Raw genomic sequence first — 427,686 nt, forward strand, 5'->3', positions numbered from 1 at the left:
AGCCAGCTAAACACAACACATTTATTATTTACATTTAAATGTAGTCATTTAAGCTTTATTTACTTATTTCAAATTACATCGCTGAAAATCATTGTCATTCAACAAAACCTGTTGGGAGATGATCACACAAATACGTTTAACAGCTTAGTCATTACATATTGATAATGAATTACAGCAAATGATGATTTCTGCTGTACTCCATGATTGATTAAAACTATGTAAATACAGTAATTACATACTTTCAGCCTTGTGAGAACATTTTCAGTTAGATTAAGAAAAGATAACTTCCCTAGGCACATAATTATCCCACAGGTCATCCTAACAGTTAACAGTAAAGGTTCAGATCAAACCACTTTCTTTTCATCATTCATTACAGTCACAAACTCTCTGTAAGTCTTATTTAATTGTTATTAGTTGCTACATTTATTAACTAGCCTTAGTACCATTTGAATCTAAATTTTATCCATCATGGAGAAAAATAAACTACTGCAGACTCAGAAGAACCGAAAGCAATTCAATGCAACAATTCTAAGCAATATTATTAACTTACTTGCTAGATCAATTAATGGCATACTTTTTGTGATACTGCAATAACTAAAGCAGAAAAGGATTCACTGAGAAAACATATTTCATTGTTATTTGAATATCACAGCAAATTATTAACACATTTAACAAAATAAAATGTGCTCGATTAAAAGCAAACAACAAACAAAAACAACAGAAACAAATGAATCCAGGTTGGCTTCGATGTGACCCTTCTGTATAATATCAACCCCACATAGCAGGGAGGGAGAATACTAACGCACATATACATTGTGCATACACGGCCTCATTAAACACTCATCAACTCTCATCTGTGCTCACACATCATTTTTACATACTGAACATACTTCACCTTTACATAACTGATCATAAAACAGCCATTTATGATGAGAAATTACATTTTCTCTGGAATTGTTTGCAACCCATCAACCCAATATGCTGAATGTTAAATCCTTGTAAGCATTTAAGCACCTCTAAATCAATCAAGTATGACACTTTTTTATTGTACAGCAACATACTAGACACCTGGAAAAAAGATTGTTTTTTGTGTAAAAAACAATTATAACTTTTTAACCATACTATAAAAACTTGACTAAAGCAAATGACATTTATAAAACTTTATCACTGTTGCACTCTAGAAATCAGGAAAAGAACTAACAAACAGCCGCCTTTTTAGCCTGATGGGAGCAAGCAATATACTGTATAACTATTTAAAGCAATTTGAACTCAAAGTGCATTTTATATGGTGGGATGGTTCCTAACAGAAACATCACATCATTTTACAGAGGTGTGGTAACTTGATGTTCTGTTTGAAATAACTAATTTGCTATTTATATGAATTAATGGTTATGGTATGGTTAGTTGCATCAACCTTGTCATCACAAACTTTTTGATGACTACAGTGAATAAAATAGCATGAATGCCTATTCATTATGATAATTACAACAGCACAGTGGATTTTTAAATAAGCTGGTCCTTGTAGTCATGGGAAACAACTGAATTTGCTGTCGTTTTGTTCACTAAAATTATGTAACATTCATAACATTCTGTTCTTGTTAGAAAAAAAAGGAGATGGCAAATCCATCTTGACTGGCTCAGAGGAAGGAGCCATCAGGCACTCTGCTGACATGTAAAAAAGATGAGGAAACAGGAAATACTAAGACACTTTACATTGAAATTTCTCTATGGAAAACATGGCAATGCCGTGATCCTTAATTATTTAACCATTTTCTTAGAGTTACTGTTCGGATCAAATTATTGCCTTCACAAAGAGATTTTAGATACATTTTATATTCCTGGTTTTGTTGCATTTTCTATCAGTAATCTTCAGGTTGGGCTGCCCCCGTTTTAAACCCATGTTATCCTTTGTGTTTTCCCTTCATCTCCCATCATTCAAGACTAGCTCACTCTCAAGCCCTTGCCCTTTAGAGAGGCTGATCATTGTTTTCAACTTCACCACAAATACCCCAGTTTCACTGAACCAGTTCAAGGGCTGGTTTGGAGCCAGTGCTTACTTTAGAACCAGTTCTTTGTTGTTTGATAGGAAAAATGACTCTGGCCCAGGGAAAATAGTTCCAAAGTAGTGCCTATTCTTTGCTGCTTTGGAACCAAGAACTGACTTTGTCAGAGAATAGAAGTAGGGTCATTGTGACAGACAGGACCAAGTAAATCTCTGTTGTGATAGTGAAATCAGATGTATCCTTTATTAGGTATGTAAAATGGCAGTGTGATTGATATCAGTGCAGCTGATGCTCGCTAATACATAAATAAAATCTAATAAAAGCTAATATTACCATTGTAAGTTCAGTTTGTAAAGAGACATAATAATGTGCTTGTTGTTGTGCTTAGCGTAGGGCGTTAGTGTTGCTATGGAAGCAGTGAAATATACAGTGCTGTAAGGACGTGGTTCTACAGTGGCTCTCTAGCCTGTGGGTAAGCAAAGTGGTCCTTCACAGGTTCACAAATTGAACCGGTTCTGAACTGGCTCTAGCATCAGTTCAAAACTAACACTAAGTTTGTGTTGGATGAAAAGGAGTGAAAGAGAAAGACCGATTAGTGGAGACATTCCTTCAGTATGATAAACACCAGCTCCTGACAAGTAAAGATCATCATGGGTTTGGAATTATGGGTTATTTCTGTTGCCTATAAATGCAGAGTTGAAGGGTCACAGCCAGGAGTCAGCTTACAGTTTGGAACGAAGGGGCTTCAAGTACTTGTGAAAGGATTCATGGACCTGAAGAGAAAAAAAAAAAAGAATTTGTCACTATATACATAAATTTTAAATTAACTCTCTTTAACGTGACAACAAATCATTTTTTTCTACTTGTGCTGTGAAAATATTTGTGACCCTAACTGACCTCAGTGGCGTTAAGGGGTGAGCGGCGAGCCCATTCAAACATGTTCTCATAAACATTTCCGTCATATCGCCCGAGAACTGAATTCAGCTTCTTGTCATGGAAGTCGAAGGCATCCACCAGTGGCACAGCATTGGGCCTCAACTGAGAGAGCAGTTCCTTGATACGAACAGAAATCTGTAGCACCTGGGGAACAGTCAGGAGCCCAGCCTGGGAGGGGGGGGTGGGGGAAGAAAAAAAAAAGAAAAGATTAATACATGGTTTTTCCTGTGTCTGGGGTAAAACACATAAACACACTCAATCAATGTGGAAACAGGTAATGGAGAGTATGTTGTCCTTAGTAAACTAAGTTTTCACAGCAAGCATGGGACTGTCGGACCTTATTTTTAAATTGACCCACAAGTGAAATACAAGCCCATTATTTTGCTTTGAGAACATTTTTCATGTGGACAGACCGTGAAACAAACAAAAATAAAGGTGTGCAGAATGTGCAAATAAGTTTGTACAACTCTGCAACTAGATTAAACAGTGACAGTAAAATAGTAAACGAGTTGTATTCTACATGTTGTATCTTTTCTGACCTGCAGAAAGTCCCCGGAGTTCTCTGTGATGCCATGCAGGGCATAAAGCAGAGCCAGAGTAGACAGCACTGAGTGTACTGCTGTGTCACCGATCTCTCCCAGCTTGTCAGTAAAGAGCTTCACAACAACGTAGTGACAGTGGGCCTGGAGACAACAGGACGACATTTAAATGTGTAAAATAATCTACTTAATATTACAAAAAACATTTTAAATTAAAAAAAGAATTTAAATAGGTAAATAATGCATAATATACAACCTTTCTGTTTACACACAGAATGTTGTAAGGTTGAAGGTTTGGAATATTTAGCAGTAACAATCAAGTAAATGTCAATAACACCTTTACAGAGTAAAGTAATAAAATGTGAGCTGTAAGATATTCACGTAGTGATAATATGATATAAAGATAATTTCAGACATTTTGTCAACATATTTCTGGCCTTTGAAAAATATTCAAAAGCTCCCTGAGAAGCGGTCGCCATGCTTTTAACAGAACCAGTACACCAACTCACTATTCATTTAAAATTCAATTCATATTCACACACGCACACACATACATAACTGAACTTACATCAGAGGCTCTGACCAAATCGATCGCACTGTTGTTCCAGGCATCCTCCTGGCTTTTCCTGCGCTGCAGCTCCTGCTGGATGCTCTTAGCTGCCAGCTCTACTAGACTACAAAAACACATTAATCAAATATATCATTATTATAAACAACAGCTCCTATGGAATAAGACTGTCTTTTAGCAAACTGGTAATTAATCAGACACCATATCATGTCATACAGATAAAAGGACATTGGGAGTCAGGGTGATTAAGTTTGACCTGAGACACCAGGCTATGTCTCAAACTTTTCTCTGTATACATGGACATTTTAAGCACTTAACAGATGCCCGTATTGTATGCAATATAGACTGAACGCAACATTTGAATAGTCTAAATATAACAAAACCATCCTATCACATGTAGCTACTACATTATAAGATGTTAAAAGAATACATAATTAAACCAGAGATTAAAATACAGTCCACATTACAAATAGGTACATAATTTCCCCCCCAATGCTCTTATCTCTTACATGGCAGCTCTTAGTTTGTAGACATCCACCAGACTAGCTAGGTCATTAATGTCAACCACAGTTGGTCTGGCAGCAACAGGCTGCGGTTGGACCCTACGATGGTCTCCTTCATTCAGGTATGACACAATGCCACTCAGCCGCTGACCTTCCCTGGCCTGTCGGTAGCTCTTCACCAGATATCTGCATAGAAAAGGTGAAAAAGATATTGATGCATGGCATATTTGTGTTTACAGTCATAAAGGTCAGCTGAACCCTTTCTGGGGGCTGCTGTTAAGAAACAAGTGGTATCTTTGTAATTTTCAGTTCTATTCTGGTTTGTAATCCTTTTCATTAAAACCATATCAAACTCTGGGTTTATAGATCCATCTATTCCTTCATTCTCATTTACATAGCCTATGGACATTTTGAGTGTGTTTCCCATTTATGTACAAGCTCTTTGACCCTCTTTACCCTTGGTTTCTTGGGGAAATTGATCACAAATGGACAGTCTTTAAAACTACTGTAAACAACCATCAAGATGGATTGTAATTCGATCACTCAAACCACTTGCTGAGGTGACATGATGCATCTGGCCACATAGCATTTGTAGTATAAATGCTTTTGCATTTTTGATGCGTCTTTGACAGGTCTGTAACTTCATGAGTGCAGAAAGTAGAGGTTTGTTTCGAGAGGGTGTGACAGACTGTAAGAGTACTGGTGCTAAACTTGGTACTAAAATCATAACAGCTGTCATTTGTAGTCATAAAAAGTGAGCCATGTTTGTTTGCTGTGGGAGGGGTGTGGGCGTGTTGCCTGCATTTGTAGAATGATATGGCTGCTGTGTGGGCGCATGTTATTTCTGCATGTGCCTATGTCCTGGTCTCATTCTATTTAAGTGTGGAACAAAAACAATGGTTGTAGAAAAGCAAATTCTTTTGTGTGTGCACTAGTATGAGCACTGCAGTTTTAGTACCTGTATTAACTGAAGGAATTAAGAAATACATTTTTGGTAAAGTTTCACAATTCAAAGCAAAAGCAACATGTTAACCCACCCTGGTGTATGAGCACTTTGCTAACACAAGAAAAAGAACAACTGTATATGTACTGGGTGTCTGGTTCACAGGTGGGTGGAGAGCTTGGCAGGTCCGTGTTAGGTGTCACATATTTCTGAGTAAAGAGTTACCTTGCAGTCTGCAGCATCATGACTGTATTTTCTCCCTCATAGGTGCAGGTAGGGGTGAACTCGACATAAAGGTCAGGCAAGGCACTGCTGCGAGAATAGCCGTGGCCACCACAGGACATACGGCACACCTCTATGCCACCATTGACTGCCCATGTAGTGAAGGCCTTTAGACCCGCGGACAGGGCATGGAGCTAGAGATGGGAGGGCAAAGAATATGAACATACCTTCTAAAGATTGTGATGGAAAATTTTTAATCTATAATACTAGATGCACTTAAATGAGCTACACATAGTTAATTTTCATTTCCACTGTATGTACCAGTATTTCATTAAGTTAGCATAAAAACTATTTAACATCACTCAGCAACTAAAACATCTGGTACAGATGAGAGGGAGTTGGGGCAGAATATTAATGCAGCACTTTGTAATACAGTTTAATTCAGCAAAACCACTAACTGAATTCAACAACATAAAATTTGACAAACATAAGTGAATTAACACCTCTGACAGTGGTAAAAACAGTTGTACAAAACCTAATTAGACTTTACAGGTGTACTAAAAAAGCACATATAATAGATTACACATTTAATCTGATTGCAAATTATTTAGAGGTTGCAGCTGGTAACTGACAAAATGCTGGAAGCAACCAGAGACAAGTGTAATCTGTCAAAAATAGCTGGTCAACCAGATTGTGTCAGGTTTCATACAGAGTAAATGAATGAGGCAATGAATATGCCTCATTCTCAGTCACTCTGCCATCATTAAGCTTATATCACTTACTACACTTGTACTTGAGGGTCAATACCTCAGGCAGTTCATTGAAGTCCCCATGGTTGATGTCTTCACTGATGCGGTGGTAAGTCTCACTGATATACTGGCCAACAAACTGGAAAGCATAGGCCATAGCCAGCAGAGGAAAAAGCTTGTACTGCTGTGTCTGGTAGTCGAGGATCTGGGGCTCTGGCTCGCTAAAGGACAGGAACATAGTTTGGGGTTTTCTCAAAGAAGCTTGTGTTCCATGAAGATGTGTTAAGAGAGCAAGTCATCACAAATCAGTTCAGCAAGAGTTCTGCCACTTGCTGTTGCCATTTCCAACATTGACCAGAAAGGCTGTCATGAGTATCACATGATAAAAGTTTTTAATAATTTACCAATAATAGTGTTGTAAATCTAATTCAACATACATCTTTTGAAGTCTACTTTATATCATATAGCCTATCACCTCCACATATTTACAAGTCAACCATTCGATTGAATAAAGTAATTGTTTTTCTTGTTACTGTCATTTCTAAACATTTCCTCCTAGAAGCATGTGCACCCTGGAAAAAAGAAGGTAAATTCCCAGTGCTAAACAAACACTTCACTTGCAATGTGTCAGAGTAATGCACAATTTGTGTAGCTATTTTATTTTATTTTTTTTACAGACTGACCCAGGACGAATTTCAGACTGGCGACGAACAGCACTGTAGCGGATCGCAATGGTGCAAGACTTGGCGAGGGTCTGAGCGGACACACCAACGATCATGGAGCGGATGAACACCATGGTACCATAGGTCAGTTTGGAACTTGGTGGCTTCACATAGGTTCCATCTGGCTCCACCTAGTGGACAGAGTCGTGAGTGCGGATGCTTCAGGGATATATTAAATATGTATTTAAATGTGTATTTAAAACACTGTATACACGCCTTTACTTACTCCTCAAGAAAATTCTCTTATAAATTCCTACAATATTGTCTCAGTGACATCAGTATAGGACAAATAAAGCACTAATGTATGTGTAATAACAAATAGTACCGCTGTTTCTTCAGATAACTAGCAATATCTAAAAAACATAAGCAGTGTCTTATACTCAAGAGACCTCAGTAAAAGTATTGCTGCATCTATTCGAATAATGACAGATCACCTTAGCGTATTTCATCAGCATGTTCTCCCGTGGGATTCGTACGTTATCAAGTTTCAGGAAGCCATTGTCAACTTCATTAAAGCCAAACTTGGGGCCAATATCTCCAACCACAATACCTAATTATGACAGAGGCACATACAGCAGAAGTGAAAAGGAGGCAAGGAAGACAAACGAGGCCTGAGAGCAATCAAAAATAGTGGTTACCTGGCAGCGGGATGTGTGTGTTCGTGTCACGGATGGGCACGATGAAAGCATGCAGGCCATGGAAGTTCCCCTGAGTATATAGCTGGGCTAGAACTATGGCATGGTTTGAGGTCTTACCAACTACAAAAAGAGAGATTGAAGGCGGTTGACATGTTTGTTTAAAATGTCAATCAGGGTTTTAAGAAGAAAAACAAGATAATTAAATTCTATACTCTTTCCAGGCTGCAAATTAACTGTTTGTCCAGTCACATAAAAGTGTTAATGCACTTACGTCCTCCCGGCCACCATTTAATGGAACTGACTGTTGGAGAATTCAAGACAAACTCCTGTGTGGCTGGGTCATATGTGGCAGTGGTCTCTAACCCTCTGAGGTGCGTGCCTAGAGAAAAATTATGTAAGTATTTTTGTCAGCCACCAATTGTGCAAGTTCTCCCGCTTAAAATGATGACAGAGGTCTGTAATTTTCATCATAGGTACACTTCAACTGTGAGAGACAGCGGAAAAAATAAAAAAATCCAGGAAATCACATTGTATTGTGTTTTTAAAGAATTTATTTATAAATTCCTGCAGAAAAAAAGTATTTGGTCACCTACAAACAAGCAAGATTTCTGGCTCTCACGAACCTGTAACTTCTTCTTTAAGAAGCTCTTCTGTCCTCCACTCCTTACCTGTATTAATGGCACCTGTTTGAACTCGTTATCTGTATAAAAGATAACTGACCACAGCCTCAAAGAGTCAGACTCCAAAATCCACCATGGCCAAGAACAAAAAGCTGTTGAAGGACACCAGGAGCTTGGTGTGAATAAATCAACTGTGGGAGCAATTATTAGAAAATGGAAAACATACAAGGTCATTAATAATCTCCCTCGATCTGGGGCTCCACGCAAGATCTCATCCTGTGGGGTAAAACTGATCATGAGAACTGTGAGCAAAAATCCCAGAACTACCCGAGAGAGAGAGCTGGCACTAAAGTAACAAAGGTTACCATCAGTAACACACTACGCCGCCAGGGAATCAAATCCTGCAGTGCCAGACGTGTCCCCCTGCTTAAGCCAGCACATGTCCAGGCCCATCTAAAGTTCGCCTGTGACCATGTGGATGATCCAGAGGAGGATTGGGAGAATGTCATGTGGTCAGATGAGACCGAAACAGAAATTTTTGGTAACAACTAAACTTGTCTTGTTTGGAGGAAGAAGAATGCTGAGTTGCATCCCAAGAACATACCCACTGTGAAGCATGGGGGTGGAAACCTCATGCATTGGGGCTGTTTTTCTGCAAAGGGGACAGGACGACTGATCCGTGTTCAGGAAAGAAAGAATGGGGCCATGTATCGCGAGGATTTGAGCAAAAACCTCCTTCCATCAGCGAGAGCATTGAAGAGATGTGGCTGGGTCTTCCAGCATGACAATGATCCCAAACACACCACCCAGGAAACGAAGGAGTGGCTCCGTAAAAAGCATTTCAATGTCCTGGAGTGGCCTAGCCAGTCTCCAGACCTCAAGCCTATAGAAAAATCTGTGGAGGGAGTTAAAATCCCCTGTTGCCCTGCAACAGCCCCAAAACATCACTGCTTTAGAGGAGATCTGCATGGAAGAATGGGCCAAAATACATACTACAGTGTGTGAAAACCTAGAGGAAAAGTTTGACCTGATGTCCTTCGACAGCTTTTTGGTCTTGGCCATGGTGGATTTTGGAGTCTGACTGTTTGAGGCTGTGGTCAGTTGTCTTTTATACAGATAACGAGTTCAAACAGGTGCCATTAATACAGGTAACGAGTGGAGAACAGAAGAGCTTCTCAATAAGTTACAGGTTTGTGAGAGACAGAAATCTTGCTTGTTTGTAGGTGATCAAATACTTATTTTACGCAGGAATTTATAAATAAATTCTTTAAAAATCCTACAATGTGATTTCTTGGATTTTTTTTTTCCGCATTCTGTCTCTCACAGTTGAAGTGTACCTATGATGAAAATTACAGACCTCTGTCATCACTTTAAGTCGGAGAACTTGCACAATCGGTGGCTGACTAAATACTTTGCAGGTACAGTATAAAGGTGAAAGAAAAAATTAATGAAATGGGAGTGAAATATTAAGAAATGTATCAGTCAAGTATCACTGTTTGTATTATTAACCACCACAAGAGTAACTACCAACATTAAAGTGACAAACATGCTTAATAAATCAAGCATACAAAATTTAACAATAGCTTAGCATTAATGATACAAACAAAAAACAAAAATAAAAAATTAAACAGACAGTATAATGGATATGAAACACATTAGGGCCTTCAGAGTCTCAAATTTTATAATGTAAATAGAGTTTTGTACTAATTTTAGTAAAATGGATGAAGGCACTTCAAACAAAAAGGGATAAAATGTCACATCATGTAGGTGTCTGACAGATCTAATAAAATATTCAACAATCACATGTCAATGATTTAATTCCTGCTACTTGTGTTGCATGCCATTTTTCTGGCTTTGCGTCAAAGACAAACAAAACAGGTCCGATGTTAGGTTTTCAGATTTGTAATTTTTCAAGTTTTAAGTCTTATCTATTGAAAGTAGAATGTGTTATCTTATTGGTCTGCAACCCAAAGACAGATCCCAACCCAACAAATATAAATCTCAACCCCCTGGGGGCAAACTAGGTCTTACCTTATAGTTTTAGCCACCTTTTATCTTGTTTTTTTTTTAAAGTGACACAAAATAAACAAATTAAACCATAAAGTATTTGACAATTACAGTAAAGGTTGCCGTTTTTTGACATGTGTTGCTGCCATCAAATTCAAAACTAGCTAATATTTTCCATGAAATGGTAAAATTTCTTAGTTTCAACATCTGTTGTTTATGTTCTATTGTAAATAAAGTATGGATTGATGAGATTTGCATTGTCCCAACATTTTTTGAATTGGGGTTGTAAACCAATAAAGGAGGCCGTCACTGATTTTGAACTTGCTACTTATGGTTTTAGTTTGGGTAGTACATGTACATAAATGCCACTAAACATCTAAATGACATCCCTATATTAAAGATTTCCCTCTACTTTTACCTAAAAAATGCCTCCAGATGACATTACTTGAAGGAACCTTCAGTTCAGATTATGTCATCTTGTTGCTCAAACTATGGAGTTTGAAATCAAGGTCAACCTGCTGTTCCACAGCTCACCCAGATGACATTATCTGAACTCCAAATGATGAAAAACTCCTCCGGGTGATGTCATCTGGAGAAGTTTTTCAGCTAGAATTGGACAAATATTTTAATATTATAGGGAATATTATAGGGAAGTCAGAGGGAAGTTTAAAAGAATTAATGAACATTTACACCCTAAAGTAAAGCCCTAGAAAGCACGTGGAAATGTGGTGAAGGCGGCCTTTAATATTTATATAAACCACTATGACTATGGTAAAAAATTTAGCACCGGCCTACTTTTGCAGATAAAGGTTATCTAAAAATATCTATAAAGTGCACAGGTTTGAGGTCTTTTGGTAGTGCCAATGAATGAAAGCTAGCGTCCCGGTTTTATTTTCATCTTAAACACAACACCTGATATTTGGGACTACTATATTTTGTTTTACCGTGGCCCATTTCAGTCTGAGCATAGGTGCCGATGATCTCTAGGTTCCAGGCAGGCATGAAGAAACGGTCCATTTGCTCTGGGGTGGCCTGGTTAAGCAGTGTGGGCAGGAACATTCCCAGATGTAGATCCAAGGGCTCTGGCCTGTTTGGGTGCACACAGCTAGGCCATGCAGGACAGGGACACACGGAAAAGAAGAGGTGGCAATGTGGAAAGGGCAAAAAGGGACCAGTGTAGAGAGTAATGAAAGTTTGATGGAAAGTGCAAGTGCCCGTGTAAGTGCAGATGAATGAAAATGTTGCAAATTATTTATAAAAACCAACAAGAGGGATTATAAGTAACAATTGATGGAAATGATGAAGAAAAAGACGGAAGTGACAAAGACAAATTATAACAGCTTGTGAGCATATCATGCACAATGAAACGACCAATTTGATCACAAAATTTGGCTTGATACTGCATTTGTTTTAATTTGCTAATCATAGCTTCATCATTAAAGCTGACCAATTCCAATATGAACAATGCTTCTGTAATAGTTAGACACTGCTGGTGGTGTTAACCATCAGCTGATCAAATCAAAGCATAAAGACTCAGTACAAAACAAACTCCTAAATTAGCTGCTTCTTGTATGTCTTTACACCAAGTTGTCACATTTTAATTTCTTGTTTTTCATTATTTGGATGTGTAACTACTCTGAACAAAGTTTTACAAATCTTTGAAAGCCAACAAAATGTTTTGTGAACTAAGAGAATAATGAGTAGGTAATTTTGTGTGATGCTTTCTGAGATTATTGAAAGTAACTTAGTTGGAGGTCTAAAAAAGGGGCTGAGGGGACCTTAGGAAGTGACACCAATGATACTTAAAGGTCTATTTCCCAGAGTAGGCCTAAACCTGTCACAACACAGGTGAATAAAATGTTAAATAAATGCAGAACATTTTGTTCCAAACTCATTGTAACGTTGCACAGATGAAGTTCATAAAAACATTCTCTTGGCTTTGTTACAGAGAGGCAACAAACAATTGGTGGCCTAAATTCTCTCACCACAGATTTGTTAGCCTCTCAGATTACAAAGAGACATTCAGAAGCTTGAGCTCAGTCTCATTATTGGGTCCAACACCACATACTTCTGCAGTGCATGATGCGGCTTGTTCAGGGCAGTTTGGGTTTCCAGACTGCAATGTAACACCTTCACCATTTCTGGTCAATAAAGTATATTACTGATTACAATTAATTATGCTTTTTTTTCAAAAGATGAAAATTAATCAAGCAATCAAAATGCACAAAAACTCTTTCATCATTACACCAAGAGGGAATCATTGGAGTGAGCAGGAAAGCAGTTGAACTAACAATGGTTGATTGGAATGTGTTTTGGAACTAATGGGCCAAAACTAATTTGATTTTAATATTCTGTACACTAAGTGTAAAAATGCAGGTCACAATCCCTAATGTAGTATTGTTAAGGTACAACATGTACTACACCTACAATAAGGCATAATGGACATGGATATGTATCAACGGGACACACATGCAACTACTTTGATCATGATCTGTCAAACACATACAAGAAATAACCAGAACTAATCCGGGTACTAGTATTTTCCAAACCAACTAAAATTAGCATTTTTTCCTGCTTAATATATAACTGAAACACAAATGTCAATTTGTGTTCACAAAGGGGAAAATACACCCTCATACATTGATAGGATGGTGTAAAAAAATAATAAATTCCTGGAGCTCCAGGGCAATCTGTGTCAATTCTGCATCTGAGGGCCTTAAACAACAATCAGATAAAAAACAGCCATGTTCAGAACTGACCGTGACCTAGCTCAGTTTGGGCATATGTGCCCACAACCTGGTAGGAGTTTGCCAGAGGTAACCATTTCCTGGACTGCTGAGGATCACACAGGTTGTAGAGAGTTGGGGTGAACATGCTAAAGTGTAGCCCCATGGCCTCATGGTGGTTGCCTTGAACCATACTAGGTCATGGGAAAGCAAATGATAGACAAATTACATTCAGAAATGCTGTTATGTAAACCTTGTGTAACTGATGTATTTGCTGACTCGTTAAGAGTTTAGACGACCACAAGGACAATTTGATTCTGACGGCTAAAGATCATCTTTATCTCCTGCATACAACTTAGTTTGACATGCCACTAAAGATAAAAAGTTAACATACAACAGAAGCAGAGTACTTTGTCATTTGGACTGGACTGACCGCATATGGTATTTTGTGCCTTTTAAGGCTTCTTTCTAGGAACTCATGACTAATGAAGTAGGTTTTACACTAACAATACATTCTACAAACATTCACTCTTTCACAGCACAGGTAGTATTAAACTTTGAAAACCACACTGCATAAACAAACAGTCTGAGCAAACTTTGAGCAAATAAACAAAACTGCTTATACTATAAAGCTAAGAAAGCACTTTAGAAACAACACATGTAGCCCAAGTAACACTCTACTGTATCATACAGCTTAACTGATATTGTTAAATAAATGTCCACAGTTCATAGAGGTAGGATTTCCTAAAGGTTTATCTATCATATGAAACAACTGATGAAAGCTTCATACCCTCTGACACACCAGTAATCTTATGTTGAACTTTGCTCCAACTGACTTTGTTCGCTTCGAATCCAGTAACTTATTTTCCTCAAAGACCCATTTAACATTATTTTTCATTCATCTGTTCTTCTAATTTATATATATCTAAACCTTGATACGGAAAACAGTGGAACTTCCCCTCCTCTGGTTGTGGAATAGACCTGATCGCAATTAAAAATACAACCACACAAATCACAAAATCAGCGCATCTTATCTGACAGCTGCTATAAAGTAGGATCAGGGTGTAGATAACATTACATTCGAACCCCTGTATCACATTTGTTCATTTAGGAGCCAAAGCTTTTTCATGACTGTACCTTGTCTGACAGAGGATACTGGAGTTGTATATTAAAATGGAATACTTGTTGTGGAATAATGTAGTTAATTATTATTACAAAAGTGTATTCATCAGTACACATTTGTATAAGAAGTTTAGTTTTTTGCTAAATATACTGTATGTGTAAAAATCAATGTTTCATTGTCAATTTATTACTAATAAATCTAAAACAAATGTGAGCCTGAATAATGGCAAATGACCCACAATACACAAACAACTTCTTCATACTTGTGTGGATAAGTCACTAAGATTCATCCTTACCTAAATATGACAGAGCTACTATTGAAATATCTTTTTTGCACTTCAAAACATCAAATGCACATCTGACAGTGTGTCACATGTCAAATACTTGTCACATACTTCTTATAACAGTAGATCTCCTCTGGGTCTGCAATGCCATACTCTCTGAGCTTCAGGATCATGTGGGCACTTTTTCTAACTGCCTGGTCGTAGCGTTCACTGCGGGAGAGGAAGTTTGGGTCCTCCTCTTGGAATTCTTGGTCACTGAGAACCAGAGACTCTGCAGGGGATAAAGGAAATTAAATTAAATCAGAATCAGAATAAATATATTTTAGTCACCTGCAGTAAGTATTGTCAAACATTATTTCTTATGTTAGGTTAATCTGGACATTTGCAAAAGACCTAAAACTTTGTTAGCAAACATAAAAACATGTACTAACATCTGTTTAGATCAACAGTTGAAAATACACATTAAGAAAGTGAGTACATAGGTCATGGGAAAAGTGAAAGATAACTTTATTGCCTTTGGGATTAATAAATTTATCTTTCACGTTTCCAGCAACTTATGTACTCACTGTGTAAATTAATATTAGGCCATTAGTTTAGATTACCAGCTGCTTGTGGTTCAATGTCTGCCAACATTCAAGAAAAACATATACTATAAAAGTATATATTATATAATTTTAACACATTACCAAATGTTTAATTTAAAACTGTTTGTCTAAACACACAGAATCAGCCAATATCTGAGTCAATTGCAGATAAATTCCCATGATTTGACATCGATCTTCCACAGGCTAGCAGCAGAGGAGAGTTGTTTTTAGACAGTTCCCATTGAAATCGACATGCAGTATGATTTGCGGCCCTTTCCTGCGAAGCTGCGTTTTGCCTGAAGACCATAAAACAATCGCGAAGGCTGCAGTTCAGGAGAAACACATCGTTAGCTACGTAGCGACCGCAGACAGCTGCTAAGTAAACGTTAGCATCTCAATAGCTAGCAGCCGACAGATAAAAGCATTGTTGTTGCCAGACACCTTTCTCATTTTTTTTAATGAAAATGTATTCTGTCATCACATTAAGTGCAGATGTCGGCAGCAACTCATATCGAAATTGGGAAATTACAAACTCACCTATTTCTCGTCTTCTCTTGGTCTTTTGTGGGCCCCCATCCAATATGTTGGTCAGTTTCTCCACGTCAAAAGTGGCGTTTTGCCGCTCTTTCACAATATCAGGATTCATTATTCTGTATCTGCTGAAAACGACTTATACTGACAAAAAGTATCACTACGAACATACGACATAAGCTCCTTCCAACTGGAGGGGGTCTTTCTGAAACGGCCTCCTAATCCTACTGGAGCAGCCGCAGAGAGGTGAGCAGAGGCGGAGACCAACAGGTCATGTGACCTCCACCCCGGTAGTAGCCGGTCTTCCTCATCGCTTCATGCTTCAGTCACATTATTCTCATGTTTTTATTGCTTTACTTGTAAACCACGATGCTTGCAGCAGCTGCGATTTTTCATTTTCCCTGGGAAGTAAACTCAGGAGCAGTGCAAGAAGGAGAATCAGTGAGAACATTTGGCAGGTGGGTTCAATGTTACTCTCTTTATAAATGAGCAGTCTTATTTATGAGATTGAAAACATACAGTAGTGGACATGTAATCAAATTTTTCTTACATTTTGATTTGGTCTACTCTGCATGGAGAAAAGGCAGCGGGATGACCTTTTTTCTGTGTGCTCAACTAGAATAAAGATGTTAGAGATCTGAGGCTGCACAATAATCAGATTTCAGTGTTCTTGTTTGATACATTTAAAAGGCACTTTGAACTAGAACTGGTCTGAATGCAGAATAATTATGTTGCCTTTCCTACAAAATGTCAGCATAAGTGTTTTACTGTACTCCAGTTAATGTGCTGATATTTTATATTGGAGTGCAGTATTAAAATGTTTTAATTTTTAAATAGACTAGAAAACAATTGTTTTGTTTTTCAGTGTGGTAAATGGGTCAGTACATTTAAACACTAAAACTCTGCAGGGATCACATAACACTGCTAGTATGACTACTCTAAGTAATGAAATACTAAACACAACATTTCACAATACTATTAATGAAAAAAAAGATTAAACTGTGTGCTGACCTTATAAACATTTTTAAAATTTATTGAATTTTCCAGGCTTGTCTGCTATCAACCTGCAGAGTCCAGGGCTACTCTGTCTGCTCAGCATGCATCAAAAGAGCACAGTGTGATCGTACACACATTGTTCGTGGAGCCCTTTAATCCAATAATTGGGGCCCAGTACATTGTTTTGGGTGAGATAGAAACTTCTGAGGGTAAGGAAAGACTTTCTGGTTTGTTATGACTGTGGTGTATTAAAGCATCTGTTAGGATTTCCTTGGTTATAGCAAACCAAGAAAATATGACAATATTATTCATATAAAATAATATTATATTACTGCCAAAGTTGCAGCAATTTGCCTAAACAACACTGTATATCGCTTATGCACAAAAATGTTATGGGACACCAATATGTAGAGACTTAATTCACCCCTATCGAAATCAGTGGAAGCATATTACTATAGCTATCTGATGTTTTATTTTTTGGGGAACTAGTTATAGTCATAAAACGTTTTGTTTTTAATACACCATACATCAGACTGAAAGACCAATTTGAAACAGAATATGGAAATTATTTACATCCAAAACTTTGCCTCACTTTGTATCTTCTTGTCTTACAGAGGTTGGTGTCACGGTCCGTGCTCGTGTGCTAAACTGTGTCGATGGTGTAAACATTGCTCTTCTACAGAAAGCCATCAATGAGCAGAGGAGCTTCTTCAGGCAAAGGGAGTGCAAACAGGTTGATGCTGCACACCCTGCAGGTGCAACATGATCATGGCCTTCATTCATCAAGTGACCCAATGTTTTCACTGACTTTCAGATGTACAGCACTGGCTCCTAATTTGTTACCACTGGAGTACTGTTGTCTGAGCTCAAGTGAATAGTAAAAGTTAAAGACAAGACAGGGTTTACTTCAATCAGTTTCAAACTCTTCTTCTGACTCCCACTTAAAGAGGAGTTGCTATTTGACAGTTAAACCCCCAAATGAATGGATCACCTGGATAGCCAAATGGTTAGACTGTCCCGAGCTTGAGCCTGGCTGGGAACCTATGCTACTAGTCAATCCACCCATTAAGCGGAAGACAGAAAATGTGCCACCCATCTTTAATATCTATCATAGACAACTAAGTACATGTGTTTTTTGGACTGCCAAAACAATTAGCATGTTGTGAATTTGACATTTTTCATTATTTTCAGATATTTGAGATACCAATTGCCAAATGATGTTAATAAAAAAAAATTCAGCCCCCAGCACGCTTGAAAATTAGAATACTTTCTAAACAATATTTTTTCCATATAGATTTCTTGAAATGTAAAGAAGTGAAGCTATCAAGTATCTTGAAAGAAAAAAGCTACATTTGATACCAGTTAAGAAGCACACCATCTTTAAACTGACATATTTGTGGTGGTAGAAGTCATCCAATTTTTATTCTTCAACATTCTTGAAAGTATTAGAGTATAAAAACATCTGTACCTGCTTGTGTTTTATGTAAAAAATAAATAAATAATCCGGAAAAAAGAGACAGAGTCTGTTCTATTTAACCAGTATAATTTTAATCTATTGGCATGTTTTTTTCACAAAGTATCAAAGAAGATTGAGTTTTAAGTGAAGAGAGTCAAGGATAACCCACGAGTAATACAGAATCAAATCTTGGTAAATAACATTGCACCATGTCCCAAAATCCCTAATAACACAATATCTAATATTTTATTTTCTGTTTTTGTTAATTAAATTAAAAAAACCATCTGCCCACATCAGCTATGTTGGGTAAACAAATGCAAATAAGCAGACATGATTTTGGCTGGAGAAAAAGCTTTTCCTGAGTCAAAATGCGCATTGATTTTATATGGATTTGTCATATAATAGTAGCTTTTCACTAAATAGACCGATAACTTCAAGTATGTTGTAAACTTAAATCTAGAATCTTGCATATTTACTTGAGTTATATGTTGGAGTGTAATCTTTAGAGGAGGCAGGCAGCATTGGTAAGCCTGTCTGTGGATCTTTTTTACAGCGGTCCAAAGCTTGTTTGTAGTTGATCCTCTCCTTTGTGATCGGGTCTACAATATCCTTGATGTAAGCTGACTCGGATTGCAACTCCCTCATTATGGTGCTATCTATCATTTTAGACCCAAGGGCATCCGTGATGTTTACTCTGCGACCACTTCTGGGATCGACCAGCCCTCCTGTCAGGTGCTGTGCCTCCATGTAGTATATGGCACTGTCCTTCGGCATCCAGCCTTTCTGAACAGCGTCTCCTATAGACAAACGTTCTTTGGTCATAGGGTCTTCGACACCAGTGAAAGCCTTTTGGGCATTGAGCAGCCTCTGAAGTTGACTGTCCTCAATGAGGTTTCTGGCTGCTGCCTTGTGAGGTGTGAATCTCTCTTTGGTGCTGATGTCAATGATGCCACCTGTTGCTGCCTGAGCTTCCAGGAGCCTTTGGGCAGTGGTGGAGTCGATTAGTTTACGCATGGTGGCATTACGTATTGTAAAGCAGGTGTCAGTGCTTGTATCCATTATTCCAGCAACTGGGTAGAATTCTTTGGCACCGGAGACATTTGGGGGGGCTGACTGCAGTGTTGAGGCAGACTTTGAGTTGACTGAGTTGAACTTGGGCTGCTTCTTATTTTCACCTGCGACCAGCAAGGCAAATTCTGAGATGGGGATCTGGCCTCGCTTGTACTGTTGTAGATCATACTCCGTCAGCCGCCCTTCCTTCAGGGCATCTTTGATGGCATACTGCTTACCACTTTTGCGATCCTGCAGTACAGATGTCTCCCCCTCAGGCCCCAGGGAGGTTATCTCCTCCCAATCACACTCCAGCTCCTGTAGATGAATGTACTGTTGACGGTCAATCAGCCCCTGCATGTAGGCATCATAAGGAGACATGTCTTTTCCTGTTTCGGGATCCAAAATGGTGATTTTGGTTGAGACGTTGGTCTCTTTGGTCCGTGTCTCTGTTTGCTCCTCTTTCTGCACATTTTGCACAAGGTCTCGGATGATGCTGTCCCGCTGATGGATCTTGTCTTTTTCATCCAGGATCTCCCTCTCCAAACGCTGGACATCAGACTCCATCCTAATACTCCTCTGCCTGGTTGTCTGCGTCCTTTCACTCATTAATCGGCTCTGCTGCTGGAAAGATAGGCTGATGTCATGTCTTGTGGCTTCGAGTGTCTTGAGCTCTCGAGTGAGGTTTTCCTTCTCCCTTTGTAGGGCATCTTTGTTCAAAGTAATGGTAGTCTCTTCTCTTGAAGTGCTGGACTTAGCACTCATCAAAAAGTTTATTTTATCATTAACACGTCTGAGTTCATCCTCCAGATCTTGTCTGGCAAATCTTTGCTGAGATACCTGTTCCCTCAGGTGATCCCTTTCTGCTTCCACAGCCTGGTCTTTCTCAACACGGACAATTTCTTTGTATACTGTCTTCTCACTAGACTTCTCCCTTTGCAGGATCTCAAGCCTTAGAGTAATGTTGCGAATCTCTCTCTGGAGACGCATAATTTCACTGGTTTCTTTGTCCATATCTGACCGAACACCATTTGTCATCCTTTCCAGTTTTGGGTCTCTCTCAACCTTCAGGACCTCCTCAACGATAATACTTTCCTCAACAGGAGGTGGAGCATTTTCCAGCTGTGTAATGCGCAGTCGAATATCTTTGACTTCAGCTTCGGCTTGAATCCTCTTTTGGTGCTCATCACTCGCTCTGAGGATCCTCTCTTTTTCCTCCAACTTTGTTCTTAGCTGCTGCAACTCTAGTTCTAGCTGACGCCGGGTCATTGCTTCTTCATCCAGGGCCCTGCTCAGACGTTCATGCTCAACTAACTGCCTTGGGTCCTTCTGTAAGCGCACCACCTCCTGCACAACGACTTTCTCTTCAGGCTTCTGTCTCTCCAAAAGGATGTATTTGTTTTGCAGGTCAAACACCATTTCTTCAATTGAGCGCCTCAGTTGTGTCTCCTCACGCAGATTTTTTCTCAAGCGTTCAGCTTCTTTCTCCAACAGTGGATCAGGTTCATACTTGATGACTTCTTTGGTGACAAGTTTGGTCTCTATCTTGGATTTTTCAGCCTTCCATTCATCTCTCTGTGCCCTGAGTATTCTCACCTGTTCCAGGAGGGAGTTGTAATTGGTGTGTGAAAGGTTCACCTGGTCAGTTAGTCTCTGAATCTCTCTCTCATTTTCAGGACTTCTCTCCTCCTTAACCACCTCTTGGAGAACCTCCTTTATCTCCACCTTGGGCTTCTGAGAACGAAGGATAGACAGCTCAGATGTGACCTGGGTGATCTCCTTCTCTACATCAGAGCGCTGCTTGTTGTAGTCCTGTATTTCCTTCCTGAGCCGTACTATCCCTACTTCTGTGCTCGGGTCTATCCGGTAGATCTCATTAACAATTTCCTTCACCTCAATTTTTGGTTTCCATTCCTGAACGTCTCGGTAGCGGCTCTGGAGTTCAATCAACTCTTTGGACAAACCACTGTTTTCAATCCTCTCTTCCTCCAGGCCTTTGCGAATCTTTGCAGATTCTGTGATGAGCTCAGGGTCTTGTTCAATCTTCTTGATTTCCTTAGTAATGATCTTTGGTTCTATATTAGGAATCAGTCTCTCAAGTGCATTGATTTGACTCCTTGTCTGGAAGATGTTATCATTGAGCAGCTTGATCTTGTTGTTCTCTTCGGAAATTTCCATATCAAATGTTCGCACTGCTCTTAACATCTCCGGGTCCTTTTCCACTTTCACCACCTCCTTCTTCACCACCCTTTCTTTGATGGTTGGCCTCTTCTGCTGGAGAATTGTAAATTCTGTCTTCATCTGAATATGGTCACCATCTCTCACTCGAATACCATCTCTCAGTCTTGCTATTTCATCTCTCAGCTTAGCGGCCTCAACATCCAGTTGGGGATCTTTTTCAAACTCTGTCACCTCCTTGGTCACCAGTTTGTTTGGAGTGTTCTTGACTGTTTCCTCCCTGGTGGTGATTGTCTTGGTAATCAGCTCAACCTCAGAATATACTGTCCTCCGCCTTAGGGTCTCTTCATGCAGTTTGTTCTGTAGACTAGCCAAATCACTTTCCAGTTTTGGGTCACGGTAGTACTGCAGTACTTCTTTCTCCTCAACCCGCTCCACTCCTCTGCGGCTCTTCAGCGACACCAGCCTTTCTTTAAAGGTTCTCAGGTTTGCCTCAGCATGAGCTGTCCTGTCCTTCTCTTCCTGTAGGTCTTTTGAAAGACTGCCCAGCTCAAAAGTATTCTTTTGCTGGTTTTCAAGGTGAACTTGTTGCTGTGCCACCACTTGAACTTTCTCTTCATTCTGCAGTTGAATAACATAAATGAATGAATTACATTACATTACATTTCATCCTGTGTTTTGTGACATAGTTTTACTTTGTTTAAATGTAATACATTGTAGAATTGAAGCACAGGAGAAATTATTTAACGTTAACCAAATATTCATTTACTGTTCTCTTACCTGTAAAATGAGATTCTTAGCTAATCCTATCTGTTTTTGGCGTTGGTTGTTTTCAGCTGTTGCTTTAGCGTAACGGTTGACCAGATTCTTTTCCTGTGAAAAGTTAAAGCAAACCATCACCCAATTGTATCTGCTGATAAACCTAAAGCATTTAAATTATCATTTGAGCTAATATTTTTAATGTTACCTGTTTCTGAATAGTATCAGAAAGTGTTTGCACTATAGGTGGTTTCTTTGCAACAGTGACTCCAGAATTTTCAAGTGAGCTGTTGTATTTATCAACGTTAGTCTCGTACTCCTGCACAGAGGTTAGGAATTAAGCCAGGAATTTTAAAACATAAAACTAGAAGGTTAGAAAGGTAATTATTTTATGACTGATGGTAAGATAATGGATTTTTTTTACCCTTTCAAGTGAATAAAACACCATTGTATTACTTATGTAATATTTATCACAAATAACATTGTATTTTAATCCACGGGTGTCTTACGTTGAGTAAATTGTGCAGGTCAAGGGACAGATCAGCCACTCTGTCTAAGTCATTTCCCTTCCTTTTTAGGTCATCTATCACCCTCTGCAGTGAAATATTGAGATATTAGATGTTAATTATTATAATAGAAATGACCCAGTTCTTTCACCTGTATTTTTAGAAGACAACCTTACCTCTTGGGAGTTCTGCTTAGCCGTCATCTGTGACACATCGTCATTGTAGTCTATCTGGTTAACTGGCAGGTTGTCCAGAAAGGAGTTCAGGGATTTGCATGTGGTCTGGAACTCTTGGTTCTTGCTTGCGGTTTCTTGTAAGAGGCTTTCTCTGAAAATTTGCATCAACATTACAGCACATTTTAAAATGTGACACTGTGAAAACTCTGCATTGTGTCACTTTTAGAAATCACAGCTCTCAGCCCTGGTTTTATCTTTTATTCTTCATCTTGTGACAGCTAAACTAATCCCCGGCTTGGGAACCAGTTTTCTTGCAGATTAAAGGATCCCAACTGAATCATTTCTAGAAATAAAAACTGAACTGGTTCTCACCTCTCCTTCAGCTGGTAGGCCACGTTTGTGTAGCGTGCCTGCAGCTGCTTTACAGCTATTTTCTGGCGCTGAATGTCAGGACAGTACTCCTGGTAGCCCTGCTGCAGAGAGCTGCACAGCTGCTCTGTGGTCTCCATATCCTTGCTCAGCTTCTTCATGTCATCCTGAGCTGCTGCCACAGACTTAAGCTGGTTCTGATTAGAACAAAGGAGGCAGGCAATTTTAAACCCAACCAGTTGGTTGTAAGTTAAATCTATGAACAAAACAAGATTTTTAAACAAATGTTTAAATTCTGATTTGCTCACCTGAATGTCATTGGTGCGTGTTTGGACTGCATTTGGCATATCAGGGATTGGACCATCTTCACTCAGCTTCTTCTCAAACCCAGAAATGAGGCCATCCACCTTCGCAATCTGACGCTCAAATTGGAGAGACGCGTTTGCTCTAACACAAAGAATAAAGATAGTGACAGTGTATTTAGACTGGTTAGTTAAATAGCAGATTGCACTGTATGTCTGCAACTTCCCAAAACAAAACATCTGCTTACTTTTTGCTGTAGAGGTCAGCGAGTGCAGCGATGCTGTCCTGCTTGTTCTTGGCAGCACTCAGTTTGAGTGGCAGTCCGGAGGAGGTACTGCTGGGATCTTTAGAAAGCAATGGCTGCAGATTTGCCTGAGCTGCCTGTTTCTGCTGCTCCAGATCCTTTAGAGCCTTGGCAGCTTGCTTTAGGAAACAAATGTTGATACATCAGATTTTTGTACTAGGATTTAATCGAATTCCAAACCATTTGAACATCTTTCATTCTGCATTTTCCATAAGATTTTTTGTAACCTCCCATCAGAAAACAAAACACTGCTGGTGGTAGCAACTTTGATTTTTTTCCCATTTGTTCATCAAAACAAACTTCAACCCCCATGGTGAATGGGACTGAATTAATGTTTCTAAGCACATTTACTCCAAATTTAAAGAACTGTCTACTAAAATGCCAGCGTTGATTTGACTGACCTCCTGTTCCTTCAACCTGTTTGCCAGATCTCCGGCAGGGTCTGTGCGGCTCAGTGGGGCTCGCAGACGTCTCAGCATGCTCTCCTCAGCATTAGCCAGGCCACTGTCCAGCTGGTCCAGTTGCTGAGCTACAGCTGCGAGTTTGGGGTCCAGTGGAGCCGAAGATACTGGGGCTGAATGACGACATAGGAAAGTTGATTTATTGATTGTTACAATAAGATAAAAAACTATACTGGTGCAACTGGTCAGGAATAATTATCATGACTTTTCAAATCAATTATGTTATATAGTTATGATATTTAAGGATTTATTTTATAGCCACTGACCTGATTGTTGGGACCTGATGGAGTCTGATTTGTTGTTCTTCAGGGACGCTGCCAGAGCAGCTCTTCGCTTCTTAATTTCTGCCAGCTCACTTCCCAAACTAGAGAAAAAACAGAAAGAGGCAGAAAGGAAGGTTGAAATATCAAAAATAGTACTAACATATTCTTGTATTGCTGACTATAGTTGTATAATAATACAGATGTGCATTACTTACAGGTCCACCTTGTCGATGGCCTCTGGGTCTGGTGGTGGGATCTGGAAGCAGACTCCTGGGAAGGTTTTTGTTACCCCATCAGGACAGATAACGTTCCAGTTCTCTGGGTCTGGGTTTGATTTCAGGGTGAACTTCTCCCCTCTTGATAATGACGCCTTAATAATAACAATAAATATAACACATGCCCTAAAGGTTAAACAAGAAAAGTAACCAGTACGTATGAATGAGAACTGACACACCCCAATTACAGGTATTTAACACGCCCTGCCTTTTCTATGTTCTTTGAATGCTTTACCTTGTTTGTCTCCCAGTCGCACAGGGACTCCACCGTGATGGGCCTGTTGGTGTTGGTGCGTCGTTGCTTCAGGGGAGCGATGGAGGTGCTGCGCCTCCTCAGATCGGCCAACAGCTGTTCACTGTTCTGTATGCTCTTCTCCTCCCCCTGGTGGGAAACAAACACAGAAGGAAAAGCATGTTCTCAAAAAATTCATCTCATAGCAACAAACTCTTATCTTATACTTTATCCTAGCAGTATGACAAATTAGTAGTAAAGTAACCTGCATAAAGCAAGTATTAATATTTCCCCTATCTTTAAACTTTTAGCTCTTCTCTGTAATAATAGCTGCAAAAGTTCCCTGTACCTCAAGCTGCAGCAGTAACTCTGAGTTGCTCTTCTTGCTGGTGGACTTGGGGTCCAAGCTGTTGTTGAGTTTGGTCAGTGTCTCTGCCAATTGCTCAGTGTCCATTTGGTACTGGAAGAAGCACAAAAACACATATTTCTAAATGAAATCTGAATGTGTTACATGTAGCATTCATACAACTGGTAGAGGAACTCAGAGGCAAAATGTGCTTGTCATCTCACCAACAGTTGAATCAAATGCAGATTGTGAAAGTGACATAATGTGATTCATGCTGTTTCATATTCACCTTTTTGAATTCTTCAACATTGTCCAGATGTGTCTCCTGACAGATGCAGAGATTGAGGAATTTCTGCCACTCGTTTCGTACAGCATCTCTCTGAGCCTGGAAATAAAATGCAATATTATGAGTTTAAATGAATCAAAATCTGACTTTAAAATGTTAACAGCCATGAAGAAGATAATGATAAATTAGAGAGTCTTGGCTTCTGGGTAATGACATGTACCTGTATTGTTACGCTGGCAGGGTGCTTTAGTTCAATAAGTCTGTCGCCTTCATCCTGAAGTTTGTTCACCTCGCTCTCATGGGACAGTAGACTGTTGTTCTTGAAGTTCTGATGGAGATAAAATGTGTTTTTTTAACAATATGTTTTCTCATCGTACTGGAGAACAGTAGGATTACATTACATTTTTCACTGTCTGATTCTGACCTCATACTGCCTGCGGACATCATGTGGGTCCACCATACGGTCACTCCAATCCTGCTTCTTGATCTTTTGCTGTTCTTCTCCTAAAAAGGCCAGTTCCTTGTTGGAGCCCTGCATGTATTCATACAGGCTGTTCAGGTAATGCCGACGCCACTTGGAGTTATCCTGGGGAAAAACGGGGAAAAACCATCCTGAGAGGGTCTGAATGTGACCACAGCACGTAGCATAAACATAAACAGAAGATACTACAAATTTACCAATTCCATCCTATTACATAATCATTGTCAAAATTCTGAGTAAATATAATTTTTAGTAGTTTTAAATAGGGGTTTATGCATTTTTTTTTCATTCTAGTCATGACTAAAACTAAAAGAAAATAAGCTATAGAAACTAAACTTGACTCACCAGAAGATTACCATACTGTTTCTTTAGTTCTGTATATTTCTCCTAAAATACAAAAGAAGACATGTTTTACAAGCTGCCAGAAAACAGTTTTGCGAAAAATGACAAACAGAACATTAAGAACATTCAGCTGCTGTGGTCAGTGTTAACCAACAAAACCCAGAATGTGATGTGAATATGTTTGTCCACCTTGCTGCCAGCGGAGCTGATGGAGAGCTGCGTGCTGTAGGCCTCGATTTCCTTGTGCACAAGGTTGTGAGCTGCGATCTGCTTCTCCAGGTCTGCCATGGTGGGGCCGTAGTCCTCCACATTCACCTGTTTCTGTAAGCACAGACACCAGAGAAACACAGTTAATAGTATGGAGACACAAACAACCCCCAAAGAGCAAGTCTTAACAAATGAGGCTCGAGTTGATGTGTTTTTACCAGGGCAGTGAGAGTCAATAAAGCACAGCTAAAAGTAATAAAGCAACTGGAATGTACTGTACAGAGTGTTTGACTTGCCAGCTGGTTGCTACAGTTTTTAGCAAATGTTACTAAAACATAAGTAAATTGTGTTATTACTTGAGGGCTATTTTTAGGGGCAAATTAACATACAATATTATTTAGCTCACTTGTTTCTGGGTGAAAACAGGCCCCCAGTCGATTCTGGGCATCAGAGACACGTCTTCAATCTGTTCGTAGATGTCTCGGTAGAAGCCACAGTCCTTCAGCCAGCGCTCATGGAGGTGAATCACACTGGAGTCACCGGAGAACCAAGATGGTAAATGGTATTTCATTTCACAACTGTTTTTTAGCACTGCAGCAATTATTTATTTCAAAATGTACTTTTTCATTAATGGTTTCTGTTCTTGCTCATATTACCGAAGCAACAACCAATCACATAAATGGCCTGTTGATACATTGATACACAAAGACTTGATGAAAAGAGATTGACAATTTTAGATCTCCATAAACATTAGTGTAGAGTAAAAACTTCCTAGTCATCACTGAGTACAAACACGTGCACATTACAATGAAATTCATTTGTTTTGGCATTTAATCCATCCCCCTGAGGGGAACCCGGGGAGCTATTATTTACTCTTTTCCTCAAGGACACATCTGGTGGGATCCACCACGCGACTAAAAGGCTTGTTCACTACTATACTAACAAAGAGCTTATGGCCCTTAAAGAGGAGATATTTGTTAGCAATCACTGACAAATCATGACCTATTGTGGACACGGAATGTGTGGTTTTTATGTTCAAACTTCTAGTTCAATTTTAATATTGAAACATCCTGTATGCTGCCACAATTTCGGGTTTTATATCCTCATGCTGCTGTTCCTCAGTACTGTATTATTCTGTAATAACTCACTCGCTCTCTATCTCTGAGGCTTGTTGGTGTTTGAGCTTCTTGGCCTTGTCCACATCCAGGAAGAGGTCCTTCAGTAGCGCCTCAGCCTCACCTAACTTTTCAGAGATTTCATTCTGATGCTTGAAGGGCAGCTGCTGTTTGTCGTTTTCATGGTCCTGAAAGATGTAGACAACAGATCAGGTGATTTTTCTAGTGAGCTCTGCTACTACAATTGGTTGGTGTAATGTGTAGTATGTATTTGTGTTTGTGTATCCTCACCACAGCCAGCAGCTCTTCTGCCCGAAGGATGTCTTTCTCCACCAGGTCAGCATTCTTTTGCATCTGGGCGACCAGTAAGGCCAAATTGCCGGTTGGGGTCCTGCAGGGTGAGAAGAAGGACTCACTGATTAGACAGAAAGAATATTCAGTTCAGTCTGCCCCTGTCATGCTTCACAAGCAGTTTCATGGTCTCAAATCCTCTGACATTCACCAGCACAGGCAGCTAGGATTCCCTTAGGATAAGGTTTCCTTTTAGGTTTGCAGCCACAATGAAACCACATTTTGAGAATTTTTTCTGGACAAATATCAACATCATCACAGCTTCTTATGTGAACTAAAGAGCCCTGACTGAGACTGTGATGTTCAGGGATATTTGTCAAATCTGTCACACACTATCCCAGGTTATTCTGGGATAGTGTGTGGGATAGAGCCACACCTGTAGAATTCTTTAAATGCTAAAAATTTCACAATGGCTCAGTGTGACTGTCACTCCCTCTGTCACGGGGTTGAGAGAAAGCAAAGCGATGTCTTAGACAGACACGAGGAGGAGGAGCTCCCGCTGGCCACCAATGTGCAATGAACCAGTTCCATAGAACTAAATAAAAGGTGAATTTGTGGAGCTAAAAATCAACAGACTTGGCCTTTAGGATTTAAACAAAGATTTTTCAATGATGAATTTATGATCTAATAAAACTGACTACATCTTTTGAGATTTCATAAGTGACAAGTCAGAACTCAGTCATTCTGGGTGTAAATGAAAAAGGGTGTGTGTTTAAACAAGGGAGAACAATAAGGGATCCTTGCAGACTTTTGATTGTGACTCTTGTGGTAAATTGGCAGGCAATTGAGGAGAAACCTTAAATGGAGTTAATGTTGCTTAAAAGGAGAAGCAGACATATTTGTAAGCTTTATACAATTTTACACATAAAACTCTGACATCCAACTGAGAGATCTGCTTACAGGGCTGATTGTACAACCCTAAAAGGCTTCATTCATGTAGCTTAACCTCTGACATAACACTGAACACAAAGTCAAAGAATGCTGGCAATCCATTATGTAGGTCGCAGGTTAATTGATACACATGTCACAGCATACTCCAGTCATGGAGAGAGATCAAGCTCTTGTCTCGTAAGGTGACTTAAATGAACATTTTATACAATTATTTCATGTCAGAGCATCAGGGATACAAAGATATATTATACTGTATATGGCCGGCCGTCGCACCTCCTGGAGTGACTCACTGAGCCGCGAGCTGATCAGGTTCTGCGGCCGCTCTGACAGTGACCTCCCTGTTCCTGCTCACTCAGCAGGAGAGACAGGTATGGGCTGTAGCACATGCACAATCATTATGTCTTGACTCTCCCCCGTTTTGGGCAAAGACATAATCACATCACCACAGTCATACATGGAGAAAAAGTACAGATGCAGACATCTCTGATTCACAAATTAATGAACCAATATGATAATATGGTCTACAAGCTTTTACAACCTGTCCTGTCTTGATTTTGTCCTTTCAAATGTTTGTTCACATAAATCAGTTTTCTACTTTTTAATGTATTTCTTTGCACTGTTTAAACATTTAGGAGAAATGTGAAAAGAGAAAAGTGATTCCTGTCGCTAGAGGTGTTGACTGCGATATGAGGTTGACTTTTTTTATGCATTGGTTTGTGTTTCCTTTGAGTTGGGTGCATCACATTGCACCTCAAAGTGGTGTGTGTGTCATTTTCTGTGTTTAGTGAGTTAAATGGAACTTTTTAACACAAAGAAAACACTAAAATATAAACAACTATACTTAATTGAGTCAAATCTTGCAGCATTGGCTGATTTGACTTGAAAGTTGGATAACTGGATAACCCACATAATTTAAAAGGGCTTGTCTGCATTTTTTAGTTAGTTGCAAAATCGCCAAAGTTTCACCACAACAGTCCTGTGCTGTTGTTTAGATAAAGAGGTTAGAAACAGCTCAAAACTTTGTAAAGCTTCAAAGCAATAATGTCAGTTTTATAAATGTTACTTGTTGCATGTTAAAACTCTGATCTGCCTAATAACTATCAACTATAGAAGCGCAGATGTCAACTTTGAATGGTTCTTGCAGCGTACTGCCATCAGACCCATGAGTCATTATTATCATATTGCCAGCGATGATAGCTGAGGTAAACCGGACTGATTTAACAGGAGAACAAGATGGGACCCTTTGTGGGTCTAACCAGCATTCTCATACACAAACACACACACACACACCAAAGTTCTGCATTTTCTAAATATATGCATTGTTTTATAAATGTCCTAATGTTTTCTGTCCTGTCCTCTCACCTAGAAAGTGATGCCAGGTCTGGCTATTTAGAGACATTGCCATAAAACTGAGTACAGCTTCATTAGGGCTGAAACAATTAGTATCTTAACTGATTTGTCATTCATCTATGGAAGAAGGTACAGTTTCTGAAATATGAGACATTTCTGCTTTTTTCTGCTTTACATGATTGTGTGAAGAATATTTTAGGGGTTTGGACTGTTGATGAAATAAAAGAAAACTGTGGATTTCAATCAATTGTTTCTGATAACCACACCTTGATAATAGATTTTTTTGGACATAATTTGTGTGATGTTACTTTTCTAATAGCCAAATCAACTGAGCCAATTGCCCTGTGTCAAATAAAGCAACCAACGCCCACATAAGAGACAGAAACCAGCTGAGCAGTCTGGACTGCCCAGTCCACATCATGCATCAGTGGAGGGACTACATGTCCCGGGCAGGAGCAGGGTCAAAGAATAGGCTGGTCACCATCTGCCTGTGAAACCACATCAGTATTGTGACATCTGGCTTTGGTGCTCACACTGAATCAACTCTATGCTGCACATTGTTTTTTATTTTGGTTTCAAGCTGCTTCTTTTAAATTTACTTTTTGTCAATTTGGTGCTACATATTTCCCCGAATCTGCTTTTATTTTTAGCTTACATCTGTGACTTTCAACGCTCTTTATAAACACATTTCCACTATTGTCTTAAAGCACGCTGTCCCAACTCATGCAAACAAAGTAAAGCCATTATTAGCCTCAACACCCCTAAATATTATTGCAGATAAAACACTAAAAACTTGAAACGACAAATTCTTTGAGCAAACTTAAATATCCCTTTAAACCAGAGAGAGAGAACCACAACACATAGAGAAAAAGATCACATATGACACAATTCTCGGCTTGGAGAGAACAGGAGGAAGATGACCGAGATACAGTGTCACCACACACGCTTACATGCATTCACAAAATCCTCAGGGATAAACTCACTTGCTGACTTTGCTCGAGCCCTTAAGCGTGCTCTCCTTGGGGTCCTTTTTCTTAAACATCCTGAAGGTCAAGCAGAGGTCCCACAGAACTCTGTTTTTCTGTCTCTCTTACTCCTTTGACTGTGTCTTTCTCAACCTGTGGCTCTGACTCTTCTTTCCTTTCAAACACATTCAAACATACACACATGCACGTCAGCACAGTGTTTAGCACAAGCTGCTCCTCCCAAACATGTTAACAGGTGTGTCACCGCCCAGAAATCCACCTTGCAGAGGAATACCGGACCGACCTGTTCCCCAGTGTTCTCCCTTCCTCCCACCTTCGGTCCTGCCCTTCCTTTTCACCTGGGCCCCGATACACTCTTGAATTCCTCACGGGAGCAGAGGCCTTTTAATTACGTAGGATGCATAGTTCATGAGGCCAGACGGACACTGAAACATAACAGTTTTTATTTGTACAAAAGTGCTCAGAACATGTAACAGCGGTGCCCTAGTGGGTCTGTGTGGCTTTCTTGCATCTTCTCACCTCTCTGCTGTCACTAATACAGGAAGAAGTGCCCAAATTTGCATGATTAAACAATTTTAATCTGAAGTACATAAACTGTTGGTACATTACAGTGCTTGTCCTTTCACTCTTTAAAGTTTAGCCAAATAAAAACACTTTTTACTTTCACAGAGGAAATAAGTATTGTATTGACATAAACAGGACTGAGTGCGAGTGTGTGTGTTTAAAAAACACACCTTTCCCTCACAAAGGAAGATGTAGCAGGCAGCTCTCCCTGTTTCCATTAATTTCTCTTTTATCATATGTTGCTTATACAGATATACAGCACATATAGATACAATTACATTATGTCAAAAGCAATGAGCATAGCATCTTTTGCGTTGTAGTCTGATAATTGTATTTTTAAAATAAAATTATAATTATTCACCAACATAACCACATTTACTTCTATCAAGTGTGTGTCTTCCAAACCCTTACAATGTGCCTTTTTTTCAGCCTTGTAATAGACCAGGAACCAGTCCAGGCTGCCTCTTGACCAATGCCAGTGACCCCAGTGACTTGTGATCCTTAATAATAAGTAGGCAGAGTTAATAGATAGATGGAGTTCGGGGGGTTAAAACCTTTGAGAACATCTGCTTATATTGTAGTGCTAACTTTCTAAGCTTTTTCTAACTTGGATTTTTGGAGATTTTTGATGATTGTAATAGGAAGTTAACAGCCAGCCAGAGAATCCCCAATATACATAACCGTGTGTTAAAAAAATTTTTTGGTCTTGATTTCAAAGAATTCTTAGTCCATTTCTTCTCTTTTTCATGACCAAAGAGCTAAAACCCTTAGTCTGAGGGACTGAAAGTTTCTAATGAGGCTGGCACAGATAAACCTGATGCTGTAAACACAGCCAAAGTGTGTACAGTCAACACTGGAAAACCTGTGGGCCGCAAATCAAGTCTATTACCTAATGCCTCCATATAGAGGCTCTTAAGTCTCTTTATTGATTAAAGAGGGTTCCACACATTGCAAAGTCTTGTCTGTAGCATCTACAGAGCTGCTAGTTACTCAGGATCAGGGTGTCTCTGAACAGCATATCAACAATAAAAAAACCATGGCGAGGAATGCAGCTGGGCTGCTTTCTTTGCAGCCGAGTCTGAAACAGCGCAGGGCACACATTTTTGATGCATCCAGTCATACAGTCTCTCTGGGTGCGTCCACCTGTCTGGAAAAACAGATACTTTTTATGTTGCTAAGGGATACAATATGGTTGTACTTTCAGCTCAGTGCAGCACAATTAGTGTGACTTTATGTCTTGAGCATAAACATCGAACTCTATTACAAACTATTTTTTTTATCAGCAAAATTCTGTAATGATCTATAAAACATTTAGAAAATTATGAAACATTTTTTCTTTTCATGATAAAACATTTAGAGGTAGAAGAAGCTGCTGTTTTAATATAAACAATATTGTAATGATTGAGAAAAGATGTCACGGTACTTTCCATTTGGAAATGTAGATGTTCAATTGTTCATTGAGTGCTAGAAGTCCGCCTAATCCACATTGGCTTATAAAAACATAATCTGTTATTAAAAGCTACAGAATGACTACTAAATGAACACCATGATCGTTTTGTCTACTTTTGAATGTACTTCAAATACAATTTTAGGCCAATGTGGACTCATGTCCCACCATCAAATACTCCTGATCAGCAACTGAATGGACTTTGATGTGGGATTGTTTAGCTATGAAACTGCTCTTTATATTGCCAACATTAAACTGTAAATGTATCATTTTGTGACATTAAACTAATGGTAACATGTCAAACAACTGTTGTTAATATTTTTCTCTGTCTTTGAAATGTTGAGGAGCAGGACGTGAGAATGAAAGGGCCTAATACTAATTCAGACTATGCAAAAATTAGCTACACTCAGGCCAATTACATATACTGTTAATTCTTTTAATGAAAACCTTGCGTCAATACTCAACAACCATGTTGTTTTTAAGTAAATGGTTGTGGATCTGAAAATTAAGTTAATGTCTACAAAGGTGGACAGGTTATAAAAATGTCAGAAAAAAAAAGGCTGCTACATGGAACAGTAGAAGTCATAATCTGGAAGAATGAGAAAACTTTCAGTTGAACCTGCACATCTACTTGGCAGAAAAGTAAAGCATAACCCACATCATCCTGTTGCATAGCACTAATGCACAAGCAGAAGCTCCATGGTTGAGTTATCACAATGAAACCTTATCTCAAACCTCATCACAGATGTCGAAATCTGAAGTCATTTCAAAAAGCCACATCTCATCAAGTGTTTTGCAAATCTTTTTCCAGCTAGAATGTGAACAACTATATGCTCATTTAGTGTGGTGCTTTGTTCTTGGCTAGAAATCTACTGTCAGTAATATCTAAATGCTTAGACAACAAAATGCCCTTTATGATTTAAAACAGATCAGACACGTCCTAAAGTTAATTTTCAATTTGTAAGACAACATAAACATGGTGAGCAATGTTCTGTATGCAATGAGTTGTGCTGAGAGAGAACAAAAGGTACAAACACATTCAAGGTGTGTGTAAAACACTTTCACTAAACTACACACAGCTGACAAAACACAGAATGACTGTCTCGTTTATAATTTAAATTTCTTACAAAGTTTTGATTCCTGTATTGGTCGATTTACTTTTTTCACTTGTCATTTGGGATGTACAATCTGCATAACAAGAATATCTGGCTGCCAATGTGCAAAGACATATGCCGCTTTTTTCCCTCTTCTTTAAAATTATTTACTTTCACATTTTGTTTTAAGTCATATCAGCTACGTGTGATGATACGTGTGAACGATACTGCATCTAATCCGTTTTCTTTTGCAGATAAACATTCATCTCTACCTCAAGGCACAAATATCATCAGATTATCCACATAGAACATATTTCTGATCTTGCAGTGACAATGCTGTGTGTGTGTGGGGCAGTGATGACAGGCATCAGATTAAAAAAAACAAAAAGACAGATACCATGTGAAGAGGGGGACGGTGGTTAGATACTACTATTAATGTTCAAATGCAGTAAAAAAGAAAAAAGCAATTTACACATCGGATTGTGTTGAGTAACAAAACACACCTGTGTGAAAGGCATACTTATGAAAATGCATATAAACAGGTTTATACACATAAAACTTAACACATTCACACCCCCCTAAGGCATTCTACACACTCATATCACACCCACACCCAAAACAGATGTCGCTCTCGCTCTTCTTCCCCAGACACACACACGCCTATTGACTTGGTTGAGAAATGCACTCTTTGTACAAAAGATTTGAGATAAAAAGCAAAATGTTTAATCTAATACTACTGTTCAACTGTCTTTTAATCAATAGGACTGTAGTAAATCGTACGTTAATCGTACGTTCCACAGAAGCAAATGAAGACCATCAATAAATTGGTGCAAATATATTTTAATTATATGTCTGGAAACTAAATCAAATCATACATTCTCATCGCTTCATTTTTCTTTATGCTCATCAATTATTAATCATCACAAACAGTTTCCCAGGCTGTTCGAGGTAAAGTGCTGGGATTTCACCAGCACTTCCATCTTTAATTCTTTAACATAAAACAAAGGGGAGAAAAAAAACAAGATAATCATAAAAGTTAGTAAGCACATTAGTGTGAGTGGGTGAGTTAGATGGAAACAGTTCTAGCTCGTGTTTAACCAGCTATCACATGCAAGCCAGGTCCCTTAAGGATGAGAGGAAATGAGTGGCTTTGGCGTAGGAAGACGTGAATCAACACTGTGACTGTAAACAGTGGATAACAACAGATATTTATAAAGATACACTCCATTGACATGTAAAGTAATTTAGTCCTTGTGATTATGTGACAAACAGCAGGTTGGTGTGATGAACAAAAGGTCACTAAAAACTCCCTAAAGTCCTAAAGGTCTACTGCTCTCCTACAACTCACATTGTTCCTGATAAATAAAATGTTGAAATACAAAATTTACAGAACATAGTTTGGTTAGATGCACCACCTCTGTGCATTAAAACATGGTCAGCTGCCAGCAGGCTCTTTTGTACAAAACATGAAACATTGAGGGGTGTTAAAACTGTGAGTTGTTACAGTTGGACCCTTAGCTGAAATGAGTTTCTATTATTATATACAAGAACATATACAGTATGATTTGTGTCACTTGTGGCTACTGATAGTTTAAAACACGGGAATCATCTAGCTCATTTTGTGGAGAGAACCATTTCACACTTTGAAATTGTGGCTTTGTCTTTCATCCTGCTGGACACATTATCCCAACTCTACCTTAACTTTTCCTACTTCTTCCTCAGTGTAAAGAGGCCTTGGTAATACTACTGCACAGACGACTTGTTTACATCACGTTACAAAAGTTAAGCACAAGGATGGTGACATATACTTCTTGTGCTTCTTAGCAGCTTGTCATCATATCCAGTTTATGGTCACATCACCACCCTGTAATAAAGTGGTCCATAAGAAGTTAGAAATTCTGCTGTAAAAACACTCCGTATGGTGGACAATGGGTTGAGCTGACTGGTCAATGTAGGATACAAAGTTTTTAGCAACATATTGTTGTCTAAAGACGAGGGCAAAGGTGAAGGAAAGAAACCGGGCAAAGCTTGAGCATTTAGAAACCAATGCCAATTAACAAAACACATCAGCTTCACTTTGTCAAATTATAGGTTACATGATTACTTCTAGTAGGTCTGCTGTAAGACTGCACTTTAGTTTTAAGAATTAATGTTAAAAAACACAAAAAACAGAGACAATTAAATGAAGGCGCTTACATGACACTGGGAAAAACCAATAATGCCAAAGTGACTTAGCTTTCTCAGGGAGGATTGAGAGATTGAAAACTTGGCTGTATGCATCAAGAACATGACATGGTAACCTGTAAAATTTGAAAGTCAGACACTTTCACAGCTCAAATGAAGGAAAGAGCATGTATGCTAGGATCCTGCGCGGCCAGATGTTATTACCAAAGGTAGCAGGTGAGCTTTGATAATATTGCTACTTGAAATCAATTCAATTACTTTTCCACAAACTTTCTCGGAAGATTATAACCACTCAGCCTTCCTCAGTTCTGTAGACTCCACCCACCTTGCACGTAGGCACTAAAAATCGCATTTATTAAACAATAAAAGTAAGTGAAGTTTTTCTAATTAACAACTGACCCAAGTCTGGTTGCTTGTGAAAAACTCAGGGTCTTGCGCCTCTTCTTGCCAAAGGTTATTCATTTAGCTGCCAAAGCCAAAGATGCCCTTGATGTAGCCGGTCAGACCGCCTTTGCCCTTCTGCTCCACCTTGTCATCCAGCGGTGGGAAGGCCACATGGTTGAGAGCAAGGTCAAAGAACAGGGGCTTGCAGGGGATTGGCTGGAAATCAGGGGGAAACTGGACCAGGTTAGGCTGCTTTCCTACAAGGGCAGGGTCAAGGCGGAAAGTCTCCAGATGGTCACAGAGGGGCTGCAGGTAAGAAAACAACGGTTTAATTGATAGTTTATACAAAGAACAAACAAGCAATAACACAAAACCAGCCTTCTTTAAAAGGTGCAGTGTGTGAGATCTAGCTTTCAGGTTGCAGATTGCATCCATTTGTGGCAAATTGGCTGTTTTGATTGATAGTTGACATCAGTTTTTGTAAGTTAATTTTGTAATGATCCATAAAGATACACGTTTGATTAGGCACAAACAGCACACAAAAAACAAACTACTATTTGCATGAATGATGGATTTAATACTGTTAAATGTAAATGCCACTTCTTTGCTTTTTACTTGATTACTGGCCAAATTGCTTAATTTTACCATTGTTTCATCAACCTAGGTCTAGAATATTGTTATCATATTATTGCTTGTGATTTAAAAAACAATCTTCTTGAATCAAGACCTGTAGGTCTTTTTGGAAACCCGGGACAACATCTGCTACTCGAATGTAAAGATATGAAATTAAGTTTAAGCTCAATAGTTAAGATCTTGGAATGACTTTAGATAATTTGTTCCTAAACAAATAAAATACCATTTGTCCATTTGCCCAGCACTTTGGTCCAGCATCTCTGCAGACTGAGCAGAGCTTCCTGGCAGAAGTTGCATGATTGATGAGCAGAAAGTAGACTGCTATCTGTCTTCTCATCTTACATACACACTTACATACATAAATAAGGGAATTCTGTGTAAAATGAGTCTCTGATTTATGTTCCCTTGATGAAAAAGGTTACTGAAATAGGGGTCCCATGTTTTTTTCCACTCACCGTGTTATCTTTCACCTGCTGCTGGGTAGGAACTTCAGCCATCTCATCAGTGTCTGAAACAAACATATTTCCTCAGGAGGGTGGAAAATATTGGCTTCTCATGTGATAAAAACAATTACATTATATTCTCACCTAAAATTGCAGCAGCTTGAAGAGAATATTTTTCAGCATTGACCTCAGCAATGAGTTCCTGAATATCAGGGAGATCCTGCAGAAGTTCATGATTGATAGTAATGAACACGCTATTGTGACAGTTTATTTTGAAATTGTGCTGCTGACAGTGCTATTGTGCGCTTGTATGACCATTTGCATTACCAACCTTAAGGCTGTTATTAAGGTTCTTGGCCTTAGACTGGACCTCCTTGGCATATTTAAGCACCCTCTCATACAGCACTAGCGCCTCACTCCACTTCTTCACGAGCACATAAGACTGAGCAATGAAGAAGCACCTAGAAGACGAGAATAGTGGCGAAACACAATTTAAACTACATTCATTTATGTGATGAATTATATTGGTTTATTAAAATTAGACAAAACTCTAAAGAGAAAGTCAAACAAAACAGTGTTGTCCACTTAAAAAGGAGCTTAATAAATAAGTAGAGCAGTATAGCAAATGGCTTATATAAACTGACTCATAAAACCTGCATATTTTCTCATTATACACTTAAAGCTTTTGGCACTATTTAAATCTTAGGTGTATTTTTTGATTTAAAAGATACAGCTAAAGCATTTCAAAACAACAATGTCTGACCTGTAGGCCTTGTACACGAGCATTTTGAGGGCCACCTCCTTCTGGAAGGTGTGGTCATCCTCCAGGCCCTGCAGGGTGGAAAGCTCAGCCAGACTCTGGACAGAGAGACAATAGTAAAGAGAGAAGAACAGTGGTGATGTAAGGAAAAACTGATCAAACACACACCAAACATCACCTCATTACAAAGTAAGACACCGTTTTTAACTAACTATACTAAGAATAGTACACATCCATGCTATTACAATTACTTGTAAATAAAATAAAAAACAGCTGTCCTGTGAAACAGTGCTTGTGGACTAAACCATAGTTGTTAACAATACATTTCATGTTCTGACACTTGCCTGCAGAATGATGTCGTACAGACGAATGAGGTCTTGCGGATGTGGACCCCTTTTGTTCTCGTCGGATTCAGGTTGTTTCAGCTTTGCCTGCAGAGTATGAGCCATGCTCTCATTCCTCTTTACCAATGTGCACAGCTTGATGTAAGTCAGATAACTAAGAGAAAAGACCAGAGGCACATTTTTCAAAGAGAAAGAGGAAAAGCTTGGTGTGAAATAATGAACTATGTCACGCTCTATACTGTGTAATATGCTATGGTTTATGTCACTGTATCATGGGTTATATTATTTGCATTTGGATTAAATGAAGCAAATACATCAAATCCAGACACATTCCTGTTTTTTTCTTTTATTGCAACAATCAACAATAAACTTTCCTGCATTCTTTGGCTCCATTTAAGTCAATAAGGAGAAAATATGGATGTTTCAAACAAAAATGGGAAACATTCTCTGATTTCCGATTCATAAATGTAATGATTTGCTCTGTTTTGGACCTTGGGAGGATTAAACAACAAATCCCAACAAGCCAAACTAGGCTCTGAAGAAGTTTATAGAAAAAAAACATTTTTACATTAAAAACAATTGCTGAACGACAATGACTGCCTAATCTACCGCTGCGCTTTTTAAAGGGCAAATATATATCAAATCTGATTGTGGTATTACAAACATAAATAAATACATATGTTGACTGAAGTCTGTCTTCTAAGTAGTATTTTTTTTTAGGTTTACCTATGCAGGAACTGTAGGTTGGACACCTTCCCGCTGTCAACATCAGAGCTCCTCTCTCGTTGCTTCTACAAGCAATAATGATAACTTGTTATTAAGCTGCAAATGTGATCATTTGCTTCACTTTTTACCCTGGTATTTCTTACCGCCTCATTCTTCAGTTCCTCTCTCACAGCCTGGATGGTGTCTCTGCACTCAACCAGCAGGGTCTCATACAGATGCTCTTTTGTCTCCTCATTAGCTGCCTGCACAACAGAAACACTAATCTCAGTGCACAGGGCAACTACAGTGTAAATGCTAAACACATATACAGCACTTTTCTTCCTTAAATGGTACACAAAAAAGTGCTTTCCACTATTTGTTATTCACCCAGTCACACACACATACACTTTGCCTTTGTTAGCTGACATTAGCAGGATGACAGAAAACAATGGGAGAAAGGGATTTGCTTGAATTCAGTCTGAAATCTTGTTTGAACTTTTTGAACAAGCTTGGTTTAAACATAATAAAAACAGTTTTACTGCTAATATCCTTATAATGAGCATTGAGCATTATAAATAATGAACATTGAAGAAATCATGAAACTATGTCAGAGGGTTTTACAATTTGAGAGGAATTTGAGGGGACAAATGGAGTTTAAAGAGTTATTAAACTTGACAAGAGAAAACTGTTCCATTTTCTAAACTGCAAACCTGTGTAACACATTTATAGTGTTCAATATTGACTCCTACACTAAACAGTTAAAATGAAAAACATGGTAAGGTTAAAAAAAAACAACAACACTAAAAAAAGGCCCAACTGCCTTAATAGCTAAACTCAGGCACATGTTCACGATTACCTTCCACCCGAAAGCTACACTTAAACTAAAACAACTGTGCAAACACAAATATTTCATGTATTTAGAAGTTGTAGTAGTTTGATACAAAGAGCCCTAGAGAAAGCAGGAATGTAACTGTGGCAAACCGGGAGACACAGGTATGCGACCCAGCAGGCTGCTGGTGCACCAACTCATCAGCAATCAGACCTGAGTTTCAGGGCTGTGATCTTTGTGAATGACAGGATAGTTCTTCACCTCACTTATCTTTCATTCACACACGTGTACAATAGATTATAAACAATATTGTCAAATGTGCAGGACCCATGTTGCCTTTGTTGAAAAGAAGCTATGTGGAAATGGAGTTAATTGGAAAAGTGTAGATGAATAAATGTTGGTGAATATTTACAGAAAAATATAACTTATGTGTTTGAAGCATTTTTGTGAATGAAATTACTATTTCACCTTCACCTTTAAAGGGGCAGAAAGTCAACACATAGGATATGTCTGATAATCTGAATGTGATAAAAAAAACGGGTCAGAAGGCCATTCTCCTCCACCCAGGAAGCTGATGGTATTTTGTGCCACACACTTATACCTACACCCTAGCAACGCCTAGCATGACCGGCTCAACTTGCTGAGCATCTTGATTTGTTCAGAGGACGGGCTGAATGGATAAACTGATTACAGAAGGGAGGCATTGATGGAGTTCTCCAACAAGGACTGATGGCACAATAGGACATTTCCTTTCCCAGAGGCCAAATGTGACATCAATCCCAGCTACTATGAACTTAATAACGGCCTATAACATTACAATAGAGCCTCAAAGGGGCCCATTTGAAAGAAAAATGTGTATTGAGATGATAATCTTTATATGACCAGAGACTTGAGGGATGTTGCCCTGTATTTATGGGTTGAAATGCTCAGAATGCAGCCATGTGATAAAAGCAGCTGCATGCCACAAAGCTGAGTGACTATGGGTGTGACAGATGTGTATGCAGTCTGTGCCAAACCCTTCAAGCATGATAAAACAGTTGGAATGAGCTGCAGTGACAACAGTGGCACATCTGTGACTATAAAGTGGAGAGTGCCATCTAATGATTATTGGATGAAAATGTGTTTATTTCTGTTTCTCATGTCACTGATTTAGAGTTCAATTAACACACAAAAATAATAGCCAAGATCATGGAAATATGAGAAACAAAGACCTGAACCACAACAAAACAAGTGCATAGAGCACAAACATCCAATTAAAATCTGATTTCTGAGCTCAGGGATAAATGTTTCTCTGTTGCTGTAAAGTTCCATATTTAACATAATGGTGTTAAGTCATGGGGTTGGTTAATAAACTGGATAAACTCTCTTTTTTGCACAGGAATCCTAAAGTATTGGTGAAGCCAGTGCTTCTTAGCGCACTGCTGACTATCATTGAACTAAAAAAAAAAAAACAGAATTTTTTTTAAATACTGACATGTTATGGCATTGACACTAGTTAATAACAATGTTTCCTCACCAAGATAAGGCAGTCTGGTTTTGAATACTACAAAAAGGGGAACTACTTGCCTGAGCAATGGCAGCCTCATTATCAGCCAGACCCAACAAGAAGATGCGAGCCTTGTCAATCTTCACAGGCACCGTCCGTCCTCGCCACTCAACCTCACTCATGGTGGCTGCCTGCTTGGTTCTTGCTTGAGTAATCAAGGACTGGGGAAGGGGGATTGGTTTTTAATCAATAAATAAAATCTAGAGGTCCATTAGTATGTATGTAAATAACTCTCTATTTACTTTTTATTGAGACCCAATTTAATGACAGTGTCTCCTATGATATAAGGCATCACAGACAAAATAACAATGACCAATAAGGCAAATATAACTTATGACCAACTGCTGTTCACCTCTAGTTTCTCAGCCATCATGCCTCCTCCTCCACCAGTCAGTCGCATCTGCATCAAGTCCTTGATGGCATTTGGGTCATCTGAAATCAAATGGCAAAACCCAGTTAAACATTGTGTGTAAAAAGAGAGGGACAAGGACAGCTTGTGAAAAATGTCCCTGGATGCTAAAACAAGTCCAAGATGGCTGTAAATTGCGTTGAGGGAGATTGAATTTCTTCAACCTGCATGTGTGTTAGTGTTATTCACCAATGTTGTAAGCACAGTAGCGGATGTTGGGCGATATCTCGTCCACACGCTGGCGGTACAAAACTGCCAGCTCCTCTGTGAAAGCACTTGCTAGCTTCTCATAGATGGTCCTGGCAAGACAAGGGGGAAAAAAAATTATAGGGGAGGCTAAGAGCAATTCTGTCATCAATTCACAAAGGTCACATATCAATCATCTTCAACTGCCTGCGAGCATGGGGAGAATGTGCATACTCCACAGGTAGATTCAAAATGGGGACCTTCTAGCTCTGAGTCAGCACAAAAAACACACATTAATATTATTATTATGCTAATGTATCAAAGTTATAAAATGTTAAACTCACTTGCACTTGTTAAAGGCCTCCATCGCACGTTTCCACTCCTGCAGCTCAAATTCCACCATCCCACTCAGGTACGCAGTGTAGGCCTTAAATAAAATACATTAGAAACTACCATAGGCTGTTGTAAGAAGAAGCTGAGTTTTGGCCTTCAGTGACAGTGCTTTAACAAATGAAATCTATGTATTAGTAATGTTCGATTTAAACACAATAACAAGCATCAACAAAACAAACAAACAACGAAAGGATGCAGACACTGTGACAAAATTATAACCTTTTGACCTCTGACAGTGCAGTCTTTAAGAAGAGCATACACCTATATTCTATAAACCAGCACAGTATCTCTGAATGCAGACTGAAGATGACTGTCTTGGGTACCTGTGCCTCCAGTTTAGTTTTTGCATCAACACGGGGGCTTTCGCAGAGCTTCTCCAGCTTCTCACTGTGCTTGGCAGCTTTGCGTAGGCGTGCCAGCAGGTGGAAGCGTTTCCGTGGCTCTGTATTGGCCTCCTGCTTCAGCTGCATGGCGTAGCTCCATGCACGCTCTGCTTCCATCAAAACTAACAACAGATACCTGAAGAGGGAATATGGAGTTGCATCAATTGTAGGGTAGCATAAGTTTGTATTTTTTAAGGTTTTAAGGGGAACCAAGGATTAATTCTATTGCTTTTACTTGTTAACATAATCTCATCCTCCCATCATATTAATCACTCCCACTACATCACATTTTACAAAGTAATACTGAGGTCTATGGACCAGGGGATCTTACTAGTGTATATCCATGCTATACTCTAAAAAAACTAATACGGTATCCTGACATTGACTTTGAAGGCATTTAATATGATATAATATAATATTTTAGAAAAGAGTTCTCCAAGTTGCTGACTGGACCTTATTAAATACTTACACATTAAACTATATTTCATCATGAACACAAGAATTATTTTGGTAATTAAGTAAATTAATAAAGTAAATATACAATATTAAGTTTAGTCCTATGATTTAGTGATGTTTACCAAATGACAGCTGCAGACTCTTGTCTTAACAAAATAACATCAATCTGTGACACCAGCATTAATGTGCCGAACACCTTAGTGCTTTTAACACCCAGTATATTCCACTGGTTGTCCACCTCAGATTTCTTACCTGTTGTCTGAAAGCAATTCTACTGTTACTTTCTTTCCAATGAACTTGTGTCGGTTTCCCATCTTGAAGCCAAGAGTCTTGCGCAGGCGGCGCAGTCTGCGGGAGCAGTAGCCTCTAAAAATATTTAAATAAGAAAGTTTATATTACAGTAATAATGCTTTCACACATTTCAATGATCTAGGTGAATTCTAATGTACAAGACAACTTTGATAACCGGTGGTCACTGTTAAAACACAATCATTTAATTTTCACAGAAATAATTCAATATTTTAAACAGCACTCTATTGATATGTCTATAAAAAATTATAATTATATATAATTATAATGAAGAAGTTCATTGTAAAGGATTGTGCAGGAGTGCCTAATAAAGCAGCCACTTATTACTTATGATAGTAGGAAATGCTGTAGGGTTGATGGTCAAATCAATTTAAACCTTAAACAAAAAATAACATACATATCTATGATTTTCGTTTGAGAATGATAACAATTCCGCAATTTTACATAAATAGCAATATAGAGGTCTTTGGCAAACATCTCAGTAGATATTGTGCAACTGGTACAGTTAGTTACAGGGTCATTCAGATCACCTGTATCGCTGGTAGTCTCCGTGCCTGAGACCGTGCTGCTGCTGCGACTCCTTAATGATTTGCAAAACTGTGTTAAAAATTGTTAAGGAAACATCTACTCTAACTCACACACATGGGACTGCAGTAGAATAATAGACAGGAGCATGTCGGTCATGATGGCATTGTATGTATGGACCCAGACATATGATTATTCAATTAATGACAATGTATTTGTTAACGATAACCGAATGGAAAAAAGGCGACAATAACAGACAGTGACTTGCATTCATAGTTTACATGATGACGTTAGATAATACAATATATAACGGTAAATCTTCTTGGATGCCTGTTAATAGGCGGCTTCACTGTGACACGTCGCCTTACAATCTTAGCTAACGTTATCCTCTATCCCAGCTAGCTAGCAAGCTAACGTTAGCTTCTGAGCTTGACAAGACTCACTAACACCAAGAAAATAAACTCTGCTATACATCTTTTGCTGTGAAGGATACTTTCCAGTCCAAGTCCTCCATCCTGTAAATTTTCTTTATTTTCGTCCGCATAGGTAACTTTAGCTTCGTTTAGTTTTTCTGAGGCCATTTCCAAATGCTAACAGCTTAGCAGCACATACACATGCTCAGTCAGAAGTAGAGTCCGGGACCGATGACGGTACTGGGAGGCGCTATCGCTAGAAAGAAAAAAACAATCGCGAGATTTGACAGGAAGTTGTTGACAGCATCCTCACCCGGTTGATGGTTACGTTTTTGAAATAATTCTTAATTTCCCACTGAGAAACACAATAGTGTTGCTTTCAGCAATCACACTATTGTTGTTTCCAGTATTTAATTTTATTATTTTTATTATTATTCCGTATTCTTCCGCCCGTTTTTCGGCGTGCTGTAAGTCCTAAATGGTAAAAGCTGCAAACATGGTTCCAACTGTAATATGTTAAGCATGGTTGGGAGAGGTGTGCTCACTACCCTGTGTGCTGATAGCTAATGTACTGTAATTATTATGAATATTAATATGAATTTTTTTTTGAATGGAAAGTCTATGGAAGTGATGTTTAAACTGCAATATCTCAAAAACTACACATGGTAGCATGATGCTGCTTTGTCTAGTACTGTCCCACGGTGAAGTGCTTCACATGTTACAGCGTGGGCTCTATAGCGCCACCGTGTGGTCAGATATCAGCATGTTTATGTTACTTGTTTTGACATGCTACTACTCCTACACGCTTACAGCTAGAACCATGGTTCCAACTGTAATATGTTAAGTACAGTTAGGAGAGTAGATGTATTACTCTGTGGGCTGACAGCTGATGTACAATAATTATTATGAATATTTGTATGATTTCTTTTTTGCATTGCCGTCTATGAGAGCAATCTTAACACGGCTATATCTCGGAAACTATACGTGATATTGTTATGAAACTTTCAGGAAAGCTGCCCAACAATGAAATGCTTCACATGTTACAGTATGGGCTCTCTAGCGCCACCGTGTGGTCAGTTATTTAACTCGTGTTTTAACTCCTAAAAATTTTTTTTTTTCTGATTCATTTCTATGTTGTACAGGGCCTTTAGTACTACCACGTGCGCCTGGCGGCCGTTCGCGGTACTGCAACTGTTTCGATCTCTGTTTTTTAAGCTAATGCAATGACTGACTTGAATGGAACTTTACAAATATGTGCAGGACACTGCTCTAAACACGCGAGTTAAACGTTTCTCCACTGGGGGGAACTATTGTGGGTGTTTTTTTTTTTTTTTGTATTTTATCCTCAGAACTTTTAGTGGCGAGAGGGCAAGATGGCAACAGTTGATTCCTTTGGACAGGCTGCCATCTGCTGGAGAGTTGGTGAATAGCAATTGAAAACTTCTTCATTGTTTCATGTGCTTTCACAAGTTGTTCAATATTTTAAAAGACTACACATGCTACAGTGTTGCCTGTCGCTTCTACGACGTTCAGAGCTGCAGATTCGGCGATGGCTGCAGCGGCTGCGGCGGCTGGCTTTCAGCAATCACACGCATTTTCTGCAGGAAATGCCCATTCTAGTTACTTTAAGCGCTTTCCTTACGATTATTAAAAGTGAAGTATACCAACTACTGCAATAAAACAGTAGCTCAGCAGCAAATCAGTGAAGACAGCAGCATCCTAAAGTGGCAAAACAACCCCCAGGTATTTATGAGAAATAACTCTGGTGTTTTCTTTGGTTCAGCTCTGACATAAGCAATGTGTATTTTACAATCCTCCCACCCAGCTCAAAGCCCAGGTCTATAGAGTTTAAAAGTATATGTCAAATATGATGAAGATGTAATGTAATGAACAGCTTTAAAACGCAGGTGAGACTGTTTCATATTGTCCTGGGGTTACGAATGATGTTTGAACATCTACACTGTCCTCAAATAACTGTATAGGCAGGAAAAATAAAGGACAGAGACCATCCTAATAAATAAAGAATTTTAAAAGACAGTCTGTATATATTAATTTCAAAAATTTGATTAAAACTCGCACTTCATTGCATTCCTCCTCCCTTGTCATAACAATTAAGCAGACTGTGACAAGAGCAGTCCACTTCATTGCTTTGGATAAACCAAGAGGAAAGCTGGACAAGTTAGATTACATGTTTCATACCCAAAACGAACAAATGTGTGCACATGCAGTAACCTCTGAGCAACAGGGTACACTGTGCATGTTGCCAATCCCCGTATTTTACAGAGTTGTGGTAAAAAGTGCAGCATAAAACACAGGTTGTCCTTCTAATTACACAAACAGGTTCACTCAGATGTTTGCAGCAGCAGCAATGTATCTCGAGAGAAAGTTCTTAATCTCAGATATGTGCATGGTCTCTTTGATGGTGGTGTCTCTGCTACGGACCTGAAGGAGGCCACTCTCCAATGTGTTTTCACTAATCACCACAGTGAAAAGTACTCCCATCTCATCATACCTGCAATGCATGAACACAGACTCAACCATTAGTCCACAGAAAGAGAAACACTTATTTGTTACTAATGTGCAATTTTGCAGTGAATAGTACTTTACTTGGATTGGAGCTGCTCCATTGATGTTGAGACAGTTTCAAGATACCCAGGCCACACAGAGATCTTTTCCTCCATTAATTCCTGCAGCAGCCCTTCACAAACCTACACAATTAGTAAATTTTCTAGTTAGATTAGGCACACAACAAACAAGTAAATATCACACCAAAACATTTTTTCCATCAGCCCCTGAATCACTCTTTACATAAGTATTTAAATATATTTAATCTTGATTAAAACAAATATTTAAATATTTGATGCTTTTTTTACCTGTCTCAATTCCATAGTGGCTCCCCTGCCAATGTCTAAAGCCACTTTGACAGGTGTCAACACTGGATGTAACTTCAGAACCTAAAAACAACATAGAAACTAAACCTCAATGACAGAAAAAAATAAATAAAAGAGAAACTACCAAATAATGAGCTTTAAGAACAAACCAAGCCGGGATCTGCCTGCTAATGTGGTTTGTTTTAAAACATGGTTTAGCTGTCATGCATCATCACCTTTCTCTGCTTTAGCCTCTGCTTGCCATCCTCTCTCTTCAGTTGTTGGAGTGAGTTGGACAGGAATGCCATTAAACCCCGGTCCATGTTCCCGGTTATAGAAACAACATGTGGAACTGACCTGCGCCCATCTCGACACTGACACATATTTAGAAAAAGACCAAACACTGCATTTTATTACACGGAAGAACAACAGCCTGTCTTTCTAATAAACAGTTTTTTTTCATAATGGAAGTTACATACAAAAATGAAATCAGGTTGAGCTTTATTTATACAACTCAGTTTACTAAACCCTACTTAGGAGCAGGATCTGTAACACCCACATTCGCACACTAAATGCGCTCTGATAGGACTTTACTTTAATGTTTTCTCCTTGACTTAAATTTTTGCTGCCTTGTACCTCACTTGTAAGTCGCTTTGGATAAAAGCGTCTGCTAAATGACTAAATGTAAATGACTAAATGTAAATGTAAATGAAACAACAGACTGACTTGTAGCTTCGAACGGGCTCCTTTGTGCATCTGCAGCAGCTCTGTGTCACCTCGGCTCCACAGCATCTCCAATGTCTCCTGTCCCCACGGGAAGTTATAGATGATCTTCACACCACGGGATGCTGTCTCTATCAGCTCCTCCTCTGAGACATCACTGCTGCTGAAGTCGGATGGAGACAGAGCAAACTGGACGAGAAGATTACAAAAACGAGAAAAAATGGAAGATGCGAGTTGACACGATTTTCTAACTAGTTTGTAATTGTGATGTAGTCTAGTCAAAAAATGCACTGTGCAACCAACAACCAGCTGCATCAACCAATGCTTATCAATGACCTTGAGCCTCAGAAAATGGGGCTCATGCCATTGAATTCTCCTCATTTAATGATAAATCACCTCTTCTAGTAATGCATGCCACAACTTCACTACCCACTTTGACCCCAATAAGCACAGAATTATCACCTTTCTGAAAGTTTATATCTAAAAACTGAGAAAATAAAACCTTGTCAAAGTTCAATTTATGGCGGAGCCACTTTATGGATTGCATTAAAATGCACAGTTGGTCATAATGTTATGCCTGATCAGTGTTTTATAATAGTATCAAGAACCACAACAGATCTTTCTACATGCTGTTTGCCACTGTTCCATAATCTGTATGTTTGTGACTGATGCTAGACACGATGACAGCAGTGAAACATTTCCTGTGAAAAGCCATATTGCTTGTGACTGGACCTTCACAGACAACAAAACCTTTCCTTAGTAGAAATCCATCAGATATCAGTAACTTTTATCTGCATGTATAAGTCAATATTTAGATTGGAGTCAATTTTGTGTTCCTAAATAAATTTGTGGAGAGTCTGTGTGCACCAAGTATTTATGGCTTTTATTATTAAAAAGCCTAACCTTTGCACAGGAGGAGTCAGTTTGCTAATATAATCTTTTAGAATACATATAAGAATTTGTTTATTTTCAGCTAAATTTACTTTGCCTTCCTAATTACACACAGCAGACTTTTATTTCAGCATTTCTACTTCTCTAGCATAAGCTAACAATATGCTTTGTATAATGTGGCTGTGGCTAATACCCACTTTTCTCCACCATTTCAGCCTCTGTCTTGTCCAGTGATCCAGCCACTGAGAAGAGGTGCGAGGAGAACAGAACCACACCAGAGATGTCTGGGTCACTTCAGCAGGGCTGGGAGAAAAAGACCCATAATGTTAGAATTACAGTAGATACTACACATTCTTTTATTTGTAAACTATCTAAATAGTACATTTCTTATATAGATGCGTTGAAGGCAACAATTTCGGCTTTTTATTTTTAGTTGAAAGTCAGACATTTAAAAAGGCGCAGGAAACAAGGAAAAATTAATGCATGACATGCCATAAAGGTCCCATTGGCAGGAAACACACTTGGATCATGCGGTTATGTGGTATGCACTAATGCCAACAAATGCTAATGGTTAAATAAAAACAGTACACAACAACAACAACAAATATTTTTCTTCAGGAGAATGTCTGGTAGGTAAGAATTAAGTTTCACTCAGTGACAGAGAAAGAGAAATGACAGACAGAAGATGAAGCCTCACCAACCAGAGCCATCTGAGGGCTGAAAACACAGGCCAGTCTCAGCTAGGCCAAAAGGCAGCTTCCTGTTGATCAGCTCCAGCGACGGGACAAATTGCTCCATGGCACCTGAGGAAAAACCAGAGTTCAGCACTTGGAGGCCATCAAAAAGAGTTTCAGTCACCCATACCTTGGACTAAAGTTTGAATGACAGACTTAGTAGCTGTTTTATTTACCTCATCAAACTTTGTACTATAATGAGGATAGCTGGGGTGGCAGGTGTAACAGGTTAAGCATTTGTATCTTTGTTATTGTTCCCATAAGTGAGACAGTCATGCAGAAATATTCACTAGTACATACTTGGTTCCAAACAGTGTTTTAAATATGAATATCATTTTATATTTGTTTTGTTTTTTTAGATTGTATTACCATGGGTTAAGGTTTCATGTGGGATGTCCTTTGAGGATGCATGAAGATCTCAAATCTGTTGCGAGCTGCTAAAGTCCTAAAACTAAACATAATATTTGATTGATGGATTGGTGAATCTCAATCAAAGCCAAAATGGTCCTCTAAAACTTCCAGTGTCTGTTCCAGCATAGGATATAATGAGTTGTTCAAGGTAGTTACTTTCGCAATGTAGTGGTTTCTAATGTCAGGGATAGTCAAGCTTGCTATACAATGTATAGTATATAAACACAAGTAGAATTAGTACCATGCCAATGCGAAAACAGTAGAATTTTGTGGAGGATGTTGTGCGGAGGTTTACCTTGAAGTAAGTCCGTTCTCAGGAAAGGAGACATCTGAAGGAACAATTTTACTTTCTGAATAAGCTGCTCATTGCTGACCTCCTTCTGTTCAAGTATTTGTTTTATTTGTTCACATTCAACAATCTTCAACTGTCTTTGTGCATCTGTTTCTCTGTCCTTGCAGCTGCTCAGCGTGTTAACCCCGAACACCTGAGCTCTGGACCTGGTCACAGAGTGCCACCACTGCTCCAGCACGTTTCTCCTCAGCTCCATGCCAAGAGGTCCATAGCTGCAGCTCATCCCACGCTGAAAAAGCTCTGCGTTCGCCTGACCGGCTGAAATATAGTATCTCTCCACACAAAGCTGCAACAATGTTCTGACCTGATCTGTATCCTTAATCGGTGATGTGCTGCAGCGTCCTCTGATGTGTTGCAGAGCAAGTGCTTTTCTGCACTGTGATGTTTTTAACATGCACGAGTGCATTGACAAGACGTTTCTGATACAATGAGTTAACATTATGAGAAAATTGAAAGGAGTGACTGTCTGGTCCAAATGTCCAAAGATCGTCTATTGTAGCGTTGAATTCTCATAAAGCTTAGCTTAGCATATAAACTATATATGCCAATTTAAAAATAAGCAATTAAATGTTAAATAAAATATCACCTAAAGTTGTTTTTATAAGTAAAGTAATTTAAAAGAAAATTGGTAGTTTAACTCAAAAATAGCTGTTCAGTGGAAACTCGACACTTTTTGCTTCAGTAACTTATGTTGACTTTAGCATATATTAGCTAGGTAAGCTAACAGCAACATACCGCAGGTTGTAGCTCCTGTCGGTAAAAGACTTGCCTAAAAGTTTTCCTCCCCCACTACGAGGCTGTCTTAAAATTTAATGTCATTAACCAATGGAAGACTTCTAAAACACACATGGATAAAGTCTATGGAAACACGTGATATTTATTCCGGAAGTTGTACTTTTACATCCGGCTTACACTGCATTAATTCAAATTTGTTTTCCTAAAAACAGTTTTAAATGATTTAGCTATACTTCATTTGAGTCCTGTTTTATTAATTCGGTTATTTTTTCCTCAATAGATTTACCACATTTTACATCCACGTTTCTGACCATCATCATCATAACCACTTTAATTGTACACCAGATGTTACTACAAGAACGTCTACACAAACACAAAGTTCGAAAAACTAGACACTTTTGTATTTCTGTTGTTTTGTTAGTTGTATTCAATTAAATAGTTGTTAATGGTTCATAAAACACAAAGAGTGAACAATTCGTTTTTAAGCAAATTTAAGCACAGAATAATAGTCAAATACAATTTGCAAGTTAAAATTAACTTTCATTAAAAATAAATAAATATCCCTTTGCAGCAATAACTGCCTGACAAATCCGTGCCATTTTAATTATAGTGCTTTGCATATATTCAGGTGTGATTTCCTCCCAGGCCTTCTGCAGACGTTCTCAAGGATCCCAAAATTAAGTTATCCCCAAGCAGTCAATCCCCAGAGAGAATGGCATGTCTTAATGTAAGTATAGAGTGATGTCTATTCTGATAATGAATGCAACATATAATGCAGCTTGTCCACTCTTTCATTGCCAAAGCATCCCCACACCATTACATTTTAACCTCCATGCTTCAGTTAGGCAGTTATCCGTTACCTTTTAATGCATATGAAGTATGTTCTTCACCTGGACGCAAACACCTCAAATTTGACTAATCAGTTTATAAGACTTTGTTTCAGTAATCTAAAGTCTACTGTTTGCGGATCATGGCCCACTGCAAACTTTTTGTCAAGCTATGATAGTGTTTTTTTTCCAACAGGAAATGTAAGTAAAATTCAAGGTGGGCGTCTAGGAAGCTATTTCTTTGTAAACTCAATAGTAATGTTGAAAATGTGTTTTGTGCTAAAGCCCCTGACTTTGGCTTATTAATGTGGTGGTTCTGATCCAAGTCAAAACAACGAGTTCTAATAATATGTCCAAACTACACACACACACACACACACAAGTTTTGGATTTTCTTATTTTTATTTAAAAGGGCCAACACACCCTTTTTAAATGATCTTCATTAACATCACTTTGAACATATCACAAACTGAAAACACTGCATTACCTAGTAAAAATAAATTACTGAGGAATGTAACAAAAAAACAGTCAAGGAAAAGTGCAGTAATCATAGTTGCACTATAGGAGACTTGTCAATGACTCCATTTAATGTTGGGGTTTACTGAGTACTTCCAACCCTGCTGTAAGCAAAACAAAGTTAAACAGTACAAAGGATAATAATAATAATAATAATAATAATAATAATAATGTCAGATTTCAAGACTAAACAAAAATCACGTTGGTTCCATATATTGTATCTATATCATAGCTACTGTGGAAAGGGTGGTGGCATAGGGTAGGGCACCATTGGTGGTGGGGGTGGTGGCTGTTGGGCCTGTGGTGGAGGGGGTTGAGAGTTAAAGGGGAATGGTGGGTGATTCATGCCATTCTGGTTAGCCCTCTGCATAGCCCCAAACTGAGGGGGTCCCTGGAAGCTTTGGTTACCAAAGCCACCCACCTGGTTTGCTGGAGCACCAAAATTACCCTGTCCATTGCTATTGCTATAATTATTGTTACCATAGCTACCACTAGAGCTACCACTGTTGCCACCATAGCTTCCACCATTTTGGGCCTTACTGCCACCATAGGCACTCTTTGGCCCATTGCCAAACCCTCTATCATTGTCCCTGTCCCTATAGCTACTACCACCAAAGGTGCTCCTCCCACCCCCGGAATACCTATCCCGGCGGTCATCCTTGTAGCCACCTCTCCCCCCCCTTCCTCGACCTGGATGAGATGAAGAGAGAAAAAAGCACAGGAAGAAAAGTAGGTTCAGACTTGCAATACAGATTCCACAACAACATGGCAACAAGAGAGAGATGATAAAAAAAAAAGCCATTTTCAGCAATGGACTATGCTTGCTTTATCAAAAAGGGTGTATGTTTTTACTAATTTATGCAGAAATTCTAAAAGGATGATTAGTAATTTGTCATTGTTTTATTCAGATGTGATTTTAAAACTTAATTTTAATGCTGAAGCCTTAATGTGGGAATGACCAATGGTTAGTAATTTTTCTGATTAGTTCACTCAGCTGTTTCACAATTTATTAAATATAATGTATTCTGTCAACCAATTTATTTGGCACAAATTAAACAGATATCGAGTAATGAGTTAATTTGGACTTTGGTGTAAGGTCCAACTTAGTTATGTCCTTTGGACACAATGTCCAAAGGACATAACTAAGTCCTTTGGACTCGTTCAAACATGTGACCAACTGTAAAACTGCAATTTCCTTTTGGGGCAAGGTGCATCTCTGAAAGAAGCCTTTGAGACACTGCAAGTAAAAGATTTTATCATTTCATCAAACCATCTAGAGAATAGGATTTATAGAAAACGTACAATACAAATAAGTGACTTCAATAAATACAATCAACCAAACTGCTTGACGTGTTGGTAACGAAGTAGGGCCTAAGAATGAAAACCCATCTACTAGACCATATTTTTGTTAAGGGTCATATGCTAATTACTGTAAACCAATTTTACCTCCTCTGTCCTCTGCCATCTGGATGAGCTTGGGGTTAATGGCCTGGTTGGCCTCACGGAGCACAGAGATGAGGTCACTGGCTTGTTTCATGTTATTGGGGGTGAAGAAGGTGTAGGCTGTGCCCGTTTTTTGACTTCGGGCTGTGCGTCCAATGCGGTGAATATAGTCCTCAGAGGAGTTAGGGTAGTCATAATTGATGACAAATTTCACATCCTCCACATCTGTGAAAGTGTTGCAGTGTGGCAAAACAAAACATGGAGGCCACACAGGATTTTGCACACCACAACAGCCAGATCAAAGGGAAAAGTTAGCAACTCTGAAGGCTGGAGGAAGAAAGTGGTAATTAGGCTGTGGAGGAAATATGTTAAAACAACATAATATTGCGTAAATATCTACTCCATGGGAATACTACTGTGGGAAGAGAGAAACGATGCACACTCCAATTGCTTACCATAATCAAAACGATCCTAACACATTCACTCTCCCTTTGTTACCAAGGGAGAAAACATGGATTTATGTCTTACCATAAAGGAGTATGCATTCACTAGTCCTTTCCCAATGCAGCGAAATCCCCCACAAATTGTCAAGTGACATCCAGGAGCTTCTATGCAGTTGGGCCAAGATATGCACTGGGGCCTCCGCATGTGCCAATATAGGACCATTCACTGGTACATTTTTGCAGGTCCGTTTTTCCCAGTACACTCCCAAAAGAAGCATGATATTAAAGCCCGCACTGCACGTCTTGCCAAGACAAAATAGACCAGGTATTAATTTGAACAGGGGCCCCGTCAAAAAAGTAAAAAAAGGCCCAGGCATTAAACCCTGTGGGACCCCCAGAGCAAGCAAAGAACAATTCCCCCCCAACCCCATCAGTCTCATCAAGGCAAGATCTTCCAAGAAGCCAGTGTTCACTTGAGAAAATGTCTCTCGTTGGCAGGTCTCGACATGACTATAAAACGCAGGCGAGGGAGGAACTTTGGTTTGAGCTGTCTCACTCTTTCTCCTCTCACTAGGTGATCCCACTACCCCCTAAACACATGTGCCAGGTCTCATCAATTTTCAGAGACAAAATATTTCAAACTGCTCTCTCCATTTCAAGAAATCCAGCACTTTGACGGAAAAAGAAAACAACTGAGACAACCTTGGACAGGCTCACAAGCACCCATGCTGTGTGATCCAAGCTCCGAAAGGTAACAATTGTTCCAAATCTCAAACAAGTGACTTGCAATACAGCGCTCTCTAACACAACAGCATGCAAGGCAAAAGTCACAGCATCAAGCAACTTTTTTATGTTTGAGTTGGAAACAGCTGGATGGCATCTGTCAGGTGAAATCCATGGACAGAGAACAGATGTGTGTGTATTTCAACAACATATCAGAGACAAAGGCTTAGCCACACAGCCTTTTGAAGATCACTGGCACACAAGAGCTTTCACCTCTCTAGGCCCACTGGGTGGCAAGCCAGTTGAGCATTTCCAATATGTCATCCTTCTCCCTCTTGAGGCCTGGGACTGTCATGCCTAGTGCCTGCCACAAAGACTCCACCTTAAGGTGAGAAAAACTCAGAAAATGCATAGAAACGTTAAAGAAAGCAAAACCACTTTCTTTAAAATAAGTGTAACACTGATAAGAAAGTGGTGCTACTCAGTAGAATACTCACCTAAGCCACGGGAGGCCACATCTGTGGCAATGAGGATTGGAGCCTTGCCATATCTGAATTCTGCAGGAAGAGGACATTAGACTTTATTACAAGGCAGCATGTGACAGTTATGTTTACACTTGCAGTGTGGTTAGTTTTATTAAATATTACCATTAAGGACCCAATCCCTTTCCTGCTGACTCTTGTCCCCATGAATTCCCATTGCTGGCCACCTGTAACAGACAGACTGAGCATTACAAACTTTGCCAGTCCAGCTAGCGGAAGAAAATTCATCACACTTCTCTAATGCAACAATAACAATTAGCCACAACTGGAAAGGTTTAGTTTTAGCATAGCCAATATAATAGATTTACAGATGAACAGAACAATTCTTGCAAGGAAATTTGCCCTTGGAAGGAAAAGAAGAGAAGATTCCTACCCATCTCGTCTCATCCTCCTAGTGAGCTCATCACAACGTCTTTTGGTCTCCACAAATATAATTGTCTTGTTTTCCTTTTCACTCATGATTTCCTCCAGCAAACGGATCAGTCTGACAGAAACAAGGCGAGAAGAAGGTTGAGACAAAACTTTCATTACATCAGCTAATACAGAAAAGAAATCTGGAAATAATCTTACTTGTCCTCCTTCTCCATGTCATTGCAAACATCAACTATCTGCAGGATGTTGTGATTGGCACTTAGCTGCAGAGCTCCAATGTTGATCTGGACGTAGTCCTTGAGGAAGTCCTCAGCCAGCTGGCGAACTTCTTTAGGCCAGGTGGCACTCCACATCAAGGTCTGACGGTCTGGCTGATAACCACAAGAGAAAATTATATACTATATTCTTATATTCTAAATAAATTCAACACTCACATTAAGTGCTTTATAAATAAGAATGTACATTAAGAGTGGTAATGTGGATAGTGTGACAATTGACTTACTTAAATTATTTCAATGTCAACTGTCTGCCAAAGTAAATAAAATAACAACGTACCCGGATTTGTTCAACAATCTTGCGGATCTGTGGTTCAAAACCCATGTCCAGCATGCGGTCAGCTTCATCCAACACCAGGTAGGTGCAACGACGCAAATTAGTCTTTCCACACTCCAGGAAGTCAATAAGACGACCTGGGGTAGCGATGCAAATCTCAACACCTTTAAAAATTCAAATTAAAAACAAAAAAAATAAAACACACATAAGCAGCATGTATACAACTGTACAACACCGAACAAAATTGTTTTCAAAAACAGTAAAACAACATTTAAGTTTATCAGCAGTTCTTTGAAAGACAATGTAGTGGTAAATAGAAAAATGTCTAATAAACTTATAATAGTAGTAAAAGTAATGAATATCAAAGTAAGCATACCCCTCTCAAGGTCCCTGATTTGAGGTCCTTTTGGTGCACCACCATAGATGCAAGTGGTCTTTAGACGGGAGGCCCTGCCATATTCTGCAGCCACTTGTTGCACCTGCTGAGCCAGCTCACGGGTTGGAGCCAGCACTAAGCACTAAAAAAAGATGCACAGAATTTCTAAAATAAACACACTAATGAAATATGTACAACACATATATACTTGGGATTTATAACAACCTTATAACAGAACAAAATAACTTCACAATGTTTAAGAAAGAACAATTTCTGTAGACCAAGACCACAAATGCTCAATTTATACTAGTAGAGCATTGCTTACTTTATTTGCACTATGACATGGCATGCTGCAATTATAAGCAATGTAACAGCCCTATGTAAAAACACAAAACCCAGCTGACACCAAAATATTACGGTACTACTTGGAAATTTTGTTTCATCTTGTAGCCAACAGATACCCCAATATAAAAAACCAACAGCACTTCTGCTGGTTTCTAATTTTATTTTTGAGTGTGGCACTGATGAGTCTGCCTCACTCAGCATCATTTGGCAGGTGACTGAGAGCTTAAGCATATTTTTTCTTTTGGACATAGAGTATCTAATTGTGTCAATAGAACATTTAATATCTCATCTATTCAATATCTTAAATTAGAGATAATGGAATGATAAATTACCAAATACCAAACTGTGATACAATAGGAAGTTTACTTACAATAGGTCCATCTCCATGCTCTAAGAATGGCTGATGCTGAATGTGCACAATTGCAGGAAGAAGGTACTAAAAATATATATATATAAAAAAAGAGCAAAACAATAAGCAGAAAATACAATAAAGACGACTGAGCTCTACATTTATCTGTAACTCTTAATGCATAAAATTATAAAAGTGTTTTCAAATAGCAAGAGCTGTCTGCCAAGTAATTAACATTTAGATTTATGTTAAAGATAATCCCAAACAGCAAAATTGAAGGATAATAAATAAATTAAAAATACATTTTTTCAAATTTAAAAGTAAAAATGAAACACTTGCATTTCATATCAACACTGGCTTTGACACAGCTAGAACTATTACAGTATGTGTTATGATAATGAAAATCAATGAAGTCTTTTCTTAACAAACTATTGCAATGAACACAAAAGTCCAACAATTGAACTGAGTTTTACAAAACTGTTCGCTCAGATTTCCTCAACTACACTAGCAAAACTAGATCAAAGCACCTGAATGCATATAAAAAGACTAAATTACAGTACACTGACACTGAAGTAACTAGAGAAACCATTTCCAAAATGGAAATGCACTGTGAATGCTTCGACGCCGAAAGAATTTTCCAAAAGCATAAAAGCATAATGATTTGCAGTAGATTACTGCAAAACCTAGTATATGAAGAAGAAAGAGATACTCTGCACACATTAAATGATCTAACTTGCATGTGGTAAAACAGCAACGGTGGTGAGTGACAAAGGTATTTCATGTGGTATTCGGTATAAAGGGTTTGAAAAAAAAAAATCTTAACTGGGAATTATGTCACTTACTGCAAGTGTTTTCCCAGATCCAGTTTGAGCAATGCCAACCATGTCTTTGCCACTGAGGGCAACTGGCCACCCCTGAGACTGAATTGGAGTTGGTTCAGTCCAGTTCTGTTTTACTATAACATCCATAACATAGCCTGAAAAAAATAGATAGATAAAAAGAAGTGATAGTGTAATTCTTAGAATTTTTTTTTTTTTTTTTTTTTTTTTTACAGCAACACAGCATAAAATAAAACAAGATATAGGAGGAGACAAAATAATTGGCTGCGGGGCATGGATCTCTACTCACTTGGAAATGCAGCTTCATTGAATTTTACAATGGGTTTGGGGCAATCTCTGCCTTTAACTGTAACTTCTTTGCCTCTTCGGTACTGTTCAACCTCTTGCTGGAATTAAAAGAAGAAATAAAAATTACCTCTGTAAAACAGTAGCAGGCACACAAACAGAGAAAACCCTGTTAAGTACGAGCTGGAACACATCTAATATATGGATCAATTCAATCAAAGCCTAAAAAAAAAAAGAAAGACTTCTAAAAGCAGGTCTTACAAGTGGTCTGCGGGTGACATCTGGGTGTTCTTGGTAAAAGTTCTTTTGAAACTTTGGAAGCTCGTCAAGGTTCCAGTGCTTCTTTCGCAGCCTCTCACCAGGGTTGCCAAACTTTCCAATTGGAGGTCCACCTCTATTGCCTCCTCCACCACCACCACCAAAACGAGGGGGGCCCCCACCATACCTGATGTAAAAAAAAAAAAAGAAAGGAAGGAAGGGGCATGCCACATTAAAAAAAGCCATTCACAAAAAACATTTGCATTTGCAAAACATTGATTTTTATGTCCACAATTTGTTTAATCTGTGAAAACAGTTTAAAAAAAATAACTCTGATAATGTACAGAGATGTCAACAGCCTGAGCTAAGTTGGGTGGAATTAGAAAAGATAAGAGGTATTTACTACTGTGGTCATTATGACAGGGGTGGGATTTATTGCTTTTGGAATTTGACTAGAGATATAAAAAAAATAATAATTCAGAACCTACCAATCTAGTTTACTTTTGACTTCTATATTTTAAATCTGTCTCTTGTGAGACAAATTACAAAGAAGGTAAAGGGTTGAAAATGCGTAAATAGTTTCTTTGGGATTTGTGACTATAAACAGCGAATTAAGCTTCCTGAGTTTAAAACAATGGCTGTACAAACAGTGACCATGTCTGGCGTTTTTTGTGTAACATCTCTCACTATGTTAGGTTTTAGCAGGTACAAACCAAACCCCAGCACACGGTGCTAAATTCACCCTTCTACGATTTCAACGTTGCCATAACACTGACACGCAGAAATTCACTGTTAAAGTTGCACAACATTAATCTGTCAGATTACTACACGATGAAATTGGACTCAGTTTTGCCTTCAACACCGCTAATAGATACTCGTAGACTAAACCTCTAATTTGGAAATGACTCGGTAATTATGATTTGGTCTGCTGCGACACAAATCTCAGTCTCAGATTTGATTCAGCAAAAGGAAAACACCACTGCGTCAGTGCCAAACAACAAATAACCGGGCTTCCGTGAAAACAGCTCGGCCACCAACGGCCGTCTTTAGCTGCCATTTTACATCTAATCGGCAGGGAATCGAAAAACACGAAAGATACTTAAAAGCAGATTCGGTTGACAAAACAAATGGATGTTGGTATTTTCATTCAGAAGTATAGCTACACAACATATACTGGCGACATAAACTAACATAGTGGACACCTGTCTTTTAAGAATTCAGCCATGACGTCGTTACCGTTAGCAACCGTATGCTAAGCTTTTCGTTTTAGCTAACGTTACTAAACCGAGAGGCGACACTTAACTTACCCTCTATCTCTGCCACGATCTCTGTCTGAGAATCCAGGCATTGCGAAGCAGACTACAGTAGAAAAAAATAGACTTCGTATAAAGCCTATTAACCGGTCAATAAAACAAGACACTAATCTGAGTACTAAAGGCGACACACGGAAAATAACGATAAAATGCCGGCAGAACAAAATTCCGTCTGGACAGACGGATGTGACGTAATCACATGCAGATAACATAGTATCAATGCGCGTCCTGCTGAGGCACCCTGTGCGGTACTAATTTACTTCCTATATCTGTGTTCACTAATGGAAAGTAATGGTAGCAAGCTCCATTGACTAGTTCAATCATTGATCATTTTGGAATATGTAATTTCTGATACTGTGGTTGTGTGTTGCATTGTATAATGATCTGTTTATCTTATTTAGCCAACACTTGTTTAAATAAATGGGGAGAACAAAATAATAGAAACACCTGTGAGTATAGTACAGTTGATCAGCAGCCTCACAAGCTGCAGATTCCTTCAGCTGTACAAACTGATCCTTCGGGTGTTTTAAAGAGGAACATTGCTGCCCCTAAATTATTGATAAATACAATATATTGTAGCAACCCACGGTTTATGGGAGCTAACTGTAGGAGGCGGTGAAGCTAAAGCTTAGGCTTTAATAATAACTTAGCTAACCTAATTGGCTAGCTTGGGTGCTAGCAAGCTGACGTCAACGAACAGTTCAAAATGGCAAGCGGAAGGGAGAACACTTGCGCCCCATACACCGCACGACCCCAAGTGCCTCGAGCTGTTTGACATAAGCAATCACAACACAACTCTTGCCTTTTTACAGCTACCTCTCACAACAGAGATAGCTAAGCTTTATTTTGAACACACCCACAAGTAGCCGATCACCGTGAGGGCCATTCATACACCCATCACCTTCCCTCACGGTGCCGGCTAACACATACACTTTACATAACAAACCTAAACACACCTAATAATACTAACTGTAACGTAATCATTTAACATTTAAGCAATTAAAGCACAGAACTATTCAGAACACATTTACCTATAATTCCCTCGGGGCAGATTGCATCCGCCCCCACACTAACCCACTTGCTGGGCCGTTACACTGCCCCCCCCCCAAGAGGGTTCAGTGTCCCCACAACCCTCAGTCACTCAGTCCCACAACAAAGTCTCTTAACTGTCCCACAACCCTCAGTCACTCAGTCCCACAACAAAGTCTCTTAACTGTCCCGGCAGACGTCAAGCACGCGCCGGTCTTTGTAGCGGCCCACTCCACCATTGTTCATGCTGGCACTGGGAGTGGCCGACAAAAGACTTTCCTCCGGTTCTGTCACTGGATTCGGAAGCCAGAGGATGATATGGCGCCAGCCGATCCCTGTGCAGCACCACCCTCCGCCCCCTTCCCGACATGCGAACCCGATACACCACCTCAGAGATCCGGTCCAGGATCTCTCCGGGCCCCTGCCAGTGGCTGGTGAGTTTTGGCGAGAGCCCCCACTTCCTCACAGGGCAGTACACCCAGACATTGTCCCCAACTGAAAAAGGGTGTCCATGGCACCGTCCATCATATGCCCGCTTTTGTCGGGCCCCAGCATCCCCTTGGGATTCCCGAGCCAGCTGATGGACCACACTAAGGCGCTCCTTGAGCCGCCTGAGGTAATCCAACTCTGGGCCCCCCGTAATTTCAGGCTCCGGGGGTGGCCCAAAAACCAAGTCCACTGGTGTCCGGAGCTCCCTCCCAAACATCAGTGTGGCTGGGGTACATTGGCTGGACTCCTGGACAGCAGTCCGGTAAGCCCACGGGACCAGGGGTAGGTGCTGGTCCCAGTCCTTCTGATGCCGGCTGGTTAGAATGGCAAGCTGAGTTGTGAGGGTGCGATTAAACCGCTCCACCAGTCCATCGCTCTGAGGGTGGAGTGGTGTGGTCCGAGTCTTTCTCACCCTCAGCCGCTGGCACACCCCAGCAAACAGCCAGCTCTCAAAGTTCCGCCCCTGGTCGCTGTGCAGTTCCTCCGGTACCCCAAACCGGGAGACCATGTCCTCCACCGGTCGCTGGGCAGCTGTGGTGGAAGTCTGGTCCGGAACTGCATATGCCTCAGGCCACTTGGTGAAGTAGTCCATTGCGACCAGGATGTAGCGATTGCCAGCCTCGGTAGTGGGAAAAGGGCCCAGGATATCCACGCCGACCCTCTCCATAGGCGCACCGACCAGGTACTGCTACAGAGGCCCTCGGGAGCGTTGGGTGGGTCCTTTTTGAGCTGTACAGTCATCACAGCAGTGGACGTGAAGCTCCGCATCCTGACGGCAGCCTGGCCAGTAGAAACGCTGTCGCAAACGGCGCACCGTCTTGGAGTTTCCAAAGTGGCCAGCCCCGGCAGATCCATGGACCCACCGGAGTACCTCCGCCCGAAGAGCACTGGGGACCAAGAGTTGCAGGCGGTCAGCCCCCCCACATGGTGCCCGCCACCGCTGGTAGAGGATACCGTCACAGAGCTCCAGGCTGCCCCACTGTGAGTGAAGCAGCTTGATCTCTGGCCCTCTGGCTGAAATGGCCGGCCATTCCGGTCGTTGTTGAGTCTCCAGCCAGCTCCGAACCTCAGCCAGCACCGGATCCATCTCCTGATGCTGCTGCAGCTGTTCTCTGCTGAACGGCTCTCCCTCCCCGGCGGTGACTGCAGCTGTTGATGGCCCCAGCTCTCGTTCCTCATGGCGGCGACAGTAGCGGCACTTGTCCAGAAGACAGGGGCATCGTGAGAGGGCATCAGCATTGCCATGCTGTCGCCCTGGCCGGTGCTGGATATCAAAGTCATACTCTGGAGGATCTCCAGCCACCTTGCCAACTGGCCCTCGGGCTGCCTGGCCCGGTCCGTGGTCACCCCATGCTCGTTGACCACGTGACCCAGAAACTGAGTCTCTCTCGCCAGCAAGTGGCATTTCGCTGGGTTAAGCCGCAGTCCAGCCTGACGAATGGCCATGAACACGCCTGCAAGGTTATTGATGGCGTCCTCAAAGCCCTTGGCGTGCACCAGCAGGTCGTCCAGGTAGACAACACAGCGGCTCCGTGGAATGTCCTTAAGAACACGCTCCATCAACCGTTCAAAGGTGGCAGGGGCATTGCAAAGTCCAAAAGGCATTACTTTAAACTGCCACAGTCCTTGCCCGATGGTGAAAGCAGTCTTTGAGCGGGCCTCTGGTGCCAGCTCTACTTGCCAGTATCCACTACGCAAGTCCAAAGTCCTGTCATCGCAGGGCAGCTTTGCAGAGTCCAGGCCCGTCCTAGTGCAGTCCTCGTCCCTGGCAGCAAAAATGTCTACAAAGTCCTGCAGCAGCCTGTTCAGCTGCTGCCGCTGCGCTGCTTCAAGGTGTCCACCGCTCCGCTTCGCTAGCTCCGCAACAGCGGCAGCAGTCTCATCAGAGGGAGGAGCATAGGCACGAGGGGGTGGCTGTTGGGGTACACTGGCCCTGGCTGTGCAGCTCCCACGGTGTCTCTGATGCCCCTCCTGCCCGGCCTGGGCTGGAGAGCGATGGTCTCGATGAGCCGGCTCGGGTGTGCTGGCCCTGGTTGTGCGGCTCCCGCGGCGTCTCCGTTGCCTCTCTTGCCCGGCCTGGGCTGGAGAGCGATGGTCTCCATGAGGCTGCTGGGGTGCGCTGGCCCTGGTGGTGCAGCTCCCGCGGTATCTCCGTTGCCCCTCCTGCCCGGCCTGGGCTGGAGAGCGATGGTCTCGATGAGGCTGCTCGGGTGCGCTGGCCCTGGCTGTGCGGCTCCCGCGACGTCTCTGGGATTCTCCAACAGCACTCCGGCCTGACCGGAGGGGTATGGTGGGAGTCCAGTCTGCGGGGAGAGGACCAGCGGTCCCCGGCAGTACCCCCCATCGCAACAGGCAGATGGTGGATCCTGTATCCACTAGCGCTCTGCAAAGCTGCCCTGCGATGACAGTCTATGTACAACCCCATAGCGGCTCCACAGCGTCCCACTGTGGGGCAGTCTATTTGGAGGAGTGGTTGGAAGCGCGATGAGGGGTCCCTCACTGCCTCATCCCGTATCCGTTTCCCGTCAGTGACTCAGCTCTGGGGCGAGGGCTCGCAGCTAGGCAGTCCCTGGTGAAATGCCCTGGTTCCCCACAGCGGTGGCAGCGATCGTCACTCAGTCGTCGTCGTGTGACAGCTGGCTGGGCCCGGCTGGTTACCTCTCCCTCTAGGCACTCCCCGGCGGCTTCCCGGCTGGCTGCCCTGACTGGCCTGTGCCAGGACGGGGATCGGCCCGGTGCTGAACCAGCCCCCGACACCTCCTCTGCACGCTCGGCTTCTCTCCGGGCCTCTTCCAGTGAGCGGGGTGTGGACAGGCGGACATGTTGGCGAAGTCGCTCTGGTGCTAGCCCCCGCAGAAAGGAGTGGAGGCTCAGTTCCTCTCGGGCTGCAACCGGAAAGGTGGGGTAGCCGCGTTGGGTGTAGAGCTGTACATCAGCAGCGAAAGCCCCCAAGCTCTCTCCGTCATGTCTGTAGCGGCCAGCTAGCTGCTCTCTGCTCTGCTCGACGGAGGTTCTCTGCCCGAAGTGCCGTTGTAGAGTGGCAGTGATGGCTTGGAGCTCCCGACGATCCTCTGGGAGTAGGTCAGCAAGCACCTGCAAGGCAGGACCTTCCAGGGCCAGGGCCAGGTGAGTAGCCGTTTCCTCACCGCTCCATCCCCCATGGAGGGCAGCCAACTCGACCTGGGCGAGGTAAGGTTCCAGTGGAGTCAGCCCACTGTAACGTGGTAGCTTTACTGGCGTTATGGGTAACGGTCCGCGTCTCCCGTGGTCAGGGTTGCAGTGTGTAGACCGGCCCACACTGGTGCCGTCGGGACTCGCTAGCCTTTCGCCGTGCCCCCAGCTTGAGGTGCTCCAGCAGCACGCTGCTCTCTAAGACTGCACGCTCTAACTCGCCTATGCTTCGCTCCATTATGGCGTCTACTAGACGATAAATCCCACTTCTGACACCAATGTAGCAACCCACGGTTTATGGGAGCTAACTGTAGGAGGCGGTCAAGCTAAAGCTAAGGCTAACCCTAACTGACTTAGCTAACCTAATCGGTTAGCTTGGGTGCTAGCAAGCTAACGTCAACGTTAACAGTTCAAAATGGCAGGCGGAAGGGAGAACACTTGCGCCCCATACACCGCACGACCCCAAGTGCCTCAACCTGTTTGACATAAGCAATCACAACACAACTCTTGCCTTTTTACAGCTACCTCTCACAACAGAGATAGCTGAGCTTTATTTTGAACACACCCACAAGTAGCCGATCACCGTGAGGGCCATTCATACACCCATCACCTTCCCTCACGGTGCCGGCTAACACATACACTTTACATAACAAACCTAAACATGTGAACACACCTAATAACACTAACTGTGACATAATCATTTAACATTTAAGCAATTAAAGCACAGAACTATTCAGGACACATTTACCCATAATTCCCTAGGGGCAGATTGCATCCGCCCCCACACTAACCCACTTGCTGGGCCGTTACAATATCATTTAAAAATATAATTTATCATGTGATGTTTTAGCGAAAGACAGCAATGTTTAAGTATTACAAAGTGCAATTCTTAACACTGTGTTTGCAAGAGTGGCCCAACTTAACAACAAATGCAAGAGGGAAAATCCTTTTTTAAAATGTATATATATCCAGCCACTTACACAGATAAGGTAAGGATACCCCATCCTGAACTAGGGAAAACTAAGCAAGTGACCCCATCAAAGGCACCAGTGTTTGACAAAGCAGAAACATTTTGTATGATGCAGACAAGATGGATGGACAAGTCATTTGACCAACTCTCCAGTGCAAGGATATCTTGTAAATCTTTATTTCAAAAATAAATGCAGGTAACACAATTAATTAGAAAAATAATACAACATGGAAACCTTTCTGTAAATTTGTTACATTTTGACATACTGCTTTGATTTCCATCTTCTTCCTGTGACTAATATGAGAACAAAGACTTTGGTGGAGGTAAATGTTGTGACATAGTGGTACCTGCAGAAACAGAAAAAAACTATTAAGGCAGTAATCCAATTTTGTACTGATTAGTACTATTCAGTCAACTTTAAGAAAATACCCCTGGTGTGGTTGCAAAGACCAAAAAATGCTATTTGCAGACCTTTGATGCAGGCTATGATATTATACAAAAGACATACTGTCCTAAATATCCCTAAATAACAGATCCAGCTGGGTTGTGGTCAGTATTGTGCCATAAACCCATTCCCAGTCTCTTTTTTTTTTCTTTACAGTTATCCTTTCTTGTGTACTATAGACAGAAGGAAGATACATTTAAATTAGTTCTTACATTTCACAGCAGACTATCAATATCCTGAAGTTTGAATAATTCATACAAAGAGTGAAAAGTGATTTGCTCAGTTCTTACACTAATCAAAAGCAAAACACTGAATTAAATGTTCACTGCACAGTAAAGTGTACACTAACTGGGTAAAAAAATAGTGAGTATAAAAACTTTGGAAAATATAAGCAATGTTTTACTAACCACAAAACTCCTTGCACTAATATTTTTTGTGGCTGATGTTAGAGTTATTGGTCCCAAATCTGGGTTTGGTGGACGGCTGGTCTTCCTCTTTCGGACTAGTCACCCCCCTACCTCCTGCGCCACCCTTGCCACAGATGTCCTGGTTTCTTTCTTTATTCACTATTGAGGCAAGGGGGAAATAAATCAGCAACTAAACATCCTTATATGATATATTATGTGTTTTGGGAAGTGCTCTTTGTATAACACACCTTGGACTCCGAGGCAAATAATTGCAACAAAGAGGACAAGACAGACTACACCCAGAAACACCAAATACGTTCTGATATGTTTCCTCTTTCTTGGGTTTTCACAGATGAGAGGCACTTAAAAACAAAACATGAGAATAGTATTTAGTAAGAAACTACAATCTATTAAAAGTATTTTAATGGCATGAGATGTCTGTTTATAGAAGCTGCATTTTAGAAAACATTAAAAAATACCTGCTTTGAGGATACAATACTAAGCTGCTGAAACACACAGACAATGAAACAAAGAAATTCAAATTTACACAAAATAAAAGGTGTCCGTGTGTGTCCGGTCCGTACCTGGATGCTGAGCTTCTACTGCTCCTTGTACATTCGGTGGCATGCCCTCCACCCATGGATTGTCATACACTCGCAAGCTTTCTGCACTGACATAGATGTCCACTACACTCTTCCTGTCCTCCTTCTCAATGATGCCACACTCAGACATCATTTCCTTTATGGTTATTACCTGTGAGTTACAAGGTAAGTTTTTTCTTGATATAATATTTGTGTCTGTTTTCTAAAAGAGGTTGAACACTCACACTAATGATGGCATCAAAAGGGGGAAGTGCAGAAAAATGGGAAGTTTGTCAGAGACATTTGACAGATGCAACAATGCTATTGTGAGTGAGTATGAAACAACGGACAATACCATTTAATGACCACAATGGCTTGTTCCATCTGAATGTTCACATAAAATAACATGTTTACAAACTTTTTGCACATTTTACACACAAAAAAGTAAAAGGTTTTCCAAAGGTTTCTTTAGTCAAATTAATTAATTAATTAATTTAGCATATATTACATTTCCTTATACGTTCTTTTCCAGCAATAAAATACCAGCATAGTCCACCCATGTACACAGATCAGCCATTAATAAAAACATTAATACCCCCTGGTGGTTTTAATCTAAAAGTGTCCATCCATCCATAATCTTTAACCACTTTAGGGTCACAGGGGGCTGGATCTCAACTATCTCCCTATCTCAACTGTCACAGAAAGAGAGGCTACACCCTAGACAGGTTGCCAGTCTATCCCAGGGCTAACACAGAGAGTGTAAATATAACAGATTATTTGTAATAATACAATTATTGTCTTGATTTAATTAGTTTATTAACATGATCATTTTCAATTAATTTTGAATTAAAAATGTAAGTTCAACAACAATCATGTGTGTTGTGTGAATAATTAAATTAATTATGCCTTAATCAATAAACCATTCAGGAGCTGCTGTCAAACTGAAACACTTGAATAGAACAAATCCATCATTCTTGCTGATAGTGACGCCTGTGCTCTTCCTGCTGGGATAAGTCAGTGTTTCCTGCATAAAAAGGCTTATTGCATTTAGATTGAAAACTAGAATGAACTTTGTACACGTTTTCTTTTTACACATTTATTATTGTGTGCTCACTTCTGCAACTTTGATAAGTCATTGTTAACTATTTTATTCCCTTTTCATATATTTCAGGAAGAGTGAACCCACAATTTGTCAAGCTGATAATTTCTTCCTAATTTTTAATGACCAAAGACCTTGTTCCTTCAGGGTTCGCCTCAGCAGTATGTATTCTGCACGGTGATTTGGCATGATTTTGTAACACTAAAACAACAAGATTCCTGCCACCACCCTCCCATTTTATCCGCGCTTAGGACCTGAACCACAGTTGCCCTTGGTGGCTGGGCAGAACCACACCTGGTAGGGTGGGATTTGAACCCATAGCCTTCTGCATCCCAACCCAACGCTCTAAGCCACCAGGGCCCCATCTACTTTAAAGACCAAATCCCAAAAGTTTTCTAACAAAAATAAATTAAATATATAACATTAATAAAACATTTAGTTTTCTAAACACCTCATTGAAAACAATTGGTATGTTGTACTAGTGAGACAATAATATCACTGTAAAACAGGAAACAGATTTTCTAAACATTTACCTAATGCTATGCAGAGGATAAAGGGATGTTTGATGCCTTTAAGCAATAAACACATTTTAAATGTCATTTCCATTTTCATTCAGTGAGGGTTTAATTCTTTAGTACAGATAGAAAATACAGTTAGATGTTAAATATTTATCTAATGTAGAATTGTGGCTGATACATATTTTATATGGAATAATTATGAAGAGTATAAATATAACAGGATTATTGAATGATGAATTAACCAACAGAATTAAATACAAAACCCTGGATGTCCTACTATTTCCTACTTCTAAACTCAGATAAAACTGAAGTCATACTATTTGGGCCTAAAATTCTCAGAAATATCCTGTCCAACCATATTGTTACTTTAGATCAAATAACTCCCAGTACCCCCAGGCCCCCAGTACTACTGCAAGGAACCTTGGATTTATCTTAGACAGGGATTTGTTCTTTACCTCACATATAAAACAAATCTCTCTCTCTCTCTCTCGCTGAAATACTAGTCCATACAATTTTGAATAGAATTTAAAACCCTGCTTTTATATATGATGGCGACACTCCATCATATATACTATACTATACTATACTATACTACTGGTATATACTACTATACCATCCTAATAAACCACTTCAATCTAAGAATGCAGGACTACTTGTGGTTCCCAAAATCCCAGAACGGGAGGCAGAGCCTTTAGGTATTAAGCTCCTCTTGCGGAACCAGCTCCCAGTCCAGATTCGTGAAGCAGACACCCTCTCTACTTTTGTCTAGGTTTAAAACCTTCCTCTTTGATAAAGCTTATAGTTATTTATAGTCATGCTTCTATAAGCTTAGCCTGCTTGGGGACCCAGGCCCCGATGCACTGAGCTTTTTTCCTCCTCTCTTCCCTCTCTCCTCTCCTCTCAACAAATCAAGCAGAGATATATATATAACTAAGGAAGCTAAACATGGGTGTACACTTGGGAAACATATGAAAGAAATGCAAACAAACTCAGCATCAACAAAACAAAATGTGCATGTGCCAGAACAGACTGGGTCAGGAACAAGTGTAAAAGAATCAAAAATGTGTATAGAGTTTTTCAGAAAAGGTAAAAGCATCAAACTAAGTGAGGGAACAAACAGAGGGGACTGGTAACAGGTGTAAGCAAATAACCAATATGTGTGCATCTACAGAGCAGATCAGGAACAGGGCAGAACACAACAAACCAAACCTCAGACCAAATGGGAACAGGCAACAGAGTACAAAATCAAGAGTCAGGTAGAACCAGAAGTCTGGGTGTTCCATGGGAAAAACTGAGAGGATCCATCAGGTAACTGTGAGGTGAACTGGGTTTAAGTACGCTGGGAAAAAGACTTGAATTTCTTATCCTCATCAAATAAAACACTGTGGTTGGAATGATTTGGCACAGTAAAAATGCATATCTATTATCTTCTTCTTTGTTGATGAATGACAACTGTAATTGGTTCTGGGATGCAGAACTGGGATGTAAGCGTGCCTATAGATGTACAGACATGATTCCTCTTATGGCTATTATAAATCAAAGACCCAAATATTTTGTCGCTGCTGTATTTGGCTATGCAACGAGTATATAGTAAATAGTTCTGCCTGACTACTATAAGAGGTTGAACATTCATAAAAAACAGGTATTTACACTGGTTTTGTTTCTTTTGGAGCTTATTCTCTTTAAATCTACCTGATCATATTTAGTCAATAACTAGAAGTATGGATGATGTTCAGTTGCAGGTTATTGCTAACTCACAAGCAAACACAAAGTTGATGAACCCAATAAAAAAGTATTAACATAGCAAATAGCATTAACAGTGAAACAAAGGACAAAACCATATAATGCTCTTATGGCTTTTCCATGTTAATAAAGGTTTGTACTAAAAGGAAAGTCAACAATAAATAAAATGAACACTCATTTTCAAACATCTCAATTCAGCAGTATCAATACAGTTAATACATTATTACAGTAGTAGGTTATGCTCCCTTTATAAATTCTTCTTCAGTATTCTAAGGTTCTGTCAATAACTTATGTAATGTGTATTTGAGTTAAAGTGCAAGGATCTAATTTTATCTTATTTTTAGTTATTATATATCATTATAATAATTCCAATTTTGTTTGCCATGTTTGAGTTTGTATTGGTGGACTGAATCTGCTTCTCTGTGCCTTAATTGCATTTGCTTGAGTTTAGGTTGTTCTGGTTCCTGATTGGGTTTTTAGCTTGTCAGGTGTGGATGTTAGGGGAAGTGAAGCGAGAGCGTGAGATTAATAAAGTGGAAGTCCGAACTGTGAAATAAAGTTATCCGTCTCCATCTGCCTCCTCCTTTTATTGAGTGATTTAACCACCACATATAGAACACCACGCTTTACATTTGGTGGCAGCGGTGGGATTATTTTGGTGGTTTTGTTCACTTGGTGAGTTTTTGCCATTATAAATTTTTCACTCTCTGGGAAGCAGTTGATGTCTAGAGAACAAGTCCCTGACTACTAGTTTGGAGATATTAAGGATATCTGCAGTTTCTTCTGTTCGTTGCATTCTTTTTTTCCCCCATGTTTTTGTGATTGGATACTTTTCCTGCACGATGTCTGACGAGGATAGCGAACCTATGCCTGAAGTGCAACATGCTCGTACACGGAGACCAGTGGATGCTACAGTAATCACTAATGCTTCATTAGCTCCACATGCCGTCTCAAGTAACCTAAAAATAGATCTTCCATCAGCGTTTAAAGGAGACGGAACTGAATCTTTTACTAGCTGGTCTCGTCGCTTCGAAGTTGCGGTGCAGGCGATGACGTCACCAGATGCGGACTTATCTACAGTGTTGGCCTCCATTCTACCAACTCGTCTGACTGATGCTGCATTTTTGTATTGGGACAGTCTATCTCCTTCAATGCAGAGAGACTATGATTTGGTGAAGGATAAACTCAGGGAAGTTTTTGGACCAAAATATTCCTTGCCATTTTTTCAGACACATGTGAATGCCCGCCCTCGAAAATCAGGTGAAAGTTTGGATGTGTACAGTCCAGAGATTACACGCCTTGTGCTAGAAGCATTCCCAAATTACGACCACAATGCACTAGAAGGAGAAAAATTTCGACGCTTTGTTGCCGGGTTAGACAATACCTTACAGTCCAAAATTCATGAGATGGGTGCAGAAAACCTTGATGATGCTCTACGCATTGCTAGCTGCTGTGAGAGAGCACGTGCAGCACTACACCTGACCTCTACCAGATCATCACACTCTCCACCTTCGGAACAGGTAGCTATGATCCGTCCTAAACCATCTGAAGAAAAACTCCTTCAGGCAGTTGAGGAATTAACTCTAACGGTGACTAGTTTAAGAAATGAAGTGCAGCAGCTACATGAGAAACACAGCTCCCTGGCTCAGCGTGTACACTCCTGGCCTGATCGATCATCCTCACATACTGCTCAGTACGGTGCACGCAGCTCTTCCCCTTCACCCCATCAGTCCAGGCAACACTACAGAGACTATTATTCCCCTGAGCGGCATTATGGTCATGAGTCAGAGTCCCACTATGAACATTATCCTCGTCCCCAAATACAACAGAGACGTCATGACCGGGATAACTATGGTCACTATCGCCGCCACTCTCCATCAGGTTCATCTCCCCAGTACTCCCGTTATTCTTATCATAATGATGACACCAACAGGTATAGACGGAGTCCTAGTCCAGGCCCTCGGAGAAATAGAGATGTAAGTTCAAATGTAAGGGGCAGTGTTCGTTTCCAGTCACCGGAAAAGCATCGACCCACCAACTCTAACCAACAGGGAAACTCCAATTAGCTGCTGTTGCGGGGCAAACAACAGCTAATACATCACAGCCCCCAAATCACTCCCCACAGTCAATGCATGACAGCAGTGACTCTCAAACTGATGTTCCTGTTTCATCCAACATACTTGCTATAGTGGAAGGTATTGAAGTGTGTGCTTTAATTGACTCTGGTTCCTTTATCTCCATTGTGAGCGAAGATTTCAGAAACTCCCACCCAGCCTTAAGAAAACGTCCTATGACTGCCTCCTCAATGCCAGCTCGTTCAGTCGATGGCCAACGTTTGGATATTTTAGGCAAGTTGAGCATTGGAATCAGACTTGGCAAACAGGTATGGCAACAGGAATTTGAAGTTCTGAGAGGTGCTTATCAGCCAATCATATTAGGTTGGGACTTTCTTAAAAGACACCATGCCCTTCTTGACCTTAAAAACAGAGTGTTACAACTGTGGGAAATGACAATTCCACTCTTACCCAAAGGACATGAAATAGCTGCCTGCTGTAATGTGTCTGTACTAGCACCTACAAAAATTCCAGCCATGAGTGAAACCCTTATCACAGCCTGCGTGTCAGCAGCCACGCCTGCTTCTCCAGTACCAACTGACTACTGTGGTGTTCTTTTGCCCAATCAAACTTGTGACATCATTGTGGCACATTCTCTCAGTGAAGTTCAAAACGGCATGACAGCTGTTCGAGTGCTAAATCCCTCCAGAGACGACATTGAACTACATGCTGGTCAATACCTCGGTGATTTTCATTCAGCTTCTTCTGTGGACTTAATGCCAGTCAATGAGATACATTCCGCAACCATATCTGAACAAAATGCTGCACCACCTATACAAATAGATGACTCAAACCTTTCACATTCTCAAGTTCAATCTCTCCAAACACTACTTCAGAGGTTTTCAGCAGTATTCAGTAAACATTCAGAGGACACAGGTCGCACAGGAATAGTCAAGCATCATATACGCACTGGCGATGCCACACCAATTAAACAAAGAGCCTATAGGGTAACACCTGAACAGAGAGCTGAAATACAGACTCAAGTGGAAAATCTGTTGAAAGCAGATGTTATTGAAGAAAGCTATAGTCCCTGGGCTGCACCAATTATCCTGGTACGCAAGAAAAATGGCACAAGGCGTTTCTGCTTGAACTACAGAAAACTCAATGCAGTGACCATAAAAGACTCTCATCCGCTTCCCAGAGTGGATGATGCGCTGGATGCCCTGTCAGGCTCTGCTTGGTTTTCTACAATGGATCTTCAGCATGGCTACTGGCAAGTGGAGCTGGAAGAGAGGGACCGTGAAAAAACTGCATTCACAACAGGCAGCGGACTTTATCACTTTAAAGTCATGCCAATGGGACTCACAAATGCTCCAGCCACCTGTCAGCGCCTAATGGAAATGGTCCTTCGCGGCCTCCCATGGAAGACCTGCTTGGTTTATCTGGACGATGTCCTCATCTACAGCCGTTCCTTCAGTGAACACCTTCAGCACCTGGAAGAAATTCTCTCCAGATTTCAGGCAAGTGGCTTGAAGTTAAACCCCGCAAAATGCTGTTTTGCCACAGATCGGGTTAAATTTTTGGGCCATGTTGTGTCAGCGAATGGACTTCAGCCTGACCCACAAAAAGTTAAGAGTGTTGAAGAATGGCCTACCCCACGTACAGCAACAGAAGTGCGAGCATTTCTGGGACTCTGCTCGTATTACCGCAAGTTCATCAAAAACTTTGCACATCACAGTGTTTTCCTTCATGCACTCACAGAGAAAAATGCACCTTTTCAATGGACCTTGCAATGCCAGGATGCATTCAACTACCTGAAACATGCACTTTCTAAACCACCACTTGTGGCATTCCCTGATTTCACAGTGCCATTCATTCTGTATACTGATGCTTCATGTCCTGCCATTGGTGCTGTGTTATCTCAGAAGCAAGAACATCAGGAGAAAGTGATTGCATATGCCAGCCATGTCCTCACAAAAGCAGAAAGAAAATGGTCAACTTATGACAGAGAACTCTGGGCAATTGTTTGGGCAGTGAGACATTTCCGCCACTACCTCTACAAGCAGCCTTTTGTGATCATCACAGACCACAAACCACTTCTGGGTCTTCGGAAAATACCCATTGACAATGACAGAACTGGTCGTCGTGCACGATGGGCTCTGGAACTTGATCCTTTTGAATGGACTGTTATTCACAAACAAGGTCATTGTCACCTTAATGCAGATGCCATGTCGCGCCGCCCTGCTGACAGAGACTCTACAGAACAGAGTATTCCCTGTACACTTGTTGCCAGTCCTGACCCTGAACTGAGACACTTGAGTGATGTACAACCATCTTGTATGGTTAGTTCTGCACATCATCACAGGTCCTGCAGTGCTGATCCAACTCAACTTTCCTCTAAACACACCACACCACAGCCTCACAACTCTAATTCTAAGTCTGTTTCTTCCACATTTACATCACAACTGTCTGAGGAAGATTTTAAGCAGAACCAGCAATGTGACCCTATACTGTCAGAAGTCATTGACTGGAAAGTTAAAGGTCAAAAACCACTATACTGGCGGATGAAAAAATGCACACCGGCACTAAGAATACTTTGGCAAGAGTATCACAGGCTCAGCCTCCAAAATGGTTTGCTCTGTCGTACAGTTTTTGACCCATTCTCCAAATCCTTACTGCACCAAGTTGTTGTCCCTCAAAATTTAACAGAAACTGTCCTTGAGCTGTTGCATGGGAATCCCGTAGCTGGTCATCTGTCTACAGATAAGGTCCTGAAATGTGCTCAAAAGCTGTACTACTGGCCATTCATGGCACGTGATATCAAGAGGTGGTGCAAGCAGTGTACTCCATGTGATGCTAGACGGAGTTCTACACCCCACCACAGAGCTCCCATGAGAACAATTGTCGCTACTCATCCTCTCCAGAAGGTGGCAGCTGACATATTGGAACTCCCAATAACAAGTCGTGGCAACAGATATGTGCTTGTTGTTCAAGATTATTTCTCTAAATATGTCAATCTCTATGCTATTCCAGATCAACGGTCTACTACGGTTGCAAAATGCTTATTTGAGAACTTTGTTTGTGAGCATGGCATTCCTGAAACACTCCACATGGATCAAGGACGTCAGTTTGAATCTGACCTCATGAAACACCTCTGTCAACTTTTAGGCATCAAGAAAACCAGAACCAGCCCATACCATCCACAAAGTGACGGCATGGTCGAAAGGTTTAACAGAACACTCATTGATCAGTTGGCCAAATCGCTTCTTCAGCAGCCTGGTGAATGGGATGATTGCCTCAATCAAGTTGCTTTAGCCTATAACACAAGTCCTCACTCTATAACAGGTTCAGGTCAGGTCAGTCCGTTTTTCCTCATACGCGGACGGGAAGCCAGGATGCCGGCCAGCTTGTTGTTACCTAACAACACACCATCTGGTTGTACTTCAGGTTCACCAGCTGACTATGTTGGGCAGTTGACAAAGAAACTTCAGTCAGCGTTTGAGTCTGCAGCATGGAATAGCGACTGTGCTCACGATCATCAGAAACACCAATATGACAAATATGTGAAACACACACCCTATACTTCTGGGGATCTAGTATGGCTCAGTGACCCCACTGCATCAAAACAAAAGCTTGCTCCTCACTGGAAGGGTCCCTATGAAATCTTGGAGTGTCTTGGATCTGATATGGATTCTCCAGGCGTGACATACAGGATTCGTTACCTGCTACATCAGTCTGACAAGTCCATGATTGTTCACTACAATCGCCTCAGGCCCTATAATGCTCCTGCGCCAAGTACTGGACAAAACACTCCCCATGGATACTCCCCGGTGCAGCATCAACTCCCCTCCTTGACTGCCTTGTCAGGTGCTTTGCCCTTTGGAGCATCAAAGCCCAGCGCTTCAAAGACCTGCATCCTACCTGGACCTAGCAGTACTATGGTAATGGCCCCTCAGAGATGCGTTCCCAAACCTCAGCCCCACTCCCCTTCTCATTCACCCCCACCTCCTCCTCCTCAGACTTCTCCTTTGGGTCGGGCAGGGGTTGGTCTGTCCTTCCCTGTCCCCTCCACCACTCCTGTCCCTGGCCGTGGTTGTTCGGCACGGGTCAGCAGGCGTCGGGTTCAGCCACTGAGGTACCTTATGGACTTTGTTACTAAGTGACACTGTTGCCTTGCTCATTTGTTGGGGTAAATTGTTTTTGTTGTTGCTGTTCTGTGAAACGAGGATGTTTCTTTTGTGAGAGGGGGAAGAAATGTAAGGTTCTGTTAAGAACTTATGTAATGTGTATTTGAGTTAAAGTGTAAGGATCTAATTTTATCTTATTTTTAGTTATTATATATCATAATAATAATTCCAATTTTGTTTGCCATGTTTGAGTTTGTATTGGTGGACTGAATCTGCTTCTCTGTGCCTTAATTGCATTTGCTTGAGTTTAGGTTGTTCTGGTTCCTGATTGGGTTTTTGGCTTGTCAGGTGTCGATGTTAGGGGAAGTGAAGCGAGAGCGTGAGATTAATAAAGTGGAAGTCCGAACTGTGAAAGAAAGTTATCCGTCTCCATCTGCCTCCTCCTTTTATTGAGTGATTTAACCACCACATATAGAACACCACGCTTTACAGTATTAAAACTTCTGCATAATCCAACCACTAAAATGTTTTACTTAAGTTGCCTAAGATTTCAAAATTTCCCTCTTTCTTCTGTTGGTTTTGTTACATCTGCTAAGGCAAAAATAATATCTCAGCTGTCATAGGATGAGTGGCTGGGTAAACCTTTGTCAATTTGTCAATCTGTGTCAGGGCCGAGACACAGAGAACCATACATACTCACATTCAAACCTATGGACAATTTAACCACAAATTAACCTAATATGCATGTGTTTGGACTGTGGGAAAAAACTGGAGTACCTGGAGTAAACATTTTACATAATATAGGCATCATAATTGTTAAATAACGTTTATGATGTGGTATATTATTTACCAACAAACTGACTTTAACAACCTTCTGACTAAATTCAAAATTCTGCTTTCTGATGACAAAATGTTAATCATACATTTTCTCTCTATTCCTAGCCAGGGTTAAACCTCTGCATCTGTAATTGCCTAGTTAAAGATGAAAAAGCAGCATGAAAATGGGTTGGCAGATTTTGTCTGGGGGCACCTCATCCATTAAGACAAGGATCCAATTGAACAATAAACTTTGCAGAAGGCATCCTGAATCATGTTGATAAACCTCTTATGGCCACATAAAATAGATCCTTGGCATGTTTCCTTTTTGAGTGAGTTTCCAAAATTGTTCCTGGACTGTTTAGGATGTCTACTGACCTCCCGAAACGGTCCCTGTCAGATGTCTCATTTTGGATACATTTGTACAGGTTCAGTATTCGAATTCCTAGAAGGACCTTTTTATATGCGTGGACACAGACAACTAGGGTATTTGGACATTTTGTTTTGACCATGGAACACTTGTTAGACATCAGCAGACACAGAGATGTCTGTGGATGTCTCTATATTTCTACATTATTCATGTTAGTTTTCTAAAAAAAATTATTTGTAATGTTCTTGATAGTAATAATTTTATAATATTCTAATGAGTCACACAAACACAAAGGCAATTCAACTTTAATTTCAATTCAATTCAACTTTATTTATACAGCAGCAATTTACAACAAAGTCATCTCAAGGCACTTTACAGAATAAAGTCCAGACTACACAAGTATGTAGAAGCAACCCAACAAATCCCCCTTGAGCAAGCCCTAGGCAACAGTGGAGAGGAAAAACTCCCTTTAATGGGAGAAACCTCCAGCAGAACCAGGCTCAGGGTGGGCGGCCATCTGCCTTGACCGGTTGGGGTGAGTGGAAAGTGGAGAAAGAAAAGAAAAGAGCAACGAAAAGCAACAACAAAACAACAAGAAAAGCAACAACAAAACAACAAAAAAGCAAAAACAAAGCATTGTACAGGTTGTAGGACATAGAATTAATGGTATACAGTGGTGACAAGTAAATGTATAGAGAAAAGCTAGTTCAGGTTGAGTGAGCAGTTTTAACTATAAGCTTTATCAAAAAGGAAAGTTTTAAGCCTAGTCTTAAAAGTAGAGAGGGTGTCTGCTCCCCGAATTTGGATTGGAAGCTGGTTCCACAGGAGAGGAGCTTGATATCTAAAGGCTCTGCCTCCCATTCTACTTTTGCAAACTCTGGGAACCACAAGTAGGCCTGTATTCTGGGATCGAATTGGTCTATTGGGTGATACAGAACTATGAGATCTTTAAATATGATGGAGCTTGACCATTAAGAGCTTTGTATGTAAGGAGGAGGGTTTTGAACTCTATTCTAGATTTTATGGGAAGCTAGTGAAGGTGAAATATGATCTCTCTTTCCTAATCCAGTCAGCACTCTTGCTCCAGCATTTTGGATTAATTGAAGGCTTTTTAGGGAGTTATTAGGACACCCCAGAAGTAGGGAATTACAGTAGTCCAACCTAGAAGTAACAAATGCATGGACCAGTTTTTCGGCATCACTTTGAAACAGAATGCTTCTAATTTTAGCAATGTTCCGTAGGTGGAAGAAGGCTGTTCTAGAGATTTGTCTTATATGTGACGTCAATGCCAAATCCTGGTCAAAAATAACTCCAAGGTTCCTCACCGCAGTACTGGAGGCTAAAGTTATGTCATCTAAAGTAACTATATTGTTAGACAGCATATTTCTCATGTTTTTAGGCCCAAAGAGGATGATTTCAGTTTAGTCTGAATTTACAAGTAGGAACTTGTAGGACATCCAGGTCTTTATGTCTTTTAGACATGCTTCAAGTTTGACTAATTGGTTAGTATCTTCTGGTTTCACAGATAAATAGAGCTGGGTATCATCTGCATAGCAGTGGAAGTTTATGGAATGTTTCCTAATAATTTTGCCTAAAGGTGACATATACAGATTAAAAAGTATTGGTCCTAACACAGAGCCCTGTGGAACTCCATAGCTAACTTTGGTGCATAAAGAAGAGTCATCATTAACATGAACAAGTTGGAATCTGTCTGACAGATAAGATTTAAACCAATGTAATGTGGTTCCTTTAATCCCAAATCCATGTTCTAGTCTCTGATCTAAGTCTAAGATCAAAAACATTTGTTTGAAAATTGAAATCTTTAAGTCCTTATTAATAGGTCACACAAATATAAAGACAATCCAATTAATTTATTTATTGTTTTTAATTGATTCTCAGCCCACAACAAATAATTACAACAAATAATTACAAAAATTAATACAATTACTGTAAACAAGTTATTTTACCAATGAGAAACGGCACGTGTCATTTTTCCATCTGTGAGTTATGTGTAGAATCAGTCAAAAACATTAATTAATAATTAGATTTTACCAAATTTTCTCACAAATTAAATGTAATTGAGTACTGCAGAATAAATCATTCAAGTTATTTGGAGCAGTATAATCTTGTAAAATCTGAGCACAGTGTTCATTTTGCTGATAGTTATCCGGCTGGTTACTTGTCCAGAACCTAGAGATGAACAAAAACATACTCAGCCAAATGTTAACCATTAGTAAAATATTAAATATTAATATTTTTAAATAATTACTAAAAGAGTAAAGCACATTTGTTTAATTTAGAAACTAATGTTGAAACTACTTATTAGACAGTTTCATTACAAACCAGTTTCTCATTGTCAGTATCTTCTCAATACACAACAGAGAAAGTATCTTGTTGTTTGTCTCACTGTTCTTTCACGCTGTTCATTTTTTAAAGTAACATAATGACAATCAGATAAAGTGGAAAATGTCTTACGTCCTGTTGACCACTGTTCCATCGACCCATTTCCAGACTGTTGCATTCTGTTGATCAGTCAGACTGATCCAGGAGCTCTGCCCTAATGTTGAACTGAGGAAATCCTAGATTTAAACAGACATTCACATGAATGTTAGTCATCAGAGATAACTGATCTGTTTGTCAAATGATTGCTCCCTTTATCATAAAGATCACAGGTAAAAATATTATAGTCATTGTTAATAAAGTAAAAATGCTTCATTCATAATTCTGTGTAACTTCTTCAGATTCAGCAGTCAAGTGATGTTTGTGTTGGATCATTGTCACACTGATGACTTGCTTAGATGAACTAAGAACACAACAGAACCACTGTAAATGTTATGTGATACCTTTCATGTCCTACTCACTCAGTCATCTACTTCCTACTGTGACAAAGATGAAATATGACTGTTTAAAAAAAACTGTATTGACAGGTCTGAAAGACTCATTTCCCGTTTCCCTGTTTTTATCCCTTTGCTCATTTGTGCAGCTTTGTTACATTTAATAGCAACAATTTATTTCCCTTTATAAACATTTCATGAAGAATGACCCTGTTTTATCATACTGCTTTAATCCTCTTCTGTCTTTCTGAAAGAAATGTTTAAATGCCAAATATTAATGTGTTCTACCACTTAAAAAAATCACATGATCTGTACATTTATTTTTCTAAATCACTTAGGGAAAACATTTTTACTCCTGTGCTATATAAGATTCTAAAAACATTATTATCATCATCATTATCATCGAACAATTTATTTTAGTTTTTACAGGTTTTAATATTGAAATATAAAAGAGAAGGTTTTTTTGTGGTACTTCCCAATATCTTTAAAATAAAATTATATTTTTATAGAAGTACTGAATGACAATAGCTTCAAGATAAAGAAACATTTTAGTCAACTCACCTGTTTCTCTTGTGTGTTTATTATCACCAGTTGTCCACCAAGACCTTTACAGATCTGATTACTTTCATTCCAGGTTTTTGTTGAGTTTGAAATGAACAAACAGCTATTGCCAAACCTTGTACAATTTCCCATACAGCGTGAAGTCTCTGTTCAACAACACAACATGAAGAAATAGTTCAACATTTTGGGAAATACGCATACTTTACTTTGAATCAGTGTGTTAGTAATAATATTAGAGTGCCATAGGAATGATGTTTTCTCTGTAGGACAAATCAGTAGTTAGCCTCTTTATAGTTCCCTTCACAAACATTCATTGGGATTTTTGCATTGACATTTGGACTATTGTAGAAAATAAGCTTCATCATAAACAGAAGTTTATGATAGTTTATGTTTATGAAATTTATGTTTTTTCAGCAACATAAATTACACACCAGGATTTTTGAACCTTAAATACAATTGGCAAAAGTACAAAGCTACTGTGAGGCTATAAATAATCTATAGCACGGTCGCAGGATTTAAACATCCCCACCACCAAAATTCCATTGTGATTTGATTTAGCGTGAGCTGATTAAGCTGATCATGAGTTATAACCCAATGAGACTGTAAAGGCCTTGTTTAAGACATGTAATACACTGAGTACACATTTACTGACATGTGTACTCAGCGTTTTGTTTTTCTTCTGAAAAACTGAAAATCTCTTGACCTTGTGTTAACTACAGACCTTATTTCAAACTTTTAACTAAAAACCTTTGCAAAAATCCCAAAGGCTTTGGGACGAGGGAACCGAATGCTAAGTTATTTCTGGGTTTTAGGGCTGATTCTCACAGCTGTCTAAAGGACTGATACCACTGTGTCTGTACAGTAAATAAACACCACCACTAGCAGCTAGATAGGTTACACAGAAATGAAATATACCTTCCATCAAACTGTTTTTATTATATCTGATATAAATTAAGGAGTAAAAACAAAACAAGCACAACAATCAAAAATGCAATGTGGGGAGTAGAGCAACCAACGAGACGTCCGACCTCTCTGCCCTTACAGGTGCCTTGGTTCTGCCCTCTCATATGAGCCATAGAAGGGTTTGTAGAGATTTTTGTAGGAAGAGTCTGCTACTACAAATGACCTATGGAGTTGTATTTTACAAGATGAGTCTTACACAGTTGTGTTTTTCCACCATTTCCATTCAGCTCAGCTTAACTATACTGAACTTTTAAATCTAAACAAAAATATTTTTGTTGGAGAATCCATGTGTATGATCATGTGTATGCGCTCAAAACTCTATGTAATTGGTAAATGGTATTTTTAGATGGTGTTTTTATCTAAAGTACAATGTTTCTTCTTATTCACCGTGCAAGGTGATCACATGACCAACAGGAAGACACCTGGGGTTCACATTTGATTTTAGGACAAATCAAACAACACAATCACACTCTACAAATGTTTAAATTAGTGAACTTTAGCAGTACGTGAATCCATCATTAAACATTGAACTGTTTCTTTAATCAACCACATTATTCATATCTTCACTCACCAAGCTGCTGTTGTAGTTCAATGTTCTGTTGGGTGAGGTTGCTGTTTGCAATCTTCAAAACGTTAAGGTTGGCATTGATGCATCCATCTTAAATCAACACAGAAAAGGTCCAGCATGCAAAATATCAACAATCATTTAAATTATAACTGTATGAGGTAAATCTATCACAATATTTACAACTTACATAGGATCACCATCTCAATGATTGTTACCAGGAGGAGAACACACAGCAACGCCAGAAAAACAGCAGCAGTTCGGACAAGATTCTTCTTCCCTGAACTTATTTTGACTTAACTGGCTGAGAACACAAAGAAACAGGGTTGATGGGAGGTAACTGTTAAGTTACTGGTATTAAACATACCAAGTAAAAATGTACAGTTTAGATTAAACTTGCATTTACAGGCATCAGTACACTTAAAAAAATAAATGTATTCAAATCTAGTAACATATTCAGTAGTAGTGTACATTAATACAGTATATTTGTGCTATAGTACTTTCTGAAATCCTTTTCAAGAAAAGTAAAGAAAGGAAGTCTTACGTCTTGTTGACCACTTTTCCATCAACCCATTTCCAGACTCTAAAAAGCTCAGTGATCAGTGAGACCAATCCAGGCATTCTGGACCAATGAATTGATGAAATCCTAGATTTCATAGAGGTGTTCAGGTGGCTGTTAATTTTTATCAGAGATGTTTTCTTTTTCTTTATTGTATAGTCAAAGAGATTAGTTATACAATATGTACCAAGAATGTTCTATAATAATCGCAGTTAAAAATTAAAAAAGGAAGGGCTCATTCTGTGTATTTTCTTCAGATTTAGAGGTCAAGTCAAACTCGGAGATACAGAACACAACAGTGCCATTGTAATTCTTATGTGATACTTGTAATTTCCTATTCAGAAATGTCAAACCTGACAAAACAAAACACAATTGACAGGTCTGAAAGACTTGTTTCCTGTTTTTGTTTCATCTTCCTGCTTATTTCTGCATGTTTGTTAAAATTACTGAAGTTACATTTTAGGGACTCTAACCTGCTATGTCACGTAACTTTTTAAAAGACCAAATGTTTAACTGTCTACCACTTATAAAATCATATTAACTGAACTTCGTTTTTTGTAAATTCCTTACTGTAAACAGGTTTGTTTTACTCCAGTCTTTATTTATGTTTTTGAAACCCTTATTAATACTTACCAGTATCTTTTATTATAAGTTCAAAAAATAAATGTTCAGAGGAAAGATTTGTTTTGTGGCTCCTTGTACCCTAATAGCTTTAAAACAAGATTATTGAAAATAATACATAAAGACTGAATAACAATGGCGCCAAGATAAAGAAACGTTTTAGTCAACTCACTTGTTTCTCTTGTTTATTTATTATCGCCAGCTGTCCATCAAGATCTTCACAGCATTGTTTACTTTCACTCCAGCTTTTCATCTAGTTAGAAAAGAACCAACAACTTTTGCCAAACCTTGTCCATTTCCCTGTACAGCATGAAGTCTCTGTTTTACAACACAACATGAAGAAATAGTTCAACATTTTGGGAAATAAGCATACTTTACTTTGAATCAGAGTGTTTGTAATAATATTAGAGTGCCATAGAAATGATGTTTTCTCTCTAGGACAAAACAGAAGTTAGCATCTTTCTAGTTTCCTTTACAAACATTCAATGGGATTTTTGCATTGACATTAGAACTATTGTGGAAAATAAGCTTCATGATAAACAGAAGTTTTATACACTTTTCTTTCCAGCAGCATAATCTGCACATTTTGATTTTCTAAGTTTAAATACAATTGGCAGAAGTAAAAAGCTACCGTGAGGCTATAAAAGACCTTCAGCACAGTCGCATGATTTAAACATCCCAACCACCAAAATTCCACTTTGTGATTTGATTTAGCGAGCTGATTAAGCTGATCATGCGTTACAACACAATGAGACTGTAAAGTATACTAAAATTTTAAATCTAAACCAAAAAACGTTAAACTCATGTGTATGATTGTGTGTATGCGGTCAAAACTCTATGTAATTGGCAAATTATATTTTTAGACAGTTATTTTATCTGAAGTACAATGTTTCCTCTTATTCACCATGCAAGGTGATCACATGACCAACAGGATGAAACTTGGGGTTCAGTGTCTATAAAAATAGCCTCAATTTCACACTTTCATATTAGGATAAATCAAACAACACAATCTAACTCTACAAATGTTTAAATTAGTGTACTTTAGCTTTAATGGTCCTGGTACCAGCTCACGATTCAAGGTTCATATGTATCAGACATACATATATCAAAGTACTTTGGATGTTCTCATCTACTTCTTAGCAGTAAGTGAATCCATCATTAAACACTGAACTGTTTCTTCAATCAACCACATTATTCATATCTTCACTCACCAAGCTGTTGGGTGAGGTTGCTGTTTACAATCTTCAAAAAGTTAAGTTTGGCATTGATTCATTCATCTTGAATCAACACAGAAAAGGTCCAGAATGCAAAATATCAACAATCATTTAAATCATAACTGTATAAGGTAAATCTATCACAATGTTTATCTATAATCTGGTATAACTTACATAGGATCACCAGCTCAATGATTGTTACCAGGAGGAGAACACACAGCAACGCCAGAAAAACAGCCGCAGTTCGGACAAGATTCTTCTTCCCTGAACTTATTTTGACTGAATTGACTGAGAACACAAAGAAACAGGAGTGATGGGAGGTTTAGGTACTGGTATTAAAAATACCAAGTAAAAATATACAGTTTAGATTAAAGTTGCATTTACAGGCATCAGTACACTTAGAAAAAAATAAATGTATTCAAATCTAGTAACATATTCAGTAGTAGTGTACTTTAATAGGTTCAGTAAAAATAGTCAAAGATTCAGTATATTTGTGATTTAGCACTTTCTGTAATTCTTTTCAAGAATAACAGAAATTAAAAATATATTAATGATATTGTGCATTTAATTACTACTTAAGTAGTTAAAATATTTTACTTTTAATACACTTTTATAACAGAAATTATTTTTATAACAACATATTTCATAAATGACATGATAAATGTGCATTTATTATGCTGTTAACATAAATACAAATGTTTTTTATTACGTTGAACATTATTCATAGGCTAAAAGTATAATTTAAATGACTTTTCCTTTTTAATGTCCATAACTGAACAACATGTTGCATTGATATATGTTTGTCTTCAACACAATAAATCAAAATGTTAATGTCTTAATTATAATGCAACCGCAAGGGGGCACAAGCCAGTGTCTTCTTGTGCCAGTCCCAAGTCTGGATAAATGCAGAGGGTTGTGGCAGGAAGGGCATCCGACGTAAAACACATGCCAAATCAAACATGCGAATCGTGACAAAGACTTCCATACTGGATCGGTCGGGGCCCGGGTTAACAACGACCGCCACCGGTGCTGTAGACCTACAGGGTACCGGTGGAAATTGGACTACTGTTGGTCGAAGACGAAGAAGAAGAGGAGGAAGGTGTGTTCGTAGGCAGAGAGAGAAGAGGAAAGCTAAGAATGTAGGACTGACAGTAGGGACTTTGAATGTTGGTACTATGACAGGGAAGGCTAGGGAGTTGATCGACATGATGCAGAGAAGGAAGGTGGACATGCTGTGTGTCCAGGAGACCAGGTGGAAAGGTAGCAAGGCTAGAAGCTTAGGAGCAGGGTTCAAGTTGTTTTACCATGGGTCAGATAGGAAGAGAAATGGAGTAGGAGTTATATTGAAAGAGGATTTTGTGAGGAATGTTCTAGAGGTGAAAAGAGTATCAGACAGGTTGATGAGTCTGAAGCTGGAAGTTGAAGGGGTGATGTTCAATGTTGTGAGTGGTTATGCCCCACAGGTAGGATGTGAGTTAGAAGAGAAGGAGAAATTCTGGAGTGAGTTAGATTAAGTGATGCAGAGCATCCCCAGAGGTGAGAGAGTTGTCATTGGTGCAGATTTCAATGGGCATGTAGGTGAAGGGAACAGAGGTGATGAGACTGTTATGGGCAGGTTTGGTGTTCAGGACAGGAACGCAGAAGGTCAGATGGTGGTTGACTTTGCAAAGAGAATGGAAATGGCTGTAGTAAACACTTTCTTTCAGAAGAGGCAGGAACATAGGGTGACGTACAAGAGCGGAGGGAGAAGCACTCAGGTAGACTACATCTTCGTTGTAATCTGAAAGAGATCAGTGACTGTAAATCATTGGTAGGGGAGAGTGTAGCCAGACAACACAGGATGGTGGTGTGTAAAATGATGCTGGTGGTGAGGAAGATAAGGAGGACTAAGGCAGAGCAGAGGACGAAGTGGTGGAAGTTGAAAAAGGAAGAATGTCGTTTAGTTTTCAGGGAGGAGCTGAGACAGACTCTTGGTGGTTTGGAGGTGCTTCCAGATGACTGGACTACTACAGCTAATTTGATCAGGGAGACAGGTAGGAGGGTACTCGGTGTGTCATCTGGAAAGAGGAAAGCGGACAAGGAGACTTGGTGGTGGAACGAGGAAGTTCAGGAGTGTATACAGAGAAAGAGGTTAGCTAAGAAGAAGTGGGACACTGAGAGGACTGAAGAGAGTAGACAAGAGTACAGGGAGATACATCGTAAGGTGAAGATAGAGGTGGCAAAGGCCAAACAAAGAGCATATGAGGACTTGTATGCTAGGTTGGACACTAAAGAGGGAGAGGTGGATTTGTACAGGTTGGCCAGACAAAGAGATAGAGATGGAAAGGATGTGCAGCAGGTTAGGGTGATTAAAGATAAGGATGGAAATGTATTGACAGGTGCCAGTAGTTGGATGGGAAGATGGAAGGAGTACTTTGAAGAGTTGATGAACGAGGAAAATGAAAGGGAACGAAGAGTAGAAGAGGTGACTGTTGTGAAGCAGGAAGTAGCAAAGATTAGTAAGAGTGAAGTGAGGAGGACATTGAAGAGGATGAAGAGTGGAAAGGCAGTTGGTCCTGATGACATACCTGTGGAGGTATGGAAGTGTCTAGGAGAGGTGGCAGTAGAGTTTTTGACTAGTTTGTTTAACAAGATCTTGGAGAGTGAGAGGATGCCAGAGGACTGGAGGAAAAGTGTACTGGTACCAATTTTTAAGAACAAGGGATATGTGCAGAGCTGTGGCAACTACAGAGGAATAAAGCTGATGAGTCACACAATGAAGTTGTGGGAAAGAGTAGTGGAAGCTCGGCTAAGGGCAGAGGTGAACATTTGTGAGCAGCAATATGGTTTCATGCCTAGAAAGAGTACAACAGATGCAGTATTTGCTTTGAGGATGCTGATGGAGAAGTACAGAGAGGGTCATAGGGAGTTGCATTGTGTCTTCGTAGATTTAGAAAAAGCGTATGACAGGGTGCCGAGAGAGGAGCTGTGGTATTGTATGAGGACGTCTGGAGTGGCAGAGAAGTATGTTAGAGTGGTGCAGGACATGTATGAGAGCTGTAAGACAGTGGTGAGGTGTGCTGTAGGTGTGACAGAGGAGTTCAAGGTGGAGGTGGGTCTGCATCAAGGATCGGCTTTGAGCCCCTTCTTGTTTGCTCTGGTGATGGACAGACTGACAGATGAGGTTAGACAAGAATCTCCATGGACTATGATGTTTGCAGATGACATTGTTATTTGTAGTGAGAGCAGGGAGCAGGTGGAGGAAAATCTAGAGAAGTGGAGGTCTGCTCTGGAAAACAGAGGATTGAAGCTTAGCCGCAGCAAGACAGAATACATGTGTGTGAATGAGAGGGACCCAGGTGGAACGGTGAGGTTACAGGGAGCAGAGGTGAAGAAGGTGCAGGACTTTAAGTATTTAGGGTCAACGGTTCAGAGCAACGGTGAGTGTGGAAAAGAGGTGAAGAGGCGAGTGCAGGCAGGTTGGAACGGGTGGAGAAAAGTGTCAGGTGTGTTGTGTGATAAAAGAGTATCAGCAAGAATGAAAGGAAAGGTGTTCAAGACGGTGGTGAGACCAGCAATGTTGTTCGGCTTAGAGACAGTGGCACTGAAGAAAAGACAGGAGGCAGAGCTGGAGGTAGCAGAGCTTAAGATGTTGAGGTTCTCTTTGGGAGTGACGAGGATGGACAGGATCAGGAATGAGTACATCAGAGGGACAGCTCATGTTAGATGTTTTGGAGATAAAGTCAGAGAGGCCAGATTGAGGTGGTTTGGACATGTTCAGAGGAGAAACTGTGAATATATCGGTAGAAGGATGCTGAGGTTGGAGCTGCCAGGCAGGAGGTCTAGAGGAAGACCAAAGAGGAGATTTATGGATGTAGTGAGGGAGGACATGAAGTTAGTTGGTGTGAGTGAAGAGGATGCAGAGGACAGAGTTAGATGGAGGCACATGATTCGCTGTGGCGACCCCTGAAAGGGAGCAGCCGAAAGGAAAAGAAGTTAATGTCTTAATTATAGTGTGTAAATTAGGACACATGACACAGCTACACAGACAGACAGTTACATACTTTGCTGTTGGCCCTCAGTAATGTGGTCCTGTAATTTCGGTCGTTTTCTTAAATGGTCTCATAGGTGTTGTCACAGACGTCTGTGCTTGTGTCCTCATCTGTCTTAATTCCAACTTTTCTGCCAAAGTCTGGCTTGGTCTCCTCAGACATGACTGTATAGCTTCACCTGTTTTATGACTTCACCTAATTTTGACGTGCTTTGTTCTGTTTAGACAAGTCCAACTGTATTTTTGCATTTATATGACCAGTCCTATGGAACAGGGACGTTTAGAAGTTAAATACCTGCATGTGTTTAATAAAGGGAAGAAAAACAAAGGACATGAAGCAGGAATAACAAGTGACCAACCAACACAAAGTGCTGTATCACTAATTAATCTTTGTTTATTTTCTCCGATTGATTCACAGTCTGTTCATTTAACATTCATAATCTAGTTCGGAATAATATCAAGAACAGTAATGTGAAGGGATAAAGACAAAGAAAGTAATGGGTAAGAAACTGTTTCCTCTTGCTCTGCATGAATAAACAAGATCCTTCGCGACCTCGGCTTGCTACGACCCCAGCGACAAAGCCCAGGCCCCCAGCCCTCGGTGTCACCTGACGCCGGTGGCCAGGTGAGGGGACGTCGGAAGCGCTGCTCGAGGAAGCGGAAACGCGGCAAGTGGGCGGGTGTCCGTGCTAGGCTAAATGCTAACCCTAGCCGGCCGGCTCTACCGTCCATTCTCCTCTCCAACGTCTGCTCCCTGGACAATAAACTAGACTACATCCGACTCCAGCGGACCACGCGGCGAGAATTCAGAGACTGCTGCATCTTTGTTTTCACGGAGACGTGGCTCAGTGACACAGTTCCGGAAGCCGCCATCCAGCTAGATGGGCTAACCGTGTTTCATGCCGACAGAAACGCTGCTCCGTGCAGTAAGACTCGCGGTGGTGGCGTGTGTGTTTATATCAACACGGAATGGTGCAAGAACTCTGTGCTTGTCTCACGTTTCTGCTCATCGCTAGTGGAGTTCGTGACTGTTAGATGCAGACCGTTCTATTTACCACGGGAATTCACCACTGTTTTCATTGTCGGAGTGTACATTCCCCCCAGCGCTAATGCTAAGGAGGCACTGTGTGAACTCTACGTTGCTATTAGCGACCTGCAGAATGCTCACCCCGACGGACTGTTTATTATTGCCGGAGATTTCAACCCTGCGAATCTCAGGACTGTGCTCCCTAAACTCCATCAGCATGTGGACTTTGCAACGAGAGGAGGGAACACGCTGGATCTTGTTTACACAAACATCCGCGGAGCGTATCGTGCGGAGCCCCACCCCCATCTCGGCTACTCAGACCACATCTCGGTTATGCTAATTCCAGCATACAGACCGCTCGTCAGATGCTCTAAACCGGTTCTGAAACAGGTGAAAACCTGGCCAGCAGGAGCTATTTCTGCTCTTCAAGACTGTTTTGAGTGCACTGACTGGGACATGTTTAGGGAGGCCGCAACCAACGGCGATTCCATCAACTTGGAGGAATACACGTCAACAGTAACCAGCTACATCAGCAAGTGCGTTGATGATGTGACCATCTCCAAGACCATCACTACACACTCCAACAGGAAGCCGTGGATAAATGCTAACGTGTGTGCGCTGCTAAAACAAAGAGACGCTGCCTTCAGAACAGGGGACAAGACGGCCTTGAGAACAGCAAGGGCCAAACTGTCCCGTGCCATTAGAGAGGCAAAGCGCGTACACACAAAGAAAATCCACGACCACTTCGAAGACAGCGGAGACACCCGGCGCATGTGGCAGGGCATCCAGGCGATCACGAACTATAAGACAACTTCACCTGCTTGTGACCGCGACGCCTCTTCCCAGATGCGCTTAACCACTTCTACGCCCGGTTTGAGGCACAGAACAATGTGAAGGCGAGGAAGTCCACTCCTCCTCCCAGTGACCAGGTGCTCTGTCTAACCACAGCTGAAGTGAGGAAAACTCTATGCAGAGTTAATCCACGGAAGTCTGCTGGACCAGACAACATTCCTGGCAGAGTGCTCAGGGAGTGCGCAGAACAGCTAGCGGATGTCTTCACAGACATCTTCAACATCTCCCTGAGCAGCAACGTTGTTCCTACGTGCCTCAAGGCAACGACCATCGTGCCCGTGCCTAAGAAGTCTACTGTCTCCTGCCTCAATGACTATCGTCCCGTCGCGCTCACACCCATCGTGATTAAGTTCTTCGAGAGGCTCGTCATGAGGCACATTAAGACCCAACTCCCAACCTCCCTGGACCCCATGCAGTTTGCGTATCGTCCAAATCGTTCCACGGACGATGCCATCTCCACGACCCTCCATCTGGCCCTCACCCACCTGGACAATAAGGACTCATACGTACGAATGCTGTTCATTGACTTCAGCTCAGCATTCAACACAATCATCCCTCAGCACCTGATCGAGAAATTGAGCATACTGGGCCTGAACACCTCCCTCTGCAACTGAATTCTGGACTTCCTAACTGGGTGACCCCAGTCAGTCCGGATCGGGAACAACATCTCCAGCACCACCACACTGAGCACTGGAGCCCCTCAGGGCTGTGTGCTCAGCCCTCTGCTGTTCACTCTGCTGACGCACGACTATGTAGCAATGCACAGCTCAAACCACATAGTCAAGTTTGCCGATGACACGACCGTGGTGGGTCTAATCAGTGTCAGGTTACAGAGAGGAGGTGCAACGATTAACAGCCTGGTGTGGAGCAAACAACCTGTCTCTGAACATTGACAAAACTAAAGAGATAGTTGTGGACTTCAGGAGAACACAGAGCAACCATTCTCCATTGATCATCGATGGATCCTCAGTGGAGATAGTCAAGAGCACCAAATTCCTTGGTGTTCATCTGGCGGACAACCTCACCTGGTCAGTCAACACCAGCTCCGTCACCAAGAAGGCCCAGCAGCGTCTCTACTTCCTGAGAAGGCTGAGGAAAGCCCATCTCCCTCCCCCCATCCTGACCATGTTCTACAGAGGGACCATTGAGAGCATCCTGAGAAGCTGCATCACTGCCTGGTTTGGGAACTGCACCGTCGCGGATCGCAAGACCCTGCAGAGGATAGTGAGGACAGCTGAGAAGATCATCGGAGTCTCTCTGCCCTCTATTATGCACATTTACACAACACGATGCATCCGCAAAGCCAACAGCATTGTGGACGACCCCACACACCCATCACACACACTCTTCACACTCCTGCCATCAGGAAAGAGGTTCCGAAGCATTCGGGCCACCACATCCAGACTATGCAACAGTTTTTTCCCGCAAGCCATCAGGCTCCTCAACACACAGAACTGAAATAGAACTTAAACACACTACAAACCGAACTCAGCACATTCTCATCACTCACTACTCATCTCATTCCATCACCACTTATTTATTATTTATTTACTTTTATCATTCTACATTTACCGCACTACACTGTTTACCTGCTGTTTTTTTGCACATTCCAATGCAATTGCACTGTTTACATGCTGGACATTTAAATGCACTATACCGTTTATATGCTGCTCTTTTTTTACACCCCTAGCACACTTGACTGTACTGTACTGTACTGTAAAATAGTATACAGTAGGTTTACTGGTCGGCACTGTCTTGGGTTTTGTGTCCTGTCCTGTGTTACTTGTGTTGTCTGTCTACACTGTCTGTCTGTACTGTTTTTCGTCTGCACTGTTGCACTTGGTTGCACTCGATGCACTTTACTATAGCTTGTGTTGTTTGTAGCACCTTGGTTCTTGGAGGAACGCTATCTCGTTTCTACTGTTTACTGTATACCACTGTGTATAGTAGAAATGACAATAAAAGCCACTTGACTTGACTTGACTTGAAGATGTTAACTTATTCTTATGCAACTTTTCTGTCTACACTGAGCCAGAGATCAACCCTCTGAATCTACAGCTGTTGGACAACCTGCTCCATCTTCTGAGCTACAATCAGCTTTGCTGGTTTAGCAAGTTTTGAATTTATTTAATTTATTTATGTTTCTATATCTCCAGAAAACACAGGAAATATATAGATAATGTTAAAAAAGACATGTTTCACAACAAAACAGCTTCTACAGCAGTGTGACCTCTAATGGATTCAGCACATCCTGAATCTTTTGAGGAGACTTTCTCAAAGTTTACTTAAGTAATCTTTTACCAGTTTGTTTTACTATTTCCCAGAGTTTTCTTAGGCTTTTATGTCTTTCTCTGTCCAGGTGATCCCATGTTGCTTCCATGAGATTCAAGATCCTGTGAAGGCCAGTCCATGAATGTCAGTGTTTCATTGGTTGTTTTTGTTTTTAAATATAATTTCACTACATTAGCAGTGTGGTTGGGATCATTGTTATATTGAAAAGTAAAACTGTTCCCAATCAGATGCTTTCTAGAAGAAATGGCATGATGGATTCAAACCTTTCTTCATATCACAGCATTCATGACCCCATTCATTCAGATAACATCACCAACACCATAACCCTAAGCCATGACAGACCCCTACCATGCTTCAGCAAAGGATGCAAGCACTCATTCTTTCATATCTCTCCAAATCTTCTTCTCACTTCACATAAATTCTGATGGAAGAAAAATGTTTAGTTTTGTTTAGTTTTGGTAATTTCAAAATAAGAGAATTCAAACTTTTGCACCAAAATGTACTTGACAGTTTAGCAACTGAAGCTACAATCTTGTGTTTTAAATTACTGTGTACATATTTACTATATTTTCTACTTGTATTCTTGCTGAAACAACACGTCTAATATTGGTTTTAGGGTAAGTAACAGTGTACAAACAGGTACACGTCTCAAATGGCAACAGGTAAATATCTATGTTTAGAGTCTGTTTAGGACGTCTTCTGACTTCCAGAAATGGTCTCTGTCAGATGTCTAAAATCGGAGTGAATGTCAGTAGAACTGCAGACCAAGTCTTTTACGGTTTAACAAATAAAAATCCTTAAGATCGAAAACATTTGTTTGAAAATTGAAATCTTTAAGTCCTTATTAATAGGTCACACAAATATAAAGACAATCCAACTAATTTATTTATTGTTTTTATTTGATTCTCAGCCCACAACAAATAATTACAAAAATTAATACAACAATTACTGTAAACAAGTTATTTTACCAATGAGAAACAGCACGTGTTATTTTTCCATCTGTGAGTTATGTGTAGAATCAGTCAAAAACATTAATTAATAATTAGATTTTACCAAATTTTCTCACAAAGGACTGGAAGAGATAGGTTTTAACTGAGATACGTGCAACACGGGATGCACTCTCATATTTCTGGGGAGTTTGAGTTGTACAGCGGATGGTTTAATTATTATTTCAATAGGGAAGGGGCCGATATATCTGGGGGCTAATTTTCGAGATTCGATATGTAGAGGAATATTTTGAGTGGAAAGGTAGATAGTCTGACCTGGTTTATAGGTGGGGGCCGGGGTTCTCCGACGGTCGGCGAGGAGCTTGTTTCTCTGTGTTGTCCGGAGGAGGGCTGCCCGGGCCTCTCTCCATAGCCTACGGCAATGGCGGATGTTTGGGATTTGGGAACATTGGTGGTTGGTACCCTAAGGAGCACATAAAGGGCGAGAGACCTGTGGCAGAGGAAGTGAGAGAGTTATAGGCATATTCAATCCATGGAATGAATGAACTCCAGGTGGCGGGGTGACACATCTGAGGGCGGTTTCCAGACTCCGGTTTGGACGCTCAGTTTGACCATTGGATTGGGGGTGGAACCCGGAGGACAAACTGACGGTTGCCCCCAGAGCGTTACAGAATGCCTTCCAAACCTGAGAGACAAACTGTGGGCCATGGTCTGAAACAATATCGTGAGGGATTCCATGGAGACGGAGAACATGCTGGGTGAGAAGCTGAGCTGTTTCTGTGGCCGCAGGTAATTTTGGCAGGGGACAAAGTGGACCGCTTTGCAGAAGCGGTCGACGATGGTGAGAATAGTGGTATGACAGGAGAACTTGGAGCAGTGGGCCCACTGGAGGACCTGGGAGCGAACCCGAGAAGGAAAGAAAAGGAGACCTGGGGGTCCGGTACCGGGATCGGGCTCCTGCTGCTGGGCCGTGCGCACAGTTTGTTCATTCTCCCAGGTGAAGGCCCCCAGTACACATGATGGGTGGAGAATGGGTTCGAGATCATGGGGAGTTGTCTCGGGGGCATGGATGCGGGACAAAGCGTCGGGTTTGATGTTCTTTGACCCGGGGCGGTAGGTGAGGGAAAAATTGAAGCGGTCAAAGAAAAGGGACCATCGGGCTTAGCGGGAGTTGAGTCGCTTGGCAGTCCTGAGGTGAGCGAGATTTTTATGGTCAGTCCAAATGATAAATGGTTGTGGCGCCCCCTCTAGCCAATGCCGCCACTCCTCCAGTGCCAGCTTAATCGCCAGGAGCTCGCGATCACCCACAGAATAGTTCCTCTCGGCAGGGGAGAATTGGCGCGAGAAGAAGGCGCATGGCCGCAGCTTCTGGTCGCCCTCACTGCGCTGGGAAAGAACGGCATCCACGCCAACCTCTGAGGCATCCACCTCGACTACAAACTGGCGAGAGGTGTCGGGCTGAGACAGGATGGGCGGAGAGGTGAACTGCTCTTTAAGTCGGGTGAAATTGCCCTCGGCTTTCTCCGTCCAGCGGAATGGGGCAATTGGAGATTTTATTTTGGTCAGGGGGGCGGCGATTGTGCTTTAGTTTTTGATAAATCTGCGATAGAAATTGGCGAAGCCCAGAAAGCGTTGCAGCTGTTTCCTGGTCCCAGGTCTTGGCCATTCCCTGACTGCGTGTGTCTTCTCGGGGTCAGGCTTCACCTCTCCCTCACCAATAAGAAATCCTAAGAACGACATAGTTTTGACATGAAATTCGCACTTAACAGAGTCTGTTCTCCAGTAGCCTCTGTAACACCAGCCGAACATGTTGTTGGTGATCGTGAAGATTGCGTGAAAAAATTAGTATGTCGTCTAAGTAAACAAAAACAAACCTGTTGATGAAGTCACGAAGCACACTGTTGATCAGAGACTGAAAAACCGCTGGAGCATTAGTTAAATCGAAAGGCATTACCAGATACTCGAACTGACCCAGTGGTATGTTGAACGCTGTCTTCCACTCATCCCCCTCGCGGATTCAGACCGGATGGTAGGCGTTGCGGAGATCTAGCTTGGTGAAGACGGCTGCACCCAGTAAGGGCTCAAAGGCAGAGTTAAGCAGAGTGAGAGGGTATTTGTTCTTGAGTGTTATGTTGTTTAACCCCCAGTAATCTATACATGGACGGAGAGTCTTACCCTTCTTACTAACAAAGAAAAACAACATAAGTTCTGATGGAAGAAAAATTCTACTATATAAATGTGCATTAAATATTGTGTTGATAGAAAAACATTTTTGTTTGTTATTTTTGGAAATTTCAAAATAAGAGAATTCAAACTTTTGCACCCAAATGTACTTGACACTTTAGCTGCTGAAGCAACATTTTTGTGTTTTAAATTACTGTGTACATATCTCCTATATTTTCTACTTGTATTCTACTAAAGAAATGTGTAATAAATATAACACAAGTAACAGTGTACAAACAGATACAATGTGTCAAATGGCAACAGGTAAATATCTATGTTTAGGGTCTGTTTAGGTCGTCTACTGACTTCCAGAAATGGTTTCTGTCAGATGTCTGAAATCTGATTGAATGTCAGTAGAAGTACAGACCAAGTGTTTTACGGTTTAACAAATAAAAATCGAAAACATTTGTTGTAAGATTGAAATCTTAATAGGTCACACAAATACAAAGTGTCAGGGTCTTGTTGCACTTCCTGTCCCTGGACTTTTATTTTGTGGCCCCTTCTCCTTACTTCCTGTCCTTGGTTCTTTTCCCCAGCTTTGCCCTCGTTGTCCCTCATTGTTTGCACCTGTTCCACCCTCTATTTAAGTTCAGTCTTCCCTTCACTCCCCTGCCAGATCCTTTTCATTGTTAATGTGGTCTCTGCCATCGTTGGCACTGTCTTCGTCGTCGTCACCGCTGTCATTGTCATCGTCATCATTATTACCCTCACCAACCCCTCAGGCTCTGGACTCTAGGTAAAAGCTGTTAGTGTATTTCATGGACTCTTGCATTCGGGACTCTTGTATCTCCTGGACTTTTGTTTTTGGGACCCTGTGCAGCTTTCCCCTTTGGTCTGAGTTTTGGTGATGTGCCTGCTTGCTGTTTTGTTTTTCCTTGTCTTGTTAATTTAGTTTATCTGTTTGTTAGTTTCCTTAGACTTCCTCGTTGTTTTCCTGTGTAGGGATTTTTGTTTGTCTGTGCCTTATTTATCTGGTTTCCCTCTGTTTATCAGTTTTCCTTAGTTCCCCTCTGTGTACTTACCTGTTATAAGATTTGTTTATCTGAGTCTTATTTGTTTCCTGAGCCTGTTGTCCTAAGTTACCTTCTTACTATCTGTTAAGTTAATCCCCCTCATGTTCTGGTCCCTTTGGTTAGTCTGAGTTTTCTTTGTTCTGTAGCCGGTTCCTAGTATCCTCCTGTTAGGAGCGACTTCTGTAAACTATTTATTTACATCTGTCAATAAAGCCCCTCGTTATTTGCAATCGCTCTTACAGTCTCTTCACTTGGGTCCTCCCTTAACCTAAATGTGACACAAAGATAATTCAACTAATTTATTTATTGTTTTTATTTGATTTCCAGCCCACAACAAATAATTACAACAATTAATACAACAATTACTGTAAACAAGTTATTTTACCAATGAGAAACAGCACGTGTGTTATTTTTCCATCTGTGAGTTATGTGTGCAATCAGTCAAAAACATTCATTAATAATTTGATTTTACCAAATTTTCTCACAAACAAAATTTAATTGACTATTGCAGGATAAATCATTCCAGTTATTTGGAGCAGTATATTGTTTTGAAATCTGAGCACAGTTTTCATTTCCCAGCCAGTTATCTGGCTGTGGACTTGGCCAGAACCTAGAGGTGAACAAAAACATACTCAGCAAAATGTTAATCATTAGTAAAATATTAAATAATATTTTTAAGTAAATACTAACAGAGTAAAGCATATTTGTTTAATTTAGAAACTTATTTTGAAACTAATTATCAGATAGATTTCATTAAAAACCAGTTTCTCATTGTCAGTATCTTGTCAATATACAACAGAGAAAGTATCTTGTTGTTTGTCTCACTGTTCTTTCACGCTGTCCAATTTTTAAAAGTAACATAATGACAATCAGATGAAAGTGGAAAATGTCTTACGTCCTGTTGACCACTGTTCCATCTACCCATTTCCAGACTCCTTCATTCTGTTGATCAGTCAGACCAATCCAGGAGCTCTTCCCTAATGTTGAACTGAGGAAATCCTAGATTTAAAGAGACATTAACATGAATGTTAGTTATCATCAGAGATAATTGATCAGTTTGTCAAAGGATTGCTCCCTTTGTCATAAAGATCACAGGTAAAAATATTATAGTCATTGTTAATAAAGTAAAAATGCTTAATTCTTAATTCTGTGTAACTTCTTCAGATTCCAAGGTCAAGTGATGTTTGTGTTGGATCATTGTCACACTGATGACTTGCTTAGATGAACTAAGAACACAACAGAACCACTGTAAATGTTATGTGATACCTTTCATGTTCTACTCACTCAGTCATCTACTTCCTACTGTGACAAAGATGAAATATGACTGTTTAAAAAAAAAAAACTGTATTGAAAGGTCAGACTCATTTCCTGTTTCCCTGTTTTTATCCCTTTGCTCATTTGTGCAGCTTTGTTAAATTTAATAGAAACAATTTATTTCCTTTATAAACATTTCATGAAGAATGACCCTGTTTTATCATACTGCTTTAATCCTCTTCTGTCTTTGTGAAAGACCCAATGTTTAAATGCCCAATATTAATGTTTTCTACCACTTAAAAAAAATCACATGAACTGTACATTTATTTTTCTAAATCACTCGGGGAAAACATTTTTACTCCTGTGTTATATAAGTTTCTAAAAACATTATCATCGAACAATTTATATTAGTTTTTACAGGTTTTAATACTGAAATCTAAAAGGTTTTTTTTTGTGGTACTTCCCAATATCTTTAAAATAAGATTATATTTTTATAGGAGTACTGAATGACAATAGCTTCAAGATAAAGAAACCTTTTAGTCAACTCACCTGTTTCTCTTGTGTGTTTATTATCACCAGCTGTCCACCAAGACCATTACAGACCTGGTTACTTTCATTCCAGGTTTTTGTTGAGTTTGAAATGAACAAACAGCTATTGCCAAACCTTGTACAATTTCCTATACAGCGTGAAGTCTCTGTTCAACAACACAACATGAAGAAATAGTTCAACATTTTGGGAAATACGCATACTTTACTTTGAATCAGAGTGTTAGTAATAATATTAAAGTGCCATAGGAATGATATTTTTTCTGTAGGACAAATCAGTAGTTAGCCTCTTTCTAGTTCCCTTTCCAACATTCATTGGGATTCTTGCATTGACATTTGGACTATTGTAGAAAATAAGCTTTATGATAAACAGAAGTTTATGTTAGTTTGTTTATGAAGTTTATGTTTTTTCAGCAACATAAATTACACACTATGATTTTTTTTTTTTTTAACCTTTTACAATTGGTAGAAGTACAAAGCTACTGTGAGGCTATAAATCTATAGCACTGTTGCAGGATTTAAACATCCACACAACCAAAATTCCATTGTGATTTCATTTAGCGTGACCTGATTAAGCTGATCATGAGTTATAACCCAATGAGACTGTAAAGGCCTTGTTTAAGACATGTAATATACTTAGTACACATAACGTACTCATGGTTTACTCAGTTTCATTTTTCTTCTGAAAAACTGAAAATCTCTTGACTTTGTGTTAACTAAAAACCTTTGCAAGGGAGGTTTTTACAAGGGAACCCAATGCTAACTTATTTCTGGGTTTTAGGGTTGATTCTCACAGCTTTCTAAAGGACTGATACCACTGTCTGTACAGTAAATAAACACCACCACTAACAGTTAGAAACAGTTAGTTACACGGTAATGAAATATACCTTCTATCAAACTGTTTTTATTATATCTGATATAAATTAAGAAGTAAAAACATAACAAGAACAATCAAAAATGCAATGTGGGGAGTAGAGCAACCAACGAGAGGTCCGACCTCTCTGCCCTTACATCTGGCTTGTTCCTGCCCTTTCATATGAGCCACAGAAGGGTTTGTAGAGAGAGCATCTCACACATCTCAATGACCTACAGAATTGTATTTTACAGGAGTCTCACATAGTTGTATTTTTCAAACATTTTCAAATCAGCTCAGCTTAACTATACTAAAATTTCAAATCTAAACCAAATAAGGTGTTAAACCTGAAAAAAAATATTTTTCTTGAAAAACTCGTGTGTGATCATGTGAATGCGATCAAAACTCTATGTAATTGGTAAATGGTATTTTTAGAGTGTTTTTATCTAAAGTACAGTGTTTCTTCTTATTCACCATGCAAGGTGATCACCTGACCAACAGGACGACACTTGGGGTTCAGTGTCTTAAAACATAGCCTCAGTTTCACACTTTGATTTTAGGACAAATCAAATAACACAATCTAACTCTCTACAAATGTTTAAATTAGTGAACTTTAGCTTTACTGGTCCTGGTACCAGCTCTTGACTCTAGCTTCTTATTTACCAGACATACATACGTCAAAGTGCTTTGGATGTTCTCATCTAATTCTCAGCAGTAGGTGAATCCATCATTAAACACTGAACTGTTTCTTTAATCAACAACATTATTCATATCTTTACTTACCAAGCTGCTGTTTTAGTTGATCTCTCTGTTGGGTGAGGTTGCTGTTGAAGACACCCAAATTTTGTTTTTCTTCCTCCAACTGTTCTGTCCTTTGGGTCAGGTTAGTATTGAGATTTTGAATGCGACTGTAATTTTTCTGGAGTTGTTCTTGCTCCCTGCTAAGGGTGGTAAAGTTGTTTTGCATTTTGTTGTAGCTTATTTGTAGTTGGTCTCTCTCTGTGGTCAGGCTGATATTGAGGGTTTTCATTTCACAGAGAAGACTTGTGTTTTGAATCCCTGGAGTAACAAGGGCCGAACATCAAGGTTACGTGAGAAATTACTTATGTTTCCATGTTTTGCTGTTTGATTCAAGAAAGTGATTTTTAGTTATTTGAAATACTTACACATGACAATGACTGCAGCCAGGAGGAAAAGACACAGCAGCACCAGAAAAACTGCAGCAGCTTTGACTAAATTCCTCTCATGTGAATTCACACTGACAGAAACAACTGAGAATACAAACAAACACCTTTGATGTAAGTCAGTCTCAAAGTAATTAGTAACACTCCTCCACCTTAACACGCATCTAATAAAAAATTTGCCTTCTTAAAAGTGTCTTAAAAGGCTTTTTTCAAATCCAGTTATAATTACAATCATTAAAAACAAATAACATCTCAGAAAATATACAGATATACACACTACATAATGGATCTATTATAGACACAGGTAGGTAAATACTTTGCTGTTGGTCTTCAGTGGTGCTGTCATCTAATTTCGGAGGAGTGCTCCCCTCCACACAATAGTTGTCGTAAATTGTTGAAGTATCCTTGCTAGCTGAATTATCAGTGTCATCACAGACTTCTGTGTTTTTGTCTTTATTTTCACTTTTCTGAAATCTAACTTTCTTGGTGAGGTCCAGCTTGGCATAAAGATCTTCAGACATACTGTGCGATGACTTGTAATCCAGCGAAGAAGCACTATGTTCTGTGTGGACAAATCCAACAGCATTTTAGTATTTATAGACCTGTCTGTTATCAGGAAATGGGGAAGTATAGAGGTTACCTGGCTACTTAGGTATCAATAAAGGGAAGGAAAGAAAGGAAATTACTGTTTCAAGTCAGAATTAAATGACCAGCATAATGTCACATTGTCATCATCATTTTTAACTGATTATTTATGTATTTGCTCTGCTGTGGGTGTAAAAATAGCTAAAATTATATTATATAGTTTTAGGTTAGTATCTCTCACTTTTGGAACTATGTGTAGTGTAAAGGTCATTTTTCTTTTCCATGTCAGTAAATCAGAACTGTATCTAAAAGTAATATGTACAAAATACAGTAAAACAGAAACCAGATGATGTCATACATTTTTAGAAGAAAACGCTCAGCTTCTATGAGTTGAGTCTGGTGTGAATGAACAAAATGCACGTATGTGGGGCGGCTGCCGTTCAGGATGTAGAGCACATTTTCCACTATCTAAGTTTACTACTAAGTTTGGGCAAGACACTGAACTCCAAGTTGCTCCTGTGTGTATGTCTCTTACTTTTACATTGCTTTTGGATATGTATGTGCTGACTGACTAAATCTATGTGTCTTTTACATGCTTTTATACAAAATGGGAAGCACCTTTATGCAGCTACATCAAACCCACCAGTCTGACCAGATAGACTAAAATATTTCATGCCAGCTGCCTTTGGTTTCCTGTAATGTAGAAAAACACAAGCTTAGTAATATTCTCACATCTATCTCACTTTCTTACTTATCATTTCAGTTCAGAACAGTAACTAATTTCAGAAGCACACACTTGAGCCTCAGGCACCTCCAGACAAATCACTAGAGCCAAACTTTATGGACCCACCGATAAACATTTATGTCAATGTGGAGGAACCATTAGATAATGGTAACAAGTGGAAAACTGAGACAGAAAGATCAGAAAAACTGCATCAAAATGAGCACAAAGTATGCAATACTTTGGAGCTAAACAAAACTTGAGCTACAGAATCAAATGATGAACATCTGCAAACAGGTAAACAGGCTTTTACACAGGCTTTTTTCATTTACACACAGGCACACACAAATACAGGAAATATTTTATGCAAAAAAGACAAAACCAGGAACAATAATACAGAAGCTTAAAGAGTAAAACTATTAACCAGAACAGTAGTTTCCTGTCATGACTGCTTTTTGCCTGGTACTAACTTGGCACGCCAAACACTAAAGCACTACATTTAATTAAATAAGTCCTAGTATATTAAAGGGATTATGCATAAACAGTCACCACCATGAAGTGGAAAATACAGCAACTGTAGCAAAGCGGATCACACATGAAGAATGAAATCACAAATCCACATTAATCTTCACATGTCTTTATTGGTAGTATACAGCCATGCCAGTGCCCCGCCAACATGGAATAAAGTACAATACCAGCACAAAACAAAATGTCTTGATTAACTTTCAAAATAAAAAAATTACCAATTAACAAATTTTAATGACTATGTTTAAGCTGTAACCATGTTGGGGAGCAATGGACTTTAGAGTTTAATTATTTTTATTCTGTCCTTTTGGCTTATCCCGTAGGTACATGGTCCCCACAAGGTCGAATAGTAGTCTGTGTGTTGTATTGGCACCATTTTTACGCTGGATGGTCTTCCTGAATCAACCCTCCCCGATTTTTAACGGGCTTGGGACTGGCGTTGCACAGCTGGGGATGGGAATGGGCTGTTGTTTGTCATTAGTTTGCACATTAATGACCAAACATAAATATACTGATTTGTACCTTCAGACACTTGGGATGTACAGAGGAGCTCCTGCGGAGCTGCTGCAGTGATTCTGGGTCTGCTGTGTCTTCTCCTCCTTGCTGGACTCATAACTCTGTTTTTCATGTGTGAATAGTTTATCATCCTGATCTTCTGCCAACAATGTGGTGCTGATTAATATTTGTTTATTTGTTGTGTATTAAACACAGTCATCCAAGACAAATCTGAGTGGAAAAAGGATTTTACTAGACAGACAACTGAGTTACAGATGAGCTACAACAATGTGACTAAAGAAAATAATCAATTACAAATCAGTTACAACAATATGATGGAAGAACAAAATCAGATTAGAAAAAGATTTGAAGACATGACCAACAAGTTAAATGATCTTCAGAGAGATCTTTAAGGTAATTATTTATTTCATCTTTCAGAGTTGTTTACATGTAAGCACTTTAAATTGTTCTAATGGTTCAAGTTGGGCATTAAAGTCACTCACAGCTAAATCATCAGCACAAAAAGCGAACACGTTAAAACATTCAGGGGAGAAGAAAAAAGTTCAAGTAATAAAACCTATAAAATAATAGTTCCGAACATCCTTTCCTATAATGACCTTTCATATTAGGCTGTCCAAATGTCAAAACATAAATACAAAATCATTATCAAAAATCATTCAAAAAAGTGACATTTTAAAGAACAGCTGCTTTGTTTAAAAATACAAAGGATTACTTCTGTTAAACTTTCATGAACAATCACTCTACTCAGAGCAGAGAAGGAAGTGTTTGTATGGCTAGGTTGTTAAAAAGATGGGGTTTAAAAGTAGCAATACAAATAAAAATTCTCAATTCAAAATGTTACTAATGTACAAAAGCATTAGCTCCAAACATCATTAAAGTACCAAGACTAAAAATACTCCTGTAGAATTCCAGTGAATTGAACACATTAAGGTGTTTATCCCACTAATATTACAGCTGGTAACAATGGAGTTTGTTTTAAGGAGCTTTCTTACTGTTAAAATCTGTTAATTATAATTGTGCATTTGTGTATTACGTTGTGAACCGTGTTCTCAGAGAGGGATTTCTGAGTCCGTGCAGTGATGTCCAGTAGAGAATCATGTCTGTTTTTAATGCTGAGGGCCCAAAGACATGCATCCAGTTTTGACTTTGGGCCTGCGCACAGAGGTTCCTCCTGATTCTTTGAATCATTTGATGATATTATATACTGTAGATGGTAGGATCTTCAGCGTCTTTGCAATTTTACTTTGAGGAACATTTCTCTGAAATTCAATTTTTAGATGCGGTTTGTTTCTGATTGATGAACCTCTGACCATTTTCTCATTCCAGAGGCTCTGCCTCTCTGAAATTCTCATGTTGCCAGTTAACGCAATTACTCGTCAAATGCTCCTCCATTTGTTTTTTATTCCTGGCAATTACCTTTTCAGCCTCTTGTTGCCTCTCTTCCAACTTTTTTGAGATGTTTTGCTGCCATCAAATTTAAAATGAGCTAATATTTTCCATTAAATGGTAAAATGTTTCAACATCTGATATGTTGTTTTTGTTCTATTGTGAATAAAATATGGGTTGATGAGACCCATTAAAGTAATTTAAAATAATTTCAGTTCTGTGATCTGTGGTCATCTTCAATACACAATTTGTTCTGCTGCACCCTCGAGTAGTGGAGAACTGCTACAACATCCTGATGTTGACAAGCCAAGGACATCTACATACCCACCATTTCTTTTGTTGCAATTTTATCTGCTGCAATCCAGCATTTTGTCTGACGTTCTCAGTGGCGGCACTACAAGTCATGTTTACCTCAAAGCTTGTGACCAACAGTAGCTGCCCATTCGCAATTAGAATCCCAAGCCTATGGAATACCTAAAAATGTCAGGTCAGCCAGCTTCATATCTGCTGTTAAATCTCTTTTCAAAACCAATTTTTATATTAATAAAAACGTTTATTGTGACTGTGTTATTTAATCTTATTTCTTCAGTCTTCATGGTTATTGACGATTTGTTTCTTACTATGAAACTTCCTGTTCTATTGGTTGCTGTCTTTACCTGTGCAGCTTGTAAATCTGTTGAGATTTTACACTGTAACAGAAGTTTTCGAGGGGGGAACTCAAGCAGTTGTCAGACTGTGCTCTGGCACATATGTTTTGTTGCAAATAAATTCTGTCAATTAATCAAAATACCTGCTGGAGTTCTTTGTTTTACCAAATATATAGGGAAATTTAAAGCTGATTTAAACCTACAGAATGATAAGGTCTTTCTCCGTATGTGTGCACTCTCAGCGCCAGAATCCACAGACAGGCAAAGAAAATGTCAGGAAATAGTTGAGGTGCTGCAAATTATTCAAGATTTGACACTTAAAGCAATGACGTAGTATATTAAGTAAAAAAGTCTCATGGGGAGGTGGACATTAAAAAGGAAATCTGTGTTGAATTGTAATGTTACTTTTGTTATCCTGTGTATGTGTTTGTGCTGCTGACACAGCAAAAGTTTGCTGTGATGGATGGGTGAAGTTTGGCACAGCTTGCTATTGCATATCTACTGTGCAGAAGACCAGGCAGGAGAGCAGACAGGAGTACTTGAACAAAGGAGCTGACCTAGTGATCATCAACAGTATAGAGGAACAGGTGAGTAGAAATGAAAAATTACAAATCAAACTCAGATTAGCAGTCAATCTGCAAGTATTATTAATCAGAGGACTCTGCGATTATTAAACTATACAGTGTGTACGAGCTTTAGCAACACAACCTGCAATGGCAAGTTCCACTGTCTGTTTGTTAACACAACTGTCACCAGTCATTGATCTTTTTCTTATTTAAAATAGGAAACTGCCATTTATTTCAAACAAAGGTTATGGATTAGACGTGTTTGGGAATGGGTGGATCTGACCACAACATATATTTTAATAATAAAGTGAAACTATAAATTTTGGTACCATCCACAGCCTGACAACAACCTGAAAGATGGGAATGGAGAAGATTGTGCTGAGCTATAGGTTGAAAACACTGACCCTTTATTAAAATAGAATGATTTATATTGTTTAGAAAATAATTACTGGGTCTGTGAGAGATTGATATAGGTCAGATTAAGTCCTTTACTCTAAGTCACAATGCAAACATGAAACAAGCATCTGAAACTTGGGGTGAGATAACTTCATTCCCATTTATCACCATGTGGCAAAAGCCAGTTACGTTATTTGCTTTAAAGGAGTAGTAGTATTAGTCTGTAGTCACAGAAAAGTGGAAGTTTTACCACAAGATCAGATGTTTTTTGGGAAGTGAATGCCTGGGAACATGTTATTAAAAGGTTCAGTATAAATGTTGGCATATACGTAAATTAACAACACATGCTCTTTATGTTAATAGATGTAACATAATTACATTTACAATTACATTATCTTTAATATACATTTTTACTGTTGCATGTTCATCACATAGAAAGTAGACATGCTTTAGTTATGACCATGCTACAACTTTTTTGTTTGTTTGTTTTTGCAATATACATTTAATGTCTGCAAATAAAACACCACACTTTTGGGCATTTATAACTAATGCATAAACTAGGAGATGTCAGCAGCAATCCTGAGCCTGGAGCCTAGTTTGTTTATCTCTTCACTGTAATCTACTGTAGGTTCTGAATAATTCTCTAAGGTTTTGGCCTTAATTTCTAAAGTGCCTTCTGTTTATTTTTGTTGTGAGATGGCACTAAATAACTTAAATTGTTTGATCATCTTTTGCTGTGTGCCTGCCTGCTTGTGGGTCTTAGTGTTGTCTATTGTAAAACTGCACATATTGCACGGTTCAAGTTTTATCTCCCCTGTCAGTCTCTGAACATGTGACGAAAAAGTACAGAAATGTATTAAAACACAGTTTCTCTTTTGTTTTTGCTTTTTTATGTACTACATTACAATTAGTTCTTTGGCATAAGCATGTGTCAGACAATCGTGTCTTCTCACTACAGTGAAATGACATTAGTCTGTGCTGTTAATTCTAAACAGATTATTTTGTTTTTATGAATAAATTGCTGAATAGCAGTTAATAAAATATGCCCAGCCCCAAAAACATTCCCAAAGAGTATATAACAGTTTTGTGAGTCCCATGAGTTACAGAACACTTAATTTCACATTTGTACTTGATTTAAACTTATATTATTTATATTATCCTGTTATTATGTGCTGTTGACAAAAAGCACCAATCTTTCATTCAGTATGTTTGCTGAATCCGAAAATACATTATGCAATTTGCAGGCACGTATAATATTAAGCTATTGAACTGACATTATCAACTGTTACATGGATCTTTTTCACACATCCAGCGCTGTTGTTTTCCACAGTCGGCATCATTCCAGTTGGCCAGCTGAGGCCTCAAGTGATACATCTCCACACAGTCCTCTTTGTTGTCAGGGCCACCGTCATTTGGCTGACCAGACTCCCAAAATCTAAATGGCACATTAACAGTTTTGCAATTCAATCAGAGACAGTTTGAACATTCATGGTGTGTCACTAACAAGAGTTGGTCTAACATGCACATGTAATCACACTTACTTTATTTCAGTGTAACTATTTCAACAGAGCATTAATTTAACAATATGTCATATGCATGGACTTTGCACACTTTTGTTAGAGCTTCTGCTAATTGTCCAGATGACCAAGAGTGGTAATTCACACATATAATATAAAAACAAGCACTGACACAGGTCACCTGCCTAAATATCAATCTTTGTGTCTATCAGAAAGATTCAGGATTAGGTCTTACGATCTGGTCAGTGGAGATCCATCTACCCATTTGTAGGTCCCATCTGTGTCACTCAGACCAATCCAGAACAAAAGAACGCTGTCCCCATCCAGACGGTATAAGTCTCTCTGTTGAGATTGACACGAGACAGAATGAACTGTAACTCTGACTTCTTCTTCAATATAACTAACACACACAGATGTACTCTGCTGTACCTGTTCCTGCTCACTGTTGATCACCACGAGATCAGCTCCTCTACTCTGACAGTATTTTCTGCTTTCCTCCCATGTCTTACTTTCTCTGGAGAGGAAGTAACATCTGGACTTTATCTCCCTCCAGTCTGCTGGACACGTCTGAGAGGACGTGCAACCATTCAGCCCTGAAAGATCATATAAACACACAACTCAACACATATTTAGACTGAGGAATCTGGATAGGAAGCTTTAAGTACAAACCTGTCAATTCTGATGTAACAGCAAATCAAAATATTTTATAATGTGGGGGCGGTTACATGTATAAACATCCAAATCGAATTAGCACAGTTAATTTTCTAAACAGTACAAATAGTAGTAAACATAAGTTTAAATATTTAACTCAACTGCACCAACAATGTCTGTAGTAATGATCATTGTTGTGCATGAATGTGTGGGAGGAGAACTGTTCATTGTTCTCCATGTGGTGGGATGTCTGAGTAATCTTAATCTGTGTGAAATGATTTTGCCAGCTCTTAACTAGTGTGAACTTAACCTCATAATGCAGTAGTAAAGATAATGTGTTTTGGGTTTTCTCATTATGTGTCATGTACATACGTGTGATGTGACTTGATACAGTATATTTTGGGAACTAAATATAAGCTCACAAAAAGCAGATCACAGCAAAATATCAGAACTGTGACACTAAGAAGCTGCGAAAATACAAATAAAGAATTAAAGGTATTTTTCCTCATAGTGGAAAGATTAGTGAAATGAAAAAGGAAATGAAGAGCACCTAAATGTATCAAAAAAGCCTTTTTCCTCACATCTCAGCTGCATTTTGAGCCTGGCCTTCTCTTCTTCCAGCTCCTTTATCTTGCTGTTGAGTTCAGTGTTTCTTTTTTCAAGCGCGTCTCTGTCGTTAGTCAAAGCCAGTGTTCTTTCCATTAATCCATCGCATTGACCTGGCCTTGGTATTTGGTTTTGGTCACCAAAACCAGTTTTGTTGCAGTCTGTGTGACTTGATTCTCTGCTAAAGTGCACTGATAGTTATAAAATAGAAAATTATCAGAAGATATTATAATTTTTCAGATATATTTGCCAGCAAATTGTTAATGTTTTCCAGCACTGAATTATGAAATGTACAGTGCCTTGCAAATGTATTCATACTCCTTGAAAGTTTCCACATTATTTCACATTACAACCTCAAATGTAAATGTATGTTACCGGGATTTTATGTGATAGAACAACAAAAAGTGGTACATAAAGTGGTTTCTGCATTTATACTGAGATTAATTGACATACAGGTGGACTCTATTTACTGATTAGGTGACTTCTGAAGAAAATTGGTTCCACTGGATCTTAGTTATTGGTATCAGAGTTAAGGGGGCTGAATACAAATACACGCCACACTTTTCAGATATTTATTGATAATCCATTTTGAAAACCATTTATCAATTTCCTTTCACTTCACTATTAGGTGTCATTTTCTGTTGGTATCTTACATAAAATCCCAATAAAATACATTTACATTTGTGTTTGCAAAGTGATAAAATGTAGAAAAGATCAAGACAAAACACAATACTCACATGCAAGACGTAAAGAAAAATTGAGAGTGGCTTGTATGACACACAGGATGCCAAAGCTGAAGACAATCAGCTGTATGGTTCTTCTGTCTGCAAAATGAACACACAAAGACCCACAGAAATAAAAACAGTTTATAAAAAGATCAAAATATTTCTCCGATTTCAAAAATGTTGGAATTGTGTAAAAATGTAAACAAAAGATTGCAATGATCTGCAAATCTCATCAACCTATATTTTATTCACAATAGAACATAAACAATATATAAACTAAGGCATTTTACCATTTCATAAGCTCAATTTTGGATTTGATGCCAGTAATTCATCTCAAAAAAATTGGAAGAGGTGCAACAAAAGGCTGAAAAATTAATTGTAATTAAAGTAATTAAAGTAACTGCAAATCAAAAAATAAATGGAGGAATATTTGATAACAAATTAAGTAACATGACTGGTTATACTGTAAAAGGGGACTGGGTATACTGAATGTAAAGATGTGCAGAGCTTCACCAATCTGTGAAAAACTGTGCCAAAAAAATTATGAAGCAATTTCAGAAAAATGTTCTTCACCATAAAATTGTGAAGACTTTGAAGATCCCATCACGTATAGGATATAAAATCCTCAAATGATTAAGAGAACCAAGAGGAATCTCTGTGCACAAGGGACAAGGCCGAAGCTCAAAACTGAATGCATGTGATCTTTGGCCCTCAAGCAGCACTGCATTGAAAAACAGGCATGATTCTGTAGGGGACATCACTGCAAGGGCTCAGGAAAACCTCTATAAATCACTGTCTGTGAACTGAGTTCACCGTGCAGTCCACAAATTAAAGCTGTATCATGCAAAGAAGAAGCCATATGTGTACATGATCCAGAAATGCTGCTATGTTTTCTGAGCCAAAGCTGATTTGAAATGGTCTGAGGCAAAATTGAAAACTGTTCTGTGGTCGGAAGAATCCAAGTTTTAATTATTTTTGGAAACCATCGACGTTGTGTCCTGTGGACTAAAGAGAAGAGGGACCATCCAGCATGTTATCACTGGAGAGTTCAAAAGCCAGCATCTATGATGGTATGGGGCTGCATTAGTGCCTATGGCTTGGGCAGCTTACACATCTGGAAAGGCACCATCAATGCTAAAAGGTACATTTAAGAGCAAAATATGCTCCCATCCACATAAAGACTCTTTCAGGGAAGGCCTTGCATATGTCAGCAAAATAATGCTGAAACACATTCATCACAATGGCATGGCTTTGCAGGAGGAGAGTCCAGGTGCTGAACTGGCCTGCCTGCAGTGCAGACCTTTCACCAAGAGAAAACATTTGGCGCATTATACAACAAAAAATCTGGCAACAACAACCCAGGACTGTTGAGCAGCTAGAATACTGAATTTGTGGTTAATCCAATGGTTGAGATTTTATGAGCACTGTTCCCAGGAAAATAGCTTCAACCCCACATCCTCTCCAATAGACACACACCCACACAAGTGACCAAACATATCCAAGGTGATGTATAACCTAAAAATGCAGGTGAGCAACCACAGTGAAATTTATACTTTGGCCAGCCAATTAATAAAAACGTATTCACATAACCTTTTATACGGGTGTTGAAAGTTCAATGTTGTGGTGGTTGATGTTTGATTTTTAAGCTGCACACTTTGCTTACCGCCATCAACACCAAATTTTTGACTGCCGTCCTTCGCGAGAGCTGCCACCTGCTCTGGGCTGTGCTGGTCTGCCGTGTGTCCTAGTAGTTTGCCATGTTTGTACACATCGTTTGTTAATCAAGCAATCAAGTCTCAAAAAAACAACTTCCCAATTTCTAGAAGAATGTAATCCCTTAATTAATAATGAATAATAAAAGTCCTTTCAAATCATCGGTCTCAAGACTAAGTCAAATTTATTTATCTCAAATTTATATAATTGAAGTTTCAGAAAAAAAGAGTAAGAAAAACAGAGCAATGCAACACAACACACTGATAGACAGTATTTTGGGGTGGGGGGTTCCTATTTGTTCCCCCAGAGTGTTGACTCCATGGACTGTGCAAATTCACATTTACACTAGTGCTTTGCTATGTCTGCATCACTCTTCAATTTTTTTTTGCCTAACTACTAGTATTTTTTTCTGCTAGGCTTTTTATGCCACTGTGTTAAGTTTTTCACCACTGTGGTGAGTTTTTTGGTGCAGTACAAACAATGATGACTGAAAACTGAGCAGATTGTGTTGGAGTTGGAGCTAATAGATGCTGAACGGCAGTGGGGTTTTTTTGGGTTTTTTTTTTGCTGAAACTAATGCAACACAGAAGAGAGGCAAGATGTGGAAGGAAATGGTCTTTGGGAAATATGTAGCAGGAAATAATAACCAAGTGAACCGAGGTGCATGAACGACTACAGTAGTAGGTATGAGGATTTGGGCAACCTACACTCTACCTAAAGTGAGGATTTGACATGACTACGAGTCACGCTTTGCAAAAAAATTATTTTCTCACAAACATTAAATGTAAATTCTGTGTATTATCTTTAGTGTCCCTGTAATGAGTGCTGATTCTTTTTTATGTAGATATGTTTGGGCATCTCTGTAACTATTGGATCCGGTAAAGAATAGATAGGATACAGCAGAGGCAGATGAGGTATGACATAGCCTAACCATTCAGCCTGATCATCACATCTATAACTTATTAACTGAGAAAATCCTTGTGGACTCTCCGAGAAACCAGCCTCCAAACTAAACCAGGCCCCATCCCTCCTCGAGCAGGTCTTATCACCATTGCATCACAGTGTCTGATCTTATTTTCCTCACTCCTCTTAAACTTCACCCATTGAATGTAATCAGCACTGTTATTTATTTTTTGTACATTGCACAAAAAATTCAAGTGAACTTTCTGCTTTTAGAAATCAGTGTCCACTCTTATGTCAATAAGAGTGTCAACAATTGAAAAATGTCCCTTTACCGTAAATTCTGAGTTTACCAAATAATTATTCTGCTTTGGAGTGGTTACTGCAAAAAGCACCATCTCCCTTCTTCACATAAACATAATTGAAGTAAAGCTACTATACTAACCGGTATTGTTTACTGCCCTACTTAAGATGATGTGTGTTAATACCTGTTTGATTTGTATCACTGCTGCATTTCTGTCCATGCCTTGGTTGCTCATTAACATAGTTTGTCATCTTCATTTGCTGGATCTTGCTGGCAGCCTTAAGGGTTGGTGAGAGATGAAGTCTTTCCTTGAAACATACTCTGAAGAACAAACTGTGTTCTTTCTGGTCCCTGTCTACTTTAGGACTGACGTAATATTACAACATCGTTGACACATGTAGAAGAAGTTGAAATATCAGAAGAAACCATTTCTTCCTTTTATGTGGAAGTGAAACCTGCGACTCACAGTAATGGGTTTGTCAAAAATGACTGAAAGAGCATTGTCATTCTCATGTGGAGTTTTTTAATATGTACTTATCTGTTCTTCATCTTAAATTACCTTTGCACCCTCTAAATATCTGTTTTAGCTCTTCTAGTCTTTCTGCCTGTCTATGAAAAGAAAAAGCAAAATATCACTGTGATTGATCACCAATGATAAAAGTGCCACAACATTACTAATGGTTATAACTCATTACCCTTGGCTGTTGCAATCTCTGTAAATCATAGTCAAAGGCCATACCTTTGTGTCATATAAAAGTTAATAAATGTTCTGTGGCACTAGAAAACATTAAAAGGGATGTGTTCCAAAAGGTGGCATTTCATAATGAAGATATCCTTTAAATGTAAATGTATATTTGTTCAAAGCTCACTATTGACCTATTAATATACAGTTAATTATTTTCATAAAGGATTTAAATTTGAGCCCTAAACTTTTTAAATCATATTTCAAATGTGCTTCTCTATTTTGAGTGTTTGCACCAATCTGGCTACCCCAAAAAGAAATTTCCAAAAAGAAAGGTAGTATTTATGAGTTATTTTTAATATTGTACCCATGCCAATATTAAAATGCGAAAATTTACCAAATATGGGTGGGTACAGAGTGAAATTAATATGACAATAAAAATAGAAGTTAAAATGTATCAATTCAATATAATCAATTTATCCATTTATTATTGGTGAATGTGTGTGAAATAGGTGTGAATGTGAGAGTAAATGGTTTCAGCCCCTCACAATCCTGCACAGGATAAGGAGTTATAATGGATGGATGGATGATTTACAAAAAAAGTAAGAGTGAAATTCAGAACCATGGGTAAATAAACTTAAGATCGTTATCCCAGTGCATGAGTAGCACATAGAAACATTGAAAGTAAAATTTTATATTTATTGATATTTACTCTTTTCACTGTTTATATTACTATTAACACCACTCACATTAATCATTCCCAGTTCACGCCTATTTCAACTCCCTTCAGAAAACAATGTGCAGCTCTACACCTGGTATGACATGGTCTGTGAGGAGTTTACTGTATATTTTGTTTTCATAAATAAGTGGCAAATGGCATGAGCATGGTTATATATTCACTAGACTTAAAGCTACTGTGTCATCATGATTCCGCTCTTAGCTCTGATTATTTTGTTTTTTCTTCTTGTCTTAAGTCATTCTGGATCCAGATTATCCTAAACTCTCCTGACACTGTTTGTTACCTGATTTCTCTCTAAACCCATCTGTAACTTCCCACTGTACTACTCAGCATTACTACATTTATGGATTGAGCACAGGGACAAGGCCACAACACTGAGTGTGGTTTAGCTACTGTAGTGGCAGTTTATTAAGTAAAACCTGAATAAAATCTGGAAGAGGAATGGAGTGACAGTGTGAGAGCATCCTATCTGTGCAAAAGTAATAAAAAAAAAAAATACAAATAAGTCAAATAAAAAACACAATAAAATAATATGCAAACAAGCAGACCACTGTCACAATTAAGTTGTAAGCAAGTTTACACAATCGATTACCATAATTTAACATAACCATCTGAACAACTGGATACCTTGACATTTTAAATGGTTTAATAAACAAGATTAGGTCACAGCTTTGGTTGAAGCCCTAGAGATGTGTATGCAAATCTGCAATGACATTTTATGTTTCAACCTGACATCACATTAAAACAAAAAGCACATTTTGTCCTTGATTAAACATCCCTGATCTTGATTTTCTCTGTTGCACCTTTAAACTGTAGCACAATTATTCTTATGAAGCTTAACATAAAATTCCAGGTCATATGTTTATTCTTAATTTATCATTGAAACTGGATTGATTACAGAGAGAATAAGTAATTATTTTACACAAAGTTAAGTTTAAATTTCTGTATTTTTAGGATTTTCCAGTTTACAGGTAAAAAAATGTTCTAGCTGGAGCATTAGTACTTAGGTCAAGAAAAAATGAGGAAGAATAACCATGTGGAACATTAGCAAAGAAAAAGAAAAGTATAAAAGAAGAAGTGGCTCACCAATGCATGTCACAATTTTTCCAGGGTTGCCGCCACTCTCCAATTAACACACATGGTCTGTGTCCAAAAAGAGTAACAAGAGATCACTATGGAGTACGAAAATCTACCGGATGCTGTAAAAGCTCCAAAAAGCTTGTCTGCCACAATGATTCCTGCCAAACCAGGTAGTCTTTGCATATTTACATATATATTCAGAATTCCAAGTAAAAAGCTGTATTTTGTCAGTATTGTCTGTATGGTCTACAGACTTAGAGCTGTTTGTTTGGACAATCAAACTTATAGGACATGTGGCATTGTCACGTCGGTCGTGACATTTTGCTCAAATTTATGATTGATTGATTAATTAAATTTAGAGCTGCATTTGACATGTGGATCAGGTTTAACTCAGCTAAAATAATTCAGTAAAAAAAATTAATAATAGTTCTCTCTCACTCTCTGAGTGTATGTGTGTGTGTTTGTGTGTTTCTGCTCTCAGGGAGAAAACTCTACAGACTGGTTGGTGTGAGCTTTGGACTCCTGTGTATCCTACAAGCAATACTTAACATTTCCTTGCGTCTGACTTACAGTAAGTGGTTTGTTTCTCCAACTTTGCCCAGTGTTTGCTCAGACTTTTTGTGGCATTGTGATTGACCAACAGTCAGACAGAGTCACAAGTTTGAGTACAAGAATACGGCTTTCATTTGGGATATTATTGCAGCTTATATGTTTATAGACAGTGAGCTATGTAACTGTATTTCAGTTTGTTTGTGTACTCAAACTTGTATGTGTGTGCTCAGATTTATTTGTCTGTTCTCAGAAGAGTGCATGTGTGTACACAAATCTGTAAGTGTAATAATATTTGTATACATGTAAAATTATGTGAATATGTATTCACTCAAAAGCTAAATATAAATGTGTCATGTCAAAAATGACAATATCTGGTCTTAGACACCTGTAATTAGTAAAGAAGCTTCAACATCCAGGATGTCTTTTAAGGTTTTATTATCTTGCAAGAAAGAAGTACATCGACAGAGTTTCAGTTCTCTATCCTATGCAGTTCTAAACTTCATACATCACACATTAGTTTTATAACTTTCTGTTGCTGGGCAGAACATTCTCCACCCTCAAGCTACTGCTCCCAGCCCTTTTATCCTTTATGGAAACCTTATCCTTTTCAGCAATTTGATAAACACCCTTGAGCATGGAGTGACTCTGGGTCAGAGACAGTGTGGGATGGTCTGCTGCTAGGCAATAACTGACCTTGGAGCAGTCCTGCAAACACTTCAAGACAAAACATATATATAAGACAAAGTTTGAACAACATACAATCTTTTAAACATTCTTCAAAAGTACACTGAGTACAAGTTGCTATTATAACTACGTGAAATGCTAAGTGTAATCATTTCTTAAATCTATTAGTATTTATCTATGAAGTACTGGAAAGCTTCTAGTAAGTACTTTACATGACACCTTGGTAAAAGCAGGGTAATATTTAGTGTTGAATGGTAGACCCTATAGAATAAGTTCTATAATCTCTGTCTTCATAAACAAGAACTTTACAAGAAAATTTCAAAAGCCTACGTGGATCGGACTGTCTTACTGGAATAAACGGAAGTTTTGGAAATGGGTGGACGGCACTCCCCTGAAAAAAAGGTTTGTTATATTACTATTATTTACTTTAATTTAAATCATCAACCTTAAAACTTGTGTGAGGTTTTTGTACCAGGGTTAAAAAAGTAATATATATATTTAATCATTACCATTATTTTACCTTTAATTATTTCATAAGTAAATTTATATTTGTTTATTTATCTAAGTTTCAGCTTCTGGCACACTGGGGAGCCCAATAATTATAATGATATAGATGAAGACTGTGCAGAAATAAGGTTTGATGGCATGGACGGCAGCTGGAATGATATAAACTGTGAAGATCAAAACTACTGGATCTGTGAAAAGACAGTGGCTCTGTGAGTCACTGTACAAAACCTCCCCCTTTGAAATTTCTGACTGTTGTAATTTGACCTCTGGAACTGAGTTCATTTGTGTTGGTTTACTCAAATCTTTAGGTTTTGGCTTACTTATCTTCCCAAGGTCCAAGTAGAGGTCTGCTGAGGTTTGGTCTACTCTGTTTTTATTTTTTTAATATTCCTTGATGCTATGCTTTCCAGTATGTCAGGTTAAGATTCTTTATTGATCTTGTTCATAGTTTATTGTCCGTATTTATTCACAGTTCCCTGGCTTAATTGTTTGCCTCATCTTCCTCTTGGACTATTTTTAAAAAAGGTATTATTATTAATATTAATATTATAGTTTTCTTATTACTACCTTCTGTTGTATCCTTTGAGTGATTTTCTGTTCTTTGTTGGTAGTTGTTCAAATAAAGCCTTGCCTAACTTCACCTCTTATGTCTCCCTGCAATTGGGTCCAACATTGTCTAAACTTTTAAGACAGCTTAAAGCAATGCCAAAGAGTTTCAGAAGCACACTGTACAGATAGCTTTGGCACATCACGAACAAACTAAACCATAAATACAGCTGAGAAGTAAAAGTGCTGCACTAAACAATTACTCAAGTCTTAATGAAGATATTGATCTAGATGTTCAATATTCATAACAAAATTGTGATTCTCCTTGGAGCTCTTATATTGTCCCTTTCAGAACAACGGGGACTAAGTGAAATTGAGAGACACTCTGTCCAACTGATGGAAAACCTTATGTTAATATTTTCATTTTCAATACACATTTAATAATGAAATAATTTTCTTTGCTTGAATTACCAAAATGAGTTGCCAAAATGTTAAAGGTAAAGAAGTTAATTCTTTCAAAATGTGTAAGAGGTTATATAAGTTTAGATTTTATCCCTTATGCTGCTAAACCTCAGTTTCCAGTTTAGTGCACATGGATAAAAATAAACTGCCACTTTGATGGAGGTGTTACCTTTAGCACCGCTTAAAATGATGTCATGGAGATTCAGCAGCACACTGTGCAAACTCAGGTTGCTTTTACACCTTAGGAACAAACTGAACCATCAACACAGCTTAACATCATGGATTATCAACTGACAAATATCTATGGCAATGTGGAGATACCGTCCAGGAAAAGCAGCATAAACAGTTCAGAAGCTATTTATCAGAACGTGTTAAGCCACAGTGAGGAGAAAAGAACTGGACCTGAGTTCTCAGGTAATGAACATATATATACATAAACAGGTACATGTGCACACTACACGTGCATCATTACACATAGGATGTGCATAGAGAATAGTGTTTGTTTTTCATTCTGAGTGCTGCTGTACAGTAAGTCACAAGATAAATGCTGTGTTCCAAACCAAACTTTTTTTTAGTATACATGATATTTAGCTATGTGTAATCAACTGAATGTGTGCATTTAATAAATTGAAAACAAAGTATTTTAAAATATAAATTAACTCTAATCAATTTAGTTTAGTATATGCAATTTTTCACTTTCAAGAGTGACTAAGATATAGTGAGGTCACATTTTTAAAATTTCATACAGTTGTCTTTGCTCAGATACCTCTCAGCACAACATTTAATCTTTCATCGAATATTAAGTTATGGAACACAAACATATCTCAGGTTTAACTGATGCACCAGATCACAGCGTTATTTTTCCTCAAAAAATACATTGTCATGTAGAGCACACGGATCTAATGTAGCACCAGCAACACAAAGTTATTAAATGAAGTACTGAAATATCTGAATTTTATATTTATTCATTTGTATTAAAAAAAAAATATTTTTAACAAAACACTAACAGTACAGCAAAGCTGTTAACTGTACATTTACTTTATGTACTGTATGTAGCAGAAGGCATAGAAATACAACCATGCTAAGACAATACACTTGAGCAAAAATGCGGACAATTTGCAGATATGTCCAGGCAAGTAACATTCACGTTGGTCATCTGATCCCTGTTATGGCTCATTAACCCATGAAAAAAAGAACGTCTGTAAACGATACATAGTCCCATACAATTACAAAAAGTTTGGGATTTAGCTTCCCCCTTCCCCACCTGTCCCTACTCTTTCATTAAATTAATAAAAAGAAATTTAAATAGGCACCGTGTTTTATGTCAAAATAAGGAGTTTTTGCAATTTACACAAAACTGAATGTAAATTGAATTGCTCTGCAAAAACAGTATGTAAGCATGTAGAAACTGGGTTAGACAGTTAGACAGAAGACCAAACACTGGACTCACCATCATCACACAGCTACAAACCCAGAAAGAGGACTCAAAATAAATGTCAGTGTTCAGAAGAAGCCTGTGAGTTCATATGTAAAGGTCAAAACGTCTGGTTCTGTGAAAAGACAGTTGCTCTCTGAGCTGCCATATAAAACCTTTCAAAGCTTAAATTAACTTGCACAAATTACACAGTATTGTCTGTTTCACAAGACTTTGGTGCCATCTATGCACATGATTACAGATATGGCAGCAAGATGCAAAACACAATATAATAACTTAATTGCACTCTTATGTTGATCCATAAGGTTTGGATGATGCAATGAGACTGTATTCTACTCAGGAATTACTCTTGCTTATTTGTTTGTACGAAGTAACTGGGAAGGAAAAGTGCTGCACTAAACAATTACTCAAGTCTTAATGAAGATATTGATCTAGATGTTCAATATTCATAACAAAATTGTGATTCTCCTTGGAGCTCTTATATTGTCCCTTTCAGAACAACAGGGACTAAGTGAAATTGAGAGACACTCTGTCCAACTGATGGAAAACCTTATGTTAATATTTTCATTTTCAATACACATTTTATAATGAAATAATTTTCTTTGCTTGAATTACCAAAATGAGTTGCCAAAATGTTAAAGGTAAAGAAGTTAATTCTTTCAAAATGTGTAAGAGGTTATATAGGTTTAGATTTTAACCCTTATGCTGCTAAACCTCAGTTTCCTGTTTAGTGCACATGGATAAAAATAAACTGCCACTTTGATGGAGGTGTTACCTTTAGCACCGCTTAAAATGATGTCATGAAGATTCAGCAGCACACTATGCAAACTCAGGTTGCTTTTACACCTTAGGAACAAACTGAACCATCAACACAGCTTAACATCATGGATTATCAACTGACAAATATCTATGGCAATGTGGAGATACCGTCCAGGAAAAGCAGCATAAACAGTTCAGAAGCTATTTATCAGAACGTGTTAAGCCACAGTGAGGAGAAAAGAACTGGACCTGAGTTCTCAGGTAATGAACATACATATACATAAACAGGTACATGTGCACACTACACGTGCACCATTACACATAGGATGTGCATAGAGAATAGTGTTTGTTTTTCATTCTGAGTGCTGCTGTACAGTAAGTCACAAGATAAATGCTGTGTTCCAAACCAAACTTTTTTTTAGTATACATGATATTTAGCTATGTGTAATCAACTGAATGTGTGCATTTAATAAATTAAAAACAAAGTATTGTATTATATAACATTTTTCGCTTTCAAGAGTGACTAAGATATAGTGAGGTCACATTTTTAAAATTTCATACAGTTGTCTTTGCTCAGATACCTCTCAGCACAACATTTAATCTTTCATCGAATATTAAGTTATGGAACACAAACATATCTCAGGTTTAACTGATGCACCAGATCACAGCGTTATTTTTCCTCAATAAATACATTGTCATGTAGAGCACACGGATCTAATGTAGCACCAGCAACACAAAGTTATTAAATGAAGTACTGAAATATCTGAATTTTATATGTATTCATTTGTATTAAAAAAAATATTTTTAACAAAACACTAACAGTACAACAAAGCTGTTAACTGTACATTTACTTTATGTACTGTATGTAGCAGAAGGCATAGAAATACAACCATGCTAAGACAATACACTTGAGCAAAAATGCGGACAATTTGCAGATATGTCCAGGCAAGTAACATTCACGTTGGTCATCTGATCCCTGTTATGGCTCATTAACCCATGAAAAAAAGAACGTCTGTAAACGATACATAGTCCCATACAATTACAAAAAGTTTGGGATTTAGCTTCCCCCTTCCCCACCTGTCCCTACTCTTTCATTAAATTAATAAAAAGAAATTTAAATAGGCACCGTGTTTTATGTCAAAATAAGGAGTTTTTGCAATTTACACAAAACTGAATGTAAATTGAATTGCTCTGCAAAAACAGTATGTAAGCATGTAGAAACTGGGTTAGACAGTTAGACAGAAGACCAAACACTGGACTCACCATCATCACACAGCTACAAACCCAGAAAGAGGACTCAAAATAAATGTCAGTGTTCAGAAGAAGCCTGTGAGTTCACATGTAAAGGTCAAAACGTCTGGTTCTGTGAAAAGACAGTTGCTCTCTGAGCTGCCATATAAAACCTTTCAAAGCTTAAATTAACTTGCACAAATTACACAGTATTGTCTGTTTCACAAGACTTTGGTGCCATCTATGCACATGATTACAGATATGGCAGCAAGATACAAAACACAATATAATAACTTAATTGCACTCTTATGTTGATCCATAAGGTTTGGATGATGCAATGAGACTGTATTCTACTCAGGAATTACTCTTGCTTATTTGTTTGTACGAAGTAACTGGGAAGGAAAAGTGCTGCACTAAACAATTACTCAAGTCTTAATGAAGATATTGATCTAGATGTTCAATATTCATAACAAAATTGTGATTCTCCTTGGAGCTCTTATATTGTCCCTTTCAGAACAACAGGGACTAAGTGAAATTGAGAGACACTCTGTCCAACTGATGGAAAACCTTATGTTAATATTTTCATTTTCAATACACATTTTATAATGAAATAATTTTCTTTGCTTGAATTACCAAAATGAGTTGCCAAAATGTTAAAGGTAAAGAAGTTAATTCTTTCAAAATGTGTAAGAGGTTATATAGGTTTAGATTTTAACCCTTATGCTGCTAAACCTCAGTTTCCTGTTTAGTGCACATGGATAAAAATAAACTGCCACTTTGATGGAGGTGTTACCTTTAGCACCGCTTAAAATGATGTCATGAAGATTCAGCAGCACACTATGCAAACTCAGGTTGCTTTTACACCTTAGGAACAAACTGAACCATCAACACAGCTTAACATCATGGATTATCAACTGACAAATATCTATGGCAATGTGGAGATACCGTCCAGGAAAAGCAGCATAAACAGTTCAGAAGCTATTTATCAGAACGTGTTAAGCCACAGTGAGGAGAAAAGAACTGGACCTGAGTTCTCAGGTAATGAACATACATATACATAAACAGGTACATGTGCACACTACACGTGCACCATTACACATAGGATGTGCATAGAGAATAGTGTTTGTTTTTCATTCTGAGTGCTGCTGTACAGTAAGTCACAAGATAAATGCTGTGTTCCAAGCCAAACTTTTTTTTAGTATACATGATATTTAGCTATGTGTAATCAACTGAATGTGTGCATTTAATAAATTAAAAACAAAGTATTGTATTATATAACATTTTTCGCTTTCAAGAGTGACTAAGATGTAGTGAGGTCACATTTTTAAAATTTCATACAGTTGTCTTTGCTCAGATACCTCTCAGCACAACATTTAATCTTTCATCGTATATTAAGTTATGGAACACAAACATATCTCAGGTTTAACTGATGCACCAGATCACAGCGTTATTTTTCCTCAATAAATACATTGTCATGTAGAGCACACGGATCTAATGTAGCACCAGCAACACAAAGTTATTAAATGAAGTACTGAAATATCTGAATTTTATATGTATTCATTTGTATTAAAAAAAATATTTTTAACAAAACACTAACAGTACAACAAAGCTGTTAACTGTACATTTACTTTATGTACCTTATGTAGCAGAAGGCATAGAAATACAACCATGCTAAGACAATACACTTGAGCAAAAATGCGGACAATTTGCAGATATGTCCAGGCAAGTAACATTCACGTTGGTCATCTGATCCCTGTTATGGCTCATTAACCCATGAAAAAAAGAACGTCTGTAAACGATACATAGTCCCATACAATTACAAAAAGTTTGGGATTTAGCTTCCCCCTTCCCCACCTGTCCCTACTCTTTCATTAAATTAATAAAAAGAAATTTAAATAGGCACCGTGTTTTATGTCAAAATAAGGAATTTTTGCAATTTACACAAAAATGAATGTAAATTGAATTGCTCTGCAAAAACAGTATGTAAGCATGTAGAAACTGGGTTAGACAGTTAGACTTTTGGTGGTGGTTAAGTCTGGGTGAAAAAAGTATTCATGTCAAATATGAAGATGTTATCACTATATGGATCAAGCAGTTAAAATATAGAGCCCACTTTGACTGTTTTTAGAATGAAGGTGTAAAAACTGAACTGCACTGAAAAATGATGGGCATTTGTTTGGAGAGATCATAAAAATATACAGTAACCCCTGAGGACATTATATCCAAAGGTATACAATGAAATAAACTGTTATTGATATACATATATATATATACATATATATATATATATATACATATACACACACACACACACACACACACACACACACACACACACACACACACACACACACACATATATATGTGTGTGTGTATATATATATATATATATATATATATATATATATATGTGTGTGTATGTGTATATATATATATATATATATATAAAATTGCTAAATTGCTAAAATTGCTGATTTGATTTTATTCAAGATGGAGATGCTGATGTGGAAGCAGTTGAAAACGGAAGGAAGAGCACATGCAGAGCTGCTGCAACGTGTCTTGGTCTGCTGTGTATTCTCCTCTTGGTTGGACTCATAACTGTGGTTTTTCTATGTGAGTAGAAATTGTTTTGTGTCAATATACTGATAAAACACTAAAAAAAACTTTTGGTTATAAGCATTTTATTCGTTTATATGCCAAACAGTTATAAAGCTGGAAATGGACAAACAGCTGTTACAGACCACATTCAACAACCAGACCAAAGATATGGACCAGATACAGACCAGTTACAACACACTGTCTGGAGAAAAAAAACAGTTACAGGCAAGTTATGACAACCTTAATAAACAAAGGGACCAGCTACAGACCACGCTAAACAGACTGTCTAGAGACAAGGACCAGCTACAGACAAGGTACAACAACCTGATTAAACAAAGGGACCAGTTACAGACCAGTAACACCAGATTGTCTGGAGAAAAAGACCAGATGCAACGAGATAATGAACAACTTCAAAAAAGATGTCAATCCACGAGCAAGGACAAGCATGACCGTCAGAGAAATCTTCAAGGTTAAATTATTTTATTTTTAAAGTTATCAAAGGTCATCAATCTGGTTCAGAAAGGACAGTTATATGCAATGACAATGGCAGACAAACCAAGCGTTGTTTGTCATTATCAAATCAAAATAATTAGGCAGAAATTGTTGAATTTTGTGATTGGCTAGAACTGTGACTATCTCTGCAGTGCTTTCAGTGCTTTTCTGCATGTCGGACTTCACAGGAGACATTAAAAACATTGTATAACATGATGTGTTAGGGGTTTGTTGTCTGCAGCTGACCTCTGCTTTAATGAACTTTCAGTTTTAGAAGAGTTTCAGCTCACTGTGCACACTTTCAGCCCTGTTACTTGCTTTAGGCTTTTCAGTAAGCATTTTTTAAATGACAGACTGTGACTAGCTGATGATCACAGTGGAGAATGACACCGCTAAAAGGCTAGATCATTTCCTCAGAATTTGGCAGTGCTCAAAAAGAACTGGTGAACTCACCTCCATCATTTAGAAATGCAGAAAAATGTTGCCACACTATCATGATGATAGTGTGAACTAGATTTTCTTTTCTGTGGCCTATTTTCCCCAATCTAAATGTCAAACAGGGCATAACCAGAGCTGTCAGGAACTAACTTGCGAGTTTTATATCACCATTTCTAAGGGAAAACGTACACCTCCTGATTTCAGGGTCGACAGAAGTTTACAGAAGTTTTTTTATTTTATTTTATCATTATTTTTGCTGTTAATATTTTATCCTTATATTATTGAGCAATGTCAAGTATCATGTATCTCTGCCGTAATATTTTAATAAATGCATAATAAAACTAGTCTAGATTGCCTAAAAGATGACTCCTCTTTGAGTAACCTATTACCACACTGATCTCCTCCTTGTACATCCAGGTAAGAAATGTGAATAGTGCAGAAAGTAGAAAGCTCCTGGAAAAGCTGATGACTGGGCCTCAAACTCTGCTTTTGAGTGGATTTACAGCTGTGGAAAAAACACTAGTAGTTTGTCTTCACCAAACAATAAACTAACCGGTAACATACAGAGTTCAGTTGAAGGATAATTGCAAACTTAGGAAAACACCATTATTCTCTGACTGAACTGACCCCCGAGTTCAAGAAGAAGTTTTTCAATGAATTTTTACGACTGACGCCCTTCCTGTCACAATCCTTTCATTTGTATGTGGGCTCTGGACTGGCACCAGGGTAGCCCTTGGTGGCTGGGCGGGGCTGCACCTGGTGGGGTGGGATTTGAACCTCCGGACTTCTGCATACCAACCCAGTGTTCTACTATTAGGCCCCTAAGTTCAAAAACATAATTATGATGATGAATTGATTCAAACTCATGATCATCATATATTAGTTAATCCTGCCAGTGACCCTTCACTCACAATAACAAAAAAAAACTTGATAAGAAGTCTGTGGCTGTGTCAGCAAATCAGCTGTGATAAAAGGAAGAAGGGAGTTGCTGTTCAACTTCATCAAACTGCAGACGATAAAATGTCGACGAATTGCTCAGAAGACAGAGGTGAAATGGCTGCAGCAACAGTTGGTGAGTATACAATCAACTAATAACTGCATTTTGGAGCATTTTTTTCAATATGAATAAAAGACACAAGAAAGAGGAAGGGAAAATAAGAGGTTACAGCTCTTATTATGACAGGTTAGTAATACATGACGCATTTACAGATAGCTGACTTTTAAAAAAGCTAAAGTACTAAATTCACCAACTGAATTGTGGAAACATGTGGTTTAGTGTGTTATTCCCCATGTTATTTCAATTTGTGTGTGCATGTGATTTTTGCCTTTAGGGAGAAACACATACAGACTGGTTGCTGTAAGCTTTGGAATTCTATGTACTTTACAGATTACTCTCAACATTACCATGCGTCTGCTCCTCTGTGAGTTGAAAATTGTTTCTGTTTAAATATATTTTAACGGTAAGAATTTGGCTTCTTTCTGTCTATATGGAACTCGGGTTTTGAAATCAATTTCATGCACATGATTTATTGATCTTGTCTCTGATTGTAATTTCTCTGCTCTAAACAGTGGATATATTTCACTTTTTTCCACAGTGAGACACTATGTATATTGATAACAACTCTAGTGTAACTTCTCATCACAAAACAGAGGCTTTGTAGGGTCATAAACATGTTCCTTTTTCAGACCAAGACTCTCTGAATATGGAGGCTAGTTTAAAAAACCTCTCTGAAGAATGCAATGAGTTACGGAAGAAGTTGACAGTATCTGGTAATGATGACAGTTAAAGTGTTGACGCCAAGCACTGTTGGTTGATCTACCATCTATCCAATCAGAATATCAGCTTTGTTGCGCAATTCATACATTTCGATTTTCTACTCTTTTAGAGAGGGGAAGTCAGAACATTGAGGCTAATTTTAAAACCCTTACAGAGGAGCGAGATGAGCTGAAGATGAGGCTGATTGACTTTGGTAAGTGTGAAGGGGAAACTCCCTGCAGTGTTTTCATACTACTGGCCTTTACATTCACTTTAGTGCTTTGTATTGTAATCTTAACCTGTATTTGGCCCATTAGTCTACATGCAATAACCCATAATGTGCAAAAGGTCAAAAAAACTAAAACATCACAACATTTGCTGTGTCTCCAAATTGTGATCAGGTGCATTCTGTTTAAAGTTTTTTTTTATATCTATAAGGTCCCACTCAAACTGCAACAAAAATCCAACTATAAAGTTCATGAACTTTCACAATAACCTTTTCTGGTGAGGAACAGATTGACAGACGGGTGTAAAACAATTTATAAAGTTCTGAATGTTCCCAGGAGCACAGTGGCCTCAATAATTTTGAATTCACCAGAAGCTTTCTGTTAAACCAAACCGAGGAACCGGACAAGAAGGATCTGGGTCAGGAAGTTGGCCAGGAAGAGTCCTGTGACGGAGCTTCAGACTTTCTCTGGAGAGATGAGAGAACCTGGCAGAGACATATTGTGTAACGATGTGTTGACTCACATTTCAAAACAAATTGTAACAGTTAACAGTTTTAATGTGGCAACATCTCAAATCTCTAAACCAGCCTCTGGGGTAGCCTCTCTACTCAGAATGACAGCTTTCCTGCAGAGTCACACATTAAGTCTTTCTGCTTTTATTTTCAGATAAGAACACTCTGGCCATTAAAACTCTTACCCAGGAGCGGGATGAGCTGAAGACTAATGTAACTAACTTTAGTAAGTATGTGAGAAAAAGGTACACCAATAGCAGTTACGCTTTCTGTGAATCATGTCTCAAACTTGATCCCATTAGCGGAAGACTGATGCCTTCAAATGTGCAGTTGTTTTAACCGACTCAACATTTTCTGCTGAGTGAAAGATAAAAGAGGCGATAGGTGTATTTTTTAATAAGCTGTTTGAGTGAGATTTCAAACGAACTAATATACAAAGTGGTTTTAATCTGAACCGATTAGAGTGTTAAACTATTTTAATACATTTACTGTAATTTGACTATGAAATGAAATTATTTAGTTTGTAACGTATGTCATTGATGGATGGTCACAATATTTTGTACAGATATTTCCAGGTGACTTTTTAAATTCTTTGCTACCTTGGTTTCATTACTTGTCTTTTATGTTTGTCTATATGTTCTACTGTATATAGTCCTTATGTTCTTGAATGAATTTTGTAATATTCTTTTACACTTCATACAGTCTAATGAATGTTTGCCTGAGTGTGAATTCATTTCTCACTTCATTTTCCTGAGATATTGAGGATTTTTCTTATTTCTTTTCAGTCACAGCATACTGTTTTCAACAAGAATGGGTGTATTTCAGCGGTAGTGTGTATTACATTTCTTCTATTACGAAAACCTGGAAAGAAAGTAAAAGTGACTGTGAGCAAAGAGGTGCACACCTGATGATTATCAACAGCAGAATAGAACAGGTAGTTTGTTCACTGTCTCATATATTCTAATATGTGTAAGACAGAAGCATAATGGTGACAAATATAAGATAACTGAGGAAGATTTAAATGAAATGGTAATGCCCAGTGTTATTGGTGATCTTTTCTCCCTGTAGAGTTTCACAAGACTACAGAAGGATAATATGTGGATTGGACTGACTGACACAGAGAGAGAAGGGACATGGAAATGGGTTGATGGGACTCCACTGACAACAAGGTTCACACATACCCAGTCTTAGCAAAAGCATTTGTTTGAGTACATCAAGTACAATATAGTGTATAAATTGATCCTGGGTCAACTTAAACATGGCCACACTAAGCATTTCTGAGTCCAATAAATGTTTCATGGGTTGTGTTCCTTCTGAAAACATTTGTGTAAAGGTTTTGTTTGTTTTGTTTCAGGTTCTGGGCAAGTAATGAGCCCAACAGTTATGGGAAAAAAGAAGAAGACTGTGCAGAAGTGAGGTATCATGGAAACGAGAACAACTGGAATGATGCACCATGTGATCAACAAAACGTCTGGATCTGTGAAAAGAAAGTGCCTCTGTAACTCAGCCTCCAAACTCACCAGACATCTAAAGTATATAAAACTCCAACTTCTTCTGTTTTGACCTGTTCTAAGTCCATATTTTTTAAATGGATAACACTGCATTTTCGTACATATGGGGAACAACTGCACTTTCAAAAATGAATAATGAACGCCTGCTTAGAGAGAACTTCTCTGTTGCACAATCGCTCACTATGACTTCACTTTCTTTTCCTGTACTGACATGAAATCTATTTTAAAATTCCAGACAAAAACTAGAAATATCAACAGACAAGTTAAACATTAACCTAGCAATGATGTTGGGCACATCTACAATACCCCAGCTCCAACAACCTTAGAGGGTAGTGCTTTAACTTTATTTAGCCAAGGTCAGACCAAAAGCTTAATTCTCTCACAAATGGATGAAGAGAAAAAAATAAAACTTTTGTTATATTATTAGATAAAAATGTAAGGGAATTAACATGATGTTTCAATGTTGAATATTGATAATAGGTTATTGTGAATCTGATCATACAGTAAATGTCAGCATGGAAATTAATACTTGTGGTGCATTGACAATTGTACTCAAATTGTGGAATTTGAAACTGAATATAAATGAGACTATAAATTCTTCACAATACTTAGAGACATTTGCCATTAATGTAATAAAGGAAAAAACACTCAAGACAAGACAAATACAAAGAAGTAGTACAAAATGCCTATAAAAGTAAAAGCTAGAAGCAGTAAAAGCATATATCTGTACAGCTTGAAACATTCTGTTATTAAGGGTGTGGATAAGGGTCTGGTCATTTGGTTGTTCTGATTAACTTGGCTTTTTAATGTAAATGTTCTAATGTTCTAACGTAGAATGTAGTTTAAGTGCTTGGGTCCCTGTTACAAGTGCATCCTTTCCTTTTTATTGTTTTTATTACTTCTAATGTTTCTCTTTACTGCCTACCTTCCACAGAAATGTTGCCACATCTCAGTTTATATTGAGTTTATTTGAGGTTAGATTTGGTTTACTATGGATTATTTGGGTCAATCCTGTGTAGGTTAAGGCTTTAAATCAGGTCTTTAAATATATGCTAATTAGTTCAATAAAGACAAAGATAATATTACCAATAATCCAATGTTCTTTGGCAACTTTTGGGAAACGTAATATTTCTTTTAAGATGCCAAAGCATTTCATGGCCCCATTTTTAAAAACTCAATCAAAGGTATAACTTACTGGTGCAGACATATTTAGACAGAGTATGAAAAAATCAATTTAAGTCAATTGAGAAAATCTTAAATGGCTGCTTGAGCTGAAATTTCTATCCATTTTTGCAACAAATGTAACTGTGGTATTTGAAACTGTATTGAAATTTCTTTCAAAGTCGAAGATTCTTCTGAAATAGTTGAAGTAAATGAATAAATGTTTTTTTTGCATAAGTTGAGGGAGAGTGTTTTGATCAAAGACGGTGATGGTACTAAGTGCAGGTGGTTTAATGGAAATGAGTGTGTATTTCTGCAGGGACACACACGTTCCAAACATGACGTACTGTACATGCTAAAATGATGATGCTCTAACAGAAAATTCTCATCACCAGGCCCCCAGTGTGTAATTGAGAAATTTTTTTTTGTTTTTTTTGAGTTGTAGAGAATTTTGCAAAGACTGAATGTCTTTCTATTATGATACCCTGGGAACAGTAAGCTGACCTCACATGATAGCAGATAAGTGATGTTGTTTGTTAGGAGTACTATTATTGTTCGAGGAACCCAATGCAAACATTTGACAACTTGCCTGGTCCTCTGTCCTGGTCCAGCTGTCTGACCAACTTTTAAGACAAATCTGAGACAATATTACACGATTCAAAGTAATTTAAGACAACTACATGTAAATTCTACATCACACATTTGGGCTTTTTTATCCCTGTAATTCATATTTTAGTATGTGAGAGGGCTGATTTTTTTTAACTCTTTCAATATAAGTTAGCATTGACTTCTGATTTCATGATTACAACAAAGTTACTTTTAAAAACTCTCTTGGAAATCTTTCCATTAAATTTATCTGCAGTTTGAACTCACAAGCCCCATTTAGAGAATGAATAATGTTGTGCTCCAATCATTTGAAACATAGATTGCATCATAACATGTATTGTATTTACCGTTGCTCCTTCTACACTTCAAGCTCAGCAAATGCTGTAAAAAATTTGATTTTAGTATTTTTATTTTTAAAAGTCTGGAAAGATAAACTTTGACCAAAAACAAGTTATTGTAAGTAGAGTAATGGTCAAAATTCATGTTCAGATTATAATAGATATCAAAGTGTATCAAGGCCATTTAGTATAAAACCTTTGCAGTTCTATAGACAGCGACTTTTGCCTTCACTTGCCAAAATCAATTAATTTGATTTTCATCTTTTCTCACTCAAGTGTACAAACACAATCCTGTAATTATTTATGTACCTTTACTGTCAAACTTGCCTGATACTGTCAGCTTCCTCTGTATCCCATTTCTCTCCTCAATGAGGTTTTTCAGGCTTTTTCCAATGTGAGGTGCTGGACCAGTCATGGTATGATAAATTAACTGTGGTGGATCGCTGCGATGTAGTACAAGGCATCAACCAGTAGAGGTCAGAAGAATCTATCACTTTCAAGTGATTTCTGGGCTTCATTTCACAGATACAGCTGTGGAGGAAGGGGAGGAATGGTTTGTCTTCACCAAACAATATAGTAAAACATCCAGTAAATTGTCTTGGCAGTGGACATAATCTCATTGTGTTGAAGGATCATTGGAAACCCAGGAAAACTCCATTATTTTCTGAAGAAACCAACCAGTTCAAGAGGAAGTTGAAATACATAAGTACATTTAAATGATTCATATTAACAAAATGTGGTGAGGAAGTGCTCAGATGATGGTCAAATGAAGATGATGGTAAAATGACTGCAGCAACAGCTCTCTATATGAATAATAGACAGTTGAAAGAGAAAGCGAAAATAAGAGGTTACAGCTTCTATAATGGCAGGTTTGTAATGCATTCACAGATGGATGACTCTCTTCGAAATAGCTGAAGTACTAAATTCACCAACTCAGGAGATTCTAATCAGCAAATGTCAGAAATAAATGGTCGAAACCACTGGTTTAGTGTGTTATTTCCTGTTTCGTTCCAATTTGTGTGTGTGTGTTTGTGTGTGTTTGCTGTAATTGCATACGGTCAGTACATCCATTGGTAATGACTTATTTCGTTAGATGGTTTCATATGCTGATTTGACTGACAGAGTGTTCTAGATGTAGTACAGCTTCCGTTTATTGTACAGTGCAATTTATACAGCATATACACAGCAATATTAACCAGAAACAAACATTTTCCGTTTCTATGAAGATGGGCACATCTACATGGACTCTGCTCCAACAACCTTAGGTTGTAGTACTTAACCTTTATTTAGCCATGGTTTGAAAAATTGTCAGGAGAAAAGGTTAATTTGTCTACTCGGGGGGGAAGGAATTAAGAGATAGTAAAGCATATTTCTGTTTGAGAATAGTTTTTAAGTAGCTCAAAATCTGATCAATTGGGTGGTCTGGTTTGCTTGGCTTTTTGATATAATTTATACTTGAAGTGCTTGTGTCACTATTACTGTTTAGTTAGTCGTTGCATTCATGCAGTGTATGTTACAGATCAGTGTCAAATATGATGATTTGCATTGGAAGGTAAGAAGGGTGTGAAGACCCTCGACTTTGTAGGGCCATGAATATGGCTCTGCGTGGTTATAGCTGCAAAAGCAGTCAAAGCTTGACATTTGACATTTTCTGAGATATGGGACAAAAAACAAGTTTCCTAAGAAACAGGAAGAACATACAAAAGGGGAAGGAGGTCAGATACTAGCAGCATTCTGAGAACAAAGAACGATTAAATCTTTATTCAGACTACATAGGGTACACTAGGGTGGGTAGAGATATAAGAGTTCACTATGGAAATGGCAAACTTCCATGATGCTTCAGCCAGGAGTAGGGGCCTAAAGACTTGCACTGGTAAAGATGGTAAAGGAATGAAAGGTACAGTGTCTTTCTCAAACTTTGTTTTTGTAATGTTTTTGTCAGGTTACTTTCCAAACACATTTACATTTTCTTTTCAGAATAAACAGCACAGAAGTGCTAATAGCTAAGATGTTGGCTATTAAAAATCTATGCCCATTTTTGTTTTGCTTTGAAGTCACATTTGATCAAACGAGTTTCCATGAGTTCCCAAGTCCTTAAAATCACCACTCTAATACAGTTTAATATAAACATAAAGTCTGTGTGGTTTTGGTTTTTGACTGAATCGCCCAGTGTATGCTTAAAACTAAAATATTAATATGTTAAATTTGTTTTTAACTCTAAAATTGTAAATATGTGCATGTATGTTCTGGTTAAGTACTATGATTTTAGGAAATTTTAGCAAAGTGTAGCCCAAACCAGTAGCCTTGTAGATTCCCTCCTCTTCATCCCAAAGATAATACAAAAGACTTTGCTAAAACATTGAATATTTCTGAATTCCCAAAATATCAGTATGCTTAACTACACTATTGGGAGCCATCGCATTTATTAAGGAAATAAGACAGAAGGACTAACAACCCAAAACATTGTCTCCTGCCATGGCTACAGAGGCTTCAAATGTTTTTCTGTACATTGTGGAAATACTCTGATTCTGTGTGTGTGTGTTTTTCTGTGTGTGTGCGTGCGTGTGTGTGTGTGTATGTGTGTGTGCACGCACAATTATTTGTGGTATTTTTGCCTGCAGGACAGATATTTCATAGATGGGTTGCTGTGAGCTTTTGTCTCTTGTGTATCCTACAGGCTGCTCTCAACATAACCCTCCGTCTTGCTCTTAGTGAGTTGTCTTAAATAATTGTTATTTCTACTGGTTACATTGCCAACTCTTTTTTTATAACAATGGCTCTTTGAGTTGTAGCCGTCACATATTTAGAGTGCCCTCTACAAAGCTATTAAAGATTCTTGCATTACAACTCTGTTTTATTCCAATTGTGGATATAACTTGCTAAATTATGGCCATCTGTTCTCCAGGTGTTGGGAGCAATTGTAAAAATCTCAGTGACGTGAAAGAGGAGTGGAAGAGGATCAATACAAGTAAATATGATCTTAAATCTACTCCAAAAATCAGGATCAAAAGGAGAGTAAGTCCAATAGTGTAGAAATATCAGCATACAGTTTTGCTTTGTAGGGCTGGATTGGACTTCAGCATTAAATAGTAGATAATAGGTTGTATAAAAGAGAAACTATAGTACACAACTATCCAGCAGTATTTACAGAATGGGGCTGTGTGTAAATACTAATTGAAACCAGTCTCCCAGTCATATGGACATTCAGTTCTTATTGTTAAAATGCTCTGATTCTGCTGTAATTCCTTCTCAATGCGGCAGCTTTACAGCTAAACTCCTTTACTAAAGAGCTGGACAACCTACAGAAACAGCTGAATTTTAATGGTAAGATTGCAAATATATATGCTTGTGCATTTAGAGATTTCTGTTGCTACATATGCAGCATATGAGCTAAAGTGCTCCAATTTTCACACAAGCCCTAAAACAAAGCAGAACCTACTTAAACACATTTTTATACACTAAACTTTAGTATTGTGGTTTGTTGCATTCACTAATACTACACTGTGTTGCAAGTTCCCTGCTGTCTTCAGGAAAAACCTTTTTATGCTACATGGTTTCTTAATTCTTGTTCTTGCTTTTATCACATTCACTGTTAATTTTAAAGCCTGAAAAGTTTTTTTGTTTAGGCAGTGTTTTGTTCGTAGAGTCTATCTCCCTCTATGGTCAATCTGCAGGTCTGACCCACCTTGCCTGGAATCCCACATTTCTTTGCAAAGATATTCACTTATATTCCTTAGAAAATTAATGCACTCAATCTACATGCTTTGTTGCAGTTGGCTCAGTGGGTTTTCAAGGACAGTCAGTGTGTTCATACTCACAAGTCCCCCACCATTTTCAGTAGTAGTTGCTCTGTGACTGCTCTGGGTGCTGTTGACCCGTGGACATCAGCACACAGGAGGATGCTATAGAAAAGGAAAAAGAAGAAGCAGTTCACTATTATTTGTCAAAACTTTAGCGTTTCAGGCATATGAATAAACACAGGACCTTCAAGCAAGTTCCTGGCTCCTCATATCACGGTGGTTATTAGATTTTGACAAAGTCTAAATGCAAGCAGGAATAGTTGAGTGCATAAAAAAGATTCAGAGTAAAAAAAAAAGCAAAATCTGAAAAAGAAATTGTGACATTATATTTGTACTCTAACATTTAAAAAGATGTTCTTGAAAGAAGAAATACACTGATAACTGGTAACTCACAAACAATGATATTAGCTACTGCAAGAGAAGCCTTAAGTTTCCTAGACATTAACCTGGGGTTAGTAACCAGATTAACCTATTTGATCACAATTATCTCTTATGATTCTTTCTCTCTAAACATCAGCTTCCCAGAAGACGGTCCTGGCTAAAGAGAGAGATGAGTTGAAGAGGAAGCTGGATGACTTTAGTAAGTTTGTGGATCATATTTTAAGATGAATCTCATTGCACAAATCAGGAAATCATTTTGTGCTATGTTGGCTAGATTTCATTCACACACAGTTTATAACATGTCAAATTGACAACAGCAAATATTTGCAGAAACAAGGGAAATAAGCCTGTAATCAGCTTTTTGATTAAATCAACATTAGAGTGCTATTAGAAGAACTGTTTAAAGAGATGCAAGTCCAAGTTGACAGATAGGAAAGATTTTTCGTTAAGTGCATAGTAGAGTCAGTTTTTGCAGTTTCCCTTTATTATGGATATATTTACAATATGTCTTTCCTCTATCGACAGTTTGCTATTATTCGTCAAAACTTTTGCGTTTCAGGCATACGAATACACACAGGACCTTCAAGGAAGTTCCTGGCTTCTGATATCACAGTGGTTATTACATTTGGACAAAGTCTAAATACAAGCAAGAATAGTTGAGTGCACAAAAAAGATTTAGAGTAAAAAAAAAAACAAAATCTGAAAAATAAATTGTGACATTATAGTTGTACTCTAACATTTAAAAAGATGTTCTTAAAAGAAGAAATACACTATTGTCTCATACTGAGAAGCGTTAGTTCACATATAGATAACTGGTAACTCACAAACAATTATATTAGCTACTGCAAGAGAAGCCTTAAGTTTCCTAGACATTAACCTGGGGTTAGTAACCAGATTAACCTATTTGATCACAATTATCTCTTATTATTCTTTCTCTCTAAACATCAGCTTCCCAGAAGACGGTCCTGGCTAAAGAGAGAGATGAGTTGAAGAGGAAGCTGGATGACTTTAGTAAGTTTGTGGATCATATTTTAAGATGAATCTCATTGCACAAATCAGGAAATCATTTTGTGCTATGTTGGCTAGATTTCATTCACACACAGTTTATAACATGTCAAATTGACAACAGCAAATATTTGCAGAAACAAGGGAAATAAGCCTGTAATCAGCTTTTTGATTAAATCAACATTAGAGTGCTATTAGAAGAACTGTTTAAAGAGATGCAAGTCCAAGTTATGACAGATAGGAAAGATTTTTCGTTAAGTGCATAGTAGAGTCAGTTTTTGCAGTTTCCCTTTATTATGGATATATTTACAATTTGTCTTTCCTCTATCGACAGTTCACTATTCCCAAAAAGGATGGGTGTATTTCAGCGGTAGTTTCTATTATGTTTCCTCAACACAGAAAACTTGGACAGAAAGTAGAGATGACTGTCTGGAACAGAATGCAGATCTGATGATCATCAACAGCAAGGAAGAACAGGTGGGTGTATAATTCTGTGGCTGTGTAGACGCATCTTCGGACACCCTGATGTTGTGGGGGCTGGCCACAGTACTCCATCAAAAATGTTTAATGATTACATTTTAGGGTTAAAATGAGACTCTCTTCTGGCTTTTGACTGACTGAAAAACCCTAATGTAAATAATGTGCAGTGTGTACAGTAGGACAGCATGCAGTGCAGGGGACCTTGAAGACCAGAACTAAGAACCACTGTGTTAAACAGTATACACAAATACACAGGCTGTGAGCTGTTGTATTTTGAAACTGGCATTTATTCCTGCAGTTTCAGAGTAAATTTATCTACAGCTGAAATCCAGAGCTGTGATCACATTGCTGGAGCTAACAGCTAATTGGGCACCTTGCATGTACATGTTTCTTCTATTAATCTAATATTACATTTGTGATTTGTGCAGTTTTAGCCACATAAAAAACTTTTTATGTTGATCTCCTTATTGGCTCCCTTTACTTTTGAAATCCTTTTTTACCTGAAAGATGCACACTCATTAATTACTATTTCTCTATTTAAACAAGAATTTCTCCAGACAATTCCAAAAGGTCATGTGGCTTGGACTGTCTGACAGAGAGACAGAAGGCGTGTGGAAATGGGTTGATGGGACTGTGCTGACAGAAAGGTTCAGGTAAACATTTATTAAAATAAATCAAAACTGCTTTCACTTTATCTCTGCTTTCCTTTTAAAAAATGTGTTTGTGTTTGTGTTTCAGCTTCTGGTCCTCTGGGGAACCTAACAATTACAATGGAAGAAACGAAGACTGTGGAATGATATGGTACTATAACACAGAAGACAGCTGGAATGATGGAGTATGTGAAAATGAAAACTTCTGGATCTGTGAAAAGAAAATGGCTTTATAACTCATACACAGTAGAATATCATCTACATAACATGTTTAAGATGTGTACAGGAAATTAATCTATCTGCATCATTTACAGTTCACAGAACAAACTGAAGCACGGTTCAGCAAAGGAGAACATTGGACACATGTCCAAATTTAGCTTACAGAAAATTACCAAATATCTTGTAATTCATATCTAAATAAAGCTGACTGGTGATTACAGTAGGTGTTATTATTGTCTCAGTGCTTCTTGCATGATCTCATCCTCTGTGTAATTCCTAAAATTGCGGGTACAAATAATCAACAAAAAAAGATCAATACAAATTACCATCTGTGAGCTGGAGAAATTATTGAGTTAGACCCAATTACAAATTTAATTATCCCGTTCAACCACAGTATCAACCAACCTTGGCTAGAATCAACATTCCACATGAAATGAGGATGAACTATAATCAAAAAATATAAAATGAACATGTCATAATAGCAATCACTTAGAAACCTTTGAAAATGAACCATGTAAAAAATATATCACGCATAAAAATACCAGAGAAATAATATTTTTTCAAAATTGAAAGTTGAAAGCAAAAATCCAATTTACCAAGATATTGTAGTAAAACAATGTGAAATCTAGACAGGTGAGTAGACAAGATAGAGAAATAAAACCAACTAAACAATAAAGCAATCCCAAACATGTTACTGTAACATAATAAAGAGTTTGGTAAATAACTTTAGCAAGACATGAGGTAGTACTCCTAACATGGGTACTTGACATGAAGCAAAGTAAGTTACTTTAACATGGAACAACAAGGTACTTTAATGTGAGATCAAGTAATTACTTAATACAAGAGAACAGATAAAATGAAGGGAGGACTAAGACATGGAGGTAGGTGCTGAGACTGCGAACTGACCATCAATCATAACTAGAGGCTATGTCTTATATGTCTATAAGCTCAGCTCACCCTGAATGTGACCATAAAAGTGACCACAACGATCGCAAAGACAAAAACAGGTGTGTCAGACTGAGAGAAGGAAAACTAAAGGATGAATGGGGTGGAGCAAAAAAGGTTAAAGATTAAAGGTACTCCATAAACTGGTTTGTATGTGGTAAACACGGTTTTTGTGGCATATGCCACTCATACTGTGCTGATTACACAGCACATTGTGGCAAATCAATAAAACAGCAAATGGAGCCTGGTAGAAGAGCAAACAGATCATTACAAACTGCATGTTATTAACATTTGACAGCAATTAATCCAAATTCATTTTATTACAAGTAGAAAAGTGTTTGTAAGTTTTTTAGTTGATTTAGTGACCTTTGTTTAAATACAGGATTAAATAAAAGGCGTAAATATTAAACCTGACATTGTTGTAGCCTGATGATTTTGGGACTATTTAATAAAAATATTTTGTACTGTATTCCATTTGTACAACTTCAAACCAGTTTTCATCAGCTGATTAAGATCAGTGTCGTGTCAGCCGCCTCATGAGTTACCTGCACTGCATTTAAGGGGCTTTCCCTGCCCAGCAGCGTAACAAGGTGCACTACAAACTATCTCATTATGAAAATTCTGCCCAAAACCTGAAAATACCTCTTAAGTACATCTTCTCAGTGAGCTGCAAATTAATTTCTCTTTTTCAACACTTAGGATGCGCTGATGCCTGGGTCAGGACTAGGAGTTCTTCAAACATACAAAGATGTGCAATTACAACATTTTTAATTACCATGTAATTAAAAATGTTTTCTGTCTCAGTGGCATTTTGTTTCTTACTACAACACCATCTTCCCTTTCTAAAACTCCACCTAAAGCATTTGTAATACTTGACTATCCTACAAATGGACCTGTAAAACAACTGACTCTGGAATGTATTTAGTGCATGATCACTTCTTCCCACAGTCTCTACTCTAGGTACGGTTGATAAAGGGGAGAAGATTTTGCTGGTGCTTGCTCTAGATACCATTTTTAGCTCTTTTTCTGTTTAAAAAAATGACTTCTGCTAAGTCAACTGGTTTCAGAATTCATAAAAATGCCCATGAATTTATTTGATATAACAAATTTAACTGTTGAAGTAACTCAACCTGCTAGTTACTGTATCTAATCCTCCACTGAGAGTCAAAGAGGTGTCACAGATGTCATGGAGATAAAACAACATAAATGATGCAAGCACAGTGATGTGCTTTTTCACTTGCGCACTTCAGGTTAGTTTGTAAAGATGTCAAAGGAAATATATGGTGGTGCCTGCTATGAAGACATTGGAACTTCAAAGAGAAATTTAGGTAAGAATGTACCTAAAGTACACACCTTCAAAAGGTATCGAGGATGCTTTGTTTCTTTTCTTGTATTTATTTATTTTTCTCAGTTAGGAGTTACTTTTTTTTTTAACGTAACGTAATTTGATAGCCAAACAGTTTTCTGATGCCTCTTTATAAACATCTACATCTACAGAAAACATTTAAGCCAATGCTTACTGACTTTGCTTTCACCACCACTAAACTGCAAATTCTGTATCAGCATAAAACGCACAAAAATAGGATTCATAAGTTTTTATCACTCGTAACATATGTCTGTAACTTATAAACAAAATGTTAAAGCGTTAAAGAAGTGACACTGAACAAGTGAAATGAAAATGTATTTTCCTCCATATAACGCAATACTAAGCATGGCTGCTAAACAATAATAATAATAATGTGTATTTTTGTTTTCTATCATAAGAGGGAAAACTGTACAGACTGGTTGCCGTGAGCTTTGGTCTTCTATGTGTCCTTCAAGCAGGTCTCAACATTACACTGCGTATTCGTCTCTGTGAGTTCAGTTTTCTGTCTAATTTCACGTGGTGCCGCACCCCTTTTTGATTCTAATTTACCTGGTTATCATAAGTCCAGAATGTAACAATGAATGAAAGTTTTGGAATTTTCTGTGATTTATAAATGTAGATCATTGGAGTAAAAATACAACAAACTATAAAGCAATAAAAGCTTATGGTGATTTTGTTTTTATCATGTCTTAAAATGGAACAAATCTTTCAGCTCTTTCAGAGAGTTCTGAAGAAAAAACATCAGATATTAAGGACATTTTAAACATGACTAAAGAAAGAGACGAGTTGAAGAGGAAATTGACTCTCTTTGGTGAGTGTATAACTATGTATTTGTTCCTGCATCGGTTTTGGTTTTTGTATGCACTTACTGTGTTGATTGGTTATCAGCTCTGATACTGATCAATCAGATCCATGTTTGTTTCAACTATCAGTTATGTGTGTAAGGATGTATTATCTGCATCCGATGCATTGTCTGACTCAATTATCAGCCACTTAGGGAAAATGTTACCCCTCTTCGTAGTAGAGAATTCCAGTGAGGCCCAATAAGAGTATCTGAGGACTGGAAGCCCCAGTTCTCCCTTTCAACTAAGTGTGCTTTCACCATGGGCTTTTATAACCACAAATGAATGGCTTGATTATAGAGTCTGTGGATCTTAAAAATGAGGATACTGACATGAAACATTTTAATTTTCCTTAAGCCCCTGAAAAACAGGCCATCTAAAAAGATGTACAGGTTGCATCATAGTTTGTTATTAGAGCTGCAAAGATGACTACACATATCAGGCTCCAAAAATACCTTATCTAGCAACCACAAGAAGAAAACAAAATTTTAATAAAGCTTGTGCAATGCAGTACCATATGCTTATGAGCAATTATGAGTGTTTAAGTTTACATTATTTAATATTAGTTTGAGGGGCACTTTGTGCATTTATGTGTCAGTAGACAGTGAATTAAAGATTATTTTTGTTATTTCTTTACAGATGAATATTCCCGCAAAGGATGGGTGTATTTTAACAATAGTTTCTACTACATCTCTTCACGGACAGAATCCTGGAAGGACAGTAGAAAAGACTGTCAACAGAGAGATGCAGACTTGGTGATTATCAACAGCAAAGAAGAACAGGTGTGTGTGTGTGTGTGTGCGTGTGTGTGTGTCTTTCTCTTTGGGTTTTATTTGTGTTGAAAGTCTGTTTCTTTCTCTGTATAAAAGAAATTGCTCATTCAGTTGGGAAAGGATGTTTGGATTGGACTGAGTGACCAAGAGACAGAGGGGGCTTGGAAATGGGTGGATGGGACTGTGCTGACCACAAGGTTCCTACATTAATAATAAACTATTGGCCACAAACATTAATTCATTTATACTGCTGTCGATTCAGTGCTTCACAAATTAAGTTTTTTGTTTCCTGATTTCAGCTATTGGGGCATCAATGAGCCCAACAGTCATGAAGGAAAAGAGGAAGACTGCGGAGAAATAAAGTTCTATGAGAAGGGAAACAGCTGGAATGATAAACCATGTGACAGTAAAAATGTCTGGATTTGTGAAAAGATGGCAGAGCATTGGTCAGATTGAAGTGGCTCATTATTGGAGACACAAAGAAAAACATTTTCCAAAACCATTATTTGCTATTCACTTCTTTGTTTGCTGATGAACATAAAATAACAAATGGATATACGTTAATTTAGTGCTTGCACGTTGTTGTCATGAAATATATAATATCTCTGTAATTATTTGTAAATAATAGTAGTGTCATAATAAGGTCTCAAATAGCTTTGCCATTTGTGTAAAATAAAAGTTATTGAAATGCTGTAAGTAAAACTGCAAATAGATAATGTAAAAATGCTTTTTCACAAAATTAGCGAAGAAGCAATATATTAGTGTTTTTTGTCTGCTGCACTTAATCAGCCCTGCAAATTCCTGCAAAATTAGACAGCCCTGCAAATTCAAAGGTTTATGAGAGAAATGTTCTGATAAAATAACATTTAGAATGGGTTAAGAATATTATGGCATTACAAACATGCAAGGATGTCCGAAGACTAAAAAGTGGCAGGCCTGATATGTTTTTAAAAAACACAGTAATAAAAATTTGGTTATATTTTAGTCATTCTCTAATGAAAATATCTCACCTAATACCAATGAATAATGGGGAAATATTCAGCTAATCCACATGCTCATAAAAACTGCTTGTTAGCCTTAAAATGTCATAAATAACAAAATCTAGACTTTGATTTTAAACTTTCCATTAAAAGTATTACCTGGCTAAACTGGTTGATGAAATACTGAGGTAGACAACAAACTGTAGAAGAGAAGCAAGGTTTGTGGGACTTTTTCTCTTAGTCTTTCAACAATCAAAATGTGTTTCTTTCAGCCATGACAGCAATCATTATGTAAACCTTATTATAACTACAATCTCTCCTAACCTTCTGTGGGAGATTTTGTTTCCATTAACTAACGATATCTTCGTTAAACCTGCCTGGGGTGGTAGGTGGTAAGTGCTGAAAATAGTTTAACCAAGGTAACACTCAATCATAAAGGATACAAAAAGCATGTAGGTTACATGCAGGTAAAAATGGAAAGTATATTATGTTAAAGTTTAATTTTATTTTGACAATTAAAGTACGAGATATTGTAGTCCAAACAGGACAGTGGGCAGGGGGGTGTTTTCCTCCAACACACTTGTTACAACTTCAGGTGTGCATGCTTACTGATGCTTTAAATTTAACTGAAAGTGAAATGAAAAGTTAAATCAAAGTTGCATAATTTATAAACTGAAATTTAAAAAATAAAAGTGAAATAAAAAAATTTTAATAAAAACTGAATGCAATTATTTGCAAATCGCATTAACCCATATTTTATTCACAATAGAACATAAACAGCATATCAGATGTTGAAACTGAGACATTTTACCATTTCAAGGAAGATATTAGCTCATTTTTCAAGTGAGGAGACCAGTTGCTGGAGTGTTAGGAGAAGAATGTTCTTCTATTTTTGTCGGATGCAGGACTCTAGGTGCTCAACAGTCCTGGGCCTTTGTTGCTGGAGTTTTCGTTTGATTATGAGATTTGCAAATCATTGCATTCTATTTTTATTTACGTTATACACATCATCCCAACTATTTTGGAATTGGTGTTGTATTTTGTTTAAGACTTCAAACTATCAGTCAGTGTTCATCACCCTCACTGTATCACTGCTCCATTTCCTTCCTGATTACAGGTCTTGTGGGTTGTATCAACTCTTGGTGTGTTGATGTTGCCAAGAGAAAATTGCTAACACAGAGATTTATATCTGACATCTGTAAACGCCTGTAAAGTTCAGGGGTAAATATCCGGCAAGAAGCATTGCTATCATGACATTTTAAAACTCACCTCTGTTCTCTTGAAATAGATCATTAACTCTTGAAGTTTCATGGGTTTTTACAGGTCCTTAAAAACTTTATTTTTTTTATAAATTTGTGAGTAAGTGAGAGAATAAGGAGACAGTAGTGAGAAATAAGCAGCTCAGCTCGTCAAAACTCAACACGTGCGTTTTTCCAACACACTTGGAACACACTTTACAGGTATTATTATCATGTCGGCGACTATCGCAAACGTTAATTGAAGAAGGAAGGATGAAGGAAGTCATACTAGAAATATTTTCACTATTTTGAGTATTTGTTTAAAAGATGCAAAGCACATTATTAGCAGTGGCTACAAAGAGCAATAACAAGCTGCTGCCACACAAAAATACGTCTGCTTGCTGCTTTTAGAAAGAAATGCAAAGATCAATTTTGTTTCCACACAGCTGACATCTAAACATTTGACACTAAAAGCTTTTTTTGGCTGTTTACTGGGGTACCAGTTGGTACCACAAGAGGGGTGCAAAGGTGAGTTAAAGAACCAGCAGTGCTTTAAAGCAAATCCTGCAGTTGTACTGCTGAGTGACGTTTAAATAAAAACAATAGGTGAGAAGAGATATATCAAGTTTTTTTCTGTTTATTTGTATAAACGTATCTGTGAATGTTCCAATACTATCCTAATCTTTAATATTGTTATAATTTATTTTAATTTTTCTGTGTTCCGTCTTCCATACCTTTTTTTTAGCATCTAACTACTTTATGTTTCATTTAATGTGGGGGTGTTAAACTATGATCTCTTCTAAAATGGCTAGAGCCGCCTTTGGACATGGTAACTCAAAAGAGCGTTTATGAAATTTGCTGAGTTTTCCTTATATTTGACACAAGCAAATGGGTGAGACAAGGCTTAACGGACGTCCATACAAATTCAGATGGATGCCATTATTGAGAGCTACTATCCAATCATTATTTTGACTTAGTAAGACATTATTTTAAGATACTAAATCATGATTTTTTTTTCCCCAGTGGCGGAAACAGGCTTCCATAGGCTTTGCTTGGAACATCCTTTCAATCCATATTCTTCTTGGAAATGCTTTTTCTAGTTCACTGTATGAATGAGTCTTGAATCAGTGCGCACGAAATACGCCTGCGTTAAACGCAGTCAACAGCAGGGGGCGGTACGTACACACCGAACAGCACTTCCGCAAACAAAGGACGGGCGTAACGTCCAATCAAATAATGCTGCAGTTTGAAATGAGAGTCGTAGTTTTTACTCCCTGATAATGAAAACCACATCAACATCAAATCCGACCCCATGTGTTTATGATTGTTGACGTAAAACAAACTCTTCCGTTGCTATTAAGTTATTTTGGGCTTCAGTTGCCTCTTGTCGAGAGCTGTTTCATGGGAACCCAGGAGGGCGAGAGAGGTAAGGTCGCGTCACAAGCGTTAACTCGCCAAGCTAACGACGTCTAACGCTAACGTGCAGCTAACGTTAGCATACTAGTAATTGTTGTTTCCCTATTCTTATCAAGCCTGACATCGCTTGCGTGCGCATTTACTTTATCGACAACTTTGAAATATAATTTAGGGCTTACGGGCAAACGTTTTCTGCCAATCTTCGCGTTAGCAAACAGTCAAAATGAGCAACGTTAACGCTAGCTAGCGACTTCTGAGTTAAACCAACCGGCAAAGTTGCTTTAAATGACGTTGGAGGCGGCAGGTAACCTTAGACTACACTTTTTTTTGGTTAGCATCTTAAATGCAAAGCAGATGTTTATAAAGTGGATTCTTAGCTCTGTCCTCAAAACCGGTGTCGTTCAACGTTAACGTTAGAGTAGGTAGTTGGTGTATGGAGAGAGGGAGAAGAGGAGACCCCGCTCTCTACTCAAGTTTGCCGCTTAGGGACATTCATTAACTCAATCCAACAAAAGTCACTGATCCTGGTTAATGAATAACACAGCCTTCTTCAGATATCGCTCGCTGTCTATTTATTAAGGAAGTATTACAAAATGTGTTCCTGTAGCAGTAATGTTCCTGATTTTAAGTTTAGACTTTCTTTTGAAGATGAACAAGACTAATCCTTTGTTTTTTTTACAGATTGGGTAGATGTGGCAAATGATCTACTCAGCAAGTGTCACATAAACCTGAAGCTGAGGAAACTAACTGACTGTGATGCAAATGTTTTCATTGCCCTGTTTGAGAACATCTTGGGGGAGAAGGTACCTGGTAAGAAGAAGCTTAAGATTTATTGATTAGTCAATCAACAGAAACGTAGTCTGTAACTATTCTGATAAGCTGTCTATTGTTATGTGTAGTATGTCAGGAATGTTTTCTGAGAACACCACACATGCCATCATAAGACTGTTAATATTGCTGAGCTCTTGCCTGCATTGTTAAAAACAGGAAAGCATGAAAGTGAAGGCCAAAAGGAAGTTTGTGTGAATATTTTTTTCTTTCATCTTGGCATGATTAAGCATTTGTGTGCATGTCACTGCTTCTGTGGTCATATGCATACATGCTCTTATATGCAGTGTGTGTGTGTGTGTGTGTGTGTGTGTGTGTGTGTGTGCACGCGCGCTTAGATTACGTTGGAGCACCTTGCAGTCAAGAGGATGATATACATAACGTTCAGTCTGTGATTGATTCTCTCTCCCTGGATTACCTTCAGATCAGCCTCTCGCACATTACAGGTATAGGAAAAGCGTTCATTTCTAAGAACAAATGTCTAAATGTCTGTCTAAAACTATGCTATTTGCTGTGATTGATTTGAGGAAAAAAAATTACTTTGAAGTCACTTTACGTGGACTGCATGGTGATTTGTTTTCTAAAATGTTATGCTGAAACTGTCTACTTTTTTTTTCATCAACAATAAAACTTATGTTGACTTAATATAAAGCTGAAGATGTATCTGTATTTGCAGGAGAAAATGTTGTCAGAGGGCACAAAGAGTCTCTCAAAAACCTGCTGGAAATCTTTGACGGCCTCCTAGAGTATCTGAACGAGGAGATAAGCGAGGAGTCACAGAATGGTGGTGAGCAGATATGCAAATTATGCATTTTATCTTTACCTAAACAAAGCATTTCCAAAAAAGACTTCACTGTTAATGATTCGGTGCTGAAAAGGATTTTCAAAGAAAAGCTGAACTGTTTTTGCGGAAGTAGCTGAAAGTTTTGCTTTTGCTGAAATAGCTGAAATTAAATTTCGCTTCCTTATATACTGGTTAGGCAAATGTTAAAGCCAGTTCCCCTTAAAAACTTCAAAAAATTATGTGATGTTGTTTATGATGTAATTGATGACATAAGCAATTTAAAAAGTATTAAAGTATAAAAATCTTAAATGTAAAAAGGTATTAAAAAGTCATACGAGGAATGTTGTTCTCTTTATAGGCTGAAGGTTTTGAAGTTTGAAAAGTTTTTCTAGCTGTGTTTTTAGAACACTGAAGTCATAATAATAATAATAATAATAATAGAATTATATATTAGGATATCATCACAGTCAACAAGGCATTTATGGAGATACAATTCTGCACACAGAGACTCTCTTGTATCACAAATTAATACATATATTTTTTTATTTTTTTATTGCAGTTATTGGTATCTGGTGTCATTCCTCAAAAAAATTCTGACTGTAAGTCTCTGTTGAGGTCACTTGTCTGTCTTCAAGCATGAAGTGTCATCATCATGCATTTTAAATTTAGTTTTAGACCAGCTGGTTCAGCACTTTATTGGGAACAATCAGACCCTCATCATTTGGCAGAACTGAGCATGGCTTTGTGTGAGCTGGCTGCTCCTTAGACCACTGCCAGACAGCAATTAGTAGTTAACAACTGTGCCTGCAAGACAAAATGTGTGTGTTTCTCAAAGGCATGGTGATATGGTGTGCTAAAACTGTATCATTAATAGAAGCTAACAGTAACAAATGGTAAATGGTCTGCAATTACCTATCGCTTTATTACCTTATCTGTACCAAAAGAACTTTACACTCCTTCTCATTTACCAATTGACACACACCGATGTGGGAGCTGCTATGCAGCTGGTCTGCACCCACTGGAAGCAACTAATCCGGCAATAACTACTATTTCTTGCTTAAGGAGACATTAAACCAGCAAACCAGGGACTGGTGGACAACTCCTTTAGCTCCTGAGCCACAGTTGCCCCAGTTGCAGTAGTCTGTTAATTTGAAGAAATGTTTGAGTTGTTTGGGGCTGAAATTTGTATTCAACTGAATCAGAGCTATGGTGACATTGTTACAGTATTGTGATCTCTCACTTCAGTGTAGCAGTGAAAAATGTGCAATTTCTGCATTTAGTACTCATTTTAGTTAGTATTTGAGAGGCAGCAAATTTTCACTATTGTCTTTTTGTTAACGTGTTGTCAATTTGCTTGCCTTGTACCTCACTTGTAAGTGGCTTTGGATAAAAGCATCTGCTAAATGTAAATGTAATCAGTTTGTTGACTTAAAGGTCTCGACTTTTCTCCTCTTGAATCGTTGCCTATAAGTCAGTTATACTGTTGTGTGTTTTATTTCCAGAGGAACTGAAAGATGGTTTCAATAAGGATGTGGACAGCAAAACCAAGGAGCCAACTCGTTGTGATGCCATAGAGCAAAAAGAGACTAAGCTGGATAATTCATCTTTGTCTTCTACCGGCGGGTAAAAGTTTCCACTACATCTTGATTTACTGCATACCTGACAAAACTAGGGAAAGAAGGATAACTTTAGAAAACATTTTACATCATGTTTACGGGATAATTTTGAAAATTGATTATCAAGGTTTGTGTTTTAATTATGGTGTTATCTTGAGTGCTAATTAAAATGTGCTAGATATCATCAGGTTAAAAACTTTGGCAATACTGTGAGTGTTTTTTGTTTGCATTTCTCTTGATTAAAAAAAAATATTTCTGTAGGTGAAGGGAATTTTGCCTGCTCAGAAAAAGTGCTTCTCACAGTTAGTTTATCATTCTGTTCTGCTTATCATTTACATTCCACAGTTGCTCACCTCAGAAATGTGGAATTCATAACGTCCCATGTGCAAAAGTAACTTTGGAATGACATGCCAGGAATCGGGCTTCAGAGACCAAAAGTTCATTTATTATAATTTATTATTTGAAAATGGCAGAGGTTGTTTTTCATTGAAGTCAAGTCTTAAAACATATGTCAAAACAAGATAATTATAGCATTTATTCACACTCTTAATAGTCAATTAAAAAATCGTGCAGTCTGTTTAAATTTATTTTTTGGGGAGACATAAATCAATATGTGGCCCTGTGATAAACTGGTGACCTATCCAGGATGTACCTTGCATTTTGCACAATGACAATTGGGATAGACTGCACCATCCCTAAAACCCATAACGGGATATGCAGTTTGGCTAATGGATGGAAATTACTTTTGTATTCTGGTGGTAATCTATATTTGTATTGCGGTAGTGATTTAGGTAACACTGATACTGACATCAGCAAGTGATGCAGCTGTTCAGTGATCAATGAGTTGCTCCTGCTGTAGTGATTTTAGCAATTTGCTATGTCTTTGTAAAAATTATAAGACAACGTGTCTTTAAACAGCCAGATCAGTCCACAAAGCTCACAAAATACTTTGGCACTAACATTTTAGTTCATTAAACGTTTATTTTTCATTGTGGATGCTTTTGTATGCAGCAGCTCATCGCCCAGATCAACAAGTTATAATAAACTTAAAAAAAATAAAAATAAATTAGGCCTTGCAAAAGCATAAAAACATAATCATAGTTCCCTTATTTAAACACAGTTGTGATTTGATCATTCAGACCGATATGATGATAGAGCTATGTTTTGTATATATACTTGTCTATCCATCCATACATCTATCCACCTATTCAGTATCTGTACCTGCCTATCCTGTTCAGGGTTGTGGAGAGCTGGAGCTTATCCCAGCTGTCATTGGGTGAGAGGCGGGGTACACCCTGGACTGGCCCAACACCTTTCACACTCACATTGAGAACCTGTCATTAATTAAATTATATTTGTATCATTCAGGTCTGTTGTTCAGTCCAGTAAACATTCCCTCCATTCCTGGAACGCAGAGGAGATCGGATCAGCTAATGAGCTCATTGGGCTAGGAATCTCAGCACGCACATTTACAGACAAACAAGAAGGTGAGACACGTCGTGTCAAGAATTTATGTTCCTGAAGTTGAACATGAATGAGCATGAACCTCAATAGGATACAAGTTGTTTTATGCACTGATTAAAGTTGCTGGTCTAGTTGTCACAGTTTAGAGCAGATGCTGGTCATGTAGTTTTGTTGCAGTCTGAAAAGATACTATATAGCCTCAGACACATTTACTTTATACACCAGAATAATTACAGTTCTATGTGTGCTCTATAACTTCATGCTGATTCCAAAAACTATTCATATATTAAATAATTTCTATTGCTAGGACTGGCTGCCCCTCCACAAACCACAGTCACCACCTCTGGTCCTCTGGATGCCCGGGACACTCCACCGACTAAACCACTACATTCAGCCATTGCTCTGAAGCCGCCCAATCAAAGCAACGCCCGGCAAGAACATGACACAAACGCACACTCACACCGTCAGTCTCCCCAGGCTTCTGGCCTAAGCCATGGGCACACAGAGGAGGAAGCCACTCCTGCAACTACAGAGGTAGCTTTGTATTACAGTATAATGAGAACCTGTTATTTGCATGCAGTTAGAAAAGACTAACTGTGTTATTTTCATTCAACCTCAGATGCAATGAAATATGTTACTGCATTGCCAGCACACACACAGACATTTATACTTCTCAGTTTTGGGATTTCAAAACCATATGTGAAGGACTCGGCCTGAGTAATAAAAAGCCAATAATAATACAATAGCTCAAAAAAATATTCTTATCTTACTTATTTTACAGACACATTTTAAACCAACTGATTGCCTTTAGTACATATTATTTAGAGAGATGTCCACCGCATGTACAAACAAGTTCCAGCTTCTTATATCTTGCAATTACTCTGAGCCATTACCCGTGCCAGTGTGTTCTAAATGTCCTGTAACTACTGTTAGTCTCTGCGCTTTAGAAGCTTCCTATTTATCCTATGGATGTAATTATTGGCTGCATTTGTCACATCTGATTTTTGCACATAGAACTTTCAAACATTTATACACCTCACTTCCTTTTTCATATCACAGTGTGGGCTTTATTTATTGTATGTACATGTCATTTTAACTTTATTCTTTGGTTACTTTTACTGTATTTGCAATACTTTTTTACTGTGGTGTTGAAGATGTTGTCAATGGCCTCTGCTGATTCTTCTTTCTCACTTTTTTCACACAAAGGCCTCTAAACCAGTACCTGAGGCCACTGCTACCAATGGACTACATTCCCCTGGTGAGTTAAAATAAAGGGACCCTCCTTCTCAATCAGACCTAAATATCTGTTTGTTTGTTTGTTTTGCTAGGTGTTTTAACATTACATGACAGAATGTAAAAAGTCATATTGTCTGCAAGTAACTGGGACCAAATGATATAGTTTACAAAGGGTCTCTGGGGCAACTACCAAAATGTGCTGTTTAACTGTATGTCTGCTGATGACTAGCCACTTAGTTCTTGGTATGTTTTGGTCAATTTCCAGTTGTTTGTGAGAAGTCTATTTCCAGCCAGCACAGAGGCAGAACAGAAGTTGATGAAGAAACACTTGAGGTAAAGAAGCAACAAGTCTTCACTTGTACAGCCTCCTTTAACCCCATGCTGAAATGTTTAGATCCATTGTTATATGATGCCCAGCAATCCTTGCGAACAAAGGAATGTATGTTGTATTGATTCCTTGTGTGTGACAATGTTTAGCTGTCAAGTCAAATTAATAAATAAAATGATAAACAGGATGAAATAGATTACTTGTTTTAATGTCCTTTTGTCAGTAGTTTGATTAACAACCTAATAAATTTCTTTCTAAAATTTTTTCATTTAGACAACAAAGAGGGGTCCGAGGAAGGTTTTATTACACACCCAGCCAGATGTGCTTTTCCTAACCCTGCAGGATGAGACGGCACATACCACCCCTTCTCCAACAGACACTGAAGAGGAAGGGGGAGAGCAAGACAATGAGGATATGAGTTATATAAAGGGATTAAAGGAGAGAAGGATAGGTTGCAGAAATGGGACCAGCCTCAGGTAAGAGGGGTGAAGCTATAGAGAACAGTATGAAGCTGTACAATATGGTGTAGAAAGTCATAATTGTTAATTGATGAAGAGACAGTGTTGTAATGGTTAGACTTAAACTTCGACTTTAGTCATTTAGTATACAAAATGTGTACGCAAGTATTGTTACATTCTGGTGGTCTAACTTTGCTGTGTGTTGTCGTTATGACTATTGTCTGTCCGGGCAGCAACAGGTTGGAGGAAGGTTTTGAGGAATCTCTGTCGTCCCGCAGACAGAGGAACAGAATAGCTGAAGAGGAGCTGCATCACATTTCTGAAAAACTGTCCCATCGACTTGAGGAACTCGATCAGGTGTGCATGTACCCAGAGTATTTTTTTAGTTTACACTAGCAGAAAGTGTATGCATTTACTTTTTACATATTTGTATTGGTATATTATCCTTTTAATGAGTGAAACTACATTTTATGTGTCATTATTGTAGATGCTGAAACGAGTTCTGGGTGAAAGTGAGGAGTCTAGTGAGGTCAGACAAGAGGACAAGCAGTCCCACCACAGTGACAGCATCATGGAGTGTCGTAGGACTTCTGGACAACACATAGGTACTAAATAAATTCTTGTTATGAGAAGTAAATAAAATAGCATACTTGAAGAAGTAACGTTAACCACAAAGACAAAATAAAAGCCACTAATCTTATTAATATCATGACTGCATAAAATGTGGAATTGGTAGTAGAATAGCTTTACTTCAAAAATACTGGTATGGTCCTTTTAAAATTTTTTCTACACCGTTTAGCCACACCTTTAATACCACCTTGCGTTTTTAATATAAATGATGTTTATTATTTTAAAAGTTTGAATTAATAAATGGTGATGAATCATTATGGGTTAACTACCTGTCGGCACATAAAGTGGTAGAATCAGGTCCACCTTAAAAAACTGACCTTTTTCCTTATTTTTTTCCTAATTTTTAATAGGTTTTACCATAATTTCCATAATCAGTGTTGTTTAAAGTAAATTGTTCTGTTAGTGGTATATATACCATTTTAGTAAAATATAAATAATCTGCAGTGGAGAACTTTTTTATAAGCCAATTCTTGCGTTTTTATTGACTATTACGTTTGTGTACTTTCACCACATCTGCACACATTGTATCACATTTTGTATCACATGGGGCTGTGTAGCTGCAGACTGATGAAAATGGTCATGCTGACCCTTGTTCTCTATGACATTAGAGAGAGTCCACTAGCTGTGTGTGTGTGTCTGTGTGTCTGGGGTAGCGACAATTGTGCAGTTGAAGGAAAATGAATAAATGTATGGAATTGTTCTATTTATTAATTTCAGGAGCACCTGATGCTGAATCCACCCACCAGACCTTTTCTTTATCCCCCTCCCCTCCACGGGCCAGTTGCTCCCCGCAGGGACAGCCTCAAGATGCCATGGCAGAGTCCCTGACCCTTGATGAATGGAAACAAACCAACCTCACAATTTCTGATCAGTCAAGGCACGAAGAGCTTTGCCGCAGACCAACTCAAAGAAAACATAGCAAGGTATTATTATGGTAATCTTTTTTCCTCAGTTTTCCTTTTTTTTTTTTTTTTGGTCTTTAATATATAAAGACATTTTAGTTTTTTCTAATGCTGCCCATAATATATATCTATCTATATATATATCTAGCCAAATACTAATATTATCTGGAATGGGTTCCACACTGAGCTTGCTATAATTTTACGGTTTCTCTATATATTTAAATGCTACATAGCCTGACCTTGAAGATTTTTACAGTAATGGTAAGACCAAGTTGAATGGTTGAGTCTGCTAAAATTGCTCTAAAACTAAATACAAAAATTAGCAAAAAAACATCAAAACAACTGAGACCTAATACTAATGAATATCATAAAATATTTTAGTGGATATTAAATTAATTTGTTGCTGTATATATCATGTCACGTGCCTAGAAAATTAAATGACCCTCTCTCTTTCAGGGTCTGGACAAAGCGGCCTATGAGCAGGAGTTGAAAAGATATGAAAACAAAAAGCGAGCAGATCTACACAAAGCACGCCTCAAAGCTCAGGAAGCTGTAAGTCAGTCATATGAAATCTACTAAATCATCTCTCCTCCTGTTCAGAACAGTGAAGCAGACCTTTCTTTTTCTTAACACGTCTTTTCAAAAAAGATTTTTCAAAATCTCTTATGGTTGGAATTTGTACTGTTTGTCTTCTCACCATGATTGTCCCTGGCTGCATGTTATTTACTTCCTTTCTGTGGAAAGTACTTTTACACCAAGGATAAAATGGATTAATATCAGATTTTACTGAAATGTTTTCACGATTATGAGTTTACTTCTTAACAAAAAATTATAGGAATGACAATTTGTAGAGAATGATTTCCTAGAAATCATTGTAGAGAACCAAATGTATTCATTCTGAAGTTTTAATGTATTTACAGAAAAGTACAGTTACTAATACTATAGAATACATTTTAAAAAATGCACTCAAACAACAGAGGTTTAGAACGTACTCAACATTCAACTTTAACTGTAAAAATATAATTTGCACTCTAACCAAAGAAACTTAACTCAAGCCTTGTTATATAAAATGGCAAAGGGAATTTAGATTACTGTGACATTTATTTACATTGTTTGTGACTGTTGGCAACTTTGTCCCCGTTTACTGGATGTGTTTTGTGTGTTTGTGTGAAGGAGCGAGAGTACAGAGAGGCCATACTAAGTGATGTTTCCCTAGTCCCTAGAGTGTCCCCAGCTAAAACAAAGGTCCAGCAATGCAACACACAAACCACACCACGACAGAGCCTACGAAAATCCCCCAGGAAAGCACGGTCAAGTAAGTCTTTACCCCGTAGACACTTCAATGCAGGTAGATTTTCCCATACCTAAACATTCATTCATGCTTGGACATACCAATATATTTGCTTGTGTCAACATAAAGTGAATGTTATTTTCTTCAACAATGTACTATTGCACCTTTTAGTGTTATACTGTAATTCTGCTCCATTACAGTTACTTTGGACTGAAAATACAACCCTACAGCACCTTTATCCTAAATTGTCTGTCATCGTCATGCATCTCCAACTACAGTGCATTAAGGCACATCTAAAACGGTGTTCTTGCCAAAATTCAGAGTCGTGTGGGTCAGTCATATCTAAGACACTGTTGGGAGTGTTTCTTCAGTTTCTAATAAGTTGTGGGACTCTGAGACTGAAGATTCAGGAACTATTGTCTCTTTAAACTGTGATGATGGAATCTTGGCCTTGATGGACCGCTTATCTTTTGGCTGTTTCTTCTTGCGTCGTGTGTGTGTCGTATGAATGTTAATATTACTAGCTTCAGGCTGACTGGCCCATTTGCGCTGATAATCACAGAAGTAACAGCCCTGATAGAATACAACGTAAATGCCTTGAATGCGTTTTCTACAGCGGCACTTTCTCTTGCATACTGGGCAGTTCTGCATCAACTGCACAATGGCCTCCTCGTCCACGATGTAAAGCCGGCTTGGTCTGTAATGGATCATAAAAGACAGCTGGCAAATGATAACACACTGAAGCATTGCTACAGGTAGAAAAAGAATGGGTAAAGGGGCTTAACGTGCACCATTGACAAAATTTTGAATCAACATACAGTTTAACAGAACTGTCTGCTTTACTGGCACATAGAGTAACACAATTGAAGGTATTTGCTGACTTACTTCTCTGTGGTTTCAGGTAGATTTACTTGAATGCCTGTGGATCAACATCAGAAAAGTACTAGTTACTAGTAACTTAATATTAAAAGATACTTTCTGTACTGTATAGGAAAACTTTTACTACACCAGGTCTTCAGGAGGCTGTGGAACACAAGAATTCAAAATAAGTACCAACATGTGAGTGACAGATATCTAAAAGGCTTCCTTTGTGGATGGAGCCTCAAGAGGGCAGATTAGAAAATAATGTCAGTTACTGCATTTGCATTGCATTAAGTTACCACGTTTTTCAGGAAAGCAGACTTCTAAACTGTCACGTAAACAGGTAAGCTGGTTACTGAAAACTGGGTAGATTTCTCCAGGAAAACATATTGCAATGTACACTGGCAAGAAATGTTTGAAAAAACCTGCAATTTTTTATTTTATTTCCAGTAACCATATTTCTAAAGTGTGTGTAAATGGTGTTCTCGTTGCTTAAGTTCATGTAAATGTAGTCAATGGAAACGCTGAACTCATACTTATCGCTTGTTGATAGATGCATTTTCCTTTTACAGTTGACCATAAACCTATGCCAGGTTCTTTTCACCCCAACGAAAAAACAATCACATTCATCTGTGAACCACACTGGATAATAAGGCTCATTCACTGACTCACCGATGCTTCTGAGCTGCCCAAATGATTTGCCCATTTCCTTGCTGTGGTCTTGCAACTGTACAATGACAACATAAACGCACATTGGCAACAATGCATTCAGTATTTCACTGCCGTAAACACAAACAGTGCGTTGGACTGTTTCCAAACCCTGTCCATCATTAGCAAGCCCCCCCCTCCTTCAGAAGGATTGTACAGGTAATTGTAGTCACGCTATTTTGATGACCTACAACAGAACGTTGGTCAGATTGTTCGTCTTGTCCGCTTTCATTTTCCACTTCCGATTCCGGCTCGAACATATATGGAAGGATTTCATAGGTGGACATATTTATAAATTAGCAATAACGCGATGTATAATTTAGGCCAATACTACGGGTTTCATATAAGATCGGAGCTGGCGATAGAGCGGTGGTGTGCGGTGCGTTTCACCAGCCGAGTTCCGCAAGATGGCCAATCGGGGAGGAGGGATTTAAAGGAACCGGGGCTTTAATTTTGCATTTCAAGGACAACGGCAAGACGTTCTGTATAAACAGTTTTGTAAAAAAAGTATGCAGCGTTTGCATTTTAGTGGCGCTCCAGAAAAAAAACCCTGCCCTCTGAGCAAAGACTGTGACCTGAGCTGATGTTCTGCACATACTCTAAACGCACAAACTGCTTTATTATGCACAATTTTTGCTATTGGCGCCTGTGAGATTTAGCTTGAGTTTGGGGACTCTTTCCATATTCTGTACTTTCTCTACTGTCCATCATACTGATAGTGTTATCATTGCAGACTTGCACCATCAGTAAACACAAACTTTATCTTTTTTTTTTCCTGCACAGCTTCACAGGCATCCACAACTAATATGAATTTTGCTTTAGCAAAAGCAGATTATCAACACACCGAAAATGTCTTTTTAGCCATACAGACTGTCACTACTAGTACATAAACTATTACTTGCTGATGTAGGAATAGGGATGTTGTCCACATGCTGTCTCAACTTGTCGATGCCCTTGGGAAAATTGAGGGATATGCATTTCCCTAAACGGTGGTCTAAAAACTTGATAACCCTCATTCATTATCAAAGTGGTAACATTAGCACCAAAGTAACCTTTGGATCAAGCCTGGTTTTTTTTTTTTAAATGTTTCAAGCGAGTTACAGTACTGATTCACATCGAAAGGTAACATTTCCATTGTAACATCAATGACTAACTATTCACTATCACAAACGGGTACTAAGCATTTCATTTGCATGTTTTCAACTAAAAGCATAACGACACTAACACACTCCGTTTTCTCTACACACCGTTGATATTTGTGGGCTAGGAGCCTGGATTATCTATTTTTTAGGCACACAGATCTCCATTTTTGCCAAAAAACTACAAAAAAAATGTCTAGGTGACATATTTCTTTGTTCCATTGATGACCCTAGAGGCTTATTTAAATGTTGCACTAGGTGCTTCAAATCCCCAAATCACGAGCATATCATGCAAAAGCTCCTTTGTTTACATTCCACTTCCTTAGCTCCTCACAGATCAACTTTAGATTAGTTTTCGAAATTACCAGTGTCTGAGACCAAATATGATCAAGTTGAAGATTATGAATACATATCTGCCTAACCAGAACAAACTGTTGGATTTGAGGGAGTTATAGAACCGTATCTTAACTGAGCCAGAGTACTGTCAAAGTTGACTGGAGACAAGTTGTATTTGTGCAATGTGCATAAGTAATACAACACATCTTTTCAACACATATATAGACAGACCTGAAATTTCCTTGTTTTAGAAATGCATGCATCTTTACAGTATGTAAGCCTTTATCATCATATTAAGGTTATTTACTAGACTGAAAGCCTTCTCTACAAAGTGATGATACACAGACAATGTTACCTGCTAAGGAGCTAAAGGGGCCGCCAAAATTCTTACTGTGGTCTTTAGAACCTGGTGCAATATCTACAAAAACACCGGGTCACCGATGAGGGAACAAATAAATATGTCAGCAGGAGAACTGGTGTCCGCTAGTGTGTTTTTGATAGCTTCCTCCATTTGAAAAAGATCTGACTACAACATACATAATACCTTGTTGTGGCTATAACATCATTTCTGGCATTACTGCATCCTACTATGATACTTAGTGCTTTAGCTCCTTTTAGGTGGGGTGGTATATCAAAATAAAGTTAACCTAAGATGACTTCATCCTTCCTGTATTAAGAAATCCTCAATTACTCCACCGCGTGTCCCCGCATTTACGGCAAAGTAAAATGCCTCATTTTGCTCAACAACCTCTCTTCAATGCATATCTGCACCTCAGCAAAACAGTGCATTGCCTAAAGTTTAAACAGAAAGGAAGTGGTTACAGTCAGGACATTAGTTACCTTACCTGTCGGTGGCTTGGCTTGGCTGCTGGACGAAGAGCAGAAGGCTCTGGTTCCTCTTCGTGCAGATGTAAGGACGGAATGGCAGTTTCTGTTAGTTTTTTTTACCCTAGTCTCACCCATGGTTTCACAGAAGAAAGATCGCTGGAAATCCTCTCGTTTGAAGTGGAGGCTAGATATTCGTAGATGTATCACTTTCCATGGCAGAGGTCTCCCCGTACTTCAGCCACTGTTTAAACCGCTTGGGATCCTTTACTTGTAAATGATAATAGCTGATTCTACTGTGAAGAGACCAAATTATTACTTTTAACTGGTAATGTCACGGTCTTTGCAGACTAGTGAACACATTATTGAGCTCTTGAAGGAGAAGTATCAGATCTATTTCTCATTCTGCTCATTAAGAATTGTGAAGGCGGTTTTAAAGTGATCCAGTTTTGTAATGCACACTTTATTGAACATAACACTTTCTAGTATAAAAACATTTTGCATTTTGATCATTTATTTGACTCATTCCCATGTAATATGGATTATTTGGCTTGCAGATGTCGCCACTATCAAATGCTTCAAAACATTGAGCCATTTTCAGCACAATTACACTAAAGTTGACACATAGCTTCAGAAAGCTTTGGTTTCTTAACTAATTGCAACTGACCTGTTGTAAAGGACAAGTTGAAACACGTTAACCCAATGGGTCTGCAAAACGCAGTGCATTCTGGTTATTGTAGGATATAACTCACTGAATGAAAGTTATAACCATTTTGTTGTTTTATTTTTGTATGATTTCCATAAAAACTAATTTTCACTGGTGACATTTCTGTTTAATGGTCAACAAATTGTGCTCTATGTTTAATGTAGCCATTAATAAGCAATTAAGAGCATCCTTATCTCGGTAGCATCATTTGTCTACAAACATATTTTAATGTTCAACTCATACAAACTAAAATTAATATGGTCAATTGGGGTTTTTTTTGTAGCGAATTTTTAGAACAAAAGAATTGTTTCTTTCCACCTTTAGTCACCTCTGTTCTACACGGGATTGAATGGTGACTATTAAGTCATTTTTGTCCCACACATAATGAAACTTATACAAGCAACACAATAGCAATGATATGAAACCACTGTGGTCTGTTTATACAAATAATCTGGTTTGGTTCCAACCTTCTCTCTGCAGTGAAAGTAAAAGAGAATGAGCTCCTTCCTGTGCTCCTTGAGGAGTTACCCCACCTTCACATCTCCCCTCACGCTATTGGCAAGATGTGGGATAAGCAAATGCAGCAGGTGGACAGACTCCATGCCCTCTCATCCTCTCACAGCCATCAGCATCGCAACAAACTCTCCAGCCAGGTAGGGCAGCTATAACAATCTCGAAAAATATCCAGTAAAATGTATCCCAATATGGAATGATTTGACAGATGGATGAAAATGTAAACATATGGTTCCCTTCTAGGTGGAGGAAGCCCAAAGGAAACATGACCTGCTTGTGAAGATCATCCACAAAGATCAGGATCACAGCAGGCGTTTGGTGAGCATCAGCACATAATCAATATTCAAAAGAGCCCATTACATCCTGAGTTTACGTTACGAGTCAGACCTTTTTATTCTACAGAGGGACTTTAAAGAGCGCATCCAGCAGCAGAAGTTGACACAGAACAGACAGAGGGAACAGAGGCAGCAGATAGCTCGTGCCAAAAAGTACCATAACGACTATCACGTCCAGCATCATGCTCGTCTCATGAGGGCACGCACCAAAGAAGAGAGGGTGGGTAGTCAGCCTGTCTATAGCCTTGTACCTAGTACTGGGAAAAAACTATTTGTTGTTGCAGTTGTTTTGTGTTTAAAGGTTAGTAAATGATGTATAAATATTACAAACAAATTAATTTGTCAATGTGCAGTTTCTTGTTTTGACTGACCAAAAATGCAAAACGAAGCGATTAGATAATGGGGGTGAAAAAAGCAGGTTGTCATCACATTTTAGAAACTGGATGGACCTGTATGCGGCTGTTGGCAGGGTCTCTCATCCATCTTTTCTGAAATCCAAACTTTAGAAGTCTTTACATTTAAGTATTTGTGTTGGTGTTTGAGAGGAATTGAGAGTTGCTCAAAATCAAAATGAGTTATGTAATATAAAAGTCTAAATTACAGACCATGCTGTTATCTGGCATTAATTGACATTAAATTATTTGACTTATAACTTAAGTGTGGTACTGTGTGCAGATGTTTCGGCAGCTGTTCGAGGAAGGGTTGGAGTTACAGAAAGCCCGGCTGAGAGAACAGAGAGCCTACGCAAAGGAACAGCAATTGGAACATCAGAGACGACACCAAGACCAGATAAAGTCCATGGAAAACTACTACAAAGACCAAGTAGGGCACAGACATATTTACCTATGTATTCGGCAAGAAGCTACTTGTGCAGGGACAGCTAATTCAAACTTTTTTTTTTCTTCCTTTTCTTTTTTAGTTTTCACTACTGGCTGAAAAACTTGCACAAGAGCGACAGGAGATCCAGGTTCGGAAAAAAGCTCAAGAAAAGGTAAACCTTATTAGAGCTGTGAATTCACCAACATAAATGTCCATGGTGTACGTTACAACACAGCTAACTTAATTTTCAGTCTAAAAATAATCTTTAGGTGCTCAAATAGTAAATCTGTTCTAAGTTTTTTTTTGTGTGTGTGTGTGTGTGTGCCTTTACTATATAGCTGCTCATGAGTCTATAGAGAATGTAAAGTTACAACACCTTATATTAACTGGTGGTGCTGGCACCGTTTTGTGATTATGTGTGGTTGGAGCAGGTTATTTGAACACCTTTTGGTTTGGCTATAAAGTTGTTTAAATCTGTTAGAGATTCGAGAAAATAAAGACAAATTGTCTGGAGAAATTCCATTGCCAGAGCAAGCAGCAGTATATGGAAAAATTACTAAGGATAAATACATTAACAGTGGCTAATCCAGTGGCTAATCTGCTAATTCGATTACAGTCATACTTAAAGGTAAAACACCACTCCTCTACTGAGCCTTCTATGGCAGCAGTACTGACATATCGCGGTTAGGCTTATTAGAATCATGACAGAAAGTAAGAACATAGGGCGATCCTCATAAGATGGTGCCTGTATCCCCCAACAGTTTACACACAAAAAATATTGATATGAAGTGGTACCAAAATACATTTATAAATAATGTTTAACTGTAGGCTCTGCTGAAGATGAAACGAGAGCTACGTTCCAGGATGGAACGAGAGATCCGTGAACTGCAGAAGGTCATCGTTCAGAACAATGAGGATGACTATATCCAGAATTTGGAGGTCCAGAGGCTGCGTAATCGGATCCAGATGGCTTCCTTCGAGTACAACACTAGCTATCTGCACTGACCCAGGGAGCTGCACTCAGAGCTGTTTTCCATTAACTGAATCAAGGCTGGATTTACATTGGAGGAACATGCTACCAGACTGTCTTCTACTGCCTTTACAGCTAAACGTTCGAAATTCTGATGGCAAAGAAGTACTGTCTCCTCAAGCAAAGCTCCACTGATTTGCACAGGAAAAGAAACATACTCAAGTCTTGATTATTGATTAATAATGAACTGAAGACACTCCAACAAAGTGTAGCTTTTAGCTAATTGAGCTAACTCTTATCACCTCAGCTGCTGTACATGAACTTAACACTTTGGACCACGCCCCCCTTCTTCCTTGGTTTTAGTACTTGATAACTAAGAATGTTTCAAAGTGGCCCCCTCACTGTGCAGTCTTTGTGCTGATACTGTAGCAGAAAATTTGTAAAATGTTCTTCCTTTTGCCAAACGGGGATCACAGATACAATGTTAACAAGTATAATTGTCATACATTGACAGGATTTTTAACTTCCTTTATTTCTCCTTTAAAAGTGTGACGTCTTCCTTAAATGCTTGAACCATGCAAGTGGATTATTTATTTTTTAACTTTAATGTCCTTTGATTTTTAACCTGTTGCTGTGCTTCCTGATCACTGGGGACAATGATAATCAGTCTTTCACAACTTATTTTCCTCATCTCCTGAGTGTTTTGGAGTCAAAACGTAAGACACGATAGTTTTGGACTGAAACACTGTCTGATTGTGAGACTTGTCTAATAAGCACATAAATGCCCTGTCACCATCCATTAAATGTGTGGACTCACTTTTTTCCTTGTCCTGCAAGTTATTCACATGAGGTGCAGGTTACATTTGAGCTTATTATAATACAACAAACAAAGAAGTATTATAAACAAAGTGACTGAGCAAATTCCGAACATTACAACAAACATACAGGAAACGTGTTAATGCCAGGTTAAATGTAGTCTTACGTTCAGTATTGCTTAAAACGTAACAATCCTTGTCCAAGCAGTTGTACTTACTTGTTAGTTTCCACAATAGCTCATAAGGATGAAACAATGACAGTGGAGGAGGAAATGTTTTCCAAGAGTGAAAAAAAGAAATCTTTCAGGAAAACCATATTTGCCTTTTACACTTATTTACCTGTGATAAACAACAGTGATACAACAGTTTAGCTACTGTAGCTCTGTGTGACTTCCCAATCAGCATCAAGTATTGTTTAATGCGTTGGCATCCATGATGTTAACAGACGGCTACAGCAGGCTGAGGGAAACGCTGTCTAGTTGGCAATAATATATAAGTGATGATGGCTTAGTCCATTCTGCCACCAGTTTAAAAAAAAGGTCAATATATTCCTTTTTCAGCAAATGCCAGAGCATCATGTCAAACATGACACTGTCAGCTAGTATTACTATTTGGGCACCATTGTTGTGTTGGTCTGACCATGTGTTGTATCCATGCCATTGATGTGGAAATCAATATCCTCTTTGTCGTCATCAGGCAGGTTAGTCCATTTACAGCAGTTCTGACAGAAAGAGCACGTCTGATAAATGATGAGCTTTAATCCTTCAACGTGTTTTCTAACTATGCACTGTCCATTGCATTCCCAGCATGACTTAAACAGCTGCAGGATACATACTTCATCGACAATGAACTCAGATGAGCTGAAGGGGTCAGAAAAGTTCAACCATTGTCACAGCAAGCTCTCATTTCATGTATAGTATAATAAGAAACATGATCTGTATGAAACACTAATGTTAGAAAAGTGGCACATCCATCACTTAAAGCTGGAGAAATTTAACGAGAGCTTTAAAATGTAGCTTTAAATGAGACCAGCATACCTCCCCAAGTCCACCAGGTAATGCCCGTCTCCCACACATAATGAGGTGTGGAATTCTTCATCCTTGTCTTTTTGAAAATCTGTGTCATTTTAATGACCGTTGTTACTTCTCATTCCATGTAGAAGTAACATGCAACTGATTAGGCACTGTTATGAAAAGGGACTCATCTGTACTGTCTGTATTTTCTGATTCTTTGGTTGGTGTCAAATCATCTTGACCCTGACATTGGTCATCATTTTGCCCCGAGTCCTTGAAAGGGGACAAGTAACAACAGCAACCTTTTAGCACAGTTTAGTGCACACACTGATAAGCCGCAATATTAGCACCACCTGGTGTTTTCAACACAGACACTGAACAGATGCCACACTCCAATAAAAACAAAGTGCTTCAGTGTCACAAATGGAACAAAGACATTAGAGGATGTTTAAATTTGAAAATAATGATAATAATAAAGTGGCAAAAGCTGGAATGTTGAATTTGATCAGTAACAGAGGTGAAAAACAATTGGGATTATTGAGAAACCTGTTTAAAAAAAAAGAAAAGAAAGAAATTTGCTCAAATTTTTGTCAGAAAAAAACAAACATGTATAATAGATTTACTGATTAAACTGCACAATAAGGCTGTAATATCACTAAGCTAAATTATTTACATTTTTTGATTCTTGTTTCAGCTCAACCTGGCAGATCAATCAGTCATACTTACCGTTTCATCGTTGGATGAAGTTTCACGCTCAGCTTCATTTGGTGAATTCATTATTGGGTATTCATAATGCACACTTTCACTGAGTAGATAGATGGTAACGAGGCACAAGGTTAAAAGTGAATCTTACCTACGTATACTTGTTTTTAGGTATATTCTGGGTTTGCAGTTTTTTGGCAACCATAAAGATTTACATGTTTTACCAATATTTGTCACAATTACATTTAAAGTACATTTACATTAAAGTAAAATAAAACCTACAGACAGTCTATGTCAATTACAGATTACTGTTAACATCACTATGACAGTAGTACTAAAAAAAGCAGTACCATCTTCTGATAAGGAATTATTTATAAAGAATTTATAAGCTGTAATTAATGTTCTAGTACTGGTTAAATATTTATGAATAATTTCCTCCAGCAGCTCTTCATTTCATTAGAAAAACCTCTCTACTGTACATGTGACCCATCAGCTGTAAGAAAGGTGGTGCAGGCCATCTGGATTAAAATGCATTTATAACTTTCATATTATTATCTGTAACAACAGCCCCAGTGTAGATGACTAACTTTTACTGATGGCTTTAAAACTCACTCTTTGTTACTTACTTATATTTATAACTAACTTTATAACATTATAACTGTTGGCTTGGAGGTGCTAGCAAACTGTCAGGGAAGAGGATGATAGTCCACAATCCTGCAACCTACCTACAACAACCAGGCTTGTTTTAAACGCCTTAATTGTAAAGTATTACTGTAATTAAATTAACTAAGCCCTTACAGTCTCTAAAAGCTGTGCCTTATCAGAAGATGATACTGAAAATAAAAAACATTTACCTGCAGACTTTTACTCACCAGGTTCCAGTTGAGGAACTCCTTTTGAGGTTTGGCAGAAGTCGACTCTCTGTCCTGCTACGGAGATAACTACAATCACCTGGCAGTTAGTTTGTTGGTTGATTTAAATAAGCACATACAATAGCCCCAAGTGGAAATACAACAGTACAGAGGGATAACAACTTTCTTTAGCACATTAATGCCACACCTCTGAAGTTGTTCAAATTACAGTGCAGGGCTTTTTCGAATGTTGCTCCATTGAGGTACTGCTAATGCCTCGTGCTCCTACTTGAGGTTGAGGATTGTGTGACCAGCAGTAAAGCCTTCAGATACACTAAACTACACTAAAACATGAAAGTAGCCTTGATATACTAAAAAATGAGCCAACTCAACACCCGTCCTAAACTCCTTATTAAGTCGTCTCCATTTTTCAAAGGCATCTGCAAATATTCACCGGTGTTTTACTTCGTTTTTGGTCATTGAGCTTTTTAGAAAGATACTTGATATTTTTAGGCCGTGTAGTAGCAATCTGTGTTTATCCAACTATTCCGCTCACTTATTTAAATGCGGCACGTTGTGTTTGTTATGTTGAAACAGACTTTCCGGTGTTTCAAATTTATCCGTGACCAAGTTAACTGGTGACCGACTTTCCGAATGCGTCGGCTGCTGCTCGTAGTTACGGCAGCCGTTGAAAACAGGAAGACAACACGTCTTTGAACATAAAAGAAAATAATGACCGCCTGACCTACGGAGAAATCGAACGGAAATCACGCAACGAACCCGCTGGACTATCAGCACCTAGACAGTGGAGGTGCACAGCATGTTGTTTCTCTTGTTCTGCCGCGTAGTAACCGTCACGCGTGGTCCGTTTAAAACTAAAGCAGATGTTCGAACGGTCGCTTCATGTCAGAGTAATGTTGCTGACATGACTAACAAATTAGGCTGTGCAATACAGGCCAATGTAGTTTTTCCATATGTTTTCAGCGGAAAACTTGGGACATATAACAAATAAATGAATAGTACACGTGTAAATATGCATACGGTTCCTTTATTTATGTAGATTATTATTTTTCTGGGCCTTAGAGAAGCACGTTTGCTGCTGTGAGTCTGGTTTAACTGGTCACTTTTCTCAGTCCACTGTGGCAACTGCGACGGATGAAGCGCCACCAACATGTGTGAGACACGCGTGGGTGGGTTTCTTGCCTAATTACTAACGGTATTTTACTCACACGTTGATGAGAAAAAAAGCCATTCTTGTCCCGCAGTCTCTTCCAGGGGATGAACGCCTGGCCGAGATTTACTCTGGTTCTCGCTCTCTCTCTGTCATTCTCCCGCTTCACCCTCCTCGCCTCCTCCGACAGGACTTTCTTCGGTTTCTTTGCACCCGGTTCCGGGGTGACTGGGGCTTTCTGCGTTATGCCTTCACAGTCTTCCATTTCTCCCCATTCCTACGGTGCAGGATGGAAGCTAAAACGCTCTGTTTCGGCTAATAACAAAGGCTAACAACGCAGCTCCTCTTTTTATTGTTTTGACTTTTTGGCTCCTCTCGACTTCCGTAAGACAGAATATTTTTATGTTAGTTTTTAAATCTTTATTGAACCATGTGTCAGATAACACTACACCGTATCATTACAATGGCAAAACAGAAAAAACAGCGTTGGGTATTTTTTATTACGCGTCTAACAATAAACAACAGTAATACTATTTGACGGGGGCAAACCAGGTACCCGCCTGTCCATCGGAAACCTCATAAATCTCTGAAGCATCTACACAGCTGGAGATTAGTAGCCTCTTTTTTCAGTTTTCGTTCTTTCGTACCTAGGTTTGCTATGTAGATTCAATTTACAATTAAGAATGGTAATTATATATTTATTAAAAATAAGAAAGAGACAAAACAGTAGGCTATATGTTATGGCTTTTAAGTTATACTGTAAGGTTTTCTCCAGTGTACCTGTATGAACAATGATAGAAACATTTTTTAAGGTTTCTGCATATCTGGAAAGATTATTGGGATATATGCTATGTAGGTATAAAGTTTATTGATAGAATAGTAGACCTTACATTTTGATTGACTTTGGAAACAGTTACCTTAGGTTTTTCTTGCTACTACCTCCTGAGGACCAAGGAACATTTTAGAATTTTTACAGATCATATATGCAGAGAATCATCATGTAGAAATCTTATTTCCGTGTAACATAATTAGTTCTAAAGGTTTTGATTAACACCTTCACTTAATGTAAACCCCTGATTACCTCAAGTTGCTCGTCCTACCTACTGAATCTTTTTTTTTTCCACTTCGTTTGCTGTAAACATGATTTCTTACAAATCAAAATCATAAATTTTGTAGAAGGAATAAAAAGACAGAAAAGCATATTGTACTATAAAACATAATGCTGTGGTGTCCAAACAGCATAGTTTTATTGCTCAGCTTTCTGCAAGGGTACAAGAAGTTTGTTACTTTGCTTCTTAATTGTCCGTATGTACAGGTGTCAGTTACAAGCTCATAGAGCAGCTCATGTGAAAAACTATGAACATATACAGTATACTGTAATAATAAATACAGAAACAGAATAAAAAGAAATTAAACATGGTGCAGTACTGTTTGTGCTGAATTCAATCAAAAGCAATTTACACACACACACAGTATACACTTAACTGTATATTTGTACTTCAAAGTGGGGTGAGCTTGTTGTGAAATTCTAATCAATTAATCCATCAATATAACTTGAGTTTTCGACTCAATTTATCCAGTTATGAAATCTATAAGAGTGAACAAAAATATCTTTCCATCATAGGTGTTCAGACCTTGATAAAATGAACAACCAGCAAAATTGTAAAATAAGTCTGACCACTTAGGCTTTGATTTCCCTTTTGTCTGGAGACAATCAAACCCTGCAACCTCTGCAGTTAGACTGAACCAGCCAGAAAACTTAACAATAAAACGTAATAAAGAGCAGTGGACAAACATATGTGCATATCAAGAACATGTGTTTATGTTTATACGTTATCTACATGATAAAAATCAGTCCATTAACTATTTGGTAAATAGAAGGAAGTGTCTGATTATAACTTGGAACAGTATGCATCAGTGTTGGGCAGTAACGCATTACTAGTAAGGCGGTAATGATTTTTTTTCTTGGTAAAGACTAGTGTAGGATTACAATTCTCAAATGTAATGTTATTACAGTTACTAATCCAAGTAGCACAACATTACTATGTTACCTATACAGTACTTTATTTTTGTCCTAATGAGCGATTTTATGACACCTCAGCTAGCCAAACAGTTTAACCCAGAAGACCGGATTTTTTTTTTGTATGTGTGTGTGGGTGGTATCTTTGTTAAAGATGCAAAGCTCATTAGAAATATCCAGGAGCAACCATTACAATGTGTCACACATAAATATGTCTGCTAGCTAACTTGAGAAATAATATGCTGTGATGGAAGCAAGCACTTTGGTTAGGGTTAGAAAAACATCATGATAAATACATTGTGTTTGTCATGGTTTACATTTTCTCCTACAGGCCAGACCATAGATGTCTTCTTACCTTAACCATGTGCTGTGAGCATCTGAACATATTCATAAAAAGTATAATGATGGAGTCAGACAAGCTGGATTTTTACTGCAAGATCTGACTTTTTGGGAGATAAGAAATAGACTGTACTTTGTCTGGGAACATTTTATTCACAAAATAACTAACTACATGTCTGGCATTTACGTAAAATGTCAATATATCCTTGTGTTGTTAACAGAAAACTTAATCTGGCTGCTATTATATATTCCTACCAAAACAACAATACTTTAGATATACTAAAACGTATTTTTTAGGATACAGGGATGACAGTTGACACCTGGACAGCTAACAGCAAAAGGTATTTTGAGTTCAATGGATCAACCTTAAGCATGTAAACGAGGTGGACATACAAACAATGCTGTTAGTTTCACACAGACTCATTAACTGTTTAGCAAAGTCGTAGCTGCTGTTAAAGACAATGCTTTAATTTCATATACCTGTTGTAGGTCTAAATACATTACACATTATTTCTTCCAGGGCCAGCAATATAGTAATCTAATGAGCAAAGTATCTTATTACACTTCATACTGTTTTATAATAGTAAAAAATTACTACTCCTCCTGAGTAACTTGCCCAACACTTGTATGCATAGTGTGTGCAAAAAATATGTAATGCATTTCTTTTCTGCCTCTGAGTCATGTTATTAAAAAAAAAGAAAAAAATGCAGTTTTTTTGGAGTATTAACTGTCAGCTTACAAACTAATGCAGGCAGGATACATATACAAAAAAAGGACATTTAACTGATTTTTCCAAGTCAAAACATTTTCAAACAGTAATAATTATGCAAATAAATAGGTGTCATCTCTTCAGCATCCATTCATGCAAAGAGTTTTACTGTGAGGAGGATCATGTGATAGAGATGCTCCTGTTGCATTTCTGGTTTTCAGTGAAATTTCATTTTGGTTGAACACTTTCACTGTGTAGCACCCAGGAGTTCAGCAGCCGCTAAACACCAACGTTATTAGCTCTGAGGATATGTTGCCATCAACAGTAATCAGTCTTTTTCTCCCTTTTAAAGATTCATGTTGCAAACAGACTGCTCCTGTGCATATGAAATAATATTTCCATTTGTCCTCTTAGGTATTCAGTGATGTTACCGATCTACAGAGCTGCAAATTTTTCTTGTTCTCCTATAGAAGTATGTGTGTGGTAAAAGGTGAGTCAACAGCTTTCAGCTTGTTCCTTCAGGGGTCGGCACAGCCGAACATGTTCCACACCGTGATTTGGCATGAGTTTTTACACCGGATGCCCTTCCTGCTGCAACCCTCCCATTTTATCCGGGCTTGGAATGGGCACCAAGGTGGCCCTTGGTGGCTGGGTGGGGCCACACCTGGTGGGGTGGGATTCAAACCGGCTGCCTTCTGCATCCCAATCCAATGCTTTAACACTGAGCCAACAGGCCCCTATTGTGGTAAAAAGTGAAAGTATTTGACCAAAAGAAAATCTCACTTTAAATGTCCAGGTTGTAAATTCTCAAGAAAGGCTTAAAGACATGTATCCAAAATATTGTTTCCTTTACACCCAGTTTTACCCCTACTCACATATAAGCCTGATAAATGTAACAAAACAAGACAAAAAAAAAAGGTCAACTTCACCTGAGAAGAGGTCTGTGACAGACACCAACATGCTTGCCTTACAACTGAACAGAAAGAACAAGCAACGATATACAAAATAGCTATGTATTTGTACATATATACTCAAATTACAAGTGTATAGATACTTTGTACTCTGTATATTTTACTGTAGTTGTATAGCAAATAAAATGATACATTTTTATTTTTTTAAACATGAAGGAATCACTCCTGCCATCACTGCTCAGTTTGTAAAGTGCACTAAAGTGGCAAGAGAGAAGCAAAAACCTCTTTAAACTGATGCAATTGAAAACAGACATATGACTTGAAAGGTCTGGTCCCACAGACACTTGTGCCCATTTCATGTATGATCTGACAGGAAGTGGGTTTGAGAGTTTTTAAAAAAATGCATAATTGTAACACCTGAAGATAAATATGTGAATTAAAGAAAAGGATAGTAAACCAGGCTCAAACTGTCAGGTTCAACCAGTTTGCAGCGACATATACAGGATACTGTGCTAATAGAGCTGCAGGGGAACAAAATTACAGTCGGTCTCCTTTCTAGGATACAAACGTACACTTGTATACACATGCAGGAACATGTTTAAAAGAGCTGTGGACACAGTTTGCAGCGATTGATGGAAAAATTATGATTCATGCGTTCTTTACACCACAGTCACAACGACCACAAGCTCAACTCAAAAATGCACAAAACATCAGACCTGCAGCGAATCCAAGAAATCCATTGCAAAATGGTATGTTTAGCACCCAAATTATATGGTTTTACAGATACAAAATAACTGCTGAATGTGAATGACATCAGCTACCAAAATGTCCAAAAGATGATACATAGCATTTTGTAATGAAACCCCTTAGAAGAATCGATGCATTTCACTGAGGTACAATTTATCTGTGGTGCTCCTATAAGACAAAGCACACCAAGACCGCAGCTCTGAGGACTGGAAGTTGTACTGATTGAGGGTAAGATGGCTACAACGGGCAAGATATGGCTACCTGCAATGGTAAAGATTCAGTAGCATGACAAGTTTGTTTCAATCGAATTGTTCTCAAATGCATCAGAGGAACACTTGGTAGTATACTGAACTGTATGATGATAATCGGCTTCCTGATTTGGTTAGATTTAAATTGAGCTGACCACGCAGTGCAGGTCTTTTCACAGTTTATTTTCCTAACTACAAAGAGAACAGAGCAAAACCCTGTCCATTTACAATGACGATACAAAACAGGTGTTGAAAATGCTCCAGCTCATAATTTGCCCTCTTTCACTTTAACCACACACACACACACACACACACAAAAAAAAGACGGGGTGACTCTAGCAGCTGTTCATAAATGTGTTGATAAGAGAAGAATGTGGTGAGAGAAAAGGAAGACTGCATGGTGGTCTACGACACAGGCCCTCGAGGAGCCTGTCAATGAGTCGCAGTGACAAGATTAGTTTATCAGAGTCCTCACAATATGTTCACGCACAAACACACTTAGCAATGTGTCTCATTCCACTGCAAAGCCACAGGTCTCCTCGATCGCTGTCAGCAGCTTGTCGTACAGCTTGTCATAGCTCTCGTATGGTGGAATGTCAATCCGATTGAAGCTGGAGAGAACACAGAGATATTGAGCCCATACGAATGAAGCTACAAGACTGAAAGGTACTGTGTTTTTTTATTATCAGGGCAAAATAGAAATTGTGTCTGTAGATGTGACATTCACCAGGTATGGGCTTTGGGAAGATTATTGGTGTTGGCATCAATCTGATGAATGGTGAAGAGTCTGGGCCCAGCAGCACCTGCAGTCAAAACACAAACAGGTGCAGTTTAGTATCTAACTGTACAGTTAAGTTACCAAACTCAGAAATCCAAGTAAAAGACCTGGTAATACTAGAAACGGAAAATCACAGGCCAGCTCACAATACAATCACAATTTTCTGACCACTTTTTTGACAACTAGCGATTATGTGACACATTTATCCATCCATCTATTGTCTTAACCACTTATCCTGTTCACGGTTGTGGGGCTGGAGCATATCCCAGCTGTCACTGGGCAAGAGGTGGGTATACTCTGGACAGGTCACCTGTCTCTCTCAGGGCCAACACCAAGAGACAACCAATTTGGAGTCACCAGTTAACCTAACATGTATGCCTTTGGTCTGTGGAGGAAGCACAGCGAGAACATACAAACTCCACCCAGAAAGGCTGCAGCCAACAGGTAGATTTGAACCAAGGGCCTTCTAGCTGTGAGGTGAAAGCGCTAACCTCGCTAATGTACGTGTATATAATTTATAATACACATATACAGAACATCTGTTTCATAAAATAAGTGCAATAAGAGTTTGACTAAAATGTCCTGGGTTAAGATAAGAGGAAACCACGGGCGCATCTTTGCTAGTACAATAATCTTGTTTTCTGTAAATATATAAATTAGCCTAAGCTTTAACTTGATGGGATATGGAGCCTTTTTAAAACAACGTGCCCACATTTCCCCTGATGACACCGGTACCATATGAGGTCCATTGTATCAGTCTCATGGACTGCTTTTACACACACACACACACACACACACACACACACACACACACACACACACACACACACACAGAGTCAGCTAGGTACCCTGTAATGCTTTGAAGCCTTGCAGTGGGACTCTGGAAGAGCCAGTAACAAACTGCAGTAGCCGGGCCCTTCTCTCCTCATCAAATGACTCCACAGCTTTCCAAAACCACTTGACGATGTTGCTGTCAGGGGTGCAGTGCTTAAGGCGGGTGTTGGACTTCCAGTCCGAGATATCAATCTTTCCCAGGCCACACACTATCAGCTGAAAGCAGACAGGGAGACTTTAATATTAATATACATTTACCTTTAGGCACTGAATACAGTGTATACCACAAATTACTAAATTCATTTGTGGCAGTCTTCAGCTGTACCTCCAATTCCTTCTCATCAAAGGCTTTGAGCAGATGTTGGGGAATAACCTCATTGAAACCTTTCTGCAGGGCCAGAAACTGAGCTTCAATACCATGCAGGAAACGCCAATTCACATACAACCTGCAGAGAACAAGACAGTATCTGTCAGTTTGAAGTACTGCAAAATACCGATTCATCACCATGACTAGACTGCTTCAGAAAATGTGTGTGAAAATCAAACGTAGCTGCTTGTCATGTGTTGCAGTCTTATGTGTGTCATCCTTCTCCATACCTGACATACTCCTTCTTGGTGTCCTCTGTAACGGGGATACTTTTGCCGTTGGGCTTGAGTTCATGTTGGATGATTTCACCATAGGCATTGTGCTCCACACAAAAAGTGTGGTCCAGGACACCGGTGATGTCATTGTCCCTGAGCAGAGAATAAGGACAGTGCATAATAATAGGCATCAGCTCTTGACTGTAGGAAAACAAAATACAACTGTAGGCATTTGCAAGTGACATCACTAGCAAAGTATAGTGCTCATTGTTTACTGGGATTTTAGCTACAGTTGAGCTGTTGTAATTTGTTTTAATTGCACTTGAAATGAAACTTTTTCTAACTTTAACCTCACATGATCATGGTCAGGAATTACTACCCAAAAGATATTAAGAACAGATTAACATTATTCTAAGTATAAAGTTTTAGGTTTATTAGAATAAAATGCCCTCATGACTGCATTGTGCCATTAGTGGAGTAAACTAGGATGGATGATAATTTTTGAGATCAGACATTCACTGAACTGGCAGCAGAGGGCGCCATAGTCATTTGTTTGTTTTTTGCAAAAAGTATTTCTATGTGTGGGAGCATCTGATTTAACTGTGCTTGTGCTGTATATTGTATTTTTTTTAGCATTTTCTTTCTTTAAATCTTTATTTAAATCTGCACCTGTTAAAGCCACATTTCTGTTTTGTACGATTAGAAAAACAGCATTACCACAAAAACATAATGTGGCAATAACAATCTTACAGAATCCAGACAAGGCTGTTGTGGAGGTCAGGGTCAACAGACTCCATATCTTCCAGTGTGATCGGCTTCCCCAGTAGCTGTTTGTAGAAGGGCAGAGTGAAGCCTCCATCAATGTAGTGGCCATGGAACACTGCCATGCCCATTATACGACCCACAAAGTGGAAGTACGACAGGTGCTCCTGCAGGGTGAGCCAGGGGAATGGATATGAAGACTTTTACTCCACGTACTGCAGCTACATATCTTTTAACACAAGTCATGGATGCTTTTTGTTCCTGCCATAATGTTAACATTTCCAGCCTGATGTTACTTTTTAAACAATAACAGAGCATCAGGCAAACCCATAATAATAATACTGTGAAAAGAAGTCAACACAGAAAATTGTTATTTGTTGTGACATGGTGATAATCTCTGCTAATGTGCTTTTACAGGTTTTCTGATCCTATCAAGATTTTCTCATGATACACAAGCAGCATCTTTGTAAATACTCTATTTTTTAAAAAGTACTTATTTTCTTTGTATCAGATGATCTAGTGGATACATTTTTTTATTGGGACATTTTGATCACAGAAAACTAAACTGTTCCTACTGGGTTTACAGCAGAGTCAGGATTAATTTGTAGAGTATAGATGTCATCTCTGGAGTACTGGAACAGGCCGTAGTAAGGGTTCAGCATCTCATGGGACAGCAGGTATAACCATTCCCTAACACACACACACACACACACACACACACACACACACACACACACACACACACACAGTTGCCAGATAATGCTAAAGCAAACATGCATAGGTGTTGCTATCATTTAAAACCATATAAACACAGACATATAATGAATTACCTTGCGACCCCTCCATAGTCCAGTCCTTCTTCTCCTCTGAATTTAATCATCAGTCTTTTCCAGAGATCCTTTGGACGCATCTTCATCACCTGTCGGTATGACTCCTATAATTCAGCACAGAAAGAAAACTTAATATTGTGCATTACACAAAAAGACTGACATTAATATCAGGCATCCACACAATAATGCTGTTTCCTTTCATGAATGGAAAAATAAGAGCTCTGAAACTTTGCTGGTGTGTGTGTGTGTGTGTGTGTGTGTGTGTGTGTGTGTGTGTGTGTGTGTGTGTGTGTGTGTGTGTGTGTGTGTGTGTAACATTTACAACATAAATGGGACCTCTTATGGGACCAACACACACCTTCACATATACCAGGTACTCATGATGTGTGAGACACAAATGCAACTATGAAGGTTAACATGAAGAAATTGATATATTCAATGGGCAATGTCAATTAATTTCTTTTTTTAAATCAAGGATTTGTAGGCAGGAAACGCATTGGTACAATGTCACAGAAGCTTATTTCTCAACATTATTGACAATTAGGATAAATGCTAAATCCTCCCGATAGTCTGAAAAGACTTTAAATACAGACTGAATCAACAGATCTTCTAGAGAAATCAGAATCTAGTACCAGTAGTACGTCTACCCAGGGGAGCAAATGGTGAGAAGTGACCTGAACGCACACCCAGTCTCGGAATGCCGATATAGTCAGGATGGGTTTCTGCTATTAATATAAATAACACTATACTTTATAAATTCTGTGAAAAAACAAATTATTACTTTGAACTTCATAATTCTAACTATCTCTCTCTCAACAGACCCCTCCCTATTAACAGTTACACAAATAGTTTAGAGTGCAGTGCAGTTTTTTCTTTTTACATTACACAACTCAACTCTCTGTCTGCCACAATACACAAGCTCTTGCCATAGCTGCAGCTCTGCTACCAGCTGTGTGAAACAGCTGGGCTGCAAAGACCAGAATGCTTTAGAATGCTTCTAAACAAACACAGTCAAACTATTTATTTGGTTCTGTTAGTGCAGGATTTGAAGGTTTCAATATTCAAATTATGGGGTGATAATAATTCAGGCAAAGTCTCTTCAATCGCAAACCAGGCTGCAGGCAAAGGCTGAGACAAAGGTATATGTCCGGCTCATGAACATGTTGGTAAGGCACAAAAATGTATATACTGTGAAAAACATTTATTAGTACTATTAATGACTGAAGGTATAAGCATTTCAGATACTGTGTTTGTGTTAATTACATGTGGCGAAGAACATGTGGGATTAGGAGGTCCCATCCTAAGCACTATAAGCATATACACATACTGAGTGTGCTAAACTGCAGTGCTGGGCTGTGCATGAAAACCTTGAGTGCATCTGCAGAGCTGGTTTTCACACTTAACGCTCCCCTTCCACAGCTGTCACATCTATGGGGGATGAAGTCATATTTTTCATTGCTCAACTTGTAGTTATGAAGTTATGTCTGGCCTCAAATACTTGCCACTGCTGCCTTAGCTCCATCCCTCATCTGCTACTTCCCCCTCCCCATCTCTTTAGCTGCTGAAATCATCCAGAAGGAATGCCTTTGCTTTGGTAGAACAAATGAGAGCAAGGAAAAGACAGACAGAGAAGGAGAAGAAAGAAATGGAGAAATTGTTCTCAGTGGTGTTGTGAAAGCCCTTCTGTTCTGCTTTTCCCTGGAAATCATAAAAGCAGTTCTGAGTACTGGTTCTATGGTGCCCTGGGCCCTTTTCTGGCAAATGTTCTAAATGAGATGAAAACAATGCCAGTACAATGCTACAGACCTGCCTGCACTATTGTTTTCAGCAACATTTAGGTGTTTGTGTGTGATTGAAATACTTTGTATGCCAGATGATGAATTTTATAAACACATACACAATACAAACACTTAATAAATTTCTGTGTTGGTTTGAATTTATTTCTGTGCCCTTTAAATGTTTCTGTTTATTATTTGAGGCAATTCAATTGTAGGTTAGAGTGTTATATTAATGAACACAACGGGAGTTTTTCCTCTCCACTGTTGCCTAGGGCTTGCTCAAAGGGGAATTGTTGGGTTCTCTCTATACATCTTTATAGTCTTGACTTTATTCTGTAAAGTGCCTTGAGATGACTTTGTTGTGAACTGGCGCTATATGAATAAAGTTGAATTGAATTGAACATCACTATTGTTTTTAAGACAAGAATGTGCAATGCTAAAGTTGAGCATGCCAGTAAAATTCCATTTCAGGTGCATGATGGTTCTTAATCTGTGAATCTAGTGTTTGGTTTCATTTTGCAAATAAGGCAGCATTAGGACAAACAACCAATTGCATTGTTGTACTGTCTATGTGTGTCAGTGTGTGAACAGAGGATCCTTCATTCAGGTGTGTATTATTATTGTGTTTTTACCTCAAATATCTCTTCACGGCAGACCTCGATGCGGCAGTGGCCAGCCTGGGGTTGTTGCTGAGAAAGCTCCTGTCGCAGAATCTTCAGCTTCTGCACCAGATCTCTCTTGTATTTGGGCACAGTCAGACACTCTGCTTCTTCAGGTAACTGTGCCGGGGACAAAGCTTGCTGAGGGGCCCCAGGAACACCTTGGTCTTTCAACTGAGTAGGATGACTGGAGTCATGAGATGTGAGATGAACAGTCAGGAGGGATGCAGGGGGAGAAGAGCAAGGAATGTATGAGATGAGTGGTATGAAAGAGGGACAAATTACAGAAGACTCATATGTTAGTATAATTCATAATTTATCTAAAAGTGTTTTAACAGTTTATACTGAGCTGCCGTTCCAAAGGGCATTTCGCATTGTGGGTATTACAACTCTTAAGTGGTCATAGGATATTGGTTTTAATACACTGCTTTCACTCCTGTGGAGGCAGCAGACATATACAAAGACAGAAGAAAAAGGGATGTGTCCTGTAGGGAATTCCCCAGCCCCTCCACCTCAAATATCCTCTGAACTGCTGAACTAGGGAGTTTTGTAAGAAATTCCGTCTCTAACCCTACCCTCGTCACTCCTCTCAAAGCAAAGAGTCCTAGATAGAGTGCTAAGCCTCGAGTAAATCTGATCCAGATCTGTGGACAGGCTGGGACTTTGACCAGACGTTTGGTAAATATCACCACCAGGAAGAACAGAGTGGGATATAAACCCAGTGTAATCAGAGAGAGGGAGACACACACACACACACACACACACACACACACACACACACACACACACACACTGAAGGGGAAAAAAAGAGAATGAAGAAAATATACAAAAGGAGATTAGTATGAGAGTTGCTGGTGCCACTCCTCCATCACACATTTCTCTGCATGTGTAACATTTTTAAAATTTATCCTAAATTATCACAACAGTTGTCTCTCAGCTCTTTGCATCCCTAGACATTGCTCCTCTCTGAGGCCTCCATCAGCTGATTGTCAAGGTTGATTCCTGGAAGGCATCCTTGCCAACCACCAACCACGACTGGAACTTCCATCATCCAACCACTAAAGCTGCCACCCTTCCTCATACTTCGAGGTAAAGGGGGAAAAAACCCAAGCTGTCTGTAAGTGTCCGGTCTTTTTTCTGTCAGCGTGACACTAAAGATGTTGTTCTCTGGCCTACAAATGATGTTCTGGTAAATGCACAATCCAGCCACTGCTCTCAATTCATCTTTGCCTGGACAAAGTGCAGCCTTGTTTTGCAAGTTTGGAACAACAAGTGTGGGGAAGGGTGTGAACAACGAAGCATGCCTGTCACACAGATTCAGCATATTTTCTAAGAAAAGATGAGATACACTCTTGGCAAAGGTGAGCCACGTCAGTTCAAGTCCTGTGGTGATGGTGGTAAGATGCCTGGGTGGGCCTAGAAAAAATATAATCCATCTCTCCCTTCAACAGGACAGCAGCACTCATTTTCCTGTGAGAAGACGCTGAGCCAGCAGAAGACTTTAAAAGAAGCTACTGTCGTCCGCTGGGAGTAGAGTGTCAAGGCTGCTTTGGGCAAACAAAGGCGGCACACCAGGTTATAAAGGAAAGGAGAGGCCTTCTAAGGTAGCAGCACATAGCCACCCACTTATTCCAACACTTGTTTTACCCTTGGGTTCTCTGGCTGAGTGGGTTGAAAAAGGCCTCTATTTGGGCTTTCCAAACTAAACGGGTGCAGTGTTTCGCTAGCCATTCCCTGTATAATCAAGTCCACTGCTATTTATTTTATTGGCAGGAGCTGGGGCTCCTAGGATGTCAAAGAAAGGGTAAGACTGCAGCAGAGCAGCCCTGAAAACCACTTTAGGAAGGAGGATGGGAAGAAAAGATGGCTTAAAACAAAATGCAACAAGTTGCTATTGGCTGGGAGCCCCAAGTACCATATAATAATGCATAATTTCAGTGGACTTGTAATTTTTTTCCAAGGACTCTGTAATTAAAAATGTGTTTCAACATAGTTCATTGTCTTTGGTTTCCAAATTGGGCAAGCTCTGCATATAACAGCAAACATAGAAAATACAAGCATAGAAAAAGTGATATTCTGCACAAGCCAAAAAAACGGTAAAGATCCTACTGCTGTAAAAGCTCACCTAAAATCAGTGATTCGGGAGAAATCTAAACTCATAAGTTTCATGTAAGAGCCAGAGGATTTTATACTTGTTTGTCGAAGGTTGAAAAACTCTATGGAAAAGAAGCTGAACAAGTCTAAATATCAAAGGAACTGGGTGAGTGTTGGGTGGGAAAGAACACGCAGAAGATACCATTTCGGTGTGTTTGTTTGCTTGCTTTTTTGCAATGGCAGCTGGCACAGGTAAGCTGCAATGAGTGTTGAGTAAGTGTAGTAGTCTTTTGAGCCACCACAACACACCCACTCTACCCACCCTCTCAACCGAAAGAATCAAAAGCCCCTTTATGAGCAGATCTGCTCAGAGCATCAGCTCATACCCTGCTCTTTACACTTGCTTAGGAGTGGTCAGAGGTTGGCCAAAAAAATACCACAGCTGCAGCTTAATCGTCGTGTATGGAAAAAAAAAACAATAATAATTATATTATTATATATATATATATATATATATATATATATATATATATATATATATATATATATATATATATATATATATATGAATATGAATATATTTGGTAAATTCTAGTTATGTGGTATAATTAACCTGTGAAAGATAAATATTTACTGTAATATACCATGGTTGGGAAAAAACCTGCTGATGCTTCACATCTTAAACCCACTGCCAACTAAAAATACCTTCAGAGAACACTGATGTAATCCTTCAAATATATACTATGTGCTGCTGCAAGCGAGGAGCTCTGACGAGCTAAGTATGTCAGAGACAGTGTGGCACACCACAGTCATGTAGCTGTCTGACTGACAATTCAAGGCTTTCATCTATAGAGCTCTTCAGCAACAAGAAAGTCTGAGACATGACTTTTATGCTGAGATGCATCCGGGAGACTAAACTGCAAACCGTAGCCTCAGTGTTGTAATGTCAAGCATGTTCCACATCGTCTAATTTGCAGACAATACAAAAATTTAATTTCTTCAGATGGATGATGCAAGATCTCACTCAGCAAAAAAATGGGTAAAGACATGCAAGGCAGATCAAGAATCATTTTGTTCCAGAGAACAGAAATGTTTTTGACTTTTAGAGATTTTATAAAAAACAATTGGTATAATAGGCTACAGAAGCGCAATAATGTCTGCAAGATGTGATTTTTAAGAAACACACTAAAGCCCTTGCAAAGAAACCCCTAAATTTCACAGGGTTTATAGATGTCCTTAAAAATAATACACATTAAAATAAAGCTAGGAGTCTCATCATCCTCTCATTTGTTTTTTAACTTGATGAGAAATTAAGAATATTCTCCTTAGACTTCTTTCATTTTACAATAACAGATACCACTGTGCTCCTGAGATCATTCAATGCTTTAGAAATGGGTTTATGGTCTTGATCTTCATCTAGAGATAGTTCTTGGGGCTTCATGGCTTATTTTTGTTCCTGTAAGTTTTGGGAAATAAATATATGCGGGTGTGTGTCTTTCTAAGCTATGTCCTATAATTTTTCACTATATATTATCTCCAATCAAGTTTTGGGCACTACTCAATAATAAGTGAAGCAAGCAGGATGCACCTGATCACAGTAAAATGCATGGATACTTTTGTAAACAGGAGACATTAAGTTTTGATGAAGTGTTCAAACAGCGAAGGCATCTGAATACTTTCTAAAGACATTGTACTGGGAGGTAGTGACGATGCTGTATTGAGCTGCACTTAAATGTGACCCTGAAGCAATGCCATCTGTCTGACAAACCAGCATATAACAGTTTCCTCTGATAGAAAGATTCTCTTTGTTACTTTGTTACGAGTTTCGTTTTAGGTCACTGCTGACAGCTTGGCCTGCAGTACTTTTTTGCTTGGGATCAAAACATTACATTTTCAGTCGAAGTAAAACACACTCTTTGGCTGTTAAGTATAATTGACTGACCATCTTTATCTTGTCCTAATGCTATATTTTACTCTTTTCATTTAATGTTGTTATCACTAGAAAAAGAGAACAAACAACAAGCCTCAAAGACACAAACCCGAGCAACAACATAAACATTTTCCAGGAGAATTTTAGTTTAAAACTCACAATACAGCATGGGCTAACATGCACTCAGCTGGTCCTAACGTGCACCTATCACCTTCAGTCTTTCAGTGCTACATTACAACATGGCCATGTTGTGTCTACGTGTGTGGTGAACCTATGCTGATGTTGAGTGAAATACTCTTAAATCCTGGTGTTGATAAAAGACAGATGTGCTGACACTGAGCCAACAGCGAGGTTGATACCGTTTACAGTTTTTGGAGCCCAAAAAATGTAGTATTTCAGAGCCAGTTAGGAGACTCATCAACACAACAGGAGCCATTTTAATCTAAGGTTTTCTCAACAACTTTGGAAGAAAAATTGTTAAAATAATTTTTAACAATGAAGTGAAGTTTTATCAGTGAGACAGACTTCACCAATGTAATGATTTTATTTTAAAAGGAGAGTGAATTTGGTCATGGGTGCCACATAAGACAAAAAAATAGCTTGCAGCTACTATTTAGTCTCTTGTCAGCCTGTAGCCTGGATAAACATATTTGTGTGTGCCATACTGCTCAACTGAATGATTTGTTTTTCATTCCAAAGCCTGTGAACAACAAAAATTGAACAAATGATGTCCCAAATGCTCTGAACTAGTGTTACTTTGTACAGAGGTCTGGGCCGTTCAATTGTGCATGATCTCGTCTTTTGGTCTCATGGTAGAAATAATGCGATTCGCATTAGCTTGGTGGATAATTTGTATGCATGTGTATATTGTGCACATTGCAAATTTCAGACTGTTGAAGAGGGCATTTTTACTTTGTTTTCATGACAAAAGCTGCATTTGACATAAGAGCTGATTGTTTCTGACCTTTTAAATACCGTAAAACGTTGCCTGGACTTTGTCAAATCTCTCCTAAGGAGTCAGACAAGCATTTAATGATGCTTACTGTATAACATAGCTGCGCTTTAACTCACAACCAGAGGCTGTTCTGACACATATGGATACCATTTGACCAAATGACCAGATGTTGATTTCCTAAACACGTCTATCATGCCAGTTGCTTTTGTTAGAAGAGACTCTGACTAAGACTTTTTGTAAAAAGAGCAAAGAGAATCTTTATGTTTTTCTTTATGTTCCCACATACCAGCAGGATGAAAGAAAGGAAAGCAACGGGTTTAATAAAATACCCTAACACTATCTTAAATTTCAATTAATCATTTAGTTTTCATGAATGACTTATATAACTCACAGATTCCTTCCACATGAATATCACATTCTTAATAACTGTCTTTTCACTAAATACTCAGTTGAAAAATAACACACCACTGAAGGACATGAGGTAGTGCTAAGCTAAAAGCTCCTACGTTAACATATGTTTAATATTATTTTTTCAAGTGGATTTGGCTTTCTCCATGGCCCTCTGTTGGCTTAGCGGGCTACAAGCTGAGCTTCAACAGAGGCAGACCGTTGACAGAGAGCGCAAACACAATGAAAGATCGTCTGACAATCGACTGATAGGGACAGCTAGCTGTATATATGTGTGTGTGTTTTTGTGCATATGCGGCTTGTATGTGTGTGTATGCTGAAATTGAATCACATCCATGTTAAACTTTTGAGGACTGTTAGAAAAAAATGCGAATGCATATACACAAAGTATCACAGTCAGCACGTTCTCTCATCATATTGGAATAGTGTGTGTGTGTGTGTGTACCCATGTGGGGCTTTGAGTGACTGGCTGGTAAAACCGTTTTAAACAGACAGCAGCCGTGACAGTATGAAGATGTACAGTATGTCAGATTTTACATGTGCAGACTGTATTGTTCACAGTAATGTATATGTGTGTCCCAGATAACGTGCAAGTGTCTGTATGTGTATACAGTTTGTCAACATGCTTGTGTGTGGTTGGGTGGGTTACCTGAGGTTAGTGTTTTGGCTGTCCATGGCCACACGGGAACCATTTGGACTTGGGCTGCTGGAGAAAACAGGGCAAAAGAAGGGGGGAGATAGAGAAACACAAAAAGGAAGAAAAGGACATAAAAGGAAGAAAATAAGGGGAGAAGTAGACATAAAGGAGGATATAAAAAAACAGTAATAAAGTATAACACATGGACAAATATAGTGAGAGAAATAAAAAGACAACATAGTCAATGAAGGAATAGAAAAGACCATTGGTAGATATAGGAAGCAGACAGTGAACAGAGGGAAAGGATAAGTAGGGGAGAACAAAAATATAAGGTGAAATAAATTAAGCCAAGACAGTCATCAGTAATGATGTTTCATCAGACATATTCATTGCTGAAGAACTGATGACTGTAGTGTGTTTGCCTAACAGTTTTTCCCTCTCTTTAGGTTATTCTAGCATGTCTTGAGAGGAGTCATAATCTACATCTCTAGTACTGAGAGCTTGAATATACTTTTAAAAACACTAAACTACATACAGCCATTGACAGAAAATGTGAACAGAGCAGAGAATCTGAATTTCATCTACTGAGCACAATAAACTTAAAAAATGCCTGACATGTTTAAAATTACTGCCTGAAAAAACAATGATGCATCATATTGGTGCTACTATGAACAAAAACATGAATTTGTTGAGTTCACTGGGGAAAAGTGTCTCCATTTCCAGTTCATTTGACTCTTTTTACATCATAAGGTCAGCTCCTCAATACAAACCTTTTGGCTGCTTGGCTTGGTTTAGGATATTTGTTATTGTTCGCCATCAGCTGGTTTGATGTCACAATCCTAGTGTTGTTGTTTTCACAGAATGACTACTCTCACTAATATTTTGATTATTCAGAGTAAAGAGGACTGCTAAGAATACAAAGAAGAGAATAAAGAGAATATATAGATGTGCATGCAGTACATATTCAACCATTACTCTGTTAAAAGGTCTCAAGAGTAAACTTCTACTTTTATGTAGAAAAACACAAATACTAAGCAAACAAACAAAAAAACAGAATGTCCTTGTTAACACAAAAGTAAACCACATTCTGGGTGTCTTTGGATGTTCTGTCAATACACATTGTGACATATTGACTGTTACACTCACTTGAGTACTAAATGCAGGTTAGCAGACAATCGCGGGTCTGTGAATTGTGTTGTTCGATTGTTGTGGTCAACAAAGTAGACGCGGCCCGTGGCTGTGTTTCTGATCTCCCAGCCTGGTGGCAGTGGGCCAAGCTCTTCACAGTTCACATTGCTTAGGTCCCTAAAGAAAACAATTAGATTATATTAGCAATCATGACACTGCAAATGAAATGCAATTTTAAATGAGACAATGTATATACAAACTAACAAGCTGCATAAAATGTGCAGGCTAACCAAGCTGACCACATTTTCAACAAACGATCATTTAAATATATTTGAAGCTCTTAACAAGACATTTAGTGGTCGTACACGTATGAGGGATAAATATATTTGTTCACAGCACCTTTGCAGATCTAAGTCAGTCACATCAGACAACCATGTCCAGTGGATTCAGTAGATCCAAGAGCTCCAATAACATTAACATTGCACTCTGCTGTCCTTTAACTGACTGATTTCTAACAGTAGAAAACAAAGTCCTGATCTAGGACACAGCCGTGGCCTAAGGAGGTCATTTTGCATGTGGAATACTTTATGCCTGAATGAGGTGTCCTCATTTTACACAACGACAAAGTACATGCCTTTCATTACAGAGGCTCTGTCCAAAATGACCAAACCCAGTGGTTACTGTTGTGAGTTGGATATTTTACCACTGGCTGTGGTGTGTTCTGGTTAACATCTGTCTAAAAAGTTTTTTCCCTAAGTCCACTTTGGATCTAAAGGTCATTTCTTTGGCTGGCCCTGACTTTAGCCTAAAAAATGACTTTAAATAAGAAATTAGATCTGGTTCTTGGTCAGATTTGCAAATATACAGTATGTCAAGTTTTATATTAGGACTCAAAACAAGACAGGTTGTCAGTTCCGTGGTCTATTTTTAATATGTCTTAAAAACATTTAAATACAATGACTTCTAATGTGTAGTATAAAAAAAGTGATTTAAAAAACAGGATAAATGCACTGAGGAGTTACCTGGGTACCCGGGGGTCATGCCAGGTGCTAACTCCAGTCTGTGTGTGCAGGAAGTAGACCTGGCCCTGCTGAGTTGTTCTTTGTTCTAAAAACATAGAAAGAACATTTACTTGAATTAATATGTTAAAAGGCAAAAACAGTGTTCAAACAAGGCTCAAACTGTTGCGGAGATGGTTTCTTTGTAGTCTAGTCCAGGCGGGAACAAGCATGGATAGAGAGTGTATTTTGGACAAGGGGGTGCCTGTTTATAATTGATGTGACAGGCAAACTGCTAGGACACTGTTGACCTAAGAGTTTTAAAAGATTTGTGCCAAAGCAATCAATTAGTTCCTCTCCAGTCTTCAGAAGCCTTATCCCAAGAGGATGGGGAAAATAAAATTGAGGGAAATTTATCAAAGACTTCCATGACTGTTTTTCCTTGCAAATAGTTTCTTGATACATCCTACTTGCCTTGTTTTCTCTTAAAGGTCAATGTAAGCTTCTATCCACTCCTATTAACCTCCAAAACTGCAGGAAATGAAAAGGAAAAAACTGTATCTCATGCTAATCCTGCTCATATATTATAATGTAAATAAATGACGGAACTGAGGACACCACGACAAAATCTAATAAGAATGCTTCTCATCTGTAATGTGCCACTTGCTTGTTGGAGCTTTAGTTCCATCCAGCTCATGGAAAGTGAGTCTGTAAATGTTGGCACACAAAGTGTGTGTGTGCTGCTTGGGCGTGGTGTTCAATCATGTATGTATATTCACTCGCTAATCCATCAGTAACCCCAACCCCAACTTCCTACTGGCATAGCTCCTACTGGGTGCTCCTTGGCACCCAACTCTTCCTCGCTTCTTTCTCCATCACAGATTTCCTCTCTCACTCTCATTCTCTCTCACACTCCCCACCACACCCAGTCACTGGTTCAGAGGGTTCAGTGGAGGAAGAAAGCTCACAAGTTGTTGGGCATATGTGACTCATTGTGTCCAACCTCAGCAGGACATTTCAAAAGGGGCACAGGTCCAACAGTGCCAATCTAAATTGCTGGGATACAGCAGCACACTTAACATTATTTATTTTACAGACTCTGTGGGTACTGTGGGGAGCATTGTGGTTAACTGTGAAAAGTGAAAAGTTTTCTAAAGTAAATTTCAGATAGAGAATTTACTTGGGTTACTTTTGCATTATTTTTCCAATATGACTGAATGATGTAAGCAAGAACAGCTTAAAAATTACAGACATAAAATTCACCAGTATCCTGAAGTGCTCTTAGTGATCTAAACACCAAGCTATGAATACCCTGCTTTTTCTCCATCTCCTTTCCTTCGCTGTGGGAATATCAGTCTGCAAAGCCAAAACATTCTAACACTGGAAGTGTTTGCAAACAGGAGAGGAGAGGGGAGATGGAGTATTACGAAACAGCATCCACTAACTGGAGGTGCCATAGTGTGTTGTTGTAGGAAAGGGGGTGGGGGGGGTTAAGAGGAAAAGTGGAAATAAGCTTAAGGACAGACCAAGAAGGCAGAGAGAGAAAGAACAAGAAAAGAGGATACAAAGAGCAATTAAACTTTCTCATCATCAAAAGAAAAAATGTTCTAAGTGTCACTGACTTCAGGCTACAGGCAAGATACAGCCCAAGAAGCAGTTCACCGTGTCTTTGATCTGCACATGTATGTTGGGGGTTAGGCATGGGACATCTTCTCAATTTGCCTTTTATAAACCATTAACTCCAATAAAAAAATACAACACAATATATCTACAGCTGCACACTAACCCACTCCAAAACAGGTTTAAAACATATTTCTGATTCTTGTGTCACTCTACATTTACAAACTTAAATTTAACAAATTATCAATTAACAGAGGGTATGCCAGTGTCTCTCACCATAACCCTCAGGCAGATCAGGTGGTGTATGCAAGTGCGTTCGACTCATGTAGTTACGATGCCTCTGCGATCGAACCCGTCTCTCCTGGACCCGCTGCTCGCCTGGTGGGCCACTGGCCTCAGCCCCATTAACAGGCGTCATTACTGGTGTGTTCTCATCCACCACACAGCTGAGAGGACGCCCTGATGGACTGGAGTACTCTGATGCTGGTCTGGGAGACAGAAGAGAGTGAGCATGTTCGCATGTAGGCAGGCTGGTGGTCTGTGTGTGTCCTGTAGTTTCCTGCTGTGAACTAGATGAACAAACTGCCAACATAAGTGCATGTTTTCATTCATTCATAGAGTGTGTATAGAATGTATATAACTTCTAATGTGTGTTACAGGTGGAGCAGATTTCTTTGATGGCTTGACATATACACAAGAACATGTAAGGAAGATTAATCATTGGAAAACAGCTAGTGTTGTCAGTTATCATTGGGAGTAAAATGTTGCCATAATGATATAGATTGATGTGATATGAAGGATTATGAGCTGCAATTACACAGAGAAAAACTTCTCTTTAAAATAATATTTTAAATTGTGTTTGTATGCTAGTATGCTAGTTAATAGCAGGATATCTGATAAGCAGACACAAACACAGACTGGCTTACTGAAAATTACTGTGTGTGTGTGTGTGTGTGTGTGTGTGTGTGTGTGTGTGTATGTGAGTGAGTGAGTGAGTGTGCCATGTCTGACCACTGTCTGGCAGTTTGGAGTTACTGACGCCTTGGCTATCTAAAACCTATGATGCTTGTTTGTCAGCCCCCAACCCACTTCCTCCCCCCTCCATGCATGCTTTTCTTCTCCGTCTGCTATTTCCTCTTCCTCCAGGCTTCCCTCATGTTCTCCCATGTCAGCCTTTCCCCATGTGCTCCCCATGCAAGGACCACACTGTCAGGGGAAGTGACAAAAGGCACCAAGTAATAGTGAAATTAGTAATACCAAATTGTTACAGTACAAAGCCATTCAGCTTTAGAAGAAATCCAGTCCTGAATCTGGTGTGCTCTCTGGGTGCATCAGAAATGTGTAGAATGGTGGTGCTGTTTGTTTGCTTACTCCCCTAACGGCTCCACTGATATGGGCCAAGTAGGAACGTGACAGTTGTTACTGGAGGAAAAGGGTCCAAGTAAAACCTGGCTGCCATACTGGCTGGGTAGTTTGGTTAAATGTGTCTGAGCATGTTACAGAAGGATGAAGGTTTGAGAAACTGAAAGCAATTTATTCATTGCCTACAGACAGTTTTTTTAAAAGAGAAGTGAAAATAAGTCCAACCTCTTGAGTAGACTTCCTGATTTTCATGATTAGATAGATTGTGATTATTAGGTTACATCAGCCTCCTTCACTAAAAGCTGCCAGTAGAATATTGAAGATGATGTGATTTAGGCTGACTTATGATACGATTACACATTGTATGAAGTCATACTTGACAATGTGTGAAGGATGTGCCCAGATGTACCTGGTGGGTCTCTCCCATTGTGTGGTGCGTGTGATGTGGTTCAGGTACTGTATCCTTCCAGAAGCGGTCCTCCTCTCTTCCCATCTGTTGCAAGACAGATTAAGAATGATGAAAGAACACATCATACTTGAACAATGTATTCTTTGTTTTACAAATTATGGAGAATATATTAAATCTTATCAATTCATAATTTTTCAAAAAATATCCAGGACTGCACAGGAAAAACAAAAGAACCGATGAAAAAGTTGATCATTCCACTTTGTTCTAATGATGAATCTTTCATCCACACAAATGTTAGTCATGGAATTCTACAGGGTTCTGTGATAGGACCAATACTTTTCACTTTATACATGACAAGGCAACATCATTAGAATGAACTATACATTACATATTATATCATTTGGGCCTAAAAATTAAAAAACAAGCGGTCTAACCATATAGTTGCTTTAGATAGCTTTGCTTGAGTCATTTTTGACTAACATATGTCCTTTAACTCACACACAAAACAACTCTCTAGAACAGTTTTCCTACTTTCAATACTGCCAAAATTAGGAGCATTCTGTTATAAAGTGATGCTGAAAAAGTAGTTTATGCATTTGTCACTTGTAGACTGGACTACTGCAACACCCTACTATTAGCATGTCCCAATAAATTCCTAAAAAGCCTCCAATTAATCAAAAATGCTACCATGTGAATACTGACTGGAAAAAGCGAGAGATCATATTTCTCCTACATTAGCTTTTCTCCATTTGCTTCCTATGAAATCAAGAATAGAATTTAAAACTCTCCGCCTTACATAAAAAGACCTTAATAATGAAACTCCACCATATCTTACAGACCTCATAGCACCATATTGTTCAAAAAGACCACTTCACTCTCTGAGTGCAAGTCTACTTGTGGTTACTAGAATTTCTAAACCTAAAGAAGAAGCAGAGCCTCTAGCTTTCAAGCTCCTCTCCTGTGGAATTAGCTCCCAGTTCAGATTTGAAAAGAAGTCACCCTCGCTACTTTTAGGGACAGGCTTAAAACCTTCCTTTTGTCAAAGTTTAGAGTTAGAGCTGGCTAAGTGACTCCGAACCAGCTCTTAGTTATGCTGTCAAGACTCCCTCTCCTCCCCTCTCTTTTCCAGTGTATTTGTATGTCACCATTGCATGATATTAACTTTGTGTCTTCTTTCTCTCATACTTGTGCTTCTCCCTCTTTGTCTCCCTCCCTCACTCTGTATCTTTCTCCAGTGCTGTGTGTTTCTAATCTGCAGCTCCGGGCCCTACCAACTTGCCCAGTGTTTTGGTTTGTTTCTTTTTAATCAATTTCCCTTTTCACTGTCCATTTGTCAGTCGCATAAACCAGTCAAGGCAGATGGTCGTCAACGCTGAGCCTGGTTTATCAGATACTTCTTCCATTAAAGGGAGTTTTTCCTTTCTGCAATCATTTAAGCCTTAGCTCAAGGGGATTTGTTGGGTTTTCTCTAAAAATCTAAAAAGTCTTGAGATAACTTCATTGTAAATTGGTGCTATATAAATAAAATGACAAAACACCACATGGATTATTCAGGCAGCTAACTTTTAAGGAAAATCTGTGATATTACTGACCCATCTGGCAAATCATTGTCAAACAGGCGACTGCAGTCCACCACTGGCCCTCCTGTGCCGATGCGATCTCTGGACTGAAGACTTACTAAATAATTAACAAAGATAAAGAAGGATGTAGTTCAATATCATTTCCTTACCCATACAGGTCAAATAACTAACTAGAGGATTATAGTTATACTAATGATTTTACTACAACTGTTGTTTTTTCCTTGTCCCCACCTATTTCTTTTTCTCTTTTGTCATTAATGCAGAAGTAAGCAAAACTATGAAAATTAATAGACTATTTGCATTGTAACAAATGCTGAATGCATCACTGTGTTTTTTTAACTCTATGAAAGCAAAGGAAAAACAAAAATCCATTCTGTGGTTCAGTGGTTAGGTAGTGAACTGAGTCAGACTATACAGTCTGGCCCAATTTGTGTTTCGTAATGTTTAAATTATATAGTCCACTCAGACATGTAGAGGTATGTTTGACATAAAATGCGGGTTCACATTTTCCTTCATCATCTCAAAATATAAAAAATGTTTTGTATGTGAATATTTCCACTATGGTAAAGTTAACAGAAGTTAACTTTGCCATCTGCAATAATTGAGATCTCTGCTCTTATGCAGCATTGAGAAACATAGAATGGACTCACTCCAAGAGTGTCTTTTAATTTTTTTTAATTAGTTTAGCTTTGTCAGACCCTCTGGCCTTTAACTAACACCACCAACCAGACCACTGGATTGATCATATATTGCTCATTGCTTATTAGTTCTTGGAGTATTTTGTAGTCCTATAATAAATATTTTCTGGTACTGGGGTTTTGCTTAATCCTGACACAATAGGATGACACACAATAAGGGTTTAGACACATACACACGAGCACCAATTGACTCAACAGATTTTACACACTTGTCCAAATAATTTTGTATATTACTAAAGTTTGGTTTCTCACCTACTATCTGTCCTCTCACAGTGTCATTGTCATTGGGCCCCAGTTTATTCAGGTCGAGCCTCTGATCTGTATGAAAAAACAAACAGGACACTTGATTTAGCTTCTATCCCCATTCACAAAAATGTTCAGGTTCCAATTTTTCCAATGTTGCACTGATTGGTAAATTGATAATCAAAATTCACTCTTCATGTAACAAAGTAAACCACTAAGAATGTGCTATTATTACAGATGTTTAATTTGCTAACACAGAAAAACTGCCAGATAAGATAACATTGTAACAATGCATTGTGGTAAAACTTGAACCAAGTTGAGCATTTTTGCCAGAAAAGATTTTAGGGGACAGATTAAACATTGCTAGGTGTGTTTTAGAATATAAGACATATCGAGCTTAAATAAATACATTTTTTAAAAAGGTCATTTCACAATTTGAACAACCCACAACGACCATATTTTTACTTACATACAAGTCAGCTGTAAGATCCCAAAGTAACCAGTTAAGACTATATAACAAAAATAATATAAACAAGAGAAACACCTCTGCAGCTTTATCCATTTTGTGTGAAAAGATTTAACTATAGTGATCTCAATTGTGTTAAAATGTTGACACAAAATTTGTTGACAGTATTGCCGTTTCTGGATAAGTAAGCACAAAGAGTGTACCACCAGACAGAGACAACATAGGAACTAAACCCATAAAGACTTTGAACAAGATCCAGACACAGTAGAATAACAGAAGATCCGGATACAGTGTATCCGGATCTTCTGTTATTCTACTATCACAGTATCGCTCTGTCTGTCTCCCACACATAACACCACACAAACATCCTACAACAGAGAGTAGTGCATGACCAGTCTAACCAAAAAGCACAGGAGTGATATTAACTGATACCTATTGACATGAACCATGAACTTACTAAAATATAAAACGTATTCAGACATAAAATAGAGGGAGATTAAGAGACACTCCAGTTCTGCATGGGCTAACATTAAAAGCCAAGCCAGACTTGAGTTGTCATTTCTTTATCTTTGTTTGCCTGATTTTATCTAAACTGTTGTGTAGTAGGTACTGTATGGGCTAATCACATCGAAACAATTCTACTTGTATAACTTGTTTCCAGACTGTACGGGTTTAGTTTGGGTAGCATGTGATGGAATGGTTAAGACTGCCATCTCACAACAACTGCAGAAGGTCCTCAGTTTGAATCTACCTGCTAGCGTGGTTTTTCTCCAGCTACTTCAGTTTCATGCTACAGCATAAAGACAAGCATGTTAGGTTAAGTGGTAACTCTAAATCGGCTCTAGGTGTGAATGTGAATAGTTATCTGTCTCACTGTGTTAGCCCTGACATAGACTGGTAACCTGTCCAAGGTGTACTCCACATCTCCCCCAATGACAGCTAAGAATGGGCTCCAGACTTCCTCCAGACTCTCTTGATATAATTTTGACTCATTTGCACCTTATAGGATATGGGAAAAGGTTTGTGTCTATTTATTAGGAATGTTTAGAAGAAAACGTGATAAGCAAAAACATTTAATTCCCTGAGACATCCTGAAAGGACAGTTTTGCCAAAATGTGGGGAAACTGACACATATGGGGAAAGTTTTATGTCTATGTGCAGACAATCACCAAAGTAGGAGAGTTTCTGTGAGAGAAGTCTGAAGAGCACTACTTTGCATTTACCAATTGAGCTACCAACAACTTTGCAGGGGGTAGGTGCAGAGAAGAGAAAAAAACTAATTTAACACATTTAAACTTCATAGAGATGTAGTGTGGAATGATTACTTTACAGTAAAGTTCATTCAAATCACAGACCTAACTGTCAAGACAAGCTGGAAAACAGTACACACGGACAGATTCTAAAGCATTTAAGTATTTGTTCTAAACTTCATCAATAATAGGATAACAGTCAAAAGAACATAAACGCATGTACAACCAAGTGCAATAATAACATACAGTACCTGTAAAAAGAAAAACTCACTTTCAGTTTTGCCTGTTTATTTCTTCTTAGGCAGCTTTCCTGAGTGCTGCTGTACAGTGGTCTACACCACCAAATGCAGTGTTTGACAGTGTGCATTCTGGTTTTGCCCCTGAGTCACCCTGTTTGTAACATGTGAGTAATATTTGTGTTTCTGGAAAAAAAAAAAAAAAAAAAAAAAAAAAAAAAACCTACACACAACATGTGTCCCCCTGCCACAGCTTACAAGGACCTTCAGTCTAGGGACCAAAAATAAAGGAAATTTGTCTTAAATTAACTAATTTTGAAAGTATGTGTTTCACTTTACCTCAGTGGAGTTGCTGACGTTTCAACCCTGTATCCAGATTTAAAAAAACTACAATATCACAATGAGAAAAATCATTAAATCTAATTACCAATTACAGCAACAGTATAAATACTAACCACAAACAAACAACTGGGATATAAGCAGGCCATGTGTACTCAAACTCATTTTGAACAGTTGGGGGTCTGTGAATCTCTGGCTTGAGAAGTGGGGGAGAGGACTTAGAGGTTTGTGTCTGCAAACCTACAGGAAGTGGAGCTCTGGGTAGAGGTAGGCAGACTTGACAATCATACCGGATCCCTTTTTGGTTTGCAAGAGTCTGTGTGGGTGTTTGGGTGCAGGAAGAGTTTGTATTTGATGGCACAGTGAGCTATGTATGAATGTGATGTCTAGGAACCAAGGCAATTCCTGTAAAAAATAAATTGTGTGTTGTTTTTGTGTTTGTGGGTACATAGACTGGCCAGGCCAGACTAGGCACTCTATGTAAGTTTGTAGCACACAAGACAAGAACAAAAGGATAAAGTGAGCATGGTGTCTTGTCATAGAGCATGTCTCCGTGTCCACTTCCTGTGGCTACAATAAAGTATAGTTCTGCCGTGCTGACCATACTGTAAGTGATAAGTCTGTAACTTAACTGGAGCCTATATTGTCTGTTTCTGCTGTGGGTAATTCTAAAGCCAAGTCATCTGGCACACAGTAGGATAAGAGTATATAGAACTGGCTTCCATGGTCGTCAAGGTTCCTTCTGTAGTAACACTAACACTGTTGTGGTTTTTTTTGGATTAGGGGGTGAACCAAGAATACCGTTTAGAAGCAAGTATAAAAGCTGGGGGAAACTATTTGGAACTCTTATGTGAAGTAGTAGCTTGACAATTTAGAGATGGCGTAAGAGGCTGTACCTATGGGCCAACTTAACGAACTGTCTGCATTTGTGGAAGTGCACTATGCAGTTTGGACACAACTGCATCCAACAAGTTGTAATTATATTTAGCCAACTTCTAAAATGGTTGTGGGGCATAGCTGTGTGGAATGGATGAATGGAAATAAGGAAAAGGCTGGATACTTTAAAAAAGGAGAAAAATGTAAGTCACTGCAGTGATTACAGTACTTATCTGACTGTGTTCATGACAGGTCTTGAAGAAGGAGGTGAATGAGTGGAAAGAATGTTAATTTAACAATATGAACTCCCTTCAAGTGTACAGTATCAACTGACTAGTACTGTCAACAAGAATGTAGCAATTTGGAAAATATAGAGAATAAGTTAAAAATTAAAGTAAAAAATATAAGGGCAGCCATTTGAACCATGCAGACAGAAAATTGAGCACCTCAGCAAAACTGTTGCTGTGCCTTCATATTTTACCCATATTAGCCTGGGACCAAAGTTTTACCTTTTAACCATGTGGCAACATTTAATTAACCATATGACAGTTACATTAAGCATGACTGTGCCCTAAAAATTCACATGTACCAAATGTATACAATGTATTTTGATATCTCTTGCCCAAAGCAGTTTCCTGTGTATTGTGGTTGTAAATCACATGGTGTTAAATCTGGGCAAAAAGCCCACAGCAGGCAGTGGCAATGCTAAAAGAGCAACAGTTTGATAGCAGGGTAGTGAAGTCTGTAGCAGAGTAATCTGCATTCAGAATAAAAGCAGGCATTGAAAAGAAACCCTGTTTCCTGTACTTTCGGGTCCATTCATGTGTCCGTTTGTGTTTAAGGCAGAATGTGTGTGCATACTAAGGCTGAGCAAATAAAATGTTGTTAATGAACAGAACACAATTTTCAAACTGCAAAGCTGCAATTTAATCCGTGATTTAAATGCTACAAATCCAAAATGCCCAAACAATGGGGGATAGAATATCCAGAATTACCATCAACACGTTATCATGGTGTTGTTGTAATCTCCAGCTGATTGTGTCAGAATTAATGGTTGAACGAATAGGGTTGTCTTCTGTGCATGACTGCGGAAAAAGCTGTTTACATGGAGGCATTCATAGTTTGCAGTAAAAAAAAAAAAAAAAAAAAAAACCCACAAAACTTTAAATAATATATTAAAGCACGTAACTCAAAGCAGCAAGGAAACTAATAATTAATTATTTTCCCATATCATTTAGCCTTAGTGCACTTCAGGTGAACACTGGGTAATCACGTACATGCAAATACACGTTTCTGGTGGATACTATTATATGAATGCTATATTATGCAGCACAACCAAAGATAAAACCACTGACAGACATAACTTTACAGAGTCGATCAATACTATCTGTGAACATTAAAACCACTGTGCAGTGCTTTTTGTGACCAATAAACTTGTTCAACAGACATTCCTTCCCCACCAGTGCATGAACCACATGAACATGCCACCACAAGCCCTTTGCCCCCAGTGTTATTTAAATGTAAGGGGCTGCATTAAAAAAAGTGTCCCATATTTCTCACCCAACTGTTAAATTAATTTATTAATTCTGAATAACTGTGTTCCCATCATCCTTCACTAGCTTGCCCAACACTTAGGCATGCATATACCAAACACAAATGACCCATTTTTAGTAAATGTCCATGGACACAGTATATATTTTAGCACAGACAAGCATAAACATGTACTTACAGCCAGTATCTTTGAGTCTGTTAATGGCATTGGACAGAAGGCGGACACAGCCTAGGAACCCTGCGCCCTGCTTTTTGTGGATCTTCTTGTGGTTCCATACACTGATGGTGATGGAGTCAGCCTTTCCAATGTATCTAATGGTTAAAGAAAGGCAGTGAATGGAAACAGATTAATAAAACACAAACGAGGAGTGAGAAAAATAAAAACAAATCTTTCTGATTGGTATATACTGTCAAATGATCCAGTGACACATTAAACTACCTACAAGATGTACAAATTAGAAAGTAAATGAACTCCTAAGCTAAGACAACCCCGGAGACAATAAACTTTACAAAATACTACCAAAAAAAACCCAAAATACATAGACAAAAAACAAAACTCCTCTTCTTCTACTTCATTCAGACAGTATGGAAACAAAACATGTTTGTGGTGCAGAACTTTAGACAGTGTGTTGAGGTGTACTAGCTTATTTTTAAATAACCCGTGTGTATTTGCAAACCTAGTACAGCTAAGGCCAGTCTATTCACGGCTGGAAAACGGAGCTGTGATGTGAGCCACCACTGTTTGAGACTCAGACACCTCTTAAAGCAAACAGTTTGCCATTCAAATGCACAATCCCACATTTACTGACACATTCACATGCACACATAATTAGAGACTAGCAGTCAGCTCTGATTCCATGCTATATATTCTGCTGTATATCAAAAACATGGAGTATCGTTTCCCTACACATAAAATCTATAGGATTGGTATGCAGCCGAATTACTGAGGTTGGCAAATTGTGGCTCTTAAATTTCATTTGTTTTCTCTTTTAGGACTCACTAGTGTGTCTGGGCCTGTGCACATGTTCACCATGATCTCACTGGAATTCTATTTAACATAATTTTAAGGGAAACGGATAGAAGAATAAGCATGAAGAACTTTAAGAAAATTAAATGAGAATTAAACACAAAAGCAGCTTAATTCCTTTACTTATATTTAATTTGTGATTCTAATCAAACCAGTGTTATTGTTTTGGGGCAAACTGCTCCAGAGTAACTAGAACAAACTTCTGTGCAGGACTAATGTTTACATATATCCAGAATCGCACAGACGAGGTCTGAAACTGGTTAATATCACCTATAAATTATGTTACCTCAAGTTCGTCAATATTATTATATCAATAAAAGCTAAAAGTCAAGATAATTTATTAGCACATTGTTATAAAAATAATTTATAAAAAGAATTGAATGAATAAAATGTATATTATGATCATAATCTAAGCTATTAGACCAATAAAATTACCAAATTATTACCAAATGAGTTTAATTGCTTTATTTGGAAAGAATAATTCTACAATCATTTGTGTGATGATTGAAATTAAAAACAGCTGACTGACACTCTGTATAGTCCCTATAAACCTCTCTTCTGAGATAGAATACAAGAGGTGGCACCTGACCAGAGTTAGTGTTCACCTTCTGTGTCAACGACAGCCAGGTGTACACTCTTTAGTTACAAACAAGTGTCTTCACGCGTGCTGTGTGAGAAAAGAGTATCAGCGAGAATGAAAGGAAAGGACGTTCAAGACGGTGGAGAGACCAGTGATGCTGTAAAGCTTGGAGACAGTGGCACTGAAAAAGAGACAGCAGGCAGAGCTGGAGGTAGCAGAGCTTAAGATGTTGAGGTTCTCTTTGGGAGTGACGAGGATGGACAGGATTAGGAATGAGGACATCAGAGCTGTCCTCGTGTGAGATGTGTTGGAGATAAAGTCAGAGAGGACAGATTGAGGTGGTTTGCACATGTTCAAAAGAGAGACTGTGAATTTATATTGGTAAAAAGTTGCTGAGGTTGGGGCTGCCAGGCAGGAGGTCTAGAGGAAGACCAAAGAGGAGATTTATGGATGTAGTGAGAGAAAACATGAAGTTAGTTGGTGTGAGAGAAGAGGATGCAGAGGACAGGGTTAGATGGAGGCACATGATTCGCTGTGGCGACCCCTGAAAGAGAACAGCCGAAAGGAGGAGGAGGAGAAGAAGAAGAGGAAGAAGGAGGAGATGAACAGGAGGAAGAGACAAAAAAGGAGAAGAAGAAGATGAAGTTTCAAACACGTCTTCCGTATACTGTTTATCCAACAAATGTGTGCATTCAATACATTTATGCAAAACACTTGCTATGCAACTGGTTTCAACCTACCAAACAAATAAGCAGGTCAGCATTGTGACCACTTTTCTGTATTGATTTGAAAAGAAATTAGGTAGTTCAATACACTGCTTGACTTACCATGAAGGCATCATCAACAAGGTACACATTTATGGTAAACCTCATCCTTTCTGTATCAGAAATAATTATATGTATTTGATGCTTGGTAAACTGCTCAATAATGATGTGACTTGTGGTTTGCTGTGCACGCAGAATTTACATGTTACTCACTAATAAGAAACTAGGGTTATGTTTTAAGGGTTCTTCAATTCAAGAACCCTTAAAACAAACAAAAAAAGAATATCAGACCGACTCCTCTTTAAATAAGTCATGTAAAATAAGACCATACAAGTTGTTGCATAAAAAGTTAATTTGGCTTACTTGACATTGCATGTCCTGCGATGTGAATACTGTGCATGCACACCTCTGAATGATGGGAGATGCATGCCCTATCTTACAGACAACAGTAGCGAAGGAGGAAATTCTTGTGTCAAATCTAAATTAGCCCCAGGACATACTAAACCCAAATCGGCAGGACTTAAACTTTTCTTTTGCCAGAGAACATGTGTTATACTGAGAAATCATAAATAAAATGTTCTCCCAGATTAGATAGGTTTCATATTTATGTTGGACAGCCATTGGTTGCTAACATCTATAAAGACAAAAATAAATAAGCGTTGAGAATCTACAGGTTTAACTTGTTGACATGAAATACCTTTATCGTATTTATGTAGCGGGAGTTTATGCCAAAGGTTCCTTCTTTTTCTTATAGTCCTACATTAAATTAAGCCAAAAACCTATAGTACATCTCTTCTTCCACTTTTGGATATATATTTGTATAGATTTTTCCTGCCTCTCTTAACGGAAAATTGTGAAACATCACTTACAAGGCACAACTATTACTGCAGTGAAGACATAGTGAGGAGAGATTGAATCTGATTCTCCAACCAAAGCAATATGAGACCAAGCATGAGGAGGCTACCTGCCAAAACCAGAAATACATACTACTGTGAGTGCATGAACTTTCAAGACACACCAAATGTTTTCAGACATATGGCTTGGTCTCTATTTCTTCAAACATTTTCACCACAGGTCATTAGAAACTTTGAAGCAACATTTACAGTTAAAAAAGAAATGTATTATCATTGCAAAGTATTTGTGATATATGATACAGGGCATCAAGGCAGCCACTAGCAGTATCAGTGTCACCTGGGAAAAAAATTCCATCTCCTAAAGCTGGAGGCTTGAAATGGGCGTGTGGCAAGCTGGCAAGCTCCCAAACACACACTCGCATCTGCTTTAAGTGGCACGTTAGTCATTTCCTGAAACAGGGGGGGAGGTTAGGGGTCATTGGTGTTGATCACACTTCTCAGATGGTACAAATCATGAAGGGCAAAGAGAGGGGGGCATTAGAGCTCCATGTGTCTGTGGAAGTCAAGTGGTTTTCCCCACCAATCGCAGGGTCAGTGGTTTGATTTCAAGCTCCTCTTGCTCAAATGTTGAAGTCACTGTAGTCAAGACACTAATCGCTAAGTTGCTCTTGGCAAAGAAATTTTACTTAACCGATCATCAGTTTTTTGGCCATTTATGTTCTGTTGATAAAGTATTACAGCCGAACTCGTGGCCATCGCTGCAGGCTTCAATAAGTCACATTTAAGACTGTTTACACCCCTTATTAGACCTTTTTGAATGTAATATAAGACCTATTTTATTCACAAGGGAAGAAGTGTACAGAGGATTCATTTAAAAAAAAAAATTAAGTTGAAAATCTTTTGAATACGGTGCACAACATGACTGCCATTAATAGAGCTGCAGTTCAAATGATCAAGGATTTTTGTCATAATATTATTTTGTTTTTAGTCACATTAAACTCATTAACTTGCAGATGAAAGTAACAGAAATAATTACTTAATTTTGCTCAGAATCTAGTCCAGTATTCTAACTATAAACCATAGCAAAACAAGTGACAGAAACAGGTGTTTTTTCAAATATGTCATTACTCACCCCGGAACAAATAGCAAGCACACTAAAAATGCTCTGCTTTGGCTGTAAGAAATTACACAACATGAAATCTCAGGTGCACCAGAAAAAAAAACAATAAAAACATGAATGATTCCCACAGTCTCTTCTGTGCTCCCTTATAGTCTCAATCGTATTCCGCTTTCCAAGTCAATAAGTAATCGAGACAAATAATCATGATCACAAAATTGAATAAAATAATAATGGTTATGTTTTTTGACATAATCGAGCCCTTGATCAAAATAAACTGATACCCCCTCAAAGAAATTGTGCGAAAAATGTGTATACATAGGATATAGGCTTTCAAATCCTAAATAAACATAAACTCCTAAATAAACTGTGCATACACAGATCAGCTTATTTTACAGTTGATTCTTGCTTCAAGTACTGAAGGTCCTGATTCATAACTATTGATCAAATTAATTTAATAAAATGACACAAATACATATTTTATCTGGGAGATTCTGAAACACAGGAGATCAGCTGATGGTTTTTACAGATCATAACATGTGGTTTACATAGAGTTCTGATGTACTGAAGCCCGTTTCCACACAGATCTGCTGAGAGCATGTGTGCGCACACAAACCAAACACACACACACACACCATAAAGTTCATTTTGGCCTTGCATCGATTTAATTCAGTTTAATTACTGTTGACTAAATACTGTCTTTGCTAAATGGGACAAGTAGCAGCAGCCACATTCACCTACCCAGGTCCACAAAAGACTACCTAAGCAGCAGTGGAGATACAACAAGTACCATGATGTATTGTTGTTTTCACACATTAACAGAACATTTAACACAGGTGAGGATGATGTGTGCAGACATTGACATCGTCTTCCCATCTTTGGATGGAATGAAACACCACACACACAACTATAGTTTTTGCTGAAAGACATTATAGGTAGGTTACGCCATATATCTTTTCTCTAAAAACAAATAAAAGCACAGTAACATCAATGCAACCATTTCACACTTAAATAATCAACCTAACCTAGAGATCAATAAGACCTTAAAAATCATATTTAAGGTTTATATAGGACCCACGGGAAGCATGTAATTATGTCATAGTTACTGCTGTTTTCCTAAATGATGACTTTAATTACATAATTTAAAGTGAAAATACAAGCAGATATCCCTTTTCAACATTTTTTACCTTGTAGGTATTCATTCATTGTATTCCTCCATCTCTCAGCATCTAAGCTTTGTGGCCAGTGGGTCCTTTGGGGTGATCGTCCCTTATTGTGCTGTGTCAACAAAGACCTCAGTACAGGGAAAAGTCATGCAAGAAAACATTCAAGTGGCACTTGTGGAGTTTAGTGTTACTACTGTTGTAGTCTTTTGGGGTTCAGAGGCCAATAGGCAATACCATAACCACGTTGATTTAACAAAAGCAAATATATGAAAACTTTTCCTTTAATTCCTTTCGAAAGAATTACATTATTAATATTTTATTTGGTTTGCAATGCAATTGAAATTTCATATTATAATAATAATAATGTTTTAAAAGTTAAAGTGCATATTACAGGTAAATTGTTTTCAAAATCAATACGTACTGTAAAAAGACCTAAATGGAAGATGCATGGCTTTTTATGTTTTACAAGGTATAAGGGCAGAAGTTTACAGCAAAAGGTCAGATTTAGAGGAACGTTCTCTTTTTCCACAGAAGACACTTGATCTTACAGATTTATTCTGAAGCAATGAGTGGTGATAACTCTTACTGTGTAAAATGTACTTACTTTACTACTTTTACATTTAACTTTTTACAACTGTTTACTGTTTATCATCAGGAGCTTTGCATTTTTCACAAAACAACTGTTTGGTACTGGTCTTTTCCATACATAGCAGGCCAATAATAATTATGCCATGGCAGGTCAGTTGCATATTAATATACATGTTCTGTGTAAAAACAAGTGTTGTAATATGTATTTACACAGCATTTTCTTGGCTACTCTCCCTTTTGTTACAACAGAAAAATGCAAGAAAGGCAAACAAAGAGTGGAAGTTGTTAAGAAGTGCAAAACTATTTAGCAAACTCAAAGTTCTAATACCCAATAATGGGCAGAACCTGGAAATTGAGGAAGAAGAACATCAGCCCAAAAATGAAAACCCAACTCTTGTGAGTTTCTGCTTAGTCCTGTGGTATGGAATGTCTTGCATCTCACTCTACAAGATATTCCACAAAAGGAAAGCAATGTCAATGCTGCATTCCTAAAACAATGTAATAGAAGTCTCACACAGATATACAATGGTGCCAAAGCAGTGTGCAACATTTCTGTGATAACTTATTTTTACTGCTTCAGGTTGTAATTGTTGCATTGTATACAAAATTCATCTTAACCACACACACACACACACACACACACACACACACACACACACACACACACACACACAGGGTGGCATGATTGGCATAAAGAGGCCATAACATTTCTGTATACAGTGGCTCCTACTGACTTACAGATCATAATGTTGATTCCATTTTGGGTCCAGCGTATTTCTCACAGTATCTGTGGAGTGGCATTGTCCTGAACCATCCACCACCACTTTGGCAAAGGGATCTGGTAACCCTGTAAAAGTAAATAGAGGCAGGTGATGAGGTTTAGCGAATGTAAAGACATAGTGAGGTCACCAATAGCTCTGGTTGCTAAAAAAGGCTAAATGAAAAAACAGAGGTTGGCCAGAGACACTAACTAATCTGTCTTTACAGTCTCATTGGGTTTATACACTTGTGATTACTAACTTTATTGACTCAACATAAGAAGAAAGGCTTTTGTTAAAGAGTTAAAGATGATAAATCAAATTACAAATTGGTTTAGTGGTGTGGGTTGTTAATAGCCTAACAATAGCGTTTTACTTCTGGCAATTGTATCTAAGCAGGCAACAGGAATAACTTGCCAAACAACAATCTCCTAAGATAATGTAACAGTTGATGGACATTTCTCTATAAATTATATTATGGATGGTAGTTGAGATGGATATTTTCTGTCTTCTTGTTTTAAATCAACCCATCCTTCGCACAGGTTTTTCTTTAATAAAGTAACATCACATGGGATTTATCTGTCTGAAGCTGATGCGTTGCTTGGGGTGCTTTAAGAAAGGCTTGTTCTCAATTACTTTTCTTTATATTATTCCCATACAAAACCAGCATAATTTGACACGACTTTTGAAAAAATGCAAAATCACATGTAAATGTGTACATTCTATTCACTTAAATTAGTATTTCTTTAACGCAAGTGACAGAGATATAGTGTGTCCATTACAGTAGATCTCTACAAAAAGAGTGGTCCCCTGTCCTTGACAGGGTACCCCATGTCACCCCTCTGGCTCTGCCACTGCAACCCACTTGGTTAGTATAACAGACAGTTCCTTAGGGACTTCATTTACAGCATGGCTTGAAAAGCCAGCGAGCTGCCACCGCTGACAAAGCCCATATTATACACAAGGGAGGGAATGGGACAGGAATAGCAACACATAAAAATAGACTTTACTTACGGAAGAAGTCTTTCTTTGCCAGGTTCTTTGCACACAGGACTGGAAAAAGAAAAAAAGGCCGATGTTAATGACAGGATAGACACAAAATGTTCACAAATTAAACAATCAAAAATCACAAAAATATAAAGTCAGCTCAATCAGTGGATGTGTAATGTTTACAAGTATTACCAAATTTCACAACTTTTAAAGAAAAGAAAAAAACAAGCCGCTCTTAAGGAGTATGTGGCACTAAAACCTTTAGCTACCATTTATATACAAACACATAGCAGCCAATGGGCTGTATCACTGTTTCACACAGTATGTTTGCATTATTAGATTTCTGACTGTATGATTTTTTTTGTCCTCCTTTACTTACATCTCTTCCATCCTATCTGTTTGTGTCTTAAACTTAACTGTTTGCTTTGAATAATTACTACTGTATTTTTGCCTACGTATGAGTTTGTTTATTCTTACATCCCATCACAAGCCAGAAGACCAGTTTTAAGACTTTTTTTTTCCCTAGTAAAATATTGAGTAGAAAAGCACTCTTTCTTGCATGAAGCAAATATGAGAGGTTTGCGTCAAAGATAGCACGTGACTTACAGCAGATATAGTGAATGACACAGTTATTATGTGTTTGGATAGGTTTTGCTGTGGTTTTTTTATATGTCCATTACTAAATTTCTCCATCCTGGTGTGTGTAGGTGAAGGTGAAATGGTTTAGGTAAATTAACATTTACATACCAATAATAAGACCTGAGGCAAAGAAAACTAACAGTGAATGTAATTTTAAAAACTGAACGTAAGAAAGAAAGGAGAGTTCACACATTTAGTTTAATCTCTCTGCAATTGTTTTCATCCATCACTGCCTTCTATTGACAGACATGGGTGAACACTCCCATTCATTATTAATTCAGGCACAGGTGAACTCTGTCTTTTCTGTCCATGTTCATATAATCTAAAAATACTCATTGAACTGTGAGGCATATTACATTTGCTAAAATAATTAAAGTTTAAATTTATATCACATGGTTTGCTGCTTATCGTTTTCCTTGTCTTGCATTTTTTTCTGCCTCTTCCCTTCTACTACACTAAAGCATAAATAAATACCACCTATAAATATAAAGAGACCTATAAATATATACAGATTATCATTGCAACCCTGCTAAAACAGCGGCCTAAGACACTGCACAATACTATAATTCTGCAAAACATAAAAGTCCTTTAAACAGGGGTCCCTCACACGCAGTCACTTTGTCACTAAATTTAGCAAATATTTAGACCATTGGCTATCGACTCTTTTTCAAAAAAGAAATGAATCGTGCATGCACAAAGTTACTGCTGATACCTATAGCAGTAGGAGAATACAATAGAAAGAAATAGAAACAGACACACTAAATGCAAAATACATACACAATGCAATGTGATGCAAATTGTGAGTTCTGTACACTGGGTTGAAATAATCCATGGGGGGGGACCCTTGCTTTAAAATTAAACACATCACTTAAGCCTACTTTGCACAAAGTACAACCCCAATTCCAAAAAAAATTCAAAATCAGCTTAACATTTCAACGAAATGGTAAGATGTTTCAGTTTCAATATCTGATATGTTCATTATGTTCTATTGTGAATATAATACGGGTTGATGAGACTAGCAAATCATTGCATACTGTTTTTATTCATGTTTTACACCGCCTTACAATGTTTTTGGAATTGAGGTTATATTATTTTAGTTTCAACTCAGAATTTTACAAAGACTATTAATTGCAAAACCACTTCATTACTGTTTCATCTTCAGACACATTAAGACCCAACAGTGCTGTGCCAGAGACATCATGTCTAATACTCAGTAGATCAAGTCCAAGTGAACCTGCCATGGATGAAAAACAAGCATGACTTCTGAAAATGATGTGGACAGGCCTGGGAAACCACCCAAACATCATACCCATTTAATGTGGAGCACTTAGCAGTGACCAGAATGACACAGTCAGAGACATCAGACAGAATCACAACATGGGAGCAGACTATCTCAACACAAAGCAAATAAAACTGACTGGGCCGAATGGATGAACACTAACCATCAGCTTGTCAGGGGAAATGATACTGCCAAAGCTGACACTGTGGGTGCAGGCTAAATCAGAGACGGCCAAAAAAATTTCCTGTGGGACAAAACAGACACTGTGTTGTCGGCAGACAGGACCAAAACAAGAGAAACAGAGGCCTAAAATCTTGGCAGAACATTTGTGAACAGTGTTAGACTGAGGAAAAAAAGAAAAAATACAATAAAATAAAAATCAGCTACCAAAGTTTAAATAGTTTTTCTCAATAAGCCTAAAACCTAAGGGCTTGACGATTTCTTTAAACAGTGGGGTTAAAGAGCATGGGAGGCATAACCTGCAATAACAGAATCTCCAGACAATCCCAAACTACTAGAAGTGGTGCAATCCCTTTTTTTTGTGGCCCAAATAACAATTACATTCCTCTAATATGGTGTATTATTATGCCAATACTGGTATAATATTGATATCAGCTATCAAGCTGCTATAGAGTGTCTCAGAATGAAAGGAGGAAACACCTCAAACTTAGCAAAGCGTCTCAGTTTGTTATTGTGAGTGTAAAAGGTTTAATGCAAAGCAAAGTAAAGCCCATTGGGTACCAATAAGGTAGAAAAGTATTATAAGTGCAGACCATTTATCGTATATCAAAATTAAATTATCATTATTGTTTGTGAACTGCAACAGCTGCAAATGATCACAGAGGCTAACATTAGCTTGTTTAGGCTTAGAAAGCTATAGATCAATAAATGAGCTGGGTGCCTTTCCTGGATCCTTTCAACACATACACCGTAGTAATATGTGTGTCCAAACATGCATTTGTACTTGTGCATATAAAATTTGTGTGTTAACAAGCTGTGTGTGCTTGCAGCCTATGTTGTTTTCAAAGTTTTAAAGTCATAACGGTATACCTCATAATTGATGTTATTTTGTTTTCAATGACAGTAATGCCTTTTTAACTACTTGAAGGCTCCACCCCACCCTTGAAGTTGATGCCTAAATGCATTGGTTTCTGTTTTTGCTGTGTTATCAGAATTGGTATTGGGAATTGTAGATTTTCTGTGGTATTGGTATCAACTACCAAATTTGTGGTATTGCAAAAACCCTAGTTAGAATGGAATCCTGTAAAGTCAAGATAAATCCCTCAGCTGGACTTTCTGGAGCTACAGAACAACTCAGTTCTCTTGCGGTTTTACTGTAGCGTTACGGAGTGAAGTATCTTGTCTAACAAACAATTTTTGTTTGGCTCTGTACAAACACCAGTTACAGAAAGCATGTTTTAAAGAGAAGACTCACAAATTTAATGTTTATGAGTTACAGCTGAAAAGCTCTGCTGATGGACACATTTTAAACAGTAAGTGCAGCATCAGCACTGGTATTGATAAAGTTTAGCTACTAATTTTTTTGGTATTTTGCCGACATCACTGACAATAGTCATATGTTATTCCTCTGTTAAGGAGAGCAGCAAGGCTGTAAAACTAGCAGGGTGAGCTGAAGAAACCCATTGGAGTTCAGAAAAATATGGAGTGAAGTTAGATCCAATTTATTTTTGCTGAAATCGAACCTTGCCAAACCTCACAAATTATCCATACCAGCTCAAACCACCTCTGCAAACTACACCTCAACATTTGATTTTGGGTAGTAATTCATAACAAGAAACCAGAATTTAACATGACAGAATTTATCAGATTTTGGTAGAATCTAAACAGAGAATGGTTTGAGATGAAATTTATATCAGGAACAGATTAAGCTCTGACAAAAAGTTTTAAATCTACCCAAATAGCAAACAGTGTACTGAATATAAACATCTTGAAAAAAAAGCCTTAAATTCCATATTTCTTGAGAGGTCGGCAATAATTTAAAGATTGGGAACAGGGACACAAAGCTATGCTAATGTTTTTGAACATAGCTGAAGTGCCAACTTAATAAGTGGCTATAAGGTTAAAGTGAGTGTTCTTGGCTTTGCGGCTTCTAAACCATGCTAATAAAGATGAGGAATTAGGCTGCACATTGTTCCACTGTCACAGCTACAATTCCCACGGAGCGAAAAGCCACTGTCCATGTTATCTATGGCCTCTTTCCAACAGTGCTGCCAGGAACAGCAGGGTGCTACTACTCATGTTAAAGAATAGATTTAAAGGGAGTGTATGAGCCAACCAGGCTTTCCTCCATTTTTGTTTATTGTGTAAGGTTAGTTAGATTAAGAAGCGTAAGTATAAGCGAACTGATGATGTCATTAGTGATGTCATATAACTGCCTTTGATGTTTGCTTTTAAAGTTTACTTTTTAAATTTTTTTAACCAGTTGTCGTAGAAACAATGTATATAGAAAGTCTGTTACAAGATAATAAGTAGTTCAGCTCAGCTTTTGGAAAGAACAGACAACTATAAGAGCTACAAGGTAAATCTGTTGGGGCTATAAGATACAGCTAATAGAGCTGACAGAAAGAACAGATTACAAGGTAGTGGGGAGCACAACAAGGTAGAAGTGAAAAGTTTAGTGTGTAGCTGTGGAGGCACATGGTTTCTGTGAATGTGTTTGTGAAAGTACTATTCGTAATCAGCTATGAATTGAGAAACGTGGAGTTCAATAAACATTCAGTGTTAGTCATACAACGATCTCTGGAGTGGATAATTGTTGGACCACTACAATAACGAGAAATGGAGGGCTAAAGAACTTGGGGACATTACTACCAACATAAGAGTGGCTGTAGCTCAGTTGGTAAGGCAGTCGTCTACCGACCACAGGGTCAGTGGTTTGATTTCCGGTCCCTTGCTATGTGAAAATAAAAATAAAAACCAGGTTACATACTGCATTCTAGAGAAAACCGATTTCTGCTATGTAAATGTGAAAGCGGGTTTCTAAATTTGACATATTGCATTAGGGAAAGGTTTCTCAACCTTACATGTGCATAACTACAGGCTGCAGACAAGAAAACACAGCTGAGTGAAAGGCTGAATGAATGGAGAGATCATTAACACGGTGGCACCTCATTATTAAAATAAAGTGTGGATAATGTCTATCAAAGAATTTCATAGGGGTCTAAATAAGTCTCTTTCCCCCGCATATTTTTTAAAGACAGTTCCCTTTGTGAATCATTTTTAAAACAATTTGAATTGAACTGAAAAGGTTTACATCAATGATCCTAAAAATTATTTATGGTGCTGTATCTGATTCCAATCCACAATAATTGAGATAAACATGTCTAAATATGTTGATATTATTTGGGCTTATTCAGACTCTTATCACTGTGAATCCTAGTATCAACGAGTAATCAAATCTCATCTCTGTACCCTGTGGGATCCATTAGTCTTGAATACCAGCCATGTGAGCAGGCAAGCCATTGAGACCTAGGGCTGGCAGAGGACCAGACTCATTCAGATCCTAAAGCTAGGTTAGCTGGGAATCAGTAAATAGCTATAGTGAAGTTTCCCTCTTTGAATAAACAAAGGTCATCAGAACATCCGAGTAACATTTTTTGTTTCATTATATATCCTAACATTACAAAATGTTGCTTTTTTTTGACGAGGAAACTGATTCATCAGTAACTGGACCTTTAAGATACAGGTGCATTTATATTACAATCATTAAAATACAGTCACTGGACTTTTACTTCTGAAACCAATTTTGCTGCACCATTAATTCAAGTGGGTTACTTTAAAATGGGGGAATACTTATGCAATCACTTATTTTCAGGTTGACATCTTTTTCTATTGATCAATGTCAAAAAGTTTAATTAAATCCACCATGATTCAGCATTATAAAAAAAGCAGCGACAATAGCAAGGATGTGAGTAATAATTATCATTGCCCTCATATTAAACCAATCTGTGATAGTACTTAATGGGTCAAACAAGGTCAACTCTTTCCTATTGTTTTTTTTAAGGATTTGAAACAGCTGCTGTTTTGGGTCACCATAACCCATAAATCAAACTTAATAGTCAAAATAAACCAAGCCTAACTATTTACATGGCTAACATACGAGTATAATGCTTTATCAGTTTATAATAATAAAGGGAGGGGGAAACTTATTATTGTTATTTACCCAGACAATATGTCCTAAAGTCTGTTTCAGGCATGAACTCTAGAGAATGTCAGAAGGATCATTGTCGGGAGTTTCCCTTTCAGACATGTAGCTAACATCGGGACATAGTCCGTGTGAAATTCGTGAAGAAATACTGTGTAATTGGGCAAGGGGGTTGTACTTAGACACTTCAAGCAGGGCGCAGAACACGACTCAAAAACAAAGCTGCGGAAGTGACTGCTTTGCTTAGTGATCTGGTCGTATACCACAGAATGTCATGCTGTTCCTTGTATGTGTTTGACGATTTCCAGGTCTGCCCTTACAGCCAGATTTTCATGAATTTTGTTGTCCTTCCAGTTCGACATTGTTGTTGTGTTCGTATGAATGAATGAGTTGTTTAGCTTCGGGTGTTTGCATTTGGCCGGTTTTGCGGCAGTCGCAGGAAATGGTCACAGGATAAATAAAATGGTATGGAAAGGTGTATGATTTGCACCACGCAGTTCACGGAACCAGCCTCTTGCACTCTTGTTAACATTATCAAACAACAGTGCTGAGCTGCTCAGTTCTCAGCACCGTTGAGGTCACTACTATAGATGGTTGCGTGTCTGCGAACAGGCAACTCCATGGTGAAGTGCAGCTATTTTGTGGCCTATTTGTTCAATTAATTCTCTGGCAGTGCTACAAGGACACAACAGTCAACCAGTGTAGCATGAGCACCCACTTGCTGTGCTTAAGTGCCAGTTTTTAAAAGAACTGTTTTGGAATTCTGGTGATCCTAAGGTCATTTAGTATCATTCTATAATTTAGAGAACATCTAGCTTTGAACCAACCACCAGCTATGGGAAGGATTTAAAAAATATATATATTTAATGAGATTGTCTTACTTAATACATATATGAGCCAACCTTACAAGACTTTTTCAAGATTATTATGAATGTCTGCTGGACAGTCGCACTTTGAATGCTTGTTTATGATCAGCATAGGCACTGAAGCAGGAATGCAATGCAGCTGTTCCCAGTGGACGCTGCATAGAGCTCAGTTTACCCATGTTTAAAAGTCAAGGGAATAAGCCAATTTTCTGCACAACAGCACAGCAGATGGCAGCCAAGAAGGTTGAAAAAAAAAGTTCATGCTTTTGTCTGTCATTACACAAACCTCCTAAATGGAATCAATAGCTTCCTTTACCTTGTTGGCAATACAACTAAAAGAAAAGATCAGAACAATATTAATGATATTATATTAATATTAAGGACTCTAACACAGGAAATCACCCTATCATTGAGTGTCAGAGCCAAATTATTGGCCAAAATACAAATGTGATTTTATAATGAGCTAATGTGTTTGCTTAATACTAGTCTGGTGTGCACTGTTAACAAACATTAGCATGGTGCAAAGTGTGAATGACTTATTTAGAAGGAAATGTTCAACATGCTGGCTGTCTAGGAAGCCAGAATATACCTCGACTCACACAACTAAATACCTTTAGGGTAACATCTTTTAGGGTGACCGAAAACAGGCTTTTATAGTTGTAGAACTTAATATATTGTTTAGCATAACACCTGTCTCTTTTCAACAAGGCTTTCTGACAAATAAGGTTTAACTCACTGACAACAACACAGAAGCCGACAGTTAATGGCAAGGTTCAATGACTGTCAGTGCTTTAAAACAGGAACTGTAATATAACTTGGTTCAGCTTAGTTAAACACCACCCAAGCAGGGTATGGAAGATGTCAGATGTTAGTCAGTGAGCCTTGAGACAAAACTGTTCATTGCACATTGTCAAATTTATGAATTATCCTAATCATTTTAAACTTCCCAGTAAGAGTGAGCACAATGCACAGAATGTCGCAAAGTTAAGTTCTAAACTGTGAAGGATATCTAAGTTGTATGTAGATTTGGGTATTTTGTGGTTCTCTTTGATTAATGTGGAAGCTCATCAAGGTCTGAATAAAAACAATATGCATTACATTATAAAAGTGCTCCTAACTAGTGTAATTAGTGACTTTAGTTCAAATTTACAAGGGAATGCCCAAATCTTTCACCTTCAATCCTGTTATGACTCCTTCAACAGCTCCATGCTGTCTCATTCACAGCATTGTTCAACAGTTAAACAAAACACTTCCTCTTCCCCTCCTCACGCCTCACTGGCGGGCTCACAGACTCACTAGAATACATGCTGGCAAAATGTCAATTATAAGTACTCTGTGTTTACGTGATGAACTTTATGGCAGTACAGCAAGTACAGACTGCAAAAACGATGATATTATGGTATGAATTAGTATTTATGGCTACTTAAAATTGGGCAGGTTTTCCAAACTGGGGATCTTATCTGCATCACACTTCCCCTGAAAAGCTATTACTCTATTTCCCAACCTCAGCCTTTCTCCAGCCCAGGGAATGCTCGGGATGTCAATTATGTCATTCATTTGAGAAGCCACCAGTATACAGCTGACGCTGCCTCTCGTCGCCACTCCCAGAGGAGATGGCAACAATCTGGAGACAGGAATCTGGAGCGAAATATACGGTGTGTTTATATGCACTTTACTCAAGTTACAATTGGCTCTCTCAAGGAAGGCGATTTCCTAACTGTTATGTAAATGGAAAATCTGGTTTCCTAATTGGTGTAGGGCATGAGAAATACCTGATTTCCCAAGTAAGTTTCTACTGGAGAATGCTGACTTCTCTGCCACCTACATACACACAGCCAAAATCTATAAGCCATGATTTCCCTTTCACAAATATCCCGATACACATACATGTATCGGATATCGGAGCCAATAATTCCCTTGTGTAGTTGTACTCTGAAAACTTCTAATACTGCACCTGACACTATGTTAACAAAAGTTGCTCCGTTTATAAATTGCTGGTCACTGCCAAATTTGTTTTGGCAGTAAAAGACAATTTCCATTCTCATTCCCATTCTCATACTGGAAGCCCAACAGTTTAGTACTTATATTAGTACTTTGTATCAGCAAGTGCTCAAATGTAAGTAGGTATACTCAGTCTGGGAAAAAGTGGTATTGGAACGTCCTCACATGCTTCTTTAGTAGGTCCATGTTGCATTTCTTTGAGTAACCAGGTTAATTAAATCAATGCAGTCACTAAACCAAGAAAAAGGACTAGGTTAGAAATGGATGAAGCTAAAGATAAAGAGTTTATCTGGAGGTAGGAACCTACTGTGGAATCGGAAGGAGTGAGGGAGGAATGGGAGGAGAGAGGTCTATCAACCATCAAAATTTGTGGAATGCAGAGGGGGGGGTAGAGAAATTTGGGAAGGCTGATGGAGATAAAAAAGATAAAGAAGTTAAATGGGAGTTTACAAGTGGATTTTGACAGTTATGGCATTCAGGCAGCAGCTTAAACCCTGAGGGAGGAGTAGCAGGAAAAGTAGGGATACTAGAGAGATAAAGAGATGACAGGAGAAATACGGGAATGAGCAAAGTGGACCATAATTCTTTTTGAAGTTTTTCTGGTGTGCATTTGAGAAATTTAGCACTAGCATTATGCGAATAAGGCAGCATGGTGGTGGAGACAGAAGGTCACCAGATCAAATCTACCTGCCAGCTGCGGTCTTTTGTGTGGAATTTGCATGTTGTCTCCGTGTTTGCGTAGGTTTTCCACGTGGACTTCAGCTTCCTTCCACATTTCAAAGATGTGTGTGTTAGGTTAATTGGTGACCTTAAATTTCCCATAGGTGTGCATTTTAGCATGAATTGTGTAGGTCCTGAGATAGACTTGGGACCTATCCAGGGTTTACCCTGCCTACACACACACGCACGTACACGCAGAGAGAGAAGTCAGAAAGGAGCATTTTCTGTCCGTATACAGTTATAATCTGTCTGCCAGGCTTTCAAAATAAGTCAGAGGTGGAAGAGAAATCAGGTTACTCTTGTGCTGCATGTTTACGCAAATTTCCCGTAACCAGGTTTCTTAAGTGCATGTCAACACCTTACTCCTGTTACCAGAGAAAGCTGAGTTCTCAGAGAACCCCATTTACTTAACTGTATGTAAATGCAGTCAATTATTATTATCTGTGTTGAAGGTTTCAGGTCTGTTAGAGGTTTGGTTCAATCAAATTAAAATCAGCCCTTGTAGCTGCTCGCACAACAATTTCAACAAGTTCAACGAGTTTTAGATATGTTATGGCTTTATTGGCTTTCATTTAGATGTTGATTTGAATGAAATTTTCAACTTGTAAGTTGTGTTCTGTGAACGGATAGAGACTAATAAGAGGGACAGGTATGCTAGGAAAAATGAACCTGGACAAAGTAGAAGAAAAGTGTATTAAAGTGAGGTACAGATGAAGACTTGGGTAATACATCATGCATCATGCATCTTGCATATCAAACAAACTACTTTCTGCCTTCCAATTTACAATAGCCTCACAGACGCTTATAATATTTTCTCTGCCATATTGAATATATTAGGGCTAAAACTTTTAAAAACTACACATCCCAATAAAATGAACATAAGTCGTGTATGCTAAAACAAGGCAATATGCAAGCGAGCAGAGCTATGAAGTAAGATGGCATGATATGATGTTGGCGCCAGGTACAAGGCAGAAGGCACAACATGCAAATGAATACTGATTTTAAACAATGCACATCTACGCAAACTTGTACTTTGGCTCTGCCTTAAGAAGCATCCAGTGTCAAGAATTACAGTTCATTCATAAAACCATGCTGCTAAAGATTGATAATGAAAATGTTATGTGCTATAACCAATTAAATCACAGTGATAACACTCAACTTGAAAGTGAGGCAAATCTGTGTTACATACCATAAATATTGTATGTATATTATCATAATGGAGATATTCTTTCATTCAGCCACAAGAGTAAAGCAGAACACCTGGGGGAGTCGAGCATTGTTCACACTCAAACTAATTAGTGTGGTGTGAAGAAAGTCTGTGTACGACGCTATAGTGAAAAGACATAAAATCAGTTTCTCAAACTGTTAATGTACGTCAGAAACACCACTTTCTGTTATACATATAAGCATATGACTGCCCACGTCTCCAGTCTCCATCAAGGCCAACACACACAGACAAAACAGCACAGAGATATTGGTGAGATGCAGTCATTAGAATGTGTACATCTTTAATATGCTTAACATTCAGTAAATCTCACTTGTACCTGGTATCTCTCCATTCATGCTAGTATTCTCTTTTAACATGTCATAACTGTTCCTATGTCGGACAGTGACAACCACAAGAGACGGTGGAACCTTAAAATCAGTGGAACTAGTCCAAATTGTTGATGGATGGGGTCCAGAGTTATTTTAGAGTGTGTGTGTGTGTGTGTGTGTGTGTGTGTGTGTGTGTGTGTGTGTGTGTGTGTGTGTGTGTGTGTGTGTGTCGGTTAGTAAGCAATGAAGGATTCATCTTTCTGTACTTCCGGTCCTTCACAGACAACTGGTAAATTCTGATCCTCCTGTTCTGATGTTTACAGTGGAGTGGGATGGTGTGGTACACAGGCGCCATCCGAGCTACTTGATCCCAAACTGCTGCATTATCCACGTACTCTGTTTCTCTCCCACAGTTGAAAACTAACTCAGAGAGCAGTGTGATTTGACTGGCAATATGTGAGTGCATGTGTGTTGGTTTGTGTTCTAGTGTTCATATAGTGAACATGCAGAGTGAGGGGTCTACCAGACACACACACACACACAGTCAAATTGCAGAAACAGTAGCTGGAGAACAGTAAGGGGGATGAAAGTGATCCATAAAGTGTAACTTGCTAACTAAAAAGAACCCCCACCACACACCCCACAAAAAAAGAAGAAGTGAAAAGCTGTTTCTTTATTCACAGACAAAAACTAGTTAATATTTACGACTCTACCCTAGCAACAGTGATACATCTGTGGACATCCTTTGACGTTGCACACCGCCCACATTTTTCTTTTTCTGGAAATCAAAGACAAAAAATACTTAGGCCTATGAAGAGCATTTAGGCCCATGAATCACTTGAATTTAATAGGATTCCAGGAAAACTTTAAATTTGACTTTAGTTGAGAAAAAAGTTTTAGTTTCGCTATTATTTTGATCACAAGACATTTTGTTTTGGGTTCAACGTGTATTGATAGGTTTGTTTTTCAGGACAGCCATAAGGCTAAAAACCACTTATATAATAGCATTATTAGCATCACATCAATGTGATGGTCTAGTTCTTCAGGATTTTGTTTTTAATGATTTCTGATTTTATTTTAAATTACCTTTTTATTGATTAGGTATAATGTCCTCTGTTGAGATCTGGGTTTATCTTACAAAACTACATGGGGAGACAACAATAAAGAAAGTGAAAGATATGTCTCAGCTATTTTTATGGAAGCTCTACAATACTTTAATTAATTATGACTTAAACAAATGTATTATTTTTGCAAAGGTCTTTTGGAATCCCGCCCCAGACTCCTTAGGGTACGCAAACAAACTTTGATAAATACTAAGTGTTGCACAGTGGTGAGGGACTAGTACAGGAAGTATGTGTATATGCACATGTTTTTGTGCGCGCACAAAACACACACACACACACACACACACACACACGTCACTAGTTGAAAACAGAAAAAAAAATATACACCAAACTGAAGCCACATCGGCAAAGTTGTCTGTCAGCTGTCTGGACTAGATCCGGGGGTGAGTGGGGGAGAGGAAGGAAGACAGAAATGACAGAGAGATGAGGGACATCCTGTTCAAGAAAGAAAAGAGAGTACATGAGTAAAGAGAAAAATGCAGGATACAGTGACACATTAGGGGCTGCACTTGGGAGGTAGAGAGTTCATGCAGTGAAAGAGAAAGAAACAGGCAGGATGCCGTTAAGTAGCAACACAGTAGAAAAGTTACATTCGTAGACCAATTACCTTCCTTTTCACACTCCAAATTATGTTAGACCCTGTTTTTTACCTTGCCTCATAATTCCCACAGGCAGGCAGTAATATTAAGCTCTGATCATACTAAAAGAGAACGCCGATTCTTTTCCATATTCAACTTGGAAAGTTTAATGTATTCTGCATATTGAAGCTCACCTCCTCTTCAGTCAGAGACTGTTATGCAATATGGAGGTGTTCAGCCTTTCCATTTTCCTACTCAGAGGTACACTGATGCCACCAAGGTCCAAAGTAACTTGAAAAGCAGATAAAATGAAAGACTGACTAAAATAAGTTGAAGAACAAAGTGAGGTTTTGTGAATCATTTTAAAGAAAATAATATCTTATGACACATTCAACTAATACAAGATAAATTATTAGTATTCATACTAACGCATACCTTGTTTTTAATGGACCTGCTTGTTACTGTTTCCTGAGGTCATCCTTCAGCCAAATCTCTTATGCACAAAATGTTTCGGTCTAGTAGAAATCATGTTAGTTCACTGTGTGTTGGAGAACAGTAAAGTTAGAACAGCTAGTTCTGAGACGCACAGCTCCCTGTGGCATTTCATTTCCAAATCTTAGCCTCTGCATATGCCATATTATTCCTACAGTGCTGTGTTGAGATACAAAGACATGAAAGACATGCATGAAAATGCAAAGCAACTTTGAATTTTCCATTTTTAAGCAATAATCTTTTAAAACAAATCACTAAGACCAGATCAGATATCAAGTAGCATTCATCTTGAGCTAAGAGAGGACTAACCATCTGCACTCAGCTGGGGTCTCTTTAGAGCAAAGCTCCTTCTATGTCTGCTTTGCTGCTGTTAGAGTAAAATAATAACAATAACAATAACAATAATACATTTTTTTAAGTTAACTGAAAACAATGAAACAACAGGGTATATAGTAAAAACAAAGGGATTTTTGCACAGGAAGGTAGGTAGGTCTGCCAGCAAAAGTACTGCTGACCAACAAGGGGATTGTAACTACACTACATTAATTATTTAATATACAGGCAAAACCATATGCTAAGGGCAATCCATACAGATAGATCTGTAGTCACAGTAAGGATGGGTACATGTTTCTAGTCATACTATAATTTTGAAGGCAATAAAATATGATGAAACCTCTGGTCAGTTGGAAACAGCAAGAAGAAGTCCTTTGTTTTTTATACAGTATTTGACTGAACCAAATGAAAATGTGAAAAAGTTAGAAGCAACAACTTCACAAGAACAGCATCAAATATGTTGAAATAAACACTCCATACCTTCAAAGCACAAAAATTTGTGTTATTTTTCTTGCACCTGCACAGTCAGTGCAGTGGCAATGCAGACAGACATTTTTGAACTATCAGCTGACGTCCATACAAAGTCACCTCCAACACTCGCAGACTTTGAAAGCGACACAATTTTACAACACGGACACCAGGGGGGAGACAGATGCAGAAAACATGAGCTGGACTTCAACGGTGCCCTTACCATAATCAAACATAATGATCGAAATTTCTGTTGTACTAGTGTGTCAGGTCTGTCAGCAATCAGCAATAGCAGAGCAGGATGATCAGAGTGCCCATATACAGCATCTACAGAGATGGCTTTTTGCGTCAATTGGCCTCACACACATGCAGAGGCCAGTGCATTTCTCTGGTGTGAGGAGGGAGTCATGGCGTGATGTTAAGATTTGAGAGGTTAGGATAGATTGTTTGGGATTACCCCATGTGCTGCAAGAATATTTTATGTTGTCACAACAATTTAAGCAAAACCTATCACAACATTTGGTCTGGACTTTTGCATCTGAAAATAATTATCTTCTATTTTCTTCCATTTCCTTTTGGATTTTATGATGACATAAATGACAAATACAGCTGGACCAACAGATTATAGAATGAATATAAATGTTTCCATGTGGTGAAGAGGGACACCTTCACATTGAATGAGGGTATAGAACCTATGTAGTGTGTGTAGCGTGTGTGTGGTCAATTAAAGTATAAGCTAATGATGCAGACTAAACAGAGCTGGAGGATGTTTGGGTATAGAGCTCTGTTCTGCACAACACAACCTAACCACAACATAGTGACCCCAGACGCTAGGTTTAACCAGACAGGCACAAACCGCCTGCTCACACACACACAGTCACATTATTATTATTCTCACAGACTATGTGAGAAGACTATGCACACAGAATTACCTATGCTAATAACATTTACCCCTAAACAAAGACTATTACACACTTTATTAACGTATCTAGCTCTGACTTCGGTCTTAACCTCAGGTGGACAGATTTAGGCACAAACTGGCATTTGGCACTAAAATGTTGCAATTTCAAATTAGAAGAACGGGATATCGTCATTGTAAACAAGTCTTTTGTGTTTTAGCTACTGTTAGTTAGGCTGCTGGCCAGTATTGTAACTCGTAATAGTCATTACATTTCAAAGATTTCATGAAGGAGGAAAAGCTCTCTAGCAGTTGCTTGTGTGTTGTAATACCACAGGACTGTTTTTGATGAAAGCTCACAAAAAGTTTTTGTCCTTTCAGCTTATCCCATGAGTTCAGGGTCACCACAGCAGATCATTGTCTGGGTGTTGATTTGGCACAGTTTTTACGTGAATACCCTTCCTGATGCAAACCTCCCCAATTTCTAGGGGATGGGAATGGGCTGTTGAGGGTTCAGTGTCTTGCACAGAGACACTGACCCTGTGATCTGTGGATGACTGCCTTACTTTTAAAAAACAAGATTTTCCCTATTATTGCTGCCCGTTTGCTAAGGAAAAATATGTTTCACTGTATACATCTGATATTTGAACCCGTGCAATCCTTAGACAAGGTGAATTAAAAGATTCATAGTTGTTCAAACAACTTACTGTATCTTTGCAGTACAGTCAACTTCTCTATGTAAAATCTAAAAAGGCAAAAGAACTTTGTGCACTGTATAAATGTCTATCAAATTTGCTTCAGCATTTAGGGCGAAAGAATTTCATTGAAAGAAGCTGGCCAAATAATACTGATGAGTGAAGGACAAGAACAATTTGCAAATACAAAGGTTGACTTCAAACTTGAGCTTTAGATCTTTAGATATGGTAAGGCTTAGTTAGTTATAAAAAAATAATACTAAAATAATTGGCAGTAGTGTGTGAGAATAAGGCAAAGAGGAGGGTACTAAAAAACAAAATTTAAAGAAGAACAAAAACATATTCCCTATGCAGAGATAAGAAATGCCATAAATATCAGCTTATGAAGGACTGATGACAACACGGTTGACGGCACCAGCTGAATGTATTGTACACTTGCACACACATACAGCAACAGACGGAAAATTGAAACAAAGAGCCAAGTCAAAGAGAAAGTATGTGATTCCAGACAAAGCAAAGCCAGAGGTAAGGAGTATGCTAATCAGCACGGATGCTTGAAAACATCAGACATCTGTGTATATTAATTAAAACAGCACAAGCCTCAACTTCAAAAAGGCAGTGAATGGCGGAGACAAGTCATCCACTGACCTCTAAATACAACACAGATATTTCTATGCCTGTGCATATTGAACATCTGAAGGTTTACTTGAATCTCTGTGGGGGTAGTTCAAGTTTATGAGCAATCTTGTACATTGGTTTTTCTTTGTGCTTTGAATCTCACACTGTCAGATTACCTTCTCTCATATTTGTAAGTCATATTTGTAGCCCTAAGTATTTCACCCTATAATTCTCAGTGTATGAGGTAGCTCAAACCAAAATTGATTTGGTAAGAATCTATATAGCTTAGTAAAGTTAAAGGCAATTTTTGCAGCAATCAGGAACTCTGAGAAGGGCTATTTAATAGTCTCATGTATCTGGACTTTCTGCCTGAGCATGACTTATTCCTAAATTAAGCTAGTGCCACGGATACATAAAACAGAGAGATGGACGTCACGATGTGACTCATGTACATTGAGTGGTGATGAATAATAATATACCTCTGTTCCAGATTTCAACTGTCAAAACTCTGAATTGTTTATAGGGGAAAAGGCCACTTGGAAATTAAACAGCCTAGACAAAACTAAATGATCCACACCCCATACACATCCATGATCCATGCTAGAACCAGCTCACTGTGTGCTGAATGAATCTACCACTGCCTATTCAACTTTCATTGACATCATACAGAGACTGACTAGCAAGTCTAGCAAGCAGGACATATTACTACCAAATTAAAGCTACAGTATTCAACAATTTCAAAAAAATTAACTGGAAATATTTGATTTATTTTTAGAGCACAGTGGACTGTAGCAGTCAGTAGAAGAGCATAGTGTAGCAAAGAGAAGAAGCAGTTACGAGACTCATGCTAGCACTAGTTTAAGCTGCATATCATAGCTTTAAGCCATTAAAAAGTGAGTCAGCAATGGTACTAACACTAATATGGAATATAAAGCTGAGCCACAGCTGCCAGATTCAGGCAGAATCTGGAACAATTCTAAACAAGATAATAACTTTGAAAAAGCAGCAAATATTTATCACTTAACTGCAACTCTTGTGATACTGTTTTAAATATTTAACATTGTGGACAAAGTATGTCTTTAATACATAATTGTCTTGAAAGCCAATTTTTTTATTATCACCATATTGTATGCATGGTATGATTTTAAGGAAGTTAGTCAGCCTAATTTAGCTTAGTATTGCATGCTGAATAACATCCTGTGAGAGTGTGCATGTTCACATGAATGTGTGAGTTTATTCTCTATTTTTGAGAACACAATTTTTTCCCCAATATACGAAAAAGCTGAAATATGAAGCTGTATTTTCTTGGAGCTGACAGTGAATTCTAGGACAGTGGTCCCTAATAACCTCCCTAAAATGCACTTGGCCCTGGTGTTAATGCTAGGCCAGTGACAGAGGCTGGATTTTTATCTTAATCATCAGCTTCCTGGCTCTCCCCCCTCAAACATACACAACATCCCGCAGGGCTTCCAAAATCTTAGGAGGGGCCATACCCACAAAGAATGACAGCAGATGAAAAATGTAAATGTGGGTTTCATTGCATGCCTGGGTGTCACATGCTCAGACAGAACAGAATCCTGGGACGATTCTTCGTTCCTCGATTGCTGCATGCCAACTGGAGACCAATGGAGGAAATGGATCACATACATTCCCTCCCTGACAGGAAAGGCAGTGACAGCATAGTGCAGCCAAGAGGCCACATTTGAAAGAGGGTGAGAGAAAGATTCATCCCATTGTATATTTCATGTCATTCACCTCTGAAGAACACCAGATTCCATCCAGGAAAGGAAAGTCAGGGAAAACACCCTGTTCTTGCTCTGTTTCAGTAAATCATACACCAACTCACTGAATTTGTAACAGAGGGAGGACTACACCAACTGTCAGTTCGCTGCAGTGTAAGGAATAGCAGCTCTGAAAATCCAACATTGCTCTGTGACAGTACAACATACCGCCTACCACCAAACTCAAATTATTATACTTTTTTAATTTTAAGCATCAAAGAGCAAGCCGCCCCAGATAAATGTTCCAGGCACAAGAACGTGCTCCAAAAAAGCACTTTGTCAAAACCTGAAAGGTGGCATCTAAATGCAGTATGGGATGTTTAAACCGGGAATAACTCTGGCAGTCAAAACCCTGCAGTGTGTGTCAGCCAACCCTACGCAATTTCTAATCCACTGCTGTAATGAGAAGGGATCCCAGTGTGGGTGGTAAAACAGCTCACTTCAAATTCAACAGTCTCTGTAACACCTGTCTGGGAAAAGTCTGGCTTTGGTGGAAGAGAATTTCACAAAGAAAGAGCTCCAGTTTGCATCAGTACTCTACCAATAAGACATCCAAGAAGAATTTTAAACAAAATGCTGACTTTGTTGCTGAAATAGCCAAAAGAAAATAAAGAGAGGGGGTAACTTGGGGGGGAAACAAAAATGTTACTGTTTACCTATGGTAATGCTTCTGCAAATACCTGCAACCATATGAAGACAAAAGGGAAAGATGAATTTTAAACATACACCAATTTACCAATGAAGCACTGAATAAACACATTGAATAGCTCACGCCTAAAGAGAGCATATAGTATCCAACAGGAAGAAAGGCTTTAGAAAGAGTAGTGAGGCTAAAACAAGACAGTACAAAGAGAGGTACCCAACTAGCAAGACTGGTCATTTTTGTGATTGAATTTTACTTAAAAAAAAAAATCTTAATATTGGTGGTCCAGGCATTGTTTAAAATGATTGTGGCCAATCATTTTATAATATAGAAAATGAAGTTGAAACTAAACATACAAAATCAAAACAGTTTAAAGCATAACAATAAGTCCTAAAAGCTTCTTTATTTTTAAGCTAGGGTTAAGTCAACTGTCCTATGTGACACACACACATATACATGGAAACAATGAGGCTACAGAGCAGACTGCACAAACTGCACTATGGCTGGAGTGAAATGCACAGTCTCACAAAAATCAGTTGTGGCCACAACTGAACACGCATTTAAAGTTTGCAACGAGTACACAAGTATATCAGATAGCATCAAGTATCTATAATAACATCACTGATCACAACAGTGTGAGCAGAAAAGTCTGGCTACGCTGTCATATGAATCTCAGGTCATACACACACAGTTTTTTTTTTTATCCTTTTTCTCTAGTGAAGGACAGACAGAGGATGTGTCTAGGATTGGGAAGGACTCACATTTCCTCTCTGAAGTCTCACATTCCTAGGATTCCATCTGAAGACCACTGTAGCCCATTTAAAACCATTCCCCAGATGGAAGAGTAAAAAAAAAATGAAACAAGGCAAGGGGACAGAAAAGACAAATGGATCAACTGGATAACTTTGAGCTACTTGTTTAATTGTAGCAAATGTGCTGAATGAGAAAGCACATCCTTTAAATGGTGAAGCCTACCATAAGAAAGATTATACCATTATTTTTCAATACCTGTTGTTTTGTGCTGTGGGTCTATAATGAAAAACTGAACATCCTATCAAAAAGAGCCAATTTGAACTTCTCTGTTCTGTCTCGCCTGCACTCACATCTGTTAAACACCATCATTTTCATCATTAGTTGTGGCTGCCACAGGAAGGTGAAAGGGTGAAAATCTGGTTCCTGTATACTGCAGATCCATAAAAGCACATAAAATCACTGGATCCCCAGAAAAAGTATGCCTACTTAGAAACATTTACACACTGCAATTAAACTCAAATATTGCATTGAGTAAAACCATATAATTTAGTGATATTAATTATGTGCTTTTTCCCAGTATACTCCTCTATGCATCACATTATTATCTAAATACATTGAGGCCAAGAACCAAGTGTGATTTGATGTTGGACAGACAGATCCGTGCTTACGTAAAGTTCAGATATGAATAGACACACGCTCCTTCTTCTTCCTGTAAATTTTAACATGGCTGCACAGAAAAAGGCAATGTCTATAATTATTTGATATAGCAGGGATTTACGAAAAGAGGGAACAAGTGTTTATGACAGTAAAATATAATTTTAAATGAACGGATATACATTTGCACAGAACCAATTACATCGCCCTTAAGTATTCTATTTAAGGTTCACATTATTTTTGAAGAAGACTTTTTATAAAAACTTGTAAAGATCGAAATGATGACCGGTCACAAATAACGTTAGCCAGCAAACGTCGCTATGTAATCACATCAGTAATAGCGTTGTTGTCACAGCTAATGTTTACTAAAGAGCAAAGCTCACAGCCTGCGCTTAGGGTGTGAGTTACGTTCAAATAAAAGTAAACGAATTAAGTGGGATTATTAGACATGTCATATGAGTCGGACATCTTATATCACGCCAGTGTCCAGTTATATTACCAACGATGGTCATTAGCCTGGATGGCTAGCAGGCTAACGTGCTAACGCAGGAGGGGGTTTAAATTCTCTTACCTGTCAACCGCAGCTTTACTGGGCCATTCCTCCTAACTCCTTGGTTAGACATTCCCCTTTGTTTTCCAGCTTGATGAAAAAAAAAACACAAAAAGTGTCTAATTCATGTGTCTGTATGCGACTTGTTCAAAAATGTATCTCCCAAAACAATCCCACTGCTAGCTTTGGTTTAGCTTGGAGTATCACCATAGCAAATCACGCGGTCTGTGCAACATATTCCTCTCATAATCACATCGTTGAAATAAAAGATCTCATTTGGAGCCCTTTCCGTAAAAATGCAAACAACTGCATTCTAAAATGCCGTTCATTCCACGATCCATAACTACTGATACAAATAAAACAAATAGGTTTCCTCCATCCGGACAAGAACGCACTCTGCCCGTTTAGTTCAGACTGAAGTTGGTTAAGCTGATGGTGGAGACTAAGCTACAGCAGGTAGGCAGGGTCACGGAGGGAACACCGTGAACCGCATCCGCTACCGTCATTCAAAATAAAAGGGCTAGTTCATGATGAGGATGAGGGAAATGGTTATTTTGGCTACTGTAGAAAATTAAATCGTCCAAATTAGTAATCATGTCATCAATCTAAATCTACGTCTTCAATGTACATTACCTCACTGTAGGTTACTGTAACGTTACACTATCCAGCCTGTGGTAAATCATAAAGAAATCAAGTAATGTAAACGATTTAAATGTCAATAACAGGTCTTAATTAAAAGAGTGCTTTGTTCAACACTTTGTTTTACTAGATAGAAACTTAGCATACGTGTTAAAGGAGGCTGGTTACAGTGAGCCCACTGAGCTCCTGATTTTCTTTTGAAGCCAAAAGAAAATTTTCCTGTTTGAATCTGGGTAACTTGCTCCAATTAATTGAGACATGAATGGGACGATCAATCAATCGGAATATAGTTTATAAAATTGTTAGTTGAGAATTGTTTTTTTAGGTCTGTAGTATGGTCTTGAGTATCGACATTGAATTAATACAAATCAGTGTTGGATAAATTATGCGTAAAAAAAAAAAGAAATCAAAGCGTAGTATCCATTTAAAAACAAAAACGTGACAGCCACAATTTAAAAAATTATGAATACCCTTCCAGGGTATTGACCAGCGGTCAAACTCCAGAGATTATAAGATTATTCTAAACTTAACTTCCAAAAAATAAACACAATTATTTTCTGGAGTCCAGATAATGTAAATGTAGGTTTACAATGAGAAGGCAGGCTCAGCTCCTTTATCCCACTCCTGAGCCATCACAAATTTCATTCATAAAATACATCACATGACACATGGTCTTTTAACATGTAGGCTCACAAGCGTGAAGAATAAGCACAGTGTCACCTAGTGGTGATAGAGGCAGCATTTCCCATTTCCCACAAAAACTGGTTATTCACACATCATCTCTTTAAATCCATCCATCCATTATCTGTCACCACTTATCCTATTTGGGTCACAGGGGGGCTGGGCCCTGTCCCAGCTGTTATCAGGCAAGAGGCAGGGTTCACCCTGGACAAGTTTACAGTCTAGGGTCTACACTCGAGTCTCATGGCAAACAGAGAGAGACATACACAGACAGACAACAATTCGCACTCACAATCACACCTACAGGCAATTTCAGATTCAACAATTAACCTAACATGCATGTTTTTAAAACGGAGTACCTACAGAAAGCCCACGCAAGCATGGGGAGAACATGCACGTTAGGTTAATTGTTGAATCTGAAATTGCCTGTAGGTGTTATTGTGAGTGCGAATTGTTGTCTGTCTGTGTATGTCTCTCTGTGTTTGCCATGAGACTCGAGTGTAGACCCTAGACTGTAAACTTGTCCAGGGTGTACCCTGTCTCTTGCCTGATAACAGCTGGGACAGGGCCCAGCCCTAACATGCATGTTTTTAAAACGGAGTACCTACAGAAAGCCCCCGCAAGCATGGGGAGAACATGCAAGCTCCACACAGAAAGGCTGGGGCCAGCCAGAGCATGAACCAGAAACTTTCTAGCTGTGAGGCAGCAGCACCATCTCCTTCACATTTTTTCAGCAATTAAATCAAGTAAAACCACATTATACATTAATAGAATTTATTTACAGATAATTTTAGAAACAGGGCTAATTTATCTTTGTACGGTTATGTGCAAAGATAAAAATTCTAAAAAAGTACAAAAATATAAAAGGTACTTTTTTGTCTTTAGGCTATAAAGAGCAAAGTGGACATTTTAAAACTGGAAAGTGCTTTGGTCTTCAGAGGTCTGGAAGGCATAGCAGTCTGCTTTCACCTCAGGAACCAGAGACTCCTCATGTTCATTCTTAAAAATAAGACAGACAGGAGTACAGAACAATTAGAGAATTAGCAAAGTCTTAACATGCTGATATGCATAATACAAGCTGCATATACTGCACATTGATTTACATATAAATGTTATTTCTGAAGAACCAATGTGGCAATTCCCCTGTTGTCAGAAACACTTACCTCTTCAGAGAAGAATCTGTCTATAATATTGAGAGAGGACTTGTACACAGCTTCGTTATCATGGCTCTGAAGTGCTTCAATCTTGTCCAAACCACCCAACTCCTCAATCATTAGGCACAGCCTTTCAACCTCACCAGTCTTGTATGCCATCTGTAGGCAAAGACAACAAAACAACATTTCAACATTGGATAAATTATCTTTATAACATTTGGAGATATTGCAGATTGTCTACTATGTTCAATTACCCATAGTTTAAACCAAATATGACATGAACGGGTAAGCTATATAGTGAGCTTCAAGAATCACTAGCAAGTCAGAGAAATTGGGGATAGAATTTACTTACACATGGTGTTAACTGCAGCCAAAGTTCAGCAAAGGTTACATGAACTCATTTTAAGTCTCAGTTATATACCTGCAAAATATTGTAGATAGCATCCAGGATGACCAAGATGATCTTGCTTTCTTTGGTCATCAGTAGGTTCAATAGAGGCTCAAGCACATTGCAACGGACCAGGTACACCACCTGAGCCACTGTTCCACCACTGGTATAATTGGTGACAGCCCACACTGCCTCTTTCTGGGTCTTGTAATCTCCCTAAAGAGAAAATAAATCTAATATTTTAGGCCATAGATAGGAAAGCAAAGAAAAATAGTAAGTGTAAATTTAAAATAATTTTGTTCATATACTATGAAAACTATGAAAAATCTGGAAAGGCTTGAAAAAAGTAATTGCTAGTCAGGTTATTTTTTAGTTACAGAATGTCTAATGTTTTAACTAGTTTGAAAATCTCTTGGACGTGGATAAAGGCAGATATCAAATCTAAGCAGCAACGTATTTGACAAAATTGTGATGTAGACGAAAATTTCTTCTGCGCTGATGTATAAATGTGACTTTGCCTATTATAAATGTGCCAAATCTCATTAGAATTCATGCAACAAGCGGACACGTCTTCTGTCCCCTTGCATTCTAACCTGTTTGAGGACCTCTACCAGAATGGGCATCAGGCCTGCGTTGATAACCTCTTGAATCTGGGTGTCCTTGCCAGCAGTGATGTTGGACAATGTCCAAGCTGCTTCTTTCTGGATGTTGGTCTTTTGGTGGTGCAGCAGGCTAGGGAAAACAGCCAAAGCACCTGAACTTAGCACACACTGGGTCTGCTCATCTGTCCCAGTCACAATGTTGCCAATTGACCGCAAGGCTGGAGTCTGGGAAGTAAGTGAAAGCGTGACAATTATTTTAACTATTCACAATTTAGGATTTGTAATATATAAAGCTGATGGCAATGACAATGGGTATGAATGATACCTAAATACTGCAGGTGTTGTTATATTTTAGCATACTAATCTGAAGCCACGAGCAAAGCAGAATAAAGCAGAACTTAATTTTCAGTTATAAAGATTCACAGCTCTCTGCACACACAACTTAAGTCTTTATTATAATAATTTGCTTGTATATTTCACAAACACCAGACAAAAGAGCAACTTATAACAAGCTCACATAATAAAACCAAGTGAGCAGCTATTTTTGGTCATTTAAGGTAATCTCATTTCTCATAATTTTAAAATATGAACACTGTAGAAATAATAGTAACTTTTCAGTTTAACAAAGTCAACATTACATACCACAATGGAGAGCTCCCCACAGGCAAGGAGCTGTACCAGGCGGGGTACTAGGCCAGCTTGTACCACCACCTCTATTCTCTCATTGGAGCCATCGGTCAGGTAAGACACAGCCCAGCAGGTATCGACAAGAACTTCTTTGTCATCATGGTGCAGGAGGCGCACCAGGGCTGGAAGCAGCTGCTGCACAGCTGTCAGTGGAGGTGGCGGACTCTTGTTCCGACACAGATTGGACAGTGTCCAGGTGACATTGCGCAGGTAGCCAGACTAAATTAAGAATGGTAGTTTAAGCATAAAATGTTACTTCAGAAGTATAAAACAAAAACAATGTAATATCATGATAGCTAAACAATAAACATGACAGTAAAAAATTCAAACCGACCCATCACCAAACCGAATAAATGTTTTAAGAAGTAAAATGTTTAAGAAATTTCAACAGTTGCCTTTTCCAAACAAAATAACTTTAGGGTCTCAGGATATTGATCAATCTGGCCTTTAGTCTGGTTTGTAATTACATCTAAACACAAAGAAAGCAAATCCATTCTGACAAAGTGTTATTAAATTGCTGAATTTAATAGGTGCTTTTTTAAATGTGTTTTTAATTTGCTAGACATTTTTCCTTCTCAGTGATTTGCACAAAGAGATCTATTGAGGTAGAGATCAGATCAGCTACAGTTATACAAATACAACAACTATAACCTAAACTTTTCAAAACACAAGGCAAGGATTACGATCTGCCTCAATGTGGTAGTGAATACATATACTCATCTGCCACAATGCCACAACAGCTCTACAGCAACTCCACCATAAATTTTAAAGTTATTATATTATGAGGTTGTTTGCATTTTTTGGCCACACAATTTAAAATGAATGAGGAGGCCAACACATTAGAAATACCTCCAAATATATTACACTCCAAAAGAGCTCAACAATTCGATACAAGCTCAATAATAAACAGATAGAAGCCAGTGCCACCCGCTCAGATGGGAGCCGGCCCCTTTCCACACAGTCCTAAGCGTGGCGAGTCCGTCCGGGATCGCCACCGCTCACCCGGGGGCCACCTGGTTGGTCCTACCAGTAGTATGCGTAAAAAAAATGAATGTATGTATGTGTGTGAATGTATGTAATGTGTGTGTGTGTGTGTGTGTGTGTATATATATATATATATATATATATATAAAAATCTAACACATATAATATGTTAACAGAGGTGTATTGTTATGTACATAAAAGTGTCAGACCCAGTACTCAATTTATACTTATATACTTAGAGATGGAAACTTACAGGAAACACAGACAACTCAGGGGCTGCTAACAGGGCCAAGAGTGGCTGTAGACAACCATGTTTGATCACTAAGTCTCTGTAGTTGGATCCATCACCTGAAATTGAAAAAAAAAAAAAAAAAACACAATTCAGTCATCTTAACAGTGCAAATACAGAACAGAGAAAGAATGCATCAAATAAAATGCTTTTGTCAGGAAAACTATTAGGGGTTACTGTTGGTGGTTACTATGAAAGATGCATTATTTGTTTGAATGTGTTTGAGGCAGCCCTAAACAATGTCCTTCATATTGTACTATTATCACAATATAACAGGCCGGTTTTCCAATATGCTTTGTTCTAACATATTTTCTGACTGCAAACACAACAGGTGCACAACAATCATTCACTGACAGACCATGGTTCAATCGCCTTCTTTTTATTGCACATAAAACGCCTCTGAGGAATTAACTCAGTGTGTAAACACAGTTTAATGGCACCCTTTATAAGGTACAATAATTTACTGAATATTACAGCTTTAAGAGATCAATAACACCTCCAGACACAAAAAAGCAAGCATAACTGGCCACAATAGCAGACTCTGATACATACAAAAAAATTTTAAACAAATAAATTAGATACTGTAACTCTGCAGAGTGTGGGGTAATGGAAAAACACAAATTAAAAAAGGTATCAAAAAGACAAAAATGCAAGTAGTTAGTTTACATTACCTGCAATGTTGCCCAGGGCCCAAATGGCCTGCTCACTGATGTGTGGATGGGGTGACGTCACTAGGCTAATGAAAGCTGGGATGGCCCCTCCTTCCACTACAGCCGTGGTCTGGTTTGATGTACCTGAGGCGATGTTGGTCAGGGCCCAAGCTGCCTCAAACTGGATGGGGGGACATTCAGACAGTGCCAGAAAACTAACAAACCTTGGGATGAGGCCAGCAGCAATTATGCTGTCAATGGGTGGGTTCTTTTCTTTGGAGAGGAGCTTTCTGTGCATTAGGGAAAACAAGTTGGGGACTTAGGCATATGAAAGAAAGTTCAAGTGATCAAGTAAACAACATCACAGCAATAACTAAATGGAAGGTAATCAAGTGAATATTGTGCGAACTGATTTTTTACTCAAATTAAGCCATATGTCCTTAAAGATATGTTTAAATCCTGAGAGAATTTCAACAAGTTGTAGACATGAAGGCCTTGGCTAGCTGGACGTGGTTGCCCATACAAATAAGTAGTATATTTATGTTCTGCTATTGGTATAATTCTTTCAAACTACACATAAGTGAGTATCCTTTCAGGTTAATGTATCAGAGATTTACTGAGAAGTACACAGAAAGAAAGTTTGATCTGCGCAGTTTTAGTTTTGATCAAGATATAATGAACAATGTATTACTATAGTGTTATGATAGTGTAATAATAAATCGTAGTATTATATACAAGGTATTCTTACCTTGGACCATCTAATACAATATATAATTTTTATTTATGATTCATAAATAAAAAGGACAAAAAATAATAATAAATTAAAATAAAGCAAATATGTTCTTAATCTGATGTTTTCAAATCAAAAAGCTTCTAAACTGCAGACAGAGCTCCTCTCTCAGGAAGTTATTTTGGTGCATCTCTTATCTCACTTCATCCTTCTGTTTTTTACACAGCATCTCCCTAGTGTAGTGAGCTATATGCAGCAGGCAAAAGTACAATTATTAGTCTTACCAAATGTTTGTGTCACAAATTGTGTGTAATTGTGTTTGCTCTTTTACAGAGAGTAAGTTGTGGGTAATTCATTGTTAGGATATAAAAGAGTAATTACAGTCCCCTCCCAATAGACTGAACCGTACTCTGTAGTGCAAAACTACTGAAGCTTTATGGGTATTGTCAGATTATTATATTTGCTCCAGTATGATGGTGTATGAAATGTTCATATTGTACAGGAAATTGAACAGTTGCAGTACTAAATCAAACTTAGATGAGAATGAATTGTGTACTTGTGTTCTACTCTTACACCTAAAGAATAGTTGATGGTCTGCATCCGTAAACTAAAAAGTGGACTAGTGTTACAGCAACAGCAAACTAACAGTATTTATATATGTGTTTTGGGGTATATTTCAAGGGACAATTTTTGGTTAATATACTTCCTTTATGAAGATACTCAGGAAAGGTTTTGAGCATTGCTTACATTTACTTAATAAAATGCATTTTTAGTATACTTTTATCAAAATAATGTCAATATAATATCAAAATAAAAAGCATAAAATGGCACAATTCTAAAGACATAAATATAATAAATATAATACAGGCAAAACTATTCAGAACTATTTTACCTGGCTGCCTGAGTGGCTTGTAGCTGATGATCTACGTTTTGGCTGTTTACACCTCCTACAATCTCCTCCACAGACCAGTGCTTAGGAGGCTATGGGAACAGAAACCAAGCAAAGCAGAGTCAAAACACAATTAAAAATATCCAACAACATTTATGACAATTTACCTGGAATATCTTTAGGTATATAGTCGTAACATACCATGATAAAACGTTTTATTAATAGTGACTTGTTCTAAAAGAACTTAAAATCAAATGAAATAATCTTTACATGGTGATGATTAAGAAAACAATTAAACTCTAAATATCAGCTGTTAAGGTTTAATTTGTTAAGACTTTATCTTGATGCAATCTAGGCAGCTGCAGCTTATTCAAAGCCAAATTAATTAGCCAACTCTAACTGAATGTTTCAGTAACAGAAAGCACATGAAAACCAGCTGGATTTATTACAGGGTCGTCCTGTTTATTTTAACCAGCCAAATAAAATAAAAAAAGAAAGCTAACCCTGCGTGGAAAGCATATTAGTTAATCTAGAGCCTTATCAGATGCTGAGTAGTTTACCTGGGAGTTGGGATCTTTCTCTTGGAGAGGAGAAGTCGGCTCGTCCAAGAGACTATGGACATTTCTTCTCTTCAAGATCTGATCGTCTTTCTTTGCTTTCCGAAGCTCCACGCTGACTTCCGCTCTCCTGCGCCTTAGCTCCTGAAAATTTCGGGGTCGATATAAATATTGGGCAGTGTTGAGTGCAATTTCACTGCATAAATTGTGTTGTAAGAGTTACTTGGAAAGCTTACATTGGCATCTTTCCCTTTGTTTTTGAACTGGGTGAGTCGATCACCGTTGTCGTTGCCAGCTGACATTCCTGACCGTTGAGTACCAAAGTCGGTTTAACTAACGTTACAGTCACTCCCTATGGAAAGATGGCAGTTTACAGTTAGAAACTGTAACGTTACTGTTGTACTACCGTTAGTACCGTACCCTAGCTAGTTAGCTGCTAGCTGTTAGCATGAACTGAATTTGCTAAAAAAAATTACCACTCGCTTTTTCATGAAGCCAGGCAGGTTATCTAACACCATGTGGCCCATCGCATACACTATCTGTCTAACAAACCAGCACGTAAAAACCCAGCAAACATACTTATATATTCAAAATATAGGGATTATACGCAAACAAACGATTTAAACAACCAAGAAAAGATTATATTGATAAAAAATGTAACTACATTCGTTATCAGAGCGTGTTCGTCGAGCTTACCTTACAGATTTCTTGTAGTTTTTTTCAATCATGTGACGTCATGTATATAACGCATTGGTTACTCTGACGTTTGATTGGTCTGTTAGTGAACAAGCACCTCCCCCTTTATCATGGTTTTAAAAAAAATTCTCAAACAACAAACCCGTTGTCAAGGGCAACCGCTGTCAGGTATCGCGAGATAAAACGGCTACATGTACATAGCATAGTTAAACTGTAAAGGTATTGTGATCATTGTTGCAATATCTTTTGTATCGTGATATTTTTTGCACACTCAAGCTTAGGTATATTCAATAAGCCTAAGCTTATTGATTTTGTGTTCTTTGTATTTAATAAAGGGCATTTTTCTCAAATCGCTACGTAATGACCCAGTGGCCTAATGGATAAGGCATCAGCCTCCGGAGCTGGGGATTGTGGGTTCGAGTCCCATCTGGGTCGCATTTAGCTGCTTTTTCAAGGCTTTAAAATCTATTACGACATATTTATAAGAAATATCGGTCAGTAATAGACGGGCTTTCTAAGCGTTGTGAAATAAAGCAGTGTCAGACGTTTAGCTCCAACATCAAACCAGCTTAATTTGCAATTAAACAAGGACATGAGCGAAATTTAAATAAGACTAATTTTCTGGTAAGTTTCAGATCACCAGTTTGAGCGCATCCCTGCTGTGAACTGCTTTTCTTTCTTTAGTTATTTAGTGTATTTTCAATTGACAATTTGCACATCTAAATTGCATCTAAAACGAAAAAAATCTTAAACTACAACCAAAGTTTCATGATTCTAAATACACTCAGTCAAACTCTCCTTATCAGAATTGGGAGAGGCTGCATTGAATCTAACTTGACAATTTAATGTTCTGTTGCAGTTTCTCACTGTGACCACCAGACAGCAGTGAAGACTAATTGTATTCCTACACAGGTCAACCTTCTAATCTAATCTGATTTCAGAGCCTGTATTTTATATTATTCTTTTAAAAGACCAAAAGAATCAAGCAAGTAAACCATAAATACAGACGCCTGACAGGATAAAACAGTGCAGAAGATTTTGAACATTCGTTTGAACACTGCATCAGATAAACCCAGTTCCCTTTTAACATAAAATCCTTCTCAGAAAAAAAGCAGATCATTTTTACACAGAACTACATTTCCCCTTTTATGTTGTAAACAACAATGAGATCGTTTTTAGAATCCACTTATGAATGAAAGGAGTGTCATTTAAAAGTGTTTAGTTCTGTATTTGGGACATCCCCCCACCTCCTTTCCATCCCATCCCACCCCATTCCTGAGTATAAAAATCCCAGCAATCCTAGCTCTGTAGCAGACCTGAAAGTGTGTCCTCATTGAACATCGAGGATGATAGGGATTATTCTGTTCCTCTTGTTTCTAGGGTTTCCTCTTTTCAGCATGGAAGAGCATGTTGTTAATAATGGTGAGTTCAATCTTTTTTTTAATAAGTCAGAATATTAAGTGTTTGCAATGACATCTCTGTATTTTTATGTAAATAAGAATGTTTCAAATGCTTACGTAGATTTATCAATGATACAACTGTTGTTTCGTGTACTTCACATGTTCCTTACTGTTCTATTTTATTGTTATTATTTAAACACATGCATCAGTGCTATTCTATTTGTCAAACAGATTTGGCACACGTTATTACACTGACAATGAGATATTGTCAGAGAGTTAAAAAGTTACGGAAACATAAACCCTTTAAGTAATATGAAAAATTTTACTCTCAACTAATTGTAGAAAGACTAAAATCAACAATGAATGCCTCTACTCACTGAAATGTCTGTGAATCCAAAACCTGATTTTAGCTTATTTGTCTGTGCTGTAGACCTCTGTTGTTATTAAAAAATTATTTAAAAAATATATTTTTAATAACAAACCAGTGAGTGACAGCAATGCACTGCTTTGCATGTGTCTTCCAAATGAAAAATGTAACCGTCGTATTTAATTAGTATCACCATGGATAGGTTATGCTTAGCCCTTGGAAAATTTTTGTTTGTTTGTTAGTTTCTTTGTTAAAACAACTATAACATCATAATATGATCACATCTTTTGGAATAAAGAAAAAAGGCACTTGCTGTCAATGAAGGGTGTGACAAAAAAGTGTCAGTAATTTTTGTACGGTGGAGGTCTTTGGCATAGACAAATAAACCAAAACTGGGTTCTGGATTTAAATACATTACCGTTAGGAAACAGACTCTGTTGACAAAAAAATAGAAAATTGCCACCATACATCAAATGAATCCAATGATGTCGGAGCTGATGTTCTTCGATAAAGACACTACTGTATGTGAAAATGTCTGAATAAAATACTAATTTGTCTGTTTCAGAGCTGTACACTCTGATAGAAAAGGGCCAAAGCAGCCTTGTGGATCCAGCCCCAAACAACCAGACTAGGCTGTTTGTTAAAGAGTCCTCCCTGCCCATCAACGAGCTCCTAGAGAAGAGTAGTATGACCAGTGAATCCAAATTCACCCTCCACCCTCTACCCTCGGCTGTGTGGCCAAAGCACAGTGACCTGGCTACCATCTCTCGACACCACACGCCCCACAACAAGAGCAAAAAGGGCCCCAAAAGCGACCGCCTGGTGGAGCACAACAGTGAAAAAACCAGAGGAGAAGTTATTGGTCTGCTTCCCAAAACCCTGCTAACAGGAGCTACAGCTGCTGCATCCAACCGCACTGTGCAGAAAATGAACCAAGACGCCCAGTCCAGCATCAGTCCTCCTCAGCAGAGTGAACCAGAGGGACACCCAAACTCTAAAACTAGGGGTCCACCCAACACACAGCCTCAGGCTCAGCCACACCAACCGGCCCCTTCTCCACGAAGGGATCCCCCAAACCGACGGATGGACCCAGAGGAGAACCGGCCGGGGAAGTCCAGCCTGTATCAGTCAGGTATTGGCACATCAATCCGGAACAACAGCCGCCCTTCTGTCACCCTCAACCGACGCTCCTCTAGCCTGCTTTTTCAGTTTGACATCCTCAGACGAGGTATGGGAGCATTTGTTGTTGTATCATGACCTCGAAATCTTGGGCTCTGTCTGAAATATTAACTAATGCACATTAGTTAGTGTCTGTGAGTGCTACTCCCTTTTGGCATTACACATTTCAGAAGAGTCAAGTCAGCTGGCAAAAACTTTGATGCTCAACATCACAGTATTTATTACCAGTAATAATCTGTGCATTCTGAAATACTGCTATAATTCTAAAATGCAGTATTACACAACCATATCGATGAATTACCTAAACATAACAGTACATTTAATATACATTTTAAATAACGAATTAAAAAAAACAATTAAAATGATTTATATGCTAATTTAGAGAGGTGGGCCTTGAAGAAAAAACTAAACTAAACTGGACCCTTGCATCATTTGCTGCATTTTATCTCTTTGTCCTGTCTAAGAAAGGCTCACAAATATTTGCCCTCCTAATACTCAATAATGCCACATTTGTTACTTTGGTGGAAATAAGTCATACAGTACAGTTGGTTCATACACAAAGTTAACAAGCGATAATGGCTGTGATGGTTTTTGCCTTTCCTCTGGTAGTTGGCTTGCATCCCCTGCCACTAATTACAACCTCAAATCTGGCTGTCAATGTGTCCCTTTGTGTGCAATCGTGTGTGTGTGTGTGTGTGTGTATGTGTGTGTGGCGGGGGGGTAATCACACTGATGCAAAGCCTGTTCTGATAACACTGATGCAATCCCATCACGTATGCCACCACCTCTAGCCCCCTGCTAAGGAATGCGATGCCTGGGTTTTGTAATGACAACCTGGTCCTTTCTAATGACACTGGAATGATAGTCTGGCTCCTAGCTGACTGTCACTCTCTTGTTTTTTTAATCTCTCCTTCTTCTTTTCTGCTTGTCTTCTTTTCCACAGAGTTTGACTTCACACATGATGCCTTCTGTCTGAGCGAGTGCAGAAAGGAGAAGGAGGAGAGAGAGTATTACTGCTATAGTGAGTTTGGTAAGTACCCAGTAAGAGACAAAGACAGACTTTGTCCCATCCAGACAAACAAAACTGAAGGCTTGAAGTATTCGAAGATTCATTTTTATAGCACTAAATAGCAGACAATGAATAACATCTGGAAACATTCTGAACTCATCACTGCCTTGCAGGTAGCAATTAGAAAATAAATTATTATCAACTACTTAAAAATTGAGTTATGCTATGGCAGTATCTAGCTATGTGTTATTATGATGGGAGCAGACACTGGATCTGTGTGTTGAATAATCACGCAACAAGAGCTTTAGAGGACAGTTTAGCCACGGGTCTCTAAGGAAGCTTTAGAAACATCTGCATTTGTTTTCTTTGTTGTTTTGTTTTTTTGACCAGGGTTAAGTGAGAAGATCAAGCTTAGCTTAGTATAAAGACTGTGGATGTAGCATATTATCAGACATGTTTCATTTGTACAGAACCTTAAGTGTGAACACATGTGTTAAATACCAAACTTGGCCAATCGTCGCTGCTGGTTGCCTGGCAATGTTACAGACAAGACTACTGAACTGCACCCATTCAAGAAATAGTTTAGCACAAATGCATAACAAGTTGGTATTTTAACATTTTAGTTTTGGTTTTGCGCAGATTAAACAAATAAAATATAATGTGTTTATTAGTTTACACAGTAAAATCCAATAGCTATCCTTAACTTTATTATAATTTAATTGTCAACAAAATGTATCTAATTCTAGTTTTTGTCAAATTCGAGTTAATTGCAAGGTGAAAAAACCCCCCCCACTTCATTTATTGTTTTTGAGTGAAGCTAACAACAACCAAGTACAGTAAAAACTAAAGAGGCAATGTCCCCACTTCCCACTTCAAGGCAGCAACGTACATAAAAGGCGTCTGCCGAGAAAACGTCCAGGCAGTATTAGCACTGGTGCATTTTAGAGGATGGATTCCTGAAGTGAACCCAACCCAAGGGTTTGGGTTGGATTTGGAGAGAAATTTAGAAATCACATTCGGGTTCGGGTCAGGGTCAGTCACACAGGTTAGTATAAATAGACATATTTGTAAATATTTAGAACTTAAAAGCCTTACAAATCCATGTTTTTTCTTTACTCTAATGTAAAGTACTATTAAACACTACAAAGATGAGCCTATAGTTGCCATGTTGCTTCTGGAGTTACCAAAACTATGACGAAAGAGAACGTAAATGAAATTGAAAGTCATGTATTAAAAATATTCAAAGCACTTAAATTACACCATTAACTCCTACTGCGTCTTTTTAAACCAATAAGTTGGCAAATTCAAAGCAACTAGAATAGTTATGAACACAGTAAGCACCTTATTACCTAGTTAGCCCAATTCAAATAAATATGCTGTGTGACGCACACAGTGTCTTAATCGACTGTGGCCTTGTGTGGGGAGTTTGGATCCAGTTTCCCCCCTCATTCTAAAGACAAGTTAGGTTAATTGGTGACTCCTGATTTCCCATAGGTGTGAATGTGAGTATGATTAATTGTCTGTCTGTGTATGGTCACTCTGTGTTTGCCCTGAGATAGACTGATGACATGTCCAGGGTGTACCCCAATTAAAATGGCGGACAGCAAAGAATAATGATTTTGGGTTGCATATCTAACCCATTGTGTTGGGTCGTTATTTCTTTACCAATGTTAGGTCAAACCAACCCAGCATGTAACCCAGCATTCGGGTTATTGAAATAACCTTTTTTTAGTGTGTACCTAAGAATTAGTTCTGAAGGTATACATTTCCAAATTTGACATTTGTTATGATGTTTTTCATGTCCCTAAAACAGCTGTCAATGGGATAGTTCATGACATTGATGTGGTGCGTAAAGGAATACGTCTCATTACACTGATGGTGAGCAATGATGGCTTCTACAAAATGAGTCGTCTCTACGTGACCCCAGACAGCTTCTTTTTAAAAGTTCGCCTTCTGGTTCTGGACACATACAAATGCAGCAAACCATGCCCTGATATCAAACTAGGTAAGTGCGAATTTTATGAAGGAAATGTTAATTACCTTGTGTTGTTAAAGATATCATATATACTATATCGAATACACTATGCAGCATTTGATAATTCATACCATGCACAAAGACATGTGTGAATTCCACTTCTTTGAAATTCTTTCCAGTGACTTTAATGTTGCCTCTGTTGTTCCCAAGGGACCAGATACATTATAATGGGCCAGATCTATCACCGGAGGCGCCATCTTCCAAATGATCTGCTGACGCTGCTGGGAGGTAAACTGAAACCTGGAGATGGCCTTGTCCGAAGCAACAGCTATGTCAAGAGGTTCAACAAAAGGAGACACCAGAAATCCCTGGAGGCAACCCGCTCCAGGTGTAGATGAACCAAACCCAAGACTATCGCCCCTCGCTGTAGGGGAAGAGACACTGCAGCTTACATGAACTGATCATAAATAACCCCTCAGTATTGCGCAAGAGAAAAGACATTTCATAGAAAGAATAGATTTATTTTCATAGGGACTTCTATGATGTATCATAATATTGGTTTATTTTTTTTTACTAATCTGTTAAGTTCCTCATGTGCTGACTTGTGGTCTCTTTGATAGAAATCACAAGCGGCTGCAATTCGGTTGACTTCCCATAATCATTTTGTAATGTCTGGGGCACCAAACAAGGGTGTTTCATTAGCCCAGTGTAATTTTCTCAAAATAGCAACCCCATTTAATCTGCTCATTCATTCATTGCTTGTTGGCTTTTAAAAACAATCCTAGTTGCTCAGATAATATCAAGAAAACTGGGAAACATGGATCCACTTGTACAAACCCCATTTTTAAAAAAAAACTTTTGTCAATTTGCCTTTGACTCATTCACAGTATGATACTTCCAAAATGATACGAAAAATTGAATTGCACTGAAGAGTATTGTAATGCAATACACAACCCTGTGCACGTTGTCACTGTGGTTGTTACTGGTAAGCAGGAAATGCACTATTACTGCTCCAAGGACCAAAGGGAAGGAATGAAGGGGCTGAAAAGGCAGCAACGAACCCCAGTGAAGGAGGAGGGAAGAAATAGAAAAGAGAGAGCACAGGAGCTTTGCTTGTCATGGGAGCAGCTTATTTTTCTAACTTTAATTATGTGTCCACGTTGAAATGTTTGCCTGAGTAAAATGGGACATCAAATGGGGCCTTGCTGAGTGAGGAGGGGGTGTGTTGTTGTAGGGACTAAGCCATAAATCTAATCGCAGGAATCTGATCCTCTCTGCACCTGGACACACGACTCAGAAAAGAGCCTCAGTCACTGCTCCTCTTTGGGGCGGCTCTTGTTTTCATGATTACACACAAACATGCACTCCTCTGCGAAGGTAAAAAGGGGGTATTTAAAGTATTTAGGTCGGATCACAGAAAGAAGCAGGTGTGGGACAAGGTGGAGCAGGAATAAAGATGTTCATAATGTAGGGTGAGGATTCAGGCAAAAGAGGGTGAGGTTTTCTGAAGGAACTCTTATTTAATCAGAAATCCCTAGTTTGATTAAAGTACAACCAAGGGAAAAGATTGCACTGAATGCTTAATTTGCTTTACTATACATAAACCCAATAAAAATCTGTATTTGTTTTATACATATGATCCAGTGAAGAATTTATTGTCTTTAAACTAACACCCACTGACACTATATCACATGCATTTGCCCTCTGAATGAAACATTAATTCTCAGTATCATCAAGGCGCATCAAAGTAATACACAACTACGGTCTCCGTCTGGCCTCTAGAAAGAAACATCTACTTATTAACTTGGACAATGACGCAGCCATGGCTGAGCTTATTGTACGTGTGTCAGCTCGAGCTGCTCAGCTCAGTTCCCAGGCTCGCTGAAGCCTCTATCTGGGATCAACGCTGGAGGGAACAGATGCAGGCAGGAAGCAGGAGCTCACACAGGCTGCTCCACATCTTGGCTACTATCACAGCGGGAGGACATTCCTCATCACAGTGGATGAAAATGGAAGTGGGGGAGGGAAAGCAAGGGGGGGGGGGGGGGGGGGAGAGGAGGGGGAGGTGGGAATATCTCCCAGTTGTTTCCTGTGTGACAGCTCCAAAGCCATAAGGGGGGAGTGAGAGAAAGTGACTAGGGTGGCGGATTGACAACACTTTGGCCACGTGGTCGTCTGCGGTGCTCTCAGCATCTATGTGAGCCGCTGGATTCATTTAGTGGTTTGAGTGGGGAGATAAGTGAGGAGAGGTGGTAGAAGAGGATGCCAGAAGAGAATAAAGGTCAATTGTAGACTTGTGTGTCATGTTGGTAATTTGATGACACAAAGAGTTTGCATGCGGATTATTACATAGTTCTTCAATGCTCATGAAGAGAGACCTTGAGGCACTTTTCTCTGAAAGCTCGAGATAATTGACACGAAGGAAGCTGAGGTTTGAACTTGCAGGGCCTAATGAATGTACTATGGGGTCCTGTTGTAAGAAAGCTGCTCATTACCCTAACTATTTCTTCTCAACACCATTTGCAATGTGAGCATAATAATTGGTAAGTCAGATGTCATGAATTTGAATATGTGTATTTTAATGAAAAAACAAAACTTTGGACCCCTCAGGGTCTGGACCCTTAAACCAATCCTCCAATTCGGAAAGTTGGAAATCTCGCCCTGTTCCTGTGCAGCTTGCACCTGCAGTTGGAAAAAAATATCTCTAAATATTAAGAACATTAGAACGTTAGGATAACTGTAATATCTGCATGATCAAAAGCTGTTTTCAATATATTAAGAAATGTAATTATTTTAAAAAAATGCACAGTAATGTCAACTATAAATTAGTTAGCCAAATGCAGTGTAGTGTTTTATGTGGTGTGCTACAAGTGCACTTCTAAAATAGAAGACAGGTAAGTTCTCACAGAAGTACTTTCTGCCTGTAAAACATAGATGTCTCCATGGACCAGACTCTTCACTAACATGAGCAGAACTAAAATGATTATTTACATGTGTATTTCATCAAGTGTTGTTACTCTTTGCCAACCTCAGCACGACATTGGAACTGCTGCTGCTAAATGTTTCACTAGGTCATTTCAAAGGTCTCAGGTAAGACAGATGTTGATTTCTATTGCACTGATCCCCACTGAATTCTCCATGTCAGACATCTGCCTACACTATGCAATTTTAAATGTCTGTATCTGTGTGTGCACATATATATATATATATATATATATATATATTTGTGCACACACATTCAATAGGGAACTATTGTATTACATGTTTAAAGTTACTATGTAGTGGTATTTCATTAGAAAGAAAGGTTGGTTAGTAATATGATGCTGCACTCTACTTGTAGAGGAGAATAAGACATACACCCTTCCACTGTGTCAGTAATTACCAGAGACAAAAAAAAAAAAACTCTTTTAAAAAACTGGTGTCAAAAACATTACTTTATTATTTAGGATGAAATGTCCTATCAAGTACAAAAGAGAATCAATTTCTTCAGAATTGCCACAATCTGTTAAAAACATAGGGTACTTTTTTATCTGCTGTTACATTTCTTCAACATTACTGAAAAACTGAGAACTTCTTATTGATATGAATAAATAATACAAGAAATGCCATGTCAATATAGAAGTTATGCTGAACTTGGTTTTTTTACAAAAAAAAACTTTACAAGAGTTACGGTCACGCTACCCCATTCAAAAGTTTTATGCTCACAATATGCAGCACTTTTTATATAAAGGGCAATTTCATCTAAATGTAGAGTTCACCTCAAAGAGAAAAAATAGACCATTAAAATATACAGGTGGGCTTAGTTGCTGGTTCAAAGAGTGAAAAATAAAAGCTTCTACTGCTCTAAAAATCTTTCATCTCTACATATTTGGACAGCAATAATATACAATTGAGATAAACAGTGGATGAAACATCTTTATTAGATTCGAAAGTGACGGACATTTCTGTGTAAGACAGAACATAAAAAAGACGACAGAAGCTACATTATCTCTCAACTCGTAAACATAAAATAATAAACAAAAATATGATTGAAAATTAATGTTTGCCAAATTTTAAGTTGTTATATCAGTTTAACTGTATATAACTGTTTTATGGCTGCTCCCTTCATACAAAAATGATCATCACAGGTTACAAAAAAGTCCCCAAATATGCTAAAAATGCAGCTATAAAATGTTGATACAAACAGTACAAAGACTCCCCTTTCCCTACTCATAGTTTACGTCCAGACATGCTGCCGCAAACCACAACATAACTGAGTTGATGCTGAGTGGAAAAGTCCATTATCAAATTACTTAACCATACTTTGAGGGCGAGTTGAGAGACATGTGTGAGCCAACCTGTCAATGTCAATGAATATGCTGGAAGAAGTGGCTAAGAGATAAAGGGGGAGGGGGGGACTTACACACTCAGCCACTGTCAGAAACAGACTCACAACTTTAAAGAGACATTGTTTATGGAGGAGGGTACAGTACATGTGGGTTACTTAAGCCTTGTACAAGTTTCACCTTCCCTGAAGGCCTAACTCTCTTTTCCTCACTACTTGTCCCTAACCTCCTTTAAAAAGTCCAATTTAAAGGAGCTCAGATAACATTCTTCAGTTGCATTTCAGAAAAACACAAAATGGAAAAAGGCCAGATGAGGGGCAGGATGCGGTGGGTGGAATGGCCTGTGCCTGGTGTTTCCGTCTGGAAATTAACATGAAAGCAACACAGCTCTCAGAAAAAACGACGGCCTCTTGACCTACTTGAAAAAAATACTGTCTACACCCGTATGTGGCAATTTTAATCTTAAAGAAAAAGTGATCCGAAATCTGGCTACAAGAAGATCATCAGCATCAAGCTACCATAATAGGAAACTGACATGCTAAGATGTCTGGGTGATGCTTTGTGCAGGCTTAAACGCCTAAGCTTAACAATGTGATCAAAATAATGCAACAAGAGCAAGATGTGACACGTGGAGGAAACTGGGCATTTTTCTACAATGCGCTCAACTGAATGGACCTGAATGCTACCTGGTTTTAGCTGATCACCAGGAATGGGTATTCCTTTACGACCAATAGAATGCTGCTGAGTCATTAAAATGACAAGACTGAGCTCTCAGGTAAAGTACATGACAACCCTGCAGTTCCTACACATTTAGCTTCAAAGTGCTGAAACTTGAAGTAAATTAACGTAAACTTGACTTTTCTTTTAATTTAATTTGAAGCATTTGGATGTATTGCCTGTATTGAAAATGACAAAATGAAATTATAGGGCAACCTCTATGTGGGAAGTGCAAAGCTGATGCTCTGCTATACAAGATACACGAAAATAGGGATCAGCTACATAATGAACTGAAGTCTTGAAGAGTCTACTGCTGTAAGAGCAGACTACCTCTGAACATCCAAACAGCCAACTTAACAACTACTGGCCATCCTACTGCCCATTTTGAAACTTTCCTCTCATGGAGGAGATACACAGGTAGCAACAGCTGCCCTTGGTCTGAGGGCGGGACATCTCTGTATTTATGCCTCTTTGGATGAAAAGGGCTTTTCAATTCACTTCTTTCCTCTTATCACTGCTGTGTTTGATGTTGGATGCTCTGGCTCCAGTGCAAACCGATTTCCTGGTGGAAGTATGGTCCTCTCTAGAGTGGGCTCAGGTTCAGGAACATCCTGACTTGGACCACGGGGATTAATCATTCAGAGGAAATCACAAGGCTTTTCTTTTTGACACTTGGTTTTTAGGAAGGAGCTAAGAGGCTGCTGATTGTAGTTTGTTGTTATGAGACCTACAGAGATGAGCAAAGAGAGGAGGAAGAAATTGTTGGAAAATTTCCTGTTGTTTTTCTTTTTTATTAAAAGCTTTACAGTATGACAAAAATATGCACTAGGAGAAATACAAAAAACAACAAAAAAACCCAAACAAACAAACATGTATTGGATGCCAGTGGGTCAGACACACAAACCAAGCAGCCATGTTGGTGAAATGTTATTGAAGTGTATGATGTGACCCAGTGTTGGCCCAACAGTGTATATACAAGGACTTTCTTCCTTTTTTTAACTGGAGATGGCCAAGCTCGCCAAATTTAGAACATGAAAGCTAAACTAAAATTTCCCCAATCTATCTTTACAGATCCTACCATTATTTCATTCAGAACACAAAAATAGTCCTTCAAAAAAGATGTTATATCCACATAAAATAACATTATACATGGGTACAGCCAATAAAAAGAAACTATTAAATGTTGCATGTTTTTTTTAATTCTCCGCTAAGAAATGAGGTAAAATGTTCTGCTGCAGCATGTTACCACCAATACAATAAATGACACTTCTGTCAAATTAAAAGATAAGTTATCTTTGTGAATGGAACTCACAAGTCAGATTTCACAATGAAAAGCAATACCTTGTTTTTTCCAAAACTGAATCTCAACAAAGAGAAACTTCATATTTTCGCCTTATATCCAACTCAAATATAAACAAAATATCAGTCATCTGTTCCAAGAAGTGTAAGAAAATACATTTTCCGTTGAATGCTTTGTGTTACCAACATGGCTGCTGTTATTAGACAGAAGACATTTTTTTATTTCCTTTGCTTCTAAAATAAAAAAAAAGGATCACACCTACAGTGTGGCTTAATATATACACTTTCTTACAAAGTTTGAATGCTGTATTAAACAAGTAAAAACAGCAACAACTGGGATAGCAATTAAAATTTTTTTTTGTTAAACAGTGACCCCAGCACCCAGGAGTTTGACATCACAATCTGCAAGAGAGGGAGAGAGAGATGGATGGGGTAAATACATGCAGGTGAAGCACATCACTCTTGTAGGCACATAAAGCTGGATGCAAACCACAAGAATTACTGAGCTACTTACGCATCAGCAGAGAAACTATGTGAAGATGAGAGAAGACTGAACACCTCGATTTCTCCCACCATGACATGTTTATCAGGTTCTTCAGTGAATAAATATCATAATCATATTGAAGGGTTATAAAGTATTGAAGTTTCACTGCATGCATACATTAATCAAACTGGAGCTAAAGATTGTCAAAGTCTTGTAGTGTACATCCAAACAAAGCAATCACATCATGCAGCAAGATGAATTTAGAGGCACAACCAAGCACAAGCATATAGTGGAGTTACTCAGTCAACTGTGCAAAAACGTCTGTGTTATAGACAAGAAACGTTTCAACAGCAACACTGACACATAGATTTGGCCAAACTCTGTTCTTGATGGGGTTTGTGAATGTCTAAAACCAAACAGGCCAGAAAAAAGAAGTCAAATAGTTGAAAAAGGTTTTCTTGAGCTGATCTACTTGCATTAGAATGATGTATAACTCAATTATCAAGTACTAGTGCAAAAAAAGCACCTAGACTACTGAAGCTGAAGCAGGCAATGTATTGTTATGGGTAGAAAGTTAGCAGACTGAAGCCTGAATTTGCGTAAAGTGAAGATCCCACCAAGATGGAACAAGGGTGTGACTGAGAGCTCATACAGTCCACAGAGGAAAAGCCTATGTCAGCACACTCATGCATGACGTTAATAACTCAAACAGACGACACAAAACAGGATACATCACTCTTCTTCAACTTTACATCTGTAGAGATTTGCTAGTCATTGTTTTGTGCTGACTTGTTCCGGAGACAGAACAATCCAGCTGGCTGTGCGAGGTATTCAGTCTTGACCCATTAAAAAGTAAAGGATAAAAAAGTTAAAAGAAACACAAGATGGTGACCCAGAAAACCAAACCGAAGGAGTCAATGAACTCTACAAGTCTGAGAAGTTCAACGTTATTGCTCTACTTGGAGGAGACCTCCAGGGAGGTCAGGGGTCAGTCAGGCACACAGTAGCACAGCTGGATCAACTAATGACTTGGTGTTTTATTTCTTGAAGACACCTCATTCAACAAGGCAGCTGCTCTCTGACTAAGGGGCTTTACATTCTCCATTTTCTCAAAGTCACCTTTGTGTTTCTTTTCATTACCACCACCAACTGCATCTTACCTGCTGGCTTTGAAGCCTTTGAGCTTCTGAACAAAGAAGTTCTCCAGAACCTCGGCACACTGGTAGAAGGGCGAGTCACTGGGGTTGTAGTAGCGGCAATTATCGAAAATTTTGGTCATGTCCGCTACAAACTCTGTCAGCTTCACATACTCATGTTTCTGTATCCTCTCCTCCATGGTGGAAAGGTCTAAGAAAATAGATATTAAAAAATATCTGATTAAATACTGTAATGGAAAAGAGAAAAATCCGAATCATTTATTTGGAAGACATTGCCACAGACGAACATGACATACGTGGAAGCAGTGGAACAATATCTGGCTTTTCTAATGGACTTTGTTCCACAAATCAGCAACTACTACAAAGTAATTGCAGCTTATGTGGCATGTGTTTGACAGACATTCAAATCTTTCCTGGGAGCACAATTTATCACTTTATATGTGACAGCAAAAATCCAAAACCTCAGCCAACTTTAACCACCATCTTTAAAAGCCAGATCAGTTACTGAGATCTGACCGTTATGTCATTCTTGGGGACAATGTCATTATCAGACTGTCATTTCTGACCGACAAAAAAAACAAAAAAAAGAAACAACCAAAAACAAATTTATCTGGACAAATCAATAGAGCCTTTAAGAATTTAGAGACCATCACTATATATAAGAGGTTTCAGCATTTCTAACCTAGTTAAAAAAATTAATACAAACAAAAAAAGATTTAGTTAATAAGGAAGCTAACTGGCAACAGCCAAGGCTTCATATAATTTCTACTTCTGCCAGTAGTTTGTTATGCACAGCGTCCCTGAGGCTGCATTTTAAATAAACATATCCGACTTTTAAAACCTCCTCCACCTAGCAGGCCAAGGGTTTACAAACCTCATGGTCAATATCAAAGAACTCCTTCTTCTCAGTCATCAGACTTCATCCCAAAAACCTCCAAAACTACCAACAGCTGCAACTATGCCAGCCAAATGATCTTTTTATTTTTTAAAAACCAACAAGGTCTTTTTCTTGCAGTTGACAGGAGCAGGGAGGACTAGAGTTTCCAGGACTGAGCCAACAGGAGCTAAGTGTGGGGCTGGTCCTTTTCCATAGGGAGCCCAGCAGACCAGGAGCAGCTCATTAAAGGTTTGTTTGTGTAGAAGTTGAAAAAGGCTCTGCTGACGTAAGTCCCCATTTACATGGCCGGTTTGATCTGAGTTGGAGGGCTTCCTCCCTGCTGGCCTCCTGGTGGCCGTTGTATTAATGTTTACGATATAGAGCCTGGGTGTTACTTACATTAACTAAAGCAATGACAAATGGTTGACATTACTACCAAGGTGATTTTATCTACCAAATACTGATATTATATATATATATATATATATATATATATATATATACATACATACATACATATACATACACACACACACACACACATCTACATACAACTAACTTTATAAACAGAGCATTTACCAAGTATCTGCTGAATCATAGACCCCCTTGTGATATTTACCAGTATAAGTACTCTACATGCCCTAGACATTGAGCTACACTTAAAATAGGTTCACATTAGAAGTATTCATCAATATAAGATGTTGAAGAGCTCTGCATTCAGAAAATACATGCCCAGTCCATTCCTGTTTTACAAATTTTATTGGTGATTTATATCAATCACCTTTTTTTTTGACTAATCAGTTTGCAAAATTTCAGAAAACAGTAAAAATACAAAAATCTCAAACTTTCAATTTAATAAAATTAATAAAATTTACATTATTACCAGAATTATCAACAAATTATTGTTTGCTCCTGCAAAATGTTAAAAACAAAGTCAGGTCTATATATATTTGGACTGACACAATTTTGACACTGGCTCCGCACAACACCACAGTGGATTTTAGTGCCTACTAAAGTAGAGATAGACAGCTTTAAGCAGATGGTTTGGTTGAAAGTATTTGATGAAGTGTGTGGTCTGTCTTCCACTGTCAGGCCTTATGTCTGGAACCCACAGACATCACCAGATGCTGGGGTTCATTCCTGAAGATGTTTGTCTAGTCACTTCCTGCTTGTTTTTTTTGTTTTGTTTTTTTTTTTTAGAATTTTTCACTAGTTCTGTTTTTTATCAGACCAACTGTTGTGAAGGTTTTTTTATTTCTTTACCAGGGAAGGAACATTCTGCCAAAGTTGTTTTAAGTGGTCTTTCAGCCCTTTTGGTGTTCCTGAGCTCACCAGTGTGTTCTTTCATTCAAATAATGTACCAAATACTTGATTTGGCCACAACTGGTGTTTAGATTATCTCTGTAATGAATTTGTTGTAGACTTTTCAGCTTAATGATGGTTTGACACACTGGCAGTAACAGCCACGTGTCCAAAGAATTATGAGCCATTACAAGCTCACAAATCAACCTCAAACTGATAGCAGGTGGTCTAAAGTAGATGCGAGCTGAGCACGTGCAACTAAATGAACTACCGTATGAAAGGCACTTAAATTTGCCAATCAACATTTTTCTCATTGACAACCTTTTGATTTAATTTCAAAAGGTTGTCAACGGGAAACTATGGAAAAAAAAAACATTACCATTTTACTGATAATATTTAGTGCATTTCCAAATGCAGAAGAGTGAGTGAAGATAAAATGCTCAATATGTGCACAAATACAAGCACTCAGTAGTAAGAAAAACACAGAAATGCCTTGGATCCAGAGCAGCAGCTGTACACAAATCTTGTTTACAATATTATTTACTGTTGTGTTCCTTTATACGTGTCCTCCACTCACCCATTGGTTCCTTGATGACTCTGTAGTAGTCCGGGGCATCATTTGTGTCCACTGGCTCCAGAAATGGCCAGGCCATTTTATGTGCCTGGAGAGGAGTGATGGGGCGAGACAGAGAGAAAGTGGGAGAGAGAGAAAGATTAAGACAAGACGTGAGAAGGCCGAAACCAATGGAAAAAAAAACAAAAAAACATCACCATTACTATGACATTGAAAGCAGGTGGGTCAACACAGATGTTTTCTCTATCTCCCTCTCCCCATACAGACTGGACAAAGGTGAAGAAAATAAGAAGAGAAGAAGGAAAAGAAGAAAAGGCAAGCTAGAAAAAATGTTTGGTCAGGCAGCTGTCCCAGTAGCACAATGGAGAACCGAACATCAGATAAGATGCACAGAGGATGTCCGATTGCTGCTTTACACTGTAGTGGTGTGATCATGACCCGAGTCTGTGTTTGGCCTATCACTGGTAATAAAATCACAACTGCAATGTTACTGCTTATTCAGCAACATATGTGTACAACAAAAAGTCAGCATTGTGTTTTGTAATGACATTTTTCTGTTTGCCAGTTTATAGATTATTTGTTATTTGTAAAGCTATTTTACGATAATTATCCGAGGATTATTTAAAAAGTTTCACAGTACAACAGCACTATTACTTATGGTATGTTTTTACATCTAGGTTACCAGGTAAGCAACATGAGAGATAATATTGACCTAGTTAATATTACCTTATACCTTATTCACCCCTGATGTTTACCTGTAAGGAACGCAAAATTCTCCTAAGGCCCTCATAGTCCTTGTCAGTGAGCGGTGTAAAGACCGTCATAGCGTCCTCTGTGGACTGACACTGTGGGCAAACATATTCATCAATATGGTTGGCCTCGCTCTGCAGGATCCCCACACAGCGGCCGTGGTACCAGTTTTGACACCGATCGCAGCCGATATAGAATCTGGAAGGGCAAGGAGTACTGTTTTTTTAATTGCGATTTGCATTATGCAATAAAAACATTTGTTATCAATATGGCAAAGATAAAATAGTACAGTAAAATCTGAAGCTCTGAGCATTCCACAGTTGAGGTACGTAATACGCAATAAGGTATGTAAAGTATGTATATGTATACTGTTGTTGATTATTACTACTTTTAGATTCTACAACTCAATGTGGAATTTAAAGCAACGTGTGATACTGTTGATTAGTTCACTGTCCTTTAAAACATCAGAAAACATATTAACATAAGTAATATGAGTATTAAGGGTTGTCTTTATTAACTTGTAGGGTTTTTACATTGACTTGCAATAATTTCCTGAAGATTTACTGTACTTTAATTTTAACTATAACCACTACTTTTCCTAACCGTGGTTAGGACCAGCATCTGGTCCCCATGAGTAGGGTGGTGTCTCCACAACATCAGTGCGCAAACAGATTTTGGTCCACACAATGTGAGAAATACATGGTGCAAACACAGACACAGACACACACGTGTAACTGCTTACTGGGACTCATCGTAAGGAGTCTGGCAGATACAGTACAGCTCCTCTGTGCTGCCCTCCTGGCCTCGTTTACACTCCACACAGATGTAGTCGTCCATTTTCTTGGCCTCCTTCTCCGTGATGCCTACACATTCTCCGTGATACCAGTTGGTACAAAGGTCACAGCCAATGTAGAACCTTTAGAGGACCAGGATAAAAATGTATTGTCACAGATGTCTCAACAGGAAATGCTGACTGGTTTAAAAAAAAAAAAACACATATATTGAATATTAACAGTTTTAAATGCACAGTAAGTAAGAGATAAGAGCACTAATGACTTAAAGCAAATATATGTTCTATATATGTTCTATAACCTCAGCATAATTTTTGTTTTTCACAGTTTTTGATTTTGTAACAAAATGTTGGAGTGAAGGCAGTAATGCAGGTATACAGGAAATAAAGTCCTCTTACAGAATTTAAGTTGATGTTTTCACCACATCTGAAGAGCAGCGTGGTTTGTTAGAGGACACATTAAAAGCTACACCTTTGTTTAAGATGAGGTTGTTTGTTGTGTGAACCAGTTAAAATAAATCTTTTTTTTTCAGTTTTGTCATGTCAAATTTCTTAAAAAAAGCCTCCTGTGTTTTTTTTCTTTTTTTGTTAAAAAGTGTTACAAACTAAATGTGCCTGCTCTGTGAACCATCTATATCTCCTGGGTTATAAGGTTATCATACTTTGTCTCATCGTAGGGCGTCTTGCAAATGCAGTAGAGCTTGGTGTCCTTCTTGTTCTCTTTTGTGCTCGTTGAAATCATCTTCTTCTTCTTGGATTTGGCTGACGTTGGGGCCTCCCTCTCTTCTTCTCGTTTCCTCTTGTGTGTCGAGGTGATGGTTGTGGTGAGGTGCTGCTGAGCAGTTGTGATTCCATGCGCATGTGCCAGAGCATGTTGCTGTTGATTGTGGGCGGCAGCAGCTGCAGCCTGGGCTGCTTGATGGGCTGCAGTCTGAGCCCTCTCTTTCTCCCTCCGCATTCGCAACAGGTCCCTCTTTAGCTCCTCCTGAGTATTGCATTGTCAGGATGGATAGGGTTAAAATTGCCAGAGAACAAAAGCTAGTAAAGTGCTTTAAAGGGATAAAGGAATTTCCAGTACCACTAATCATACTATGCATTTTCATTATATCTGACACTTAATGACCCTTGTGTAAAGCCTACTTTCATAAAATATGAAAACACATTTTCTTTCCCTTCTTCATACCTGGGCCTCTAGCTGTAGTTCCTTGTCCAGAAGAGCCCGCTTCTTTAGAATCTCCATCTTGAGACTCTCTTTGTGTCTGTAAAGGAGTGAGGAGAGCTTGCTGGCATTGGCCAACCTCTTCTTTGCCTCCACTACTTCCTCCTTCTTTCTCCTCTTAGCAGCTTGCCTCTCATCTTTGTCTATTCGGTCCAGGATGTACTTCATCACCTGGTTGCATACGATCATCCTGGACAGTACCAGAAGGGGACGGGAAAGTGAGAAAGGAATGGATTTACAGAATTATATTCTCCTAAAAAGATCATAAATGTATACTGTCTAGAATGGCAAAAGTACTGTATATAGGTTGAACTGTCCCTTGAATCTGGGAGAAAAAACATTTATAATCTAACCCTTAAACTAAGCTAAAAACAAAACTAAAAAAAAACAGCCCAACTGGATCTAATGAGGAACTGTGTCGAATAGGACTGTAGTTCCTTTAGGGTATTTTAATGAATAAAATACAAATAAAGCTTGTACTGAGAGGGCAGAAGGATGAAAGAGCAGGGAGGAAAAGGATCGTCACATATCTGAATCATGAATTCAGAAAGTCAGTACAGTCAAAGTCACAAAGGAAGAATGTTATCCCTCTGACAAACTAGTGGGCAGGACCAGAGAATTAATCCAAACAATGGTTCAATGTTTTAGAAAGCACAACCTGCACGAATGCTGGCTACTTCAGAAATGTGAACATCTAAAATTCCACATGTAAAAAAAAAAAAAAAAAAAAACAAAAAACGGCAGTGCGTGTAAATGAACAATTAGAGCATTTCTTTCAGCACAGGTCATTGAGGCAATCTGGCCACTCAACCATGCAACTACAAAGTCCTGGGTATGACTCTTGTCTTGGACTTTTGTTCTCTTTAATTCCTATTTGTGTATTTAATTCCTTATTTTATTCTCTCAACTATCAACCAAAAAGTTAAAGGCCAAAAAAAAAAAAGAGAAAAAAAAAAGTAAATAAGTAAGTAAATAAATTAATACATTCTTGGAAACTCAAACTAAACAAATACTGTGAAAATAAATTTCTACATGATTTGACAGATGCATTACCCAATCAGGTAGCATAACCATTTGAAATCCTGAACCTATCATGGCTACATAGACAAATGAGATAAATGGAAGCAAAGCGCCAAAGTTGTGTTACTGGGCCACGTTTCTTACAGATTTTAGAGTGATGTTTGTGTCATGCAGTGTTTATTTGTGTGAGACTGTGTTTCAGTAGCAGGGGAGTGGAGCTGAGAGGTATGGTGAAAGATGGACAAAAAGGGGATGACGGGGAAGCTGCACTGTTTTTGTAAGCATGGGAAGAGGTGGAAGAAAGGTCATACACACAAATACAAGCAAACTGAAACACAGAGTAGTAGGATTCAGCGTAGTGTGCCCTATATTTTTTGGTGACATAACTTCCAGTAAATCAATAAAAAGGACAAGATGTTAAGCAGTTAAAAAGAAGAAAAAATCTGAGATACGCCATAAAAACTTCAAACATTTGTCAAAATCTAATGTTTATGTATGACAGTTTAAATTTATGGTTCTATGCTCCAAGTATGTTCACTTGTGTTCGCTAAAATTCCAACTAAGACTGAAAGTTGTTGGTTTATGCTGAGCAGCAGAATGACTTGCTCAGTTCACGTCCGTGTGAACAGCACACAAACACATCCATGACTGCTGAAGTCAAAGAAGGGCCAGGGTTCATACGGTGTGTACACTGCAAATTCAGTGTAAAACTGGAGGAGGCAAAAATAAATATATAAATAAATAAAAAGACACCCAAACAGCCTATGTAAGAGTTCCAGGATATTAGTAACAGAATTGTGCTTTTAAGGAAAAGTGAGAGGAAAAAGATGACGCGAAAAACTGGAAAAAGCATGAAAAGTAAGCACAGAGACAGACAACAGACAGAGCTACTGTAGTGATGTCACGGTAGTCTGAATTTGGCATTTCAGGTGTGTGTGAATGGGCACAGTGTTGACACACCATCTGTAGACACATGGTTGTCAGGGTCAACTACAGGTCAGAGTATAACCTGTCTACACCATATAAATCAGGATGGACCCTTTCCTTACATTTTACTTCTTGGATATTTATTTTAGTTTTTTTAAGTGTTGTGGAACTCCTCCTAGCTTTGCTGACACATAAAACCTTTCCCAACATAAAAAGTAACAAATATCTAAGCCATAAAGTAATACTACACATCTACTGGAAATGACAGTACCTGACCCTCAGGACATTAGTACTGCAAACTCTCTTTTTACTCAGTGATACCATGTTACATTTAATGATACAGAACCTGATCTTTTTGGGGCTGTTATGGCTTTGTGTGCTTTACTGTACAAATCCTCTTTTTAATAAATAAATTGCCTTTGTGTTCTTGCCTGTAGGGTTCACACTGAGGACATGCAGCTGTTGGTTGTTACACACTGAAAAGTTCCCAAGCTGTGTACGACCTCCCAATGTGGTAAATCAAAGGCAAATGGGGAGTGGAGAGGATTTAATATGTAAATGGTGACGTTGCAGTCCCACATGATGATAAAATGGACCTAGATAAATGACCTTTTAGGTTGTTTTTAACTTTATTTCTATTGTGCTTAATACTCGAAAACATGTTGCCCAAATATGTTCAGTCTGATTGGAGATAAAAACTGCCTGTGATGCAGAACACGTAAATGTCAACCAACCCTTAGCCTTCCCAAATTCCAAGATCAACAGCTTTTGGCGTCTCCCTTCATAGGTCGCCACAATGGCACATGTTCCACAAGTTGATTTGGCATGAGCTTTTACACCGGATGCCCATCCTGCCGCAACCCTTCCATTTTTAATCCATGCTTGGGACCAGCACCATTGGCGGCTTGGCGGGGGCCACACCTGGTGGAGTGAGATTTGAACCTGCAGTCTTCTGCATTCCAACTTAATGCTCTACCACTAAGCCACCAGCCCCCGCCATCCCAATTACACCTTTGAATAGATGGAAATTCTACTATTCTTTACACACAGGCAAAATATAAGAATCTCGGGACACAAACCTCTGATTTTCTTCTCTCTCTACAGGCGTCATGGTCTTCTTTTGCTTCAGGTGTTCGATCACGGCATTTTGTTTCATCACCACCTGAAACCCATGAAGCAATATGATGTCAAAATAAATCAAGTGTTAGTACAAGTAACAACAGAGGATATGTTCATGTTGAAGAAAAATTACAATTCTTGTACAGTGTATCATATTTCAGTTAAACAGTGGTCAGAAATAGTGATTTTTTGAGGTTTGAAGTGTATTACAAATAACTTTTAAAAAGCCTAGTTATTACTTATGACCCGAGGAGGTCACCTAAATAGAAATTGCATACACTCATCAGGTGAAACATCAATAGAATGGCACATCTAATACAAAACATAAATAAATGGTATTGGCAGTGTTAGGCCCAAAAAGAGGATAGAGGGGCCCTGGGCTGAAGGATGATAACTATATGTACTGCCTGCAGGGAGATGGACAATTCCGGGCTGAGATGGATGACCTGAGCACACCTAAGCATCAATACACACCTGTTTCTGAATGATGTCGCTCTGGCTGGTTGCATTGAGAGCCTGCTCTCTCTTAGCCTCTGCAGCTTGTCTCTTCTTCTGCTGTTGCTGTTCTCTAAGCTGCTGGATCCTCTGCAGCTGCTCCTGGACAGAAGCTGTCTGGATGGTAACCACATTTCCAATCTGTGCAGACATAGTGTGATAATCAATTAACCCCTGTAACAAAGTTGTACCAAATGTACAAAATTGAAAAACTGTTTATTAAATACTGCTGTTAGAAATAGAAAGGACTCTGTTATTTGGGAAACTTTCCTTCCTGTTGAACATTAGCCTTCAACCATGTGATGAGCTAGATGACATATTTTGTGGTTTAGAGACATTAAAATGAAGGTCTACAAATATTCCACATTGTTTTAATATAGTACAGGTTTTCAAATTTTTGGTGTTGTTTTACACTTTTTTTAAAATGATCTAAACTCTTTTGAAAACAGTTATAAAAAGTAGGGTAATAGGGGCCATGTTTACATGCTTGCTGCACTACCTGTCCTCCCTGAGCTGAGGTGGTCCCAGTTTGTTGTATCTGGATAGGAAGTTGCAGTTTGATGTGCTGTGGTAGAGAACCTCCACCCTGCTGTGCCTGCAGCTGGGCTAACACCTGCAGAAACGACACCAGAGAAGCACAAACTTAACAGCTGAAAGGAAAAATCATGATTTTGTTTGTACATTTCTAGAAATTTTGATGGTATTTTACAAGGACAAAGCGGTCAATGCAGAAAGCCATGTGGTGAAAAAGGAAGGTTTGAGTGTGCACAGCCAGCTTTTTCAGGCTTTCTACATAGTCAGTTACATTATCCAATACAGCAATGTCTCTTACTGCTGAACAACATGTAATTTCACCAGAAAAAAATGTCATTACAGTCATCTGAACTGCAGCTGTTGCGTTGTAGACTGAGGTTTGGTCACTGTTCCTGTGCTCAATGTGTCAATCAATGTGTTTCTTTGATAATCATACCTGTACCTGCTGCTGCAGTCCAGACATACTGATGAGCTGAGGCGTCTGCTGTAGCTGCACCTGGGTGGTTCCTCCCTGTGTTTTTACCTGCAGTGAGGTGGGAGATTGGATGGGCATGTGGGCCTGAGTCTGTGGGGGTAATTGCCCCTGTGGGGTCGCCAAAGTAGGGCTGGTGGTGGTGGCCAGTGGAGCCCCTGCCTGCACTGGGGCAGCAGCTTGTTGGGCAGGCTGGGCTGGGGATTTGGTGGAAGTGGTGTTGGGCTGACTGGGAGCTGTAGTTGCTGAACAAAGAGAGAGGGTAGGAAAGAGCAGACAGACAGATAAGCAAGGAGTTGTAATTAGTGGGAGAGCTGTAAGCACAGCTCTCACACTATTGAGATCCTTTTCTTTATTATTATTATTATTATTATTATTAGTGGGAGAGCTGTAAGCACAGCTCTCACACTATTGAGATCCTTTTCTTTATTATTATTATTATTATTATTATTATTATTATTATAGCCCGTTTTTCGGTCGCTATCTAGTCCTAGACGGTTTGTCGTAGAAACTTCGTTCCACTTCCTAAACGTAGGTCCCTTTTAGGACAGGGGTGGTATTACTTTTCTCATTAATAACTTTTATACTTTTTATTATATTTCACTTTTTATGAACTTTTTTCCCATAGAAAATGAATGGAAGGCACTTAAAATTTCCCTTCAACTTGCCACTTTTCATCTGCCTCTTGTGTCGTCATACTTTGGAGTAGAAACTTCATTTAAAGTTTATACGGGTCTAGTCCCTTTCAACTTTTTCTGGGTGGATCAGCTTCTTTCTATCTTTTATACTTTTTGAATAATCGCAGTTTTAGTTTTAGGCAACTTTTGGAGCTTTTTCAACTTTTCCATTAGTGTGTATTGCGGAATGTTGGAGCAGCTAGAGTGGGTGACATCACACGCACTCTAACTTTTCAGCTTCCACTTTTAGCAACTTTTTTCCTTCTTTTCCTTCTTTCCTTCAGTCAACTTTAATCTTACATAAACAAACTATACATCAGAATGTAGGTATTTTTGTCTTCTTTCAGTAAATGTAACTCTCATAGTGACAGGACTGACGGTTCTTTCTCCAAGTGTCCAGAAGCAGAGAGAGTGCCGGCTGAAACTCCCATTGGAGCCCATTATAACAGAGGTTCTTAAATTCTAATCAAATCACAAACGGGGGGCTGTTTTAAAATCGCCACCACGCCTTCATTTTATGGAGTATCTTCAAATAAAGTACATCAGTGTGTTCATTGAAGCCTTTTGTCACTCACAGTTTTTGAATTGTTTCGATAGGACTAATACTTTTTCATATTTTGAGCATTTTGCGAGGCATAGTCTCAGCACTTTTCCAGCCTGCCTTTGCATTTGGCTCACATGACTCAGCAGGCAGGCAGCGGGCAGCAGTCATTGTCATGGTAACGGACACAGCTGCATGACGTCATGTAATCAGCCTCAGAGCTGTGTCCACACACTTTACCTGAGTTTTTCTCCCTCAACATACACAGTGGAGACACACACAGACACACACCCTCACAGACAGGAAATACCCTTTCAAAATAAAAGCCTTTCATAATATTTTATCCACTTTTTAGCATTTAAATGCTAAAATGACTTTGTGGTGAAGTTTCCCTACACACACCCTCACAGACAGGAAACACTTTCAAAATAAAAGCCTTTTATCATTCTTATTTTAATTATTTAGCATTTAAATGCTAAAATAAGTTTGTTTTGAAGTCTCCCTACAGTGGACACACAAACTACCACACAGACACAGACAGGAAACACACTTTCAAATTAAAAGCTCTTTTCAACTTTTTAACAGTTTTTCAGCATTAAAATGGTTCCTTCATTTCTAAGTAGTTACTTCTAGCTTTTTTCTTTACACTTTAATAGCAACTTTTTTACTTTGCTTCTTTTTTTGTTTCTTTTAACTTTGGGAATATTTACCTTTTCCTTTGTTTCTTACTACTTCTTTCCACTTTTGTTAATCAAGTTGTTGCTTTTTCACTTCTTACTTTTTTCTTTACACTTTCAATAGGAACTTTTTACTTTGCTTCTTTTTCTGTTTCTTTACACTTTAAATATCAACTTTTTACTTATTTACTTCCTCCATTGTTACTTTCTACTTTTTTTCTTTTCTGAATTCAACTTTTCCTGGGATTTTGGATTTTTTCTTTTTCTTGTCATCTTCTTCTTTCTCTTTTTGTTTGTATTTATCTCTCTTCAGCGTTTGCGGCTTTGAACGTACAAACGCCTCTGCTCTCAGCAGCTTCTGAGCGGTCGGCCTCTACCGGGCGACTTAACAGCTCTCCCACGTAATTTCCTTGGAAATTGCCTTTTCTAGTTGTTTTTAAAACTTGGCAGATGGACAACCGGATTAAAAGTGATCTGACTTAAAATAGGTAACGTTTAAGTGAAGCGGGTTTGTTCCTTGTCTGTTACCTGTGCCTGATGTAGGCGTAGCAGCTGAGGCCAGGGGAGTGAAAAGAAAGCGCTGCACCTGGCCATTGGGTAATGCTGCCTGCATGAGCTGCTGACCAGGTCCTGGGATGACCGTGACCCCTTGAGGTATGATCTGCAGCTGGCCGGTGGTTTGTCCTTGGCCCTGAACCATGACTGTCAGAGGTTGTTGGGTGCCACTGACACCAGTTTGCCGATCCACACCTGAACCACCCTGCTGCTTCTGTAGGAGGCAGACGAGAAGCTTGATAGTGGCTTGTTATTATCTTCAATACAAAGACCATCCCAGTGACTTTGTACAGCTAAAAAATCTCAAACTATTTGACTAAAATGTTACAGGGCATGATATCCTAAGTTTTAAATTTTTTGTTTAAGACACATTAAAATGCTATTTGGGAAGTGTACACAAGGCAAAGTCTTCAGTCTACTCACTAACCTGTGTGAGCTGGGTGAGCTGTGCCAGGGTGAGTTTAACCTGGCCTTGCCCTTGTGCCCGTGGGGTGCCGGGTGGTGTTTGGCCTGTTGTCTGCCCTGCTGGATTGGGAGTAGCCGCCACCTGGCCAGTTACCGTGGCGACAGGGCTGGCACCAGATATTGCTGTGGAAACTGCCTGACCACGAATGATCTGCGTCACTACTTGCTGTCCACCATGACCTGGAAGAGAGCGTCATGGCAAATGTGACCGAGGCAATTTGCACACACACTTTGTGGGAGGTTGGTTAACGTTTGTGGCAATCAGCGTCTTTAACCACCACCTAGATTGTTCAAAACTTCCTGTCAGTAGAATAGAATAGAATCATACGTCTTTGTCATTGAGAAAATATACATATTGCACATATATGCTACAATGATATTTTTTCTCTGCATTTTACCCATCCCCTTAGGGGGAGCAGTGGGGAGCCACAGGGGGGTGCCCGGGGAGCACACCTAGTGTGGTGTGCTGGGATTGTTCCCACTGACTTCTGCATCCCAGCCTGATGCTCTACCCAATCCTAAGCCACAAGGATGAGTTGCTATTTGTCTAACTGATACCTAAATTTTATAATTTTACCTTGTTGGACAACAAGGGGTGTTCGCAGTATCGTCTTTCCCATGGGTCCTGTCTGTTGGATTGGGGTCCTGATCACTGTCATTCCTGGACGAATCTGACCACCAGCTGCCAGAACCTAGAAAGATATTCATCAAGACCTTACTAATACTTATTTCAAATTTTAATCCTAAATTGTCAAAAACTGTGAGGTTCAGGATCAATGATTTTTTTTTTAAACATAAAATACATAATTTCATTTTGCAAAAAAAGACAAAGTCAACACAACAAAGTTAACAGAAACAATAACATGAGATTTTTGTAAACATAGTAAGCACGCAGCAATGGATGTAATATTCAGTACATACCTGTTGCTGGGTTCCTGGTGTATTAGGCCTGATGTTGAGCGTGGTAGTGCGGGGTTGGAATGTGGTGTAGGTCTGGGTGCTACCCGCTGTGCTGGATGGGATGATGCCTAACACTTTCTGCTGAACAACACCTGCAGAGAAGATAGCAGCACAAAGCCACCAGAGTGAACAACTTTCAAGCCAGAGAAAATGGCAAAAGGGTGGTGAACAAAGTAGGCTTCCCAGGGAGCAGTATGTTGACGGGAATTATTAGGTAAGAATTAACTATAACTAGACGAATAACAATAGGAAGATGTAGTTGAAAATAGGAGTGAAAGAACAAAGAAGGAAAAAAGTTTAAATATTGTATTTGTGAAGTCTAAATGATATGAGATTTGATGCTGCAAAAAAGTAATATATTCTTATAGGATTGCTTGTTACCCTATCCTTTACAGATCAGTGATATTAATTTATTATATACATGTCTTTTACTAAACAAACACATCCAATCAAAACATATAAACATATTAATTTGAAAGTGTTTAAACATGCGTAAAAGAATTACACATTTGGATAGAGGAACAGTTGCACAAAAGTAGTGCATTGATGTACAGTGACTCAATACATTATTTATGGGCTTCTCTTGCTGCTCGATGGCCAGCTTTTGATCACACCGATGGTAAATATTAGTTGAGCCGGTAAACAAAATCTTCAAAGGCTTACTGAAGCTTAGTTGGTTTCCCCTGACATACCTGAACCCCCTCATAAATTCTGCATGAATTTGATCCTACCCTTTTACTTTAACCTGACAAAGGAAGCATTTCATATTTGTCCAGCAGACTGCGCACCTTCATGAGCTCACGTGAAATTGATGGCAGAGATGGAAACCGTGAGACTGTTGCTCCCCCCCCATTTCTGCCTTCTTGGTGTGTTTTGTTTCAATCAAGCAGATTAACCTATACATAAAGTGTTTTCCTCTTCAAGCAGGGACGTTAAACCTAGTCATAAGAATTGGGGAGTAGCTGCACTGGTCACACACATTAAACACTTGTTTCTATGGACTGGCTATATGGAGAAGTCGGGAGTGGGGACTCCAGTGAGTGGAGAGGTACACTGTCATTAGAAAAGGTGGAGGGGGAAAAAAAAAAGAAATGTGCAGACCCACTACAGAGGGCTACCTGTCTGGGAAGCTTACCTCAGGGTAAACTTGTTTTCCTTCCTAACTTCCTTAAGCCCTTCCAAAACAAACAGGGCACCCAACAGTCACGCTGGATAAATACACATGTCCAATAAATGGTCTTACGACACCTGAACTTAGTTTCTCCTTCATGGTAACTTCAAAGGTAAGAAAAGTCACTCTCTTTGTATCTTTAATGAATATCATTCATTTTTATATCTGCCTGTCTGTGACACCTTTAATGTTGCATTTAATTTAAACAGAGTTGCTGTATTATAATACATCATCATGTTTAGAAATAAGTACGTTTTTTTGTTTTCCCACTTTGCACAGATTTAAACCCTAAACCTTATTTTTGACTTTTTGTCAAGCTAACAGCAAAGTGAAATTATATAATGCCTCAGAGAAACATAAAGAAGGCAGATTGACCTTTGCCATTTGTTTTTGTAGCAGATTTTCCCTGAGGTGTATTTATATCTGTAAATGGCAAATTTTAATTAAGCAATACATTTAATGTACTCAGCATTTACTTAATTTATTTTATGACCTAATGTACATATTAGCCGTCAGTGGTTTTAATGACAGCATGACAGACTACTATCACTGGTTGCTGAGCAATATTTATCAACTGATAATTTGACAGACCAGGTAGAGCTCACTATAAACCATCACCTCATTGGCAGAGTCTATATTGACATTGACTCCAGCTATGTCAGCCCAGGAAGCTAGGGAGAGGGCGGAGTTAGAGGTTATTGACAAACTACTGTACAAAAGCTTAACTTCAATCTTGATTCACCTATTACAGAAGTCTACCATCCAACCAAAATAAAGCTTTCCATCAGATTACCATGCCGAAAAGACATGATGTGGCACACCAATCTAAGCTGCTGACTCAAAAGGTTGGCACATAGAGGACACCACATTGGGGTTGGTGCAGAGCAGGCACCCACAGCAACACAACATACAGTAAGCGACAGGCTGCTTCTGAAACAGTAACACCTATTCGTTCATAGCATTTTCAACCAATTGAAACAAAACATTTTTTGAGCACAAGCCCAGTGCTTTAAGATGGACTTAACTAACTAAGCTGAAAATATAATTTTAAGCACGTTTATTTCAGTCTTTTGCGTTTCTGTAATTGTTACAAATTCCTAAATTACATACATTGCTTACATTATATTATATACGATGTAAGTAGATACTGTGACCTGTATCTAAACATTACTCTAATAAACCATTAACCTTTATTTTATTCTCTCTAGTTGCACTCAATCACAGTGTGTTGCTAAAATGTAATTAAAAGACAAACTGAGAAATAAACATTAACCCTGAATAAAAATGCTTAACAAACCATGAGTGTGGGTGTGGAACCAAGCTAATTGAAGTGCTTTCAAAGTGTGCAGTATTAAGCATGTAAAACCAAACATTGTATTTAGCAGTGTGTTTTATAGGAATCAGCATAAACACTTGAAATTTAAAAAAGTGACTGTCTACCTGCATACTAAGCATTCTGACAGTGGTAATCAAGGGTAGAGGAATGTCTAATTTGAAGAGTTCAAATTATTACAGCCTGTGATAGTTGGCAAGACATTTACAACAAATGAAGACCATCTCAGTCCATCTAGAGCATGGTTGACATGCTACACTACTATACTACAATGGTACTCAATTATTGAGCCAGATGTAATTTGGCTCCTTTGATATATTTGTAATGTCTAAGGGGTTGGTTCAACGTGAAGAAACAAAAACACAAAACACACAAATCCTAAAAAAGTGGTGGATGGAAAGAAAAATGTTTATTGTGAATGATGGAACTGGTGCCCAGTTTGGTATAAATTTAAATTTAATGAGGTGTGACTCATAAAAATCTGCTCTACCTTCTTGGGAAGTTGGCACGTTGACGGTGACAATCTTACTGTTGGCGGGCAGTGGTAACTTGGTGGTCACTACCTTCCCACCCACTGAGGTTCCTGTGATCTGAAAAGTGTGCCCACCAGACGTGGCCACGGTGGTCTCTGTGCCTGCTCCTAATACAGCACACAAATAGTTACTACAAATACTCTCACCAATAGAAATCTAATTGAACTAAATGCATGTAACATTATAGGATAACACATCCTTCGAACTCAAGTAGTTACACTTCTATGTAACGTACCTTGTGTACTCTGACCCTGCTTCACCCAGGTGGCAAATGACTGCTGGAAGTTCTTGTTTTGCTGGAATGTAACGGGGGTGCCCATCTTGGTGGACAGTACGACCTTGGTGCTGGGGGTGCCCTGTCCTGACAGTGAACTAACAATGACTTTGGGCGTGGCAGCAGGTGCTGCAGGAGTCCCTGTTGGAGTAGCTGTGACTGAACCTGGCTTCTGCTCGAGACGCTTCTGAAAAATGTTAAATAGCTTGATTATTTATATGCAAACTAATGACTGGAACACTATTACTACAATGACTGAAAGTACAACTTTATGTGTGTATAATTACATCTTACAGTAGTAAAGATCTACATGGACTGGTATGTTAGGAAGTCTGCTACACGGCCAAATGAGCAGAGATTATTGGAATGTGTATTGTCTTGGCACTAATTGTTTGAAATGTAAAACCCTTTAATACATTTTTGTGGAAAAACAACTGAACTAAACCCAACTCACCTTGGCCTGCTCTGCTGCCTGAGCTTTTTCTTTCTCCACTCTGTAAAAATGAGAACTTTTATGACTTAAATCTTTGTCAAAACAGAAGCACATTTTTATTAGTGAAGAGTCATTAAAAAATAAACTAACTTAACTAAAAACTAAAGCCTACCAATTTAAAAAAAAAAACTGCAATGTTTCAACACATTTTTTAATTTAGATGTGATTATGTTGATTGGGGTGATAGAATGTAAATATCACAGATTGAAAACATTTAGGTGTAGGCCTTACATACTTTTGGAAGCCTGCACTGTATATCACATACATCCAACAGAGCCTCCAGCAGAGATAACAGAGTATTCGTACTACTAGCAGAATTAAATCCCCATCTAAAATATTCTGACTCTTTAGTATGACATGTTTATCAAACAATCTTACAGCTGATACTATTAACATGTGGAGACATAAAGTACTTGAGCTTTCTGCCAGTTGGGCTTCTCACCTTTCTGAGAAGGCTCTGATCTCCCAGAGGTCCAGTTCCTCCTCAGCCACCCATGTCTCGATCACCACTGGGCCTGTTTGCTTGGCAGGCTCATGTTTCTTGGGGCGCAAAGCACTGGAGCGCAACCCTTTTCTCTGAGGGGTGTGAGTTTCTGTGATGGTGGACACATGAGGAGAGAAGAACATAAAGACAGTGTTTGAGTGTCAGATATTTCTTTTAACAAAACTATATTATTACGATTGTCTTTTCTTTTCTTTTTTTATTTTCCCCCTTTCGTCTTATCCTGTGAGTTCACGGTCGCCACAGCGGATCATTTGTCCCCAAGTTCTACTGGACTTGGGACCGGCACTGCACAGCTGGGGATGGGCACTCTACCAACTGAGCCACTGCTGCTATATTAATACGATTGTCTCTTATGTTTTAATACTGCAATACAAAAAATAACTAACACAATTCATATAGTATGTGGACATACATTTTCTTTATTGTAGTCCAAAGCTTCCTATATTTAGTACGGGGTTTGTAAGCTTTAGTGTCAGGAACAAAAAAAATGTGTACCTTTTGGAGCCTCAGGCACTCCAAGTGGGCAGATGATTTTGCGGATGCAGTACTCTGAGCGAAGGCCATATGGTCCCACATCACGGCGCTTGATGATCTCTGTGGTGGTGATTTCAGTATCCGATGTCTCTGTAGCAATGAGTGGGGATAGGGCTGGATTGGTATGGTGATGAGGAGGAGAGCCCAAGAAGATGGAGAAAATGCACTCCAACATAAAAACACCCAATTGATTATATGGGTTTAGACAGACATTTTTGTATATTTTTTGTATATAGAAACCAACAAAGGCATAAGGAGGGTAGCCCAAGTAAACACAGGAGTGATAGGACCGGATCAAAGTGGGGAGGAAAGGCCAGTTTTCAATCACCAGGATTAACTTAAAAATGATGGGGAAAGACCAGCAGCATTTATCATCCTCAACATAAGTAAAAATTATCCACTCATCCATTATATCATTATCCATCAATTGTTGCTTATGTAGGACATCTCTATTTGAGATGATGAAGGGGGGGGGGGTGTTACCTGTGCGTGTGGTTCCGACAGCAGCAGACGGTTTGACCGCCATGTCATCCCATCTCAGACAGGCCCATAGGAGCCTCAGCATTAGGCTCACACCAGCCAGTGACTTTACTGTCTGCAGGCGATATCTACAACACAACCCAGAGGTCATATAGAGTTACAAGTAAACAGCTGTTCAAGCATTGTGTGTCATTTTCTACTTGACACTTATACACCTGCAGAAGCTAACAAAATTTGGCTATAATGAGAGAAAGCCATGGAACAATAAATGTCAGTTGCGTACATTTAATTTAAAATAAGAAAAATAGATAAGTTGTTGTACAGCTAAAGGCTCACAAAAGGCTTACTGGTATCCCCTATTGTCTGGTAGTATGATGTTCATTAGCACAGTGCAACAAATCATCAGTGTTTTTAGTTGCCGCCTCCTTGTGTCAATTTCTGTGACAAACAAAAAACTGGCTGCCAACTTCTAAGAAAAAGTTTGTGCATTTTAGTTTTTATCGTTTATTTAATGCTGTTGGGTGTAATATAGTGTTCGAAATACACAAATAAATGAGAGGATATCATTCATCAACATTCATTTAGAACTAAAATACTCCTTTCTTGGATCATTAACACAAGGCAGCTCTTTTGAGAATGACCCTGGCTCTTAGAACACAGTCATTTTAAATATCTACAAAAATTACAAAATTGTCATCATAAAGCTGTGTGAATGGGGTTTGGTAGACATTTCCTTCCCCATGTGTAACCGCAGGCAGAAAAATATCCCTGGGTTGTAGGGCTTGGTCTTTGCAAAAAGTGAACATCCTGACACTTCTCCGACCACCAGATGATTCATGTCTGCTTTGGAACTCTGAGGTCAAAAAAAAAAAAAAAAAAAAAAACACAGGTCCTTGTGTGACAACATTACTCAGGGCCAAAGCCCTGACTGGTGGACAATGAGGAGGAAGTAATAATGATCAGCAAATCAACAGGACACAGTACAGTTGACAAAACCAGAAGAGCGTTTAAAGGTAGATGATGAAAAAACTGTGTTTTTTTTCCCTGCGATAATTTGTTTTTTTATGAGAAAAAAAAATTAAATTAAAAAAAAAAAAAAACAATCAGATTTTCTGATAGACAAGAGAGCTGTTTACGTAAAATTAAACATGCAAGTCTGTAACAAGCACAAAATACCAGTAGAAATAGTATTAGAAATTATATGCTGTTTCAAGTAAATCAAGTGAACAAAAAGAGTGAGATCATAAGGGTTTCAGTTGGATTTAAGATTTCAGGGTGGGAGGGAGACAGAATTGGTACATATTAAAGGGCAAGTTTTAGGGTTTAGTAATGCAATTTATCATTTAAATATGGATTCATACTGTCTAACAGTAAATCCAGAAGTAATTTTGTGTTATGCCTGTCAAGTCACAGTAAAGGATTAGTTAGTTAGTTTAAATCCTTGCGTTTGCAATGCTTTCTCCTAGTGTTGCATTTTTGCTCCTCTACACAAAGAGAGTACACCCAATGCTCTAAAAGAAAATGATGGCCTTAAAACTTGAGTATAGTCCAGAGTCCCCTTGATCAGTTGAAAAGCTAAAATGTTTCAAATGCAGAGGATTTCACCATGGAGGAACTTAACCAGTGAGTTTTTTTTTCTACTGAATAAGAGGCACCATTTTGTGAAAAAGTGAGCAATGTGTGTATCACAGACAAAATGAAGATTTCAGTGACCATTGTGTTCAGCAAGAAACTCTGGTTTGTGGGGGGAAACAACGTGAGATCGAGCTTACCTCCACGTGATGCCAAATGTGGGCCTGGGTGATGGATATGGCCAGATGTCCTGGGCTGGCTTGGCATTGTAGCTAAATACAGGCACCTCACGGAAACCGCCTCGCCTCGCAAGCACCTTCAACTCATCATGTGGCAGCACAAAAATACTCTTGCGGTTGCTTTTGGTGACAAACTTGCGATAAGAAGGAAGAGCTGTGTCTGAGCGTGTCTTCTTGGTGCGAGAGAACTTGACGAGGCGGACGCGACCTTTTGTTGATGAAGAGCCCTCGTGACTCACAGTAACAGAGGTTAGTGATGTTTTACCACTGGCATCAGTTGTTGACTTACTTACTGCTGCGAGTATTGTCTTCTGCTCTTGTGTCACTGTTTCACACTGGCTATCTTCTGACTGAACATTGGGCCCAGAGGAACAGACTTTGGTCACAGTTGTTTTGGTCATGGTCGTAAGAGTGGACACTGCACTGCTTTCTGTTGCTGACACTGTATGTCCACATGCTTTTGAAGGTGCCTTAGCCATCGTCATCTCTGTGGAAACTACCGTTGTTGTGGTAGTGGACGTTGTGGTGATTTGAGTGATTATAGCCTTTAGTGGTTCTGTCGCCTCACTGTTGCTATTCTCTTCTATGAAGTCGTTGCTTAAACTTGACTCCTCTGCCGAAGGTATAGGAGAGGGTGCCATTCTTATGATCTTGACCACAGGATTAGTTTTGGCCTCTACACACTCCAATGGGGATGAGTTGTTGTGATCTGGGGTGCTCCGAGTAGTAGCTCCGAGTACGTCTATTTTGTTTTCCAACCTTGTTATCTTCAGTGGAGGTTTGTAGTCCTGGTCCAGTATCGTTATTTTACCTTCTACCTCCACCTTAGAAGCTAGGCTAGGTTTCTCTTCACCAGCCTCTGTACTGTCGTTTAAAGGGGCCATATCCCCGTTCACTACAGGCTTTTGCTCTGTACAGTCCTTCAGTGAGACAACAGGTCCTTGTTCTTCAACCTTACCAGTGCTGTTGACTTTGGGTTGGGGATTGCTTGTGAATACACCATTATTTGAGCACATTACAGAGTTTATCAACATGCTTTCAATGCCCAAGCCATCATTACCATTTACCTGAGCGAGAGGAGAAACTGACTTGGGAGTGTTACCTTGCATATGTTCTTGCTTTTCATTTGTCCCATTTTCCTCAGGGCAGGAATGGACTGAGCTTAAAGGTTCTGGGACTTGCTGAAGAGTTTTAGAAAGGAGCATGTTCTGACTGCTTTTTTGACCAACAGAACTTACAGATGTCCTTACAGTGTCAAATTTCATGTTTGGCACCTCAGACCCCATATCTTGAACATGAGCAACACTGGCTAGCTCTAGAGAGCTACGTGTTCTCTGTGCTGCACTTTCTTCTACATAAAAATGCTTATTGCCCTGTTGCCCTAAACTGTCAAAATTACTTTCTTTAGGCCCCATAGTCCTATCCACAAAGTCTGTTTCCATTTCCTGGGGCTGGGAGTTGGTTAGGGTCTGTACCGAAGCTGGATTTCCACAAGGACCTGTACTGCAACCGTCCTTGGGTGTGGAGTCCAGAACAGGTGAAGGAAGAGGAGGAGTGACAATCTCATTTGTAGTGTTAGAGAGTTCAGGTTGCCTCTCCCCTTCAGCTTCTTCTGGCAGTGCAGTTGTGGAAGATTCGTCCTCTGTTTTAACAGCTTCGCCCTGTGTGAGCTGTGTCTGAGCAAGTGCACTGGGCTTGAGCGGTGACCGTGGCCGGACTGGAGTGCTCTGAACACATAATGAAGTGGATGAAACAGGTGTAGGAGTCTGGGGTTTGGAGGCAGACACCTGGTCCTTCTGCTTCTCTTCAATAACATGCTGCTTTACTCGACGCTCCAGCAGGCTGTCCAGCTTGGAGGACTTTACTTTTTTCTTGTAGGCAACGCGGGTGAGGAAGCCTTTGCTGACATCCACAACATCGTAGTTAAAGGGTCTCTGAGAAGGCTCCTCCTTCACGAGAGCCTTATCTGCCTCAATACTGGATCCTAAAAAATATAGAATTCTGACTTAATTTGCATTGATAAAATAAACAAGACTTAATCACTGTACATAGAATTTGTCATCAGTTTTCAGACTACAATGAAAGAGACTGCAAGATACTCAATGTTAAAGTGAAAATAGCTCAAACATATTTGTACAAATAAATTGCTAAGCAGCAATCATAGTGTACATGCAATTAAATACAATGCTATTGGGCGCCAAGCTCAGTCTGTCATACTTTGCTCTTCATCTGTTCGTGATTCTATGGGATCCACCTCCAACTTTGCCGCCAATTCCTCTGCAGATGATTCCTGCAACTTTTCTTTATCTTCTTCAACTTTTTTTTCCTCCTCTATCCTCTCATTAGAGTCCATAACCTCAACAGATGTCAGACAATCTGACCCAGGCTGGGAGACGTTAAGGGAGTCTTGAGCTTTTGTTTCCCTGCTTGAAGCAGCAGTTCCCTGAGCTTCTGGTGTGGCTACACTGGGCCGTCGACTCAAGTCCAACAGGGTACATTTCTTGCCAAGTTTAGCATCTTTGAAAAAAAAAAAACAAACAAGAGAAGATTTTTTATTTTTTTTTTTAAATTAGTTTCTTTCAAAAATTCACCTGGGCTCACTGAAAATTTGCTGTTCAAGTGCAGAAGTGCTCAAGACTTTGAACATACATAAACCTTATAAAAGGTAATGGAAAATGCTTGACACTGCATTTGAAACAAATGCACAAAGTGGAATTAAGAAAACAGAACACAAACTACATATGCTTGGAGTCTCTGATTTGGCTTCAGAGTCAACTAAATAAGTTGAACTCTTATCAAAGTTTAGACAAATGTGAGTACAATTTGGACAGTTTGTTAGAAACTCAATTACAGTATAAAAACACATCAAAAGAGAAATGTAATCTCTGAAGTCCAACCCACATACACAATGACATCGCTGACATTACTAAACAAGAGACTAATTCACTCTCAGAGTCACAGAGACTTTAAATTACAGAAAACTAAAATCCAAATAACTGAAACCACATTGTAGGCCCTAAAGTTTCCCATTCCAAACCTTCCAGTTCTTTGCGGTAGTTGGCGTTGGTGTTGCCGGGAAGCCTGGGGACAAACCGCTGCACATAAGTCTTACTGATCCAACTCCAGCCCCCATAGCCTGTAACGCGATACTCTTCTCCTTTCTGCTTCCACACCTTCATAGGACACAAGAAAAGAAAAAAGAATGAGCAAAAGAGGGATAAAGAACGAAATGAGAATGCAAAAGCTTAAAAGGAGAATAGTGAATTGCAAAAGAGAGGACGTGCTGAAAAAGAGAGAAACACACACTGATCATTGGTGAGGGAAATGACTCACAGCAGAGCTCAACTTTTTGCATCGAAGAGCCCTTGATGGTTACTTATGCACTTACGCAGAACATACAATCCAGTGTTTCCAAATGCAATTAGTCAATTGTCTAGGCAATAATGTCTCAACCTGGAGGTAGACTAGTCCGAAATATTATTATCATTATTAATATCAGTGTTTGATGGGTTAATGCAGACAACAAAACGGAAATGTTTTTATTATCCTACAAAAGCAGAGCTCCTGTCATTTTACATACACTTCCTAAGAGCAGGTAAATGAGTGGACAGAGCACAACATTGAACGTATGTAGTTGTGCAACAATTGCTTTTGATCAGGAGGTCATGATAGTACAATTAATCCATTGCACCAGAAAATTAGTGAGCATGTGACCTACCTGGTGTTTAATTGGAAAAGTGTACTTGACCCATGTGGCCTGCTGCATTGTCTCTTCATCCTCCAGCTTCTTCTCCCTCTTCTTAACCTTCTCTTTCTCCTCTCGCTCCATGGATGTCATGCGATTTAACCTGAAAAATTTTTCAACTGTTATTCATTGTAGCCTGCAGCTCTTAAATTGAAAATTAATTGAATTTACAACTAAGATTGTTGAACATTTTAGGCTGTCTTTATAATTTGTCAGTCTGTTGAATGTATTCATCCTAACAAGGTTGTGATTTGTATAATTCACACTACATATTTTAAATTCTGTACAAATGTGACTTCACAACAACCATTCTTTAACCCCTCAGCCTACCTATTTATTATTTAGGAGCTCAAAATTGTACATTGAAACACCTTTACAAAAACCTATCATTGATCACACATCATTCATGATCATGAATGTTGAAGTGCTGAATAAAGATGAAATGATCACAGTTGATTTTGGAACAGTTCCATGAAACACACACACACACACACATACTACAAGTTGATTAAGCTCACAACTTCTGCAGCTCTGTCTCTTACTTCGATGCTCACAGTTCAGTCTGAAGTGCGCGCACACACACGCACACACACACACACACACCTTGTGAGATCTTGGACAATAACTTCTTTAGAGGGGCGTTGTGGTGTTGAACCAGTAGTAGAGGCAGAGGTGGGTGGTACTGGACTTGCAGTCTAAATATTATGCCTCACAGCCAGGGTGGGCCTTTTGATCTGAACCGGTTATGATCGCCTCTGCCTGCTAAACTGACCACACATCCCCTGTGTACATGCAATGAATGCTTGTTTGAGTGTTTCTCTGAATGTTTTTCATTAAAACCGACCTTGTGGAATGATTTTTATTTCACTGTTACTTAGTGTGTCTGAGAAACTGTATCAATATGTACTGTCACAGATGTAATAATATACGTAGAGTGAATATATTATGTACAATACATACTGTACAAACTATGTAATATATATATTATGTGTGTACCTGGTATGGCCCAGTGAGTCCTTCCAAACAGGCAGCATTGCCACAGGTTTGATGGCACACTCCAGGATGGCCAGAGCCAGTGCAAACTCTCTGGCCTTACTACACATCTGAACTGCTTTGATCCAATTAGACCTACAAAAGATGTCAAGACATTCACTTTACAAAGTCTCTCACTTTTTCTCTTTTGTGCTGTTACTTTCAGTAAAAATGCCACAGTTGTGTACTTGCTTTTATTTAAAGTTAAATGAAAGAAGACCTGACTGACAAATGAAAATGCTAAAACCAAGACCCAATGAACATTTTTTAAATTCAATAAAAGAAATTACAGCTACATAAATTTCTGAATTGTAATATATAATCCTGATCTATACCTGTGAGAGGCCCAGTTAGGGTGCATGAATGGTGCTGGAACATTGTTCTCTAATTGAATGATGGTGAGCCTTAGTGTGGAGATGGTCAGAACCTTAGAGCCATGAATAGAACCATTCCACTTAAATTCTCCTGCTGGTGTCATGCAAAACTTATGAGAGAGATGCCGCCTCTTGTCATGGTCCTGATGAAAGACACAAAGCGGATTTTAGTCAGGAAATAAGCTTAACCATCTAAAAGAATAGAGATGTTTCTCTGTCAGCTCCCCCATTAAATGTCTGACTAATAAGTGGTCCACCCTGAAAACTGCTAAACAAGGGGGCTGAAGTGTCACTGGACTAACATAGAAATATGATCCCAGATAATAATAAAAGGAGACCTAGCAATGATTCAAAAAAGCACTTGTGCTACTTGCCTCTCTGTGCTGGTGCTTATTGAGGGCCAGGGCATTGGAGCTGTACTGGTTATGATAGACGCGGTACTTGCCCTCCTGGCCAAGCTTAAAATATTGGCTGATGGTACCCTTCATCACCACCTCTTTGCTGCTACGTGTGCTGACACGGGTTATGTCACCTTGTGCATTTACTACTAGCACCTATAGGAAAAAAATTCGAAAATATAAATTCCATTTAAACATAGCCGCTAGTTGGTTTCCTGAAAATGAAATAGGAGTACTCATTAATGACTGCAACATTGAACAGAGCTTTAGGGACAAATCAATGAATCTGGTCAATGCACCAATGTAAAAATTTTTCACGTTTTATCTGAAAGAGCAAAATAATTTTTATCCATTGATTATCACCTCTTTGCCCTCCTTGAAGCCCTTGTTGGCTTCATGAACAGCAGCTGCCACCTGTTGGTTCTTAAGCTGGCTCAGCTTGCTATCTGGGTTCCTCAGCCGAGTCACCATACGAGTTGCAGAGGACTTCTTATTGCTGAGACCTGTTGTCTCACCATTGGCCAAGTCTTTACTGTCAGCTGGAAATGTAATGTCCGTTTAAAAGACAGAAATGCTACTTGAACTCAAGCGATAAGATGTGCAGAGATTACTGAAAAAATAAAAAATAACCCACCCCCTTAAGCTGCGGTTTCATGTAAAAAACATTATGTTTGTACTGTCATTCTCTTAGAGAGAAAACAGCCTGAGCCACTAGTTCGTGTTAAGACCTATTGGAGTGGAATGCATGAAACATCTAAATACAGAGTACAGTCATTTTAAACTTTCCTGGTTTCATGTAGCAAGGTTAGATTTCAACTGAAGTATAAAATATTAGCAGTAAAAGGCAGCTATGATATCGATATCAAATAAAATGTAATCATCACATGCTTTTTGACAAACCTGTGTCTTCAAGGCTCGCCAGGGACGACTGGGAGGACTTGTCAGCTAGGTCTGGGGGTTCAGCCCCCCTGGGAGGTACCCCACCTCCCATGCTGCTGTTACTGTTCTCTTCGCTGGTCTGGGAGGGCTGGCTCAGACTGGGGACGCCATCTCCACTGACAAGGGCAGAATCTGATGATTGGTTTTCTGCTACACAGAAAAAAACAGTGCTTACTATTAAGCTCCAGCATGTCTTTATTATACTGCTCTTGCTGTAATCAGTGGTCATCTGAGACATCTTTCTGAAGACATCTCGTTTTTCCAGCAAGAAGCAGGTGTTTTCCCAGACTAATTTTACTGAACTAGAAAAAGCAGCATTGCAGCATTAAAGTTAACTCTGATCAATAAATAGGAGGTTCTGAACAGCCCAGTCTTTGTGAAGAAAGAGTCTCTTATTTTTAGTTAGTTTTAAAATGGTTAAGACTGTGGCTCCCTCTACTGAGAAGTCATGCACAATGCACAAAATAACCAGTACAAGTGGAAGGATGGATAGCTTGAGCGCTACGAACAACAAATCAAGGCAAGACTTCAGCAAGGTTTGCAAACACATGACCACACCAATATGGAAAACCAATAGTATGTAGATCATCAATAAACATTTTCTAAAAAAGGCAATATGTAAACAAAAAGCTGTGTAATCAAAAATCGCAAACTACAGGCAAGCTGCCAAAAAAGTTTTTTTATAAGAGTTACTTCAAAATTTAAACAGCAATTATTGTTCTCAGTCAACTGAGACTCACTGTTAGTCATGACGATTGCAGTGACAATGCCATCTGATTGCAAATCAATGATTGCAATCAGCTTCTTAGATCTTTGAAGAAAAAGAAAGTAGGAGATTTTAACAGCTGAATGGCCAAATGTGTTTCGAGGGTGAAGCCAGAATTCAAGAAATAAACTGGACGACTGAACATAAAATCCAACTGATGAAATGAGGGGCACATGCAAGAAGAGTCAGTCTGGGAAACTGTCACGATACCAGCAAATTACATGGCAAACACAAGTCAGAGGAGACGCTAGGGGTATGTGTCTCATCATATAATTCTGTCTTCTTAGAAGACCCCACATGGAACCTAATGAGGTCAGCTAAACCCGAAAATATCTCTGTATACCTTCACTGTTGTTAGACACCTCCATATGGGAACCTCCCATAGAGGAGGCAGGGTGCTTTGGAACCTCAGTAGCCAGGCTAGAGCTCATGGTGGTGGACTGTGTTGGAACAGAAGCTGCTGGAGGTATAGGTCCGTCTGAGGCTTCTTGGCCAGTGGATGGAGTTTCAATGACTACAGATGAACAGCAGCAATGATGTAAATATTGTTTATTTTCAGTTTTAATTTGAGATGTTTTAGCAAAGCTACATATGCTATCTCTAGTTTGCTTTAAAAGATCAACACAAAAATACATGTCTATAAACACATATGGACAGTACTCATTAGGCTCTTAAGTTCAATTAAACACGCTTTAGCCAACCAGTAACATTTACTGTCAACTCACTTAAGCCAAGATGTTCGATAATGATATTTTTCTGCTGTCCGTGCAATACATGTCTAATTATTCTGTATGACTCTGTTGCACTGGATATTACATGTCCAGCATACTGACCATAATAACTAGTGCACTGTGAGAACTATAATTGTTACAGAATTTACATTTCATCAAAAGCCAAAACAGTGCTAATTTTTTAATCAATAGTTAATTACACCATTGTGCTGACAGACAATGTGTAAATAGGAGCTTTTCATGTTACGTATGAAGATACTGAATTATACTAATTAAAGTAATTATATGATACTGAATACTTTCATTAGGAATTTTGTCTAAGCATTTACAAATTTTAATCAGATACTTTGTGAGATATAAACATTTACCTTCAATTTTGATGCCATCCTTTTTCTCCTCCTGGTCTTCTTCTTTTGTCTCCTCCTCCTCTTTGAACTTGCCCTCCTGCTGTCCCTCATCCTTCAGCTCGGCCCCTTCATCCTCTTTCTCCACATCCACCTCCTTCTTCTCCCTTTCCAGACGTGCCTTCTGGGCCTCCTCAGCAGCCCGTTTTTTAACCTCCTCCAGCTCCTCCTCCTTCTTAGTGCGTAGCCGCTCAAGGATTTCCTCTAGATAAATTAAGCAGTAAACAAAACTCTATTTTAGTCTATTAGTGTATGATATGAAGACCAATAGAAAACATTTAGTGCATCATAAAACAAAACAAAAAAATCCAGCAACAAAGGTCCAGGACTGTTAAGCAGTTAGAATCCTGCATCAGAAAAGAATGAGACAACATTCCTCTCCTAAACTCCAGCAACTGTCTCCTCACTTCCCAGGTGTTTACAGGCAGTTGATAGAAAAAGTTAAACTCAAAACTAGTAGACAAACTACATGGAACTACATTCTAACTGACCTCCATGTTTAGACTAATAAACTGTGATAGCAACTAATTGACATAAAATGATTTGCATGCAAATGGAAAAAAATACACATGGTCTATGTTGACTAGGAGCTGCTCTAATTCTAACTTGCAGTAAAAATGCCACAATAAAGTTAAATTCTAGTGATTCCTCTTTTTGTTTTATGACTATAGTGTAAATATGTGCAGTGATAATAATATTGAAGGGAACACACTGGGTCATTAAAACACACAGGAAGACTATAAAGCCCTTTATGAGAGTATGAGTCATCAGCAGCACCATTACAGATTAAGATAAACCTAGCAATGTAAAACTTTTGTCCACACAGATAGGCAATTTGTATAACAAAGCAGAAAATAGAGGGTAAACTGAGATTCGAGAGATAAGAGATGCAGAGATAAGATTCCACCCAAGATATTACAAAGGATAAAATGAGCATTAAGCATCACGTCTATTTGCTGGAAAGATGCACCAAGCTAAAACGACTGTGGCGCAGGAAGGTAGAGCGGTTGTCCACCAATCTCACAGTTGTTGGTTCAATCCCCGGCTCCTCTGGTCACATGTCGAAGTGTCCTTGAGCAAGACACTGAACCCCAACTTAGTTGCTCCCGGTGAGTGTTGGCCAGCTGCATAGCAGCTCCCCCATCGGTGAATGAATGTGTGTGTGATTGTGAGTGTGAATGGGTAAATAAGAAGCAGTGTAAAGCGCTTTGAGTGCCAATAGGTAGAAAAGCGCTATATAAGTGCAGAACATTTACATTTAAAACAAATGCTGCTTTATACAACAGTCCTTCAATTAATTTGCCCTTCATAAAAGGTAATAAAAGGTGGCTGTAGCTCAGTTGGTAAGGCAGTCGTCCACGGACAACAGGGTCAGGGGTTTGATTCCCAGTCCCGGCAAGTCCCTGAACCCCTAACAGCCCATTTCCCTGTGCTGTGCAGTGCCGGTCCAAGCCTGGTAAAAATTGGGGAGGGTTGCGTCAGGAAGGGCATCCGGTGTAAAAACTGTGCCAAATCAACATGCGGACAATGACGGACAATGGACAACATGCGCTGTGACCCTGAACTGAATAAACCGAAAGGACAAAAAATAAAAAATAAAAAAATAAGGTAATAATGGTCAGTTTGTTATAGTTGTAGTTTGTTAAATCGGTTTTACAAAAGGTGTTGATTCAACTGTGATTTAAAAGTGTGCCATTTGTGATGCTGTTAAACTGTATTACATTACACTGATTATAATTTATTATACTCATAAAGTTCTTCGTGGGCATTTATCCAACTCATTGACCAATTAATGACTTGTGTATAATTAGCAGAAAGGAGCTAAAATGCCACTATTTACACTTGTAAAAATTGTGCTGTGCTAGTTCATACAGTGGATGAAAAAAAGCACACATATAAAGCTGCAGCTGTCACTTTGAAAAGGTTTGAGAAAAGCTGTATTTGTTCTTTGTTGCGGCATATTCTCTTTCTATGGCTGTATTGTAAATTATATTGGACTACTGCCATTGAGAATTTTTTCCTTACAAGACGCTTTTTTTAGAAGAATTATCATCTATTCAAAGGCATAGTTTCCCCAAACACAGTAAGCCGGAAAAAAAAATGCACACAGATTTGGCAGACATCCTACAAATAAAAAAGGAAGAATGAGGGGCTTAAGGGAAGTTCAAGAGTTGGACACTGGCCATTCTGGGGCAAGAGTAAAGTTACAAAGCAGTTGGGCTGACGCAGCCACCTATGACTGGGTGGCATTCATGAGCACTGTGGAGAACCACGTAGAGGAGTGAAGGGTGGGAAGAAAGACCGCCAAGAGAAAGCAAAGACTAAATAATTGACTTAAAGAAATCCTTCTTGCGTTCTGAGCAGCGATTAAACACAGCAGCAGAATGTATCTTAGATTTTCGGAAACTTTGTTAATATTATTAAAAGGAAAAATAGAACTCCTTACCATTGGCAGCAGTGAGGAAACACTTGTTGCTGCCACGGGCCTTGTTGGTTAGGTCCTCGGTGATGTCCATATGTGCATGCACCTCATCTCTTATCTCTTCAAGGGCTGCATACAGGTCAGTTTCCCAGTACTCTTTATCTAAGCAATCTATCAGTTCAGCTAGCTGAACCTGAGAAAAACAAAGTTTAGGATTTCAATTAGTGCAATATAAATAAAATGTGCACAATATTATGACAGCTTGACTGCAAACAAACATGATACTTGGATGCATTTTGTCCAAACAGGTTAGTAAACATGCATATTTTGTAACACAGTAAGAATCCAACAGTTGCATAACTTGTTAGAATGAAAAAATAAATAAATAAATAAAAAGATTAGTCCCATTTACCTTTGTGCTGTAGTACCAGATAATTTTGTCCTCCTGCTCACTATGCTCTTCACTGTATGGATGATAAACAAATGATTGATATACATTAGGACACAAAAAATGGAGGGTTAGAAGATGTATACCTATACAGGCTTTCAGCTATGTGCACTAATGTTATTTTTGGCCATTGTCTTTTCAGTAGAGGTATTCTTTTTATCTTGATATCATCATCATTTATCAGAGTAAAGAGGAACATTTGACTTTTGTCTGACTGAATGAAAAAGCCTAAACAAAATCATATATACGAACATACATACGGATATTAAAAGCATTCTGGATACTAGACTGCCATCATCTATTATGAATATTCATTTTATGGTTAGTCTGCCTAATTGATCATTGTCAAAAAGATGGACTTTCCCAGAAAGGGTTAAGCCCATTTCAATGTCTGTGTAGTGAGGCAATGCTGTATGTTAGTGAGAATTCCTATAACAACAACAAAACTGGACCAGGTGTTAACAGATGTGCAAAACATAAATGAAGACAGTGGTAGGATGACAAGTACATTTAAAAATTTGGAACACAATAAAACAAATTTCTAGAGACATATTCTACATAGAGCACCTTAGATTATTATAATAATCCATAAATCTCATACATGAAAACATATGTCACAACTATAAAACATACTTTAAAGGGCAGGACTGGCTTCATATGCCTCTTGGCAACAACTTCCCAATAACAACTGAAATCAATTCAGAGCAATGCACATGTTTAGCTGTTAGAGGTAACTATGGGTGGATATGGTCGGATTTTGAAAATAGCCTACACAAAACACAATGCATTTTACACACTTAGTATAATCAGATGCGTTTTGTTGAATTATGCGTGAAGATTAAAATATTATAGTTTGACAATTTTCTTGAAATAACCACATAAATATTAAGAGATTACTCAGCATAAACAATATTACTGAACACTGAGAATTAGAAATGTCAGCCTTGATAGAAGTTTACCTTAAAAATGCATATACCTGTAGGAGGTAGCTTAAGGTTCTGTAAAGTTGAACACAAGAAGAAGCAGCAGTAGCAGAAGTAGCCGAAGCTGTAGAGTAGAATATATGTCTGCTGTTTCCTTAGCATAGTTCATGCTTAGAGACTGTAAGGCATGAGGCCATATGACAGTAATGTCTAATCAGCATCCTTCCAAAGTTCCAATGAAAACACACACACAAACCTTAACCCACTGCACATTATGAAAAACGTGTTCACACTGCCTCTGCAGGGAGAGTTAAGTCAGTCATGCAGCACATGCACAGGTCCAATTTGGAGAAAAAGAATAGAATGAATGCAGTGAAGACTATACGCGAGCCACCTACTCTCCTAAATATTACATTGTACAGGTAATCATGCTTCTGTGTGATATTTGTAGCAGACATTCGGCTGCACACACTATCTGTGGCTGCACAATGTCAAGATAATTTGCTAACATAAGTGATCGATGCTCATTGATAGCGAGGTTATGTTATATCCTGTAGAGGGGTGAGTTTATTCCTAGTTTATAAAGCAGCTGGTCTTACCAACATGCAAACTTGGACTCCCACCTAATGAGCTCATTAGGAACATTCCCAGCATCACAGTTTGACAATTTATGGCTTTTTTCTTCATTACTAAGGTTTAGGTACTGCAATGATGTATTACTTGTTCTATATAATTGAAGAAATGTGTACGCATATGTGTTTGTTTCTAAATACTTGGCTTTGTGTTTCTGACAGTTAATCTGTTGTCAGTCTGGTCATATTATGGGTCAAATGACCTGGTTTCATAATACTCCTCCTGACCTGGGTTATGCTTAAGTTTATTTTAATGTCAACAGTTTTTAATGGACATGTATTGAAATATTATGTGGTTAAGCAATAGTGTGTAAAAGAGTCTGGTGGGAACTTGAGGACAGATTTGTAACAGTCTAAAACAGGGCAAACGGAGGGTACACAGATTTAGGAAAACACAGGTATCTTAGATAAGAGAAAGTACGTATAAAAGTACGTACGAAAGTACGCTTCCTACAATCTATTTGAGAAAATAACAAATATCAGAGTTCCCCATTAATCAGAAAAGAGGCTGGGACAAAGAGAAATTGACCCACAAATATTGAGCTACATCAGCTGCATAGACAGGTGCTACAAAATATATTGCATAAATGTGTGTAATTTTTAAAATTTCTTTTAAAACTTTTTTAGTAGCTTTTCAAAATTAAATCATCAATGTGCAACACTGTAACAAGATGAAGCCACTCACACAAACACCTCTGTGAAAACTGTGGAACATAAACGAAACATTGTGAACTTACACGACAATGCGCCGGTTAAGAAACCAGTATTTGCGGTGGTGTCGATCATAACCAACTGGCAACTGACGAATAAACGGCCTGCTCTTCTGCACTTCTGGGATGCAGTCTGCCACACCAGGTACCTTGTGTGCCACACACACTTCACACTGCCACTCGTCCTCGGGCACTTCCTGCAATGGTGGCTTTACACACTCCAGATGGTAAACAGCTGAGCATGTTTCACAGCACAGCAGGTCACCAAGACGATGGCATACCCTGCAGTGGTCGTCGTAGACAACCACCCCTTCAGACATTAGCTCCTCCCGGGCAATGTTGGTTGCCAGGAACTGGTCCACCAAAAACTGAAGAACTTTAATTTTGTTCTCCAGTGGTTCATACGGGTAATCTTCACCCTCCAGAAAAGGCAGAATGTGCCGATACTCTGGGTCACTCTCACAGTATGCCCGCACCTCCTCTGGCCAGGTCATACCATCCACAAAATACAGAGTGGAGTTAACAGAGTCCTTCACGTCAGCAGGACCAAATGTGGTGTTGGAAGTGTCCTCCTCCCTGAGAATAGCTTTGAGCAGGGAGATGTGAGTCTCTGCTAGCAGTGTGCACTGCTCCTGGCTGGCCAGTGCTGTGCAGAAGTCCTCAAAGCGGAATGGAGAGAGCCGTAGCACTGAGCCAAAGTTGCGGAGGACCTCGTAGACAGCAGACACGTTGAGAAGATGCGAGGTAGGAACCAGGAGGTCCTCAGAGGACTTTGGAAGCTCCAAGGTAGGAATGTCCTTTGCCTCAAGGATGGGAGACCGTGGTCGCATTGCCCGGCTTCTTCTCCGACCTGTGAGAATTGAAGAGGAGAAAGCCAGGAGTGTAGAGAGGTGGGAGAAAAAGTAGGAACATAAATGATAAAAAGACATAGGAGAGGTTTATAATAACAACTGCAAGTGCTGTAGAACATCTGTCTATTGTTTAGAATATATGCAAAGGTTAGAGGCAGCAACTTTAAGAGTTTAAAATAGAGATATTTGAAAGCACAAATGCAGGTGTCCGCAGAATGAAATGAAAATCAATATGGTTACTGTGTGTACTTTCATGTAGTACAGCAAAATGGAATGACCTATGGTAAACAATACCTTTTATTAAAATTTACATTATATTTAAGGGTTATTTGCATTTATTAACAGTGAAGTGCAGAGGGGGTACGACATAAAACGAATAGTTCAAAACCATACTTTTTCAATTTTGTTACATGCATTGTAGCCATTCAGCTAAGCCAGCACTCCAAACATCCATTATGTTTACCATTAGACAATGCAGCCTAATCCTCTCTGTGATCCTTAAGATGTCATAGGACTGCGTTCTGTAACTTTGCAATCATAAAGTGCCGACAGCATTGCAAGACAATAAGCCTGCTTTTGTTTCTGCTGGAGAAATATGCTTTGGATTGTGTGTCTTTATACATTATCTTTACATTTTCCGTTTCTGACCACAGTCATGTTGAATAGGGCTGCAATGATCCAGAGTACATGATTTGTATTAAATCCTTGTAGTTTTAGTGTGCCATTGCAATTTACTGATGATAAAAATTTAATTTACATAAAATAAGCCTTATGGAGCTGATACGGGTGTGCGCTTCTAGGCTTCTTGTGAGCTTTTCTTAGTCTAGGATTCTGTATCATCACTGGTTTTTCACCAGGAAACCAAACACAGATTCTATAAAATTACAAGACTATACACACTTAGTCTGCCATGTTGAACTTTCAGTGTAAACACTGGACACTTCCAAAGAATATTTTTGTTACTATCAAAACTTTACCCCCTCAAAAGGGGGGGGGGTGATATTAAAGAAACACAAATGTAACTGATGCATCACTTATTTGGAAGAAAAATCTTTATTTGCATGCATTATTATTGCTGGTATAGCGATGGATCCAAGATGTTCACCTGATCAATATGAGTGGTTACTATGGTAACGGTGCACCACGTAACGTAATGAGCTGTTTGCAACAAGTGAGAAAAAGGCCTGTCAAAGTTATTTTATAGCTTTATGCAGCTGACAAAAATCTATACATGCCTTCAGAAATCGAGCAATGAATAGGTTTTAGGATTGTGTGTAAAAACTTTATTCATTTGTTAACCACGGTACGTTAATTAGGTAATGTAATTACGGCTTTGGAAAAATTGAAGATCTGTAAAATGTTATTGTGAGACCGATGGGAGAAAGTATTTACAATTAAGTCTTGATAACAAGTAGTTTACATAGCAAAACAAGGACTTACTATGGTTAAGTTCTAAATAAGCAGAAATACTGAATGAATGAAAAGAAGGAAAAGTAGCAGACACGGTCCATATATCATGTATGTGTATGTGTATAAAACGTTCAATAAAGTGCCCTTAAAGAGTTCCCTAAAAAGGCACGAATAAGTTCTTCATTATAAATTGACAACAAAAAATGTGCTGATCTGACAAAAGTCAAAAACACGAGAGCTGGATGAAGCGTGGAGTAAATCTGCAAGCCAGCGAGCAGCAGAGCACACAGTAAACAAAGGCCCGTTTCTGAGTGCAAGCTCCATTTTGAACAATGCGGCTTGGTTTCTGTACTGAGCTAAAAATACAGTGTACACTTTAATTAACGAAGCATGCTTTGCTAAAGTGCGTGCACTTGCAGAAGAACGTACCTGGGGTGCTACCGAGCGTGCTGTGGCTCCTAAAACTACTCTCGGTACAGTAGCTGGCATCATCATCCTCTGGTAGTTCCTCCAGATAGTCAGAGTCGTTTCCCAAGGCCTCCTCTTCTTCAAGATCGGACGAAGGGTTGTCGTTCAGGAGTTCATCTTCGTCGGACCTGTAGCTTAAATTATCATCCTCCTCGTCGCTGTTGTCGTCGTAGACCACCTTGGTTTGAGGCCGCCTCACTCCGCCTCTGCTGCCGCGGCCGCCTCTCGACCCCCTGCCTCTTCCCCTGACTCCTCTGCCCCGCGATGCCGCGGCCGCCGCAGTGGCGGAGGCTCCAACTTTCTTGCGGCCCCGGGACGAATGAAAGTTCTCTCGGCCGGAGATTTCTGTATCCACCTCCGCAGAGCCAGTGCCGCAAACGCCACCACTGCCTCCCCGGCCCCGGCCCCGTCCCCTGCCTCTCCCCCGTCCACGCATCCCTCTATTCCTGCCGCCCCGAGAGCCGCGGACTGGCCCGGGTGAACCTTCCCGCATCACGGCAGCTTGTTTGGGCGGCCTTCCTCTTCTCCCCCTCATTGTAGGAGAGAGTCTCTTCTGTTCCACTTCAATCTCGGTGCTCGAATAAGCCACGCACACCGGAGAAAAACGGGGGAGAAAAGGCCAATATGTCTGGGTACGGCTCCCGAATAGTCCCCACCAAGCCCCGGTCTCAATTTCAGGGTGGAAAGCTCAAACTGAATGGCCGGTGTCCCGCTCTGGGTCGCCTGCAGACGCCATTTTTCTTCTTGGCTCTCCCTCCGTTGAAAACACAGCAGGCCCCGGAGCTGCGTCAAGCTAAACACTGACATAGTGTGTTTAGCGGAAGTAGAATTCCGCGTTCTTCAAAATAAAGGCTGGGATAAAAGAACAATTAAAACGATTAAATAACTACTGTGGCGTACAACACATCAAATAAGCAGAAGATTCGAATATATACATACTTTCTGTTTGTCCGTTTCAGTTTACACCGTCTGAAATAAACTCAAACGTTTTCGTTTCAACGAATTCACTTTGACACACTGGGAAGTGTTGTTTTCATTTTCTAACTTGTCTCTAACAGGCCTGAGTGGATGCGATGTCACGTGACTCCCAATTCTACAACAGACGCAATTGCCGTGCTAGTTCATAAAATTACTTATACACGCAAAAGCCACCCGCCAGTAGTACTTAATTAGTGTTGGTTGCTCCCTCGGAGTCGTGTAAATCACAGGTGGAGCGAGTATGGTCAGCATCATCGTTTATTTCGGCCCCGTCGCCATCGTCCTCGTAGCAAAGCGAGGCGACAAGATAAGCATACGACATTCAGCACAGTACACGAACCTAAATATAAGTAGGGAAAGTTACCAGCACATATTGTTTAGGTATTAAATGACGTGAATGTGGAAAAAGAGGTGATATATGTATTGACTCACTGCATTTTATATAAATAATCACAAGGCAACCTGGCTTATTTTATTCCTTATAAGCAATTCAGCTGAGCTGAAACACGGCTGGAACGATGCTGCTGGACTGAAACATGCGCTGTAATGTATTGAACCAATGTAATGCGCATCAACAGCAATAACCACATTGTGCTGATCGGCGACACCTGCCACTTTTTTGTTTAGCAACATGTTTTAACCTGACGTTGTGTTTAATGACTTACATATAATTTTGACTGTCTCTCCGCTTTTTTGTGCTCTTCTTAATGTGGCTAGCTACAGGCGCAATGAACCAGGGACAAAGTACAGAACGTTAGTTTGCCAGTTAAACACAAGGAAAATTGAAAAATAATTAAGAATTATTAATTATGACGTCGCAACCATAAACAGTTTGATATCATATTAGTTTATTTAAATACAAATGTGCGACCAATATTCTAAGTTGTCGTGGCCGAGTGGTTAAGGCGATGGACTAGAAATCCATTGGGGTCTCCCCGCGCAGGTTCGAATCCTGCCGACAACGTTTATCCTTTTTTCAAACGTTTTAAGTTTGACAACGCTAGTTGTTCGCAGAAATGCAATTTCATCGACTCATTGGCAGAAAAACTCATTTTGCAATTACTGTAACACACGGTTACTACCTTTTCAGGGTTCTGGTGGATTCTCAGAAACAAGGCCACAGCAATATTTTTTGACAAGAGAAAAGTAAAAGCAACAAATTTTAGGTGTCTAACAATGGCTGAAACGTGTTTGTGTAAGGTCATACAGTAGTTAATAAATTATCAGTACGAATTTCTATTCTTCAATTGTCACATTTGCAAGTGTACTGAAATCACAGTCAACCCTACCTTGTGCATCCGACCTCACGAAGACAAAAAAAACAAAACAACCCAACACACTCTCATAGGTACGAATTCAAAATCCCATTCTAAATGTTAAAATGTGAAGTTATACATTTATTCAAAAAAATTTAACTAGTTGCCCATATACAAATAAGTCACAGCATTAACACCAGCTGGTGCTTTTTAAAATATAGAAATGTTATGAATTGATTTATCCCTGAAGGATAAACACCTGTTAGCACATACAGTGGTAAAAATCAGCTTCCCCTTTAGACAGTGATCTTTGACATTTTTTATTATTACTGTACACATTGTGCCATAACTACTATATTCAGTATAGTTTAAAATATGGTTTTAACGGTTGAGTACTTTTACTTCTGTACTTTAAAATGTAGATAATCTGCTTAGTACGTAAGTAAAATATTTAAAGTGGTAGTTGTTCTGGTACTTTAGGCCAATACTTGCACTTTTCCTTGAGTAACAAGTTTGTGTATTTCTACAACCTGTGCACACATTGTATTCATTTTGCTGTGTGGATGCAGACTGCTCAGAGTGACCATGCTGACCCTCATCTTCCATGACATTAAGACCACACGCATTAATCATCCAGTCTATCGGTGTATGAGAAGAGAGTACTTAATTAATAAAAAAGAAAAAGAAATGAATAATTTAAGCCATGTTTTCTTAACACTTTAAAATCTTAACTTTCAGATGTTTTTTCAACATTTAATTCAACAACTACAACAGCAAGACTCATGGAACTTGAGTTCTGAAGGCTATCATCTGTGCCAGAAAACACTTAGTACACCAGTCAAGGAATGTAATCAACCTTTATACCACATTCAGGGGAAAGCTGGAAGGACAATATGATTTATTAAAATGTATTTTGTACAGATTCTAAAAAAGCTCAATGACTTCAATAGAATATTGTCCAAAATCCTTCATCTTCATCTTCATCTTATTGAGCTCTTGCAGGCTGCCCTCGATCTTCCCAAGCTCAGAAACCAGTCGCACCTAACACAAGAAGGTGTTTTGGATTAAATTACATTTCAGATAACTTTTTACATTTTCTGACAAAGCTACAATAAATATGTAGACAACTGTAATCTCTGCAACTGCAATATCAAAATCAAAGTAAAAAGTCGACAAAAAGCAAGACTCTTACCTGAGACTTAACAAAGCTGTGGAGGTTCAGCAGTAATCCCCTGGCCTCTGGAGTCATCACTAGCACTGTGAAGTGGGCATCCAACACCAAGCAAACCCAATCCATGATCTACAATCCAATGCAAATGAGAACAGCGTCAGAAATTTTTATCTTTTCAAGGTTGCATGGCCAATTTGTTGGGGGGTTCTTTGGAAATTCTGGACACCACAATGTCAGTGTTTTCACATGTCTGTTTTGTGTGGATATTTCTTGCATTTACATTCCAGCTTTTTACACTGCATGTGTATGCATTGTGGCTAATATGAATTCAAACCACACATGGCTCAGGTTAAAATGTGGTAAAAACCACCACATCTGGTTTTGAGAATTTGTCAGCAAAATAAATTTTTCTGCTTACAGTCCTGAAACTTAACTTGTCCTGTAATGACAGACACCACCTACACTGAGGTAACATTAATTATCTAGTTAGATGCTGATACAGACCTGAGTTAGACTCGGTGATCTCAGTCCATCTATCTGTGGGGAAGCCTCTTGGGAATATTTTTGATAGAGAAACTGCAGATACTGGAGGAAAAGCTGATTGAAAGATGAGAGAGTTAACACACACACACATATTTTTTATATATATATATATATATATATATATATATATATATATATATATATATATATATATATATATATATATATATATATATATATATATATATATATATATATATATATATATATATATAAAACAAATTCAAGTGTGAATAACTGTATCCTTTATCTAGAGTTGATATAAGAACTGCCTTAATTAAAAGGGTAACAGTGTTTAAATGTGTAACAGTTGTGGTTCTCAACCTATACAAGTTGGAAAATAAATTGAGTGCTATCTGTTTGTATTACAGATGGTGAAAAAAGGTAAAATCAGCTACTTACAACAACATGCTGGGAGGACAAATCTTTTAAATGTGGGAGGAGGAAAGTGTCACTGTACGCCGTCTGCAGGACCTCATTTCTTTGGAGTTTAGTTAAGATGTGGTATAGAATATAATAGTACTGGTATACTATAGAATTTTACTGGTACACAAAATCTATGGCACCATATGATCTAAGGTGCATTAAAAAAAAAAAAAAAAAAAAGATATCTGACAGAAACTTTCTGTTGAATGTAAATAGCTGCTTTGTCTTTGAAATTGTGCAGCGGAAGGATACAGTAGAACAGCCTTGTGCAATCCCACTGGACACATCTGTTCTGTAGGAGCTGGAGTCTTCTCCTTTTCTTCTCGGGTCTTTACGTTACTTCCACCAAGGGCCTGTGGGAGGTCCACTTCAAGGGAGGTGGGGCTAAAGCCATTCTGTGATACAGCTGGGTCACGTTTTCGTGAGATGAAGGTCTCCATAAAGGAGATGCTGTCAGGGTCGAGATTTGCTTTCTCTGCGTCATTGTCGGACATGCTGTAGGATCAAGGTGTAACACCACAGTGTCTCATTATTCTTAATATTAATAAACTGCTGCATTAAAAGCCACTATGTGTAAAATAATAATAATACAAAAAAAGAGTACTTTTAAAAAGGCACCCAGTAGTAGTGTCAGTGTTCCTAACTTTTAAAAATAATCTGTTAAAACCATCTTTACTTTTTTTGTAATAAACTGCTGCATTAAAAGCCACTATGTGTAAAATAATAATAATACAAAAAAAGAGTACTTTTAAAAAGGCACCCAGTAGTAGTGTCAGTGTTCCTGACTTTTAAAAATAATCTGTTAAAACAATCTTTATTTTTTTTCTTTACCTGATAAAGGCCTTGAGGCAGGCACAGGTGACAGCTTCAGGGACATCAGGAAAGAACTGCAAGCAGAGCTGACACAGGAAATAATCCTTCCTCTCCAGGGCCAACAGCACAAGGTCAGGACACAAACTGTAGATGGTCATAATGATAAAATGACACTTTCAGCAGAATTAACAATAGTTTATTACAATTTCTCATGTGGTTTGGGTCATTTAATTCTGTTTACTGCATCAACAAATCCGCTCAAGACCTTTAAATTCAAACTCTGCTGAATGTGATACATAAAATACATTCAGGACACTAAAGACAGTGTTTTAGCTCCCCATTACAATTATGATGATACTGATCCCTTTGCCATGCCTTACTGACCTGTGGCAGAGGCACTGCGTGTGCACTAGCTGTGATAGTGTGATAGGGGTGTAGAAGGCTGGATCACCCAGACTCCGGGACACAAGGGCTAAAGCTAGCTGCCCCACCGAGGACTGCAGGCCTTGGGTGTCTACCCTGGAGAGCAGTCCCTCTACTTCTTTCTGGACTTCTTCAACTGGTGCTGTCTACATGACAACAATTGAAAACAAGTTGCAAATTCAGAACTGTTTGGTATTTGTTATTGTCACGTCTGTTAGATTTAACATTTGTCCAGAGATTCATGGCAGAACAGCTTTTACCTTGATAAGCTCCAGAACTTGGTCAATAGTTAAAGTAGGTGTTGACTGGGTCTTGCGGTTTGTTCTCTTTGTGGAAAGAGAGAAGAATCAAGTTATGGATCTAACAAAAACAACAGGACATAGTAAAAAAAAAAACCCAAACAAAAATAACAGAAGCATTATTGAACCACCGCTCTTTACGTGACACCATATCCAAACACAAGTGGAAACTTCTGTTAAACATTACAGGCAAAACTACAAATAAAGTATCAGGCCTGCGGCATACCGTCTTCCTGGTCTCCACTGTTCTGGACTGCTGTGCTTTCTCTCCATGCAGAATATTGTTCCAAGATGGTACAGAAGCTGGAGCTTTGGCCTCTGATACAGTTAAGAGAAAAACACACTGGACTGAGTGAACACAAGGACTTACCATGTAGAAGCTACTATTAGTGAAGATAATCTATTTGATTGGTTATACAGTTTATCATTTCTGTATCAATTATCTAAATCAGTGTAATCTGGTTTACATTATCCAGTTATACAAATTTATTATATTGATATAGCTTACCTTCAGACTTAGCCTGTCTTAGTTTACCCAGAGCAGAAGCCAGCGAAGATTTTGGGCACTCATATGGAATAACAGAGAGGGTTTTCCCATGTGGAATGAATAACTTGTTGGAAATATGCCACAGCTAAATAAGAGAGAAAACAGAACAATGACTGATGAACTGGTATCTAGGGCAAATTATTAGGACTGTAAACTGCCATAAAGTTGTGAGGAGGGACAGTGAGCCCTGTCACAGTGGAGAGCAGATACAATGTTCTACCAAAGTCATACAGTCCTCCATCAGCACCCAGCAGCTGGAAGGACAGGGAACCTTGGCCTGTAGTAATAAAACAATGAGGGGAACCCAAGTGGGTGGTTCATGCACATCTCTAATTTCAGCAGCAAAAGCTTATGCATACACTAGTCCCGTTTCTGTGTCAAGCTAGCATGTCTAAAGACCTTTAACAATATATTATTATTATAATATCGACTTTGTTAGTAATATGTATCGCACACACAAAGCATTCCTACCTGCCCATAGATTTTACCCGCCATCTCCTTCCCTGCCTGAAGTGTCTGGAAATTGGTATTCCAGATGCAAAGAAAGTCTGAAAAAGGAATCAAAGACAGAGAGCCATTCAGGAAGTGCACACACACACACACACACACACACACACACACACACACACACACACACACACACACACACACACACACACACACACACACACACACACACACACACACACACACACACACACACACACACACACACACACACACACACACACACACACACACACACACACACACACACACACACACACACACACACACACACACACACACACACACACACACACACACACACACACACACACACACACACACACACACACACACACACACACACACACACACACACACACACACACACACACACACACACACACACACACACACACACACACACGACACTGGAATAGCACAGCTTTAAGTCATTGCTCAAATGCATTTCATTTGAAAACAAGGCCCAAAAGTTGATATCAATGCACTTGAAGGCTACCGGAATTTTTGCCTTGTGTCAAGTTAATTTGAACCCAAACATTAATTTACTTCTTATTAATAAAACATCGTTTTGTCACAGCACATGATGTTAAAATTAGAAACTAAATCCAGTTCACACAGGAAAACTAAACAAAACATGACAACAAGCAGTTATGTGTGCATCATCTGTTAAATAGGTGTGAAAGGTTCAAATTAAGCTTTGGAACGTAATTATAGACGTTCTTACTATATGCATTTTGACTTGTGAAGTACTACGAGTATTATTACTCGGTTAAATTTAATTGTGCATAGCAAATATCACTGCTGTGCCACAATTCAAAATTACCAGCTAACTATACATAGCATAGATTTTTGTGTACAATTCTTTTTTATAACATTGCTAAAAACTGCACTTTTTTTGTCATAAACCAATTATAACTGAATACCTCAAATATAGGCCGTGTTCTTCAACACCATTTACCTTTACTGGCTCCTGCAGAGGGATGTGGAACTCCCACAACGGCTACATGGGCTTCATCCAGGACCAACGCTGATGCTGCCTCCAGCAGTCCCTCTCCGACAGGAAGTCTCAACACCTGACTCCGGGGTAGCGGAAGAGCCTGGGACCCCTCATCAGCCCCCCTGCCCCGCACAGGAACTACACTTTGGTAGATATGGCCATTAGGGTCTGGGTGGCAGGAAAATGAGAAGACACAGAAAGATTAGTAAAAGAGGGGATGAGAGGTAATAGTAATCTCAACTATCTCGCATGTAACTTATGCAGAATCTGATGTAAAACTAACCTCAAACAATTTTGATCCTAAATGTAGAGGGCATCATCTATATAAATAGGATCCCACTGAAATCAATAGATTAATTGAGGATCCTGTTAAATATAATGGCCATTTTGTATAGAAGGTTCTTCAACTTAGCATTTAAAAGAAACAATGCGTCAACCACAAAGATCTCTACTCAGTTCAGCAGTACTGCAGAGAGAAAGTGGCAAGTGGGCACAAGGTCCTCACTGTAAATTAGTAATCACACCCATCAGTGAACTGATGAAATTATTAATATTAGTGGTACTTATACCATTTAAATTAGATAAGAAGTTTTGTGTAGGATAACAGAAAATCTAAAATGCATTAGTGCACCCCCCCACATGTAAAACACTGCCCCTAGTATCACTAAAGTGGCCATTAATTGGCATAACAATGTCTGCAGAAAATAACAGTACATGATCTCGATCACACACACACTTTGCTGTGCAGTAAAGCTGAAATATGTAGAGGCCCTGTCCAAGGCTGAGGTGCACTGACTGTGCCAGTGCGGCGTAATGCCATACCTACCCAGTATAAGCAGGCAGTGAAGCACATCAGGTTGTGGATTCCTGCATTTAACGTGTCCTTAAATGCCAAATGCAAACTAGTCAAGTCATTTCACTGTCAGAAATTAAACATTTCTTTCACTTATTACAAATTTGTCACCAACTGTGCTCTGCCCCTTTGCATTTACAAGTCTATTAAACAAGCTTGTGCTGTCAAATATTGACACTAAAAATATTGTGAAAGTGTTTCCTATCTCAGGTAATGCAGAAAACTCAAGCTTACAGATATAAAGCAGGTGGATGTGTTTATCTCTGTAGGAGGCAGAGAAACTGAGTGGCGAGAGACCAGGCTCCTCTCTCTCAAGCCTGTACTTCTGTAGGGTTTTGGGATTCAGTCTCTGCAGGTAGAGGAAATAATCTCCTTTCTGTAGGAATAAAGCAACAACCATATGATCAAAACAGGCTTTTAAAAATACCAATAGCTAAGAGTAGATACAACATGGACAGACTAATCTGATTGTTTGTAAATATGCCATAAAATGTATACCAGTCACATGTATTTCAATGCAGATATTGTGCATTAGCATGCTCGGAAATTATTTCCCTATAAAATTTAGTGTTGTGGTACAAGGCCAACAAATCATTTAGAACTACTGGGCCTTGAAGTCCAGGGTAAAACACAAAACTATTAAAATTTGTCACCTGTTCAGTTGTGAAGACAACAAACTGCTGCGTCTCTGCAGCTATGTTGGTGCTCCACCTAATGAAAATAAATACATCTTTTAAAAAAAAAATAAAAATCAATGCACTTCAAGAGACAACACATCTGATTCAGTGTTTCAACAGTACAGGCACAGAGGACAGCCGTGCCAACGAGACTCCCCGCCATGCCTACATTAAATTGTTTTTACATTATTTTTAAATGTACTAATGTTATGTTCATGATGGATTCGTTTTTTTTGTTTTGTTTTTTCAGTGTCTCGCGGGTAGGTACGAAGGAATTCGCGAGGAAATTTATGTCAATGTTTTTCCCAAATTTTACTGCCCATCCACTTTGTACATACAGAATGAGAATCAGTCATTGTATTGAGATGCACGGTTTTACCTTACTAAAACCTGTTTAAATGCACCATTTCATTGCCCCCTACTCCCCAGTGAGTATCCTATCTCAGCATTAGCTGAGATAATGCTGAGATCTCAGCATTAGCTGAGATAGGAAACACTCTTTTCTGAGTGTTACAATCTAAAACACAAATAAACATGATCACACCTCCATACAACACTGCAGGAGAGGCTTTGAATAAAATGGAAGTGCACATTTCTCCTGTTTACTCTTCAGTGGCCTCTTCACTCTGCAGGGGTGTGTGTGGCCCATGGTCAGGGAAATGCACAGATGTGAAACTGGACGAGTTAAATGTTTACAATGCAAAGCAATGATATTAGGTCTGGCAATATGATTTTTGGCTGTTAAAGTCAATGCGTAAGAAAAAATAATTTATATTGATAAGACGTTTAAGTTCCAATTGGTTGGCCCCATAGATTTAAAGCAAAGTTTTAAATATACATTTGTTAAACTTATTTTTTTATAATATATATTTTTTGTAACCAATATTTGTAAAAAATAGCACAATTGTATATAGGCTTCTATAACTGATATAATCTTGATTGGTAGAAATATTCTGTTGTAGATGTCTTCAGTATAAACAGCAGGTTATACAAGGAACCTCCCAGTGGGCTTTAACTGAGGCCCCCAGGAAGAAATATAGGAGAAGTTATTTGTGTGCAATAAATATATCTTTATTAATACTCACCTTGTTTTTTGACCTTACATGGAATTTATCAACCAAATCTGCTGTATAAGAAATAATGTGTGTAGTGCAAATGTAATGTAATGTGTGGATGCAAAACCTCTATCATCCTTATGCCATAATGCCTGAGAATTTTCTAGGGCAAACAGTGAGAAAAAATAAGCACTAGCACTAGCCACTGAGTTATTTTTTTTTTAATTAATGAAATTTTCCTGGTTTAAATTTGTTGCTTGAACAACAAAGCTTTTGTGCAAACATCTGATCCTGAACCTCGCTTTGAATCCATAATAATACACAGGGGATTAGCTGGAGCTGTAATGCTTAACAGTAGTCACCTGATGGCCTCTTCTTGAACCAGGACTTCCTCTATGGGCTGCTGAGGAGCAGAAAGGAGAGAGTCCAGCACCCTCACGGCTCCACATTGGAACAAGACCACAGGCTGGCCTTCACGTGCACAGTGGATACCCCAGACATCTGATGACACCTGTGGAGAATATATTCATAAAACACTGGATTTAGAATTAAAGACAGGTTAGTGTGAATCCAAAAAAAAAAAAAAAACAAAACAAAAAGCACCATAGTTTAGTATGCTCCATTACAGATGAGATTAATATTTATGTTCAGACTTACAGTTGATTTAAAGGCCTTATCCAAAAATACATTTTCTTCTTTCCAAATTCTGATCACCTTAAAAAAAACAACAACAAACAAACAAATAAACACATATGTAAACCTGAGAAACAAGGAGATAGGAGAATGAAGTAAACTGAAAATGCAATGTTTTAGTTATTGCTTTTTTAAGAAAGTTGGTAATTGTGCTTGGTCACCAATTCTTGAATTGCACAGAAAGAGAGATTACATTGTTTGGTTGAATTTTAAAAGTACAAGGAAACAGTGTGGCCCTGTCTTAACAAGTAGCAAAATATAAACAAATAAATTACAGTAATATGGATACTGTACAAGTAATAATATTTATTATCATATAACAGTAAGCAGTAAATATTGAGTTATTTAGATTCTGTGTAGTTGTGGGTGGGCTGCGTGTATATCGACATGATAAAAACGCAGGACATAAATGATGTTAGTGGGGTTCTGTAAAAATACAAACAAAATTTTACCTTGTTGTCTGAAACTGCCACATATTCCTTAGTCTGTGAGTTGAATACTGCTGGACACGTCAGAGTTTGTCCTTGTTTGAGTGTCCAGCTGCCCAATGGCTTCTGGTCGGTTACCTGTCACAACCACAAGAGGGAGAAAAATATAAAACATTCTCCAAGAATGTGTAACCAATCACAACAGTTTCCCTTTACCTATATCTACAGTAGATCAATGGCTTTCGGCTTGTCCCTTCAGGTGTCACCACACTGGAACGTGTTGCGCAAGTTGATGTTGAACATGTGTTTTTACGATGGAAGCCCTTCCTGCTGCAAGCTTCCCATTTTTCAAAATCCAGCACCGGGACCAGCACTAAGGTGGCCCTTCAGCCTTCTGCATCCCAGCCCAATGCGCTACCACTGAGCCACCAGGGCCCTTAATTTCTGCACTAGCATGATGGAATTGTGCAGTCCTCACTGACAATTATCATGTCACAGGGGTCAAACTAATATGAAAGCTAACACGTAAGTTGTACATGTTTTGTCTTGCCTCTGCAGATTGTACGCTGACGCAACGGTAAACTGCTTATTGTTATTTTCGCCTATTTGCCACGTTTGTATGTAGTCAGTATTAAAAAGTCTCAAAAAACAATACTCAAATGTTACAGTAAATATTAAGAAATTTTGCTGTAGCATTTTATATTTGCACTGCTCCAAATATTACGCGTTCAAAACCCGTTTATTGCAATTTCTGCCATTTTCCTACAGTTCTCCCTTCCCAATATTAAAATGTCTCAAAAAACAATACACAAATATGACAGGGCACCTTAGAAAGTATCAAAACCCTGAATATTACAAACTTTTACTGTAGCATTTTGTTTTTATAGCGTGGCACAATGACAAAAAGTGGTTCGACACTTTCTGCTATTTTCTTTTTTGCCACGATTCTTCCAGCTCAGTATTAAAAGAATCTCAAGAAACTCAAATATGTCAGAGAAGAACACAGATTATCATAACCGGAAATATGGATCGGTTTTTGTGTATAGCGTCCTCTGAACGAGCACATTGATACAGAGCAGTAAGCTGCTTATTGCTATTTTGATGCCAGGTTCAGCCTCGCAGACCAGCACGAGGGGATCAGCTGGCCCAGGTTAGGAGAAGCTCCTCCAAACAAACACCAAACCTTACCTTGTACAGCGTAACAGATCTGGCTGAGTCGGTAACAACCACATGGTCGCTGTCGCGCTCCTCTTCGATGCCCCAAATGCCTGAGTTTGAGAGATTCTGAGCTTGAACAAGTCCGCACAACGAGTATCCCTCATACAAGGCGGCCATGATGAACGAGAAGAAAGTAGGTTGTAGGATCTCGCGAGACGAATGCCAACCGGAACCACGAGACAGCAGACGGTAGCATTTTTTTAAATTTGATTTTCTTTTTTTTTCTTTTTGCTTTATTGATTAAAACATTAAGAAACAGACAAAATCAGGAATTTGAGAGAAAGAAGGTAAAAAACAGCAAATGCTGAGAGTGGCCACTCCACACACTTGATTATTTAACATTTAAAAGTACATACATTTATCCAATGGTACATTTACAATTTTACAAGATTTTCTGTTTCTGAAAACTGAACTGTTTTAATGTACTGTTTGCAATGTTTTTCCAAATATTAGAAAGGACTGCCTCAGTATAGAAACTCAATTTGGCTAAGGATAGAATCAAGTTAATAATAAATACTCAGTTGCTGCTGATGAAATAACAATTGATTTAATTAAATGTGCATTGTTATTGTACATTTAGCTGGTAAAAATGTTCTTTCATCATCAAAAGTAACAAAAATTGCCATATCAACCAAAACATGTTTGAGCAGTAGGGTTTAGAGGTAACAAAGACTTATGGAGAATTACTGTATTCTTGTGACGCATTTCTGCAACTCCGTAAAAAAACATGGAAAGTTGTTTTGGAGTTATTGGAGTTTTAAATGTGGCTAAAAATTCAGAGTAGGTCAATATCAAAACCACTGAATTGGATAGCTGAAGCAAATATATTTGATATTCAAACCTTTTTAAAATATATTGACTTTTTCTTGCAAAGGTTTCTGTTGTTCTAGATATAATATACAGTATATGGTTACCTGGAGTATTCCTTGCCATGCCTTTCCCGGTACATTCTATCCAGCCTTGCTGGGTTAAGGTTCTATGTGCAACTATATAGACAAAGTCCCAATAAAACTATCTGTCTTTCATAGCCAGGCCTTTCTATCACAGTCACTTATCTACAAGCATAATCTGTCACCCCATACATATTTTATATAGAACAATAAAGACATTTTGTATAAACACTAATCTACTTTTTTTACTAATGGTTCCAAAATAACATTCTCTTAGTTGATGCTAAGTTATGCTAAAGAGATAGTTCTCAACTTACCTATCAGGTATTTTTACTGCACTACAATATTCCTGTTACAACCTGGTACCATTTCATCTGGCATATATGTTATTCAATCATCCACCAAGGATAAGTCATCATGTACTACTTCCTCTTACTCTGGTGTGTTCCTCTGTTTGTCATTTGCCTCTCCTTAAACCCTCATAGCAAAAATAAGTCTATAAGAAATCTACTTATATAATAGGACATCACCACAAAAGCAAGTGTTTTTCCTTAATGGAATCGTTTTGTGGATCACATACCATGGGAAAAAGTCTGGCTTTTACCAAATCGATATCTGATAACTAACAAAATTATAGAGATATCTCTCAAACGTATTTATATAGACTACCAAGTTAAAACATATTGCAAAAAATTCAAAATTAACATTCACTTAGATTGTACTTTTTGCTCCAATTCCCTTGAGACTGCTGTTCATTTATTTTGGCATTGCCCATTCACGAAAAACTTTTCGAGCGATGTTTATAATTATATTAACAACCACATTGGAGGAAATCTTGCTTTATTTTGAAAAAATGGACTGTTCGGATTCTTAGAATCTGCAAACTGTACACCTCTGAAGTATAGCACTAATTTGGAATTTCACTGGCTAAATTTCATATACGTAAATGAAAATTCTCTTGCAAAAAAACCTCAGTTCTTAGTCTTCGGAGCTCCAACAGTACATTTCTTCAATCTACTGCTCAGAAAATACATATGTGAAACATCTTAGTTTAAATTATTCCCCCAGCACTATTCTGTTGTGTTGTTGTTGTTGTTGTGTGTATATCTATTGTAAATCACAATGTCTGGAAATTTCTTTACAGAAGTATAAATCCTTGCCATGCCTGCAGCTCAGCAGTCCGTTTCAGCGGTGGATGGTTATCTAAAATGTTAAAATTATTACGGTTACTGTGTATTAAGTATATCCACTGTGGGCTTTTTAATATCCATATGAAATATCCAAACACATTCAAGATAATTTTTACCATTGCAAAATGTATGGAATCTCCTTGTGAAATTTCTCTTAGTCATCTTGATTTTTTTCAGATGCATCGCCTACATTTCTCCTTTGGAGACCAATTGATATTGTCATTATTTAAACTGCTGCTAACATTGTTAAACAGGTTGGTAGTTTCTTGGTTTCTGATATTGGGCACTGGTCTCAACAATTCATATTCACAGATTTCAATTAAAACAGGTTTTTATACAGTATTATTTTTATTTATCCATCCCCATAAAGTATTTTTCTTTATAGGCGTGTAGGTGTACATAAAACAAAAAGAGAGCTTTGAGTCAGACCGTATACTTTAGACCAGAAAACAAAGAGATGTTTTCCATATTACTGTGGAATAATGATCATCAGAAAATTCATCTGCTTCAGCACTGTTTGATTTCTGATGGAAGTGAGTTGAAATTCAAGGCATAATAAGTAGCACTGGGTTCTAGAAAGAGCAGACACACAGATACACAAAATAGGTTAGAATTGAATTACACTACATAGAAGTACAGTTCCTTAATAATAAAATAGTTTTCACATGTTAAACTCCAAAAGCTAGGAATTGTCATTCATCAAGCCAAAGAAAACCAAACTTAATAAGGAACATATCTAAAAAAATCATCACTTGCACTAACGTTGTTTGCATTATTTGAATGACGTAAAGAAAATACTTGTCTCCTAAAATGGGTTGTTGGTAACGCTCTAAACTCTCTATGCATACTAACTTTGGGTTACAATAGTGCTTTTCCCTTTAGAGTATTGTGAACTTGGGAAATCTGAATTGGGATAAATGGGAAAATAAGCCAAGATAACGGCAAACAACCAGTTGTATCCTATGACAGTGGGTCTTGTCGTTATATTACCTACAATTGAGACCTAGTGTTCTTACTAAGACTTTTATTATTTCAGCATGTGCGCTTACTGGGACAAATTCTTATTTATGTTTAGTAAAGCTCTATTTAACTTAGGCACCTAAACAAATTAACAACTAAAACCCAAGCCCTTGTTGCTGGACATCAACATCGCTTCATTTATGCTTAAGGTCATTTCATGATGTCATTTTCTAAAACAAAAAAGTTATTGAAGGAAACATAAGATACTCAAATTATAACTTTTTCCTCATCGGCTATAGGGAGACTGACTAAATCCATCCATTATCTGTAACTGCTAACCCTGTTTAGGGGTCAAGATTCATAAAAAGTGGACTTTAGATGACTGAAACAAGGCTTGCAAACTGATGAATCAAATTTCGAGGTGTTTGATTCCAAGTGAAGAACAGATGCAGAGCTCATGAGAAGATGACAGATGCCTGTCTAACACCATTGGTGAAACATGGAGATGGAAACATGATGATCTGGGGATGCTTTGGCAATAGGAGAGTGGGCGAGCTGCAAATCAGCAAGGATACCACTCCATACTGAAGAGGCATGCAATTCCTTCTGGGCAATGATTGAAAGCCACATATTTGTCAGGCAGTTATTGCTGCAAAGGGCAGTGTTTTTTCTGAAAGTAAAGTTTAACATGCACATCTAATCTGACCATTGTTGTTATTTTTTTGTGTTTTGTAATCTATTTACAATCATTTGATTTAATTTAATCATTGAAAGATGTAGGTGTTTCTAAGGTATTTCTTGCCAGTGTGCTGAATATTGAAACACACGGGGAAATAGTCTGGAAATAAACTATTGCTGCACTAACTGTTCTGAAAAATTAGTCGACACATTTTATGTTGATGAAATATGTGAAAACATTGTCCTTTTAAATATCTTATATTAAAACTGTTAGTTGGGCTTTTATTTTAACAGCTGACACTACAAAGCTGATACAAAAAAAAAAAAACTAATGAAGTGACAGTAAAGTGACAAATATTCAAGATAAAACAAAAGGAAACAAAATAAAAAAACAATCAGCATTAAAAAATGACTATTGGATAAAATAATCCTTACCTTCAAAGCATTCTGGTATTTTGAGTTTTCCATCAATACACTGGGTTGACACAGCATAACTACAGTTCCTGGCTTTGTCCTTGCAGTAGAGGGAAACAATTTCTCTGTGTAACACTCTGTTAGGTTGCATATCTTCAATCCAGAGTTTTCGACCTTTGTATAATATCCTTCCTCTTTTGATTTCAACACTGCAAGGAGCTGTAAATCACAAGAAGACCACACACTGATTCAAACTAGGAAACTCATGAAGGAATTTACACCTCCATGTCACCGTCTTCTATAAAGCTGAAAAATAAATAAAACTCTAGTATACAACATACTTGTTGGGCGTCCTTAATCCTACAAAATCAATCAACACATGTTGCTATCACCAGAAGGTGTGATGTAAAGTCAGTGTAATATTAGCTGTAGTCATACCCATGCAGGATGGCTTTTCAGACCACTTCCTATTCTGCTGACAAACAATCTTCATGCTTCCTTCTAGTACGTAGTCTCCAGTGCAGCCATATTGGACTGTTTCCATGAAGTCGTAGTCTCTGTCATGATTGATTGACATATAGCCATTATGAATATTCTCTGGCGGAGGGCAGGTCACCACTGTAAAGGAAGAAGTTTATTCATTTGAGAAACTAGTGAAGATGTAACAAAATATCATGGTCTCTATCCACTAATGTGTTGGCATCTTTTATATGTTACAACTTTTTGCCAGTTATGCTGGTGTGTGTTTTATTGCTTTAATACAATAAAATATACACCAGCATACTTTAGAAAGTTTTCTACATTTTTAAACTTGCCATAGTTCAACCTCTTGTCAAGAAACCTGGGCTAGATCCACATGATCTTGCTAATTTTAAACCTATCTCCAGATTGCCTTCTCTATCAAAGATTTTAGGGAAAATTGTTTACAGTCAGAGTCGTCCACCAATCCCGCAGCTGTTGGTTCGATCCCCTGCTCCTCCGGTCCCATGTCGAAGTATCCTTGAGCAAGACACTGAACCCCAACTTAGTTACTCCCGGTGAGCGTTGGCCCACCGGTGTGTGAGTGTGTGTGTGATTGTGAGTGTGAATGGGTGAATAAGAAGCAGTGTAAAGAACTTTATGTGCCGGTTGTTAGAAAAGCGTTAAATAAGTGCAGACCATTTACCATTTAGTTGCATTTTTAAATGAGCACAACCTATTTGAGGCTTTCAATTCTGGTTTTAGAATGAAACAAAGTACTGGCTTGGCTCTTTTGAGTGTTTTCAAATCATCCTGTCATCATTACAGCATTTCCTGCTTTTACACTCTTCATACCTTGACATTCAGGTGTCTTAGTCCAGTTGCCACTGGGAGTGCACTCTGCTCTTGCATTACCAATGAGTACATATGGCGGTAGGCACTTGTAAGTCCCCGTTAAACCATAGGAAGTTGTGTTCCCTCGGATAATCTTGTCATAAATTATCATTCCAAACTGAGGTATTGGAGCGAGGCCACAAGACACAGCTATGAAAGAAGAGATAGAATATTCTAAGTAATATGTTCATATCAATTTTAAGTATTTTGCATGGCTTTTGTGAGCTTAATCCTAGGGATATTTTGTGCCATTCAGTTTTCTTTTTTACATTTTTGAACAATTTTGGCTGTGTTAAATGTATATAGCTCAAATTTGCCAGAGAATATATATTAAAAAGTTTAGTTCTTTAAATTAGCTTAAAATGGCACATGACACATTTGATCCTAAAAACAAAAATTCTCTCATTGATCCCACATTTATCTTAACTTAAAGTAATCCAGTCCTTTAGGTTAAGATTCCATTTTGGACAACTGGCCTTCCATTTTTATTTTTTATATTTCTCCACCAGATGGCGCTACTTTACTTTTTCAAAGCATGCAGAACAATTTCCCATTTTTTAAGAATTTCTGCACGGGTGTCTTGCAAATGAAATGATACATGTGTGTCACAACCGATGTTGGATTGATGGTTTGTGTGTGTGTGTGTGAAAATTCATAAGCATTTTCTCTTAGTAGGCCACACTTTGTTTTGATAAAAAATTGGGGTGTTAGGCAAACATAATGGCTTTTAAAGGGTTAAAACCTAAAAATATAATAAATATTTGATATTTATAGTTCAGACTGAAGTCATTTAAATAGGAAAACAGTTTACAGCAGTTTTTGCGAAGGAGAAGTTTTTGTCATTAGGATCAAATGTGCGACTTTTTTAAAGAACCTCTTAAGGGTTAAGTTGAAGAACTAAATTTCTTAATTGTGTGCCTGTATTTAAAGAATACAGAAAATGTTGTGTGACAGTAACTATTGTATGTTTTATTGTGTCTTTCTTTTATGTTTTCCTGGTCTGACAGAAGAATTTATTGGATTTCATACGCTTGCACTCTGGTACTGGTACGCTCCATGTTCCACTGGCTTGGCACACAGCAAAGCTGGCTCCAATCATAATGTACCTGTTCAGAGCATAATTCAGTCAGATCTGATTGGAAATTTGAAAAAAAAAACATGAAGCCAGATTCTGATGCATTAGAAGAATACAGGTTGGATTATTTTTTCTTTATTGGTCACGATACCTACACCTAAAAAAAGATGAGTATATTGGTCCAAGTTTTTAGTAGGTACCTCTGTTCATGTTAATACATAAATAGTCAACTGGAGCTGCAAACAGGTAAACTGAGAAAATTTCTAAACATTCGAATTTAACAGTCAAATTAAGCAAGATGATTTACCCCTCATGACAAGTATAGTTGATCACACTCTGGTATATTATTTCCTCATAGTACAATTCTCCATTAGACAACAGATCAGGATAAGGACACGATTTTGCTGCAAGAGAGAGAAAAGAAGAAAGCACATATAAATGTTTACCAATACTGAAAACCTAAAATTACATTTGCCATAGTAGACGTTGTCAACCTGAAGTAATGTTATCTAGTTGAGCAGATAATAAAACATATAAGACTGACATACGTTTTATTTATAGTACATAGTATAGTATGGTATTTACTCATATAATATAATTGATAATTATACATTGCAATTAAAACTACAGTTTCATACATCTATCCATTATCTGTAACCACTTATCCTGTTTAAGGTTGTGGGGGGCTGGAGCCTACCCCATATGTCACTGAGCGAGAGGCAGGGCTCACCCTGGGTGGGTTGCCAGTCTAGCTTGGGGTCAACACAGAGAGACAAACACAGACAGACAACCACATTCACATTTACACCCACATTTACAACGAACAATTTAGTCACCAGTTACCCTAATATGCTTGTCTTTAGACTGAGCTGTGATGTGGCTGTGCTAAGCACTCCATTACCAGGCCATAATTATACAAATATGTTAATATAATATTATAATTTATAACATAACATGTTTCCTTGAAAATGAATGATACACTTAAACAATAACAGCCCATATGTGTATACATTAGCAGTTCAGGATGTTCATCACTAGGCATTAAGCTTTGAAACAGAAGACCTACGTATGCACTTTAATTTGGTGGTAGTCCATTGTGAACTGGCAGCGCAAACAATCTTCCGAGGGCCCGACACAGGGGTGTATCCCTGTTTGCAGGACAGCGTTAACTCCGCACCAGGGCTAAAGTACCTCTGGATTCCATCCATCTCAATGGTGTCAGCCAGCTCAGGCCTAGAACATACTGCAGCAACACACGGACTTAATTAAAAGGGACAAAAATCCTAAAAGATGCAACCACAAGCTTACAAAAAACAGGGTTATTTCCAATCAGTATCCACCATTCTCTCATCTTAAATGCCAAGCAAAGTGAGTTGTTTATATTATCAAATGACAATATGCCAGAAGGCAATGTTAATGCATTCACAGTGCCCACACAAGGTGTTCACCCCAATTGGAAGTTTTTACTTTTTTATCAATTCCAATTTTGAATGTTAGAAGATTGGGAACTACCAAGTGGGCTGAACACTTTGTATAGCCACTAATATACCCTTGCCCATAAAGTTGGAATAAAATAATTGTTACCTCTTCTCATCTAATTATTGTGAAAATGTGATTTATTGTTGATAGGTAAAATGTATATCTTCTCAAAACGTTATAGATCAACCTTTTCCAAATATATCACAGTGAAAATTAAACCACAAATAGCCTTTAAAAACTGTAGAGAGGTGTTGAATAAAAAATGTTTTTTGGTTGTTTCTTTTTTTTCAACCTTCGTCACTTTAACAGGAAACAGATGTTTAAGGGAATTTCATGCATAGAAATGTCCAGTATTACTCAATTGTCACTTCTGGCCATCTCAGACATGGATCAATGTCTTAAGACATTGTGGCATACTGTCCACAAGCTTGTTGATATTGTCAATAGGCAGGCCATCCCACTCTTCGGTCAGAGCTAATTCCTGTGGACTCTGATAAATATCATGAAGGGCTCGGCCTAAGGCATCTAAGGTATGAGCGATATTATGTGAGCAAGCAGACTATGGCATCTGCTGTACCCCCTCTGCATATAGAAATTCTGTCACTGCAGCTGCCCTATGTGTCTTTGTGTTATCGTCCTGCAGCCTAAAGTTGTTCCCATAGACCCTTGACTTGACTTGACTTGACTTCTTGCCTGTTGGAGGCAATGGTTCTCCAGGATATCCTGCTACACAGCAGTGTTGATGTCATGATGAAGACAACAAGACAAGTTGCCAGTGCCCAAGCTGTGATCTTCTGTGCTCCCTAGCTCAGTGAAGTTGAGCAACTCTGTGTTTAACAGTTAGGTGTAGACACTTGGTCATTCACTTTGCTGTAACCATGCTGAAGCAATCTTTGATTCACAGTTTGGCGCGAAATGTTGATTTCATTGTGTCCTCTCCACAAGCTCGCTTCCATTTTCCAATTTCTATGGCACAGATTAAGCAGTTGCGTATCGTCTTATCCCGTAGTTAGTCGTGGTCGTCCTGGAGATTTTCATGGCCCTTAAATGACCCTCCTCTCAATGTTGTTCCATTTTAAGGAATGTGAGGATTTTACAGACCACACTCAATATTCCAAAGAAATCAGAAATATTTGCTTGTTTGTGTCCTGTTGGAGTGCAAGCACTCTGGCACTCTGCCATGTTGCCAGTTGTGTCGGACAAGGTATAGCCTAGAGAACTTCTGTATCAAATGTGGTTGAAAATTATACAGCCAATTCTGAAAATTGTGGCATAAAGACTTCAAGCAAGAAAAAGGACAACAGAGTAAATGTCTTGACTTCATAGCACCCAACAACAGTAAAGCATGAATTCATTCCACCTGGCTAACTTGGACTCAGTATGCAATCATTGCACCTGGTCAAAGGTGATTATCGATGTGTATAAAGAGTAACGTGCCTGAAAACAAAATTATTCCAACTTTATGGGCAACAGTGTATACCTTATTATTATGTTGTTGTTTTCTTAGAAAATCTTTACGGGAACATCCCATGTTTACCATGACTTTTTAGAGCACCATTTGCTGAAAGCTCATTACTCTGAATGTGTTTAACTCTCCTCAGCTCTATATTTGGTCCACAATTCCCTAAACAGTGCAAATGATTTTGCACACTGATTGACGGAAGTGTCACATGTAACCAAATAATCACCTTTTCCGATAAATTAACTTTTAACCTTTTAGCAGATTGGATTTCTGAGTTTAGCAACAGAAAATGTGAACAAACATGATTATTTTATATAAACAGGCTAAAAAGACCTCTTCTGCTCTGTCAGTTCCTGACAAAACAACAAAACAGTAGCTTATTGAAACTAACCTTTTCAAAACTATGCATGATCATTATGAATGCCATTAAAATCTATGTCTTCTAAATATTAATGCATACATGCAGACAAAGCCATAAGATAGCAACTATTAGTCAGTAATATAAAGAAATACCATTTTCATGTTGGGATGTCACGGTGGAATATAAACATGAACATAGCAGAAACAAAGTCAGTGTGGTCTCCATCTTAGAGCGTCCTCAATGTGTCCCTGTGATCTCCAGTTCAAATACTGAATATCTTCCCCCTCTTTCACAGCTGTTTGTGCTTCTCTGAAAGTAAACAGATAAGGGCAGTATGAAGTAATAGCACACTGCTCGTCCTTGCTGTGTTTTTTTAGCTTACTATTTGCAATAACAGACGGTAATCCATTTGACTTTTTACTGGAAGTTGACAACTCCCACAGTGGACTTTCCCTTATAGCTTTAATAATATGAAATGTCAACACCAGACTTTTTTTCTTGCACACTGTGTGTCTTTAGTCCCATTTTGATGTTTAAATAATTTGTGTTAACATGATGTGACAGATATGAAGTATGAATTGTTACAAAACAAAAGACTCATGTAAGGAATATAGACAACAAAACTCTTTCTTTTTCTTCAACAGTCCAAGACCGTCACATTGTCTTAGACACACATGGTATCTGCTGCATCAGTCCCGACACCCTTGTAGGCTGTTCACACCATAATATCACATAAAAGTCACCTGGAACCAATGAGTGAGATAAGACATCTTCACTGATGTAAGGGTGATGTGGTTAAATCGCAACCTTTCATTAGCCTCTAGCTCATCTACAGGCTAATAACACTGTCTATAAAAAACATTCAACCCACTTGGATATTTTCACGTTTTATTGTTTTTACAACATTGAATCAAGTTGGATTTAATTTGGCTTAGTTTGCCTTTTTATTTTGCAGCACTCATGGTGTCAGTCATAAGCCATTCAAGTTCTAGGAATATACCTGTCATTAAATGATATTTTTGCTAGAAGATGTATTAACTTTGCCAAAAACATTTTACTGCCTTGTAACTACTGACCAATAACACTGTCGAGTGTTCCTGAAACCACCATCATGGATCATTGTCAGGGAGCGACATAACATCAGCTTTAGTGCTCGCCTTTGCCTAATTTTATATCTTTGTATCTCCCAAATGGCAGCATTATTGACCCATCTTCATCCTCCAAAATACATATAGCTGTCTGAATTTTTGTAGCTTCATCCGGGGAGCGGTGTAAGGGGAGGTATTCATGCAGACACTGCTAATCTAGTGCTTAGGCAGAGACATCGCTGTCTTTGGGATTAAAACACTGGATAATGGATTGCAAGTGTTCAAAACTAGTTTGTTCTCATATCTTGTTTTTATTTAGTTTGGAAAATGAACAAGTCTGTACTGCAGTTCTATAGAGTTTCTTTGTTTTGTTTGTTCTTCAGGGCTCTGGTCAAGTCACAAGATTAAAAACTTTCAACAGATTGACATACAAACATACTGGAAGTTCATAAATGGACCTCCATTTGGGTTCCCAGTAGCCCAAAAGCAAGACTTCTGCAAGCTGGCCAATCAGAAGAAAGTGGACTTTGTGAGAGAGGGGTCCTCAAAGACACAGGAGCTGACATGAACCATTTTAATGACGTGACAAGAAGAGGCTTGTCACGTACATATTTATATGGTAAATAAGCTTTAAAGAAAACTGAAACAATCCAACAACAACATTATTTCACTAAAGCCCTGAATAAAATTTAAGCACTAATTTGGGCATAATGAGACCTTTTTTAAGGACTGTAATATAAATACACCTGTATAAGGAAGGTCCAGTTACTGGTGAAGGAAAGAAGTCTTTTTCAGGGGATGGATGCAAGAAATGTAACTGAGTTCCGCTTGCAGTGCAGCTAGATCCATCTGTGTAGCTTGACAGATGAGCAAATTGGGAGACACCATGCCACCAACATTTATAATGGAAACATCTTTATTTTGTGAGTGATCACCATTACTTTATTATTTTTAGTCTTTCAAAATGTCAGAAACACATGAGATGAATTTAATCAAATACAACCTCTGTTTTACAGCTTATTCTTACAGATTGTTATTACTCACACTGCAGTAATCCACATCTAGTCAGTATACATGATGTTTAATTTTGTGTAAAGTTATGCAGGCCTTGCAGGGTTTGTGGTGGCAGAGGGAAAAGCATCACACATTTCAATTTCTGATGGAAGGGTTTTGGACCTTAATGTATACGTCATCTTTCCTGGTTCTAAAAGCAGGGAAAAGAAAGACAGATGTAGTACAAAATTATATATATTAACTAGCTGCATGGAAACATGGGCTATATTAAAGCATCTGTAAGCCATCTGACAGACTGCAAAAGCAAATGAATATTAGTTGTAAGTTTTGCTTAAACTTAATTTAAGTGATGCAAGTCACCCCTTTCCCAAAACTATAAACTATTTTAGGTACACGTTTTGCAAATACTTATGGTACTAAAATATATCTTTTCTGTTGAAAGATACACACTGTTCAGTCTTGACCAAAATGGTGTGAACTAGATTTGCCGAGTTAACCACAACTCACCCTCAAAGCACTCTGGGATGGGAAGCGTTCCATCATTACAGGTACTGGCCACAGGGTAGCCACAACTCTCAGTTTTGTTCAGACAGTAGAAAACAACAGGTTCCCTGTGGAGGACTCTGTTGGGTTTCAGGTCTTCAATCCAGATTTTCTTGGCATTGTAGAAGATACGGCCTCTTTTGATCCCAACTGTGCAGGGAGCTGGGTGAAGAAACAAAACCGTTAAAGCATGTGAATTTCCATGCTCACATTTGGATGAAAGCAGATTGAGAGGAATTTGAATGATCCACTGTTTGACCACTGTTTAACTAAATGCAAAAAAGAAATACACAAATGGAACACCCTATCTTTAGTGGTCTGATTTTTCCATGGCTTACCTCTGCAGACTGGTTTGGAAGACCAGTTTCCTGTGTTTTGGCAGCTTATCTCAGCCTCACCTTCCAGAACATAGTGCTCATTGCATGCATATTGAACCTTCTCCTTGTAGCCATGTTGTCTCATCACAGCAAAGGTGATGAAGCCATTTTCTATAGCAGCTGGAATGGGGCAGCTCACTTCTAGATTGATTAAAACAGGTAAAAAAAGCACTGTTTATTAGTTTTCAAAGGCTGTAAAACTGGTAAATCCTATGGTTTCTTTGATTATGGCCCATAACTAATGATCGGAGGAAAAATAGTTGAAAGGGGAAAAGATGGTACCTCGACACTCTGGGGGCTCGGTTGCACTTCCATCAGCCATGCACGATCCCCTTTCATAACTTGGTGCTTTGGGTGGGCTACACTCGTAAGTCCAGCTTTGGCCATACATAGTGGTGGTTCCAGTAAGTGGCTTATCATGGACAATTCTTCCATCTTTAGGTGGCTTGGGCAGAGGACAATTCACAGCTGTGGGGAAAAAAGTACTTTAGCGATATAGTCACACTGACATAACTCTGGAAACCTTTCATTCTTTTGGTCTTCAGAATGCAGAAATACTCCAAATTGTAATAAAGCAAATACAGTGAAGCAAATCCAAGTGCATCCATTAGTAATCACATGAATAATGGAGAGGATGTTGTGTTTGTTCTCCACTGAACACTGACAGTCTTTTACTAGTTAAACTACTCATTTTTTCCTCCAATACCTTTGCAGAGAGGTGCTGGATTGTTCCAGGTACCGTCGTGTAAACACCTGCTTTCACTGGGCCCTTGCAAGACATACCTGGCAAACAAAAGTGTACACCTGAAATTTAATGCTGTAAATACACAACTTGAAATGACGTGTTTGGAAATGGAAAGTGAGTTTTTTTTTGTGCCATTCAGTTTTACCCATCATCACATGTGAAATTTAGCACACTCTTGAATGGAGCTTCGGTCTTTCCCATTGCTAAAGGCTGCAGAGCTCTAGGGATCGGGCACATCTTAGCTAGAAAAATATAAGATAATCCAGTAGTGAAAACACTGAATCCACTTGTCACCATGCACACATAATCATGTGTATTGAGAATAGGAGTTTGCCTTAAGAAAACATTAATTACAGATTGCGTCTTAGTAATTACCTTTTCAAAGTAGCACAATGCTCCTTATGAACAGTGGGATTTGACAATAAATTAGCTAAAATGTCATGTCTATAATGGCTACATTTGTCCCACACTTTAAAGGACACCTTCACTGATTTTGAACTTGTGTAGTACATAATGTAGTAGTATAGTACAATTGCCATTTAAGTTCCCTCTGACTTACATCCCTACATCGAAATATCGCTCTACTTCTAGCTGAAAAATGCCTCCAGATGACAACACTTGGAAAGTCTTAACTCACGAGAACATGCCAGGTTTGACTGTGTCCATTCTCCTGTGGCAGTGCATGATATCCGTTGAGGGGTTGCTGTGGAAGGCAAGTATCCCTGTCCACATGTGATGGTCACCTCTTCTCCAACCTCATACACACGTTTTAGGTTTGAGTCGTCAATCCCATTGGTCAAAGGCGGGCGACCACATACTGCATTCAAAACATAATTCAATAAATGTGAAGGGGGCAGGAGTCTCACCTACATTAGCATGTGACAGCTTATCATGCAACAGTCATGCAACATAATATATTTAATGTGACACCATCAACCATAAGCACGGGGTGCATGATGTAAAAAAAAAATTATTCTTGCATGCTAGCACATTACCAATAAGCAAACTATCATACTAAAATACAAACAAACCACTTATTCTGTTCCATTTTACCTTTCACTGACGTTACAGCTGTGTACAATACTACATGGCAGAGAAGCAAGAAAGCCAAACGTGAAGCCATCATTTTGGGAGTGAAGTCTTTGCAGTATCTCCTGCATCTAAATGGGAAGGAGTCCAATATAAAGGCTGCTGGTAATCAGGTCCCTGATATTCTGCTCCAATCAGATGCCAGTGTAAGGACTTATTGATTGAGCACAAAGGTCTTAAATCCTGCATGTTTACCTTGAGTTGATCAATAACTTTTGATTTGGTACAAGAATATGAGGCCTTGGAGCTTGAGGGTCCTGCACAGTATCTTAGCTGTTCCTATGACTGTACTCTCCTGGATAGAAATGTTTTTCCTGGAATCTGCTGTAGCCACTCTCCCAATTTGTTGGTTTAAATATGGTGGCAAGAACCTAAGAACCACTTCTTCTCATAATGCACTCTGGTACAACTCCACTAACTACTTTGTTCTGCGACCTGCAAAACCATAATCACAAAAATTATAAAGATCAACAGCTTTCGGCTTATCCCTTCAGGGGTCGCCACAGCAGAACATGTATGGGTTTTTGCTCACCGGATGCCCTTCCTGTCGCAGCCCTCCTATTGTATCCGGGCTCACGGCCTGGCACCAGGCTGGCCCTTTGTGGCTGGGGCCATACCTGGTTGGGTGGGATTCGATCCCATGACCTTCCACATCCTAACCCAATGCTCCACCACTGAGTCACCAGAGCCCCTTTTAATCACAAAAATTATGCAATATCTAATTGGGTTAAATGACTTGTAATGCTGTGTGTCCTTCACAGGTGGCTTCAACTAGTCAGATAAGCTGCATTATTTGAATGAAATACATGTAAAGTGTAATAGCTCTTTAATATTTCAGGGCTTTTAGTGAGCTTGGCAGTGAATTTGGTTTTGCAAACATCTCTTTCACATAAGATATATTGAAATGGCCAAGCTGCTCTGATGGTCAGTGACCCCATGGGAATGGGTAAACTTTCTCAAGTGAGAAGAGCTGGTGACCCCTCTATAGCTGAAATTCTAAATAGAAAATAATGTATTAATGATCATTTGGGCAATTAATGTGTTTATTAAATAATAACTGGACCACAGGGCTGATAAGGTGTCATATATGGTTATATAAGTTATTACCAAAGACTATGCTGTAGGCATAAAATAAAAGTAAATGTTCTGCTACTTTCAGCAATAAATAATGAGAGTGTATGGAACCTGTACACTGTGTATTTCATTCAGCCTGTTTGTAACATGTAAAGTATACTTATATTTCTAGTTATATCTTACTTTAACACAGAGGTGAGCTGGTCATGTATTCAGAAATGAGCTTTATTCAGTCATAAAATAATCCAGATAATAGCAGCTTATTCTTACAGACTTGTGTGTGAGTGCGTGAGTATTTGCAAATGTGCAATGCGCTTTTGTTCCACACGATGACGCCTCCCTCCCACATTCCTGCACCGGGACCTGTGCCACCTCCCTCCTACAGCGGGTCCTATTTCGTCACATCAGCCAGAGGAAGCCGGGCGAAGCAGCGACAAGTTACACACAGTACATTAACACAATGAGGAAGTTAGTGTTATAAATAAAATGGGCGTTTGCACGGTGGAACTCTACTGTACACCTGCTACTTTATTTATACCTTGTTAAAACTAATACCAGCATCCTGGCAACATCAACAATTATATCTCTATAAAAGTCAGTGTTGTTGATTTGTGTTGCGTAATGCTGTGAGCTGTTTCAAATACTGGGTGCTTCACTGCCTCAAAAAAAGAGGACAAAAACACAACACAGCTGTAAAACAATTTTCAGTGTAATAATTTTCATCAAGTTAAAATGTATAACTTTTAGTCGCATTACTTTAAATAGGTATTGACTACCTAGGATTTAGTATGGCTGTAAATTACACTGAGCTAAAAGTTGTACTAGGCTTTGCGTGAGTAATGTATGATTAATACTAACACAGTACTATTATACGGCAGGCTTGTTAATAACTTATTTTCAAATTAAACTAAATGCTTCATGTGCAGGCTGTACATTTGCTGGTTTAGACTAATCCATGCATTAAAATGGAAAAAATTGTTTTGGGACAAGTTGACAATAAATTAGCCAAATATTTTAGTCCTCCAGGTCCCCATGTTTTCTTACTATTTTTTTATTTTATTTTTTGTTGTAGGAAGGTATTCACTGGCTTAATTCCAATATTTGTAGACTATCTGTTTCCAGATGAGCCCTGAGGTAAATGTGGGAACAAGTGTGTAATAATGAGTGCATTAAAAACAACCTAAACAAAAACCAGAGATGGATTGTCATCATTTCATCTGAAACTGTAGTCACACACCAGTAAATTAAAACAATATTGGACTTTTTTTCATCGCATCTATTCAACTAACATCAATCTAACACAACTTAAAAGTAGAAAATGTCCCAGGATGAATGAACGAAATCATTGGAAAGGGAATGAGGAGCAGGTGTTCAATGTGCCCAGAAGAAACACACCTCTGCCTCTGAACGTGTAGTATGACGTATTAAATGCTGTTTACTTCACGTGCATTTGCTGATAAAGCAGCAGTTTAATGGAAATGTATTGTTTTACAGGTTTAATCAGACTGTGTTATAGAAAACTACGAGGGATAAATATGTGAACTTTTGTATGTGTTCCACCAAAACCTCTTTATGCGTGAACAAAAAGAGGCTTTTACTTTGAAGCTGGAGCCGGATGCAGTACGTGCGTAAACGTGGCTAGCTTGGCAGTGTGTGAAGCTGTCAGAGGAGCAGCCCAGTGGTGTGGACAGGCAGGGGAAGCCCTCAGACATCGAGCACGGTGTCTGCTCCGCACGGACTGAGACACACTTCACCACAGCAGAGCAAAGCTGTAGCGCCGACCGCTTTGTGAGGGGACATGGCTGATGTGAGTTTAAACGAGTCGTCCACCGTGGACGTAGCGAACAGGTTCGCTCGTAAAGGTGCTTTGAGGCAAAAAAACGTCCACGAAATCAAGAATCATAAATTCATAGCCAGGTTCTTCAAGCAGCCGACTTTCTGCAGCCACTGCACCGATTTCATCTGGTAAGCTTTCCCTCTCCCACCTCCACCTCCCCCCGACTCTTGCCTGTTGCATATTGGATAACTTCACTCTACTTCAGGCTAACTTTCATTTTTCTGCAGCCTTCTACACTTTTGAGTCACAGGACATGGGCGCCCACAGGTCTTCAGCATTTCTCGCTAGTTGATTTTCCTCCAGGGAATCCCAGTTTGTCGAGATTTAGTCCGGACAGTCCCGAATGGGAGGAGTTATGTGGCTGTTTATGTCATTAATGGAGCGTTGAACACAATGAATGTTTTCAGGAGAGGGACTGAAACTTTTCTCAGTCAGGCTTTAGTTTTTCCTCTCTGATTCAGACTGACTGTGATTTCACAGACAGTGTTGAATTTGGAGAATTTCCACTGAGAACGAGTCATACTGGAGCAGTAATTCCCACGGTTGTCTTCCGGCCCCAGAAAATCGCAGATTCCCCTGTGTGAGAAAGGTACATACAAAGAAGTGAACACCTGTCAGTAACCTGCTGATTAAAGTCCACTTTTCGTCTTGTATTCCACGATTAACATATGGCTGCTGTGCAGATACTGAGCTTTGACCTGGTTAAAGTCTTTGGATGACTAATAGGTTCCCCTTCCTGCCACTTAGCTCAACGATTTGAGCCTTCCACTAAAAACTACTGGCTTGAATTAAGGAGCTGGAACTTCAGCTGCTTTTCCAGCAGTGACTCAGATGACGAAAATGTGTACAGTATGGAAACTATGAGAAAACATATGTTTATGAATTTTGTATTTAAACATGTTAGAGTAGCTTATTTAGCTCACTGTCCACCTGTTCCCCCCAGAGATTTCTGTTAAGGCTGCATTTATTGTACATGTGTGTGTGTGTATATATACATGCCAGCTTCTTTGTGTGGGAGAAGTAAACTTGCAGACACTTTGGTAGAAGTGTGCCCACGTCTACAGTCCTCTGCTGTGGAGCAGGTGGGAGTGGGATGTCAGACCCTTTATATCTGGTGACTAATGACCTTTGACGATTTGAACTCATGACGCCAAGTTCTGAAACTTAGTGGGAAACAACTTGCTGCTTTTCTTTGTTTAGAGCCTTTTCATTCAGGCTTTGTTGTGTAATCAGTTTGACTTTCATTACTTTTCAGTGTTTCACTCTGCTTTTATCTTCAGTTTGAGTTGTACAGGTGGTGAACAAGAACAAGTAACATGTTCTTTATCAGATTTTACTTTGCATATCATACCTATTATAAAATATATTAAACTCACATTAATTCTAAAAATTATATGAATACTCTAAATCTGTACTGTTTATGTACCTGCTATCATCACTTTTTATATTAAAATTGTTTCCCATTTGACAACCCTCCATTTGACAGTGTGGGCAAATGCATGGGGACACCTGAACATTACACCCATATGTAATGGTCCAACACCTCAAAAAAGCATGGGTGTTAAACTGCTGCTAAAAATGCCTGCAGATTTTGGAACCAGCCACAAAAGCATTAGTGCGGTCAGACACTGATGGTGGCTGATGAGGCCTGGCTCACACTTCATCCCAAAGGTGTGTGATGGAGTTATGGTCAGAGTTCCACTATAATGCCATGCTCAGAAAACCACTAATGCAGCTTTGTACAGGGAACAGGAAGAGTGTTTCCTGCACAGTTGTTATTTTCTAAAACATCACTGTGTACCATAACATCAACATTTCACTTTTATGTCCAAATATGTTTTAGCATTGTTTGTTTGGTTGGGGAGAAATGATGATCCATGCCACCAGCTAAATGTAAAAACATCCTGTATCTAGAATAAATGAATGTATCTATGTGTGGATAAGTGGTTGGATGTGACTGACAGAGTGTACATCTATTTAATTCAGCCTTATTTGTTTTCACAGGGGGTTTGGAAAACAAGGATTCCAGTGCCAAGGTAAAACAAAATTGACTAAAACCTGAGTCATTCACGTATTATGAGCTCTGTGTGCATGTCTGTGTGTGTACAGTGCCTTAGGTATAAAACGATAGTTCTTATTTGACAAGTTTGCTTTTCTGTCTTAGACCATGCATAAGTTTTCACATTTAAGCTACATTTTTTCTACTTTTTCCTCGCATGTTTGACACTTTTGAGACACCAGCTCCAGTTCTTTCATGTAGCAAATCTGACAAAATTGTGGCTGTCGTAAGGAGAGATTCATGACAGGGTTATTATGAACGAACGCACCACCTCAATCTGCAGGGCATATTCATCATACTTACTGTATCCAAATGTGTGTGACCTTAATTTTCAATGCACCAACACTATTTCCATCCTGCTCATGATTTGTTTGCTATTTTGCAAACATGACATTATTTGTTTACGCACAGTTAGGGTAGTTTTATTTTTGTCATAACGCATCTAAATCATGTGGCCCGAAGAAAATGTGGTAATAATGTCTTTATTAATTTTAGAACATTGCAAGTTTTGCAGCATAGAACTAGAAATGGATTAGCTGTGTGTTTCTGCCCAACATTTCTTTGAAAATCTCTCTCTCTGTGTTAGATTAGATTTAAAATTATTATCATAGTGATAACTGGACATTAAAAAAGACTTGGCTTATGATTGTAAAAACAAGCCTGTTGGTGGAAATCAGTTGAAATCAGCAAAAAGGATGTAAAAGAACAGCGCTGGCCATTCATGTTCAAGCTAAAGACAAAGTGACTTTACAGAACAGGTGGGACAAAAAGTGAAAAAGCAGACGAAAGAGAAATAAATAACAAGCACAAAGCACACAGGTATGGTCATCCTCCAAATCACCCACCTCACTTTGAAGGCGGATTTCCTATTAGCCCACCATTTTGAGTTTCAGCATGCTGTTATTCTCTCAGAATTCCTCGTCTAATGTGGAAACTTAGGGCTTTGCCAAGGTCTGACTCTGACTGCGAGTGTCCAGGTAACAGTGCAGATTCTGCTTCACTCAGTTATAGCTACTTTTATTCTGTTTTATTTTATCTATTAAGAGTCGGTCCTCTGTACATACTGTACTGTCTGTGTGACTTTGAAATTGCCCTGGACGTTTTTCTGTTTCTGTGCATAGACCAAAGTGAAAGTTTCTTTTTTGATTTCTAAATACACTGAAGTAAGTGTACTTAGTAGTGGAAAAAATGCAGAAAAAGGTAAACACATAAAAAGGTTATGTGTAGCCCTGAAGTCTAAGACATGTGCAGAGTGCATTTATTTCCTCATAAAACATTTGCAAACCAATATTTAAATATTTCAAATCCTGCATTGTTCACTTTCCTGTTTGCTTGCCTGCAGTTTCCTTCTTTGCTGCCTTTGTTGGTGTGTTGTTAATTTTAATGTTACAGCCCGGATTTATGGCAGGACTGGAATATTATGAAGTTCTTATGTGTAGATGCTTTGCTTACAAACAAAATGGAGACCCACTCATTAAAAACATTTTTCTCTACAGCACTACTGGTGGTCAAAAACGCCACAAGGTACCTTTAAAATCAGTTCTCCCACATTTTACATTGATCTAAAATTAAAGGTTAGGTCATGAAGAATTAGACTAACCAATATTGATTGTGTGATCTGAGGCAAGTGTGACAATAACACAAAAACCCCATTAAGAACTTGCTTGAAAGTGCTCTCTATGGATTATAGAGTTGTTAAACAGAAGTCAGCATCTCTCTGATGGAGAGTTAAAGATAAACACTCTGCTATGCAAGGGTTTGATCTCACTGATTTAGAAGCTCTCCTCTTAAGAGTGTCAGCGTGAATAAAAGATACAGAGGTCTTTACTAAAGCATTACTTACTTCACATATGGAAGCAGGCATATTAACCCATGTCTGCATGTAAATCCATCAACAACCCAACACCCACTCTTCTCCTGTGATCTCCTCTCACAGAGGTGAGATGCAGCATGTTTTCAGGCTGCAAGAATTTGCTCCTGCTTGGGTGCAACCAGGCTCGGTAATGAGTCAGTCTGAGGTGTCAGAGTGTTGACAGCTTAACATGTTTTTGCATAACCTGACATTATTGTCAGCGTGTCCGCCAACCCCCCTCCTTTGCTTTCACAGCAAGTTGTCATTTTCATCCCGCCTCATTAGTGCCGCCACAGCGTATGGTTAAGGAGAGTATACATGAAATAATTATTAAACACCGCAGCAGTAGAGCATGAAAGGGATTATCGTACACAAATGGTGCTCTGGCTCTTCTGACTGCACCATTAAACTACTGACCACTGCATCTTATTCCATCATAAATCCATGCCTGAACATGTTGAATAAATCATGTCTGCCTTATTGAGAAGAGGGTGATTGGTTACACTACAGCTATTCAAAGAGAGAAAGGTCCCCACTTTATAATATGTGTTTAGCCATCAATTATTCAACTTCAGCTTCTATAATATAAGGGTCAAGTCCTCCAGCTGAGGCGGCAAGCCTCTCAGTCACTACTTGAAAATGACAAAGTGATGAACTGGAGTGTGGCATTTCTGTAACAAGACTGACATTTAATTTTCAGTCCTGCAAATGTCCCCTTTCTAAGAATAGGTCGGGCTGCATGCTATTATGTCACAAGTATTGGTTATAGTGTCGAATAGTTTGAAGTTGAAGTGATGTATTCAGTTTTTAATGCATATTTCTTAGATCATTTAATGTGTTTATGTTTATGTAATTAATGTTGGAATTAGATCTGTAAAAACATACAAGGACCGGACACGTTTGGTCGTTGGTAAATATGTAATACTGCAGATGGAGCTGAAACAGAAAATAGAAAACTTTATTTGTATTCCCAACAATTAAAAGTCAAATTTTAAGTAAACATTTAGTGCCAACACCTTATCGGATGCAATGTTTTGCAAGGTTAAATTAAAGTGTTTGGTTTTTGAGCTGTTTATTTTTTGAAACAACAATCAGTTTGCAACATGGGAGTGACAAATGACAGCGGTGACTAGTAGAAAACAAATGGCAAATGAGTGCGAACAAATCCTAGTTGTGCATTCAGTTTAGTAATACTGTACATTTCACCACATTGTCAAGAAATGTTGAAGATTGTGAACATTATCACTAAGCAACCCTATTGTTTATCGTATTGAACATGAACCTGGGGCAGGTTCTCTTTGTTGACCTTTTAAGCCTCTGATGTACCAGAGGTTAATCCGACAGTGTAGCCCTGTTCTGTGACCTGCTTCACCTTTATTCAGATAAAACTAATTATAACTAATTATATTTAGCCTGTCTTTTGTGGGTCTCTCCACAGCCCTCCACTAAGCGTTTTTGAGTCAAACGGCTTTCTTCTAGGCCTTTCATTGTTTTTTCCAGATTTCTTAACTGGATGCAGATGGTGTCGTGAGGCAGTTGCTCCACAACATGAAGCCATTGGTAGAGCAGACATGGATCAGGAAATTGTTACTGTAAACCCCAACAAAGTTGGCTGTTCTTCTTCATAAATTGGCAATGCAAAATTAATTTGAAAATAGTCCCTACCAGAGCTAATTTCCAGAGACAAGTGACGGATTTATGCTTATTTAATGGGAACATTCCATAATGGATTTGACATTTGTAGGCAGAAACAAACTGAATTTCACCTGAGGCTTTCCTGTGTTCTTGACGAAGGAGCTAATGAGTTTCACTGTTGCCACACGAGAGCGAGGGCTGCTTAATGTCCAGCCACACATTTTAAGATATGTGCAGATCCAGGCTGAAGAAGTTTTGAAACCTGTCGCAGCCTGACAGCTAAACACATTTGGATCAATTCTGCAACGAGAATCAAAAAGAACAAGCCAACATTGTGCAGAAACAGAAGTGTCATGCAGTATGAGCCTGACAGCATGCGCCGTGATAAACCAGCCCTGCTCCTTTGATGGATAGTTGGCTTGTTTGATGTGTTAAATCAACCTTTGATAGTGTCAAACAAATAATAATGACAGTATACAGTATCTTTTTATCTGCCAAGTCCCACTGATGCTCAGTGGCTTTATTAACTTTGTGCTCTTCACTGTTTGAACAGTGCTCAGTATATCCTTGTGTATATCCGCAACAGTTTCATCCTTACAAGGCATCTGTTGACATTCTGTGGAAATGTAAACTCCCTGAATGTCCATAATCCCCCTCCATACTGGCTGACACATGCATTTGACATTTACTTATTATTTTATCTTTGTGTTTATGTTGCTTTAGAAGCATATATTTCTTAGCCAACATTTTTTACTGCTCTTTTTATGTGCTTGCATCCTGATATTGCATCAGAAGATTTAACAACAATACAGCGTGACTAGGAGCCACAGAGAAAAGGCAGCTTGTCCAAACATAGGTTTTCTAAAAACCTCCCTATATTCATCACGTATTGCAGAGCTTGAGCCTTTACTAATGAGTGCGATTGACTAACATGGACATGATACCGGAGACATCAATAGCAAGCAGCCCGCATCTAAGGGCGCCCCATTTCCATTGTGGCATGTTTGTGCTTCACTCATACAGTGATACATTGGTTCATTTATTTCTCCAGGGGGTTCCATGGCCTATAATAAACTCCGTCTTTTCGTGAGAGACATGAATGTTTATTGCAATTCAACCATAGGTAGCCTGAAATAAACCACGCTGACGTGTGACTCAGTGGGTAATGCTTTTATAGTAATTTTATGGGAAAATATTGCATCTACAGATTGTTTTTTGTGTGTTATCATAGCAAAACATCTCTAAAATGTACAATCACTTGTCATTTACGCAAAATGTGAAAGTACCACAGCTTTTTGTCAGGAGTAGTGTGCTTGATTTCTTCTGTTAGATGCAGTGCAATTATATTCATGTAGTGTGTAATAGAAGTGAGCAGAAAACTTATGAGCCTTATGAGTGATCCCTCAGTAATAGAAGTTCAAAGTACTCATCCTGTGAGATTATTTTCATTTTCATATGTACCATTTAACATTGTGGACATGTTTAATTTCAGTGTCAAATTTGGCAGGTTCCACACATTTTCCCTCTGGTTTTCTGTTAACTCATTTTGATTATTTATTTGCCTACACAGATATGGCGAAGCGATGTAAACGCCACCAAATAAGGGCAGAGACTGGCATCTGTTTTCCAATTTCAGCGATGAATCATTTAAATATAATTTTCATTCCATCATTAGACGTTCAAAGAAAGCTTCTGAGAACAAATGGCTCAAAGCAGAGGCACAAAAGCCCTGTTTACTGTAGTCCTGAACTCCTCTTGAGCATCTTGACTCATTCAGGACAGTCAGGCCACCGACCACCCTCCTAGAGCGATTGCTTTATTTCTGCCTTCTTAGTGGCCTTGCCATTGTTTATGCCTTCATCTCTTTTTTTTTCTCTGCTGCAAAGCTGTGTACAAAGCCATAAATTCATTGCTAACAGCTTTGATGCTAACAGCTGTTTTTTTTTTATACCTGTAGCAAGTACACTGCCAGCTGTTCCTTCTCTTCTCATCTCTGTCTCTCCACTTTATTTGCTTGTTTCTCTTTTCGTCCTCTGTCATTCCTTGGCCTGACAGCCAATATTCTGCCCTCTATAGTGGCCTCTGCCATGGGTGAGTGCCTATAGTGCTATCCCCATATGGCCACTTTTGTCACACTTCCAGAGTGTAGAGTAGTTATTAAGTGCACCCAAAGTGAGAGTCAGAACAGAGCAGTAGAGGTGGTAAAAGGGCAGTTCATTGAAAGCACTACACGAGTAGAAACTGGAGGGGGGGGAGCACAGCAGAGGGGCACTGTCCACGGGTGGAGACAGGTGAGTGGCCAAAGGAGCTTGGAGTCCCGATGCTGTCGAAACATACACTCTCATAGCCAGTCCCTTCATCTCATTCTATTAAAGAAGAGGAAATTACGAGTCAGTTCTCATCCAGTTGCGTTTTAAGGCCATGCTCCCAGAGGGTAAATGTTCCAACTGCTTCATGTTTGATACTGTTCTGGCCCAGAGTTACACATCAAAATGCAAGATGCAGAGACTATTGGAATGGAGCAAAACAGAGAAGAGGCATCATGGCACGTGTTTGTGTGTGTGTTTTTGCATGTGTGTACAGTATGTGTGTGTTTATCAGACAGCGAGGGGAGGGCTCAGAGTTGAACAAAGTCTATATTTATTGTATTATATTGTTTCCTGGGTTCCTTGAAGAGATACACTGCTACACATAACGCTGGTTCTGTTTATAGGGAGACACTTGCCCTGTCTTTTAGAAGGCCACTGTGATTATATGTGAAGACACACACGTTTTTGTCTACTTTTCACTCCCTCAGAACAATCAGAAATACCCCAACTAGTCAGAGGAGAACAGAATGCCTATGTAAGTTTAGGTTTTAGCTGCTGTATTCAAAATGTCTTACACTATTAGTTTCATTTCAGCCCCAAGCTTAAACTAGTAAAACCATTTCACATAGATTTACATCATATAATGTATTTGCTGTACACTGATTAGCCACAACGTTAATACCAACTGATGGTTTTAATATAAAAATATTGTTCTTAAAATCAGCTGCAGCCTTAGTTTTTCCATAATTGCCATGAAAAAGGCCATATGTCGAGGTGTCTCTGGAAACCTTTTTTTTTTCTTTGACCAAAGACTAGAGACTTGTTTTGATTAAATGAAGGTAAATTAAGGAATGTGAAAAGTGAGTCTGTAGTCTGCTATTTGAAAAAGTGGTTTACTAAATTTTTAAACCTTAGATCTACCTGCTATAGATTTGCAAACGTGTTCTGATAAGGCTGTTAAACACCAGTATCAACCTGCAGTATCACTTTATCAGTATTGGTGTGGTCCTTTTCCTTTTCCTTATTACAGCTGAACACCCACTTTTCAAATCTGTCATCCACACTGAGAGAAACTTGTGTCTTGTTGAAAATGTGAATAAACCAGGACCAGGGCGTGTGCACTGGCCCAGGTTTCTGTCAAAGGACTTGAGGAGGTATGGCAACTAATGCTGCTCCAGCGAATACCAATTGGTTCCAGAGCCTCTCCAGCTGCAAAAAGCTCACCACGTGTTCACTATAAAAAAAGTATTTAAAACAGCACTAGTGTTACTACTTTTTATTGATTTCAGTTGACATAGCTGTTTGATTAATAAACACAAAAACCTGCGGACATTTCTGTGTAGTTTAACAGGCCTGTGAATTTACCATTGGTAAATGCCCAGATATCATGCTGAAAATGAACGGCAACAAAAACAAAAAAACTCCCAACAGCCTCATAATGGGGCACTGCTCATTTTCGTGTGGCTGGTCAGCACTCATTCAGCTCTCAGCTAGAGGTGGAGGTAAATTGTTGGATAATAATGGTCAGCAGGCAGCGCCATTACAGTACAGCTAATATATATAAGTGGCCTTTGATACTGTTCTGTGCTTTGCTTATGTTAATAGGAAACCGAATCATAAATGAACCCAACAGGAGTAAAACAGGAGCTTTGAATGAAAGTCAATGGCAGTAAATGAATCAAGTGAGAGACACATTTAAAGTGAACATAAGATGTCTTATATGTCTTTCCATAAGGTGTTAAAACACTTCAGGCTGCCAGAACATGTTCAGCGAGCTTCTATTCAACAAGTATGTGGAGAACTAGAAGAAGAAAAACATCTTGAGCTGAATATATACTGACACCAAGAATGAAAATGTCAAGATAACTTCCAATTTTCACTTTACTCCTGCATGTTTATGGTTGCTTTGTTTTTATTCTTGGGAATGATGGGTGCTGTGATTCTGCAGTGCTATTGATATTAATGCTCTCTGTAAATCTGTCCCAGACAATTATACGTTTTTTTATTTGCAGTCTGACAACCAGTTGTTGACAACCAGTTTGTGTTTCCTTTGGCTAACTTTGTTGTCCAACACAATTCTTTAAAACACAGGCAAAAAACCTAATTGGATGCATCAGATTAGTTCACTGTCAAAATACTATAACATTAAAAAAGAGAATCAGATTTGAATCAATTTAACAGATTACATACAACATGTTTTTGTCGTTCAGTCATAGCTCAATAAAGCCTCAGCGAAAAGACAAATTTCAGGCAGCGTTGCCCAGTGTACAACTGTACAACTAACTTTGACTTTCCTGAAAGCCTCTCGTCTCTCTTCCTGTTTCTTGACAATCAATTCAGTCCAGCTGCATTAATATTAGACTAATCCATCATGGCAGTCTGCATTATTTATTATTTGAATACTTCGCTATGCTTTTGGGAGAAATGCTGTGTTGTGTTCAAAAATGTGCCTCATAGCTCAAATGTTTTGGCACTTTATAAGGCAGTGTTTGCATAGAAAACATGCTGCTATTTTTCATACCTGTCAGCCTAGTGGGGCTGTATTAGAAAATGGACACCCCACTGCTTAGAGAATGAGCATTCATTATATTGCTTTTGATTTTATACGACTGAACACATGCGCAGTGAAACTTGTCAATATTTGAAATGGCGTATTGCCATTCGTTGCTCCTTTGCTGCAGTGCTTATCTCCAAGCTTCTGAGTGTTTATTAGATTATCTTCTAGGCTTCCATGGAGACCTGGACAACATGTTGATACAAATCTGCTTGTTTCTTGGCACAAGACAGCTCCTTCATGAAAACAAATGCAGTAAGATCCTCATGACACCTGTATGTCGTGAGATAATGAAGCCCTGTTGAGTTTATGATTGCATGCTGTCATGATGGAGCCTAAATCTGTTTGGTAAGGGGATTTGAGTGCAGGAAGGGGACTGACTGAGCAGTCCCAGGTGGGATTGCTTTCATGATGATGACGTTACATAGACTCAGATTTTAATCACAGGGCTTAAAGTCAAATTATGACAAACATTTTCATATTTGAGAAATTTGGTCTCCGATCCTTGTCTTTAAGTTGAAGTGTTCTAATTGTAAAGCATGTACTGTTTACCTTAAATAAATATTCCAGGCAAAAGCATTTGAAATTAACAGAACTAAAATTGTCTTTAATAGTGTGGATTTGGCACTTTTTAAATGTGAGGAAATGGAAACTAAGGTGATTTAAATAAAATCTGAGCTGGCACAAACATATGTTTTGTGTTTTACTGATGCAAACATTTCCTGTATGACCCACATGGAATGTTTTTTTATTAGCGACAATTGGATGAGTGGGACATTTCATCTGAACCAGAGTGTTGATATTCTCAAAGCATTCAGAATACTGCCTTCTCTTGCTACACTTTCAGTATCACTCACCTTTGTTCTGAGCAGTGAAAAATCATATCCGGAATTCATTTTTGGCGACAGTGTTCATAGAACTCAGTCTTTAGAAAGGCCTAGTTTTCCAGGCTTGTAAACCAGAATTATGTTTGGTTGTGTTTTTCGCTCTGTTTATTTGTATATACAGTGAGAACAGAAGACCCTGCAAGCAGCTTTGTGTTGTGGCATCTGCTCTGTGTTTGCTCAGGGACCTTGAGCTCCTGCAGGAGGAAGCATTTGGCAGCTCGATCACAGTGGACTCAGGTTGAGAGCGTGCAGATGCAGCATAGAGAGCCAAAGTCTTAGACACTGTGTTGGTGTTTACCTTTCTGGCTTGTCAAGAATGGTTAGATATGATATGTGGCTAACTAGTTTGACCAGACTTGATTACAAATTTGCCACGTTTCTCATGGGAAAGTATTTTCAGCTGTTTGCTCGAGCATAGTAATGTCCTTAGTAAGTAGTAACAACCATAAAATATGTTACAGCAGTGAAATATAAGACAGCCAGAAAAACCACCATAAAACATGACGTGTATTATCAGCATGACATGTGTTTCCCATTGCTGTTACAGAATTCACGTCTTTGCTCACGTTTGGCAACCAGGATCACAACAAGGAATTTAGTATTTATGTGGTATGCACTGTAATATATAGATAATATATATTTAAATAATGCAAAACAGCCATTTGGCATTTCCAGTAACTGGAAAAAAAATCTTGTTTGCCGCTCTCTCTACCTACACATATGCACTGTCTCACTGAGTTGTTTGGGTGTTGCTGGCATTCAGGGAAGTGTAACTGAATTTGAAGAAGATGAAAAAGGCTAAGGGTGAATGGAAATTAAAGAATGAATTAACTCGAATCTCAGGTGCTACCGACATAAAACCAATGCTTATTTACATTATCATTGCAAATACAGTGTAATTTCAGTATGCACCAGTTTGTAGTAGTTAGGCTAGTTTTGCCTAACAGATCTGATGGCAGACATAATGGGTTTTAAAATCAACCATTTAGATGATAAAAGCCATATTTAATGTTTCCATGTTAAATCCACTTTCAGACATTTGAGGGTAATATTTTGAGGGGGGAATGGTATCACAGGTACTTAATGGGAGCTTAATGCTAGCTTTTACTAGAATTAAACATAATCAGGCTTTTTGTTGTAGTTTTCATTTTCTTGTAGTGGGCCCTCTCACAAGGATTAATATTTAGGCAGAAGGGAACAATCATTCCCTGCACAACTAATGCTGTAACATTGACAAGTCACAAAGTGAAACAAGTTAGGCCTCTGGGATGGCTGCAGTGTCATAAAACTGGACTGTCTTCTTTGCCATGTAACATGGACCTCTGTTTAGCCTGTGCACTTGAATAACACCTTCAGTGTCTTTACATACATGACTGGTGATTTTCCCAGAGTCCCCAGAGGGCAATATCTAAGAACGAGGCGCTCTGTATTGATCTGTGTTGGTCTTCCATATCACTGTGAATCTAAAGCTGCACGTTGGATAAAATTAACCTTTAATCAATAGCAATTATCTAGGGTGCCCGTTGGCTCAGTGGTAGAGCATTGGGTTGGGATGCAGGTTCAAATCCCACCCCATCAGGTGTGGCCATGCCCAGCCACCAAGGTCTGGAGCCCAGGTAAAAATGGGAGGGTTGCGGCAGGAAGGACATCCAGCCAAATCAAGACGAGGAACATATTCCACTGTGGCGACCCCTAAAGGGACAACCCAAAAGCCATTGAATCAATAGCAATTATCTATTAATAGCATTTATCTCATCAGATTTCAAAGGCAGACTTGACATAGCTTGACCTGACATAATCTAAGTGGGGAAAATACCATCTTTCTTCACTTCTGAAATTAAGAAACAGCATTATGACAGTAAGCCAGGGTTTAAAACAAATGCAGAAAAGAATACCGTTTGGTCTGGTGGAGGCACAAACAAATCATTTTGGGAATATCGCATGCAACAATTTCCATTATTCTCGCCATAAAGGTTATTGTGTGCATATCTGTCCATATTTACCTCTTAATATGGTAAAGTAAAACTAGACCACTTGGCTCTGTATGCCTCATCTATTTCTCTCCTGCTTCTCCTGTCCTTAAATTCAGATATCATCGTGCTGGAGAAATGTGGAGTGGTAATGGATTTTTAACCCTTACCAAAGTGTGAAAAGCTGTTGGTGTTTCTGTTGATTTGCTGAGCTTGTGAAAGTAGTGATGTGATCCTGAGTCACAAAAGCCATTTTCAAACCATGACCTACTGTAGATACTAATCTTTGGAGGATGCAAGTTTAATGCCAGTGTCCTTGAGAAATTTGTAAATGAGCTGCGAGTTCTTATTTTCACCTTCACAGCTGACATTTCTCTCGATTAAACTGGCGGCTTTTATGTTTTTCTTTCTGTAGGTTGACCAACCCCCACTCTGCACCATTGCACCATAGCAAAAGTACTAGATCACTCATGGATTACAGAGTACTGAATAATCCCAAGGATCATAGGAGTGTATCATTTCTCCAGTAGTTACAGTGGCGTGTGAGTCACTAAGCCTGTGTGACCAAATGCATAGTTGTCCACTCTGCTGTGTTCATTTGTTCCATTTACACAATAAAACGCAAGAGACTTTCTTTCCCTAAAGAGTGATTTGTAATTACTTTTAATACTATAGTTAAGCAACTTCCAGTGGCTGACAAGAGCAAAAAAGGAAGTCAGGTGACATAGTATAAAGAGCGACTAAGCCTGTACGAGGTGGAGGTCACGTTGGATGGATGGGTTGAGCAAACACAGGACTTTGACATGATCGACCAGTGTGTGTTTCCTGTTTCAAACCAAAAGTCACTGTTGTTTCTGTTCACCATGATAATGAAAACCCTAACTGTGTGTTAATTATTATAACCACGAAGACAAAGCTTGCAATGACTGTTGGGGTGATATTTCAGGAGACGCGCAGGTAGGTTGCATCAGGGGATAGAGACAACAATTGTTGTTTATATGGTTGTTTAAATTGTAGGCTGAAATGTAGAGATGCACAAAGACTTACTGACACACAAAAACCATGTGCGCACACATACTTGCACACAGATCAACATCTGCTCCCTAAAAGTGGTGAGTGCTGCTGTCAACTTAATGCATTACATGATATTTTAATACATGTACTGTATGTGCTCACAGTTGAGAGATGAACAGCACATGATACTATACCCCTGTTTTATGTTTCGGAATGGAAACATTGCTTAACCACTTTTAGGGTCAAACAACAAGAATGTTCCGTGGTTCTCATACCTGAGATGCAGTGATATGGAAATGTTAAGGTAAACTGACTGTGCCTAGTGAGCTTCACATAGGCCACATCACGTAGAGTGGCAGTTACAACCTTTACATCTGGACCTAATTCAAATTTCAACCGATATATATTGCATTTTAAGTAAAACTGTGTCGCACAGTAGCCTAACAGACAGAAAGTCACTTGTATCTGTATAACTAAAAAAATTTGTCATAAGATGAAGAATCAGTTTCTCCCTTTGTCTTAGTTTGTTTTTATTTTCTTATGTGAAGTAAATGTTAAGTGTTGATCCATACAAATTATAGAAAAGATACACGTGCAAATTCAGTTTATTAAACAGAAAAAAAATTCAGTCATGTGCTTTGTTTTGGAGCTGACAGAGACCAGGTACCTTTACATTATACCACTTGCAGCTCTAAAGCCAGCGTGGCGCTCCATGATGAGGATGGTAACTGTGTTTTCTCTCCTTGCTAATGACTGTTAAGCCTTCTATTTACAACTGGCAGACGTTCCTGTCTGTATGTTTAATTCTCTGCCATTCTGTTTATGCAGATCATTCATATAGCTTTGGGATTCAGAGGTAACATGAGAATGGAGATCATAACAAGGTTCCTACTAATGCTTCCGGGTGAATGAATAATTGAACTTCTGTGGCACTTAACCATCGTCATTATGATTATGATGTGTCCTTACAGACACTTTACGTTGGTAGTGGTGAACAGTTTTTCCAACCCAGTCTTTATACTTACTCACTGGTACTTGATGGGTAAGAAAAAATATGTTCTAATGCATTGCTTTTATTTAAGTAATTCCATATTAACGTTTTATAACCAAATTGTGCCCCAGCGTAGAATGAAAGCAACAGATTTGGGCTTTTATTTAATTTGGAACTCATCAGGGAAAACATTCATCAACATAGACTACTCGTTAGGTTAAGAAATGCTACATAGAAGTCAATTATTTCAATTAGTTTTTCACTGAGAGTGAATGCAATAATTTGAGCATATTTTACAGTGATAATAATACTGATTACAGTGGTTTTCTCTTACTCTTTTTTAAACCGTGGAGCATTATATGACAAAAAAGCTTGAAGTATGATTACATCATCCTGCACAATACAGGTAGCTGTCATACTTTGTCAGTGTAACTTTTCTTTTGTCTATAACCCATCTAACTAGCTTCTACAGAGTCCATGTCTTTAAAGGAAGCGTCATATTTTCAACCACACATACCTTCAGAGTAATACATCCTGGAAAGGGACTCATTATGTGCAACCAGTCTTTTCCCACACAGCAGGGTTAAAAGTTTTTTCTGTTCCAATTTTCTCTGAAAATGTTCTAAGACATTCAATATATTTTAAATTCTCTGGTGTGTCTTTGACCACTAAAACTCCCTTGTGCTTGTTTCCCTTACTTGTGATTTTGACCGTCTTGTCAAATCCCTGTTTGAGGTGTTGTTTATATTTTCTGCACAAGACAAGGAGTTTGTGGGACGTAAAAGGATGAGAACAGTTGTGTTTTACTGAACAAACTACAATGATACCAACTGAAAAATAAAAAGTTTGATCTCTGAATTTTTTTTTTTCAGACAATTGCTGAGGTACACTGGAAAATAGTTAAAAACTACTGTTCTGAGAAAACATGAATCTAACATAATAAAAGGTGTACCTTCCAGAGGTGCACACCACTCTGCGTACGGATCAGAATGCTTTTAAAACTGAGAGGGTTTGGTTAATCCACTGGGAGGTGCAGCTCTGAACATTACCAAGGATTAGAGAGCGATATTACTGTCTGAAAGCATTAGAGGTGTATTAGATAGTTCCATAATGGAGCACAGAGTAATGTACCAGACTCTGAATTACAGCATAATCTGCATTTAATTGCCCTGAGTTTTGTTGTGATAATGGCATTATCTAATGGAAGAGCTCTAGAAGGGTTTGCAAAAAGAACAAAAGGCAGGGGGAAATGGAATGGACAAAGTCACAGGTACAGACATGGGGCTTCACTTTAGGATTATTATTCATTAGGGGACATTTTGTGACCTTGGTTACACAAAGATCAGGTCAATTTTTGAGTGAATGCAACCAGCTCAGATAGCTTGAGGCTGTAGCCAGTGCTGAAGTATACACAATGTAGGTGAAATGTAAGATGCTGGCTCCGAAATGTCCTGGCTGGGTGGCTAAGTTAGTAAAAATATTTATTTTTTAAAGTTTTTCAAATGACAATAGGAACAGGGAGACTTACTATAATTTTAAATTAGCCCAAGTGTTCCCTCTCCTTAGAGACCAAGGTTGATTATTTTAGCCTTACAGTTGTGTATCTACTATTATATATACAATTTTGGTCTGAAACTATTTGAATGGGTTGAATCAGAGCCCCTAATATTTATTAAGTTTAAGGTTTATAGACAGCGTTGATGTCGAACTGTTTATGCCTTCTCTCCAAATAGAATACAGCTGAATTGCATTATACAAAATGGAAATGAAATACAAAGAGACCCATTGTCTTTGCACAATTTGCATGCCTTTGCAGCTACTGTCAATACGTACAGACTCTTCCCGACTCTCAAACAAACTATATGTGGCAACTAATAAAATTTAAAGTAATACCATTGGTCTGGGTGCACAACACTGGTTTGTGACGGTGTCCTCATAAAGTCAGTTCACTGAGAACTAAAAGAGAGAGAGAAAAAGAGTTAAGTCACTATTTTGTGTTATTCCTTTCAGTTTTAAAGCCTCAAGTCACATTGTTAATAAAGCATTTTATCTTTTGGACACGATCCCAGGCCTTTACACACAGCAGGAGATGCTTTGTCTACTAATGCATGTACACTAGCAGACACATACTCTGTCGTCCCCATCTTCGAAAAGGCTTTTTCCCTGGTAGCAGGGTTAAAGAATAAATATTGATTTGTTCAGTCCTTCTTTTGTTTGTGAGGGGAAAGACAGCCAACTCATGGGCTGATTATTTCCCCCATGTTCACCTCTGTCTCTTTTAACCTTTCCGGTCATCAGTAGCCAGAAGCAGGGTGACACCTTGTACCCAGTGTCAGTTAATGTAATTTGTTGGTGTCTTATGCCTATGCCACAAAAACACATTCTTGGGGGTGGGGTTGGTGGGGGGGGTTCTGAGTTATGTTTTGACAGAGCCTCTGCTAAGCACTCACAATCTGATGGCTTTGGTACACAAACGTGGTTGGTCTGTTATACCAGCTCAGCCTCTCTGTGTGGGGACATGCAGTATTTGATGAGTTTTACACTATGTTAACTATTGTTAACTTACTCAAAATGGAAAATACCTTCATTGGCAAAGATTGAAATTTAGAAGGTAGACACCTGAATCAGTGAGATTAAACATTTTTGATATATCCAGTGAGAAATCAATGCAAAAATATTTTTGCCAGCATTGATGCATGTTTGAGACTATAGATGAAAGGAGAGATTGTGAGTGTTACTGAAGGCAGTGGGTTTCAAATAATAGTAGTCCTGATACTGTGATACAAAATAATGCGATGTGTATCTTGTTGGTCACGTCAGAAAAAATGCAAACATGTTTCTAAAGATGCTGTAAACTTGAAATCACTAAAAACAACAAAGCCACTATGCTTAAGACATTTTATAGCCTGAAGTCTTTGACAAGTAGTTTAGTGTTGGTCAAAACCTAATTACTCAGTTATAGCACTAACTGATATTTTTCTTGATTTTGCACTTTTACACAGATGCACATTCAGACCTGATAGCACATCTCAGCTTTGTTTTTTCAAAAACGTGACAGCAATATTGATTCACTCTTTGCTTGTGATCTTGGAAATCTCCCTGCATGTCTCACTTACTTATGTTACATAAGTGTCTGTAAACTTCACCTTAATTAAACACGACCTGTCAATCGATACTGATAAGATTGTGTGTGTGTGTTTTAGCGGTGGGGTAGGGTGTGGAGCAGCATGCGGAATTTCTTCTCAGCCTGTAAACAGCCTGTCACCAAGAACCGTTGTTAAATGTACACTGGCTCGCATATACTTCAGTTTCAGACTGAATAGCCAGTTTTAACCTAAGGCATAAATATCAGGGAGATTATAAATCTTCATGCAAGTCACCCTGTTGCCGTTTGGTTCCGATCCAACACATCCTGAGCGACATTTAATTTGAAGCATTCAACTAGATCTTGCTGTCAATACATGCCAACCTCGATTGGATCTGTCACACTGGCATAGTGGGTCAGGCGAAGTGCCTCCACTGGATAATAAAGCTGCTAATCCCAGTCTGTCTATTGCAAATTAGTTTAAACACCTCAGTCTGGGAAAGACGTCCCATGAGTTTTCACACTACTGATTGATTTCAAATAGTGGACTGAGCTATTTTGGGCACTAAGTTAGAAAGGAACACATATATTGAATAGTGCAAAATGCTATAGTAAATGATTAACACAGAAGTTAATGATCTATACAAATCATTTCACAAATGCTATAATCCACAATGGGATACTTAGGGTCATTCAGTCAGACGTGACACCTTAGATCTAATGGGGCAGCTAATTTGTGAGACTGATAAATGACAAGCTGTCAAATGTGGCAGATCCCTGTATCCTTTCAATTATATCCCAGCTCTGTTGTTGTTAACACAGAAAAATTCACTATAAATTCAGTTCTAATCAGCTGTACTAATGGTCCATTCATTCATGCCAGACTCATTTTACAGTGGTTTTCTAGAAAGTTCTCTTTGTTCCTGCAACATATTATCTAAGTGTCTACTTAATCCAGACACAGACTGCAAAGTCCTTTATAATCCATTTGCACAGATAATATTTAACTGACTTTAAGCTGATGTAATATTGTAAAAAAAATATTTTTTTCTCAGTAGAAAAAAATTATCCAGCTGTTAAAACTGCTTAACATGCAGCTCATGTCTGACTTCAGTGAAACCTGAGAGGATACTTTAGAAGTAAGTGGAAAATGATTTTTGTTACATTAACAAGTCAAATAAATCCAACACATTTGTATGAAAAGCTTTGATGTCTTTGTGCATTAATTTCAATATCTGGAATTTTATGGAACACAACTCACATAACATCTGTACACACATGAAACCCTTGTTATGTGGCCGGCTAAGAAGGGTGGCTGTCAGCAGCCATTAAAACTTACAGGATGTCAGTTGCATCAAAAAAAAGTTTACGAAGATGATGGTGCAAAGCCGGTTGGTAGGGTGACATGGTCACATCTTAGTTAGGAAATTGCCAAAAGTAACAACTTTTCAGGCGTACAATGTTGACAGTGGCCTGATGGTAACATGTGTCTGCACACCCAGAACAATAAGTTAGAGGAACTACTCTCACTTTTAGCATGCCACTGCTTCACGCAACAACAATACACAAGTTTCTTTCAAATGGCAGGCACCATCCACCCAGACAGACTCTGCTTAGGTTGTTTTAACAGCCATTTTAGGAGAAGTTTGTTTGAACTCGGCAGCCTTTATTCACTTTGGCAGATAGGGTTCAGTATCTCTTAAAATGCAAAGCTAAATGTTTGTTTGGACTGGGAACACATTTTAAACTATTAACAGGAAGCCTCTCCAGCACACAAGAATTTTTTTGTTTAGGGAAAGATGCTCGATGTCTGACATCAGTGTTTGCTTGGAAAACCTTGCTGGTATTCAGCTGTTATTTCCTTTTGTTTTATAGAGTATCAGTGACAAATCCTGATCAGCATGTTAGATTAAAATCTGGAAGTGAATTTCTGACAGACACATAGAGTGACAGCACCTGATGTGTGATCCCTTGTCTTTATGTGTTTGATTCACTGCTATTCTGCTGTTGGCATCATGTAAATATGTTCATGATGGCATGGCAGGCCTTTAATCAATAGGAGTTCTAAACCAATGTTTTCTTCCTTTATGTGTTAGGATACATCAACTCAGCTGGGGTGTATATTGCACCTTTACACTCTCCCCCTTTGTAATATTGATCAATTACCCTCACTTCATATAGAAACATTTAACATTGTGCACTTATGGCATACATTTTAAACTTATTAAAATAAGGCAGTTATAATGTTTGATAATTAATTTAAAAGTGATTAATTATGATAATTTTCTTTTTTTTTTTAAGTTGCTTTTTATCTTAGTTGAATTGCTTTTTATTTTTTTACTTCAGATTTTCATTGGATGACCCTGACTGACAAATAATTTATCTCCGTTTATGGGTCCTGAAGTGAGATGAAAGTACTTGTTGTCACACTCAGAGAGTCAGCATCTGATAGTTGGCCTTTAGGTATGAGTCATAGTGGTTTTTTGGCGAGAAGGGGAAAAAAGATTTCAGAGCTGTTTATTCAGCTTTTGGAGGCGTTCTGTCATAACTGTGGTTAGAATGTGTCTGACCTGTTTGAGTAGCTGGGTTCCTGCACTAAGTGGACAGTCGGACTTTTGGCTAAGCTAACAGCTTCTTGCCATCTTTGTTGTTTTCGGACCATCGGTGTGGCCGAATAATCCTTGGGTTTTATCCTCTGTGTTGAGGATTAAAGACGATGGACAACATTGTTGTGACCTGAACAGTATTGTTTTTGGAGAGGAAAGTCACATCTGGAGGTTAGGGGGGTACCCGGCATTTTTATTAGTGCACAGTTTCCATTCTGTAGTGCACAATTTTCCTGAAATGCTCCATGCATACTTTATTCAGCTAAGAATTTGCTCTTACTTTCTTTTACCCTTTAATTGTTTTTCTTTTTTTGTAGTTTATTGTGCATTTCTTATCAGTCTTTATTGTGTTCCTCTTACCAGTGCTTTTAACAAGTTGGCACATGCTCAAGGTACCAATCTGTTAGATAAACACGTATGGCTTACCAAGGCAACATATCACACAGAAGCGCGTGCACGCACACAAACACACACACACACACACACGCACACAGACTTGTTTGTGTGACTATTGGTTTGCAGTAGAGTGCTGTTATTTTTCCCTTTCTTGAACTTGGGAAGGCGATTCATCTGGGGATTGTAATAATAGTCCAGTACAGTCTGAAACTGAGGATGTTCTGAATGTGAAAGGTCACTTGTTATTAAACCGAACTCATTGAATTCTCTTTTGTTGCAAAAACCAAACAGTCTGAATAAGCTTTTACCTTAAAACACCCCAACCATGACATTACATTTCAGGGCATTTTCAAACATATTTTTTCCTACTCTGGCTTTGCCAAAGTCTGGTCCATTTTCCCCTTGGTGGTGTTTGTTTAGGCAGATCTGAATGCAGCAATCACACTCGGGTGTGGATCCAACAACAGCACAGAGCTCCTTTGCCAGAATTGTGTGGAGTTGTTCATTTGTGTTGGGTGTACATAGCAGATAACAACCTAATGAAGCTCACCTTAGAACAAATCAGATCACAATAGTCGGCACTCTTCATTAATATGTACAAAAGTTAAGGAATTACAACTGGCCACTGGCTACATCAACATTTGCCTGATTTTGCATATATTGGCGGAAGGTGTGAATTTGAGTGTGAATGGTTGCCTGTCTGTGTATCTGTCTTTGCTGTGGTGAACTGGTGACCTATCCAGGGTATACCCTCCCTCTCACCCAATGGCAGTTCAGGTCTGATTATTTGAACCTTTCTTTCAGTGCAAAATACACATACATGTGCCATATTTATGTTTAAATGTCAGTGGCAGACACATACAGTACCTTTCTATCCTATCCAGTAGAGGTAATTTGGTATTTTCTGGTAATTTTGACAAAATGCTGAGCAGGGCCTGTAGTTCTCCAAGCTGGTTAATTTGCCATCTTTATCTTTAATTAATGGCACTAATAAAACACATAAGAAAGAGTTAGGTAAAATACCACAGACTACAAGCCCAGTAAAACAAATGGTCAACAAGGAGCAAAGCTTCTTACTATCAAGTTTCAATATGCTGTTATATTTTCTCCCCACTTCATAAGGATAAAGACTTCTTGTGGAGTAATAACCATAACCTCAATATGTTATGCTTTCTTTTAACACAAAGGAACAAATCATTGTAGTTATTAATTTGCTGCTGCTTAGGTAGTGAATCTGACCTAATTATCTTCTCATTTCTTCTAATCAATTGAAAAAGCATGTATCATCACATTTCTTTTATTCAAAAACAGGACCATGCTTTTTTCCACCTGACTCTACTTTAAAAGTTCTTCTAGCCTCAGTGTGTAATTCTCCCACATAATCTTTACACCCTGGTTTTAAATTCCACATATTAGTCCTACAGTTGTTAAAAGCCTTATTCGCGACATAAAGAAATCCAACAATAGCTAATTTACGCAACACAACACAGCTTAGCACCTCTTGGTAATACTGTATATTCATTGCTGCCAAAAGTATCTGTTTGAGAGGAGTATTGGATGGTCAAACCCATCCTCTTTAGTTGGGTTTAACCAGTTCACTACACCGATATCTCAGACATGAAACGAGGCGAATCTACATTGTTTGAGTCAGTCTTTTGTCGAGTAACTGAATTATTGCCCAGCTTCCCACCCAAGTAATGATGTAAAGTGTCAGCATCAAGGTTAGGTAAAAAAAACTAGTAGCAAGCACACTCACCAGCTTACTTTTACCCACTTGAATATATCGCTACCGGTACCAGTGCCAATTACTCATGTTTCCTTTGGGTCTGGTTTTGTTTTAACTTGCAAGTCACAGAATTTGGACTGCACAGTTGGTTTTGAGCTGCCAGACATCTTTCACAATAGTGCTCCATTCAGGCAACAACGGTTGGTGTCCAAGCTCTGCAACCCCCCCTTTCTTTATAATAACATAGCGGCAGACTGCTTCAGACTTACATTTATTAAAGAAATTATTGCTTGTGAGTCACTTCTCTCTGTAACACTTATCGGAGTCTCTTTCACTGTGACTTCAGTGGTGTTATTAATTGAAGTGATGTACATATTTGAGCTGGATACTGATTTCGAATACCGATTTTCTCAATAAAGACTTGTAGTCCGATTGAAACCTGATTCCCACTACGAAAATGTTCTCTAATGTTTCTCTAATTCTCTGTTTTTCTACCATTGCTCCAGTGATATTGTATCAGCAAATTTCCAAGCCAATGAAATGAAAAAGTTTCAGCCCTTGAAAATCGACCGCACTTCCACTGCTAGTGTTTTTAAAAGAGCAGAAACAACAAGTTTGAACTTTTCTTATCCATTGTAGTTCTTCAAGACAGTGTAATGATCAGGACATGAACAAACTTTCAATAGTAATACAACTAGACTTAATTTAGATTTAGATTTGAATAATTGTTGGACTTTTTTTTATATGTCAGTTTTCTATCAGGATAACCAACAAGTAAAGCTCATCAAATGATTTGCTTTCTTTTTTTGGCACGTTTGATAGTACTGACCAAATATTCACGTTCATAATATTATTAGCCAAGATCATTGGTTTGTGAAAAATAAGAGCCCATGGCTTGTTCCTTTGGCTCTAATGCCATCAAATTTAATTCAGTCAGATGATCTATGAACTCTATGAATGAGAGGAGAGAGTAAAAAAAACAAAAACAGAAGAGGAAAAAGATGATTCTTAAAATTATGTTGTTGATGCAGTAGTGGCAATTCAGCATCTCTGTGAGATTTACGAGGATCTTGATAATGAACAAGAAGATAGGAACATTGCTGATAATTCCCTGACAAGTACTACTACTAAACAAAAACAGTGAAGGCGCTCTTCGCTCCACCTGCTCTTTCTGGATGCTCGGCTCAGTGTGTAATTCGCCAGTGTGTCAAATAAATCTGTGAATATTTTGTACAGTGTCCACCCCTGAGCTCATTACAAAGCATAGCTATCAAAGATCACATTAGTCAAACATTTCCTCTGCTGTTGAGTGAGTGCTCGAGACAGCATGTTGAGCCACAGCACCAAGGAGTTAAAAGCTTGGACTTTTTAAGGTAAACAGCATTTTCATTCGAACATGTGAATAGAGCCCGGATTAATTAATCAACTGATTGAAATTTTAGCACAGAATGAAGAAGATTAGGCTCAGCTGATTGAATTTGCAGGTAGAAAATATATAAAATACTTCATATAAAATACAGAAATACTTGTATAAAATGCATATATTTGTATAAGAGCTGTTCCAGGACATTTTTGTAAAAACATATTTTTTTATTTGTACTGAAGCTCCTTAAAGTTATAGATGGGCACCACTCACTTCTAGCACTTCCTCTGTTCTGCACATCCATCCACTTCCTCGCAGGCATTCTGTCAGCTTCACTTAGCTGCTGTGTCAGCAGCTCCTTTTTATGTAAACATTAAACACACACACTTCATCTCTGTTACTCCTGCAGCTAATGACTCCTGACGTCATCTTCACAAATCTTACTCCCCCCCTCCCCCTTTCAGCCACTGGCACTGTGGAGCCTTGCTCTGTATGCTGCTGCTGCTTCCATTCCTGCACCTTGACTTGGAGATTGAAACTGTTGATAAGTGGCAAACAATGCAGGAAGAAGCAGTAAAATAGAAGCTGAATAAGGCAGTGGCCTTTCCCCAGGCATCTTTACCCTTGAAGATATTTTACCTGATGTGTTGTGAGAATTGTATGGTGCATATTCCTTCAAAAATGAACTTTTCTCTGGGAGGTAGTTGGGTGATAATCTGTGTGTATTTGTCTGTGTACTGTATAAAATCAAAAGGGCCTGTATAAAATCAGTGTACATTGACTGATAGATTTGCTCAGTCATGTGCTTCTAGCGCTGAATCGTCCAAAAATAAATGTATTATTTATCAGTTTTTATCTGTATTTTCTCCCTCTGATCTCCACATCAGTGAACCTGCTGGATGAACAGGCAGTTATATTCTAGAGCCAAGTCAATGCACATGGGGCTGTTTGAGGTTCAACAAAGAGAAAAATAGGGATATTTTGAGTAGAAAATTACGGACTGGGACAATCAGACATGACAAAAAAGGAGGGGAGAAAAAGACAGGTAATAAAACTTTGCCAGATAACCAGATTTTGCTGGCAAGGCGACAGACTGCATGAGGTCATCTGTCACTGAGTGCTAATTTTAGCGTCGTCACCTTCATCTTTCATAGCCTTTTCTCCCCCCCACTTCCCCACCCTAATGTCACACCACTTAGCACCACTCGCCACATGCTCCCCATTCTGTCAGCTGTGACTTGCTGGTGGTTACAGGGGTGGGTGACACCTTCAGCAGCACTGACTCTGAGTGTTGTGTGTGTTTGGGTCTGTACATGAGACAATGAGAGAGAAGAATAGTGTGCGCTTGGATAGGGTGTGCATGGGGTGTGAACTTATGACTCATATCAACAGTGGCAATTGTGGCTCAGACTGTTTACATGCTTCACAACTGACGCCATTGTTTTAAAAATAATATGTTGTAGTACTTGTGTCACAGACATGAATCAGCATTAACCAGCTCACGAGCCGTGTGACACTCAATTTCATAACAATTATTGGAAATCACTTGTACTGTAGTGGTGTGTGTGTGTGTGTGTGTGTGTGTGTGTGTGTGTGTGTGTGTGTGTTAAGCTTTATGTGAGTATGTGCCTCTGACAGTGAATGGATGATTTATTTCTTAGATAGACTTAATTCGCTCTTTTTATGTATATCTATATCTCTCTCTCTCTCTCTCTCTCTCTCTCTCTCTCTATATATATATATATATATATATATATATATATATATATATATATATATATATATATATATATATATATATATATATGTATGTATGTGTGTGTGTTAACCTAAAAACACAACACTGGCTTCTACTAGAAAACAACTTTTCCTATACAGTTTGCACAGTCTGCAGCTTGCAAATGCTATTACTAGTAACTGCTGTTTGCAGCTGCACTGACTTGTTCAATTTTCGTTGCAGGACAGATTACATTGTGGGCGTCTATTAATTTCTGCCTCCAAATGTCAATAATGATCTTGTATCTCCAGTTGTCTATTTTGAATTGTCACCTCAGATACTTTTGGAACTTTAATATTTAGTGTTGGAATTGTTGCATATTAGTTGAATCATATTTAAGTTTACCTTGTGCAAGGTGCTGAAACAGTGGTCACTATCCAAGCCACTTAATTTTAGCTCAGACTGATACACTGGAACATTTGGCAGCTGGATGAAGATGAACTGCATCACCCTCTTCCTGATGTAGTCAGTCACTGCTTCCTTTCACGCTGTAACCCTTCTTCCTGTTCTTCTATTATTGGTTATTTTCTGCAACAGGAACAGGCTGATCAACAGATGTCCACAACTGTGTGTTTGCGATTAGCGTCCAAACAAGCTAACAGGAAGAGAAGATGCTGACCCACCCGCATGAGGACATTCATGACACAATTCCCTGACCCCCTACCATAACATTTACCATTCCAACTTAATACCCAGCTCAAACCTATACCTAAAATTAAGTTTCTACCCTCAAACAGTTCTTTGAAGAGGTGCTAGAAAGGGAGGATTGTCCTCACTTTGCCAAAATGTCCTCATTTCAGTGGTATAAAATTCAAATTGGTCTTCCCACTGCTGGCCATATAGGAGCACACCCACACAGAGGGTTCAAATATGCCAATGTTGGCAGACATGCAATCTATCGGGTGCTAAAAGTTAGTTGTTTTGCTTCCCATCTATATCTTTTTGTCTTGAAACTAAGCTTCAGAATATTACTCTTAGTCAGAACCTACATTCACATTCAATATTATTGCTTTCAGATATAGAAAAAAGTTATAGGTTGCACAAGTTGGATAGGTGCAGCATCAAAAGCAAACTTTAACCCAGGGCTGTTTGCATTCAAGACACCAGTCATGTGAGCTTGTTATTTGCATTGCTAGGCCTGCTTTCCTTATTCCACCTTTTGTTTGCAACATTGACAAAGGATGTGGTTGATTTCAGCAGTCTGCTCTTAGGCAGCCTCTTCATAGCTGTGCTCCTTTTGCCTCTGTGGGCTAATGCAATTTCTTAAAACCACAGAGTAACTGTTAGTGCTCTTGCTGCTTTGGCATTTGTTGCATGCTGGTGTGACACTGAGGTATGAAGTTCACAAGAAGCGCTGTTCAGTCTGGGTGTTGACAAGTGATGCTAGATGCTGGAGATAAACCTGAGGGAGAAGAAAGGAGGAAAAAGGCGGATATTTTGCAAGAAAAGGAAAGATAAAATAAAGAAATAGGGCTCATAAAGGGCCATTTATGTAAGTGGAAATAACACTGTTGTGCTGTCCTGGAGCATTTCCAGCTCTATGGTGTACACCTCCCCACACATTCACACACACCCTCGCACACAGACCCACTCAGTAGAAGGCACTGGAGAGTAATGTCCTGTCTGACTGCAGGCTGTAAGAACCACAATAAGCAGTTTCTCTGGCCACTTGACCACAGCTGAGAGACCTGAAGGAACAGAGGAAATACTGTCTGAAGAAGCTGACCACAAATCTCTCCAATTAAGCTGCAATGGCATGTTTCAAATTTCTCCTCACAATCTCCTGCCTCCTTCCATGGCACATAAAGCAGAATGCCAAAATGCACCTCTTTCTTTTACCTCCTGTTTCTGTCTTCCATTTCCTCCCCTATGCTCTTCTTGCATTGCAGCCAATTTGCTCTTTGAGATTTCAAGGAGCTGTGTTCATCCCTTCTGTTATTCTTACTTAACTTGTACTCACACCGCCTTTTATTCACTGCTCACCTTGTTTATTCCAGGTCTGAAGTCAGTCCCTGCTTCTTTATTACTGTATTTGTTTCTGTTTATTTCTGTCTTTTCAGCCTCATATGCTTTCACAGTTCAAAGCCTTGAAAAATGTTCTACATTCTTTTGGCATTTTGCCTTAATTAGATAGCTAGAAGTGGAAAGCAGACAGATAACATGCGGGAAAGTGATGGGGTAGGCATACCACATGACTCCCATTACAGTGTGGATTAGGTCTCATTATTCAAAACCTTATTCTCCTCTATTATCCACCACTGGTCAAAACAAGTGCACTACATTACAGCAAATAAGTAATGCTGTCAGTCACAAAACACATCTTTATATTTTTTAGCACGGGGTCCAGACAAGGTTTTTATAAACTCCCAATTACTGTACATACAGTAATGTAGGCAGCACAGAAGCAGCCATTTATAATTCTGACAGGAGGGTTTCTAATTTTGTGCTTAGTTTTAAAATGATGTTTTAAAATAAAACACAAATCTTAAATGGAGTTTTGAGGGTAAAATCAGTTTGAGAATCTTTTCTTCAGCTCTGTGAGATGGACTTGATTTAGTATGTCATCAAGACATCCTGCCGCTGATAGTGTGACTGTTAATCACAAGGTGTCAAGTACTGCTAGAAAATGTGAATTAATGAACCTGTTTAATCGGGCTTATCTTTCTTCCATTTACAGCAAGCTGTCGCATAAAGTTTTAACTTTTGCTATCTTCAGGGTACAATTGATGGAAAAAACACACACATCCACACACACACACACACACACACACTCACACACACACACACACTCAATGTACAGGTGCCGTCTGAAGTGTCCTTTTTTAATTTAAATGTAGAAAATTTGAAGTTAGACATCTGGGCCATCTCTGCTTTGAAAAAAGAACTTCCTTATAATAAATACATTTTTTTTTTGTGTGGCTGTTACCAATTCCTTCTTGCATTTTATTATTTCATCTTTCAAGTCACCGGTCAAAGACAGCAACATTATATTTTATATATATATATATATATAATATATATATATATATATATATATTATAGACTCATAAGCAAATGGGAAGCACTTAAATTACTTGAATTAGAGTTGAGAGGAGATATAATAGGTGAAAATTAAGCCTATTATTAGAACAGTCATTTCGCATTTTGTACCTGAATAATATGGTTAGGATTAATTTTTAATAAAATGAATCCTTTTTCAGTGCTTTTTATTCTGACATTGAACTTTTTCTTTTGGGAGTATTTTGGTAGTTGACAACTTTTGAATGTTAGCAAAAAGGTTTGAGGGCTTTTAATTCTGCAGCTATATTGTAATGCAATCTACTGCAGTATTTACACACTGGGTAATAAAGATCGTGACATGAATCAGGCTGGCTGCCACCACACCCAGTAATCTCCTATGATTATTTATAGCCTCTACATGGCTAGACCTCCTGGGAGAATGGAGGGGTTTAAACCATTGTGTAATAGTGTGTATGCATTCTTTTTGCAGGGGTCTTAAGTGCATGTACTCTTCTAAACCTTTGTATGTGTTCTCGTATGTGTGCTTTAACAGTATACTGTGAGTTTCTGCAATCTGCCTTTACTTGTTTCAAAAGATTAACCCTATACAAGTTATGACCACTTAGGAAAAATGAGTCTAGAAATGGAAGGATCATCAGATTATTTGCTCTCTTTTCATGAACTGCACTGGTAATTGTGGAGTATGCTGGTCCAGAGAGAGAAAATAGTGGGAGAGGAAGGGAATTAAAATCTGACTGTAATATTACAGATTCACATGAAGAGATTTCCCCATACAGTAAAACTCATTTTAAATCTGCCTCCTATTTTGAACAGTCAGAATGTTCAACTTACCACAATTAACTCTAAACCCATAGGCTGCTTTCACACCTGTGAGTTATTCTGAGTCCTGGCCTTACCTGACAGAAATGAAGGCATTCTAGGCGTGTTGGAACTAATGATATCCCAGAGTGCTGCCAATAAAAAGCTATTTTTCTCTCTAATGGTGTCACAGTTTTTTCTATTTATTAGCCTGTAGAGCAATACCAGGAACTGCAGAGACATTATCAAAGATTGATGCAGTCAGCTCCATCTGGAGCTATAACTTGCTGGAAAAGATCTAGTGTGCACAAAGCACCATCAGTGCTGCCTGTGAAGATACAGAGATGATGCCAGAAAGGGCAGACAAGTTTTCCATGACTCGTAACTTAGGCACTTAAGCATCAAAGTTCCCCTGTGTCACTCAAAGTTGTGCTAATAAATCAAAGGCCGAGGTTAGTTTTAATTAGGATGTGGCAACAAGTAATGAGTAATGTGCACATATTTGTCAGGAGCACATATCCATCATTCAGATCCATTAAAATCAAGAGGCTCAGCAGTTACAGTACTCCATGAATGCTGTTCAGAGGCCCGGCCACAGTTGGGGGTCGTAGTTCTTGATAATCCTGTAGTGCTTTACTCCTTAAGACAGATCTTACATCATGCTTGAGGCAGTTTAATGTGAAAACACTGGGTTATTAAACCCAGTAAGTGATCTTTTTTTTCCAACACTTCTCATCACACAAGACCCTCCCCCCTGACGCAAGTATATACTGCATTATTATTTCGGCCCTGCCGTCACATTTTCTTAGGCAAATGCTGCCCGTTTGCTAATCTGTACAGTAGATCAATTAGCACATCCAGCCTTTCTACCATTACTTGCTTGAAAAAGTGGTTCCCCCACATTTCAGCCTCTTCCTTTGTAATTGGGGAGCTGTGAGACATGGGGATGTGCTTTTAGGCTGTCTGCCTGTGGTTTCATATATTCTGACCTCACAATTGCAGGTTGTGGGTCCAATTTCAGCCTGAAGACAAAAGCATATGTAAAGGATGGGTGTGTTTTTAAAAGACCGATGAAACAGTAGAAAGCATCAAATTAATTTCTCTTTGTCTTTCAGGCCCTTATTATCTCATACTGTTTTCTTCTCCCTTAACCGCCCCCATGTTAAACATTGCAACTGTCCCTGTGCTGTAATTGCACAAAGCAGGCTTGAGCTGACTAATTAGAAGAGCAGAAAAATGAGATGGCCCTCTGCTGACAGCCTGTTGCTTATCTCTTTCTCCTGTATCTTATGTCCCTGTTTATCATTAGCAACAATGTGCCAAATGTGAACTTATGATTCTACAATACAGACTGCTAATAACAAAATAAAAAGGACAATAAAAGTTCATATGGAAAAAGGAAATGCATCAGTACTGTACAATTTTGTAAATATATAGTGCATGTGAACATGTATATTGGTTTCTTTTTTGGACTTAAAGGGTTTTAGTGAAATTATATAACTAGCATCTAACTATGAAAATCTAAATAAACCTAAATCTAAATTATTCAGAATCACATCAGTTCCACTTTAAAATGAACACCATTAAAACAGCCTCCACACTCTCTGCTATAATGGTAAAATGTTACATGCCAGGTGCTTTTTCACCTGTCTATGTGGCAATGAAGGCTCAGCTATGTCCGTCTGTTCAGAAAATAAATTTCTCTGCCTCATAAATGTGTTTTAATACGGAGATTTGCCTCTGTGTCACTGTGTTAAGATGTGAACCATGCTGAAAGGGTTTAAATGTCAGTGCACAACAGTGAATTATTGATGGGCAAAAAATGAATCCTTTTATCAAGACAAATGAAATGCTCACATTTGTTAATAGGTGGCTAAAACAAAAATATATTGACATCATAAAAGGCTGTGAAGCTTCAAGAGTTGTTATTATTCCTTGAAAATGTCAAATGGACTCTTCTAGGAATTGACTTAAGCTGCTTCTAGGACCTGGTTAAACAGGTGTTTGAAATCCTGTCAGCCTTGGGTGAGCTAAACAGACGGTTGTGTGTGTTTTGACACGCACATCCTTTGTCATGCATATGATCCTGTATAAATTCCAAACCTCTTTGCGAGAGTAAATGAGTGTCTCACTAGTTTGTTTAATATTAATACTGTACTAATACTATTTAATATTAAACTGTAAGAAAAGATGGAACTGTAAGAAAAGATGAATAACTCTCAAAGCCCTCACACACACCTTTGTGACAGAATGGCAGGTCATGTCCTCATGTGTGTGCTTTCAGTTCAGCAAGATACCAGCTTGTGAATTTATTTATGAAATAAACCCCGTTCCTGCAGGATGTTACTGAACCATGTCTTCAACAGCCATAACATTAACACTTTGGTCTTTATATTGTATTAACTACTGTGCAGTTTTGCCTTAATTATTATATTCAATAGTTTAAAAAAACATTGTTTTTTACACAAGTAAAAGATTTACAGTGGTAATTACAGTGGAGAATTCTTTAGGCCAAAACCTGCACTTTTACTTGAATATTGAGTTTGTGTACTTCTACCACCTCTACACACAGTGAACAACATTTCACAGATATATAGGGCTGTGTAGCTGCAGGCTACTCAGAATGGCCATGCTGACACTACAGTAGAAATGGCTTTTGTTCAATGAATGCACAAACTGCAAATGGAGATGTCAGTTCTACATCCATATGATGTGTATGCTTATGTGTGTTAGATTATGTGTGTCTGTGGTGAAAAAAAGAGCCCAAATGAAAAACAGCTGTGTTTCCAATGTTAGCCAGGAGCGTAAAACAGGAAATATGGCCCAGTTCTGTGAGCCTTGGAGGAGGGTTCAAGATCAGTATGAGATTGTCCTCTGGAGAAGCGCTGCAGTTGAAAAGGGCATTTGTTTATCGCTTACAGGCTGTTAGTGAGGTATGTTAAACTTTTCCACAACACAGTTAACATGACTTCTGCTCAAAGAGGTTTTCAGTTAGCTGCATAAACAGTCAAAGGTTAAGAGTGTGTGTGCGCGCGCAAGCTTATTATTCAGATGCCCATGTCGTCATTGTTAAAGTGGATATGGTAACCATAAGAGTCGAGCAGTGTCCTTGCCATGCAGAAGAACAGAAGATTAGGAGTTTATTCTTTTTGCAACAATCATGAATTAAAAAACAATATTTAGAGGGCTGGTTTGATTGATTCTCAAAGGGCTAGTATTGCAAACAAAGAAAAAAGAGTTTGGGCAAAGATGTGCAGACAACCGATTATTATCTCAGCAAGGTTATGCAACACCTTACCCCTATCTTGGGCCGAGATCATGCTGCTGCTCATGGTGCACTTGGCAGATATATAAAGTGTACAAGTGTATCAAGTGTATTAAAATTTCACAACAATGGGTTAGGCACAGAGACATCAGGGTTATCTGTATGCACCAAATACATGCAGTTAGGGTTAATTAGAAAGTTGTGTTTTGACTGTTTCCTTAATGTCACATGATGTATGCCACGCTTTTGTGGGTCATTGTGGACTAAACATCAGGTGATGGTCTTAGACTCGTTACAGCCGCTTCATGTCATCAGACAGTATTACTTATGTTTTGTGTGTTCTTGGCTGCCTATAATAATGACCTGTATACTTGTATTTTAAAGGAGCACAGCCTCAATTCATTCAAATCAAATAATCAAAATATGTCCCTGTTTTTAGGTTTTACTAGTTGAGCTCTTATTTTTCGAAATCCAGTTCTGAGGGACGCTAAATGCTGATTTACCTTTTCAGTAATATCACAAATGATTAATGGCACTCTCACGAATGCTTACTGTTGACCTTTTTTTATGTTACCATCATTATTTCCACCATACAGCCTGTGCCATTTTAGGCCACTCCTTGAAAGGTGAATAAGATGATTAATGTGTGCATGGACAACACTACCACCTCAGAGCAGCCCTTACTGCTGTATCTCTGACATACACTTTCTGTCCTACATGTCACACAGAAGTCTGGCATTGCGGCCCATTCTAATTGTTACAACCTCAAGGGTTACCCTTGAGTGGCCATTATGTAATTTGTGCAGACAAGAAATCCACATCCTTCCATTACGTGCTATTTCTTTTGTTTGCTTTCTCTCTACAAGTGACCATTATGTCTGCAGTGTGCATGAGACTCCTTCTCACTCGTCTCACCCACCAATTACAAGTGAAGAAACCGTCTATGCATTTTCTTCAGTACAATAAGCCTGGCATGTTTTTTTTGGCTGAGCACCGATTAAGCCTTTCAAATCCCCGTAATCTACACCATACTCAGAAGGTTTTGAGATCAGATTCAACCTAATTGCCATTTTGAATGCAGAACTTGACCAGCATAATTGCTGCCTAACTGTAGAAGGAATAGATGAAGATTCAAAATGTTATCCTGCAATGGGCTTATGCCTATAGGAAATATAATAGATGATGTTAATAAATGCTCAGTAAGCACGGTGAATTAATGTGTGAAGGAGCACTTCATTCGGAATTGTAAACAAGCATTACTGCAGTTAGGTTGAACACAACACACATTTTCCCTGACACTTCCCAACACAGTCCACTACGTGCATCAGTGTTTTACGATGCACAAAGGGTCCAGTGTTTATAGTTACAGCTGAAAGGGACCGGAGTTGCTTTTATTTCAGTGGCAAATCAACGTTTTGCCAGTTCAACTTGGTTGCATAAATGTCTAGCAACTGTAGTGTAGTTGTAGGACATGTACTACGTACACAAGCCAAAAACAGCCCTAATTCTTTCATTCAGTTGAGAATCATGCATTCATGTTGATGTTAACATGATCAACTATATGTGAAAGTGATGTGTAGGTGCCGTTTATACAGTCAGAAAACACAGATTGGCCCTTCATAATGAATCTCCTCTCCTCTCCTCTTCAGGTGTGTATTAGTGTGAGTACAGGATATATCATACATCTTGCAGCCACACAGAAAACAAAGCGAATTGTCATTTGCGTTGGCTGTGCCAACATTCAAGGTTTATAAAGCTTTATGTGCGTAAAGTGTAACTATCTCTGGTCATGGGTCTGTGTTACTTAAAGCTACAGTACAAGTTGTGGTGTTAAACTTTAACACACAATGAAAGGCTGGAGGACAAGAATATTAGGTTAGATGTGAAATAAGTTATTGTTTTTGTCAAATCTACAGTGCTTGTGAAGTGTCTGGTGTTATATTTGACACTGTGAAGGCAAAGCAGAGGCTTTCTGGATATATGTTTTATAATGACACCAGCAATGGCTCTACTGCTTCATCTTTGTAAACATTCGAAACAAGATAGCCATACACCCATGCTGAATGTATTTTTTATTTAATTTACAGTTTTCTCAGACAAGTTGGTTTATCTGGCTATATGTGGGTGTATAGCTACAAAATTATAGGGGGCGCTTTCCCTCGTCAAATGTTGTGATGACTCTTCCCCCCTCTCTGACCCCTTTCCTACATGGGCTATTGCTTTATAACAATGTCACCTGACTTCCTCCTTTGCTCCTGTCATAATTACTTCCACCACTATGACCTACATAAATATGGGCTATATAAACATAGTGGCACCTTTGGTCTCCTCTGTCTTATGTAATCTTTAACCTGGGAGACAGTGTACTGTAATTAAAAAGGAAAAGCTGCTGCCAAAAATTTCGGTTTCAAGCTACTTTAGTTATTAGAATTTCAGAGAAAACTCAAGTCGCTCCACTTGCTGCGCTAATTTGCATCAAGTGGAGAAGTTAAAGTACACTGTAGAAGTACCAGGTTTATTGATTCATACATTGGTCACTCTCATTTAGCTTTAAATGGATGTTACTGAAGAGCTTTAGGGAAAGAGTATAATCAGTGTCATCACTATCTGCCACAAATCCACAGCAGGCTTTTTTACCTAAATGGCAGAGATGTACGGGTCAAGCCCTGGCAGGTATGAGTCAGAGACAGCAATTATATATTAATTTGTTGTTTTATTCCATGACATTGCTTTAGATGATGAAGGATCCCCCTGTGAGCCATTTGTAGTAGTTCGTATAACGCTGAATGTTGTCAGCCTTAGTAACCAGACTTTTACGATGTGATGACAGTGAATGCAGTGATCGTGTGGAAAAGCTATATGTATGATGGTGATGCTGAGGTACATCTTCAGTGTTGTTGTGGACCTTTAACATTGCCTTGATTCTCGGCTGTGAGATTAAGGGAGGTGGGGGTTGGTGAGAAATACAACAAAGGACGCCCCAAACTGTTGGGCAGCAGAAATTCCACATCAAGCAAAGATTAGTCTTTGGTTGCCTCAGTTCCCAAACACTTACACAGTGTTGTTAAAAGAAGAGTGGTACATGCCCCTGAGATGTGTTGCTGCCATCAAATTTAAAAGGGGTTTATATTTTATGTTTCAACATTTGAAATATTTGTTGGCAAAAATAGGTTAAAAATTGTTTGGTAAATCATGCTTTCTTTCTTTCTTTCTTTCTTTTTTCTTTCTTTCTTTCTTTCCAGCTTCTCCTGTTCTTTGTCAGTGTCCTTGGGTAAGATATTAAACCCTCAAGTTGCATCCGATGGATCAAGCCAGCACCTTCCACAGAATGACTTCTGTCATGAGAGTCTTTGTGTGAATGGGTGAATGAGAAACAACACTGTAAAGCTCTTTGGATAAAACTGCTATATGAGTGCAGATCATTTACTATTTAATGATTTTTCACAATCATCTTTTATGGCCATAGATTTATTGTTTGGTAACAGTGATGAAAATTGTTCAGGCAGTAGAGAAAAGATCCACATTGATAATAAAAGCTTCCCCTGGTAGGAGAAGCTTTTGTGAACGCTGCCAGTGGGCTCTAGAGCCTATTGACAGTTACATCTAAAAACGTTACCTCTTTAATACCTTTGTTTTATTGAGGTACTTTGCAAATGAATCACATTTACATACATACGAACCATTGAATAAAATCACTCCCTCTTTCTCATTTCCTGTCTGTATTCAAGACAAAACCTCAGGAAATTGCTCCTATGAACTCCTGACCTGGAGAAGATTCGGAGGAAATTGATTTGCCAGAGTGGGAGTAGGGATGAGCCTGTTATCTTTAGGGAACAAAAGTGATTTTGTTGAGTGTTGCAGTAAAGGCAGTAAGTATTGATTTGACACCCGTCATTACAATCTTACTTGCAGTATAATTACTTCTGTCCAGAGAGTGTACAAATGCTAAGGTCAGTGATTCACAGATATTCCCAGTGATGCTTAAAAAAAACTAACTACTGACAGAAATAGAATTTCACATTTCAAAATCCAATATTTTGCAGGATTAACAGTAATTTTCTATTGCTTATATGACTCTGGGAACCTTTAATTGCTTTATGTTACATGGCAAGTGCCCAAATTTGGTATTTTAATTTAACTCTTAATAGAAACAGTTTTTAAAACAAACAGACTCACCATTTTGGAGCTTTGCAATCAATATATTTTTTTACCAGTTTTCCTAAAGAGTTGCTATAATTAACACCCTGCTCTGTTGAAATGTACCATACATCATCCTCTGACAATGCAGGCACAATGATACAGTAGCTTGGTGCCTTTGCCTTGTAACTTGCCCTTATCCAAAACATGGTGCCATAGGTAATGTTTGTTTGCCCTGAACAAGACCACTGGGAATACCAATAACAGGCAGCTGAACTTTACAAGAGAAACAGGAGAAGACAAGCTTTGAACTCCTTCATCTTCAGCGGTCCTGACCTCCACTTCTGTAACTCACATTTGCACCATCTCCCTCTTTCTCTCTCTATTTCTGTCACAAATCTGTTCTGCAGAAAATTGTTCTCCTGCACAGAAAGCAAGGGTTTATGCATTTGGGCTGAGCAATTTAGTTTCAGTCAGCAGGTTTGTGTAAAGATGTGGGAATTGAAGAAATGGAATAGAAACAGCCCACGAAGCTCCAGCGGATGGAGCACTGAAATAAAATACTTAGAAATATATTTGCTATATCTGTTTGCAACATGTCTTCTATATGTATTTGTTTTGATAACTCCTGTGGATTAATCTTGCTTTCTACTGGCTAGTATCTTTTATATTGTGTTCCAATTAATACACGTAAACCTTTTGTATGAGGTTTTATGAAAACCCATTTCTGACAGGCTTTTAACAGGGAAATCCACTGCTGTAAAGTATGTGATGTATTCAACATGCAGAAGAGCAGAGTCACATTTATTTGGAAGAATTAAGTATGATGAGCATTGATTGTGTCCACTGTAACATCCTGTGTACTCCTGTCGACTTTTGACCTTCAAAAAATCAATCAGGGCAACTCACACTGCTATAAACTACTGTCTGTAGGAAAAATTATGGAGCCACTGAATCACTGAGATTTATGATCTAGATGTTTTATTGGTTAGTGGTGTTGACCACGCCTAAGAAGCAGGTGTTTGAGATGTGCTGGTGTGTGTGTGTCTCTATGTGGACGTTTTATCGATTGAACATTATTCCATTTCATGTCAATACTGACATATTATATATACATATATAATCGTTTTGAGAGTATTTGTAGATTCATCAATCATCAAATATACTATTGCATGATTGATGTTTATTGTGTTGATGTCAAAAAGTATGGCCATGTATGTTATTTATGTTTCTAATTTCAAAATAATAAGTGTAGTGTCACTGGCAGAGAAGCTGACTTTTGACCATTTTCCTTTGAGTAGAATCTGTTTGAACATTTACAACTGCAGCCGTGGTGTCAGAGATAAAGAGCCTGCTTGGTCCTGTGATGAAATAGTGCAGGCAGTAAAAACCTATTTCTGGCAAACTCTTTAAAGGTGGGAAATGTTCAGATGTATCTCCTGCAATTTACATGAATCAAATGATGATACACACCGCTATGATACTGCCTTTGTACAGATGAAATGTAACTGTTATCTGAAGTGGAAATTCACTGCTGTTGGTACTGACACATGAACTGACTGTGACACAGTTGAACCTAGGTGTCTGAAACCCACATAACAACTTTCTTCTGAGAAATTACAGTATGTACTATAAGGTACAATCTGTTCATCTTCTGAGAAATTGTATTTTAAGCAAAAATACAGTACTCTGAAAATGTGCAGTCATGTTTTATAGTATTGTTTCCCACAGGGCTTCTCTGCTAAATAACAGTGTTTCTTGCTGCTATGGGACAGTAAACATCGCTCGTGCTTCATTGTGGCTCACTTCATCAAATCTCATATGAGAATGCCTAGGCACGATGGCAGCATTGCATTCATTACTATGTAGCAATGTGTCTACATACAAACAAGGCAAACTGCTATATGTGCATGCAGCATGTCTGCAACGGACAGTGGAAACAGGTGAGCAACTAGCCATCTCTGAGAAAGTGACAGAAATGTTGCTGCTGATCAGATGCCAGAGAAAAATGTAGCACTAAAGTAATCAACATGCGAGAAGGATCTACTGTAAGCAACTACTTGTCATCATTTGCCCATGATTTTTGCACCAGTTGATCCTGCTGACGGCTGGCTCTACGTATTATATTATACATGCCCAAACCTTCCTGTACAGTATATAAACCTGTTAGAAGAATTTAATATTCTCACTCACTATTCCGTATGTAAGTTGCACAGCAGGATATCATCTTAACCACATTTATGATCCCTATTTCTGTGCATTTGAATAGATTTTATATACAGAATATGTACTCGTCACTAATACGTGCTTTGCTTATAGGGTGCTGTATTCATAAATAGTTGTCTTTATTCGTGATTTTTTGGGGAGGCAGAACTGTGACAGAGCTGATGGGACAGATGGTGGATGGATGTACAGGGATTGACTCATGACCCAAAACAACAGTTTTAAGAAGTCAAAAATAATAACCGTAATCTTAACAGCAGCACTGTCATTACTCAGTTTGTGTTTGCATATCTGAGTCATAATAAAGACTTTTAAACTGAATGAGGACTCATAAATGGAAATTTGACTGTTAGCAATGCATAATGCATGAATGGACTTGTATTTTGAGTGGTCTGGATAACAACGATGGAAAAGCCTTATTAAGATGAAATACTGCATCCACTCGTTGTTTACATGTTCTTTTTTTACATATTAATTTGTATTTTCTGTTGAGATTTTTTATTCCTGCTGTTTAACAATAATGGCCATCCCAGCTCATCTTAAGTACTCGTTATTTTTGCTGGAGTGGAGCTGTGAGAAAGGAATGCAGTGGAAAGACCAGAGGTGATTTGTAGGTGGATGCATGTCAGTGACACAGACACTTCACATTACTTTGCTTCAAAGCTGAAACTATAGTAAATTAAAGTATAAATGTAAAACTGAAAATCAAGCGAGGTCACAGAAAATGGATCAGATCACTGAGGCAACCCAAACCACTAATGGAGTCTACTGTGGGTTACTCAGTTGTAAGTAACAGCTGTTGAAAACTGCCTATTGAGATGCCTTCATTTCATGCTGCAAGTGTCGTCCTTGAGAGCATTTAAGTCCTAGGGAGAAAGGGAGGGGTGCTCTTTATCAAAAGGAGAGAGAAGAAGAAAATAACACGTATTCAAGTGTCAGCCTGGGCATTTAAAGACAGAATAGTGAGAATATACAGTTTTTGTTATTTATACCAGTCAACTCACACAGTTATGCCTCCCCTCATCCTGTCGTCTCATCTTGGTGTCAGCACGTTCCTGTGAGCCAGTAACAGGCGCCTTCCTCCACTCCTGACTTGGCTGCTTGCTTGACTGCAGGCTATAGTGCAGTCAGAGACCAGGCACTTACGTAGGGCCACGAGAATGACACTGTGTGCTCTGAGAGTGTGTAGGCACAGATGCATTCACATGTGTAGGCTTGGATGTGTTCTGTATGGATACACGTACACTAATCGTGTCAGTATGTGCACGTGCTTGTCTGTATTTGAGCATGTGTGGTGTCTGTCTTAGCTCCTACCATGTCAGTGAGGAGGTGTACTGTGCAGTAAGAGCAGTCAGCCTGCATGCAGGACTGGCCATCTGGACACATGATAAGGAGCCTAGTCCAGACATCAGTCTTTTTTTTCAATTCCTCTCGGTGTTATCGGATTTCTGTCATTCTGCATTCTGTCTACATATCAATCAACAATGATACACTGTATTTAACCATGTCACTCTTTCTCTCCTTTTTGTTGCCCATCCTTCTCCATCTGTCTGTTTATTTCTTTCTTTCTGAATCTTTCTCTCCACCTCTTGCTTTCCACTCCTTTCGACTCTTTTCTACCAATGCAGTTTGCTGTTTTGTGGTCCACAAGAGGTGCCATGAATTTGTCACGTTCTCCTGCCCAGGGGCTGATAAGGGGGCCGACACAGACGTAAGTACCCAAAGCCCAGCTGCTGCCTCTCACATATTTGTCAGTGAGGATGCGCCTTTCCGGTAATTACACTGAAGTACATACAGTGTATCACCAGTATCCAGGCCTACCACTTTTCTGAACTCACTGACTCTCTTTTCACAGCTGTGTGAAGTGGCATTGTTGAGCAGACAAAAACAAAAAATCTTCCTCTGACAAGATATAACATTCACCAGTTTGTGTTTGAACCTTGTGTAGAGGACAGAAATAATAAAAAAATGTTGTTTTTAGATACACAAAATCGATCACTGCTAATTTACACACAAACAAAAGAAAATATGTTGTTTAGGTGTTTCCTAGCTTAGCATGTCCTTTTAAATAGATGTCAGAATCAGCATCCAATTTGTTTGACCAAGTGTCAGTGGTAGAAAGTGGAAAAAGTACTTTGTTAAGGTACTTTACAATACTACAGTAATTTTTCATGTTTCTATACTAAAGAATATTTAAGCATGGCTACTCCATTACATCTAAGAATTAACATATGCATTGTCCAAAGTTGTGTTACCCAGTAAAGTCACAATACTTTACACATTTAAAAATATAACACTTTTGTCTTTTCTTTTTTAAAAATACTGAGACAGGAACTGCTTCACTAAACCAATCATAGTGCTACAGTGTTAGTCCCTTGTACCTTCAGTAAGAGCAGGGCTCTTCCTGTACAGTTGCTTGTGTATACATAGAATGTGACCCTGGATTCTTGTAGATCTCTTTAAGTTAATGCAAATATTAAATTCAGGTGACTCATGGCTCAGTCACAGTCACAGTAGTAGCAGTTCATTCGGTATCAATCGAGTTACTAGTTGCTACATTTAGGAAAAGGTTATAACCTCAACCCCTCCAAACAGAAGGGAATTCTCTCCCTATCATGCTACATTCTGCTGTCAAACCAATCATTTTGCTACAAACTAAAGGGGCTTGTGACTTTATGATATATTGACATTGACCTTCTTCTACAGATGGGTTGTTGGAGTTCATGGTATAACTGTCAAAAATTGTTCAAATTTATCTAGCAGGACTGAGTTCAGACACAAGCAGACTGACTTTACTTATTACTATGTCATTAGCAATAACCTTATGTCGATAGAGAGAGTATTAATAGTTGTCCAGATTTATTGATTAGCATTAGTTTGCTGCTGGATTATTCAATCAGAGTATTGATCTATTGAAGGGGCCTTGCTAATAAAGTATTTTTTTTATTGCTTCAAAACCCTGTTAGGAGGATAGCTTTTATTGGATGATACTGTAGATTTTCAAGAAATAGAAATTACAATGTTACTAGGTGCTACTACCAGCTATGTGCCATTAACTACTGCTTGTCTACTTCAACTCCATTTACATACCTGCTTGCCTTCTGAGTGCGCATAGGATATCAGTGTTACACTGGCACAGCCTGGCCTCTGAAACTGGAGATATGTCAGTGTGTCATTCAGGATCATCCACCCAAATGCTTTAAATAGAGAGAACCGTGAATGACATGGAAGCCGCAACAGCGATTAATGGTCTGAGCTATGAGTCAAGTGGACTCAGAGAAGTGAAAGAACATCAGGTTCATCGATAGTTTAAGTAGTTTAACTTTGACATGTGCAATAAAAATTTGGGGAAAAAAAGTTTCCCAAATTGCTATTGCACGGTAAACACCTTTGTTAATTATTTGACTATGTCCATTCAAGGGTTTATTACTTAATCATGTATAATTCTTTTGCAAATTTGAAGTTGTTTTCTTTCATATATCAGTTTCCCTTTCACTCAAAACTCATTTCAGTGTCCTCATTTTGCTATGGTCAAGCAGCCTTGAATATATTTGCCATGTCCCACTTAAATAAAAAACAATTTAACATGCTGTGTACTTCAACAGTTAAACAGTGCCTAAAAGAAGAGGAATGAATGCACAGAGATTAAATCTGACTACTGTAAACTAAATTTGAGCACCTTTGAGATTCAGATTATTCTGAAACTCAAACTGTCTTGCGTTCATGCAGACACGCTGCATGATTTTATATTTACAAAATTCTACACTCCCTGTGACCACATGGCCACCACAAATCAAATCTGTCCTTTTAAGAAAGCATGTTATCTCTTGCCACATCAAAAAATGAAATACTCCCCTTTAATATACATTTCTGTGCACTAAGCAGTACTGTTGCCAGGGGCAACCACACATAGTACATGGCCTGCTGCCTCCCGGGCATGCAATCCAGTAAGGCAATAACTCCCATGGCCTGCAAATATCCTGAAGATCTGTAGTATCTAGGATACCTGCATTTTATGACTCATGTCTGTGTTTTATAACTTTTTAAGGGAGAAACAAAGTGTGCCCGAAGATGCCAAAAATTGCCACTAGATCTTTTAAGGAGCCGTCTTGACAACAGCTAGCCCTGATTTTACTATGAATATATTTTTCTCAAAGGAAATGCCTCAGGGTGTTGTTTCAAGTGCAGGATAGCTGCAGATATTCACATGTGATAAATGCTCTGTACAGAAAAGGTAAAATCAGTTCACGTAGAATTGTACTCATACACCTGTATCTGCTGTATATTTAGAATTCTTCAGCATATGTGAACATGTAGTCTGTCTCTAAGTATCATAATGCTGCATTTTCATAGCAAACAGGATGGCACACTGTAATGGAGTATAAAATAAGAATAAAAAATTATCAAACAATAGCAAAGGCTGAAGTGTTTGCTATAAAAAGTATTTTTGAGTTTGAGGTAAGGTTTCTTTAAAGTCATGTGATTAAAACTGAACCTGTGTTATTACTAGTCATATTAGCATTTGCTCTGATTAAAGCACTTAATTTAGGGAAATGTTTTGTTTAACTGTTGGGTACAACAACACGAGCAACTCAAGTAAGTTCAGCGCTTTACAAGATGAGCACATCCATAATGCAAATGCTTCCTGTTACACTACAGGGACTCAACAGATGAAACTGAGAGGTTTGATGTGTGTCCTTTTGTGTGGGTGTGTGACTGGTGAATCATTGATTTCCACTTAACCAGTGCAACACATATGGCCTGGGGCAATCTGCAAGTGTTTTTACACTGATTTCCCCCATGCATATGCAACAACCCACCCACCCACCCACACACACACACACACACACACACACACACACACACACACCCTTACAATAAGCTTCCCCTCAGTAATAATGATATAGTACTATAGCATGCACACACAGACACACACACACGCACACACATGGACAATCTCCCCCCCAGCCCCTTGTAGCTGTTCAGTGCCTTGGCAGAGTAACAGAGTTAAGCTGAAGCTCAGTGCCCTTTCTGTCTCCTCTGCTTGGAAACAGAAAGGAACTGACCTGAGGTTGACATGACAGTATTATAGAGCTCAGCCGCTCAGAAAATACGGTAATGCCACTTTAAATAGCTATAAAATGTATGCAAGGAGGTCGTCCTCAAAATCAACCAGTAAAATTGGATGTTAATGGTAGAGTGGTGTCCAAAATGCAGCCTCTTAATCGCTGAGTTAAAGGGCTGTGATCATGTGGTGAACAAGGCTTTCAGATATTTTAATGAAATCTCATTTGTAATTTGAATAAGTAATTTAATATCTTAAATGGCAAATAACACAGGACAAGATAGTTGTGACAGACTCCAGCGGGTCGGGGAAAAATAGGTGGTTTGATGACAAGGGTTGGGACACAAGGACACTTGCTGGGAATTGAAAATGAGATTAAAGTGGAGTTGAGCTAAATTACATCCTATGAGCCTCAGGCATCTTGGGTTGTCAGACGCAATGGAGGCTTCATCTTTATTTCCTTGGTCCATTTGCTTCTAGCAAGGGTGTTGGCCATCGTCTGTAAAGTAACCTGTTTTGGCCCAAATGTTTTCTATGAACACCCTGCCATTCTGTTCACAACTTTTCCTGCTGATGGTGCAACAACGTGAACGAGGTTTAGTAAGGCTTTCCACACATGCCTATCTCCAGCAACGATTTTTTGCACTTCTAGCAGGTGTTTCCAGGCCAGATGAGATTATAGTCTCTCCAGCGTATTCTGGGTGTACCCCAGGGTCTCCCACCAGCTGAGCATGCCTGGAATCCAATGTGTGTGTGTGTGTATGTGTGTGTATTTATGTATATATGTTTCCCTGCAACCATAGTCCCCATTTAGAATGGAAGAGTGTTATTGCTGTAATGTGCTTTTCAGTTACCAGAAAGCTCCTGAAGAACCCTTTTGTGGTTTGCCTGGATGTAAATCTAGCCATGTTCGAAAGTGTGATGTAATTTCCAATGTCATCACTGTAAGTCAGCCTCCCACCATGTAATGAGTTGAATCCCAGTACATGTTTTTCCACACCTTCTATTGCCAGCCTCAGCACAACCACCACTTCCAAGGAAACACGGTCATGGTTGGATTTTATCTTGTCATGTCCTGCAGGGCCTTGTCAAGCTACACCGTTTTAACATATACGATAATTGCATGCAAACACAGGACATAAAATCATGATGTGAGAAGTACCAGATAGGATTATCTCTGTGCCTGGAAACTAGCCGCAGCCTGCAGTATGGGCACAAGACATGCATAACAGCTACTCATGTCTTGTCACAGGGAATAAGAGAATCTGTTGTACTCATTTACAGTAATGTGTTTAATAACGTTTGGCCACCTTTACAAAGCTGTATTTCTTTTAGTAGATGTGACGCCCTCTGGTATGATGTGGTGGGTTTCACAGACAACATTGTAGATGAGAAATCAAGAATTGAGGTAAAAATCCTTACAAAATGCGAGTCTTTTACTGACAGACTGGAGAACGTTCAAGGGGACACAGTTTAGGATAGAGAGTAGGTGGGTGGGAAAGGACATGGAAAGGAGATTTAATTTCCAGATAATACAGCAGATACAACATGACGCACTGCATAAATGCCAAGTCCATTGCAAAATTTGATTTTAAGAGCTGATTGCATTAATGCACTGCTCCATCCTCCACTTTTGGTAAAATCCTCCTGCTGATAGATGCCCTGGGACTAGAAATACTGAATGTTGATTTTGTTTTATCTCAAGGTTTCTTCTTCTTTAATTAACAAAAGGTACTTTAGGCTATGATTATTGCCAGAGTTATTAGGCTAAAGGACACGACAGACTGCATCTTCAAAAAAATGGAGGCCACAAATTTATGAGAAATCATCCTCTCAGAATAAGCTGGTTTTCCTACGCTAAGACAAAAGTGCTGTTGATAATAAATTTTGATCAAACCTGTTGACCATGCATCATATGGTTGTTGCTTTTGTCTCATAAACCTCTGAAGGAGTCTGAAGGAATTAGGTCTCCTGAGTTTTATTCAGTCCAATATAAATGTGTGGGCTTACAGTGGAATTCTCTATTTCTCTAACAATTTTATGTATACACACAATTAAAGATGTGTGCGAATATAATCGCACGAGTGCTCACAATACAGATTGCTATTTAAACCTTAAGCCTTCGTCAATGAAAGTAGAGCTAAACACATACAGATGAGAAAAGATGTTGTTTTGATTTCCCATGCTCCATGACAGGCAAGAATAAAAAATAAGAACATAAAAGCTAATTATTCTGTCTGGGAAGTGTTTATAGAGTTGAACTGTGGATCATAACAATAATCTTTCCTTAGGGATTTGAGCATCAGAGACACTGAGGTCTGTAAAGGCAGTTAAAAAAGTGGGATATTGATCTTTTGATCATCCTGTTGTGCTTGCCAAAACAAAGACAGGGATTCATTTATAATCAAGTTACCTGCACTGCAGTATGCCTTCATGCGATTACAGTATGACAGCAGTTCTGGTAAGACATAGTTCATGTCAGTATTTTAGCAAAACTGAAGATCTAATTCAGAGCAAACAGAGTTAGGTCCCCCCCCCAATAAATACTACCCCAAACTGTACTTTGAATTTCCTAAAGTAATGCAGAGAGAGTCTCTTAGCTGTTGATTGTAAGCATCATTACAAATACTCAATGTAATTTGCCTTTTTTAGCATATTTATTCAGAATTTTCGCAAGTTGCTATCCAATATTTTGATGTATTAATTCACACCGTAACGTTGTTACTGCACCTTGTTTCTACCACGGTGATCTTTTAATGTTTAAATGGTAATATTTTGTGACTTTATATTAGAAATATGCTTGTTTTTGGTGATTATTCTTGTTGACTGATGGCTGATATGGTGACGTATGGAGAGTCCCCTGTGGTGCCTATTGATGGTATTTTTATTCTCTAGGATCGTAATGAACACTAACAGATCTTCTTGTCTTCAGAGCCTCTATTGTTAATGGTCTGTGACGTCTCTGTCTAAAAAGAGGTTTGTTCAAGGGTTTGCTGGGGGAGACGATGCTCTCAAGTCCGTGTGTGCATGTGAGTGTGTGTGTGTGTTTGGTAGCGGTGGAGGATATCAGATGGGTGGTTGCACTGGGGAAATGTTTTCCATTGAAGTATAAAACTGGTGTTACAGCAGTGTAAATATACATGGTTTAAACTACATTTTACAGAGAAAATCTCCTGTTACACTTGACCTTTAAAAAATATGGCATTACTTAAAACCTATTTTAAACACTGGTGCGTGGCAGTAACTACAGTAAAAGAAACTTCAATCCCAGTGAAGGCTATATGTACAGTATGCATGTTTGTATTCTTGTCTTTATTTATGCCTTGGGAACTGAAAAGGGTCTTATTAGTCATCTGGCCCTTAATCCATCATGTTTGTACTGTTTGGAACAAGTCAAACAAGTCTTTAATATTACCACGTAAACCAGTTTTTGTTGAGCCTGAATTAAAAACTTCAGAAAGGAGTAGGAATAATCTGTCTAATAGGTGAAACAACGTTAAAGAAGGCAAAGGATCATGTACAGACATTTACTTTTTGGTTCATGTCCAAAAAGTAGGCTACAGCAGCTCTATTTTAGTTGCTGAGGTAATAACATACTGTACATGTTTTACTCGTTTAATACATAAGGCCTTTCAGCACAAAAATAAAACTTGACACAAGCTTTGAATTCTTAACATCTCACTGCTCTCTAACCTTACATTTGAATACAAAAACCAAGCTTCTAACTTAATTTGGCAAAAAGTTACCAAGCAGATAGTATATTTAGTTCTTCACTATTATATTGGGCAGCGGTCACTATTATACCCCTCATCTGCAGTTCAAGAGTTTGAACTGCAGATGGGGAGAGTTTTTCATGAACAGTACCAGTATTCATTTTCCACCATTTATTTGCACACCCTTTTAGAGACATCTAGAAGTAACCACTATGTGGAGGTTCTGGGTTTGACTGGAGACAAGCTTAACGAAATGTTTGATAAAGTGATCCAAACAAAAAAAAAAAGAATTTTTTTGGAGGACCAGCTCATAGCTCTTTCAGTCACTGACAAATGCTGCCACACTTGTGCGTTCTCAGCCCATATTTTAAACTGTTACATAAATTTGTGTTCTGTCTGTGCTGTGCGTAACCCAGTAGTGTAAAGACTTGAAGAAATATGATCTAAATAAAGATATTTAGACTGTGAGATTGGAATTTGTAAAATTCTTGTGTTTAATAAATTAACCTGGTTGCAATCCCTGTCATCTGGGTCTGTAGCTTTGAGCCCTTTTTGAAATCCATCTGGTGACTGTGTAGCAGGATCATTTGCCAGTTTCATAACCCTCATAATCACAGCAAATCTTTTTATTCGCAGTGACATTTGTAGTTACCAGTCAAACAAGGGCAAAAAGTACAGTTTCTCAGCTACAATGTGCTGTAACCTCAGCTTGCACCTCATCTGTTTCCGGTTTGTTTACTGCACACTGGCCAATGCAGACACAGTACCTTGTTAAACAGTTTTTTTGATAGAGTGGCAACATGCCCAGGGTGTACCCCGCCGTTCGCTTAGTGACAGCTGGGATAGACTCTGGCACCACTGCCATGCTTCACAGGATAAGCAGTTAAGAAAATGGATGGATAGGTGTACCTATTGAAATTTGAACAACTAGGTAATAACAGACATTGTCCTGATGGCCTGTCCCTGATGCTTTCTTGAGTAGAAGATCTCTGTCACAGCAGTTGATATTCCTCTGTAAATATTAACATTTTGGCTGCAGCAACTTCACACTGGCTATTGCATTGTGAGTCAAGGAATCATTAACCAACTTTAAGTGTCAAGGCAGGTTAATAGAAAACTTTTCAATATAAAATCTTCAAATCACAAATTAAATAACTAAGGCAAAAGAACACTTAGAGCTTCACATCCCTGTGTATTCAGTGTCTTTCTGTAGCTGTAGGGACACTCACTAACATAATACACTCTCTAGGACTTTCCCCTAATTTTAACCATCACAACTAAACCTAACCCTAAATCCTAAAACAGACCTCTGAAATTATGATAACGGTCAAATATTTCTTTCACTCCTCACTATGTACACACACACACACACACACACGCAAAGAAACACACACACACACACACACACACACACACACACACTATTCAAAATGATGCACTATACAAATACACACTTGTGTACACACAAACACATTCCATCAGCCCCTCTGAGGTACTTCCAACCATGCAAAGTATCACTAATGACCAGCACATGGGAAAGTTGGAACTGCTTTTGACCCTGAATCATCTTTGTGTTGCTGATCCTGCAGGATAGGAGCTTTTCTCACAGTACAATGATTATTGCCAAAGCATCTGTGTCTTGTAACCAACATGGGTGGAGTCTGACTGACACCATTACAGGTACAAGTGAACTATATTTCACTATTGGTGGTCGTGTAAAGGTAATCACATGATTTACTGTATTTAAGGCTCAGCCAATAAGGCAGACATGCTATAACTGTGCAGCAAGTCAGTGCACACAAAAACAGTTATAACAGATGCTGCAGAGGCTCTGAAATCTAAACTTGGCCTCAACTGTAACAGTGAAGCTTGAAGCTGAACCAGCACTAGATCTGAAGTTCAGCACCAAAAATAGAGTTACAGATACAGTAGGTTACCCTTCCTCTCTCCTCCTTTATCTCCAGAGACTTTGATACAGTTTTCGGTACTTGTTATGTATTACAGATAAATAATTATTTAATTGTTTTCACTGCATCAGGCAAAGATTATAGATATTTAGTGAAAAGTTATTTTGCTGTTTCCAACATGTTTGCAATGCACTTCAACAGGGCACTGATTAAATCGTTGTTGGCATTTACTGAAAGTATTTAAGGGAATTCAGTCTCAAAGAATAAAGAGGTGAGAATAAGTAATTTGAAGATTTGCCTCTTACTTATTTGTTATTCAGCTAATCACTGAGTATTTTGGTTTTAGTTTAACAAAACAGTGACTCACTAATGAAACAGTATCATTATGCTGATTGATGCTTACTGATTCAATTTCAGCGATGCCATTATATCTTTAAAGAAAATGGCAGTGAGAAAGAACACATCAGTGTTCGTGCACATTAGAAGAAATAGAATTATGAGATCCCCCACCCCCCCATCCCTTTTCTTTTTAGACCAGACAGAACAGTGTTTGCTGAATTTTGGGGCTGCCTGATGTTTTGCAGTGCTAAAGAAGCAATAGTATCTATTTCTCCAGCACATAATTTAATCCCCACAACACACAAATAAACACACTACAGCTGCAGGCACTAAATTGATTGCATGGACAATGTCTAACTTTATTGAGCTTTCTGCAATCCACAGCAGAGGACGCAGATAGTAGTGCCGACCAGCTAAGGCGCTGCCCCTGTCAGCTGGCTCATTACTGTGAAAAAAGACTTTGCCAAGACTTTGGCTTTTAGATAACTTTTTGGAACCCATCTTGTGAAGTTGCTTTAATTATTAAGCATCTGACAGATGGCCTGTGTCTGATAAGCCAATTTACTCTTGACTTTTGGCAATGGAAACGTGACCGAATAATCCAGCCGACCTTCTTTTTTTAGTTTTCCCTTTAGTTTTTTTTTTTCTTCTACCTTTTCATGTACTGGATAGGAGGTTGGCATAAAAAGGCCTGTCCTCTCCTGGTTGTGTGGATGTCACTCCCTCTGGATGTGTGCATCGTTATGCTAATGAGCTAGCATCTTCCGATGAACACATTTCTGCAGCATTGATGGGTAGAGCTACATACTGGCTGTCTAACACATGTTTTATACAACTCCTTTACTGTTTTTGCTACTTGTGATGTTAAAAGAGCATTTGTACATTTCTGCATTCATAATATGTTAGGTGTAGAGTTAAGTTTACAACCCCTTACCTGAAATGGTATAAGAGATGCAAACCAAATTGGTTAATTTTTAAAAAAAGTTGTAGTAACATAATGATATATATTAGGACAAACATTTGAATGTTGATAAAAGGCTTTTATTTGTTTTTCTGACCAAAGAATATTTGAAAAGGGGGTCTCTCACTCTCACACTCAAACACACACACACACACACACACACACACACATAAATAAATATTATTTTTGGTTTTAATCTATGTTTTTCAACTGATGTGGCTGAATTTTTGACTCTTATATCAATTTTTTCATATTCATCAGTGTATATTTACGATATGTACTGGTGTATATTTACATCAATTATATGAACTCCAACAGTATGTGTGATTTGCACTTTAGAAAGATTGCTTTCAGGTGGCCCAGATTTTTGTTCTAAAAAGGATTTCCTCCAAAACTTTTAGGTGTTTTGGATCATAAAATCTTCAACTCAAAGCAGCAACCAACCAAAATATTTGCACAATTGCTTAACAGTGTCCAATAATTTAACGACAGCATTCTTCTGAAGGCTTTAGCTTTAGTTGTACATATTGTCAAAATAGCACTTACGAGCGATATGATAGATTGAATCCATTTATATATACAAAGTCAGCAAAATGAGCCTTGACAGCTATTAAAAATGTCAGCTATTATCTCTGTCTCTTCAAGCAGGCAGATGTGTTAACAGATAGCACACAGCAAGGAAAACCCCCTGTGAGCTTTGGCGGCAACCTGCCCTCCCTCTCAGCACTCAGCAGCTTAGTGAAAGGCCAAGAGGAATCAGGGAGATGATTTATACACTAAAAATAGTAACCTTGCCTAGGCTAACACCTTATGTCTGGATAAATGATAGCTCCATTCTGTTCTGTGCTTTTATATATGTGTATACTGAAGGATATTTACAAGAAAGTAGCCAGCAGTAAAGCATAAAAAAGATTGAAAAAGATTGCCGGCTCATTAATATTGAACTATAGCTAAATTCCACAATGCTTTAAACATGCCTGTGTTTCTGTGCCTGACTTTGATGCTGGAGTGGCACCATTTTTCTAATACAGTGATGTTTGATGGGAGTAGCCAAAGGTGATTAATATAATTAAAAGTTGAAGGTGACATAGTAACACAGCGTGATTTGCTTGGTCCCGAATGTCATTAGTGCCATGAGGAGAGGCTTTAACAATGATTCTTTCAAAATGAATGAAGTTGGGCAGAGTAAAAAAGTATTTCACATTTAGAGTGCTTGTTATTAAAACTGAACAAGACAAAACTAGCTAATTTCAGAGAAAAAGCAGCAACTTTAACTAAACGTCTTAATGGCAATTCAGAAAATTTAAATTATTTATAAATATTTTAAATATTAACATTTTCAAGATTTAATTGTCCACCAAATTTGTTATTTTAAAGCAATAAGTATAACAGTGCCTGCTCTCCTAATTTTGCTATGTGCACGTCACAGCGTGTATCACAACTTTACATGTTTTCACCAGGTCACTGACCTACTTCCATCTTCTGTCAGTCAGCAGGTGGCTGCTGTATTACTTGTGTTTGCTCAGTGCAAACTAATGTGTGTCTTGAGCATTCAATAAATTATTCCTCACCTTTTCCAAAACACACAGTAAAGTAAATAAAAAGAAACTCTGCTAGGCTTTTCCTATATTTAGCTCACACACAGACACAGGTTAACCACAAGAGAAGGTGACTCCAAACCAGCCACTGCCAATTCAAATGTCACCTCCCAGTGAGGGATGATGGGTAAAAGGGGAAGGAGAGTATTAGTTGAGAGAGTGCACACATGAGGAGAGAGAGAGAACTCAGGGGATAATTTGATGGTGGTTAATAATTGTCTGATGCTGGATATGACGGTAGGTACCCTTCAAGCATCACTGTCACAGCTTACGTCTCAGTCCTGTATAGGGAACAGTAAGTAAGTGCATGTACAGTAGGATGGCCGACATCAAGGGATGATCAGCGTGTCTCATTTGTCTCGTAACTCCCACTGGCTGAAAATGTCACACCAGGTGGATCTCTTTTGACTCTGTGGGATGCAGGTGGACTGTATTAGCTACCCAGCCTCTTTGATGGTTTCTTCACTTGGGTCCCTCTGTGTTTTTCTGCGCAAAATAATCATTCTGAATGGCTAATGTTTGCCTGATTTTGAGGAACTCTTACTAAACTGTTACTTGTTAGCCCGTCATGGCCAAGTGCAGTTTTGTTAGAATCTGCTAGGTTGGACTTGAGGATAACATTAACTCAAAGACTGGGAAACTAGCAGTCTCTCACAGCATACATACATAACCTCAGATCTCAGTGTATCCAGCCCAAAGTTGACTGCTTCTGACTGCCTGTTGTTGAACCGATTTTCTGTCTGTCATTAGCAGGATCGCTAGAGATTCGATTGTGTTCTTGTCTGGGATTAATTGTATGAGTGGTCTAAGTGATCACATAGTGAGAGAAGACAGAAGACAGAAGTTTAACCTTGACCACTTGAACTTGTTGATGAGGGAGAGTATTAAAATGCTCTCCCTCATGCTGATCGCTGTCACGAGGGTTACTTCACAGAAGAGCTCAGGTCAGCCTCTTTTTGGAATCCATTAAAGTAGAATATTGGCTCCACAACATGGAACACACAGCAGCTAAAAAAAGATTTTTTTTAAATGTTTGAGAGATTACTCAATGTTGTTAGTTTAGTTTTAACTCTGTTTAGTTACGTCAATACTTTATGTACATTCAGACGTATTTTTTACTTTTTTGTAAATGTGATGTATTTCTGTCCTGAATGTGTGATTCTGCACCAGTGTTTACTGGATTCATAGCTTATATGGTATTGGCATTCCCTGCCAATTATTCATGTCAAAAACTGCCTCTCTGCCTCGTTACACTGTACTAAAGTTTTTGACATGCAGTACATTCCACAACTGTTGTGGAATTCACTCCAAAAACTACAACACCAATTCCAAAGAAGTTGGGATGAAGTGTAAAACATAAATAAAAACAGAATGCAATGATTAACAAGTCTCATCAACCCATATTTTATTCACAATAGAACATAAACAACACATCAGATGGTGAAACTGAGACATTTTACCATTTCATGGAAAATATTAGCTCATTTTAAATTTGATTAAGAGAATCAGAATCTCTGTGTACGAGGGACAAGGCCGAAGGTCACAACTGGGTGCATGTGATCTCAGGCATGATTCTGGACATCACTGCATGGGCTCAGGAACACTTCCAGAAATCACTGTCTGTGAACACAGTTCACGGTGCTGCTGTATCATGCAAAGAAGAAGCCATATGTGAACACGATTCAGAAATGGCAAAAAGGAAAACTGTTCTGTGGTCAGATAATTCAAAATGTAAAATTCTTCTTGGAAACCATGGACACCGTGTCCTGCAGACTAAGGAGGAGAGAGAGCATCCAGCTTGTTATCAGCGGACAGTTCAAAAGCCTGCATCACTGATGGTATTGGGCTGCATTAGTGCCTATGGCTTGGGCAGCTTACACATCTGGAAAGGCACCATCAATGCTAAAACGTATACAGACATTTAAGAGCAAAATATGCTCCCATCCACACAACGTCTCTTTCAGGGAAGGACTTGTGTGTCTCAGCAAGACAATGCTGAAACACATTCATCAAAACAGCATGGCTTTGCAGGAAAAGAGTCCATGTGCTGAACTAGCCTGCCTGCAGTCCAGACCTTTTACCAACAGAAAACATTTGGCGCATCATAAAACAAAAAATCCAGCAACAACGGCCCAGGACTGTTGAGCAGCTAGAATCCTACATCACCCTGTTCTAAATTTATTGACATGTGTTGCTGCCATCAAATTCAAAATATTTTTTTATGAAATGGCAAAATGTCTCAGTTTCAACATCTAATATAATGTTTTTGTTCTATCGTGAATAAAATATGGGTCAATAAATTAATACACTGTATTTTTTAGGTTGTTAGCAAAAAGTCTTAATCTTCACTTTACAGATTACATTATTGGTACAGGCTCAATAAACTTTGTTTGGCTTCCAATAACAATTAACTTAAACGTAACTGGAACACCAAGTGCTAACCATCCATCCATCCATCTATTCTATGTATATGCTTATCCTGTTCGGGGTCGCTGGGGGGCTAGAGCCTTTCCCAGCTATCACAGGGCGAGAGGCAGGGTACATCCTAGACAGGTCTTTGGTCTATCTCAGGGCTAATACAAAGAGACACACACAGACAACAATTCACTCTCACAATCACACCTTCAGGCAATTTAGAGTTACAAATTAACCTGACATGCATGTTTGGACTGTGGGAAGAAACCTGCAAGAAGGGAGAACATGCAAACTAAGCACAGAATGGCTACAGCTGGATCTATATTAGGCCTGTCGCTAACCACTCTGCCACTGTGCTGCCCTCAAGTGATAGCACGATTTATTTTGATGTTATGTTAAGTTATTTTGATGTTATGGCAATATTAAAAGATGTAAACTCAAAATTTAAAGGAACCAAAAGTTTTGAGTTAGGCTGTTAATTTTAATTTCTCAAGTTTAGCTTATGATTTTATCTTTTCACTTATTCCAGGTTAGAGTAGCATAATACTTATGATCCAAAAATTATTTTTAGGTTTATTAACTGAATTTTATTAATTGCTTACATATGTGCTGGGATTTATATATTCAATTATCAATGATAACAACAACCTTGTGAAGCGCTATAAAAGGCTCGCTGTGCTGCCAGCTGTTACTGTACACCTAACACAGGATCTTTACATCTCATATGACCCTTTAAGTCTTAAACAGCCTAAGTAAGAACACTGAAGGATGTCTCTGAAGTTCAGCTTTTTTCATTCAAACTGTTGTCATTGTTGGTCTTTTCATGAGGAAAAGCCGCTTCATTGTAAACAAGGGAAACATCCTGTTTTTTTCCCATAATTGAAAAAAAAAATTAATTTCTGGGGAAATGTAACCATGATTAAATGCTTGCTGGGAGGCAAATAAGTAAACAGTGTTTGTAGCAGCTTAATTTGTTGGGTTAACAGGCATCCCACTCGACAAAAAGTAATTTCCAGGAGTTGTCAGGTCCATTAGCTGTTAACGCACCATCAGCGTTGCTGCTTGGAGGCTGCGGCTTCTCTTTGTGCTGATCACGCTACGTACCGTTACATGTTCTTAATCTAAAACACACACAAATGATAGGTCCACTGGCTCCACCAACAGGAAATATCATATTTCCAGAAGATCGCATAAAATTTGAGGACAACAGTGGGGCGGCTGTAGCCCAGTTGGTAAGGCAGTCGTCCATGGACCACAGGGTGAGTGATTCGATCCCCGTTCCCAGCTATATGTCAAAGTGTCTCTGGGCAAGTCACTGAACTAAAATATTTTTATGTTATTTAATGATATTGAGGATATTATAACCTTTTAATTAAAAAATGTTCCAACTGTGATAAAGTAAACACTGTTCCTGTGTTGCCTTTAAGCCATAACGTTTAAGTTTTTCTTTTGCCAACAGCTTTACAAATTGCAGATTTTTTAAAATGTAATTTGTCATTATTTGTGTTACTGTGTGAACTGTTTGCAGGATAGAGAATGAACTTAAAAAGTCTTTCACATCATCCTTCTCTGCTTCATCCCACCCCTTCTCCTACCCCTTCTCCTGACTTGGTTTAGCCCACCAAGCTGATCATTAAGAGGGACTGGTTGGTGTCCTGCTTGCTAATTAAACTGGATTGGAGAGTCTGGCTAATTAGCCAACATCACGGTGCTGACCCCCTGTGCTTCTGTTTTCACTGCTATCTCCTGGTTGCCTCCAGTCTTTTGATCAGCCCTCTGCCCTGTGTCTGTTTTTGATCTGACTTCACATGCAGATCTACCTTGGATTATTACAGGGCAAGTGCCAAAATACATTTAGGGATTAGTGGTTTCAAGTTATTGAAAAATTTCACAGAGACATACTTTGAAGAGAAAAGTATAGCTCATTTTTTCATCCAATGTGTGGGCAACTTTGGAATAATTCTGGAATAATAATATGATAAAAGGGTATCTACTAAATAACAGTAATATAGATGTAATTCTCTTCCACTGACTGCGTTTGTGAATATGGCAAATGGATAATTTAGTTGGCTTTTTATATTTCCTCTCACCAATGGGCAACTATCTTTCTGCACTATCCAGTCAGCATGTAACACCCATTATGGCTTTCTTGTGTTGAGACTAGTGACTGCTTAGGTTATCACTGCTTCGTTTCGCTTTGCTTTCCTTGTTGTTCTGGAAAGGCAGCGCCACCTTGTCTGCCTTGAATGTCCCATTAAGACCCAATTAGGCTATAATAGGGGAGAGAAGCCACAGGGGTAAACCCCTCCACTCCACAGCTCACAGGAAGGATGTGTTAATGGACAACCTAGTGTGCCTAGTGATGTGTATTTGGGTATTTTCTGCATTTTACTGCTTACCATCTTCAAAAGGCACCGTGTGTATTAGCACAGCCACTTATATTGATGTTAATTAATTGTTAACCATTTGCTACAACTAAGTGGTTGAGCATCACAAAGTTTTTGACTGTGGACAATCAGTGAATTATTATTAATTTACATGATTTCCATTTTTTACATACATTCCTCATCTCTACAGGATGAACCTGAATGACTGTGGTGTTTGCCTGACCTTTTCCATCATAAGTCACTTCCACATTTATAGTTTTGAGTCTAAATGCACAAACAACTGTACATTTGATGGATATGTTGTAGTGAAGACATTTGCAGTATGTTCTTCTCAGAATGAATTAAAGTAACCTCATCAGAGCATCATCAGACTTTTAATTAGTTCAAAGCTTCAGTTTATCATTATCAATTATATTCCCATCAGCTTCAGCTGTAATCTTTCTTAATCACTAATGATCAAATGTTAGCATGCTAAATTATGACAAACATACATGTTATCAGCATGATATATTGTGTGACCATATTAAATTAAGATGCTGCCATTAATGTGTGGCTCAAAGCACTGATGTGATTCATTACAAATTGACAGAAATGCATATGCACATATGCACATAATGCACATATGCACTGTAGATTCTTAGCCTTTTTTGACTGTTAGAAAATGTGAGAAAGAATTTGGAAATATGGGATGACATTTGTTGTTAGTGTGCGATGTTTTATATTGTATAAAAATAAGTAATAAATCACACACACACACACACACACACACACACACACACACACACACACAAACACAAAAACACAAAAACACTGACACATATCAAGAGTCCAAAATGGCTGGGGTCAGTTTACAGTTATGTCATGACTTCAACAGTGTAGCAGTCATTGCCCACCTCTTAGAATGGGGCTGGTACGCACCTGTGCAGGATCTCAGATGTGTTTTATCTAAGTATTTATCTTTATCTTAGTATTCTGCCATTAAATGCTGATGCTACAGTTTATAAAAATACATGATTCATCTGCATCTAAGTGTGGATCTTACTCGCCATCAGTCATTCATGCTGTAGATGGAGGGCACAAAGAAGGGGTGGGGTGGTGGTGGGGGTGATGAGAGGGTAATCCTTCAGGATCAGCTGTGTGTGGGTGGACATGAGTAAGAGCAGCTGGCCCCATCTCTCTGTCTTTGTTCTTGTCTATCCTTAACTAACACACTGGCCGCTGGCCTTTATAAAGTGCGCTTGGGTTCGCTAATTGGACAGTACACACAGTATGTGATTGTACAGATTGTCCTGTAACTGTATTAAAAAACAACAATTACACAAAAATAGCTGAGTTTTGAATATTTTAGACCTATGTCTAAAGCATACTTTGCAGGTCCTGGTCGTGTATCAGCAGGGTTGTGCAATATTGAAAAAAATAAATATATATTTCAGTGTTTCTGGATTTTATTAATAACAATCATGATACTGCCACCACCTCACAGATGGATTTTCATTCTAATGCTAAAATGCTGAATTTGGTTGTTATCAATCTTCTCATTCAAACCGAAGCTTCTAATTTGCTCTGATCCATCCACATGGCATCCTTCCAGCAGCCACCTAACCCTCATAGTCTGGAGCAAACTGTGAATGAGCAGCAGTGCTCATTTTAAAGAGAAGTGGCTCCCTTCTTGAAAATCTGCTCTCCTGATGGTGGATTTATACAGATTAACATTAATAATTGTTGTGAGTCGGTGTTAAATGATTGTGGTGATTCAGTAATTACTTTATCATGGCTGCATGTTTTTATATGCAACGTTCCTCTTTAACTCCTTTTCACATGTAGTCATAACATCTTTGTTTCAGACCACTTAAAGTATTAAATATTTATTTATTTTCTTATAAAGGTACAAAGCCTCTGCAGACTGACAAATTCTGATCATGATGTAAAAAGCCTGTATGGGTCTCTCTTGCATCAGTTCAGAGGCCACTGTCAAACAACAGCATTGGTCAATGTGGTGCCTTACTGCTTAATACTACCATCCCTTACTACAATACACAACATGCTGTTCCCCTTTCTGATGATTAATTTCTCCCAGGTCAAGCTCTTTTCATTCATTTCACAAGATACTGAAAAATAGGAGCAATTTCCATCTGAATAAGCCTCAGTCTTCCCTGGGAGACTAAAGCTCTAGTGTTTTCAGGAAATACATAGACAGGTGTTCTTTCAAATATATGCAGTGGATAAAAAAGAACAGAGCAGCATGGATAATGTTCTCAATCCAAATACACTTTTGAATGATTGTAACTCTGAAGGAGATTTACAGTACAACACAATTTGAAAATAAGCAGGAAACCACTTCAGATGGGTCCTTGGAAACGTGGCAGTCACTCAGTTTTCACTAAAGGACAGCTGACTAACGACAAGGAGTGCCTAACAAGCCATAGACTGTGTGCACAAAATGAATGAATGAACGTGTGCACGTGACAGACACACTGCATAATGTGCAGTCAGGTGCATCAGTGGCATTCCTACTGTTTTGTTGTATGCTGGTCACCCTCAAGGGCTTCCCAAATATTACAGTAGCTGTAACATTTGCTATTTCCATCACTCTTCATGGTTGCATTGCAGTCTTCAGTACTGCTCGGTTCTGACTGGTCCTGCTCGTTAAACAGATGACTTCAAACAACTTCTGGCTTTACTGTTTTGCAATATCTGTTTTTTCAATACAAAAATGTATTGGATTATACAGTTAATGTTCTGCAGAGTGCTAGTGCGGAAGTGAATTACCTACTGAAATGTTGAGTACAGGACATTTCAAGTGTCACGCTGTTTCTTCCAGTGAAATCCACACAATTGGTTTTGCTCAACATTCACTTAACAGCTATTTATATATCTGTCAGCTGAGTTGACCTGTATTTACTCTGCTGTATGTTCCCACATTTTGGCCTGTTCTGATGGTACATAAATGTCAGTGTTTTTACAACATATTCCCTTATTTGAGTAATCAAATTTACCAAATTTAGAATGGATGCTCACCTTGTGATTGGTGAAAGGGAGCTAATAAAAAGATGGGTACTGCATTTACTTGAAAATGGGGAAGGAAGCTGTATATGCAAATACCAGGGCTGTGTTCAGGAATGACAAACGCAAATGAAGCACAATAGATGGGTTGTTTTATTAATGCTGTCTTACAATACTAGTCAACACAACGGAGTGTAAACTGTAGACGGTATATCATCATAATATGCCTAATCTTTATAATGTTGTCAAAAAGAAACACTGTGATAGATAAAACCCATTCTAATTGATGCCTAAAAGTGCATTATTGCATTATTACCATTTTTGCATTTAGATTTAGTCATTTGGCAGATCTTATCCAAAACAACTTCCATGTTAGGAAGGCAAAACAGGGACAACTTATGCTAAGTGTCTTGCCCACGCACACTCTAACTTGTGGCAAGGAGGAACCAGGAATAAAACCACAAACCCTATGGTTCACGGTCGACTGCTCTACAAGCTAATTCTTAATTCTTAATTTTCCTTCTAATAATTAAATACCCTCTAACTTGGGCCACCTGATCATTTCTAATGCTATACCCAGGGATTTTGGCTATACAAGTTATGAAAATGTACATGATGGGATTTATTTTAAATGGTTAGGGGAAAATATAATCACATAGCTTAATAAATGTTTTTTTCATCCCAGAATGAATCTGTTGTATGACTAACTGTTGTACACTGTGTAGCTGTGCAAAAAGATAAATAGATACAGTTAAACCTAAAAACAGGAAACCTGAGAGTAAAGATAGGTGTTGACAAGCAGAAAAGGTCCTGAGCTGGATTCATACCCAGGATATTGTTTTTATGTGAGCTGTACCTTAAACATTTTGATTAAATTAAATGTGCAGCAGTTATTGGTTGTAAATGTGTCTTTTCTTAAATTAAAACTCAACAATGTCAATGCAAGCCTGAGTTGTAGCAAAATGACACTTTATTCATGTGTAAGTTGTTAAAGCTTTTTGAATGTTATTTTTATTCCTCCAGGATCCCAGAACAAAGCACAAATTTAAGATCCACACCTATGGGAGCCCCACCTTCTGTGACCACTGTGGTTCTCTGCTCTATGGCCTCATCCACCAGGGCATGAAATGTGACAGTAAGTAAACAGTCGTTAAGAAAAGTAAATCATTACACATAACATTAATCAATAATAAACTGTTGTCTGTATCTTTTAAATTGTAAATTTGTGTAATATATTTGTAATACTGTAATATTTTTAGGTCTGTGCTGTTCTGCTTGTCAATGAGGTATGGCTGTGAGCTATGGCATGAATATCAAAGTAATGGTTTGCGGTGCAATGACTATGCACACATTAGGGTTTATTGTATTTTATTATTAGCATCAGTCTCTGGGAAAAAACAAAACTTTCTGAATATTATAAGCCTATTCATTTCTCCTCCTCCTTGACTTTCGCTCATAAAAATCACACATTGTCTATTTTCAGTCTGCAGCTATGTTCTGTGCCCCTTGAATAGGGCAGCTATGAAAGCTTTACTCAGTCTTTATTAATATCCCTCTCTCACTCTTCTTCTCTTGTGTAGGTGGATTAAAGTCTGAATGCCTTAATGAGCTCCTAAATATATTATGTACCACCTACTACAGACACCTAATGATTGGTGTCCATAAATAGAGATGTAGAGTTTCATACCAATTGCATTACCACAGAACGACTGCACTGTGGTGTTTTCGGTCATTGAAGAACTGTACAGGACTGTCACAGTGGGACATAGAGATAAACAGTCCACATGGTTGAGAAAGGCAGAGGCATTTTTTCATTATCTTTCACGCGCTGACCTGGTGGCGTGATGATGTAACCATTGGAAATTGTTCCCAATAGATGGCCAGGTGTCTCAGCTGGCTGACACACATTTATGCATAATATCAAAGAGATAAATTTGGGTCATAACCTTGTTATCTGCTTTCTCACAACAGCTCTCAAAACAATCCTTTAATATTGTGCTAAGAATGTGTGATACATGGAATAAAAATGAAATATGTCCTGAGGGACAGTAAAGCAGCTTACTGCATTGGAGTCTTGAGAGGCTGTGTTCCTGCAGAACACATGCTTTTATAAGATGGTGTTTTATCAAACATATTTTTAGCATTATGACTTATTGCCATAATATGTCATTAGAATTTTCAATGCAAAATATAGCCACAAACATATGAAATCCCATATAAATAATAAGGTGAGGTGACTTTATTATGAAATGTACAAAAGCATCAGGCAATTCCTAGAAATCCTTGAGCCTTTGATTTTGGTGTGCTTTGGAACAAATGCATAAAGGATAAATCCTGATCTTGGTCTCCTTCAATAATATATTTCATGTCTCCTTTCTTTCATTCAGCCTGCGACATGAATGTCCATAATCAGTGTGTTATGAATGTACCCAGCCTGTGTGGAACCGATCACACTGAGAGGAGAGGCCGTGTTTACCTCAAGTGTGAGGTCAGCGGGGAAAAGCTGCAGGTCACAGGTACTGTAGGCCTCACAACCCTCCCTGTCTGTCACCGCGTGTTGAATTGAATGGGCTTAAAAAAGCAAATTGTGATGTATCTGAACTGATTGTTATTTAATGAAGGTGTGTGTGTGTGTGTGTGTGTGTGTGTGTGTGTGTGTGTGTGTGTGTGTGTGTGTGTGTGTGTGTGCGCCAGCGTCCAAGTAATTCAAGGTCAGATGAGGGACTAGATGGTTGCAGAAGGGTGCTATTGTTCTGTTTCAATTGTGAGTTTAGCTCAATTTTTCAGCACTTTACCCTTTTTATCGATAAACCCTGACTGTCTAATTTCACACAGACTTTGAATCTCCTGCTGCCATTAACCTGAATTAAACCATGCTCATCATTAACTCTTCTTGCTTGTGACGCAGTGAGTCCAGCTGACAACTGCATTGCCTGTGATTACCAGTTATCAATATGCTGCACACGCTATTTCCTTTTTATATACAGATTGTAGACCCTCTCCTGCTAAACAGTCTCCTGTAAGGGACAATTCACAGTTACGACACACTTGGACGGCAATCCCAATCCAAATATGTAGTCCTGCATTGGTGTATGGCTGGCTGCGTGGGCCTCGTGTTGTTACTCTTTTTAAACAGTCACGACTTGCTCCATGTTGGCTAGAAATTCTCATGTAACTGAATTGTCTCTGGAAAGCATTTGGAAATCTTGGCATATTACTATAAGTGAATTGCACAGACAGAATCTGAGCGCTTTGCTGTCTGACCATTATTCATTACTGTACACATATCAATGGCTTTTCCAACCATTTTAATTACTGATGCCTTCACTTTCAAAGAAACACCTGGTTTTTGCCTACTGGGCTCAAGAAAGGATATAATGAGATACTATTAATAGCATTTGCTTAATTTAATATAATGGTGATTAAATATTCCTGAGATCTTTCAGATTAGCCAAAAAAGGGAGAGGCTGTCTAAAAAGATGCATATGATGAGTAATATACACATTAATCAAAATCCATGATAGCCATGAAATTAATTTTTACCAACTCCCTCAACACTTTGCTCTTCATTAATATTGTTTTAGAATAATTTGCTTATTCACAGTTTCATGCCCTGACTGTTTTCCAGACAGTAAAAAAGTAAATACAGTAGACTCGTTTCAGTATATCAGCTTGTAATTGTTTGACCGTTTATACTAGTCAACTTTGCAGACAGTGTTGAATAATCCTCTCAGAGGAAATAATGGCTGTAAATAATGGCCAGCTGCTCTGGTTAAGCAGAGATAATTTCATGCATAATCAGTCAGATGTGTCTGATGTGATGTTCCACAGCTAAAAGTAGAACAAAAAGAGATCAAAAAAAAGATCAAAACCAGTTTTGATACAATGGTTAGTGCAGAATCTTCAGTTTTGAATATGAGGATTTCCAAAGAGCTGTGATCCTCCAGCAGCCCTTTGCTGCATCACTGGACAAAACTCCCATGAATAACAACAGGTTGCTCTAACGTTCCAATGAAAGCAGTTATAATACAGAAGTGTAGTAGAACACATTACAGGACACATTTATTTAGCTCTTGTTGTAGGAATTTTTCAGCTCAAAGCAGAACAATATTTTAATATAGTAAATTCAGAAGTAATTTTAAAAGAATTAACGTACATTTAAATCCTAAACTAAAACCCTAGAAAGAAAAATAGTGTAGTTGCACTTAAAGGTGCCTTTAGTCTTTTATTTATTTATTTATTTATTTCCCCTGAGGAAAATATTCAGGACCACAACCATTCAAGGTGCAAGTACTTGAGGGATTCATTTAATTTGTTTGGTTTTTTTTGACATGTGGCCCGGGCAAGCCTGGGATGAAATTGCTGACCCTGCTTTTTGGGGCTGCTTCCTTTAACAATGAACCACAGCTTCCCCCACACAAACACATTAAATAAATAAATAAAACAAAATAAATAAAACATTATTACTGATTCTTTGGATCCATTATTTAGTGCATTATGCTATCAGCTAAGCTCTATCCATATTATTGCTTATTGCTGATTGTTGCACTACATTATTTTTTGCTGTCCATGTGGAGGCATGCTGTAAATCTCCTAGCTGTGATGATAGAACATTATCACATCAGCTAGAAGCAGACACCAGATGCACATAATCATTCAATTAGCTTTCTAACAGGGGTCAGTGCATCATAAGACCCCAGGATTGACCCTCACTGTCTTAGTCACTTATCAAATTATTACTGAAAGGAACCGGGTAAATGCAGCTAGTGAAAGGGTGCAATAACTTGCAGAAACCATTTTTGATCAAAAAGCCTTGTTCATGTTTTTTGTCATGCATGGCAGTAGTTATCATTATCTAAGCATGAAGGCACTAAACTCTGCTTTCCATAATGGTGATTAGTTTTTTGGTACACAGTTGAGCAGATTATGATGTCATTAGCCTTAATTAAAGATGCCAAAAGATAAACTCATTCCTAGCATTTTCTTGTGTATCATATAGTCTCTCTCTCTCTCTCTCTCTCTCTGTCTCTCTCTCTCTCTCTGTCTGTCTCTCTCTCTGTGTGTGTTCCTGTGTGTGTGTGAATAAAGGGGGGAGGGGAGTTTGCTGTGCAGAAAAAAATAACACTTTGAAAGACAGGTATCACAGGAATACAGGAATCTGGACAATAATGTTTGATCTGAATACAACCTGCATTCTTGGCCCTCTGTCGAATGCAGCAGCTAGTTGAATATGTGGACTCCACTTGCATGTTATTGTTTGCACATGTTTGTGTGTGTGTGTGTGTGTGCGTGTGTATGCGTGTGTGTGTGTGTGTGTGTGTGTGTGTGTGTGTGTGTGTGTAGGTGTACATATAGATCTTCTGTCCTAGCTTGCAGCCCACACGGGCCAGATTACATTAGCTTCTGTTGACACCTTGCAGATAGCCTGCCAAACAGAAATGTGTTACATGGCAAAGAGTTTTGCAAGATGCTGCAGTGAATAGCTAGAGGGTATAAACCCTTACATTATTTTCAATTGTATTGTTATACAAACACAATTGTGATTCAGGTATAATATTTCTGTGCATGCATTTTGTCTACTAATACTGTGTAGACATCATAGCTCATTGTCATCTCAAAACTATAGGCTGGTGGATAAAATCTAGAATGTTTAAACATAGTGTAAAGGATAAAGTAATGTAATGTACAATTGGTGAAGCAAAGTGTGACTATAGTTCTGACACAAAGATGAATCTTTCTGCCAGAAATTAGTGGAGCTTTCCAAGTTAACTAAAAGAAACATGTGCTTGAACATCCACTTTCCCTTGTGTTTGGATTTTTAATGCAGCCACAAGGGGGCACAAGCCAGTGTCTTCTTGTGCCAGTCCCAAGTCTGGACAAATGCAGAGGGTTGTGTCAGGAAGGGCATCCAACGTAAAACACATGCTAGATTAAACATGCAAATCATGACTTCCACACCGAATCTGACTTCAATACTGGATTGGTTGGGGCCTAGGTTAAAGATAGGGTGAGATGGAGGCACATTTTCGCTGTGGGGGAAAGGGAACAGCCGAAAGGAAAAGAAGATTGTATTTGGATTTTTGTGGGGAGTTTTTCCTGACTTCCACATTTAATATAATTTCCAGTGAAACAATCCATATGCATGCACACTAAAGGTTGGAAATAAATGTGGAGGCTTTAAATACAGAGGGAAAGTTTGATTGAGTGCATAATAATGAACAAAACAATCTCGTAACCTAATCTGCGTATTGTAACCTTGTGTGACTCCTTTCTTTTGTGATTCACCATTTGACAAGAGCCATGGTGTTTGACTGGATGTGACATGACTTCCAGGGAAAGCAACTGTCCTTTAAACCCATACATGAGCAAACTCGTGAACTCCAATCAGCATAACAGACATTCTGGCAAGCGACACGGAAACTGCTGAAATAAAATGAGTCAACCAAATACACTTGGAACTTTGGTACAGTGTCCAGAGACATGGCTTGTGAGAATGTCTGTTTTGCTGAGTTTGTGTGAAATAGACATAGAAGAGGAGACTGTGAAGGAGACAAAACATGTTCTGTTTTGAGGGACAGATGTGGCCCACTAACCTTGTCCTCCGCCTCTTATTCCTGCTAACACACAGCTGCCCTCTGTCTGTTTGTGCTAAGGGAGCCACCCTCCTGTTTGTTTCTGTAACCCAATTGTGCATTGACTCTCTGCAAATAGTTACTTAGAAGAAGCATGTAATTTCTGTCCATATTGTTTTATTTATACTTCTACTCATTTCTGTGTATAAACGTGTGTGGCACCACGAGCATTCAGTCCTGCTGCCTGTAGGTCCCTTGGCATTGTGTGAGGAACAGTGGTAATAATTACATGTCCATTTTGTTTCCTCTTTAACCTTTTCATGAGATTTTTAATCTTGACTCAGTGTCCAAATATGTCTCTGCTATTTGTTAGACTACTGCAGCTGTAGGAGTTAAGGGGTTTTATATGTAGGTGCAATATAGGTGTGTGTTGGTGTTTAGAGTGGAGATGGATGTAGGTGGATCAGGGAAACCAGTGTTGCTGTTGAACCTTCTGGAGGTGTTGTGACACTTTACAGTAAAAAGATAAAATCCTGGCTGGTGGAGATAGCAGTGAACTACCTTGCATTTCTGTTTTAATGCTTTTAATGTACTGTTATTGTGGTAGATAAATGACTAAATGTAATAAAGATAACAACAGGAGGAGACATTACCAGTGCTGCTGGAAGAAAACACTAATGCAAAATTCTTCTATGACAGAGTGGACATCAGAATGGACTATGCAGCTTTTATCGTTGTGAACTGTGGGTCACAAAATCTGTTTACTTTGTGATCAAACGTTTAGATTCTTTATACAAACTAATTAATCTCACTTTTGATGATCTCCAATACCGACTGGTATGGGACTGCACTGAATCAAGACAAACTGTGCAACATGCGCAATAATAACTTGAAGCAAGTTATGATGAGCATTATGTAAAACATGGCAACAAGCTAGACAAATACTGTCAAACACTGTTTGCCTTCTCACAAACCAGTAAACCAGGGTTGCTTCAATACAGTACATGTTCAACATGGAGGTCCCACAAGGTGCTCAGAGGAGTAAACATAAATGATACAAAAGAAATACACAAGTTTTGCTCCAGCTGCAGATATCCACAGTCACTTTGTCCTCTCTTTTCTAGTTCCACATTGCCAGTAAGTTTCTCATTTAATAATTCGAACACAAATGGTATTTTTCTGCCTTTTACTTTTTATGTGTTGAATTCAATGGAAATTTTATGGAAGGCAAAATCAGGCCTGGATCAAGGTGCTGTCTGGGGTTTGAATGCAGCCTGCGGGTTGCCAATTGATGATCGATGCCCAACGATCTGGATGACAATGACTTACTGCCTCTGCTTCCACTCGGGAGCTCTCTCTCTAAGTAATTTCCATTTCTTTGTAAAGATGTTGTGCATAAAAGCCAACATGTTCTTGCCAAGACAAGTTACTTAAAAATGCTGCAATTACATTTTCCGGTGAATCAGATTTAAAGTGGAGAAGATGACAGCACTTGCGGTGTTACCAATGCCAGCACTTTTCCACTGCAACAGGGTGGCCACTGGGGCAGCAGTGTTTCCTGTCTTTGCTTTTTTATAGTGCGTTCTTTAGCTGTGCAACAGTGTCATAAAGATAATTGCAAGATTTTGAAAAAAAAAGTGTCATTACAGTTATAGCTACTCCAGGCTGACAACTTCACTTTCTACCAGCGGATGAACTATTATATCAGTAAGCAGTTTTGTTGAGTCAGCAGTAATGCTGGAGTAACATTAATAACAGTCCTGCTTGTCAACACAATATTTTTTCAGAGAAGTTTGTATGTTCTGGGCTTTTAAAGGTGCACAGAGTGGCATTGAGAGGGTGGAGGGTGTAACTGATGCTTTAATAGGTTTATAGTCTGTGTTTACATAGGGAGGTGAAGAACAAACTTAGCTGACCTAATTTTTGAGGTGGGGTCATGTGGTCTAAGGCGATGACAAGGCTGTCTGTCATCAGTTGAGACCTATGTATGGATTTTAGAATCGTCCATATAATATCACTGTGCACCCTCACTAAGTAAATCAACAGTAATGAACATTAATAAACATATGTTGTTTTTGTTGTTTAAAACTGGAGAAAAAGACACCAGAAATATGAAACTCATGCTGTCAGTATCCTTTCTTTCACTATTATCATTTCTGTAATGTAATCCAGCAACTTTTGTAATTTGTCTCTGTCATAATAAGGTGCACACACTGTGTCTCTGTGGAGCTCATAGATTAGCAAGAAGCTACTCACTGATGATTTCTGCCGCCAGATTCCCAGATGTCATGTTATTGATATTCCCAGACTCTCTTGCTGCCCTGCTTGGCCTCCCTCTTCTCAGCATGTCACACGCTATCTCCATTTTAACATATGACTCTGCTTTTCATGTGCTGAGTTTTTCCTTCCTGTTTGCCCTTTCCGCCTCTTTTAGTTTTCATTTGTCATTATCTGTTTCATGTTGCAGAACAACAATTTACAGGAATGTGTCCTTATAGCCTCCTGAGTTTTTGACAGTGAGAAATGGAAACTGACTTTTTGATGCAACAAACCAGGACAAACAATTCAGTCTGCACTGCCATGTTTGCAAATATATGTCCAGTCATAAGCATCATCTTTGTATCAGAATGTGATTACACAAAGCTGATAGAATGATATATGTACTGTATGTAATGTTTGGTAGTTCTTCTTCTACAAGATAAGCAGTCTTTTTAAAAGGTTTTGGTTCATTGCAGTTGCAGTGCAGCTGGATAAAGTAGATTTCAACATTGATTCTTGAGTAGTTGACTTGTTGCTGATGTTACTGCAGCCAGAGACTGTTGTGAAAGGCTCTATCCAAGTAGCTATGTTGTAGGCTTCCTTACTTTCTTCATGTTTTTGTGTATATTTGCACACGTGCTTCTAAATTTTATACAAAATAAAGTGTTTATTTTTTTCATTTAAAGTAATTTACCCACTTTTACCCACTTTTTGTAATTTCAACACAGTTAATGTGTCAGCCTTTGTTTCTGCAGTAAAACTGAAAGGAGTTATTAGTTCTTACGTAAACACACACATGCACAAATGCACGCACGCATAAACACCGTGTTTGTTTATGCCATGAATTTATATGAAAGCAAAGCTCCTAACCCAGCCAAGTTAAATTAGACAGTCTGTAACGCCCCTTCCTGGACACAACTGGAACTACATGCAGTGACTATCAGGGATGACTTATATTATGTTTTATGTGGTAAAACATAACATAAACAACAAATTTATGTAGTAACACAAGAAGTTCCCTCTTCTATTCCAGCTCATAATATTCCCCATATACAAGCAGAATTTGCTAAACAAAGTGCCTTTGTAGATCTGTTTAGGGCTGTTTTTATGATTTTCATTGGGGTGATGGGACATTGCATAATTGTCAACAGCATAATAAATATTAAAAAAAAACTTTTAAAATGCAAAAGTTAAATATTAAAAAAGGACCCCTTAATGCAAGTTTAAAATACATCAATCAGTGTTACACAGAGATTACTGAAATTTATAGATTGTATACTGTACAAGCTCTAATTTTGTGTAGATTCATCTTATGTAGTTTGGACATTATGTGATAGTATAACACATGTAGACATTTAAAGACAAAGACTTGGAGTTAAAATTGAATGATTATTCATGAATGTGCAGTTACATGTCCTGTCACTGTATATTCACCACCGTGTATCCTGTCAGTCCGTTGAAAGCTGAAACATAAAAATAGATCTGTATATATGCAACCTATTGTGTGAGCAACTGGCTTTTCAAAGAAAAAGAAACATTACCATTTGTCCCATGGTTGTTACTTTAACAGCCACTCCTCCAGTGAAATAGACTATTAGGGACCATCTGCTGTTTCATAAGGAGATGAAACAGACAAAAAGTGCAATCCCTTATTGAGATCTGTATTAAATTCACTTCTATTGCATGTTGCCTGAAATGGGAATGAAGAGGAGGCAGCGAGATTCATTTTTTATATCTGAACATCTAAGAAATAGGCAAAAAGAGCCCATCTGTGTCTCAGTCTTCCTTGTTTCAGCATTAGAATACCTTGAAGGGCTGCAAACACCGTGTACAGTAACCCATTCTGTGGTGTCTTTAGACTGGCTTAACACTATTGCATTGGATTTTTGAAAAAGAAGGCGGTTGCTAGTTCAGGACTACTCAATACTTTCCCACACCTTGGTAGTGTTTTTCTGCCCAAGGGCTCTCTCTCTCTCTCTCTCTCTCTCTCTCTCTTTCTCTCTCTCTCCTCTCCGTCTCTCTCTCTCTCTGTCTCTCTCTCTCTCTCTCTCTGTCTCTCTCTCTCTCTCTCTCTCTCTCTCTCTGTGTGTGTGTGTGTGTTTCACAGTATCTCACTCCATTGCTCATCTTCACACCTTGCTAACATCACTCTATACCCAAATCCTTCACCACTGTTGCTGGAAATAAAAGCAAACACTGGGAAGTCATTTAGTTTGAGCTTATCAAATAGTCGTAAGATTCTATTGGTGCAACCACACAGAGAATAAACAAACCTAGTTTGTCATGGAAGGATATACCATTGGGTCAAATGGGAGAATACTGTTATGCTAATACTGTCAGCAGGATATTTTCTACTGCCCTGCATAGTTAAACAGTTTTTTTTTTATCTATGGCACAGTTGCTGTGGTGGTGGTGATAATCCGTCATTGGGTTTGCTCATGTAACCCTCTTAATCTTATCAACATTGTATTTCATTTAGCATATTCTGGCAAACTCTGCTGGTTTAACAGTTATCTCATGTGATCTTAACATCCCAAATTAGCACCTTGCTCTCTAGGTCAGAGGTCAGTTGGCATCTTCACTGCTCAGGCTGCCTTTGTAGTGTGACTGACAGAGGCACATGGAGAAAATTTCTGGAGCCCTAAGGGGCTGAAGTTTACCCAAGCAATGCAGGCATTCACTCTTTCCCTGCAGGGACACTGAATGCACTGTGTGTGGATAAATTTACTGGGTGTGTGTGTGTGTGTGTGTGTGTGTGTGTGTGTGTGTGTGTTTGTGCCAGCGTCTAACCCAGGACTGGCAGTGCTTCAATGCTCAGAGCTAATGGAGCACTAATGTCCCTAGTGTGCCCTTGTTTACTGAACAGTTAAATACTGGAGGAGAAGAAGAAAGCCTTTACCTACTTAAGCTTGACACAGTCTGCAATTTTGAATTCCCCGTTCTCATAACACCTACTGCATTTCCTCTGTATGTGGCTCATCTCCATAAAAAGTGTTTACAAGCTGTGGCTTGACACTTGATCTTGAGCAGTTTGTTGTATTGATGTTCACCTGTTAGCAATAATTTGTTTGTTTAGAACCTAAAACTAGTTCAGCTCATTAGTTTTCAATGTGGTGAGCCTGCAGCCCAGGGTATTTTTAATGTTTGGTCAGTTTGGAGTAAGCTAAAACAATGAGCCCCAGTTTTGCTAATTAAAGTAATAAAAAGTTGTATAAATATATAATGACATGAGTAGTATTTGCCTGTATCGCAAATATATATATATATATATATATATATATTTGTTAATTGCTTACTTTGTTTAGTGGCTGAAGGCAAAAACCTGGTCCCTATGGACCCCAACGGCCTGTCTGATCCTTATGTCAAACTCAAGCTGGTACCAGATCCCAAAAATGAGACCAAGCAGAAGACCAAAACCATCCGCGCCAACCTCAACCCAGTATGGAACGAGACATTTACTTTGTGAGTAATTTGGCTGTCCCACAGTAGACTACACTACACTGTTGGGTATATTTAACGTAACATAATGAGTGGAGAGTGATGTGAATGTAATGTCAGAAGTACATAAAACAAATGCAGTGTAAACTAGTCATGCTGCTACAATATCATAAGGATGCTATTACTATTACAACTATCAGTGTTGGTATTTTTTTCACCAGCACTGTTAATAATTCACTTTTTTGTAACAAGAATTCTTCTCTGTGTTGTACAGCAAGCTGAAACCTGCAGATAAGGTCCGCAGGCTGTCAGTGGAGGTGTGGGACTGGGACCGGACCACCAGGAATGACTTCATGGGATCCCTTTCTTTTGGGGTGTCGGAGCTCATGAAGGCCCCAGTCTGTGGCTGGTAACAGACTTTCTTAACCATCAGTTACTGTAACTGTACTGTACTGTAACGGGAATCTTGATTTTTGCCAATTGATTCCTACCCAGCGCTGCAGCACAAGTAAAGTACATTTGTCCCAGAGGACCAAAAGTTATTCATTTTCACCTGTTAATTGACAGATATGTGTGTGTGTGCTAGGAACTGCCCAGATAATAAAAGTGCTGCTAAAAACAGGAAAAGAATCATTTACTGTGAGCTCACTGCAAGATTAGAATACCAGAAGAGGAGGAAGGAAGAACTTTGAATATATGTTTGTTTGTCTGTTTTTTGATGTTATTCTCCCTGTTGTTCTGCATTTTTTCCCTCTTCTTAACCCCCAATTCCAGGTATAAGTTACTGTGCCAGGAGGAGGGGGAGTACTACAACGTTCCTATATCAGAGGAAGATGATGGTAATGAGGAACTGAGGCAAAAATTTGTGGTGAGGATTGCTCTAAAACAAGCTGCACTTTCTGTTAGTCTCACTGGTCAAGTGAATAATCGACTTGTCTTGTCTAAGCGGGCTGATAACAGTATCACTGGATATCTGCAGTTTTTAAGTCTGATGAATTAATTTTTCTTGATTTGAGCCACCCGTTCACGCTTTCATGTTGTCCACTTTTAGCACTTCATGAAACATTTGTGTTACGTAACATGCTAAAAATACTGTCTTTCATTATATTTATGTCAGTGTGACACAGCCCTTTTCAGGTCGTACATGTACTAACACTATCTTTTCTATTAGTTCACCCTTGTTTTTCTTATCTAAGAAATCTAGACAACTTCTATACTGCACACACATCAGTGATTAGGTATGAATATCTACAAGGCCCATTCAGGCTCCTGGAGCGTAAAAACAAGCATGTCCACCCGACTCATTCAACGGTTACTCAGCTACACATGTGCCAGTGTGACAGCTGTGGCTTTTAAAGACTTCCAATGCTCTTGGTAATTTTAATGAGGATTCTTCCTAGTGATGGGTGTGTCCTCGATAAAGAATTGGCTATTGGCTTTTATCATGAGTTTGTATCTCAAGTTTATGTTTGAGCTGCAAAAGCTGCAAAAACAAAATAAAATAAAACATCGAAATAAGTTCTTTTAAATTATATTATAAAACATTTAGACTATGATGGATCTGGATGTTTGTGTGAAAATGAATACTCACAGCACTACAAGCAGCTTAGACGATGTTGACTTTTCTTAATATTTGCAAGCGGGTCAGGTTATAGTAGAGTAGTTATTAGTGTCAAAATAAACTCTATTTGCCTTTTTATGTGATAAATGAAAACTAATAATCTAATAATCACTAACCTATGATCAATTCTTAACTTCCATTCAGTGCTGCTTAGTGACAATTATTATTGTATAACAGATCATTTTCATATGTGCTAGTTATAGGCATTGGAGTGTCAAAAACCATAAGTAAATCCCAACTTTTCACCTTTTAAATGCCACCTAAACACACATATCCACACACTCACACTCTCTCAGAACCTTTCAGGGCCGGTCACTGATGAAACATGACTGCATGCTCTTTTCCTTCGTCCAATTTGCTGCATCTGTGTTTCTGTCCTGCTGAGAGCGTGGCAGCTCCCTCTGTGGTTTCCCTGATTGTCTGTCATATTGTTCAGTCTTTCAGTGGGAGCCTGGGTCTCTGGAGGAGGCTTTTTAAACGTTATTTTCCCTGACATTTCTGCTACACACTGTGGAGAGTTGTGGATAGAATGAGAAAGAATGGAAAGCCAGATGCTAGAAAGGTCATGGTTGGGATTGAAGCCCAAAAGTATTTTCATAGTCTTTTGTCCTGTGCTTTACAAAAAAGAAGAGTTAATGAGACAGGCATCATGATCAAAGTGCATTCTGTCTCCTGCGGCAAACAGCTCATCCTTCACCCTGCTCACAAACTAATAATTACTCAACAACCAGGTTTAACAGACTGCAAAGTTTCTTTTGTTTTCTAAAACATACAGTACATAGCTCTAAGGTCTCAAAGTATAGGTCTCAAAAAGTGCCACACACTTAACTTATTTATTTGTTTTTTGGGCTCTACATGGCCTGGAAATGGTCTCTCTGTTCTTTCTCCTTTTTCCTCTTCGGAAACCCCTCTGTGGTTCTCTCCCTTTGTTTCCTTAGCTTCCAGCTCCCTCCTGTTTGCTTGGTGAGATTAAAACGGTACAAATGCTTCTTCATCCTGTGTCACATTGTCATATTTAATGCAAGAGTTTCTTTCTTCCCTTTTCCCCTCCTTGCCCCTTGCTCTCAGGACTGCCAAATTAACTTTAATCTAAAGGTAGCCCTTTCCTCCTCCTCCTCCTCCTCTCTTTTGGTCTTGTCTTGTTGTGGTACTGTATTCCTTCACTCTTCATCTTATTTATGAGATCATTTTTATGTGGTTCCAAACTACTGCATATTGATCATATTTACTAACAATTTGTTCTGGAAGAACTGTGAAATTTCAAATGAGTTGCCAATAAATTGTTGATTTAGTGAGTGCACATTAAATGTTCTTTGTCCTCAGTACTCCCTGTTCTTCAGAGTCTGTCAGACAGTTGTTAGTAAATCCTGGGACTGTACTGCTCCCGGTTCCTTTCTACACGTTTGTCTGCATGTGCATCTTTGTATGCTGTATATGTGTCTTGTCTGTGGATCATCTGCTTGAATCATTGAAAATGCAGAGATAACCTTGGCGTCCATTTTCCTTTCATCTTAAGAACAGCTTAAGCTTTATAACTGCCTTTTTCTACCACTTTTACCTGCAAAACTATAATTGTAACCCTAAAATATTCCTAGTGTGACCAATAGATGTCAGCATTGTGCTAATAAACATTTGCAGAATAACGTGCAGGTGTGTGTGTGTATGTGTGTGTGTACTTGAAAGGTGACAGTTTTTTTTTCACCCACAAATCCTCACATTTCTTCTTCTTTCCACACTTTCTTTGTGCTGTTTTAATTCTCAGTGACATTTGCAGAGTTTCTTTCACCTCCATGTTTTTTTTTTTAATCTTCATGGTGAAATCCTAGTTATTTTAAACACATGACTGGCGATGTCAGATTTGTTTATTTTCTTCATAAGGACAATAACAGAGGTCAAGTTACTTTCACTTAGTTATCCCAATGTGTGTGTTTGTGTTCAGTGTTTCCAACCTTAAAAACATACACTCAACTACTTGATTTGTGTCTGCGTGTATGAACTGAAGACTCCTCAAGTATCTGCTTGCAAAACTCAACTGTTGTGGCTCACACCTATACAAAAGTGTAATAAGTGAGTGAGTGCTTTTGGCTCCCTTCTCCCTGTGGTTGCAGGACCAAGCAGTTGTGGAGGTCTCTGATAAGGTGCGTCTGGAAAGAAGGAAGTAAGGCCACTGCTCGCTCAGCTTGGTTGAGCTGTTTTCATTGGCTAAAGCTTACAGGTGTGCTGTGGTCTGGTGCGGTCTGCTCTGCTTTGTGTTTCTCTGCTGCAGACTAGGGTACAGTAGATGCCATTAACTAAAGCTTCTCAGCACTGGTCATCCCAAGTTAAATGCATTTTGTTCAGCTGTATTTTTGTGTAAAAGAGTGTAAACTAAACTGGTTGCTAAATGAATGTGGAAGTCATTTACTTCTTAGGTTTCACCTAAGAAGTTAGAATTGGTCCATTTGGGCTGTTGGATAACACTTGGTTGTGTTATATCTCCTGGGAACCACCTGATTTTGCTAACAGATATAGATGAGGTCTGAAAATCTCCTTTTTCACTCCACCTGACTATAGTTTAAAGTGAGCATATACTCACTCAAAGATATTCCCTATTACTTGAGAACAGACTTAGATTAGGATCTTCTATAGCCAGGATCAGTAAAAAACATTTCTGATTCTTTATTTGTCTTGCAAATGCTTAACAATGAACTTTGTTTGTAGCATGTAGATATAGCTCTATGGATCTATGCTTGGCCTTGGCTTGAGTGTGAAAACTCTACATGGCAATGTGTGATTCTGTGCTGAAAGACAGACAAGTAAGGAAATTTAGACTGTATTTCACTGCTGTTTGGAATTCTTACTGCTACAAAGGTGTGTATGCTTCAACTTAGAGCATTGTGGTTTTCTAGAAAGCTTCTATGAAGCATTATTTCTTACTAGGTTATTGAACTTGAATTTGTCGAGAGGAAATGCATAATGCAGAAGAGATGTGATACATTTCTTCACATAAGGTGAGTAAAACAGACATTTGTCTGCACCAAACATCCATGCACATGGCAAAGCCACAGTGTATCTCCTGTCTTCTACTCTATCAGTCATACAAATCTCTTTATGTAAATAAAGTGCTTTTACCGCTTAGTGAAATAACATTTAAATGATTTCAAGGATATAATGCTTAAAATAATCATGCCCTTTTCTGGTTCTGTGGGTGCATCATCAAAATATGTGATAAGTAAAAAAAGTAAAAATGTCCTCAAACGGTACATATATTAGTGATGTTCACGTTAGTAATCCAGTTTAGTATATAAAATGCCCCCTGAATTATGATGTAAATCCGTAACCCATAAAATAATTAAGCTCTGTTTGGTGTTTTATTGCAAGCGTTATTCAAGCGTTTCTCATGTAGTTTCTTTTAGTCACCATGCTATGTCATTGTTTTGGTTGGTCAGTAATGCAGCAAGATGCCACTTGTAAATTAGGATCTGACACAGGTTAACACAGTTCACTGCACGTTATTAAATTGTTTATTTTCTTCCCAGTGGCACCAGTCTCATTTCACCCCATTCATTTTGAATTCTGACTAGTGTATAGTGGTTTTGAGTGAGAAAACAAGCAGTTTGAGTGTCTGCGCATATGTAGTGGATAATTACCTAGAGCTGTAATTTGTATTTATAGGAGCTAAATTGAAACAAAGAGTATAAAATATTTCTGTGTATGAAAGATGGTGTGGTGCTAAAGACAGAATCAAACAGGGAAATTGGATGTTTTGATCTGGTAAGTTTTATTTATGTATCACTGCCACAGAGAAACATATATGTTTACTATTAGTTCAGTACTATTTGATTTTTTCATGTTATGGGTATAAAGTTAGCCATGATTATCTGTGTATGTGTGTCACACAGTGAACATTTTGGTGTTTATGTCTTACGCACCACATCTTCTGTGCCCTGACTGCAGAAAGCCAAGCTAGGCCCAGGAAAGAAGGTGATTGATGAGACGGACAACACCCCCTCCAACCAGCTGCCATCCAACAACCTGGATCAAGTCAAACTCAGTGACTTCTCCTTCCTGGCTGTGCTGGGGAAGGGCAGCTTTGGCAAGGTGAGCTATCTGTGATTAGCTCAGAAATTAAGTGCAGTTCTATCTTTCCCTAACATTTGGTTTTTGTAAAGGTCATGCTAGCAGAAATGAAGGCCACTGAAGAGCTGTATGCAATAAAGATCCTGAAGAAGGACGTGGTGATCCAGGATGATGATGTAGAATGTACTATGGTGGAGAAGAGAGTCCTGGCCCAACTGGACAAGCCGCCCTTCCTCACACAGCTCCACTCGTGCTTTCAGACTGTGGTAGGTAAAGTGCTTCTAGACACACATCAGGACAAGTCACTTCAGGTCAGGTCAGGACAAATTAATTCAGGAAGGAGCTTTTAGCTAAACAGCTTAGTCATAAAGTGTTGTAAATGCCAGTAGGGGATGCTTCTGAAAAAAACAATTAAAAAAAAGAAGGAACAAATAAACCTTAATTAGGTGGGTGAGGTATGTGTGTATCTGTACAAAAATATACATATGTGTGTGATTATTGACCTTGCCAAAACCAGATCACACAACCTGAGAGCACACACTGTGAAGAGTCACTGAGTACTGAACCAGCACATGCACAGGAATCCACACCTTTAGAATATGTACTGAGCTTCCTCGCAGAACAACTGACACAAATATCAACTGATATGTACAGAAATTACTGGACTTACTGGACCTGTTATTTCATTCATGTTCGGGCTAGATCAAATGGCAAAGCTAATTCGTTTACCTTTGCTGTACACATAAGAAATTTGGGTTTAAGATTAAAAGATGCATCCAATGTAAGTTCAGAATTTTCAGCTTTAATAGTATTGAGGTGAAAACACCATCAGATGGTGAGAAATTATTCTGAGCTTTCATTTCCACCTGTTTATCTTTAACCCAGATGTCCTCGGTGTGGAGCAAAATCAAATAAATTACCCTTGCTGTTTTCGTACCTTCTGGAGGAAATTGTATACACATAACCATACTCCACTCCATATAAATATATGAAATGAGACAATGTAAAAATATCAATGGTTGCTGTAGTCGGATTTCTCGTGGTACAGCAAATATACTAAACAATTGTTCAGACAACAGCAACTGGATGACTGTTAGCAGTAAGGTCCTGCAGAGGCCGAGCTGAACTACTGCAGCTGATTATAGCCATAGCACCAGCTGTCACACAGAGGAAATGAGGAGCGATGCAGCCTGACATTTTTTATAGTGTATTCGGAAATTCACACACACAGACGTGTCCATTCTCCCACATAAAAACTCGACTTACGTACTCTCACACTTTCTCATCCACTCTGTTGTGTTTCTTCAATTTATTTGAATAATTTATATTAAAAAAAATATCTTATCCGCTTATGCCCTAAATTATAAAAGCTGTGAGATAAACAATAAGCTGAAGATCAGAGTTGGGTTCAGTATTGGTGGAAAACATGCAGTGTAGCTTATTTTGAAATCCAATAAGAAAGTCGGATTATTATACTTTTGAATTCATTGTGTTAGTAGGTAACATAGTAGTTGATCTACTTTCTTGTGTGACAGACTACTTCAGACGTTTTTAAGTCTGTTTTTGTGTCAAGATCCAGAGCAAAGCCAGCTCCATTGACAGTTTTCAGTATAACCATGTGTGATACAGTAAGTAGGTGGTTTGGTCCAGTCCTTCAAAATGCATTAAACATTAAGATGGTTTCAGGAATGCTTTTTTCTGCAAAAACTAATTGAAAACACGATTTAAGAAATGTAAGCACTAATAGCTGAATCCTCCTTTCCAAGACAGTGAAAACACCAGTGAATTATGTCAACAAGACAAAAAACTAGAATATTAGTGATATAGAAATACTGTATACAGAGAGAAGATTAGCATTTTAGTGCAAGGAGACTCAGAGTCCACAAAAGTCCAGGGTCAACTCTGCTTTGTCGAGGGTCGTGAGTCAGTATGGACCTGTAGTCATGTGAGGTGGTTGGTTTTTGTTTTGCTGACTGTCCATCACAGCTAGAAAATGGGGTCAGGCCAAACATGTCATGGGTTGTAAGGGAACAGCACTGTTAAGACAAAGAGAATATTTCCTGACAGATGTCTGTGTTGAGTGTTTCCCTTTCCATGAAGTGCTTTGTTGTGGGTTTTTTTTAGGTCACCTTGTCAGGGAAAGTGCAACGATGAAACAACTCAGACAGCGAGGTTAGGGAAGCGTGCAAGACTCAACTGTATCTTTCTGTTTAGAGCGTTGTCAATGCAGAATTGTTTTTGTGGAACGACTGCTTCTGGTGCTGAAAGTTGATGTTGCATATGTTGCCTCTCTGCCCTTTCCATGTCACTCCTCTCTGTTCCCATTTGTCTGTCCATCACCCCACAGGATCGTCTCTACTTTGTCATGGAGTTTGTGAATGGGGGCGACCTCATGTACCATATCCAACAAGTGGGCAAGTTCAAGGAACCACAGGCAGTGTAAGACATGCCTAGTGTGAGAGATAACTATTGTTTTCAGTCTCTGAAAAAAAAGGGACCACATTGTAAAAAGTATGATTTTTGTGATGGAATTATTTAGTAGCAGAACATGTGAGTATTGTGGTTGTTATTTCAGGTTCTATGCAGGAGAGATTGCTGTGGGTCTCTTCTTTCTGCACAGTAAAGGAGTCATCTACAGGTGAGTTTGGACTAGTTAGCACAGTTTACACACGTACAGTGCACAAATCTGTTTTTCACATTAACTGGCTACATTTAAAATAATGGATTTATTACTGAAGAAGAATTAGGTTGCGAGCATTAATAGTGGGATCCAACTCCTAAATTTTAAAGGAAAAGTCAGCATGCTCAAGGATGTTTTGAATGTCTGTCTGCTCCCCCAGAGATCTGAAGTTGGACAACGTGATGTTGGACTCTGAGGGACACATTAAGATAGCTGACTTTGGCATGTGTAAAGAGAACATGTACGAAGGAGTCAGTACACGCACCTTCTGTGGGACTCCCGACTATATAGCCCCAGAGGTAAGTTTGAATATGGAGAGGTGTGTTGGTGTGTGTGTGTGTGTGTGTGTGTGTGTGTGTGTGTGTGTGTGTGTGTGTGTGTACATGTTTTGATGCATGAGGTCATCTCTGTCACTGTCTGGTCTGAGTGTGTGTCACCCTTGTGGCTTCAGATTAAGGTCATTGCCTCAGGGCAGATAAACACTCAAGCACACACACGCACACACACACACACACACACACACACACACACACACACACACACACACACACACACATACACACAAACCGACACGCATGCTTGCTAGTTAGTAGCATTCCCTAATGATGTAGGCGTCCCAGTCAGACAGACACCCAGTGTGTCCCTTGGCAAGTCCAAACTTAACATTCAAGCTCTGTACTGTATATACCAGTGGGTTTTCTCATAAGTATATTTGATTTGGAATGATTTCTATTACAATTATTCTAATTTTAAATAAAACCACATTTCCAAATAATTTCACTGTAGCATATTTGATAACAGCCAATGATCTATGTCATGAATCTTTTGAAATATCTATAACAATTATTTCACTAATTAAATATATGGATGGTAATAACAATATTCACAGTAATAAGAGACTTTATTTCAACTGGACCTTTCATGCCTAAGCCGCCCAAATTGCTGTATAAACAGTAACAATTAATAAATAATGCTCACTAAATGATAATAATTAAAACAATAGAAAAACAATCATAAAAAAAAACTGTCAATACTAATAAAATGTATATACAATAAATTTGACGTCCTTATTAGCAAGTAGGGGCATATAAAAAGGTTTCTAGTTGAGAATTAAAAGAACCCAGGGTTTATTCTAGAGGAGAGAGGCTTAATATAAAAAAGGGTTTTCTACCAGCTGATGTTTTTCGATTACAAACTTGCACATTTGCAGTACACAGTGCTAAAGGCATAATTCATATAAATGGTGGCAAAAAATGTTATTATGGGTAAAATGTTGCAATTTTACAACAAAATGATCATTTTAAATCACCACTTAATGGTGGGCTGCATTAGTGATATATATAATAAAATATATAAAAAAAACCCTCTGACAAATTATTTCCAGCTCACAGACACAGGGTGAACAAGCTGTGGTTGTTCAGACTGACATTAATGCACCAGCCAGGGATGAGCAGTGGGCAGGAGCAGCTTAATGTTTCCATATCACTGTGAGCCAGTGCACACTTTAAATGTCCCACACTTCAAGCTAAACAAACAATGTCACACAGTCACATGCGTAACACCAGGTTGTGTGATCGGGTTTTGGCATGAATCAAGGTCAGTAATCACACACATGCCTAACCGCTTGACATTCACACATTTATCAATGTCTGTACACGTACCTGCTTTCTGTAGGTCACAGAAACACAGGACCGGCTGAGAAACACTCATAAGTGGAGGCTGACCTTATGAGTGGGCTCATAGAGATGACATTTTCAGAGCTAATCAGGGGAAAGTGCTGCTCAAATAGTGTGTGACAGAAAGATCAACTATTAATTATGTTACTAGCTGAATTTAAATTCACTGGTTTGACAGATGCTTCTTACTTTTCTTCATTTTTATTGTTCTTAACATATGCATGCCTTTATTGAACATGCTATAAAGTTTACACACGATATAAGATGTCAGCTGACATCATGACATTTGTTGTAGAAACACCAAGACATCAAACAACTGACAGTGATGAAGGTTGACTGCTGTGGCGTTTTCATGTCGCCTGTGCCTGGCGCAAAATGGGGGACTTAAATACAACGCAAGTGAACAGCAAACCATCTACCGCATATGTTCTGCATCTGCGTGAAAGGAAATAACGCTCCATACCAACAGGTGGCAGGAAATTGTATTCGTCATTGTAACAGTGGGAAGGAGGAAAGTGGAACAGTCGACTACAGATATAGAAAGCCTAATGCCATATAGAGCGGGTGTCTCCTAATTCATGCTCATCAGATGCTCTTCAGAAGACCACAACCTTGTAGAAGTATGCTCTTAGCGGAATATTCACATGAAGATGGAAAAATGAGGGCGGTCATTAACGTGTGCCTTCTTGACCTTATTGTCGGTTTGCGTTCGTTACTTTCTTTTCTCTTCTGCCCTGATCCACTAAGCTGAACAGACAATAAGATTGGTCTCTCTCACTGACGGTGTCTGATGCCTTTTCAACAAGCTGAATTAGCTGAAAACCAGGCTGCTCAACAACGTGACGTTGGCTGACGACTGTCAGCTTGTTTTGTCATGGCTCTTAAGCTGTTAATAGTTCAGTCACTCTCAACATTTGCCTCATTGTGACCAGTTTAATTTAAACTGAATAACCAACAGTTATGTTATGAAATTGTACATGTCAGACAAGAGGGATTTATTTTAAGCGTCTCTGCTTTTTTCATTGGCCATGATGTTGGTTAATCATTAGTGGTTGAATGAGTTCTTGATATTTTGCATCCAGTAGCATTTTTGTATCTCAGTATGTGTGATGGGGTTGTGAGATGAGAAATGTCTTCACGCTTCTCTTTTTCACACACACCTGCCCACGTGTTCACTCCGTCAGCGGGGGAGTACATTGCTCTGTAACAGCGAGTCCCCTGGTTGTCAGCACACATTTGACAGAGTGCAGTAGTGTTCCTGCTGCTAGTCGCCACACACACACTCATACACTTGTGCATACACGGTTTTTGCTGTGTTTACTCTGACCTATATAGCCAGTCATTGGTAGTTCCTATCTGAATTTGCACCTCAATGATTTTGACACAGAGATGTAAGAAAGAGCACAAACTGATAAGTGTGACTGGACACTGATGGAAAAACAAATATTTCCTAGTGATGACTCTGTGCAGCATTTGAGGACAAATTCGAGGGCCATTTCCCTCTACACCCTAGTCCGTCTCTAGGCCCGTCTGTCATTTGGAGACATGGGTGTCCACTTCCATGCTCACCCGTCTTCAGGCTGGAGCAGCACTTTAGGTGTTTGTAGTGTTTGTCTGATAAAGTACAATTTTAATCACTGCTTGTGGCGTCGTGTCAGACAGAATGTACTAATCTTATTGGTTGTATTTTCACAACCAGCATTCATTTACTTTACATTGTTTTCATTTCCTTTTAAAATTTTTTAAACTGAAAATTCTCACGTAGGCTCATAATTTGTAATTTATTTGTAAGTTATAATTTGTTCATTTATATTATAAGCCAGTTGCTTTGCGTCAGTCAACTTGACCAAGCTCAGCTCGTGGTTGTTTAAGATGCAGAGGTGCAGTGCTATTTATGGTGCCTAATAATGACTGTTGCGGTTCCGTATTTCTCAGAAAAGTTGGAGAACTACGAATAATAGACCAGAATCATCATGGACTTTCCATCAGGAAAAATACCTTTGCAATAGCAGCTCCATTTTCAACCTCTTTACCAATTACTGAGCACTCAGAGCAGTGTTTTAGATCAGAGCTATTAGGGGTCTTACAGAATCACTTCAGACGTGGTTGGAAAAGTAAGAAATAATCAGTGGTGGAAGAAGGAAAAGAAAATGAGAATGTGAGAAGGAAGAAGCAAATAAGACAATGAAGAAGAATTGACAGTAATACAGTAGCAAGAGGACCGCAAACACTCACAAAACACAGTTTAATTCTCTAAATCTTTCATCATTTTATTTACACTCTTCTTTTGCTTTTCTCACTTTTTTACCTCAGGCCTCAACATATTTTCCTCTGCTACAGCATTACAATGCATATATTTGTCTCATACAGATATTTTAATGAATTAATGAAATTGACCTCAGGCACATACACAATTTATCAGGGAAGAGTCACCTGAGCAACAGCTGAAGGACCTCAGGTTTTTTTAATTTTAATAAAACCACGGTTGTCTTTTTTTCATTGGCAGAACTTTATTTAATGCTGTGAAAGTGCTTAAAGTTTCAGAACATCTTTATTTTGCACTTTTAGGGAGCATAAAGCAAACCCAGTTTACAAGCTCTAAAAACTGCTTCGCCATCAGGTTCAGATTCCCTTTGAGACCTAAATATATTTAATGGAAATCCTGTCTTACAAAAGGAGCATAGACATAAGATGTACAGTTAGTGTCACTGCTCATTGGGTGTGAGTGAAACAGTCAGTCAGGATTTCTTTGCATGTGCTCTTTCTTTTTGTAGGCTGTCTGAGGTCACAGGTCCTCCAACTAGGTACCTTTGTATTTATGGTTGTAAATGCTGAAGTTGTCTCTTCTCCTTGATCACATATGAAAAGGTCCAGTTTAGGAAGCTTGCTAAATCCCAAGGCTGCTCTAAATATCACCAGCAAATAAAACCAACTACAACAGGCACAGTGTCCTGAGAAATGTGGATGCACAGTGACTCTGTTCTGCAGCAATGCAGACAGTCACATAGCAACCCTGTAACAGTGTTCATAAAGGGTTTCCAATACAGTATGTTTTTTATTTTTTGTATTTATTTCCATATGGAGCACAGGTTGGTGCTTCTATGCATTTGCACGTCTGTTTATGTGAAGAGGAGGGTAGCCTTAAATAGCTAGCAGTCTGATCCAGAACTGTCATGTGGCATTAGCCCTAATGGAAGAGAGATGTCTGCAGCACTGTAATGCTCATGCCCGTGCACACACACACGCACACACACAAACACACATATAAATGTACACAGAAGCACAGACTGTTCAAGCCACAAGAACAGGTACATAAACATGAACACAAAATCAAACGGGCACACACACACACACAGATACTTGTCCAGGCACATACTTTGATATAACAAAGATTTTATAGATAAGATATTCAGAATCATTTGTATATAAACGTCAACAAAAACCATCTCTTTTTCTCTGTGGTGACCAGATGCTGACACAAGACGTTGTCCACACAGTTGGAGTGTGTAAACAGGTTTTAGTCCCCAAAGTGTGAGTAATATATTGTGTGCAGACACACAAATGTGTGTGTGCACCTCAGTGAATCAACCAAGTTCTCCTGGCCAGAGGCTTTCATACAATAAAGTAAAAACTAAATCAGGATAAGAGCTGGGAATGTCAGGCACAGGTCATGCTTGTCTATTTCCATCACTGGCAACCTGGCAGAAGGAAAAAGCACTTTATGTATTTATCAGCCTTATGGAAAGAGCGGAGCAAACAAACACCACTGAGCACAATAAAACAGTAGAAAGCTGAAGATTTAAACTCATCATGGTGGTTGAGAGCACGAAGGTCACTGTGCCGGAAAGTGAAAATGTCCAATGGCATTGTGGCGAACAGTCAAAGGGTGGCAAGGGCAGTAAGTCACAGCAGCATCACATTAGTACAGCACTCTGAAGGATGCCCCGAAACTGATCTGAACAGTCGCTTTTTGCTGAAGTTTAATTTCCCTTTTTGTCTTTTTCTGTCCTTTTCTTTTTCTTTTTGCCCCTCTCTAACTGACTGGATGTGACTCCTCTATCTACCACTGACTTACTGTCCTTCTTCCCTTCTTTACTTTCTTCACAGCCAGTAGTGATGACAAAAACTGATTTAGCTGTTGTGACAGGGTGAAAAAAACATTACACATCAACAGTAAACAAGCAGTTACTATGAATGAAATTTAAAGTGAACCAATTTGGGGAAAATTAAGAAGCCTCTTTGGGGGTTGAAATCTCCTCTGCTACATTTAATGACAAAGAAGTTGTTGTTAATTTCTACACTTTTGGGAGTGGTTATCCATGCTAATGCTTTGGTTAGGTCATAATACAAGGAAATGTTAATCTTAATAATAAAATGTTAACTTGCTCACCATTCTTACTATCTCTACCTTAAGCTGCTAAATCTAAACCTGCATCCACACGAGGCATCTCAGCTTGTTTCTGCAATTACCTTTGTCCACATTAAACCACTAACTACTGGGTGGGGAGGACAGTCTGTTTATATAAGGCACACTGGAAAAGTTAAGCAAAAAATTTTTGGTCAGTGTCAGAAGAAAGCACTTTTCACATTTCTGATGTCGTTTTCGTAGTTTTAGAAAAACACTCTGGATGGAACCCCAAAGTGGTAAGAAGTAGTCGTGCTTTAGCTGACTTCATGTAGCCTCAATTTAATGTATAAGAATGGTAAAACAGCTAAACAGCACTAAACACACAATACACTTGAGATTGCCAGGAAGGTCAATAGCTTTGGAAATATTTGGTCAGAAACATTGTACAAATGCTCAACCTAAAACTTAAGCAGCTTATGATGATCCATGCTTTTTATTATTTGGTGACCTCTAATGGTCCTAGTACTGTAAGTATGGCAGGACTTTATATGGCAGCTGTTTGTCATCTTCCTCACATTTTCCTGCCATTTCTCTGCCTGTTTCTATCTCTCATATTGTTTTTATTTCCATGGCACAAGCTGACATGGAAGCGGAGATCTCTGTTCGACACTGGCCTGATGTGTTTGCATGCTTTTTATCATTACATTTCTCATTACACACAGCTTGCGAGAGAGACTGTCAGCTTAGTTAACGACACAGCACAACAAATTCAGGTCCTTAGGTCCACTTTAGCTTTGGTCTAGTTTACCCAATTACAATGAAATTACTTCCTCTTAGTAAATCAGTGGAGTATTATCACTTAAAACTATTCTTGTTAAAGATGTCATATGTCCGAAGTGCTCAAAGTTATTGTCTCAGTGAAAATTAGTTGTAATTTCTTTTTGTAGAGCAAATGGATCCAGACAGAAATTGTTTTCTCAGAACCATATTGTTCTTTATTCAGTTTACAATAATTTTAACTCTTCCTCATACATATTGACTAGTTGCACAGGTAGTACACCGGTAGTGCACGTGTGGTGCAAATGTGAAAACATATCTCCATTGTGTGAATACAGCAGCATTCATGTAGTTCACAGTGATTCTGCAGGAAGCAGGATCCCAATGGACAAGCTCAGGGATGTCATCCCCAGGGTTCCCTCAACATTAAAATCCCTAAAGCACAAAAAAGGAAAAGGGGCTGTTCTGACTAAACTGACCCAACTTCTGTAAAGTTTAGATTAGATAAAATAACATGAAATGGAGGGAAAACTTCATTAATCTTTATTACAAAACTTTCACTGGTTATGGAGATCCAATAAAGTCTGTGCCAATTTCAGATGTGGACAATCCAGGGATTTGATTATTGTGGAGAAGTGTCAGCTCGAGCTTTATTCATAGATATTTTTATCAGGCACACAGTGGGTAACTAAGCAAATAGTCTGCGTACAAATATATTTTATATTCTACTAAATAGCAATTCCTGAGCCATCTCGTCATCAATTCTACCACTGCCTCTGTGTTTCCAACCTTTCTTCTTTCTGTCACTGGGTTCCAATCTGGCACTAAGAGTAAAATTAGGATAGGGATTGTGTTGATTTAAACAGCCTTTTGGTTTCTTTTTGACCACTTATTCACACACATTGTGAAGGTACTGATACAATCATCAGTACACACATTTTACCGAGAATTCATATATATGACTCTGTTAATAGGGTTCTGTGTTTATTTTGATATTTTAGTTGCCTTTTTGTAGGATGAACAGAATTCTCAACCACACAAAGGACAACATCTCATCATACTTATAACTTAAAATGTCTCAAATTCAGTTTTTGAGTTCTTCTACCTTGCTCCCAAAATCTACTGCAGACTTTCAATGGCTTTCACTCAGGTCTTCTCATCACATGGAGGAAGACAACATAAATAATTAAATGGCATAAATAATTTCCACAAAGAGCTTTCTCAAATTCCTTTTCAAAAAGTAAAATTTAATATAGTTTTTTTTTTCTACCTTTCCTTAAAAATCTATTGCGTTCTCACAGACGTACAAGATCGTACTGTATGAATGTTGTTCATTTAGAGAGGCTGGATGAGCAGCCTGCAGTGGCTTCACTCCTGCATCCACATCTCCAAGCTTTTTTCCCAGCTCTGTCAGTCCACGTCCAGCTCCATTTGTTAAAAAATTGGAATAAATATTGCAGGATCTCAAAAGTTCAGTCAAATATAAATAATTATGTGAGTTTAGATAAACTGAGATGAAAGAGGAATCGATTTTACTAGTCATTAATAATTGAGTTGTTTGTTGTACTACCTTTACTTTCCCTGTGGAGGTGTTTCAGTCTTTTGCTTTGGCTGTCCAAATCACTGGTATTTGCCCTGGCCTCTGCTCAAGGATGATGGGAAGAAAATTACAGCAGACAAATAAAACAAAGATAAACAAGCCAGTAAATAATTGCATAAAAACGTCTAAACATTGAGGTAGAAAAGAGTCAGGAATCCGATTATTTTGATAGATTACAAAAGAAAATCCATTGCTTTTAATAGTATCAAGTCATCCACTGTTTAATTAGAATTAACTTAAAAATGACTTTAGCTTATATTTTATATTATAATAAAATTACTTTTGCTGCTAAACTTGTTGCACCTGCAAACTCATCCGAGATATATGGGAAATTTACAGAACACACACAAAGTGTGTGTGTGTGTGTGTGTGTGTGTGTGTGTGTGTTTGTGTGTGTGTGTGTGTGTGTGTGTGATGTTCTTAATTAAATAGTTACTATATTAATTTTATGCAAATGTTTAAAAGTTTGATACAGTAATTTAGTGATTTTATCAGTGACAGTCTGTTCTCTGCAGTAAATTACACAAATGATATAATGCACTGGAATATATTTAATTTGGTCACATTTTTATCTTGCTTTATTTAAAAATATAAAAAATATGGGAGTTAAATGTGATGCATTAAATAGATGCAATAAATAAGGACTGATCAAGTCATCCAGCCCATGACATTTAAATGTGTGCTATAGAAAGGCTTTCAGCCTTTCCTGTAACTCTCATTGTGACATTCAAAGACGCATTAGTGTATGCGTATGCACATCGGCACACATGCTTGTCTTTGCATATGAGGGTAAACACGTGGATGTACTTTGTGTCCAGCCAGCTCTCATCAACCCTCAGGACAACGTCATAAGTGCAGGATGCAGAGCTGCAGGGTTATTTGTCTGCCTGTGTGTGTTTGTATGTTCATGTCCGTTCCCATGGGGAAGGTTAAGCAGTGAGGGTTATGCAGGTTCCTAGGTGTGAAATTACCTGTGTGCTGCTGCACAAATTTCTGCTCCTACTTCCTCTGGTTGTCATGCTGCAATTCATAGATTCTCAGCCTGGCCTACGATTTCCCTGCTTACACATTCCAGTGTACATACAGTATGTATGTTTTTGTTGATTCAAATATGTGGCAATATGTATGTGTGTATGTCACTAAGCTAGAGGAGTGTCTCTGGGCTGTGTGTGTGCAGAAGAGGTCAGATGTTTCTCAGTGAAGATTATAGAGCTGTAGTGTACCCTACAGTTGGGCTGCTGTTTACAAACCTTATGTTGTTAATGTTTTTGTTGCTCACAATCTTGTCTTCTGTGTTTCTTATGTGAATGTGTGTACAGGGATACATATGAATATGATGAATATGTGTGAAATATAAATATGTGTCTTGGGAGTGGTTTGACTTGGACTGGCAGAGTAGAAGCACTGACCTTGGCCACTGTCAAAAATCATTCTGTTGCCAGAGAAGATGTCACAGATTTTGCGAGTTTTCAAAAGGATTTTGAGAGTAAGAATTTTATTTATCATGACTTCTTTGGGGTTTACTCAATATCTTTAACATGTTTTTGTATGAAAATGTGTGAACTGTGCTTGATCTGCAGCCACATCATTCTATGACAAATTGTTTTTTTTCAAGGCTCCAAGGTTCTTGTGTCTTCTACAATGGTAGCTGGCGACTCTTCTTGTGTTTTGTTATCTACTTCCTGCCCACACACCAAATGCTTGCTTCGTGTTGGAAGTTCATTATCACTTTGTCCAGTCGTGGTAAATCTAGTTGCAGGTGAACTCATGAACCTACAATGTCACAGTCTATTTCACTTCAATAGAAATGAGCCATGTAAAGGAAGTGTGCCCATTAAGTACTGCACTCTCAGAACTTGTTGTATGTTAAACAACAATATTTTTACTCTTGGTAATATGCTTTAGATAAGCTTGTCAAGATAAAGGTTATTATGTCTGACAGATTAACTGTGTGATAAATGTATTATGGCTAAACTATATAACACAGTGAAAGTGTTTTTTCCTACATGAATCTGTGATCTGTGATCGTATCGTATGGTGATCGTATGGTACTTCATTACAGACAGATGTAGCAGCATATAGGATAAGTGGTTAAGCTTGTAATAGGTTCATGATGCTCTAAAAATATTTAGTGAATCTGTGACTAGATGCATATTTATTAGGCAATTTTAATATGATCATGTGTGCTGTATTGATGATGTAAACAGATGAATACATGTGTTATTGCACTATACAGTGACTGTGTATTTATGAAAAACAGGTGGTGTAACAACATAAAAGGGGTAACTAAAATACTTAATAATATATAGACTTAGTTATGTGAGGTAGGCTCACCTTTGTATTTTCCTTTCTCTTCAGATCATTGCATATCAGCCATACGGACGCTCTGTAGACTGGTGGGCATATGGAGTGCTGCTCTACGAAATGCTGGCAGGACAGGTGATTAGCTTACACACACACACACACACACACACACACACACACACACACACACACACACACACAGACAATATTGCTTCTTTTCTAACAGCCTGCTACATGCACTACTACAACAACTTCACAGAGACACAAGTTTGCTCACACCCACACATAAACACACAAAACCTACCTCTGCACTTTTAACCTTTCATCATCCTTTACCACTAAGGTTACATCTTTAGATTGACCGTGAAAAATTGTATTGGACTGTACAGGCCGAATTTGTAATTTCAAATACTTTTCCATGGAACAGTAGCAGCTAATTAACCAATAACAGGCTTGTTTTTTTGCCTTTTAGTTCCTGCATTTGTGCACAAATTGAGCAAGTTTGTCTTTTTTGCATGCATCAAGCAACACTCCACTTTTTTGTGTTACTCCTGGAAAAGTTAGAGTACTTTTTTCATAGACAGTGTGTTTATTCCTGGATGCAACACAGTGTGCTGCCAGTGGGCATGAGTCAATATTCTGGACAATATTCTTAGATATTGAAGGAAACATATCAATTATCATTTGGCTGGTGTAGAAATGCTTCTTTTGGAATCAAGTGTACCAAATCAGGAGAAGCAGGAGCTATTCTATTCTATGTAGCTATTCTGTGAAAAGATTGACAAAGATGCTTTTACATTTTCACAGTTTCATTTAGGTTTAGTTATCTACGTAGTGTGGCATTAACCAGATGGTTATACTGAATTTGCTTTAGGAAATTTCTTTGAAGATCTCCTCATTTGACAACATTGAGGAATTTAAAAAACTGCCACTACAAGAACAGTTTGGAAAAAAAAACTGTAGTAAAATTACTAAGCAGATCATCTACATTTGACTTAAAGTACGGAAGTTAAAAAGCTTCACAAAGAAAACAGTGTATTTTGTGATTATGGCAATTAAGGCAAAACATGTACAGTAATAAATACAAAATAAGATCACTGTTGATAAAGCTGAAGCTGGTTTTAGATTAGTGTATCCAACACATGCCACATGCCATTTACTGACTTATTAGGGCATTTATCAATAATGCATTTCTAGTGAACCCCATTCCAAAAAAGTTAATCTGCCAAAAGCTGAATTTTTCATCCTAAAAGATAAACATCAATACAGCATATTTTTCTTTCCCTTACAGACAGTTTAACAATTAACAAAGGCTTTTATGTATTCAGATGTTCCCTTTCTCTGTCTCTCCCTGCCCTGTGTGAAATCAGGTAAAGGGGGCATGACGCAGACAGGTTATCTCTATGCAAAGGCGCCAGTGGAGTGGAAATGACGAATAATTCATTTTGTGAACTGTCAAAACACCCGCATTATGGTTACTGATGAGAACCAGCCAGAGAGACGAGAAAGAGCTGGGTCATGCACTCCAATTGTCCTGCATGGTCTTCCTGTGAAACTTCTTAGCACACATTCTTCATGATTCCTTAATGTTTTCTTTCATTTTTTCATGCCTCTGTTTCATGGCACCCTCTTCAGTTAAATTTGTATCCTGATTATTATTATTACACAGAAGCACTATGATTTACCAGTCAAGTAGAGAGGGTACAAATATAAGCACATGCACCAAATGGTTGTAAATGGTTTCATAACTATTATTCACAATGTGAAACATCTACTATATAGATATAGTAACACTCAGTGTTATGTCCCTCCACCCCCAGCCTCCTTTTGATGGAGAGGATGAAGATGAGTTGTTTCAGTCTATTATGGAGCACAATGTGACCTACCCCAAGTCCCTGTCCAAAGAAGCTGTCTCCATCTGCAAAGGGGTAAGTGGATGTTCTTTGTCATCACTGAAAACTCCTTTCTAAACTAGACTTTCTCTAAAGTTTCTTTTTTAACTTACTGTTTCCTCCAAAAATTGATTGGAGATCCTGTAAAACCATTTTTCAAGTTCTGTGTCTTACAAGCTCTTCATTGAAGCCAAAATAATTGAATGTCCTGAAAGACGGCTATAAGCACTTCTTGCCAAGGTTGACAGGCTGCGTCACAGACTGCTGTAAGGCTTTTCTTAGATTTCCAGAGTGAAACATCACATATTAGAAGCATAGCACAATTTGTTGTAAAAATGAAGTGTTGGCTTTTTTTAAATAGTGGAAACCAACTGGAAGTTCCCTTTTCTCTTCCCACTCAGCTCCTGTGTCTTTGACGTTTACATTATTCAAGCACTGATGAGAAATCTGTTTGGTCATTCAGTATGAGGCCCAGAAACATGACTGTCACAGTATGGCAGAGCAGCCTTCAAAATACTGAGTGTAGTGTTGTGCTACTCAGACACAGTATTAGCCTCGCTGACAGTTTCTGATTACATTAAATGGTCTCCTGTGAAGTGTTAACCAGGAAATCTTCCATGTAAGAACAAAGGAGTTGTTTTAGTTACCATTGATATTGGATGCAGGATCTCCAGAGACACAGGGAACTGAAGACTGAGTCAGTGCAAGTCAAGCAAGCAAAAACTGGGACATCATTTGTCTCATTTCATGTTAACTTCAGAATGTTTGAAAGCAGATGAAAAAGGTTTTTTTATTTATAAATGTGATGGATTCAGTGGAAATCGTCCAGTGGTTTGCTGGTTGTTGCTTCACAGAATAAACAAGGATGAAGTAATGAAATTTTTTTATTTGCACTTTAACCTTTGTGTGGATAATCTCCCCCTAGGGCCGGAAGGGTCCTCGGGGAAGATGATGTCCATTAAAAATCAATGAATTGTAGCAGCTGTTGATGGAGCGGTGGCATGAGGTTCACCTAAAGACTGTTTGGTTAATAAAAATGTAGAGTTTTTTTCAAAAACTCACTTCAAAAGCTCATGTGTTTTTTGTTAGGAGCAGCAGAGCTCAATTTACAATTACCAATGTAACATTCATGAATGGGCTTTTGGCTTGGCACCCCAAAGGAAAAGCAGTGTACATTTAGGTAGCCAAAGGGTTATATGCAGTTTGCAGAGTGTGTATTCAAACTAGGCACCCTAGTAATAAAAAAGAATTTAAAGGTCCTCTTTTATTAAAAAAAATGGCTCCCCAGTATGTGTAGCCGCACAAAATGAAAAAAAGTCCACCCCTCCCTTTTTTGCTTTTTCTATCTTTGGCAGTCAGACTTGTCAGATTTCTCTCCCTTTATGAGGTCATGTAGAGAATTAATGACATAGTCCCTTCTCTGGCTCAGCCCAAATACCGTCCAGGAAAAACCTGCAGGAACTAGCGAGACATAAACGCCAATGTATGTACCTCAATCGTGGTGAACACAATTGACAAAGCCTCCGGATAAGCTGGAAAATTATTAACACATTACGGGGCCTCTGATACCTATGCAAACTTGTTAAAAAGATGTTGATCAAATGTTTTGCAACAATATAGTTACCTTCTCTGGCAGAATCCAGAACCCTGATTGGATTTTAAAGAATGATAATAAAGGTGTGAGAGTTTTCAATATGTTGATTTCACTGTTGGAGACTGTCCAGACTACCTGCTGATAAGAAGACCCCATGTGCTTTCTGTTTTTATTCATTCTATTTCTTTTTTCTCTTTGTTTCCTAGACTCTCGCACTCCCATCCTTCCCATTCCATTAACTGTAATGTTTTGATGTTCTAAGCAGAAACAGCAGGGTGGCTTCACAGCTACGCACTGAAAACATGCGTCTTAACCTTTTGCTGACAGTTGATGACGTTGTGGAGACACTGAGGTCTGAGTGCTAACACTTTGCGGAAAGAATTATCAGGACATGGCCACACCTCATTTTCTTTTCTCTGCAGATGAATATCCAATGCACTGATGCAAAGTAATTAAAAGCACTTCAGATTAAAAAAAGATGAGTGTCTGAATGATAGTGTGGCAGACTCTTAGTCCCTTAAGGGACAATTTAAGGTGTGAGATGTACAATTTTAATGGTGACAGCCCTGTGTTTGCAGCAGGATGCTTTCTCACTGACAGTGATAATCCTAAAAACAGAAACAAAGCTGCAAATGACTTTATCTTCCGAGTCAACAGCTGTCTGAGGTACTCAGCCAGCTGGATGAACTCTGTTGGTTCAGATGTGGGTTAGCCCATGGCCTGTATGTTGAGGCACTCTCAGCAAAGAAGCTGACCTGCCAGCCAGTCGTGTTTTATTATGAGTAAGATTTGCTTTACTGAATTATAATCATGTTTCTATTTATTTAATCATCAGAATTGTGTAGGCCCTCCAAAGTTAAGCGCAACAACCAAACAAACTAATTACTTATATTTTATGACACTTTATTTGTAGTTATGGTTTTATAAATAACACCAGTGGGGTGTTACATATTTTAATGAGAACAGCTTTTTATTTGTTGATACTGAGAGAATTATTGATATCTTGGTTTACTTTTTGACAAAAGTGCAAACTGCATCCTCATGTTGGGTGTATAGAAACAACAATTTACTAAAGACAAAACAAGCAGAGGGAGAGTGGAAAAAAACAATTATATCACTGTTTTTCAGACCCATCTGTTTAGCTGTCATTTACTGACCTAGAAAAGAGATGGAATCACATTATGAAACACATCAGAGAAAGAACGCGAGAGTAAGAGACAACACAGTGAGATTTTGTTCCCGATGCACAATTCCTTCGCATCCATATTTAATAGTTTTTGTGTGTTTGTTTGCATTAAGAAAACTAGATTTTGCACCGTTTTTTTTTCTTTTTCTTTTTTATACATAGTCTTCCATAAATGTGTGTATGATCTGGATATAATTGGAATAGTCACTATAACCCAGAGCAATAGTTTCATCTTTTGAACTAACTCCAAATCCTCCTTTTTGTTTATTACAATGAGCAGCTGATGACCAAGCACCCATCCAAGCGTCTTGGCTGTGGCCCTGAGGGAGAGAGGGACATCAGAGAACATGCCTTTTTCAGACGTATCGACTGGGAGCGCCTCCAGAACCGGGAGATACAGCCGCCCTTTAAGCCCAAAGTGGTAAGCCCTGTTTACACACACAAGCATTTAGGGGAACATTCCTTAGGGTCCTTAGGGTTATATTTCATATTTTAATACAGCTTTGTGTAAATTTTGTAACCAGTCTCCATTAAAAGAAGGCCACATTTCCTATTACACTTATTTGTTCTGGTCACAAAGCCAATGTTCTCTGGGCTGTACTGTGATGCGAGGAGGAGTCTTCTTGAACGAAAAATGTGTCATTTGTGCAGCAGGTTATTGCAATTAGCACTAATGTGCTCTGACGCAACTTCTAACAGCTGCACTAATTATAACACAAACGAAAAACAAAGGGAGGGGATGTAATATATAAAGGCAGAAAGTATCTGACAGGAAGACTTTTGCACTGGAGACCAACATTTGATTCTAATGTCAAACATCATGTCTTTTTTTTAATCAATAACATCCACTGAACTTAATGCTCCACTGAGACTAAGACAGACTAAAAATATCCTTTGTTATAAAAATGTCATCTGGTGAAACCCTGTTCCTCTGGACAGTTGGCATCACCACATTTATCTCGGTGATGCTGACACCTATTATTTAAAATCCCAATTCAAAAAAAGGTTGTGACAATGTCCAACTTTTTTGAGATGTGTTGCTGCCATCAAATTCAAAATGAGATAATATTTTCCATGAAAGGGTAAAATGTCTCAGTTTAAACATCTGGTTGTTTATGTTGTATTGTGAATAAAATATGGGTTGATGAGGTTTGCAAATCATTGCATTCTGTTTTTATCAACTTCTTTTGAATTGGGGTTTTATAATAATAGTGGTGGATGGAAACACAAATCATTTCTTTTTGTTTTTGTCATTTTACCAGACATTCATTTCATATGTTCTCTACATTAGAACGAAAATCTGACAACTTGCAGTCAACAACATGTGCAGCACAAAAACACCTAAGTGCACCACTACTCACTGAATGTACCTCATTTAACTCATTTGACTGCACTTTGCAGCAGATACTTTGATGAAAGGAAGAAACACCCTTCGTCCTTTATTTGCTTCATTGTCAGTGGTGTTGGTGCATCTGTTCTTTCTTTGGTTTGGGGAAAACTGTGTTTCCTTTGGCATTTCAGTTCAGTCATTATCCGAAGATTTCTAAAACTCTGAAAACTTTGCTTTTACAGTAAAAGCACTATTTTCTTCTTTTTCACAGTCCAACATCCGCCTTTTGTCCCACAAAGCAGTGACTTTAAGTGATCATCTAATCTTCCCATTGATGGTTTGTTATTGTCTGTGTCATCACCTGTCAGAGCACAGTGTGTAACACACATTAAGACTAGTAAACACATTAAATGGTTATAGAAAGTTACCCCTCTTTGAAGTTTTTAGACCATTGTCAATTGTTGTTGGCTTTTTTTGGGGGTGGGGAACCAAAAAAGTTATTAAAAAAACCCCTCAGTTTTCTCAGTTTGCTCCATGTGGGAAACAGACACTGTTCAAATAAAATCAAACAAGTGGTGAACAATGTAGCAAACTACAAAGTTAGTTGTGAAGTGTATATTATATTAAACTGCAACTATTTGGAATATTAATTAGATACTTAAAATTGGACTCTCTGTCTTTAATGCTCTATTAAACTGATTCTCTTGCTGTTTGTTACTGCTCATCTGCTCAGGTAATTACAGATAATCCATTTTATGATGGGGTCACTTTCCTCAGGGAATTTTCGTTAATATCCAGTCTCATTTAATGCACTTAAGATTCACTTTATCTCTCCAGGAATTGCCTTTTTCAATTACAATAAAACTTGTCATAAGAATGGTCATTTGTCCACAGCATGAAAAGCTGTCTCATGAAATTGATTTATCATATTTTCAAATTGGTTGGTTTAATGTTTTTGTGTGTGTATGTGTGTGTGTTTTAATCTGCACATTTGCAGTGAAAGTGAATTGCTGCAAGCCATTTATTCTTTACACAGTTAGACAGAATAAACATAAATGTCAACTGTGTTGGATTGTGGACACCAGTGTGTGTTGGGGTGTGACTACTGTATATTGTACAGGCCTGCTTTCACAAAAAAGTACGCTTGCTGATTAAAGGTTTTGCAGACCATCACATCACACACCGGTCTAGTAGCAGATGATAACTAGAACAGGTCTCTATTCTACCTTACTTCTAAAATAATTCCAGTAATTGCAGAAGCATCACACATCTACGATTTACTGCAAAATACCTGTGCCGTAAGAAAGATAAAAATATGTAATGTCAAATGCTCTCATCTTAATAGATACTTAATGTTACATCCATTTTTCATGAATGCACACAGCATATCATAGTTCAAATTGTTCAATTTGCTGCACAGCAAGGGACAACTTCAAAATCTCTGGAGTTTTCAGATGATGACGAAGAACACACAAACAATTTTCTTGTCTTTTTGAATTTTTCTGTACACAAAGACGCATACACACAGAAATTAGGTCATTCCATGACTTGTGCATATCTATATGTGTGTGTGTATGTTCTTTTTCAACCATCGAGGGCTCCAGTTCCTCTGAGACACATGCTGAGTGGATGTGTGTGTGTGTGCGTGGATGTGTGTGTGTGGGACGAAATCTGAGGGAGTAAGATTTCTTCATGTACACCTTGTCTTTGCTGCATAAGAGTGCAAGATTTTTGTGTGTGTGTTGGGGGGGGGGAATAGGTGTGAGGTGGTGTGGGGTAATCAATATTAGCAGGAAAAAGAAAGGTTTTAGTATTTACACAGACATATACAGTCCGTGTTTAAGTTACAGCTCTCCTTTGCGCACTTACGTGGATTGATGGTGCAGATAAGCGTGAAAGATTAGAGAGCTAGAGAGACAGTTACCAAACATTGCTGAATGATCTCTTTACCCTCCATAGCCTACTCCATAACTATCCATAATGTAATATAGCACTGTTTCTCAGTCCATCTCACCAAATCTAACACTACTCCACTCCTCCTCTTTCCTTTCTTTTTGTATCCCTTCTCAATCTCACTCACTCTGCCTGTGACAGCTGTGGAATTACAATCAATACACCGGCAGCATCCAGCTGAGAGACTGGAACCATCTGTATATATTGGAGCGGGACTGCACGAAGGACGCAGTCTGTGTGGTAGAACGAGTATCAGAGCAGGCTCTCAGCTAATTTTTATACATATTTGTAGTGCTGGGTGCTCTCACAATGCAGCTGTCTACTGCAGGTAACAAAACAAGCATGTAATTAAATGCCAGCCACATCCACCTAACAGTGTAGGTCTATCAAATCAGTCTAATTCCTGAGAGTGCAACTCAGTACACACGTAGTTGCTGCCTACATGTTTAACACCCACTTGTAGAAGGCCGAGCAGAGCACTATGGAAAAAGTAGGTCAAAAGCTATTAACAGCTGATTGATAGTGAATGAGAGAGGGGGGGGTAACAGTAAGTAGGAGGACGTAGTCATTGTGCACAAGTCTTGGAATAGTGTCTAAGAAGGGGTGTGCATGGCTGATAGGACACGTGGACACTCTCACATACCCACATGCACACACACACACACACACACACACACACACAATTTGGATGAGTTATGACTCATTGTAGCTGTAAGAAAATGTGAAGCACAGACTTCACTGAGCATGTCTGCCTTTCCCCATTTAGCTTACGGGACTTAAGAAAGACTGTTTTAGTTAGTTTGTGTGTTATTTCTCACCTAATTTCGAGTCAAAAGATGCAGATTGTATTAAAACAGGACCATTAATGTTATGAACTATACATTTTTTCAAAAGTCCCAATTCCTTCGTGTAGAGCCAATGCACTGATGGTCATGTAAGGTACTGGTTTTTAATATTAGTTTTCTGCTCCAATGACCAATGGACTCCATTGTGCTTTGTGGTTTAAGCAGCTTAAACATTCTAAATAAATCAGTAATAGTTGTATCAGGTAATTCTCCACAGGGAGTCTTTGAAAGAACAAAAATACAACAAAAACTCTAATTTGACGTCCTTATCCTTTTCTTAAAGATGTTCTTCTGCTTAGTATTCATAACATACATTCTAAGTTCAAATGACAGATGCCCTTCTGTAAGCTGGTTATTGCATGTGACAAGCTAACAATTCGGCACAACAAAGCATGATGTTCAGGAGATGATGACAAGAATGGAGAGCTTCCTATGCCAGTGGCTTCAGGGACAAGAGGGAGGCAGAGAAACAGAGAGAGCAAGAGGGTCTTGGCACAACTCTTAATGGATACTGGCACTCATTTATCATCCTAAGTAGCCGAGTGTTCTTTTAATATGCTTGAGTGCAGAGGTGTGCATGTCTGGATGTATGGAGAGAGAGCGCGAGAGAGATTAAAGATGAGGAAAGTAGGTCAAAAACCCATCTAGGACAATATGTCACTGTGTATGGAAGGATGTAACAGCAGCAAAATAGTTCTGGTCTCAACCCATAAGGGGTGGCTGAATCACACTATGAGAAATTGAAGATGTAAGAGCAGCACTGTGCTTTACCAAAAGGGCAAATGTATGTCACTAAAATTGCTACAAAGCTAGTGAAGCAGATTTCATAATGTAATTCTCTTCTTTTGTTCTCATAGCGCTCGTTTGTTAGGCTGCATTTACTGTTTGTTATGGTCCTTCAGTCGTAGCTTTTGCATCAAAAACTGACATTTTTTACAATTTTATTATAGTTACATCCTCTCTGTTAAATATGTCGAAAGACATCCCTCATATGCTAAGTGTACACACAGTACTTCGAGGAGTATCGCTTTAGAATGTAGACTTGTTGATGCATGGAGTAACTGGTGTGTGATGTAGAAAGGGACTCAGAGATTGTCTGTGGAGGTCAGAGTGAAAAATGGGTCTTAAAACTAGCTTAAACCAAATAAAGTGACAAAACAAAAAAGGTTTTGCACTTTGAAACAAAAATGACACAATACTGAGAGTTGAAGTACTGTCACAAGTCCAGCTCTAAAGAACAAGGCACACTGTTCATGTTGCCCTTCGTTTGGGGTTTCCCCCCTACCTATCAAGCATTTTATAGACTTAAATAAAAGGAAACATAGATTTCTTTAAAGACTAATAATAAACTGAAACATACAAACCCTGTCTCTCAAAAAATGTAAATAAACTAAACTGAATAATAATTTGAGGTAGAAGACAAAATAAAAAACAAAAATTGAACACTGATCCCAACATACCAAATCTGTCAGTTAAACTAAAAACCAATGAAGCTCAGAGTCTCATTTATATTTATAAAGTAGACATTAGGCAGTGTTTTCTGTATGGGAATGCTACCTGAAAGTGTGAAGTAATAGTCCCGACAACCAAATAAGTTTAATACACGATTTTTATTACTATGACAACAGTAACAAAACCGTAGCTCATCAATTCCTTCTATTGAGATCCTGTGTTCGAGCCCCATGGCATTTGGCTTCACAGCCTGCTGCAGAACAGTGCCTCCCCAGGGAACATGACTTTCAAGTGGTGCACTGGGTCTCAGTGTGTGTATGTGTGTATTTGGGTGCATGATTGAGCTTGTTTGCGAATGCATGCATCCGTGCAGCTGTGTGGGTGGACTCGCTGATGAGAATAGAGTAGGATGATGTACAGTAAACAGACCTCCATCTCTCTCACTCGCTCTCTCCTGCATGTTCTGTTTCTAACATTATCTCATTCTGTCTCAAACACAGACGAATTACTTCAGTGCTCTTCAGTAGCAAATCTACAATTTGATTTACTTGAATAGAAGGAAATAGTGCAACCAGCTTTAGAGAAATGTTAAAAAAAAGAATAGCCTGTATCACATGGTTCCTTTGAAAGCAAGCCATATTTAGTAATACTTAGTACATACTAAGAAATACTTAACCAAAATAAATGGGACATTCCAACATCACTATTTAAACATACTGTATGCTCAAAGCTACTGTGGTGATACATATCAAGTGTTCTTTTCAGTCAGGAGGAATAAAAACAAAAAATGAGATGAACACCCACATGTCCAAACATGCACATGACCTGCCTTAGCTAAGACATTCTCTGAAGTGCTAATTCATCCACCTTGTGACATGATTCATTTGCTCTGATTTAATGTGAATATCTTCTCATCTAAGAATAAGGAAAACACTTTGAAATTCTGACAGCCTGTCCTGTTATAAACATATTCATTAACCCTTGTGTGACCTTGTTGCACCTTGATGCTATTCCCAGTTTTACTCGGTGAATCATCACATTCTCCAGTGGGATAATCTCCTTTAACAGATGGGCTGTATTCACTAAATGCATAAATATTACATTTGAGAACAAATAAAGGAGCTGTATCACTGAAGGTTATTAGGCCCGTAAAAACACTGCATACCTTATTTTGCAGGTCCTGATATCATTTTCTCTAATAGCTTTAATCATAAGCTGTTTATTGAAAACTCTTTCACAGCTGTGATGGTTTTGATGTGGTATCCAGATGGTTTTGGTCCAATTCGGTCGAGTGAGCTGTAGAGCATGTAATCTGATGTTACCTTCCAACTGTACACAACAGTGGGCAAAGTGGGGATCAGGTGCCAAATGTTCTTCATTTTTATGTAGGCCAGGGGACAAGATGAAGCTGGTTAAAATGAGAGAATGCACAAATGTTGCTTGTACTGTCTGTGCACATTGTCAAGATGCCCAGCAGAGTTTGATTTTATTTAGCAATATGAAAGGTAATGAGAGTGGCGGTGACTGCTGATGGCTCCATAATAATTTGTGCCCTGTGCTTTCGACTCATTTGTGAAAAGTACCAAGTAAGTAGTGAAAAGTACCAATTCTGCTGAACGCAGTGGCTGATGCCTTCTCAGAATTACAATATCACAGATCCATGTCTGCTCTTCATTCATTCAGTCCGCTTCAAATTATTTACCATGCTTTAACTCTAGGCTTCTCCTTCTGTCTCTCTTCTACAGTGTGGGAAAGCAGCAGAGAACTTCGACAAGTTCTTCACACGCATCCAGCCCCAGCTCACACCGCCGGATGAGCTGGTTATCGCCAATATTGACCAAGCCGAGTTTGCCGGGTTCTCTTTCATCAACCCACAGTTTGTACACCCATCGCTCAAAGACAGCGTATGAGAAGGATATAATCTTCCCGAAGATCCATGTACATTGCCACTTACTTATATCAACTAAAAACCTAACATCTGACCATAACTTGATAAAGGCCCATAATATATCTTTGTGTATTGGTTTTATTAATAAGAAGGAATTTAGGCCATGAGTGTTTGTTCTGTTTAATATCTTTGCCAGTATGTAATTTATACTATACTTTACACTCTTTCCTGGGCACTTCAAGAAGTAATTTCCCTTAGTTTAACAATGAGCATGTGCTGTATGTAGTGAAGGGTGTCCTTTCTCTTTCCTTCAATTTATATTGAAAGTTTACCATAACTGGATGCACTGAGGCAGAAGGGTGTCAGGCGTTATTATATTCTATGCCAGTTTATGATAAAATTAACAGATAAATTAACGTCCTCCTACTATCTGTCTGTATGTTTGTGATAAAAACAAGTGAATATTGGAGGAAAATGTAGCTAAAATAACATAAAAAATTTAATGAGTTCGTTCTGGAAAAGATGCTTGTGGAACCTAATGGTTGCAATTCGGCAGGTCGAGATGACTGGTCACAGTTTGTTCCATTACGTATAATCATCCCGGTATACATATAATGTGTTGATCTAAAAACTCAAAATTCAAGACTGTGCAGACCGTTTGTTTAATATGAAGATGAGGCAGCAAAGCAGCACCATGTGATTCAAAGTTTGCTCATTATGTTTACAATTTGCTTCCCCTTTGATTTCATGAATATGCTATAAAATTAGTTTTAGACACTTTCTGCGTGCGGAGCAAATAAACTAAAGAAACAACGGTTTGTAATTCAATGCCAAACTTTGAGAAACACATAGTGTCAGAGTCAGTTCCAGTTTTTCAAAACTTAGCATAGTAGAAATTATTTGTTCACATTTTTAAGCCCTCGTTGAGCTGCACTTTGTATTAAACACCGTGATCGGTTTAGTTTTTGGGCCGTGGCAGAACAGTGTCAAATCTACTTTTTAAAATCACACTGTTTAAAGTTTCTCATGCTTTAAGATTAGTCAGTGTTAACTGTTTGTGTCCCACTCTGTGCCCATGCTCACAAAGCCTCCCATTGGTCATGAATGTCTTAAAAGAAACAGTACAAGGCTTTGTAATAAACTCTTATTACTTTTTTAGAATAAAACATTAACTGATGTCAGTGTGTGTTAAACATACAGATTTTTTTTTTTTTATTGCGTACAGTATCATGCCCTCTACAGTAGATACAGTAGGTTTCCTGGATACAAAATTTGCAAATGAAAAATACTTAAGACATTGCTTTCTACTCATCCTTCCTGAGGAGAGTGTAAACTCAATCATAACTAGTTAAATTAAATTCTTTTTGGAACTATTTTTTATTGTTTTTTTAAAGGTCTTTAAACTAGTTTTACTCTCTTCTTTTTTGGGATTTCATACATACTTTTCCATTAGATCAGATAATTATTTTAATGTATCTATCATTGGTGTATAACTCCTTTGTAAATAATCATGAGTTATTTTAAAAAGAGTATAGCAACTTACAGTTTTTATACCAATGGCTAAATATGCTTTTATTACATTAATTAGATAAAACAATATTTATATGTGTAAAAAAAAAATAAATAATGAAAAGCACGTAACCCAGTACAGATCAACTTTGTAACAGCTGGACATCTAAAATAGAATCCAGATTTAGAAAGTTATGAAAAAAAATATCTGTTTTGCTTGTGTTAGCCGGCTTATCATCAAGTCATTTGTTTCGATTTGTTTGTTTTTAATCATCCTCAGTGACTTTTACTTCAAACTGAGTGTTGATTGGATGCACGTCTGGCCGTTGATTATCCCTTTGTGTCCGCACGCTGTTGGTAGGAATCAGTCATGCATGTGACCATGCTACAGTACGAATGCCTGAATAGTTACAACCTATAAAGGATGCTGCACTCAAAATCTAACTTCAGTGGTAAGGTTCCCCTGTTGTTGTGCTGAACATTCCATCCTTGAGAAACAAAAGTCAGGTTTTGCTTAAATTTGTTTGGCTGATGAAAAATTCCAACACTAACAGCTTTTCTTTGTCAGGACCGCTGATCTCAGAGCAACTAAGCTTCTTGAGATTGTAACAGTTTCACTGACATAGGGCTGTAATCTGGATCATTTTTGCAGAACTGACAGTACACATTTATTCCAGATAATTTAAGTAAATAGATCCTAATAATACTTTTTTAAATTATTTTTTTTTTGTTAGAGACCCAGTACTTGGTTGTGGATCAGTGCTCATTTCTGTAGAAGCATCATATACATTATGGCCCTGGTTGCATTTACCTACATGTCTTTGGGACAACATGGAATGCTGAATCCAGATCTCTGTTGAGCTGTGTCTCAGAATCACTGCTAGTTGCTAAACCAGTGGGACCACAGACTCTTTCATGAATGGGTTTTATGTTGTAATCCTAATGTTGCATTGTTGTCAATTTGTAATGGCTTTTGCTGATTATTTTTGCTGTTTTATTTCTCTAGCTTCTGCTCAAGAAATTCAGGAATGTTTTAAAGCATGAATCAGATTAGAACTATCTGACTGACAGTATAGGAACTATTGAAACATTTGTAATATTTTCTCACTGTTTTTCTAAGACTTGTACTCTCCTTGGGCGTATCCTATTGTATGTACTCTTTTGCATGTGCCAAACATGGAAAAGGCCAGAACCTGAAAATAGCAGCGTTGCACTAGCTGTAGTCACATGACTGACTCTCTGTGGCAGCTTCTCCCTGTACATGCTGGGACCTGCCGAGACCTGTTGTACACTCAGTTTGCCACACAAACATACTGTATACAATACAAGCATGCGGCCATGAGTATACCAGTACACATTGTGTCAGTACACTTTACAATGCCAGTCAGTTTGAAAGTTTACTCACAACGCACTGTAGTTGAGTTTCCTGCTTGTCTACCCTTGAGCAAAATTGTGTCTGAAAAGAATTTCAACTGTTAGAACATTTTATTTGACTTCCAGAGTAAATTTTACTGAATTTACAGAAAATATTCTTTGTACATATCCAGAGTTTACTCAGCTATAGTCTTGCCATTGTCTGAGCCTATACTTGCACCTCCGTGTGTGCTCACTTAATAGCCTAGATCCACCCCTTTAATAGAAACTCTGATGCCTTGCTTCCCTTTTTTTTCTTATTAAACTTTTTACAAAATAACAAGTCACAGTAGACATAAAAAAAGATTAATTCTCTGTCCTTGTGTGCCTTTCCCAACTTGAACATTTACTTTATATCTCTTTCTTAATCTCTTTACACCACATCTTCACACAATGTATTGTCAATAATTGTTATTACCTGTCTATGTTAATCTTTTCAGCACTCTCCCAGCTCTTATGAATGTAAATACAAGTTCTAAAAAAAGCCTAATTGTGTTCACATAGATACATAAATTAAATAAATCTGATCTGTACATCTAATTTTAAGCACATTTATTGACACCAGTAATTTTTGCATTCGGAAAACCAACAACTTGACTCACCCTCATGTATCTGCGTGTTTTACCTTTGCCTCCCTGTGCCTATTAATGACGTGAGTGGTGTAGTGAGTTAAATAACACATGTATCAACTATATCAAAGGATCATGTGGGAGTGAAGGAACATTGAACAGAAGACGGATGAAGATCAGTTAACTGATCCATTTTCTGTTCAGTGTTCCTTGAGGGTGATGATGATGATTGCTTGTTTAGAACAACCCCTGTGCCTCATCCCACTGAACCATACCTCCCTCCTCTTGTCTCCTGTATGGTCTCTTACATTCTAGCCTTCTTAGTGCCTGGGCCCAGTCAAACCCTCATCTTTTACTACAGTGTCCTCTCTGTCTTTCACCCTTTAAACTCAATCAGGTCCAGAAAGCAGTTGGTTTTTCTTGTGTAGATCACACGACACCCAACCCCAAATGCATCATGGGAAAGAAGTTAGTCCAATGTATTTGGTGTTTTACATTGTTTACATTGTGTTAGATATCCTATTGTGTTTTGTGTTTCATGTATAATTTGTGATTAGGATGGCCCGAAAACAAAGAAATACCTTTCTGTTGTGGAGATTATATTTTATGTAAGGTTCTGGAGACAGGTTTGTTTGTTTTGTTTTGTTTTTTGGCATCACCATTTATTACAATACTCCTTTGAGACACCAGTTTATTTTAGGTAATTATTGTTTAATTACTCTTGATTGGTCTTGTTATCTTTTGCAGTAAGTCATAATTCTCCACTGTGTTTTTTTTTTTTTTTTTTGATGTGAAATGACCGAGTTGAAGTGAATTGCCATCTTTTTGGCTGTACAGAGCAGAGGATCAATGATGTGCAGGAATGCCTTATCTCTTCACCAGTAACATCGGCTTTAAACTCTTCTCTTTGTTCATTTACAAACTCAGCAACCCTGTCATTGTACATAAATGACTTACGGTAGATTTCTACATAGGCTATAAAAGAAAATATTGTATTTTGCAAATGGTGTATGTTTGCTCTCTTCCCTTGTCAGCCTGAAACCCTTAAATGAGTCTAAGCTACTTACCTTGTAATTGATTGTGTCATATGTACCTAATGTATGATAATGCAAATAAACAAAGGAAAATCAGATTCATACATGTGAGGGAGTGTTATTAAGCATATTCTGTATGCATAGGTCTGCCTACAGTTGCACTGTAGGTCATAAACACTCAAAGTGACATGGAGGAGTCAGGAGGATTTTTGAGAAGGAGTCAGTGTTTTTTCTTTTTTATATATATATATATATATATATTTGATGATAGAATAAAGAGTGTGTCTCCAGTTAATTGACAGGTGATTGCGAGGGATGGTGAGATGCACCACGAGAGTGAAGAGAGCAAAGCAAGAACTAAAGGAAAGAAAATTCCATTACTTTTTAATTTGTTTATTCAGTAAAAACATTGTAAAACTGAGGCTAAAACCTATGACTGCAATGGAGAATGTGTAGTAGTTTTTTTTTCCCTCACACGTGTCAGATTAGTTAGTCCTGGGCGTTACTGGGCATACATTAGTATGATTATACACTGTACATCTACAAAGTATGTACAATTTTGCTCATTTTGCGTGTGGGAGTGTGTTCAAAGTTTGTGTGAGGGTGGATGGTCAATTGTGTGTATGGTTTCAGGCTCCTTCATTAGTTGAATGGCTGAACCAATGCCTTCATCTGTACAGTTAAGGCAGTGGGGTGTTAGTGATGGAAGCAATCACTGCTGACAGAGTAATGTACACTAGGACTGAGGATCATAAGAGCCTGTCCAAGAACTGACTGACACTGCTCGCTCTCTGTTACATTTCACTTAAATTAGCCCTTGAGCAGCCTGAGCTTTTCTTTCCAGCAAGATGAGGATTAATTTGGGCAATAATTAGTTCTTTTAAGGGCTATACTGGCTATTTTGGGGCCCAGTTGTCACCTCACCTGTATTAACATGTAGTGTTACACCACTAGCTTGCCTCCATTTTTGTAAATATTACTCAAGATTTATAATTCCTTAAGTTTTAGACTTTTGTTAAAAAGAAAATTGCAGCCGCTAAAATGTACATTTCCTCTCTCTCCCTTCACAACTCAGTTGGTGCCTTTCATCTATCTTATTGACATTTTCTCAAATGAGGGTCCATAATTACTAAAGCTCCCAGCCGGCAGGTGGCCAATGTCCTAAATGATGACGTTAAGCTCTAGGAAGA

The 427,686-nt window shown here is 38.6% G+C and overlaps 20 protein-coding genes, 4 long non-coding RNA genes and 2 other non-coding genes across 45 annotated transcripts; 10 read left to right on the forward strand and 16 right to left on the reverse strand.

Moving 5' to 3' along the window:
- Window positions 1-39: 39 nt before the first annotated feature.
- acox1 (acyl-CoA oxidase 1, palmitoyl) lies at window positions 40-15,844 on the reverse strand. 2 transcript variants are annotated; one of them, XM_067497601.1, is made up of 14 exons: window positions 15,704-15,844; window positions 14,694-14,853; window positions 11,395-11,555; window positions 8,095-8,202; window positions 7,824-7,943; window positions 7,620-7,735; window positions 7,147-7,316; window positions 6,522-6,684; window positions 5,718-5,908; window positions 4,556-4,735; window positions 4,047-4,152; window positions 3,479-3,622; window positions 2,901-3,107; window positions 40-2,776 (listed from the first exon to the last, which is right to left on the reverse strand). In XM_067497601.1, the coding sequence occupies exons 1-14, from the start codon at window positions 15,810-15,812 to the stop codon at window positions 2,726-2,728; spliced, it is 1,986 nt and encodes a 661-aa protein (XP_067353702.1). In that variant the 5' UTR covers window positions 15,813-15,844; the 3' UTR covers window positions 40-2,725. The 2 variants fall into 2 exon arrangements, with proteins under 2 accessions (XP_067353702.1, XP_067353703.1); XM_067497602.1 differs by lacking the exon at window positions 11,395-11,555 and adding an exon at window positions 13,210-13,370.
- Window positions 15,845-16,016: 172 nt separating this feature from the next.
- On the forward strand, window positions 16,017-18,216 carry ten1 (TEN1 subunit of CST complex). Its single transcript, XM_067497603.1, has 3 exons — window positions 16,017-16,155; window positions 16,745-16,902; window positions 17,308-18,216. Exons 1-3 carry the CDS (start codon window positions 16,067-16,069, stop codon window positions 17,457-17,459), a joined length of 399 nt encoding a protein of 132 aa, XP_067353704.1. The 5' UTR covers window positions 16,017-16,066; the 3' UTR covers window positions 17,460-18,216.
- A 3-nt stretch (window positions 18,217-18,219) lies between these two features.
- Window positions 18,220-31,573, reverse strand: evpla (envoplakin a). The gene is made up of 22 exons (XM_067497598.1): window positions 31,378-31,573; window positions 28,094-28,193; window positions 27,836-27,990; window positions 27,094-27,217; window positions 26,670-26,801; window positions 26,484-26,525; window positions 26,082-26,243; window positions 25,878-25,985; window positions 25,661-25,756; window positions 25,375-25,485; window positions 25,029-25,175; window positions 24,734-24,888; window positions 24,522-24,619; window positions 24,196-24,368; window positions 23,738-23,913; window positions 23,496-23,634; window positions 23,191-23,384; window positions 22,819-22,969; window positions 22,646-22,729; window positions 22,345-22,455; window positions 22,158-22,250; window positions 18,220-21,998 (listed from the first exon to the last, which is right to left on the reverse strand). Exons 1-22 carry the CDS (start codon window positions 31,434-31,436, stop codon window positions 18,606-18,608), a joined length of 6,003 nt encoding a protein of 2,000 aa, XP_067353699.1. The 5' UTR covers window positions 31,437-31,573; the 3' UTR covers window positions 18,220-18,605.
- Window positions 31,574-35,307: 3,734 nt separating this feature from the next.
- On the reverse strand, window positions 35,308-45,627 carry srp68 (signal recognition particle 68). Its single transcript, XM_067498061.1, has 16 exons — window positions 45,468-45,627; window positions 44,980-45,046; window positions 44,393-44,506; window positions 43,625-43,820; window positions 43,253-43,335; window positions 42,912-43,021; window positions 42,666-42,745; window positions 42,330-42,474; window positions 40,103-40,197; window positions 39,960-40,024; window positions 39,234-39,387; window positions 38,893-38,987; window positions 38,461-38,590; window positions 38,274-38,349; window positions 38,142-38,194; window positions 35,308-37,359 (listed from the first exon to the last, which is right to left on the reverse strand). Exons 1-16 carry the CDS (start codon window positions 45,553-45,555, stop codon window positions 37,132-37,134), a joined length of 1,779 nt encoding a protein of 592 aa, XP_067354162.1. The 5' UTR covers window positions 45,556-45,627; the 3' UTR covers window positions 35,308-37,131.
- A 1,771-nt stretch (window positions 45,628-47,398) lies between these two features.
- polg2 (polymerase (DNA directed), gamma 2, accessory subunit) lies at window positions 47,399-52,233 on the reverse strand. Its single transcript, XM_067498062.1, has 8 exons — window positions 51,312-52,233; window positions 50,569-50,674; window positions 50,069-50,174; window positions 48,984-49,169; window positions 48,494-48,631; window positions 48,261-48,341; window positions 47,995-48,095; window positions 47,399-47,899 (listed from the first exon to the last, which is right to left on the reverse strand). Exons 1-8 carry the CDS (start codon window positions 51,805-51,807, stop codon window positions 47,734-47,736), a joined length of 1,380 nt encoding a protein of 459 aa, XP_067354163.1. The 5' UTR covers window positions 51,808-52,233; the 3' UTR covers window positions 47,399-47,733.
- A 1,080-nt stretch (window positions 52,234-53,313) lies between these two features.
- LOC137123682 (probable ATP-dependent RNA helicase DDX5) lies at window positions 53,314-61,468 on the reverse strand. Its single transcript, XM_067497784.1, has 13 exons — window positions 61,281-61,468; window positions 59,977-60,160; window positions 59,720-59,816; window positions 59,434-59,567; window positions 58,613-58,678; window positions 57,898-58,039; window positions 57,525-57,685; window positions 57,168-57,340; window positions 56,971-57,081; window positions 56,703-56,764; window positions 56,553-56,612; window positions 54,893-55,114; window positions 53,314-54,136 (listed from the first exon to the last, which is right to left on the reverse strand). The coding sequence occupies exons 1-13, from the start codon at window positions 61,319-61,321 to the stop codon at window positions 53,679-53,681; spliced, it is 1,911 nt and encodes a 636-aa protein (XP_067353885.1). The 5' UTR covers window positions 61,322-61,468; the 3' UTR covers window positions 53,314-53,678.
- A 4,991-nt stretch (window positions 61,469-66,459) lies between these two features.
- Window positions 66,460-68,630, reverse strand: LOC137123915 (uncharacterized). The gene is made up of 4 exons (XR_010913890.1): window positions 68,382-68,630; window positions 68,046-68,159; window positions 67,798-67,956; window positions 66,460-67,292 (listed from the first exon to the last, which is right to left on the reverse strand). It is a non-coding gene; the product is annotated as an uncharacterized lncRNA (long non-coding RNA).
- A 30,480-nt stretch (window positions 68,631-99,110) lies between these two features.
- Window positions 99,111-103,199, reverse strand: LOC137124031 (C-type lectin domain family 10 member A-like). Its single transcript, XM_067498621.1, has 6 exons — window positions 102,960-103,199; window positions 102,626-102,730; window positions 102,243-102,518; window positions 100,610-100,755; window positions 99,702-99,805; window positions 99,111-99,416 (listed from the first exon to the last, which is right to left on the reverse strand). The coding sequence occupies exons 1-6, from the start codon at window positions 103,162-103,164 to the stop codon at window positions 99,275-99,277; spliced, it is 978 nt and encodes a 325-aa protein (XP_067354722.1). The 5' UTR covers window positions 103,165-103,199; the 3' UTR covers window positions 99,111-99,274.
- Window positions 103,200-105,212: 2,013 nt separating this feature from the next.
- LOC137123210 (C-type lectin domain family 10 member A-like) lies at window positions 105,213-107,907 on the forward strand. Its single transcript, XM_067496581.1, has 2 exons — window positions 105,213-105,380; window positions 107,468-107,907. The coding sequence occupies exons 1-2, from the start codon at window positions 105,245-105,247 to the stop codon at window positions 107,695-107,697; spliced, it is 366 nt and encodes a 121-aa protein (XP_067352682.1). The 5' UTR covers window positions 105,213-105,244; the 3' UTR covers window positions 107,698-107,907.
- LOC137124141 (CD209 antigen-like protein E) lies at window positions 107,907-114,772 on the reverse strand. Its single transcript, XM_067498833.1, has 7 exons — window positions 114,586-114,772; window positions 113,148-113,228; window positions 111,497-111,583; window positions 110,735-110,950; window positions 109,932-110,095; window positions 109,738-109,844; window positions 107,907-109,420 (listed from the first exon to the last, which is right to left on the reverse strand). Exons 1-7 carry the CDS (start codon window positions 114,656-114,658, stop codon window positions 109,264-109,266), a joined length of 885 nt encoding a protein of 294 aa, XP_067354934.1. The 5' UTR covers window positions 114,659-114,772; the 3' UTR covers window positions 107,907-109,263.
- Window positions 114,773-116,917: 2,145 nt separating this feature from the next.
- LOC137124142 (uncharacterized) lies at window positions 116,918-119,285 on the forward strand. Its single transcript, XR_010913921.1, has 4 exons — window positions 116,918-117,072; window positions 117,384-117,473; window positions 118,440-118,540; window positions 118,705-119,285. It is a non-coding gene; the product is annotated as an uncharacterized lncRNA (long non-coding RNA).
- A 4,497-nt stretch (window positions 119,286-123,782) lies between these two features.
- On the forward strand, window positions 123,783-139,460 carry LOC137123211 (C-type lectin domain family 4 member M-like). Its single transcript, XM_067496582.1, has 13 exons — window positions 123,783-124,115; window positions 125,568-125,690; window positions 125,782-126,144; window positions 128,492-128,575; window positions 134,521-134,613; window positions 135,338-135,427; window positions 135,622-135,684; window positions 135,978-136,040; window positions 137,034-137,096; window positions 137,846-137,908; window positions 138,237-138,379; window positions 138,929-139,035; window positions 139,121-139,460. Exons 1-13 carry the CDS (start codon window positions 123,980-123,982, stop codon window positions 139,266-139,268), a joined length of 1,539 nt encoding a protein of 512 aa, XP_067352683.1. The 5' UTR covers window positions 123,783-123,979; the 3' UTR covers window positions 139,269-139,460.
- A 1,980-nt stretch (window positions 139,461-141,440) lies between these two features.
- On the forward strand, window positions 141,441-144,749 carry LOC137124089 (CD209 antigen-like protein C). The gene is made up of 6 exons (XM_067498756.1): window positions 141,441-141,524; window positions 141,961-142,050; window positions 142,275-142,373; window positions 143,044-143,186; window positions 143,274-143,374; window positions 143,477-144,749. Exons 1-6 carry the CDS (start codon window positions 141,461-141,463, stop codon window positions 143,631-143,633), a joined length of 654 nt encoding a protein of 217 aa, XP_067354857.1. The 5' UTR covers window positions 141,441-141,460; the 3' UTR covers window positions 143,634-144,749.
- A 1,856-nt stretch (window positions 144,750-146,605) lies between these two features.
- Window positions 146,606-164,376, forward strand: LOC137123607 (centrosomal protein of 95 kDa-like). 3 transcript variants are annotated; one of them, XM_067497612.1, is made up of 21 exons: window positions 146,606-146,821; window positions 147,493-147,621; window positions 147,978-148,085; window positions 148,316-148,426; window positions 149,926-150,046; window positions 151,408-151,526; window positions 151,811-152,037; window positions 152,710-152,761; window positions 153,005-153,072; window positions 153,341-153,543; window positions 153,759-153,882; window positions 154,013-154,130; window positions 154,873-155,078; window positions 155,514-155,609; window positions 156,231-156,372; window positions 161,404-161,576; window positions 161,680-161,754; window positions 161,839-161,991; window positions 162,447-162,593; window positions 162,691-162,762; window positions 163,419-164,376. In XM_067497612.1, exons 1-21 carry the CDS (start codon window positions 146,716-146,718, stop codon window positions 163,593-163,595), a joined length of 2,727 nt encoding a protein of 908 aa, XP_067353713.1. In that variant the 5' UTR covers window positions 146,606-146,715; the 3' UTR covers window positions 163,596-164,376. The 3 variants fall into 3 exon arrangements, with proteins under 3 accessions (XP_067353713.1, XP_067353714.1, XP_067353715.1); XM_067497613.1 differs by having other exon boundaries at window positions 153,765-153,882; XM_067497614.1 differs by lacking the exon at window positions 146,606-146,821 and adding an exon at window positions 146,857-147,115.
- LOC137123609 (uncharacterized) lies at window positions 164,055-168,473 on the reverse strand. 4 transcript variants are annotated; one of them, XR_010913867.1, is made up of 3 exons: window positions 166,963-168,473; window positions 166,115-166,193; window positions 164,055-165,661 (listed from the first exon to the last, which is right to left on the reverse strand). It is a non-coding gene; the product is annotated as an uncharacterized lncRNA (long non-coding RNA). The 4 variants fall into 4 exon arrangements; XR_010913868.1 differs by having other exon boundaries at window positions 164,055-165,934; XR_010913866.1 differs by having other exon boundaries at window positions 166,115-168,473.
- A 2,060-nt stretch (window positions 168,474-170,533) lies between these two features.
- Window positions 170,534-227,170, reverse strand: LOC137123608 (E3 ubiquitin-protein ligase SMURF2-like). Of its 4 annotated transcripts, none has more exons than XM_067497616.1 (20): window positions 226,748-227,170; window positions 205,958-205,996; window positions 204,924-205,032; window positions 198,268-198,401; window positions 193,381-193,446; window positions 192,443-192,527; window positions 190,851-190,934; window positions 189,356-189,648; window positions 187,484-187,568; window positions 186,480-186,638; window positions 185,346-185,399; window positions 179,283-179,496; window positions 176,873-176,976; window positions 176,618-176,732; window positions 176,031-176,209; window positions 175,296-175,433; window positions 175,024-175,144; window positions 174,713-174,914; window positions 173,814-173,889; window positions 170,534-173,697 (listed from the first exon to the last, which is right to left on the reverse strand). In XM_067497616.1, exons 1-20 carry the CDS (start codon window positions 226,797-226,799, stop codon window positions 173,598-173,600), a joined length of 2,409 nt encoding a protein of 802 aa, XP_067353717.1. In that variant the 5' UTR covers window positions 226,800-227,170; the 3' UTR covers window positions 170,534-173,597. The 4 variants fall into 4 exon arrangements, with proteins under 4 accessions (XP_067353717.1, XP_067353716.1, XP_067353720.1 ...); XM_067497615.1 differs by having other exon boundaries at window positions 185,346-185,402; XM_067497619.1 differs by having other exon boundaries at window positions 189,356-189,567; window positions 226,748-227,169.
- Window positions 227,171-228,803: 1,633 nt separating this feature from the next.
- On the reverse strand, window positions 228,804-235,783 carry LOC137124316 (importin subunit alpha-1-like). Its single transcript, XM_067499173.1, has 11 exons — window positions 235,673-235,783; window positions 235,213-235,328; window positions 234,980-235,120; window positions 234,423-234,511; window positions 232,822-233,090; window positions 232,115-232,209; window positions 230,833-231,096; window positions 230,182-230,415; window positions 229,622-229,804; window positions 229,210-229,359; window positions 228,804-229,045 (listed from the first exon to the last, which is right to left on the reverse strand). The coding sequence occupies exons 2-11, from the start codon at window positions 235,276-235,278 to the stop codon at window positions 228,956-228,958; spliced, it is 1,581 nt and encodes a 526-aa protein (XP_067355274.1). The 5' UTR covers window positions 235,279-235,328; window positions 235,673-235,783; the 3' UTR covers window positions 228,804-228,955.
- A 251-nt stretch (window positions 235,784-236,034) lies between these two features.
- Window positions 236,035-236,107, forward strand: trnar-ccg (transfer RNA arginine (anticodon CCG)). The gene has a single exon. It is a non-coding gene; the product is annotated as a tRNA-Arg (tRNA).
- An 863-nt stretch (window positions 236,108-236,970) lies between these two features.
- Window positions 236,971-243,241, forward strand: LOC137124376 (UPF0450 protein C17orf58 homolog). The gene is made up of 5 exons (XM_067499269.1): window positions 236,971-237,094; window positions 238,005-238,667; window positions 239,562-239,648; window positions 241,441-241,632; window positions 241,813-243,241. Exons 1-5 carry the CDS (start codon window positions 237,019-237,021, stop codon window positions 241,998-242,000), a joined length of 1,206 nt encoding a protein of 401 aa, XP_067355370.1. The 5' UTR covers window positions 236,971-237,018; the 3' UTR covers window positions 242,001-243,241.
- A 1,777-nt stretch (window positions 243,242-245,018) lies between these two features.
- LOC137123612 (nucleosome-remodeling factor subunit BPTF-like) lies at window positions 245,019-288,077 on the reverse strand. Of its 9 annotated transcripts, XM_067497628.1 has the most exons (37): window positions 287,865-288,077; window positions 286,887-287,777; window positions 284,224-285,046; window positions 281,896-281,947; window positions 281,508-281,676; window positions 279,026-279,265; window positions 278,270-278,440; window positions 277,122-277,310; window positions 276,585-276,760; window positions 276,198-276,377; window positions 275,785-275,966; window positions 275,414-275,545; window positions 274,391-274,520; window positions 273,710-273,845; window positions 272,890-273,189; window positions 270,634-272,656; window positions 268,865-268,989; window positions 268,343-268,495; window positions 267,785-267,935; window positions 267,304-267,343; window positions 266,811-267,036; window positions 266,533-266,682; window positions 263,500-263,630; window positions 263,156-263,270; window positions 262,541-262,758; window positions 262,087-262,327; window positions 259,628-259,908; window positions 259,157-259,270; window positions 258,637-258,798; window positions 258,123-258,205; window positions 255,061-255,286; window positions 254,540-254,862; window positions 253,830-254,003; window positions 253,093-253,285; window positions 252,341-252,425; window positions 249,588-249,774; window positions 245,019-247,371 (listed from the first exon to the last, which is right to left on the reverse strand). In XM_067497628.1, the coding sequence occupies exons 2-37, from the start codon at window positions 287,458-287,460 to the stop codon at window positions 247,335-247,337; spliced, it is 8,892 nt and encodes a 2,963-aa protein (XP_067353729.1). In that variant the 5' UTR covers window positions 287,461-287,777; window positions 287,865-288,077; the 3' UTR covers window positions 245,019-247,334. The 9 variants fall into 9 exon arrangements, with proteins under 9 accessions (XP_067353729.1, XP_067353731.1, XP_067353730.1 ...); XM_067497630.1 differs by lacking the exon at window positions 287,865-288,077 and having other exon boundaries at window positions 259,634-259,908; window positions 286,887-287,839; XM_067497629.1 differs by lacking the exon at window positions 287,865-288,077 and having other exon boundaries at window positions 277,122-277,307; window positions 286,887-287,838.
- A 708-nt stretch (window positions 288,078-288,785) lies between these two features.
- trnas-aga (transfer RNA serine (anticodon AGA)) lies at window positions 288,786-288,867 on the forward strand. Its single transcript has one exon. It is a non-coding gene; the product is annotated as a tRNA-Ser (tRNA).
- A 599-nt stretch (window positions 288,868-289,466) lies between these two features.
- On the reverse strand, window positions 289,467-299,939 carry nol11 (nucleolar protein 11). The gene is made up of 18 exons (XM_067497638.1): window positions 299,783-299,939; window positions 298,619-298,732; window positions 298,131-298,187; window positions 297,836-297,984; window positions 296,395-296,452; window positions 295,976-296,117; window positions 294,850-295,056; window positions 293,853-293,929; window positions 293,343-293,466; window positions 293,061-293,152; window positions 292,796-292,861; window positions 292,497-292,681; window positions 292,131-292,256; window positions 291,552-291,794; window positions 291,276-291,354; window positions 290,835-290,927; window positions 290,352-290,459; window positions 289,467-290,200 (listed from the first exon to the last, which is right to left on the reverse strand). Exons 1-18 carry the CDS (start codon window positions 299,927-299,929, stop codon window positions 290,084-290,086), a joined length of 2,184 nt encoding a protein of 727 aa, XP_067353739.1. The 5' UTR covers window positions 299,930-299,939; the 3' UTR covers window positions 289,467-290,083.
- Window positions 299,940-302,221: 2,282 nt separating this feature from the next.
- On the reverse strand, window positions 302,222-309,986 carry LOC137123616 (beta-2-glycoprotein 1-like). Its single transcript, XM_067497644.1, has 8 exons — window positions 309,827-309,986; window positions 307,439-307,615; window positions 306,680-306,776; window positions 306,327-306,403; window positions 305,259-305,447; window positions 304,383-304,562; window positions 303,966-304,163; window positions 302,222-302,464 (listed from the first exon to the last, which is right to left on the reverse strand). The coding sequence occupies exons 1-8, from the start codon at window positions 309,897-309,899 to the stop codon at window positions 302,400-302,402; spliced, it is 1,056 nt and encodes a 351-aa protein (XP_067353745.1). The 5' UTR covers window positions 309,900-309,986; the 3' UTR covers window positions 302,222-302,399.
- A 1,674-nt stretch (window positions 309,987-311,660) lies between these two features.
- Window positions 311,661-314,653, reverse strand: LOC137123615 (beta-2-glycoprotein 1-like). Its single transcript, XM_067497642.1, has 8 exons — window positions 314,495-314,653; window positions 314,079-314,258; window positions 313,587-313,683; window positions 313,403-313,479; window positions 312,979-313,164; window positions 312,658-312,837; window positions 312,284-312,481; window positions 311,661-311,966 (listed from the first exon to the last, which is right to left on the reverse strand). Exons 1-8 carry the CDS (start codon window positions 314,565-314,567, stop codon window positions 311,860-311,862), a joined length of 1,098 nt encoding a protein of 365 aa, XP_067353743.1. The 5' UTR covers window positions 314,568-314,653; the 3' UTR covers window positions 311,661-311,859.
- A 2,611-nt stretch (window positions 314,654-317,264) lies between these two features.
- prkcaa (protein kinase C, alpha, a) lies at window positions 317,265-426,435 on the forward strand. Of its 3 annotated transcripts, XM_067497639.1 has the most exons (18): window positions 317,269-317,569; window positions 319,446-319,477; window positions 358,738-358,820; window positions 379,521-379,632; window positions 380,885-381,013; window positions 390,634-390,790; window positions 391,041-391,175; window positions 391,541-391,634; window positions 394,496-394,525; window positions 396,324-396,467; window positions 396,539-396,712; window positions 398,794-398,885; window positions 399,022-399,084; window positions 399,287-399,425; window positions 409,886-409,966; window positions 411,652-411,759; window positions 414,784-414,924; window positions 421,829-426,435. In XM_067497639.1, the coding sequence occupies exons 1-18, from the start codon at window positions 317,403-317,405 to the stop codon at window positions 421,991-421,993; spliced, it is 2,046 nt and encodes a 681-aa protein (XP_067353740.1). In that variant the 5' UTR covers window positions 317,269-317,402; the 3' UTR covers window positions 421,994-426,435. The 3 variants fall into 3 exon arrangements, with proteins under 3 accessions (XP_067353742.1, XP_067353740.1, XP_067353741.1); XM_067497641.1 differs by lacking the exons at window positions 414,784-414,924; window positions 421,829-426,435 and adding an exon at window positions 413,524-413,751 and having other exon boundaries at window positions 317,265-317,569; XM_067497640.1 differs by lacking the exon at window positions 394,496-394,525 and having other exon boundaries at window positions 317,270-317,569.
- On the reverse strand, window positions 334,573-388,031 carry LOC137123617 (uncharacterized). Its single transcript, XR_010913869.1, has 3 exons — window positions 387,326-388,031; window positions 344,011-344,193; window positions 334,573-334,668 (listed from the first exon to the last, which is right to left on the reverse strand). It is a non-coding gene; the product is annotated as an uncharacterized lncRNA (long non-coding RNA).
- Window positions 426,436-427,686: the final 1,251 nt, after the last annotated feature.

Source organism: Channa argus, chromosome 3, assembly GCF_033026475.1.
Source record: "Channa argus isolate prfri chromosome 3, Channa argus male v1.0, whole genome shotgun sequence".
Classification (NCBI taxonomy): Eukaryota; Metazoa; Chordata; class Actinopteri; order Anabantiformes; family Channidae; genus Channa; species Channa argus.

Bases quoted from the DNA above. Each gene is read 5' to 3' on its own strand.
- acox1 (XM_067497601.1), bottom strand. From the start codon at position 15,812: ATGAATCCTGATATTGTGAAAGAGCGGCAAAACGCCACTTTTGACGTG. The intron at 5,909-6,521 runs GTATTGACCCTC...TCCCATCTCTAG, and splicing joins ACTTCAATGAACTGCCTGAG to CTCCATGCCCTGTCCGCGGG. The intron at 4,153-4,555 runs GTAAGAGATAAG...GTGTTTTTGTAG, and splicing joins TACAAACTAAGAGCTGCCAT to TCTAGTAGAGCTGGCAGCTA.
- ten1 (XM_067497603.1), top strand. From the start codon at position 16,067: ATGCTTGCAGCAGCTGCGATTTTTCATTTTCCCTGGGAAGTAAACTCA. The intron at 16,156-16,744 runs GTGGGTTCAATG...TGAATTTTCCAG, and splicing joins TCAGTGAGAACATTTGGCAG to GCTTGTCTGCTATCAACCTG. The intron at 16,903-17,307 runs GTAAGGAAAGAC...CTTGTCTTACAG, and splicing joins TGAGATAGAAACTTCTGAGG to AGGTTGGTGTCACGGTCCGT.
- evpla (XM_067497598.1), bottom strand. From the start codon at position 31,436: ATGTTTAAGAAAAAGGACCCCAAGGAGAGCACGCTTAAGGGCTCGAGC. The intron at 22,970-23,190 runs GTGAGAACCAGT...GCAAATTTTCAG, and splicing joins GCCTACCAGCTGAAGGAGAG to AGAAAGCCTCTTACAAGAAA. The intron at 22,730-22,818 runs GTAAGGTTGTCT...ATTTCACTGCAG, and splicing joins CTAAGCAGAACTCCCAAGAG to AGGGTGATAGATGACCTAAA.
- srp68 (XM_067498061.1), bottom strand. From the start codon at position 45,555: ATGGCCTCAGAAAAACTAAACGAAGCTAAAGTTACCTATGCGGACGAA. The intron at 43,821-44,392 runs GTAAGAAATCTG...TTCCCTCTTCAG, and splicing joins GAATTGCTTTCAGACAACAG to GTATCTGTTGTTAGTTTTGA. The intron at 42,746-42,911 runs GTGAATAACACT...ATTTGATTTCAG, and splicing joins CTACTGTGCTTACAACATTG to ATGACCCAAATGCCATCAAG.
- polg2 (XM_067498062.1), bottom strand. From the start codon at position 51,807: ATGTTAACTCATTGTATCAGAAACGTCTTGTCAATGCACTCGTGCATG. The intron at 49,170-50,068 runs GTGGGTATTAGC...CTTCTCGTCCAG, and splicing joins GGCTGAAATGGTGGAGAAAA to TTTGCTCTGTCTCCATCCGA. The intron at 48,096-48,260 runs GTAAAAAAAGCA...CTAATTGTGTAG, and splicing joins CCACTATGGAATTGAGACAG to GTTTGTGAAGGGCTGCTGCA.
- LOC137123682 (XM_067497784.1), bottom strand. From the start codon at position 61,321: ATGCCTGGATTCTCAGACAGAGATCGTGGCAGAGATAGAGG. The intron at 59,568-59,719 runs GTGAGTAGAGAT...TATTTTTTTCAG, and splicing joins CAATGAAGCTGCATTTCCAA to GCTATGTTATGGATGTTATA. The intron at 58,040-58,612 runs GTAAGTAAACTT...ATCTTTTTTTAG, and splicing joins AGCATGGAGATGGACCTATT to TGCTTAGTGCTGGCTCCAAC.
- LOC137124031 (XM_067498621.1), bottom strand. From the start codon at position 103,164: ATGTCTGAAGATCTTTATGCCAAGCTGGACCTCACCAAGAAAGTTAGA. The intron at 102,731-102,959 runs GTATTTACCTAC...TTGTATTCTCAG, and splicing joins CACTGAAGACCAACAGCAAA to TTGTTTCTGTCAGTGTGAAT. The intron at 102,519-102,625 runs GTAAGTATTTCA...TTGTTACTCCAG, and splicing joins GGCTGCAGTCATTGTCATGT to GGATTCAAAACACAAGTCTT.
- LOC137123210 (XM_067496581.1), top strand. From the start codon at position 105,245: ATGAGCTACAACAATGTGACTAAAGAAAATAATCAATTACAAATCAGT. The intron at 105,381-107,467 runs AAGGTAATTATT...CTGCTGACACAG, and splicing joins TGATCTTCAGAGAGATCTTT to CAAAAGTTTGCTGTGATGGA.
- LOC137124141 (XM_067498833.1), bottom strand. From the start codon at position 114,658: ATGAAGATGACAAACTATGTTAATGAGCAACCAAGGCATGGACAGAAA. The intron at 110,951-111,496 runs GTGAGTATTGTG...TATAACTATCAG, and splicing joins TTTTTCTTTACGTCTTGCAT to TGCACTTTAGCAGAGAATCA. The intron at 109,421-109,737 runs GTAAGACCTAAT...TGTGCCATTTAG, and splicing joins GGATCTCCACTGACCAGATC to ATTTTGGGAGTCTGGTCAGC.
- LOC137123211 (XM_067496582.1), top strand. From the start codon at position 123,980: ATGGATTATCAACTGACAAATATCTATGGCAATGTGGAGATACCGTCC. The intron at 126,145-128,491 runs GTTAAATTATTT...CTACTCTTTTAG, and splicing joins CCGTCAGAGAAATCTTCAAG to AGAGGGGAAGTCAGAACATT. The intron at 137,097-137,845 runs GTAAGTTTGTGG...TCTAAACATCAG, and splicing joins GAGGAAGCTGGATGACTTTA to CTTCCCAGAAGACGGTCCTG.
- LOC137124089 (XM_067498756.1), top strand. From the start codon at position 141,461: ATGTCAAAGGAAATATATGGTGGTGCCTGCTATGAAGACATTGGAACT. The intron at 141,525-141,960 runs GTAAGAATGTAC...TTCTATCATAAG, and splicing joins AACTTCAAAGAGAAATTTAG to AGGGAAAACTGTACAGACTG. The intron at 142,374-143,043 runs GTGAGTGTATAA...ATTTCTTTACAG, and splicing joins GAGGAAATTGACTCTCTTTG to ATGAATATTCCCGCAAAGGA.
- LOC137123607 (XM_067497612.1), top strand. From the start codon at position 146,716: ATGATTGTTGACGTAAAACAAACTCTTCCGTTGCTATTAAGTTATTTT. The intron at 148,086-148,315 runs GTATAGGAAAAG...CTGTATTTGCAG, and splicing joins CAGCCTCTCGCACATTACAG to GAGAAAATGTTGTCAGAGGG. The intron at 162,763-163,418 runs GTAAACCTTATT...GTTTAACTGTAG, and splicing joins GGAAAAAAGCTCAAGAAAAG to GCTCTGCTGAAGATGAAACG.
- LOC137123608 (XM_067497615.1), bottom strand. From the start codon at position 226,799: ATGTCTAACCAAGGAGTTAGGAGGAATGGCCCAGTAAAGCTGCGGTTG. The intron at 190,935-192,442 runs GTCAGTAATATC...GTCTTGCAACAG, and splicing joins GACAATGATTTGCCAGATGG to ATGGGAAGAGAGGAGGACCG. The intron at 189,649-190,850 runs GTACATCTGGGC...TTGTTCATCTAG, and splicing joins CAATGGGAGAGACCCACCAG to TTCACAGCAGGAAACTACAG.
- LOC137124316 (XM_067499173.1), bottom strand. From the start codon at position 235,278: ATGTCAGCTGGCAACGACAACGGTGATCGACTCACCCAGTTCAAAAAC. The intron at 231,097-232,114 runs GTAAGTTTCCAT...TTCTTAATTTAG, and splicing joins CTGAGTTGTCTGTGTTTCCT to TCTGGCTACCTGCGCAATGT. The intron at 230,416-230,832 runs GTATGTAATGTT...CTTACTTCCCAG, and splicing joins GTGGGGAGCTCTCCATTGTG to ACTCCAGCCTTGCGGTCAAT.
- LOC137124376 (XM_067499269.1), top strand. From the start codon at position 237,019: ATGATAGGGATTATTCTGTTCCTCTTGTTTCTAGGGTTTCCTCTTTTC. The intron at 237,095-238,004 runs GTGAGTTCAATC...TGTCTGTTTCAG, and splicing joins AGAGCATGTTGTTAATAATG to AGCTGTACACTCTGATAGAA. The intron at 239,649-241,440 runs GTAAGTACCCAG...TCCCTAAAACAG, and splicing joins TTACTGCTATAGTGAGTTTG to CTGTCAATGGGATAGTTCAT.
- LOC137123612 (XM_067497628.1), bottom strand. From the start codon at position 287,460: ATGAGGGGGAGAAGAGGAAGGCCGCCCAAACAAGCTGCCGTGATGCGG. The intron at 275,546-275,784 runs GTATAGATCAGG...CATCTTTTGTAG, and splicing joins CCTAACTGGGCCTCTCACAG to GTCTAATTGGATCAAAGCAG. The intron at 273,190-273,709 runs GTTTGGAATGGG...TTTTTTTCAAAG, and splicing joins CTACCGCAAAGAACTGGAAG to ATGCTAAACTTGGCAAGAAA.
- nol11 (XM_067497638.1), bottom strand. From the start codon at position 299,929: ATGGCCGCCTTGTATGAGGGATACTCGTTGTGCGGACTTGTTCAAGCT. The intron at 298,733-299,782 runs GTAAGGTTTGGT...TGGTTGTGACAG, and splicing joins GATCTGTTACGCTGTACAAG to GTAACCGACCAGAAGCCATT. The intron at 293,467-293,852 runs GTAGGAATGCTT...TCTCTTATTTAG, and splicing joins CGGGTAAAATCTATGGGCAG to CTGTGGCATATTTCCAACAA.
- LOC137123616 (XM_067497644.1), bottom strand. From the start codon at position 309,899: ATGGAGACCACACTGACTTTGTTTCTGCTATGTTCATGTTTATATTCC. The intron at 306,777-307,438 runs GTAGGTCTTCTG...TCTCTCTTGCAG, and splicing joins CACCAAATTAAAGTGCATAC to CAAAATCGTGTCCTTATCCT. The intron at 302,465-303,965 runs GTAAGGATTATT...TGCTCTTTCTAG, and splicing joins AATACCAGAATGCTTTGAAG to AACCCAGTGCTACTTATTAT.
- LOC137123615 (XM_067497642.1), bottom strand. From the start codon at position 314,567: ATGATGGCTTCACGTTTGGCTTTCTTGCTTCTCTGCCATGTAGTATTG. The intron at 313,684-314,078 runs GTGAGTTAAGAC...ATATTTTTCTAG, and splicing joins GTCAAACCTGGCATGTTCTC to CTAAGATGTGCCCGATCCCT. The intron at 313,480-313,586 runs GTAAAACTGAAT...TTTGTTTGCCAG, and splicing joins AATTTCACATGTGATGATGG to GTATGTCTTGCAAGGGCCCA.
- prkcaa (XM_067497639.1), top strand. From the start codon at position 317,403: ATGGCTGATGTGAGTTTAAACGAGTCGTCCACCGTGGACGTAGCGAAC. The intron at 319,478-358,737 runs GTAAAACAAAAT...CTACCAATGCAG, and splicing joins ACAAGGATTCCAGTGCCAAG to TTTGCTGTTTTGTGGTCCAC. The intron at 381,014-390,633 runs GTACTGTAGGCC...TACTTTGTTTAG, and splicing joins GGAAAAGCTGCAGGTCACAG to TGGCTGAAGGCAAAAACCTG.